General features: G+C 44.5%; 7 protein-coding genes and 2 long non-coding RNA genes across 20 annotated transcripts; 4 read left to right on the top strand and 5 right to left on the bottom strand.

Moving 5' to 3' along the window:
* Positions 1–19,121: 19,121 nt before the first annotated feature.
* Positions 19,122–23,162, bottom strand: LOC119176174 (uncharacterized). Its single transcript, XM_037427332.2, has one exon. The coding sequence runs from the start codon at positions 22,904–22,906 to the stop codon at positions 21,932–21,934; it is 975 nt and encodes a 324-aa protein (XP_037283229.1). The 5' UTR covers positions 22,907–23,162; the 3' UTR covers positions 19,122–21,931.
* A 3,239-nt stretch (positions 23,163–26,401) lies between these two features.
* LOC119176173 (uncharacterized) lies at positions 26,402–27,340 on the bottom strand. Its single transcript, XM_037427331.2, has one exon. It carries the CDS (start codon positions 27,281–27,283, stop codon positions 26,621–26,623), a length of 663 nt encoding a protein of 220 aa, XP_037283228.1. The 5' UTR covers positions 27,284–27,340; the 3' UTR covers positions 26,402–26,620.
* A 131,252-nt stretch (positions 27,341–158,592) lies between these two features.
* Galphas (G protein alpha s subunit) lies at positions 158,593–348,203 on the bottom strand. 6 transcript variants are annotated; one of them, XM_037427328.2, is made up of 12 exons: positions 347,388–347,804; positions 345,289–345,361; positions 335,978–336,032; positions 335,764–335,883; positions 331,670–331,767; positions 300,880–300,934; positions 300,745–300,818; positions 289,518–289,697; positions 249,969–250,099; positions 229,406–229,444; positions 196,329–196,396; positions 158,593–161,870 (listed from the first exon to the last, which is right to left on the bottom strand). In XM_037427328.2, the coding sequence occupies exons 1-12, from the start codon at positions 347,524–347,526 to the stop codon at positions 161,724–161,726; spliced, it is 1,179 nt and encodes a 392-aa protein (XP_037283225.1). In that variant the 5' UTR covers positions 347,527–347,804; the 3' UTR covers positions 158,593–161,723. The 6 variants fall into 6 exon arrangements, with proteins under 6 accessions (XP_037283225.1, XP_037283226.1, XP_075733349.1 ...); XM_075877234.1 differs by lacking the exon at positions 158,593–161,870 and adding an exon at positions 191,295–191,961 and having other exon boundaries at positions 347,388–348,203; XM_037427329.2 differs by lacking the exon at positions 229,406–229,444 and having other exon boundaries at positions 347,388–347,800.
* A 173-nt stretch (positions 348,204–348,376) lies between these two features.
* LOC119176729 (CCAAT/enhancer-binding protein gamma) lies at positions 348,377–355,412 on the bottom strand. Of its 2 annotated transcripts, none has more exons than XM_075877238.1 (3): positions 355,259–355,412; positions 354,673–354,779; positions 348,377–353,673 (listed from the first exon to the last, which is right to left on the bottom strand). In XM_075877238.1, the coding sequence occupies exon 3, from the start codon at positions 353,615–353,617 to the stop codon at positions 353,171–353,173; it is 447 nt and encodes a 148-aa protein (XP_075733353.1). In that variant the 5' UTR covers positions 353,618–353,673; positions 354,673–354,779; positions 355,259–355,412; the 3' UTR covers positions 348,377–353,170. The 2 variants fall into 2 exon arrangements, with proteins under 2 accessions (XP_075733353.1, XP_075733354.1); XM_075877239.1 differs by having other exon boundaries at positions 355,202–355,342.
* Positions 355,413–365,663: 10,251 nt separating this feature from the next.
* On the top strand, positions 365,664–453,057 carry Caper (RNA-binding protein 39-like protein Caper). 4 transcript variants are annotated; one of them, XM_037427326.2, is made up of 10 exons: positions 365,664–365,861; positions 369,159–369,214; positions 375,382–375,467; positions 385,111–385,299; positions 395,270–395,320; positions 396,044–396,158; positions 412,281–412,373; positions 425,387–425,870; positions 444,799–445,140; positions 451,951–453,057. In XM_037427326.2, exons 2-10 carry the CDS (start codon positions 369,164–369,166, stop codon positions 452,034–452,036), a joined length of 1,497 nt encoding a protein of 498 aa, XP_037283223.1. In that variant the 5' UTR covers positions 365,664–365,861; positions 369,159–369,163; the 3' UTR covers positions 452,037–453,057. The 4 variants fall into 4 exon arrangements, 3 of the variants coding, with proteins under 3 accessions (XP_037283223.1, XP_075733347.1, XP_075733348.1); XM_075877233.1 differs by lacking the exons at positions 444,799–445,140; positions 451,951–453,057 and adding exons at positions 438,469–438,653; positions 443,705–443,725 and having other exon boundaries at positions 365,693–365,861; XR_012886877.1 differs by lacking the exon at positions 451,951–453,057 and adding an exon at positions 443,705–443,881 and having other exon boundaries at positions 365,695–365,861; positions 444,799–445,091.
* A 7,454-nt stretch (positions 453,058–460,511) lies between these two features.
* LOC142775638 (uncharacterized) lies at positions 460,512–472,898 on the top strand. Of its 2 annotated transcripts, none has more exons than XR_012886875.1 (3): positions 460,512–460,657; positions 470,700–470,798; positions 472,474–472,898. It is a non-coding gene; the product is annotated as an uncharacterized LOC142775638 (long non-coding RNA). The 2 variants fall into 2 exon arrangements; XR_012886874.1 differs by lacking the exon at positions 460,512–460,657 and adding an exon at positions 460,670–461,883.
* On the bottom strand, positions 469,582–557,035 carry dpa (disc proliferation abnormal). Of its 2 annotated transcripts, none has more exons than XM_037427325.2 (22): positions 556,890–557,035; positions 556,556–556,637; positions 555,036–555,059; positions 549,460–549,477; positions 548,598–548,621; positions 539,034–539,159; positions 534,282–534,360; positions 529,766–529,847; positions 525,317–525,526; positions 521,790–522,024; positions 519,317–519,559; positions 516,133–516,217; positions 512,256–512,402; positions 511,895–511,986; positions 511,728–511,830; positions 502,647–502,823; positions 498,823–498,916; positions 495,776–495,930; positions 483,824–483,941; positions 480,871–481,112; positions 476,224–476,434; positions 469,582–469,848 (listed from the first exon to the last, which is right to left on the bottom strand). In XM_037427325.2, the coding sequence occupies exons 2-22, from the start codon at positions 556,617–556,619 to the stop codon at positions 469,753–469,755; spliced, it is 2,625 nt and encodes an 874-aa protein (XP_037283222.2). In that variant the 5' UTR covers positions 556,620–556,637; positions 556,890–557,035; the 3' UTR covers positions 469,582–469,752. The 2 variants fall into 2 exon arrangements, with proteins under 2 accessions (XP_037283222.2, XP_075733346.1); XM_075877231.1 differs by lacking the exon at positions 556,890–557,035 and adding an exon at positions 556,791–556,808.
* On the top strand, positions 525,479–534,274 carry LOC142775639 (uncharacterized). Its single transcript, XR_012886876.1, has 3 exons — positions 525,479–525,618; positions 530,832–531,001; positions 533,020–534,274. It is a non-coding gene; the product is annotated as an uncharacterized LOC142775639 (long non-coding RNA).
* Positions 557,036–563,931: 6,896 nt separating the features above from the next.
* Positions 563,932–565,892, top strand: LOC119176167 (uncharacterized). The gene has a single exon (XM_075877228.1). It carries the CDS (start codon positions 564,083–564,085, stop codon positions 565,442–565,444), a length of 1,362 nt encoding a protein of 453 aa, XP_075733343.1. The 5' UTR covers positions 563,932–564,082; the 3' UTR covers positions 565,445–565,892.
* The last annotated feature ends 10,824 nt before the right edge of the window (positions 565,893–576,716 follow it).

Below are 576,716 nucleotides of genomic sequence, written 5' to 3'. Positions count from 1 at the left end.
GCAGGCGATAAAGCCGCACCATATTACATAATATATTGAAAATTTATTACATAATAAATGGGAACTCACACAAAACATAAATGTAGCAAAGGCTAAGGGCAATTTACTGCAGTGAATTATTATTCGTAAATGTACTTCTTAGTTATATTGATAAACAATTACATGAGCCAATGTTGTTTTGTATTGTATGTTGCCGTTCAGTGTCGCGGGCTACAGGAAAATTACCTATGATTACGATGCGCACCCCGATGCAAAATGTTAGCGCAGCTGTACGCATGTTTTATTCTGGCGATATATTGAGGTAGAGAACTTGAGTGAGAGATATATGTACTCTATACAGTAACAGGCTAGTCTTCATTTTGATGTTTTCATTCTTGAAAATATTCTTTTCATTTTCAATTTTTCTAAAAAATTGTATACTGAATTATCTATTTTATTGTTGTTTTTTATTCATTTTCGGTTCGGTGACGAAGGTTCCAGGGTACCAATCCAGCCAGTCTCAACAACAACAACAAAAAAAACAACGTCACGTGGATCAAGGCATGCCAGCCAGGAGATCGTTCGCTGTGTTCGTCCGCTCTTTCACGGAGAAGAGCAAGGGACCACGCTAAACCCAAGGACGGACGCGTGAGAGTCGCTCTCGCATACTATAACTTATATTTACTGTGAATAAATATTTTACGGCATCTTAAAACATCTCTCTGTCCCTGCGGTGTGTTCTGATAGATTGGATAACCTTGTTTTTACGTGATGAATATGCACTACTGCTAGTTTGCATAAATTAATGTTGTCTGTACTGAACGAACCGAAGTGGCGTGTCTGAAGAGGGACCGCTGCGTCCGGAACGAAAAGGGCTTTGGCTATTATGAGAATTATTTTGTTTTGTAAAACTTCCAGACTGTTTCGATTTTCACTCCTGTTAGTTTCGTAGGGGAAAAATCTGTAGTTAAATTGGGACATGACGATGTTGTTTAGTAATACAACCTTCTCGTCGACCAATGGAAACATAGACGGCGCATTATGCTCACGCATTCGGCGAACCACACAATGAAACAAAATGGAACAGCGTCCGCATCCTTTCTACTAGACAGCTGTTAGGTCATCTCTATATAACGGGTCATGCCTCGAAATGAAGACGTTCGTGGTGGCCACACCAAACCCGAACGCAACGCAAACCCTTCAACCACCAAAATGCAGCATACGTAATCTACGAGTCTGCCTCTCCAGCATGACCTCAACTATAGGGAAGGCCACGCTCTTTGTCGTACTCCGACAAGGAGCGCCGCTGAGGAGCTGGCGCCCGGTCGACGTCGCGGCGAGCCTCGCAGCCCGCGGTCAGTCGCCGTGTGTTTCCCGGCCGCGCTTGGCGAGGGTCCCATGCTGGCTCTCACCGCGGGCCTGCTTCCTCGAAGGGACGACGCCATCTTGAGAGCCCCGACTCGGGTCGAGCCCTTTGCTGCCAGAGCGGCCTCTGCCACGCCTGACTCACGGGCCGAGGGGTCCTTGCCTGCACCTCGACCATGGCATGGCGTTTAGCGGTGGTAAATTTTAGCCCTGCGACACTCCCCTCCACAGTACGATATAAACACAGTAAGATATGAAACATTGTATGTGTTTGTCATTTTCTTTGTCTCAGTCTTCCATGATATGACGTTGCGATACATGCATGGTGGGAGGGGTGATTCTACTGTGAACAATCACTTCATGCACATCCCTATGAAATCAGTATTTTTTCTATTTTTGCTGGTGCAAAAGAAGACAGGAAAAGAAAACTTGTTATCTTTGTCAATCTTATGCGTTCACTGTAAGCAAAAACTATCCGAGTTTGGGATTTTTGCGGCTCATGATCTCTGAAAGCTCTCTCACATTTAAAATTAGTACGTACTGTTAGAGTTAAAGGCGGTACATGACATAGCTTTCCCACCATCTCTAAGGCACGTAGTAAAGGATGTCAAATTCCAATTTTACTTCGAGGGGAGTTTTCTCTCACACGATTTTTAACCTGCGTTTCAGAGTTTACCACCCCATGCATGACTGCAAGCTGCAGCTTGTTCGGTGGCTTTTGCCGCCCCCCTCCCCCCCACCAATGCCCCGAGTGACGCTCTCAGTGAGTTGTGATAGTATGCGAGCACCATAGATTTTCTTTTTTGAAAGATTGGTGTGACATTGTCGCACCTGAGAGCTGACCTCGAGTTATCGCACTTTAACTGGAGCTATGGGCTGCATAAGCCCAACGAGCAAGCAAAAAATTCCGTGAACGAAAAAAAAAGGAGGCCTGCTCTGCTCCGAAAAAAAAAAACCTGCTAGAAAGTTGTCTTACACATTTTCGAAAGTCTTCGGTTATTGCTTTCAAGTGGTCCTAGAGACAGACGGTGTAAGAAGCTTGAGCTATATCTGTCTGGTTGGGCTGATCGATCTCACGTGTTTCTTCTATCATCAGCGGCCATGTGAATCCGAGCGCGAGCCTCCGAACCTGGACGTACGTCGCAGATACCTCGCTTCCGTGTCAAATCGCGAAGAGATGCCAGTGGTAACAAAATCAAGCTGATGTCGTTGTCTATGGTTGCTTCCTGGGGAGCGACCGGTTACAAATTCGAAGCGATAAGCAAAAGGCTTCGCTACATCGTCGGTACCGAGCCGGCTGGCGGCCAATGTGAGTGCGTCGCCGGGGCTGGAGAAAGAAGCGTGCCATAAATTTTGCTTCACAGAAGACGATGTCTTCTGGAGTAAAGTGCAGTCCGAATTGTCCGCTCCATGTGCCAACCATTCTGAAACATCTATGGCGAAGACGAGCACAGATGCGAGGCAGACGGAATCAAAGAACGGCTACCGGTGAGTATTGTTACGAAGCGCGCCCCCGACGACGTTACGAAGGGCGCCACGAATCTCACCGCTGCTCTCACTGTTACGAAAGACGGCGACGCCAACACGGTCCTGAAGGCGCCACTGCTCCGATCTCCGCTGACACGGTCACCAGCCGTTTGGTAGCGTAGGTTTCTCAGCTCGCGACTGCTTCTGCGCAGAGCTGATAGACGAGCGGACGAGACGACGGTGAGTTAAACATGGTTTATGTACAGCATATATACAGAGGCGTTTCAAATTCGGCCCTGGGGCCGACAGAGACTCGAAGAGCCGAGCTCTCTTCTCTAACACATAGGTCTACTACTCGCAACGCGCCGCAGGGCTTGTTTTATATGCACCGGGTGGATTCTTTGAGCAACCAAATGTCCAACCAGAAGCGCCGCTGGTCGTGAGGTCAGAATCCTCCAATGGGGTCGCCGCTGGGCGGCGTCATTCTCATCGAATCTGGAGCCGCTGCGCTGCACGTGGCTGCACCCAAGCACGAGTGACGTCGCCACGCATTGCGTCAGACTCGCCAGACAGGAAGGCGCCGATTGCTTGCTCGACGGGCTCGCTGGCTGAAGTGACTCACTGTGCGTGCGCGGCAGAGAGGCACCACCACGTGATGACGCCGTTGAGTTGTTCGCGTCAGGCGGGCTCGCGGGCTGGCCTTGACACAGATTGCCTTTTTCAGAGGCATGGACGTTCGATGTGAACTCGCAGGCATAACAATATACGGTGGTAACCAGGACGGTGATCCATCTGTCTCGTTCGAAGTACTACATCCCTGCCATAAGACACCGCAGGTAGCGAACACATTTTTCATTTGTGTCCAAAATGATGACGAAAATTGCACAGGAGATGCATTCTGTAACCGTCAGCTGTCTTTTCTCGCGTAGCTGGGCTTTTCAAAAAGGCCTATAGTGACACTGTCTGTATAAGGATCATGTGCAAGCGTGGCACCGCTCTTCGCCCGCGTTTCCGAGTACATGCTGCCACTGTGTTTGTGCACCGCCGCTCAGTGAAAATGACTGAGCTGCCGTGGTTTGCCTGTGCAGAGGTATATTTTTTGGGCTTGTGCATAGGCAGTGCTAGCACGGATGGGGCCAATAGGCCCGAGTGCCAGCTATAGTTATTGAATAATTAAAAAGGTGAGATCGGGCGGGTTTAGACTAAAAGGTCGGTGTTATTAAAAGTGCCTTGTAGGCCACATCAATTTTGCGCGTGTGTTTATAACGTTTGCTGTTCATCAACGTAAAAAACATAGCTCTCCTACCGGCACTACATGGAAGGTCGAAATGTTATGCCTATATATACCGGATTGTCGAAGTGCTGTTGGGTTACGCAAGCAGTCTATTCAGTACACGAATAATAAATTCGTGTACTCACTCTGCGATTGTGCCTGTCAGCTTTATTATTATTTTTTCACCACCTGAAATAACCCTCAAAAATCACCCCTAATCCAAATAAATGTGGTAAAAAAATAATTTCAGCGGGTGAATAATTCCTTTGCTGCGTTCAAAAACTCAAATAACATGAGAGTAAACTTTTACCTCGACTTGTAGGCAGTGAAAAGAAAAAAAAAACCAGGAGAGGGAATGTGCTATGCAGAGGACAAGCAGTTCATCCTCGTTTTCAGGCTATTTCAGATTATTTTGGTTTAGTGCGTTCTATGAGCACTTCGCGTTCGTCGTGGGATGCATTTTAGCGAATTTAATTGAAATAAAAGTGTTTCCTTTTCCATTCTCAGTTCTCACAGCATTTACGCTGCACGTCTGTCAACTATTTCTATGTGGAGGCGCATATCCCATAAAGTAGCTCTAACGAAGAAGGTAGGAGTAGGGTGTGGACAAAATGCCAGCTGAGGGGGTTTACTGAAGAGCATTTGACGCCAGAATTCCAACAAATCGATACCGATCGCGAAAATGACTAAAATCTTGACGCCGATTCTGAAATGTAGGGTTTCGTTTCACAGCTATTTCTAAAGACATATGGCTAAAGACATATAGACATAGACACAGTTAAATCTAAAGACATCTATATTGTTATTTTTTAAGACGACATGCTAAATGCTAATATGCTTGGATGCATATTCATATGGATGCATGCGGAGTGGACTGGCTGATGGAAAGAGCCGATGCTAGACAAAATATCGAAGTTCATTAGACAATTCATCTATAGAAAGATTACTCGCATCACGGGCATCCGTCTATATCAGAAGACTTGGAGGCTTTTATCGCAAAAAGAAAAGAAAAACACTGAAAAAGTTGCACAAGTTCACTTGTGTCTCACGAAAAACCAAGCAATGTTTCACCACATGGCACGAGCAATGAAGCAGCACCTCAGTTCTGATTTTTTTTTCTCTATTTGACTAGAAACAATTTGTATGACATTTTTTTATTTTTTGTACTGTTCCTGGGTCATTCAAATTCAAAATATATATTCTTATTTTTCTTTGTTTTGATATTCTTTGCATGTATAGCGTTTTCATTGCACCGTTTACCAGCTGGCAACCAAACATCACACACTTTTCACATTTTTTTTGTCATTTCAAAATATTTTTGTTGCTCCAGAGCATATATTTATTAGAAAAAAGTATTTCGTTGCGAAATGTGGTATGCCGCAATGCGTGCTTTAGTTCTTTTCAAACTGGCAAAAAACAATATTCTTGAGACGTATGAAAAATAACCATTTTCTCGCGGTAACAAAATAGTCTATTCCCCGTTTTTGAAATTCTGGCCTTCGGAATGCATCTTGCTGTATTCTGTGCGAAAGCTGCGTGTTGATTATGCGTCATTTGACTTTCATCTGGTGTAGCAAGCTTAGAGCCCTTAACATTATGCAATTGAGATCATAAAATTCCGCAAATGCAAAGAGAAGAAAGAGACGTCGCCTACATCTAACACATTGTTTACTTAATACTTTTAACGTCCGAACATCTGGCATTCATTCAAAACATAAGGAAGACGTTATAGTTAAGCACTAGTTGAAGTTTTGTACTTTCCTCTTCAAGACAATAAAGTTTGTGGGACACAATTTTACCATAGTGACTGAACTATCTTTACGCGTTAACAGAGTTGGCCCACATTTACAGGCACTTGAGAACTATGTAAGAAAGCGTTAAAGCCAGATATTTCATACCAGCCCAGATGGCCAAAACACTAGACTCTACACCTGGCTTTTCTTGCTTAGAAAGAAATAGGGCTAAGTCACTGTGACCAGAAGCGCAAGCTCAGAAGAAGAGATTGTTGTGAAAAAATAAAAACAAAAACGTTTAGTGTCCCGCCACTGTCACATATAGGCATAACAATGGCGGCTCATTGCGAGCTTATTCCAAAGTTTAAAAAGTCGCTGCGAAGTTTGCTCCAAATGTTTAGTTCACCACCCCTTCGAAGAAAAACTGGCACTGCAGGCTATACCACCACCTCATTTGTTGGAATTTGTTGGACTGGCTCCCTCGAGACCGCAGGCGCAGAGGCCAATTAAAGGGCTGCGATGCCTTTGGCCCGGCGGCGCTTCTGCGAAGTGGCTCATGACGCGCGAATTTAGGGTGGGGGGGGGGGGGTTTCAGGTGGGGAGGGTTGGTGTCGTGGGCTTGTGCTGGCTCGGAACCAAGGGCTGCCGCCCCCAAGGGCGGACGGGCCGTTCAACCTGATGCCTTTATAAAACGGCCTTGCCCGTGACCTACCCCCCCCCCCCCGTCCCTGGCAAAGCGCAGGTCCCCGAATATCGTGTGAGGGACCTCTCCTGTTTTCGTTTTGTTTCGTTTTAATGAAGCGCACGATCACCTAGATTGTGGGCCCAATCTGCACCATGGGGTACACTTGCCGCGCATGCGAGCCCGGGCTAAAGCACCGTCTTAGCAATTGAGGTGCCGCGCTGCTAAGCTAGAGGTTTCGACTCTCAGCCACAACGGTCGCATTTCTACGGGAGCAAAACGCAGAGAACACCCACGTGCTCAGATCCGGTTGAACGTTGAAGGATCCCAGGTGGTCGAAATGGATCCGAGTTACCGGTGTGCCTCATAATCATATGGTGATATTGGAAGTGAAAACCCAGCGCTTATTTTACTAGCTTGGGCTAAAATACATGGTATTCTCGTACAAGATATTGTGACTCTTTGGTATTGTTCTCACATTTGTTTTGTCAGGTGTCTACAGTGCTCACGCTGAAAAAACAACGCTTCTGTACGTCTATCCCTCGTGTGTTGTTGTTGTGCATAATTGTACAAAAGGTGGTGAAACTTTAGCGCACTCGGTCGAGCACTTAATTTAGAATCGAATATTTCACGTGAACAGTCAGAGTGTCTGACCACTCTGGCGTACTCGAGAGCCGTTACGTAACAAGCAGATGGATGTGCGAGTGTCTGCATTCCTCCGAAATATATTGTTCCGTGCTTTGTTGCGCGTAAAATCAAAATATTTTATAGCTTTTTTTCAGCTTAGCACTGAAATTGAACAATCTGCGGTGGCTGAAACTTTGGTAGACGACGACTGTTTCGCTCCTTGTTGCATAAGATGCCACGCGCCATAATGAAATGGCGGTTGCCGGTGGTGGGTGCTTAGAATCGGTGACTTCCAGGGTCTGTTCATTACGGAAATATTCTCTTTCGGACCACTTCACATATCTGTATAGGCTATATAGACTATATACACTTCTAGTTTCCAGCGAGAACCGCCAATTGTTAAGTGACCAGGTCATGGCCCCTTTGAACACGGCACTGCATTCACGAAAGCAATCGAGTGCAGCAAAATGTTTCAACCATAACCGATATAAAGGAACTTTTGGCAACAATAACACCTAATTTATCCTTAACTCACTGTTCGTAGTCTTTTATTTGAAAACAGTGCACAAAAATGGCAAAACAATGTCGAGTGTCCAAACGATCGACGCCTTGTCGCATATGGACAATACGTAAGATTAGCGATCGGCGCAATAAGGACATGATCACGCGGACGATTGGCAATAAGGTGTGAGACACAATTATTCTGTCTACCTGGGGACCTCGGACAGAGGAGAGGCCCCGTGGTGACCCTATGTAATGTCAGCGTCACGATAACTACTGTTGAATTCCAATGGCAGATCCAGATCAACTTTTTCTGCTCTGGCAGATTGGTAACTTGAATGGTGTGTTCCAACAGCAGGTTGAGAGCAACCGCAGATCACGGATTGCTCCGTGGAGCAAATTCTTGCTCCGCCGAAATCGGCGGATTTGACCGGAAGTTCAAGTCACATATTCTGAGCGCCGGCCTATCATCCAATCACCGATGGGTGTCCGGAAAACGCTTTGCACTCTCTCGCACCTTCTCGTGCTCCCTCGCTATATTTCCGCTCACCAAGAGCTCCCGTCGAGACGCGCGCCTTCCGATCGCAGATTTGGCGAGAGCAATCCCGCTCGGATCTGCCATTCGCAATCCGGCCCAGCGCTCGTGATCTGCCATTGGAATTACACATAGGCTTGTCCGAAAGTGCCTTGCTCGGTTATGGTCAGAGTAGTGGATGGGACCCAAGCTCAAGTTTGGGCGCGACGCTCGCGAAGTCGAGCTGTTACTGGCGATCGACGCTGCAGGAGAAGGCGGTTTGTCGCCGAGTTTGACAGCGACGGCGGCAAAGACACGTGCACGCATGCGCAGCTCACTAGACTAGTCGGCAATAAATGCGTTGTGGTGCACCCACAGATGCAATTAGAGAGCTCTGTGCTAGCGTGGAAGCGGGGTCGGCAGTGTTGTAGCGAAATGAGCGCCATGGATATTCCCACTTACGACAAGAGCAGTGGCGCCACTCTGCGTTCCTTCGGAAGCATATAGGTGCTATGCAGTTTAAGTAACCCTGAACCAACACGTGGCGCGATGTATGGTGCTCGAAATGAAGTGTCAATGCCGCCTGTCAACGCTTGGGAAAATACACACTCTAATGCATGCAGATCAACACGTTCTGTTGAAGGCGTCAACCAGACGTGTCACTAACACTCGGCGCACGCGTTGCCTCTAATTGGGCCCGCCAGATTGTTTCATCCGGAGCGGTTTATTTCTGCCTGTTATTTCCACATTTGCATGTCTGGAATTTCATTAGGTTGTGCGATATTCGAACGACGGCTGCGTTAAGTAAGCGCGTGCAGGCGATTTCTTAACTTCCAGCACACATATGACGTCCGGTGTTAACAGCGCCCACATCCCCTGTTACATAGTAGAAAGGCGTTGCCCTCATGCACGCGACTAACGCGGTAACAGGACATCGAGCCCCGGCTGGGGCAAAAGGATATTACGTGTACTTGTTTTCCAGTTTTAAGACAGTGCGTATGCAACGTTGCAATAGTCTATAATTATGTTGCCCGGTTTCGTGAGTACATACCACGCACTTTACTGAAAATAATAATAATAATAATAATAATAATAATAATAATAATAATAATAATAATAATAACGCGTCCTTGCTTATTAATCGTGTGCTCTTCCTCAGAGGGGTTTTCTTCTTTCTCCATTTTTTTTTCTTTTTTGAGCACGGGATCGAGCGACAATCACTTGGATTTTCCAGGACCTGCTTATTGACATGACATTGATTTGAGAAGGAGCATATTGAGATTGATGTAGCTGACCTACACTTTCTTCTTTCCCGCCGCGTTTGTCTAGTGGCTAAGAGACTCGGCTGCTGACCCGCAGGTCGCGGGATCGAATCCCAGCTGCGGCGGCTGCATTTCCTATGGAGGCGGAAATGTTGTAGACCCGTGTGCTCAGATTTGGGTGCACGTTAAAGAACCCCAGGTGGTCTAAATTTCCGGAGCCCTCCACTACGGCGTCTCTCACAATCATTTGGTGGTTTTGAGACGTTAAACCCCACATATCAATGTAGTCCCGTGTGCTAAGATTTGATTGCACGTTAAAGAACCCCGGGTGGTCGAAGTTCCTGGAGCTCTCCACTACCATGTCTCTTATAATAATATAAGGTGGCTTTGGGATGTTAAACCTCACACATCAATCAACCAGTAAGTGAATCAGTCTAAAGCCGCAAAAGTCAGGCACGCATGACACTCACGTACCCCTCTGTTTTTATCAGCAATGCCGCCACGTTGCAGACACAGTAAAACGTGGACTGCTAAAAAGAGTGGCAACAACGATAAGCAGTTGAAAGCAGTCGTGTAGCAGGAACGCGTGATGCGCCTCAGTGACGTAATGCAATGTGACACTATTGGAGCACCAACGACGGGAAGGTGCCCATATGGCCACGCAGTGTGTCTTTTCAATGTTGCCAACACCTTTAGTTTTTAGGAAATTCTTCACTTCATATGGCCGTGAGAAGAAACAAAAATACATTTGAAAGAAAGTATACAAGAAGCAAACGGAAGCAGCAGGTGGCTTCGTTCATTAAGCACGATGTTCCGCTAAACTTCCGCCAACACTCCATGCTTAGCATTCAGTCGCCATTTGTTTGCTAGGCGGTAATAAAGAAAAAAAAACCTGCTTGCCATGCATATTTTTTAAAGACAATCGAAGCTATGGCACGTTACCCTCTCAGTACCCGTGTTACCTTCGCATATAGCTGCTCCTGAAGCAACACCCCTGATCAGACATTTCACTTTACCTTAGCCCTATAGTCGTTGTGCTTTAGCACTGTGCACTGGCCATAGGGCGCTTCCTAGCTCTCATGTATCGGCCTAGTTCTACCGACACCCACCAACGAAGTAGACAAGAAGTGAGACAAAACATAACCAGGCACGCAAACGCCCAACAAACGCCGTGCATCCCATGCAACGCATACGCACTTTGATACCCATACCTTCGTGACACGGATACTCTTACCGTTTACCCATGCATTGTCACGCCACTGTCGGTAAGCTCCAGAGCACACTAACTATATGCTTGCAGCTGCTTCGTTATCAGTGCATACGCCCACCATACAGTCGTGCTGACCGCGCAGATATAGCACGAGTGATATGGTCACCGCCTCACCGACTTTCCGGCGTCAGAGACGTCCAATTTTTCCAATCCGTTCTACGGTTGCCATGTAGATTGACCAAACGAACCTCAATCTCGTCATTAGTTACAGGGTCATAACAAGCTTTTCGATTTATAGAATACCATGCTGTTCATATTATTATTATTATTATTATTATTATTATTATTATTATTATTATTATTATTATTATTATTATTATTATTTACAAACACTGCAGCCCATATCCGGTCCCAAGCAGGAGTGGGTACATAACTGTCAGTGGGAATAATAAAAAAATCAATAACAGGCACACAAGTTACGAAAATTTGCAGCATGAATGAGGAATGTATTAAATATATAGCAATACAAAAATACTACAATTCGCAGCACCGTTGAGGAACATAAATAAGATATAACAGCTTTTTGAAATCAAGAGAGAGATTATTGACGAGATAGGCGAACGATTGTGTTGTGTCAGCACCAACTACTTTTCTCTGTAACTTGTTCTGTAATGAAAGAGAATGAGGCAATAATGAATATTGATGTACGCTGACGTGACTGAATGGTTCCCTCGCTGTCTTGTTATGATGAATACGATCAAACCGCATGGGCGGGCAGGTTATGTAACATTCAGGTGGTATTTCGGAGTGACCATGGTATTGCTGATGAATGAATTTTAGACGAAAAACTATTCTACGATGACCAAGTGTCTTAAACTTTGCCCTCTCGCGAAGGGCAGATATGCTCGCGAAACGAGAATAGCTTGAGTAGATGAACCTCAGAACCAGGTTTTGCACCCTCTCTATTTCTTTAATTAAATATTTTTGATACGGAGCCCAAACTAGGTTTGCATACTCTAACTTAGGCCTGATAAGCGCTTTGTAAGCTGTTAGTTTTACAGAGAGTGGAGCATGAAGTAGTTTGCGTTTTAAAAATGCTAACTTCTTTAGCGCCTTGCTGCAGAGGCTGTCTATATGAGGTTCCTAATTGAATTCGTCTGAGCGTGACACATCAGATATTTGACTTGCGTATATTCTTTTTAACACACGCGTTATGAATGGTATAATGGAATGGTAATTGATTTTGTTCGTTCGTAATTGTAATGGAGGCTTTTTTGGTGCGTTAAGTTTCAAGCCCAATTTTTCAAACCAGGTTTAGATTAAGTGCTATGCATCTTTAAGTCTGGCTTTATCAGAAGGGTGATTAATGCTGGCATAAACAACACAATCGTCCGCAAAAATTTGGATTTCCCAGGTAATTGAACTGAAAATTGAAGACCATTTATGTACACCAAAAATAACAATTGTGCAAGCGCTGACCCTTGAGGCACCCCTGAGTACACATATAATGTGTCAAAAACGCAGTCATAAACCATAACATATTGGTTCCTTGTAGACAAATAATGTAATCCAGCAGACACTGTTGCGGTCAATACCAATAGCGTACAGTTTCGTAACTAAATCATCATGTGGCACTCCATTGAACCCTTTAGAAAAATCTAGAGACACTGAATCAATCTGGCCCTTAGAATTTAGTAAACGCTACTAACAAACGTGGGGCTTAATGTCCCAAAACCACCATATGATTATGAGAGATGCCGTAGTGGAGGGCTCTGAAAACTTTGACCACTTGGGTTTTTTTAACGTGCACCCAAATCTTACCACACGAGCCTACAGCATTTTCACCTCCATAGAAAATGCAGCCGCCGCAGATGGGATTCGAGCCCGCGACCTGCGGGTCAGCAGCCGAGCACCTTAGCCACTAGACAACCACGGCAGGGCTTATACTTTACCATGTAGCATAGTATTTTCAGAACAGGCGCGCGCGTGTTTGTGTGCGTGTGCGTGCGTGTGTGTGTGTGCGTGTGTGTGCGTGCGTGTGTGTGTGTGTGTGTGTGTGTGTGTGTGTGTGTGTGTGTGTGTGTGTGTGTGTGTGTGTGTGTGTGTGTGTGTGTGTGTGTGTGTGTGTGTGTGTGTGTGTGTGTGTGTGTGTGTGTGTGTGTGTGTGTGTGTGTGCATGCACCGCCACCGTTATTTGTGGCGTCTTGCGTTCATGTTTGCACACACTGTATTTTAGAATGTGTCTCAGTGGTCCCAGAGAAGCCCCAATATTTTAACTTTTTGGGGCTCCACGGGCTGGTACCACAAATAATAAATTCACCATGCCACACACAGGTTGCAACGAGGATTTAATTTCTCGCCCCCTTTGGCGTCCTGTGCTACGCAAAAATATATAGGTTTCCCTTTTGTTTGTTTTTTTAGGGTGGGCGGGGGGGGGGGGCATTGCTTTTTACTGGAGGTCTTGAAAACTCCACAATATTAGACATTGTTGAAATTCTTTAGGTGTTTAGGTGTGCGCTTTTAAACGTTGCACGGCTTTACGAAAAGAAAAAAAAAAGGGAGGGAGGAGGCAGTACTTATAGCCCACAGGCTCACACGGTGAGCGAGAGCTTATGAAGAGCGCTCTAGTCAGCACTATACTGCGTTGGAGGCGTAGTCACATGCCTTTATGGAGCGCTGGAACGATTCACTCAAGCACCCACATCGACATAGCAGCCGTGGCTCGGTAGCCTATAGCCATGGGAAGCGAGCGAACGCAGTCTGCGATAACTGATGCACTGGCGCTTACACACACAAAAAACCTTGATTATTTAGTTAACAAGCCTGTGTTCGCGCTCCCCCCGTGGCTGACCGGGTATTATACCGGTGCGCAACGCTGGCAGCACGCAGCGTGTATTCTCGGAACTTGTGGCGTGACATCGCGTCTGCATGCATTGCTGGCTGTTTGGCGCAACGCAAGCTCGACCTCGGTGCAACGGCACCCAATAGCGCATGCAGTAGACGCACGCAAGGCGAGCCGGTGGGGCTACGAGAAGCAGACCGGCAAAAATGCCCGAGAATAAATTAGATGAACACCGAAAGCGGCAGGGTATGCATGCACATGTGGTGTCAAAAACTGACATCAAGAACTTTCAGTTCCACCTTGCATGAGGTCGGAGAGTCCATGGATGGATGAATATTAGCCAAATCCCACCTGACGTTTGCAGTTGTCCCCGTCCTGTGGGCTTAACTTTCTTCGTCCATGGCTGTTCTTTTTTTCTTTCTCTTTTTTTTTTTTTGCGCAGCCTTGTCCCTCCAAAACGTTTGGCGGGTCAACAAGAAAGATAAGGGGAAACCAATGTCTCCTGATTTCGCAATTAATCATAAGAACCGAAAAGATAACGGAGCCAATGAAGTCGTAGATAAAATCATTTGTTACTAATAACGGTCATATGGACACAGTAACGTAAGAGAAAGTTAATGTGATTCAAGCAACAGGTTGCCAATGGGACCCGTACCCCGCATCTTCCGCAAACAACAGGTCGTTAATAATTGCCGAGCCTTCGTCTTATGCATTACGTGTCAACTGCTCAATCACTGAGCTACCATGATTATCATGTACACATTCTCGGGAGTATAGGACTTGACAACGTGAGCCTTTACCTAAAGTCACTCATGGCCAAGGCGGTGGATGTGCCAGACACCTTTTGACTGTATAGTTGCACGGGCTGGTGCGGAGACCTCAATCGCGTCCCGGGGAGATGAACTTTTCGCCGTTTTAGACTCTGCTACGATGTCTGCTGCGCGACAGTTGCGAAGCGCCCCTTACACCAAAATTCATAACCTTGCTAATTATACGGACGCTATAAGTGCACGTAAGACATTGCGTGCACTTGCTCATATGCACAGTTTGTTGATATTGCTGCTCCCGATTAATTATGCATGAGTGCATTGTAAGGTGTGGGGCTTTAAGCAACCCACTAGTTTTGCTATTCAGATGGTGTGACGCTTGGTGTGAGGTTGCGGATTTTCCAAGTAATTTAAAATTTGTTCACACGACTCCTCGCACTACACATGCATGAAAGGTGGTTGTGTTGGGGGCGGAGCAAGGGTGTAGACTTGTCCGTTGTTCGTTGTCGGTGCTCACGGTGATGATAATGATGTCACTGATGACGATGCAAAGTGCTATTGAGTTTCTTACAATAATACCTAGAGGGGAATCTGGCACTAGTGTCTACGCGGGCTCCTTCAGCGGCACTTGTACCCCCGTGGGAATTATGGGAAGTATACAGGCTTCGGATTCGCTTTGAATGAATAACGTTCTTGAGATTCGCGACGCTTGTTCGCCTGGCGTGAAACAAAACGATATGAAGTTATATTTAAATTAAACTTGTTTCATTCTTTTGTAGGTAAAGTTTATTGCAAAAGGACTTTGTGGTTATGCGGTAGAAGTGATATCTTGACAAAAATAGAACCACCAGGGTTTACAGTTCTCGTCACTGCGTTCCAGATTTGGCATCAAGATATAATGAACTATTTTTTTACATTAGAAAACAAACATTCATGTTTTGCTCTCGAAAGTACACATTATCTACTTTTAGAGTTAACAGGACAGTATTAAATGAAAAACACTTAACGTTTCGTCTGCTGCGATGCCAGGTGCGTCTGCACAAGTGGTCTGCCACCAACGAATCTCTCGTTTTGTTGTGAAGTCGAGTCAAAGGAGCGTGACGGTGCGTCTACTGAGCTTCGCTGTCGTGGTGCAGTCGTTTAAACGACTTTTGGCAAAACGCACCAACAATAAACATCCATTCGGTGTAATATCCTGCACTTACATCGGACGCTACATCAATGCGCAGCGGTGAGCGGACGACGCTTCGCTTAAACTGTCAAATACGACTCGTAAAGCTCCGAAGTCGCAACAAATATCAGACTTAGTGGTCTTCAGGAGGAGGAGGAAGGAAGGAGGAAAGGACGGGGAGGTTATAGAGTGGTCTTCAGCCTCTGTGAACAATAAAGGCGCTGCTTTGCACCACATCTCACTACCAACGCTGCGGAAGAGCGAAACTGAAACTGTAGAAAAGTATCCGTAGATAGTTCGCTAGCTAGCGCAATCCAATCCGCAGCCTGTACTTCCCATAAACCCCATGGGGGTATATGATTGCAGCGCCGTGCAGATTCTGCTCCAAGTATTATTGTATAGAGCTCTATGCAAGGACTGTACGCGATGACGATGACGAGCGCGTTCTAGACCACACTTCTCTTTCCGCCATGGATGACAACGAATATGAAAGCGATCTTGCCCACGAAAGGCAACGCCGACGCAGACAACAAGCTAAAGCTAAAGGGACTCGGTGACTTTTTCTTCCGGTATTTTTTTCAGCAACAGCACGTTGCCACCTAAGCACAACCAGGCGTTCATATCAAAGAATTTCCCGCAAGAATGTTGCACTCACATTGTTGTGCGCATTGATAATATCTAAGAAGGTCAAAAATTAATGCAGTGTTTAACGCGCGTGAATTACACACGCGACACGTGCCGCGCAAATGAGCGCTCTTTACTTAAAGTAGTCCTTCGGTATGAATATCGTGAAAAGGTTGTCAGGTGCCAAACGCCAAAGATTAAAGAAAAAACTGACGAGAAGAAACTATACGGCCATATTGGAGAATGTCGCCATTTCTATTTTTCTCTGGACCTACATACTTTGGCAGCGATAGCTAGCCGTCAGTCCCATCATCGCAAGCAGCCCCATACAGCCAAACGCTGATATGCTTGAATGAATTGCCGCATGGAATTGTTACAGCAATGCCGCCTGTGTTTCAGAATTTACAGTCACGACATCTGTCAGCCAATAGGGCAAAACCTTGATCGCTTTAGGCAGCAGTCTGCGATTGATGCTCACGGTGTGACTTCTAATGCATTATATGCACAGATCCATTTGCTTTGCATAATCAACCATATATTTTGTGCATGTGTATAATGCTGATCCCCCCACCCCAAATGAAGCTTTTGTATTCACCACTAGACGCTGCAGGAAACAAACCCATCCGGTATTTTTTAAGAGTGCGATTAAGTGTAACGATTCCATTCACGAGTTACATCGCCCTAAATAACTGTACGTATTTCAATTTACAACAATCATGTACAGAAAGTGAAACCAGGCGTCAGCTCGTTGTTGTGCAGCAGAATTGTCCAAGCTGTTATCTCCGAGCAGGAATGCTTCACGATTGGTTGGCGCATTGAGTATTGCCGTTGGTCCCCATGAATACAACGCCCGTATGCCGGACCCATCGCAAAGGTCGCTTTCGTGTGAACACATATTAACATTCGTGCCCGAGTGGTTACGTCGGTACCTGGAAATCAGGAACGCCTTTAGAAACAGTTCATTCATTTCTATGGTAAACGAAAGGTATCCAGGGGTGCTGTTTCATTCTGTTAATAAATGGTTCGTGACGCCACCCACCCACCAAAGGTTACTCGCTTAACATGATGCCGAAGATGACATGACCTTTTAAACGACAACAACCCCTCATCGATAACTTTCACCAGATGCTTCCAGCCTTTGGTATGCACATGCTCCGCATCAGCGTGCCGGTTCCTGGACATGTGAGAACACCTGTGACTCGAGATGAACGCTACTGCCGTTGAGAAACAGGAGCATTAGCTATACCAAATATTTACAAGCGTTTCGGCACCGCCGTCAGCAGGCGCCTTTTCCGCCCCCGGGATGCCCAAAGCGTGGCGATGAGCGCAGCATCCCTGCACACCATGGCGCGCGCTTCTTCGCAGGACCAGCTGCTCTCAGCCCGGCGCCGGGCTTGTCTCTATATTTTGTGACCATCTTGCTGCGAGCACTTGCCGAAACATGATACGGACGAGCGCTGCGACGATCGCGGGCGCAGGGAAGGGAACGGGTTTAGCTTACAACTGAGTCCTTGGACGACTTTCGGGCCATCACGACTTTGCTCCGCCTTTTTCTTTGTGTTCTTCTTTTGGGGCGCGCGTGGGAGTTTTCCTCGGCGGTCACACGACCAGCCCTCGTAAAGCAAGCTACGCCACTTGGCCGCGGAGAGAACAACTGTATTCGAGACGCGCCGTTCAACTTACGTCTTGCAGGCGATTCTTTCGTGCATCCCCGGATCTAGCATGATAGCAAGTCGCCGAAAGGAGCCGCGTCCACGGCTGGGCAGAAGTATATAAAGAAACATAGCTATGGTGTTTCACGCATTCTCGTCTTTCGACAATGAACCGCCTCCTGCCGATGTGTCAGTGGGCCTCATTGAAATACATTACAGATAGACCCAGCTAGAGGGCACGAAAACCAGAAAAATGTGACTTCACAGTTTTCATTGCGTGCCGCAAATCTACGCGCGATTCTTTCGATCAACTTGCGCCAAAGACGGGAAAATTAGGGGCTGGCACTAGGAACTATAGATGTCTCTCTCTCTCTCTCTCGATATATATATATATATCTAGAAAGAGAGATTGGGTAATGATTTTCAAAGAGAGTTCATGTGTCACTTTAAATATTTAAAGAGAGTGATATAGGTGACAAATAAAGACCTTTAAAAAATTGTCAAAGAAGTTTTTGTTTCTTAGAGTGTGTTCATATTTAGAAAAGTCTTGCCTCCCCCCTCACCTTCCCACTAAAGAAATTGCTGACTTGCTTGTTACGATAAACGCACCACGCCATCGGGCATCATGACGCTTTGGAATGCATGCAGTTCGACAGTAAAAGATCAGTTCAACAGACCATTTTCTAAAAAGGGATCCGGCGAACTCTCAACTGAGAGTGTTGCCTGCATACCGATCTCCGCATTCGCCGGTATGGTTTCGAGCTCCGCGTTGTTCAACTTACGCTTTTGAGAAATGTATACATCGCCACAACCCGGCAGCAGACGATCTAAAGGGAGCAGGTGAATGTGTCCAGAAGGCCGTATAAGTATATATGCTCTCATGGTCAAGGATACTTCAGTGACATTGAATCTGGCGGGATCACACCGCAAGCGCAGAAACGCCGACACGCAATCTCTATGAGGGCGCAGATAAATTCCTACGCTGTATTGCGCAACTAAATAAAAGCCATTGAACATCATTACCGAAAAAAAAATGGATAACGTCAGCGTACAATACTTTTCAGGGATCAAAGTCGGACGTTACTTTCATCACTTTAAGACGAAGCGAGAGGTATTTCAGCCACTATTCAATTACTTATAGGAAATTGGGCTAGTCGGAAAGTCTTAATGATTGACTGTTTCATATAGGAACGCCTTCATTCATCTGACATCCTATTTATAAATATGTCTATCAAGTTCACTTGCACAATCCATATATGTTTAGATTCTTTATTGTTATTATTATTATTAGCTTTCTTGTGGATTATTTTAATATGATTATCGACCCCTGTACAGAGTAGCTTGCCGGTGGTATTTAGATGCCAGCCAAAATATCTATTTTCCATGAACTGGTCTCTTTATTCATATACATAAATCAGCGGGCGATAAATGTATACGTATAAGAAGCATAAATGGAGAGATATTGAAAGAAGCGTTTATTTAAGAACGAAGAGATCGACTCCTCCCCGGGAGCGTGGAAACAATTACTTGTAACAAAAGAAACGAAGCATACATACAGAATCGACAACGAGAAATCAGCAAACTGCACACATCACACCACAAAATATATGTACAATATGTACAATATGAATAATTCAGGCTCTATGCACACTATTTACAGTTCGTGCACGTCGAAGATTCCTCTAACTGCGACGTTGTGACTGGAATATCACCGAAATGTCGTTCGCAAAGCGTCATTTGACGACGCACGCAAAGTAGGCTTGAGACTAGAACTGGAGCGCTAGTAAACCAAAGCGTCACTGTTTTTTTTTTTTTGTTTTGTCAGGACAAGGTTCTTAATGCAGAGCGAAGTGTTACTTAGATCGTGAACGTCAGGGCATACGCACCAGCCGGATTGAAAATAGGTAAACTTGAAGCACTTCCTGCAGCACAAGGCGTTCGCTTGCTGAGCGACGAGATTACAAGAAAGTAGTAGACTACATACTCCGCCTAATGTCAACATTCGCAAGCTGGGGAATCTGTGATGTGTGCAGGATATTCTACCACATGTTTAGTATTACGACGTGTGGGAAATAACCGGTATCGAGTGTTGTTCAGTGAAAGGCATAAAATAACGGAGCGACAGAGTAGTTGCATTGGATGAATGCACGGACGTTGACTACGAGAAAGTAGAACGTTTTTGTCAATTTCATGTTATGAACCTGTTTATATATATATATATATATATATATATATATATATATATATATATATATATATATATATATATATATATATATATTGCGTTGCTTGGTTAAAGTTCGTTAAAGCTCACGCCACCACGTAATTTCACCTCATTACCTAGCAAATATGAGAAAGCTTCTCACATGCTATACGCAATGACTGCCTGATAGCAGATCACGGATGCGTCGTAGAAAGAAACTACCTTTGATTGTCTGGCAGCATTAGATTTTGAGTAGGAAGCGCTGCTCTTGAGGTGAATATGAACAACTCCTGCAATAGAAATACAACAAAACGATGTCACGACATAGAGGCACCAGAGCAAAGCCACCAAAGCACCACCATCTTTTAGGCTGCTTTTCGAAGCGTCGAATGCTCAATAAATTTGTATCTGCGTTTACACAGGAATTGTAATATGAAATACCGATTCTCATTAGATTCGATTGATTTCCTATTATTCGTCGATTTCAGTGGCAGTACTGCGCACAGCAAAGACGCCGCTTCGTGAGAAAAAATAATCACCCCCCCCCCCCTCTTTCTACACCGATAAAAAAGAAAACGAAAATTAAAAAGTAACTGTGCATACGACTGGCCATGGTTGCCCATGTTACTGACAAATTTGTTTTTTTTTTTTATCATATGAAATGCGCTGTCCTACTGCACTAGTATAGCAAGATATCTACAATGTAACGGAAGCCATCCGGTAACGCAGGGTCAAAGGTACTGCACCACGAACTTCCAGGCTGCCTTTCGCAGCACTAGGTGCTCAATAAATATAGATCTGTGTTTACAGTGGGGCTGCAATGTGCAAACATTTGATGTAACAAAGCTCGAAGTGATATTTTTCACCATTAACAGTGCTAATCGCTGACGAGTTGTGTCAAACTCAACACAGCAAAAACCATAGAAAATAAAATACTAAATATCCAACAAAACACGCACAAGAATACTAAACCTGAAGCAATCGCAAGTGCTGGACACTGCATGTCCACCTGTCTATCCCCGATCTATGCGTAGTTTTTCTTTGTATTAATGCGTGGAACGCGAGCAGACAGAGTAATCGTTTGAAAAGAGCTACGTTCAGCCAGTGAAGAAGAGTGGGCAAGCAGCGGGACGCGCCCGTGACGCCGGCCCACGGCCAGTCGCGAAACCGCACGAGCGTATATCGATCTGGAAAGGGTGCGGAATGGCGAAGAACGCAGCGCGCCAAAGTTGCGGCCGCAACATTGACAAGTGCTGAAACAGTGTATCCTCCGTATTGCGTAAGGCCTGACCAAAAGACACAGCTGCATTGTTGCCCCTGGCAGCGCACGGGACGCTGTCGCCTAGGCAACGCGCGCGCCGTACGGAAATTCCGTCAGTAGTGAGCGCCTTGCGTCACGCTGACCCAGCGAGGCGCATGATAAGCGCCGGCCTTCACATTGGACAGCTACCGCCTGCGCAGCAGCGGCGCACTTACCTGCAGCAGCTCTTTCGCACTCTGCCAACGGGTTGTGACAAAGTTAGGCACCTGCGCTCTGTCATGGAAAGCTGTGTCACATTCAACAGGAAGCAGCAAACCATTTCTACGATAGGCCAAATGAGCAAATTACGGTCCTAGCAAGTATCACAGCAAAAGGTACAGTGTATACAGACGCCTTGCTGGTGTCGAGCCAATGGAGCGATCATCGAGGCGCGGTGGCAGGCGCGAGCAGAGCCTGCCACCGCGACAAGCAGCTGGCGCGCGCCAGCAGGCGTCGTGTCTAGGGCACAGCGCCGCCGCTCGTCTGCCCTGAGGCCGGGGCTCCGAGCGGCGGGCGAGAGACACACACACCAGGGCCAGCGCTTCGATGAACGGAAAATGGACTTTAATATTGATATTGTTTTTCTTAAAAAAATAAACGGTGCAACAGTACTCAACGCAAGACGGAGGGGGCGGCAGTCTGAATGAAGGGGAGGGGTGGGTACGCACTGGGGGTCCGCCGCGAGCCGGCGCCGGCGAGTCCAGGCCCGGGGGCCCCTTTGTACAGCTGACTAGACACGGGGCGGCCCGCGGGCGCCGCCTAGTAGCCCTGAAGCGAGCGCGCGATCTCGGAGTCGACGTTCTCCGGTGGCACGCCCACGTTGGTGAGCAGCGACTTGAGCACGGCCAACTCCTTGGTGAGCAGCTCGACCTTCTTGCGCAGCGAGTCGTTCTCGCGGTTCAGCTCGGACACTTTGCGCTCGGTGTCCCGGGAGCGCTGCTTGGCCTTCTCGCGGGACTTGCGCACGGCGATGTTGTTGCGCTCGCGGCGGCGGCGGTACTCGTCGGAGCCCTTGTCGAGCAGCTTCTTGCCGGCAGAACTGCGGTGCGGCTGCGGCTTGGCAGGGGGTGCGCCCAAGGGCCGCAGGCCAGCAGCGGCGGCCACGCCGTTGTGGTGTGTCGGAGGACCTCCGCCGAGCCTGTGCAGCTGAGCTCCTTGAGGTGGCGGAGGCGGTGGTGGCAAGCCCAGGGGTCCCTGGGGCGGGGCCAGGCCATGCGGCTGTCCCGAAGAGAAGACAGCCACCGGCCTGAGCGTAGGCGCGGCCGCGGGGGCCCCGCCATGCAGGCCCGGAAAAGCGAGCAGGCCGCGGCCGTAGGGCTGCTCGCGGCAGCTCGAGTACTCGGCCTGATCCAGCGGTTCTTGCTTGATGCCGAGCCCCGCCTCAGCGCCGTACCGGTGCTCGTTCAGGGACCCACCCTGGTGGGGCATGGAAAAAGCCTGGCCACCGTAACGCTTCTGCTGCTCTGTCAGCAGATCCGTGAACAGAGTCTCTTCGAGGCTGCTGGACGAGTGCGCCGAAGAGGAAGAGTCCGCAATAAAGCCTTGCAGATCGAACGACAATTCGGGTGTGTTCAGCTCGGCCAGGTCCGGCACGCAGCCGTCCGAGCCCAAGTCAAAGGCGCCCAGTTGTGACCGCGCGCCCAGCGCAGCGTTCAGCACCAGCGACGGCTGCTGTCGAGACGGATGCTTCAGATCCTCGCTGCTCGCCGACTCATACAGATGGGGCGAGTCCATGCCGGACGACGCGTAACATGGCGAAAGTTGCACGCAGTGCTCAAAGTCAAAGCTTTTCCGCAGCGGAGAAGCCGTCGTGACCCGGGGGGCGCTGGCCAGTGACCACTCCACACACTGCCCTCGCCGGGCGCGCACCCCGACGATGCGCTCGGTCCTCGAATTTGCCGCGCGCACAAGTCCGCACTCTCCGCACAGATTACTCAAGGCTGGCTTGCTTGCGCGACCCAGCCGTATGCAACGGTTCCCTGGGCGCCGGCCACGCGCCACATTTATAGGGCGCCGCACTCTTTCGCAGCGCGCACGGCCGCCGGCGTGCGCCGCCGCGGTGTCGTCACTTTACGCTGCTCTCATTGGCCGCCGCCGGGCGCTGCTCTGACGCGTGAGTGACGCTCCTCGGGGCGGAGCCGACTCTCCCGCCGGCGAGGAGGTCTCCGCTCGTGGCTCGCCTTTTTCCAACTTTCCCTAACATTCCGGAGCACGTGCTGGCGCCGAAGGCCAGGCTTGCCCCGCTCAAAAGTCAATTAGCCCGCGGAAGGGAAGCCCCCGCATCGATCGGACGCCACGTGAGGCCGCTTGGAGACAGCGCCGCTGGGCCCTGGCCAAGACCGGGCGGCTAAAAGCGCCCAAGGTCTCGGCCCGGTGGCAGGCGTTCTCCACCCTTCCGCTTCCACCCGCGCTGAATGAACACTCCGGGGGTTCTTGGGACTGGGATCTCCCGTTTGGGACACATCTGGGCCCGGACGGAATTAGCCACGACACGAGCGCAGCCAGTTTCTATGATCATCGCTGGCGTCCGAGCGAAGCACGCCTCATAATGTGGTACGACACCAAGATTGTCCGTCGTGACAAGTGCCGGCGCAGGTGCAACTGGCGTAATACATGCGGCCGAGAAGCCACATGATGGGGCACTAGCTTCACTGGGGCTAATGATAAATGCTGAGTCGCCAATGCGGCCCAACAGAACAGTGACTTTTATTTTCAGATTTATTTATTTAGTTATTTATTTCTTTGTTTATTGCTTTTGACAAACTGGGTGCACTGCCTCGCAGCACTCATAGTATTTTTTTTCCGAGAACTTTCTCATATGTTTATTCACTCGCTCTCTCAGCCGCAAATCGGCGTGGTCGTGCATGCAACATAGCCACACCTACGTACCTATTTCCCAATAAAATGGCATAAACTACTCAATGGGCATTTTATCGCCATTAGGAAACCATTGCACAAGGCTATCTATACAGCCGCATATTTTTTTTTTCCTCTCCCTGTATTCGGAGATCGCTTCTCTCGAGATCACGCAAAATAGTGCATTTGTCATTGCAAAATGAACCATGAGGAAATGATGGCCAAGATTAAAATTAGAATAACTATTCCTCATTCACAATATGCTTTATATCAGTCTATGACAGGTCCTGGGTACTGAATTCCTTCATTTCTCTTAGGAAAGTTGTAGTATTCCTTTCCCTTCCTCCTCACGATTAAACACCGTTAATTACTGTGCCACTAGTTTAGCGAGGGAGGTTTACACCCCCTCCCCCCATTTTTTTTCAATTTCGCATGTGATTATACAGGCGTACGAACACACATAAGAGGTAGTTGAACCCCCTTCGCCGAAAAAAATTGCACACTACGCCACCGTGCTATGCTGCTGAAGGCATTAAGCGCTTATAGGACTTTATATATATATATATATATATATATATATATATATATATATATATATATATATATATATATATATATATATATATATATATATATATATATATATATATATATATATATATATATATATATATATATACAGCGTAGAGATGCCCTGTTTGTTTTCTCACAGAATTTGCTACCTTCACTTCGCGCTCATAGCTAAGAGAATGAATATATTCATATTTCAGCTCTCCAAGGCATAAACCTGATTCACTTCAAACTTCAGGATTGTTGCGTTCGCCTCTCGATGCTGAAGATGTCGAATAGCGATGTTTCCAGGAGAGTATACCGTGTTCACGGCGAAAAAAAAAAGAATAATAAATAAGCAACAGAAACTTCGGTCTGGGATTCTGCGGTCCACAAAGGTCGGGGAAAGGCGCGCCCTAAAGACGCAGCGCTTCTTGGACGGATGCGCACGAAAGCACGAGCCGGTACACTTTCACCCGCGTCCCACTGGCGCGTTGTTACATTACGCCAGCCGGGCGACTCCGCTTAATACGAACGCTGTATGACAGGATCCCGCGCCAAGCGTGCGCGCTTGGCTCGCTCGTTCTTAGCGGGCATTGAGCCGGTGGCGCCCTCTCGAGCCGTCTGCGAACAACTTCAGTGTCGTCTGCTACTGCTGTTGGAAAACGAAAGGGCACGAAATAACGTACACTATATGGGTTGCCGTGGGATTTTGTTTCTATGTTCCTGCACATGCTTTGTCAATGTCAAAGCAAGGCTGCACAAAAATGAGTTGGTGCATCCACTTGAAAAACGCCTCGAGACTCTAGCGACACTTAGCAAGCCCTTCCTGAACGCGGGACAGCCACAGAGAACTACGACAGGACCCCAGCTTCTTTCTTTTAATTTTATTGATGCGTAATGTCGATGAATTGCTGACAACAACAAGAAAGTGTGTTTTGCGTGTATGACAATTCGGATAGCGTGTCAACTGTGAGGGGTCTGTTGTTTATTACCGCCATATATTGCACTCAATTTGAAAAGCGTGCCACGAAAGTCATTCGAAGGCTAATGAATTCCCTCGTCTCAAAAAATGAAGACCGACAATGCGGAAAACAATGATTAAGTCACAAACACGCAAGTATATGGCACTTGAAATCTTGCGGGCTTCGATGCGGCCGCGCAAAAAGTATGGAACCGATACATACACACATTCATGCACATTCCTCCCACACGTGTATACAATCAGGACCGTCATTGTACCACTCGTTTCAGAGATGGTCTTGAGCTGTTCATACGCACTTTCATATATAACTTTACACTTAGGATCTGTCGCTAGCGTATCTTACTTTGCCTGATATGGGCATACACACACACACACACACACACACACACACACACACACACACACACACACACACACACACATATATATATATATTCAGCAAGCTTGCTTCACATTTCATTCTGATGAATTTGGGACCTCGAGCAACACGTCATTAAAACTACTTCGCACGCCGAAGCCCCTTGCTCCTTCTGTTATATATATATATATATATATATATATTATATATATATATATATATATATATATATATATATATATATATATATATATATATATATGTGTGTGTGTGTGTGTGTGTGTGTGTGTGTGTGTGTGTGTGTGTGTGTGTGTGTGTGTGTGTGTGTGTGTGTGTGCGCGCATTGACTGTATTAATTCTTATGTATGACAACGCCCTCATGTTTAGTCATGTGTAACATAACAAAAGCACGTGCAAGTAAAGGCGCAGTACTTGCGCACCGTACTGCCATGCCCACAAGTGAAGACAGAAGACGCAGTGATGACTTGAAGTAATTTCTATGTGACCTTCCAACAAGAGGTGTACAACATGCCGCAACCATCACAGCACGAACGAGTCTAAGCAGCAAAGAGCAAATGAGGTTTTAAAAAATGAGCAGAAATGTGTTCGCACTTTACAGCTAACTTGAAAAAACACTGACAGTGACGCACTAGAACAGCGCTGCTGCTTTATGAAGTATCGCGTCCCCTTCTACAAAAGTTCAGAGATGCGAAGACCCAGCAAGCAGTTTCTTGATGTCATCTTCGATAGCACTGGGCGCTGTCGTTGGGGAGTATCTGCCTACAGGCTGTCCTGCTCTGTTGACAAGAAATTTGGTAAAGTTCCACTTAATAGCGTCGCCCAAGGTACCCCCTTTCCGATACTTCAGAAATTTCCATAGCGGGTGAGCGCCGTCGCCGTTCACGTCCACTTTGGCGAACATGTCAAACTTTACGTTGTACGTGGACTTGCAGAAATGTTCTATTTCCGAGTTGCTCCCTGGTTCCTGACTTCCGAATTGGTTGCAGGGAAATGCCAGAATGCTCAGAGGTGGATCGTTGGAACCGTACTTGTCGTGCAGTGCCTGCAGCTCCTTGTAGTTGGAGTCGGTGAAACCGCATCGAGAGGCAACGTTCACTATCAGTACAACGTGGCCCGCGTATTTTCTGAGCGAGACATTCCTCCCTCGAATATCTTCCGCGATGAACTCGTAGATGGAGCAGGCATCTTTCCAATTTTCCCCCGATGCCATGTCACGGCCAGGTGACAGTGGTTCAGCTGCCGGGTTAGCTGGACAACTCAGCCTATTGCTATCTTCTGCCGCTGACACACCCGAAGCAGCGACACACAATACGCAGGTAAGAACTGTAAACACAACTTGCATTTTTTCGGTAAAGCAGCAACACGCAGCGGCACTCACGATCGAATGCACACGTATGGGGTGGTAGCGGCATCTACCGTCATCAAGAAAAAACATATTTTAGGTACATTTTTATTCAGCTTTAGTATACTAAATTTAGTAGCACTGCAAATACAGTCTTTTATTTATAAATAAAAATTATTGAAACCTAGTTTTGTAGGTTTCTATAGAAGTATTTTGGTTGTTTTTCTTGTTTTAAACGATTTCGTATAGACGTAGTGGCGCTCTCTGAAGGCGAGTAAAAGCACTACACAGGCGGCATATTCAAAGTTCACTTATCGAAGGTACGCGCTGACAACGCTTTCGCTGTTCGCGGGTGTCGACTACATGGTCACGCAATTCTCGAGGAACACGTGGATAACGGAAATGCAATAGTTAAGCCAGCTGCCATGTGGTTTTTTTGCGAAGATAAAACTTTCGTTATCCACGCAGCTGGCTAAACGAAGAGAACGGCTGAGTACAGCAGCCATTTGGACTAGTTGGTAACAAGTCATTTTGAATGCAAAAAGTGGCGTAGAGTCCCTGTGTTGTCATTCTCTTCTTTTTTCCCTGTTCCGTACTGCACCCCACTTTTTGCATTTAGAAAGAAGGTTGAGTTCAAGCTGTCAGGATGATCTCTCTTTTTTTTCCGTCGGTCGTAAGTTCCCTACAGGTGCTCACTGAAGAGAGGACTTCTAAAACACTACCCATGCCTTGATTTTACTTCTGCTGAAAAGCCACAAATACACCTCCTGCCAGCGCGCGAAGCTTTATCTGTCCAACTTTTGGTCCAACAACTCCTGCATTCGGTTCACGCGAGGTCCGTTTTTAGCAGGGGCGGTGCCAGGGGTGGTTACGGGGGTGGCGGCTGGAAGCCCCCCAAAATTTTCGACAGCCCCCCCCCCCCCCCCACTGAAGAAATTCACTTATTGTGTGCGCCCCCCTCCGCCCGGTAATATAATCCTGGCGCCACCCGTGCACTAAACGGACCTCGGATTTCAGGTTCAGTGCACGAATAGTCCGGCTGATACAAAATGTAGCCACCCCCCTCACATCACTTTACACTGGGGAAACGAGAAAGCCACGTGACGTTAAAAAGCCCGCGTCGCCAGAACTCCGGTGTCGACATCGAATACCGTATCACTCGGGAGAACTGGTATTGTGCACCGTACCAGTGCTCTCGAGTAATTCAGTAACCTATGCCTGTGCTCAGTTGGCATTCATTTCGGTAGCGCAAATAATTTTACACACGCAGACACAATTAGAGAGGAAACATGAACAGTACGGTCCTGCATATGTGTCCTCTCTTTTGTCGGCGTCTATTATTTTTTTAACTAATGAAATTAATACCAGTGATCACAACCAACTAGCCCACGTAACCGCCCTCACTACCCTGCTCTGTGCCTCGGCATACACTACCATACTGTGCTTCAGCGACACGGGATAAAGTTGTTCGTAGCATGGGCCACGAACGCGCGCGGGTGTTCAAAGTCTCGATGACCATTCTGATTCTTGTTGCGGCGTGCCTATCGAAGTGTCTCGATCCAGCAGACGCAAAGCCTCGTTTTTGGAGTCAGAGGTGGCAGGCACGATGCAGTGTGCCGCGGCTCGGCGAGTGAGACCTCGAGCCGCGGCCTGGGCTGCCTCGTTTCCCACGGGCGGAACGTCGGTGTGTGCCGGGGTCTATAGGAGGAAAACCGACGAAATTTGCGATTGTGAGGACGACGCCGAGTTTCCATTGCCACACATTTGAAGGATGCGCGCCGCTTCCCGCGAGACACGGCCATGCGCGAAACTTCAGACTGCCGCCTGCGAGTCTATCACAATCGTGAGTGCTAAGGCTATCGCGGCTTCTTCGGCCACCTCCGTGTGTCCATTGGTCACCGTGACGTCACCATGGCAAGGTATTTGCCCAGAATTTCAACGACCACAGTAGCGTGTGCTCTTCTTCCTTCTCCATATCTCGCGGCATCTACGTATGCCACGTTTGTGCTTTACCAAACATCTACGTCGTCCGACGTGGTGCGTCGGGTGCATATTCTTAGCAAGCGGCAGAACGATCAAGCGGTCGCGAACTGAGGCAGCAACCTCCGCCTTTTCTTCTTGCTGAGTGTGATATCTGATGCCCAAGTGAATCAAGAATGTGTGGACTCATCTTTGATTTTGCTAAGCGTTCGTATTGCGCAATGCCATGGGCCTCAATAACTCGTCGAGTGAGTTGTGAAGTCATAGAAATATTTCGATGCTCGCGTTGATCGGTCGATCGCTCTCTTGAAAGCATATAGTTGATTTTGCTTTTTTCTGAGCCCATGCACTTGAGGTAGGGGGCAACGTATGATGTGATCTGGCCACTATAGCTTTTTATGTCTGCATTGTAATCTTTCAATTTTGTTTCATTTTTAATGCACATTGAGAAACACTTTAATTTTGGTTGTCCTTAGCCGCACGTCTTCTGTGCTACCCTGTAGGGGGTCAGGGCTACTCAAGCTGTTCTCACAGCTTTTACCTGCCTTCCTCGTAACATGTTTTTGTTGCGGAATAAAATGCCAATTTCATTTTCAATTTGAATTCGGCTTATCGCGTATGTCTGCACGAGAGGTATCGCGCAGTGTTCGCGCCTACCATTACGTCTATTCGTGATACGACGCAAGAGTCTGATCGCGTCGTCGAACGACGGAGTCGGCACACCGTCCCACCATTATGCATGACTGTTTGCCTGTATGTATAACCCCAGAATTCTAATTCTGTTCACCTGTGGCATGGGAGTGCCGTCTGCCAACAGAACGCATACTTTGAAAGATGGCCTTTCCTCATCGCATGGGTTTTTGCGGTCTCTACTAGTGGGATTATTAAAAGTTCGGACTTGGTTGCTGAGCACTCGAGGCCCGTTCCTCGCAAGTACTTCTGAACTTCGTCTACACCCGCCAGTAGCGTTCTCTGACGTGACCATCACAACCTCTTCGGGGTCGCCCGCGTATATACTGTGATATCATCTGCCGACGTAGTACGTCCAATAATTTCTCGGGTATCCTAAATAGCACTAAATGAAAAAGTAATGGTGAAATTACGGAGTCTTGTGGCGTGCCCTTCGAGCCCATCTCAAAATATTGTGATTCTTGCATGCATGGTTGGCGATAACGACGCATGCGCGCCTGCTTGCAAGAAAATCACGCATGTAATTGTACATTTTTCGACCTATATAGGCCCAATGTCTCAACTTGTTTTTTATAATCGCTTCGTGTTTCATGGTATCAACGGCCTCTTCAATATACAGGCCGAGAATAGGCTTGGTGGAGCTGATAGTGTCGTCAACAATGTGGTGCTTTAGCTGAAGCAATGCATCCTGTGCGCAGAGATCACGGTGTAATCCTTGCATGGTGTGCGGAAATACGTCGTGGTCTTCGAGAAAGCTTGTCACTCTAATGAGAACTGCGTGCTCCATGACTTTACTACACAGGATGTAAGCGAAATTGACCATTATCGAGCGCAATTTTCTCGCTCCAGTTTAAGTCTCATAATAACTCGAGCTCTTTTGCGTGCTTCGGGAAAGGAGCCGTCTGTCCAGCACTCGTTGACCTAAGTCACCAATCGGGAGATTGTCTCGTCGTCTAAGCTTCGGAGAGCCTTGTTGGTAACCTTGGGTGGTCCTGGCGCCAATCGGGAGTTTAGTTCGAAAAGGACTCTCCAAATTTCTGCCTCGCTAAGTCTGCCTATAGTTGAATATTAACGACCCCATCGTAATCGGGGTGTTGGACGCTGTCTCCCGTCTTAAAGTAACGGTCTCTTATTGCGGCGACAATGTTCGCACCTTCATAATCTCTCACAAGTCTCTGAGTTTTAAGGCCTTCGGTGGCCGGAGTCTTGCCCGGAGCCAACAGATGCTGAAAGAGACACAAAGCATCCACCCCACACACCTGCCTGTCTAACCCTCGTATTCAGTAACGGTGCTTCACTTGAACTTCACTTCTCACCAACTTCGATGCAGCACAAAAGTGTTTCGAACGCGCCGTTTTTAGGTGGTACCAAGGCAGCACAAACGCACACACACGTTTCAAACGCGCTGCTTTTAAGGCGGTTTCAAGCGAAGTTCAAGTCAAGGAGTGTTTATGAATACGGGGTGAGTCATTGTCTTCCAACTGTGCCAAAAATACTTTGAACGCATGTTTCTCGATGTGTCTGTCCAACTGTGCCATTCGTTTCGCATTGCCAGGCTGTGTCTGAAGAAGCCGGCTCTCGATTACTTCAAGCTTTGCCTCGGGCAGGATGGCACACGTTGCCACATCTACGTTCCTATTGAGCGTCGCAGTCCTTTCGTCAGTATTTGAGATCGGCTCGTCACCGCACCCTTCTTCTGCTTTCTTCCGTAACGCGTCCTACTTTACTAGTTCGAGTTTACGGCTTTTGCCTTTTGAGCATGCCCCACGAACGCTCGGGCCCGTGTCAATCACAATCGCTATCAACGAGTGGTCACTGATGGTATATGTCTAACAACCATGTACGGCAGCGAAAAATGTTTATTTATTATTATGCCGTACTGGGTACCAAGCAAGTGTGCTTGCAGCAGTTGCCCAATGAGTGTTAAGAAAAGTCTCTGAAAGGCCGCTCTTCTAGCTTTCGCTGTGACTGTGCTGCGCCTTCAACGCAGGCCTGGCGTTTTTTATGCGTGCCACGTGCGTGGGGAACATTTTAGTGATTTGCTCAGAGAGCTTAGTTAACGCACTGTTCAACATGCTATTCATCTGCGCCACATGGTTTGCAAAATGCTCATCAAGGCTGTTATCGATATTATCTATTTGTTTCTGTAGTGTCTCATAACGGCCATATCGCCGTGGGGGTTCGGGTCTTACAGGGTCTAGTGCGATCCTTTTTGGGGTATACGCGGGTGGTCGTCGCGGCCGTCTGCCCCTCCCCTCGAATGGCTCTCGTCGTCCGTGTCCACCCCCGCCGCCTCGGGTCGCGTGGAAGTCGAGCACAGAGGCGACAAAGGAGGCAGCGGCGTGTTGCGGCGAGTGTTGCGATCATAGAGCCACGCTTATCAATTTGGAATTTTCCTATCTGAGAACTGCGTTTTCGCGCCTAAGTTCGTAAAGGATCATATGTAGTGGTCCTAAGCGTTGTTCTAGCGCTCGCTCTATTGCTTGCTCGAGCTCGCTTCCCCCACCACCACCGACGGCGGGACCAAAAGAACGATCTGCGGAAGCGACGCCGGCGGTGGGAAAAGTGGCTACACGTCCATCTCACCTGCTGGTGCCCTTGTTGTGGCTGCCGCACTGTCTGTTGCTGCTGACTTCGTTGAGTGCCTTGGTTGAAGTCTGCGGTGCCTGTATCAGCGCCATCACAAGTCTTCGAGATGCTTCTCGGCGTTGGTGTCCGGCTGCAAGAGCGGGACCGGCGTTTCCACCTGCCACCTCTCGCGTCTCGGCTTGCCGAGCGTCTTGTTGGGTCGTTGTTGCATGAATTATTGTGCAACAATGACTAATGATCATAGTGACTTGCGTTGCCTCCTGTGCCGATGCTGCTCTTGTGCACTCTAAAAAAATGTCGCAGTTCACAGAAGGCCTTGCTGGTAAATCGGTGCCGGATGATTTCTGTAATTCAAAAAAAAAACGGCAGGCTCTGTTGCTCAGAGGCTCTGTAAATTCGTTTTCTGTATCGCCACACACAGCACGTTTCTGTTGTTACGCGTACGTCGTCTGTCTATTCCTAAAAACGGCAACTCTGTTATTGTTAACACAAAATGACTCTGTAACTCGGAATAGAGCATTTTAGTTATTTGAAAAACCAAAAACAGGGGTTGTTTTAGAACGGGCTGCCCGTACATTATTCCAATATTGAATGAAATCACAGGCTTTCAAAGATTTTGTCACCTTAGAGGAAACATCTAGACACATTCGAGGCACAGGAAAGAGAGCAACATGACGCTCTTTGTCAGTGTTTGTTGGTGCTTAAGCGTTTAAAATTTTCTTCTCAGTGTTGTGCCAACTATCCCAGACACAAGTTCTTCAAGGTACTCTAGTCAGTTATTCTATTTCTCTTTTCACGTTTTTGTCGTGACACGGAAGGGAAAACAGGTGGTTTCGTTTATTGGGCTTATCTGTACATGACCGGGCTGTATTGTTTTTTCGTTATTCTAAATGAAAGGTTACTGTTCCACAGACCACAAGGGACACTTAGTTTTGGAGGTAACTTAATTTGTAAAAATTAACGAAAGCTTTTGCCAAATTGTGGGCAGGTGTGGAATACCAGTACTGTGAAAAATCTGATGTTTCATAGGACAGTTGATGCTTTTTGTGTTTTGAAAGCAGTGCGTTTCATCATTGTCAATGTACACACCAAAAATTGATGATGTTCTGTATCGCATGGGTGTTTATAAGTTGGACATTGCTGTTTCGACTTACACTGTAATACTGCCGGCATGTACTGTGCATACCCCACTCCTGCTACTGCAGGCCAAATACACAATGGTGACCCATTCAACAAAACATGGCTTCATTTATTTGAACAAAATAAACAGACGTCGTTAACCGGCCTGTGACATTTTGAAGGTCCTCAAACTGCCACTTCAGCACTTTATTTACTCCTGAAAGGAATGTAGAAAATAAAAAGTGAACGGAACATTTCCGTTGAGCAGCAACGTACACACTCGTGATTCTCGCCATATGTATAAGGCCCTTGCTGCGCACGTTACCATAATTCGAGAAACCATGGGGCCGTGTGCTAAACTCATCCCCAAGAATTCTGGACATAACATGTCGCGCCATCTATCGGCGGCGGCCGGGTCACCTCACCGTAACTGAATGGGAAGCGCACGAAAAAATTCATATCTTACGAACCAGACATGATATCAAAAACGACTCCCGGTTTATAATACTACGCAACCACCAGAACATTTGAGGTCTGATTTCAATAACGTGGCGCTAAGAGCCTTCCTTCCAAGACAATCTGAATATTTTTCCACACAGCCTATGGGAGCGGTCCAATTTTGACACACTTTGGCCTCTTTAAACATCGATTGCTAAGCTTAGAAAATAGATTTCAAAAACGACTCCCAGTTTTAAATTGGCCGATAAACGATCTCTCGATTGATATAAGGCGTTACTTCGTACCTAAAACCATCTAGCTTCCTGAGTCGTTCTTTTTTTTTACCTTTGTTGTGCCACAGACATGTTCCTCGTTCGGGAGCACGTCTCACGAGATCTAGCGCTGTTCCGACGAGCTGTCTCCCCCCCTCCCAGCGCCGCCTTCCGTGCAGTTCCGGGGATAACGTCCCTTCCTCCACCGAACCACCTTGCAGTTCCGGGTATGGCTACGTCTCCCCTCCGAGCCACTGGGCCGTTCCGGGGAACTGGTCTCGCAGAAGAGTCCCAAAACGCTATTTAAGGCCGTGCCGGCTCCATGTTAGAGGGATTTTGCCCCAGCCGACGTTGTCGTGCTGGCCGGCTCTGTACAAACGACAACCTGCCACAGTAAACGCTACTTTGGTTGCTGTTTTCAAAACGGATTGCCTCCCTGCTTCGCCTTCGGGCTAAGGCTTCAGCGAAGTCCGCTCGACGGCTTGCCGCTCTTCGCCACTGCTACCATCGCGACAGAGCAAATTCCTAACAGTGGTTGGCAGCTACGGGATACGATATCCTACGTTTGGCAAGTCTGATCGGATCTCTGAGCACGAGGACGACCGCCGTGATAGCGTTCGACTACGCTATGATACGCTACCCTACGTTTGGCACGCCGGATCAGACCCCTGGAAGCTCGAGCACGACCGACCTGATATTAACGTTTGGCTACGCTGCGATACGCTACCCTGTTTTCATCGTTTGGCAAGCTGGGACAAGCAACCCCGGATCTCAACATTGGCAAGTTGGACTGGATCCCTGAAGGCCCTGACACTGTTCGACGGCAGCCACGAGTTGGACCATCGTCGGCTACTTTGGTTGGGTGAGTGCCCAACGTTTACTGTTCATTTCGCCAGACCTCTCTAGCACAGGCAGATGTTGGGAGAGCGTTTTGTGTTTTGTTGGTTGTAATTTATTATTCACGTGCTCTAGACCATGAGATTAGCTTTAGAGTACGGTGAATATCAATAGTAGAGCATCACGAGGGACGAGATCGCGATGGAGCAGTACCTGGTGCAGGACCTCCTTGAAATTTGTGGAGCCATGGGGATTTCCGCCGGGTCCGCTGAAACAAAGGAAGCGATTCTTGAGGTGATGCGGGCAGAGAATGTGACGGCCGAGGAGGCTGACGAGTTTTGGGAGCTCGTTTGTGAGCAAAAGCAAAAGGCCGAGAAAAGCCGCGAAGAGCGAGAGGCTCAAAGGCACGAACAATGGAAGGCCGAGGAGTGCCGAAAAAGGAGAGAGCATGCTCTCAGAATGAAAGAGCTGGATCTTCAAATTCAAGCACTTAAATGGGAGCGAGCTAAACAGCAGCTCCACAACTTTCAGACAGGCGAGAACATCGCGCATTTTCTTGAGGATTTTGAAGTTGTTTGCAGTAATGTGGGTGTTAGCCGCGACCTTTTGGTGGAGAAGCTCGCCACGTTGTTGCCACCCAAGATCGCGCATGTTGGAATTGCTTACCCTACGAGGAAGCAAGAAACTTCAGTCATGCTAGATATGCCTTGATAAGATATTTTTTTTCTTTCGAGTCCTGCTGACTGGGAAAGTCGGAGCGATAGAGACAGCGCTGAAGCGCGTCGAAGGGCGCTAAAGGTAGACGCCTGCCGAAAAGAGCGTGAGGATGAGGCGCGACGTGAAGCGATGGAGGCTGAGGCCCGCCACATGGCGCTTGATGATGTCGCTCACTGGAAAGTGTTAGATGATAAGGACAGAAGTGAAGCACAAACCGCCGAAGTGCGCCTGACAGAGCCAGACGTTGAGGCGCAGCGCGAGGAGTTAGGGGCCGAGGCCCATCGCATAGCTAAGGACGCCGAGGTACATCGGAAAGCACTGGAGATGGAGCCGCTTCGCAGCGCACGCGATCAGGATGAATCGCGTCGAAGAGAGCATGAGGCCAATTTCGAAGGCCAGAGAATTAGGGCTATCCACGACAGCGATAGACCCTCACACATCAAAAGCTCTCTAGGCGTGTTGGTTGGCTTTGATGGCATCGGGAATCCCGTTCTGTCGCAAGCAGAGACAGCTTGCAACGGGCCCGAAGAAAGGCTAGCTAACCAGTCTAGAGTCTTGGCACTGCCTGTCAAAGGCAGCGCACTTGAAATTAGGTGTGTCGAAGCAGCCCGCATTCCTAGCCTTTCCGTCAAAAGGAGGCATCGGCGAAAGCATAACACCAAAAAGACGACAGGCGCCAAGTGCGCTAAAGCCGCTGTTAAGGTCCGTGACGTCATTAGTCGAGACGCCAGTTTGAGGGCTAGGCGTAGGATCACGAAAGGGCCCTCTAAGAAACGTTTGAAGCTCAGACTGTCACTGAGTTCAAGATTATGCGGGAAGCGCGCTGAGAAAAACCGACTTTCGGGAAAATTCGGACAACGAGATCCTCGCCTGGCCTCATCAATTCTGATGCCGCGTAGATGCAAGCAAGTGGGGAAACGTTGGGAGCGCTTGAGCTGTAACACAAGCGGTTGTTCCCCACCGTGGCGAAAGGGTCACTGGTCGAACGGGCGGCGTAAACGATGCAGTGCAGATGCCCCTTTTTTCGAGTTCAGCGGCTGCGGGTCAAAAGTCGCTGCTACTGAGTTTGGCGAACAGGTTGATTCGTCGTCCTTTTGTCCAGACCGCAACCCTCAGAAGCTGTGGAGTGCGCGACTCCCCAGAGTTCGTCTGAGAGGGGCCCCGTCTTGCCATTACTATGAATGGACAATGTAATCAGCTTTGAAAATTGTTTTCTAGTTTGTCGTAAGCCATTCAGTAACAAATGTGTTTGAATTTTTGTGTTTTACTTTCCTTCTCATTGGAGAAGCAGGCATTGGTATGTTTGTTTCATTATTTTGTTTTCATATTTTTCGAAAGGTAACAGTTAGTGTGTTTTATTTTGCGTAGAACGTTGCGTAAAAGCCCATGATTAACATACCATCTGCGTTTGGCATTACGTGTTAGTGCGCACGTCAGTGTAGGTTAACTTTGTTTTGTATAACGCACGCAAGTTTCATTCTTTCGTTCTTATTTCATTCTTATTTCATAATTTTTACTCTTATTGTCTTACTTTTCAAGCGTGTTTTATCTTGTTTTGATCATATTGGCTGCGCGCATTGAAAAGAGAGCTTGTAGGAGGACGAACTTTTGTTAAGTTGACAATATGACGCTTGCAGGCGACGCCAATGTGCGTGGTTCAGGATTGCTCGGTGTACTAAATTGTAGTTTCGGTGCTAAATTGAACAATCTTCAGAAGCTTCGATCATCCAGATTCTGCCTAAATTACAATTGAGAATCGCTTGAAAAAAAAATTCTGTTTGGTTTAGCGGTGTCATGCACTGACACTTAGCTAAAGGTGTGTCCGCATTGTGTATTCTTCCCGAGATTCGTTGCTCGTGATGCTATATATTTGTTAGCCTAGCGTAATCTCGAGGAAACATTTGGTTTCTGCTGGTCTGGCGATTTGATCAGCATTTGGAAGGTGCTTGCTTTGGCCAGAGTGGTTCGGCTTTGTGCTCGACTCCGTCGTTCCAGTGAACCTGTGCAGGCCTATGGAAGTCTCAACGGGCGGAGAGAGCGGAACGGCTACCGACGGTCAACCAGCATCCTTCCTTCCGAGCCGCGCTGACGGCTCAAAACTCCGGATGCATTGTCTGGTGGCGGGGGTGCTGTTGTGCCACAGACATTTTCCTCGTTCGGGAGCATGTCTCACTAGATCGAGCGCTGTTCCGACGAGCTGTCTCCCCCCTCCCAGCGCCGCCTTCCGTGCAGTTCCGGGGATAACGTCCCTTCCTCCGCCGAACCACCTTGCATTTCCGGGTATGGCTACGTCTCCCCTCCGAGCCACTGGGCCGTTCCGGGGAAATGGTCTCGCAGAAGAGTCCCAAAACGCTATTTAAGGCCGTGCCGGCCCCATGTTAGAGGGATTTTGCCCCAGCCGACGTTGTCGTGCTGGCCGGCTCTGTACAAACGACAACCTGCTACAGTAAACGCTACTTTTGTTGCTGTTTTCAAAACAGATTGCCTTCCTGCTTCGCCTTCGGGCTAAGGCTTCAGCGAAGTCCGCTCGACGGCTTGCCGCTCTTCGCCACCGCTACCATCGAGACAGAGCAAATTCCTAACACGTTATAAACCCTTTACGTAATTTTAAAGCGGGCTTTTTTGCAATGTATCCTGCCTAGCGGAGAAGCCAGCTAACAACTAGTAAGTAGCGTGGTGCGCTGTTTGGTTACAGTTTGACGAGGAAAACGCGTCCATGTGCAACTAGGGCCTCATTTCCACTTGATGAACGGCAGGTAGCGCTGTTAGTTGGGCGAATATGCAGGGCAGGGAAGCGAACTTGCGGAGTACAAAATGGCTTATTTGTTGTTTTCAAGGCCCGCATTTGCATCGGTGTTTTTCAGAACTGCTCGTGGCGCTCACGATATTTTTCAATGCATGTACTTTGTCTTGCGTTTACTTTCTCACGTATCACTCGTATAAAAAAACAACCACGAGGTGCGAACTGCGATTCGTGCACCAGATAGAGGACTAAGGATTGTTTCAGCGAAAATAGAATGCGTTGTGAGTAATATCATTCGGAATAACCATGTCGCGCAAGAGTACCTTAAATATGAAACATTCATTAATGAACTTAGGTAACTTTGGGCGTATTTGTCTTTCTATCTAGCCGCTTATGACTTTGTGCTCTTTGGACCATATCGTTCATGAGGTTTATGTCAAAACTGGCGGGGCATATCACGACTGTATAATGATCATAAATGACAGGTCACACTGAAATCATGTCTTGTTTCTCATGAACAACATTGTTATGGTCATAATGCAATAGTGGCCGTTTCGTTAACTTGGTATATACCAAAATCGATACGATGAGACAATTGTGTATGACTAACATAAATGACAGATAGTAATGCGAAAAGCGTGACATGCACGTCATGTAGCATGACAATATACCATACGCATGGTACGTGTGTGGCGGCTTGGCTAGCTTTACATGTTCCCAGTTTGTCATTTGGTCACGTGACGGTACAACGATTAATGTAGGAGCTAAGATGACAATCATAAAATCTATGGCATGTACAACATGATTTACGTGACCTTTTCACGGTGCGCTAACGACCATGTCGCTAGCTTGTGCAAAGAAACTGATATTGCGTAATATGACGCTAAGACAAACTAAATTACATGTCTACACATGTAAATTATGACATGCATGTTATGTAAACATAGCTTAATCTTCCAGTCTGCTTCACATTACACCAGCTGAGTATGCGTTAGGAAAAAAAAGCAAAATACGTTATACTCGTTACTCCAACAGGAATGGAAAGCGTTACCACCCTGCGTTACTTGCAAAGAAAGGTAGCGCGTTACCGTTACAGTTACAAAAAAAAAGTAATGGACTGTTACCTCGGCCGTTATTCCGTGGTCATAAGTTTTAAAATGCGTCTTTGCTGCAGGATCTCAAATAAGAAATTTTGAAATCTCAAATATATGTTTCACATAAAACTTCTAAACTAAACGCGGATTATACCCAAAATTCTCATTTAACGAAAATTACTTGCACAAATGTACCGAAACTTAGCATTCTTCATCAGCTATCCGAAAGAAAGCATCATGAAACTCAAGAAATTTAGTGTAACTGTTTTTTTTTTTCCTGATCATAACAGCGCATCTACTGGACATCGCTCTGATATTGTGCACCAGGTGCCAGTACAGGCAATCACGAAGGCCTGAATTGGCGCCTTTCTTTATTTACGTTTTTTTAAGGCGGGGTGCTTGTACTCTCAAAATATATGCACAAATTTTGTGGGAGTAAAGAAATGCTTTAATGACATACGCACGAAAAAATATCTGCGTATTTTTTTTTTTTGTTTCAACCTGTCTAGTCGCCACGAAATGTTGCGAGCGTTCGTGTGAAGGTGTTCAAGTTTCAGCCTGTGCTCAGGGGTCTTATAACCAACAACGTAGTTGCCGTCGGAAATACAAAGAGGCAAAACTTGTCCTGGAAACAAAGTTGATAAGTCTTATCAAATTTGTATAAACTACAACATATTAACTATCATAAAATATTGCATATTTAGACATTTCTCAAAAATAATTTTGTATGCTTTACAAGTTTTAAACGATGTTATTTGTTCTTTGTTGTGCCTACACTTCATACGCAAAATGTCTTATTTGTAAGCGTAATATTTGAGTTTCACATCGTTTTTATGCATACTGTAATAAACATCAGTGGTTATTATATTCTAGAACATATCTTAAATCAATTGCTGTACGCTGAACGAACCACATCAATTTTACGTTTGTGGTGTCTACCACATTCTTTGTATAAGTGGCTGTTAATATTGCCACGTTCCATTTCTCAAGTTCTGTTATCGCCCCAAAACACTACACGATTCTAAGCGCAAAACGCGCGTGCAGTTTTCGAGAAGCTTCCGGACTTTAGTAGATCATTTCGATAAGATCACGCCCACTCTGCGAACTGTACAGATTATTCTGGAACCTACGCCACCGCCAGCGATAACTCTAGAACATTCGATCGCAAGAGTATGAATGCCGACGCACTTCGCCGCTTGTCAGTAGTTGATTGACGGCCGACGGTCCGTTCACTGCTATCTGTGCAAGACTGCTACTGTAATCGGACTTTCCGCTTGCCGGGCACAGGTTCGCCCAAATAAACTGCTAAATCCCAACACAAAATATCCTGTCTTCAGCCACGTCCCGAACCCGTGACATCTGGTGGAGGTGTTGCTTCGTTCATGTATCGGATGCCCCCGTCAAGCCGTGAACCCAGCCCACGTCACTGAGAAGACACCGACGCCAACCAAGAGCAGCGAACAAGCCGCCGACAGCAGGGTCTCCCAACGGAGTACGGGCTTCTACAATACAAGGCGTGGAAGACCAAGGCCATGACCTCGACTGCAGCGACAATGACAACCGCAGCGTCCCAGCCCGCGATCATCATTCATCAACCCAGGGAACCACCAACTTTCCGTGGGTCATCGTTCAGAGACCCGAAGACCTGGCTAGAAACATACGACCGTGTGGACGCCCTCAACCACTGGGACAACGAAGAAAAGCTCCGTCATGTGTACTTCTACCTGGAAGACACTGCAAGGACCTGGCTCGAGAATCGAGAGTCCATGCTCCGAACGTGGGGTGTCTTCTGCGGCGCATTCCTGCAAACGTTCGCGAGCGTCGCTCGCAAAGAGAGGGCCGCTGCTCTACTAGAGACCCGGGTTCAGCTACCAAGTGAAAAGGTTGCAACTTTCACAGAGGAGATGACCCGCCTATTCCGTCATACTGACCCAGACATGCCTGAGGAGGAGAAAGTTCGTTTCCTCGTGCGAGAGGTCAAACAGGAGCTCTTCGCGGGACTAATGAGGAATCCACTGAACACCGTCCAAGAATTTGTATCCAAGGCAACCACTATCGAAAAAACCCTGGACATTCGCATCAGACAGTATAATCGTCGCCTGACTCCAGATGCGCTGCTGCTCAAGCCAGTGACTCCGAAGACCTGCGTGCAACAATCCGAGCGATCGTGCGGAAAGAGCTGCGCAAGCTGTTGCCTTCGGCGCAGCCTCAAGTTGCTTCGATCGCCGACATTGTGTGAGAAGAAGTTCGGCAATCGCTTCGAATTCCCCAAACACCACTGCCCGATCCAGAAACTATGAGCTACGCCGCTGCAGTGCGCCACAACGCTCCTCCTCGTCCACGCCAAAACACCACACCGTCGCACTTCCGTCGCCAGACGCCACCGCCGCCACCACCCCCACCGACGTCCTACCGTTCGCCAGCGAGCCAGCGCAGTGCACCGAGGAAAACAGACGTTTGGCGTGCACCTGACAACCGCCCGCTCTGCTACCACTGCGGCGAGGCCGGGCACACATACCGCCGTTGCCAGTACCGACAGATGGGACTGCGTGGCTTCACCGTCAATGCACCGCGTCCGCAGCCAGGAGACCGGCCACGTGACATCGCCGACTACCTGACAGGAACTCAATGGACACCACGAAGTCCTTCCCGTTCGCCGTCGCCCAGCCGCCGCATGTCACCGCACCCCCGGCAGTACTCTGGCCCAACGCGGGGGCCGGTCTCCTAGCCCGTATCCGGGAAACTAAGGGCAGCAACCGATGAAGGTGCGGTTGCTGTGCGACGAACTACCGAAGATCCTCCGACGACGACGACGCCGCGACGGAACTTTCCGAACACAACGCCAACCAGGCAAAGCCCTGATGGCGAAAGCTCCCTTACGGAAAGTGGCCTAACGACGCAACATGGAAGCAGCGGAACAAGCCGACGCAGCCGTGACCCGACACCACGCCCTAACTGTAATGCGAGACGGCCAACTAGCGACATCGACGTTCTTATCGACGGCTACAGTGTGACCGCTCTCGTCGATACAGGAACCGACTATTCTGTCATCAGTGGGTCGTTCGCCGCGAAGTTAAAGAAAGTTAGTACAGCTTGGGAAGGCCCTGAAATCCGCACAGCCGGAGGTCATATCGTAACGCCTGCAGAAATCTGCACAGCGAGAGTCACCATTAACGGCCGTATTTATCCTACAGACTTCGTAGTCCTACAGCGCTGCTGGAGAGATGTCATCCTTGGTATGGACTTCTTATGCCTCCATGGTGCTGTCATCAACCTAAGAACAAAGTCGATAACGTTATCCACAGAAGAAGCACTACTGCCGCGCACGCCGTCACGAAACCATGCCTTGAATGTGCTGGAAGAACAAGTCGCCATTCCGCATCACTCCAGCGTCATTATTTTAGTCGGCACTCCTAAATCACCTGACTTGGAAGGCGTCGTTGAAGGCAGTCAGCATCTGTTGGTCACCCGAAATATTTGCGTCGCAAGAGGAATCGCAGAGCTGTGGGGAGCCAAAGCAACGGTTATGCTCACGAATTTCAGCAATGAGTACAAACATGTGAACAAAGGAACAACGGTCGCACACATCGAAGAAATTGTGGACGCCACCAGTGCTTTCGCCCTCGCCGATTCTGCAGAACCTGCTCAGAGGAACCAAGCCCCTCCCACAGCTTTCGACGTCAATCCCAGACTTCCAAACCATAAGCAAGAACAGCTCAAGGACCTGCTCATGCAATACAAAGATTGCTTTTCATCGTCATCAAAAATTCGGTAGACCCCAATCCCGAAACATCGCATCATAACCGAAGAAAAAGCCAGACCACTCCGTCAGAGTCCGTACAGTGTTTCGACGCGAGAACATGAGGCCATGAAGAGACAAGTTGATGAAATGCTGAGGGATGACATCATCCAGCCGTCCAAGAGTCCATGGGCGTCCCCCGTGGTTTTAGTGAAGAAAAAGGATGGTACCCTACGTTTCTGCGTCGATTATCGCCGCCTGAACAAAATCAAAAGAAAGGACGTGTATCCTCTCCCACGAATAGAGGACGCACTTGATCGGCTCCATAACGCCAAGTACTTTTCGTCAATGGACCTCAAGACTCGCTATGGCTCTGATCTCGTCCACAGCCAGTAGCATCATTTCCAGAAATTTTTGTTGGTATCATAAAGAGAATATAGCACATTAAAAACGTGACACTGCACACGCCAAAGCCTATCAGTGTGTGTGTGTGTGTGTGTGTGTGTGTGTGTGTGTGTGTGTGTGTGTGTGTGAGTGTGAGTGTGTGTGTGTGTGTGTGTGTGTGTGTGTGTGTGTGTGTGTGTGTGTGTGTGTGTGTGTGTGTGTGTGTGTGTGTGTGTGTGTGTGTGTGTGTGTGTGTGTGTGTGTGTGTGTGTGTGTGTGTGTGTGTGTGTGTGTGTGTGTGTGTGTGTGCAGCTCTCTGTGCCCGAGAGCTGCAGCAGCAGCAGCAGCTGCCGCCACCTTTTCGGGCACAGGCAAGGACAAGGTGAATGTTGAAGATTGGGTCGCATTGTACGAGCGCGTGAGCGAATACTATAGGTGGGACCCTACGTTGATGCTGGCCAACGTTGCTGCTGCTGCTGCTCTGCTGCTGCTGCTGCTGCTGCTACTCTGCTGCTGCTGCTGCTGCTCTGCTGCTCTGCTGCTGCTGCTGCTGCTGCTGCCACTGCTGCTGCTGCTGCTGCTGCTCTGCCACTGCTGCTGCTGCTCTGCTGCTCTGCTGCTGCTGCTCTGCTGCTGCTCTGCTGCTGCTGCTGCTGCTGCTGCTGCTGCTGCTGCTCTGCTGTTTCTGCTGCTGCTGCTGCTCTGCTGCTGCTGCTGTTGCTGCTCCTGCTGCTGCTGCTGCTGCTGCTCCGCACGATAACAGTGGAGCTACCGGTGTCTCTTAACACCGTAATCTTCTTGCCCGCAACTTTTCCAGGCAGCGTTGGCATTCCCTTCGTAACACCGGTTGGCTGTTTTGTCATTATAACACCCACAATAGGAAGTTTCTCCCCATTTTTCAACTCTATGAATCCGTTGGTGACGACATCACCATCGGATTTCGGTGCTGCTAGCACACAGGATACCTGGTGAGTTTGACTCACTCCGTTACGACAAGCGTCTGCTTTGTGCCCAGTCTGACCATACTTGAAACATTTTACTACCGTAGGGCTCGTAAAGTTAGTACGACAGTTGTTCGCGCGATTACCCACTCGGTTACACAAAAAACATCGCGGAACACTTTACGGTGCACGCTTCTTTTCTTCGGGTGCCAATTTCTTCGAATCTTCGGGACACTCCTTCTTGACTCTGGCCAAATTTGTGCCACCTCGCGCTTCCAAGAATTGATCAGCCAATTCAAGCATGCCTTCAAATGACTCAGCCTTCCTCTCTTTCAAGTACAGCGACAGGCTTGGGTGGCAACTGGTGAGAAATCGCTCTCTAATTAGGAGCTCTCTAAGCTCATCGTACTCCTGCGCTGTCCCTGAAAGTTCAATCCATCTGTCGAAATAATGGCAAAGTCGGGCGGCATACTGCGTGGCCGTCTCACCATCAGCTGGCTTTCCTGTCCGAAATCTGTCCCGGAATCCTTCCACAGTAAATCTAAATCGCTTCAGCAAAGCAGTTTTCACCTTTGCATAGTAGGCTGCATCGGTCGGCGTCAGCCTACCATACACACTGAGCGCTTCACCACTCAAGCAAGTACTCAAAGCAGTTGCCCATTGATGTTCCGGCCAATTCTGGCTCCTCGCAATCGTCTCAAATCGGTGAAGGTACGCGTCAAGGTCATCCTTCCTTTCATCAAACGCTACGAGCAGCTTGCTTGGGTTTAAGCGGAGGCCGTGGTCCTCCCGTTTGCTGGTTTCAACTCTAGCTTGGACCGGAGTTTCACTTCGCTGTTGCAAACGGAGCCGCTCGAGTTCTATCTCGCGCTGTCGCTGCCGTTCTCTTTCCTCTCTTTCTTCTTTCGCCCTCTCAGCTGCCAGTCTTTCTCTCTCCAGCTCCAACTTCAATTGCTGCTCTCTTTCTTCTCTCGCCCTTTCGGCTGCCAACGTTTCTCTCTCCAACTCAGCTGCTTTTTCTTCCTTGGCTCTGTCAGCTGCCAACCCCTCTCTCTCCACCGCCTCTTTCTCCTTCTGGCTTACCCATTTCCGTAGTTCGGCGCCTGACAGACCCATCTTCTCACCAAGAGCAACTAACTTTTCGAGATCCATGGTGTCTCGCAAATAAAGTCTTGCCGCGTGTAAAAAGTATCTGCCTAAATCAGTCTATCGGAACACTCCCCTGCACTCGTTAACGAGAACACTGAACAACACACAAAATCGTCCCGATAGCACTATCAACAACTCGAGGCTCTTTCTCACTACTTTGGACACACTGTGCACTAACAGGTCCCAGTCGCGGACGCCAGATTAATTGTCACAGGTCCCGTTAATTAGAGAGGCAATCGCCGGGCTAATACCAAGGGCCGAAGTATCGGCCCCCCGAACCGCACCACGAAAGCGTGGACAATTTAGAAGTGGTCCATTTTGGCGCGCCAGTGGACGCCGGCTGTGGCCCAAAGAACAAGTCAGAATAGAGAGTGGATAAGCAAAACAAAATTATATTCTCAATAATGGCAGATCAAAAACAATATACAAGTATGCACACCCCACAATAGTTGAATACAATATGTCACCAATCAAACAATGTACTACACAGTACAATCAGCCACGCTCGAAACAACGGACACAGACAACAATACGCACTACAATGCAGTCGCATGCATTGAACAACCAAGACACTTAAAAACTAAAGAGTTAGAAAACTTCTTCATTCCGAAGTTCTTGGAACAAAAGTCTGAATGATACTCTTCCGAGAATCACTCACTCAAAGTCCAGCGTTGTTGTCGTTTTGCTGCCCCCGAAGTTTCTCTTCCAGGAAACCTCACGTCTTCAATTGGCCACTCTCCAAGCTTCAAACTTTTTCGCCGGAAACACGTCGGCTTCACACACGCAGCTGTTGCCACGCGTCTTCGCTCGATAGCGGTAGACACACACTCTTGCCTGTAGCTCGAGCCTTCAACCCTCAGGTGGAAATCCTCTTCTTCTCCTCCTTTGTCACGGAAGACAAAAGGCTTCGCCCACAAGGCGGAACACTCTACGCACTCTGGCGCATACTTTCTTCTTCTCCTGCTTTATCACTAACGACAAAGCCTTCACCGACAGACGCAGCGGGATACCCTACGCACTCTGGCGTTAACTGCCTTCTTCTCCTGATCTCCCATCTCGGCTGCTCGATTAAATACCTTCCGCGCGAGATTCCAGAAAGTTCTCATCATTTCGTCGGCGCGATGTGCAGTGAAGGCTGGGGGAAAGGGCGAGACGATACGGGGGCCGTCCGCGACGGATTACTCAACCCGGCATCACCACGCCCCTTTCCATCGAGAAACTTCGAGGGCTTGCTCAGCCGCCGATGTGGGGTGAGGAGGTTCGTCGGCGAACCTACGCTTCCGAGGGGAGAGGGACGCGTGCCCGGGGAGTCTTTGGATGCTTGTTTTCTTTTTTTATCGTTGACCTCGCGGCGGCACTCTGGCATTTCATCGCGAGAATTTGGCGGCGCGCCCTTTTTTGAGCGCTCGTGTTGTGACACCGGCGCAGTGGCACTTGGAAGGGCGGCGGTCTCAGCGTAGCGTGTTATATGGTCCACAGCAACTATGATCCACCGATTTTCATCTGATGTTCTCGGTAGAGGGCCATAGAGATCAATTCCGAATCGATCGAAAGGTTTGGCAGGACATGGAAGCAGTTGAAGCGCACGGGACGAGTGGAAAGGCGGTGATTTGCGGCGTTGACAGTCAGGGCAGCCCATAACGAATTTTTGAACAAAATTATACATTCCGCTCCAGTAGAAGCGATGGCGAATGCGTTCGTAAGTTTTGAAAACTCCGGCATGGCCACATTGGGGATCGTCGTGAAAGGAGGAGCATATTTGTGATCGCAAGCTGCGGGGGTGTCACAAAACGAGCGCTCAAAAAGGGCGCGCCGCCAAATTCTCGTGACGAAGCACCGGAGAGACGCCTCGAGGTCAACGATAAAGAAGAAAAACAAGCATCTAAAGACTCCCCGGGCGCTCGTCTCTCTCCCCTTGGAAGCGTAGGTTCGCCGACGAACCTCCTCACATCGGCGGCCGAGCTAGCTCTGGAAAGTTCTCGATGGAAAGGGGCGTGGTGATGCAGGGTTGCGTCACCTGTCGCGGACGGCCCTCGAACCGTCTCGCGCTTTCCCCAGCCTTCACTGCGTATCGCGCCGACGAAACGATGAGAATTTTCTGGAATCTAGCGTGGAAGGTATTTAAGCGAGCAGTGGAGAAGGGAGATCAGGAGAAGAAGAAAGTATGCGCCAGAGTGCGTAGGGTGTTCCGCCGTGTCGTTGACGAAAGTTTTGTCCTCAGTGACAAAGCAGGAGAAAAAGTAATTTCACGCCATTGTGCGTAGGGTGTTTCCGTCGTGTCGTCGGCGAAGTCTTGGGTCCTTAGTGACAAAGGAGGAGGAGAAGGAATGTTGCGCTAGTGTGCGTAGGGTCTTTCCGCCATGTAGGCGAAGCCTTTTGTCCTCAGAGACAAAGGAGGAGAAGAAGAGGATTTCCACCTGAGGGGTGAAGACTCGTGCTACAGGCAGGAGTGTGTGTCTACCGCCAGCGAGCGAAGACGCGTGGCAACAGCTGCGCGTGGGAAGCCGTCGTGTTACCGGCGAAGAAGTTTGGTGCTTGGAGAGCGGCCAATTGATGACGCGAGGTTTCCTGGAAGAGAAACTTCGGGGGCAGCGGAATGACAACAGCGCTGGACTTTGAGTGAGTGATTCTCAGAAGAGTATCATTCAGACTTTTGTTCCAAGGACTTTGGACTGAATAAGTTTTCGAACTCTTTAGTCTTTAAGTGTCTTGGTTGTTCGATGCATGCGACTGCATTGTAGTGCATACTGTTGTTTGTGTCCGTTGTTTCGAGTGTGGCTGATTGTACTGTGTAGTACTTTGTTTGATTGGTGATATATCGTATTCATCTATGGTCGAGTGGGCATATATTTGTATTGATTTGATCTGCCATAATTGAGAATATAATTTTGTTCTGTTTATCAACTCTCGGCTCTGACTTGTTCTTTGGGCCACAGCCGGCGCCCGCTGGTGCGCCAATAAGGACCACTTCTAAATTGTCCACGCTTTCGTGGTACAGTTCGGGGGGCCGATATTTTGGTCCTAGGAATTAGCCCGGCGATCACCTTCCTAATTAACGGGACCTGTGACAGGGAGACAACCAAGAGCCACTGACGACCTTCAGGCGCGTAGTTGCGTCGATGTATCAGCCGATCACGAATGGCGAAATGAGCAGCTTGCCGTCGGAGAGATTGTGATACCACAGTGGTTGACGATCCAGAGAGACAGTCAAAAATGGAAGCGATCCACGGGTCCTTTTGTTGTTCACGGGCAAATGAGTCGAGGGCGAGAGATGTGACGGAGTTGGTACCAGTGGTTCCGCAGGCTGAGTCGGGACGTAAAGGCGAACGGGACAGGGTGTCGGCGTCAGAATGCTTGCGTCCGCTGCGATAGATGACGCGAATGTCGTACTCCTGGATTTGCAGTGCCCACCGAGCTAGGCGGCCAGAAGGATCTTTAAATGTGGCGAGCCAACAAAGCTCATGGTGGTCCGTTACCAGGTCAAATGGGCGACCCTACAAATAAGGGCGGAACTTGCGAAGCGCCCACACTAGCGCTAAGCACTCCTTTTCAGTGACGCTGTAATTGGCCTCAGTTTTAGTGAGTGTGCGACTCGCATAAGCGACGACGTATTCGGAGTAGCTCGGCTTGCGTTGGGCGAGGACAGCGCCAAGACCAACCCCGCTAGCGTCTGTATGAAATTCCGTTGCAGCTGTTGGGTAGAAATTCCGAAGAATGGGAGGAGATATTAGCAGACTATGGAGCGTGGCAAACGCGACGTCGCAGTCAGGAGACCAGGATGAAATGTCTGCGTCACCGCGTAGGAGGTTGGTCAGTGGTGACATGATAGACGCAAAATTTCGAACGAAGCGCCGGAAGTACGAGCATAGTCCGACGAAACTTCGTAATTATTTCAGTGTAGTAGGTTTCGGGAACTCGGCGACAGCTTGCTGTTTTGAAGGGTTGGGTAAAACACCATGCTTGAACACGATGTGCCCTAAGATGGACAGCTCTCGCGTGGCGAAGCGGCACTTTTTAAGGTTCAGTTGGAGCCCAGCGTTGGCTAAACACGTCACAACCAGATGGAACTGAATCAGATGTGTAGGAAAATCGGGAGAGAAAACGACGATGTCGTCGAGGTAGCATAGATACACAGACCACTTCAGTCCACGCAGCGTGTTGTGCATGAGTCGTTCGAACGTGGCAGGAGCATTACAAAGCCCAAATGGCATTACGCTGAATTCATACAGGCCATATGGTGTAATGAACGCAGTTTTCTGGCAATTAGCTTCTGCCATAGGAACCTGCCAGTATTCAGATCGTAAGTCTAAGGAGGAGAAGAATTCGGCTCCTTGAAGGCTGTCAAGGGCGTTGTCAACGTGCGTTAATAGATAGACGTCTTTCCGCGTCACTTTGTTTAATCGCCGGTAGTCGACGCAAAATCGAATCGATCCATCCTTCTTTCGAACTAGAACGACAGGAGATGCCCAAGTACTGTGCGGTGGTTGAATAACGCCACGGCATAGCATCTCTTCGACCTGGTCATTGATGGCGTGACGATCTGCAGCAGAGACACGGTACGGTCTTTTACGCAATGGCTGGTGCGAACCGGTGTCAATGTAGTGGTGCACTGCGGAAGTACGACCCAATTCCGGCTGAGAAACGTCGAATGAATTCGCGAAGTGCTGGAGGAGATTAAGAAGCTCGGCGCGTTATTGAGCACTTAAGGTGTCGGCGATGAAACTCGAGAAGATATCACTCGACGAGCATTCAAGTGTGGAAAAGGCATGAAGTTCGGCCGAGGCGCTACTGCACAATTCGTCTGGCATGTCAAGGAATAAAGAAAAATCAAGGTACTCCACTCGACCAAGACGTTCGCCGGCAAGTAGCGTAAGCGGTGCAGAAAGGGGGTTGTGGACGAAAATATTGTTTCGACCAGCAGTGACGTCAAGTGTAGCGAAAGGCAAAGAAACGGCTCTGCGGCTCACGAAAATGTCGGAAGGTGTAAACGTTTCCGTAGCATCATTATGGTCATCGCAGCAAACAGGGACAACGGCAAGAGAGGCTGGCGGAATTTCAGTGTCTTCACGCACGACGAGTTTTGGGGACCGCTCAAAGGTTTCGTGCAAAGGTTCGTCACACAGGTGCGAAAATTGAACTTCAGCGCGTGCTCAGTCGATGACGGCATGATGATTTGACAGAAAGTCCCACCCGTGGATAACGTCATGCGAGCACACCGAAATGATGATGAACTCGACAACGTACATAGAGCCTTAGATGAATATGTGGGCCGTACAGGTGCCGAGAGGTGGAACTGGTTGTGCGCTAGCCGTACGAAGCGATAGTCCAAGGAGTGGCGTGGTCTCTTTCCGTAGGGAGCGGCAGAGCTGGGCGGCTATAACAGAAACGGCAACACCTGTGTCGACGAGGGCACAGGTAGAAACACCATCGACAGATATGGCAACGACATTTGCAGGTGAAGTGCGAGGACTTGAGCATTCGACGACGGCGCAGTTCTTGCCTCTGGAACTGCGGCGTTCAGTTTTCCCGGTTGGAGGAAGCGGGGCGGCGACGCATTGGGGACAGTGATCGCCTGCGAGGAGATGGGGAGCGGGGAGAGTGAGTGTGAGATGGGGGCTGGGGTGACCGAGACTCGGGAAGGTTAGTGTATCCATACTGCGATGAGGGATGGGGAGCAGGTAGGTCCATGGGCTGTGAGTCATACGGTAACGGCCGAGTAGCGTCGTGGAGTGGTTGGAAGCGACGGCGACAATATCGTGCCACGTGTCCTGGAGTACCGCAGGCGTAGCAGATCGGTCGATTGCGAGGAGTGCGCCAGAAATTGCTGACTGGTGGTGCGGCCCAAGGTGTCGAAAAAGCGGCGGAGTGGGGAGCAACTGAAAACATGGGTGGCAAATGCTGCTGGCGGGGTCTGCTGCGTACCACCTGGGCATACTAAGAGGCGTAGCCACGGGCTGCATAGCCGGCGCATGGGCAACAGGCATGGCCACAGGCTGCTGGTGGGCAGCGACGGGAACAGCCTGAGCTACCTCTTCGGCAATAACGTCGCGGAGTAGTGAGGGCAGACGAGAGGACGGCGGCTGCTGCGTGAAGGGAATCAACGACAGTTGCCGAGCTACTTCTTCACGCACAAAGTCTTTAATCTCTTGCAGGGTTGGTGAGTGATCGGAAATGGAAGTGAGACTGGAGAGCGAGTCGGCGTGTGAGGAAAAAGGCCGAGTCAGGGCGCGCTGCTTCCTTAACTCATCGAAACGTTGACACAAAGTGGCAAGTTCCGCAACGGTGGCAGGATTACGGGCCAGGAGCATCTGAAATGCGCCGTCATTCATCCCTTTAAGGATGTGCTGAACCTTCTCCGACTCAGGCATGGTGGTGTTTACACGGTTACAAAGACCAATAATGTCTTCGATGTAGCTGGTGAATGATTCCGTTGGCTTCTGAGCACGAGACCGCAAGCGTTGTTCGGCTCTAGACTTGCGAACCGCGGGTCGGCGAAAAACGTCAGCAAACGACGTTTTGAAGACGGACCACGTCGTAATGTCCTTTTTATGGTTGTTACACCACATTTCGGCCACGTCAGCGAGATAAAAGATGACGTTAGTCAACTTGTCCGCGTCATCCCACTTGTTGTTTGCACTCACCAGTTCGTAGTTAGTGAACCAGTCTTCCACGTCGGTCTCATCAGCTCCGCTAAAGACCTTCGCCTCTCGCAAGCGAAAAATGCCGGGGTTGCTGGAGGATGGAGTGGAAAAGCCAGGTTGCGCGTTCTTGGTGGCCATGATGGGAGGTAGCGTTTGGTTGCGCAGCTCCAGGTTTAGGCGACGGCGAATGGCAGCACCCAGGCTCAAGCGACGGGGAATGTGAGCACCCTCCACCAATTGAAAAGGAGTTTATTGGCGTGTGTTGCGACGGGGGCCCTACAATGAAAACACGATCGGGACAGAGCAATGGTCAAGCAGATGCCGGCGACGATCAGCACGAGGCGAGCGAGAGGAGCCCAGGACCCAGTACCCAAGTGGTGGCGATGTTGCTTGCCAACGATGCGTTTTCTTCTTCACATTGTAATCATCGGCTGGTAGTTCTGGCCTTAACCTCGACTTAGTGAGGTGCTTCAAGTGACTGGCACACTTCTTTTTTGTAGTGCGCAGCCGTGGCTGGGATATCCCCGTAGTCGACGCGGTAGGCACCTCTTGCTGCGTCTTCACCTGCTGCTTTCGCGCTGAATCGGACGCGCGTGGCCTGTTTTGTTCTCGTGACGCTGAACCATCCTGCTCGCTCACCGAAATCTTTTGGCCGAGTCTGATCTCCATCTACCACTACGACATCTGTTTAGCTCTTGGAAAGGTCTGATGCGTTTCTGTCGGAGATACGGCGGCACGTCCGGCTGGCGGGCTCGACCACCGCAGCGGCTCGCCTATGGTGCCGGAAGTAGAGACGACGGACTGGCGTTCATGCCTGCGTAGCGCGGAGGAAAAGGCTCCGAAAAGCGGCCAAAAAGTGGGCCTACCTGGCAAACCTTTGCGACCAGTCTTCGAAACGTCCACTGATCGATGGTAAGAAACGTTTTCAGGATGACTTCGACAAACCACCAAAACAACATATATAAGATAGTTGCGGAGCTGACGCGAAGCACATCCGCACTCCATCCGTGGAGGAAAAGGGAAACAAAAGACGGAAAAGGAAACCACCACTCGATAACTTTCTTTTGTTAATTTAGTGGCCGTACTAGTGCGGTCAGTGTTCGTTGCTATCGAGATGCTTTAACCATGGGCTTCGAGACTGCACACCGCTGCGCAATCTAAGACGCCATAATTTAACTGCGTCGTCGGTTAATTGTTCTATACCGGTGATAGTAAGTGCCACGCCACATTACTTCTCTTCATCACTCACAGACGGCGGCACAGAAGGTGGCCCCGCCAAAAGAGAGCACCAAGCGAGAGAGAATGCGTGACAAGTTTGTAGCGAACCGTTCATCTTTCACGATAGTTTACTTGGTAGAGCGTCGGCGCATACCACTGCGGGCCGAACGTTGAAGGTCTAGCGGGGAACTTTTTCTCGATTTTTTTTCTTTTTCACTTGGTGGCGTTCATTTTATCAACGTAATATCCGTGACGGAAATACATCACTAAAGCCTAGGTGGACCGCGGCATAAAACACTCATTTTATAAATTGAAGCGCCATATGCAGCCCAATAAGTCGCGCTAACACTTTGATATCGCATGGCAAAAGTAAAAGCGTAGAATCGCAGTAGGTGACATACCATGTGAATTGTGCAACGAGTCGGTGGCTTAAAGGCCCACCCGTTACATATTGCTCAGACATTACATTATCAGCAGCAGTAACAGCAGCAGGAAAGTGTGCTGCTGCTTGTAGGAGTGCGATTTCCTGTGGCGTAAGGGGCATTTCGGAGCTGTGCTTGCACTATAGGCATGCGTTTTAGGAGGGTTCAAAACGACTGATATAATTACGCACACAGGCGCTCTTTTCCTTGCGGCACGGTTGAGGTGTCCATAAAGAAACAAAGCCTCACTGTAGTGATCGAGAAGGCGATGCGAACAAGGCGAATCTCTATCTTCCTCCAACGTTTTATTTCCTGATTCATCTGTTTTCGTTCCCTCTCTCTTTTTACAGCAAATCTGCGATGCAGCGTGTCGTGACCTGCAAACTATCTTCATGTTCAACATGCTCGTCCCCTTTGTTGTCGTCCTCTTTTTTTTTCCTCCCTTGATTTTCCTCCCTTTTTTCCTCCCTTGGTAACTTTATCTCTTCTCTCACAGCCTCATTTTTTAAACAAAGCTGTAGCGTGCTAGCGTCAAAGAGTACATGTCCAAGACTTGATAGGGTGGCTCTGACAGAACCACCAAGTTGCTTCAGAGCACGCAGACGCGAGCTATGGCAGACGCCTTGAATAAGGTCTCAGAGCTCGTTCCATTTTTTTTTTTTTTGCAGTTTCACGTTTGTGTTCATCATCATGCTTGCACCTCACCTCCATAAAAGGCAGCGTCATTGTCGACGACTTCGGTCCAATATGGCGCTCACCTGCACAAATAGATTCCCCACCTTGCTTCCGGAGAAGGCGGCGCTTACTACGAGGTACCCTCATTCATACTAGAGTTGCTGTATATGATATCTTTAGATCGTATACAAAATCTCTTCATTCAGACTAAAATTTAGTTCACACAGACATGTCATGCAATCTCATAGTGTCGTATTCAGGTGGGTTGGTGGCGTTTTCAAACTTCGGATTGTGAAAAGCACGCATCGCACCGCGCTTTTAAAGGGGGCTTGGGCTTTGCTTTCTTCACTAGACTATCTAGCTCACATTAACATCCGCGTGAGTGCGTCTGTGCTATAGTGGAGGCTCTGTGATTGGTGCAGCCGTCTTTAGGAAGAAGTCACAATCTTTCAGATGCGAAGCAGCTTTTGCTCGGGGCTGTATCTGTCCTTCCTTCACACGTCCGTTCCCCCACTGCGCATGCGCGTTTCTTCCTCTCTTTCTCCACTCTTACGCTCTCCCTTTCTATCCTGAGTCGGCAGCGAAGGCAACGAGACGCTTTTTCCTATCGATCGCTTTGTAGCCGCTGATCGTTGGTCTTGCGGTGTTTCACATTTCTGTTAGACACAGCACGTTTGCTTTGGTTATAACGGGATCACATTCAATGACTCTGGCGTGTGCGTTGAGGGACCGACTGTTTAGCAGTACTATAGTCGTGGTCACCGGCAGCGTTAGTCAGGTATAGGTTCTGATTGTTGGTTCACCTGCTTAAGGTGACGTAAACGAGCTTCTGTGGTGCTGTTCACAATCTTCCCGCAGCTTCGCATCCACACATAGTTGCATTTAGTGGGTGAAGGCGTAATTTTTTCCTCCATACGTTGCTAGAACCAACTACGCTAGCCCCTTTTATCGTAGTAAGAGCTTGTGCTAGCAACGTATTTAGCTGCTCTTTACACTATACCAATTCCCCGTGGTATAGACATGGGGCCGCGCAAGCGGCGAAATTAAAATTATGCGAGACGCTGGCCACACACACACTGCGTCGTGGCCCACGCTGCATCTGAGTCGTCTCGCTGGTGACCATAGAAATTCATACAATAATACCTAGAGGGAAATCTGGCGCTAGTGTCTACGCGGGCTCCTTCAGCGGCGCTTGTACCCCCATGGGAATTATGGGAAGTACAGGCTTCGAATCCACTTCGAATGGATCACGTTCTTGAGATTCGCAACGCTCCTTTTTTGAGTGTGAAGCGAAGTGATATGAAGGTATATTCAATTGAAACATCCTTCAATTATTTGAGCGCAAACTTTATTGCAAAAACTTTTGTGATCAGGGGGCAAAAGTGAAACCTGGGTAAATTCAACCATCAGGGTATGCAATGCTCTGCCATTGCGATCGCAATTTGGCATAAAAATTCAATGATTTATTTTTTACAACACTCGAAAGCAAACATTCTTGCTTTTCTCTCGGAAGTATGTATTATCTATTTATGAAAAAAAAACAGTACAGTATTCCCTGAGAAACAATTATCGTCTCGTCTTCTGCCACGCTATAGGTGCGTATGTCCCAGTGGTCTGCCCCCAACGCACCTCTGGTTTTGTTGTGAAGTCGAGTCAGCGGAGCGTGATGGTGCGTCTACTTAGCTTCGTCATCACTTTGCAGGTGATTTGAAACGAGTTTAGGCAAGACGCGCTCGTGAAAAATATGAACTCGAGGCAATATCCTGTACTGGAATGAAACGCTACTTCTATGCGCAGTGGTGAGTGGACGACGCTTCGTTTAGAGGAAAAAGATCATTATGCAGTAAACGGTCACACAATTCCACAAGAAAGAACGTATAATGGCGCGGTACTTAACTACGCATGAAGACCGCCAGCACCACTCACTTTTCGAGTACTCGCAAGGGTTTAAACTGTCAAGGGTTTAAACTTCGCGACTCGTAATGCTCCAACGTCGCAGAACATTAGGAGACCTTGAGGTCGTCAGCCTCTTCGAACAACAAACACGCTGTTCCAGCCCTTTTCACCACACCCCACTACCCGGGCTGCGCGAAGAACTAAACTGAAACTATAGAAAAAAGTCCGTAGAAAGTTCACTATAGCTAACCCTATTCAATTCGAAGCCCGTACTTCTCATAATTCCCATAGGGGTACACGATCGCAGTGCCAGATTCCTCTCTGGGTATTATTGTACGAAACTCTATGCTGGCGACCCAAGACACCTTGGAGGAGGAGGAGGAAAAAACCTTTATTGATGCTGGCTGTGCCAGATAGTCCTTATCCCCACCGGGCTGGTTGACATCTCTAGTCCGGGACGTCATTAGTCGAGGCCGCCACCCGAGCACGCTGCACTAGAGTTCGCTGTTCCTCTAGTGTGGAGCTATTGAGTAGGGTCGTCTCCCAGTCCTCTTTGGTGGGGTTGGGAAAGGGGGTTAATTTTGGGTTCATTTGGCAGGCCCAGACCATATGGTAAGTGTTGGCCACTGCCCCACAGTACTGGCACTGCCCACTTATTTTAGGGTGATAATATTGTTACGAGGTTGGTTGCTTCTGAGCGAGATGTATTTGCAGAGTAAAAACTACAGGCAAGAGACACAATGGCTGATTGGCCCAGTCGCGCGCCTGTCAGTCGCACCTCTTCCTTTTCTTCCTCTCCGTAGCAGGACCCCCGGGCGTTGGAGCGCCGTCTCGGCGAGAGTCCGGAGAAGTGCGACAGAAGTAGGGTTTCAAGCGCGAAACATGGACAATGTCAACTAGTGACGAACTTGGTGACGTATTGGAGTGCAATGGCGCTATCTCGTAGGTTACGTCGCTAACTTGACGTAAGACTAGGTAGGGTCCGGCGTATCGGGACAAAAGTTTTTCGGAGAGACCTACACGGCGACACGGTGACCAGAGGAGCACGTGGTCACCTGGGGCAAACGTTATATTTCGATGCCGGTGGTCGTAGCGGGCTTTTTGCATATCCTGTGACCTGGTGAGGCGAGACTGGGCAACTTGACGAGCCATGTGAGCCCGATCAATGGCTTCGCGCGCGTACTCGGAAGGAGATGGCACGAGAGGCAAGGTGGTTTCAAATGGCAATATGGGGTCGCGACCATATAAAAGATAAAAAGGCGAGAATCCCGCAGTGTCATGTCGAGAGGAGTTATATGCGAAGGTCACATAGGCCAACGTTGTATCCCAGTCTCGATGATCATCGGAGACGTACATCGAAAGCATCTCTGTGAGCGTGCGGTTGAGACGTTCAGTTAGGCCATTAGTTTGTGGGTGGTAGGCGGTAGATAGCTTATGGGCTGTAGCACACGATCGAAGGAGGTCATCGACAACTTTGGACAGGAAAGAGCGGCCGCGGTCCGTAAGCAGCTGTCGGGGTGCACCATGGTGTAAGATGACGTCATGAAGAAGAAAATCCGCGACGTCAGTGGCGCAACTGGTTGGCATGGCCTTTGTTATCGCGTAACGGGTCGCATAATCTGTGGCGACGGCAATCCATTTATTTCCTAGTGTCGTCGTCGGAAAAGGGCCAAGAAGGTCGAGTCCCACGCGATGAAATGGTTCAGAGGGGACTTCAATTGGGTGAAGATATCCAGCTGGCAGCAAAGAAGGTCTTTTCCGGCGCTGGCAGAGGTCGCAAGTGGCGACATATCGACGTACGCTGCGGTACAATCCAGGCCAGAAAAATCGACGTCGCACGCGGTCGTATGTGCGGGAAACGCCGAGGTGTCCCGCTGTTGGTGCGTCGTGAAGTTGTTGAAGTATGGCAGGCCGTAGATGACGAGGGATGACAAGCAGAAGCTCAGGGCCTTCAGTGGTGACGTTGCGGCGGTAGAGGATGCCGTCATGCAGCACGAACATACGGGATTCAGCGTCATGGCTGTCAGACTGGATGGCGTCGATGATAGTGCGCAATGACTCATCCCGTCGTTGTTCGATGCGCATATCGCTGACGTCTGTAAACGCCATTACTCTGCTCTCCAGGTCAGGCGCAACGGGATCAGGAGGATCTACCGGATATCGAGAAAGACAGTCTGCGTCCTTGTGCAAACGGCCAGACTTGTAGCTGACGCTAAACGAAAATTCCTGAAGCCTCAGAGCCCAGCGAGCCAGACGTCCAGTCGGGTCCTTCAGAGAAGTCAGCCAACAGAGGGCGTGGTGGTCCGTAACGACAGTGAAAATGCGACCATATAAATATGGCCGAAACTTGGCGACGGCCCAAACTAAAGCTAGACACTCTCTCTCGGTGATGGAATAATTCATCTCCTGGGGAGAAAGCAGGCGACTGGCGTAAGCTATCACGCACTGTCTACCGTGGTGCCGCTGAGCGAGAACTGCGCCGATACCGTGGCCACTGGCGTCGGCGCGAACCTCTGTGGCAGCAGAAGGATTAAAGTGGGCAAGTATGGGGGGCGTAGTTAGGTAGCCGATGAGAGCGGCGAACGCTTGAGCCTGCTCAGGGCCCCATGAGAATGTGGTATCCTTCTTCAGCAAATCTGTCAGTGGCCGGGCAACGTCAGCGAAGTTTTTCACAAAACGGCGAAAGTAGGAACATAAGCCGACGAAGCTACGGACGTCGGATGTAGAACGGGGCACTGGAAAGCTACGGACGACGCGGATCTTTTCGGGATCTGGTTGGACACCATCGGCGTTTACAATGTGGCCCAGAATGGCAATCTGACGGTGACCAAATTGACACTTCTTGGAATTGAGTTGTAGCCCAGCTGTTCTGAAGACTGCGAGAATTGCAGCGAGACGGGTCAGGTGGCTATCGAAAGTAGATGAAAAGACTATCACATCGTCTAGGTAACAAAGACAAGTAGACCACTTGTAACCACGCAGGAGAGAGTCCATCATTCGTTCGAATGTGGCAGGGGCGTTACATAGTCCAAAAGGCATGACCTTAAACTGGTATAAACCATCTGGTGTAATGAAGGCCGTCTTCTCGCGGTCCATTTCATCGACAGAAATCTGCCAGTAGCCGGACCGGAGATCTATAGACGAGAAGTATGTAGCCCCGTGTAGGCAGTCCAACGCGTCATCGATGCGTGGTAGCGGGTACACGTCTTTTCGTGTGATCTTGTTTAGGTGGCGATAGTCAACGCAGAAGCGCCAGGTACCATCTTTTTTCTTCACAAGGACGACAGGGGAGGCCCAAGGACTACTTGATGGTTCTATGACTCCTTTGTTGAGCATTTTGTCCACTTCTGCTTGGATAACTCTACGCTCAGTGGGGGAGACACGATAGGGGCGTCGGCGAATAGGACTGGCGTCACCAGTATTTATACGGTGCTGAACAGTGGATGTTTGCCCTAGAGGTCTGTCGTCGAAAGAAAAAATGTCGGTATATGACGCGAGAAGGCGATGGATGTCATTGGCTTGCGCAGGGTTGAGGTCGGGTGCAATCATCTTCGAGAAACGATCTGGCCGAGAACAGGTGCTGTTCGCTACTGGAGACTGAAGTAAATCAATCTCGGTGGTGAGCGCTGCTATTTCGAATTCGTCAGCATTAGATACGCTGGCCAAGAACATGCCACGAGGAAGCACTTGAGGGCACAAGCTGAAATTGAGAAGTGGAAGCGAGGTACAATTGTCAGTAACAGTCACAAGCGTATGGGGAATGGCAATGTTGCGGCTCAAGAGGACGTCGGCGAGAGGAAGGAGGACATATTGACCATCGGGAACTTGGGGCTGTGCGGTCAAAACGACGAAGGTGGCTGCCTGAGCTGACAGCCGCACATCCTGAAGAGAGCACAGGCGCGGCGGGGCAGTGGGGGGGTCAGCGACTATCTGAGGCAACTCTAGCTGAAGAACGCCTGTAGCACAATCGATCAGAGCAGAATGATTCGACAAGAAGTCCAGGCCTAGGATAATGTCATAAGGGCAGTGGTCAATCACGGCTAAAATGACAGAAGTAGTGTGGTCCTTTATACGTAAGCGGGCAGTGCACAGACCGAGAACCATCGGCGTGCCGCCATCGGCCACACGGAGCATTTGTGCAGCCGCTGGTGTCAGAACTTTCTTTAAACGTGTGCGTAGGCTTGAACTCATGACCGAAATGCTTGCGCCGGTGTCGACAAGTGCTTGTACAGGTTCGCCGTCTACTTTAACGTCTATTACACTTCGTCTGGTGGGAACGGAAAGAGGATTTGCTGCGGAAGTCGTCAATGCAGCACCACCTCCGGGGGCTGCATTTCTCAGTTTTCCGAGACAACGCGGCCGGAAGCCACGGGGGACGAGAAGCGCCGTGGCTGCGGCGAACGGGACGATGGGCGACGTGTTTGCGGCGATCGAGACTGGTGCCCACGTGGTGAAGGCGAGCGGCTGTACCAAGTGTTCCGAGAATGGTCAATGGCATTGGGCTCTTCGGCAGGTGGAAAGGTGCGGGCGGTATCGTCGAAACGGGTCATATTGGTCGTTGCGCGATGTGCCGAGGACCATGTGTTGCGGCAGTAACGGGCAATATGTCCAACGCGGTGGCAGTTGAAACATATAGGGCGGTCATCTGCAGTTCGCCACTCAGCCGGGTTGCGAGTACGTGGAGAAGACCGTCGGTCGGAGAAGGGCATCACGAAAGGGCGTTCGCTGACTCTAGGCGCGGTGACATGGCACACGGAATGCACTCCGATGTTTTCAAGCTCCCGGCGCACGATGGCTTGAACAAGAGGAACAGTAACAGGAGTGGCATCGGTACTGCGCGAATAGAACGCCGAGGGCGCCATAGCTTCCAGTTCACGACGAACAATGCGTGTAAGGTCTCCCGGCGGCGATGCACGTTGTGGTGTTGACTGGTCCTCGCAAGTAGATGTTGCAGCGGTGTTTGGGAGTCGAGCGAATGTTTGTAGAATGCGGCGACTTTTCACTTGCTCGAACTGACGACACTCTTTGATGATCGCGTCTACGGTGGAACAGCCCTTGCACATCAGGAGATTGAACGCGTCGTCGGCAATCCCTTTCAGAACATGTCCCACCTTGTCACCTTCTGTCATGTCGCTTTCGGCCTTTCGGCAGAGGGCCAGCACGTCTTGAATGTAAGCGAGGTATGACTCCGTAGGGGATTGGGCACGGCAGGCCAATTCCTTTTTGGCGGCGATCTTCCGACTGGCGGTTTTGCCAAACACCTCCCGCATCTTTGCTTTGCATTGGTCCCAGCTTGTGAGTTCTTCTTCATTGTTCTCATACCACACCTTGGCCGTGCCTCTCAAATAGAACAGCACATTAGCCAACTGAAGTGTGGGATCCCATCTGTTCGGCACACTCACTCGTTCAAACATGGCCAGCCAATCGTCAACGTCGACGCCATCGGTTCCGCAGAATGTACCGGGATCCTTGAGAGGCGTGAAAACGTACGGTTGCGACGCCATGTTCGTCGGAGACGCTGACGTTGACGCGGAGGGCTGAGCATTGGCCATGGCTGGAAGGGCGATGCGACGTCCGCTGCGGAGCTCCGTTGCCTGATGGTTACCCAGCACCTCTCACCAATATGTTACGAGGTTGGTTGCTTCTGAGCGAGATGTATTTGCAGAGTAAAAACTACAGGCAAGAGACACAATGGCTGATTGGCCCAGTCGCGCGCCTGTCAGTCGCACCTCTTCCTTTTCTTCCTCTCCGTAGCAATATTTTAGTATGGCAGGACAGAGCAGCGTATTTGTCTGTAGGCGCCGCAGGATGCGCTCCTCCGTTTTCGAGAGCCCCTTGGCTGGTGCGGGATACAAGCGGCGTTGCTCAATGTAGTATTCTTTGATTTCTCGAAACCGTGTTAAAGGTGTGGGACGTTCAGGTCTATCAGGGGAACGGGGAGTTTCTCGGGAAGTAAGCACGCGGGCCACTGCATGTGCAGCCTCGTTACCCTGTAGACCCTGATGTCCCGGAGTCCATATAAGACGTTTTGGGGTAGGATCGCGGTTCCTGATGCTGAATTTTAAAAGTCTATTAGCCAATGGAGAGATTTCTCCTGCAAGATAGCTCTCGCAGGCTCTTCGAGAGTCTTTAACTATTTGTTTTGAGTTTGTATGGGATACTGCCAGTGCAATGGCCACCTCCTCCGCCTTACTTGAGCTTGTGGCTTTGAAAGTGAGGCCGTCCACCTGCGTTCTTTGATGTATTACCGCCGCCGTGTAGTATCCCCTAGGTGACGGCCCGGCCACATCGACGTAATAGACCCCATTACGGGAGCCAAGCCGTTGTTCAAGTGCCTCAGCGCGCGCTTGCCTTCTACCCTGGTGCGCCTCCCTGGTCATATTGCGGGGAAGCGGGGACACCCAGAGTTTTGTTCACCAAAGTTCAGTAATACGCTCCGCGTTTTCGATTTCGCATTCGTGCCGGATCAAGAGGTGGTCCAGTAGACGCCGCCCGGGGGGCGTCTGCGTAAGACGCGTATATTGATTTGTGAGGTGGGCTTCTTGGAGCTCTTGTATAGAGTTAAAGACTCCCAATGCAGAGAGTTTCTGATTTGAAGTGCTGATGGGTAAATCAAGTGCGCGCTTAATTACTTTCCTAAGAATAGCATCGACTCTGTTCTCTTAGTGTTTAGTCATTCGTAAGTACGGTATTGAATATAGAATCCTGCTAGTTACAAAAGCATTGGCGAGCCGAATCGCGTCCCTTCCTCGTAGCCCCCCGCGCTTGTTTGACACTCGGCGGATCATGTGCCCTACCTGTTCTCCAATTTTCCGTAGCTTGTCTAGCGTGGTGCTGTTTTTTGTTCTGTTGGGAATCAGAAGGCCAAGAATTCGTAGTTCTGAAACCTCTCGTATTGTTGATCCTGATACCATCAAGTTCAGGGTCGTCCTATCTTTAATGTTTTCTCTGATATGCAGGAATTCAGATTTGGTTGGAGCGTACTGCAACCCACACTGGGCCGCATAGTCCTCCACAATGGAGGCGGCCTGCTGCAGGCGGTCTTCAATTTCTCCTAAACTGCCCCGATTCGTCCAGATTGTTATATCATCGGCATATATTGCATGATATATTCTTTCCACTACTGCCAATGCTTGCGGGAGCTTCATCATGGCAATGTTGAATAGCAGCGGAGACAGGACAGCTCCTTGCGGGGTTCCCCGCGTCCCCATTTTGAATGGTCCATGTTCCTCGTTATCTATGCGAATGAACGCCAGTCTTTCAGAGAGGAAGTCTCTGATGTAGGCAAATACTTTCTTACCGCAATGGACACTACTCAAGTTCTTCAGAATGCTTTCATGTTTAACGTTGTCGAATGCGCCTTTAAGGTCGAATGCAAGGATTGCTCTGTCGTTGTGCGTCGAGGGAATGGGTTGGATAATGTCTCGTTTTAGTCGCAAGAGGATATCTTGCGCAGACAGGTGGGGCCTAAAGCCAAACATGGAATCTGCGAAATGCCCCTTGCTCTCGAGGTACGTGGCGAGACGGTCTCTAACCATTGTTTCCATCAATTTGCCGGCACATGAAGTTAATGATATAGGTCTGAGGTTGTCCGTGATGATTTGCTTGCCTGGTTTGGGGATGAATGTGACAACTGCTGTCTTCCATTCAGTTGGCAGTGGTTAGCCATCCCAGATCGCGTTAATGTATTGTAATAGATGCCGATAAGAATCGTCTGACAGATTTGCTAACAGTTTTACCGTGATCAGGTCTCGGCCCGGGGCAGTGCCCCTGCGCATTTTTTTCAGTGCTGCTTTCAGATCGCACATTTCAAAAGGGGCATCGAGCTGACTGTTTTCTCTACCTGCGTATTCATATGCGTTCCTGTTGGGATCCGTGGTGCGACATAGGTATCTAGCACACAAATCATCAGCCAGCTGGGAGTTGGTTCCCTGAAAACTGTGCAGGGCTCGACGGAGCTGCTTTTGCGCTTCTCCTCGGGTTTGGGCGGAGTCCACGAGAGTTTGAAAAAGGCGCCATGCTTTCTTTGTATTCATTTATTTAGCTACAACATTGCACCGTTCTATCCAGTTCGATTCGTTCAGTTGTGCAGCATATTCATCCGCTTGCTTACTCAACTTGGCTATTCTAAGTTTAAGCTTGCGATTGAATTTGTTTTTCTGCCAACGTTTAGTTAAGCTTCTGCGGGCGTCCCAAAGGTGGAGCAGGTACTTATCGACGGCGGGGGTGTCTTCCGTTGTCTTTATAGTTTTAAGACACTTGGAATTGGCTGCAAGGAGCTGTTTTGCCCATCCCGTATATCCTCCCGCCCCTGGCACAGAGGGGATCACCTGTGAGCGGAAGGCTGTCCAATCTGTCAGCTTAGCTTGGCTCCATTTTCTACGGCCTATGTTGCCGGAGAGTGTGATTCTGAGGAGACAGTGATCACTGCCGAGCGTTTCTTCTAAGTTTTCCCATGTTGCGTAGGAAATGTTCTTAGTCAGTGATAGATCCGGGCAAGTATCTCGATTTACAGAATTCCCGATTCTAGGGGGTTTCATTGGATCTGTGAGAAGCGATAGACGAAGAGTGGATATGAGTTCTGCCAATTTCCGTCCCTTGAGGACTTCGCGGGTGTAACCTCAATGATAGCTGGGGGCGTTAAAGTCGCCCCAAATCACTAGTGGGTTCTTATCTGCTTCCTTAATTGCTTTATAAAACATTTCGTTGAAGACACATTGCCTAGATTTTGGAGAACTGTATACATTTAGAATGTACAAGCTAGGATCTCGTCTTTTATTGGGAAGGATTTTGACCATTGTGTATTCATGCACCTCTGACAGATCAAGGTCTATCTGACAAGCGGTATACTCCTTGTGTACGAGAACACAAGTGGACGCACTTCCTTGAAATGAGTTGTAACCAGGCAATTTCGCCTGTAAGCCGGTTTCTTGTAGCGCCAAAACTGCAAGGGTAAAATGTTGATTCTGCAGGGAAAAGTTAAAAGTGGCCCTCTTTTTCCTATCTTTAAACCCCCTGCAGTTCCACTGGAAAATATCGAGTTGCTGTTGTTTGGAGCTTTTATTATGATGTTTAGAATTGCCTGCCATCATGAATTTATTATTGAGGAGGTGTCATTTTCGCCACTGCATCCAGCGTGGAAGCCTGGAGAGGCGTGGGGCACTCAGTTTGGTTGGTTAACGACTGGGCCATGTTGTTCTCGGATTCAGAATTTGCCAGGTTACGATGAACAATTTTGCGTCGGGGTTGTTCTGTTGTCTTAATGCTAGTTTTGAGTTGGTCCAATCGGGGTGTGAGCCAATTTTGAACGGTTTGTAGTACACTGGCTGTAAGAATTGGCAAAATGCTTTGTTTGAGGTCTTGCATAGCGGCTTGAACTGATAGGTTCAGCTGCTGCGGAATAATGTCTTGTACTGTAAGCTTGGTTTGTTCTAGGATCATTTTGCTCTGCTCCTCAAGCTTAGCCTCTAGTCTGCTTAGTCGACCTTCTATGTCGTTCGAAGCACCTACTACAGTTTTAGACACACTAGTGTTACCCGATACGTCTGACTGAGTGTCCTGCTCATCGTCCGAGCAGTCGGAGGTGTGCATAGCCACCGGTTCCGACGGTGGTGGAGGAGTAGCAGCCTGCGACGCCTTCAGCGCCCGATTTTCGCGTTCCAAAGTTTCAATGCGTTTTTCATGGCTTCCAATCGTTTTAAAATTTCAGAATTGGAGGGGGAGGCAGTGGTGATGGTGAGAGACTGAGAGGAGACCCCTACCCGATTGCTCACCTGTTTGGGCGGGTTTGCCAGTGACGGGAAATCCTCGGCGCCGAAGGTAGGCGGCCTCGACTTCTGTCCGGCTGGGGCTTTGATCGGCTTGGGCTTGTTATGCATGGGCTTCGCTTTTTCGTCAGTCCTGAGAGGGGCTGAGGGCTCTTTTTGCTTGTTTTTTAGTCCATGTTGCCGCTGTGTTAGAGCGGGCTTCCATGCCTTCCGGAACTTTCCGACGCACTGCGCTGAGCCGGTAAATTGGTTTTCACCGCATATAAGGCACTCGGGTTGACAGTCGTGCTTCGCTGGGCCCTCCAGAGTGAGTTCCACCTTCGCACTACAGTGAATGCACCGCTGATTGTCCGGATTGGGGCACGCATCCTGTCTGTGGCCCACCGTTCCACACCGGTAACATGCCGGAACCGTTTTCTTGTAGTAGCGCACTGGCACGTTTTCAGAGCAGTAGTGAATGAATCTTGGAACGTGGCGTCCTTTGAAGGTCACCACTGCAACGTTGGATGTTCCGAGTTTTCGCACATACAAAATTTCGCCGTCGATCCACTCGAGCTTGCGTCGAAGGGATTCCGAAGTTTCATTGTCTGCGACGGTGACGACACCCTTGCAGGTTTCTCCGGCTGATTTAAAATGTCCTTGAAATGGTACCTGACGGTCCCCGATCGTCAGCGTGATGTCCCCGATGAGCTTTGAGACCAGGCTTTCCGTTTTCACACCTACAACAACGATGTTTTGGTCCCACACCGGCCACACGGAGATACCAGCGTTCGTGGTGCTGCCGGTGAAGCGTTGCACTGCTGTGCCAATCCCGCCTGGGCCGAACGTAGCGTGCAGATCCATGGTTATTTTTTGTTTAAGCACAATAACCAACTCGTCCGACCGGATTCGAGGCGTGTGTGTTGGCTTCCACGTCGCCAGCTGCCGCGGGGACTCAACGCAAGCTGCGGGTGTTGATCCTGTTTTGCGAGCCTGTGGCTGGGCGGCGGCCGTCGAGCCTCGCGGCTTCATTTTAGCGAGCTTCTCTTGCATTTGGCGAACCATGATCTGAAGATATTCGTCTTCACCTGGTATGGGGTCTTCCCGTGTTTCTGCCACCTCGATGTCAACCCACTGCATCGTGCTGAGGTCGTAGCCTGTCTTTGTGGACGCTGCCATGGCTGGGGAGCCCGGGCGTAAGCCTCGTCGGCGTTAGGCTTAGCCGGGCTCGGGCGTCGCGTGGTGTTGAACCAGTCGTAGATTGGCGGAAAATGGGCCTACCTAGATAAAATAGGTATCCAGAGGTTCCTGATGGCTTCGCCGAAACGCTGAACCCGGTTTCTGGTGGATATTTGCCAAAAGTCCACAACATTCGTCGATTTCTGACAGAGCCGACGTGACATGCGTCTCACGCGCCCGCTGAAACGCCGCGTCTCCCAAGACACCTTGGAGACCCACGCTATTGTCGGCGACAACTTTTCTTGGCACTGAAGGGAAAGCTACGGCGGCGGAGCTTCTGCACATGTATGGAAGTGACTTTGGAAAGGGGAAAAGGAAGAAATAAGCGCACTTCCGTTACTGCCTCTCTCAATGAAGGGCACCTCGACAGTTCTGCGCAGGGAACGGGGAAATGGGAATTAAAGAGACAGAAGAAAGGGGTAAGAGAAGGGTGGCGAAAAGCATTCAATCGCTCGCATCACGCACGCACGTAAGAAACCTAACGTGGCACACGCAATCCACCAAAAGACTGCCGAGAAGCCGGAGGTGAAGCGATGCGCCCGGGAAGGGAAAGAAAAAAAAGAAGAAAAAAACACTACGAGAAGTCGTCCGATGTGGCGCGCGTCTCGTCATGCTACGGATAGTGACGGGGGAGCCCCAACAGCGTCTCATGTAGACGCAAATGGCGCTCAGCGTTTGTGTACACGTAAAAAGGCGGGACTTTCTCGCGCTCTTTAAAGCGTGAAGTCACAACGAGTATATTAAAAGAAATGCGAATATCTTACTGGTGTGAGCTGCGTCCTGTCTCAAATAGCTCCACAAAGAAAATAACGGAGGAAATTTTATATTTCACGTTAAAAAATCACAGCATATCCACGGAGTGAATGATGATGAGTGGGGTGAAGCGTCTGTCAGCCCATCCGTGCTTACGTCCGTCCGCGCGACCATCCATGCGCCCATTCATGCGTCCATCCGTCTGTCCATGCGTCCATCCGTGAGTCCGTCCATCCATCTGTCCGTCCGTTCGTGCGTCCCTTCGTCCGTACGTTCATGCGTCCGTCCATCTGTGCGTCCATCTTCTATCCTATCTGTTCGTCCGTCCGTGTGTCCATCTAGTGAACACTCCAGGTACCGCCATCTCGCATCTCGCGTCCGCTGTGGCACATACCCACTCCGCGCGTCCATCCATCGGTCCGTCCATCGGCTAGTCTGCCTGTCCGTCCATTTATGCGTCCCTCCGTGCCTCCATCTAGTGAACACTCTAAGTACTGCCATCTCCCATATCGCATGCTTTGTGGCGCATACCCGCTCTAGAGCGGTGGCTACGTAGAACAACATCGGAGGATGTACAGACCCACGCCTTAGCTATCGCCCCTAAAATACGGGTGCTATTGTGAAACAACTTTCACTGGTGGTAGGATGCACGCGATTTGGCTCTGTAGCCTTCACTCCAATGCCGAGAAAAGTCACCGATTACAGTTTTCGATTTCGGGACAACGCGAGCGCAAGAACCCAGGAGTGGCTAAGGTTGTGCGCACGTTTCCTGACGGCTCGCAAGTTTCTTGGGTTTCCAAACTTTGATATCTGTCATACGACGACCATCGGTACGTGAATACAAGCGCAAGCATGGCCCCTCGCCATCGGGACACTTTCGCAGCCCCGCTGGTTTTCTTCTTCACAAACCGTTGGAAGTGTTCTAAATTTGTTTTTCTCTATCTCATTCATCGTTGATAACTCGATAGAACTATATCAACACGATGTCCAAGTATTAAAGAATGCCCACCACGTAGTTATTATATCCTTGATTTTATTCATTACCAGAAATGGAAGCATTACTCCTAAAAATAAATAAATTACATCACAAGGTACAGATAGATGACCGGAAGCAATGTTGTTAGATTAATATTAAGTTTTAAAATAATAAGTTACCTTAAAAAGCTCATCTTCATGCACTTACTTATATGAACTTTACTTACAGCACACACACAGTGAAATCTTACAGATCTTATTTGCATCCCAGAAGCAGCTGGAGGGACAAGAAAGAGATGAAAAAGGCACCGAGAAAGAAAGAGAGCTCTCATGGAAGCATACTTATTTTCTTCTGATGACGGATTGGTGAAGTGTGAGGCGGTCAAAATTGTGCCTCGTGCGCAATAACCTAATGCATCGAAAGTTATTGCCCATCTTGTGCCATTCTTTTTAAAGAGACACTGAAAAAGAACAATGACTTTGTGTAGATTGACAAACTGCACTCTGAAAACTTTAATGCCACATGTTTCACTAACCCTACATAAACAGACTGGAAGAAATCTACAGTGGATCCACAGCCACCAAGTTCTCCACAAAGAACGCGACAGAACCCCCGTAACGAAGGTTGTAAGGGAGACACAATCTCTGTAATGCTATTCACCGCCTGTTTATAGGAGGTTTTCAGGGCCCTATATTGGGAAGAGTAGGGGAAAAGAGTCAATGGAGAGTATCGTAGTAACCTGCAATTTGCTGATGACATTGCCTTGAATAGTAACTCAGGGGACGAATTACAGCTCATTATTACTGACTGGACACGGAAAACAGAAGAGTAGGTCTGAAAATTATTATGCACAAAACTAAAGTAATGTGCAACAGTCTCGGCAGAAAACAGCACTTTGCAAAAAGTGGAGAGACGCTGGAAGCTCTAAAGAAATGTGTCTGCTTAGGACACGTAGTAACCACGAAGCCGAACCTTGAGAGTGAAATAATTAGAAGAATAGGGATGGGGTTGATCACATTCAGCAAGTATTCTGAAAAAATGAATGGTAATCTGCCACTATCCCTCAAGAGGAAGGTATATATAGCAGCTGCAACTTGCCAATACTATATATACGGAGAAAGACCTGGAGGCTTATAAAGAGGGTTCAGCAGGACTGCACAGCGAGCGATGGAAAGGAAAATGATAGGTGTAAAATAAAGGAATGATGACAGCACCAGGGAACAACAAGCATCATCGCAGAGAAAGGCACCACGATATCGGCGCTCAAGCACCACCATCTTCCTCGTCCTATGGCTATCTCGAATATTCCGCCTGCCCATTAGGTTCACCATATAAACCTCTGTACATTTGATAGATCGTGCTAGGTAACCACATCACCTACACCCTGGGACTCCGATCTCGCACCCTGCCGTCGACCACTCAAGTTGACGCTGCCCACAAACAGTACCTCTCGCGGCCGCTACTTGCCCCGGCCCGGTTCACCAGCGAGACCCCTCGATCTTTGTGGGCACCAAAGACCAGGATGTCGAGGACTGGCTGTCGTCATACGAAAAAGTCAGTGAACCCAACAGGTGGGATGACGCTGCTATGTTGGGCACTATATGTTTTTATTTCACTAACGTGGCCAAGCTGTGGTGCATGAACCATAAAACCGAGTTCGCGAACAAGTCCGTCTTCAAGGAGGCGATATTCGCCATTTTTGTCGCCCTGCCTTACGAATGCTACGCGCCGAACAACGTCTGCGCATACGGGCACAGGAGCCAGGTGAAATTTTCACCTCATATATAGAAAATGTAATCGATCTCTGCCGGCGTGTCGATGATTCGATGAGCGAGAGTGCAAAGATACAGCACGTTATGAAGGGCGTCGACGATGACGTTTTCCAGATGCTTCTCGCGTAGTCTCTTAGCGCTGTGGCCGAAGTGGTGACTTTGTGTCAGAGCTATGATGAATTGCAGAGACAACGAGCTCAGACGTGACGCTCACTCTAAATAATCCAGCCAGTGACCACACTGGACGTCATGACTGACCAGACAAACCTTCTCGCACAAATGAAAGACTTTGTGCGAGGGTAAGTGGCTCGGTAGCTTTCTCTACTGCCTTTTGCTCAACGCCAGGAGCTCTCGCAGCAACAGCCACTGCGTAACCTACCACCATAGGCTCAGACATGTGGTCCAGGAGCAGATTTCCGAAGCTATGCCAGTGCCCTTGCAGCAGCCCCCTGTCACCGAACCTCTTACTTACGCTGAGGCACTAAACCAGCAACAGCTACACCAGCCCCCACCGTTCCAGGGACTGCCACATACCTCAGCCTTGACTCAACTATCCACCGCCTGGACTCCTCCCATTGCTTCCACAGCCTCAACTCACCCGTCCGCCGCCTGGGCTGCTCCCCTCGTCACCAATACTTGGAGAACGCGCGATAACCTGCCCATCTGTTTTGCGTGTGGTGGTCCTGGCCATATCGCCCGATACTGCCATCGTTGCGGGCCGGTATACACAGACGTCCGGACACAGAACAGCTTCATGGACCTTCCTTCATCTCGTCTGGAAAATTCGGATCCTCAGTCAAGCTCGTCTTCACGGGAATATCCGCGTGCTATGTCTGGTCGCTCACCTTCCCCCGTCGTCGCTCCCTGCCACCCATGCGTCGTCGGTCAACTCCTGAACACGAGGGAAACTAACCGCCGCAGTTCATGAGGCAAGATCTGTGCTGTCGAACTGCTCAAGTTCTCGGACATTGCCGTTGAATATTGTCGAAGTTTTTGTAGAAAGCACTCGAGCATATGCTCTAGTAGATACTGGTGCTGCCGTTTCCTTGATAGACGATAAACTTTGTCGCAAGCTACGAAAAGTGACTACGCCTCTTGATATGATGTCCTTGCAAACAGCGAATAGGAACCTGGTTCAGCCTGTAGCCGCCTGCACTGTCCGATTGATCATCACGAAGGACCACTACACTGTTGAGTTTATTGTCCTTTCGTCATGCTCACATGACATCATACTTGGATGGGATTTCATATCACGTAACCACGTCGTTATTGATTTTGCAAGATCGGAACTAGAACTCTTCCCATTTTACGACCAACCAACCGACCGCATTCAGCCCACCGTACACAAACTCGTCGTCAAAGAAACACTGAAATTCCTCCTACAGCAGCTGTGTTGCTCCCCGGGTTCTGTGACGGCATTAGGGACAAAGCTGCATTCTTTGAACTATCAAGCATCTTCCTTTAGTCGAAGATCACTTCTGCCTTATTCAACCCTCTCCATTTCTGAAGGAAACAGTGCTCTTTGCCTCATCAATCCCCTTCCGTATCCCGTCGAACTGTTTCAAGGTGAATCTCTTGGACACGTGCATGCCATTGATAAAGAACAAATTTTTACCATGCCACCAGATTGTTCCGATGACTACGACGCCATCAGTGCCCTCAACCCTTTCAATGTATCACCTTCCGGGGTTTTCAATTCACCTTTTGCCGACAGAATATCGCCATCTGAACACTCTGAGCCCCTCCAATTCCTCGACCGTTCTGTGAATCCTTTGACGTTGCTCAACCAACCCTTGACCAAACTCCCAGTTTTTTTTTTTCACTGCATCGACACAGGTTCTAACGCACCAGTGCAACAGCGAACATACCGTGTTTCCGCCGCGGAACGTCAGGTTATCACCAAACAGGTTGACGATATGCTCAAGCGCGAAATTATCCGACCTTCCCGAAGTTCATGGGCATCTTCTTGGAGCGGCAATACCTAAAAAGAAAGCAGCAAATTGGAGGTTCGTGTGGACGAATGATGGGCGTATTCTCGCGCGAAAGGATGAAGGCTCACATGTATTGCACATTCGCGACGCAAGCGACATTGAAAAGATTGCCTAAAAACGCTATCCGGAATTGCGGTGCAGCTTCTGTTTCGCCATGGCGGTATCACCTTGTGACGTCAATAATCTTGTAGGAAATAGGTGTAGCGATAGTCTGTGCTGCCTTCATCTAAACATTCGTTCCGCACGAAACAAGGAAGATGATCTATCTATTTTTCTAGATACGTTTTCTTTTTCTTTCGACGTAATAATGATTACGGAAACTTGGTATACTTCAGACGACGAGATTTACAAGCGAGATGGTTATAATACTTTCTTTCTTAACCGAACAAAGAAAAAAGGCGGTGGCCTCATGATTCTAGTGAAAAACTGTATAGACGCTCAAATAATACCACAATTTTCTTATGTCAGCGCTGACATTGAGTGCTTAACTTTGATTACACGTAATTACGTATATGCTGCCATGTACAGACCACCCGATTCATCTGTAAATACATTTATTAGTAGCCTTGAAGAATTATTAAATTATGTAAATGACAAGAATTTAAAACATATTCTTGGCAGTGACCTTAATATCAACATACTGGAGTCGTCTGCTGTCGCAATTACATTTGTGTCTACAGTCGAGTCGAGTGGCTACGATATAGTAACGGAAACTCCCACACGTATCACACCTACCTCATAAACGTTAATCGATCTATTTATTACTAACGTAAACAAAGATAACGCAGAGAATGGTGTAATATGTTGTGACATCAGCGACCACTTTGCACTCTACTTTGTTACGGAGAGTGCAATCAAGAAGTCCCAAACACTGCCCGCTAGAACAGTTCAAAATATCACACCTCACACTTTAACAGCATTCAGCACAAGCCTTTCCCAAACAGACTGGAGTGCGGTATACCACCAAGAAACTGCAGATTTAGCCTATGAAACATTCTTGATTATATTTAAAAAAGTCTATTTTAGACACTTTAAAGAAAAAGTTGTACAGAAATGCCGTAGAAGTCGCAAACCATGGATCAATCGCGAGTGTTTAAGAGTGATCGAAAAGAAATCAAAGTTATTCAGAAGGTTTTTAAAAACTAAGGATGCGTCAGACTTAACCACATTTAAAGAATACCGCAATAAGGTGAACGCTTTTATCAAGAAAGAAAAAGAAATTACTTAAATCAACAATTCTATGCAGACAACTGCAAAGGGAGTGCAGAACTGTGGAGGAAACTTAACGCTTTGCTTCACAGGACACTGATCTCTCCTGGGGTTACTGAAATAAATATAGATGGTCGAGCGGTTACAGATTTAGAACTCGCAGAAAGATTTAATCATTTTCTCACAAACGTTGCACAGCCGACGCAAATAGCGCAGACAGCTATAACTGACGCAATGACAATACAGACAAAGAACATCTTTTTTCGACCAACTGATGATCAAGAAATAGTTTCAATTTTTTTCACGCTCAAACAGAGCAGCGCTCATGACATAGATGGTATTAAGATTTCCCCGATCAAACATGCAATCGATATCATAGCTCCCGTGCTCTCTCACATTTATAATTTGTCCCTATCAACAGGCTGTTTCCCAAAACAAATGCAAACGTCTCTTGTCAGTGTGTTATATAAGAAAGGAGACAAGAATGATCTTACGAACTATCGGCCAATTTCTATATTACCCATATTTTCAAAAGGCTTGGAGAAAATTATTTTTAGAAGACTTATGAATTTTTGTAAGAAGTTTAACATAATATCCCAATCTCAACATGGTTTTATGAAGGGCAGGTCGACGGAGACTGCTTTACTAGCTCAGAAAGAAATAATCCTTAAATCGCTTGATAGTAAATAACTTTGCATTGGTGTTTTCATAGATTTTTCTAAGGCTTTCAACCGTCTCTGTCATCATACTTTATTTGAAAAATTAGAAATATATGGTGTTCGCGGCATTCCACTTTCCCTCTTGAAATCTTACTTCAAGTTCCGCTCGCAATGTGTAAAAATAAAGATTCATTTTCTTCTCTCCAGGCAATAACCACAGGCGTTCCGCAAGGTAGCATTCTAGGACCGCTGCTTTTTAACCTACACATAAATGACATTGTCAAGGTCAGTGACAAAGCTAAATACATAATATATGCGGATAACACCAGCATTTTCTTTACTGCTAACGACATGACTGCCATGACCACACTTATAAACACTACGTTAGAAAGCTTAAACACATGGAGTGAACGAAATTCATTACTCATTAATGCAACAAAAACAAAAGCTGTAGTTTTTCATTTGCGGAGACAGATTTTCTTAGACAATAGATTACGTATAGGTAGCGCGGCTGTTGAAATTGTAGAAACCGTTAAAACATTAGGAGTACTTTTTAATTCCACAATGTCGTGGGATCCTCAGATTAATAATCTACTTACCAACCTATCAAAATGTGTGGGCATACTTGCACGAATGCGTTATTTTCTTCCAGTTTCTGTTAAACTAACACTTTATAACAGCTTGTTTTTGTCACATGTAAATTATTGTCTTTTGGTATGGGCAAGTGCGACAGCAACCAACATAAGTAAAATATACAGACTACAAAAAAAGCGATCAGGTTTATAGCAAATGTCGACTACTATGTACACACTGATGAACTGTTTCAGCGCTATAATATTGTCCCAATTCACAAACTTTACGAGTATTCCCTAGCAATAAGATATAAGCAATCTCTTTTTCATAACAATCGTGCCTTCTTAGATATTTTTGTATTGGAAACGCATGCTAATCCGTACCCTACTCGTCACCAACAACATTGGAACCTTCCATTCTGTAGAAGAAATTTTGGGCGACAAATGTTATGTTTTAGTGTTCCTTTGTTAATAAATAAATTACTGCAGGCAAAAATATTCCTTGAGAAATGCAGTGCACGTGACATTAGAGAAGTGCTTTTATCATGAAAATCGAGAAAATGGTGGTCCAGGCATTCATGGAACTGTCTATATATATATATATATATATATATATATATATATATATATATATATATATATATATATATATATGTATGTGTGTGTGTGTGTGTGTGTGTGTGTGTGTGTGTGTGTGTGTGTGTGTGTGTGTGTGTGTGTGTGTGTGTGTGTGTGTACGTGTCTGTATATGCATCTGCATATATGTGTGTGTATTGATGTGTATGCGTGTACACGCAATTTCTATGCATAGCATTGTTGTCATATATATAGTATTTTGTATTCTGTGATATTTTGCATTGTACTTCGGAATTTGTGCCAAAAGAACTACTTACGCATATTAGTCTCTGTGCATAGCATTACTGTACGTGCATCTTCCAACTTGTACTGCGCCAAACATCTCATGGCCTATTTTCATGGCCTATGTTTCTTCGCCCATGTCCACGTTGCTTGCCATGTATTAGGGAGGCTCGGGTTCTCCTCAAGTGACAAAACGTCACTTTTCTCCCGAGCCTGCCCTCATCCTTGGGATGAAATAAAAGTGAATTGAAATGAATTGAATTGAATTGAATCACCTGTCGTTCTTGTTAAGAAGAAGGATGGTTCAATTCGCTTCTGCGTGGGTTACAGGCGCTTAAATAAGATCACTCGCAAAGACGTATACCCTTTGCCCAGGATTGACGACGCCCTTGATTGCTTACAAGGTGCTGAGTTTTTTTTTTTGTCTTTAGATTTGCGTTCGGAGTATTGGCAGGTGCCCTTAGCAGATGCCGATCGTCGAAAAACAGCCTTCGTGACACCGGACGGGCTATATGAGTTCAATGTCATGCCCTTCGGCCTCTGCAATGCGCCGGCCACATTCGAACGCATGATGGACTCGGTTCTGCGAGGTTTCAAATAGAACATATGCCTCTGCTACCTCGACGATGTCGTCGTTTTTTGCACCCGATTTCGCAACACATCTTGTTACGCCTGAAACATGTCCTCACATGTCTGAACAATGCGCAGCGTCAACTGAATCTCGAGAAATTCCACTTCGCTGCTTGGAAGCTCACCATTCTCGGTCACGTCGTATCAAAGGATGGCGTTCTTCCCGACCCGGCTAAACTACTCGCTGTCGCTGAATTCCCCAAACCGACCACTGTAAAACAGTTACCCAGCTGGTAGGATTATGCTCCTACTTTCGGTGGTTTGTGTGCAACTTTTCCTCCATAATTGCCCCTTTGACCCAACTTTTAAGCAGTGCCAACGACATCTCGTCATGGTCTTCCGAGTGTGATCACGCACTTACCACTCTTCGCCGTTTCCTGACATCACCGCCTATATTGCGCCACTATGATCCCACGGCTGCAACCGAGATCCATACAGACGCCAGCGGTGTCGGCCTAGGTGCAGTTCTCGCTCAACGCAAGCCTGGATCCTCTGAGTATGTCGTCGCCTACGCCAGCAGAACGCTCAACAAGGCTGAGGTAAACTACAGTGTTACCGAAAAAGAGTGCTTAGCAATACTTTGGGCGATTGTCAAGTTTCGCCCATACTTATATGGCTGCACGTTTGCTGTAGGTACAGACCATCATGCCTTATGTTGGTTGTATATGGCATCATGTATATGGTTGTATATGGTTGTAGTATGGCACCCGCGTCATGTACCGTTCCGGCCGCCAACATGCCGATGCTGATGCGCTCTCTCGATTACCACTGTCCACTGAGGCTGCCTCTATATCTTCTATAGAACACGTGCTGTCAGCTCTTGACACCGACACAATGTCCTCTGCACAGCGCGACGATCCACAGATAACTTCGCTTCTGGGCGTTTTATCTGAGGTACTGACACTTCCTACCAATCGATTAATGCGATGCCAAGCTTCACACTTCACCATTCGAGGTGGCCTCTTGTATACCGGCGCAATTACTCACCAGACGACAGGAAGTGGCTGCTCCTTATTCCCCGAAAGCTGCGCTCTACAATCTGTGCATGATTTCACTCCGACCCACAATGCGCTAACGCAGTGTCTTCGAGACCTACGAACGTTTAAGGAAGCGGTACTACTGGCGTGTAATGTTTAATTTTGTTCGACAGTTTATTCGCGGCTGTTACGAGTGTCAGTGACGGAAACAGCCACCGAATCCAAGAGCAGCTCCACTACAGCCTCTTGCGTGCTCCGACCGCCCATTCGATCGCGTCTGAATTTACCTTTATGGACCACTGCCGTTGACCACAGCAGGTAACCGGCGGGCTATCGTTGCTTTAGATCACCTGACACGGTACGCTGAAAGCGCTGCTCTTCCCTACGGCGACCGCTCAGGACGTCGCAGCTTTCATCCTCCATTGTTTTGTGTTGCGTCATGGCCCTTCTCGCAAGCTCCTCAGTGACCGGGGCCGTGCATTTCTATCCGACGCAATTCAAGCCCTTCTCCGCCAGTGCCATACTGTACACTGGATGAGGAGTGCTTACCACCCTCCGAAGAGTGACCTGACTGAGCGGTTTAATCGGACCCTGGGCGACATGCTCGCGACGCATGCGGCATATAACCAAACAAACTGGGACCTGCACTCTAAGGCAAAAGAGTGTTAAAGGGTGTTTGGTTTGTCCTTTTGGGGACCAATGGGGCTGCCACAACCATTAATCTCTTTTAGGACTAACGGCACCGGGTCTAACAGTTAGTCCCCACAGACGAGCTCAAGGCACTAACATTTAGTCCTTACATTTACACCTTAGTGAGTAACCGTTAGTCCCACAATTCACCTCAAAGGACTATCATTTAGTCCTCAGGTTTGCACCTTATAGAGCAACTGTTAATCCCCACATTTGCACCTTACCAGGCAACCGTTAGTCCTCGCAGTTGCACCTTGCCGGACGAACGGTTTATCCACTCAAATACTCCAATCGGATGAACTTTTTGACCCCAGTTCAAACATTGTTTTTTGTTTATTTTCCACCAAGCCCAATACTTTTCTCGCCTGTTCATCTGCGCAGTGAGCAACAAACTGCGCAGAAAAGAACACATGAAAAAGTAGTTAGCCACCTATGTGTAACTGCTTTTGTAGTCACGGCAACAACGAAAGAGAAAAGTGAGACATCGAAATCTTTTATTTTTCTACATGCACATGAAGTTTCTCCGTTCTGCTAAGTGAATTCATGGTGAAGTGTACAAGTCCAGTCTCTTTGTAACATCTTGTTCACTTGTTGTAGAGCTCCTCCAACGGAAGCGATAGATGACAGGCATTGCAGACGCCAGCGCACGCAGTCTTCTGCCTGTTTTGTTCCCACGGCTGCACGTACATTATTATAGTTTTTTAAAAATAGTTAGACAGACGTGACAGAAGATGAAGATGCACGCATATGACAATTACGTGCACGTTAATATAAAAAGAAGCGTTAAAATATGACACACAACTTTACCTTCACATCTCGCACAGTCCTTCTGAAGCTGCTCTGACGAAAGAGATAGATGACAGGCATCGCAGACGCCAGCGCACACCATCTTAAGCACGGTGTGTGCCCACGGCTGCACAATAAGTATGTAAAATAGTGAGTCACACGTGACAGAGGATGAATACAAATGCATATGAGAAATACGTGCAAGGTGAAATGAAAACATACGTGAGATATCACATGCTGATAATTTCACCGTGATGTCACACATCGTCAAAGACTCATTTTGATCCCCGTAGCACAACAGCTTAGGAGTGGCGGCCGCAGCCACAACTCCACGAACCACCGTGCCGCTAACAAGTCGGCCAGTCCTAAGCGAGCGATGTCGTTCAGCTCGAGCAACCGAACGCGAGATCAAACATGGCGCTGCACGCGGAGTGTCTGCCGCCAGCGAACTACGAACTGGAGAGCGAGCGTACGCTTGGCCGCCACCACGAACAGCGTCGAGCTGGTTTGGAGCTAGCGCCGAAGAAATCTACGGTAATGCGGCCCTTTTTCACAAACTCGAGCGAGTGCAGCGCGCAAACTTGAGTCCACCGCCGCGACCAACGGACGGCGTCAAGCTGTTGCGACCGACTGACGAGAAAGCCAACTGTTATGGCGCCCCATTTTCAGTGAGTTCCGACGCTAGCGAAAGCCCCACCAGCCCGTGCTGGTGTACTTACAGCGTGCTACAAACTACAACTAAGCTCTTTACGAGAACCCGCAACGTCTTTTTGACGAATCCCAACACAGCGACGAGGTCTCAGCCCAATATCGTCAGCCCGGAGCTCATCGCGGCGGCGAAGACAGGCGAGCACTCGATGAGCGAGCGTACGGGAGGCTGACGACAATGGCGGCCAATTTCCAGGTGGTCGCAAAGCACAGGCGTACTGAGGACGCCGAAGCTGACCTTCGCGATGCATTTCAAGCTTGCGATATATACAACACGACCGAGCCCGTTGCCGGCAAGCGCGATCCGTATCGCACACGCGACAAGTAAGTAGAATAAAGAATGATAACCTACTTGCCTTAGACTCCAGCGCTGTTTTCTGCCCTGAGTCCGACTGAAGTATATATCCAATAGACCTGTTGTCTTCTCATCCGCCATATTTGCCTTCCCAACTGTTGCTGTCGCGTGTTGGTCGTGACTATCTTGAAGCCAGAGATATACAGCGTAGCGTGGTGACGTGTCGAGACTTGCTCCAGACTTCATGGGCGCAGCGAAATGCAAAAGCAGCTGCCCACACTCATCCAAACGTACACACAAGCACCACGTCGTAGTTTTTGGATCGTCGAATTCAGGCAGTCGTGGTCGAGCACCCTCAGCGCAATACAACGCGAACCGTCACCGGCAAAATACGAGGAAGACTGATCTAATGCTTTATCACAGGCAGAACGTGATTACCTGGCTGGGCTTTGAGGCAATAGAGGACCCATCACACATACTTTGATACTGGTGCATTGATTAGGCTTTTATTTTATCTTCATGTTCTGTAATCATCTTTTTTTTGGCATATATATTCTTGCCACTCTGTGAAATAAATTTAGTTGGAAGTCAGCGCTCTTTTTCTGTCTACCCTGTCCCTTTTTTCCTACGTTTGCGCACTGAAAAAATCTTGCAAATATGGCCATGCACCAACTAGCCCAAGCTTCCGCTCTTGCAAGCAGATCACTTGGTGTACTTCCACAGTGTACACAACTCATAGCACAAAATTTGCTGCGTTATTTCTTTCTCTCCTAGGTTCTTATAGATCTGTAGCAAAATCAAGCTAACACTCTGATATGTGGGGTTTAACGTCCCAAAGCCACCATATGATTGTGAGAGACGGCGTAGTGGAGGGCGCCGGAAATTTCGACCACCTGGGGTTCTTTAACGTGCACCCAAATCTGAGCACACGGGCCTACATAGATAGACTTTGACATTCATTGATAGACTTTGACATTCACTTTGACGACTTTATGCTGCTCCAGCGCGTGTACGCGCGTTGCGGCAGCTGTATTCGAAGGTGTTCTCCAGCGCTGCCTTTATTATCTGCGGATGCTAAAATGAATAACTGTTTCAAAAGGACTTGTTTTTTGGGCTAGTTGGTGCATACTTGGTGCAGAAGACTGAGGCGCAATAAACATATCGTGAAGCAGGAAGAGCAGGAGAGAAGAAAGAACGGCGTTGTTCTTTCTTCTCTTCCTGCTTCACGATATGTTTTTGCGGCTCAGTCTTCTGCACCGAATAACTGTTTAAATTCAGTGCAGTTCGGCGTACACACACACACACACACACACACACACGCACGCACGCACGCACGCACACACACACACACACACACACCCCACACACACACACACACTCGCACGCACGCACGCACGCACGCACACACACACACACACACACACACACACTCACACACACACACGAATCTGGCCTCTGAATATCAAAGTGGGCGCATATATATTTTTCTGCGGGGTACTTCAGGCAGGTGTGAATAAAGACACTCATTTTAGGGGGGGGGGGGGGGGGTCGCCTCAAGCAGCATCGGAAAGGGGGCGTGGTCATGACGTTTTTGTTTTCACTAGCAGAAAACCCCTTCATAGAATAAATACTGTTAATGTGTGCTCACAGTGGCTTCACTCATTTGTCCTGATTGGTAATAGGAGGAGGACCACACTGAATTGAGGGGGCGGGGTGCTGATAGGGCCTTGGGAGAGGGTACGGGGGGGAGTAACCGTTACGCTACAAGACCAATTACTTTCTCTGCTCCTTTACGAACTCAAGACTAGTACGATTGCTCCCACGGTTTTGGACATGGCCACCGTTCCTCTTGGCCTTTTTGGGGAGTAACAGTAGGTCTCAAAGACTAAATGCACCCGTTGCTCTCATTTTGGTAATTTTCAGCTTAAAGTGCCCAATCACTTGCATCCATACAACACTTCTGCAATAGAATTCCATCCTTCCATCAATTATTAAATCAAGTCCTTCACTACATTATTTCCAGCGTCAACTAAAACATTTTATTAACCACACGCATCACCTGATCACATTTGTGCATTTATATGTGTATTGGTTTAAATATATTTGTATTTATCTATGTGTGTATACTCACATATATATGTATATCCATAGATAAGCATTTACATATGTGCTTGTTTGTTACATTGAAATAGTTTCTTACGATTTCTTAGTTGTCTATCTTGGTTTACGTTATTTGTACTTGGTTCTAACAAGAGGACCCTTAACAGTTTGCACTTTGGCACCTTCTTCTGTTTTATATGCATTTTACTGTATTCAACATATTGAATAAAGTAATAATAATAATAATAATAATAATAATAATAATAATAATAATTTATTCAGCGTTTTCTTAGCATGCACCTGTGTTCGATCGACCCAAACTTGCAACTTCGTTAGCCATCCGCGCTCTAACGACGCGATGAAAGTTTGCTGTGTCGCATGTGGTTGGGTGTGACATTTACGAATGCGTATTCGTCCTTCATTGGAATGGCCAGCAGTGCGGCATGCAACATTTGCGCCTGCGAGGAGACGCTTGAGCAAATTGTATGACACTATGACTCCACATCATACCAATTTGAACAACGTGCTATGGAAGCCGAACTCCGTCACTTGAATTCACGACCACTTACAGAAAAGAAGGTCCTGGGACCTTGGCTAACGGCCAACACGCTCGCTGGATTCCGTGCCGAACGGTTGTGCCCCCGCGATCTCCGACGACAGCGCAGCTCTGGCCGACCGGCTCTCCGTATACGCCATCTCCTGACACCGACGAGAGCTCTCGCTGAGTGCTGCCCCGTCCTCGGACTCCTTTGACTGTGTCGCCATTTTTCTCTATCTTACCTTTACTTCTGTATGTGGGCGTCCTCGTCTCTATCCCGATCCCTTTTAATCTCTCCTTATTCCCCTCCCTCGTGAGCCACTGTTGAGGTGTCGCACTCTGATTCAGACAGTTACGGGGCTCACTTTTATCTTCTTTTATCTCATTTAAAAATCACCCCCCCCCCCTCGCATATGTGCAAAGCCACGAAAGCTCTCTTAAGGACTGCTGGGCTTCACGAGCGCTTGTGAAGGAACAGTGCGTGAGACTATGCTGTGTAGTCTCAAGCTGACTATTTATTCATCTCTTTCTTACTCTTATTTTTTCTCAATCTCTTTCCTTTCTATAATTGCCCCTTTACCCCACCATAAGTGCAGGATAGCCAACTAAGCCAAGTCTTTCTTCTCCATATCTTTCTGTTTTGTTCTCCGCTCCTAATAAATTGGCCAGCGAATTTCTCCTGTTAAGCCACAAAGCTGACAAAAGAAGTATGCGAAACCTTTCAGGCGTTGTGCCACGAGATTCCCCTGAGCTGTGGCACGTCCTATATATATATATATATATATATATATATATATATATATATATATATATATATATATATATATATATATATATATATATATATATATATATTGTATATATATATATGTATATATACATATATATATACATATACACATATATATGTATATATATATATATATATATATATATATATATATATATATATATATATATATATATATATATATTGTAGCGAAGCCTCCGCACTATGAAATGGGTCGAACTCTTGAGTACCTTCTAGTGGGGCTACCCAACAAGGACGCCGCTCGCGCTGAGAGCCCGTGCTTGGCTGTGACTGTCGCCATTGTATATTCTCGCTCGTTGCCGGCTAATAAACGCCGTAACAATTTGGTGGAGAGTGCTGCGATCCCTGTCTATGCTTTTGGAGCTACGATCACGTACCCTGCCATCTACTATGTACCACGACGCTTCTCAGCAAACGCCTCCTCCAATGCCACCCCCTTGTCCCGGTGTCCCCAGAATCCACGATCCACCCATTTTCACTGGCGCTGATGGCACTGACGTGGAGGACTGGCTCGCCATTTACGAGCGCGTGAGCGTCCCCAACAAATGGGACGAGGACGGCAAGCTGACCAACTTAGTGTTTTACCTTGCCGGTGTCGCCAGTTTGTGGTACAACCACGCGTCCGATTTTGCCACCTGGTCCGATTTCAAGACCGCAATCGTCAACGTCTTCGGCCGCCCTGCTGTCCGCAAGCTGCAAGCCGAGCAGCGCTTGCGTGAACGTGCTCAGGAGGCTGGTGAGTCATTCACCAGCTATATTGAAGATGTCCTGGACCTATGTAACAAATCCAATCACACCATGTCCGAGTCTGACAAGATCCGAAACATCATGAAAGGCATCGACGATGATGCCTTCACGATGCTGCTCGCCAAAAACCCTGGCACGGTGGCTGAGGTCATCACACTGTGCCAGAGCTACGAGGAGCTCCGCCGGCAGCGTTCGATGACCCGACGCTCCCCACCACGAGCTGCAACGCTTGCTGGCTTGGAGGCCAGTTGTGACCAAGTGGCGTTGATGGCAGAACTGAAGTCCTTTATCCGTGAGGAAATCGCGCGTCAGTTCTCCCTCCTGCCCTTTTCCCACCAACCTGCTGTTCAACAATCGGCTACTACCCTTCTCCCTCCCATCCGCCGAGCGATTGAACAGGAAATAGCGGAGGTAATGCCTGCTTACCACCCCCAACAGCCTCCGGCTCCTGCGTCCCTGAGTTACGCGCAAGTGGTCGCCAGGCCGCCCCAAGTCGTTCAAGCACCCGCCCCTCTGACCTACGCTGAAGCTGCTGCACGACCTCCGTCCTGTGCAGCGGGTATGCCCGCTGCGTATGTTGACGTAACCCCTCAGCCTCAGATTCAGTCCACCATGCAGCCACCGTTTCGTCCATCAGCCCTTGCGACATGGGTGAGACCTACCCCGGTGAACAGATGGCGCACACCCGACAACCGGCCCATCTGCTTTGCCTGCGGTTACGCCGGTCACGTGGCCCGTTATTGCCATTGCGTACAGCCGGCTCCAATTTCTTCACCTGTTGCTGGCCAACTCAGCCGTCCTTATCGCGAAGAACCGCCGTCTATGACACCTCGATCTCGTTCAGGTCCATCTCGAAGATCACCGTCTCCACGACGCCGTTCCCTGTCTCCCATGCGGCCAAGTGCGGCAGCTCATGAGCGGGAAAACTAGTCGTCGCAGTCCCTGAGGCAAGGACTGCGACGCTATCGCAATGTGAAAGCCCTCAGAGCAGCCCCTCGAATGTCATTGACGTGCTTGTGGACGGTGTTTGTGCATCGGCTCTTATCGACACTGGAGCTGTCGTATCAGTTATGGACGAAAAACTCTGCCGCTTACTTCGAAAAGTGACGACGCCACTTTCTGGGTTATCCCTCCGTACTGCAAGTTTGCACCGGATTCATATAGCAGCAGGGTGCACAGCTCGCGTTGTCATCCAGGACGTTCTGTATGTCGCCCAGTTCATCATCATTCAGGCATGCTCTCATGACGTCATCCTGGGATGGGACTTTCTCTCCCGCCATGACGCCGTCATCTATTGTGCCGCCGCCGAAATTGAGCTCTCACCCTTCTCGCATTTGACGCCAGAAGACAGTCCCCCGACACTGAGCAAGATTCTAACGAAATACGATACAACAGTGCCTCCAAACTCGACGACGGCTGTGTCTGTCTACTGCGCTGGTCTCTCCGACACCATTGGACTTGTTTCGCCATCTGACCGCGCTTGCAGCAGGAAAGGGTTGCTAGTACCTTTCGCGACCGTGCAGGTCAACCAGGGCTACACTGCTATTTTTGTAACCAACCCGTCCCCGTACGCTGTTACCTTGCTTCGAGGGGAATGTCTCGGCAGAGTGGAACCAGTCGACGACGCACAAGTCCTGGACGTACCCAATGACACGCGCGCTCCCAGGTCGTGTACCATCAATGCTGTTTCCACTTCTGATTCGTCGTCTGCTGATGTATTTGGCCCCTCCATCGCTGACAACCTTACGGCCGTACAGCGTTCCCAACTTCTGGACCTGTTACAAGAATATCGTTCTTCTTTCGATGTCGGGCGAAGTTCTCTCGGTCGCACGTCCGTTGTTACGCATCGCATCGACACTGGTGCCCATCCACCTTTACGGCAACGTCCATATCGCGTGTCGCCGGCTGAACATCGAGTAATTAATGATCAGGTTGACGATATCCTCCGACGCGACGTTATTCGGCCCTCCGACAGTCCATGGGTGTCTCCTGTTGTTCTTGTTGCGAAGAAAGACGGTTCTGTGCGGTTCTGTGTGGACTACAGACGGCTCAATAAGATCACTCGCAAGGATGTTTATCCACTGCCACGCATCGATGACGCGATTGACAGCCATCATGGAGCCGATTTTTTTTCTTCTCTCGATCTGCGCTCGGGGTACTGGCAAGTACCCATGGCTGACGACGCTCGACCAAAGACCGCCTTCGTCACGCCAGACGGCTTGTACGAGTTCAACGTCATGCCGTTTGGTTTATGTAATGCACCTGCGACCTTTGAGCGCATGATGGACACCGTTCTGCGCAACTTGAAATGGTACACGTGCTTGTGTTACCTCGACGATGTCATTGTCTTTGCTCCGGATTTCTCCACGCATCTCCAACGTCTGAAAGAAGTTTTCGCACATGTGAGCAATGCCGGCTTACAACTAAATCTGAAAAAGTGCCGCTTTGCAGCACGGCAACTCACCATACTGGGGTACGTCGTGTCCAAAGACGGCATTCTTCCGGATCCTGCCAAGCTTCAGGCCGTGGCCGAATTACCCAAACCTGCATCTGTCAAAGAACTGCGTAGTTTCGTGGGCCCGTGCTCATACTTCCGACGCTTCATACGAAATTTCGCCACGATCATATCACCGCTGACGAAGCTCCTTGGAAGCAACGGGCCCTTCAATTCGTGGTCATCCGAGTGCGACGACGCGTTCGCGAAGCTCCGCCATTTGTTGACGTCGCCTCCCATTCTACGCCACTACGACCCTACAGCCCCAACGGAGGTGCACACGGACGCCAGCGGAGTAGGCCTGGGCGCTGTCCTGGCGCAGCGAAAACCCGGATTCCCTGAATATGTCGTAGCATATGCAAGCCGTACGCTCACGAGAGCCGAGAAAAACTACACCGTCACGGAGAAAGAGTGCCTGGCGATCGTCTGGGCTCTTACAAAGTTTCGACCTTATTTGTATGGTCACTTATTCGATGTCGTCACCGACCATCATGCACTATGCTGGCTTTCATCATTGAAGGATCCCTCAGGCCGTCTCGCCCGTTGGGCTCTTCGCTTACAAGACTACGATATCCGCGTGCTGTACCGCAACGGACGCCAGCATGCTGACGCCGACGCCCTCTCGCGCTCCCCTCTGCCTGAAGGTGATGTGCTCTGCTCAGTATCCTCGGCTGCTGTTTCTGCCATTGATGTTGACATCATCGCTACCGAACAGCGAAAGGATAATTGGATCGGCCCGCTCATCGACATGCTCTCTGATCCATCCGCAACGCCATCCACGCGTGCATTGCGTCGTCAAGCTCGCCATTTCGCCATTGGTGACGGCCTCCTACACCGACGCAATTACGACGCCGACGGCCGGCAGTGGTTACTCGTGATACCCCGCAGTCTGCGGTCAGAGATATGTGAATTCTTCCATTCTGATCCGCAATGCGCGCACTCTGGGGTATTCAAAACCTACCATCGCATTCGACAACGCTACTTCTGGCGCGGGATGTACCGCTATGTGCAGCAGTTCGTTCGCTCTTGCCTCACTTGCCAACGCCGTAAACCGTCAGCCCACATGTCGCACGCCAGTCTACAACCGTTACCTTGCCCTGACCGTCCCTTTGGGCGCGTAGGTATCGATTTGTATGGACCACTTCCTCTGACGTCGGCTGGTAACCGCTGGGCCATCGTTGCCGTTGACCATTTAACGCGATACGCCGAAACCGCCGCTCTCCCTGCGGCTGCTGCGCGCGATGTTGCGTCCTTCCTGCTGCATCGATTTATACTGCGCCACGGACCACCCCAAGAGCTTCTCAGCGATCGAGGCCGTGTCTTCTTGTCGGAAGTCGTCGAAGCCATTCTGACGGAGTGCCATTCTGTCCACCGCAAAACTACTGCTTACCACCCACAGACGAATGGCCTCACCGAACGCTTTAACCGCACCCTCGGCGACATGCTTTCTATGTACGTCGCTGCCAACCACACTAATTGGGATAATATACTGCCCTTCGTCACCTACGCCTACAACACCGCCCCTCAGAGCACGACTGGTTTTTCACCTTTCTACTTGCTGTACGGAAGGCACCCGTCGCACACCATGGACACGATACTCCCGTACACGCCGGATCCATCTGAGTGTACACCTATTTCCGAGACAGCCAGGCTTGCTGAAGAGTGTCGCGAGCTTGCCAAGACTTTTACGACGCAAGAGCAAGAGCGGCAGAAGAGTATCCGTGATGGCTCCACCACTTCTGAGCCCACGTTCCTTCCTGGTGCGCTTGTATGGCTCTCTATCCCGACCTCTGCCGCTGGCCTCTCTTCCAAACTACGTCCCAAATACGAAGGCCCCTACCGTGTCATCGAGCGCACCTCACCCGTCAACTATCTGATCGAACCCGTTGAACAATCTTCGGACATGCGCCGCCGTGGGCGAGATATCGTCAACATGGAGCGCCTGAAGGCTTATTATGACCCGCTCATAATAACAAGCTGTTAGGTCGCCAGGCGGCTCCCTCTTCGACCCCGGGGTAATTGTAGCGAAGCCTCCGCATTATGAAATGGGTCGAACTCTTGAGTACCTTCTAGTGGGGCTACCCAACAAGGACGCCGCTCGCGCCGAGAGCCCGTGCTTGGCTGTGACTGTCGCCATTGTATATTCTCGCTCGTTGCCGGCTAATAAACGCCGTAAATATATATATATATATATATATATATATATATATATATATATATATATATATATATATATATATATATATATATATATATATATATATATATATATATATATATATATATATATATATATATATATATATATATATATATATGTATATATGTATATATGTATGTATGTATGTATGTATATTGCCACGCGCTGTGTTGGTAGCAGAAGACGAGAGCGAAAAAGTGAATGGCAGCTGTGGCTGAGTAAACAGTCCTCTACTTCGAGTTCCTGCCTATCGTTTCCTCTCGCGACAGACTGGTGGACGTGCTGGGTACTGTACTGCAACGTCTTATGCCTGCTGGTCCTGAACCAGAAGCAACCACCGCCAGTGCACCAGGGTCTGCTGATATCTACCGAAGCAGCCGCCGCCTTCAAGGACTACCACCATAGTACGGCCCCTTGGCAAGTTCCGTGAGGACAATGTTTGCCACATCCGCAACCCAAACCGAGCATGACCCACTCGCTAGCGTACCCTGTGTCATCAACACGCCTCGCACACCCAAGCCATTCCATGGTGATGCCGGTGAGAATGTCGAAGACTGGCTTGACCATTTCGACCGGGTCGCTGCCATCAACGACTGGGACAATCGCCGTAAGTTGAAGAACGTGTATATCTCCCTCTTAGACGCGGCAAGAGTGTGGTATGAGAACCACGAAACTTCATTCACAAGTTGGCAGGAATTCCATCAGCAGCTTCGTGAGGCGTTCAGTAACCCCGAACGGAAAGAGAGAGCGGAGCAGGCACTTTCTTCGCGGTTTCAAATGCCGAATGAGAGCGTCGCCATGTTCGTCGAAGAAATGTCGCGATTGTTTCGACGGGGTGACCCCCACATGCCAGAAGACAAGAAAGTGCGCCTGCTAATGCGAGGCGTAAAGGAGCAACTTTTCGCGGGCCTTGTGCGCAACCCTCCTACGACAGTGTCCGAGTTCATACGTGAGGCCACAATTATGGAGCGCATGCTTCGGCAGCGGGTGTCGCAGTATGAGCGTCAGACGGCCATGTCCGCTGCGTGCTCGCTTGTGCCAGGAGGTGATAACAGGGAGGTGCTCACAGAACTCATACGGCAAGTTGTACGCGAAGAACTTCGGAAATTTCATGCAGCGTCTCCTCCCAGTAGTGCTGCTCTTACGGACGTCGTTCGTAACGAAATCAGGCAGTTCGTTCACTCCTCATCACCATCGCAAGTCGAAGCTCCCATGCTTTCCTACGCGGATGCCCTACGCGTCTCTACGCCGTCGACGGCACATTTTGCTCATCCACCAGCTGGGACTCCCAGACGCTTTCCAAGTCCAGCCCATCGCTTGCCTTCTCAGGCCGATTTTCGTCCTGGCCCACGGAAGTCCACCATCTGGCGTGCACCCGACAACCGTCCTTTGTGCTACCATTGTGGTGAAGTTGGACACATGTACCGCGACTGTTACTACCGACGAATAGGCCTACACGGATTCCACCCAGATGCACGTTGCCCACGCTATGGTGAACGCCCACAAAAAATTGCGGATTACTTGGAAGGTAGTCATCACGCTCCTGTCCCGCCGCGACGACAGTCACGGTCACCATCACCCCGTCCGTCCACATCAACGCACCGCACCCGACCCACCTTTGGGTCCCCTGGTGTCAGTGGCGCAAGCCCACGCCGGGGAAACTGAAAACGGCGACCTCCGGAAGTGAGGCCGCTGTCACGCGAACCGACAAATACCCTCCGCCGCGGCCTTACGACGTGCCGTTAAAGCCTGTTTGTGAAACCGCCAACAGAACGTCCGCTGCCATTACCGTTTCCGTCGACTGTTATCCGGTGACTGCGCTTGTTGACACGGGAGCTGATTACTCGGTGATGAGTGCTTCATTGGCCACCCGTCTACACAAGGTGCTGACAACGTGGGACGGCCCTCAACTAATCACCGCTGGAGGACACCTCGTATCTCCTATAGGAAGGTGCACCGCTAGGCTTGAGATTTGTGCGTCGGCTTTTGTAGCATCATTCCTTGTACTGCCCAATTGTTCTCGGCCGGTCATTTTGGGCATGGATTTTCTGCAAGAGTATGGAGCGATAATTAATCTGCGCGATTTGTTCGTCAGTTTTGTTAACGGTGTTTCTCCAGATTCCGACATCGAGAACAAACATCGTGGCGTGGCCTTACGCGTAGTCGATGATTGCGTCACGTTGCCACCTCGCAGTAGTATCATCGTGCTTGTTGAGTGTCCACAAAAGCAGTCGATTACGGGCATCGCCGAAAGTAACCTGACGTTATTGCTTGATCGGGAAGTGGCCATTGCTCGAAGTCTCGTTCAACTCCAAAATGGCCAGACTACGGTTTTAGTTACGAACTTCGGTGGCGAACACAGGCATTTTGCGAAACGCACAACCATAGCTTACTTAGAGGCATTAGATGATTTGGACGCTTTCCCTTTGATTACGGCGATCTCGACTGAGAACAGCTGCGATACTGACGTGACTAGTCGCCTCAACGTCAATCGCCAGTTAGAAGAACCTAAGAGGGCAAAGCTCCTCAGTCTCCTCTCATCCTTTAGTGACTGTTTTGCCACTACTTCGAAAGTCCGACAGACTTCTCTAATGAAGCACAAAATTATCACTGAGACCAACGTGCAACCCGTGCGCCAACATGCTTACCGCGTGTCGCAGAAGGAGCAAGATGCTATCCGTCATCAAGTGAAACAAATGCTCGACGACGACGTAATTCAACCATCGACTAGTCCTTGGGCGTCACCAGTTGTTCTGGTTAAAAAGAAAGATGGTTCATTACGATTCTGCGTCGACTACCGCAAACTGAACAAGATAACGAAAAAAGACGTATTTCCTCTTCCTCGTATCGATGACTCCTTGGATCGCCTGCGACACGCCCGTTACTTCTCTTCCATGGATCTCCGTAGCGGATATTGGCAGATTGAAGTAGATGAACGGGACCGAGAAAAAACAGCGTTTATTACACCGGACGGTCTCTATGAATTTCAAGTTCTCCCTTTTGGCCTGTGCTGCGCTCCAGCCACGTTCCAACGAATGATGGACACAGTTTTACGTGGCTTGAAGTGGTACTCTTGTTTAGTGTATTTAGACGACGTAGTCGTTTTTTCTACGACTTTTGAACAGCACATTGAGCGGCTTGAGGCGGTTCTTCTGGCTATTCGCACTGCCAGCCCCTCTCTGATACCAGAAAAGTGTTATTTTGAATATGAGGAACTGAAATTTCTTGGCCACATTTTCAGTAGCAGTGGTGTTCGCCCCGATCCTGACAAGGCTATGGCAGTTGCTTTGTTCCCGATACCGAAAACAAAACATGATGTACGCCGCTTTCTGGGACTTTGTGCTTATTACCGCCGCTTCGTGCCAAACTTTTCAAAAATCGCCGACCCTCTACAACAACTCGTCAAGGATGACGTCGCCTTCGTCTGGGGTCCCAAACAATCCAGCGCTTTCCGCGACCTTCAACAACGCCTACAAACGCCACCGATCCTAGGTCACTTCGACACCGAAGCAGACACAGAAGTCCGCACTGACGCGAGCAACCTTGGCCTCGGAGCTATTTTCGTGCAATATCAAGATGGCGTGGAACGCGTCATCGCCTACGCTAGCCGCACGTTGTCATCTGCGGAGAAGAACTACTCGACAACTGAAAAAGAATGTCTGGCGGTTGTATGGGCCATAACGAAATTCAGGCCATACTGGTACGGACGTCCCTTCCGAATCGTAAGTGACCACCACTCTTTCTGCTGGCTAGCGAATCTGAAAGATCCTTCCGGCCGTCTCGCAAGATGGAGCCTTCGGTTACAAGAGTTTGATATAACGATGGTTTACAAGTCTGGCCAGAAACACACCGACGCTGACTGTCTTTCTCGCGCACCCGTCGAGGTCGCTGAAGAAGACAATGATGAAGAATTCAGCTGCCTTGCTATTCTCGCATCATCAAACGTGGCTGAGCCGCAACGCGAAGACTTGGAATTGCAACCACTGATCGAATACCTTGAGGGACGTCGCCCACAACCCCCACATCAGTTCGCGCGTGATTTGTCATCTTTCTGTTTACGCCAAGGCATCCTCTACAAGCGCAACTTTCATTCAACGAAAACTGTTTACCTCCTCGTCGTTCCTGCTGCTCTCCGCGATGATGTTTTGCGTGCTAGTCACGACGAGCCATCATCAGGGCATCTTGGCTTCGCGCGTACTCTGGCGCGGATCAAGGACAAATACTACTGGCGGAAACTTACGAAAACCGTCCGGCAGTACGTCAAGACATGCACAGCCTGTCAGCGCCGCAAAACTCCAACGACGAAACCAGCCGGTCTGCTTCAGCCTTTTCGACCCCCTCACGAACCTTTTGAAAAGGTCGGGATGGATTTACTCGGCCCATTTCCGAAGTCTACGGCTGGTAACCGCTGTATTGTGGTTGCCACCGATTACTTGACCAGATACTGCGAAACACAAGCCGCCCAGCGAGCAACTGCTTCCGAGGTGGCTGACTTTTTCATCAAGAACATCGTTCTCCGCCACGGTGCTCCCGCTGTTGTCATCACAGATCGTGGTACTGCTTTTACGGCACAGTTGCTCCGACAGATCCTGTTGCTGAGCGGCACGACGCATCGAACAGCAACTGCGTACCACCCACGGACTAACGGGTTAACCGAACGTCTTAACAAAACGATTGCAGATATGCTTTCGATGTATGTCGCCAAGGATCAGAAGAATTGGGATGAAATCCTCCCGTATATAACATTTGCCTACAATACGGCTTTGCAGGAAACCACCGGCTTTGCTCCTTTTCGTCTGGTTTACGGCCGCGACGTTACCACAATGCTTGACACCATTCTGCAACCAGCTCTGCCGGACACGATTACCCCGGACGCAGATTTATTTGTTCAGCGTGCCGAAGAGGCCCGGCAGCTGGCGCGCTTTCGCATTTTATCGCGGCAAAATCAAGATGGATGCTCGCCGGTACAACACCCACCACAGAGCAGTAATATACGAACCCGGTGACCTAGCCTGGGTTTGGACTCCTATACGTCAACGTGGACGCTCAGAAAAATTGTTATGTCGGTACTTCGGACCCTACCGAGTTCTTCATCGCCTCGGCGAAGTGAACTACGAAGTTGTCCCAGCAGACACGTCACACCGTTCTCGCAGACCCCGCTCCTCGGATGTGGTTCACGTCTCCAGGATGAAGCCGTACTATTCTCGTTGACTGCAAGACAAGAACTTTGTGATGTGGCAATATCCTTCAAGACAATTGCACATTACTTTCTTGCCTCTTTATTTTTCATCTCGTCCTTTTTCTTTTCAATGAACACAGACATTTCTTATTACTTTTCGTTGTTTTTCGGAGCCATGGCATTCATTCGATGCTTCTTCTTTTTTTTTTCATTGGGGAGAGGGTAATGCCACGCGCTGTGTTGGTAGCATAAGACGAGAGCGAAGAAGTGAATGGCAGCTGTGGCTGAGTAAACAGTCCTCTACTTCGAGTTCCTGCCTATCGTTTCCTCTCGCGACAATATATATATAGTCCAGTAGATCCTCCGTGAGCGGTCACAACGTGGTTTATTTCGAAGTTTCGGCCTAGAGTTTGGCCTTCATCAGGAAGGCCAGACTCTAGGCCGAAACGTCGAAATAAACCACGTTGTGACCGCTCACGGAGGATCTACTGGACTATATGCAACGCTACGGCCACTCAACCACCATGCCTGCCTATATGTAAATATATATGTCAATATATATATATATATATATATATATATATATATATATATATATATATATATATAGCATCGAACGCGTTATTCGAAGGTTCGATTCCTGCTCACGGCTGGTTATTTTTTCATCCACTTTTCTTTCTTCTTATTTACATTCCGTTGGTTTTAATAACTTCCCCTGTACACTCCTTGGCATTACTGTCTGTTAGATCTCATTAATATTGTGTTAAAAGACGGAAAAATGAGCCCTTAGGTATACACTTCTTTCGCCGCCGCCGCCGCTGCCACGAGCGCTGCTGAGCAGATTGGTGGTAGCAAAGGAAGCACCGCGGTCGACGCGTCTAAAACGCCTCATTTTTCTAACAAGATGGAAGTCACTGTGGATGGTGAAGGGGTCTCTAGTGATTATCTCGAAGAAAGCGCAACGTGGCGGAAAGTTGGCTCACGGAAGTCAAATCGTGGAGAAGCGTTGGCTCCCCACGTGGAGACTACAGATTTCAACTACAACAAGAAACAAGGCTAGGAGCGTATACGACAACTCATCAAAGCAAGTCCCATGCCACATTTACCTCGAGGCGACTACAAGATTATTTGTCAAAGAGGGCGCCTCCACGTCTCTGATCACAGAGCTGTCCGCATAGCGAGCAGCGTCTACCAAGCGGCAGCAATCCCGAAAGAAGCTCAAGATGAGGACATGGTCTGCCCTAATCTACAACAAATTTCATCATTGTGAGTACACCCATCGAAGCACATGCTGATAAATGTCAACGTATAACACACATCACGGTCGGAAAGAACACGTATGAGAGCAGTACCTACGAGGTGGCGCCGGACTATACTTCCAAAGACGTAATACGCGGTATCCCCCTAGAATATATCACCCACGACATCACCGCCAGCGTTGTCTCACCAAGTAACCCCATGGCATTGGCGGCTAAAAGGCTGAGTAACACAACGGCAGGGATCGTGCTGTTCGAGAGATTCAGGGTACCGACCTACGTTCGCTACGGTGGAGCTCTACTGCGATGCACCCTATGTCGGAAACAAGTCGATACATGTTATCACTGCAGCAGACTGGGACACCGCGCGGATGTGTGTCCGAATCCCCAAAATCGTATATGTCGAGGATGCAGGGCGCCGAGCCCCCCGGAAGACCACCATTTTACACCTGCATGCCAATTCTGCCGAAGCAACCACCAGACGGCCTACAGGACCTGCAGGGCACGCTACATGACCCCTTAAATCATGACACGTCAGCACTGGGAGCACCAACAACAAGTTTTGCTCAAGCCTACAGCCAGCAGTAACTATGCAAATCAGCACGACATTCTTCCTCCTCGACCACAAGGAGGCCGGGGCCGGCCCAAACCCCACACCAATTCAACGTCCGTATCCAGGTAACACAGCCGAACCCCAGGACCACAGGAATCTCCGGTGGGCAGATATGATCATGGAAATGCATCATAGGTCGGAGGAGGCCGCATCACAGAACTCAATGAAAAAGTTCATTGAAAAAGTCAGAGATAGTTCAACTCAAACAAGTGCTTTGTATATGCAATCAGAAAATGGATGCTTTAAGCGAAGAAAACCGCATGCTTAAAGAAGAGCTTCGTAAATTTAAGAACTCAGAACAACACCCAGTAAATACCCCCCTACAAACCATGCCTGTAACACCTCTGGAACAAATGGAGGAGCGGGCAACATTTCTCCCCCTAAACGTAAAGCGGAAACTTCAGATAGTGAGGACAAACGCACTACTACTAGTAATCCCACTCTTGTTGATCTGATGAAATCAGTTAAAGAATTCAGTGCGTTAAAGAATGAGTTCGCCGCGAAAATCACCATATACCCACAAGTATTTGGTACCACAAGATCCAGCTCGTCACCAGGAGCGCTAGGACCTCGGCACAGTTAAAGAATTCAGTGCGTGGATGACCACAACGTCTAGCCTTATACCTACACTCACCGATCGTGTAGATACGCTTACTCAATTAATACAACAGCAAATTGAACACTTTAACCAAAAAATGATAGCAGTGGAGTCGTGGACCTTCTTGCGGCCATTGAACGGAATGGCGCCCAGAACTCAACCATCGCAACCCATTTCGCCACCCACAAGTTTGATTTAGCCGGCAACATTTACACACACCCCCTCCTCACCATGGCTGAGCAACCTACGTACAACATTTTACAGTGGAATAGTCGAAGCTACACGCATAAGGAAGCTGTTTTAACGCAATACATCCGTGATAAACACAAGCCAGATATTATTATTCTACAGGAGTCGCATGGTTTCGCCAAATTAGCAGGGTACCATGCAATTGTCTGTGCCACTGAAGATACTATACCACTCGTACAACCCTAGTCCGCAGAGGCCACACTGTTATACAACACGAATCTAAAATTAGGCACATCGATAACATTCTAATAGAACTCATACAACACCGCTAAATACACGCTAGCCTCTTCGTATTTAACATGTATACAGTAACCTCAAACACAAAAAACACAGGTTTTACACCCTCTTTAAGAGCGCTCTCAACATCGCTGGTTCCAATTTCATTATATTATATAGGAGGCGATTTTAATGCTCCATACACAGCTTGGAGATATTCTCATGCTCACCCAAAAGGTCGCGATCTCTCGCTCGACACCCAAAACGAAGGCTTAACTCTCGTCACGGATCCAGGTGTGCCTACCAGCACCAGTTCTTGCAAGGACACTACACCTGATCTCACATTCGTCAAACATGCACCCACAACAACATGGCGTTACACACTAGATGCTTTAGGTAGCGACCACTACAACATCGATATCCACATCAAAGGGGGCCCTCCCAAACCAGCAGGAAAACAACATAAGCTAGTCCACTGGGCCAAGTTTCGCAAGTCACGAGAACATAATGTCTCACTCATCGATGATATTGCTACGTGCCAGTGCATGGAGACGAAGAAGAGAAAGCAGATAGACTGGCACGAGCTAATCTGTGTGGCTGGCGCTGCTCGCCTAACCAGCTGTAAATACATCGGTGATCGGTGACTACCCCTCTGAGTCAGTCTCCTTCCCGTAACATATTTGGTGGAGTTGTGCGATCCCCGTCCTCGCCACGGAACTCCGAAGCGGATGCTCCCTCGCGGCTAACAACATGACCACTCAAGACTCGGCTACATCCTCTCCGGTCGCTCCCCCTTCTGCCCGACCTGTCAACCCAGCGCCCGCAACAACTTTCGTGACGCTTCCCGCGCTCAAAGATCCCAGCGTGTTCTCGGGCAGCGAGGGTTCCGACGTCGACCAGTGGCTACGCCTCTACGAACGCGTCAGCGCCACTTACAGGTGGGATCCCACTCTTATGCTCGCAAACGTCTTTTAGCTCGACGGAAGCTCTCGTGTTTGGTTTGATAACCACGAGCACGACATTATCAGCTGGGACAGCTTCAAGGCAAAGATCCGTGAGCTTTTTGGCAACATCTCTGGCCGTCGTGAAGCTGCGAAAAATGAGTTGTCGACTCGCGCACAATCTTCCACTGAGCCCTACATCGGTTATATTCAGGCTGTCCTTTCACTATGCCGCCAAGGTGACGAAAATATGTCTGAACCTGAAAAAGTTGCACATATCCTAAAGGGTATCGCCGACGATGCGTTCAACTTGTTGGTATTCAACAATGTGTCATCTGTTGATGCGATCATTCAAGAATGCCGCCGGTTCCAACAAGCTAAAAGCAGACGCATCTCCCATCAGTTCCAGCGCCTCCCGAACACCACTGTGACGTCCTCGTGTCTCGACACATATCATCCACCAGACACCTGTGACAACTTGACGCGAATCGTCAGGCGGGAGCTTGAAGCGGCTGCTCCAGCTAAGGTGGGAACAACGTCCCCTGACCCCTCTCCGCCAATTACGTTGCTTCTCATTCAAGCAGTCGTCCGGCAGGAAATCGCCAGCTTGGGAATTCACTCTATCTCACCGCCTCCCCGCACCCACTACCAGCCCCGATACACGCCTGCACGTCCCTTCCCGACCGGCTCTCCCTCAACGTTCCGTAATCCGTCCGCATGGCGAACACACGATGACAAGCCGATATGCTTCTCGTGACACAGAATCGGGCACATTTCTCGCCATTGCAGAAGTCGCTGGGGTCCTCCTGCACAACCGTCCTCTCGTCCCTTCTATGCACGTCCTGCCTATCGCCATGAGACTAGCCGTGACCATTTTGCCCAGGAACGTGCTTCTGAACACCGCTACTCCCGCTCTCCATCCCCCCAACGTCGCCAGTCTCGTTCTCCAAAGCCCCGCCGACCATCTTCCCCCGCCTTCCCACAAGGTTCTCCGACGAAAAACTAAGCGTTGTAGCCCCCGGAGGTGGCGCTGCATCGCTCGGACTGACATCAACAGTAGTAGTACATCAACAGGCCCAGATGGCATTCCAATTAGGCTGATAAAGACATTAGGTCCGAAGTCTAAGCAGGCTTTGAGAGAGGCAGTGAGCAAAATAATAATCGATGGTGAAGTTCCCGATGGATGGAAACTTAGCAGGATGAGCATGATCTATAAAAGAAAGGGGGACAAAGCTGACATAAACAACTACCATCCTATAACAGGGACATCAGTGGTCTACAGGCTGGCGATGCAGATTATAAATGAAAGACTGCAGACATGGATAGAAGATGAGGGGGTGCTGGGGGAACTGCAGAATGGGTTTCGGAAACTCAGGAAGTTGGAAGACAATTTGTTCTCACTGACGCAGTGCATCGACATAGCAGAAAAGGAACACAGGCCCCTGTGGCTAGCATTCTTGGATATCAAGGGAGCGTACGATAGCGTGGTTCAAGAGGAATTGTGGGGAATACTGGACACACTAGGCGTGGAACATGTAGTCACTAATCTTTTAAAGGGTATCTATAAAGGTAACAAGGTAGTTATAAAGTGGGAAAAACAGGTGTCCAAGCCTGCAGAGGTAAAACGGGGGCTTAGGCAGGGGTGCCCCCTGTCACCCTTATTATTCATGATGTACCTACAAGGATTAGAGGCAAAATTAGAAGGAAGTGGGCTGAGTTCAACCTCTCTTTAGTCAAACAAGAAAAACTTATTGATCAGGCACTACCAGCATTAATGTACGCAGATGATATAGTGCTAATGGCCAACAACAAGGAAGATTTGCAGAGATTGATGGACATCTGCGGTAATGAGGGAGATAGGTTAGATTTTAGATTCAGTAAGGAAAAATCAGCAGTCATGATTTTCAATGACAATGAAGGTAGTGAGCTTAGGATACAGGAGGTCACGCTTGAGATAACAGATAAATACAAATATCTGGGCGTATGGATAAGCAATGGGACCGAGTACCTGAGGGAACACGAAATATACGTGACGACTAAAGGTAACAGGAATGCAGCAGTAATGAAAAATAGGGCACTGTGGAATTACAATAGGTATGATGTTGTGATAGGAATATGGAAAGGGGTCATGGTTCCTGGGCTGACGTTCGGCAATGCGGTCTTGTGCATGAGATAAGAAGTTCAAGCAAGATTAGAAATTAAGCAACGTGGAATAGGTAGACTTGCTTTAGGAGCTCACGGGAATACACCAAATCAGGGAGTACAAGGTGATATCGGATGGACATCATTTGAGGGCAGGGAAGCTAGCAGCAATATAAAATTTGAGAAGCGATTGAGAGAAATTAAGGAGGAGCGTTGGGCTAAGAAGGTTTTCAGCTACTTGTACATGAAGAATGTCGATACAAAATGGAGGAAGCGAACCAGGAAGTTGACTGGTAAATACTTAGAAAACAGCAGGTGGTCAAACCAAAAAGAACTATCGGTTAAGAAGAAAGTGAAGGAAACGGAGACTGACATGTGGAAAATGGGCATGATTAAGAAGTCCGCACTAGAGATCTATCGAACTTTTAAGCAGGAAATTGCCAAAGAAAGGATCTATGATAATACTCGGGGTAGTTCTCTACTGTTTGAAGCAAGGACGGGAGTACTGCGAACCAAGACATATCGGGCCAAATACGAAGGGGTAGACACAGTATGCAGTGCGTGTGGAGAGGAAGAAGAAACTGCCGAACACTTGATAATGTTCTGTAAAGGGCTTTACCCTATAGTTCAGGATGATGGCGCAGAGTTTTTCAAAGCACTGGGGTTTAGGGACCGGGAGGGCAAAATAGACTTTAAGCAAGTAGATTTAACTAGAAGGAGGTTATCTAATTGGTGGCTAAAGTCAAGGCACGAGTAAAAATTAAACTCTTAACTGCAAAGTACGAATCCTCAAACTCACTTTTAAGGGAAAAAAATAAATATAGTTTTGGGTTCATTAAGTATTACGGCTCGGTGGCGCTAGCCACCGCCCGATCTAAAGGGTACAGCCATATCCATCCATCCATCCATGCATCGACCGAAAATCCACTTTTGACGATACCGACAAAACGGAACCTCATAGACGTACAAGTAGACGGCGTACATGTCACTGCTCTTGTCGACACCGGCGCCCAACTTTCCGTGATGACGAGTGATTTTCGCCGCAAGCTCAAGAAGGTTCTCACACCTGCGACCACTCAGTTCGTCCGTGTTGCGGATGGTGGAATAGCATCTATCGTTGGAATGTGCTCCGCTCGTGTGAGCATTGCGGATCGACACACAGTTGTTCTCTTCACCGTCCTTGATAAATGCCCCCACGACGTAATATTAGGCCTCGACTTCCTATCCGCGCATTCTGCCCTCATAGACTGTTCGACCAGTACGCTCCGTCTACACTTGCCCGCAACAGAACCTCTTACACAACGGCCGAGTCGCCTCTGCACAACGGGACACGCGCGCCTCCCTCCACAGACACTGACCTACATAGAGCTCGTCTCAATACCCCCAGTTCCTGACGGTGACCATGTTCTGACCCCTATCACCGATGTTCTCATAAGCCGTGGCATTACATTACCGCACACCAATCTGTCCATCGCAGGAAATTCTACGTGCCTCCCAGTTGTCAACTTCATCTTGACACCTCAAGTTTTGCCACAAGGGATCTCTTTGGCGTTGCTCTGCACCTTAGAAGACAATGCGGTAGATGTTTTCGCGATGGCCGCCCCTTCTGACCCTCACGCTCAACATCAGTCTGCCACTTGCTCCGACAGCGCTATTACTTCAATGATCGCTTCCAACTTAACGCCGCAGCAGACTGATGAGCTCCACCGGGTTCTGCTGTCCTACATCGACGTTTTTGACATCAGCGGCCGTCCGTTGGGGAAAGCTACCGGTATGAGCCACCGCATAAACACTGGTAATGAGCATCCTATTCATAGGCGTCCATATCGGGTGTCGGCGGCCGAGCGTCACATCATCCAAAGTGAGGTCGACAAAATGCTCGCCAAGGACATCATTGAGCCATCTTGCAGTCCTTGGGCTTCTCCTGTAGTGCTAGTCCGCAAGAAAGACGGTGCATGGCGTTTCTGTGTGGATTATTGACACCTAAACAAAATTACCAAAAAAGACGTCTACCCTCTGCCACGAATAGATGATGCGCTTGATTGCCTCTATGGGTCCCACTATTTTTCCTCCATAGACCTTCGTTCCGGCTACTGGCAGATAGAGGTAGATGAAATGGATCGTGAAAAGACGGCATTCATCACCCCCGATGGCCTATATCAGTTCAAGGTCATGCCCTTCGGCCTTTGTAACGCTCCAGCCACCTTCGAACGAATGATGGACTCCCTGCTCAGAGGATTCAAACGGTCCACCTGTTTGTGCTACTTGGACGACGTCATCGTCTTTTCACCAACATTTGAAACTCACATAGAGCGCCTCTCAGCCATCCTGGGAATCTTCCGTCACGCTGGCCTGCAGCTCAACTCGTCCAAATGTCACTTTGGACACCATCAAATCACAGTGCTTGGCCATTTAGTAGACGCCAACGGTGTACAACCAGACCCGGCAAAAATCAGCGCCGTCAAAAACTTTCCTGTACCACGATCTGCGAAGGATGTACGCAGCTTTATCGCACTATGCTCCTACTTCCGACGCTTCGTGAAAAATTTTGCGCACATAGCGAGGCCGCTTACGAAGCTCCTCAAGAAAGAAGTCCCGTTTTCATGGGGCTCCGAAGAGGCTTCTGCGTTCTCGACTCTCGTCGCTCTTCTCACTACCCCTCCGATTCTGGCACACTTCAACCCTGCTGCCCCTACGGAAATCCGTACAGATGCAAGTGGGCATGGCATTGGTGCAGTGCTGGCTCAAAAACAACAGGGCCATGATTGCGTTATTGCATATGCCAGCCGCCTCCTATCCGCCCCTGAACGTAACTATTCGATAACAGAGCCTGAGTGCTTGGCTCTTGTATGGGCGGTGGCGAAATTTCGACCTTATCTATACGGACGTCCATTTTCGGTAGTTACCGACCACCACGCACTCTGCTGGCTGAACTCTCTGAAAGATCCATCAGGCCGCCTTGGTCGCTGGGCTTTGCGCCTGCAAGAGTTTTCCTATTCGGTGGTCTACAAATCTGGCCACCTACACCGTGATGCTGATTGCCTCTCCCGGTACCCTGTCGACGATCCTGAGGACACTGACGAGCCCACGGAGAACTCTATCTTGTCAGTTTCCGACTTCCTTAATATTAGGGAAGAACAGAAGCGTGATCCAGAGCTGCTTGACATCATCAGCCGTATGGAATCCTCCACAAATGATGCTTCCGTCCGCTACTTTGTCATTCAAAAGGGTGTGCTATACCGTCGCAATTTCCGACTAGACGGGCCCGACCTTCTCATTTTTGTGCCTAAGCATTTGCGCCGCTGTGTTCTCACTGAACTTCACGACGCTCCCACAGCTGGACACCTTGGCGTATCCCGCACGTACGAGCGCGTCCGGCGCCGTTTTTTCTGGCCAGGCCTTGCTCGTTCGGTACGCCGATACGTCGCCACATGTGACCTATGCCAACGTCGTAAGACACCGTCGCTGCTACCCGCTGGCCATCTTCAACCAATTGACATACCCGCGGAACCATTTTACCGTGTTGGGTTAGACCTGCTTGGTCCTTTTCCCACATCAACATTGGGAAACAAATGGATAGCCGTTATCACAGACTACGCTACACGCTACGCTATTACGCGAGCTCTACCGACCAGCTGTGCAACCGACGTCGCTGACTTCTTGTTACGGGACGTTATATTGATTCACGGTGCACCGAGACAGCTTCTCACAGACCGTGGCCGTACATTTCTATCCCAAGTCATCGCCGACATTCTGCGTTCTTGTTCCACGCAACACACACTGACCACCACTTACCACCCTCAAACAAACGGCCTTACGGAACGATTTAACCGCACTTTAACAAATATGCTCGCTATGTACGTGTCGCCCGACCACCGAGACTGGGACCTTGCCTTACCCTACGCAACTTTCGCGTATAATTCATCCCGTCACGACACAGCGGGATTTTCGCCGTTCTACTTATTGTACGGAAGAGACCCGACTTTACCACTGGACACAGTCATCTCAGCTCACACCTCGTCCACCAGCGAGTATGCCCGCGACGCGATTGCGCGAGCCGATCATGCCCGTCAGCTCGCTCGCGCTCGGCTGACAGCGTCGCAAACCAACCAATGCCGTCGGTACGATGCGGAACATAGAGACGTACATTTCGCTCCCGGTACCCTCGTTTTACTCTGGTCCCCTCATCGTCGGCTGGGCCTATCCAAAAAACGTCTGTCTCATTACACGGGACCTACCGTATATTGCGTCAAGTAACACCTGTCACCTACGAGATCAGCCCCATCTGTCCATCATCATCTACTATGTGGCCCAGTAATATCGTACACGTCTCGCGGATCAAGCCCTACAATAATGCATCAGATAACGACCTTTAAAGCACCAGCACGGTGCCTCCACCGCCGGGGGACATGCTACGTGCCAGTGCATGGAGACGAAGAAGAGAAAGCAGATAGACTGGAACGAGCTAATCTGTGTGGCTGGCGCTGCTCGCCTAACCGGCTGTAATTACATCGGTGATCGGTGACTACCCCTCTGAGTCAGTCTCCTTCCCGTAACAATATTGAACATTGGACCAACACTTTAAGACAGGACATTGATCACGCTACACAAATTGTGCCCTCAGAGGCACATCATGAGGAGATTTATAGCCGACTTCTACATATGTGGGAAGCAAGACAATCACTCCAAAAGAGGTGCGAAACACAGAAATTAAACAGGAACCTTTGGAAACGTATAGCGCTCCTCAACAGAGAGGTGGAAACATATGATAATAATAAGCCAGCAACAGTGGCATGTCATTTGCAACTTCATAAACAAGCAAACAGATTTCGGAAAAACATGGCACCTTCTCCGTCTTCTATTAGACCCTGAGAACAAAAAACAGTCCACCGTCCAAATATAGATAAGCTCATCAATGATTACACAAGTACCAAGGAGAAGCTCTTGCGAAAGATAGCAAACACACATATCTCCCAAGCGCCTCCTCAACTACACCCAGATTATACGGTAGGACAAATGCAACTCTTGACGAGGAATTTTCGGAAGCAGAGATTTGCGCCGTACTACACCGCCTTAATATCAAATCCGCTCCTGGTTTTGGCTCAATTACGAACAAGACACTACGTAACCTAGACGATGAATCTATTAGTCACCTTACGGACTACATTAACGCATGCTGGGCCACAGGACGTTTACCCCCACAATGGAAGGTTGTCTAGATTATTCTCATCCCCAAACCAGGAAAGCCACTGAACATTCACAACCTTAGACCCATCTCTCTAACTTCCAGCGTAGAAAAACTCATGGAGCACACCTTCTTGGCTCGACTAACAGATTACCTAGAAGACAATGACGTTCTCCCGTGCACTATGTTAGTTTTCCGAAGGCACCTATCAGGCCAGGACACTGTGTTTGAATTGAAGCACCAAATCAGACACCACGATCCACTCAACCTAAGCTCTGCTATAGGTTTAGATTTTAAGAAAGCATTCGATAACGTCAGACACAGTACAATACTCATACAGGTTAACGCCTTAAATCTTGGAACTCGAACGTATAACTACACTCTTAGTCAAATCCTGGCTAGACTACACACCCGCAGGCAGGAAATCAAGTCAAATTATCGCCGATACTACGCGGCTCCGTAGCCGTGTCCCAGAGAAACCGGCTAGATTTGAAGTGGTCTTTAAAATAGCCGGGGAGCAACAGTGGCATGTCACTTGCAACTTCATGTGTCACAGAACGAGCGCTCAAAAAGGGCGCGCCGCCAAATTCTCGCGACGAAACGCCGGATTGACGCCGTGAGGTCAACGATAAAAAAAGAAAACAAACATCCAAAGGCTCCCCGGGCGCACTACTCTCCCTCGGAAGCGTGGGTTCGCCGACGAACCTCCTCTCATCGGCGCCCGAGCAAGCACTGGAACTTTCTAGATGGAAAGGGGCGTGGTGATGCCGGGTTGCGTCATCCGTCGCGGACGACCTTCGAACCGTCTCACCCTCTCCCCAGCCTTCGCTGCGCATCGCGCCGACGAAAGGATGAGAACTTTCTGGAATCTCGCGCGGAAGGTATTTAATCGAGCAGCCGAGATGAGAGATCAGGAGAAGACGGAAGTTAGCGTCAGAGCGCGTAGGGATTCCACCGCGTTGTCGGCGAAGGTTTTGTCCGTAGGAACAAAGCAGAAGAAGAGGATTTCCACCTGAGGGGTGAAGGCTCGAGCTACAGGCAAGAGCGTGTGTCTACCGCTATCGAGCGAAGACGCGTGGCAACAGCTGCGTGTGTGAAGCCGACGTGTTTCCGGCGAAGAAGGTTGAAGCTTGGAGAGTGGCCAAGTGAAGACGCAAGGTTTCCTAGAAGAAAAACTTCGGGGGCAGTCGAGGTTTCCTGGAAGAGAAACTTCGGGGGGAGCGGAACGACAGAGGTTTCCTGGAAGAGAAACTTCGGGGGCAGCGGAACGACAACAACACTGGACTTTGAGTGAGGGATTCTCGGAAGAGTATCATCCAGACTTTCGTTCAAAACTTTGCACTGAATAGGTTTTCTATCTCTTTAGTCTTTAAGTGTCTTGGTTGTTCAATGCATGCGACTGCATTGTAGTGCGTATTGTTGTCTGTGTCCGTTGTTCCGAGTGTGGCTGATTCTACTGTGTAGTACGTTGTTTGATTGGTGACATATTGTATTCAACTATTGTGGAGAGTGCATACTTGTGTATTGTTTTTAATCTGCCATTATTGAGAATATAATTTTGTTTTGTTTATCAACTTTCGGCTCTGACTTGTTCTTTGGGCCACAGCCGGCGTCCGCTGGCACACCAAAAAGGACCACTTCTAAATTGTCCACGCTTTCGTGGTGCGGTTCGGGGGGCCGATACTTCGGCCCTTGGAATTAGTCCGGCGATCGCCTCCCTAATTAACGGAACCTGTGACATCATGAACAAGCAAATAGGTTTCGGAAAAACATGGCACTTTCTCCGTCTTCTATTAGACCCTGAGAACAACAAACAGTCTACCGTCAAAATATCGATAAGCTCATCTATGATTACACAAGTACTAAGGAGAAACTCTTGCGAAAGATATCAAACACACATATCTTCCAAGCGCCTCCTCAACTACAACCAGATTATACGGTCAGACAAATGCAACTCTTGACGAGGAATTCTCGGAAGCAGAGATTTGCCCTGTACTACACCGTCTTAATACCGAATCCGCTCCTGGTTTCGACTCAATTACGAACAAGACACTACGTAACCTAGATGATGAATTTATTAGTCACCTTACGGACTACATTAACGCATGCTGGTCCACAGGACGTTTACCCCCACAATGGAAGGTTGTCAAGATTATTCTCCTCCCCAAACCAGGGAAGCCACTGAACATTCACAACCTTAGACCCATCTCTCTAACTTCCTGCGTAGAGAAACTAATGGAGCACACCTTCTTAGCTCGACTACCAGATTACCTTGAAGACAATGACGTTCTCCCGTGCACTATGTTAGTTTTCCAAAGGCACCTTTCAGGCCAGGACACTATGTTTGAATTCAAGCACCAAATCAGACACCACGATCCACTCAACCTAACCTATACTATAGGTTCAGATTTTAAGAAAATATTCGATAACGTTAGACACAGTACAATACTCATACAGGTTAACGCCTTAAATCTTGGAACTCGAACGTATAACTTACACTCTTAGTCGAATCCTGGCTAGACTACACACCCGCAGGCAGGAAATCAAGTCAAATTATTGCCGCTACTACGCGGCTCCTTAGCCGTGTCCCAGAGAAACCGGCCTGATTTGAAGTGGCCTTCAAAATAGCCGGGGCAAAGATCAGCCGCGATTTTAGGTCAAATTTTTCTTCGCAAGATACAGCCTGTGGTTGGGCGTGACATTCCGTAGGCGGCCCGGCCTTGATGCGGTGGTGGAAAAAAAAGTATTATTTTACGCTTTTCAAAGTGGTTCCTCGCCGAGAATGCGGCCGATATTACGACTACAGGTAATTAGAAAACCATTAACTTCACGATTACATGTATTTGCGAGATGACATGAAAAGCACAGCCCTGGAATCGAACTCGGGACTGCATGCACGTGAAGCAGATGGTTTACCTATTGCACCACAGCGCCACCGCTTGACAGCGAGTCTTTTTGCGAATATATATCTACCAAGTGGATTTTTGCAAACCGTCTTCGGAACCTTGAACAGTTTTTTTTTGTCATGTGCATGCATTTGATCAGCGAATAGTTTGTAGGGCTTCGTGAACTCTAGACAACCACGGAGAGTGCTTTCGGCTCCAACTTCGGTTCATGGTGCGCCGTTTCGCAAGAACGAATAACGTGTGTTTGCGTGTCGTTTTAGTTGATTGATTTGTGGGGTTTGACGTCCCAAAACCACCATATGATTATGAGAGACGCCGTAGTGGAGGGCTCCGGAAATTTAGACCACCTGGGGTTCTTTAATGTGCACCCAAATCTGAGCACACGGGCCTACGACATTTTCGCCTCCATCGGAAATGCAGCCGCCGCAGCCGGGATTTGAACCCGCGACCTGCGGGTCAGCAAGTGTGTCGTTTTAGTGCTTCCCCGTGAAATGCGGGTGTTAAGCTCACCGAAATTCGCGGACGAGGCTATGTACGGCTGTCGAAACCTGCATATGTTTCTCGCACGTGCGTTTGCTGTGAGAAATTTCGCTGATTTGTGTCGGGAGGTATACACGCATGTCAGTGACAGCAGCCTATTCTCAGCTGATTGAATACAATGCGCTTTGGCACGTAAACGTTGCATGGGTATTTTAGCGTGCCTACTCTAACATTTGCATTTCGTATGCACGAACTGCCGCGAGCTGCACCCTGGGGTAGGAGCACTCTTTTATCATTTTAAGGATTACCTATTTCTGCAATTAGAATTTATGCACATTATTTCGCTATATATAGTGGTTTTTCTCATTTTAAGTCTTTAACTGACCTTATTTATGGGAAGTGGCTACTCTTACCTTTATTCAGCATCCCACCGCTGTTCAAGTGAATGCTAAAACGCGCGCCAAGGTCAAGTATGACGTACACAAATTAGCAGCGGACAGGTCGGTCTTCCTCCAAATTAATATTGCCCCTGCACATCCCTTGCGCGAACGTCGGCGTGCACTTGGGGTCAAGAGATGGTGCAGAACAAACTTCAAAATATTTATCATTACTGCTAGCAGTTGCTCTTTTGAAAATGGGGATTTTTATAGCTGGTTCATTATCTACACAGCAGTACACTGGTTGTCTTGGTCGTGGTTCACTGTTAGAAATTCATACTGGAATATGAGAACTGTACTTAATGTTCAAAAGAGTGAGCAAATGTCTTCGAATGATTGATATATATGAGGGGTTTCACGTCCCAAAACCACCATATGAATATGTGAGATGCCGTAGTGGAGGGCTCCGGAAATTTCGACCACCTTGGGTTCTTTAACGTGCAGCCAATCTGAGCACACGGGTCTACAACATTTCCGCCTCCATCGAAAATGCAGCCGTCGAAGCCGAGATTCGAACTAGTGACCTGCGGGTCAGCAGCCGAGTACCCTAGCCACTAGACAATCGCGGCGGGGCCCTCCTGCTGACTTCTGTGCCTGACTTCTGACTTCTGTACTTGGTGTTCATAATCATATTACGTAACCACTAATCAAACATCGACCAATTGATTTTCAATTTTGATTTTTTTCTGTCTCGCGGCCTTTGGTTTGTTTCTTTTTCGCCACGCTTTCCTGAAATCATCAGTTCAACTTGTTTTGCATCGACATACATAGGCCAGTGTTTCAGTAAGCTGTCGCCCGTGCACTAGTACTGTTTTATTTAGTGCATGACACAGTGTCATACCTCGACAACTGATGAGCGGAAAGTTGTTTGTACTCTTTCATTGAAGTCAAAAGAGTAATAATGGGACTGCACATCCCAGTGTATGCCCAAATGCAGAGAGATGTATGATATCTTGAATAAGGCATGCCATATAGCACTGAAAAATGTTTCCGTCCCAGACCATCTAGTAGAAAAATGACCATAACAATACAGCGGGACGAAACGACGACGCACAAGTGAGACGGCATGCAGGGGACGGTGAACTTGACACCGGCGCCGGGCGCCCAGCTGGCGTGGTGGCGGCCGGAGAGGGAGGGCGTTTCTTTTTTTTGCGCGCTCGCGCTTGTGGCTGAACGGTTCTGCGTAAGTTGATGCCAGCTCCTGGCACAAGGCTTGCGCGACGGAGAGGGCAGCTCTCCCCTTCTTTTTCTTTTTTTCCCTTCTTGCGCCTGCTCTTTCCGGCTCTATGCGTGACTTCCGCACCGCACGGATGTCATGGGTATTTTTTATTGCTGGGCTTCCTATAGGCAGGATTTTAGTCAGTACGCAGGAGCGCGCCGCCTGTGTGCCGTTCGTTATCCGACACCTGACTGAGAGTGTATAGTCACGATTTCCTTACAAACCGACAAGCTGTAGTCAAAGCGGGCGCACTCACATCATCTGAGATACCCAAAGGAAGCGCAAGAACTTCACAGGGCTCCGTGATATCTCCTATGCTATTCAACTTAGCTCTCCTCGGTTTGCCTTCAAAACTGTCCATGACTGCCGGGCTTCATCACAGCATAAATGCTGACGATATTACCCTCTGGATATGTAATGGTAGCGATGGCTCTGTAGAAGAACAGCTACAAGAAGCAGTGAACGTAGGGGAATAATACGCGGAACAGGAATTTTGTGTTCGGTGGAGAAGTCTGAACTCATCTTATATCGCCCCAAACTAAGAGGCAGACAACCCAAACAGTATATTCCAACAAGCTCATACACATACATTACCCTGAAGACAGCCGATGATAGCGTCATACCGACAGCCGATAAAATACGGGTTTTAGGACTTTTGGTTGAAAGCAAAGGCGCAAATGGTGAAACAATCCGCAAATTAGAAGCCAAAATTGCGCAAACGATGTGACTCATTAAAAGAATAAGTACTAAACATCAAGGCATGATGGAATGTAGAATTCTCCGGCTTATTCACTCCTTCTTGCTCAGCCACATTACTTATGTCGCTGCCTACCACAGATGCCTACCATTGAGTTTAGCTCTTTCACGGCGGAAAGAGCTAAACTCAATGGCCTCATCAGAAAAGTTTACAAACAGGCACTAGGGCCTCGGCACAGTACCAGCATGGAACTCCTTCTCAAACTATGCCTCCACAACACGCTTGAAAAAATAATTGAAGTGCAACAGATCTCACAGTACGAGGGCTTGAGCAATGCGAAAGCAGGTCGCCAAATTCTCGAAGTCTCGGCGTTTCTTACCACGCACAGCTTGGTATCAAATGCGACATACCACGCAAAATCCGCACTCAACTTATGATACCACCTCTGACAAAGAACATGCACCCTGAGCACAACAAAGGTAGAAGAATCAGTAGAACCAAAATTATGCTCCGAACTCATGGAAGCAATAAGGAGGCGGTCTTCGTTGATGCAGCGCGCTATCAAGACTATCGCCGTTTTGTTTCTGTGGTTGTAGATCATACGCACAAATGCATAACCAGCGCTTCAATTAATACAAATCACGTGGATGCAGCAGAGGAGGTCGCTATCGCGCTCGACATAGCTCACACCGATGCCCAGTATATTATCAGTGAATCACAAACAGCAGTCCAAAATTTCTCAAATGGTAGGATTTCTCCGGTGGCGCTGAAGGTCCTTACTAAAGGGGAAACCCGCTCTGATGACCAAAATGCATTCATTCTCTGGTTTCCCGCCCACACACCCGTCGACCACACGGAGGTAAATCTTAACGAGGTGGTGCACGACGTGGCTCGAGGTCCCACGTTCCGGGCCACGTCTGTGGTTAACACTACCCGTAAGGACTCTCTTGTGGAGGAGTGGGAGTGGGGGGATAGACTTACCAAACTCAACGACATTACCCAAAAATATAGATTGCAACGAAAGGAATACTCCTCGCCTCACCCCAAGCTCAACCGGGCCAGGTCCTATCAATGGTGGCAATTGAAAACAGGCACCTACACTAATCCCGTAATTATGGAGCACATTTACCCTGACTTGTATATCACCAATTCGTGCAAGTATTGTACTAATAGGGACACACTAGCGCATATTCTCTGGGAGTGTCAAGCACTATTTGGCAATAAGAGAGACGCCGCCTCCAATGAGGACCTTTGGGAGTGTTGGCGGACCGCCCTGCTCAGCTCGGGAATAAATAATTAGCTCTGGGCGATCCAGCAGGCCAAAGAAGCTGCTGAGAGACTTGGTCTCTCAACCAACTTCTAGGCGCTGTTATGCCTGCGAGTCCACAGCGAACGTCCATGCCTCTGAAAAAGGCAATCTGTGTCAAGGCCAGCCCGCGAGCCCGCCTTACGCGAACAACTCAACGGCGTCCTCACGCGACGGTGCCTTTCTGCCGCGCACGCACAGTGAGTCACCTCAGCCAGCGAGCCCGTCGAGCAAGCAATCGGCGCCTTCCTGTCTGGCGAGTCTGACGCAATGCGTGGCGACGTCACTCGTCCGTGGGTGCAGCCACGTGCAGCGCAGCGGCTCCAGATTTGATGAGAATGACGCGGCCCAGTGGCGACCCCATTGGAGGATTCTGACCTCACGACCAGCGGCGCTTCTAGTTGGACATTTGGTTACTCCAAGAATCCACCCGGTGTATATAAAAAAGCCCTGCGGCGCGTCACGAGCAGTAGACCTATGTGTTAGAGAGGAGAGCTCGGCTCTTCGTGTCTCTAAGCTGTCGGCCCCAGTGCCGAATTTGTAACGCCTCTGTATATATGCTGTACATGAACCTTGTTTAACTCACCGTCGTCTCGTCCGCTCGTCTATCAGCTCTGCGCAGAAGCAGTCGCGAGCTGAGAAACCTACGCTGCCAAACGGCTGGTGACCGTGTCGGCGGAGATCGGAGCAGTGGTGCCTTCGGTACCGTGTTGGCGTCGTCGTCTTTCGTAACTGTGGAGGTCAGCGGTGGGATTCGTGGCGCCCTTCGTAACGTCGTCGGAGGCGCGCTTCGTAACAGCGCGAACCCAGCCCAGTAACCTGAAGGAAGTGAATGAAATTCTTCACTCACTCACTCACTCACTCACTCATGGGCACGCTGGAATCCCGTGCGCTCTGCTGTCTGCCGCAGTATCCGCCAAAAAATACTTCAGTTCAGCCAGAAGATTCTGGCAGGTATTCTTGCTTGTACGCGAGAGGAAAAAACATGCGCAGACTGGAATCACTCTGCTGTCCGCCGTGGTATCCGCTGAAAAGTACTTTCCTGCGGTTCTGCCAGAAGATTCTGGCGTTGATTCTTGCTTACGCGAAAAAAAAGAAGATGCGTACGTTGGAATCCCATGCGATCTGCTGTCTGCCGTGGTGTCCACCAAAAAATACTTTCCTTCAGTTCAGCCAGAAGTTCTGCCGGTGATTCTTGCTCGTACGCGAAAATAAAAAAAAAGCATGCGCACGCTGGAATCCCATGTGCTCTGGTGTCTGCTGCGGTGCCCGCCAAAAAAAAACAATTTCTTTCGGTTCAACCACAAGTTCTGGCGATGATTCTTGCTCGTACACAAAAAAAAAGAAAATTCGCACGCTGGAATCCCATGCGCTCTGCTCTCTGCCGTGGTGTCCGCCGAAAAATACTTTCCTTCGGTTCAGCCAGAAGATTATGGCAGTGAGTCTTGCTCGTGCGCAAAAAAATAACATGCACACGTTGGAATCCCATGCGATCTGCTTTCTGCAGCGGTGTCCGTCGAAAAATACTTTCCTGCGGTTCTGCCAGGAGATTCTGGCGGTGATTCTAGCTCGTACGCGAAAAAAAAGAACATGCGCACGCTGGAATTCTATGCGCTCTGCTGTCTGCCGCGGGTACTAGTACACTGTAGTGCCGCCTTCCGAGCGGCGGCCGCCATTTGCCCCCCCCCCCCCGTCTCGTCACGGCTGGTTGAGTGAGACACCTTCGCGGCGTTTTCTCGGGGAAAATACCCGGGTGTTGCGTGCAGCCGTGCCCAGACCACTCGCGAAATGGCTACACGATGTGCAGATTCCCGAAAGATCCTAAAAGGCGACCCTTGGGTCTTCTAAAGGTCGAGCGCGAGAACTGGCAACCCACGGTTTTTGTGCAGTGTTTTTTATGCCATTTCAACATTTCGAGAGTTTTAACTTAAAGCGCTGTCGCACGGGCAATTTCAATCGCGATAGAGCTTGGTGTGATTGACTCTCTTACAACAGCTGCAAACTGGTGCCAATCACTGTTGAGAAATTTGATTCCGATTGGGCTTAATTGCGATCACCAGTGAACCGGGTGCAATACACGTTCATAGCATGCTGTGTACATGCGTATTTAAAGGGCCACTCACCAGGTTTAACAATTTTGAGCTGACAAGTGCAATGCGTAGACGAGGCGTTCATGATCACGTCTGCCAAAATTTGCAACGCTACGCACCATGGAAATGGTCAAATTTCAAGATGAACGCTGCTCCCCCTCCCTTTTGCGGGCGCGCGTCCAGAGAATGAGGGCATGACGTGCGCGTATGAATGGCCCTACGTGCACGGCAATGCAGTGTCGTCGGTCCTCTACGTAGAAGGCTGTGCTCTGACGTTGCAAAAAGTGGCACGTGACATAGGGAAAAGTATTTAACACGGCATGCATAGTTTATGTAATTGGTTGTTTGAAGAGATCAATAAAACTCTAGAAAAATAATGAGACACCATAAGGGAATGTGCGCGTCTTTTTTTCCATTTTGCTCCCGCGTGTTGCAACGAGATGCGGGGCTGCTGTGTCGACGTTTCACATGCGTTCGTGTCCCCTTCGGTCAGCGCATGCAGCAGACGACCACCGCGGAACGCTACTACGCGTTCACGCACTCATTGTGCTCATCTATTCTACCGCGTCTAAGCCAGCGTTTCCAAACCATCCCTCAGAAACGGGCAGAAGACCACAAAATGACGCTGGTCAACAAAGCAACGCCGCTCGCGTGCTCGGGGGTTGGACTTTTTTGGGCACGTCATGCACACGTCACCTCTTGGTCGAATGCCAGAGAGGGTGGGGAAGAGATTTGGCTTGCGAAGGCTACGCGGAGGAGCAGCAAGGGTTTCGAGCTCGCCTCTTCTCATCCTCGTTTCGCGCCGCTTCAAAAAAACCTGGTTTCTCTGCTCGTCATGAACAGATTCAAAAAAAATTTTTGTGGCAAAATGTTTCTTATCGGACACCCAACCACTTCCACTGTCTAACTAAAAGTTGGTATGGAGCCTGGTGAGTGGCCCTTTAACTCGTTCATTTTGGATCGCACAAAATACGTTGTTCTCAATCGCTTCCTGTGCACAAGCTGCAATTGAGCGAATATGTGCGCCTACGTTGTGCGCTTGTTGCTGCCGGCGCCTTCAACTGTTTCTTTTAGGGGCAAAACCTTTTACGCCGTAGGTCGTATGTCGCGTATCGCCGTAGTCATAATAGCCAGTTGCATTGCATTGCATGTCAATAAAAACAGTGTCACAGCATATCCACAGAGTGAATTATGATGAGTGGGGCAAAATGTCCGTCAGTCCGTCCATGCTTACGTGCGTCCGTCCGTGCGTTCGTCCGTCCCTGGGTTAGTTCATGCGTCCGTTCATCTGTCTCTCCGTCCGTCCGTGCACTCGTTCCTAACGCCTACGACATGAAATGCACTTTAAAGCTTGTATGCGTCAGCCAGTTTTTGCTCACGCCGGCGAACTATAGGTATGAAAATGAGGAGTTGCAGTACTAGGCTGACATGATTTCCCAAGGCAAATAGAGTGTCGTGGAGATGCTGAAGAGGAAATTGATGATGGGGAAAATATTTTCATTGAAGCGTTGACTTAACAGAATGCAGCTTTTTGCACCATATAGGTGAATTTCTTGTGTAAGGAATGTTGAAGAAAACGGATTGTGGGCAGTGCAGGGCTGCAATGAAGAGATTGGTGAGCCATGAACACGCATATTTAACAGCTCTGAAGGAGTATGTTCAGGATGGCGAGAACTTATGTTATCCGAGCGGTGAGGTTATGAGCACACTCATATCTTGTGAAGAGGACTTAAAAAGAATCACATCCTGAGCAGACAACCTGTTCACCCTCATGTTCCCTCTCAAAGCTGTAACTGAATATTCAATCAAAAGGGCGAAGTACAGCGTGCAGGTATGCCAGCAATAGAAAGGTTCTCTGGAAAAAATGTTGATATCAAGTTATGCACCAGTAAAGCTGCACATTCACCTGCGTAAGCTCGAAAAAACGAGAATCAGTGGAAGTGGAAGCAAGACATGCGCTGCGGTTAACTTGCAGTGAGCTATAACGCTTGTTTTTGAAGTATAATAAAGTTGTCGTCCAAATAAAGCTGTAACATCCGAAATTGCTGTATAATAAATGCAATTTGCTTGCTCATTGTTGTAAAGCCATGTGGTTGCTTCATTTTAGCGATATAAATGAACGCTTTAAAATTGCTAATTTACAATATATTCTTATAGAAAATACGCTAAACCTGGTTTGACGGTCAATGTCTGCGTGCGAGCAATCATTTATTGCCATAAAAGCCACATGTAGATCACCAAATAGTATGGTATATTTCCAACAATTTTTGCCAATCTGCTCTTTGCACTAAGATAAAAGAAATGAAAACAACGAACAATATACTATGCGTTGCAGGGTGCGGTCTGTAAATGAGGTAGCTATTGAATAATTCAAAAACAATTAATGAAAATATGGTACGCAATCACAGTTTTAAGGGTCAAGCTTCTAAAGCTGTAGGTTTCTCCATGGATGTCTGTGACCGGTTCATAACCACCTAGTTGTATGACTGCCTCCGGATGTGGCGCTAGTGTGAGGAGGACAGACAGATGCATGGACGGACGGAAGCAAGAATGGACAGACAGACGTATGCTTTGCCCCACTCATCATGAATGATGATTAGTGGAACGAAGCGTTCGTCCGTCCATGCTATGCTGTGTTCCGTGGATATGCTAGACGAACGAACGTATGGACGTACGGATGGACGGGCGCATGAATGAACGCCCGTACAGAAGCACGGACGGAAGCACGGATAAACGCTTCGCCCCACACATCATCATTCACTCCGTTGATATGCGGTGATGTTTCTGTTTTTTCGCTACAGCACTTAGCCCCGCCACGGTGGTCTAGTGGCTAAGGTACTCGCCTGCTGACCCGCAGGTCACGGGTACGAATACCGGCATCGGCGGCTGCATTTCCGATAGAGGCGGAAATGTTGTAGGCCCGTGTGCTCAGATTTGGGTGCACGTTAAAGAACCCCAGGTGATCGAAATTTCCGGAGCCCTCCACTACGGCGTCTCTCATAATCATATGGTGGTTTTGGGACGTTAAATCCCACATATCAATCAAATCAATCTCGACAGCACTTAATCTTTATTCTTTTTTTTTTCAGCCAGCTGGCAAATGGCAAACTTTTTTTACACTTTTGTGGAATGCACACAACACACAGGCACATTGAAACGTCACGTGTCTCGGGTGCGGATGTTTCACGTCTTTAACCTATATAAATAGTTAGCGACTAGTCCAAAAATACGCCAACTGAAGGTGTTAACGTGGATTGCGTCGATGATATTTTTCTCCTGCGAGCCACTCCACTGCTAACGTCACTTTAAAAAAAGACTATACTATATATCTAAGACCTTCACACTCCCGATGAAAAAACTGTATTTCTCTCATGTTGTTTGAGTACCACACGTTTTGACGCCACGAACTCTGTATGCAGCCGCGCAACACTCGTTGGCTGGCCGTCTGGAAAGGGCATCGTAATGGCGGACTTCGTAGCAGACAACGCGGTTGTCGCCACCCTCCAATGCGGTGAACGGGAGTAAAGTGTACTAGAAGTGTTGAGTAGGGGTGTGCGCTGAAGCGGTTTCGACCGGCGGCGGCGGCGTGGGGCTCGTTTTGAGTCGTCGGTGGTGGCGTCGTCGGCGCACGCCGGATAAAATCATCAGCGGCTGCGCACGGCCCCTTTTCGTCGGGGCACCGGCGGCGTGGAAACCGAAACAAGTTCAAAAAGTTCTTTACTGTGTCTTTTTTTTTTGCGTGATGAGCCAGCTGGCAAATGTTGTAGGCCCGTGTGCTCAGATTTGGGTGCACGTTAAAGAACCCCAGGTGATCGAAATTTCCGGAGCCCTCCACTACGGCGTCTCTCATAATCATATGGTGGTTTTGGGACGTTAAATCCCACATATCAATCAAATCAATCTCGACATCACTTGTCAGTATTCAGAGCTTTTAGCAATAACTGCAGAAAATGACATATGGTATTACTAGAAGATATTGGCAATCGTTTCGTAAATGCTTTGTTTTTGAGCATGCATACTGAAAACGTGACGAAAAATGGGGCGAGGGGGGGGGGGGTATTTATCTCAAGTCGTGTACAGTACATAATTAATTTTCGGTGAAGTTTTTACCCCCCGTTTAGCATTCATCAAATAGCGATTACCGTGGCCGGGATTGCACACACATCAGAGCACCATGCCACTGCGCTACGTATGTTGAATGTAGGTTTATTGCTTTTACAAATGTGCAGCATTCTTTTTTTTGGTACTGTGTTTGAATATGTTTCACAAGATTCATGGCGGCAACCTGCTGGCATATCAATGAAAGAACGACGAACCAAGCCTTGAAGGAGTCACGCACGCAACAAAATTTAACACGCAAGCTTGGACGTCAGTATTTTCAATGAAGCAACACGGTTCAAAAGGAAAACCAAACCACACATGCGCTACACGTGATGCAGCTAGTAAAGATGAAAACACTAGACACCAAACAATCACATAAATAATAACTAACACGTGCCCATGTGCTGTAAAAACTATTAAGATTTAATGCAGAGCATGATACATTCTATATTACCTTTCTATAAAAAGATTATCAGCGTCTTTTTTGTGATAACGCTCTAAGGTACATGATGAGGACATTGTTTTTTTTTTCTTAGTATTCTATATACTTGAGTCAGTTCCCTATCGCATATCATGGCATTTGATATATGCCCCCATCAGTTCTCTTTTGCATTTATTTCATTGCTTGGTACCGTTAAAAACTGAGCAACCGCACACTCTGCAGTCGAGCAGGCGAGTCTCCTCCACTGACGTGACGAACATTTCAGGTTCTTTGAGCGTCCCGCCTGGCCTATGCACACTCTACCGCAATACAAGGAATGGCTAACATCCCCGTCTTTCCCTTCTTCTTCTTCTTCCTCCTGCAACAAGGAAACGGTATGCGATACGTATGACATCTAACAAAATAATGAGCCTTAAATGTACATTTCTTTCCTCACATTTGCCAGTAACTGGGTTAATCTATTACATTGTCAGTAGTGCCTGCTCCTTGATTTACAATTTTTGATGATCTCAAAAAATCGCCAAAGCAACATGGTGCCGATAATACGGCGACTTTTTTCACGCTCTGAGAAATTGTGTTCTACCGCTCACCTGCTGTACCCACTTTCACGCGTACTTGAACTTCCATCTGTTTCTTCTTTAACTTCCTTTTCGTTTCAACTCAAACCTGCGGCCTTACAATGGATGACTCAAACGCTGCAGCTTTTCAACGAAGGCTCTTCAAGTGCCGCCTCATTCCCTCCGTGATTGTAGGTATGGCTGGCCCCTTAAAAATGCACATTCTTTCTACTAAAAGTCCTTCGGAGCAAAAAAAAGTGTGGGGGGGGGGGGGGGGGCGGGATTACAAAACAGTACTTTATATTGCCAGTGTCAGATGAGATTTTCCAGCTTTTCTTCTTGTTTTTTTTTAGTGGAGTAGCTGTGGAATCGCACACATGTACTTGTCGATGGAACGCGTAGTTGGGACCGGCCCCGAGCAACAACTTTTTTAGGAGGTGTTGCCCCGAGTCGCGGAGAAAGCGGTGAGCCCTTTCCTCTTCCTCCTAATACAAACAGGTCGTCGGAAGGCTGTGGGCCTGCTGATGGCCGTCCAAATATGTGCTCCTGACCCAGAAAGTAGGGCGCTATGCAGCCCGACAAGGCACGGTGTTCGACGAAAACCACTGCAATGGTTCCTGCCACAACGGCTTGAGGAGAGCGGTGTCACGGTGGATGATAACCAGCCCCGATAATTGAGCAGGGAGTTTTAGTGCTGGGTATCTAAGCGGCTTGCGTACCCAGGACGTTCGAGTGGCGGTATTGCGCATGCGCGAAACCCCGAACAGATGCGTCGCAAGATCACTGTGGTGCTGCGTTCGCGCGGCCTTAAACATTGCTGCCACCACTGGTTTCCTAGTGGAGGTAAGCTGCCCTGGTGCATCACGTTACCCGTCACGTCACCCACCTTCACAGCAAGCAAAGCCGAGGCTGGCCAGAGCCACTACTTTGACTTTTAAGTTTTAAGCACAAATATTATGCTGACTAGCTGCTATACAAATATCATGGCACAAAGGCGCCAAATCTCAGACAGCATGGATCGGCCGCCTTGTAAGGTCCACCTTTGCAGGAACTCACGGTATCCGCACTGCGGATACTCTAGCCATCGAGTTAAAATAAGCCAAAGTGCGAGCACAAATAGTGGTTACATTGTTTCAGCCAGATTACCAAAGCTAGAATGGCCTGGAACATAGAAACTAAAAATATACCAACTCCCAACCCGCTGAATAAGTGGCGCCATCTAGCGCGGCTAGAGTTAACCAGACATTCACATCATTGTTATTACAGAAACAATGTGCATTGTACGCCTGGTGCAAAAACCGCGCAGCGGCTTTATTACAACTGAGTTACCTTTTTAATCATTTTCACCTCAAAAACATTACGCGTTTTTGTTAATGGCATGTTCATGACTGTGGTTGCACGAAGATGTCGGCACTATCGTTACAGTAACCTTGTAGTTTTCTCTTTTTTGCGTATACCAGGACACTGTACAAGATAAAAAAAAGTCTCGTGATTTTGCCGCAACGGTTATTCAATCCTATGTAAGTTAAAAAATTCAGTTTAAATGCACTTAGCATCACCATTTATGGTTTGCGAAAGCGTAAAGGCACACATATTTACGTACGTAATACGTTTACGTATGAGGAGCTCAAAACATTGGAAGACGCGCGTTTCGGTAAGACGGTAAATGCAAACCGGTATCCGGTAACACGATAACGTGAAGAAGTATACGTACAAGCTAAAAGGTACACAGAGTTGCACGTTACATCGCTGCTGTGTTGTGCTTGTCCGACTATGACCGGCCGTCTGGATTGCTTGGCATCGACGGTGCCGGCTGCAGTCGCAAGTACACCGTGGTCGCAAGTGTGGCGCATACGAAAAAGCTTTTTGTTTGTTTCATGTTGAAAACTCTCATATTATTTAAAAATAAATTATTGAAAGTAGTTTACTTCATGTCGCTATGTATGTTTAATTCAACATTTTAAATCGTAAAAATAATCAAACAATACTTACGTGACAAGACGCTATGGCGCTGCGAGCGCGTGTGACCTGCGCGTGGCTCGCATTTGCATGCGCACTGCTATAAGGCATTTCAGTTGGGTATGGGTTGGGTACGCAACGCCGCGCGCCCCCAAGCCCGCAACGCCCCAAGAGCTTGCGTACCCAGCACTAAAACTCTCTAGCGTGGCGAGCGGCGGTCCTTTTCTCGCTCCATTGCACGAGCGCGAGACCTATGCCCCAGCCCTTCTCACATCGAGAAAGGGACACGTTAAACTGTGGTGACAATGCCTAGTAAAAAACGTCGACCTGCAAGCGGGCGTGGGCTCAGTAGAGACATCTTCGTCCGGTTTCACGGTATGCCCATCACGCGGCAAAATGCTTGTCCTGTATTTATTTTAAATAAACGTCAAGTTTCCTTCTACCGAAGGAAATTTAGTATCTTCAAGCTGCCTCAACCCCGTCTTTGCGGATCTCCTGTGCTAGAACTACCAGACACAAAACTTCAACAACCTAGAACCGCTGATAATTCTCTTGAGAGTTTAATGCCGTTTCCTAATCTGTCATATAAAGGGTTGTTTTTTTTATTTGGCAGTTTTATGAATTCTTCGATTACTCGCATAACGATCATCTAGGGTTAAACACTATGCACAATTCAGATTACCTTTCTGAATATTTCATATAACATGCTGACAGAAGGTCGATCAGTCTGTATAGTTTGTGGATGAACGGTGAACAGATCCCGTCGTGTGTTGATGAAGTCAATTCGTATATGGGCATGATCGGAAGTTATCGGGAGAATAAGAAGTGTGTGAGGACAGTTGTTACGTCACTCGCATGACGATAAAAGTGATATTCTTTAGCGGACTATACTTTATAAGAAACCATCAAAAAGCACGAAAACAGCGAAGGAACCTTACAGGACAAGTGCTGGACTAACAACTAAATATTTATTAAAGAAAGACCCCACACGCATGAACCATCAGCGCATGCGTAAATAGGCTATCTGAGCTTAGTATGTTGCACATTTAACAATACAAAGCCAAGAATTAGGCATGTAAAGGTGTCGCAAACCGCGCATTTCCACAAAGCCAAAATATCAACGCCAAGTGCGCCCGTTGACTAAAAACAAGGGGTTAGCATCACATATGTCACGTTGCCTTTTTTTTATTTTATTGATAGGCTTCGTAACTTTGATATTAAATGTTAATTCTCAATTACTTTTTTTACGGCACCCTGGTTTGAAATCAGGGGCGCGCAGCTACAGCCTTTGCAGCGCACACGTACGTGAGTTTCGAATTCCTTGTGATGTGGCCGTGTCTACAAAGGTCAGAAGAACCGATCAGCTTGAATGACTTACGCTCCTGAGACCTTCAGCACCATGTGACTACAGCACCGCCGCTACTGTCACCCTCGGGAGAATCAGTCGAGATGCGATGCGGCCAGAGAACCATTGTTAATATGCAGAGAACACCTACCACTTTCATCTGCCATTGCCCATCCTTACACAAGGGCATTTTTTGACGAGCCGTAAATGGAAGCAAAATCATATAATGCAACAAGTTTTTATTGATTGTGAATACTTATGTGCAGTAAATTAAGGGGGGAAAGTTTAAAAAAATATCCACATTGATTGTTTAATCGTCGTCAGAAGTTTTCCTTGCATGCTCTTTTCTTTGAGTTAGCGCGATTATACCTTTTTAGTGAAAAGTGATATTAATATAACGTTTGGCAGTTGTATAAGTAAGCATGCTGACAAAGTGATGATGAATTTTCACTTCTCTGCTATGCGCCCTTTGTGAAATAAAGGCCTGCAAACTAGGCAGAAAAAATTTTTATGTTAAATTTGAGAATTTTCACAACAAAACCTACATTACGCAGACACTCGAAATGTAATTGAGCGTAAGGACCGGTACACCTATGTGTAGCCAAAAAAATTTGAGGTACCTATTATTATTACATTTTGTGTAATTATTTCATCGGCAAATTCGAAAAACACAGCAGAGCAGATAATTAAACGTGGCACTCCACATCTCCGTCATTATTGATTTACTGTGCTTCGAAGAAAATTTTTATGGCGAAACAAATTGCGAATCTCTTCTTTACACAGATTAGGCAGCGGTATATAAAATTTTGAATGAAATTTAAGAGGTCGACCAGCCATGCTGTGTTCGATCTTACGTGCATGGAATCACCCAGCTTACGCCAGCTGCGTCGAGCGGACGATTGTAGGCTAAAAATGTCAGGGCCTGCCGGAATCCAAGTAACCCCATCGTTCTGCGTTGCAACCAAGTATTCTGCCACAAAGCCACCGTCCGCGCCGGCCGAAGCGCTATACATATCAACTTCCTGCTTCTGGTGTTGATGATATCCATGTCGCTGTTGGCTTCATTACGCAGCAGTAAACATTTGACTGTTTAACATGTCTGCATACATTTTTACATATCTATATGAGACAAAAAATACAACACCTACCCTTCATTAACACCGATACTCAAGACATGTGTGACCATTCGAAGTTTCGCAATCAGGGCTTCACGACACGAGATCTGTACCACGCATGATCGCAACACATATCGCCCTCCTGTGCACAACTACGTTGCTCTGTGAGCGAATATATCACGTACAATACCCACAACAGCCACGGATCGCATTACCTTGAGGATTACATAACACCGTTCCAATTCTCTCATTAATGCTTCATCCCTTCCGCCAGAGACATCACGCCAAAGAGATTAAAACTCTAATGCAGAATGCGGCGCGCGCACGAGGCGGGCCTACAGAACAGATACACAGATATGTGTTTAGAAAACAACAGGTGAACGATTTAGAGTACTTGGTACTCTACTATGGGAGAGCACCAGGCCGTCCCGTGGGCCTCTTAGTGACCGTTCGCATTGTGTTTAGAAAAAGTGGTCAACGGTTTAGAGTACTCGGTACTCTACTATGGGAGAGCTGAAAGCTGTCCCTTCGTACCCCGGAGGGTAGAGAAGTTCCACACAGACAGAACTCTTGTGTTTAGAAAAATTGGTTAACAATTTAGAGCACTTGGCACTCTACTATGGTAGAGCTTAAGGTCGTCCCGTGAGCCTCAACACAACAAACATATTTCTTAAACTCGGCCAGATCGGCCGAGAAGCGATCAGAACACACCGTTAGCTAAACGCCGCTGAATCATCGACAAATGCAGCTCGAATTGAAATGGTCACCATTCAAGTCCACAAATGTGGTGCTGCTTAATTTTGTAAAGCGTACAAATGAAGACACATTTTGTCTGCTACTGTGACATCCATTCTCAGTGTGCAATAATACCTTAGTTATAAAACGGAAACCTTTATTTACAAATATGCCTAATATTTATTATCAACGTGAAACAAGTTATGTATTTGCCTGCGCTTTGAACCCCTGATGAGCACAGCCCCTTCTTTTCTCACAGAATCTATCCGGGTAATTTGGATCTGGGGAAGGTTCGGGGGTAGTGCGGTAGAAAAAAAAAAGTGGCTCCTGCGCCGCACGGAAGTGACGTCACTTTAAAAATTATTATCTACGTCTACTTAAATGTATAAATTATCAAAGTATAATGCGTTAAACCTACAAAAATTTCACTAAAAAATGTTTGGTAAGTCAGTCAATTTATATTTGATAATTAAACACATGTTACAAGTATTTTAAATACAGGGGGCGCCATGGGCGCTGCGGCTGCTAAAGGTAAACAGTGCGAGATGGCAGCTGCCTGCGATGTGTGTTGGTGATGAAAACTCCGCCAAAATCGTGGCCATGGCATAGGTCACCCCAAGGAGGACCGGAGACCCTGTGTCGTCACTGATTCATGTGATTTCTGGATTCCTAGTTGAACCTGAAGGTTGGAGCTAGCGTGGCCGTCCACCGCGTCGCAGCTTCATCTGAGTGTGTGTGCCATGATGTTTCTCAGTATGAAGTGTGGATTATTGTTGGACGTACTGCATTTTCTAGATTGCGATGCCAAGCGTGGTGTTGTCAAAGGTGAAATTGTCCTTGCTGCCGAGTTTTGCTGGTCGCGAAGGGCAAGGTTGAGGATGAAACAAATGCTTTTGCACAGTTCATGTGTGACTGACCGGGCGCACATGCATGAAACCCCAGTGCGTCTGCGAAGTGTTCTTACGAAGGATGGAAACAACTTCAATGTAGTGTTCTTACGAAACCAGTGATCTCCGAAGGCCAAAGCTACTGCATTGCCGGCTTTTTGTTACGTGCGAACACGTACGGCCGTTCTCGTCCGTTGCTACGTAAATTATCCCGTGCTGTCACAGGCCGTGCGTGTTATTCAGCAAGGCAGACAAGCTGTTTTGTAGTTACATGGGCTAACGCCGTCGGCACTTCCTCTTGGACATCGTTTTTCAAGTGCTGATTGCCTAGACCATTGCGGTGGCACGTCAGTATTTTGAAGCAGCCTGCCAGTTACCTCGACAGGTCATGGTACACCAAGCGACATAAAAAAAATTTCCTGAGACTATGTTGCAGTGCGCCTTTCTGTCATCAAAACTTTGATAAACCGTGGAAATCAAATTCCTGACACGTGTGCCTGATAAATCGTGGAAATCAACATTCCTGACACGTGTACCGGAGAAACCAATGCAGCCAGCTGCGTTTGAGTTTTCCGTGTCCTTTTGCTTGCTTGATTGATTGATTGATATGTGGGGTTTAACGTCCCAAAACCACCATATGATTATGAGAGACGCCGTAGTGGAGGGCCCCGGAAATTTCGACCACCTGAGGTCTTTAACGTGCACCCAAATCTGAGAACACGGGCCTACAACAATTCCGCCTCCATCGGAAATGCAGCCGCCGCAGCCGGGATTCGAACCCGCGACCTGCGGGTCAGTAGCTGAGTACCTTAGCCACTAGACCACCGCAGCGGGCGTGTCCTTTTGCGTCTCGCCGATTAAGAGCAATAATTTTTCAAAACACTTAATCATAATAAATCTACCCAATTCATCGAGAGTCATCAAACGTCCAATATTAAAGGGCATGTGTATAGGACCACCACCACCAGCAGCAAGTAAGGCTAACGGGAGGCCGATGAGGATGCGCAAATGTTAAAACAATACATGCGTGAACAAAAAAGAAGTTACAAAGACTGCAATAAGGCTCGAACCACCGACCTAACCAGTTCTAATTGTGGCGTTTCAACCTACTACGCCGCAGCTGCCAATCAGTTCGGAACGATTAACAAGATGGTTTTATATTCTTGTCATGCTGGACCTAACTTTGTTTTTACTTTTACATTTCGACGTAACTTCTACTGCTTCTATCATTACGTCTAGACGTACCGCTAAACACTCCGACTATTCAAATAAAGCGCCTAAACGAGATGTGCATGACGTCACTTCCATGCGGCGCAGCAGCTACAGTGGCTAGAATATTCTAGCCACTGTACAGCAGCTGTTTCTGTGTGGGGGTACAGTGGCTAGAATAGAAAAGTCTGATGAACGCGCCGGCTAGTGCGTAACGCCTTGGGAGGAAACCACCAGATGACGCTGGCCCACGTTTGCACGTTTGCACTGCCGAACACTTGATAATCGTGTTCTGTAAAGGACTTCACCCTGTAGTTCAGGTTGATGGGGCAGAGTTTTTCAAAGCACTGGGGTTTGGGGACAGTGAGGGCAAAATAGACTTTAAGCGGGTAGAATTAACTAGAAGGAGGTTATCTGATTGGTGGCTGAAGTCAAGGCACGAGTGAAAATTGAACCCTTCGCTGCAAAGTACGAATCCAAAACCTCACTATTTAAGGGGAAATAAATAAATCTAGTTTTCGTTTCATTAAGTATTACGGCGCTAGCCACCACCCGATCTAAAGGGTACAGCCATATCCATCCATCCATCCACGTCACCCAAGGCGGCGATGCGCTGCGCAGAGACGGCAATAAACTGCGCGCGCGGCCAATGTGAAGCATTTAATATATATATTTTTGTTCGTGCATGGCCTCAAATGGTGACCAAGAAAATATGTTAATTACCTTCTGAAAAACAGGATGCCTACGCAGGTACTCGACTGAACCATAAAATCGTCAGGTCGACAAGATGCCGAAAGTGAGCGTGTGACGGCGCTGAAACATTTTGTCGATGTGAAGTGGTAGAAGAGTGGAACGATGAACTCAGTTGTGAGCCATTGCTTGCAATACTTTCCACGGCGAACCAACAATTCCTCAAGCACTAATCTGTAAATAAAGCCCATAATTCAAAACGTCATACTCAGATACGAGATTCACGAGCGGTATCTGGATGGAATTCTTTTATTTTCTGCACACACGTCATACAACACATTTCCAAGTAGTGACTCACTATCTGTTTACAACAATGCATTCTCAATAATTTGTCACACGTCCTTTTTCATACCCAATAAAAATGATTTATAGTTCACAAGCGCCTCACAGAACATTGGGCTGCAAGCCTAAGTGATGCGCCTGAGCGTCAGGTACTTCCTCTTTTTACGGGAAGATGCTCGCTCCTTGTGGAGTGCCTTTGTGTAAAAACGCAATGGGTGAGCAGAAAAAACTTTACTTGATTGGCGAGGCTCGGACCATGTTGTGCGCAGTCCAGTGTGACAATTTTTTTTTTCATGCAGGAAACAAGCTTTTGCAAGCTGTCAATGTGAAGCTCGTTGTAGCTAAAGCACTTTGAAAAAGTGATTTCAAAGGCGTCTACAAATGCGAACAGCTTCTCCGAAAGGCCTACCCATAGGCGCCCGCACGAGACGGACAAAAGCGGCCGGCCACCTGGAAGGAGGGCGCTAAATCCGGTATATACATTGACTGGGCAGTGGGTCACTCTTTTAGTTTTCTAAAAGGGGGGCGTAAAATCTGCCTCATACACTGATTTAATAGGAAGGCACCCTGCAATGAACCTTCACCCCCCCCCCCCCCCTCTGAACGGCAAGCGCGCCCATGGGTCTACCAGTCCCTTTCAATGCGGACTATTTCTCCAATCACAGTGTGCTCGAAGTGCCGGGAGATATACCTCTCGTCTAAATGCAGCTCGCCCACAGCCGAGTTTTCTTGAAGCACCTTGACTTGTCAGCGCGCGGGATCGCTCTCCGCCACTTCGCTAACAAAGCTTCGTCCTTCGGAACGCCGAATAACGCATTGCTTCTTTTTAACTGACTTGTAGCCTGTAGTGAACCCCGGCACAAAGCAATGGCCTTGTTTTCGCGCCATGAGAGCGCATACAAAAGCATTGGTGTCAGAGTGCCACCGCAATTTAAAGAACAAGGACGAACGCGCCCGACGAAACAGTCGGAAACGTGCAAACAGCGTATAAACGATTGCGCGCGCCCCCACGCGGCTCCTCCTCGGAGGCTTCAGTGCGCTTCGTAGGCGCTGCTTGCCGCTCATCACACTTTCCTATTCTAGTGTAGCACAGCTAGAGTTTACTAGAAGTGTTGACTGGCGTGACCGCGCCTCGCCGCCTGATACCTTCTGCCTAGCCCGTAACGGCGGCGCTGCAGACGAATAGTACTGAAAGAGCCGCGCGCCGCGTGCAGGAACTGCTATGGGCTTCGGCTTCTCCGGTGAGCTTTTTGATGCAGATATCTTCGTACCTGCCCATGATTCATGTCTAGCACATGATGTCATAACCCTTGAAGTATGACACGCCAGTCTGCTGAGTTAGAGCCGCATAAAAGTCCTTCTGAGAGGTCAAAAATTATTTAGAAAGAGTGTGTATTATTATGATTTCTTCTGTCTTAACTTTTTCTTTGTTGGGCAGGTGTCTACAATATTAAGAATAACTGAGCTGATTTATTGGATGTTAGCTGTGCTCGGAAAGCTGTGAGATAAAAAGATACACCATGTCAAGCGCACGGAGAACCAGCAGGCCGTAAAATAGAAGTAAGAGGAAGAGAATCTGAACCCCCTATAGACAACGAAATTTTTTCGTAATTTAATTTTACAGGATATACTAAATTATTTACACGTATTCACAGCGAGTGCCAATTGCCAAAGTTGGTCGTTCTGCTGCACCCCTCCCCCCTACAAAAAATCCTGGGTAGCCCTGCGCCGAACGTATACAGTTGGTGAAGCTGAATATAGCGTGCCTCTGTACAAATGTGCACTGTAAATTTCACCTTTTCGACAGTATGAGGGCTCAAAACTAGTTCCAGTCTAACGTATACTAGGACGAGAAATGCACCGCATAAAAATAACGGGTGCACTCAGGACCACTGCATGAATATATATATATATATATATATATATATATATATATATATATATATATATTGTTACGAAGTGCGCCTCCGACGGCGTTACGAAGGGCGCTACGAATCTCACCGATGCAACCACTGTTTCGAAAGACGGCGATGCCAACACGGTCCCGAAGGCGCCACTGCTTCGAACTCCGCCGGGAAGGTCACCAGCCGTTTGGTAGCGTAGGTTTCTCAGCTCGTGACTGCTTCTGCGCAGAGCTGATAGACGAGCGAACGAGACGACGGTGAGTTAAACAAGGTTTATGTGCAGCATATATACAGAGGCTTTACAAATACGGCACTGGGGCGGACAGCTTAGAGGCCCGAAGAGCCGAGCTCTCCTCTCTAACAAATAGGTCTGCTCTCAAATGGGTCTGCTGTCAAAGGGGTCTGCTAACACATAGCTCAACTCTTTATCACATAGCTCTCTTCTCTGACACACATGTCTGCTAACGCATAGCTCAACTGCGACACACATGTCTGCTCTCACATAGGACTGCTGCCCGCGACGCGCCACAGGGCTTCTTTTATATGCACCGGGTGGATTCTTTGAATAACAAAATGTCCAACCAGAAGCGCCGCTGGTCATGAGGTAAGACTCCTCCAATGGTGTCGCCGCTGGGCCGCGTCATTCTTTCTCATCGAATCTGGAGGGGCTGCGCTGCAGGTGGCTGCACCCAAGGACGAGTGACGTCGCCAGGCATTGCGTCAGACCCGCCAGACAGGAAGACGCCGGTTGCTTGCTCGACGGGCTCGCTGGCTGAGATGACTCACTGCACGTGCGCGCCAGAAAGGCGCAGTCGCGTGATGACGCCGTTAAGTTGTTGATCGCGTCAGGCGGGCTCACGTGCTGGTCTTGACACAGATTTCCTTTTTACGAGGCATGGACGTTCGCTGTGGACTCGCAGGCATAACAATATATATATATATATATATATATATATATATATATATATATATATATATATATATATATATATATATATATATATATATATATATGTGTGTGTGTGTGTGTGTGTGTGTGTGTGTGTGTGTGTGTGTGTGTGTGTGTGTGTGTGTGTGTGTGTGTGTGTGTGTGTGTGTGTGTGTGTGTTTACTGTGTACATATACAAGCTAAATTTCTCAAAACAAAATGCACCACTACCTGCCTACACTTTTGAAACTTAATAAGAACTACACCTATAATACTAAACATCATCATAAATTTGGTGGCTTGCAATGGAGTTACGCCAATAATATAATATTTGGAAAGCAGCACAATTTAAGCTGTCGATACAAAATGAGAACTGGTTTCATTGAATTCACGCGAATTAAGAAACGGGCAATATATATACAACTGGCACTTTTCAATATATTTAGGATTACCCCTTTCACATAGAGTTCTTGATTAGAAAGTACAGGCGTTCCTTTAGCTCAGCTCCCTGGCTCGGTCTCCTGAAGCTTGCACAAAAAAAGCAAAGTGAGCACGAAATCATGCAGTTAGAACAAGAAAGCCTTTCAGAAAGCATTAATTATTATCTTCCGCAAAACTGGCATGATGTAACCGATGATTGATTTGTGGGGTTTAACGTCCCAAAACCACCATATGATTATGAGAGACGCCGTAGTGGAGGACTCCGGAAATTTCGACCACCTGGGGATCTTTAACGTGCACCCAAATCTGAGCACACGGGCCTACGACATTTCCGCCTCCATCGGAAATGCAGCCGCTGCAGCCGGGATTTGAACCCGCGACCTGCGGGTCAGCAGCCGAGTACCTTAGCCACTAGACCACCGTGGCGGGGCGGGATGATGTAATCGAGTCGTCACCGATAGAAATGTTGTGACAACGTTACTTACACTCGGGTTTCTCATGAAACAATCGAGAGCATGTGGACTTATATGAGGAACAGTACTCTTGATATTGAAACTGCCGAGAAAATTAGCGCATGATTTAATCGAGGTTTTGATACTTATATCTTTGTAGTTCGCCAGTACCCACTAATGATGTAGCGAAGTCAACGCACTGCTTGAGTGAGAACCTAGGCGGATCCGTGCGAATTCCGATTGTACATTTTTTTTTCTCGGTAGGCTTTTCAAACAGTGAATGTCTCGACGCAATTTCGGCGTGCCTGCATATTCACTCGTGCACCATGGCGCTTAGCAGGTGTGCGTCCACTGATAAAGACTCGGAAACGCATTAAACGCGCTAAAAACGAGCAAATACACGGTTTCGCAGGCTACGGCGTGCGCGCTCCCAATGCAGACGCTCCAGAGATCTTCAGTACCATGAGACTACAGCGTCGCCGCTACTGTCACCCGCCGGAGAATCAGCCGAGAGACCGCGCGGCCGCCTCGTTCACTCCACTGCTGTGGCGTGACCATGCCTCGCCGCCTGATCCTTTCCGCCTTGAGGCAGGAAAGGTAGGAGAGGCCCTGCCCCCTGACGTCACTCGTTGTGAAGCCGCGATGAAGCCGAAGGTCGGCCGTATTAACTGGGCAAATTCTCCTCTCTTGTTTACACATGAATGCGAAGCAGAAGGCGCGACTCCCTCTCTGTCTCAAAAAGCACGTGGCCTGCGCGCCGCGTGTGCCGGTGCGCAGGCCACACGCGGCACTGCGCCGTGCTCCTGACCGGGTTGCAGAAATTAGGAGCCTTTTCTCATCTTCTAACCACTACCACCACCTATCCGAAACCAACGGAATGGACTTCAACACGCTGTCTTGCCGCGATACGGTTGACGCAATCTCTGCGTATGAGTGTTGTACTCTTGCACTGCCGGCGTTTACGATAAACGCGGCAAGTTGCACGTTAAGCTTTTTTTTATTTGATGCGTTCTTTGTGAAAATAAAGATGATATTTCGGACATTGCCACGCGACGAACCAGGCACCGAAATTTGTACAGCTTCTTTCAGATCACTTTTTCCCCTTTTTGCGCTTCTTTTTAGGCTTTATAAAATTTTCGGTAGGCTGTGGGCTAGACACAACGATAAAAAGCGAGCATCTTAAGCGAAGCAGAACAGAAACTTTAATGCGCAGGAGCATGAGGTAACTGTACAGGAACATGAAAAGCAAGATTAGATTACAGTCTTAATAAGGGCCCGTGGACCGCAATTGCATCGTCTTTGTCATAGGAAGCAACACCGCATAACAGTCACTAACCTGCAAGGCATTCATTGAACGAATTCTTGAGCACAGTCGTTATCTTCTATGATGGCTTTTAAGCATAATTTTGACGGACGCTGCAAATTCGGAGTACGTATACACGCGCTCGTTTCGTGGTTTCTAGTTCAGACACCTGGTTACAACCACCACCGGAGGAAAATCGCGTAGCTAACAATGCGGCACAAAGAATGGATGCTGTCGAACACCTTCAGTAAACCACGGTTAGGTGCGAGGCCCATGAAAACGCGCACACCACCGCTGGACCACCTGAACGGTGCCGCACCACACAACATCAACAATAATAAAACGCCGCCATTGTGCCCAGTGAATATGGCCGCTGTGACGTAATTTTCGCCACATTTTTTTACGCCCTGCGCCGGCTGGGCATGCCCTCTCTTACCTTTTCTTCCTCCGTGACTTCCGCTATAGTGTACTAGAATAGTACACTATACTTTCGCGTTGCCTGCAGCGGCAACGCTGCAGTCGCATAGTACTGGGAGAGCCACGCGCCGCGTACAGGAACTGCTATGCGCTTCGGCTCCTCCGTCACGCTTTCTTGATGCAGATTTCTTCGTACCTGCCTATCATTCATGTCTAGCACATGATGCCATAGGCCTTGAAGTATGACACACCAATCTACTGAGTTTGAGCTCCATAAAAGCTCTTGTGTGAGATCGAAAAAAAAAAACTCCGAAAGGGTGTGTCTTATACTGATTTCTTCACTCTAAACTTTTTCTTCGTTGGTTAGGCGTCTACAATATTCAGAATAACTGAGCCGATTTATTGGAAGTTAGCTGTGCTTAGAACGCTGTGAGATTAAAAACAAATACTGTGTCACACGCACGCCAGTATCTACGCACGCCAGTTTTAGTACCATGGGATTACAGCGCCGTCACTACTATCAACCGCCAGAGAATCAGCCGAGATGCGGCGCGGCGTTCTGTGGCGCGGCCGCCTCATTCACTACAATTCCCCCTTCTAGTACACTGTAACGGGGGCGCGCACATCGAGGAACCCTACGTAACGCCCCCAGCTATAAAACTACCGTATATCGACATCATTTGCAGCGAAGCTAGAAAATACGCTGCCCCTGTTTCCCTCCAGATATGAAGTATAAACGCGCGCACCGAGTTCAGAATGCCTCCTACTCCCTGGGCCGCCGTGACGTGAACACTGTCGTCCGCTGCTCATGTCACCCACGAAAACAACCTGTTATACTCGCAGCTCACTCGGCCAGTGCAACCAGGAGGAGAGACTAGCTTACGAACTGTAGAGTTACTACGGGAGCAGAGTTGCGCATAGTAGCGCCATTATGTTCAAGGGCTGTGCAGTGAAGCCACTCGTCGCGCGCGCAAGAGAAAAAAACGGCGCGATGTGCCGGCGCGCGCAGCATGCCGCAGACTTTTTCGCGCTGCTGTGCAGGATTGCACTGTTGCTGTGAGGAGGTATATTAATATAGGAAGCGAATATGCTTGAGGCCCGTGTGCTTAGATTTAGGTGCACGTTAAAGAATCCCGGGTGGTCGAAATTTTCGGAGCCCTCCACTACGGCGTCTCATAATAATGTGGTGGTTTTGGAATTAAACTCAACAGTTACTTATACGAGGTGAAAATGATTTAAAAAAAAATTACGGCATATTCACGGGGTGAATGATGATGAATGGGCGAAGCTCCGGAGGAATTCATCGGTAAACTGTGAATCTTCCGTGTAATTCGCCCAGTCGATCATCATGTAAAGACGTGAGAAACGCTGTGTGTGTATATACACAAATCAACTTTTATTTGTTCTTAGACGATGGATGGCTTGCGATGTCCCTTGCCTCGCGCGCTCGCACATCGGGATTCTGTCTGCGAGCGCGCGCTGCTGCCGCCTTGCGCTCTCTCCGCTGTGCAGCCTTATCCATCCGGCGACTCCGGGCGCGCGCCAACAGCGAACGGATTTTATTACAACGCTCCCCCTAGCGTACGTCGCCGCACTAAATCGAACGATTGCCTTCAACCAATGACACGCGCCATATGTGACATCATTCCTATTTTATAAGATCTCGCGTCTTTCATCAACTACAAGTACCGCTTTCTAGTTTATAACATCTTGCATCTTTTCATCATCAGCTACAAGTACCACCATCTAGTAAACACTACAAGAACTAAACGAGAGGTGGCTACATACAGGAGACGGTACCGCCATCTAGTGAACACTGCAAGAACTAAACTAGAGGTGGCTACATACAGGGGACGGTACCGCCATCTAGTGAACACTGCAAGAACTAAACTAGAGGTGGCTACATACAGGCTACAGGGGACGCACAGCCCACGCCCTAAGGAGCTTCGCCCCTAAAATTCATTCGTAATAATGACGCAGCGTGGATTTCACCCCAGACGTACGATGCACAATGTTTCTGCAATAATAATTTTGTGATTACTTTCCTTTGGCCCTGCTAGATGGTGCCACCTATCCAGTCTGTCAGGGGCTCACACGTTTGCGGCTTCAATATTCTAGCCATTCAAACTTTGGTAATTCAACTGAAACAATGTAATCGCTATTGGCGCACGCACTTCGGCTTATCTTGACACTATCTGGAGTCTCCGCAATGCGGATATTGCGAGCTTCTACGAACGAAGGTGAATTTGCGAAATAGCGCCGCAAAAAGCCTACCCGGTGGGTAGTTTACGATACGTAAAGGTTTACGTTTTGTAAACACCCACGCATGCGCAGATTCTATCAGGTACAATGGTAGCGCATATCATATAGGTACAAGATAAAAGCCCCTAATGGCGGTCACGATGAGATTGAAGTCGGTGCGGGCAGAAAACGCGCGGGTGCTGCGCCATCGTGCACACAAAGTTGGCTTCGCCACGTGAAATAAAATATTTGACGTCACTTTACACCACGTGACAGAGCTCACCGAATCGGGGCGCGAGCGGTGGAAGAAAAAGGTATGCGCAACTCTGCTACCTAAAAGTAGCATATTCGTTGGTCCATTCGTTTCACCTGCACAGTATCTCTAACCATGGCCTCCGGGCGCGCGGCAGGTTTCTCTTTGGCCGTCTCAATCGCACGGAGAGCGCGTTTCCAGAGGTGGACGTGGCCCGCTCTTTTCTCCTCACCACTGCGCTCTTTCTTTCGGTGGAAAAGGCTGCCGCGTGGTTGGCGAATCTTCCATGTGGCTAGAAAAAAAAATGGTTTCGCGCTTTTATATAACTTTGTGTTCGTTTGGAAATGCCGGGTCAAGGAGTACGAAGGGCAAAATCTATGCCGAAGCGTTTTATTTTCAAATGGGGTTTTTATTTGGCTGTAGATTGGCGCCTCCCATATAAGAGCAGTTAAAATTGCGATGCTTCTGCAAGAGATCCCCATGTGCTTTAAACTATACTTCGAAGTTCGCGGGCTGTATAGTAGGAGGAGGGGGAACACCAGCAAAAAAGAAAGAAAAATAGCAGCTCGATCCGCAAGCGAGGTCAGAACAGTGCCAGGTTCTCTGTCCATGGATTAGTTTTTACACTCGATTGAATGGATTCTGCTTGCTCTCATTGAACTATGTCGCTGCTTTTCATTGAGACGCTGCTTTGAGAATTTTCGCAGACGCTCCAATGTAATCACAGCTGCACCACGACGTTGTTTTATTGCTTCTTAGAAGCGTTCTTCGCTTCTTAGGCTGACACGTCTGCCGTCCAGCCACGCTCGCCCCATTTGTTCGTTCAGTGGCATGTCCAGTGGGACGTCTCAACGATGAGCAAAACGCTGTTAGGCGCGCGACGGATAAATAAACAAAATCACAGCATATACACGGAGTGATTGATTAGTGGGGCATAGCGTCCATCCATTCTTCCGTCCGTTTATGCATTAGTTGGTCCATGCGTCCATCGACTTCTATCAGACTACAGCACGCACCAGACGGACGGACGCTTCGCCCCACTCATCATATCTTTCACTCCGTGGATATGCTGGCTACGCCGGATAGAAGGACGATCTACCAAGTGATGCTATAAGGAACTTCGTCCCTAAAAGCAAAAAACCACGTCGCAGCTGTGATTACGTCAGCGCACTTGTAATAATTCTCTAAACAGGGTACAAATGTAAATCGGGGGTAGTTCCACAAAAGGAACAAGAAAGTGACCCATTTATTTGAGTGTAACCCATGAATTGAAATCTTGTACAATGTTGCATCGAAGCCTTCTGCAATATTCCGGCTAAAAAAATTCCCACGTACCATTTTCAATGACACGTTCAGGGCATTCGGTTACCTAGAGCGTAACTGCGCTTCGGTTGGCCCTCTTATTAATATGCGTACGCGATATAACATTTTGCCCTGCCTGTCTCTAAACCCCAGTGCTTTGAAAAACTCTGCGCCATCATTCTGAACTATAGGGTAAAGCCCTTTACAGAACATTATCAAGTATTCGGCAATTTCCTCCTCCTCTCCGCATGCACTGCATACCGTGTCTACCCGTTCATATTTGGCTCGATATGTCTTGGTTCTGGCGTCAAACAGTAGAGAACTACCCCGAGTATTATCATAGATCCTTTCCTTGGCAATTTCCTTCTTAAAAGTTCGATAAATCTCTAGTGCGGACTTTTTAATCATGCCAATTTTTCACGTCAGTCTCCGTTTCCTGCACCTTCTTGTTAACCGATAGTTCTTTTTGGTTTGGCCCCCTGCTGTTTTCTAAGTATTTACCCGTCAATTTTCTCGTTCGCTTCATCCATTTTGTATCGACATTCTTCATGTGCAAGTAGCTGAAAACCTTTTTAGCCCAACGCGTCTACCCCATTTCTCTCAATCACTTCTCGAATTTAATCTTGCTGCTAGCTTCCCTGCCCTCAAAGGATGTCCATCCCATATCACCTTGTACTCTCTGATTTGTTGTATTCCCATGAGCTCCTAAAGCAAGCCTACCTATTCCACGTTGCTTAGTTTCTAATCTTGCTTGAACTTCTGATCTCATGCACAAGACCGCATTGCCGAACGTCAGACCCGGAACCATGACCACTTTCCATATTCCTCTCACAACATCATATCGATTGTAATTCCACAAGGTCATATTTTTCATCACTGCTGCATTCCTGTTACCTTTAGTCGTTACGTATATTTCGTGTTCCCTTAGGTACTCGGTCCCATTACTTATCCATACACCCAGATATTTGTATTTATCTGTTATCTCTAGCGTGACCTCCTGTATCCTTAGTTCACTACCTTCATTGTCATTAAAATCATGACTGCTGATTTTTCCTTACTGAATCTGAAATCTAACCTATCTCCCTCATTACCGCAGATGTACATCAATCTTTGCAAATATTCCTTGTTGTCGGCCATTAGCACTATATCATCTGCGTTCATCAATGCTGGTAGTGCCTGTTTAATGAGTTTTTCTTGTTTGACGAGAGGTTGAAGCCAAGTCCACTTCCCTCCTATTTGGCCTCTAATTCTTGTAGGCACATCGTGAATAACAAGGTTGACAGAGGACACCCCTCCCTAAGCCCCCGTTTAACCTCTGTGGGCTTAGATACCTGTTTTTTCCACTTTATAGCAATCTTGTTACTTTTATAGATATCCTTTAAAAGATTGGTGACTCCATCTTTCACGCCTAGTGTGTCCAGTATTCCCCACAAGTCCTCTTGAACCACGTTATCGTACGCTCCTTTGATATCCAAAAATGCTAGCCACAGGGGCCTGTGTCCTTTTCTGCTATTTCAATGCACTGCATCAGTGAGAACAGATTGTCTTCCAACTTCCTGTGTTTTCGAAATCCATTCTGCAGTTCCCCCAGCACCCCCTCATCTATCCATGCGTGCAGTCTTTCCTTTATAATCTGCATTGCCAGCCTGTAGACCACTGATGTCACTGTTATAGGAAGGTAGTTGTTTATGTCAGCTTTATCCCTCTTTCCTTTATATATCACGCTCATCCGGCTAAGTTTCCATCCATCGAGGACTTCACTATCGATTATTGTTTCGCTCACTGCCTGTCTCAAAGTCTGTTTAGACTTCGAACCCAATGTCTTTATCAGCATAATTGGAATGCCATCTGGGCCTGTGGATGTACTACTGGAACCCTCTTCTCAGCTCTTTCCCACTCTCGTTGTGAAAATGGAGCCATTGCGCCACTTGATCTATCCTTGTCTATTGTGGTGCATAAGGCACCACTTTGTTGAAATTTTTCTGTCGCCCTTGTTCTTATATATTCAACAGCTTCGCCCCCTTCTAGCCTAGCACCTTGAGCTGTAGTTATAAACCTCTGTTCTACGCTTGTCTCATTTCTTAGGGAGTTTAGATGGTTCCGAAATTTCGCAGCTGCTTTTCTATCCTTTTCATGTACCTCTGCAAGCCACTGAGCCCCCTTTCCTCTAATCTTTTCATTGATCAGAAGGGATGCTTCCCTTCTACAGCTTAGATGTCCAATTTTCTTTCAACATCATCTGTCGGTTCACCCCGCTCCTGAGCATGTCTGTGCTCCCTAGAGGCTTCCTGACGTTTTGCTACGGCTCTCTTAACTTCCTCATATTACCAACTCTTGGGTTTGTGTCTTCTTTTCCGGGGTGACTTGTCACATGCTTTAGCAAGCTTTAGTTCAAACAGTCCAATTAAATTCGTGTATGTCCACAGTGTTTTATTATCCTCAGCGATTACTTTCTAAATTTGCTTAGTAGCTATTTCTGTTTGCTTTTCTGAATAAATTTTTTCCTGTAGTTGCTCATCTTGTCTCCTTCCCACTTTCACTGCTCTTCCAAAACTTAGCTTGATACGTTTGTGATCACTACCCAGACTTCTGGAGCCACATTCATCTATGTGCATTCTCCTGAGCCTATCCTACATCCTATGTGACATCAGTGCATAATCTATTATCGACTGCAGCCTTCGTACCTCCCATGTTATTTGCCCTTCACACTTCTCAGTACTGTTGCAAATGATCCAATCATGCCTTTCACACATAACCATGATCAATTTGCCTGTTGGGTCAGTATACCCATCTATATCTTCTATGTGCGCATTCATATCTCCTAGTATAATTATCTCACGCTCTCCTTCTAACTCCTCAATGTCCTTTGATATACTCTCTACCACTGCCTGGTTTTCCTCTCTGGCCTTTGCTCCCGTCCACAAGTACACCAAACCAAGGAGTGCCATCTGCCCAGCTACTTTCCTTCTTAACCATAAATGTTCCATGCATTCCTGCTTGACTCTTTGCCAACCCATACTTTCAGGCCCGTAACTAGGGGGGGGGGGTTGAGGGGGTTCCGACCCCCCCCCCCGAAATTTTTTTGATGCTTTAACTTTTCGGGTGATACTGAAATATTTACACGCCTTCACAGCGACCACCAGCTGCCAAAGTTACACTGCAACTTTCCTGGCATTGCTTCCCTCTTGTTCCTTTCTTCAAACCTACCCTTTTACCAGAACACCTCAGCGCTCCCTCCCCCGCACGCGCACCTGCCCTATTTGTACAGCTTTGCACTTCGCCCTCGCGTTCATTCGAGTCTTTTTTTTTTTTCGTATTTCACACCGTAGCAGCTCCTTTATTGATTCCAGATGCTTTCCTTGTGCATTGCCGCTGGAGAAGTCATCCGTCTGTGCGGACCGCACGTGTCGGCATTGGGTTCCTACGAAAAGTGCGTCTACTTCTGTGAAGGTAAACAGTTCGACAGCAACCGCAACACCAACACGACGTGCGCAAATTGGCCAGGGAACGAAACCCCTAAGCGGAAAAACTCAGCGGCGCATTCCGAGGACGCTGGCTGCAGGGCAAACTTTTCTCAAACTGTAGTCCTCGCCATCGAAACGAATCATCGAAGATGACATCTACTGAAAGACTGGCATATCCGAGCAACTTCGAACAACCTTAACCACACGCAAGGATATCTACCTCTTCTGTACACAGAAGGTATATGCGCCTCCCTACAAAGCGCACAAAGCGAGGATACAGCCGGCACACAATCCGGCACCAGCGGTCAACTTTCACAGGAGAAAAAAAACGCCGCCAAGCTGGGCTGCGCGCAGGAGTACAGAGGCTGACGTCACAGCCTACAAAGTGCATTTTTGGGGGGTCACGGCTATTTAATTAGCGCAGCCCAGAGAGAATTATGCAGGCGCCCAGGGAGCCGCCTGTGAAAAGGTGACTTTTTCACAGGGACGGAGCAACACCTCCTTTCTGGACTGTACCACGGGAGTGCAAATGTCTCGGCAGTGCATTCTTGGGGGTTCACGTATATTAAGGGGAGTATGCAGTGCCCATGGAGTCTTCTGTGAAAAGGTCTTTAAGTGGCGTTAATCCAGTTTGCTGCAGCTGGAGTACAATAATGGGCCTGCATGCACACCAGCTGTAGCGGCGTTCAGAAAACACATGCGCCACGCGGGAGCCGGCGCGTTCATCACACTTCTACATTCTAGCCACTGTAAAGTGGATAAGAGAGGAAGAAAACATCGCCCGCCGTTCACGCCAGGCAGTCGAAGCAGTCGCAAGCGTCTTTTTGGAGCCACTGGCCACTTCTGGGTGCGTGCACAGGATTGCGGCAGCAAAATGAAAAGACACTCTGCAACAACGAAGCAAAGGAGTCTTGCGTCTTACTTCAAGAAAGTTCGAACCGATGAAGCGGACGGAGAATAACCGCCTCCTTCGAAGGATAAAACTTCGCCCTCCTCAGCACTGGTGGAAAGCCAAGCGCGTCCGAACTTCTGTAGCGACTCAGGAGAATGCACCGGTTTATATGAATCACCTGAGAACGAACACAAGCAGGACACCCATGCGCCGCCGGGAAATGATGGTGGCCGCAGTGCAACTCCAAGTGATCTTTGTTCTACAGTCAACGCTGGGCAAAGTGACGCCTTTACCACTGGGCAATGCCCAAGGAAGGTGAGTGGCATGGCACCTACACATTCTGGTTCGCCTCCCCTCTGTGCGACGAGTGCGAATATTTTCGACTTGGGACTGTTTGTCTCGAAAAGCAATAATGTAAATGATCCAGAGACGATGGAGAAGCTGCTGCTCAATCCGTGGACCCCTCCGGCTAACTATGATTATCCAGCCACAGGGAAAAGGAATCTGAAGTTCCAACCTCACCCATGGCTTGTTTATTCAGAGAAGCTTCAAGGAGCATTATGCAAATATTGCGTAGTCTTCGCAAGCGAGTGTGCAGGAAAAGGGGAGCACGAGCGCTTGGGCTGTTTTGTAACTAAGGAGTTCACCAATTACAAGAAAGCCATCGACGCCTTTAAGAGCCACACATCCAGCAGTTACCGTATATACTCGTGTAAGGGCCGCCCTCGTGTAAGGGCCGCACCCCAACTTTGAAAGCGGATATTTCGAAAAAAAAAAAACAAAAGTTCAAAATGTCCCGCCAGAAAAGTGTAGTTAGTTCATTTACAGCCAGATGGCGCTGCACGCTTTTCCGCTTTTATTCTACTTCCGCCGACGCGCCGACCACGCTGTTGACAGCGCGCCGCCATATTTGCCTTGTGCGGCCTCTTTGTTGGCATCGTTCCTAGCATCGTGTCGATACGTTGGCAGCGCGACTTCAGATCGGTGTCGTCGGTGTCACTTTGTTGGTTGTAGTGAACCCTGCAGAAGCCAGCGCACGTGACGGACGATGGGCCGGCATCTGAGATCATTCACTGCAGCATTTAAGCTGCAAGTGATTGACTATGCCGAGGAGCACGGGAAGCGGGAAGCTGGACGAAAGTACGACGTCGATGAGAAGCGCGTGCGTTACTGGATGAATCAGAAAGATGCCCTCGCCGCTACTAACAGGAGCCGAAAGGCGTTTCGCGGGAAAAAGTGCAAGTACCCGCAACTCGAAAGCGAGCTCGTCAACTACGTCGTCGACACACGAAGGGACGGCTACGCCGTATCGACTGACATGATACGCGTCAAAGCCCTCAGCATCGCTCGCCACATGGAAATACCCCCGGCACAATTCAAGGCAAGTCGGGGCTGGGCTACGCGGTTTATGAACCGTAACCAGCTTTCTATTCGGCGCCGAACGACGATTTGCCAAAAACTGCCGCGCGAGTACGAAGACCACGTCATTAAGTTTCATCGCTTCGTGAATGCTCTCAGGAGGGAGCATGAATACGACCTGTCCCAAATTGGGAATGCGGACCAGACACCTGTGTGGTTCGATGCACCGGAAAGCACCACAGTGGATTTAAAAGGTGCGAAAAGTGTGTCTGTGCGCACGACTGGTGCAGAACGCCAAAGGTGCACTGTGATGTTGTGCATCACGGCAGACGGCAGGAGGCTTCCGCCGTACGTCGTATTTAAAAGGAAGACTCTCCCAAAAGAGAAGTTCCCTCAGGGAATCGTCGTACGTGCGCAAGAGAAGGGCTGGATGTCCGAGGAACTGGTCGTTGACTGGATTAAGACCGTCTGGGCAAACAGACCTGGAGGGCTGTTACAACGGAAAGCCCTCCTTGTTTTGGACAGCTTTAGGGGCCACTTGACCGACCGCGTCAAGAACCGAGTTGCCGCAACTCGTACGGACTTGGCCGTCATTCCCGGTGGCCTGACGAGTGTGCTGCAGCCGCTCGACGTATGCGTCAACAGACCATTCAAAGTGGAATTTCGCCGATGTTACTCTGAATGGATGGCTGGAGGCGTCCACGAGAAGACCCCTACAGGACGGCTGAAGCGGGCGTCGCTTCAACAGGTGTGTGAATGGATTTTGAATGCGTGGCGTGCCATGTCAGTAGAAGTAGTTGCTAAAAGCTTCAAGGTAACGGGAATTTCGAACTCCATGAACGGCACCGAAGATGACCGTCTCTGGGAAGACGCGGACGCCGAGGCGAGCTCCTCCGAGAACGAGGACAGCGAAATGGAATCCGAATAAAAACATTTCTGGCATGTCATTTGTGACTCTTGCACTCTGCTACTGTTGCATAAACAGTACAGACCTTTGGCCTGTACTGCCTGTACTAAATCGGCCTGATTCGTGTAAGGGCCGCACCTAGCAAAATTTTCGAAAAAAAAGTGCGGCCCTTACACGAGTATATACGGTATCACGCCATGTCAACAACGCTATCGGAGAACTATTTAGCAGTCCGGTCCCGCTCACAGCATGACATCTTAACACAACTTGACCACGGCCTTGAAAAGCAGGCGGAAGAAAACCGCAAGAACTTGCTGCCAATAATAGAAACAATCCTTTTCTGTGGCAGGCAAGAAGTACCACTTCGCGGCACAGACGACTCTGGTCCGATAAATATGTCTGAAGTGCTGCAATTCAAAAATGGTGGATATTTCCACGCACTGCTTAGGATGAGAGCAAAATGTGGAGATGCCGCCTTGAGAGCTCACATGGAAACATCTCCGGCAAATGCGCTGTACACGAGCCCAAAAATTCAAAATGAGTTGATCACCTTCTGTGGTAATATCATACAAAGAAAGATAGTGGAAAACGTCAACTCAGGTTCGTGTTTTTCAGTTATAGCTGACGAGTCCACCATCACAGAAAATTATTTTTGAGAAATGTCTAAATATGCAATAATTCATGATAGTTAATACGTTGAAGTTTATACAAATTTGATAAGACTTATCAGCTTTGTTTCCAGAACAAGTTTCCTTTTTGTCTTTTCGATGGCATTTATACGTTGTTGGTTATAAGACCCCTGAGCACAGGCTGAAGCTTGAACACCTTCACATGAACGCTCGTACCCTTTCGTGGTGACTAGAAAGGTTGAAATAAAAAAAATTACGCAGATATTTTTTTGTGCGTATGTCATTAAAGCGTTTCTTTACTTCCACAAAATTTGTGCATATATTTTTGTAGTACAAGCACCCCGCCAGTAAATAAAGGAAGGCGCCAATTCAGGCCTTCGTACTGTACAGGTGCCTGTACTGGCACCTGGTGCACAATATCAGAGCGATGTCCAGTAGATGTGCTGTTATGAACAGGAAAAAAACAGTTACACTAAATTTCTTGAGTTTTATGATGCTTTCTTTCGGATAACTGATGAAGAATGCTAAGTTTCGGTACATTTGTACAAGTAATTTTCATTAAATGAGCATTTCGCGTATATTCCGCGTTTAGTTTAGAAGTTTTTTGTGAGACATATATTTGAGATTTTAAAATTTGTTATTTGAGATCCTGCAGCAAAGACACATTTTAAAACTTACAACCGCGGAACAACGGCCGAGGTAACAGTCCATTACTTTTTTTTTTTTTTGGTAACTGTAACGGTAATGCGCTACCTTTTTTTTTTTTTTTTTGCAAGTAACGCAGGGTGGTAACGCTTTTCATTTCTGTTTGAGTAACGAGTATAACGTATTTTGCTTTTTTTTTTCCCCTAACGCATACTCATCTGGTCTAATGTGAAGCAGCCTGGAAGCAGTAAGCTATGTATACGTAACATGCATGTCATAATTAACTGTGTAGACATGTAATTTCGTTTGTCTTAGCGTCATATTACGCAATAACAATTTCGTTGTACAAGCTAGCGACATGGTCGTTTGCGCACCGTGAGAAGGGCACGTAAATCATGTTGTAAATGTTATGGATTTTATGATTGTCATCTTAGCTCCTAAATTATTCATTGCACAATCACGTGACAGAATTACAAACTGAGAACATGTAAAGCTAGCCAAACGGCCACACACGCACCATGCGTATGGTATAATGTCATGCTACATGACATGCATGTCACGATTTTCGCATTACTATCTGTCATTTATGCTAGTCATACACAATTGTCTCATCATATCAATTTTGGTATATATCAAGTTAATGAAACAGCCACTATTGCACTATGACGATGGCATATAAACAATTTTGTTCATGAGAAACAAGACATGATTTTAATATGACCTGCCATTTATGATCGTCCTACAGTCGTGTTATGCGCCACCAGTTTTGATATAAACCTCATGAACAATATGGTCCGGAGAGTCCGGCATATAAACAATGTTGTTCATGAGAAACAAGACATGATTTTATTATGATCTGTCATTTATGATCGTCATACAGTCGTGTTATGCCCCATCAGTTTTGATATAAACCTCATGAACGATATGGTCCGGAGAGCGCGGCATATAAACAATGTTGTTCATGAGAAACAAGACATGATTCTATAATGACCTGTCATTTATGATTGTCATACAGTCGTGTTATGACCCACCAGTTTTGATATAAACCCCATGAACGATATGGTCCGGAGAGCACGAAGTCGTAAGCGGCTAGATAGAAAGACAGATACGCCCAAAGTTACCTAAGTTCATTAATGAATGTTTCACATTTAAGGTACTCTTGCGCGATATGGTTATTCCGAATGATATTACTCACAATGCGTTCTATTTTCGCTGCAGCAATCCATAGTCCTCTATCTGGTGCACGAATCGCAGTTCTAACCTCGTGATTTTTTATACGAGTGATGCGTGAAAAAGTAAATGCAAGACGAAGTACATGCTTTGAAAAATATTGTGAGCGCCCCGAGCAGTTCTGAAACACACCGATGCAAATGCGGGCCTGGAAAAAAACAAATAAGCACATTTTATACTCCGCAAGTTCACTTCCCTGCACTGCATATTCGTCCAACTAACGGATGTACCTGCCATTCATCAAGTGGAAAAAAGGCCCTAGTTGCACATGGACGCGTTTTCCTCGTCAAACTGTAACCAAACAGCGCAACACGCTATTTACTAATTGTTAACTGGCTTCTCCGTTATACCAAGGTTTATTGCAAGAAAGCCAGCTTCAAATTTATGAAAAGGGTTTATAAGGTTTATAAAAAACGATCCAGGAAGCTACATGGCTTAAGCTACGAAATAACGCATCATATTAATCGAAAGATCGTTTATCGGCCAATCTAAAACCGGGAGTCGTTTTCGAAATCTATTTTCTAAGCTTTGCAATCGATGTTTAAACAGGCCAAAGTGTGTCAAAATTGGGTCCGCTCCCATAGGCTGTGTGGAAAAATATTCAGATTGTCTGGGAAGGAAGGCTCTTAGTCGCACGGCATTGAAATTAGGCGTCAAATGTTATGCTGGTTGCGTAGTATTAAAAACCGGGAGTCGTTTTTGATATCAAGTCTGGTTCATGAGATATGAATTTTTTTCGTGCGCTTCCCATTCAGTTACGCTGAGGTGATCCGGCTGCCGCCGGAAGATGGCGCCACATGTTATGTCTAGAATTCCTGGGGATGATGATATCTCGCACCGCCCACATTTCCCTATGTGTAAGGTACGTTGGACACGACACGTCGGGAGTGCCCATTCTTAAGAAGATTTTGTAGATTTCATTTCCGTGTACGATCTCACTGGCAAGGCGCTGGCGAGCACAATCCTGAACAGCCTTAGAGGTCATGGCTTTGACCTGAACCTACTTTGCGGGCAAGGATCAGGGGCGGCGCCAGGATGTTTTTACTGGGGGCGAGGGGGGGGGGGGGCAACCACGAAAAGTGAGTTCCTCCGGGGGGGCAAGCTAGCTCTGCTCCTACTAAGTTTTCAATATATGCTTCCGGGCACTTGGGTGGGCATAGGGGGGGCAGGCGAGAATTTTGGGGGGGCTCCAGCCCACCCTTGCCCCCCCCCCCTGGCGCCACCCCTGGCAAAGATACGACGGCGCGGCATCAATGAGCGGCCACCTTAATGGTGTTCAAGCCTTCATTCGTCAAACAGCGCCCAAAGCGTTGTACGTGCATTGTAGCGCCCACTCGTTGAACCTTGCTCTGCTTCACGCATGCAAACTCCCCAGCATCCGCAACTGTTTGGGAACTGTATCCTCAACCTGTACGTTTGTGAGAGCTTCGCCACAGAGGACGAACCAACTGCGAGACAAAGTAGAAGATTTAACACAAGAAAAAAGAAAATCAGTTCTCTCCTTTTGCCAAACAAGGTGGGTAGAGAGTCACGATGCACTTCAGCGTTTCTTTGAACTGTACGTGCCTATTGTACAATTCCTTGAATATTTGGAAGAAGAGGCCGCGTCATCTGATACTTCATCAAAAGCTTCTCAACTGCTCAATGCCATTACGAAGCCCGAGTTTGTCGTTTCGCTTCAGATCTGTAGCGACCTCTTCTCTTTGACACTGCCACTTTGCAAGTTTCTTCAAAAAATTGACTGTGACTTGGCTCCAGCGTGCGATTACGTAAAGAATGTTATAGACGTCCTTTCCACAAAAAGGGCTAGTGCGGAAACGGAATTTAATAAGATTTTTCTGAAGTCGCTCTCTTTGCTGAAGATCACAAATGTTGAGATGGCCCTACCACGCATCACTGGAAGGCAGATGCAAAGAAGCAACGTACCTTCTGCTACTCCCGAAGAGTACTACTGGAGGAATGTGTATTTGCCTTCGCTGGCTGACTTCGAAAATCAATTAAGAGACCGGTTCGATGCCCATAAGAAGGTCGTGGTTGGCCTTAACATGCTGCTGCTGAAATTCTGCGCATCGGCTAGCCTTTCTGATATTGATGATGCAGTGCAGCTTTACCTTGGCGACATTCCTTTGGCTAATGTCATCGAAGCAGAGTTCACACTGTGGGTGAACAAATGCTGCCAGATCGAAGAAAAGAATCGTCCAGCTTGTGCTTTACACGCCCTAGAGATGTGCAACCGCGACTTTTTTCCGAACATCCACAGCCTGGTGACTATATATGGTTTCTATCCTGGTGACTTTACCCGTGTCGACGTCGACCCCGGAACGGACTTTTTCCACACTGTGAAGGCTGAAGAGCTACCTTCGAAATCATATGAACGACAGATTGACCGGACTAGCACTGCTCAGCATCCATCGAGAACTTCAAGTGACCCCAGAACAAGTCCTCACAGAATTTTGCAAGTTGCCGGGAAGGAAAAACTTCCTCGTTTAAACTTCCCTCTATGTTTCAAGAGTCGATTACAAGCTAAACCCAGCTAGCCCAAGCTTCAAACCTTCTATCCTTTCGCAATTACGAGGAAACTATCCAGCAAGCAGAATGTGCGAACGGTAACAAGAAGATCTGAATGTCGGGCGACTTGTTTGTTTGCTTGCATACATGCTGTCACGGACTGCCATTTTTGCGACCCGGCGTAACGGCAAATTAACGGGCGCCGCACTCCCCCGCTGACCGGTGGAACCGTTCGCTCATGAAAAAGACTGGCCTTTAGTGCAGGGAAGTACTGAATGGGGTGTTCTTCTTCAAACATTAGTCGCCGATGTTTGATCCTTTGTACCTACAGCGGCGTCGGCAGGGTCGTCAAAGGCCGTGATGCACCCCGAACTAGCTGTAGACTGCAAGACGCACCGGCTGAAACCAAGGAAACTGACCATTCCCACGGGCAAAACTGCTTGTGGACAAGCCGTATGAGAGAACCCTAAAAGGTTGTCACTCTCGCTCAGTTGAGGACCCTCTCCTAATTAAAAAGGGACGTGGTCAATATATTTTTAGGGTGGAGTTTCTAACAATGAAACGTGCATGATTGGACCCATGTAGAGGTCTCTTTTTCCGCAGGACGAGAATAAGGGGACACGGAGGTCGATTTAAGAGCAGGATTTCGCCTTGCTAAGCAGTCTAGTTGCTGACCAACATAGTGTAGAAGGAGATCAAGAAGTATCCCTTAAGTGGTTGTGGCTCCGTGTCGGCTGGCCACCTAAACTTAGCCATTCGTCTAGTTGTGACGCGAAATTAACGTCTGTAACGTAGGCATCGGTACTTGAATCTCGAGTAAGCTTAACCTGCCCGAGATCGGCTTCAAGCACTAGCCTCCCGGAAACACCAGCGCTGCAACACCGCCGACATCGCAGTTGTGCCAGAACTCTCTCCGACTTCTCGCATCCGATCGTCGTGGACTCAACGCTGCCGGTCATCACAGGTATCCCTTCACCTGTTTATACCTTCAGACTTTCTCATCTGTAGTTTTATTGTTGGTTAGTTTTGTGTAGTTTGTAATACTTCTCTCTTGTAAGCTGATTTATTGATTTTATATGTATTTTGTTAGTTGGTATTAAGTGTTGTACTAGATTCCTCTGCAATATTCCTAGATTCCTCTGCAGTGCTGCAATATCACTAGAGTTTTGTCCCCCCCCCCCCCATACGTCTCTGATCTCTTCACTGTCTCTGCTTACATACGGAACGACCTAACCTGCTGCCATTCCCGTCGCCGACTTCGCGCTGGCGACGCTAGAGTGGCAGCTTGTAACACATACATACCGTTTTTGTACAGCGGTTACATTGTTACTTCATCAGGAGCCGTTGGTCGCGGTGTTCCCGGCTTTGGTGGTGCTATTGTCCAAACTTATTTCTTGCTTTAACTAGAATTTGAGGTTGACATACCAATTTCTTTATTTGGGTACAAATAATTGAAAAGTACCATCGAATCATTACAAGTGAGCGATGTACTTGTTTTATTCACGAAAGTAAGCCAGTATAAATCTTAAAAAATGGCAGCCGTTCTACACGCACCCCCCCCCCCCCCCGAAAAAAATTCCTGGGTACGGCCCTGCATACTTTTATGTATGAATGCACCAATTCTACCCCCCTTTTTGCTGCCTTCTGTTCTATTGCAATATTCCCGTACGTACTCTGGATTGCAAGGTGGTTGCTCCATGTCCCGAAGATGTGTCTCCACAACCCCATATACCATCAGCTCCTCCTGCCTCAACTGCTCTTCTATCTCTTCCCACTTTAACCTATTCCTGCCACCCTGCATGTTAATATAGCCTACGTCTGATTTAGCTCGGCCCTTGTGCTTACGTGGATTGCTTCTCCCACGGACTCCGTGTGGCTCGAATATTGGTGCTCTTTTGGAACCGTCTTTGGCTACACTTTTGGCCTCGGGGCTCTGGGTCCCCCTAAAAAAAAGCTATGGCTTGGCGACCCATTCTGTTACCGACCTTCCTGCTCGTCGCACCACTGTAGTGAATACCATCTTGTGCAAAGGGGCGAGCGCCGGGCTCGTACACGTCTTGGTTCACCTCCATCACGCTGTATCCGAGTTGCCAGCTCATACCCTTGATCACACAGTTGGCCTCTACTACCCTCTTTTCAATCCCACGAGACTGCATCCAGACCTCTGGGACTGTGCATATGGTCACATGCACACTCCCAGAGGCTTCTCGGAGCTTGCGCATCCCATCCTCTGTCTCTGAAGGATCTGATCCTTGCCCTTCAACACATCATTCAGCCCAGCATGAATGATGACGAGATTTTCGCCCTCCATGCTGTCCTCTACAACCTCCTGAGCTACCGCCACCACCGCCAGAATCTGCGCCCTCTCGAGGAGTCCGCTGGGTGGCGTAGGGCGGTGAGGACGTGCTCACATCGCTCTTCGCTTTATGAAACGCTTTCAGGCGGAAATTTCATTCAAGTCTACTTGAGTGCGTCATCTTTTTCGTGAAGTTGCTAAGATTCGAAGGACACTAAAATCTGTGACCTGGACCAGCTTCACGAGGAACTATCAACATTTGACGATACGACGTGCACGAACGGAGCTCACTGTATCACCGGCTTCGGTCGGCGGCGCCGGGACGCTAAACCGGGCGGGGTGCGGCGACGGATGTGTGTGTGTGTCGACTGGCTCACAACTATTCGACCGACTTTCTCCGACATTTTCTGACCGAGTTAGAAGTCAATGGTGAGTGCGTGCCATTACCTCCCTTTCGGACTATGCGCCTTGCGCAGAGGAAAACGGAGGTCCGCCCATTCCCCGGTTTCTACTGAGCATGCATGCATAAGGACGCCTAGAAATTCTTCGTCTACATGGACGTTGACGAAGACCCTCCCGGCGCATCTCTGGGGTCGGAGAATCAACCGAACGACGCAAGTAGCGTCTCGTCAAATGAGGAACAAAGTAACGACACGCGAGCGCCCAGCACCGCGTCTCTCGATAACAAGATCGATGACGACGCGGGTCTGGCTCTTACTTGGACGGGGGACGGCTGGCATACCGTCCTTTCACGCAGAAGAAAAAAGAACCATAAACAAAGCCAGAAAGAACCCGAGAAGGGACTAGAGAAGAAAAGCGAAAAGTCAGCAGGCCATCCGCTTGTCGACGCAGCACGGGACAGCTAAGTCAAGCGGAATTTTCAGCGCAGAAAACGCCGAGGACTAACGCCCCTTCCAAAAGAAGACATAAAAGTTATCCTGAGATCGCACAAAGGCCTCACAGTAAAAAGTCTATTTGGATCGGAGCTCTCTATGGCAGTGATAGAGGCCTGCCGGAACAGATTTGAAGGAGAAAGTTTTTTGCTGAGAGTCCACTCCGGATCGAACATAAGATTGTCCACGCCACACGAACAAGTGGCGGGCAGACTGAGAGAGATCAACCAATTGAAAATCAGAGGACGGATTCACCCCTTCAATGTGTACGTGGCCGACCCAGAAGACGTGCTGCGAGGATGCCAGGATGCTGGGCTCTTCGAACTCAGCAATAAAAACTTTTACGGGTGACGTGCACCCCAGGTGTGTCTCTTTTATGGGTGCAGAGGGTGCAGAGGTCATCTGTTATCCATACAAGCCTACCGTACAGGTTTGCAAGATTTGTCGATCAACTGGACACCGAACCGACGTGTGCCCGACTCCCAACACCAACGTATGCTCCAAGTGTGGGACGTGTGATCCTACTCAAGGACACGAATGTGCCCTGAACTGCACCATATGCGGTGAAAAGCACGCTACAGGAGACAAATCATGCAAAAATAAACCGAAAAATGTGGCTCCCCGAGTATCACGAGTGGAGACGCCTCGAAGACAAACAGAGTGTACTTACGCCGAGAAGGATTTCCCGCAACTTGAGCAACACCAGCAGAAAACTCCTCGTTGGTTCAGCTCAGACCGAGAGGAAGCGACGCTCCAGACGCGGCAGACATCTAGATCCAGCTCCAGATCACGATCGAGATCAATATAAAAGACCCCGCAACAGCGAAACATTAGCAAGCCTGCGGAGGCCCCTGGCAAGCCAAACTTTAAGAAAACATTGAGCCGCAGCTGGGAAAAAAGCTCCACCCATGCCAGGAAAGAAGAAGCAGTAGCAGCGACCACTGGCCTTAGTACGCGCAGGACGTACAAAACAACCAACCAAACAAGGTGAGCTGGGCGAGTCCAGTGCCTCCCAATGTTCCAGCAACTAATAGCCCACAGTATAGAAAATCTATAGAGGAGAACAAAAGATTAACACAAGAAATTAAACAGCTTAGAAATCAAATGGCTGCGGAGCAGAAAAAGTATAAAATGGCCATCTCGTCAATGAAAATAAAATTAGAAAATGCAATTAAGAAAATACAAAACCCAGGGTCGATAGGCGACCCCATCGAGGGCAATAAAGAGGCGCGAGAGCTTCTAGCCAACATGAAGAATAGTGCACAAACGAGTGCAGAAACGATAGACGAAGACTCGTTCGCTACTCAATCAGAAAGCAGTGAACTAGTAAAGCAAGTGCAGACGCGTGTTCAAGCAAACAGGGAAAGCATAGCTACTTTACATAAACTTCTAGGTGATTTCATGGCGGAAATGAAAATGTTTGCCGTAGAAGAACAGAAAATTCAGAGGCAGTATGTTAACGATGCTGTGGGAGGCTTGCAGAGGGCACTAAACAAACGCTCCATGTCCGCCCCAGTTATTGACAAACCATCCAAAGCCGGCCGTGACAGCATGGATACGACCATGCAGCATGGCCAAAAATAATATATAAAGTGTAGAACATTTAGAGATTTGGCAGTGGAACTGTCGCACTTTTTACAAGCGCGCCACAGCACTCCAAAATCACATGAACTCGGTACTAATTAAGCCAGACGTAATACCCCTGAAGGAGGTTGGGGTCAAGATGGTCAAACTGCAGGGATATTATTGTTTACAAGATCCAAATTATCCCCACGTAGCCTCGCTGGTTAGCAAAAGTATTGCAGCAAAGGTTGAGCACATAGAAAGTTTGTGGATAAATCATCAGATAATCACCCTCCTTCCTCTGAAGAGAGGCAAAGTGAAAACCGTAATATTAAATATATACAGCCCTCCCGAAGAGAAACACGAGGACTTTGGTGCACTGCTTAAAAATGTCGTCGGTATTGCAGGGGCGAAAGATCGACTTGTGGTACTGGGCGACTTTAACGCACCCAGCACCACATGGGGCTATTCGAGAGATTTCCCTAAGGGAACGCGTCTCGAACACGCCGTATCCTAACTAGGATTGAGCTTAATTACTCTACCCACCGGGTTAACTGGCGGAACATGGGAGAGGCCTTTGTCCTGCAGTGGACGTAGTCAGGCTGATGATGATGATGACTCTACCCACAACACCTACGAGGCTGGGTAACAGCGTAAGTCGAGACACGTTCCCAGATCTGACCTTCACACGTAATATTAACGATGCTAACTGGACAAACCTGGAAGAGAATCTCGACAGCGATCACTACATAATCAGTATTTCCCTCTCAACTCCGAAACTACGCAGAGTCATAGGAGACGTGGTGATCACTGACTGGGAAAGGTACAGACGACGTGATCCCCCACCCGACTCTGTACCGGAGTTGATTGGGGAATGGTCAGAGCACATAATCTCAGTTCACAAACATCTAAACGTATCGCAAGAACAGCGCAGACTCCTGCAGTTGACAGGCACCTGCTCCACCTGTGGAAGAGCAGGCGCCGTATGCTGAAAAGGTGGAAAAACCAGCGACTCAACCGAAACCTTCTCCGCAGAATCGCTGCTTTAGGAGAGGAGGCAAATCAATACGCTAACAAAATTGCAACTGAGGGATGGATCCAGTTCTGCAGTTCACTACAGGACACTCTGAGCACTGCAAAAACTTGGGCCATCCTAAGGAACATGCTTGACCCAGAAAAATGAAAATCGGCCGCAAACAGAACACTACAACGAATAATGCATGATTTTCCGGGCACAGGAGTTAGTACAAGCACTTAAGAACAGATACATAGGAGAGAATACCGATAGTTGCAGTATTGAAATGCAGTACACTGGTGCGAAAAACGAGAGACTCGACGCCCCAACCACCAAAGAAGAGGTCTTTGCGGCTGCCCAAGCAGCCAAGAGAAATTCTGCCCCTGGTTCAGATCAAATCACAAATGCAATGATAAGGAACCTCAGCGATAAGGTTATAGAGGCACTGACAAACCATTTTAATGACAACTATTAGCCCAAAGGGAAGATACCCGAGGAATGGAAAGTAGCCAAAATTATTACGATACCTGCAGGCATTCAGGCCTATATCTTTGACGTCATGTATGGGAAAGCTTTTCGAAAGGGTTATTCATAATCGGCTCCAAAACTTTATAGAGGACAACGCCCTTTTTCCAGCCAATATGCTGGGTTTTCGCAGTGGCCTCTCCACTGAAGACGCATTTCTCCTATTACAAGAGGAAGTTTTGAGCTATATACCTACAGGAGGAGAACATCTAATACTAGCCCTTGACTTAAAAGAAGCATTCGACAATATCTCGCATAAGGCCATCCTAACAGAATTAAACATCGGATGTGGGACAAACACCTACAATTACATCAAGGCATTCCTCACAGAAAGGCGGGCTTCAATAAGCATAGCACAAGTCACGTCATACGCTTTTGAGATGCCAAACAAAGGTACCCCTCAAGGAGCCATCCTCTCTCCCTTGCTCTTTAATATCACCATGTTAGGACTCACGCGAGCTCTGGATGAAGTTCCGCAGTTAGGATACACTCTCTATGCGGATGATATCACCCTATGGGCAATGCGTGGATCTCTGGCTAACAAAGAGCAGACACTTCAAGAGGCTGCAACAGCAGTTGAAAACTTTGCGAAGGCAAGCGGGCTCAGCTGTGCCTAAGAAATATCTGAAATTATCAGGGTACATGTAAAAAGATACAAAAGTAACGGAAGCATCGACATACACATCGAAGGTGTCAAAGTACGTGAGGTAACCGTCGCATGTATTCTGGGTTACTAGGTTCAAAGTAATGGACGAGCGAACCGTACAATAAACATATTAAAATCGGCCACGAAACAAGTTGCACGAATGATACATAGAATAACATACCACAAACAGGGAATGAAGGAAGGAGACACAATTAGATTAGTACAGGCACTTGTATTGTGTAGGGTTACGTATAGTCTACCTTTCCACATGTTAAACAAATCAGAAGAAGAAACCATCGAGTCTATAATTAGGGGCGCCTACAAAGTGGCCATAGGGCTACCGGTAAGCACACCAACACAAAAGCTTTTGGACCTCAGTATATATAATACATACCGCGAGCTAAAGACAGCGGTACTGACTGCGCAGAGAAATCGTCTAAGTCAAACGAAAGCGGGGAGAGAGATACTTGCTAAGGTGGGCTTTCCGCCATACCCCCAGAACCTCGACGAGGTTCTTGTAGAAATCCCGGATCCCGTCTGCAGCAAGATCTCGATCTCACCGCTGACCAAGAACATGGACGTAAAAACAAACAGAAAGCGCAGAGAGGAGAGAGTGCGATGGCTCCGAAAAACATTAAAAAACAAATCAAATGTCTTGTATGTGGACGCTTCGAGGTACAATTTTAAACTGTCAGTTGCATCAGTACTTAGCAACGACAACTGCATGGCGACATGTGCATCGCTGTACGCGTCCTCGATCACCAAGGCGGAATGCTTTGCCATTGCCCTTGCAATCAAAGCACAGGAACAAAGAGATGAACCGCAGACAACTATCATTTCTGACTCGCAGGAAGCGTGCCGTTTCTTTTAAAGAGGCCGCCTTCCCATAAAAATAAGCAATTTCTTAGGCGGGAGATTGACGAACAAATACAGGCTGATCTGGTGTCTAGGACACGCAGGCCTGGAGGGGAACGAAAATGCTGACGCTTGTGCTCAAGGGCTCACGAACCGAGCAGAGCTTCGACAGCACATTCAATCCTTTGAAACACTCCAGGAGGAAGCTATCGACGAGGGTAACAACCCATCCAGAATGGCCCCTCGCGAAATTCTTGCTAACCAACGAGGCATGCGACAAAAATACAGCGCCCCCCACAAATCATTAGAAGGGGAGGACGCGATTGACCTCCGCCAAATTCAAACGGGAGTCTTTCCCAATCTTCAAAGATTACACAAAATTTTTCCAACGCTGTACGGGCATGCGTGTCCGTGGTATGGCGGCTCACCATCGCTCTACCACATTTCGTGGGGATGCCTAAAACGACCACCAAATCTAGATACCGTTTCAGGTCAGTACAAGCTCTGTAATACTTTCGAGCAATGGGAGGCACAGCTCGCCAGCTCTGACCCAGAGGTGCAGCTTGCACTTCTGCGTCACGTCAGACAGGCGGCGGCAGCCAGTGGAGCCCTATACTTGGGGCCCCACCCATCAAGCTCATGACCCCTGTCCCAAACCCTTGACAATAAAGTTTTTCCTTCCTTTCTTCCTGCGCCCTCTCGCGGTAGCCGAGCGCGCGAGGCAATACTCATTTATTTTGCTAAGGAGCGCGGCGATTGGGACGGCCTGTGAGAAACCAACAACACCTAGACTGTGGTGTTGAAGAAACACGCCGCACACCCGCCATCTCGGAGGCCACGTTCTAACGAGCTGAGCTTAGTGAAGGAAAGAGCGAAGCGATCGAGGGCCTCCTTCGTATCATCAAACGCTTGTAGCTCCGCTATTATGACCCCATTTCGAAATATTCTCACGGCTAGTTTGTTGTTGACTCGCACATGAATATAACACAACTAAATTTCGACCTCCAGGTGGTTTAGGACCTTTAACACACATCACAAAAACAAGCAAGGCCATGCGCCAATGGTCACAGAGACATATGTACACACAAGGCTTGCAAGTTATATGCAAAAAGTGGCCGGTGCAATACAGCCCAGCCATCAAGTCCAATGATGATTATAAATAAGCCCCACTTCTGAACCATATATGGTAAAAATATACGACGCAAATGCCCCAACATTACCTTAAGATGTGATTAACTTTGAATACATGTTCAATTTCCAAGACAGCTTACTGGGCACCTACAGCCAATTCATTACACTGTTTCATTTCACTGTCACATGGACTGTGTGATTCATGGAATGACAGATGCAAAATAGACAAGGGTAGAGCCAGGGCCAAACGTCAGTCCAGCACACCAGGCATCGTACCAAAGGCATTTGAAGCATTGCTGCAACAGCAGCCAGTCAGGCAGACCTTTTGTGTTCAGGTTTATCGTCAAGTAAAAACAGACAAGTGCGCAAAAGTTACACAACAAACACAATGTCTTTCTTTCTTAGAATACAAAAAAAAATCCAACAGTTGAGCCTACTTGGGTACGGAAACACCACCTGTTTTTGTCTTTTTTGCGTTTTTCCTCTGCATTTTTTTTCTTCTAAAAGTCACCTGAATCTGTACAAGATACGGGTGGAGAAAAATGCAGTACAGAAAAGAAACGCAGATGAAGGAAGATACGGGTTGAGACACACTGCAAATTAACCACACAGCGCCATCCTATTCAGCGCCTCCCCCGCCCTCCCTTGCACACACACATTCACATGCGCACATTTGTCCTAGTTAAAAAAATTTCAACATTTCAGAAATTGCACACTATGCCCAGCGAGTCCAGGGACGGACAATGATTTTGCCTATGACTGGATGCGTGTACTGAGGCAAGGGCACCCTGGAGACGCTGAAGAAAAAAAGGGGGGGAGAATTCAGGGAAAGGGAAATGCTCACCCCACACAGGAAGACATGCAACCTTGTGTAGCGCACTAGATAATGAAACCCCAATGGTAGCAGCCACTTTAGTGGCAATTTGTTGTGTCACCCGATCTCACCTCGCAACATCATTATTAATGAGAAGATAATTGCAAGAAACACCACAAATAAGGTAAAAAATGGGGGTTCTAAGCTGGAATTATGCCACTAATGACCACAATCAAGTCGACCCCTTGATTTATTTTTTTCTTGTTTTTACTGAGGTGCGATTACGAAAAAAAAAAGGAGGCCTGAATGGGTTCCACTTATCAGCTGTGTCCTTAGAAACCCCCATCTTCCTGAAGCCCATTGCAGGATGCTCTATGGTGCCCTCCACTCACTAAAACTGCGAGCCACCACGCCATTGTTATATATATATACACAGTCGCAGAAATGCACACTGATCACTGGTGTGGAGGGTGAGGAAGAAGCGCAAACAATTAAAAATAATAATAAAACCTTAAAGCAATTGATTCTGTGGCCAGAGAAGCAAATGGAAGCACTACCATGAGCAAAATGGAAGCAGTTTTTAAACGGGTGTAGCACAGTGGCCAGCAGTGTAGAATGGCATCTAAAAATGGCCCATTGGAGTGTTTCACGTCCGTGCGGTTGGTTCAACAACTGCAATGCGGCTTTTGTCCATTGATGAAATGAAGTGAGAAGAGGGGGTGCCACAAGTCTGGCCACATTGCTCCAACTAAATTCAGATGTCTAAAATGATGTCCCACAGCATTGCATGTGTAGAGGAAAACAATACTCCAATAAAGTGCTAACAAACCTTCAAATATTTGCTAAGCTCTTCAAGACTAAACCTATACACACTAATCTAACATGTTTTTTTCTCTCCAACAAAACTCGGCATAGCACTCTGGTCTCAGTGCACCAAAAACACTGAAGACAGATTGCTCCAAGCAATTCAGATTGCAGCATAGAACAAAATGAAATGAACTAGAAGAGAGAGATAGAGGCCATTGGGAGGGGCTCAATGCCATCTGATAAAACTGTAGTAGGCTTTTGCCATACTGAATTAAGCAAGTGTGAAATTCCAGTAGCATAGCGCAGGGAATATGTCCCTTGAGAGAGGCGCTCTTGGGACCAGGTGCAGACAAGACGCACAATGCCAACAATGCTAACCCACAGCAGCAGGCACAGTATTGCGTCCAGGCAGGTGTGTGCACAGGGCCGCCCAGAGTTCCACGCTCGGCAGCTCCACTCTTTTGCAGCTCCTTGTAGCAGTACGGTGAGGCCACTCTGCCAATAACTTGACAATTGCTTACACATAATGGCCAAGGACATAATACTTGACAGCTGTCATAAATTGCCATATTTCAGTCAAACAGAGACAGCCTACACACCTGACATTCATGGCTTAGGCAAGGCTTCCTTCCATTTGAAAGGAAAAGGTGGCAAGAACAAATGTGTACACACACCACCAAGAACAGAAAAAAAAGTGTGGACTAAAACAATTGTCAATAACAAAATGAGGCCTGTTAAACAATTAAAAGCAAGGCACTGTAATGCTTGTGAGCAAAAGCTGCCAAATGCCCAAACTGAAATGTGGTGAGAAGTCAGAGAAACATCTGTCCAGAGAGAACACATAAACCACTAGCAATGGTGCAATTGCAAACGACAATGTACAGTAATGCCCACATGGGGAGGATTCACTCCTGGGAGCTCTTCAGTTTGTGTTTGGCCACTCTAAATATGTGCTCCTTACTTTGCCCTCCATCAGGCCAACTGCACAGTTCGTGCTTCTAACCACCACTTACAAGTCTAAAAACAACTCAATAATTTAAAAATAGCACTAAAAATCACGAAAACACACAACCATTATGCTGAATATGCCTACTTACAACAAGAAAACACACAAAAACAAAATAGACAGAACATTTGCCCCTTCTATTCTATCCTCAAACATTACAATGCCCAACCAGATTTCTTCAAAAACTTAAAGCAAGTCTTAGAAAAAAAAAGCAGCTAAAAACAGTTTGGCAGCAAATAGTATTTCACCACAGAGTGCAACCAAGAGCAAGTCCCAGCACAAGAGGGAACACCACCAGACTGTTAGTGGGTAAGCAATTTGGCCAAGAAAATACATCCCTCAAGGAGTCTTCATGCACAGTGTGTGTCCCCCCCCCCCCCCCTCGCTCCCAGCAGGGCTGGCGATATGCCAAACAAAGGCAGTGATTAAGACACTCCACAGAACCCGGGGGGAGAGAGAGTAAACGCTTTTCTAGCTGGCGCCAAGACTAACGCAGTGTGTGTGTGTGTGTGTGTGTGGCAGTGCACGCCAGACACGCTCAAGTGCCAAACTAGAAAGAGGGAAGTGTGGGGGGCAGGGTGTTGAGGAGCGCAGCAGCGTCCGGCTGAGGTTGTGAGGCCGTAACAAAACACAACAGCGCACAAAAACAAAGAAGGTAACGGCTGCACCAGAACTTTCTTTAAGCACTTTCACTCACTCACACAGTCACTTGCATACACGCAACACAGTAAAATGGAGGGCCGGGCTTTGACTGTTCTGTACGAGGAGAGAAAGAAAAGACTAGAGGAGAAAAACAGAAGGGGAGGGGAGGGCCAAGCGCACATCACAAGAGCTCGTACTGGCGAAGGTGCATCCTTTGGATGATGTCTCGGCAGTCGTTGAAAACGCGACGGATATTCTCCGTGTCCACGGCACAGGTGAAGTGTGGGTAGCAGTAGTGCTTGCCATCTCCACTGGCTGTGCTGATGCGCTGCAAAGACAATCGCATTAATTGGTACCAGTGCACGAGTGTCCAAATATAAATCCAAGCAGCAACAGAATTCAAAACTGGCATGAACCCTGCAAGTTCACCCAAAATGAACTAGACAGCTTTATTTTTCCACAAACTTTTACTGTTGTTGATTATACTGTGCAAAGCAGGAACCAAAGAAGGCTAGGGAAACAGACGTAGGAAATACCAAAGTACCAAATTTAAACCTGAGAAACCTTGCTCATGTTTTTCAGCTGTATCATTTTGGGGCACAAAAAAAAGTGCCATGCTTATGTTGCACGCACATTAGGTGTGTGAAAAGAGCATGGTGTTTAGATGGAGTGAAAGCACCCTGGACACTTTTCATTGTCTTTCTCCATTTGGTGTAACAGTGCCTTCTGCAAAGAGGAAGGAGAGCGAGGAGAATTATGGATGGCTGGTAAAACCAACACGTGACAACTTCTAGATGCAAGACGAGCGACAAAAGTACTGAAAGCGAAGTGTTGGTAATATAGATAATGCATTCATTCCAGCTCATTCTGTATTTGTGCAAGAAGCAATGGATGAACAATAGATTACACTGTAATTTTTATCTTGCAGTACTAATTAGTCCCTTTTAAGCAAAAGCTAATGCATGAATAAAACATTACATAATATTTATTGTTTTGTAGTTTTAATAAGTCACTATAACTACATTATATATACTGAAGCAACTGAAATAGGTTATCTTTCTGGTGTGGTTTATAAAGGTCTTTTACAGTGCCTAAAGGTGTCCCAATAGATACTAGTAGGAACCTGTACCAGAGAGCTTCACATTAATTCCTTGTGCCCTTATGCCAAGCAAAGCATGGCATACGTTTATTTTACCAAATGCTTGATTCAAGAGCACACCCTGTATTTACAGTCTTTCTTGCATGCTCAGCAGCAGAACATTAAAACTGTTAAGCAGCATAGTTTTGATGATGTTTGTAATTCGTACACCTGGAAGAGAAGTGCAAAAGCACACCACTTTTTGTATTTTAGTTTGTCAAAATAAACATCAGAAGATCCCACGAAGCTTGCGAATCGATGTTATGCGAAACATGCGGATGGAACCTGACTGTGTTGTAATTTGTTTATTCTGCGACATGTTAATAAATGGTGCTATGATATATATAAATGCACGTGCAAACATACGTTGAACAGCCACATACATTTTATATAACCCGTTATTTAGGGTTGCATAACGATGTCAGTAGCAACATGGATATGAGGAACACCAGGAGCGATAAGCTGATATGAAGCACCGGAGCTCGTGAGGATGGTAGCAATGGACACTTCTACACAAAACAACTTCCAGTGGATGGTGTCTATTTTCAATTGACACTAACCCGACGTGATGGCTTTCTCATAATAATGTAATGTAATGTTCATAAACATAAACAGCCACAGATGCCGTTTCACAAGCATTAGGGTCCACCTGAAAAGCAGTTCAGAGACACAGAATGCTGGGGTTCGCTTACTATGGGGGCCCTGACATTCTTTGCACTCATGGAGACAACGCTGAGAATGTCAGCTTTTTCTTACAGCTCACGTGTTAAAATTACCCATGTCTGTGGCACATACCCGCACGTGGGTATGTGCCACATATCTGGCAGAAAAAGTTTGATGACATATGTGGCGGGATCCTGATAATATTCATGTCATGACCAGCGAGTCGTATTCATCACACCATCTTACCCTTCCATACTAAGTTTCGTTTACCCAAAGTTAAGCGGGAGATCACGAGAGCACCCAGACGTAAGCCGATGGATGGATCATTAGATAGATATAGATAGATATAGATATACAGGCAGACAGACACACAGACTCAATGTGCCTGCAATATGCAAAGAAATGTTTTGCATTTAATATGACCGACAAAGGCACTGCATGATAAACCAATCGTTCAGTGATGCTACCGCGAACTTCTGATAAATCACAAATTTCACAGCAGCAGAATTTTTATTTTAGAGCACTTTGGAGAAGGTAATATTGCATTACGAAGCACTTTGGAGCTGCTAACGTCCGAGAAGCAAGCAGCAGTTTCGCACTAAAAGACCTGAGTAAGAGTATAGAGCTCTTGAGAAAAGCGAAGAAGAGCAAAACAAATATTTAGATGCACTGCAGGTTTCACAGCAAATGTTCTTCGGAGCACTAGAAAATCTTTAACTCGCTAGTACATAAAAAAAAGGGGGGGGGGGGGCATCATAGAATAGGGTATTGTGCAAAATCCCCTTTCATCAATTTTTGGACAGAAGCAAATAACCAATGCTGTATAAATAAAATTATAGTTTATAGAATAACATTCTAAATACAATTTTATGGTTATCAATATGCAGGGCTCCTGCACAAAACTTTGGTGTTGATGTTAATAAAATATAGCATGAATGCCACAACATAAAATGATGTCTTGATGCCAAGCCACATGTCCAAATTTCGAAACAAAGAGAATCGCTATTCTGATGGCTTGGTGAGCAGGAAGTAGAAATATGCGTATAGAGTTGTGCGGAGAAACATAAAACAATTCAGGCATCGGTACAAGTAGACACACTCACTCGTGAGTCAACTCACTTGAAGGACTCAGATAGGGCCGCGAGTCCGAGCGAGTCGGGGCGAGGGAAATATTAGTGAGTGCGAGTCCGAGTGAGTTTCGTTGAGCCATATACTGGCAAGTCCATGTCTAAGTGGGTCCTAAGCGCAAAATATATTTATTAGGCGAGTTTCAGTGAGCTCCACCTTTTACTGCTGACCTTTTGTCCTGTGTAGTCACCTTCAGCATTACTATCAACCTTATCTCCTTACGTTTATACTCAAGCCTATTCACACACATCTCGACCCACCATAGCTCATATGCCACCTCAATATTTATCGATCAGTAGTGTGAGTTAGGGGTGGTGGTGCCATTACCACCCCTCCTGACTATTTAAGGGGGCGGACGGGTCTTTGGGACCGAAAAATCGCGAAAAAAACGTTTTTTTTTCAATGTCATTTTTGAATTCTGCAAGCATTTTTACACCTGCCTGCCAATTTTCAGACTCCAGAAAGCGATAATTTACTTGTTATATCATTACAAAGAGGACACGCGAGCTCGATTTGCGCAGAATCTGACGAAAAAACACCACCTCTTTCGCGATGCAGAGCTGCCGTTTGCCGAACGCCATTGCCGCGATCTCGGTCTTGTTTGAAAGAGCGTTTCTTCACCTTCCGATTCCCGCCCATAGAGCCTCGCTCCGCTCATTGGTTACCGAAAAAAAAGCAACCAAAGAAGAAGCAAAGTACGCGACGCTATTGGTTGTTACGCGCACGTGACCACGAGGTGGCCACTTCATTGGCTGATTGCGCTCGCATCGTCTGCTTGGCGCGTCAACAACGCGCGAACACCTGTTGTCGCGCCGACATATTTCCTGTGCCTGTGCTTCGACTAGCGTGCTCGCGATCGAAGTTGTTGCAATGCCTGGATCGGCACGAAAGTTTCATACACGGCATAAGTTCGGCAAAAAAAGAAAAAAGTCTCAGGCGAACAACTTCAAGGCGCGTCTCTTGGCGAGGAGCGTCAACGAACAACGAGATGGGTCGCCCGCCGATTCCGCCGACGCAAGCCTGACGGCCTCGCCAGCCTGCGATGCTCCCAAACGTGACGCATCGCCGGCACATCCATCACCCGAACGCGCAGACGAACTTTGCGAACATCGAGACTGCGCGACCTCCATCTCCGCCGACAGCGAAGGAATCGCCGAGGCGCCCGAGAGAGTCGACGGGGAGTTAGGCCTAGCGGGCCCGCCGGTCACCGACGCTTCGCTAAGCAGCGGCCGCGTCCGCCGTGATACAACCTTACTAACGCAATCGGAGCTGCAGGTAAGGCGCACAAAGGCCGATGCAAGGCTGCAGAAACTGGCATCAACCGCCGCGTCGAAGAGAAAACTTGAGTTTTTGAGGAACGACGCACCGGCCGGCGCCGCTCCCGCGGAGCCAAACGAAGAGGCAAGTTTTTTGATCGCCGATCTTGGCTGCTTCGGTAAACTGTTAGATGCCATGAAATGTAAAATCTGCAACGGAAGCGTCAGCATCTACAGACAGGACAGACAATACGGCCTTGCCGTGAAAATGTGTGCGCGTTGCGTGAACTGCGGCGACATCGCGCAAGCATGGAGCTCTCCGCGAGTGGATGAAGCACAGAAAGTAAACTCGTTCGCCGTCAACATTCTCGCCGCTCGAGCCATGCAGGCCACTGGGAACCGTCAAGCAGCTATGAATGATATATTTTCGACAATGAACATATCCCATCGCGGACTTCACAATAAAACGTGGCAAGGATATGTGAAGCGGAAATTGACTCCTGCAGCTAATCGCGCGGCCGAAAAAGTCATGGGCAAGTGCGCGAGTGCAGTTCGTAAGCTTTACAAGGAGCTGCATATTGACAATGCCGACAGTATTGCAGTCTCGTACGACGGCTCCTGGATGACGCGCGGGCACTTGTCCCACATAGGCGTGGGGGCAGTGATCGAGCTCTTCACTGGTCTAGTGCTCGACTATGTCGTTCTGAGCAACTTCTGTGCCGGATGCAAGCGCGGACCGAAGGCAGACGACCCGGCATATCAGGCTTGGCAGGACAGCCACGTGTGCCAAAAAAATACTACAAAAAAAGCTGGCGAAATGGAAGTTGAGGCAGCTGTGCACCTCTTTGAGAGGTCCATAAAAAAAAATGGCCTCAAGTACACTACAATCCTGTCAGATGGTGACAGCCGCACCTTCCTCGCTTTGCAAGAAGCAGATGTCTATGGCTTCATCAAAGTCCAAAAAGAGGACTGTGTAAATCACGTCCAAAAGCGTATGGGCACTGCCCTACGCAATTTAGTAGCAAGGCACAAAGGAGGTGCCTCTGAAACCCTTGGAGGAAGGGGAAGGCTCACCGGGGACCTCATCACGAAGTTGAGCTCCTATTACGGCTGGGCGCTCAAATCTCACAAAGGAGATGTTGAGGACATGCACAGAGCTGTGATGGCGACTTACTATCACATCACTTCTAATGATAGTGAGTCAAACCACAGCCTGTGTCCCACAGGCCCAGACTCTTGGTGCCGGCAAAATGCAGCTGCTGCCAAAGGGGAGCCCACTCCGAGGCACCATTACAATTTGCCGCAACATGTGTGCAAGGCTCTTCTTCCAGTTTATGAGCGCCTATCAGAAAAAGGGCTTCTAGAAAGGTGTCAAAGGGGTAAAACCCAGAATAGTAATGAAAGCCTTCATTCCGTGATCTGGGCTTTGGCACCTAAGCAGCGCCATGCTTCACTGTTTGCGGTTGAAGCTGCAGTTGCCGAGGCAGTGATGAAATTCAACTGCGGCAACTTGAGAACATCAACAGGAATCCTCGATGAGCTCAATCTCAACGCCACCCTCCCAAGCATCAGACGGATGACTGAGAAGGACAGGCGTCGAGTGGCCGACTCAAACCGCAAGCGTGCCTCTAGTGAGAAGGTCCAGCAAGCACTAAAGAAGCGCCACCGCAGTGCTAAGCACCAGTCTGACTATGTTCCTGGTGGCTATTAAGATCTGCATTGTGAAATATGCACCTTCTTATTGTTGTTTTTGAATAAAGTGTGTGTTATTTGTTTTTGCCATTTTTCTCAAAATGTGAATTTATGACTCCGTTCAATCTTAAGGCCTCGATATCTCGGCAGCTAGGGCTGGTAGAGCAATAATTCTTCTTGCAATGGAAACCTGTATGTGTATAGAATCCAAGTATGGGAATGGAATTTAGAGTACAAGCCTTTTTAATTAATTACTCATCAAAATTGTAATATTATGCCAACTGCTTTTTCAGAGTGGAAAGTGCAATTTGCCATAACATAACTAAAAAGGCCAAATAAAAGAAACTACTTGCATAATTTCAATCTTGGATCATTAGTCTATCTTGCCATATCTTGAATTTTGCTTTTAATTAGGCACTTTTTTTTCTATTGAGGCCTTAAACAATGGGGGTTGAACTTGCATTATCTTGGGAATGAGATGAGTTACAGGAAAAGTAATTGCATATTTGAAATCAGCAGAAAAAACTGCACAAGGCTGTGCATTTTCATCAAGATCACTGAAGAAATAAACAAAAAATGTCTAAGACCAGTTTGCCCCCTTAACAGGAAGTTCCTGACAAAAACTGTTGTGCTCCTCATGTATTCTATTAAAATGCCCTTACTGTATTAAAGCTATTGATAACTAGTATTTGAAGGTACAAGATAAAAAGACACATCGTAAAGCACCAATTATGTGAGATATCGGCATTAAAGAGCATTGACACCGTGATAAAAAAAGCTGATTGTGCAATAACAGACTCATGTACAGAGCCGTCCACTTCTGCCTTGAAACACCGCACTGTGCGGCCGGTGCTCTGCGAAGTGCTTCGCCAGGATACTTCGGAAACTAGCATACAAGCGCAATGAAAGCTGTGGGCAGGTTCTTCGCTGCGTTGTCTGCTATAGAGCGCGGCGGCTCGACCAAATTGCGCCTGCTTTGCGGTGAAGCAAGACAATTGCTGCCTGTTGCATGTCTCTTATAGAAGGGTTCAACTGCAGGGGAAAAAAATGCCTGACATATGAACTTTTCACGCCTCTAATATAAAGTCTTGGACGTGGTATGAAACACCACTGACTATGGTCAGTTCAATGCACCAAGGTAATTTGGTTCAGTGACGATACAATATGTTCTTTGCCTTTTGTGTCGTGTAAGCTTGTGATGCCTCATGGCCAAAGTAATGCAGTTTCCATATGCATCAACGGTATCTCTCCAATGCCTGCAACGTCGAGTGTGATAGCACTGACTAATAACACAGTTGCAATAAGCGGCACGGTAAGGCAAATACATCAATGAGAGAATGTGGTACAGTGAATGCTTTGGTGCAACAAGAGACATGTCAACACAAAACAAAATGCCTTTTCGTGCTCCCGTCTAAAGCTGCCAACTGTGCCTCTCACCTTCCTGAAGTGCCTTGTGGTATGGGCTATTCTCTGCAAGACATCTGGGAGCTGCCATCTTGGGCTCTTAAGGCGATGTTTTCTTGTTTTTTTAAGTCGCAATGTGGCTAATAAGGCCATGAAACATTGTATGAACCATCCCAGCTATTTTCATGCATATGCGTTCATCGTAACACTGTTTGCTTAGTTCTTAAAGATATTAAACGCAAAGGTTAACTGCACAACATGGCGGCACGTAAACCCGTCTGTAAAATATATGCATGAGCACAGTTAACCTATCAATAGATGCGCAACCCTTAGCATTTCTTCGACAAATGATGATGCTTTGGATGAGCACATACCAAGTACCAATGTTTGCTATGTGCTTGTTAATATCAATCACATCTTCGTGCAGAATTCACCATTTGCTTTGTCAAGGCATATGTTTACTTCAGCTACAACAATGGTGTTGAATCACAATCATGGAAATTAGTTGTCAGGATGCAGTTGTGCCACTAAGCATCAACCGAGGTGCATTCACATCATGCATTGCTATAGCTGTCAAACACAGATAGTCACTGTTCGAGCTCCCTATACATGAACATACAACCCCCTGTCAGAGATTTTTTCTATATATATGCACATGTTACTCACGTACACACAAACATAAAAAGAGGGTCAGGCGAACCTCTCCCCCTCCTTAATGAAACAAAACAGTGGATATCATCCTGCACTCCCATTTGATCATCACCAATTGGCCTTGAAATCACGTGCATCTGCGGAGAGTGTGTCTTGCTGTCACACCGATTAGCAAGACAGAAGCTGCGCTGGCACCATGTATGGCATCGTGGCTTGATCAGGACACATGCGCAAGCGCTGTTTCATCTCCTAAATAATTCTTGGTCCAATTTGTGGCTCTATGGTGGCCACATATCAGACTGCACATTTTTTGCCACCAGTGTTGCAAGTTATAAATGGCATCAAATCCGCGGCTTCATCTGGGGCAATATTAATAACCATGGCACAGTAAATGCCATTTTGTGCATTTAGCGAAGTAAGCCAGTAGTGTAAACACTAAATAAATGAACAAGATATGACCCATTTACCCTCCATGCAAAGTCTAAAAAATCCTAGAAGTACTGCTGGAACTGGCGAGGAACATTGCAATGAGAAATCACCTGGTTCTAATGACAAGCACCAAATGGGCCCTGCAGCCCTTTTCTGTTTCAATGGAATATCCTCACTACTAGAGCATGACGCTTCATGAACCACATGCTGAAAAAAAAAATTTAGAATCCATCAAGCAAAAGTGGAGTTGCAAGTATTGGTCACATGCTTCAAGTGGTTTCTCTCTCTTTTCGTGACAGTGAGCCTGCTGATAGCTATGCAGGGAGAGGAATGACCTTGAGCACTTTTCTTCAAATCATCAACATGCAGCTTGCTTTCAATGTGGTTGTAAGAGCACATGGGTATATGGCAGCATCTTGCTGTGGCCACAGTAACAATGCAGCAAATCAGCCACCTGCCGATATGGGTATATGGCACAAAATTTTGAACAAATGGCATTTGTAGAGAAATAACGAAATGATTTCTAGCAAATCTTGAAAACAGATTGGAAATTCCAGAACGTGTGCCACATGATAATGTTTGGTTCCCGTGTTCTCAGGAGCTTTGACTACCAATCAGTAGCATTTCCTGAGCAATGTCAAAAAGTGTTGCAGGGCCTAAATTATAGGAGAGGAGGAACAGAAGTTCATACTAATATGCCCATTATGTGCATCAAGACCTCCTGAATAAAGGTAAACGATGCTCTTTAATCTTGCAAGCTCTTCTGACGCAAGCACACACAACAAACACCCTCACACGCACACACACACACCACTACATTATGCCAAGTGCCAAGTGGTGTAATTCCAAGATCAAATACACCTCTTACTAACTACATCTGAAGTCTATGAACAGAGTTAAGTAAAACATTACATTTTTTTTATTCAAGGTACTGCCCTTGTCTATTACAAAACTCAAGTTATTTTGTACTAAGGTTATCAAACCTTAAGGAACGGCTAAGCGGTTTTTGAAGTTTTAAGCAAGTTGGTGCTCAGAGTCCTGAGGAAAGAAGCCCCTTCCTCCATACACACCAATCAGCACATTTGAAAGTTCACGGTGCACTACCTACCTATGCTTTAGCACCCATATAATCCTGCCAGAGCCTTGAGCAAAGGAGTACAAAAGATTTAAGAAGAATGTTCTGTGTCTCCGTGCAGCTAATGACTCCAGTGGCTACAACACATTAACAAAATGTGTTATTGGTAGGCCCATTTCTACTTTACAATAGTACAGAAGCAAGAAAGTGGTCACTGCCATATTTACACAGAGCTGGCCACAATCTTAACACTGTAAAAACATAGGAGCGGATGCTGCTTTCTTTTGATTGTTTGCCTACATCACGTTTTTTCTCTTGCAATCAACCCCGCCAACGCAAACACCAGCCTTAAAATTACCGAAACACATGCCCTCAACAGTGCTTAACAGTATCGCATTACACCTTTGATAATTTAATGTTGAAGGAGTACCAAAAAGTACTTCTTTATATAACTATTACATACCCTTTTGGGGTGCCCTGTTAGGGAGTGCAGGATAAGAACACTCATGTATCAATTTTTTTCAGTTAAACAGATAGCTTGGCTTACCAGTGTTTCACGAGCATGTTGACACAGCCCTAATATCCTCCAATTTCATAAAATGCTTGTTTCCAGATGTGAACACACACTTCTCAGCTACAAAAAAAAAATCCAAATTTTCCCTTGCTGTCGGCCAATGAGAATCAGATCAGCATAGGTATTACAGCGCTCAAAAGTCTTGCTCGCATAGCACTAATAAGCCTTGCAGTAGCTGCGAGAATAAACACTAGAGTTGGCGTCATAAATGTCTCAGCAGTTCATGTGCAGTGTTTTATTAGGCAACAGTTCAACTTGGCAGAATGTACCATAAACCACCACTTGCACTGTTGCTCTCATTTTGTTTTACATGACAGTCAACAAAAATGCAGCATGCTGTGTCCACAGCCCGAGAAAATGGGGCTGTCGAATATAGACGCTAACTAAGCCTTAAAAACCTGGCAGGACTGTCACAAGAGAAAATTGATAAAATGTGAACTCAGAATAATAATAATAATAATAATAATAATAATAATAATAATAATAATAATAATAATAATAGTAATAATACCTGGGTGTTAACACCCCTAAACCACGATATGATTATGAGAGACACCGTATTCGGGGGCTCCGGAAATTTCAACCATCTAGGGTTTTTTAACGTCCACCTAAGTCTAAGTACAAGGGCCTCAAAAAATTTCGCTTCCATCAAAAATACAGCCGCCGCAGCCGGGATTTGGTCCCGTGACCTTCAAGTTAGCAATCAAGCGCCGTAACCACTAAATGAACTCAGCACGATAAAAACTTAACTACAATAACTGATTTTTCAACTCCTTGGCCAGAACTCATCTTTCAAAATAATATGCAATCTCTGAAATGGGGAAATAAAGAAACAAATAAATGTTGAAGGTCAAGTACTTATCTGTGTGAATAAAACCGTTCATAAGTGACAGTAATACGCTTTCACACAAAACAGTCATTAATGCCACCATAAAAATTTGACAACAAAAATAAGTTACTCATAGTTTTTACACGTGCAAAATTAGGAGCCTGGGAAGTACTGGACACCGCTTAATTACTTTCTTCAAGCCATCATTCTCATCTTACTTCACTCAAGGCATATTTTCGTAGCTGGTGCCAGAAACATCCGTCGCACCATAAACAATGCGGTTTGCTGGCTTCTAACATGATAGTGTTAAAGAGCTTGTTTCACGGAAACTCTGATATCTATGCCATTGGTTGCAAGCAAAAAATCATCATCTTGTTCATGACCGAAAAATCAAGAAGTGTGCAATAAGAAGTTTTGGTTCAAGTGAGACTCAAACCCAGGCTGTCGCATGGTAATCAGGTGTTAGAGCCACGCTATTGCTTGAAACTGCTTCGGAAAAAAACGCATACGAATGTCATGTAGTAGAAGGACTCTTCTTACCGCATGTACTATTGCATGATATAAGCGTAGAAACCCACCAGAAATCAAAACGTGTTAACTGCGCAACAAGTGGACGTTTTAAAGGTGCACCCATTACCAAGCCCTCAGCTAGATTTGGTCATCATCATCAGCTACGAAATCAACAAAGTAAGCAGCTGTTTGGTTTGCATGTTGCCTTACAAGCGCATAGTGGGCTCTTGGCTGATTCATAAGAGGAAGAGTTATGGTGTACTCGGCACTTAACTGTACCTGCAGTATGCATTCTAGGATAGCCTTAAACAGCCAAATGTTGCGTACAGTCATTCGTTTCCTCACAGCATGCTTAAGGCATGCACAGAGAGCCAAACCTAGGCTATCGATTGAAGTGTTGAAGTGCAAGGACGAAAGTGGTGGAAGAAAAGCATACGGAAGACGAGGAACGAAAAGCAAAAAGGGACACTACGAGCTAGCAATTGAAAAGGTGATAGGCATGGAGTTTGATAACTGTATCGTGTTCTATTCTTGACGACGAAACTTGAGCGTCCTCCAAGTTTTTTACAGCGAAAGCTGTTATGAGAACAGAACACAGGTCACGTGCGGAGCCGCAGTTGTCCGCCGCCGGTGTCCGTCACATATTGCAAGAAATAAAAAAACTCAGTAAATAAAAAACACCAAGGACACAATGGCACTCGAACCCGGGTCCGCTGCGTGCTGGCCCAGTATTCTACCACAGAGCCATGCTGGCACTTGGAACTCATTTCAAAACTGGCTTTAGGCAGGCTTAATGTCTGGAAAGGAATCGCGCTAATATGAATAATAAAGCGTTTTATAACATCAAAGGAACAACCAGACATCACACAAAGCGAATTGCATAAAGAGTGGGTTGCCCAATGATCCAAACCATTACAAAAGCTTGTTGTTCCAAAATTGGAACATACGAAACCTAATTTTTTTATTTCCTCTCCAATATATCGCATATTAAAATTTTGTGTTTACGCATACTCAATGATGCTTGTGAAAAACGTAGCAATTTTAATTTCTATTATGAACCTACAGAGAATCATTAGATAAATTTTTAAAAACAGGCATAATTTGCGCTCCTTGACCACCAGAAATTTGTAGCATTATTCCGCAGGAAAACATAGTGTTGCAGGGAGCAAAGCAGAACTAAAATATCAGCAAATAGTTCGGGATTACGTGACAAAACAATAAAAAAATAACAAAGACATTCTAGTTTTCATCTTGAGAGTTTTGTGCGGATGTTCCTTTTTTGGAACATTGGCGTTTCACAGTGTCAAACGCAGCATAGACACGCGCGAGCGTTTCGCCTCGTTCTTTTTATTTTTTTGGCTTGTCGATGGCGCCCTCTGGGCGGCGCTTGACAGAAACTTGAACATAAGCGTTTCTGGGCGTCATTTTGAGTTTGCCAGACACGTGGAAAGAGCAGCATTGAACTACAGTGCCTAGCCACATCAATCCCTGTGAGTGTAAGTAGAAAACTGCCTTGCAGCTGGTTTTATTTTTGTAGTACTGTGCTTTACACCGCAATAACTTTCGTTGTAGGTCATGGCACAACGCTTCCTCACTTTGGAGGCAGCAATTGACCTTTTGTTCAGCCTTCCCGATGACGAACGCGAAGGTGAGTCAGTATGCCAATTGCCGCCTGTTGAAGATGGCAATATTACTGACGAGGAGCACGTGAACGAAAACGACTTTTCTGAAGTTGTTCCCGATAATGTTTGTGAGCACGTTGAATTATGCAGTGCAGCGATGAAGACGTTGATTCGCCTTCTGCATGTTTGAGTCCTGAGCCACGACGAAAGAAACCAGCGGGGCGGCAATTCACTGCTGGAAAAGGACGCAAAGCTTCAACGAACGCTCGGAAAACAGATACTCCAAAGCGCTCCCATACACCAGTATGGGGTGACCATGCCACGTTTGACAAAACACTTCCCAGCAAGAGTCCTCCATTGTTGCTAGAGGCATTTCCCGAGCTTGCAAACATGAGCCCATTTATGCTGTTCAGCAAATTTATTTCTCCGGAGTGTCTTGGTTCACTGGCTGAACTAACTGCAAGATACGCACTCCAAAAGGAGGAGGAGGTGGATGTCACAGGAGTGGACATAGGTCAGTTTTTCGGCCTCTTACTTTTCAGCGGGTACCACTCCGTTCCGTCTGAGGACTCGTATTGGAGCACTGCAGAAGATCTTTGTGTGCCTATAGTCGCGACAGTGATGGCCCGCAATTGGTTCCGGCAGCTGAAAAGGTTCTTTCATGTTGTTGACAATACTCAGTTGAAAGCAGGCGACAAAATGGGCAAAATTCAGCCATTTTACGATGAAATCTCCAAATGTTTCCGCCAGTTCGGAGTGTTCAGTGAAAGCCTCAGCATTGATGAGTCCATGGTGCCCTATTATGGCCACCACTCGTGCAAAATGTTCATTCGTGGTAAACCCATTCGATTTGGGTACAAAATATGGATGATGTGCTCTTCGAATGGGTATCCCTATGCGATGGAAATATATTGTGGGAGGAAAGAGAAGGACGACAAGACACCTCTCGGGATCAGGGTTGTTAGCAATATGATATCGGTCCTGGAAGCACCTGAACAGCACGAAGTCTACTTTGACAACTTCTTCACTTCGCACGGCCTCTTGACCAAACTGGCTGACCAGGGGATTCGAGCCACAGGGACTGTGCGAGATACAAGAACCGGTGGTTGTCCACTGAAGAGCTTGAAAAACATCGAAAAGGAAGAAAGAGGATCTTTCCACTACAAGTGTGACGGGGCAGTCTACGCATGCAGGTGGAATGACAATGCAGTCGTCACAGTTTCTTCTAACCACCTCAGCCATGAGCCTGTTGGAAGTGCGAAACGCTTCTCATGACGCTCAAATAAAAAGATGGACATCCCTTAACCATATTTGATCAAAAAATACAATGAGGGCATGGGCGGAGTAGATGTGATGGACCGCCTCCTCGGTAGCTATCGACCGAGACTGAGGAGCAAGAAATGGTGGTGGAATCTTTTCAGCAATGGTTTGAACATGGCTGTCGTCGCAGGATTGCTCCTCCACTGCGAGCTTCACAAGGGTAGTGATGCCGCCATGACGCACATCGCCTTTCGGCGGGACGTCACCATGTCCTTGCTGCAGCTCAAGCAGAAACTCACTGTAAGACCTGGACCCCGGGTTCATCCGAGACATGAGGACAGAAAAACTGATGGCCACTACATCATCTCAACGACTCAGGGAAGGTGCGCGGAATGCAAGAAGAATACAACGAATCAGTGCCAGCAGTGCAAGAAGCGGCTGCACAAGAAATGCTTTGCCGTTTACCACGGTTTGTGATTTGCTCACTGTAGTACAGCCAGTAGTATGAAAGAAGAAATTTTCGTAAAATGTTGTTATAAATATTTACACTTTTCAGAGACATCGTATGATGCTAAATATTATTTTTCAGTTATCTTGAATAAGGAAACCCGACTGAAAAGTGAATAAAAGTTGTTCCAGAGAAAATGTGTGTTTTGCATATGGTAAAAGCCAATGTTCCAAAAATGGAACATGCAAAAACATATGCTTAGTCATTGTGAATATGGCTGTATTTTTTATCATAGTTAATTTAGAAGGCCAATGCAAATTATCAACATAAATTTTAGTCTTTTTCCTACTGCTTCATAGTGCGGCGTTTATAAGGTTAACTGTGGGGCATACCCACTTCAGGCATAATTCTTCATCGTCGTCAGCCAGTGCATAAAAATACTATTGCACAATATTCTTAGCAAGTGTCTAACGAATACCACACTTCTTTGAAGGATGACAAAGGATAGCATAGTGAATGCCAGCCTACTACACAAAAATTATAATTATTTGTGGTGTAGTGGGTACCCAGCAAGTGTGCTTGTACAGCGCCTCCTCTATTTTTTCAGCGCCCGGGGAAGGAGTGATTTTCGATGGGAATGGGCCGAAGGTGCTAGCGCAACGTTTCGCCACCAAGCACCATACTTGGAGTGGAGATGCCGCCGCATCGTCTCTCGTGCAAACGAATGCCGCGGCTGCATTCAAATCTGCTATACGGCTCAGTTTTCGGCTGTAATCACATAGTGTGAGATTTAATGGAAACTTGGAAACGAGAATCGTGAAGAGCTTGTTGTTCTGGGCACTCAGCTCATTTTAAAGGCTTGAGTCATTAGCGACTACTTGATCGAGGCGCTCGCGCGTCGTCTGCAAGCTAGGCCGATACCAGATAGCTCAAGCAAGTAATCCGCGGAATATCCTTTTGTCACTGTGGCATTCGCTTTACTGAGAGTTGCTTTTTTGACTAAATGAAAGTCAATTTTTGAGAAAAGCCTTTGCCATGAGCTAATTTGACTAACTGAAAGTCAATTTTTGAGAAAAGCCTTTGCCAGGAGCTAATATTAAAAGCTTGGATGCCTAATGTTCCCCCCGATGCTTGCTACTCTCTAGTGGCGTAGCACATTATGCACAAGCCTAAAGTTCATGAACTAAGTGTCACTAGAGTGCTTCCAGAGATATAGTTCATCATCCGTTCTCTTCGCAAAGCTTGACATGTGTTGCCAGCGAGAAAAAGCAAGTGTGAGAAATTGAGGAACTAAGGCAGGTGATTTCAGCATTTGAGAGCTTAAACAATGAAATCCTCGTGAAATAAACAAGAACAGCTCCATATGCGGTGCGATTTTTTCGATTATTGCCTATGTTTTTACAGGCGCTGTTCAAGCCTGAAGTCTTATTACTGTTCAAGCCTGAAGTCTTATTACGTTAAGTTTTATTGGCGCAAGGGCATCTAAGGCCAAAGAGCGCCAGTACAAGTGTTGTTTCATTTCGGTTATTAGTTTAAAAATTAAAACAAATTATGTGTAGCAAATATCTAGGAATCATTTAAAACACGGTGCATTTAAAAAGAATGTCACTTTGTTTAAAAACCTTCATTTCGTTGGCTGAAGTCTGTGATGATAAATTAGTCTGCAAGGCCCAAAACCCTCGCAGCTGAAGTCCTTGCCAGAGCAAGAACTGCGAAGGCTCAGACATACTTTTTATGCACCAGGCGCTACCTCACACTTGAGGCGCAGCCTGGTGGCTAGGATGGAATGATATCATTGTTAAAAATTTGACTTTCCCAAGGTAATGAAGAAGTCTCTTAAGGTCAACCACTGCTTCAAGTGATAAAAACAGCGCTGGATGAAGTGGGATATGATATCGATAGAGCTCCCTGAAATGGGTCAGTCGTGCTTGGTGAAGCACAGGACATTGTATGAGGACATGCAAAATGGTTAGACTCTCTCCACAGTGTATACATGTTTGCAGCTTAAGGCGCGAAAACGACACGGACGAAGAGAGACAGTACACACACACGGAGCGCCACTTCCAACAAAGATTTATTTCGAAAGAGCACAGAACATATATAGACACCGCGCGCGCCGTCACCGTGCCTTAATGCGCAGCCGCATTTAAGTAGCGTAACTCCTTTGGCGATAAAGAAATGGAGGCTACGCTGACGCACAGATCACCTAATTCGATTATTCTCTTGGCCTCAATGATTAGTCTTACTGATTTATCAGGGCTTCGGGCGACTACCGCGCAGGCGCTAAAGTTAGGAACGCAATGACAATCCCGGCAGTGAATTGCGAGGTGGCCCTCTCTGCCATTTCTGACGTTGTTATTATGCTGTCTTAGCCTATCATTCAGGCATTGCTCGGTATGGCCTACGTACCATCTACCACACGAACAGGGGAACTCGTAGACCACACCCTTCTGACAAATTACATACTTGTTCTGGTGGTTCACATTGCAGGCCGGAGCTTTCCTGAGAAAGGGGTTAGTCAACTTGCAGAGCCTGGAAAGTTTTAACGGCGCAGAGAAGACCACCTTTACATCAACCTGTTCGGCAATCTTTTTCAGATTATGGGATACGCGGTGTATATAAGGAATCACAGCAAGCTTAACATTATCCTGGGGTGACCCTTCGCTTGTGTGGCAGTTCCGCGACTTCTTCAAAATCTTCTCCGCCACTGACACCAAAGTGTGCTGTGGATAGCCCGCCTGCTCAAGACGGTCAACCTGCTTGAGGAAACTGTCTGCTGCTCTGTGTGGGCAGGATTTCTTGAAAGCATTCAGCAGGCACATGTTGGCGATGCTATGTTTGACAAGCTTAGAATGGGACGAGCTAAAAGGTAGTAATGGTTTGTTAGCACGAGGCTCATACTGCCAACATGTATGATCAGTTGTTACAAACAATCTAAGATCTAAAAACCTTATAGTCGAATCGACCGAAAGTTCGTGTGTCACTATTAAGGGCGATAGAACAAGCCTAAAAATTGTTAAGGTGTTAGTAACGACTTGGTCGGTGTCCATGAACTTTTTGTCTATGAGAACTAAAAAATCATCTACAAATCTAAAAACCCTGATGACACCGCTACCTTCGAGAAGGCTAGAAATGGTCCTGCCTGCGCGAGCTAAAAACAGGTCACTTAAAAATGGCGCTAAACAGGAACCTATACAAACGCCACTCTTTTGCAGGTATAGGTTACCGTCCCACTCTACAAAAGTCGACCTCAAATACAATTCTAGCATTGCCATGAATTTTCCCTCTGGTATACCTGCGTCATTTTGAAATGACAGGGGGCCGTATTGGTCAATGCTGTCCTGAACACACTGAAGCAACGCATTTTTCGGTATAGAATAATACAAGTCTTTCAGATCAATGGAAAAGGCGTCGAGGGCTACCCCTACTTGCCCGGCAAGAAAGTTTACTACTTCGCTGGAATCTTTCACCCGATAGGGACTTGTATTATTCTATACCGAAAAATGCGTTGCTTCAGTGTGTTCAGGACAGCATTGACCAATACGGCCCCCTGTCATTTCAAAATGACGCAGGTATACCAGAGGGAAAATTCATGGCAATGCTAGAATTGTATTTGAGGTCGACTTTTGTAGAGTGGGACGGTAACCTATACCTGCAAAAGAGTGGCGTTTGTATAGGTTCCTGTTTAGCGCCGTTTTTAAGTGACCTGTTTTTAGCTCGCGCAGGCAGGACCATTTCTAGCCTTCTCGAAGGTAGCGGTGTCATCAGGGTTTTTAGATTTGTAGATGATTTTTTAGTTCTCATAGACAAAAAGTTCATGGACACCGACCAAGTCGTTACTAACACCTTAACAATTTTTAGGCTTGTTCTATCGCCCTTAATAGTGACACACGAACTTTCGGTCGATTCGACTATAAGGTTTTTAGATCTTAGATTGTTTGTAACAACTGATCATACATGTTGGCAGTATGAGCCTCGTGCTAACAAACCATTACTACCTTTTAGCTCGTCCCATTCTAAGCTTGTCAAACGTAGCATCGCCAACATGTGCCTGCTGAATGCTTTCAAGAAATCCTGCCCACACAGAGCAGCAGACAGTTTCCTCAAGCAGGTTGACCGTCTTGAGCAGGCGGGCTATCCACAGCACACTTTGGTGTCAGTGGCGGAGAAGATTTTGAAGAAGTCGCGGAACTGCCACACAAGCGAAGGGTCACCCCAGGATAATGTTAAGCTTGCTGTGATTCCTTATATACACCGCGTATCCCATAATCTGAAAAAGATTGCCGAACAGGTTGATGTAAAGGTGGTCTTCTCTGCGCCGTTAAAACTTTCCAGGCTCTGCAAGTTGACTAACCCCTTTCTCAGGAAAGCTCCGGCCTGCAATGTGAACCACCAGAACAAGTATGTAATTTGTCAGAAGGGTGTGGTCTACGAGTTCCCCTGTTCGTGTGGTAGATGGTACGTAGGCCATACCGAGCAATGCCTGAATGATAGGCTAAGACAGCATAATAACAACGTCAGAAATGGCAGAGAGGGCCACCTCGCAATTCACTGCCGGGATTGTCATTGCGTTCCTAACTTTAGCGCCTGCGCGGTAGTCGCCCGAAGCCCTGATAAATCAGTAAGACTAATCATTGAGGCCAAGAGAATAATCGAATTAGGTGATCTGTGCGTCAGCGTAGCCTCCATTTCTTTATCGCCAAAGGAGTTACGCTACTTAAATGCGGCTGCGCATTAAGGCACGGTGACGGCGCGCGCGGTGTCTATATATGTTCTGTGCTCTTTCGAAATAAATCTTTGTTGGAAGTGGCGCTCCGTGTGTGTGTACTGTCTCTCTTCGTCCGTGTCGTTTTCGCGCCTTAAGCTGCAAATATGTTAAACCAACAAGCCCAGTCTGCTATTCTTACATTGTATACATGTAGGTGGACCAGTGCCTGTCAAAAGGTGTTTATGTGTGGCATAAGTGTGGCCTATTCTGAGCCGTGTTTTTGTGGGATAACTTTTCTCAGTTGGGGTTTTACAAGGTGGAGTTTGTTGTCGACTTCTCTGTCCCATTAAGCTTGCCAGTGGTTGCGTAGACCTCTACGTACAACAGGTTTTAGATCTACACACGAAACAGAGGTTATATCTATGGTTTGCCGACCAGCGGCTTCTCGTGCATTCTTGTCCACTATTTCATTGCCCGCAATTCCAGAATGACCTGGAACCCAGCAAATAACAATTGAGAGTTTTAGGTTGTAGGCTGCATAGATTTCGTTAAGGAGCTTGTTGAAAGTAGCGTTCTTGCTGTACTTGCCACAAGACAGGGCTCTGACAACCCTTAAAGAATCTGTGTACACTATAGACTTTTGTATCTTGTGTTGTTTAATGTGTTGTATAATAAGCAGGATACCATAGGCTTCCGCTGTGAAAATGCTGGTATGTGTATGCATGGTTCTGGTGTCCGAGAACATTTAGACTGCACAAGATACAGATGTTTGAGACTTTGAGCCATCAGAGAAGAACGCGGTTGAACAATATTTGTGTTCCAGGGGCAAGAAATGTTGCTCAATGAGTGCACTTGGACGATTTTCCTTTATGATGTCTTTGAAAGACCAGTCACAAGTGACTGGACATTGCTGCTAGGGGGGGATGTGTTCGACATGGTTACTTTCCTCCAAGTCATTGAAAAAAATTGCAAGTTTTTCTACTGCAGGTCTTATTGCCAAAGGAAACGGTGGGGCGATAGAAGGACGGTTCAGGTATAACTGGGTAGTAAACACATCGTTCATAAGTGTTTTGCATGAGTGCTGTTTCAGAGACATGATTTTAACTGCATAGTTGACTCCTAGATACGTGCTCCGATAGTCTAGTGGCCACTGATCTGACTCTGCATAAAGGCTGTGAATAGGGCTGGTACGGAAGGCACCAAGTGCCAGCCGGATACCTAGGTGGTATATAGGGTCCAACATTTTCAGCGCTGTCCTTGAAGCTGACTGATATACTATGCATCCATAGTCTATGCGTGACAGAACCAGGCTCCGAAACAGAGATATGAGACAGTGCCTGTCTGTCCCCCACGACTGATGCGATAAAATCTTTAAAAGGTTCATGGTCTTGAGACATTTTAACTTCAGCTGTTTTATGTACTGGATGAAGGTGAGTTTGTAATCAAAAATTACACCGAGGAATTTTTGTTGTTTCGCGATGACTATGTTTTGTCCATTCATTAGTATGCAGGGGTCAGGATGTACACCTCGTCGTCTCGAGAAAAGCACACTAGTAGTCTTGTCAGTGTTAAACTTAAAACCATTCTCGTCAGCCCATTTTGCAAGTCGGTTAACACCTAACTGTATCTGGCGTTCGCATACAGTCAAGTTACACGATTTGAAACTAATTTGAATGTCATCCACGTATGCAGAGATTTGAAACTAATTTGAATGTCATCCACGTATACAGAGTACGATATCGCAGGTGGAATAACAGAGCGAAGAGAGTTGATTTTAACTATAAATAGTGTGCAGCTTAATATTCCTCCCTGTGGCACTACATTTTCTTGAAGAAATGTGCGCGATAACACAGTACCTATTCTTACACGGAACTTCCTTTCAGACAGGTAATCTTTTAAAATGGTAATCAACCTGCCACATATTCCGAAAGACAGTAGATCTTGCAGGATTCCGTATCACCAGGCAGCATCATATGCCTTCTCAAAATCAAAGAAAACAGACAGACAGTATTGATTGTGTACAAACGCGTCACGTATATACGACTCGAGGAGGACAAGATTGTCAGTTGTGGATCTAGCTGTACGGAAACCAGACTGGCACGGGTCCAATATACCGTTGTATTCCAAGTAATAGACCAAGCGGCAGTTAATCATTTTTTCAAACACTTTGAGTAGGCAGCTTGTGAGGGCGACAGGCCTGTAACTATTCACCGAAGAGGGATCTTTGCCCTGTTTAAGGATTGGTAGTACTATTGCCTCTTTCCAAGCAGAGGGTATTTTGCCGGTATTGAAAATCTTGTTGTAAAGTGCTAAAAGGCAGTTCAGGGTTTCATCAGGGAGATTTCTGATCATTTCATAGGTAATTGTATCAAAACCAGGAGCAGAACTTCCACAGGAACCAAGGGCAAGCTTCAGTTCATATAGTGTTAGTGGTTTATTGTATTCGTCTGATACAGGCTTGTTCTGGCACAGTGGTACACTTTCAGCTATGCTTTTGTGGCGTAAGAACTTAGTGGTATAGTTTTCTGAGCTTTACATTTTCTCGAAGTGTTCGCCAAGAGCGTTTGCCTGTTCTTCTATTGTATCACCGCAGTCATTCACCAAAGGGAAGGGATTTGGGCCTTGTCCTTTAAGTTTATGCACCCTATTATAAACCTTGCTGACGTCTGTGTAGGAGTTTATTGAGGATATATAGCGTGTCCAGCTTTCCCGTTTGGCTATACGGCGAACACGCCTGCCATTCGCTTTGCAACTTTTAACGGTTATCAAGTTTTCTGCTGTTGGGTAGCGAGAAAAAGTCCTCCATGCTTTGTTTTGCCGTTTTTTAGCAATTTCACACTCCCGATTCCACCATGGCTTTGTGTTAACTTTATCATTCCTGGACTGCGATATGCACTTTTTTGCACAAGTAACAACATATTCAGAAATATAGTTGGCCATCTCTTCTACTTCCAGATGGTCTACCTCTTCGAGGTGTAGTGTACATAGCTCTCTGAATTTCCCCCAGTTTGCAACATGAAAGTCCCACTTTTTAGGATAAGACGGCCGGTCATCCCGTTGTTTTGTTACTAAAAGAGTTGGAAAATGGTCACTTCCATATGGATTATTAATAACTTTCCAATCTAAGTAAGGTAGGAGTGACGGTGACCCAATGGATAAATCTATGCATGAATATGTATTGTGTGCGGTACTGAAGTATGTTGGCTCTGCCTTATTGAGCAGACAGGCTCCAGATGCGAGAAGAAAGTTTTCTATTGCACAACCTCTCGCATCACATTTGGTATCACCCTATAGCAAACTGTGAGCATTAAAATCTCCAATTAACACATATGGTTCTGGAAGCTGATCAATAAGCTTTTCGAACTCTGTTTTATTGAATGGTTCATCAGGGGCTATGTAGATCGAGCAGATAGATACAAGATGGTTGAATAGAATAGAATGAACAGCCACAACCTCAAGAGAGCTTTGTACAGTAAAAGCTCGTTAATTCGAATTCCACGGGAACGCTCAGCAATTTGGAATTAAACAAAATTCGAAATAATGAAAGTGAGCAAAAATGGGTGGATTGCGGGGGTGGGGGCACGAAAAATATTTATTGGCAAAAAAGTCGGTGATGACCATCTGCTTCTTTTCTCTGAATGCCACAGCTGCGGCTCCCTATTCCAGCGCGCGGACGCGGCGCAGGGAATCCTCTTCACCCTCTTCAAAGCTGAAGAGGAGACGCGCCACATTAAGTGCCTCCATCACCGCAGAAGCTGACGGGCACACAGGCGCTTCGTCATTTTCGTCTTCCTCACCTTCTGGCTCTTCAGCATCAGGCTGCACACCGGCTACTTGAGCGATAATGTCCTCATCAGTCAGGGCACCACACACCGATGCGCCGGTGTCAACTTCAACATACATCGGCAGAACTTACGCCCCGAAGAGTGTCGCGCAATGCCACTGGCATGAGCTCCTCAGCCCCATCCACGTCGACGTCACAACTATCCTGCGCACTTCCAGCTGCAAATCCACTGTGGCCGAAACAGTTTGCGATTGTGGTCCCGGTCACCTGTTCCCATGCGCGCACCAACATGTGCATGGCAGTGAGCAGCGTAATGCCGAAGTCCTTCCTGTCGCCCGCGCACAAAATCATTTTCTCCAGCACGTGACGCCTATAAAAGCACTTAATGTTCCTTATCACACCCTGGTCCATTGGCTGTAGGGCCGCAGTCGTATTTGCCGGAAGGAACACCAACTGAGTTGCTCTCAGCTCAACGTCGTCTTTGTGCGCCGAACAGTTGTAGATGACAAGAACGCGTCTGCCGCCCAGTTTCATTCGCCTGTCGAATTTCAGTAGCCACTTCCTGAATAGGTCACCTGTCATCCAGGCTTTCTTGTTTGCGGCGTACTCCGTCGGCAGTGAGCGAATGTTTTTGAAGCACATTGGCTTGAGTGCTTTGCCAATCACAAAAAGACCTTTTCCGTACCGGTCATATTTGCGGCGACCAGAACAGTGACACGCTCTTTGCTGCGCTTGCCGCCAGCACAGCTGTCTCCCTTGTAGGTGATCGTCTCGTCTGGCTGCAACTTGAAAAATAACGCTGTCTCGTCAGCGTTAAACACATCCTGTGGTGAGTAGCTCTCCAAGTACTGCTGCAGGGTGTCGCTTCTCCAAGTAGCACATGTCTCGGCGTCCACTTCCTTTGCCTCGCCGGATAACGTGCGGAATACGAAATTGTGCCGCTCCCTGAAACGATGAAATCATCCCTCGGAGCCGACAAAGTCTTCAGTGTCCAAGTGCAGGGCGAAATCGGCTGCCTTGGCCACGATGATAGGGCCGCTCAATGTGATACTCTGGGCTCTCATTTCTTTAACCCAGATAATCAAAGCTGACTCCAGTTCCGGGAACTTCGCTGTCCTTAGCCTTTTTCGACTGGCGCCAAAATCCTCGGCCTCATAAGCATTTCAATGGCCGTCCTGTTGCGTATGTAGGTTGACAACGTGCTCGGAGGTATGCCGTGCTTCCTCGCAATTTCGTATTTGCTCGAGTTCCCTTGGTCAACCTTTCGCAAAATCTCCACCTTATCCTTGACAGTCTTCGCGCAGTAGTTTCCCCGCGGCATCTTGCAACTTCGATGCGGAATAAGACGGCTTGACGGCGTGAACGAACAACGTGCTCGAGGAACAAAGTGACGCTGCCGGGAGCGGCCTAGGACTGCTAGGACTACTCCGCCGACTCCTCAGCGTCCCGTGGGTCCCGCGTACAAGTGGCGCCAGGCGCTGAGATAGCGGGAGGGCTACGAAAAAAAAAAAGGCTCCCTGGATTTTGGGAACATACTTTGCTCGCCCTTTGCTCGGAGGCCACTTGAAGCTCGAAAAAACTGGTCGTGCCACCTATCGTTCGACCGCAAAAGCTTCCACTAGTGTTTGACGATGATGAAGCTCGGCGGCGCGCGCTTCGAATTATCCGTAAGGCAGCGATTTCTGTTCGAATTAACGAATCGTTTTACACATGGTCTCCTATGCACTGCGGACCGGACTGCGGCGACCATTTCGAATTATCCAAAATTTCGAATTAATGAGGTGTGAATTAACGAGCTTTCACTGTAGCACAATGCACAAAGAAGCGTAGCATGCCAGCACAATGATGGCCACACGTCCAGAAGAGAAATTGCCACCATTTCGATCTTTACGAAAAACCACATATTGATTTAAGAAATTCACATGAGTTGACTTTAAGTGAGTTTCTTGAACACAGAACACTTTTGGCTGATAGTCATTAAGCAAGTCTTTGATATCATCTAGGTTATTAAATAGGCCTCTGGCATTCCATTGTAGTATTTGTGTGTCCATTTTAGATGTGTTTTGTGCTGTGTGCTCAAGAATGGAAAGTTAGCTCACGAACCCTTTCCAGGGGCCGTGACACGAGATTTTTCTTTTTTGGATTAGGCGCTGGCTGCGCCCTAACGCTCGGTGTTGTGTCCATTGCCTCTTGCGAGGCGCTGGACACGCGCTCTTGTGAGTGCTGCGTTTGTTTTGAGGGCCTCGCCTCAAAAGACGAGACCTTCGCGGCCCCCAGCCCGGAGGTTGGTGGATCTTTCTTGGATGGCGGAGCAGCACTTGCTGCAACCGCCAAGGGGGCGGATGGCATCACCGCTGGCTCACTACGCGTGTGCCAGACAGGCGCCGGGGGCCGTCGTGGCGCTGCCCCTTGACGCGCCACTTCGGCAAAGCTGCTTTCTGGTAGGTAGGACACCTGCCTTCGTGCCTCCCTAAATGAAATGTTTTGTTTTACTTTAATTGTGACAATTTCCTTTTCTTTTTTTTCCAGCATGGACATGACCGTGAGTATGCGGCATGCTCCCCGTTACAGTTCACACAGTGAAGAGAGTTTTCACAGGTATCAGATGTGTGTTCTTCAGCACTGCATTTCGCACAAGTTCGGCGGCCTCAGCAGTTCTGAGAACTGTGGCCGAACCGCTGGCATTTGAAACATTGGAGAGGGTTCGGTATATATAGCCTCACTCGAAGCTTGATGTACCCAGCCTCAACGGAGTCGGGCAGTACACTTAAATTGAAGTAAGTATCAGGTCCTTAGTATGGATTTCTTTGCCACCACGCCTCATCCTAATTCGTTTCACGTTGATGACATTCTGTTCGCTAAAACCCTTCAGGAGTTCAGCCTCCGTCAGCCCTAACAGGTCATCATCTGAAACAACGCCACGGGTGGTGTTCATGGTTCGGTGTAGGGTTACTATTCATTTGGTATCTCCGAATTTCACTAGATTAAGCAGTCTCTCATATTGTTTCTGGTCGTGGAGCTCCAACAGGAGGTCACCACTTGCCATTCTCGATGCTTTATATCCTGGGCCAAAGATTTCCATCAAAGACTTTGAAACTAGAAAAGGTGAGAGCGTTCGCACTGATTTGCCGGGTGTGCCAGCGTGGATAATGTGGAATCAGGGAAAAAATACTTTCTGGTGACCAAAAAAACTGGAAGACTACATCGGTGCACCCTCTTTTCTGAGGGCGATCAGGGAGTGGGGGGAAGGAACTAGCCATATGTAAATGTTTATTTTCGGCAGCGGCGCCAGCTACCCACCATGGAGTCCTACAAGGGGACGTTGCAGGGTCTGTAAGTACAGGCCCTGCAGACGCCAACTGTACGCCACCACTATAACCGAATATGGTGTATCCAAGGTAGGATAGCCACACAGGGTTAACCCTTGCCGCCAGGAAACACGGAAGTCAATGGAAGTGAGTAGAGGACAGGAAAGAGCTCGGGTCCGTGGTGTCACAACACACCAAACGCCTACTTGCGGAGGTGCCCCTGCAAGGGAAACCTGAAGTCTAATGCCGGGCCTCAACTTCAGCTAAGGTGACAGGCAGGAAAAATGCGGACTGTGGTCAGTTGCTTGAGCTTGTCTGTGTATTCGTGAACGGATTGTTGTAGCGGCTTAATTAACGGCTGCTCAGCTCTGTTTCTTCCTGCTTCCCTCTGGCATCTCAATTCGGTAGCGAGCATAGTAGAGGCCAGATAGCTGTGTGGTGCCTATGAGCCACCATTAAGCTTCGGGGCGTAATGTTAGCGTTGCGTACAACAGCGATCGCGAGGCAGTGACTCTACTGATAGACTCATTTCTTGACTTTTCTGATGCAGTGCGCTCCCGTTTGAGTGATTCCAATAGCCATGTTGCCAAACGTGACGGTTACTCTTCAGCCGCCACTACTCATAATCCATAAAATACTCTGGTTATAAATGATGGCTACATAATAGAGTATAGTACGAAGATTTATTAGGAGACCAATTGTTCTGCCTGATTACTGCAAGCACGCTCTCTCGAACACCAGTGGAAGCTGCAATTTCACTGAGCTATAGCCGTACAGTGCATTAAAGCGATAACTTTAAATGCCTCATAAAAAGCGAAAATTGATCGCTGGTGGCATCCGGCGTCTTCTCGCGTCCGCGGCGTGAATACGAGTGATGCAAGAAATCATGATTACGTGAAAACATCATCATACAACATCACATATCGTAAATGTTTGTGACGTATCAGATGGTCACATAACTTGACGGCATCATACAACGTCTTCGCTTGTTTGAAATGGGCCCATCATGAGGGCAGTGCATAACCAGCTGAGGGACAGAAAGTTAGCTTTGTCTCCAATCCTTGAGGCAGTAAGAAAACCATGTTGAGCGTAGAAATATACCGGAGGGTCGTAGGAAACATTTAGTGCATTAAATCTGAAGAAAATAAGAATAGCTTTTGCCTTTCAGTTGTCTCAAATTTCCATGGAAATCTTAGTGGAGTCCATCGAAAAAACTTGAAGTTATTATCTCCAGATTCCGCTGCCGTGTTCCCTTATGAAATTTTTATTTACACAGAGCTGGTCTGACACTCTCCCCTCCTTTGTCCATTCTGCGAAGAATCGGAAACTATTGAACATTATTTTGTCTCATGTCGTAATTATGCAGTAATTATAAAAAGACTTCTAGCTATTTCGTTTGCGAAGCTACACTTAAGTTTAACCACGGAAACTGTTCTAAATTTTGGTGCCTCCATTTTGAGAAATCACCACAGAGATACTAAAAAAAAGAAAAAGAAGAAGAGTCGGGAAGTAATTTTCAAAATGTCCATAAATATGAGACATACATACCAAATTAAAAGGGTTTGGCACATTCAGCTGTATGGTCGGCTCCCAAAATCAAGGTATAGTTATTATATTACTGATTATTTCATTGTTTTTTTCCCCACTCTCTGAATTTTTTTTAATAATGGTTTCTATCTCTATTTTTTTTCTTTTCTTTTTTTGTAATAAATAGTGCAGTTACCATCAATAGGATACTATATGTTTTCTTTTCCAATTCCCTGAGTGCGTATGAACCATGGATTCCAGGCTACAAACAAACAAACAAGTCATCTTAGGTGAATCTATAAGACGACTGTCAAGTTTTTTGTTTTTTTTTTTTGTTACTAATGAGAAATGAAAAAAAAGGCAATTTTTTTTTTTTTCGTCAGATATGAAGAGTATTACACAACAGTATTATGTACTGAGGCATTCAAATAATGCGGTTTCAATAGCTTGAAAAAGAAAATAATATGTGAATGCTATCAAAATCGAATGCATATACTGAACCGGTAGCCCGGCCTGACAAAGTGCGGTGAAAACAGCGCGCCGCTATGTTCGTGTTACTTTTCATCCTCCCTGCATCCGTGAAGCTATCAAGAAGCACAACTGCAAATTAACTCGCATAAAAACATGAATTTACGAGCTTCCTAATACGTGCGGCCGTTCAGTGCCAGCATCCCGCAGTCTACTCGTGCAGCGCCACCATGCGGCAGCGGCGAGCATCGGAGGAGCGTGCGCTCAACGGCCTGATGAGAGCATTCGCCCGGGCACTTGAAAAAAATAGAGGAGGCGCTGGCTTGTAGCAGTTACTCAAAAAGTGTTAAGAAAAATCTCTGAAAGGCCGCTCTTTGAACTTTTGCTGTGACAGTGCTACGCGTTCCGTGTAGACCTGGCATTTTTTAGAAGCTTGAAGTGCTTGCAGGTAATAAATGCATTCTCAAACAGGATAGCAAGATTAATATTGCGCTGAACTCAAGGCATTACTGAATAATAACAATAAAAAGTGAAATAGGCCAGATTTAAAAAAAAAAATTTTGTGTCTATTGTAGGGCAAGGAACAATAGTCATGAATGGACCACAGTCCCAAGAGTCGCAAGAAAAGTGGTCACCATAGCTAGAATATTTTACCATTCGTTTGACCTTCATGAAGGCAGCTTGAAAGGGCTGAAGTTTGTGCAGTGCATTCATTCTTCTCAAAATGGTCATCCTACCAAAACAGGTTAAACAAGGGTGAGCAGACTGGCGACAGCAGTATCGAAAACCATGCCATACACTTACTTGCTGATGTCACTTTTAATGCCATCGGAAAGTGCGATACAATAATCTCCCAGATATACAAATAGCTAATTATAGTCTGCCATCATCAGCACTAGGATCTTGTTGGTGCGATGTTGGCTTACAAAGGCATACTTAATCAGTCATGCATTGCCAGTACTGGAACTCACCTAATCAACTATTTTGACTTCAAGAAAGCTTTGTCAGCAATACAAAGAGTAGTTCATAAAGGCTTTTCAATACATTTTCTCTTTATCAATGAAAGAAACTCCTCCATAGTTCACGCATGTCTGAAGTTCACATGGTTATGGATAATTGAGCAAGTGTTGGCACAGCATTGACATGAAGCTATGGGCCAATTCATAAAGTGGTGTCTAGTTGCAAATATTCTCTCAGGCATAAATCTACGATGCGTCGTTTTTCGTCTTCCGGTACTTTGCTTATGGTCCTTCAGCCGGGAGGCAATACTGAAATGAAGTACTAGTACAACCAGCTGCAGCATGTGTGCAAATCCAATGTTCCTTTGAAACTCCTTATGGCCTTCAAGATCAAGCACGTAGAAACTCAGTTTGGATATGATTAATTTGCAGTCACACTGCAGAAGAGGCAGATTCAACCTCTTCGAAAGTCTTCTTAGAGCACAAGATATATCTCGTATAGCAGTGGTGGAATTGCACTTTAGTGTTTGGCGGAGCTCAAGGAGCAGGAAAAATGCTGTTTTGGAGCAGCTTTGATGCAACAGAAGGGGAGTTTTCAAGCAGCTTTGGTGCAGCAAAAAGTGTGTTTTGAAGCAAAGCGAGTTGGTTTTGAAGCAGCTTTTAAGGGTCAAACATCATGGTATCAAAATTCAGTACTAAAGAGCATACCAGACTTGCCACTCATAATGTGTGTGAGTGTGTTCCCAACACTAAACATCACAGCTGACAGAAAAATAACTCTGAGAACAAAAGGGATAAGCAACACTTATCTCTTTGTTTGCATGACCGCTATTCTCTGTTTCACACATTAGATGCATTGCTAAGGATGCTATGAAAAAAAACTGGTCAAGAACCTTTATCACTCCACGCGTATCGTAGCCAGTTTTTGTTGTTGTAAACACTCGCGTGAGCCGAGCAGGTGCCTCTGCATAACGTGTCGCCATGGGCTGTAAAACAAAGCACCAAAGAAGGAAAACAACAAAACACTAAGCGATCCATGCCGTGTTATTACAACCGTGCAACGGGGTTTGTTTATCTAAGATATAAACATGCTCATTTAATACATAGCCTTAAACATAAAAAAAAACATACATTCTCGGTGATAAAAACATGAAACTATACCTTTATGCAAATGCATCTACTGAAAGAAGTCTCGCTAGCCTCCGCAGCGCTGCGCCTTATGCGTGAAACAGAGTACTATTCGCAATGCCAATATACAGCGTCGCACCGCCAAGCGGAATTTAGGAGCATCCTCTCTCTCAAGGATGGTCAGTAGGCAGCAGTGTTGCGAAATGGGCACCTCCATTCTATTCAAATTCCATTTCGGGGAATTGGCACTTGCAATAATTTCACTCTTTTCAATTCCTCAGATTGATAAAACTAAGCCCATTTCCACTATGAGAATGGCCAGGCATGTCACTGCCATTCCTACAATTTCTCAACGTAGAAAAGGCATATCTTGATAGCTTTATCGAGCTAAGAATAACTGTAACAATATAAAGATGATGTCATCATATACATAAGAACTGAAAAACTATGCTAAACACGTTATCATGGTCGAGGAATAGTGGCTTGGTGACTTATTTCGTGCAGTACAACCAGACTGCTAGTTCTCATAGGGCAGTTCTCCCGCTGTCTATAGTATTCACAAGGTCAGCACAATCTTAGGAAAAGAAGTTAGTAAATAGTTGGCAACGAATGCACTTGTTTCAAGAGTATTTTATACCCCTGTTACACGGCAAATATAATGTCCTTTACAGCAAATGTCATTTTTTTGTATTGTCATTCATTTGCTGTCACAAAGGAAAACTAATGCCATTCGACGAAAATGACATTTTCTGCTGAATGAGTTCCCAAAACACATTCATTTGCTGTCACAAGGGAAAACTAATGCCATTCGACGAAAATGACATTTTCTGCTGAATGAGTTCCCAAAACACATTCGCATTCGATTTCGGACCGAATGAGTAGTGTCTAAGCCAGGGACTAAGGAGATGACTGCTAACTTTTGAATATGTAACATTTAACATTTGTAAATATCTTGTTCTTAACTCAATCAACTTATTACTAGTTTGATGACATAATAGCATGCACGAAAGTTTAAAAAAAAGCTTCTCTCAACTACAGCAGCTGGATGCTGATCATGTTCGATTTTTGCTCTGTTGTCCTTGCCTGTATCGCAGATGTTGAGTGTTCGACTGTACATGTTGTGGTGACCTAAGTGGTAACTACACAAAATCGCTACCACCGTCTCATTTCTACAGTTGGGAAGTCAGTCGTGCGCCTCGTTTTAGCTGATTGTACTAGCACCCAGTCCCGCATATCGTCGGCCATGTTGATTTTTTAAGTGTGTCGTGCAGCTGTGGCAAGTTGTGTAAAAAGGCCACATTTATATTCTAGAAGCACCTTTTTACCCATTCAAATTATTTTTTTGGATACATGTATGTTGCATAATTTTTAGTGTATTTTTATTTCTCCCAAAATCTAAGGCTCAGGAGGACTAAGGTCATGGGCATCATTTCAAAATGACATTTATTTTCATCCTGTGACAGCCCGCAGGTAAAATGACATGAGATCCGCTTAATGTCTTCAGTTGTAATTGGCATTAGATTTGTCGTGTGACAGGGTATTACTCCTTCGCAGCTAGTAAAGCTTGAAACCGTTACTAACCAGGAAGGTTTTCTTGGTCTTTTTCACTAGATAACTACTAAGCCACATACCAGATCTCTCTTAAACACTACCGTAGATCTTGCAGTAATCAAGAAACTCTTAAGAAAAATTTAAACCAATCCTAATTCTGTTGATTACTTTAGAATAAAAATTTCGTGCCAAGTGATGACACACATATACTGAAGGGCAGATACTGTGTACAAAACGTACATTATCTTTATAAATTCTGTGGCTGCTAACCAGTACACAGTGTGCTCAATTATTTTTATAAATTCTATGGCTGCTAACCAGTACTCCGTGTGCAATTCCAAAATAGGAGCATAGATAGCCTTCAAAGGGCTACCAGCTAAGTCTTGATATTCTATGCACGCGTTTGAGTGTGTGTGCTTGTCTGTGATTCGTTCATGCCTCTATGTATGTTGCTGCGATACGTTCATATTTAGTTAGTGAATAAGCTGGCCTGTTTTCTAAGAGTGCATGTTTAAACAAATTATGTTCTAATAATATTGTTTAAGCTTAAAAGCGTTAATGCTAAAATGACGACTTAGCAAATCGTCGTGTGAAGATTCGGGAAGGCACCGCCTTCATTGCGTGGGATCGCCTGGTTTGGCTGGCTACCCGTACCAATGCTTTCAAAAGATTACTCTATCTCTCTCTGTACAATTCATCTTGTACAACAGTTCATCACACACAGTTCATCGTGTATGAATGTGTGCTGCGCTAACCTACAGACCTTTGCGGTTGAGTTTCAGGCAAAGGCACCCATGCGTATAGGCAGGGGGGACAGTATTGAAAATAAAAAGGGGGGGGGGGGGGATAATATGCAGCGAGACTGCGTGCAAGCTCATAAACGGCTTGCAGTAAACACAAGCATTGCACCAGCGTCAATACACACCACAACTTAAACAAGCACTTTTTCGAACATGCGTCAGAGTCACCGATGGTAGACAGCAAGATAGCAGGTGGCTGAGGCACCGCCGAGGAGCGAAAAATCACAAGGTGTAAAGTGGGTACTCTGCCATTGTATAGTTCCGCAACACGGATACCATGGCATAGAGCCGTGGTTAAGCAAAGAATACAGAAAAACTTTGGAGCAAAACAGCCTACACAAGGAGAGAATCATAGTTATTGCATTGTTTATAAATGTATCATGCTAGTAGTCAGCCAAGCCTTCTTAAATTACTGCCACTTGCCGTAATTTCATTATTTTTTTCCTCGAAATGAATGTTTTAATATTCAATGAAAGCTTAAAAACAGGACATCAATGAAAATATGCTCGATTTTTGGAAAAAGATGAAATTTTATTCCCATTCCATTCCATGGAAAATGTGCTTATTTCCATTCCCATTCCATCCCTCCGAGCTTTGTCGCCACTCCATTCCTAATCCATTCCGAGGTCGCAAAAAAGTGAAATAATTCTGTATTGATTCCAATTCCAGAGTGGCAACTTAACACTGGTAGGCAGCCGTTTCCTCGTTCAGCTATGCCAGCCTCAGTATTAACGCGTTAGCAAGAAACGAACACTAACAACTCTGCATGTACAACTCTGCATGTTTCCTGCAGCAGTGAACAAACTAGACCGTTCGTGAGAATGAAGAATTAATTCTAATGAGACGTAAAGTTTTCGTGAAAATAGGCGGCAACTCGCATCTTCAATGATAGCCCACAGATTACATATATCAGCCACGCAGGTTAGTTAAATTCTATCGTCTGACCTTTGAAGTTGAAACTCGCCTTGTTTTACGTGCGTATAACATTCATCAGTGCTTTTGTAGTGCATGAATTCCATAACATTGTATGCGTTAAAGGGACACTAAAGTCAACTATCAAGTCGAAGTGGATTGTTGAAATGGCTGTCCAGAAACCTCGTTGTGTTACTTTTGTGCCAAGGAAGAACCTATTTTGAAATAAAATCATGTTTTAGTGCTCCGCATCGAGTTCGTACACTTCAAATTACCCGCCTCAAAAAGCAGACCGATCGGACCGACTCACATCAATGTTGCCATACACAACGTTGCCCAGCTTAACTATGCTAGTAGCAGCAGACCGAAAGCAGCGAAGCCACAGCAGGAACAATGACCATTTATCAATTTCTCACTATTGGCTCAGATTGCAGACGTCTTAATTCAACTGTGCCCCACTAGATGGCACCACCTGTTCAGTGTATCTACGCGAAAATTGAATTTTTGAACCACTCGCGCCATTCCCCATAGTAATGTCCGGCGGTTCTTTTTGCCATGAATCAAGCATAAACGAACAAGCAGCATTTTATTGCATCTCTTGATGCACTGAAGGTTTTTTATTTAGTGCATTTAGATCAATTACTAGTGATTAATTGTAGGCGGTCTCTTTTATATCATCGGGATCATTTTGAATATGTCCTACTGCGGCGCTTGTGTTCTTGTGCATTTACCTTAATTTCTCGGTAAGCAGGGCGCTGTTGTTGATAATATTGTAATTTTAGATGTTGCCATACATTGAGCAAAAACCAGCTTCTCGCGTGCTCTATACAGACGTGGCACGGCAGTACATTCTTTAATAACTCCAACAAACGGCTTTCATAAAAAAATATGTAACTGGCAGTATTTACATGCAGTGAAATGTGCACAAGCACTGAAATTAAAAATATAAGTGAGAGACTTACCAAAAATTCATCTCTGATGAAGTACTTTGCTCGAATGACTTCTGGGTCTTCTCCTGTCTCAATAACAGCTGGAACAAGAGAAAAGAGGTTAATTTAGGCCACCATAAAGATCTTTATGATTTGAAGTTTTACAATAATAAATCAGGTCTAGGCTTCAAGCCCTACACACAAAGCCAGTATCAACCAATATACATTCTGTATATTTGTCAGTCTCAGTATCCATGAATCACAATTAAGATACAAAATGCAATAAAGGGGCCACAATAGTAAGACCAATGAATTTCTTCAAATGCTCAGTACAAAGGCACTTAATTTTCACAAGCCTGCTACCCATAGACTTCGAAAATGCTTGCAGCTTCAGTGAGAATGAAGCACTTTAGAAATAAGTCATCTGTCAGCTGCTTGGGAATGATAGGCAGCAACTAAAATCTGAATGAGACACCCTTTCCTGCCAGCTTTAAATGCCCAAAAGTCCACTGATTGATTGATATGCGGGGTTTAATGCCTCAAAGCCACCATGAGTATGAGAGACGCCGTAGTGGAGGGCTCTGGAAATTTCGACCCCCTGGGGTTCTTTAATGTGCACCCAAATCTCAGTACACCCCAAAAGTCCACTGGAGCAGAAACTTAAACACGAATACACAGTCATTTCCATGGGTTACTTTTTTCTATTTGAGACAATGTTAGTAAGCAGGCTAGTGCCGATTTCCCAATTCCTTCATATTGGGTAAGAATTTTACATCCTTTAAAGGGACACTAAAAGCAGAACTATTTTTCACGTATTCACCAAGTACAATTTCACAATCTCGAAAACACCCATCTTACCACCACACAGCGCTTCGCAAGAGAGAAAACGCACGAAAAAAATATGCTGGTGGGAACGCCACCTTGAGATTCCCGCACTAAACACCATGACGTCATAAATTTCGAAGGTGTCTACTGGATGCTATGTAGCTTCTAATCAATGAAATTGAAGTACACTGTTATCTGTGAGTGCCACAAACCTAGCATACGAAGTTAAGAAAATTTCATCAGGCTAATGTCATGAAAGTATGAAAAATAGATTTCAAAATTTTTTTACATCCCACACGCAATTAAAACAAAAACTTCAACCTTGATTTTCTCCCCTAATGATGAACTTATGATAGTGAAACATATGGCATTACAGTTTTCAGTGCAATCTGGCAATCTAAACCAAGTCATTTTTTTTTAGTGTTCTTAATATACAGCAGCTGGGCAAAGATGGAAATGACTATTTTTGTTATGCCACAGCAAGAACTAAGCTTACTAGTATAAAAGTACAGGTACTATAAAAGTAAAACAGCATGTGAGATGCGGCCAAGCTACACGCAAATGCTTGTCAGCACCCTCATCAAAGAATTGGTTTGTTATTTATTATGTACGAAAATGATGACACTATCTTCTTAAAAGTGAAATTTAGTGTTTTGGAGCAGCTCAGGGAGCAAGAATAATGCTGTTTTGGAGCATGTTCCGAGCACCATAAGGTGTGTTTTGAAGCAACACGAGTTAGTATTACAGCGGCCTTCTATGATCAAACATCATTGTCAAAGTTATTTTTGGTTAAAAAATGTTTAGTGGTTTTCACTAAGCATTTAGTACTGATGAGCTTACCATACTTACTACCCACAAATGTGTGTGCGTGTGTGTTTCCATCATTAGACATCACAGCTGACAGTGAAATAACTCGGAGAAAACAAGAGATAATAAATACTCGTCTCTTGTTTTCATAATCACTACATAATCACGGCACACTTCTCTTGGTGGAAGTCTGTTATCCTCACGCTAATTAAACACACTACTCTGCTCATGTGTGTTCGGTCTGGAGAAGATTGTGGACAAGCAATTTATACGGCAAATTAGCGCGCACCATACAGCGTTCCGCTAGGCAATGGTGGCACAACGGCCATTGGCGCCGCGTCGCATGGAACTAACCAGGAGATGATCAAGTCCACATGACCGCTCCGTATTCGTATCAAACTGTTCGTTGTCGCTTAGTATCAGATTGCGATAGAGAAGTGCATACATGTATCGAGGAAAGCCGATAGTGTCCGTGCTGTCACTATCACAGTCGCTGCGTATCCCAGACTCTAATAGTTTTGAAATGCTCATTGGTGTCGTCACTGCGCACTGTGAAAAAGTCGCGAGTGTGTGCCAGCCAAGCATCTTTCCTATACTTTGCCAAAATGGAAGAAGTAACTTTCTGGTGGGCACTTCGGGTAACACCCGTTATGGTACTGTATTCGATTATTGGTGGCTATGGCGCATGTCAGGAGAAAAGAGTTTGTACTTGCAAACGCACACTGCCCTTTCGTGCATGATCATGCCGCGTTTGCAGCTGGTACAAATTGTCGAGGTTTCCCCATATTACTATACAACTGACAGTTACTTGTGTTGGTACCAACACTTTTTCAAGGAAACCACGGTGTTAACAGCAACGAGATGTGCGCTAGCAAGCCCCTTGAATGAACAGAAACAAAAGATGATGAAACCATTAAACTAGACTGAATATGGATGCGACCGCGTCCTTCGTGTAGCCAACGCTCAATGTTGCTCGTTCAACAATAATCGACTAGCTTTGGCAATTTACACTTGCGATCAACAAGTATCGCGAAAATTGCCGTTTATGCGGAGTCTGGCACAGCAGGTCAGATTGGCGCAGGATGGCACAATTGGCACCGCACTTCCACCCCTGCGTATTTAAACAAAAAACCACTTCTCTGATAAGATGTGCTGGCATGCAGTTTTGCACAGCTTGGCCACAGCTCGCATGCTCAGTTTTACTTTTGGGGCACCTGTCCCTGAAATTTGCAGACTGTTGCAAACCATAAAGGTACCCAATAGTTTGCGGACTGTGCGATTGCTTTTATAGCCCAAGAAATTATATGCAAAGTTGACATCCATGCGTGAATGCATGCAAAACAATCGGGTCGTTACTGAAAAGAGTACAACCAAAAAAATTTGAATGTAATCCTTACTTCCACGACTATTCCAAAACTGCTGACCCAGTACATTAACTAAGGAGTCTCAATACATTAAAGGTGAGACATACATCTTTTAGCAGGATGAAGTCAAAATGTGCAACAAGCACAGAATGGATGCAGATGCAATAACTGTTTTAAGTCACTGATCGCCTGATGTGACAGCCCCTTAGTTTAAGACTAATGATGCATACAACGCTATACTATATGCAGTGAAATGCAATGCCTACTCAGCCCATAGTAAGGCAAGTGGTGAAGAGAGCTGGCTGTTCTACATTCCCATGATAAGCACACACTAAGATACGCAATTCCAACTAGAGCACTCATCTATCCTATCGCTATGAATAACTTTTTTTTGTCATGTCTAAAGCTGTATTGCATCTGGCACACATTTGATTCATACGGAAATTAAATTATGGAGTTTCCAGCTATTTCACAGGCTAAGAAAAAAAAAAGAGAGTTGAAAATTTTCATTTTGCAATCCCCTGTATATGCTCATTTATAAAGTACACACAATTGCCAAATCATTAATAAGTGCACTAGGGGACACCGAAACAGTTTTGACGATTGTATTGTGAATGATTGAATTGTGAATGATAGCAAAAAGGGTGTGCTTTGTCTTGGCAATTTGCAAAATAAGCTGAAGAGCAAAAGCATGGCTTGGGAGGAAAGTAACCTTCAGCTGCCCACAACTCATTTGATACAAAGTGTTCTGCTAAAAAGAGAATTGAAACAAGACATTAAAAACAAGATTGTTTGCAACATTGATTTGTGTGCATACACATACACACGTCACATCCAAATAACAATTATTAATTATTGGGGTTCAATATCTCAAAACCACCATATCACTATGAGAGACGCCATAGTGGAGCACTCCGGAAATTTCAACCACCAAGGGTTCTTCAACGTGCACCTAAATCTAAGCACACGAGCCTCAAGCATTTTTGCCTACATCCAAGTGGCCAGTGCAGCTGGTATTTGACGCTACGACCTGCAAGCCAGCAGTTGAGTGTCTTAGCCACTAGACCACAATGGCTGGTTCACATCACATTTAAGATGTAAATAATAGAGCCTAGCAAACCTTTTCAGCTAATTTTGAAGTGTTTGCTACAAAAATGAGAATGAAGCACAACACCTTGCCACATGCACACAAAATTGAAGAACAAATGAAATGAGCAAGCACCGACCAAAATGAGAAGACTTAAAATGGCATTTTGGTTCCCGTACAACTAAAGTGAAAAAGTTTATAGTACTACAAAATCACTTTTTGGCAACATACAGCAGCCAAAACATGAATTTTTAATGTTCTAATCGTTTTCATATTGGTTGGTGTCCATTCTTTTCGTTTGTCCTTCATGCTTCTTCCCAACTAGATGATGCTTCGTCAAGCCATCGACTATACAATAATTTGGCTTTAATGTAAACAACAAATAACCACCTATGTCACGAATTTATTTATTTATTTATTCACGTTGCCTTACAGGTTCCCATAGGGACATTGAGTAAGGAGGGTGAGAAAAGAAAACACAAATTATAAAAGAAGCAACAGCATACAAAACATTACAATGTGATAATATAACATAACTTATTGAGGAAGTGCATGCAAAAACAATGTAGTTACATTGGTGGTGTCTAATACAAAGTTGAATAAATAGCAGGTACTCAAAATAAATGGTGCCAAAACATGAGCACGAGGAACAAAGTTGGAACACATTTGCAGATATGTACAGGTATACAGAGCTACATTTTTATGGAAAGTCATGCCGGTATACTTGGTTGCGGAATAGTGTATGGTCAGTGATTGAAACTATTGTGTTAGGAAGATCATTCCATAGTGTTACGGCTGTGGGCAGAGCTGATAAGTTAAATGCTTGGGTGCGGCCATAAATGCGTTTGAAACTTCACTGGTTGTTTAGTCGATTTGACATGCGCACGGGAGTTTCTAGGGGAAGGGGGAATAGATAAGGGCAGTTTACATATTTGTGAAGTAAGCAAACGATTGCAACAGCGCCATGTTTTGTTGCCGATTGTTTGCTGCCATGTTTCTTGCAGACTGCAAGAAACATGGCAGCCAACTTCCGGCAGCAGTCTTGTCTCTATTAATGCTCTATAAAATCAAAACTGCAGCCGGGCACTCTAAAAAAGGTTTCAAATAAGTAACCATAGCACGCAAGTAAATGAAGTTTCAGGCCACATCAGCTGATCATTACCTACAGACGGCTAAAAAAAACAAAAAGAATGCAAGATTCCCATTTTTTGTGACAGTTCTCCATTAGGTAACATTGAGAATGATTTCCTTAAGCTGCAGAGTGACCACTTACATAATCTTAAAAGGCTACTCAGGGCCTATTTATTAGACAGAGACCCATGAGGCCCAATTTTCATTATAACAATGAAAGTTATAAGATAATGCAACTAAGAAAAGCACAGCAACAATTATTAATAAAAGAATGAATTATTTGAGCTATGTTGTATTGGTCTCAAATCTCTTGACTTTGCAGGACGTGACTAATAGCTTCACTAAAATTTTTTACAGTTGAGTGCAATAAAATAAATGCATGTGTGAAGGCAAGAAGGCAAGGGGGAGGGGGGTTACAAGCTTTATAGGACATTGTACAACACTGTCCTTACAAGTCAGCTTCAAGATAAAATCAATTGGTCCAATGTGCTTTTTTGAAAATTTACTTATGGAGTATCAGATCGCTTAGGAGTAGCTCGTGGGACACATGGCCAAAATTGGGGGAAAACCCATCACATTCCTTAATACTAACTCTCATGCTTACATTATCAAGACCTGATGGCAGAAAAGTGGTACATATTTCCAGCACATAGAAAGAAATGTAGTGTTTTTTGGCTTCAGCAAACAAGCCTAATGCTGTTGGGGTACGAGCTTCTGCTGTTAAAGGCACACTAAAGAGAAACGATGAGTTGTTTAGCACTCCGAGAACTGCAATATCACAAGTTTTATTGTCATAAGTTTATTGTTAGCAAAGACAATCAAGGTTGAAGTATCATTTTTGAATTTTGCACTGTAATCTCCGCATATGACCTAAGAAATTTCACAATGTATTTTCATATTTTCATGACATTGGCTCAATGAAATTTTCTGAAACTTCATAGGCTAAGTTTATGGCCCCCACAGATTGCAATGTAGTTTAATCAACTAGAAGCTTTGTAGGACCTAGTACATGCCTTCAAAATTTATGACATCACAGTGTTTGGTGCAGAAATCTCAAGGTGTCGTCTCCACCCACAGTTCCTTTTTGCGCGTTTTCTCGCTTACTAAGCGTTGTGCTGCAATAAGAGTGGTGCTTTCAAGATTGTGAGATTGTACTTAATTAATACGCAAAAAAGCGTTCTGTTCTTTACAGTCCCTTTAATACTGACATGAATTTTTTTTTTTTCCGTCAAATGATAGGCCAGATAGGCCAAGCCCCTCAGAGCGTAGGTACTGTACCAGTAAGCGTGAGTGCACCCTGAAAAATTACAGCATGCTTTCAAGAGTGAGCTTCAGTTCCTACTGCACCCTGACATCGCGACATGTAGAGTTACTGTATATGCTACCTTTAGGTAGCAGAGTTGCGCCTCTGACAGAACTCGCCGCTCCCGCCACCATTCGCCGAGCGCGCTTACGTACACAAAAAACGTCTGTTTAAGGGAAAGCCAACTTCGCAGCTGCACGGGTTCTGGCGACCGCAGCGCCACCACTGCTACCACTGCACTGTCAAGCCGTCCGTCCGGCGAAGCGCAAAGCGGTTAGGCTCACGCAGTGCGGATTGTTTGTCGGTGTTGCGGTGGTGTTTCCTGCTGTTCATTTTAGTTTCTTTTTTTTTTTCTTGTAAGCGAGAGTCGTCGTGCCAGCACCAGCACATATCCAGTAATTTTTTTTTTTCCGCGGGGTTATGGGGCCGACTTGCTGAAGACCATGAAAACACTCATTTGTACGAGTCATTTTTAGTAAAATACACTTACCCAAAGCTTCAGGAAAGGGCCCCCCCCCTTTCCCTTAAGCTATGGGCCAGGGTCAGCGACACGTTATGAACACGGAGTCGCTGAGCCGCGTAGGCTTCTGCATTCCAGAGGGGTAGCCTTCCTGCTTACCATGGACGCGCCAGCGGGCAAGATGGTGGACCTATACGCAACTCTGCTACCTACGGTAGCATATACAGTAACTCTAGCGGCATGGTATGAGCAGTGCCACCAGGCGGTGGTATGCAGTAAGTTTTTGTGACGTATCCTCGACCACGCCTTGTACTTTTTCAATCGCCTACTTTGTCTGTTGTGCACCACATGTGTGGCAACTATCGCAGCAGGGGGCACAATGTTGGGATGGCATCACTTTTAAAGGTTTTTACAGCGGAAGCTGTTATGAGATCACAACTCGGGTCACGCGCAGTTGTCTGCCGCCGCCAGTGTCCGTAGCACATCGCACGAAATCAGAAAAAAAAATGGTCCCGTATCTGCATGTAATCTGCTAATGTCGTCGAAAGACGATAGTCTTGCGTGTGGAGAGAGTGAACAAAACATTTATTTGATCTTATGCGCAAGAAAATCGGTGAATGGTATTCCGAAGGCGCTTGTTAGAGTGCCTCGAGCGTGCAGCGGAGGCGAACGAGCGCATCAAGTCACGTCACACGCGAGACATGAGTGCCATCTGGCAGTTTTATTTGGAAAACAAAATGCATGGCCCTCAGACGGGCGTGTGCGCCCATCTCAGCTGTGATAAGGTGTAGATAGCAAGGTGACAGGTAGGTGCCACCATCGTGTCGTTCTTAGCAAAGCGTTGGAAACGCTTCTTCGTGCAAGCGTTGCATGGTCAGCGCAGCGTGATAAGCGCTAGGGTCCTTAGAATTACTTATGTATGCTTTTTCTAGTAAAAGAGGAGCGCGCAGAATATATGTGTGTCGTTATGATGCCTCAGATATGCACAATAATTACTTTTTAATTGACAATTATACACGTATGAACGCAGATTCTTGAGCAATATTGGTGGGCGCTGCGGATGGGGTCGGCCGTTCAGAGTATCGGTTGGTGCTGTTTAAAGTACCCGGTTCACGGTAATGGTGCACAAACAGACAAGTGTACAGACAGACGGATCAAGGTTTTTGCGTCGAAGGTCGCCAAGAAAGACTATCGTCTTTAAAAAACTAGCACCAAAGACACAGTTGGGCTCGGAACCCGGGTCGCTAGGTGCCAGCCCAGTATTCTACTACTGAGCTATACCGGTGTTTGGACTTGTTGGCAAACCTAGCATCAAAAACACAATGGGGCTCGAACTTGGGTCCGCTAGGTGCCAGCCCAGTATTCTAACACTGAGCTACACTGGTGCTTGTGACTTGTTGGCAAATCTGCCTTATCCAGGCTTGATGTTGGGAAAGCAATGGTGTTAATACGCCTTATAAAGTGTTACAAACATCGAAAGAACCACCAGTCGTCGCACAATACGAATAGCATAACGAGTCGGCCGTCCAATGCTCTAACCTATTACAAAAGCTTGTTCTTGTTCCCCTATTAACTGTGGTGCATACCCACTTCAGCCATAATTCCTCATCGTCGTCAGCCACTGCATAAACAATTTGCACGAAATTCCTTACAAGTGTTTAGCGGATACCATGCTTTTCAGAAGAATGACGAAAAACAGCATAGCGAATGCCGGCCTACTAGCCAGAAGTTTATTATTAATGCCTTAGTGGGTATCAAGCAAGTGTGGCTTGCAGTAGTTACCCAATAAGTGTTTTGAAAAGGCTCTAAAAGGCCGCTCTTCTAGCTTTCACTGTGACTGTGCTGCGCCTTCCGCGCAGGCCTGGCGCTTTTTTGTTAACAATCGAATGTCGGTCAGTAACTGCATGTTGCGTGTGTGCGTGTCTAGAGTGAAGTGCAGTGAACAGTGTAACTCCATTTGGTTGGCGTCCAGCTTCCACCTCAGCTACGGTGCACGAAGTTGGCCCACGCTTGTCTCAGCGCCGGATCGGATAGGAATCGGTTGAACTAGCTCCTATTGTCCTCAATTTCACTGGCACAAGACTTCACAAGGCAAAATGTCAGTGCCATATGATGACAAATTCTAAATCAAATCATTCCTTTGCCCTCTGATAAGTGTATATCTTGTATTAACATGCGCTCACTATTCCAGACTCCACTAGCTTGCTTCGAACGCATGTTGGATAACAGTCACCGCACGACCACACGTTGCGAGCAGACGATAGAGAAGCCGATGCGCAAGCTACCATTTTTTTTTGTTTTGGTGCTTGACCTCATCACAACTAGCAAGACCACTTCGCGAAGTCAACAGGATTAGTACTGTAGCCCGATGTAAAGTTGGTGTCGATGTTGGTAGGTGCACCGCGAGAAATTTTACTTTAATATATATAATAAATTGTTATCAGCATTTGCCGAGTATCACGCTTGCCCAGAGCCGTCTCTGTATGCAGGAGGTTTTTATGGCAGAGTAAGCTCGCCCCCGAAAAAAGGTGTCAGTACCCCTTTAAGACCGACAGGTTATGGTGTCCTGATTATTAAGGAATTAGAGCAAAAATTTTCTTTACATCAGCAACCTATAGTATGTGCACAACTAAACATAAGTAACAGTGAAGACGTTCAGAGGTTTCTCCCAGCATGCAGTCTCACCACCATTAGAGTAAAAGTACACTGCTTAGCGTGAGAGCTGTTAAAACTATGCCTACACGATCTGCCCTCGCACTTGACCGGCCGTGGCTAACCTCACTGTCTCTAATCCTGTCTTTTTTTTTTTCTCTTCTAGCTCTTTTTTCTCTTCGAGCAACACATGTAGTGGAACAAACAAGAGCCATGCTGATGAAGTGAAAATGATCATTATCTTTAACTATGTTTTATTAGACTACACATTCTCGCATGCTGTCCATCCCTAACGTGCGATATAGAACTGCACCACAAGTGCATAAACAAGACTGTTCAGTGGCACTACACTCCATGGTTAAATGTAAAAAAAAATGAATCTTAAATAATTTATTGCTGGGCTAGTAAGTTCATAATGGTAAACAAGTAGAGTGCAATTTAAAAGGACACATAAGAGAAGTAATGAATTTGTTTATACCATAAGTTTATTGATAGAGAAGACCAATCAGAGTTGAAGTTTTAAGAAACTTCCTAGTTTCAGTCTGTGGCCCCCCCCAAAAGGCTAATGTACTTCATTTTTACTTATTAGAAACTACATCTGCCTTAGTAGGCACTGTCATAATATGAGACGTCAGGGTGAGTGGTGCAAAAACCTCTTGTTGGCCTCGCCACACACGTTCTTTTTGGATATTTTCTTGCTTACTGCACATTTTCTCGCTTAAGCGTGGTGTTTTTGGTATTGTGAAATAGTACTTTACTAATATGAGAAAAATCGTTTCGCTCTTTAGTGTACTTTTAGGGACAAAAGTACACACACAGCAATTGACACCGAGAAGCAATGCTGGAAGGCCATACTGAATATATGAGACACTGTTTGGGTATCCATATCCAGACAAAAATTCAACCCCCCCCCCCCCCCCCCCTCAGAGTGTGTCTTGATTGATTGATATATGGGGTTTAATGTACCAAAACCACCATATGATTATGAGAGGCGCCGTAGTGGAGGGCTCTGAAAGGGAGGGGGGAGCGTCTCAAATTGAAATTCTTATTGATCTCTGTCTTGATGTATGAGATCAAAAGATATAAAAGTATGAGGCCACGTAGAAAAAGTAAATTTTTCTAAAAATGTCAAGTTTTGGTTATGTTGAATGCCCAATTTATTGCTCTCATTTTGCTGCATAAAGCTTCTGTCTATGCCGTTCATTTCTAAAGCTATATGCAAGAACATTAGACCACCACTACCTACAAAACTGAAACTGAAAGTGCCAGTTTTGTGTGCATCATAAAATTAGCTTGATATGTAGTATTTTGTAGGTTATTTAGCAATTATATCAGGTCAGAACACGTCATAATGTTCTAAATGTATGGTCAACACATCCTTTTCAATCATGAACTTCTCACTAGGTGAATGCGTAAAGTGGTACATGTGTTTGCTCACCCTAAAAGACATGCATGTCAGCCTGTAAACCATCAAATTTGCTTTGACAATGTGTGTTATTTCAATAATGGAAACAGAAGCACATTTCATATAATTAAGCAAATTTGGATTGAGTCTGATCCCTACACTAAAAAAGCGTGCTCCACAAATGATCAGCTGCCTGTTATACGAAGGTGCCCCTGGTGTTATTGCATACTTCTTTGGTTATTTAATTACTACATTTCCAATATTCATCAAATCATATTTGTTTTGATTTACAGGATAGGCAAAAGCTTCTTTTACCTCTCTGCAAAAAATCTTTTTTTATTAGCAGAACTTGAGTTAAGAGCGTTCGTCGTGCAAGAAATTTTTATTGACATTTTCAATTATAAAAAATAAAAAATATGACGAACTTTATAATGCTCACATTTGCCTAAAAAGATGTGCTTTAGAGTGCAGACTAATATTCTCCAGCGATTGTTACTTGAAAAAAAATTTCCCGTCACTTGGCCTCGTACCTTAAAATAAATTTATTATCAGCAAACAATAAGTGATGGGGATCCAGGAAGCCCCTTCTTTGTTGGCCTCCATACAACCGATTTCCTAAGGCACACAGATGCTGCAGTAATGAGCAGAATACAAGTTAGGCAGGATACGAAGGCAAAAATAATGTTAGAAAAACCAAGTGTTGGGCGAGTTGGTATTCCATTTTCGGTGAATTTTCGCACAAAAAAAGACAAAAAGAAAGAAAGCACAGACAGGCGTCTGTGCTCTCTTTCTTTTCGTCCGTTTACCCCCCCCCCCCCCCCCCCCCCGCGAAATGCCATTCACAAAAATAATCTATCGTCTGCTCACGTAGGTTGGCCATGTATGCTTCTACAGCTATAGGAACATACTACCCTCGGCGACAAATTCTCTCAACATCACTGTGGAAGGTGCAGAACCGAAGTGCATGGCTGCTACCGCACCAAAAAATAGTACTTAGGTTTACTAATAATTTTCTCATTTGCCTTGCAGGAACAAATTCTGGTTTATTTATTAGGCGACTCCTACAGTTGCAAAAAGTCATATGTTATTGCTCACTTTGCAAATGACTTCCTTTTCTTTCCAAGTCTTAGACCGCACTGCCATTTCAGCTCGCCCATTTTAAAAAACATGGCGTCTGTGACTTAGTAGGTCAGTGCACGGCCGCTAATGCGCTGATTAGGTCAAGAAAAGTATACTTGTAACGAGACAGTAAAACTACACTTAACCATCAAAATACTTCTTCCATTCACAATTTTTATTTATATAATTTATATAATTTTCTAAATGCGTTAAAAGCGCGAGCGAGCAACACCAAAATCTACCGCAAGCCGCTGTACATGAACATGGAGTAACATGAATGTGCGAAAGCCCTGCCTTCGTAGCCTTCGCTTCAATGTCAACATAAGTTGTCACCGAGTATGGTGCATAGCACAGTTACAGTAACACCAGAAGAACTACCTAATTTCAAACTGAGCATATATTGGTGCTTCATACAAAAATGTTAAAGGGACACCAAAAGAACACATCAAATTAGTTTAGACTGATAAAATATACTCCAGAAACTCTAGTATAATTTTACCACTATAGTTTTATAAATACATGAGAAACTCAATGTCACAAGCTTCATTTTTTAATTTCCTGCCTAAATCTTCAATTGTCATGTCACGGATTTGTCTTTTCGTATTTCAGCCTCATTGGCTCTACAAATTTTTCTGAAACTTGGTAGGTTTCTGGCCCCCTCAGAAGAAAATGTACTGTCAATGTACATAATTTTTAGCGATTAGGAACTACCGTATTTACTCGCGTACTGAACCCGCTCGCACAATTACCGCACCCCAAGACTTCAGTCATCCAAATTAGGATTTTTTTTCTCCCGCGTAATAAGCATACCCCCAACATTCACTTGCCGTAATCCCGCTAATTGACACCTGGTGCCTCCTTGCCCGTTGGATCTTTCATTTTTTTATTATTATGCCGGCCCCTCTCGGCCACCTCGGCTCGTTCCTTCTCCCCTTCGCCCGTATTGTTTTTCTTTCCATCTGTATGCGACACGTCTCATCTTTTTTAATTATTTGTGCGCCACAGCGGGGTTCATGATTGGTATGAGGGTAGAGACATCGCAGCTGACAAGCACACAGTGAGCGAAGGTCACGAAACTGCTCGCACCAACCAACAGTCGCTTCCTGCAAATATAAAACTTTAAGGCCCAACCACTTGCATGCAATTTTCGAGCAACAGCAACAGCATTTGCTGTCGCCATGGCTGTCGCAAAGAGCCATTCGTCACCATCGCGTCGCAGGTTTCTGAAAAACCAGAAAAAAAATCGCTTGTTGCCCAGAAAACATTGTGACGATTTCCACAACATGGTAGCACCTCCGATTCTTGCTTCGGTTACAATTTGCTCTTCATGCTCGTTATCTGTGCGTACTTACAATAACTTCTCATGTGGACAGCAAGGCGGAGGCCGCATTTTGTCAATTTTGTTACAGACAGTTTGTGTGGATCACGGAGGAATGGTTTTGATGCTTCGGCGGTAGCTTGCCACATTGTCAAATGTGTCACAGAGCATGCTTCTGGGCGCCCCTTGAGATCACAGCTGATGCCACTGTTGTGGCTAAACGACAGTGAGAAAAAAAGCCGCAAAACGCTTTTATGCAGCGCGTGGGTGGCGCAGCCACAGCCTGCAGAAGATAGCGCCTTCAACTACAGATGATGAGTGAAGTGCAACAAAAGAGCTGTTTTCTAAAAGTGTATACGTGTGTCAATTCTGAAAGGCTAAGCGATCTACCCTTTTTTTTTTTCATTACCACATATTTTGTATGTTCATTACGCGAGTAAATACGGTATGTGGTCAATAGTAGACCTGTCAAAATCTACAATGTCAAAGTGAATGGTGCAGGAACTTGTGCAGGCATTGCCACCTACATTTTATTTTTGTATTTTCTAACTTACCAAATCTTCTTACAGGATGCAAGCATGGTGTTCGTGAAAGAGTAATGTACTGATACAAAAAAAATCGGTTCTCTCTTTAGAGTCCCTTTAAGGAGGGGGGGGACATGTGGCTATCCCCAGCATGAGGATATGTGTGCACCGAGTAAGATGCTCAATGAAAAGGGAGAAAATAAGCACACCTACAGCCTAGAACAACATGTACCTTTAAGGTGGAGTGGGACTTCCTTTGGTCAGAAGATGGGATTTCGGGATTCTACAATGACTTGATAGAATATTTCTCAAGCTTTCAAAAAAATATATATCTGACTTGGGTAGTCGCGGTTTCTAAATTACTTTTGCTATTTTTTGTTTTGCACACCGACAGAAAATGCGCGTGTAGTGCAACCTGATTTCAGTGCTTTTCTCATAACAATTAGTGCACATTTTTTTTAATTATCATTAGCAAACAAAGATTCTCAGATGTGTTAATTAGTGGTATTTATAAAACTGGAATTAGAATCAGAAACGTAAGTGCATTTGTGTTTTCAAATATAAAAAAGACATAAGTAGTAATTTTCATACACTGACAAACTTAAAAAGCATAACAAATTAGTTTTTGTTGTACACTTATTCTTAAATCCACTTCTGCAGTAGCTACCTTTATGTAAAATTGCAATGCTCTGCAGAAAGCAGACCTTAAAGAGGTCATAAAGCAACCCTCGGCCTTGTTGAAAAAACATCCGGCGGAAAGCAGACACAGCTATAAACTGTGCAGCCAAATATTGCAGCCATGTGTACAGCACAAAGGCTAGAAGTGGAGTGCAAAGTTGCTGTTGTTTCATGTGTCCTCTTTTCAAATGGTGGCCCAGGGATGCCATAGGGTAGATATAAAAAGGAGCCAGAACTTAAGGCAAAAGTAGCCAAAGTAAGCATGCCATATAACTATCCCAAAGTTTGTACCCAAATAAAAAAACATCGGTATTGTAACTCGAGTCTATTATTATATAACAAAAGTGAGTTTGAATATGCAAAGTCACAAAAATAAGACCATGATTTTTCCTTTTCAAAGCACAAATGAGCTGTGAAAAAATTTTTATCCAGCACAACGTCAAGAGTATTAGAGAAAAAAGTGGATAAACCACTAAGAAAAATGTAAGAGAATACAATGAGTAAAAAACAATAATGAAGGGGTTTCTAACAGACTACATGTGCATGGGTGATTACTGCCACATGGCAATGATCATTACCCCCACTTCGGTAGCAAGGAAGGTAATTTCGCTCATTGGCTGCGTGTGCTAGAAAAGCTACGGGCTTCAAAAAATGGAATACCTACCACATGGCAATAACCAAAGATATGGGAGTAGTGCGCTGATAAAATATGTGATGAAGGATGCTATCACTGTATGCGTCATGAAATACGTTCAATCAGCAAAACTTCTAGGTGCTTTTAGAGACAGAGAACAAAGAGTGGATTTTCTGGCTGTTACCCTCACACTGAGAATTGAGTTACAAAGAATATTACATAATTCCTGGTTACATCACTTATTTGAACACACATATTCATACCAAGCTATGGGTTTTTAAGAAACGCTGTTTAAGAGACAAGTAGGCAGACTATCAGTGTTTCGGTTGATACAAATAACCTAGTAGTGTCTGGCATTTAATTATACAAAAGATAATTTTGCGCCACGTGGCTCAACAACTACATCGAATTTGTTAGAATAAGTAACTATATATAGGAGAGACGAAGTAATATTGGAACACACTATTCAACAAGCCATGGGGAACATTAAATGTTGAAGCAGGTTTCTCTTGAAGCTGCAGACTGAAATCGACTACATAATTGATTTGCCATGACAGACCAGCGTGATTGTGATGACAAAATCGAGGATTTCGTCAAGTTCCTTCACAAGAAAGCATGTGCTGAGCTATTAGCATTAGGAATCGACGTCAGAATAGATAGCAGGCAGTGTGAGAAGCGCGCTAGCCATGCGTTTCCCCAAATCGGGGCATCTCGATGCATGCACACCAGCGATCTGCTGATGTGAGGACACGTGCATGCATAGTCTGATGCAACTGAAAATATTAACACAGTGGGTAGTGTTTAGGCTTGCTTGCTATGTTATCAGCAAATAAGAAAAAAGTTGACAACTAAATGCGCCAAACGAAAAGCTCAATGTAGCCAAAATGTAGCCATGACGGCAGCCTGAAACTTTCGGAGCCTGAAACTTTCAACAGGAGCCAATTAAGCGCAATGTAGCCATTAACAGCAACCCTGCAGAGGCTGGTTCCCACTCTTGTCAGAGGGCGGGTGTCTGTCATTGTACATCCAATTTCTGTCATCCAACATCACGATTATTGGTCAATTGCATATACAAAACAAGAGTGCTGTTTGAATCAGATTCATTACTTTCTAGTTGACACTGTGTATAATAGTTGTTGTAGGTAAATAAACAGACTGAAGTAGGCAAAAGCTTCAATGAGTTTTCAAAAAGATGAATTAGTTACGGTAGAGGCCAACCGTCGTCTGCTAAACTCAGTGCACCAGTGTACGTTCGAGTGTGCATGCCCGGAAGTTTGCTTGGAAGTTGAACGCAGCTCACATCTGCCGTTACAGTAACATATTTTTCGACAAAACATGCCAGGCGGACGTTCTGATAATGGGCAACACATAAACGAATTAACTATCTTCTGTTAGGTTGTCGCGAGCACCAAGACAAATTTGCATTTCTAAACAAGGTGATGAAAAGAAGGGCCACCGAAATAAAGTATAAATTAAAAGCACTTCACTCCACTTTTGAAGTATAGTGTAGCGGTTGCGTGTCAGCTTCACTTCGTAGTGTGCATCAACCGGGTGGGTTCAAGCCCCACTACCTCTTTGCATTTTTTTTTTGTCCCAGTGCTTATTCTGTTAGTAGCATAAAGATCTCGCCGCAACCGAAATTTTCAAAAGCAATTTAAATGCTCGATTTCGGCCCAAAATGGCTGTGCTACGTGCCAGCGTTGAGCATAAATCATGCAGTGTGCCAGTCTCCCAGTACCCTGCACCACATTGATCAAAAAATTATGAATGAGACTGGGACAGTACCACTGGCTTTTCCAATAGCACAGCCCGTAATTAGCGCATGTATTGTGGCACCTACACTCATGAGGACACATGACCATATCCACTGATTTAGGCGAAGTCGATGCTGTTGATATACCAGTGGAACATCGCACAGGGGATCCACCACCGCAGATTCAGACACACAACACCTCCAAAGCCAGCTATATTGCCAAGAAATGATGACAGTGAAGGATTACACTCAGCCTGCCCTTCGAGTTCCTTTCGTAGGGGAGCTTACAAAAATTCAGGCAATTGCCAATCATGCCTCGCTGCTTATTTCCTAGTAAAACGAGCAGAACTTGATTAGATTTTAGAGTACCTTCTAATAAAAAGTCTTTAAACGTTCCTAGTCGCTTGAGCAGATTACAGTGCAACAGGCACGTATTGTTTCAAACTGAAAAACGGTGGCCCACCAACAGCAAATGAGTATCGTGCACTCACTTCCGGGACAAACAACAGCTTGCAGTGCCTTCACCTGTGCGCACTCAAAGCACCATCTCACCATCTAGTTCCTGCCAGAGTAGGTAGAATACACTGTGGCAGACCGCACAGCTACAGCAGCTACAGCGAAGCGAGAAGCAGTCGATCAGAACTATGAGCTGACAGCAGCAGCCGTCAGCACTGCCATGTTGCGCAGAAAGGAAACCACACAACATTGAAGTGTGGTGACATAATGCACTGGGCAGGATGCCGTGCCGCGAACGGCACTGCCCTGTCCTGCAGAAAGAAGAAAGTTGAGGGAGAATGCGTGAAGAAAATATAGCTATCAGTGTATTTCCGGTCATACTTTAGCATTTCGAAAAATTCCTTTAACTAGGTATTCCAGAGAGGTGCCCGGCTCATTCCGAAATGTTTTACACTTCAGGCGTGAGGGGTGGTTCATGGCCCCTTTAACAGAAGTACATATCAGAAAGAAAAAAGACTGGTAAATACAATTTGAAACTAAATTTCAATTTTTAGGGGCCTATTCAGCATTTTAGGGGCAATTTTAACACCTATTTTAATGTGATAGCGTTAAAGAGCTCGTGTCGCAGAAAACCCGCCGCCTGCGTCGGCCCCGTTGGTTGTGAGCGAAAAATCATCTGTGCGTCTGTGACCGAAAAATCAAGTTACCGAGATAGCCACAGGAGGCTGCTACTTGTCCACGTGTGCGCGAGCGATCACACTGAAAAAGCCGTACATTCGAGGAAAAAAAAAGTGCTCAAGGTCATGAGGCGCGGTAGTTTCTTTGCCCTTCCACCCCTCCCTTCTTAGCTTCTAGCGCTTTCGTTGGGACGAGAGAAGAGCTAATGCAATTGCAGCATGCGACAAACCTTTGTAATGCATTGGACGGATTCTTAAAATTTTTGCGGCGTTGAATTCATGAAGCAATAAGCTCTTCTAGTGAATTCATTCCATGGTTACTTAGAAGTGTTTCAGGGCCCCTACAATACATTTTGTTCGACAGGTGTCACGACGAAAACAAGCCCATTCGGCGATAATAGCGCGCATGCTGGTCCAATGTGCGTGTTTGTGTGTGTGCATGTGTATGTAACAAAACATACGAATAAGTACTTAGCAGTTGAAGGGTGCACTAGGGGCCGGATTTCACTATCGCGTTCAACTCTTAAAGGCGAAGCTTAAGGGTTCCCCACTTTTTTTGTGTGCGTGGTTTGCGGAGACCGATAGCTGGGGACAAACCTAGCATAGGTCTAAGCACCGATATCAAATGATTTAGTATTTTAATCGCACAATAAAGTCCCTACATCGCAGCAAACTGCAACAACACGTAGTGGTTCTCGCCAGAACTTTTTAGGCGGAAATGACGCAGGAAGGTTGCAGCCATATGATTGGATAAATGTAACATTAGAAGCGATCGTGGTGTAGAATCAAAACTGAGGTTACTGATCTGTCATTTTCTTCTCTCTGCTTTTTCATCGAACCCTGAACAGATGTGGCCACAACAAAAAAAAAGTCACTGCGAAAAACCTCTCCCCCTTTTTCTTCTCTCTTCTTGCTTTTAGGAGTTTGCGAGCTGTCTCTTTCTGCACATGCACTGTTGAAGGGGTGCAGTGCGCCATTGTTGTTCGTTGGGCGGCTCACCAAACAGTACACGAAGAGTCAACAGTAGTTCACTGTCCTGGTCGTTCTAAAAGTTATTTCTAAGTATAAGGGGAGGGAGTGATTCAGAATGTTGTAAAAATCAGCAGAGAACACCTCCTTTCGACACAGTAGATCCCAGTCACGTTCTTGCGAAGCCAGGCATCAGGAACAAGGTCAACATCATTACTTTGAAAAAAAAAAAAAAAACGAAGTGCGAGTTTGCCCTATGTAGGTGCTTCCAGTTTATTTCATTGGGGCAGCCTTATGACGTCATGGGCAAGTGAAATATGGTCAAGTGACCTTGAGAAAATGGAGATGACGGTCAGCGTTTTTTTTTTTTTTTCTCTTGTGTTTCGAATTTTCCAAGTCGAATAACTTCAGACTGCATGCCATTATCACTGCCATTATTTCTGCATTAGTCTGTCTGTACTTAAGTCTACACAATCCCCGAATAAAACATGGGGTGTTGAATAGTGTTGGAGGGCCCCTTTAATGCACCCAGCATCTACCTTTAAAGTACCTTGGAATTTTATAGGCATAGCTTTTATTACCACTGTTGTATCGCTGCATTTTGAAAATCGCTTTCATAGTCTCACCCTACTTAATCTTCATCCTCAGCCTGACTCCATCATCATAGCAAAAGCTTCTCCCATGTTTCTCAAGCCTTATGCTTTCTGCAGTCACATTATCCCTGCAAACTATTTCATCTGCTCACTTATATTCTTGCTCCCAAGCTGTGCTAGCCTTCACTTGGAATCCAATTTATCACTTTTAATGACTAGTGATTGTGTTGGTTTCTTACTACACGCCTGGTCCATGCCTATTCCTTCTTAACTAAGATGACTAACTTGTGTTGGTTCCCTTACCCCCTTTGATCTCCCCTAGCCCCTTAAAGGGATACTTAACAATATTTTTGCAACCAAGATTTTTAAACAGATTGAAAGATTGGGTCCTGAAATCGATAGAGACAGCCTTCATTTCAGGCAGAAAATACAGGAAAATAATTAATTCAATGCGTTTTTCGCGAACTGCCGCACCCAGCGGTCACACAATGAACTACGGAGGCAAAGTTTGGCAACGTCACACCCACCCGGAACGGAGAAGCCAAGTCTCTCCGACTCTGTCATCTCCCCATACGATTCCTATAACAAGTATGAACACAGGGTTCATGCTCATTCACATAAAAAAAAAATTCAGGGGTTATCAAGGACTTTCAAGGCTATAAGCGCGTACTTTCAAGGACGACATTGTTTGTTAGAAACCCAATTAACACATATTCAGAGGAGGATAAAAGCTTGAAATAACTAGAACTTATCAAAAAAAAAAGGTACCATCACTAGAGCAGACGTCAAAAATAAAGCTCTAATGACATCTTATTTCTAGACAACTTGCCATCGTACTTTCTTGCTGCTTGGTCTTGGCAGTCTTCCTAAAGTTGTTTGAATTAATGATGCAAGTCAAGTCTCGAATTGTATCTGCCTTTTTTGCATATGAGTTTGCTGTAGCCGTTAATTCCTTAATAGAGGCTTCTAGTTTCTTTTCCTTTTTTTGTACGCATTTAGACCTGCTCCTCGATGCAACATTTCTTTTACAACTTTTCATCCTCCTGCCTTTTTTGAGTTTACAGAAATGCACAGTATTGGTTCCATGCAGAAGATACTGATGTTTGCAATTCTATTGTGATGGGCACATTACATATGCCACCTGCTACATTTACGGCATCACAAATAATGCGCTGTAAAATGTGCGACAATGTTCATTTAAAAAAGAAAGAAGTTGAAATATTTTCAAGGATTTGCAAAAATTCTACCACTTTCAAGGCTTTGAAAACAAACTTTACAAATTCAGGGGTTTGCAAGGATTTTAAAGACCCGTATGACCCCTGGAACAGCACCGGCTAGCGAAGAAAACTCTCAGCCGAGCCAAGCATCACTGTTTTTGTAGAAGGGAGAGAGTAGAAAAAAGGAGAGGTGGAGAAAAGGAAGGGGAAAACAGGAATTCGTACACCCTGCATTCGCCTCCGCAATTGTGACGTCACAGCTCCCACTTGAGTGCAGCCGCCGTGCACTGAAAATCCATCAAAAATACAACCAATTGTTCAAAAATGAGAGAAATAAATTCTGTTTATCAGACAATTGCATCTTCCGAGTAGAATTAAGAAGTTTCGTCAGTTTTCCCGATTTTTGTTCAGTCTGATCTCTTAAACGTTGCATTGATATTTTGGCCCGTGACTCGCTGTATTGTCCTCAATTGATGTTAAACTCTTCTCTTAGACCTTCAGGTTTCTTCCCAGAGAGTAAGTACTGGTAAGATGCAGCTGTTACATACTTTCCTTTTGAAAAATGCTGGTAAATACCTGCCGGGTACATATTGGGTGGAGCAAATATATCAAAGAGACATCGAACAAATTTTGCCGCCAAAATTTTCAGGCAGACCAAAAGATTGGGTGCTAAAATCAGTAAACAGTAGAGGTGTGTGGGGCTTCGGGTAGCTCGAGAGCCCGGGGGCTGGGCAGGCCGACGTCTTGTCATCTCTGGCCCCGGCAAGGCTCCGACTACTTTTTGTTTTTTATTTTACCAGCATGCGGATACGTGAATGCTCTATTTATAGAAAATACACGATAAAAACGCTTTAAAATGTGACATTTAATGAGAATCTTTTTTTTTTCTTTTTCTTGGATCAAAACAAACCATTTTAGTGTTTTAAAAGACAATTAACCAAGTTCAAGGAATGTGAATCCAGGAAATTTCTGCAAACGAGGGGGGGGGGGGCAGTCACGCTCAATTATTAGTTTCAAGAGAAAAAAAAATGCATCCCGAAAAACAAGAGGGAGGGGGGGTCCCAACTGCAAACATCAACGCTGCGGTCTTATAATGGTTCGGCGTGGTCAAACACACAAGCGCAAGGTTTCCCACTAAGGCGAGAGTCCCAAAGTGGGAGCGCAAATACTCCCGAAATTTCACATTTTGAAAATAACTAGCGAAATCTACTTCCGTCAAAACATATCGCATACGTCTTCCTGGGACACACGTGAACGGACGGGATGGTGCAGCTAGCTACCACAAAAGCGCGGGTCAAAGCTTTACTCGATACTAGATTTTTTTGACAGGAAAGCCAAAATGTCTCTAGCCTTTTTCATGCCTTTACTACCTGTAATATATCGCTGTGTTAGCCTCGTGCCCTCGAAGCTCACAGATTGCTATTTGGTTTGTGACCGCGGTTATGTGCGCCGCAGTTCCGGCAAACAGGGTAGTTCAGTTTTCAATCCACATGCGCTGGCTGCGCACCTGCCTTCAAAATCAAGTCGCTTTATGCTATCTATGATTGCATCTGCCGCGGTTCTGTCCACAGAGTTTGCAGAAAGCAGCGTGGCTTTGACTGGTCGAGCATTAGACATCAGCACACTTTCGAAGTTCTGTCAGTTACGTCATCGCTGTACATGATCGTGTGAAGAATGACCGCTGTTTCCTCCACAGTGGTTGTGGCAACGACAACTACACACACTTGTAGAAGACAGTGCATGCACAGGTGACACGCGTACTTCTAAAGCCTCGAGCCCGCTTCTTTCGGCCTTCGTTCGACAGTTTCGGCACTAAAAAAATACCCAAACAAAATAAAAAAGTCCACATCACCCGCTGCTACAAGAAAAAGTGTTCCGAACATTCAAACTTTGGCCCAATGGACACTGTGCCACTTGGCTGGGGAATTTCACGAATTCGTATCTGCCACGGTTTGGCATCACTGAAATTTTACTATACGTTTAGATTATTGCCTCCTAAATTCATTTATAATGAAATGCGGCGTGTTGACAAAAAACCTGGAGCGGATTTACCCGCGTTTTTGTCAATGCAGCCAGATTATCTACAGACATTTCATTCAATTTCCAGGCGGCCAGATCATCTACAGACATTTCAATTTCGGGGATATTTTCATGACAACCGTACACACAAAAGAAACGGTCGGAGTCAAGGAGTCTCATGGAAAATCCGGGAAACTGACTGGACCAAAAGCAACACACTTTCAATGAAGATAGCATAACTTCTATACCCATAAGTGCAACAAATGAATCCCAGTGTCCAGTATATAGTGAAATAGAAGAGATGCATTGGCATGACAGGCAGGGTGCGCCCAGTTTCCCGGCATCCTTTTACGCTCTGAACGACCACTAGAGTAGGTGGGGGCGCTGCTGCTCATTTCATACAGGGAGTCTTCATGTGTGGGCCGCCTCAACGAAGACTGCGCACACATACAAGCGCTAACAACTGAATTTTATTTCGAAGGAACATCCAGGTATAAATATGCAGAATTGCCCATGCGCACCAGATATCATGCATCACATATGTGCATCAGATATTGCACGGCTTAAAGAAAATTGGCGACAAATCAGTGGCGACGTTTTTTTTTCCACTCCCAATGAACTGTCGACGTTATGCAAGCAAACTCCTCCTGTGAATAAGGATGAAGGCTACAACATTAAGATCCCAATCACAAAGTGTGCTTAACACGTGTTTTATGACATACCCCTTTCCTGTGGAGGGGCATACGTGGTTCAAATGAGAAGATGCTTCAACGTGCATCTGCAAGATAATTTCCAAAAAACGGAGAAAGGTAGAGATGGTATTTTGGCGAACATTGTTCAGAGTGTGGCTGCACTCATATCTTTGATGTCCCTACTGTAATCGCTAAAACGTCGTGCGAGACAAAAAGGTTGATTATTGAAGCTGTGGCAAGAAAAAAAGGTGATTATAAAACCTGCTGTAACATTAACGACAAAAGAGTTGCCATTCTTGTGGCAAGCAAACTCCCTTAACGTGATCATGGTCAAAGGACACTTTTGACGGCATGCACTCAAGCATAGGAAGTTCTGCATATTAAAGGGGCCCTGAAACACTTTTTTGAGTAACCATGGAATTAATTCACTGGAAAAGCGGGTTACAATTAAACACCACAAAAATTTGTCACACGCTGCAATCACATTCTCTCTTCTCTCGTCCTGACAAAAACGCTGAAAGCTGGGCAGGAAGGAATGGGAGAGGCAAACAAAAACATCACTCGCGCCTTCTGACCTTGATCGTTTTTTTTTTTTAATATGCAGCTTTTCAATGCGATCGCGCACGCACGCGTAGCCAAGTAACGGCCTCTCGCGGTGACCTCTGTAACAACTAATCGTGCCATGTTCAAATCAGCCAATGGCCGATAGATGGGCTTACTAGGCTTATTTTCCGTTATTTGTCGAAAGAAGAGAAAGCTACTTTTAGCTGACTTTGATCATTTATTGTGAATTCTAGGCCGCATGCTGCACTATAATATTTGGCTCGCGTGTTGTCGGGAGCCTCTACTACCGATCAGGAGCGTTTTCTGACCATGCTCAAAAAGTGTGGCAGGGCCCCTTTAATACATATTCTTTGGAAATAAAATTCAGTTGTTGCTTCTATTCGTGTGTCCCTTCTTCACCCGTGTATCGCACGGTGTGAGCTATTATGGATTATCACGTGCACGTGAAGACTCCAAATTTTCATAGTGCGTGTGGCGGCGGTATGGTGCGCATGGCTGCACTCAATGTGTTCTCTGGCCCAACATGCTATAGTAACATTGGCTGGGTTTGCGTGTCGTTAGTGTTTGGAGCACCTGTTACGCTTTAAGTGCCTTCTAGCGTGAATCGTGAGCACCGCGTGTGCCACCCGTGGCATGGCGAAAAGGCAGCACCCGTTGCGCTTTAGTGCTTTCTAGCGTAGATCGGGATCACCGCGTGCCACCTGTGGCATGGCAAAGAGGCAAACAGACTAGCACCAGTGCTTCACTCCGGGTTGCCGCACGGGCTACCCAAATGGGCCAAAAGTGTCGCTGATCGCCACACCGAAAGATGACCTCCGAAAGAAGTGGAAGCGGAACCTTCACAGAGAAGATAAAAGTTTTAGCATTTCTTCGGCAGTATGCGAGCACCACTTTGAACTGCACTTCGTTCTGTGTAAGTGAATGCCGGTCATAAAGGCAACAAAGTGAGGAGCTTGATGAATCCGCACTTTGTTGCCGTTTATGACATAAGCGATCGTGCGGATTCCATTGAGAAATTCGTGCATCCACATCACAAAAAGGACGCAGGTACAAGTTTTGCCAAAATCCTGTCCCTCAAAAAGTCATTTTACATAACATAAATTTTGGGTGCTACTGATTTACCAGCACATTCACTACCAGAAATGTGAAAATAATGAGGAATTGCATGTGTAAGATTGGTGTGTGTAGATAGCAGCAGCAATAATATCCAAATCTGCATTATTGCGTGAAAAAAATCCGCGGCAAACATAGGCATGCGCGCCATAGTAGTATGAATTGCAGTGGCACCATTTCGTGGCATCCATGTGAAAAAAGGCCGCCTGTGCGAAGCTGTTCGTGCCACTACATCACTTCTAGTTCACTTTAGTCCAGTACACTGGACCTGGTTCGCCCATAAACACTATTGTACTTGCAACCTCCGAAAGTTTTTTCATGCTTTTCAAAAGATTCTTAGCTATAAAAAAATGAATTTTTTTCGCCCCTACAAAAAATTCAGGACGGAAAGAGATGTAACAGTCAAAATTATGTCGCAGATTTGAAAGGATTTCTTCTGCATGTTGGATGCTGAGGTTTAGTAAAATCCGAGCCCTTCAATGCTTTTCTGGTCTTCCCCAATAGAATGAGAAGAGCTTTGCTATGTCGCCATAGCGGCTGCGCTGCAGCACTAGGAGCACGCAGGGGGCATTGAGGAGAGCTTCGCTGCGTAGGGAAGCTGGGGGCCCGAGAAAGCCGGCAGAATTATCATTCAGTTTTCCTTGTTTTTCTGAATTTATGCGACTAACTGCAATGAGAAATGTATGCAAGGTTGCGGTTGGTGTAAAATGATGATGCCTAAGACATGCCATGCACTAGGTGCCTAAAGTGCGACACACTTTTGCTCGAGCAATATTGTCCACATAACATGCTGTTCTCAAAGTTACATGTCAGAAATGAACAGAATGTGGTTGCAAGCTCCGACTTAAGGCTTAACTATGGATCCAAGAGACCAGCATGTATTGACGCTGCACATGGACGTTACCTTGCGAAAGCTTTGTCATTCCCGCTTTCAAGTGTTGCCAAACTTATGTGTGTTAAGCGACAGTGGAGTGAAGTTAGCTTTAATGAACTGTAAACAAAGAAATGTAGAGATTTTCTTTTTTGTAATGTGGCCAAGTACCGTGGCATAGGTGGCCTAATTGTAAATAGCGCAATCGGCACTGCCTCAACTGTTGCTGGGAGACTTATTTTGTGAGTTGGTAGGTTTATAAGACTTGTGCAGTTTTGGAAGTCTGCATAAATATTGTGTGCCTGAATAAATACTCTTGTGCTCCACTGCCTGAGGTAAGGAACCGTGCTAGAAGAACATATGCAGCAAATATTACCGAGTCCAGTATGACTGGATCCATCACAGCCTTGATATCTTAAAAAAAATATATGCGAAAGTAAGGTTTTCACACATGCACGTGACAGTCACATTGTATGCCAGGTGAAGTATGAGTGGCATTTGAATTATTGTGGTTTGGTGCTATAGATACACCATTGCCTCGAACCGGCGCAGAATTCAGCCAAGTGAAGCGCATGTTGACCATGGCGACCTCAGCGGCGCCTTCTGTCTCTGTATGAAACTAAGGGCGGAGTTTTGTGACCAGAAAAGCATTAAAGGACTCTGGTAGAAGTCTTAAGTTCCTTGTATGGTAATTTTAAAACATGATGTGGTCTTGGATAAAAACAGAGCTCAACTACTTTTACTGTCGAATGTCCTTTATTTGAGCGTAACAATAAGATCAATATAAATTTATAGCTGTCCTCCCCAGTTGTACATAACAAAACTGTTTTGACATTGGAATTCGTTCTTTACCAATACATCCCAATACTGATACATCCACAGAAACCCCCCCCTTCCCCCTTGAAGAGCAGTTGTACTATGCCTCCAATACTGAAGCTGCAGCATGGTACTCAGATCATTCATTATTTCATGAATGAGTTTAGAAGACTGATGCAACTTCTCAGCAATGGGACGTAAACCAAGTTTGGCTTCACAAAGGCTGCAGTGACTGTGAACTGGACTGCTTCCGCAGACTAGCCCTCAGAAACAATCAAGCTAAGTTGCACAAGACAAGTGGACAAAAGCAGTGCACCTACTGTTACTCAGACATTGGAATTATGCTATTAAAGAGGGAGGGTACAAGAATGCCAGCGTTTTCTTCCTTCTATGCGAGAAGTGATAAGGCTAGCGCAACACATGTGACGATTGCAATACGTCATTGACTACCTGATTGAATACCTGGTTGTAAAACACATGCAGGCCAAAGAGCTACACGCTCTGTCTCAAAAGTCCCCCCCCCCCCTTTCTTTTTCTTTCGAAGTGGGGCAGTGCTTCGAACACAGAAGTTAGAAAGGGATATAAGCTTCAAAACAAGTCCACTTTCAGTTGCCCAAGAATAGACATTGAGGCAAGTCAAGCCATTATGCACAGGTATGTACTATACCTTCGTCTACAAAAAATAATAATAATAATAATAATAATAATAATAGATAAATAAAAATATGGGCAAGCATTTGGAGCAGTGTCATCAAGTTTTGTGTGAAACTGGAATAAAAACAGGGTGGAGACACTCAAGATGCTTCAGAAAGCCTATGGTGATGACGCGATATAACAATTCCATACTTTAATGTGGCACAAGAGGTTCCGAAGAAGTCTGAAGTCTGTCAGCTATGACAACCACTCTGAACGTCCCTCAAGAGCATAAGCGGACGATTTGGTGCATAAAGTGCATCAGGTATTAGATAAAGACCGATGATTAAGTGTGTTCAGATGATCACGGAGGAGTGTGGAATACCCAGACAATCGCTCGTGTTTCGAACTGTGAAAACACGGCCAAAAGTCCTGACGAGTGACACGATGAAGGAGCCACACAGCGCTGAATGTCTCCAAGTTGCAGGCCAAAATGGGTGTGGCAGTGCTGCTCCACTTCGATTTAACACCAACAGACTTTTTTTTCTTTTTTGTCCCCAATGATCAAAGGCACCCCGAATGGAACTCTGCATGCACGGGACATTGGAAACCGTAAAAGCATCTTCAACGACCTCACTCAAGGAAGTTCTCGTTGGCGGCTTCCAGGTTGTCTTCAATGTTTGGGCAAGGCGTTAAATGAGGGGAGAGTACTTTGAAAAGTTCTGAAAAGATTGTAAATTTCCATTGAATAAATTATTTATAAAATAAATATTCACGGAACTTTTGGGACAGACCCTATATGTACAATTCACACACTAGTTCCATGTCCTTGGCTCCATATTTTCTCATAGCAAATAAATAAGCAGTGGCAAAAACAGCCACCACTACATAGCTCTAAGTCCACTTCAAACACAGGCAACCCAACATATTTTAGACAACTAAACCTATTTACTCTGGTTAATGTTTTTGCCAGGAAGTAAAACAACAGACCCCATAAGATGGCAACAGTGTCCACAGTGTCCAACACGAAAACCCCATGGAAATAGGTCTTCATATTTCGAAACAACCATGTTTGATTAGGATAATAAACTGTGAAAAACTTATACATCATTACTAGTAATATACGGAAACTTAATATTATGTCTTGCATCGTTACCTATTCACTATATTCAGTGCATTTCATCAAATAACCGTACACATTGTTTCAAGCATTTCTATTTTTGTAGTTACATGTTTTAAACAAACCACAAAGGACATTCCTAAGGCATGAAAATGCCTTGCAAGGTGGCCAAAGAATGAAGTTCACCTAAGTTGAGTGATTATTCCATGATTTAAGTATTTTACTGAACATGAGGGTCCACTTCAACAAAAATAAATGGGAACATACTTTACATATTTTATAGAAATCTATGACTAATGTTAAATTATTGTGCATTAGTTCATTTTGCTTGAGCAGCCAATACAAGTTCACCTAAGTTGAGTGATTATTCCATGATTTAAGTATTTGACTGAACATGAGGGTCCACTTCAACAAAAATAAATGGGAACATACTTTACATATTTTATAGAAATCTATGGCTAATGTTAAATTATTGTGCATTAGTTCATTTTGCTTGAGCAGCCAATACAGATCAACACTATTCTAAAGACTACCCTTGATATTAACAAACTTAAACAGCAAAATAACGCTTCTACATCTGAAACACTGCACCTTTAAGGGGAGATGCGGGTCGAAAAACGCGAATTTTTTTCAAAATGACCAATTTTTTTATTTCCACCTGTTTTGATAAGATTAGTACCTCTACTTCTCGAAAAAAAAAATGCATGTCGAGACTTAACTGGAAATGCTTTAAAATTACATCTAAAAATCACAAGGTGCCTTTTAAAAGGCCCAAAGTGTGCAGTCTTCAAGCACCTTGCCACCGATAATGTGCCGCGGCTCACTATTGTCGAACGCATGAGGCGAAGAGTCGAGCATGACTGTTCAAATAACGACCGTTTCCCTTGCTGATGTCACTGATGCGGCACAATAAATAATAAAAAGAAGCATGCTTTTACGCGTATTTCGAGAGCCGCGACTGGCTTATCATGTGGTACGAATTGCGGACCGCCATTGGCCGCTGCGCGCCTGTAACTGCTGTGAAGCCTACTTTTGCAGGGTCCATGTCCTGACAAGCAGCGCAGCTGAACAATGCTTTTCTCCTGTATTTCATCTCTGTCATGAATGAAAAAAGCCATTCGTCACACGTAAAAGCTGTTGTAGCAATGCGCTTTGTAGGAATAGGCTGCGAGCAGCTGGTTCGATTTGCAGCAGTTGGCTTGCAAAAGCCAATACATCAAAAGTCATTCACAGTCATCAGCCGGAAAGTTCGTGATGCGGCAATGGATGATGCCAGTGCCAATCTTGCAAGTTCGAAGAAACTTAGAGGGGACAACATTGTTATGTACGATGGTATGTGGCACAAACATGGCCGCAAAATGGCATCGGTACTGTTGTCTCTCTCGACGCTGGACTTTGTTTAGATTTCGCAGTCCTGTCGAACTTCTTTCTAGCTTGTAGTCGGCTCAAGGCTCTGCCAGATGGAGCGGAAGAAGTTTGGTAAGCGTTTCATGGCCCAGTCTGTGAGTGAAGTGTCTGTGAGGAGTCGGCTTGAAAAAGCCGAGAGGGATGAACTCATGGTGTTGGCGTATATTAGTGACAGTGACCACTACAAGAAGAATTGTTCTTTTTGGTGTGCAAATTTCATTGTATTTATTGACATCTTTCATAAATAAAAACTGAATTTTAACTTTAAAACTCGTTTTTCTCAAAACACAAATTTCGCCATTTTTTTTTTCAATGTGCCCCTCCTTTTTCGGGCACTTCTAGTGCTCGGATCTGCATAAAATTTTGCCCAAATTTTTTCCAAAGTATAACAAATACAATTATCTAGTTTAAATTTTAATATTTTATTATAAAGTAAAAATTGTATGTAACCTTTACTGGGGTAAAATATGGACTTTTTTGTCTATTTTATTTTTCACACCTATTACATATTTTGTATGCACTTCCTAATTAGTTATTTGCATTCCACATTTTATTTGAAACATGAACTATGAATGGTAAAAAATTACGGAAGTTTAGAGATGAAAAGAGGGGGGGGGGGACAAAAGGGCTAAGATTTTCACTTTGTCATGTCACAGAGCTGAAAGTATGCAACGTGAAAGAAAACTAATTATATATTTGAAATCAACATACTAAGTTCCATAAACAGCTTAAGTTTCATTGCTCTAGAGTTAATATTAAAAAAAAAGTGTCTTCGAGTAGCATCTCCTCTTAATATTGACAGTCTAATATGAATAACCTTTTGTATATCACATCATGAGTTGAACGAAGTCTTCTTTCACAATACCATTCTTTAAACAGCCATTAGTTTGCAATGTAAGCAAAGATATTTTGCAACAGCTTTTACTAGACAGCTCAGACACAAAATAAATAAAGTATCATATGCCTACTCATTTTGTTCCAATATATATACGCATCAGAATTAGCTTCATAACAGTTTACAGTATCTACAAGTTTCTGAGATGAAACATACAACTACTTATAGATATTATTTAGTGACTACTTTCCGTATTTGTCATCAAATATCAACATGCAAAAATAAGCCCATGCTAAAAAAAACTATTTGCTTTATGCCTGCAGTTTGCAAAGCAAGTATGCATAGTACACTAAGCCAGAAAGATAGCTAAAAATCTATTGAATGAATTCTTGAAAATTCTTCTATTTCATCAAAATACACTAACAATGTGCTCAATAGGTTTGAAGTTATGGTGTTTCTAAGATGAACACCGACTTTCACATAACAATCAAGAAATTACAAACATTATGCCATTTAGTAAGGCTGATGCAAAAAAGAACATTATATTATTACACTAAAAGAAAAATAATAATGAGAGCTTGATGGGTGTAGTCAGAGTCCTTTGTTATCAAAAAGCACTTGCTCATTTTAAGTGGCATCAAAATTTCATTTTTGTGAAAAAAAAAATGTCAGAAAATGGCACATGTCAAGCCCACTGCAATTACTGTTCACCAGGCAACAGCCCCAAATAATACACAGCAGAGCTACACTGCGTATGTTTTCACACCTGTTGCCAATTGCCTAGCGATGCTACTGCAGCAGTGATACTGCCACATGTAGGGTTCACCTTGCGGATAGCCAGTACCATGGCTCTCTGAGATATGGAGTGTATTCAGGAGTTTACACTGACTGGTTTTGTGTACAGTCTGTCAAAAAAAGGGGGGGGGGGTGAGGGGAAGCTCCTGCTATGTCTATTTAGTGAGACAACTTTCTAATCGGAGCTTTACAATGATAATAGCTGAAATAGGCTTTGTTTTATACATTGAAAAAACCTAATGTAATCCACCGAATTATTTAGATGGGTGTTCATCTTTTTCCATGCTTTCAAAACAAATGCCCCATATATAACCTGGGTTTTCTATATTTTGGATTCATGATGAAAGTTGTGTATGCTCTGCTAGTTTGATGTTCTCGGACATGGTGGCAAAATAGAGCAATACCTCCCTCCCACATGTATACCATGGTGCCTCCTACTAAAAAAATTTTAAATAACCTACAAGCTCAGCATGCAGAAGCATTACAAAGACATTTCATGGCATGGGCAGGAAAGAAAACACTGAAACTTAGCCAAGCACGAAATAATTGGGCCCTTTTTTTAGCAACAAAAATGCCGTGTTAGAAATAGCTTCTCGTGTCTGTGATGTTTGTTTCCAAGACTTAAAGTAAAAGAACAAATGAACACCATGTGGCAACCAATATAACCAAGAATGAGGCACCAGAGGCAATGCATCATTGCTCCTGAGGGCAATTCAAGCACCAGCAGATGTTATGAGTCACCAATGAAACTGTCAATACAAAATATCCTGAAAGTCTTGTTTACGCTTGGGTTGAGCAAATGGAAAGGTGGCAGAGCTGCAAAACTATTCTTTTAGAAATTATTAGGAACAATAAAAGATAGCATGCATTGACGAAAGAAAATTCATGATGTTCATGCACCTCATATACCAAACAGCTCACAAAAGTTATATCAATAGCTGAGAAACTCTGGTGACTTTCTGCTATAAAAACAAGCTTGATGTTTTTGCATATATTACTGAATTCTTCCCTTTGTTTTTATAAACATTATGTAGAGATATTGTGTTCAATTAAACCAAAACACACTGCAAGCACAATCACATAACTGCTACTAATCGTTTGGTAAATATAAATATTTAGAGTTAAAATATCACTATAAAAGTGGATATCTGCAAACTGCTCCCCCCCCCCCCCTCACTAGCTTTTTAGAAGTCGGTATTAATGCACAACCTTACAGCTGATACAGGAAATCATGAAGAGCATTGCAAATATGAAAAGGCTTCATTATGCTCACTGTGTGGTGTTCCAGGTTGAAATGGATTTAACCGTGGTTCTTGGTGATGCAAGCCAAAGAGAAAAAGCAGGGAAGAATGGGAAGAAAGAGAGAAAGAGAAAAGCAAGGTCTAAGACAAGCAGACAACTAAAACAAAAGCTTTAGCTTGAGTGTTTCAGCTCACTGCAACTAGGTAACCACTCACCAAGGTTACAACCAGAACACACAACCCTAAGCAGCAGGCTAAAGGCATGAAAACTAGTTATCTTTTTATTTATTTCTGGTTTAAGCACAAGAGGTGTACCAAGTGGAACTAAGTGTTTTAGATCCAATTGCATAGGGACATCCGATTTCAATTAAACACTTACCGTAAACTTTAGAATGCCATCCTTGATTACAGATAAAGTTACTGTTCTTATTCTATGATTCCCATGCAATAAATAACCTATAAATTCCACTTCTCTTCAGTAAATGTTGCACCTCCTGCCATACTATCTGCTCCTTTTTTCTTTTTCCTCCCTTTCTTTTTATGTATGTGTAAGTAAGGAGACAAAATCTCTTGTACCAGAACTGATAAGAAAAGGAGAAAACTACACTTTACAAAAAGTGCCTAAAGGGGCATTAAACCTTTTCAAGTAATATGACTAATTAAACTAAATTAGTCACAAATTTCCTGCTAAAATATTCTTTTAACCCTTTAGTACAAGGAAAGTTGCAGGTGGCTGGAACAAGCTGCAAGCAGTTTTCTTGTTCCTTTGTTCGCACGAGTGCTCTGGATGCTCTGCAGGGTAGGGTACGTAACAAGGAGGCAGGTTCCGACCCTAAAGTCATGTCACCACACAACAAAATAGGGAATTTTCACTCTTTTCTTGGGGTAAAGATAGAGATTGAATGTTTTTGTCATGCATTGGCAGCTATTTCAGGAATGCCTGGCACTTGCGACAAATACTCGGGTAGCTCCGAGTTAATCGGGCTACCCTGTGCTGTTACACACTTGGAAATATGTCACCTAGGTGATTATTACCCAAAATATTCTCGTCATTATTTAATAAGACAGTACCTTTTAGACCACCTTCACTTTCACTGGCTGTATAAATGGTGATATCACCGCAAAAGAGTGGGAAAGCTATTCCCTTGTTTTGACACAAAATTCTAAATTTCCCGATACCTGCAGTGCAGTAATATTTACCATACATGTTCATAAAAGTGTTATCTACAGATCAGAAAATGTATTAATATGATGACCAAGCGTTCCATGAGCTCTTCAAGTCATTTTTTTAGTGAAGAACTCGCGAGCGGCAATGCAGCTACGACACCGACGGCTACCATGTGATAACATATTTAATGGATCCCATGCGTTTAACAGCAGCTGCTATAAAGCTCTAACCATATATGCTTTCGAAGCAAAAAAAAAAAAAAGCCAGACACCAGACCTGCACGGCAAGTGCAGCACAGTCACAGCGAAAGCTGGAAGAGTGGCATTTCTAAAAGCCTTTGCAAACTCTGAAGGGGCTATCAATGCAAATAAGCATGCAAGGTACCCAGTACGCCACAAATTGATGCAATGGCTGATGACGAAGAACTATGATCGAGCTTTTTGTAATGGGCTGGAAGCATTGAATGATCCACACGTTAAGGAGTTCGTGTTGTGTGACGCCTGCTGCTTATAAAATACACATCGTGCGACACCTCGTCATTATTTTACTCTTCTACCACGCTACATTACGTATGTTAATGCAGTTTTTTCCAGACATGGTGGTTTAATCCGTCCCGTGATTTTTTTTCTTCGTTTTTTTCTTCTTTCCCCTCCCCCTTCTCCAATTTGGTGGGATAGTGGTAATGAACACCGGCCACGGCGAAGAACTACGGCACCCTTATCGTCATTTCATAACAGTTCTCACTGTAAAGAAAACATTTGGGAACTAAAGCAAAACTAAACATCATGTACTGGCAGGATGCAGCTGTCATATACCTTCCTCTTGAGGGATAGTGGCAATCTACCTGTCATGATATGAGAGTGCTTGTCAAATGTGCTCCACCCCATTCTTATGCTTCTATTTACTTCAATTTCGTGGTTCGGCTTCGTGGTTATTACCTGTCCTAAGTAGACATAGTCTTTTACAACTTCAAGTGCACTATTACCTATTTCGAAGCGCTGCTCTCTTCCAAGGTTGTTGTACATTACTTTTGTTTTCTGCATATTAATTTGAAGACCTGCCTTCCTGCTCTCCTTATCTAACTTCGTAATCACGAGTTGCAATTCCTCCCCTGAGTTACTCAGCAATGAAATGTCATTGGCAAAGCGCAGGTTACTATGGTACTCCCCATCAACTCTTTTAACTCTTATCCCTAACTGTCCCCATTCTAGGCCTATACATATACAGGCATAAAAGACTCGAGAGAAGGCATCCGTAGACATAGTCAATGCTGAATAACTTCTCAATCCTTCCTCTTGATATTTGTTCAAGAACATGGGGACAAGGAGGAGTGACACAAGATGAATATATTTCGAATACGGGAATTCGCATTATTGCTTAGCTTCTCAAACCATAATTCATGATGACACAATAGCATGTGGGCACAGTAGCATCAAGGAAACAAAGAATTTTCTGAAATTTTATCTCCTAGTTGTGACAAAATAATCCAACTAAGTTGTGACAAAATAATCCAACTAATTCCCATTCAATTCGACCTAAAGAAACTAAATTACACTAACACCTCTTAAATTATAACAAAACCAGATATAAAAAAATATTGGTTACAATGAAGTAAATAAAAAATAGTCTTGCAATATATAGTGTTAGAGATAAACCTTTATAACAAATTTTTGGATATACCGAACTTATTTTCGTGTAAGATTCAACTGTTAGATTTGAGTGTGCCTAGTTTAAAGTTTTAAGTTTATTTCACATTTCCTTTTTACAGGAAAAAAGAAAACGCAACGGCAAGGAACAAAAAACTGAATAAACAGCAGCTTCATGGGGTTTCTGTTCACGTGGTTTGGCAACAAAACATACACCATTTGTACAAACAGAAGGCAAAAATACATATTCACACGCTTGTATACCCACATATCCATGTATATACAACATCTGAACACTTACCCATTTATACATTAACACATAATATCTACATCTATTCCCATAACAGCTTTCATACACACATGCCATTCAGCATAGAAAAGAAAAAGGAAAATAAAATTATACAGTAATGTGCACACATGTAAACTTATTCAATGCAGGAATGATTAATGTGCACATATATAAAAGTACTAAATAAGGGTTTAATATCCAAATTGACACTGTTGGGCTCAACAATACAGACAAAAATATACATACATAAATACGCAGATAAAATAAAGAGTACGAAATGAAGAAAACTAAAAAAAAGATAAGACATGAGTGTGAAATTGACAAATATTGATATAGTAATTGTACCTTTATTCAATAAGTTTGATTTAAACACCTTTTTTGTTTTTTGTAAGAGTGCTCAACTCGGTTTTTGAGGAATCCAACACATTTAATACCCAAGGCACTTGGCACTGCAATCGACACGAGCCTACATTCCGACAAGACAGCAGTCAAGCCTCACAATGATGATAGCTTCAAAAAACATGCAAAACTATGTAAAACATAGTAGGTGAAAGTGCAAACAAGAGCATGCAGCACAAAACGAGGCAAAGCAGTCATACAGCTTAGCTAGCACAGTGGCAGTAAAAAATTAGTCCTGCCCTAAACCATCAGGTTAATCTTTTCAAAGTGGGATGACACAGTTCCTCGAAACAAATTCTAGACATTGTTACAAAACAGCACATTTTTTACAAATGTTCAATACCTATATTGTCTTTTGGAACCATTATTACTCAGAACCACTTTCCGTTATATTAAATACACAGCAATGTAGAATTTCAAGGCACAAGCATGCAGCTACATATAAATAAAACTTTGCTCCCATCAACATGGTGCAGCTATAACTAGGGATTAGATCTGGTATGCCCAGCCCTAGATTGGGCAACACCAAATAGAAGCAAGGTATGTATCAACTATGTAACAACTGCAACCCATCCTATGAGCACTACAACATATGCTAGTCACACATATAATTGCAGGCTAGGATGACAACCACTTTTTCAAATCTACTCTATACAAAATTTTAATTTCAATGAATCCCAATTATGATATAAGAGTCGCACAGTCAATCCTTGATATAAAGACATACTTGAAGCTGAAAAGCTTTGTTATATAGATATGTAATTTCATTAGTCAACCTTCCTATGCTTCAACAGTAATACCATGACATGTTCCTGAAACAGTTCTGCATCTCATTAGTATTAACAGTTTGTCCCAAAAACCCCCCAAACAGAACTCAAAGCATAAAAAGTTGTGCCATGACATGTTCATTGATGGGCAGAGCATGAACCTCGCACTTTACAAAATTGTTTACCTTAGTTAAGTCTAGGCATCTGTACACAGCTCAATAAGGCTTACAAATAGGTGATGTGATTCATGTACAGCGTGGTGCCAAAGGCCTAGTCAGACTACTTTTATTGTCACCTTTAGTCTCTCGACGCTTACCCACTTGCTACTGCGGCTGGAGGATCGAACTTCCTAGAAACAATACTAAGGCATGGTCTAAAAGGTGCCCAGTTCTGAGTGTCCAGCCAGCTACATATGTGAGAGCAAGTGTTTCCCAAAAAGAATATGCCAACATAAGAACAATGTCAGGAAGATGGAAGTACAACGCAGAGCTGTTGCAGAGCACTGTGAGAAGCTTGGCCATAATACGAACTTTTGACGAAGCTTCTGTTCTAGAAACAAGACGGAATCTGGGGACGAGGTTCTCGCTCGAGTCCTGGCACATTCAGAACACATCTGCAAACGTGAACAGGTCCTAGAAACAATCCCCTCACTATACGTTCAAGGCCTTCAAAACACAAGGGAAAGGAAAAGCCGGAGCCATAGTGAAACAAGACGGGCAGATGCTTCCATGATTGACACAGTCGCCGCCTGAGACAAGGACCGAATCGATCCCGAAATGTCAGGCTCTCTCTCTCTCTCTACAGACTTGGCTGGAGCCATTTCAACCTCCTAAAACAACAATCATGTATTGTCGAACAAACAAATAAAAAACTGATCATTCCATAACGGCACTCTGTTAGCTCCTCAACTGGTTCGGTGATGACAAGCTCAACCATCTCACAAAGTTTTGCCTTTGGCTTGACCTTTGACATTCAGTACAGTGAATTTTCATGAAGTGGTCGACACTAACGGTACAGCATCTTCTTTGTGCGTGACTTTGTATGTGAACTAAATTTCACTAGGACTGAAAAAAAAAAAAAGGAAAGCTCAGCCACTGTGCCGACAGCTTCACTTTTCTAAATACTTACCTGATAAAGGCACTTTGCAACACCCAGTTTTTCTTTACATTTTACAAAAGAGGTAACCTGAATGCCGTCCACAATGGAGCAAGCAGCGCAAAATTCTTTCGAGGACGCATTGCGGTATGATGTATCTACCATTAAGTCTGAAATGGGAAGTCCCTGCCGATTGGGTCTTTCTAAGACGTTCTCTGACAGCTAGATATGCATATTTTTTAAGGTCTACTGACAGTAATTTTTGAAGTTGAATTTACCCCACCTCACAAGTCTCCTGTATATGAAGAGAGCTCTGAGCTAGTGTGAAGCTCGGGAAATACAGATATTTGGACATGAAAGTCAATTATCACTTGGTGTAATTAGCCACACATAATCACAAGACCTCCTGTAGTCATATTAAAGGTACATAGTGGCAGTGATGAGGTCGACCGAAGCCACTTTGATGCTGCTTCGGAAGCAGGTAAAATAACGGACATTTTATATACCAATAATGAAACACTACACTTTCCTGGCATTAAGCAGGAGCCCTACCGGTTTCAAAGGACAAAATTTTAGGATATTCAAGTCCCTGGCAAAGGTTTATCAAGAACTAATGAACCGTCCAAAGGAAAATTCTTCAAATTACACTGGTAACTCATTAAAACAAAGTTGCATCTTTCAAAAAACAAGTTCAATATATCCAGAAATTCGTTATAAAGGTTATTCCTAACACTTTCTATTGCAAGACGATTTTTCATTTACTTCGTTATAACCAATATTACGTTATATCCTTGTTCGTTATATTGTGGTTTGAGTGTATAACAATGCTTAAAATTCTGACTAGTATTCAAGCGATAGCGTTAGAGAACTCGTGTCGCAGAAATTCCGCCGTCTGCGTCGGCATCGTTTGTTGAGAGCGAAAAATCATCCGTGAGCGAAAAAGCTTATTACAGAGATCGCCATGGGAGGCCGCTACTTGTCAACGCATGCACGCGCGATCACGCTGAAAAGGCCGTGCATTCGAAGAAAAAAAAGCGTTCAAGGTCACGAGGCGCGGTAGTTTCTTTGCCCTGCTACCCCTCCCTGCTTAGCTTCCAGCGCTTTCGGCGGGACAAGACGAGATAATGTAATTGCAGCATGCGACAAACCTTTGTAAACTCCACTCGCACTGGACGAAGTCTTAAAAATTTTTTGCGGTGCTGAATTCATGAGGCAATAAGCTCTTCTAGAGAATTCATTCCATAGTTACTTGAAAAAGTGTTTCAGGGCCCCTTTAACGCATTTCGTTCAACGAGTGTCGCGACGAAAACGAGCCCATTTGGCGATTTATAGGCGCATTTGGGAGGCCTCAAACTACGTCGAAAAAGGCCGGGATAGTGCAGCCATCAGCGCTAAAAACACACAGGAACTTTCAAATAGCTCTAAAAATAAACTATGTCCATCTAGTGGAAAACATATCATGCCTTTCCAGAGGCACTGATCAAGCAAACAGCAATCGCTAAATATTGTGCTGCCATCTGTGAGGCATTGTGAGACTATTGCCTCCCAGATGGCGAGCGTGCGGCATGCATCTTGGAGGCCATGAGAATCTTGTTTTAGATCAAAAACCTACATGTACCATTCGCACATGCGCGCTGGTACAATCTACTTTGTGTGTGTGTGTGTGTGTATGTAACACAACATACTAATAAGTATGCAGTTGGCGGTTGAAGGGTGCACTAGGGGCCGGATTTCGCTATCGCGTTCAACTCCTAAAGGTGAAGATTAAGGGTCCCCCAATTACGCTTATGATATACATATATCCTTATTGTATTGCAGAAATGTCTAACCTTTATCCCCTCTAAAGTAACTCACAATACACAACAAATATTTTAATTTAGAACAGCTGCCAAAACTTGTCTAGTATCAGGTAGGCTTCACTTCGTTAGTGTAACTTCGTGCACAGCTCACTCGATGATGGAAAAAAAAAAAGCTGTATAAATGCAGAAAAAAGAAATGTCGCAAGGAGATAAGTGGAGAGAGAGAAAGCGAGACAAACCAGACCAACAAGTAGGAGTGAAAGTAATAATAGGACAAGGTGACCAGAGAGCAGTGCAAAACCGGGAGAGCCAGCTTTTAAGCTCAAATATGTGTCTTTTGCTTCATTAGCGGTGTCTCTTTTTCCCATGCGAATCCTACAAAACAGAATGCATGTACGCTCACACCAACTTATTGCTTCTGAAATGGAAAGTTTGCCAAATCAACACTTATCTACCAAACAAAGCAAGTCGCATTGTGGACTTTAGACCTCACTGCTACTGAAATTCAAGGGTTTCCCAAAACAGAAAAAATTCCAGAAATTTCAAGGGTCCTGAAAATGTGTTTTTTCAAGTCAAGGGTTTTTAAGGAGCAGCACCCAACTTTTTAGGACTGAACCTGCCACAAGCTCTCGACAACACAGGCCCTTTGCCGATGATGAGAAGAATTTTAAAGAATTGTTTGCTTTTTTTGCGTGTGAGCTAGTCATGAGCACAAGCACACAGTGAACATGAGTACGCATTCACATTGTTTTTGAGTGCACTGCTCAATAGCCATGGGGTTTCCATTGACTGCAGTGTTCCATTGACTGCATAAGCAGAGGATTTCGAAAGTACCCATGCAGTAGCTCGTACTTGGCGTACGAGTTAACAAACTATGTTTTGAAAGGCCTTCTAAAAGCTCATGCGACACAGACATAAGTCACATGGGCACAATGACTATAGTGACATACTATCAGAAGCTCTGTTCTATGCCATCAGTTGCGCACTGTGCATGTAAACAAGGAGTCGATGGCTGTGCAGCGACTGCGACAGCGATTCCGGCCACACGCAAGACTAGAAGTTCCTGAATCTTGTGATCTTTGTTGACACTTCCTGATGACGTCCATTACGATGGGACTGGTTTGCATTTGCTGGGCGACAATAACTTAAAAATAGTATCTGAGTGTTTTCTGCACTTGATGTGTGGAGGGTATTCACACTCCATGCCAAAAAATGAAAAATCCGCCTTAGCAACACGTTCAAATCACGTCTATACACCTTCAAGGAATCTAAGTGACAAAGTTTTTCTATTAATTAACAGTGGGGGATGGTCACATGCTTTAGAGAAGTCGAGTGACCTTGAACATTTTTCTCAATGTTATGCAATATTTCATTAGCTAATTCTACTGTGTCTCGTATCATAAATCTGTGGTGATATGCGTGAAAGAAGTTATTAGATTATGACTACTTACATTCGAAACTATGTTTGAGCAACTTACATAGAATGCTTATAAGTAATAAGGATGATAATTACCAACCTTGATCTTATCTCCTGATTTACTAACTAGAATTTGCCAATTTTCAAATCATGTGGAATTTCAACTACGGATAAACAATGCTGTGGAAATGGCATAAACAACAAGACTACACGGAGACAGAAGAGACAAAGAAAAATGTAACAAGAAAATGAACGAAGCAAACAGAAGACAGATGGCGCAATCTATACCACATGGTCTATACTGTACTTGAGGCTACAAATATTCGTTCAGTCATGATATAGCTTTTTTAGCACGCACAAAGAACAGGACAAGAAGGAGACAAGTGTCAGTGTCTTTCTTGTCCTGTTTTCTTTTTTTTTGTGCGCTAAAAAAAGTTATATCACGGATACATACTAGCAAGCCCAGCTATCTGCTTTACTGCAATTCAGGTCACATCCATGATAATGAAAATAATATGCTTTTGATTTTGGCTTTACATTGACCAAAACAGCTATAATCAATATTAGACTACTGATGTCCATTGCATTATGAAGATCTTTCTCCACGCTTTCCATTTATCCCTGTGTACGTGAGTACGTTCTATCTTTTGCTAGCATACTTCCCAATATTTCATCACATCACCCAATCTTTCACAATCCAAAAGCACACTATCCTTCCCACTATACCAATCGACCTCTAACAAACCATCGTCACTTCTATGCATTATATGGTCTGCTCAACTCCATTTTTACATTTCAATGTTCACTACATCAGTTACCCCTGTTTGCTGTTTAATTTAGAATGTCATGTTCTAGTTCTGTAATGCCACACACAATTTTTGTTGCACGACTCACTGAGCCGTCCTAAACAAGCTTCTTTGTTAACCTGCGAATTTCGGGCCTGCATGGTAGAATTGGTAACATGGTATTAGTTTACACTTTGCTAAGACAGCCCTAAGATGCTTTATGTACTCCATTCTCTTCTTATTTTTCTGCAAGTTTGCTTCTTGTAATGAAGATCCCTGTTAATATATGGTTTAAAAAAATTGCACAAATTCTTAAAGCCTTAAGTGTCAATTAAAATCTCTTTCTGTTTAACATTGAAACTTACCTTTTGTCTACCAAATATTAATCTTAAACATTGAGCGTAACCTCTTCACAGTTCAGGTGCAAAATCATTAGTTGCAAACAGAGGCAGTGCCAGAATTTTTTACTGGGAAGCACCCAAGACAAGGAACATTTTCGAAGGAGCGGGGGAGCAGGACACTCAAAGGTTATGACTACACTTGCTCTCAGATGAAAAAGGGAGGGGGAGAGGAGGGGGGAGGGGGGTGAAAGACTCTATACCCAACGTTGACACTGCACCCCTGGTTACAATGCCTATTAAATCTTACATGAACTTTTGAATGTTTTTACTGTACATGTACAATGGTGGTATTCTGTTCTTGTCTTTGCCTCTTGTGTACGTTTTCACCCCTCAGTCTAAAATTTCCCACTGTAATGATGACGGAGGCTCCCTCAACTTCCGAGGGACACGTATCGCATCATCGTAAGACCGAGGGACGGTCTGAATGTGACCAAGGTCAGTCAAATACGTTTCGAGCAAGCCCTGGCCATGGCGGCGGCCCTGGCTCCAGCCGAAATTGAAGAGGACACCATTTGTCCCAATGGCACTCAAAACATTTATGTGGTGTGTACTCCTCATGAAAAGAATGCGTGCGCGTACGTAAAGGCGCAGAAAGTCCGATTGGGCGATTGCATGTACCGGGTCTCTGTGTACCCGGCTCCCCCCGATGACACGTGCAAAGGTGTCATAAGGGGTGTCGACGTGGATATCAGCGAGGCTCAGCTTCGAGCACGAATTGTGAACCACCGCAACCCAAGAGCCATTGAGGTCAAAAGAATTAAGAGCACCACAGCTCTGGTAGTATTGTTCAAGGGTATGAAGGTGCCCAACTATGTGTCCTGTGGTGCAAGCATGTTTCGCTGCACACTATACAGGAGACACACGGAGGTCTGCTACAAAAGAATTAAGAGCACCACAGCTCTGGTAGTATTGTTCAAGGGTATGAAGGTGCCCAATTATGTGTCCTGTGGTGCGAGCATGTTTCGCTGCACACTATACAGGAGACACACGGAGGTCTGCTACGGCTGCGGAGGTTTGGCACACCGTGCTGACGTTTGCCCTAATCCAAACAGCAAGTGGTGCCGCACGTGCGGACAGAAATCACCAACGGAGGATCATCATTGCACTCCAAATTGTTCACTATGCGGAGGTCCACATCCCACTGCAGACAGAGCATGCAAAAACAGATTTCAAGTCCCCTACATCGTCAGAAGGAGACGACGCCAACGCCACCGGCACTCTGAGAAGACGCAGATGGCCCTAGGAATGCAGTCCCGTGACTCCAGCGTCTCACTTAGCGTCTCCGGCACACCCAGGAGAGGACGCCCCGTCACGCCAGCTGCGCAGCGGCGCAAGAGCCGCTCGCGTTCCAGAGGGCATTTGGCGTCTAGAAGGAGAATCTAGGCAGGAGGAACTCACATGGGCGGATCGGGTCAAGGAGAAGACGCCCAAGCCCAAAAAGGTAACGCGGTCGGCATCGCCGGAGCATGATGAAAAGAGTGAGATTGAACAGTTACATCAGGAGATTGCTAGTCTCAAAGCAGAGCTACGCAAGCAGACAGTTGCGCAGGCCATTTCCAGCAGAGTCGAGGGCGCGAACGTGGCAGATAACGCCGTGCATAAAAGCACGCAGGAACCCAAAGTCGAGGTCAACAAGGTCAAGCGTAAGGCTCCACCTCCAAAGGATGAGAGCGACTCGAAGATGCAAGTGGAAAGCTCGCAGAACAAGATGCTAGAAGAGTTACTTAGGATTTCCAAAGAAAACCAGTTAAGCATTAATCAACTCGCACTGCGCATGGGAGCACACTTGAGAGTAAAGTAGGAGCCATAGAAAATAAGGTAGTCGCACTTGAGAATAAAATGGCTATTAAGACCAGGCCAAAGGTTCGTACACAAGCTGCAGTTAATGATGATGCGGGGGCGACCCCGCAGGGTCAATAAAATTAAAACTAGCAAAATGGCGGGCACTCAAAATAATCTAGTAATTTGGCATTGGAATTGCGCTAGCTTTCAAAGGCGCAAGACCTCACTGCAACAGTACGTTACGGCTCAGGCAGAAAGGCCCCAGGTAATTTTGCTACAGGAAACACTGTGCGACACACCCACCTTCGCTGGTTACAAATTGGTGGCGGCAAGGGGGGAGTCCAAGAGAGGTATAGCTACGCTGGTGAACAAAAAGCTCGCATACGTTGTACATGACATTCAGCCAGGTCGTGCAAGAATGGAGGCGCTTTTCATTAAGGTTATTCCTAACAGGTGGCTTAAACAAAGCGTGTTCATTCTAAATGTTTACAGCCCACCATCCGATCAGAGGCAGCCTTTCCACTCCCTGTTTACGAAGGCCGCTACACTCGCTAGACAGTCACCAGTAGTAATCGCGTGAGACTTCAACGCCCTACATAACGCATGGGGGTACATCAGGCAAACGGCTAAGGGCATAAAGCTAGCGCGGGCAGTCGATGACCTAAAAACCTAACGCCCTACATAACGTATGGGGGTACATCACGCCCTACGTAACGCATGGGGGTACATCAGGCAAACGGCTAAGGGCATAAAGCTAGCGCGGGCAGTCGATGACCTAACGCTAACAGTCATCACCGATCCCCGGTTTCCCACGAGACTGGGCACGTCGGTGGCTAGAGACACAACCCCCGATCTCGCGTTTATAAAAAATTTACAGCAAACAACCTGGGATAACAAGCAAGAAAACCTGGGCAGCGATCACTTCATCATTAGTGTTACCATTCAGGTCAGAGCCCCCCAGGCCAGGGAATTTAAAGTGACGGACTGGGATGCTTTCCGAAAGCTCAGAAACGAGGACACGGGCGAATACGACAGCTTCAGCGAACTCATTCAGACACTCGGAGCAGACGCTGAAAAGGCCACAAAAACTATTCAAACCGAGCTCGATATTCCCAGGATGGATCCGCACCTCGCACATCTCTTGGAAGCCAAAGCCTCTATTTTGAGGCGATGGAAAACACAGAGGCTTAACCGACGGTTACGAAAGAGGGTTCCGGAACTTAATAGGGAGATCGAACAGTACTGCACCGAGTTAGCTCGGCTACAGTGGGATGAGATCTGTTCAGCAGTCCATGGACACATGCATAATACAGGGGGGAAATGCAATCTTCTTAAACACATGCTAGATGACACGCAGACCAAAGGCAATCAAAGACAGGCACTGTGCCGCCTGATTCACAAGCACAGACAAGAGGGTGGAACGGAAGAAACGCTCTTAGACGAGGTAGCAAATAGATATCTCCCGCTAGGCGCAGGACGCTCAGAAGAGTATCCTGAAACAGAATGTGACACGGTAAAAGAGCTCGATGACCCCTTCACGGAGTCTGAAATTAGGGCCGTCCTTCACAACTTGAATAGCAGGTCAGCCTCAGGACCAGATGGCATCTCAAACAGACTGTTAAGGAACCTGAATGATAGATCAATTGAGATGCTAACGAAAGAGGTCAACAAGACTTGGGAGAGTGGAAGCGTGCCGGCAGAGTGGAAAGCGGCCTCGATTGTGCTTATTCCGAAACCGGGTAAGTCCTTAAATCTTGACAACCTAAGGCCGATATCGCTAACCTCCTGTGTAGGCAAGGTAGCGGAACATGCGATCCTCAATAGGATCTCGAACTACATAGAACGCAAGGAACTATTCCCACACAACATGATCGGCTTCAGGCCTGGCCTTTCCACACAAGATGTAATGCTACTTCTTAAGAAGCACATTTTCGATAACGGCACTAGGGATGTTAGGGGGATCTTAGTCCTTGACCTGACCAAGGCCTTTGACACCGTATCTCATCGCTTTGTCTTGCAGGCCACGGCCAGCCTAGGTCTGGGAGCAAAGTTTCAGGCCTTCTTTGTTAGGTCATTCCTGATGAATAGAACGGCTACCATAAGGATCACTCAACACAAGTCAGAAGAGTTCGCCTTAGGAGCCAGAGGCACTCCCCAAGGGGCGGTCATCTCCCCCTTGTTGTTCAATATAGTCATGAAGGGCTTATCGGAGAGGCTCAGATCCCTGCCCAATATAGGCCACCCACTTTACGCAAACGATATCACGATCTGGTGCCCGGGAAAATCACTCGCAGAAGTAGAAAACACGCTGCAAACAGCCCTAGACGAAACGGAGTCCTACCTAGAAGGCACAGGCCTCCAACTCTCTCCAAACAAATCAGAACTGTTACTGTACAGGCCGGCCAGGCAAGGCGTTAGGAAACTTCCACACCTCGACCAAATTCCCATCTCCCTTTTTGCAAGAAATGGACAGCGCATTCCACGAGTAGATTCGATCATAATCCTAGGACTACTGATTGACGCGAGAGGGTGTAACACCAAAACCCTGACGCACATCACGGCCAAAACCGAAAGCATGCTGAGACTTGTTGCTAGAGTATCAGGACGCAGAAAGGGACTAAGTGAAGCCAACCTACTTCGGATCCATCATGCCTTCCTAATGAGCCACATTAATTATGTAGCATCGGCGCTTGCCTGGACTAGAACAGAAAAAAATAAGCTAGACACTCTCATCCGTAAGAGCATCAAAAGGGTACTAGGGTTACCAGTAACCACATGCTCTGACAAATTAAGACAACTCGGTATGCACAACGAGATTGATGAAGTGATCGAAGCGCAGGTCACCGCCCAGGTGGTCAGGCTCTCGTCAACCTGGGCAGGAAGACGCATCCTGGACGAGGCTGGCATGGCTCCCAGAATGCTTGCTGAACGGGAAATTACCTTATTCCAGGAGGTCCGGGAAACCTTTGTGGTCAGCCCATTCCCTCGGAATATGCACCCGCAATACAATGTAAGGAGGCGAAAAGCCCGAGCACGGGCAATATTACAAAACGCCACCGAGAATCGAGAATCGACTGTCTTTGTCGACGCGGCTCAGTACGGCAAGTCTAGCACATTCGCGCTGGCAGTCATTGACGGCAACGGGGAATTACGCTCCTCAGCCTCGGTCAGGTTAGCTACGAGCGCAGTTGCAGAACAGGTCACCATAGCCCTGGCCATGACAGACCGCTCACACACCATCGCGTTAACAGACTGACGAGCGGCCATCAAAGCTTTTGAGTCGGGTAACGTAGCGCGGGAGGCTGCCTCCATTCTAGAAAAAAGAACAGACCCTGGCACTCACTTAATTTCTTGGTTTCCCGCCCATATGGGTGCGAACGTTCATCAGCACGTACCTAACCTCAACGAGCTTGCCCATGACCGTGCGCGAGATCTAACGCGCCGCGGCGGCATGGAGGCCTTATGGGGTCAGGATGAAATCCACCATAACGATCCACTTCTTACATTCAATGAAATCACATCTCACTATCGGCTAAGTAGAAGAGCCTATCCTCTTCCTCACCTGAAGTTAGATAGGTCTCAGTCCATTACACTTAGAATGCTCCAGACGGGCTCGTTGCCCTCGCGGGGCCTTCTTAGTCGTATCTCCACAGACATTGACTCAAGTTGTCCGGAATGTAATGAAATTTATTGTTCCTTAGCGCACATGCTTTGGCAATGCCCCGCGTTACCCAATGGCCCTCTATCCAGCGAAGCCGACTGGGAAGAAGCACTCTGGAGCCCATCGCTTCAAGCACAAATCCAGGCAATCCAGAGGGCCCAAGAAAGGGCAGAACATCACGGTGTCCCAGCCCCGACTTGGACGCGGCCAGCGGCTTCCGCGGGTCCCCGATAGGGGTCCCCGCGAAAGCTCCTCAGGATCAAATAAAGTTCATTGTCTGTCTGTCTGTGTAATGATGACGCTTGCTCGTTGGGAGGTGCTGCCACCTCTTAGGACTATAAGAAACATTGGAAATTACTGCGTTACCTTCTTGTACAGATAAATAGAACTGATTTCTAGCATTAGCATGTCAGACGGACTGCGGCAACGCTGATGAGCAACGCCCTTTCGTGGTTTCGGTTTCACCGCATCACCACAATGAAGGCGCGCAAAACAATTTTTTGTCTCCACGGCACTCCCTTGCAGGGGCAGTGGAAGTTGATTTCAATTTTTATTGGCAATGCTTCTTAGCTTCTTTATCGCTGATACTCACAAGACGCCATGTGTATGCCAGCACAACTTGACACTCCAAAAAGTGGGCTTGTATTATGTGTGCAGATAGCAATAAGGTGCTGTGCATAGACCAGTGTTTCAAGGAATACTACACACTACAATACCATTAAACGTTCTGCAGTTCTGAGTGATGCTGACACCAAAAACTGCTCCTCTTTTTTTCAATTTTTTCCAGACTTTATAGATTTCATAAATTCAAAAACCACATAAAATCATTTGACCATATGCGACAGCTTTTCTCAGAAAAGTTTGACACTCAAAGGGTTAAGACAATGTAACCTGCAAACCATACATTGCTGAAAAATTGATCATTATTCATTGCACCTAATCATCTGCAATATATGAGCTTGAATGTTTTTTCCAAGATGCAGAGAATGGCATTGCAGAGTTGATTCCTTGAATGCACCTTCCTTGACCGGCATTTTCTATATTTACAGCGGAGAATTAAACTGTGGAGTCCCTACAGATATTTGATACAGTATTCATGACTTTCTGACACTGGATTGATTGATGATTGATATGTGGGATTTAACATCCCAAAATGATTATGGTCTGTAGTCGAAGCAGGCAAGCGTCACTCGAACAACAACTATGAACTTTGCTTCTAAAGGTGTGGTCATGACGCTGGTGCGCACACTAGCTCGGCAGCCATCAGCGAGCGGCTCTGATACACTTCCACATTCCGCGCCCTCATCACGAAGGGACTGCGAAAAATGTTTCCCTCCTTTTAAGTGGCCGTATTCTCGTACACCAGCGTTTTGTACCTTTACATGAGATCGAGCCTAAAAGAGCTGCCAGCCTCACTTCGTATAACATTACGCTTGCCTGCCATCACATTCATTGTTTTGCCTTTGCAGTGCACCCGAGACTTCTTTAGTTATGTACAGCCACCCATTTCTTTAACCTGAAAACACCTCTGTCAACAACCAAGTCAATAAGCGCAAAGCACAGCGGCCAAATAAACGAAAATAAGCGCATGCACTCAATGAATGCTCATGTGCACCCGTCTTTATTAGGCTGTTTTGGGAACCAGACACCACATCTGCTTCTTGTAAGCGCCGTTACTTTCAACCTTTTTTTTTTTTTCCTTTTCTGAACACTGTCATCAACAGTTAAAAACAAAAAAATGATTTCACTAGAAGGGCGAAGCACTGGACATGATAGCAACAAATTTTAAGGCTAACTGCCAAATCGTGTAACTCTACAGAATGCTGGTGTAAAATAATACAGCCGCGCCAGGAGGTGATGCTCATCTCGCAGTCTCTTTGGGTTGAAAGCGCAGCACATAGAAGGGTTCGCAAGCCATTCACGCCTACCGCTATAGCGTGCACATAGCGACCACAACCGCACCCTTTCAATCAAAGTTCACGACTGCTGCTGGAGCGATCACATTCTTTACCGAATGCAAACTATAACCGTTTCAATTAAACAAAAAAGACTATATCATTCACATTTCGGGCACGACGCTTGATGGCTTTCGCACTTTAATTGTGGCTAAATTTTAGTGCTATGGCACAATATGATGCTGATAAACAAGTTTGGTGCAGGAGGTGTAGTTCGGCGCAAGATGGCGCAGGTAAACAAGTTTGGCGCACAATGGCACAAATGGTGCAGCTGTTTCACCCCTGCTTTTACTATATCAACAGAATTCCTAAAGAATTTTCCTGCCAATGTTTCACTGCATACATACATACTGCCTGCCCTTTCCTAGGCCAACTTTTTATAGCACAAATTTAATGTTTTTTTGCATCCCCCCCTCTTCTCCCATCTTTCAGATATCAGTTAAATTATTGCATTAGCTACCACACGTCTGCGACTGTTATCCCGTTTCTTTAGCAGGACACTTCCCTGCTCAATCATTTCTTAGATGCTTTGTTATTAACGAGAGCTCACCTACTTACTCGGGTAACGAGGCTGAGTATATGCCACACCCACTTTAGTATGATAGATGTTTTGTGCCTTATGGCAAAAATTACAAGGCTAGATGAAATGAATGCTACCACAAAACCCAGTCAAGACAAAGCAAAAAACAACACTAAATACCAGCTAAACAAGCTCCCACCTGGAACAATATTTAGCCAAAGATGACACAAGGGCAAAAAACAAATGCCAATTTTAAACGATTTTTGTTGAAGTCAGCACAGGTGTTGTGTCCTCGCATTTTGCTGTTGTGCTCCTTTGCGCTCAAATTGTTTCATGTCTTACCAAAAAGGCCTTTTCCCCTTGGCCTCACATGAGCATGGCATTTTTCTGCTGCTTACAGAAATTTGCTTAGACTGGTGCAGTGGTTCAACAGGTTACTTCTTAACCAATTAATGTCTGAACTATGAAACCACCAAAAGAAAAAAAATTGATTTCATTTTCCACCGCTTTAAGTTGCAGCCTTTAATTTATTCCACAGTTAAATTATCTAAAATGCAACTTTAATACATACTTTTAGGTATTTTGTGAATTCGCAACATACCACAAAAGCGAGCATCTTGCAAAAAAAAGTATTATAACTACATAGCATGTCGTCAGCTACCTCTTGGGTGCATACACAAAACAAAACAAATGTTACAGAAGACTGAACTTATTAAAATTTTTTTCACTCGAGAAAGAACGAACAAATTAAAATTGTTGAAAATACTTCATGCTCTTGGCCATCAGCTACACAACACTTGGGTCTACCATCACAGGTGAAGGCGCTAGATTTTTCATGCCGAAAGCTATGTTCCCCGTGAGTACTTGATAGCCGGCATTAAAGGCCGCATGCATTTCATGACTTTCTTGTTCAGATTGATTGATTCATTTGACTGGTATGAGGGGTTTAACGTCCCAAAACCACCGCACGATTATGAGAGATGCCGTAGTGGAGGGATCCAGAAATTTCAACTACCTGGAGTTCTTTAACTTTAACGTGCACCCAAATCAGAGCACACAAGCTACAGCACTTTCGCCTCCATCGAAAATGCAGCCGTCGCAGCCAAGATTCGATCCCACGAACTGCGGGTCAGCAGCCGAGTGCTTTAACCAATAGACCACCGCGGCGAGGCAATCAGGCTTGTATTGAAAAGAGGGAATTTCTTATGTACAAGTGGCCAAACACTAGGGTTGACCGTGGAGAAGTTTTCACATAAATTTGCATACTATATTGCAGATTTTTCTTTCCTTCAGTGGCCAACATTTTCTCTCAAAAGCAAGGTCCCAGGATAAGTACTTCCAATATTTCAAACATAACCATGAACAAGAGCATGCTATTCCTTTTTCGTTTTGTTGCAGACTAACTTACCGAAATTTCAACTTAATACACAGTAGACAAAACAGCATACACAAATTATATGCCTCTTACAGGAAGTTATGCAACTATACTAAAAACAAGCGAGTGCACGAAAGTGAACCCAATGAAAAACCAGATGCCTTATGATTACCTTTCCTGTACAATTGAAGAAGACAAAATATTTTAGTTCACTGCCCCAAGCATACATCTTTATTGCAATAAAAAATATAAAGGAAGAAGCAATATTCTCCTAAACGCCATTAAGAAGCATATTACAAAGTTAACTTCAGTCAACTTCACTAGATCCTAAACTTCAAACTCAACAAATGGCTCAAAATCTTCATTGCAGAAAGTAGATAACATGGCTAACTGACCTTTTTATTACAGATACCACTTTTGTCTATTTTCTCTTTTAGTCTGTTTTCTCTCTCTCACGCACATGCACGCACGTGCACGCACACACACACATACACACGCACACACACACTCACATTGCATGTACACACACAACCAGAAATAAAATTGACTGGCAGTCTTTAAAGCAGAACTGCTTCAAATCAATAATGAAGCAGTCAGAAAAGCCTCATAATATGAAAGACATCAAATTATCGATACTGTATAAAAAAATATGTCATATTTTATTAGCAATGAAACAGTCATTGATGAATGATGGATATGTGGGGTTTAACGTCCAAAAACCACCATATGATTATGAGAGACGCGGTAGTGGAGGGTTCCCAAAATTTCGACCACCTGGGGTTCTTTAACGTGCACCCAAATTTGAGCACATGGGCATACAGCATTTTTGCCTCCATCGAAAATGCAGCCACCGCAGCTGGGATTCGATCCCACAACCTGTGGCTCAGCAGCCGAGTACCTTAGCCAATAGACCACCACTTTGGGGCAGTAACTAAACAGTCAAAGTCAATAACATGAGCAGTTCATAATTTGCCCTAATATATCATAGAGTACAAATACAAATACCTGCCCCCATCACTCTCCTTTTACACTTAATAATGATAAGATCACTGTACCAATTATGAATTTTTGAAAATGCAATTTCTAGGAGCAACATTTCAACAGCAATACATATATTCAAAGGCTCAATGTATATAGGAATAGAACTCTCTCTCTCTCTCTCTCTCTCTCTCTCTCTCTCTCTCTCTCTCTCTCTCTCTCTCTCTCTCTCTCTCTCTCTCTCTCTGTGTGTGTGTGTGTGTGTGTGTGTGTGTGTGTGTGTGTGTGTGTGTGTGTGTGTGTGTGTGTGTGTGTGTGTGTGTGTGTGTGTGTGTGTGTGTGTGTGTGTGTGTGTGTGTGTGTGTGTGTGCGTGTGCGTGTGCGTGTGTGTGTGTGCAAGCGCGAAAAACAATATGTAACAGAAATTACTGGTATCAAATGTCTGTGACCTGTGACAGCAATGAATAGGTTTTTTTTTTCTTTTTCAAATAAATCAATACCAGAGAATGTTAATGGGAAAGTAAAGAAAGAAAGTGAGAGGGGAAGAAAACCACTCACCATCCGAGGGAGTTTGGTAGTGCGCAAATTCTTGAAAATACTCTTCTAACCTAGACTTGCCAGCCTTGATTTTTTCCGCTAGCAAGTCCTGCTTGTTAAGGAAGAGGATCACAGATATCGTTCGTAACCACCTGGCAAAGAGCAGAGGAAGAAAGTTGTGAGAAAGAACAGCTTCCCGAGAAAATCTCGTCTCACAGGCCACAAGCTACCAACATAGAGCAACCACACAAGCACACATCAAAAAGAAAAACATTCCACCCAAGTCCATGCAAGCAACCAGGCACATCATTCTCTACTAAATGTCCTCATACTGCTAAATGTTATTTCAGACTGCCTACGCGAGTCTTTTCTGCACCAGATACCATACTCTCAAGAGCGAGTTTCTTAAAGAAGCTCGAAAAAAAAGTTAGGAGCACCTGGACATTCACAGTAGAAGGCGAGACCTGCATGCAGTACAAAATTTTGATCGATTGCATACTCTCTGTTAGATGAAAGAGAACAATAGCTGGCTCATGGTAGAATAGTTGAATATATACAAGGCATTCAAGAATATACAAGCACAAGCACACACACACATACAAAAATAAGAAAAAAAGAGGGGGGGAGAATCAAGGGCTACAATACAAGATGTCACTAAATTGCCATGAAAATGTACAAAGCAAGGGATTTGCAATTTATAACACAATACGCAGTTATTATTACCACAACCTGTTGTGAAGATCTAAGTGCCATACATATATTACGAAAAAAAAAAAAAAGAGAGAACAAGCGACAACCAATATGTAACATGGGCAGCATCAGCTGCCTTAAAAGGGCCCCGAAACGCTTTTTCAAGTAACCATGGAATTAATTCACTGGAAGCTCTAAGTTTATTGTCTCACAAATTCAATGCCGCAAAACTTTGAAGAATCGGTCCAGTGCGAGAGGACTTACAAAGCTTAGTCGCTTGCTGCAACTGCATTCTCTCTTCTCTCGTCCCGATGAAAGCGCTGGAAGCTAAGCAGGGAGAGATGGCAGGTGCGCAAAGAAAATGCGTAAGGCGTGCGCGCCTCGTGACCTTGAGCACTTTTTTTTTCTTATATGCGCGGCTTTTTCACTGTGATAGCGCACGCACTCGTGGACAAGACGCGGCTTTTTGGGGCGATCTCTGTAATGCATGTTCAAATCAGCCAATGGCTGATAGATCGGCTTTCTAGGAGTGATTTCTGAGCGTCTTACGTCCCTTGTCGAGAGAAGAGAAAGCAATTTTTTAGGTGACTTTGATAACTTATTGTGAATTCAAAGCTGCATGCTGCACTATAATATTTGGCTCGGGTGTTGTCAGGAGCCTTTACTGCTGATCAGCAGCGTTTTCTGACCATGCTCAAAAAGTGTTGCAGGGCCCCTTTAAAGGGCCATTGAAGTGAAACAATGACTCTTTATATTGATAAAATCTGCTCTGAGAACTCTAACATCACAAGTTTCTCTATCATAAGTTAATTATCAGAAAAGGAAGTGAAAGACGAAGTTTCATTTTAAAATTTCACCCTGTAATCTCTGCATGTGATGTGGCGAGTTTCCAAATATATTTCTTGTATTTTTGCGACATGGGCTCGATGAAATTTTTTGAAACTTCCTATGTTAGGACCTACAGTGATAAGAGTGACCTTTTGCTTTTCGGGGCTGATACTGAAGCAGAAAAAAATGGTGCTTTGGAGCAGCATTAAAGGGCCACTCACGAGGTTTGACAATTTTGAGCTGACAAGCGCAATGCATAGACGAGGCGTTCATGATCACGTCTGCCAAAATTTGCAACGCTACGCGCCGCGGAAATGGGTTAAATTTCAAAATGACATTTGCCCTCCCTCCCCTCTGCCGGCGCACGTGTACAGAATGAGGGCATGACGTGGGCGTAGGAATGGCTCTACGTACACGGCAATGAAGTGACGTTGGTCCTCTACATAGACGACTCTCCTCTGACGTTGTCAACAGTATACCACGTGACACGGCAAAAATTATTTAACACAACAGGCATAGTTTATGTATTTGTTGTTTTAAGAGATGAATGAAACTTGAAATAAATAATGAGACGCAAAAAAATTGTGCGCGTTTTTCTTGCATTTTTTCTCGTGAAATGCTACGAGATGCGGGGCTAATGTTCCAGCGTTTCGTACGCGGTCGGGTCCCCGCGATCAGCGCATTAAGCAGACGACCGCCGTGGAACGCTTTTACGCGTTCGCGCACTCATTCTGCGCATCTACTCTACCGCGTCTAAGCCACCGTTTCCAAACAATCCTGCAGAAACAGGCCGAAGACCACAAAATAACGCTGGTCAACAAAGCAACGCCGCTCGCGTGCATGGGGGCTGGGCTTGTTCGGGCCCATCATGCGCACGTCACCTCTTGGTCGGATGCCGGAGAGGGTGGGGAAGAGATTTGGCTTGCGAAGGCTACCCGGAGAAGCGGCAAGGGTTTCGAGCTCGCCTCCTCTGACCCTCGTTTCACGCTGCTTCAAAAAACCTGTTTTCTCCGCTCGTAATGAATCGATTCGAAAAACTTTTGTGGCAAAACGTTCCTCATCGGACACCCAACAACTTCCACTGTCCAACTAAAATTCGGTATGGGGCCTGGTGAGTGGCCTTTTAAGTGTTTTCGGAGAAGAAAAAAATACTAGTTTAGAGCACCTATTAGCTTTTTTGTGACATAAAATATTCTAAGCCGTGAAACACACGCAAACACGAGAATGATACCCTCCCTCGTGTTTGCATTTTTTTTTTTCTTTTCGCGCCTTAAAATCAGTTATGAACGTACACCAGCCCGACTAAACAAAAAGTTCTCTTAAAGGGACCGACAACTGCCCAGAACATGAAATAACATGACTCCACTAAAGAAAGAATTGCCAGTCACATTGACTCAAATCCACCCTTTTTGTTCCGTGAGAGGTGAATTTCGATTTTTATTTTTTCACTGAAAGTTGTGAAAAATGACCTCTGGCATTGAAAACATGAACGATCAGATTTAGCTGGCCATTTGATCACCGATTGCTGTACACAATCAACAATTTTTCCTTAGTATTGAAACATTGCTGGTTTCTTTATAGTAAAAATAAAAATGTACCTATAGCCTCTGTTAGACAAATTCATTAAAATGACGCTGCCTTCGCATGACCTAGTCGTCCCAATCTCATCAGCACGTCTTGAGCAACTGTTCAGAGTGCTCATGCAACTATGCGCACAGTTTCCAGATCGCTAAGATTTTGGAGCAACATAGCTTTGCTGCCAACACTTTTTGTCTTGGAAATGACGTGCACTGCTACTCGGCACGACTGTGCATATGCATGGTGACTGTTTCAGTGACTGGGGTTGGCTCATGTATCCAGAGAGAAACGACGCCGGGACAAGCTGCCCATTACACAGGCAGTGTAATGGGCAGCTTAATATAATGGGCAGCTAAATACCAGTATGAGATCAAAGCAATACGTTAATTTCATATTTTGCCAAAAAATCTCCCATCGAAAATTTCAAAAAGCTAAATGAGCTATGAGCTCAAAATGCCAGTTCTTTTGGCATAAATGAGGTCAAAGCTGATAAAGTGGTAAATGTAATCACACATCAAGGTGTCACAGCAAAGTTTGTAATAATAATTATTGGGACGTTAAGTCCCAAAACCCCAATATTATTGAGAGATACTGTAGTGGAGGGCTCCAGAAATTTTGACCATCTGGGGTTCCCAACGTGCAACTGAATCTAGGCACACAAGCCTCAAGCGTTTTTCACCTCCATCAAAAATGTGGCCACCGTGGCCGACATTCAATCCTGCAACCTGCGTGTCAGCAACAGAGTGCCTTAGCCACTAGACCACCATGACAAGTAGCAGAAGTTGGTAATCAGTATGGTATGACACTAATCTCACAGGCATTTCACCAAAATACACTGCTTGTCACGTACAAATATACAGCTAAATCAGGCATATGTAGTGCCCGTCTTTGTGGCATTGTCAATGTGCTAGTATGCAGCTTGCTTACTAGCTGCATACTAGGATAGTATCTTCAGCTGGTTTTTTTTGTTTAGGCTCGCTGTTTAGTCCCACAGTTCAAGCTCGTTGTTTCAAGTTTCCTCAGCAACCTTTAGGAACAGGTTTGGAGCAATTCCTAACAAAAATCACAGTCTAAAGCAGCATGGAACACCATTTGTCTATTGGAGCAGCTTGTAGCAATTGGAGCAGCACTGCTATTACTGGGTCTACGGCACCCACAGATGACAATGTACTCATTTTAACCAATTAATAACTGTAGAACTAGGTCCCAGTAGATGCTGTAAAAATCTATGACATCACGGTGTTTCGTGCGCAAATCCCAAGGTTGTGTCTACACTTGCACTTTCCTTTCGTGCATTCTCTCGCTTACCAAGTGCTATCTTGCGGTAAGAGTGGTGTTTTTGCGACTGTGAAATTGCACTTTACTAATACGAGAAAAATTGTTTTTCTCTTTAGTGCCCTTTTACAAATTTGTGCTTTACACTTTGTGGAAGTGTGGAAAAACTAAGCAAAGATAAGTAGAGAATGTTTGTCACTGAAGTGATTGCTTCACAATTTATTCATCGTACAATTTTTGTAGAACTATGGTACCGAAATGATATCTCGGATTGACACCAAGACGCAGTTAGCTTTAGCAGAATTGTTTCTAACTAACTTTCTTCAGCATACATGCCTGCAACACACAATTTCTTGGCTAGTCTCATTTGTACATGTGTTTGTTCCCATTGTGCTTAATTTTTGATGAGGCGATGACAATGAACAGTACAGTAAGGGTCACGGGCTCCATTATACTTGCTCCTACATGGATCATTAGATCGTTACTAACAAGCCCACTGAAACATAATTTCGAATCTTATAAAAAATACAGTTGCTGATGATGTAGCTAGTACTACTCTAAATGCACTACACAATAAACAAGGCTCCTTAAGAACCTTGCAAAAACACACAGCCCCTGTGTGATGCTCTCTTTTCCTCAAGTGCTAATATGAAGAATATGTCTATACTCTCCTAAGTTGCCTTCAGCACTGTGGAGGCTACAAGGCCCATTAGCCAATAGGAAAGGTGAAAAGTTCCTCCATTTGTGTTTATGCGGGTTGTGTCATCTGCTAAGCATCCCCCTGACGTTTGCGTGCACACATTCAGAAAGCAGACAGCAGAGCCAAAAAAAAAAAAAATAGAACATGTAGGCACCCATCGACGCTGGTGCTCTCCCACTTCAAGTTTATTATGTAGTCATTGAGCGCTCTGTGGCCCATAAGTTCCAAACAGACACCTGTATTTGCTTTAGCTTTGTGTCATGGCACTTTGATAGCAATGCGTTTGTGACTATATTGTGCTATTTCCATGAACCGCGAGAAACTTCTCAATGCGTTCGGCGGTGGGCATGGTTAAATAAACAGGTTATCTCGCCAATAGCAACAGAGCCTACCTGATGCTTTGTCCAGACCGCGAAATGACACAAAGCGATCAGGTCGCATCTGCATAGGTGCTGCCATGTTAATTTTTAACCACAGCTACCGGCAGTTAATGATACAACAATTAAAGAAATATGACGTAAATGCAATCAAGAATAAGCATATTACTTACCGATGTGCAGCTGCAGATGATAAAAAAGAAAAAAACTCTCAACCTTGCCAATCGCAAAAAACTATATCTGGAACTATGTTTTCTTGCTGAAACATGTGACTTGTTTACACCCCTTAGCTTTGGCAAAGCTGAATTGTGGTGGTGAGAGAGTATAAGGATGTTTGGACACGCAGTGCATCTCTCTCCTACCAGTGCCCTAGTGGCTGGAAAGAAGGCACGTCTTGTGCCCTGTAGTATTATAACAGAGCTGTATTAAGAGTTACATGCACCAATAATTCAGACACCACATTCACCAATGTTTCGGGAATGTATCTCCTAAAGAAGCTAGCAGTCAACTTGATTGTGTTCAACAAATGAAATATAATAACCACGTGCCCCTTAGTAAGTACAGCAATGTGCATGCAAGTTGCGTAAACTTGCTCAGTTGAAGTTAACCACACCACGAAAGCATGAATTGCTTTAAAAGGCACAACATGCATATAAAATTCAAGTAACTAAATTAATGTGTGTAATTTGTCTAGCAGTATAATTAAAGGCCAGATTTATAGGCACTAAAAAACCAGGTTTTAGGCACCAAAAATAGGCAGGTAAAACACTGTTTTAGGCTCCAAAAATTGTAAATATAGGCACAATCAACTTTGATAAAACTCAAATTTTCGAAGAAATACGTGCGGTATGTGTGTCTACGACAGGAAAGCAAACAAAAATGCTTTAGTTTATAAAGGTACAAAATGGTAATGGTTTAGCATAGACATGCATTTTTTTTCCCCGCAGGGTTTGCAGAATACAGTCTCTCCATTTCTAGTCCAGCATGGTCAGTTACATACCATTGAATAAGAATGCTTCTTGGTTTCTTTTCAGCATAGACCAGAAGGATTTTTTGCCTCGTATTAACTTGGTCTAACCGCACAGGCTCAATTTTTCTTCTGCCTGTACCTTAAGGGCCCTTACGCAGGTTTGAGAATTTCGAGAAGCAAAGAGGAATGCAAGCACTGGGCGCTCACGATTTCATCTGCCGAGATTTGCAGTGCTACTCGCGCCGTAAAGAGGAGAAAAGTCAGACTGAACACTGCTTGACCTTAATCTCACGGGCATGCGCCCCAACATGGTGGAGGTAATGAAATGTTTCTGCGCACGTCAAAGTAGTATGTGACACTGCGAGAACTAATCGAGACGACGTGTGTAATTTGTGTAATCTGTTGCCTGAATAGAAGTATGAAGATTGACAGAAATATTAAAACACACGGACGGAATCTATGCACATTATTTTTTTTTTTTAATTCGCATCAAGCGAGATGCAAGACTAAGCTGCCTCCATTTCATTCGTGTTGATGTTCTGGTCATTCTAGCATCGTGCCAGTGCCAGCATTCAAAACGCTAGGCATGTTTTTGGTGCATCGTCTCTTAGAGGAGTTCCAGCGATGCGATGCTGTGCATCGTGGTAGGAATACGTGACGCATGCCAGCCTATTCAAACGTGTGCCCATAGAGGGATGTATCCCACAGAAACAGGCGGTACAAAATGGACAACGTCGAAACGACAGAACACCGCATGCGTGCACGGCCTGGCATGGCGCCATACCATGCGAATGTAATCTTACGCGCGCATGACGTACTGATGCGTTCGCGTCGTGTGATTCTCCAGCTCCGATTTGCTCCGATACCAAATGGGGCAGGCAAGGAACTGGGTTTGTGAAGTCTACATCGAGTGAGTAGCGAAGGTTTCAAGCACATCCCCGCACATCATACTTTCACAGCTTGTGTAATGAACGTATTAAAAATTTTAGTCATACAAAGCTTTTCATTGGCTACGCAACAACTTCCACTATGTAAAATTTCTCACGTGACGTATTGAAGCGCCATTTAGGAAGCATGGCAAATAAAACAAAAACGACATGAATGTCATTTTTTTTATCTACACTTTAGTTTCCCTTGACTTTACACTCCACGGTGTCGCATTCATTCTTAATCGTCTTGCCACTGCACAGAAGTACCTCCTGCTTCCTACGCAAGCGAGCAGACGCCGGAGAGATGTGAGAAGGCGAGGCGACGCAGATGAAAACGTGTGAAAGCTAATCGACATTCCTATTGGGTAAAAGACCTCGTAGGCTGACAGTGCTGAAAGTAACTTATGAGATGGATTATAGGTTGCACCCCTCAGTGTTCTGAAAGCTCAATTTTGCCGAGCAACATAAATACAGGACTCCAGCGGTACTTGAAAGCAAAATTTGAGATTAAATAGTGTTTATATGGGCACCGATTTTGAAAAGCGGCATTTATAGGCACTTATAAAAATTTAGATACCAACATCGAAAATAGGCATTTATAGGCACTATAAAAGCACTATAAAAGCTCTCCTTACGCCCTAATTCGTGTTCATATGTCAAAATGGCACGATAGGAACGCAAGAAACAAAATAGGCATTTGCTTATAATCCGGTCTCTAATCATAATACATGGCTGGTAATGAGGTTTCACATACCAAAACAACAAGAATAATCTATTGTCAAAACAATGCTAAAACAGACAAAACACACTAGTAGGCAAGTACAGGATCAACCACAGACTCAAGTTTTTGTGCTAACAGAGGAGCCAAAAATTGGCACATGAGTGTGTACAACCACCTAGAAACTGTATCTAGTATATGTACCCTTTGGCAACTCTGCACGGTAAATAACATTGTTTATAGGAATACGGTATATAAATATCATGGCTGTGCAGTGGTGTCGCATGCAATGGTCTGCATATCTGCTGTACATGCACTGTATCAACCCTTATTTTATATACCGCATTTTCCTGCATTTAACCTGCATTACAAACAAAAAAAGTGTGTTTAGAAAAGTGGAAATGTAGGTTATAAGAATTGTTTTTGTTTTCCTTTTTGAACGTTCAAGTCAGGAATGAGGCTTATATAGGAGAAAGTACAGTACATTTGCATTTTTTTTCCTCAAGTAGAAACTTTTTTGAAAGTATGTACTTGATCGTATCCTTACAATACTGTGTGCTTCATCCTTGTTCTTGTGCCACTCATAAAGTGAATTCATGCCACTCGCCCAGCTTAAAATCTTTCCACAATATTATGAGGCACATAGTAATGGGGTACTCCGAATAAATTTAGCCCACTTGGGACTCTTCAATGGGCATCTTAATCTTTGTGCACGGATATTCTTGAATTTTGCTTTTCATTGAAATGTGGCCACTTAAGCCAGAAATCGATCCTGCTCCTCAAGCTTAGAAGCACGACACGTTACTAGCGAAGCTAGAGTGGCCGAAGATAAAGAGTTGACCCCATTATTATTATCTCAGGAGAAATGTCGAAACAAAAATTACAAACAAACCAAATGTCCAAAAAGTTAGACCAGTGAGTTTCATTTTAATTTATGATTGCTTGTAGTTATTCTACACAACTACAGTTTATCTAGGTAAATATCAAAAACCACTTGCTGCTTTATGCAGGTTCAAAAAGAAAACGTGCAATAGAAGAAGCCTACTAGCTAGAAAAATTGCCATTCATAAATGCATATACAATCACTTCAAGTATGATTAAAATTTTCAACCTCTTCAAACGAAATTTCACAAGCTTTTCCACAACAGGGTGAAAAAGGTATTCGAAAAAATAGCACATTTCCTCACATATAATCTGCCACTGTATATAACCCCTAACATACTATAAACCCCTAACATACTATAAAAAAGGTAACAAAACCCCCAGAAAATTGAAGCATAGAGCTCTCCCAGCTATCCCTTCCCACCCCCCCTGTTAAAGGCCAACTTTGGCAATTTTTTTACCATGTCAGGGTAATAGTGCTGTTATGTTCCTGAGACACTCTTGTAACGCACCAGATAGCTGAAATTCTCAACAAATTCGAAAATAATTTTTAATTAGCAAAAAACCACCATACTAAAACACGAATGAGTGCGCTTCTGTAAGACATGCCGGTCCTGCCATCGCAGAGTACGAAAGCTGCAAAGAGAAGACACTCAGCGGATAGGTCACTACGCTAATACTAATAATAATAATAATAGGTACCACGTCTGCAACTGATCACGCCTCATGCACAGCTCCTCAGAGCTCTCACACAATAACAGCTACGATTTGGAAGCATTTGGAGTTCAACAAGCATCGACGTTCCTATTCGATGACGCAGAACAGAATTTCGTATTTGTCTGCCTGGTTGTGCAACTGCCACCAGATGGCACTACTTGTCCAGGCAGTCCAAGTTTGTGCCTGTGGTGATCAGCTAAAATGCTTAAGCTGTATGGTGAACATTGTCACGCACTAAGAGCTCGAACGAACGTACAAAGAGACGCGACTGTCCAAAATCTCAGAGACAAAGAAGGACGTCTCCGCTGGCACGGGTTGCTCGTCTTCGTCTTCCTCGTTCACCGGCACAGAACACCAGGTGGCATTACTCCTCCTCCCAAGAGAGCATCGACCCGATGCTCAAACAAAAGTGTGCACAGCAGTGGGTCGAAGTAGGTAACATAAAGAAACATTAAACAAATTAGTGCACGAGAGAAAATGCGCCCTGGGCTTGGCAATCGGAAATAAACGGCATTCGCTGTTCACATGAAGAGTTCACTGGCACAAGAAGAAAATTCGCATCACCGCGTAAAGTATGGTTTTAGGCTGACTACGTGTACAGTCTCTGGGCGTGGTAACCTGCGCTGGGATGATGGGGAGCCTCCGTCTGGAACCACTTCGTAGTTCACGTCGCTCACACGTCTGAGTACTTTGTAAGGTCCAAAGTACTTCCTCAAGAGTTTCTCACTGAGACCTTGCCGCCTAATGGGTGTCCGAACCCAAACTTGGTCACCAGGTTCATAATTAACTTCTTGATGGTGGGTGTTGTACCGCCGTGCATCTGCGCACTATTGAGTTCGTATGTGCACACGGGCCAGTTGACGTGCCTCCTCAGCGCGCTGAATGTACTCATTAATGTCGGGGGCTAATTGGTCGAGCTTGTCGATGTCCTCATATGGAATCATGGCGTCCAGCATAGTTCTAACATCTCGACCATAAACGAGCCGGAATGGTGTGAAGCGTGTAGTTTCCTGTGTTGCAGTGTTATACGCAAATGTTACGTACGGCAGGATGTCGTCCCACGTTTTGTGCTGCACATCCACATACATAGAGATCATGTCAGCTAGCGTTTTGTTTAGCCTTTCTGTTAAACCATTACTCTGAGGGTGATACGCAGTGGTCTTTCGATGGGTTGTGTAACTCAACCTGAAGATATCATCCAAGAGTTTCGCTGTGAATGATATCCCTCGATCAGTGATGACATGTGACGGGGCGCCATGCCGTAGCACAATTTGATGCATAAAAAAACTGGCAACTTCAGATGCGGTCCCTCGTGGCAACGCCTTCGTCTCAGCGTAACGCGTCAAATAATCGGTTGCGACAATAATCCATTTGTTGCCAGAAGAAGACAAAGGAAACTGGCCTAGGAGGTCCATCCCCACTTGTTCAAACGGTGTACGTGGTGGATCGATCGGTTGTAGATGGCCTGCAGGCTTTAAATGTGGTGTCTTGCGACGCTGGCATTCACGGCATCCCTTCACGTAGCGTTTGACACAGGCAGACATTTTAGGCCAGTAGTAGAGTTGTCGCACCCGATCCATAGTTCTCGAGTAGCCCAGATGGCCAGATGCGGGCTCGTCGTGGCACGCTAATAAGACGTCATCGCGGAGGGCTTCAAGCACGACGAGAAGATGAGATATGTCACCAGCACCGGCGTTCCTTTTGTATAAGACGCCATTTCGTAGGCAAAATGATGTCAACGTTCGCAACATCGGACGAGGAATGGGCGCAGTGCCACCTTTCAAATGATCTATAATCATTCTTAGATTGGCGTCATTTCGTTGATGCGACATCAGATCCGGTCCGCTGACAGTTGCCACGAAGGCGCTGTCCTCTTCTGCGCTAGTACTGGCGGATTGAAGAGGTGCTCGTGATAGCGTGTCGGCGCCTTTGTGCTTTTTGCCCGACTTGTACACGATGGTGACATCAAATTCCTGAAGGCGCAGACTCCATCGTGCTAATCTTCCTGAAGGGTCTCGTAAATTGGTCAACCAGCACAAAGCATGATGGTCAGTCACCACTTTAAATGGTCTTCCATAGAGATATGGCCTACAAAGCATGATGGTCAGTCACCACTTTAAATGGTCTTCCATAGAGATATGGCCTAAACTTTGTAATTGCCCAAATGACCGCGAGACATTCTTTCTCTGATGTGGAATAGTTAGATTCTGTGCGAGACAGTGTGCGACTTGCGTAGGCTATCACCCGTTCAATGCCATCTTGTCTTTGTACCAAAATAGCTCCAAGACCAATATTGCTGGCATCAGTGCGTACTTCAGTGTCAGCATCTTCATCGAAGTGGCCGAGCACGGGAGGGGAAGAAAGCCGGTGCTGTAGTTCCGTAAAGTCAGTCTGCTGTTCGTCAGCCCAGACAAATGGTGTGTCATCACGCGTGAGGCGTAATAGTGGCTCCGCAATGTTAGAGAAATTTTCAATAAAGCGCCGGTAATAAGCGCACAGACCCAGAAATCGTCGAAGACTTTTCTTGTCAGTTGGAGGTGGAAAAGCGGTGACGGCAGCAGTTTTGTCAGGATCAGGCCGAACACCAACGGCGCTCACGACCTGACCAAGAAACTTTAATTCTTCGTAGCCGAAATGACATTTCTCAGGCTTGAGTGTGAGATCGGCCGATCTAATGGCTTCGAGCACATTCCGAAGGCGACGAAGATGCTCGTCAAACGTTTCCGAAAACACAACGACATCATCGAGATAGACGAGACAGCTTTTCCACTTGAGGTCTGCCAGGACGGTGTCCATCATTCGCTGGAATGTGGCTGGAGCGAAACAAAGGCCGAAAGGGAGCACTTTGAATTCATAAAGGCCATCCGGCGTTACAAAAGCGGTCTTTTCCCGGTCACGTTCATCGACCTCTATTTGCCAATAACCGCTCTTCAAGTCGACGGACGAAAAATACTTCGCGAGTCGCAGCTTGTCCAGAGAATCATCGACTCTGGGCAACGGGTACACGTCTTTCTTTGTGACATTGTTCAACTTTCTGTAGTCGACACAAAAGCGAAGCGTGCCATCTTTCTTTTTCACAAGAACGACTGGTGATGACCAAGGGCTGCTTGAAGGCTGTATCACGCCATCCTGAAGCATTTCCTTAACTTGCGTTTGAATCCCGTGCCGTTCGGTTGGCGAAACACGGTAAGGCTGCTGCCGTATGGGATGCGCGTCGTCGTAGGTCGTCGTAGGTGATAATACGGTGTTTCCTTATGGGTGTTTGACGTATCTTTGAAGAACGTGCAAAGCATGTGTGGAACTCCATCAACAGCTCGCTCAAACGCTGCTTGTTCGCTTCAGAAAGCGTTGGATTGATGTCGACGCTGTGGAAAGGCGCTTCAGCAGTGCCGATGGCCTCGGAAGCAAAACACTCTGTGACATTGGCGACTGGGTCGGCGTAGGCGATTACAGTTCCAGGAAAAAGGTGCCGGTGCTCGTAGCTGAAGTTTGTGACAAAAACGTTGCAGTGATCATCACGAAGGTCGACAAGGCTTCTCGCTACGCAGACCTCCTGAGCCAGCAAAAGCGAGTGATTGCTTTCTACGACTGCTTCACCGTGCATCACTCCGTCCCACGCCACCTGAACCACAACAGTTGCACGGGGTGGTAACGTGACAGCGTCGTCGACGGCGTGAAGAGACACACGGGAGTGGCTGGGGTCGGCGTAAACTGTTGTGGCGTTTGTGGTCGCAAAAGTGACTAGACGTCGTCGAATGTCAATTCTAGCACCATGCTCCCTGAGGAAATCTATGCCAATGATCAGGTCTCGAGAACACTGCCAGAGAACGCTCAAACTGACAACAAATGTACAACCGCGGACTTGCAGTCTTGCCGTGCACATACCGAGTGGCGTGACGATATGCCCGCCAGCTGTACGAATCGGCGTTCGGTTCCAAGGCGTCGTTACTTTCTTGAGAAGGGCGGCCATCTTTTCACTAATTATGGAATAGTCCGCACCAGTGTCCACTAAGGCGCTGACTTCGCGACCATCTAGCAGAACAGGAATATCTAAGGAAACTCTTCCGCAATCAGCCGGTGGTGTCGTTGTCAATGTATCGCCGGTATCTTCAGTCCGCGTCGATAGGGGGTCTTGAGCACGACCAGTCTGAGCGGCCTTGCCCCTGAAGGTCGCTGAGGCTAGTTTTCCCAACGCGGGCTAGGTGACCGGCCCTGCGCCATGCCCGCATAGGTGCGATGATTCGCCGCCGCGGTGATGGAGAGCGTGAGTGGTGCCGAGATGTCGATCTGCGCTGCTGAGCAACGTATTCAGCGATTTCCGGAGGCCGCTGGCCGAACCTAGGAGGTGGGGAGTTGGCCGAAAAACCACGAAGTCCCAGCTCTCGATAAGTGCACTGTCGGTAGATGTGCCCAGGTTCACCACAGTGATAGCAAAGGGGACATCGATCGGGGGCCCGCCACACGTCCGATTTTCGCAGAATCGGTCGGCGGTCACTGAGGTACGGGCCCACTTGGACTGCCTGAAGCATGGCTGGGGCTGTGGTATAAGGTGCCTGAAGCATGGCTGGGGCTGTGGTATAAGGCGGACTGAAATGTAGTGCAGGTGGGCGCAGAGTTTGATCTGCCGGAAGCACGGCAGGGGCCGCGGTGGGAAGCGGAGGCAAAGGTGGTGCTGGCTGGAGCAGAGTTTGCGCATACGACATGCGAGGGAAGTCATTTAAGGGCCGCGGCTCTGTCTGACAGAACGGTTCTCGTAGTGCCTGCTGAAGTGCCGGACAAAGAACTGACAGTGGCCGCCGAGGGTACAGATAACTTCTGCAGTTCTTCGCGAATTACAGAGCGTATGAGCTCTCGGAAGAAGTCGACGTGGGCCCCAAAACCACCCATGTAGTCCATAGCACAAGCAAAGTTCACTTGTCGCTCGTACATCTGGGTCCGTTGCCGAAGCGTGCTTTCAATCAGGACAGCTTCAGCAAGAAACTCTGACGTAGTCTTGGGGGGGCTGCGTACAAGACCACCGAACAACTGCTCCTTCACTCCACGCATCAGGTATCGCACCTTCTTCTCTTCCGGCATGTGAGGGTCGGCTCGTCGAAAAAGACGCGTCATGTCCTCAACATACATTGCTACGCCTTCATTTGGCATTTGCATACGGCACTGGAGTTCACGTTCAGCTCGCTCTCGGCGATCGGGACTTGCATACGTTTCGAGAAGCCGGCGTTTGAAGTCCACCCATGACGTGAACACACCTGCCCGGTTTTCGTACCAAACACGTGCCCCGTCATTCAAACTGAAGTAGACATGTCGGAGCTTGTCTGTGTCATCCCACATGTTATGAGCGGCAACGAAGTCATAGTGGACTAGCTAATCTTCAACATCCTCATGGACAGCACCATGAAAAGGATTCGGCGTTCGCGGTTTGAACAGTGTATATTGCAATGGCGTTGCGCCTTCCATACCGGCTGTGTTGGAGCCGCTTGGGACGGCGCTGCCGGGAATAGTTGGGGCCGTCAACTCTTCTGAGAGAAGTCCGAACTTGGGGTCCAGTCCACAGATCCTGCGGCTAGCACGGTGAACAGGCGTAACCACCAGTATGGGGCTGGAGCTTCTTGTACTGGGAGGGGTTCGGTGCATAGGGTACACAGCACCTCCACCAGAGCTCGAACGAACGTACAAAGGGACGCGACTGTCCAAAATCTCAGAGACAAAGAAGGACGTCTCCGCTGGCACGGGTTGCTCGTCTTCGTCTTCCTCGTTCACCGGCACAGAACTGACCCACTGTTCACTAGCACAGAACACCAGGTGGCAATATATAGCGAATCGTGTGCGGGTCACAACGTAACACGACTTTCCATCCATGGCGCACCAAAGAACATGGAAAAGGAAATCACACGCAAAACCAAGGAAGCACCAGACAAACCAGCACAATCCATAGCACACAAGCAGACGCTGCAGTGGCATATCAGTTCCGCTCGTTGCACCAGGCAGAAATCAGTCACACACACAATGTTGCTGTTAATTCTAGCAAGCGAGGTGAGCGTTTGGAGGCAAGCTATAAGATTCATTTTAAACAATATACTGAACTCTCAAGCCTGCAATTTTGCATGACTGATGCACACTTGCAAATGAACATGCCCAGTGAATTTCATTGATATCTATTAACCACAAAAAAATCGCCAAGGTTGGCTTTTCCACACATTCTTTCGTTTTTTAGTGTGGCTTATACGCACAATTTTTCATTTTTTGGTGTGGGTTATATAAGAAAAGAAAAAACATGGCTAATCCCTCTGTCATAGGAGTCAGTATAATACAAAAGTGAAAAATCCCAACAAAGAACTGGCTCTGTCTCGTGATGAGCTAAATCAATTTCTGAGCACCGTCACATTCATATAACTTTGCCAACTAAGAAGTCAGCTATAGTAATTCCTGAGTAGAGTATGTCTTGCTGAGAATTGTTCATTGTAGGAGTCAGTTACTGGGAAATGTTTGCCAGAGATGCCAAGCTGCATCACCTTGAACAGATCGGCTTTATTAATGCTTCAAAGCCATAGTTGCTATGCCTTCACTCCATCCCTGTGTTGTGCCACATATTGGCTCAAGTGCCGGTTGTCGCAAATTTACAAAAAGATATGCAACTTTGGACAACATAACTGCAGAATTAAGGAAAGGTTGCTATTTAAAGCTGAAAAATTAAACCCACATTTTTTTTCTTGGGCGCTTTCATAACTGACACATCAAAAGGTTAAAACACACGTGAAGAACAGTTATCTGCTAACTAAGTTGCCGAGATATTCTTCCATTATATTTATTTTCAATTTTTCACAATCTAGTTGCAATACTTCTCTTTCAAGTGAATTGGAGGCATTTATTTCCTTGCTTGCCACACTTCTCAATCGCGACATTTTTGCTTTACTGTTAGAGATGCACAGTAGCTGTGGAAACTTTAGAGGTGTCATTTAAGGCATCAACCCGGTTTTATGCTTTCCGTTGCTACATTACACCTGTGAACTTTTTAATCTCATCGGCCCACCTAACTTTCTGTCTCCCTTTCATGCGTTTGCTTTCTGTAGGTATCAATTCAGTTACCCTTAATGACCAGTGATTATCCTGCCTACGTGCTACGTACCCAGCCCATGTCCATTTCTTCTTGATTTCAACAATGATTTCCTTAACCCCAGTTTGTTCCCTGACCCACTCTACTCTCTTCTTGTCTCTTGAGGTTACATTTATCGTTTTCCTTTCCATCGCTCGCTGCGTCGTCCTCCATTTAAGCTGAACCCTCTTTGTAAGCCTCCAGGTTTCTGCTCCATAGGTAAGTACTGGTAAGATATAGCTGTCATATACATTCCTCTTGAGGGTTAGTGGCAGATTACCATTCATGATTCGAGAATGCTTGTTGAATGTGATCCACCACATCCTTATTCTTCTAGTTATTTCACTGTCATAGTTCTGCTCCGCTGTTACTACCTGTGCTAAGAAGACATATTCTTTTACAACTTTGAGCGTCTCTCCTCGTATCGCAAAGTGCTTTCTGCCAAGACTGTTGCTCATTAGTAATTACTTTAGTTCTGTGCATAATAATTTTCTGACCTAATTTTCTACTTTCAGTGTCCAGTTCAGTAATCCTGTAATTTATCCCACGAGTTACTCATCAAGGCGATGTCATCAGCAAATTGCAGGTTACTAAAATACTCTCTATTAACTCGTATCCCTAACTCTTGCCAATCTAGGGTCCTGAAAACCTGTAAATACACGGTGAATAGCACTGGAGAGACCGTGTCTCCCTCCCTTAGACCCTTCTTTATTGGGATTCTGTCGCTTCTTTAATTGAGAACTATGATGGCTGTGGATACACTGTAGATTTGTTTCATTTCTTCCAGTGTGTTTATTTAGGGTTCTTCGATGCCCTGATTCCGTAGTGCCTGCATTACTGCCTATGTCTCGACCGAGTTAAATGCCTTCTCGTAATTTATGAATGCTGTGTATAGGGGTTGGTCGGTCGGTTGTATTCAGCACATTCGGTTGTATTCAGCGCATTTTTCTATTACCTGATGGGTAGTGTAAATATGGTTATTGTGGAGTAGCCTGTATGAAATCCTGCTTGGTCCTTGGTTTATTGAACTCTAATGTCGCCTTAATTCTATTAGCTATTATATTTCTGTAAATAGTTTGTAGAGTACGGACAGTAAGCTGATCGGCCTGTAATTTTTCAAGTCCTTTATGTCTCCTTTCTTATGGAGTAAAATAATATTGGTGTTCTTCAAACAATACAAGCTATGAACACGACAAGTTACATTTCCATGTTCTCCCCATAGATGGAAAAACACACCCGTATTTTTTTTTTATTTGTCTCACAAGTGGCAGGAAGCCATTTGAAGAGACAAAACTAGTATACTTGGGATTAGCAGGGCTTGTGCATGTGTCACCGCACGAGTGATCTCTGGATTGGCAGAGAAAGGTTAATTAACATTTTTTCTGTCTATACAGTGCTCCGATTTTTTTAGCTGCTTAAACCAGATTTGTAAATCACAAAGCAACTCTTATTTTTTCAACAACCACTTGGGAATAATTTGCCTTAATTTTCTTCAAGAAGCAAGAATTCACATGTGATCATGCTGTTTTGCCCAACAAAATAAACACTAAATTCAAAAATATGAGCATATTTCATAAGCAGACATGAATTATTTTGTTCATAACAAGTTATGGCTTAATACTTAAAAAGCAACCTGATTTCAGAAATTTAGTGCTCAAGCATTGCTATAGTGCTTTGCAGAATTTCTTTGTGTATGATCGAATTCGCATGTACTTCAACTGGAAGACTGCTGTTGCTTGAACGAAATTTCCTCAATAGCACAATGACACTAATGAGTTTCAGAATGTGGTGTGTTACAACTCAAGCATGTGAATAATAAATTCTTCAGTGGGCACCCCTTAGAAGGTACTATTTGCACTCACCATGAGGTGAAGCCATGTCTGGGGTCACCACTTAAGAATTTCTGAATGGATCCAGGATAGCCGCTAATTTCCACGCCTTAAGTTTACCTCTCTTTGAAGTAAACATCCCATGCCACTGTATCATTCAATGTAGAGCATATATTTCAGCAAATCTATTCAAAACAACAAGGTCATCATTTGGGCAAGTTGCTCAAACATCCTATTTAAATGGAGGGCAAAAATGGTCTATTACAAAGGTGGAGTGACATGCACCTTTGCCTTATAATTGTGTGTGTCACCTCCTTTACGTTTGCACTTGTTTGAGTTCCCTTTGTCGAAGATAAACAAAATAAACCCTCGCTACTGTTATGTCATGCAATAGTAGCAGTAAAAAAAAAAAGCCTTATCAGCCCACCTACAGCTGTCTTCTGCCATTTATTGGTACACATGAATATCAACAAGGCATCAAAGGCATCGGACCCTAATTTTGTTATTTGAAGACTCTGCAGGCTGCAGACCTCAAAGTAGAGCCCCTTGTATCACTTATTCGCGAATATCAGAAAGCATTAGATATAATGCATCATGCCTGCAAGCTTTTGCTATAAGTCAGATTTACACAGATTATGAATGCACCCCACAATTGATAACCAAAAAATACACCAATCTTGTTTTCCCAGCATTATCATCGTACAGGCAACCAGATATTGTAGGCAATGCTCAAGTTCACCATTTGAATTAATAATAATGATGCCTAACCACAGATACAAGATATTCTGTCATAGTACATAGTGCCATCACCGGAAAGCCTGTGTGTCATGTTACTCCAGGATATTTTATTTGTCAATCTGACCAGGCCATAGACTGTGTCAATGCATGTATGAAGTGATTAGACTTAGGGTGCAATGCAAAGGTGGCAAAGACTATTACAATGGGGCACTATGCAAGCTCCACTGGCAGCTCAAACTCTAGGAAGATAAGTATGCTTTCAAGAATGGCCACCATACATTTGAAAAGCCCTCCAGTGAATATAGCAAGAAGAATGCAGTAGTGAAGATAACAGGAAGAAAAGCTGAAAACTACCAGCAAAACATACCCTAATTTCTAGTCACTACTTGGAGGTCATAGAAGCAGTGCTTAACTTTTTGTGGTCTGAAGCCTTTTATGACCTTTTATCTATTTTGATCCAAAAATGAATTACTCAAAACTCAAGTCAAAAAGGCTTACTTGCTTTTTTAAAGATGAGGCATAAGTTAGTGACAAAACAAGCGTGTTAATCAACCATGACAGAACTTGTCCAGCAGTACCCAACCACTGCGAGCTGCAGCCAAGTTGCACTGTCATGCAGGGCCAGACAATAAACTTCAAAGGTTTAATCAAGGTTCAAACAGGTTTCCAAGAAAAAAATTCTAGGATATTTAGAGACTTGCCAGGACCTGTTTCACGTTTTCTAAGGACTCAAAGTGGCATGCAAAATTGCAATTTTCTCTCTCTAAAATATTCAAAGATGACTCATTTTTTTGCACTTATAATAAATGAATGAACAACACAATAATAACAAAAACATCTAGTTTTAATAACTTTTCAAGATCACAACACACTATTAAAGCTTACAATAAGGTTGAGATTTTTCTAGCATTGTTTTGAAGTTTTTCCAATATAATCAAACATCCAGAGGCAATCTCTCAAAATTCGAAGTCTGGCAAAAAGTGCTTGCGGGCCAAATGCGGGCCGCCATCACCGCACGCAATTTCGGACTTTTTGTGTGCGGTCCGCGAACGCGAACGCCGACTCGCGTTACGACGCATGCGCAGTAGCAGCGACCGCACCGCAAGGGCTCGCGGTGCGCTATTCTAAAGCTCCCTAATTTTTCAAAAAGTATAGTGTGCGTGACACAAATTAATGTTTGCATAGGACTGTAATACTAACGGCATAGTTTTATGCAAAATTAGGATGAATGTTTACAATAAGTTTGTTTTTCAGGTATAGAATTCCAAAGTTGCCAAATATGAAAGTTGCAGAAGTGCCCTTTTTTACCAGTAGTGAAACACTGATTTTTTGCTAAAAATCTGTGGCAATTTTCACATAACAAAGGTCAATTTCTTTCTAAAGAGACATTTTCTCAGCTCACAGAAAAATTTTGTGCAAAACAAAAAACAGTCAGGACCACCCTTTGTCTGTCCTTATCTGAACATACTCTGCTGCTTAAATTGAGTTTCAGCAGTTACCTTCGGTCTGTAGGTGCAGTGAAACACACCTACAAGGTAACCATAGCTGCCTAACTGAGGACATGTCACTGCTGTGTGCACAGCATGTTAAATCCACATTATGAGTTTATGTGGTTTACTGTATTTGCTCGCTAATAGGCACACTCGCATTATAGGCATACCCTCAGTTTAGTCACGAGAAATCAGATTTTTTTTTTAATTCCGCACATAATAGGCACCGTGATCAGTAGTTATGTACCGTATTTTCACGGTTGCAATTCGATGCCCTCTTACGTTAACTGAAGCGCGAAAAACGAAAAAAAAAAAAAACGCGCCAGCGCTGCGCCAGTTCTGCGGACTCTCCGAGTGAGGAAGGGCGGTTGCCTGGGTGTCGGAGTAATGCAGTGGCGCGGCTCCGACCACTAGACGAACATGCGCGCTCCGTATGGAACGTGCGATTGCGTCCTCATCAAGTGCGCATTGAGTTTCTTATCGAAGAATGCGTCATTATTGCGTTTGCTACCTCGTCCGCAAATTTATAAACTTTCTGCTTTCCCACGCGAGCTTTTGCCTTTGCTGCCACTACACGGACTTGCATAAGCTCGGCGGACTTTTGTCGCTATTTATTTCATGGCCGCTAAACTAAACATTGTATCAACCATGCTGGTCTTGGATCAGTGCCTGAGTGCGATCTTTTCGACGCCCAATTTTCAAGTTGTCTTGTACAAACTTCCTGCGACGACATGCACCATAGACTAGGCCTAATCAGCGTTTGTTACTTTTCAGTGGCGGCCGCGGGCGATTGAAGTTACTTTTTTTGTACAGAATCAACGTAACTCTTTGCGATGGCTCCACTCGAAGGAACATAGGGCATGGGTGGCGCTTGTAAAACTCGAATGATGGTTCTCGATCCTATTGCAATGCCTTGGTTACGAGGTGATAGCCCGTGAAATCAAAAGATCGATACCGCTAAGCGCAAAAAATTTCAGTCGTGATAATGCGCATAATCTAGATGGCCTCAAACGTAATTGATAAATTTCGCGATGGCGCTTTTCCTTTTTTTTTTTGTCGATTTTGTAGGCAACACAGGTCTTTTTATCCCAATTTTTGGACATTTGGGTTCGATTTCCGATTTACTGATATGAGGGGTTTAACGTCCTAAAACCACTATATGATTATGAGAGAGGCCGTAGTGGAGGGCTTCGGAAATTTTGACTACCTGGGGTTCTTTAACGTGTACGCAAATCTGAGCACACAGGCCTACAGCATTTTCGCTTCCATCGAAAACGCAGCCGCCGCAGCCGGGACTTGATCCCGCAACCTGCGGGTCAGCAGCCGAGTACCTTAGCCACTAAACCACTGCGGCAGAGCGGCAGTCTATGGATTGATATGTGGGGTTTAACGTCCCAAAACCACTATATGATTATGAGAGACGCCGTAGTGGAGGGCTCCGGAAATTTAGACCACCTGGGGTTCTTTAACGTGCACCCAAATCTCAGTACACGGGCCTACAACATTTCCGCCTCCATCGGAAATCCAGCCGCCGCAGCCGGGATTCGAACCCGCGCCCTGCGGGTCAGCAGCCGAGTACCTTAGCCACTAGACCACCGCGGCGGGTCAGGCAGTCTATGGAGAATGCCTTGATCCACAAAGTGGCAACACCATCGCCACACCATTTTGATGGTGCATTCGTATGCGGAGTCCTGCAGTCCATGCCTCGGCGTGTAGAAAGTGTTCCGGAGGTCTCTACATTGAAGTTGCCGTAAGGATCTAGGATATAATGTGTGAGGCGAGCACGCGGACTTTCAAAATGGCGACACGAACGCTAGCGATCCTCACGAATGACATCAAGTGCATACCGCCTATATTGCGTATATGCATTCTTTTGCTTACTAATTTATGATCTTATAAAAAGGTAATCCAACAAGCACTGCACAAGCTCACAAGTTTTCCTTAATTTACGCATCCTCATAGCCACGTGTGGCGTGTGCCAGGGCGTTTGGACCTCAAAAAATTGTAGTTCCATTTTCAAAATATGAAAACACCACGTTTGGCAAAGAATAGTGGAAATGTAGCAAGATTTGACTTTTGGCCAGTTAGGCGCAATTGGCGCAGCTATAACATCACTGTAGGCAACAAAAGTAGCAGAAAAAAATTGTAGAGCATAAGCATTTTTCACATGCAGGCAGACAGAAGCTGTTTCACCGCTATCCTGGTTAGGATGCCGATGATGACCATTCTGTATAGAATCCACGTGCTCATCCAAGAATGAGGTTTGATCTTTAAACCTAACATCAAATGCACTGAAAGTGTCTGGGTACAGGGGCCAGGTGCACTTAATCCACGTGCACCTAATCCACAAACACTTGTTCTGGTCAGCTTTCATGAGCATCACAAATGCTGTCCAGAGCAACTTGAAAGAATTATGCATGAACATTGCAGTTATTTCACACAGCATTGCGTTTAATATGCTGAAACCTCCTAAGAACTTTTCAGTAGATTGAGGTGTTACAAGCAAGCATGGCGTGCAGTCACTCAGCGACAATTGTGAGCAAAGTATGTAATGGCTGTGAGCACCACGAGAGAGAAAATATTTCTTACAGAACGCCACATGAACTTCTGCCTGATGAGAGCACTGCTTTGTGTGATTTAAAGTCACACAGCCTTTAAAACAACTGGCATACATTATATCGATGCCACCGTGAGCCACCTGTTGAGATGGCACTTACATTTTTTGTGCCACAGAAAAGCTGGGCTATTCCGCGTGTTTCCAGTAAAACAACTAATGAAGACCCTTTTTTCTTTTTTTTTTTTTTTGTCTTGTGTAAGAAAAATACTCTAGGTGTTATTACTTCACCCAACGGCACGACCACATTCTGTTCGGGGCTTTCGACCGTTTCTAAAACGATGCTACGTAATACCACGAGGAGTCCCCCCTGTCCCACTAAGTCCCGGCAGAGCATTCATTACCGTGGCACGTATTAGCATATATTTTTAAAGTATGATCTGCAGTTGAGATTGTGCCATTCTAATTTTCCTAACATTATATTCATCCTTCACTTTGAAAGACCAGCAAAAACGCTGCTTCCTCTTCCGTTAAAGCTCATTATCACAGAGCAGTTAACCATTTTTCCACACATTGCTATGAGACGCTGTTCAGAGCACAGTAAATTACTCTGCTATTTAATTACATGGATTAAGTAATATGTAACACAAACAGTGTTCCACAGGGGGTGAAGCAGCAAGGACACATTTTAGGACATTTCATCATGAATAAGAATCATAGAAATTGAAACAAAGATTACAGAATTGTAGTCATGGAAGAAAGTGTATTCTAATAACGAAATAATATGTTGAACTAATGGCTGGTTGATTGATTTGTGGGGTTTAACGTCCCAAAACCACCATATGATTATGAGAGACGCCGTAGTGGAGGGCTCCGGAAATTTCAACCAATTTCAATTTCAATTTTCAATTTCAATTTAGACCACCTGGGGTTCTTTAACGTGCACCCAAATCTGAGCACACGGGCCTACAACATTTCCGCCTTCATCGGAAATGCAGCCGCCGCAGCCGGGATTTGAACCCGCGACCTGTGGGTCAGCAGCCGAGTACCTTAGCCACTAGACCACTGCGGCGGGGCATTTTGCACTAATGGCTCAAAGCAGTAACAATGCTTACATTATTTTGCACGACCCATTTCACTTAAGCGCACTAAGCCTGAAGCATCCTTATGGCATCACAAAATTTTTTCCCCAAAAAATGCCGCCTCAATATGTTACTTGTCACAGTCAAACATAGAGGAAGGAAAGCTAAGGAGAGGCCCTCACTATCCGAGCTGCAGAAGAAAAGTGTGGCGGAAGTCATGTGCTTTTGCAGGGTTTGTGGGATTCCTTAGTCATGCCGTTGTCTCGTGTAGCCTACATCCCCACCCATATGACCGCATTGTTAAGAAAGTCAGGCGGAGTTCCGAATGCGCATTTTGACACAGCTGTAGCGCTTTAATGATGATGCAATGCGTTGAAAACATAGTGAGCGTTGGAAACATACAGTGAGCGTTAGTCTTCACAGTTATGATTTAAAAATTCAAAAAAAAATTCAAATTAAAGTTCAAATTAAGAAGTCAAAAATTACATACATGCCTGACCCATTACTATTTGACACAGTGGGACAATTTATTGTTTGAATTATCGCATTCTATTTATGTTTCACGCATAGTAACCTCGGCAAAGGCCAATTTTCTTTTTATATGTTCGCAGTCGGTTGACCCGTACTGCTGCGAATGATACTCCTGTGAACGTATCGTGACACACATGGGCAAAGAATGATTTGGAGGCACTTCATCTTGCTATATAGTAAGGCCAAAGACGATTTCACTGTTACATTATGTTCCTTACCCCGAATCTACCGTATATGCAGAAAAAGAAATGGCCTATTCGTGGCAATTATCCGGCCTAATCGCACCGTTACTTTCTTGCATTCAGCAGATTAAACACAAAGTAAAAAGCTGCAAGTTCATTGTAGGCATATATGGGCTATAATGAGGCTGCGAGTGGCACCCAGGAACTCTACAAGCGAGTATAGTAGCATGTCTCCTTCTAATCAACACAGAAGTTTAGCTTTTCCAGCTAGTCTATCAGCTGGTCACAGCACTGCCCCCTGGTGCGTCTGACATCGTCTCATGCTGCTTGCGTATGCGCAAGCGCTGTAGCATGACCAACCTTGCGAGGAGCAGCTCTCTACTCTGCCCCACTTCCACCTTCACAAAATGTGGCATAAAAACCTCTCCTAAATGTTCCTTCCTCCCAGTCACATATACCAGCACAATTTTTTTCAGTATGATTGGAGGTGGTTGAAAAACCACCCGACAAACAAACAAATGGGCAGAAGCAGGCACCCACACATGTGCACATGTATGCACGCACAAGAGCGCCCTCTCACTAAATGAAAGTCTCTTAAACGAAACTGTTAGGTGAATAAAGTTCAACTCCAAAACTTTTTTGACCATGTCAAAGTAATGGTGCTTTTATGTTCCTGAAACATTGCCGTCACCAGGGGTGGAGGTGCAGTATTTTGGAGCAGCTGAGGGAGCAGGAATAATGCTGCTTTGAAGCAGCTTCGGCACAGCAAAAAGGGAGTTTTGGAGCAGGTTCGGAGCCCCAAATAATGTGCCTTGGAGCAATGCCAGTTAGTATTGGAGCACCTTTCCAGAGTCAAACATCATCGTCAATTAAAATTATTTTTGGTAAAAAAAAATTTCAGTGGTTTTCACTAAACACCCAGTACTAATGGGCTTACCAGACTTACCACCTGCGCGCGCATGTGTGCATGCATGTGTGTAATAGAAAACATGCCGATTTTATTCTCAGCCTGAAACGAAAAGAAAAATATATTCTGGGTGGTAAAAACACGGAACTATTTTTTTACGCGAGCGTATCTACTACAAGGAATCTAGCTAGCATACACAGCAATGCCCCTGAAGTGTGATAATCGCGGCGCACTTCGCTTGGCGGAAGTTTCGTTATCCCACCACTTATTAAATTCACTACTCTGTTCATTTGTGCTTGGTCTGGAACGAAACAGGGACGAGCAATTCACACAGCAAATTCGCGCGCACGGTACACTGAGCCACCCGGCAGCGACGTAGGCAGCATAGGTGCTGCACTGCACGCAACTAACCAGGAGATGATACGAGTCCGTGCGACCGCTCTGTTTCAATGAAACTGTCAGCTTTCGCTTAGTATCATATGCCAATAGAGAAGTCTACATATGTATTACGGAGTCCATTCTGTCGCTATTTCAGTTGCTGCGTATCCCAGACCCTGTAATAGTTTCAAAATACTACATGGCGTTATCCCTGAGTGCGATAAAACAATGGTGCGAGAGTGTCAGACCCATATTATGTTTTCCGTAGGACTTTTTCGTAGGTACTTTGGGCAATATCTGCTGTGGTACTGTATTTGTTTATTGGTGGCGATAGGGCATGTAAGGAGATGCACATTTGCACTTGTAAACGTGGACTGCCGTTTAGTGCATGATCATGCCATGTTCCCGGCTGGTACAAATAATCAAGGTTTCACTGTATTATTTCATAATTAACAGTTAGTTATGTTGGTGCCACCACTTTGGGGGGAAACCACGGCGATAACAGCAATGAGAGCCCCAGAAATTAACCGAATTACAATGTGATCGAATTCGACTGGATATGAATGCGGCCGCGTCCTTGGTGTAGCCAACGCTCAGTCTTGCTCGGTCGACAATAATAATCAGTTACATTTGGCGGCTTACACTTCCAATTGGCAATTATGACAGAAATTGCCCTTCATGCGCAGAATAGCGCTATTGGTGTAGCACTTCCACCCCTGCGTCACAGGCCTAAGAGTAGGAACTCCCAGCAAATTGAACAATAATTTTGAGTGCGCAAAAAACGCAACACCAACATTGATACCTAATCGAGCAGTACTTACTTAGCTTGACAGAAAAGCTGGCAAAAGCCAAAAATCATTATGACGATTCTGCCAGGGTAAAGTATAAAAGCTGCGAAGAGCAGACCCTCGGCAAAAAAAGTGACGACACCCCAGCAGCCGTACCATGTCTCACTGACCATGCCACATGCACAAGCACCTCGAAGCTGTTAATACGGCTGCGATACGGACACCAGCTGCAATATGGATGCGTTTAGAGGCCTACTAGAATTACTATTCCTCTTCAATGAAGTAGAACACACCTGCTTAGTTATGTGCTCTCCTGGCTGCGCATTTCATCGCTAGATGGCAATGCCGGTCCAGGCAGCTCAAGTTTGTGGCTGCTGCGATCAGATAAAATGCTAACTCTAAGATATTAACTTAAAATATCTTAAGTATACACAACCAACTTGTCCAGTCAGATACTTTTCTAAGAAGTTTGTGGAGAAACTAAAGCTGTTTAATATTGCTAAGGGAAAAAAAGCAAAAGTTTGTGGATAGCGTCGCTTGACATAGTGGCAGTAGGGTGAATAAAATCTGATATAAGCCAAGTAGGAGCAACCTTTCGCACGACGCGCAGCTTATTTTATAGAAATAGACCTGGTCACGGCGAATGGAAGGAGTTTCTGTACGGTAATGTTCACGCATCCCCACTGTTCAGCCATCACGGTATTGCCATATTTCACGAACGGTAAACCAGCATTGCTTGGTAAACACTCTACTATGAAGATGAAAAGTAATCGTTAGCTGCAAGTGTTTCGTGACTGTTGAGGAAAATTGTGTGCAGCCCAGAGCACAACACCACTTGTCACCCATCACACACACGGCCACAAAGAACTCAAATTCGCATGCCCAACTAGTGAAGCGTTGGCCACACACATGATCATTGCCTTGTGGACAGCAGATGATTTAAGAGCACCTCGTTTTCATCACTTCACCGGGGCAACCGATAAAATTCATTTGTAAAGTGTCTGCACATTTCTTCAGCAAGTGATGCGGCATAAATGACGGAAACATGCAAAGGAATGCACCCTGCGAATTATACTATAATCCACTGACTTGAAAAAATCACCAGGATTGGCCTTGAACAAAACAACTACCCTTGATACGATTGGCTTTATATGTGAGTTTTGCCCCTCTACATCTTTCAGTAAACGAAACTCCCGTTGAACGAAACATTTAGATGCAATAATGTGCATCTATGAAAAACTGGAATGACAGGTGGTTACATGAATGTTAATGACATGTCATTGCCTGTCAATCTTACTAGAAGAGGAGTGTCTGACTCGGTCACTGTAAACACCACATACGTCCATACATGCAACATTTCTCCCGCCTGCTTTTTTGCCCAATACGGCGATGAATGTAGTAGTGTCAGTCAGGAAGCGCCGAAAATTTCGCATAAACTCTTTCTTGAGTAGAACAGTCTGTGGCTATTAAAGAGTTAATATGTAGCCTCAACTGCAGAAGTTTGCGGCATCTGTAGAGTGTAGTTAGGTGTCGAAAAACTTCATTGTAATGTCACCAACTGCCACACGCTTTGGTGTCGAAAATAGTGGTTGCAGCCTTCCACAATTATATCTGGTGACAGCGCGATGTGCAAACACACCATTGCAAATCACAGAGGCCATGCCCAATAGCCTCAACACCCACTGGTAGGTGGCACAGCTATAGTTTTTCATCGCTCCACCGCACACGGCAGATCCTGTTAACTTTTGCAGCCAACAATACAAAGGTATCACTGTGACCATTTCCAAACTAATGTTTTCTTAAAATTAGTCAACACAGCCCACTGGTGGACTAGTTGGTCCGAATCCATTGTGCTTCTTTAGCGTGAAACTGCACAAGAGAAGACAAAGGAGGAAAACAGGACAAGGTGCTTGTCCTATCTTCTTTATTGTGGTGTAGCTTCATGCTAAAAAAGCACTTTAATATTTGTCATTCAGAGGATAATAAATTACAAAAAATAATACTAAATAATAAAGAAAATGATGTCTTGGAATGGCTCACTTCAATTATGAAGTGCATAGCAGCACTTACAAATGGATATATACACAAAGACAAGGAAAAAATATGGTGGTGTAGAGAGGGACATTTCAAAACACTCTATTCTTATGCGCTGGGAGCTCACAAGCTATAAAAAAAAGAGCATTTTCCGATACAGCCCAGACACTCAAGAGCTGTGGTCACCAATTTACCAGGGAGTGCCCCGACCATAAACCAAGAGTATGATGCAGTCAGCTCACAGTAGCAAAAACTTAAACATGACAGTAACATAAAACTAGCAGTAGAAAAAAAAAACACAGCAGAGATTTCTCTACACTGCAATGACAAAAACAAACAGTTCATAGTTCTGACATTAAATGCCAATGAATGCCCACACCTACTTTTGATGTATTGCACAAACTTGACACATCATCATGATCCAGCCTAACTATGCCCACTGCAAGGCACAGGCCAGTCCCATGTTCTGCCTATCAACCCCGTCCTATGCTTTCTCCTGCCACATTATACCTGCCAACTTTTTAATCTCATCAACCCACCTAACTTTCTGTCTCCCCTTCGTGCATTTGCCTTCTCTGGAAATCCAATCAGTTACCCTTAATGACCAGTGGTTATCCTGCCTAGGTGCTATGTGCCCGACCCATGCCTATTTCTTCTTGATTTCAACGATGATATCCTTAACCCCGATTTGTTCCCTGACCCACTCTGCTCTCTTCTCGTCTCTTAAGGTCACACCTATAAATTTCCTTTCCATTGCTCGCAGTTCGGTCCTCAATTTAAGCTGAACACTCTTTGTAAGTCTCCAGGTTTCTACTCTGTAGGGAAGTACTGGCAAGATGCAGCAGTTATAAACCTTCCCCCTGAGGGTTAGTGGCAGATTACCATTCAGTATTTGAGAATGCTTGCAGAGAGTGATCCGCCCAATCCTTATTCTTCTAGTTATTTCGCTCTCATGATTCGGCTCTGCGGTTACTACCTGTCCTAAGTAGACATATTCCTTTAGAACCTCCAGTGCCTCTCCACCTATCGCAAAGTGCTGTTTCTGCCGAGACTGTTGCACATTACTTTAGTTTTGTGCATATTAATTTTCAGACCTACTCTTCTACTTTCCGTGTCAAGTTCAGCAATCATGAGCTGTAATTCATCCCTTAAACTACTCAACAATGCAATCATCAGCAAATCACATGTTACTAATATAGTCTCCCTCAACTCTTATGCCCCATTCTTCCGAATTTAGGACCCCAAAAACCTCCTGTAAACACACAGTGAATAGCATAGGAGAGACCCTTCTTAATTGGGATTCTGTGGCTTTTTTTAATGAGGACTGTGGTGGCTGTGGATCTGCTGTTGACTTCTTCCAGTATGTTTATATAAGCTTCATCGATGCCCTGATTCTGCAGTGCCTGCATAAATGCTGATATGTCCACTCAATCAAATGCCTCCTCGTAATCTATAAAGGCTATGTAATAGGTATTGTATTCCGTGCATTTCCCTTTATGAATATGGTCTATTGTTGGGTAGCCTATACGGAATCCTGCTTGGTCCTTCAGTTGCTTGAACATTATTATTACTGCCTTAATTCTATTAGGGACTATTTTTGTGAATAGCTTGTAGTCAAATGGACAGTAAGCTGGTCCGCCTGTAACTTTTCCAGTCCTCAATTTTTCAAGCTAGGCACATTTCACTTCAATTTTTTTAAGCTTGGCAACCATTGTGTTTACCTAAAGCATCTACAGAAGAATGTTTCAATAAAAAGGGAACTGTGGTTTGCTTGTAAGACCTTAAATGTGAACACTACTGCACATTTACACAAAAATTAAAAAATAATGAATGATTTTGTATGCTGGACAACGCCTAGTATCAAAAAGAAGAGTGCAGGTTGTGCGACCCCAACAGCAGCGAGTCTGCAGGAAAGTGAGCTTAAATTGCTGTACTGTTATCTGCACTTTTTTTAACTCTCTCTTGTGTCAGTTGATGTGTGCACTGTTGCACTTATGTAAAGGGCTTCATATTAGCCACATTTTTTTGAAGTTAAACAGTTGGTAAACAGCGCTCGTCTTTTCTTTTTCTCTTTCTTTGTCCTATCGTTTTTGTGCCTTGCTTTTATTTTATGCCATTTTTTAGCTGCTAGGAGGAGACATAGCAATAAATTTTTTATTTATAGGAGTAAAACGATGACATACAGCATTATTTGATGTTACGCTTATATTACAAATGAGATCAGTTTTGAGCCCTAGTTTTTTTTTTTAACTATAACACTTGGTAGACTCACTGTCACTACAAAATTAATTAACCAGACAAGTCTGTCAGAGCGTATTCACAAGGGCTAATTCTATGCCATAAAGCTAACGATTTATTTTTTATTATTAATTAGGCAAGCACATAAAATATTTTTTAAATGTTTTGTGTGATGTCCTAGTAACAAACTTTTACAAAAAAAGAACAAAAATCTGTACAATGCACAGACAAATAATGACAGCTGAGAAAATGGTGGTAAGAAAATGGCACTCGGGGCTAAGAAAACAGAACTGGAAATAGAGCTGGCTTAATTTTTTTTTTTTTTTTGTTCGGTCAAATGCAACACTGTGTCTTGAGCTTGAATCTCAGCTCTTCACAATGGTGCCAAATCGGCAGCCCTGAGACAAGGGCAAGCAGCAACATTTACACATTCAGATGCTTAACTTTCTGATAGTGTGACGACAGCACACAAGAAAAGCGCTTTTTCTTTAACTTTACTATGTATACTATATTAATATATCCCCACGACGTAGAAGATGATCTCAGGATTGCAATAGAAAAAAATCAAGAAATAGAATACTTTAAAGAAATTCAACGTTCCCAGCACCATGTCCCCCATGTTTTCATTTCGACGTTCCCATTGCCATTTGATTATGTGATGCTTTATATCAGGTGCGTAATAATTTTGTTGTTGCCGATTTATAAAAAAAGTTGTTCTTCGAGCCACATTTACTGTAATATGATGTTAAACCTGGAAAGATGTATTCAGGAGAACAAGATATGCGCTTTAGCTTGACAAACAAGAAAAACAGACTACCCCTGTATACTATGCCTGTCCTGATGAGGACACATTTTCATGCTATCTGATCAACCATGTACATTCCAGATTGAGACAGATTGGTCACCAGTAAAAACGAACTCTAGGAAGTGCTGTGTCATTATGATTCAGCAAAGTCTCAAAAGGCTCGTAAATGATTGAGCCCTGTTTATCGTTTATCTAGGAACAAAGCATATATATATATATACATACATATACGCAGAAAAAAAATGGGTATTTATACTGGTAAACAGACTTATTTCCGATGCAATAGCAAGTACTATAATTTCCGAAAAAGTGGCTACTGATGAAAAACTAATTTTTTAATGATTTAACCACATACACAAGTGATTTCTAATGAAAATTAAATACCTTGAGAATGAAAAAACTAAAGCAATGAGTTAAATAAATTAATTTTAACATGCACAAGCTGTAAGGAATATAAGGGGGGGGGGGGGACTTGTGCTAAGCTGTGCAAGGCTTGAAACAGCGAAAGTGGAGGATTCTGAAAACTAATTTGGTTGCTTCTAGGCTGTTCTAGGCTTTAGCTAGATGATGCAGGTTGTTTCTAGGCTGCTGCTAGGATCTTGCAAGGCTTTAGCTGGGTGCTGCTAGGTTTGTTCCTACATTGATTCTCGAACACAGAGTTGTTCAAGTTAAACCACGAACAGTTCTCGACATGACAGGGGTACATAGTCATTGGTGTAGGCCACCCATTGTTTCAGGGTCTGACAACTGCCGTAGCCATTCCCTTCCCCCAGTATCCTCTCGTCGTACATACTCGAGACTGAAGCAGCGATTTGTTGGGCTAAATGTTGCTTCCTTTTTTAGTGGAAATTGTGTGCAGTGGGATTTACCCATTACCTACGGCACATACTCGTTTATTATGATATATAGTTTCTAATAGGCCCCAGAAGTTTCCGTGGCACATACCCGTTTGTTGGGCTCACTGTTTCCTCTTTCACTTTTAGTGAAACAGTGACGAGTGGTGGGATTCATCCAATCTGCCTTTTTCATTTCCCTGTGCTGCCCTTTATTTCGGTAGTGTTTTGATAGGGGCCGGAAGACGTGGCATTGCTAGAACGAAGGCCTCCGAGAGCAGGAGGCGTTTCGTGATATTTCCGCAAGAGGAAGGGCGCTCACATCGTGGCACCGTGAAAAAGGCAAACTTCTGCTGCATATACCCATTTATGATTACAATATTTTTTGGTAAGGGGTGAACTAGGAACAATTTGCTAACCAGCTTCACTGTTCGAATGTGTTAACAGCATAAAAGAACTATGCTGGCCCCACACCGTATTCAGAATATTTTCATCTGACTGCATTCCTTGGTCTGCACCATTTTTAAAAAATTTCTTCACCAGTTTTGCCCAAACTTTAAGTTGCCAAAGGCCAGCAAAACCTATCCATGCCTTTGGAGGACCTCGGACTGAAATGTTATTTCTGGTGGGAAAATGTAAAGGAAAGTGTGAAGTAAAGTGTAATGTAACAATTCATATAAAATGCCATTCACTACATGTTGTTAGAAAGACTAGATAGTTTGTTAGTGTAGCCATAACCTCTTCTGGTAAGATCTTAAAGCGACACTAAAGGCAAATATTAAGTCGAAGTTGATTGGTAATGCAGGGTGTCCAAGGTAACTTTAGCGACCAAATGCATGTTGCTTACCGTTGCCTGGAGTTGGACTATATTTTGTATTCTCAAATATTGTTTAATTAGATGTGTTTAATTAATTACCTTTTCAAGAAGCAATGATGGATAAAAAATTTCAATAAGAAAGTTGTAGATCGGTTTGTAAAACGTCGAATTAGACAGCTTTGAACTTTATATCTATTAGATATTAGTGTTTTTCTGCTAATCAATATTAATGTTTTTCTGAAATACAAAAAAATACCACGTGACAAACCCGCTCGTGCGTCAGTTCGCACGATGATTCTAGTGCTCTATAACGTTCCGCGTACGAACGACCATAGCATTTGCCCCATTGTGCTGTTTTGGCAGGGCTTCTACGATGGTGGTGGCTTTACGATGAACAAGTTTTGCTATCGGCCACAAAATGGATAACCACTGTGACTGCTTATCGCTGTCATGAACCGGTGCGAGGGAAGCATGTCATTATAACCTTCAAAGGTTAGTTAATTGAACATCTCTAATTAAACAATATTTGAGAACACAAACATGCATTTGGTCCCGTCGAAATTACGTGTTCCAGCCTATTTTTAAACTCTGGCCAATGTTACATCTGACACCCTGTATAGCGGTCCAGAAACTTCATAGTGCTAGTTTTGGGCCAATGAACCGATAATTTTAAAATAAAAAACACGTTTTATGGTCTGCATTGCATTAGGGCACTATAAACCACTCGCACTTGAAAGTTGACTTTAAGATGTCACTGAATTTTCTAACCACTCGCGCCATTCCTCATAGTAAACCATGCAGTTCTTTTTTCTATAAATCAAAGAGAAACAGACAAGTAGAATTTTATTACGTCTCTTGATGCATGGAAAGCATTTTTTGCAGCTAATTTGATTACTAGTGATTAATTGTAGTCAGATGCTCCCACGTCATCAGGATCATTTCACAAATGACGCACATCATGTGTGACAATTAGAATATTGTGTAACAATTTTTAAGGAAGGCACTGCTATTAATAACATTGCCATTTGATACATTGTCATACAATAATCTTTCACTTTGAAATTAATTGCCCTTTGCCTTCAGTGAGTTCGAAAGAGCTGTGTTCGAACATTTGGTCAGCAGAACATGTTGAACCTTTGATCAGTAGGAGTGCATTTACAGTTCAGAAGGTACGAAACCCTGAGCCTCTTTAAGATATTGTCTCCTTGGCAATGCACAATATTCTCTTAGTGCTCCCGAAATTGTTAGAAACATTTCTGGGACACTTTTTGGAAGGGCTGTCCGCCAACTCATTACATTCCACATGACATCTTTTTCTAACTAACATCTGTCTTTTTCTTCCATATGTTGTCAACTTGGAAGACATAAGTCATGTCGGCAGAGCAGTGAGCCTGACAAATAATAGGAAAGTTGTGCTTGATAAAGAAAGCCTGAATAAGATGTGTAGAAGCATTATGATCGAACTACGAAGTTGTTGCTACCCACAGATACAGTTCTTTTTGCCATACACCATCACAAAAGATGAAATGTACTGATACAATGTTTACCTCCTATCTTGTTCACAAATCTTGAACAATAAGAAGATGGAACATTATGGGGAAAGTCCACACTTAATGGCATTTTCATTTCAACTTATTGAGAGCTGGCTTCAACACGTTTTATTGCCTAGTAATATTGTCACAGGTAATGGGTATGAGCCATCAACTTTAGGTAGAATCCTTTGGAAGTGAAGAAAGAAGAGGGCTTTTTGCGTCCTGGTCTGAGGGCAAGCAAGACGTCGATATGTCGCCGTCTGTTATTACGTTCGCGGCACTGGTGGAGGTGATGGTGATCGTGAAATGGGGCGTTGACCAAGGCGAGGAGCTTGCTGGCCCGTAACCATGTACATTCCGTGTCACTTTCGCGGGAACGCGGGAATGTCGCGGGAATGTCGCGGGAACGCTCACTCTAACGCGGGCACCGAGCATCGGGGTGAAAGCCACGGAGACCAAGTTGGCGGTACTGGCAATTACGGTAAACGTGACCCGCTTCGCCACAGTGGTAGCAGAGTGGACGGTTATCTGACGTACGCCACACGCTGGCCTTTGTGGCGTTCTGCCGCGATCCAGACGGACGATAAGTTGGTGCACTCGGCAACCTTGAGGCGGGTGGCGGAGTCGAAGAGGTGCCCTGAAATCGATGGCTAGCCTGATCCATTGTCTCCATGGTGGGATCAGGGCCATGTGGTGCAGGAGATCGCAGAGCCGCCGCATAAGTCAGCACAGGGGCCTCAGGCCTTGTTGGCGCGAGTGGGGTGACCACCTGTCGGATCTCATTTCGGATTAAGTCTGCGAGAGCACTTACGGGTGGTTGGGGTCCCGTTGCTTGGAGTTGGCGCAGCTCGTCCCATATGACGCTTCTTATGAACTCTGCGAGGGCATGCCTCTCGCTGTCAGCCCCGATAAAGCATGCAGCAGGAGTCACGTCGTGGCGTTCATACTGTGATGACCGACACTGGAGAGTACGCTCCATTGTGGTTGCCTCATTTATGAACTCTGCCACAGTCGTCGGGGGATTGCGCACGAGTCCGGCGAAGAGCTGCTCTTTTACCCCACGCATTAAATGCCGCACCTTCTTTATCTCGGACATTGCAGGGTCAGCACGCTTGAAGAGTCGAAGCATGTCCTCGACAAACATCGAAACTCTCTGGTTGGGTCGTTGGTTCCGAGACAAGATAGCCTGCTTCGCTCTCTCTTTCCTTTCAGTGCTGTGGTATGCATCACGAAACTGTCGGCTGAACTCATGCCACGTTGCAAAGGAACACTCGTGATTCTCGTACCACGTTTTGGCAGAGTCTTCTAACGCAAAGTAAACTCTCCGCAGCTTGCGAGCTTCATCCCATTCGTTGATGTTGGCAACTCGATCGAAGTGGTCAAGCCAGTTGTCAACATCTTCATAAACGAAGGCTGCCCTACGTGTATCCTCCGAATCTGTTACTCTGCCTCCCCGCAGCAGCCTTTTTATCAACGTTGAATGTGACCAAGACGTCCCCGATGCTGTAATTGCAAAAGGAAATTTGTCCCTACTTTTTGCACAACAAATCTGCGTTGCGCGAGGTATTGTTCAGTCCAGTAGAAAGCAGGCTTGCCTATTAGTCATGAATTTCAGCAAGGAGTATCGTCATTTTACCAAACACACTGCGATCGCATACCTTGAGGATATTGCCAAGTCTCTGGTCCCTCAACATTATCTGCTCTTTCGTAGTGCGACGATTCCGCCATGACATTTGCAAGCTCTCTCGACGTAAACCAGGGTCTACCGTCTGCACAACGGGAACGTCTTTTGAAGCTACTCGGCTCATTTCGGGACTGCTTCGCTACGACTTCGAAAGTTAACCAAACACCGCTTGCCAAGCATCGTATCATCACCGAGCCTACCGAGAGACCCATTCGACAGCATGCCTACAAAGTCTCGCAAAAAGAACAAGACGTTATACGCCAACAGGTCCAGCAGATGCTCAAGGACGATGTCATCCAGCCATTGACCAGTCCCTGGGCGTCCCCTGTTGTGTTAGTAAAGAAAAAAGATGGTACTCTGCGATTTTGCGTCGACTACCGAAAGTTGAATAAGATCACGAAGAAAGACGTGTATCCTTTACCACAAATAGACGACTCGCTGGACCGCATTCACAATGGTCGTTACTTTTCTTCCATGGATCTACGCAGCGGCTATTGGCAAATATCTGTTGATGAGCGCGACCGCGAAAAGACCGCCTTCATTACTCCTGACGGACTCTAAGAGTTCAAGGTCCTTCCCTTCGGCTTATGCTCGGTGCCAGCTACTTTTCAAAGAATGATGGACACGGTTCTTTCTGGGCTAAAATGGCAATCGTGTATTGTCTACCTTGATGACGTGATCGTCTTCTCGGACACGTTTGAGCAGCACGTCCAGCGCTTACAGGCAGTTCTTCAGGCGATTCGAACAGCTGGACTTTCTCTCAAACATGAGAAATGCCACTTTGCATTTGAGGAACTGAAATTTTTCGGTCACGTTGTCAACCACGCCGGTATACACCCACACCCTGAGATAACGAAAGCTGTTGCCGCATTTCCTGTCCCAACGAACAAGCGCGACCTCCGCCGATTTCTGTGGCTCTGCGCATAATACAGACGCTTCGTCAAAGGCTTTTCTAAAATCGCTGAACCGCCAAATCAACTTACGAAAGACGGCGTACCGTTTGTTTGGGGTCATGATCAGCATCACGCCTTTGACACGCTACGAAACCATCTCCAAGCCCCACCTGTACTCGGTCACTTTGACGATAACGCTGCCACAGAGCTACACACGGATGCCAGCAACGTCGGACTTGGAGCTGTACTGGTTCAATGGCAAAATGGTGTAGAACGCGTGATCGCCTATGCAAGTCGAACACTATCATCTGCAGAGAAAAACTACTCTGCAACAGAAAAGGAATGCTTAGCCGTTGTTTGGGCTATAACAAAGTTTCGCCCTTATTTATACGGTCGACCAATCAGGGTAGTTAGCGACCACCATTCTTTATGCTGGCTCGCCAACCTCAAAGACCCTTCCGGTCGTCTAGCACGCTTGAGCCTTCGGCTGCAAGAATTTGACGTTACAGTCATTCACAAGTCAGGACGCAAACACACTGATGCTGACTGTCTTTCACGTGCACCAATTGGAAGTACGAACGCGGACGTTGAAGAGGACGATACATTCCTTTCCTCTGTGTCAGCAACCGACTTGGCTCAACAACAACGCGACGACATGGAGCTAAGCCCGCTGATTGACTACCTCGAAGGCCGAAAACGCAGCCTTCCTCGAAACTTCGCACGTTCGCTGGCCTCGTTCTGCATCAGGGATGGAGTCCTCTATAAGAAAAATTTCGACCATACCCAGGCTACTTACCTACTGGTTGCGCCGACCTCGCTTCGAGACGATATTTTACATGCTTGTCACGACGAACCATCATCCGGACACCTTGGCTACACGCGCACATTGGAAAGAATTCGCCGCTCATACTACTGGCCCCACCTCGCGAAGACAGTCAAGCAGTACGTCCGCACATGCCGCGACTGCCAACGACGTAAGACTCCACTAGTGCCGCGAACGTAATAACAGACAGCGACGAATCGACGTCTTGCTTGCCCTCGGACCAGGACGCAAAAAGCCCTCTTCTTTCTTCACTTCCAAGGGATTCCATTTAATGTTGATGGCTCATACCCATTACCTGTGACAATATGTGGCAATCTTCAAAGCCATTGCTTTATATCTCAAAAATGGCCATGGCATCATCACTGAAAACCTGTTGAATTTTGCCATGGTTTCTATTGGAGTATCGCCAAGCTTTTGACGAACTGATGCAATATCACTGCTCATGTTCTGTCATTTTGCAGCTTACTAGGATCTGACAAACGCTCACTATACATTCGACTCATGGGCCAACTTCCAGCAACTGACGCTTTCCATATCGTCACTGAAGGACGTCGTGCCCACTTCATTAGTTTAGGTGAGAAGGAAGAAGGGTCGAAGGTTTTTGAAAACACCTCATATATGTTCTAGAAGTATAAGCCTTAATTGAACATGCACTCCATTTAAATAATATCTTACCTGTTGTTCCAGATGCTCTTGAACAGATCAAGAGACTCCCTCAACCTATTTTGATTGGGATCCTCTCGAAGCACCATATTATAGCTGCTGCAGGCAGTTACGAAGATGATGGCTGTCACGTCGTTAAAACATTGGATCCACTTGCGCCTTTCGTCTCTCTGCCCACCCACGTCAAACATGCTGGATGCAAAAAGCACAGCAGATTGCAGCTATTTGTACCCTCTCTATAAACAAATGATTCAAAACACTTAGGTGCAGTAACACTTCGTGGCACGGATGATTCAGTGCTTAGTTCACTGTTAAAAACCACATGTAAGGCACAAACCATTTACAGACCCAAAAAATAATAATCTAAAGTTCTAAAATTATGAAAAGACATCTGGTAGTATTAAATTATTAACACTAATGCACAGTATTACAGCATAAATGTGCTGTGTAAGTGTTGATGACAATGACTTACTTAGTAACAAATAACTGTATATAGTAGATAATCAACATTATATGATCACCATACATTTATTATAGACATTAACAGATACTTAAGCACCAAAGGTGCCACTACATATAGCACCAAATGAGTCACTGATGCCGACGAGCTGAAACCCATAAAAACAGTGTCTGAAGGTTTCTGTAAACAACCACAACTTTATATTTTGGGCACTTCTGCTAACCCAGACTTGTGAATACTTCTTTTCTAATTAGTAATATTAATGAATTGATAACAAAGCTCACCGGCAACAGGCACAAAAAAATAAGGTAGAAAATGAAAGGAAGTGATTACAAAGGAATCTGAACAAGGCAAGGATGCTGTTCGCTTCAATTCATGTGCTGAATTTTGATTATTGTTAGTATGTCGTGTTCATATTGGCGCAAGGGCCAATTGATGGCCAAAGAGCGCCAGTGCATGATTAAGAGGGTGAATAATTGTTATGTTAAATGGCTGTATAGAGGCCCAAAATTCCTCGCCCTAAAATCGGGTAAAAAATATAGGTGTTAAAATCACGAGAATGACATGTAATGTGTGCATTGAAAATGATCGGCAAACAGTTGCAAAAATACAATCAGGAAGGAATGGACCATAAGATGTGTGCCTGCTCAAAGCCTTTGTGGCCAAAGACAGGGAGGCCAGTGCTTCCTGTAATGTAGCCATCGTAACAGCGACCTCTATTCAGAAATCATGCTGCGAAATACCAAGGTAGATGACGTGAAACCAATGAACATCATTTAAAATTGACAAGAGTGAATTTAGTTTAAATAGCGGATTTTTACCAATAAACATCGCTGGATAAAGAGGCATTATTTAGCTCTCAGTGTAGTAATGGGAAATGCTTTTTTTCTGATATGGTCTAGTTCACTGCATTGTAATAAAATATGAAGCACAGTCAGTGGTTTCCCACATTACTCGCACATAAGTGGGTCACCACCGGACAGAAGGTACGAATGTATACTGTAAGTGTGTCCGATTATAAGCCTTGTAAGTTTAACTTCCATATGGCGTGACTGATACTGGCAGCCAGTTGCCTAGTCGTGGGTTTATAACGTATAGTTTATTTTGTGTGTGTATACAGTAAAAGCTCGTTAATTCGACACCCGTTAATTCGGAAATTCAGATAATTCGGACGGCTCTATTGGTCCCGGCCAAAGTGCATGTTAATCTATGGGACCAAACCTTCGTTATTTCGTCTAAATTCGGCTCCGCACCGCTTAATTCGGACAAATGCTGACGGCTGCTGCTACACAAAAGTGTGATAAAGCAGCGCTGGCACCACTGGAGTGAAACTGAAACCTGAGTGGCATCGCCATCATCATCAACTAGTGGGGGCGATCGCAGCGTCACCGAACGTCGGCGTCTTCTTTCTTCTCCACTCAGCGCCTCCAACGCCGTTTTCCCTTGTGTTGTCATGTCGGAACCATCTCTTCTTGCGGAGTTCTTTTTCTTTCATTGTGACCGTATTTGCACGCCACCACCATCGTGCGCTACAGTGATGGCAACGCCGAAAAAGCGGCAGAGTCCACCGACCGAGTCCACCGACGATGAGTGCCCGACTTTCGATGCTGTCCTTCCCACAGATGTGACCTTTCAGGACTACATCGCAATTGATCATGGTGTCGCCACGAGTGGTCTCCTGACCGAGCAAGAGATTATTAATGATGTCACGGGCGGCCATGAAGACCACAATTCCGACGAAGAATCATGCGAGGAGATAAAGCCGCGACCTTATCGCACCTCACGGGAAGTCTCGGAGGCGCTGTTAATATTAGAGGACGCTTGCCTGAACACTCCCGACAGCTTGCGTGCTGTTGGCCATTTGGAACAGTTAAGAAAAATTGTGATGTCAGCCGGAATCTGCGCGAAAACGCAGACGACAATTACAAAATACTTCAACAAATAAAGGTATGCTTCTGCAGCTTGATTTTAAATGTTTTCCCTGTTCATTCGTTAATTCGGCATTCGGTTAATTCGGACAGTTTTTCCGGTCCCGTGAAATCCGAATTAACGAGCTTTTACTGTATCTTATGTGATCTGCCAGTAAGCTCTGAGCTTTTGTCTAAGGGAAGGTTTTAGGTCAAGCACACGGATAGCTACGGATGTATTGATAGCGTTTTCGTAGGCGAATGCAGCTAGCTGGTCCGCCAACACGTTTCCTTATATATTGCGGTGCTCCGGAACCCAGCACACAACATGTTTTTTAACTGTGTAAACTGTGCACAGGAGTGAGTAGAGCGAAACTAGGACTTAGGACGGGGTTTTTATATGTTTTCAGGGCTTCGAGAGCTTTTACAACACTCAGGGAGTATGCGTATATTACTGCACTCGTATTTAGTTGTTTTATGTGTTTTACGGCCTTCTGCTGTGAAGATGCTGGTGTTGGGAGAGTGCCGGCACCTGTAAAAGATGGACCGACCACTGCGTAGAACACCGAAGTGCATGTCTTTGAGTCATATGTAAAGAATTCAGGGCATGAGTATTTATGCTGGAGTTCAAAAAATGTGTACGAATATGTGCAATAGGTGCGTGCTTGGTAACATCGTCAAATGATATATCACAGTCTATGAGCTGCCACTGCCATGGCGGGACATATGGAGCAGGAGCAGCCAAATAGTGTTTTAGTGGCACACCCATTTCTTTAGCTAAACTCCCCACACGAAGTGCGTAGGGCTGTTTCATGGCAGGGCGGTTGTCAAAAAGGACAAAACTTGGCATATCACGGATAGTGTAATGTAAGGGGTGTTTGTTGTTCGCTTGTACTTTGACGAAGTACACAAAAGATAGGTAGCACCTCTGAAGGTGTAACAACCGCTCGTTCGAGCCGACATACAGGCTTTCCACGGGGCTAGTATGAAAAGCGCCCGTAGAAAGGCGAATACACAGAGGTTCCAGCATCTTTGAAGCACTGGGCGTGGCAGATTGATAGACAACGGTCCCGTAGTCTAGGCATGTTCAAATGAAGCTTTTCTGAAGATTAAGGAGGCACTTTTCTTGTCACTACCTCATGTAGTGCGTCGCAACATTTTCAGAATATTCATGGTTTTTAAACATTTGTTCTTTATGGATTCAGGGGTGCAACAGCCAAAATAGAATTTCGAGCAATTTTTGGAGCAGCAAAATGTTATTTTTGGAGCACAAAAATCCAAATTTGGAGCAGATTATGGGGGAACAAAACATTCATTTTTTATCACGAAAGACCAAATTTGGAGCAGTATAAAAAATAAGTCTTACATTTAGAAAAAAACAAATATATGTACAAATCATTCAACATGTCCTAAATAGTGGAGTGTGAGTAACAGCACTGCTACCTCAATACAATTAATATTATGAACCACCTCCCTTAGCAAATAATAACGTCCACATTAGCATTTGCAGAGTCTGACTGTGTGGATCTGCCAAGCTGACGAGCTTAAAATTCAGGGATTCATAGGGGTAGCGAAAAAATAAAGACAGGCACACAGTTCTTTTTTAGGGCGCCAAAAATGTCATAGACCGCTCAAAATAATTGCCAGTAACTTGTTCAGACGTCATTGATCCTACTAGTACTCACAATTATGTGCCGTATACATGCATGAGTAGTTTAACAAAATGTGCCGTGTCCAATGATTAGTGTTTACAGCCCCTTCAAAATCAAAACGCACTATTCCGCTTTTGCAGGGCACCGGTGTACTGCAGTGAAAATTGATTAACACTTTCGTGACCAGGTTTATTTCGATCAATAGTATATGTTCATATTTACAACTTCAATATTTGTCCCGTCCCGAGCACTTGCGGACATCTTACACAATCCAAAAAAGAAGTATTTTACCACTTTTGCTTTTGTGTTTCTCATTTTCACCTCGTGGGGATTTTAAAGACAGTTTCGTTATGTGCAGGTGAGCATGCGTAGTTTCAATGATGGCATCAGCATCGTGTGTGGCTGCTTCACGAAAACGGCTAATTTCGGAAGATTTTCGTGCATCTGGGCTGAAATCTTCAAATGATGACAACAGTGCAGGCCCAGAAGATGACATTGACACTTCTTATTTCAGCACGGACGATGATACTTCGCCAAACCGCCCCGGAACATCCGCGGTCATCCGCCGGTGAGAGTAGTAGCTTTGTGCTCGGGCTACGTTATAGTCGGCACATGTCGATGAAGTTGATCTGATGTGTTCTGAAGGTTAGGGGCTCTTATCTCCAGGGTGTCCAGATTCTTAGGGCGGGACTACTTACCGGCGACAGCACAGAGAGTGCAGTTTCATGCGCGGAGGCAGCCAGTAATAAACCTTGGAACTGTGCTTTGGTGTGCCGTGCGATGCTTCGCGAGATATGTAGACTTTTTCTCATTGTTTTTTACTACTCAAGTTATCGGAGAGAACACAAAACAAATGTTTTTTGTGAAACATGCACACCAAACCTGTGTTTCAGTGGATTGTGAAACTGCTTAGCACGGTGGCATGAAAGATGCCATATGTAATGTTATTCTTTGTACACAAAAACTTTTGCATTTACAGCGCTTGTATTTACAGGACATTTGGGTGTGTCCTTTGTAAAACCTAAATGTAAATTTAGGTTTTTCTTTATGCTTATTCTGTTCAGAGCAGTGCTGATAGCTTTATAAAGTTTCTCCGTTCATGTTATGATTTTTGTTCGTTTGATAATTGTTTTTTTCCTACTGTTGATGAATTTGTGGTTTAAAACTGAATTTGTTTGAAAGATAACTCCTTGCTGTACAATTCGATACTAAAACATTAACATGATAAACTTTAGGTACCATGAATAATAATGATTCCTAGACTGCCTAAAAATGTCCAAATTTCTCACGGTCACGAAAGTGTTAAAGCAGTGTTGTTCTGCTTGAGTTATAACAAGTCATGAGACACCGCTCGCCCCCCCCCCCCCCCCACCTCTTTTTTTTTTTGGCAATTAGATCAGGCTTAGGACACAACTTCTTGTCTCACTTGGCAAGTTCGACAAGATGAAGTAACAACAGCGCGTGCTTGTTGGCCCTGTGACGCCAGATATCTATCTCCAGCACGATGCAGCTTCAAGATAGAAAATTGTTTTATGTGCCATTGTTATGGCAACTAACGCGGTTGGCCAGCAATGACGATTTTCGCAGCCCGTCGAGTGCTGCACCCGGGAAACGCGACATATGCTTCCAGCTTTATTTGCTAACATGCCATAGCCAAAGTTGCCGACTAGGAAGTTCATATTTCCCGCTAAGTGTTGGTGGCTACAGCAACACTTTTTTGTTTTCAAGTTGCCTCATCCAGCCGATGGGTATGCGCAGCGGTCTGCGGACCGATGACGCGCGGCTTCGTTACTTTATCTGGTCGATCGCTTATCGCGAGTCCCCTGACCTAATGGGGATATGTATCTTACACCATGGTTTAGGGTTAGGGCTGCACGCTTGGATCGATTCATGACACAAACTTCAAGCAAATAGCCAACGTGGCTGCCATTTTCACTTAAATTAGCAAAACTGAAAAAAATTCAAAACTGGTTGGGCATTTCGGCGTAGCGTGGCACAATTTCACCAAATTTCATGGTTCACCAAATTTCATGGTGCTCAAGAATGGGGAATTGTATCAAATTGGCGCAGCTGTTGCGCCCTGCAGATTGGATGCAAGGTACAAATGTTAGTTTAGTATCTAATATTAGGCCCAGAAACTTATGCTCACACTTTACAGACAGACATTGACGATGTAAGTAGCTGTCGGGGTCAGGGTGAATGCCTCTCTTTCTGTAGAACAAGAAGCACGTGCTTTTCTGCAGATTCAGTTGAAAGCCATTTTCCTCTGCCCATTTGGAAAGTTCGTTTAAGCCAAGTTGTGCCTGCCACTCGCACGCTGCGAGATTGCCGGACTTAAAACCGATCTGCACGTCGTCCAAATACGTGCAATAAAACATATTGCGTGGAATGTAAGAATACAAGGTGTTCATTTTTACAATAAAAAGTGTGCTACTCGGGACACAACCTTGTGGCACTTCATTCTCCTGGACAAACTCTGAGAGAATACATTCCCCACCCACACACGGAAAGTGCAATTGGACAAATAGCTTTCGATTATGGTTTGCATGCTACCTCGGATACCTAAGCGTAAGAGGTCTCGCAGTAGGCCAAACCGCCCCGTTGTGTCACATGCCTTTTCTATATCTAGGAAAGAAAAAAATTGTTTATGAACAAAAGCATTGCGGATTCGTACCTCGATGTGTAGCAGATGATTGGTGGTGGTATGGGGCCAGTAGATTGTTTCAAGTAAATGTAAAATCCAGTGGTTAATCATTTTCAAAAAGTTTACAAAGGCAGCTAGTGAGTGCGAATGGTCTGTAGCTTTTAACGGATGATGGATCCTTGCCTTTCTTTAAAATAGAAATAATAATGGTTTCTTTCCAGGTAGAATGAACCTTGCCGGAAGACCAAATTGCATTATACAAGAAGCGCTTTTTGTGATTCAGAGGGCAGGTGTTTTAGCATTTCATATAACACTCGGTCAGAGCCTGGGGCGGATTTATTGCAGCAGTTTAGCAATGCCTGGAACTCGGCAAAGACGGGTTTCTTGTATGGTTCATGTTTTGTGGAAGTGCGCTGTAGTTTTTGTTTTTGGATTATTGCTTTGTATCGCTGGAACGATGTGGTATAGTGCGACGAGCTGGAGACCTGTTCGAAGTGCGCCCCAAGAGAGTTCACCCAGTCCTCCAAACTGTGGCCTTGTGAGTTCACAAGAGGAAGTGAATGAGATGGCTGTCCGACTAACTTACCTACCATGTTCCAGACTCTCACCTCCTGTGTAATATGAATTGATGGCAGATAAAAACTTATGCCAGCTTTCCTTTCTTGCCTGTCTGCGCGTTCTTCTGCCTTGGGATTTTATGTTCTTAAAAATTTTCAAGGTTCTCAGTGGTCGGTGAGTTCCGAAGCAACCTCCAAGCTTTATTTTGCTTTTCTCTAGCATTAGGAGAATCATTGTTCCACCAAGAGACACATCATTTAATGGACAGCCCAGTTCGTGGGATACACTTTGTGGCAGAATCAATCAAAAATTTTGCGAAGTAGTCGACAACTGCATCTAAGCTTAGGGCACTCATATCACTCCAGCTTAAAAGTGCATATTTTTTTTTCTTACACTGTTCCCAATCTGCTTTCTCAACCTGCCACTTAGGAGCCTGTAGAAAACATTCATTTCCTTTTGGTACGCACAGAGCTGTTGGAAAGTGGTCACTTCCATAGGGATTCACAATAACTTTCAGATTAAGTAGGGGAATAAGAGTTGTAGATGTAATGCTGAGGTCTATAGCTGAGTACATTTGGTTTGCGAGATAATAGTACGTTGGTTCTTTCCTTTAAACAGACATGCACCGGAACAGAACAAAAAACCGTTCAATTAGACGACCTTGCACATCATAGTAAGGATGACCCTATACACTGCTATGTGCGTTCAGGTCCCCAAGGACCAGATAAGGTTCTGGCAGTTCCATATATTAGGGACTGGAATTAATCTTTTTCAAGGTGTACTGTGGAGGTATGTAAAAAGAGCAGATGGTGAAGAGTTTGTTCAAAATAACTCCTCGAACAGCCATTGTCTCAAGGAATGTTTGTAGTGGTCGGTGTGTACATGCTACGCCTTGATTAACTATAATGGCCACACCACCGGATGACACCACAGAATTGTCCTGTTCCTTTCTGAATATAACACAATGGCATAAAAAATTGGTGTTCTTGGATTTTAAGTGTGCTTCTTGTACGAACAGCACTTTTGGTGAGTATTTCTGTAAAAGTTCTTGGACATCGTCAAGGTTCCCGAGAAGGCCCCCTGACGTTCCACAGTATAATTTGTGTGTTCATGATGAAAGCAATGTAGCGCTGTGTGTACGAAAAGAGAGCGGCTGTTTAGGCGGAAAGTTAGAATTCAAGTAACAGGGCCATCACCCGGCACTATTATTTGCTTTTTTGTTTTCTTTGCATGCCCTAAAGAGCCCCGCCGTTCTTTTGGCACCAGGGGTACCGCTGTGTCCATTGCCTCCTCGGAGGCAATGGATGCCCCCACGTGTGAGCTGGTTGTTCGAAGTTTAGGCCTCGCTTGGCGAGGTGAGGCCTTGAGACCTGAAGACCCTGGAGTCTCCGATCTCTGTTTGTGAGTAGGCAGAGAAGACTGACCTACTTGTTGAGAAGACTGACCTACTATAGAATGGGGAAACCCTTCTTTCTTTTTTTAAAAGAGATATTCTCCTTCACCTTCAATGTGATGATCTCTTTTTTTTTCTTTTTTCCAAAACAAAAACAACCACGAATATGCGGCATGAATCACAGTTGACACAGTGCGCCGGTTATTTGCAGGTGTCCGCGAGGTGTGGCCTGAAACTCCACATTGTGCACAAGTTTGCCAGGCATGACAACTTTGCGAGCCGTGGCCATATCTCTGACATTAGAAGCACCGTCGAAGATTATGTATGTATGGTCGAACACGGAGCTTTGTGTAACCTGCTGCAAGTGTCTCAGGAAGGATGCTGCAGCCAAAGGTAATAATTACATGTTTTGTTGGAAGATCTTTGTCATCTCGCTTTATCTTAATTCTTTGAACATTGATTACATTCTCTTCTTTTCAGCCGTCAAGAAGTTCGGCATCTGTCAAGTCAACTCCTCTGACACAACTCCTCGGACAGTGTTCATCGAACGATGTGCTGATAAAGCGATGGGGACATCCCCAAAAGTCTTCAAGTTGAATAGCTTTCATATTGCTCCTTCTCTCGGACTTCAATGAGGAGGTCTCCACAGGCCATTTTCGTTGCTTTGTAACCTGTTACAAGTATGTCTATTAGGCACCTTGAAACTAGGAACAGGGAAAGTTTTCTGACAAGTTTTGCTGGTGTGTCACTATGGATAACGTGGTAGCGTGGAAAGTTGTCTTTGTTTAGTCAAAAAAGTTGAAAACTTGCTTGGATGCGTACCCTCTTCAGAGAGCGATCAATGGAGTTGGAAGTTTTGTGCCATAAAATATGAATTGTGTTCAGTAGCGGTGGCAGCCACCCACCAACGACCCCAACAAAGAAACGCTGTAAGACATGAAGAAATTGCTTGCATATGTCTGCTGTAAACCACCACTATAACCTGATGTGATGCATCCCAAGGTGGGGTAAACACACGAGGGTAACCCTTGCCGCCAGGAAGAACCAGAAGTAAACAGAAGAGAGGAGTAGGCAGGAGAGACGAAGAGTGAGAGATAAAGACGAAGAGGTAGGGAGAAAGAGATAGAAAAAGGCGACTGCCGATTTCAGGGGTGCAGTCGACGTGAAGCCGGAGCCAAAAGGGTGTGTTAGAGGGGGAGGCCTTAAAGCTCCAGTCACCCGAAGTCAGCTCAACCCCCAGGATCCCCTTTTCCCCGGACACTGCAAAGCCACGCACGGCTAGGCGTAAGAAAAAGTTAACCCCTCCCCCCCGTTGGCTCGGGTCTGTGGTGTTGCCACACACCAAACGTTTGCTTGTGCATACGCGCCTGCAGGGGCTGAATTTTGATTATAGCAAGCTTAAAACAAGAGACTTGTGCAAGTGTTCTGTGTTAAAATAATAGAAATGACAGTATTGAGTCACCATGCTGAGTACCATCATACTGCTTATACTTCTCAGCCAACAATATTTAGAATCTGCATTCTTTACAGAGAGGTTTACAAGCAAAATTTCTTTGCCCAATTTTTGTTTTACTATATTCAGCGTACTGCCATCAAAAGAAATCCTGATTAAATCAAATACTAAGATAACAGAAAACAGCCTTAAAGTCTCATTCAATACCAATTACTTTCTTTCTTACAAACGAAGTCGCATTTTTTTAAAACCAATAACTATAACTACCTATGGTCAATAACTTTTAAAATGGCAAATCATTAATATACTAAAAAGTCATCCCCAAGTACTAACTTTGATAATGCATGCTTCTTCCATATCTTTCAGAAAAAAGGCGAAGATGTGCTTCTTAGAGCACATATAGTTATTGAAGGCTTGAGGCGACTTAGTTATGTCATTTTCTGATATCTGTATGCATAAAGTGTTATTTATGTACCTACTCTTGTGACTATTCATGTACAAAAGCCAGTATTTGTGCTCCCAAATGAAACACTGGTGTCTGCGCCACTATCGCGCTCTTAATCTCTTTTGCTTATTTGCTTTGCAATAATACGTATACGTAATCTAATGCATTTTCGAAGCCTTGTAATTTTTCTTTTGTATAGGCTTTCTCCTAGTTCTTCGCAATGTGATAGTCTCCTTGTGTGTTTTTTTTTTTTGCTAATGCAGTTGCTCTGTGTGAAGAAATTATGGTGTGGTGCTAGAGGCCTCGTTAGCTGACTTGTCAAATAAATTAATAAATTTAAAAATTAAGTGAAAATAGGAGATTGAAACATTGCAAAAATTGGACAAAATGGGGTATCTATTCAATGATAACATGTTTTAACAAAACCCCAATATAACTCCTGCAAACTTGCTTCCGTCGTAGTTATACGCCTCTAACTTGGTTTGTACCACTCCAACCAACAGACTAGTCAACAAGTATTATTACAATTCTGTGTTCACATGCTTACATAAACATGGTCATTCACTCTCAATCTCTCTACAGTACGTCAAATAGACAAGTGTTCTCATGAAAGCTATAGTTAAAGTTGAAGCAAATGCAAACATTCCAAAACAACATATCACAACAAAACTACTGCACTACTGTACTAAACCCACCAACCCAAAATAAAAATCAACAGCAAACTTACTGAAAGTTGACCTTGTCTACTTGAAATTTCGTCTCAAATATTCCTGAGGTTAACACTCGGCACCGCAGAATGTCCTAGAAAATTTTGAAGAAGCAAATAATTATCAGACCCCCAATCATATACACACAAACTTACCTGTTCATTTGGAGTATAATCTGGTTGCTTAATTGTAGCCACTCTGTCCAGAAAACTGCAGGGAAATCAAACTTAATGAATGCCAGTGATAACATTTGACTCCCTATAGCTACGTCCCACCTAACATGACTATTGCCTTAACACTTGACATGCTATGTGCCCAATTATGTACACCCCTCATTTCTGTCATTTGTATGAACTAGGGGCTAAGAAAGAATGAGATACATAGAGCTTGCATGAATAGAACCTCCTTCAAAATAAATTTGTCTTTATTCAATGCACTTTTTAATGCACTGACATATATGACCACTTTTTTGAAAACGCTATAACGTTGGACTAGCCATTCGACGTGCCGCCTCCTGCGAGCCATGTGAAAACTGATTTTCTTTTTTATAAATGGACACAACAAAAAAATGAATTTACTCTTTATTTCAAGCCTGGGATATCATTCTACTTATTTCAGAGCATCAATGACTTTAAGATAAGTAGATATCTAATTACAACTTATTTAAGATTAGTTACTATAATGCTCATAAATTATATATGACATTTTCATTATAGTCACTTATTGAGTGCCTTGAAATAATGTATCAATTTGACACATTTACAGAAAGTTCTTCATGGGTGGTGTCTGAAAGATTTAATAGAAGAAAAAGCTACAGTCGGGCTGCCACATATCCCTCCACTTATGCACTCGCAATGCAATATATTAAGTAATAAAACCTCAAAATTCAGAAGCACAAATGTGGCATCAGTGCTCTGGAATTTGTTTCAACATCTGTGCTTTAAAAAGGCAAGAACTTAAAAGAGAATATAAGTATTTGCTATCAACATGAATAAAAATCATCTGTGCTGTTTTCGCTTCCGTCGCACAATATTCATCAAAATATCAGCGGACGTGGCGGTACTTCATTGACTTGATAGGTTATTGACTCGATGGCCTTCAACACCGTCCGTGTGGCAGCTCGCGCTTGACAGTTGAGTCAATAGACCATCGGTTAAATGGTTTTCCAAATGCTTGTTAGATACCGGTGTTTCCCGCGAGTAGACTCACTTGAATTCAAATTGGGCAATGAACGAGTCTGAGCGAGTCTGGGTGAGTAATATGGCCAGATTAAGACCAAGTAAGTTAGGCTGAGGAAAAATGTTAGTGAGTCTGCATGCGAGCAAGTCCAGTGAGCCCTAAGCACAAATTACATTTCTCGAGTAAGTCTGAGTAAGCTCCACATTTTTTGCTGGCCTATGGTCCTGATTACACATCTTCAACATAACTATCAGCCTAATATTGGCTTACATTTACACTCAAGCCTATTCACAAATATCCTAACGTACTATAGTTTATATGCCATCTTAATATTTATTGATCAGAGGCGTGAGGAGGGGGGAGGGGGTGCCACACCTGCCATGGTGGTCTAGTGGCTAAGGCACTCAGCTGCTTACCCACAGGTCGCGGGATCGAATCCCTGCTGCGGCGGCCGCATTTTTCATGGAGGCGATAATACTTAAGGCTCTTGTGCTTTGATTTAGGCGCAAGTTAAAGAACCCTAGGTGGTCGAAATTTACAGAGCCCTCCACTTTCATGAGAAGTTCTTGATAAAAGTATCTGGTGCAAGTCATGTATGTCACAAAAATGCCCTTACTGGATTTGAAACTACTAATAAATAACTTGTGCTTGAAGGTACAAGATAAGGTGCATTGTAGAGCACCAATTATGCAAGATACTGATATCAAAGAGCATGAAAACCATGATCAGAAAAGCAAATTTTAAGCTAACAAACTCAGGACTAGACTCACTCAGGCTCAGGCCAAGCCACGAGTCTGAGAGAGTCTGGCTGAGTAATATGTTGGAGAGTTTAAATCGAGTCCAATAGAGAAAAGGTTCAGCTAGTGTGTCCTAAGTGATTCCTGTTGAGGAAAAGTTTGCCGAGTGCGAGTACGAGCAAGCCCTCACAGCAAGATGCATTTTTTTAGTGAGCCTAATGAGCTTCAAATTTTTTGCCACACCATAGTTAGAGTGAACTACACATGAACCTTGTTGGTCACGCTTCATTTGCACGACATTTATTCTACTTTTATTCTGTTTTTAACAAAACCAAAAACGTAAGAGCCCCGGCAATATTGGCTTTAACCAAAAAATAGTTGGTTTTTGTGAGGCACAAAACTTGAAAGCATCATAAAAGGCGTTTGGTTTAAAATGTCGAAGAAGTTGTGGAAATTTAGGGTCGAGTGAAAAAAACAGAGAACGTGATTGCGTCACCTAATACATGTGAAAGAAGAGAGAGTTTTGGAAGCTATGCAATGTTAAAGGATGAAAAGCCAACTAAGAACAATCACATCCTTTTTCAACCAAATGCAAATAAGACCTGTTTTGTTGAAAGAAATTTACTCTGTTGTAACTTCATCTTCTCAGTTCCAGCCAATTTAGTTTGAAATAACACAAGGATATGGGCACCAATTACCTTGCTCATGGTGGGTTCGAAGCAAAAGCAGAGTAGCAATGCATGCATGAAGATTCTAACGGATTGTGTCATTAAACAGCCCCACTGCTTCAGACGTCCCTACAGACTAGGAAAAAAATAGACTACAAATATTTCTGTCACACAACTATCACTTCATCTTCTCAGTTCCAGCCAATTTAGTTTGAAATAACACAAGGATATGGGCACCAATTACCTTGCTCATGGTGGGTTCGAAGCAAAAGCAGAGTAGCAATGCATGCATGAAGATTCTAACGGATTGTGTCATTAAACAGCCCCACTGCTTCAGACGTCCCTACAGACTAGGAAAAAAATAGACTACAAATATTTCTGTCACACAACTATCCCCGTGATCAGACAAGCTGATGTTTCCTTTTTTGAAAACTCAGCTCCCCACTTTGCAATGAAGAATGGTATGCCACGCTGACAGCATGCACACCGTTCGCTACAGGGAAGTGCTGGCACCACTGTGATAACTCGAGAGAAGTACACAAGGCAGATGACGATTATGGCTGTGCGGCAGACATACTCCCCAAGTGCTAAATTATTGCTTAGGAGTGTACACTACATTTGTGTATTACATAAAACTTTTTTATAAAGTTTTTGCACTGTAATATGGTAGTAGAGCTGATCCGCTTAGTTGTTGAAACTGCCGCTATATATATATATACCTTCTCCTATTCACAGTGAACTTTTGTGTAATGGTGGTATGTAAACCGGTTATGTGCCACCTGTTCAAAAGTTACGTCATGGTCAGCTTCGGTGGCACAGTCAGAGATACAGTTCGATGGGCAGGCTGCTCGGCTGCCGATTCAAAAGTCGCGGTTTCAACCCCAGTCACAGCGGTTACACTTTAATAGAGGCAATATGCTAGAGGTCCTAGTACCGTGTGCGATGACAGTGCCCGTATAAGAGCTAGAGATGGTCAAAATTTCCAGAGCCCTCCACTACAGTGTCCCTCACAATGAGGAAGACATGGTCACCATCCATGGCCGAACGAGGTTTATTCAGCAGCAGATGCAGTGCTAAGCAGTTCCGTTTCTGCTCTGGATATGGGCTGCTTGCATGCCTTCAGAACTGCATGGATGCTACGATCATGTCTTCAGCAACCATGGTTTTGTTCTTAGCGGATACGGTGCTCAGTAGCTTCACTTTGACTGGCCAGCGCGCATAATGTCACGAAACTCAACCAGCTGTTGATGAGCTTCAGTCATGGTCTGCATGCCGACATAAAACATCTTGTTTTCTAGATTGTGATGGACAAACGATGGGTTTCCGGCTACTTTTCCGGGAAAAAAGATGTCGTCACATATGCGTGGTGTTGTTTATGGCGGCAGAACACAACGGATAGGTTCAGAACCAATTTCAGCTTACAAAAACACTGAATGCAAATAATGTTCCTCGGAATGAATGAACCAACAACAGTTCTCTACTAATCAAGAAATTAACATAAAGGTACAACAACATATGTGCCACGAGTGGGACATTATGGAATGATCCAAATGATATCAAAATGCCTCAAGTGTAATTAATCACTAATCAAACTAGTAGCAATTACAAAAAAGAACCTTCCCTGCATTACACCATGCAATAAAATGATGCTTGTCCATTTCTGTTTGATTCGTGAAAAAAAAAAAAACTGCTTGGCTTTACCATGAAAAATGACAAGATGTTTGAACGTTTAGTTTTCGCCAAACTGCCTTTCGCTCATGGGGTCATGTCTCAATGGTAGTTTCGGTATCTTGAACTGCCGAGAGTGCTTTGCATGCTCACAAAAGTTGCTGTGATGGAAAGTTCGACAAAATACTACCTCCATGTGATGTTGTCGGACGCCCAAATGGTGTTCGCTGCTCGAGCTGCAGAAAAAAACCTAAGTGACTTTTAAGAGTGCTGCTTCTTGGGCGAGTGACTTCCCACTTGGTGTCACAAAAACAAACCCTTATGCTGAAAGTGGCCGAGTTCCATGCCTATGTCCCAGTTTAAGCCAAAAAATCTGCGTGTGTGCTTGTTGCACTTTCGTGCACAGAATCACAAGATCACCTGTAATTTGGGGAAGGCTTGCAATATGCCCCTTCGAGCAGTGCTCTGCTGCTACTAGTGCTGGTGGCTGTGCAATAAAGGTGGGCAATGTTTGGCAAGGCAACTGCTACATCAAAAGGCCCACTCAGGCAAGTGATCAAAGTACACCAATATTGTGTAGACCACTAAAACATGATCTTATTTCAAAATAAGCATTTACTTTGCAAAAAGCTAGCCCCAAGAGGCTTCTGGACTGCTATTTTAACAATGAATGTTGACAATATTTGCCTTTAGTGTCCCTTTCAGATTGAAAATGGTTCTGAACCAAAATTTGTTGGACGAGTCTTGAGCCGTGGTCACATTGTGAACGAACTCACGAATAACGAAAATTGCAGCTTTTACTCTGCTACTCTGTGAAATAAGGGTTTATCTATTCATCAAGAAAATGAAAATGCATTGGTGTAATAGAAATTTGTTAATTGTTTTCTTAATACTTTTGATAATTCAGCATTCAATTATTATGGACATTCTTTCCAGTCCCTAGAAATCCTAACTAATGAGCTCTTACTGTATACACTGAAAGAACGCTCATGGCTGATGTAGTTAAAATGTAAACTGTGGTGCAGTACTACTGTATTTCAACATATTACCATTTCATTGTTCGTAATCTCTTTTTGACTGCCTAAGATTCTATTCACTTGGAGACAGCAAACAAATTAAGTGGTTGTTATTTGTACCGCTCATATTAAGTACAAGTACTTATAAATACCTCATTACTTTACTGTTTAGCAAAAAAAAAGTTTTTATTGTCTTCCTGCAAACTAGACTGCATTTTTTCTCCATAAAGCTTGTTAAATCCGAATTACTTCCATAGCCAAAAAAAAAAGCTCAAGTTCTTGACCTTAGATACAAATAGCAACTGGAGTTCCCTACAAGTTCAGCAATGTGCTTTTAGCTTGCTTTCTTGGCCACTGTGCAGCTTTCAAAAAAGCTGAAAGGGAGAAGAAACCGTGTTACATAAAGACTCCAAGCTTCGAAACTGTCTTTCAGCTGTTCAGTACAGTAGTGATGGGCGAAAATCAGATTAAAAGTTAGCACACTTAAAACATATTCACAATGAGGTATATTTTCTCTCATACACAAAAAGAAAATACAAAAAATCATAGATAACATTTTTAGAAAATGCAAATGAGAATGAACGAATGAGTGGTAGAGTGACAGTAATGTGGCACGTGTGAAGTATGAAAGAGTTTTAATTAGAGTGTGGATACCGTACGCTATTTTCTTTTTGATGTGAGAAATATCATCTATGTACTTCAAGTTAGAGTCAAGAGAAATTCCAAGAAAAGATGAGCAGGGACTGGGAGAAACAGAGTGAGAGCCAGAAGTCAAAGAAGGTAAGGATGCTGAATATTTTTGATGAAATGAAAATACTACAAACTTAGCCTTGGTTGCATTGCTAGTTAACAAGTTAGCACTGCACCAGCTTGAAACATTTTTCAAGTTAGTGCTTAACTTGTCAACGAGAAGTGAAATGCTTTCGTCAGAAGTAAACATGGTAGTGTCATCGGCATATAAAATGGAGTTAGTGGAGGACAGAGAGTTGGTGAGATAATTATTAGAGATCGAAAATAGGAGCGATCCCAAAATGGATTTGGCACCAATGTTAGTAGATAATTTTTGAGAATATACATTAGAAACTGTCAAATGCTTTTGTTAGATATATTAATACTCATCCTATAAATAAACCTTCATCAATGATTTTTTTTCAGTTGATCGGTTAGATGAATGAGTGCCAGATCATTAGAGAAATCCTAAGCCAAGTTTGCAACAGGTTTTCAAGCACTGGCATGGCTCTGTGGTAAAATACTATTCTACCATTCTGGCAGGCAGCAGACCTGGGTTCAAATCACGCTGTGTTCTTGGTGTTTTTATTAAGCATGTGCTTTTCTTATTTTGTGCGATAGTGGTTACGGACACCGGCAGCGCCAGCGCACAACTACGGCGCCGCACGCCCCCCTTGTTGTGATCTCATAGCAGCTTTCACTGTAAAAGTGAGGGTAATATAAAGACTTGTGTTTGGAAGGAGGCTTCAGAGCAATGCAAGGAAGGCGATTTCTTGAAAATGCCCGTGAACACCTATAATTTTTCCACAAATTGTTGGGGAGCACGCCATTCACAAGAAAGTACAGCAATCAGTGCTTGTCAGTGCTTTAAATAACAAAACCAGGTTACAAGACGTACCATAGTGGGAGACTCCGGGCAGATTTCAACCACTGTACCCAGGAATCAAACCCACACCAAAAGCATAAGTTAAAGCTGTACTATTAGCCTCATGCAACCTTGAAATTACAGAGAGCAAACATACGGTACTGAAAGCAAGCATATGCCACTGGAAGGCACCCTCTTTGGGCACGTGCAATTTACAAATTCCAAAGGTGTGCAATGACAATCCACAGTAGTAAATTAATGAGTTTGTATTTACCATAGCTAGAGACAACACTGTGTTTAGAAATTGTGTTTCAAACTTGAAGTGATGCACACAAAATCTGTAAAATTTTTAACTAATCTATGACATCAAACAATGCCGATATTCCCCACATGATGGTTTTCATATGCCATTTACGCATGCCTAAAGCCTTACCAACACAGAACAAATGAAACTTTATAGCAAAGTGCATTTTCTATAAGTTATAAATTCCAGTTAAGAAAGTAGCACTGGATGAAACTGAGCTCATAGTGTTTGAAAATAAGGTCAACATTTTACTATTCATATAGTGCATAACATAACACATCATGAAATTGGCATAACAAAGACACTCTAGCAATAGAGCACTCCCATTGTTTCTTGGAACAAGGGTTTTAAGGCGTACATTGCCTTTGTTTTATTTTTTGTGTGTGCATGTCTTCTGTTCACTTGAAACACACATAAGCACTTTCATGTTCCATAATAATTCCTGCCATGAAATAGTACTGAATAAATCGACAGAAACCAAGAGTGGTAAAGCCAATTAACCGAAAAAAAGAAGCAAAAAAAATAATGGCTGCCGTTTCTACTGTTCACGTGTTTATTTTAATATTCCAGTAAGCGTGCATTTATCAAGCATCTTTAAGTACGGAGATCAAGCTTGCGAAACGTTGCAGTGTCTGATCAAGAGCAAGGTGGTGTGTGATCGACGCAGGCCACATTGTTGAATACACAGTTGAGGCCGGCAACAGATCGCATCACCCTCGAGGCTCTAGCCCTGCAAACAAGTGGACTTGCGAAACTGCCACTCACCATCTCCGTGGCGATAGAGTTTCGGATGAATAATTATCATTCAGTTTCTTTGGACACCGTGTGTTACAATTAAATATATTTTTCCTCCACGGCGAGTGCTGCACAATAATGAAGCAGCACTGCTTTGTGCCTCAGTGTACTTCGTCTGCCCATAAAAATGGTGTCAGCTTTCACAACTATCCTAAGGAGAAGGGCATGCCTGCCCAGCTCCTTGGAATATTTTTACTGCAGTGCACTACAAGTGACAGTGAACATGAGGAAATGTGTGATAATTGCTGACTAATTCTGTCATTGTAGCATTTGCAAACAACAGACGAGATGATTACTGCAGGGCAGCTGTTTAAATTATTGCTCCAGCAGTAAATCGATCGTTCACAACATTTACTAGTAATGCAAAGCAGCATCAAATTACCGAATTGGATATATTCGTTCTCAAATTGCAGTAAAGGGCATCGGCAGGGTTTTGTCGTAATTGAGGACGCAAGTCCGTGTGGTATTGCAGTAAGCGGGAGCTTGAGGGGCAGGAGCTTCTGTGGCTGGGGAAGGGGGCAAGTGCCTTGTTGTTGCATTTAGTCCCAGTAATGTTGCTTCAGTGAGAACGATATCAAAAAGTAGTTCATATTGATACCACACACTGCCGTTGCTTGGGCATCAGAATGTAATAAATAGTTATCGCTGACACAGGGTCAGGTCACAGAGATTAACGTGGCAAACGCAAGCTGGGTCGAGTATTGTTCACGCACATCGCATAATGCAAAGCTTAAAGAGCTCAAATTTTTTTTTAAGTATCTGCTTGCCTCAGATAAAAACATTTAAGAGGTGTGTACTGAACAGCAGCAACAGGTTTCGCTCACGAATTTGTGATATAGCTGTCTGCCAGGCACGCACTTGCCTTCATAAGTAACTACGTGTGTACATACACCAACCAAATAAAGCCTTAGTCTCAGATATCCAGTGCCGCTCAGCTACGCTCACAAGGCGCGCTTACCGCCGAGGCAATTCGGAGACCACATTGTCAGTTTTCTGTTTAGGGGCATTCGCGGAAGGTTTTGAGACGGCACTGCATCTGGTGTAAGTCGCCTATGCTTATAGTCTGCGTGCAATAAATGGATGAAATACTGACAAGGCCCTGAAACACAGTTGCAAGCCTACCGAAGAGTGGAGTGTTTGGGGGGTAAAGCAGAAATCACTGTCAGAGAAGTGCTCACTGCACATGATCGATGAAGTCGTGGGGCGCTTTCCCATTCTGAGCTTGACTAATCACCTTATCAGCTTCAGGTCCTTAAGGTAATTGTGAAAGCTAACACCCTTTTTACGGGCAGATTAAGTACACTGGGGCACAGAGCAGAGCTTCACCATTATGCAGCACTTGCTACGGAGACAAGCAGCCGCACTTCTAAGAAAGAAAGCGCTGTACCTCTGAAATGAATGTTTAAATGCAGAGACCCACAGTTGTTCAAACAGCATCGGTAGCCACCATACACAAGATAACCAACTGAACTGCTTTCTTGTTGAGCTTTACCAAAAGAGTGGTTTCCACACGGTGTTGGGCCTATGTAGCAAACTTAAGCGTGTGAATCCCTGCTCTAACGTCATACAGACTTAGTCATCCTCGCATTCACAGACACTTCCACTCCAAGATGCACTACACAGAGTGTGTTGTGTGTCTTGAGTAGAAGCATGCGTGAATGTGAGTGTTTTGGGGGGGGGGGGGGGGTTACCAAGTTGCGCTAAGTACTTATATTATGATACTGAATTTGAATTTTGAAGTATAAGAGCAAAGTGTGGTTCCTTTTCTAGACTTCTAAACAGAACTGCAAAAGATGCAATGTTGGAAATATGTATGGCCAATATGACATTTTTGGGAGAATATAACCAGCGATCGAGGACAACGACAACTAACCAAATGTTGAACGAAAACATTTCAGCATCCAATCACAAGAGATCAAAAACTAAAGTGTATCCCATGTCTACTTGCTCACATCCAGGCAGACACTCCTCGACAGATTCCTCTGACAACGACAACAACGACATGCTCTCATTGCAGGCAGATGCAGCTGTGCGTTTTTTCCAGTAGAACTGGTGCCACAAAGAGGAGGCGAATGTGCAAAATGTAGCAGGTGACACATCTGTTTGCTAACATTACAGTTTTGGTACACCACGTGATGCTGTAACATGATACTCATGTCGTCACTCACGGAACTTTCCACCGCTTGGTAGGAATTTTTTTTAATGATAAAATAAACCATGTAAATTGTGTAATATTAGATTACTAAAGACGCTACGGTGTACTTGCCGGTCGTTGTCAGCGTTCCCGATTACTCCCTTCCACATAAAAAAAAAATGAACTTATCATAGAAGATCTTGGTGTTTACACTCACTTAAGAGGGTTAAGGAACTTTAATGCTGTGACCATATTTCACGCACACCTCACCAATAATGAGCTATACCCCTCATACTCAATTTTTTAAATTTAGCCTAGCTACTTGGAGAAAAGTATCCCCAAAATATTTCAGCAATATAAAATTTATGACTGCTAGAATGTAACAGAATGAAGGGGTCCCATTAGACACAGAGCTTCACTGCACCCCCAATCATTTCGCTATGCAGCCATTCATTGCAGGACATACTAATGAACTGTTGTTATTCAATGGTGTAAAAACAAAGTGCCAGTATTCTCACACAGAGCTAAGGTGAACATGGCAGCACAAGTTGCTGTTTATCCCATGTAAACAAGTATGGCAGATCAATGCTGAAAAGTAACAACCATAGTACGGCAGTGGCCATTCATATGCTAGCAGAGTACAAGAGATGCTCAATCTTAAAAAAAAAAAACTGTCCATTTAGTGTTTAGAAAGCAAAATACCCCGTGAAAGAGTGATTTCTCTTTCTGCCCACAAATGTGAAAGCTATCGATAACATGATCATGGAGGACTGTTCCATATCTGCCAATCTTACTGCTACATATTTGGAAATACTGCAGGAGATGGTTGGTGCTAGCATAACTTTATATGGTCCCTACGGGACCAGTGTAGTGCATAGGTAGTCATTGTAACATTCCGATGGCTGTGATGGTAGAACTGCAGACCTGGTGCGCACATAGCGCTGATCCGCAGTCACTCACACGTATCATGAATGCCACTCAGAAAAGGTGTGAAGAGGAGCCGGATTCGCTTTGAACTTGACTAGCGACGATTCGCGCCAATGCTGTGGCGGCGGCGTAACACACAAAATTGGCCTGAGCATCGGCTTCTCCGCAATGCATGGTTGCTGGCGGCGCCTTCTGCGTTGCAAAACAGTCGCGCTACTCTTGTCCCGTAAGGACCATATACAGTTACTCTAGTTGGTGCCATTACTCACGACATTAAAATTAAGAAAAATTAAAGTGAAGTGGATACCACTACTTTTACAAAGAGAATAAAATACAAAAGATGTGGAGACATTGGTTGCTGTTTTGAAATACATTATATAAAACTGATTTAGACTGATAACTCATGATAAGACATGACTTTGCCATGATAAGCTCACACGAAATGGTTGAGGCAATGGAGGCACGGTGGCACACAACCCCATGCCAAAAAAGTTCCGTCTGTAATCCATCTGTAAAGTTCAATGCAGAAGCAAATAATACTAATATTTTCTCAAGTTTCACACGCTGAACCCACAATGAGATTCTGATGCCCACCACAGTGAAGGGCACCTAAGATTTCAATCATGTGTGGTTCTTTAACACTTTCCCAACTGTAGATGAGCCGAGCTCATCCAACGCAACTAAAACAAATGTTCGAGGACGCCGCAGTTAAACTACCCTGATTTATTTTGCTGCCTTTTAATATGGTGCAATATATATATATATATATATATATATATATATATATATATATATATATATATATATATATATATATATATATAGTCCAGTAGGTCCTCCGTGAGCGGTCACAACGTGGTTTATTTTGACGTTTCGGCCTTGAGTCTGGCCTTCATCAGGATCCTGATGAAGGCCAGACTCTAGGCCGAAACGTCGAAATAAACCACGTTGTGACCGCTCACGGAGGATCTACTGAACTATATGCAACGCTACGGCCACTCAACCACCATGCCTGCAAGCATGCATTCTGGTCAAGAAAGGACTATTATGATAACCGAAATAACACAATGGCATCCTCCTCTGTGTGCTAGGGGGCTGCATTCAAAAAATAGTGAGAGAGAGAAAATAAGCTTGTTTGCTAAAGTTTTGTGGAACAAACAACAATCTCGGCTCTCCTGAGAGTGTGGCAATGACTACAGAGAGTACTAGTATAATTTCGCTAAATCGTCACTCAGCACGACGACTGCAACACAACATACTGCAGTGGACGCCCCTAATGTAAGCAAATGCCCTCTGGCACATTTCTTTTCACAGACTCGCTTGTCCTTGGGGTTTATTTTTTGAATTTAAAAGACATTTTCCGCACTGAAAACTAGGGAGATTAAGGCATTTTCTATAGTGCAGTGCAGCCAATCCCCGGCCCATTTTCAAAATAATAATTTGAGTGTATCTTGTGAATAAAGCATTTCTTTAGTTGGTTTCAAGACAGGTAAAATCAAATAGGCCAACTTTTAAAAGATCTGTAATTATGTATCGTTTCTGGCCAAGAAAACTCTATACAAAAGGGTAAACATGCACATAAATCTAAGTACTGCAAATACATCAAAATGCGATCAGTGCCACCAATCCAGAAGTAAATGGCAACAGTTCTTTTGATAGGATAATAATAATTGTTGGGGTTTAATGTCCCAAAGCCACCATATATCATATGAGGGACTTGGTGTCCCTCATATGAGAGACACCAAATATCTTATGTGGAAATTTTGGCCACCTTGGCTTCTTTAACGTGCACCTTTTTAACCACACCAGCCTCAACCATTTTCACCTCCATCGAAAATGCAGACATCGCAGCCGGGCATCAATCCCGCGAGTTCTTTTGAGATAATAAATTGTTATCGGTGGATGACTAAACAGGGTTCAGCTATCAATACAGAATATTATAGTGCTTTTACAATAAACCAAAAATTTTAATAGCAACTAAAATTCTCTCAATTTTAAGGTGCTATCAGAGCCCTGAAAAATATGTGGCTCCACTACACCACTGAATTCCACTGTACAGTGAAATCCTGAAAAGAGTTTCTCAGGACAACACTGAAATGTAGAATCTGGGTGCTATACTGAGTGGTTTCCCACGCTGTTCCAGGAGTTTCAACTTAAACTAACAGCTGGCACAGTGCATAAAACTCCAGTGAGGGTGCCTATAAACCATAACAGACATTGCAAAGGTTGGATTTAGCATACAGTGCACAGCAGTCTGCACATGCCGGTATGCTAAAATGCGTGTTGTTTTTTTCCACCTACACTTTTAAAAAATGTCGGACTTGGTGAGTTGTTACATTAACATTCTTTGCACCACGAAGCAAGAGCTTTTAAGAATGGCGAACTATGCAAGAGGGTCACCTACAGAGATGCTTGCAGATTTATCTCTTAATCTTGCTGCCATTTTGAAGCCTAGCCACAAACTTAGGTACAGGCACTACAGTATGTGCAAAATTACTGGAGATGGCAGCCTGCAATATCAGCATTAGGCAATGCCTTTTCAATCACACATTCCGCCTCATATGAAAGACCCCACTCTCATGAGTAAGGAGAAGACGAAGACGACGAAGTGGAAGGAGAAGCTCACGGAAAGAGAAGCTCACGGAACAGGCACGAGTGCCTGCAGGGCGTCGCACACAGCTCTAAGAGCGTGACACTAGCCTCAATGCAAGAGGAATGATGAGCTGGATTGCTTGCGTGGCTAGGGAAGAACACTGTCGACATTGCAGGCTGTGACACTGGCACTCTGTGGCATGGCTGTTGACCTCGGCGACGCTCGGGAGAGGCTTCTCGGAGGTGCTGCAGCATTTTTCGGCAGGTCCGGATGCACCTGCCGCAGTTCCCCTTCGAACATCCGCCCACAGTAATCCCCAGGACACCGCCTCGTCACTTCTAAAGGGCCGGTATTCTCCTAGGACTAAAGAACGACGACAAGGTGCCACATCACCTACTGCGACCTGGGGCAGGCTTACGGCGGCGCAGCGCGACCGTGACACAACGGAGCGACAATTTCAGCAGGATCGTCGGCAACAACGGCATCGGACAAAGCAGTTTAAATGTAAGGATTAGACGAAGAGGCTTAGGTGGCCAGACTGTAGTTAGGTGCAGCTGAAACTGATGAGTTCACTTTTAGAGATTTTTTTCAGTAGTGTTCAAGGTTTTCAGTGTTTGTTGAGTGTTTTTTTTTTTTCAGTGTTAAGTTTTCTCTTTTAGTTTTTTTCTCTTTGTTTATTAATAAACCATGTTTGCGACCAACGTCCTCACGATCTATCTCTACTAACACTCACCTCCGAGATCCGTGACAAAAATATGGCGAGCCTGCCAGCATTCTTTTGCTACCTAGTCACCGATACTCGGAGGGTGCAGAGATGGACCGGGAGCACTTTACGACGGTAGTTAGGGACCTAGGAATGACTAAGGAGAAGACCCTGAAGTTTTTTGAAAATGCCCAGAGAACAGGACAAGCAGATCGCTCTGAAAGAGAGAGAACTTGAGAATGAACGAGAGAAACAGGAGCACGAGCTCAAATACGTGGAAGAGCTCCTCGAATTAAAGTTGAGACTAGCACAACTAAATAGTGTGTTGCAAGACGAACAGAGTGTGATGTCAGCATCCTTGGGCTCGCAGTCACCCAAAACCACCCGAGTATGTCCGAGAAAGTTAATGGCCTCATTTGATGAAAAACATAATTTGGATGCATATTTGCACAGATGCGAGCGGACTTGCGAGCGGACTTGCGAGGGGCCAAGAATCGGTAAGAAGAGAGTGGGTTAACAGCACTGAGTTTGTGTCTGGTTGGGGAAGCTCTAAGTGTTTTCAGTAGGATGCCGGCCGATGAATCTATAGACTATAATAAGGTAAGAAAAGCACTGTTGCGAAGATTTAGGTTGGTGGCGGAAGGCTTCCGAGAGCGATTACATGGGTGAAAGTCTGAGAATGCCGAGACAGCAAAGCAGTTTGTGTGCCGCCTGTCAATTTATTTTGATCGGTGGATGGAAATGTGGAAGCAATATGTGAGGGTGTGCAGGATCGCATAGTTCCGGAGCAATTCTTGAATTGCTGTAGCAACAAGTTTAGGGTTTTCCTAAAAGAAAGGAAGGCCGTTTCACTGGATGATGCGGCAGAACATGCCGACCAGTATTTGGAGGCCCAGAGATTCAGAAAACTAGGGAAAGCCAATGAGGATCTTGCCAGAACTAAACTAGAGAAGACGAGAGGTAAGCATTACTCAACATGTCACAGCGACCACTAAGGTGTCTCCTGTGTAACCGAATTGGTCATTGAGCTATAACTGTCAAGCTCAAGATGGTCGATCACATGCACAAGTAGTGTGTCAGTTGTGCAATAGGAGGAGACACCATGCGAATGTGTAGGTAAGGGTCAGGGACTACTGACAGGGCAGTATGTATAGTGGACCATCAGGGCAGTAACACGAAAGACGGTGGTACTACAGATAAAGTAGCCTGTAGAGTGGACTCAGAATGATAGCATTGAAGAAGGGCAATAGGTGACGGAAGAAGACATAGGAAAGAGTGAAACGAAACTTTACTCACAAGGAGACAGTTTACTAGTGGTAGATAGAGAGGCGCATGTTCAGAGGGTAGAGGTTCTGAGAGATACAGGCACTAACATTGTTTTGGTGAAAAGAAGCTTAGTGGAAAAAGCTAATCTAGTACGCAACAGTCATTTTGGTGGATGGTTTCGTGAGAAGGCTTCAGAAGCTCAAAAAAAAGTTGCTAGTCCATACTACACTGGCTGGTTGACAGCAAAGTGCTTACCGTATTTACTCGATTCTACCGCGCCCTCGATTGTAACACGTACCCGATTTCCACGACGAAAAAAAAAAAGTAAGACATCGATCGCAACGCGCACACATTTTTCTAGCTGGCCCGCACGATCACACCACTCGAAAAAAACGACTCCTTTCAGGAGCGTCTTTCATTTAAATATGAGGTACGGGGGAAGCTTGTGCCCATCTGACATGTAACAGAGCAGTGCCGTCACTGTAGCTTTACCGTGGACCGATGTCAGCACGCGAACTTGCTTCGCCCCCTTCTTCTCGACGATTGTGGTGCCAGGCATGTCGAAGTAAAGAGGCGTCTGATCAGCATTCCCGATTTGCCCAAGCAGGTAGCCGTTGTTGTGCCGCAAGTTTAGGACGAACTTCTGAAAACTGTGAAGCTTTTCATCGTACTCCTCCGCAAAACTTTTCGCATATGCCCGTTCCACTTCGAAGGGAAAAGCCTAGTTAGCCAGCACCTGCTCGCTTTAAACTGGCTCCGCATCTGACCTTTTTCTAAGGCTAATTGCATAGCCCACACGTGGAGCAGTTCTGACGTCACGGGCCGCTGTGCCGCTCGCTGCTCTCTTCAATTTGCGGAAACCGACCCTGCTGTGGTCCACTAAAGCCTTTGCGTGAAGCTTTGCTGTCAACAATCTTTTGCTTTTGTTTCCGCCAGTTCCGCACGCACGTTTCGGGCCAACGACCGCAAAGCAGCCGTTTTCCGTCCGTTTCTGCACACGGGATGACTTTTCTTTTAAAACCGGCATCGTGGTACACTCAAGTTTTTGGAGTCGGCCCTTCCTTGCCGTCGATGCTAATGCACTACAAGACGACGAACTTCTCAGCACACGTACGAAGTGCCGCACATGGGAAACACATAGGCAGAAATGGCCGACGCGCCATGCCCATAGAGTTTCTTAATATACACTAGAGGGAACTCTGGCGCTAGTGTCTAAGGGAGCTGCAACACACGGCACTTCAGCGAGCGTGGAAATGATGGGTAGTACACACATTTGTCTAAATTTCGTACTTCTGGCCTGCTTCTGGCTCCGTGTGTGTTCATGTGGCTTGGAGCTGTTTTTTCACGAAAACATAAATTCGCAAAGGTTCATCATTTGCGCTTCACAACCTTATTTTTTTAGGCTTACCACTTCGAATCAAGTCACCAAGTTCAAAAGGGTTTGTTCTTTCTTTCAAAACAAAACCGTAACCAGCAATAAACGAAGCCGCAAGTACGATTCGCCGCCCGCAAGTATGAAGATTAGGCAAAGGTGTGTACTGCCCATCATTCCCATGGTCGCTGAACGATCGCAGCACCAGAGTGCCCTCTAGTTTGGGAAACTCTATGGCCATGCCGACGCACGTAGAGGGCGGCCATTTTGGAAATGACAATGGCAATAGATTGACCGTATTCATTTTTTTTTTTCGTACTCAATTCTAACACGCATGTGATTTATGAACTCGCTTAACCGGAAAAAAGGTGTGCGTTAGATTCGAGTAATTACGGTATATTAGATAATGTGCTAGGGATGAGGAAAGTAGATGAGCTTGATATGAACTGGGAGAACAACAAGAACACAGTGGAGGAGCATAATGAACCCAATGGTAAAGCAGCGGAACAAAGAGAGCGGTTGGAAATAACCAAAGTGTACGAGACGGGTGGCCGCAATCAACTGAAGTGGCATTGGCAGCAATTACGAGAGCAAGGGGAAAGAGAGAAGCAGAGGCCACGGGTTTGAAGGTGGCGGCCATGCAGAGTATAAATATAACCCCTATGGAGTTTCGAGAAGGCAGAGAAAGCATGAATCGTTCAAGGGTTTTTTTTTTTTTTTTTTTTTTTTCAGAAGATAGGAGGACCATTTAAGAAACAGCAAAGCAGGAATGTATTTGAGTCCCTAATACACAGCCGACTATTGTATAGGAGGTGCCAGTTTAGCTCAGGAAGGAAGGTACCACAGCTGCTGCTACCTGAACCTTTCAGAAAGATGATACTCGTCTTGGGACAGGACATTGTCACGAATCTCGGAGGCGAGTGTTAGTGGAGATATACTGTGAGGACGCTGGTCGGCACAGCAAACATGGTTTATTAACAAACAAGGAGAAAAACTAGCAGTGAAAACTTGACAGTGAATAAACACACAACAAACAGTGAAAACTTAGAACACTACTGAAAAAATCTCTAAAAGTAAACTCATCGGTTTCAGTTGCACCTAACTACAATCTAACTGCAATCCCTAACTTCAGTCTGGCCACCTAGGCCTCGTCGTCTGATCGCAGCCCTGATGGAAGCACCTTACTTGGCTCCGTCAATCGTTACATGCAAACTGCTTTGTTCAATGCCGTTGTTGCCGACAACCCTGCCAAAATTGTCGCTTCGCTGCATCACAGTCACGTTGCGCTGCCGTAAGCCTGTCCCAGGTCGCAGTCTGTGACGTGGCATTTTGTCGTCATTCGTTGGTTCAAGGACGAGAGCGGCCCTCTCGAAGTGACAACATGGTGTCCTAGGAGTTACTGTGGGCCGACGTTCAAAAGGGAACTGCGGCAAGTACGCTCTACCAAAAGATTTTGCAGCACCTCTGAGGAGCCTCGAGCGAGCGTCGCTGAGGTCACCGGCCACGCCTCGGAGTGCCAGCGTCGCGGCCTCCAAAGTCGAGCGCCCGCTTTGCCTGTCTGTAGAATGTAGCTACAGATACGACTGTCTTCTTTCCAAGCCACGTAAGCAATCAAACTCGTAGCGAATTCCTCTTGCGTTATGGCTCGTGTCATGTGCTTCGAGCCATGTGCTATGCCCTGCACCTGTTTGCGCCTGTTCTGCGAGTTTCTCCTCCCACTTTGTCATCATCTTCTCTGTACTCATGACCACCACGAATCTGGGAACTCAACATATGATATACGAGAAGTCTTTAGTGCTGGCATGTGGATACAAATCTCTAAAATGTGAGCAGGAGGTAACGGCTAGTAAAGCTATAATGTGCAGGACCCTCACAACAAGAGCCAGCTGTTTAGAGATACTGTCATGAGTGAGAAGGCACAAAAAGCAACAGGTGATGAAGGGAATACAAACAAAACAAAGCCACAGCACAGGGCTGCTGTACTCTTCTACCACAGCACTGCATGGTGGAAGAGTGCCATAAATTTCATGAATGTATTGAATCGTTCGCTCTGAACTTGTTAGTGGCCTATATTCATGTAAGTGAGCCTGAAATTATTTCACTTTTGATGGTCAACCATGTATGAGTACAGCATCATGAAAAGTCCCAAATAATCAATGCCATACATTTGCAATGCCAGCTGTAAGAGTTTTCCAATTATTAAGGTTCGATGTCCCAAAACCACGATACGACTACAAAAGACGCTGCAGTGGAGGGCTCCCGAAATTTCAATCCCCTTGGGTTTTAACAGGTACATAAATTAGGTACACAGGCATCTAGCATTTTGCCCATATCTAAATGTAGCTACCACAACTGCGATTCAACCCCCAAGTGTCAGGTCAGCAATGAAGCACCATAACCATCTAGTCCATAGTGGCGAGTCCATCTGCATATCTGTAATACACGCTTTTTTCCATTCTTTTATTGTCCACTAACTGCTATTGCTCTGATGGAGTGCAGTGAATTTTTATTGTTGCACCACAAACTTTTTATTTTCCAATGAAAGTTTTGTTTATGCCAATACTTCAGCTCTTGCATACACATCTGTACGTGTACACAGTTTCTTTTGTTCCAGTCTAACAGGATAACTGCCTGATACTAGCTTGTTTATGGCCCATAGGGTGCATCTTCAGCTGTACGTAGATATATGCAAATAATGCCACCGTGTATAAACAAGCTAGAAGGAGGCTGGTAACACTTGCTTTTAAAGAACTTCATACCAAGTATTGACAATGGTGGAGCCACTAACAATAAATCTGATAGAATATTATACAGCTGGTGCACACAACCAAAGGTTCACCAAAAGCTAGAGGCCCAAACATTTTACACACTTGAGCTTAGTGCTGAATCAATAGTTTGCAGCCAGAAACCAAAGACATTAGAGGGACACAACCAAATTCACTAAGTGATAAGCATCTTTTTAAGCAACAAAACTCTTACCTGCACTGCCCTTTCAATAGTTCATCAGCTCCAGACATGCAAAAAGAGCCAACTCCCAACATGAATCAAATTTCTATATAATGCTATGTATGAGTCAGGTAATATGACCTAAAACATTGACCTTCATTTTTCTACATGCCTCTGGGGCCTTGATTTGGAATGATTGTTATTACTCTTCACTCTATCTGCCCTTTTTAGCCAGCCTGTCTGACAATGTAGGCACTCTGTGAAAAGCAGTAATAAAAATAGAAAAAAAGGTATCCTTCCAAATGTGATCCTCGGTGATTTTTTTTTTTTTTCATTACCTAATGATTTGGTTAAGATGCAAGCAGCTGGAGCTAATAAATAAAGACAACAAAAGTACGCTAAAATTAGCCTAAACTTTGTAAAAGTCCTCTACCACATCGCAAAAATATGTCAAGCAGATTGCACTTGTGCAAAGGCTCAATTATTCCAAATTCAATTCATAATGTACTTATGAGTTTTCCTACAGTAGGCACAAAAACCTCAGGCCCCGTTACATTGAAATTTCGGCTCACTATAGAAGGCCTTATCTTGTTTTTCTTCTGCAAAAGTGAACATTCAGAGTCTGCTAAAAAATGAAAAAATCTTATAGATTGCCTGCACACTATAGACTGCCTGCAGCTAATTCAGCCTGCTAAAACTGCATGAAGTTCTATTTCTCTACTTTAATCAGCACAAAAAAATTGCCATCTTGTCCAGTTGCCAGTGTTGAAGGCATCTTAATCTTACTACCAATAGAAGAAAACACAATATAAATAAAAAAAATATTTAAAAAATTTCCACTCGCTTTCTAGAGAAACTGCTGCAGGGTTAGACACTTGAAACGGCATTATTTCTATTTCGACGCAGAAAAAAAAGTAACAGTAGATGTCTCTTCCAAGTGATTCCAGCACGTGTCTGCCACATTTCGGTGGGGATTCCATGCAAGAACAGGTGTACTTAGACCTAGGTGCATGGTAAAAACACAACTGGCAGTCAAAATTAACCTAGAGTCTTCCACTACAGAGCACCTCATAGTAATATTGCGGTTTTGTCATACGAAACCCCACCCAGAACCCAATTCAGCTCAAGTGGCATAAAAAAAATTTATGTAATCTATAAGAAGCATAGTGACTAATAATAAGAATATCAGAATTTATTGGCCAAAAAGCCTGATGATTCTGTTTTACCATTCCAACCCAGCATTCTGAACTGGCACTTCAAATATCACAATGAGCAAGGCTGAATAGAGGGGTGACTATACTTTTTAAAAAATATATTGCGGGCATGCACGAAAAATGGACCAGAATGGCAATAGTGATTAACCAACAAGCACGAAGCTGACAAAGTAGCGGCAACCGGAAGTAGATGGTGTTCTGAACAGTCGGTCAGCGACGACTCATGCCACGCGAGATTGAGAGGAGCACTCTGTGAGAAGGGTAGCGAAAGAAAGCCTAAAGAACTTCAATTTCAAATCGTGAGCAATGGGAGGCTACATTACTCATCTCCAACACAGACCTGCTGGGCCGGGTCGTCCAGCAAGCTGAGGAAGCCGCCAGAAACCAAGGACTCTTGTTCATTTAGCGGGCACCATCTTTGACTTGGCCTCAAAGCTTCTACCCGTTGACTACCTTGCTATGTTCATACTTATGAAAACTGCTCAGTAACCACTATATAGTACAAAAGTGCAGTCAATAACTATCAATAACTAGTATATGTAACTATAAGAAAGAGAGGCATCTGCTGCATTGAACAAATACAGAATGCAGCAAATGCAGCATATATAGCTGATAGAACATGACAGTAGTAAACATATTTTTAGTGTGGTCAGACTGTGCATACTAACTGTCATGTTCACACAGGTTCACAAATGAACACTACAGCAACCCTGTCTGGTTTAGTAATGGCTTTGATATTGTTGCTACACTAGGTAATAAATTCAAACCTCATTCTAGAATGCGTAATTCCACCTTTCTTTACAAGTGAAAGGCAGGCTCCAGTAATATCAGCAGCCGAAAGTCAATGCTTAATTTAAAAAGGGGCCCCTAAATCACCTCCGATTTTTTTTTTTAATATTTCAAGTACACACACACACCATGCCGTCCTGATCAACGATGCCACATATGGCAGCGCTACAATACCCGGGTGTGCCGCAAATTTTCAGGAACAATCCCTCGTTCTCTCTGGGACTTTCTGGCCTCCGTGTCAGGTCCCAAGTTGAATCTGTAATGCTAAGCGCAAGCCACACTGCGATTGGTCGAACAAAAACCTACGACTTCCCATCAGTCTGCAAGCAGCTGCTCGCACTCCTTGTTCGTTGTGTTGCGATGGCGACGTTTCATCAACTCGCGCGGAGGTGCTCTGGCACTGCATGAGACCATTCGAATCCATCATGCTAGTGATCCCTTGAAGGCATGCGCGCAACACAGGATCCATACCCACACGATTCATAGGAGCACCAAAGGGAATGACCACAGCTGTTAGCCGAATAGCACAAACTTGATGGAGTTGCGGCAACTGGTAGTAGACTGTTTTCAACAGCACTTCAGCAATGACGTATACCACGCGAGGGCAAAGCAGCTTTGGGAGAGGAGACCAGCGAAGGGTAGTAAAGGAAAGAGTGAAAGAAGTGATCTGCGCGTTTCAATAACCAAACGCATGTAGCACTGCTATTACAGCACAGTTTAAAAAAATTCTCACAAGTACATGGTTGTTGTCGACTCGTACACAACTCCCTCCCCCCTCCGCAAGAACATTTCACCCTCTGGGTGGTTTAAGCGCCCTTTGAGGCCATACCTATCTAAATAAATGCCACTTGAAATACTGAAATTCACTATTCACCAACTTTTAAAATATTCCTTATTTAAGCAGATGCACCAACACACCAAAATATATAATATTCTTCATTAGATGTATCTGTTTGAAGTGAATATTGGTGAGTGTTCAAATGAATTGAATGGAATGGCATGGCTTGAAGTGAGTATTTGAATGGATTATACCTAAGAACAGAGTGATAATGAACACCAAATATTTGTACAGTGACCGTCAAAACTTCCCAGGCCACTATCTCAAGTATACCTATAGCAGTGTGGCCTGGAAATTTTAGACAACCTCTGTACATACTCAATAATTCAGACATACCCCCTCAGCATGCCCCTCCCCCCATTAGTATATAATATCTCAAAATTTCAGAGGCCTCGTAGCATACCATTATTTTTTTTTTTTTTTTTCATGTACAGAAGGTATACTCACCCACTGAAAGTAGCCCACTGCACACTCACTACATTTTAACACCCTCCATGCGAAAGTTATCAAAGATGCTAAAAAATATTACTGATCTCAAGAAACTTCACTATCTTCAATTAAAAAATTGGCCCCGTATCTGCTCGTTACACTGCAAATGTTGTCGAAAGACTGTTGTAGTCTTGTGTCTGGAGAGAGTCAGGGAGTGAAGAAACTTTGAACAAAACATTTATTTGATATTCTGCGCAAGAAAATCGGTGAATGGTATTCTGAAGGCGCTGCGTTAGAGTGACTCGAGCGTGCAGCGGAGGCGAACGAGCGCATCAAGTCGCGTCACACGCGAGACATGAGTGCCATCTGGCAATTATCTTAAAAAACGAAGCGCGCGCACCCGTCTTTGAGGTGATAAGGTGTAGAACGCAAGGCGACGGGTAGGTGCCACCACCGTGTTGTCTTAGCAAAGCATTGGAAACACCTGCCATTTCGTGCAAATGTTGCAAGGCCAGCGCAGCGTTATAAAGGCGTTGTAAAGGCTTCGATCCTTAAAATTACTTATGTATGCCTTTTCTAGTAAAAAATGCACATACATAATATTGACATATTGTTATGGTGCCTCAGATATGCACAATAATTGCTTTTTGATTGATAATCGCACAAGTATAAACCCTGAACCTTGAGCAATATTGGTGGGCGCTGCGGATGGGGTCGGCCGTTTAAAGTATCGTTTGGTCGCTTTGATGCCGTTTAGGGTACCATTAAGGATGGACAAACAGACAACTACAGACAGACAGACAGACCAAAATTTTAGCATTGAAGGTCTCCAAGAAAGACTATAGTCTTTAAATCTGTGTTGCTTAGGATCGCCACGCAGCAATTCCATGGCTGCAGCTACATTTACAGTGCATGGCAACAAGAACCTTACTGAAGGACGTACCCATGACAATACTTGCCTCTCGAAAGTACAATGTATTCACACAGATTCTTCACAGCAGTGGTTCTGGGGTCCGTGAAATGGGGACCCCCATTTCACGGACCCCAGAGGGTTAGCCAAGCCATTTTTTGGGGTCCATGAAACCCATATTCGGAAAAGGAGAAGTTTAAAACACGCTTTTTGGGAGATACACTTAGGTCTAGTGACAAAAGCCCCTTCCGATGTTTTTTTTAACACGGAAGTGTCTTATGCCAGGGTCCACCACGCCTCTGCTGACATATTTCTGTCACATATATAACATTGTAAAACATACTAACAAACTGCAAAGAAAAAAACAAGAAGGCAAGAATCTGTAGCACTAAGTCAAACCGGCAACCCCTCTTTTCATAGCGCACGGCGCTAACCACTATGCCAAGTGCGCACGTTGTCCGGATGCTAAAGGCAAGCCATTTATATACACCATGAACCGTGCGGCGGTCCTCAGAGCTCCGAAACTTTACCGCGTTTTCGTTGTGAGTAGTGAGACTGCACAATGGGCTCTCGTTGCGTGCGCTCTAAAGGCCGTCGCCTCCTTGAAGCGTGGTCTCTCGCGAGCGCGTGCTTATCAGACTTTATTCGAGAGAGGACGAAGTTCACTTCACTCGGTTCTGCGGCTGCGTTTACAAAAGGAGCGTGCTGCTGAAACACGACGATGGAAGCATTAGGACAATTCATGCTTGTGTCTAACTTGTGCACTAGTTTCGGGCGTCCGTCTTTCTGTTTGAGCAGCGCGCTTTAAGTGTCGAGCTGTGACAGTTATTAGCCTGCGCTCATCCTGTGTATGCCAATTTCATGCGTGCTTTCTGCTTCAGGTGTACGCTGCAGGTTTCGAGCTGCTTGCCGTTCTTAGCGTGACTTTGCAATGTGTTGCTGTTGCTGAAACAATGCAGAATAAATGCTCAGCTACCTTTGTGAAGACACGTTTTTCTTTAATAGAGGACCAGCTGTTTTTTTTCTTCTGATGCTTCCCCACATAATACTTCCATATTGCAGTTGAGTTGACTTATTTTTGCCCTTCTTCATGAGACGGACTGTAAAGCTCTCGTTGCAGTTTTCTACAATTCATGCGCAGGATACTTTTTCTAGGTGTGCATATTTGAAGAACAAACATAACTAAAACAGGTCGAATTTGGCTGCACACTGCACAACTTAATTACAAGCTCTTGAGATCGAATCGGTGCGACGCTTCAGCTTTACCGTTCTTTGTCAGAGAGAAAAATAAGGCACCTATTTTACACTGCAGGTTGTGTTAGTTTATGCACCCCCTTTTCCTCTTACTGCATGGGGTCCCTTATAACTTCCACCAGTCCACAAAATATTCCCGAAACATCCATGTCAGAGAACTCCTGCATCAAAGGATGGCCCATGACGAGTACTAAACAGCTAAACATAAACCTTGTGGTGAGTGTGCAGTGGGCTGCTTTGAGTGGGTTGGTTTCAGCCCTTCTGCATACGAAGGGAGAAAAACAGCATGCTACATGGCTTCTGAAATTTGGGATGTTATATACTTATTATAATAATGCCATGTTGATGTACAAATATTTCGTGTACAATACCACTCTGTGCTCAGGGTGTCTACAAATTTGATTTTTCCGAATTCCCCGACTTTTCCATGATGATTAAAAGCAAATTCCATGACCGTCCCATCCGCTTGGAAAACTGTGCATTGGAAACAAACCCTCGAACCGCAAGATAATAATAATTATAATAATAAATATCAGGTGCTCATACAAAATAAAACATACAACGCATGCTCATAATGTTCCGAGCGTGTGCAGTAAATGTGAAAAAGTAAGTATATCTGGCCAAAATAAAACCCGAGTCAGGCAGTGAGCAAGTTAGCTGTTTAATGTTTGGAAGAACCAGGAAGCAAACAAACAAGTTGAAATTAACTGCATATGAAACTTTGAACGAGCCTGCGCTAGTTCCACAACAAAGGCAAAGCTGCCAGAAAACATACAAGTGAAGCGATCTCCATGTAAAAAGAGGAGGAGGGAGCCTGGCTGGTTCCGCCACTGGAGCATATATACTTTAGTTCACTATAATGACTGTAGCCCATGCTGCTTAAAATGTGGATTTGATAGCATTATACCAACCTGAACTACTGTATTTACCTATTTAACTATTTAGGATGGGGATTGGATTGGATTTGATTCAACCTGGATAGCTGTATTTACTATTAATTTGTGTCCCCACCTAATTTTCACACCTCTAAAATATACTTTTTAGCAAAAAAAAATTACTCGCATATTCTGTGCACCTTGCCTTGACGACTACTAGCAACGTTGCAAGAACAGAGCCGTACTGGAAAATTTTCTTTGTCTTTTTTCCAGATTAACATATGCTTGCTGGTGTTTTATTTCTTTGGTCTCCGATGCTTGGAGTACAACGAAAGTCCTCAGATGCCTGTAATGAAAGCTGGGGGTAGCGTTTAAGGGGAGATGCGAGTCAAAAAATTGCGTTTTTAGCGAAATTTCTCGCATTTCTTATTTTTATTGCATTGTAATCTTCAAACCTTCTTCTTTCATCTGTGAAAATTTTAAAACTGAATTCGAACCGCAAAATGCAAAAAAATGCGTATGAAGGCATCGCGGTGGCTCAAAATTTCGTGAATTTGCGCCGATATTGGCCATCTTTGACTGCGCTGCTCCCCGTCGCAGTGCCGCCCGCCATCGCGATCAGTTGGGAAAGTTGCGTCCGGCCTTCTTCTTACAGCTCCGACGACCGCCAGTTTCGTACGTGGGCAAAAAAAAAAATAAAAAACGAGGCCTTTTTATCACGTGGTTTGAGCGGTTTGAAACGCGCGGCACCCTAAGCCGCATCGCCATTGGCTACCGAGTCATTGTCAGCTGTGTTGGTGGCGGCCATCGGCATTTGGTCCGTCTGCTTTTCTGCGCGTCTAGGCATATTTCCGCGATGACAAGCCCGAAAAAGTGCAACGTGAGACCGCAGAAGTTTCGAACGAAGCACAAGTTCAAGGGAAGGCGGCGTAAAGCGCCCCGAACGACGGCGACGAACGAGAACGCGCCTACATGTGCTAGGCCTGACGGTGGCATCGACGATTGCGCGAGCGACAGTGGCTGCGATGAAGGAATTGACGCTGCGCTTTCCTTCGTCAGTGCTTCGGAAAAGAAGCTCGGCTTCTTCGAAAAAGACGAAAGACAGCGCGATGAGGTTTGTGCAACGACAGTTTTGTGAGACACCCTCTTGCTGACGGCACTTGTGGCAGGTGCGGCATGCCCTGCTTGCGGTATTCAAAAACTTGCCGTTCGGGAGCCGGCAGAAAAGCGCAAGGGACTTTCGTCGCTCTTCGAACTTCATTGCGAAAACAGCGAATGCTCAGCGACTGTTCTTTCGTGCTCCTATACGTCACTGCGTGTTACGGCGGACGGCAGCAGCCGAGTGAGCCAACGGTACGACAGTGAGAGCTCTCGAGATAGTTTCGCTGTAAATGTGAAAGCGGTGGTGGCTGCACGCGCTGTCGGCATTGGGCATGAGCAATTGTCGAGATTTTGCTCCATTATTGGACTCCCAAAGCCAATGCACCACCGAGGATTTTTTTCGATAGCAAAGAAGGTGCACACCGCTGCCATGGCAGCTGTGAGTGAAAACTTGCGCCGATCCAGAGTGTTGACGAAAAAAGTAGCAGGCGAAACTGATGTGGCTGTTATGTTCGACGGCACTTGGCAGAAGAGGGGCCACAAAAGCCACAACGGGATTGGCGCAGTTATCTCCTTAGATACTGGCCTCTGCTTAGACTTCGAGGTCATATCAAATTACTGCCTGACATGCAGTAGCCACAAGGATATGGGCCCAGACGAGGAAGTGTGGCAGGCATTCCATGGCCCAGTCTGTGAAAAAAATGCAGACTGTTCCTCCCATGCCATGGAAATGGAGGCTACAATGCGCATTTGGCAGAGAACATTGACTTATGACACCCCACTGCATTTCATGACATTCTTGAATGACGGTGACAGCAAAGCATATAGTGCACTTGCAGAGTCAAAAGTCTATGGTGCTGTCAATATAGAAAAAGAAGACTGCATTAATCATGTGGCCAAGAGACTTGGCACCGCACTACGGAAGCTGCATGTGCCATTACCACGAGGGCAGAAAATGAAAGAGCCAGCCATTCAGAAGCTCCAAACATACTATCAGATTGCCATAACAAGCAACAGGGGGAGTGTACGGGATATGTACACTGCAGTATGGGCTTCGTACTTCCACTCATGCTCTACTGACAATGCTGGCAGCCAAAGGTTTTGCCCTGCAGGAACAGAGTCGTGGTGCAAACATCAACGCGCTGAAGCACTTGGTGAACCTGCACCACGCCACACACCTCTCCTCACAAAAGCACAGGGATTGGCTGTTTTGCCCATTTATAAGCGGCTAACGGATGAGAAGCTCCTTGCTCCATGCATCAAAGGGAAAACCCAGAACGCATCGGAATCCCTGAACAGCAAAATTTGGCTACTTTGCCCCAAGACTAAGTTTGTCTCCCGAACGGTTGTCGAGACTGCCGCAGCTATGGCAATCCTGTGGTTCAACAAGGGTCATGCTACTTTCGAGCACATCCTGGAAGAGCTCAACATACTGCCATCTAGAGATCTAGTTACTTTCAGTGATTCCCGCGATGCGAGGCGCATCAAGAGAATGTCCGAGCGTCTGACAGCAGAAGCAAGGGCCCACCAGTCGTCGTGGAGTGAAAAGGGCACGGCTAGAAGAGAGTGCTCGCAAGGACCGTGAGGGCACAACCTATGCTGCAGGACAGTTCTAATAACTTGCAGTGCTTTTCAAAGTTCTGTTGAACATTATGGCCAAAGATTATGCATTTCTAACAACTCTGTGATAAAAAAAAAAGGTTTCAAACTTTCAAATGCGTTTTTCTCCTTTTGCAGTTTTGTGTGATCTGTGCTTCTTATACACACTAGTTCGTATACTAAGAATTGTCATACCTCTATGAAATTTTGCGCATAGCATGATGAAGGCCCATAGAGTGCAAGTATCTATTCAGATTGTCAGTGCTGCTTGATTATGTTTTTCAAAAATTACATAACATTGAAAGCCCTTGGCAACTAGAGCCATAGTAAATTTTTCTATTTTATTATTGTATTTCACCTTTTTACACACAAAATTTATATAGTTTTTTTGCACTCTACAGTTCCAAAGGATCATAGTCAGCTATATCTGCATGCTTTATCTCAAATTTTTATAGGTCAGAATTGTTGCATAACAATGGCCATAATTTTGCAGTATCTGACCTGCAGAAAGAAAACCAAGCAATCTACATGAAAATAAATGACATATTTGAAAAGAGGAGAAAAAACTCTATTAGCATGCCAATTTGTGTTAAATTCAGACTCTTATTAAAGAAAATCGTTTTTCGTGTAGCATCTCCCCTTAAAGTGCCGACATATGAATATGTGATGGCGAGAAGGAATCGGTCAAGTTGCAACAGCTTCCTCAGTTCCACAGATGAATCACGAATTTTGGCATGTTACCTTCGTTTACCTACTCTTCTATGGACATGATGCTAAAAAATAATCACAGGTTTAATAACACAATCTCAAGAAACTAAAATAAGTCATTTATATGAAGTTACTCAAATGCTACCCTTGAAATGCGAGCTGGCCGCAATAAGTGTGCAGCTGAGGACGTTTGCTGTTACATCACCTGTAATAATAGGTAATACTAATAATAAAAAGATAAGATAGCCCGGCAAGCCTCTGTTGATGGCAGTTCTAACCTAATCGGAAAGCCTTCAAGCCAACCAAAATAATGCACAAATTCACACACCTGAGTAATGTCTTGATCCGAAATTTGGATATGCTGTGTGATATGTAGAAGCAACAGACATCAATATAGTACATGTACCAGCATGAAAGCTAAGGAATGCTTTAGTCAATGTGAAAGACGCATCGCCAAGCGAAAATTTCCCCGGTCTTATTTATGCCATAGGCTGCCACGATTGTGATAACCAGTACATTTGTGAAACGGATGATTTCAATAAAAGAGAAACAATACGAATATGATGTCACGAAACAATGCGTAGCCACGAATGCCTTTACTGAATACTTGGAATCTACAGGCCATCAACAAAATTGTCTAGTCAAGCGCGGGTGTTCTGGACAAAGAAAAGAAGCTTGCATCATGCCTGCATCCTGAATCCAGATCCAGACTACTGAACATATGCTGGAGAGGAGTGATGCGATGCTTCTGACAACGTACTCTCGCTGCCTACCTCCCTTACTTAGACATACTATGCCTTCCTTATGGCTTTTAGTGTGAACAAGGCTCCCATATTGGGTGCCGAAACGTCAGTAAACTTGGTGCTCTATTGGTCAGTATCCGCGTTTCATACTAAGAAGCAACAGTTACGCACTGCCTTTTTTTTTCATGCCTCCTCTAGCAGTTAACTGCTGTTGCAGCCAAACGAGATACTTCTTAAGTTTTGATCAATGGTATGCATATTTTTGTGAGGGCCGTACAGATTGTTGTCAGTTTTTATGACCTGGCCACGTTTTTCAGAAATTCCCTTACTTTTCCCTCACCTTTCCAGAAGGGTCCCGATTCTCTGACTTTTCCTGGTTGGTAGACACCCTAGTATTTTGTGTTATGTGACATGTCACCATCAGCAATTTCTACTACCTAACAGAACCAGAAACAGCTTGTCAGAGTGTAATCCATCTACAATTCACCATAAATCAAGTGTAGTGTCTATTTCTTTTTGAGCCCACTCATTTTGCATACATGTGAGTGCAGGCATGAAAAATAGTAAATAAAATCACACATACTACTTTGCACAGTCAATCAGCTGGTACTCATTTGAGCGTTCAAAGGCAGCCTGGACACCTTTGTCTTTCCAGAGGATCTCCGTGTGCTCGTAGAACTCCTGTCGATTGCACAAAAGACATTAGTACGCACACAAGATTTCAGCTATCAAGATATCATTTGGAAAAAAAAGGAAAGACAAGTATTACTTACAAAATAAAAGCTGAAACGATTTGTTAAAGAGTAACAATACGTGCAATCAAATGTGTCTGCAGGCCGATACTGCAGTACAATCACATCACTGTCACTCTTTCGGACTTAGCTACTGTCACTCTTTAGGACTTGACAACTCTGCCTTTTTCTGGATTTGTTATATGAGATAACTGTAACGTAAATGTGGGGGGATGGCTGCCATAGCAGCTCAATTGGTAGAGCATCAGACGTGTTATTCGAAGGTCTCAAGTTCGCTCACTGCCTATGGCAAATTATCTTTCCATTGACTTTTCTTTCTTCACATTTACATTACAGTTACTTCATATAACATCCCCTATACTTTCCTTGGCATGGCTGTCTGTTAGATCTCATTAATATTGTGTCTGAGAAATGAAATGAGCCCTAAAGTGTGCATTTCTTTCCTTCATTGATAGCGAGGTTCTCATTGTGGCAGACTGTGTTTTCAGGTAGTACACGAGAGATTATTGGTCAGCTGCCAGCGCGTAATAAGATCACGTGCTACGTGATGCCAAAAACAGGCATAAAAAAGTGTTCCACACTTGCCGTCGTGGCTACAGGCAACGCTGACTGACACTTCCACGTTTAATTCACATACATTCCCAATAAAGTGGACGGAGAAATAAACAGCCACTATGGTAGATCAGTTGGTAGAGCATCGGATGCATCATTCAAAGGTCCCAGGTTCGATCAATGACCACGGAAAGTTATATTTTCATCCACTTTTCTTTCTTCACATTTACATTAAAATTACCTCATATAACATCCCCTATACTTTCCTTGGCATCGTTGTTTGTTAGATCTCTTTAATATTGCTTCATTCTGCATCTATTTTCATCTTAATGTTGCCTATAATGACTCAGATTTGCATAAGCTTCAGCCCTGTGTATATCTGTGAGACACATACATCCCAGTTTTTAGTCTGCAGAAAAGATTTTTTTACCACAAAACCAATCGCAATTTGTGCAACACGAAGTCACTTATATTATACTCAGGTCTTTGTATACCAGAGGAAAATTCTTTTACAGTGCTTTCAAAAAAGGAAGTAGTGTGACAATGGCATTGAATTTTAGCCTGTTTTTTATGAGAGCTTTTGAATTTTCGTTCTCTTTAGATAGAAAGAACCTACCAATCAAAATACGGATAATTTTTTTTCTGTTTTTTTGGAAAGTAGACTTTACCTTGCAGTCTTCATGCGCTTTTGTAAATTTGCACAATAACTTGACTGATAATGCATTCATTAAAACACCACCCCCTCCGAAATTGCCACATTCACTGCTCACCACAACTGCAGATGATGGTACCTAGAAATATTTGGATATCATACACCTCTTGAGAAGCAGGCACATATTTAGAGATTTCATAAGCCAAAGAAAGGATTGGCAACTCGACGAAACAATGGTTGGTACATGCAGTGAAGTGAAATCGACAAGAACAGACCATAGTGCTATGAAGGCTTACAAGAGACTCAGGTGCAAGTGTTTTTCTACTGATAGAAATAAGGTTTGCAGAACTTTCCTCTGCACGACTTGAGAACTGCTACTCTGCGCCACTTGCTTCAGGCATTTTAATTCCAAGTACTTATTGATGCGATCGCAAAATAGTGCCTTCACGAGTCAGGGGGACAATGTTTTCCCAGTTTTTGGAAAACACTCCCATAAGCCAGTGGATCCTTTTTTCAGTGAAGTACAGGCCTAATTTTCATTAAATTTGTTTCCTACTACACTCAAACCTCGTTATGACATCTTACACAAAAAGATGTAAGTTACATCTTACACAAAAATATGTTTATTATACCTTAAAATTTCTTATAAAGGTATAGTCAGACACTATATTGCAAGTCTATTCTTCATTTATTTTATTATAACCATTACTTCATTATACCCAGGTTTGTTATATCGAGGGTTGAGTCTATTTTGTATTACATATACCAAGCCAGTTTTATATAATCGTGTCAAGAATATAGGCCAACTTACAAAGACTCACCACCTTTCACTCTTACTTCTTTGATAGTGTTGTGAGAAATTGTGCATGAGTACAAAGTCAAACTGCCTTGAATTTGAAAGACAAAGGGGAAGCAAATACTGCAAAAGGTGCTGCCGCTCATTCTGTTTTACCAGCAGTCCTTACACAGGATGTCTTGTTTTTAGATGATGATGATGATATCTGGGGTTTAACATCCCAAAACCACCATATGATTATGAGAGACGCAGTAGTGGAGGGCTCCGGAAATTTTGACCACCTGGGGTTCTTTAACATGCACCCGAATATGAGCACACGAGCCTACGGCATTTTCACCTCTAACGAAAATGCAGCCGCCACAGTCGGTATTCGATCCCACGACATGCGAGTGAGCAGCCGAGTACCTTAGCCACTAGACCATCGTGATGGGGCTGTCTTCTTTTTAGACAACACAGATTCATTAGAAATAATTCTACAACAGCCAGGCTCTTGTTTTTGGACATGAACTATATATAGGGTGGAAATACTTTTCTGTAGCAAAGATGGCATCGACACAACAATTCAACAAAAACTCAACTAGCTTTTTAATTATTGACTTGAGTGCAATTGTTGAACACCATAGTTTATGGCATGACCACTTTTTAGAAATCACAAAAGTTGCACGTAATTCCAGACATTCATCATCGATTTCCAAAAAATTTGAAACTTGCTCTGATGTAGCATGAAAGCCCAGCACACAAAAAGCGCGGCTTCTATGTTACGTCAGACCAGGAGCCGTGACAGGTAAGTAAAATTTTGAATCAAGATATGCTGAAGCAGAATCTGGTCAGAAAAATCTACAAGCATTCTGAAATACAGAAGTAGACATCTTACAATTTGCATGCAATGTGTAATGCTTGTCTCTTTCTTAAACTATAAATGATGATTGATAGATATGTGTGGTTTAACGTCCCAAAACCACAATATGATTAAGGGAGACGCCGCAGTGGAGGGCTCCGGAAATTTTGACCACCTGGGTTTCTTTAACGTGCACCCAAATCTGAGCACACGGGCCTACAGCATTTTTGCCTCCATCAAAAATGCAGCTGCCCCAACCGGAATTGAATCCCGTGACCTGCGGGTCAGCAGCCAAGTATCTTAGCCACTATACCACCGCAGCGGAGCTCTTTAAACTATAAAGAAATGTGAAAAATATTTTAAATATCTGCAAGAAGCGCTGCAGTATTTGCCCCGGAGTTTAACGCTCCCCAGAAAAAAAAAATGGGGGGGAGGGGGCTGATCTAGTGCGCAGCTTGAAACAAAACAAAAAAAAAGAACAAGCAAGCAACCAACACTACTTATGAAAGGTATGCAATGTACTGGCACAAATAAAATGACGTGCAGTTTTTTAAGAAAAGATACAGCAGCAGCGCACCTTGATTCAAATTTTGTCACTTTGTTGTCACAAGTAGTTCCGGTCTGACATAACAGGACGGCCGCATTTTATGTATGCCGGGCGAGATCAATATCTAGCACTTAAAATTTTATTATAAATATCTCGAACTACTGTGAACTCTTTTTATTTCTAAAGAATTGATATGCCATAAACAGGCATGCACTACAACTCTAATATAAACGCATGCCATTAAGTCAATATTTAGGAAGTTGATTAACAGGTTTTCATTAATCAGGCACAACAGTGTCATTTCAGCTGCAATTAAGTATTTCCTCCTCAAGATAAAGCTTGCATGTGAAAACGAGAGGTGCGATACTGTCACAGGAGTTTCATGAAAATCTTTATAGTCCCCCCAAAAAAAAGCACCCTGTGTACAACACGTAAGAATGAGCCAGAGTGAGAGAGAACAAGTGAGTGTGTGTGCATGTGTGCTTTCTCCCTGCTATTTAAAAATGAGCACTAAAAAGCAGCAGCGTTGGCTAGACTTACTGCAGGATAGTCGAAGTCTGGAGAGCTGGCTACATCTTGAATGTAGTCCACCCGCCACTGATTCTCCGATTTTTCCAGCTGTACCGGTGGTACGAGCGTGCTCATGGCACCTGTGATAGTCTAATTAGAGTGGGATAATCTGTCAGTGCACTGTACAAAAGCCAGAAAAATTATTGTGACAGCACTATGAGGATATAAGAAATAGAGCCCATACCAGGATTGCATCTCGTATGTTCTTTTTTATATCTTCTATTTTTTGTTTCTTCTCTCTGAAATAGAGGTCAGATTATTTTAGATGAGTGTGGCAGCAAATTATAACGCAACACTACACAAAACCACAACGCTACGCTTTCATCTCACAAGCTGGTTGCAGCAGGCTGGAAGCTACAAAGTGCAAGCAAGCCCCAAGCTTGCACAGCAAAACATAGTTCTGTTTGCAAATGCATGTAGAGCCCGTGCCGGAGGAGCCGAGAGAAACGTCTTGTGAGGAACTCTATTGTTTTCCAAAAATGCGAGCATGAAAGCTCGGTGCACCAAAGAGATGTGCAGGGGAAAGAAGAGACATATAAGAGAAAGCTTTGTTCTAGTCGTTCTGTCTTACGCGCTCCACCCGTGCGGCGGCGGCCAGCACAAGAGTATATTTCATTAGATTACTAAGCAAAAGGTACCACCCTTGGGGCACGATCCGAGAGGATGTGCTACATGCATTTCAACGGGCAAGGTTAACAGAAATGCACTTGGCCCATGCTACATCGCAGTGATGATGCCATACGCTAATCCCAATTCACATGTATGTCATTACTTCTACAGTCATGTATGTCATTACTTCTACAGTCATGTATGTCATTGCTCCTATAAGTGCAAACAATAATTGAGGTGGTAAAGCCAGCCTCCCCCCACTTTGATATGAATTTGCACTTGCAACTTGCCCACAGTCCTGACAGCAATAAATAAGCAGTGGAATCAGGTATCACTTTGTCTCATCTTCAGCAGAAGAAAACATATCAAGTATGCTTCATTCTTATTGGTGAGATCAACTGTTCGTTCAGCCATGCCTACTAAGCCTTGTCCCCGAGAATTTTAGAATGAATCTTGGGAAATGGGGCGAAATAGCCGGGAATACATTGCTATTGAAGCATCAGGACACAACTATAGCACAAACACATGGGTTGGTTTATACCTTACTGGCCAGATAACGTACTTTGACGACCTTATAAATATGAGGCAGAAAGAACCAGCTGTGACGGGTACCACGATGGCTTTTTTTTTCCCTTAAGCTGCTGCTGCCGTGTGCTTATTTTGGACTACGCAGTACAAATGAATGCATCGTAATCTATTTTCACTTCCTATTAGCTAAGTAGCAAATAGCCTCCCCAGTAACAAGTTCAGAGACTTCGAAATAATCAAGAAAATTAAATGCAGTAGCTCATTTCCTAGCTTTAACTGAGAGCGCACTGATGGCACAAAAAAACGCACAGTGTCACTTCAGCTGTCAGCGCAGAAGTGCCCTATCGACAAGATTAAAACAAACATGCTTAAATTTACAAATATTACTGCTCAGTGCTTCCACAGTGACTGCGCACAAGTGGCCCCTTGCACAATCTTGCGAACTCTGACACACTGATGGTTGAAGCAAATGACCGACTGGTACGTTGAAAAAATATAAGAAATACAGGTACGAACTTTGAAACTTAGCCATGTAGTGGGCAGAAAGTGCAATGATACAATTTGGCACTTGTTCGCATGGTTTCTGAAATTTCGCACCTGACTGTGCATACAGATACAAACACATGCACAAACATACATGAGAGAGGGGGTCAAACACCCCTCCAAAGAAAAATTTCTGGCCAGCCCTTGGTGCCAACCAGTAAAGAGTTGACACGAAATACTTTTAAAGTGCTCTTTTGTACCCCGGCATAGGTGCAAAATAAGTCCTTGTGCGAAGTTTCACAATAATGCAATGCATTTTTAAAAAGGTGTCTTACCAGTTCCAAGGCTATGCTCTAAATTTTCTTGACACAGAGTCACGGGTTGCACCAAATTAATTTCACATGTGTAAAAACAGACACCAATGATAACTACAACTAGATTTTTCTGAACAGCAGTCATGAGACACAGAGTTACTTGTGCCCGAGGACTCCCAGCAGACATTTGAGACATCACACCCCCTCCCATATACAGGAAAACGCTCGCAAGAAACTGCAGAATCACACTACCCACAGTACCATTAAGCAAAACATAACGAGCGATCTGCAAGGTGGTGCTTTAGAGGCAGCAAGGTACAGCACTAAAATGGCAAGGACATGAAAAGACAAGAACCACACAGCACAATATTCAGTAACTATTGAACTGTTGATGCACTGAATTATACTACTGCATTGTTGATGAATGTGCCAATCTACACGCTTGATGTGTCTCATGTGACCTTTTCAAGGTGGGATTGAACAGGATCCATGATTGCAAAGACCAAAAATCTTGGGTTCAACTGAATAAAAACAAAAATGTTTTATTCAGAGATTATTTGTTTAGTCATTAGGCATTGACAGGAACTTTTGAGAGAAAAAATTGTAAAGAAAATGTTCCTTATAAGAGTCAAACCACTCTTTAACAAACTAAAAAGTTTCAGGTGGCCACATGTCAGGTGCATGATGCAACTTTGAACTTTTCCAAGAGTTTTCTGGCTAACCTCCCTGCCTTTCCTCCTCTTATTTCTTCCTATCTAAGAGTTTCTAACGTCTATCAAACAGTATAAAGTGCATCAAGCCCTAGCAATATCAAGACGTTTTATTGCATGACACCACCAACATTCGTGAACCTGCACTCACACAAGATTGCTGACCATAATGGTCCAATCATGTACCGACTTGTACACAACCTGCAGTTTTCGAACAATAAGAAAAAGGGAAAACTAAGTGAGCGGTTGCTGACTTGTGAAGCAGTTGCCAAATCGAGAACAGTCGAACAAGTTCCTAACTTTAAGAAGAATATCAGTGACATCATAGTTTAGCATAGACTACTTAAAGAAATATAGTCTCTTCAAATATTCAAACTTTTCAAATAAAGTAAGTAATTTTTCATCGCTTCTCCCTTAAATGCTAAAGGTTAACATATTTTTTATAAGTTGTAATATTTTTTTATAATCAAAGAAGCAAGCCTAGAGTTTTAAAAAAGGAAAAGCTAGCACCACTGTCTATGCAAGATTACCAATGGACGACACTCCATCATGGCAATGACAGGATACGTAGGAGAGGTCATTGTTGGCTGGCAATGAGGAAGGCTTGCCCCACGGAGAAAGAAGTATTTGAGGAAAAGAAACTCCCAGGCCACGCCAGCAGGCGAGGGCGACGCGGTAGAGTCACGGAGCGATATGGTTTATGCCAACGCTCGGCAGGTGACGCTTTCGGCATGTTGCCATCTTTTACATGCACTTTTATAGACGCAACGCATAAAAATCGTGATAGCGCCTCGTACACAGCAAAATGTTTCAGATCTTTTGTGTAACATGAATGACTAGATGTGACATATTTCAGCGGCAGTTACTAATTAATACTGCCAAAATTTTAGGCCCCAAAGCGCTTGAAACGAGCTGCTAGTAATAGCCCAGGAGCAGACGACGTCTGCCACATGCACGCGCCTCTCACTCCTCGCTCGCATGTTACGAGTGCGCAAGCCTGGGTGACCTTGGGAGGGAAGCTACCCACAAGCTGTCATGAATCCCTTCGTCATATGCAGGCTTTCTATCTCTTCAGTGCTCTCCATGGCGCTCTCAGTGGCTTCAGCGCATTGCGCCGGCGGCGCTGCCTGATAGCACGCACTTTTCACGCCGTGACAAAGGAGAATGCTTTGCGGAATTCGAGCACGATGCTTTTTTATGACGCGGCGAAAATGTGTTGTGCCAAAATGTAACAGTGGTTACGCATCCTGCAAGGAGAAGGTAGATACTTTCAAAGTTCTTAAAGACCAGGTGACATAGGAAATGTGGGCTCGCGCCATACCTAAGAAAGATCAGCTGATGCCTCGTAACTACATTTGTGAGAAGCACTTATCGGACAGCGGCTCTGCCACACCATGTTCTATGACATAGACATGTTACATGACACTGCATGACATTCACATAGGTTTTTTTTTTTTTTTTTTTTTTCGAAACAGCTTCCAGCAGTGTTGCAGCTCTGTAGTCGAACAGCTGCATGCAATGATGAATCCGTGGGTGCGATTCCTACCTAAAACATTCCTAGAACCGAAGACATTTGCATTTTTCTCAATTTCGCAGCCATGGACAACGCTGATTTTTCCTTCTCTGCCAACGACTGCAACGTCGGTCTTTTTGCGAAACGAGCTCTTTTACGCTGTCACGTTAAAATTTGGAGCCGACGAGAAACACCCAGTTGGACATGAAGCACGAACGACTGATCTGAGCGGAGTGGCCTTGAACAAGTGTGTGGTGAGAGCGGCCACGGGTTTTTCCTCCTTCGTTAGCGGAGTTTCACAACAGAGGGCGCGTAAGTGCTGTGCCCGATTTTGTGACTTTAAGGCTCCTGCGCGAGCACAGTTTCGCCTCTTCGAAAATTCTTGCTTTGTGGCTTGCCCTAAAACATGGGTTAGGTTACACAAACAAGGCATCCTCAAAAAAAAATTTTTTACTTTTCATTTAGCAATAAGTTAACCCAACAGCAGTGCATATAGTGTTAACAACATAGAGAATAAACTATCACAAGACTGACACAATTGCCCAGCAAATTTAGTGACCCATGAACACTTTCTTAAACTCTGTATACACCCTGCTGAGGTGGTCTAGTCGCTGAGGTGCTGATCCCACAGGTCGCGGGATCGAACTTCGGCTATGGCGGCTGCATTTTCGATGGAGGCGAAAATGCTGTAAACCAATGTGCTCATATTTGGGTGCACGTTAAATAACTTCAGGTGGTCGAAATTTCCAGAGTTCTCCACTACGTGGTCTCTCATAATCATTTTAGGACATTAAACCCCACATATCAAACTCCGCATAGTTCTCAAGTGTTCACTAACACAACATTTAGCCTAATGAAAAGTATGTAAATTGCTCAACAGTCATATCACTACGAATCTGGCTACTAGAAATAACCTTGGCTCTCATGTAAGCGTTACAAAATGAAATAACGCCAACATGATATGCCTAAAGACTATGGAAACAATATTACAGTTGACTCTCAGTCAACGGAAATCTGTTAAATGAAACTGCTGCTTAAATAGAACGGCTGCCTCTAGTGCAATAGGTTTCATGCTTGAATTCTCCACCCTTATTCATCTTTCGGTTAACGTTATATGTAGCACGTTTTCCCGGTCCTTTCAGGTTCCATTTATTGAGAGTAATGTATATCAATTACTCCAGCCCTAAATCATCCTGTTTCAATCTCCAAGCATTGAACAGAGAAATTTTCTGTTAAAGGAATTATCAGAGTGTGTGTCAGCTACTCGGCACTAAGAATAGCTGGCGTCTGTAATATATTTCGTACAGGCAAAGCGAACAATCTGTGCAGTGCTCTTTCATCACGTTTGCGGTTCACAAAGATTTGAAGTGTGGCAGCAGACAATAGCAGATGACAAAAAGGAACCATTCACAGCCAAACTAAGCCATTCATAGCCAAACAGTTACTGGCCAGCAAATTCACCACGTGACTGCCACTGCCACACACTCCTGTGTTCCCTGTAACAGTGGATTGCTGTGCACATCCAAGTAGAAGTCTTTTTTTTTATGCTTTCATGCAGCATATTGAAACAATGCTGCTTCAGTGAAAAATGAGCCACCGTGACAAATGAAACACTGTTAGCGTTCCAGCTTTTCGAAAGCACTCAAAGCCACTAAATCCCGGCATTCCAACACATACAACCTGATCACAGCACTAGTTTTCCCTCAAGGTAAAAGCGAGAAACCCTACTGTTGCAGCAAATGCAGAAGCATGTCTACTTTTACAAGCAGGTGGAAGATCAAGCACACAATTGTTAAATCACTCGTGGTGCAACGATGAGCACACCATCTCAGTAAAATAATTGCCGGGTCTTCATGTCCCAAAACCATGACATTACAGAGACACAGTAGTGGAGAGCTCCAGAAGTTTCTATCACATGGGATTTCCCCATGTCTAAGCACATCTAAGACCATGAGAATCTAACCATATGGGCTTCTAGCAATTGACCTCCATCTAAACGCGACAGCTATGGCCGGAATTCCAAACCGCAATATAATTGTGAGGAACACTACAGTGACGGGCTCCGGAAATTTCGAACATCTGGTGTTCTTTAACGTGCACTGACATTGCAGAGTACACGGGCCTCTAGGAGTTCACCTCCACTGATATGCGACTGCCGCAGCTGGGATCGAGCCCACAACCTAAGAGTTGGAGGCCTAGAACTGTAACCACTGATCAATCGTGGCGAACACGGCCAGATTTAGATCCATACCGCAACCACACAGTCAGTAGTCAACCACCTTGAATACTAAACCACTGTGGCAGCTACGTCCAAAATGAAATGAAGATTTCATACACTTGAACCACATTATAACTATGTAACATGGGGACTTTTAATTTGTCTGTTATACCAGATATTCATTGTAATAGACGATTTAAAAATAGGCTCTAACAAAACGGATATCTGGCTCACACAACAAAGAAACCTACATATCAAAACATCTAAGCTTCCAATGCACCATAAACAAAGTAATGCTTGCCTGCCTCTTTGTGGTAATTCAATGATAATTGTTGGAATTTTAAATCCCATAACCACAACGTAGTTAGGAGAGAGACTGTAGAGGAGGCATCTGAAATTTCGAATGCCTGGGGTTCTATAACATGCACCTAAATATAAGTAAATGAGTCTCTAACATTTCACCTCTATTGAAATTTGTGACACTTTGAATTAAACAGACCGAAACATGAGAATGCAAAATTACGGCAGAACCAAATTCCATTCACAAAACAGACATGCATTAACATTTATTTAAAAAACTAAATGTCCTTTGTCTGGAGGCTTCTCGCAACACTAGGCAGAATGAAATTTTCCATCATGTACATGCATGAAATTTTTGTTGTTACTTAAGCCATTTTAAATGTCAAAACTTGGGAGTTTCTGAATTTTTTCAATATTTATACTATTTTCTATTCTACCTTTCATGTTTTTAACCTTGTGGAAACCGTACATTGCTTTCTTACAACCAATATCTTATCTCTTGCATTTATGATTTTGTTATAAAAAAAGAATGAATGTCGCTGGAATAAAACCTGATCAACCGAAGTTCACATCTAGTTTGCTATAACTGATTTTCTATCAGTGTATTACAGCGAGGCTCAGCAGTATTACTTAAAGAAATAATACACTGGACAGATTTCAGGTATAATTGTCCAACATTATGCCTCACTTTTCATTATATGAACCACCAGGGTCATATAAGTACGTTTACAGACTAGTAAGTTTTCCTTTACAACTACAGTTTTTTTTTTTTTTTAATTCAGCAGTTTTTATGAAGTCTTGCAAGAAAGAAAACAATTTCAAGTTGGCTTTCCGTGGAGTCTTGTACATTCAGGTAACATCCAGAAGCATAAATCATTCTACAGGTGTGCTGCCAAGTGTGGATTTCAATGGACTATGGCACGTCGGTCCCAACATGCATCACTCCCAGACTTGAAGAGAAGGCGTTTCAAACTCTGCTGCTCCCTAGTGCCCCCACAGTCACCCCTGAAGAAAGGTCCGAGTTGGATCGAAAATGTCAGCCTTTTCTCATTTTGAAGTAAAAAAGCAGTTTTAACATTTAATGGTTCAGTGAGTTCGGGTCCTCCTTTTTCCAATTACAAATTCATCATCAGCTTTATACTTCCAAACATTCTTTTTGCATTCTGTGTCACAAAGGGGCAATCATCTTTACAAGGATTGATAGGAATTAGTGGTGGTAGCAAATCCCAAGAATTAGAAACAGTAAACCATACCAACTTATGTGTGTTTAACCACCAATAAAGCTTCATACGATGCTCCCTTCTGTCGTTTCGAGGAAACATTTTAAATTCGAGCCTCACAGATAGTGCATCATCAATGTTCCAGTAATTAGGCCTCACCGCTGTGGTGATTGAGATGTGCAAGAAAGGACTGAGTGGATCAAATGAGTTTGACAGACAGCTGTATAGCAAGTGGAGTAAGCTCGTATCAGTGCAGAAAAATGTATTGAAGAAAAAAAGAAAGGACACAGGAGAGACAAGGTCACACATGTCCCTGTGTGTCTCCCTGTTTCTCCCTCATCCATTTTCTATCAGCTACCTACCCTGAATCCAACAGCAAAATGTTGGTATAGTGGCCAGTGCCCAATGCATTGATCTGTTTACTTGTGCAAAGTAAACATGTTAAACTATCTTTTTTACACATCTATCCATCCCTGAAATAATACATGACAAAAGAAAAAACTCTATCTTTCGATTTCCAAGCTCAAAACTGCTGTTCAAAGTAAAATAATCCATGATGCCACAAATGCCTGGCCATGAAAAATGTTATCAGTACGAAACAAAGTTTTAACAACTAAATTACTAAAGCAATTTCCAAAGGTATGTTTTAAAGGCAAGGCAATCCAGAAGAACTTGCACACAATGGCAAGAATTGTTTATAAGAGTGCGTGAAGTATTAAAAAAAAAGTGCTACCAAAGGAAGTCATTCCACTTCAAGAAAGCAGAACTTTCTGGTGGAATGAATTCCTTTAATAAGGCTCTGAAAAACAAGGAAGTAGAGGTGAAAGGAATCATTCTGCTATTACGAACTGTCTGACCCAGCACATAAAATTATGCCGAAAAGATTAAATATAAATGGAAAACTAATAAACGGACTCGCATTTTCCTACACTGAGAAAACCCCTTTACACAGAACAATTACTTTGACAACCTATAAAAACACCAATACAATGGCTCTACCACCATTCATTCTCTTTACAAATATACATAAGAGCTGCAAAAGAAGGTGACCTTCAATACTACAAAAGCTAACAAATTTGATGATTGATATGTGGGAGTTTCATTAATTGATATTGGAGGTTTAGCGTCCCAAAACCACCATATAATTATGAGAGACGTCGTAGTGGAGGGCTCCCGAAATTTCGACAGCTTGGGGTTTTTTAATGTGCACCCAAATCAGAGCACACGGGCCTACAGCAAGAGCTACAAAATTTTGGGAGCTAGTACTAAAAAGCAGAGCCATTACAAAAAAAACAAAAACTGTGGCATGCGTGAAAAACACGACAAGTTTTAGATGATGCTCTTTCCTAATAGAGGTTACGGTGTAATGGGTTGAAACATCCCATCCTAATGAAAGGTTTGTTCCAAAAGCACTGAAATAAGCGATTATAGTACAGACTGAACACACAACGAAGCACCCTGCTTGTCAAACCCTCTTGGGGGTACGTGCTAGAATTTACCCAACAAACAGCACTGGTGCACCGAGTCCAGTTTCAAAATAAGCCACACAAGTGATTTCTTTCATGCAAATAACCAAAAGATTATAAAGAAAACAGCTCACTCCTCACTAAAACCATTCACATGGAGTATTCTCATCTGTTTCACTATTGTACTCTTTCCCGATTCACCAGCACCTGCAAGAAAATATAAGCAATACATTAATTAGTATACAGATAGCGGCACGATATAATGTGACAACAAGGCTCTATAGAAGCAACAATTTTAACTGTTGACAGGCCATGGTTTAACAAAAGAACAAGATTCCAGTTGTTTGTTATGAAACACTGAAACTGCTTAAGGAAAACACTGTGGTTCTATGAGAAAACACAGCATTTGAACACCCGTGTAGGGTAGCAAACTGGACTTAAGTCTAGTTAACCTCCCTACCTTTCCGATATTTTTTTTTTCTTCTCTCTCTCTCTCTCTATAACAAACATGACATTGCAAAGTAACAGTTGACCAACGAGCCCTCTCTTGCATCAGCGACTAGCACCTCGCCTGACAACTGTAGATGGGAGGAGGTAACAAAGCTCCTCAAGGGAGTCTCCTGTTTGTTCAGACACGCATGGTAGAGATAGAGAACACAAGAGAATTGTTGCGATGCCATCCGTCAAGGAATGATCAAGCCAGTCACGTACAAGATTCACACACACCTCCTCTTACACTCACTAGCCTAATGCAAGTATCCATACTCTTCAATTATTTATATACTTAACATAAATTCACTATGAGTACCTTAAGGGCTACTCCTGCACAACAGCCTTACTTTCTGCTACCAACACTTGTCAGGTTCGAAAGCATAGTCTCACTGAAAATTTTAAAAAGCCAGAGCATTTTCCTGCGTGTGCTAAAGCATACTGTTGGTGTTTTGAATGAGCCTGCATATCATGGGAACTTGTGTGCTACTTTCCTTCCTATGAGTCCTCATTAAATGCAAAATAAACTAAATAATCTTGCCTACAAAAATGAGTGAAGTAGTGCAGTAGAACATTTCGAAAGCTTATTTTATTCCGCATATGTCCAAATTGGAGCTCAACACTCCCCAGCGATTTCAAATAAAGCAATGAGGAAAACAAATAACAAAGACAAGTCACATAAAGAACAAATCCCATCAAGCATTAACGCAATGTGATATCTCAGCAACGTCGAACTGCAGTTGGTGTTGTATAACAGTAAAAAGAAGTGGCACTTGGCCAAATATAAACATTCATTTTAAATAGAATGGACCCAAAGACCCAGGAGGTAAACTATACGATCAATATTTTGCACGCAAACCTAAAGATACTTGCTGTTTGCAAGGCGCAGACGAAAGCACTAGGAAAATTGAAAGATGAAGTGAAATGTAACTGCTACACCAGTACTAAGAATCCAATACCGAGGGGCATTGTGGTAACTACACATGTGAAAGCTCAAGACCAATGGAAGCAACTATGCGTGTAAGTTTTGTTCGCGCATAACTTCAAAAACGATTCGGCTTGAACGTTGCAGCGTTCGCACATGTCACCCAATTGAAACTTCGGCGAGTGCACGATCAGCCCCGTAACGCTTCCATCTGGTGCTTCGCTTCGAGTCTCCCCGCTAGTTTCGGATAAACGTTGGCTACTTTGGTAAACGTATGAACAATTAGCGAACTATTATTTTATCACCACATTAAACCGCTAAACAAGCCGGCCGTGTCGATGGGGGAACACATCACACGGATATCTTGACGCGTATGGCCGGTATACGCGCGATAGTCGAGAGAAAAGGAAAGCAAGGCTCGGCCAATTATGCATCCTGCTTTCGTAACCAAAGTGAAATAATGTGGGCGCACGAAGACGTCGACGTTTATAAGCTAGGCCTAGTCAAATCGGAGAACTCGAGTCCGATATCACATTCGCCGCTACAAGGTACAGGTAGCCCGTTCAATTTCCCTTGCATGAGCAAAAATATGGGACTAAGCCACTACAGAACGTACAAAGAACAGCAGCATGCTGGCGGCACTGCAGAGAATCTTTTTTTTTAATTGATAGTATGGTTCTCAACACCTGAAACCCCGGTTAAGGCAGTCGCTGGAGAGCACCCGTGCCGGCGGTGATACCCGAAAACGCATTTTTTTTCTTGTCCCTGCAACCATCAACCGATTTTCACTAACGTAACGGTTCAAGAAAGCGTACCAACCTAGTAATAACAGCCGGTGTGTTGCTCTATAAATCTGTTTGTCCTTTTGAATCTGTTTCTCGATTTTCTTATTGGCTTCCTTCCGGCGTTTATCCTCTTCGGCGTCGCTTTTTGAGCTCGAGCCTCCAAAACAGCCCATGACATTAGGCCTAACAACGTCTCGCACTCCGCCGTTGGTTCCAAAGATTACCGCACACGAGGAAGCAAACCACTGCAACAGAGTTATTCCAGGTACATCTCCGAGCAACTATCCATTGGGCCGGGTCCGTTTAGTCACCACCGAAAAACCTGCTGTCCATCTTCCGAAACAGGCATGGGTGTTATCCACCGAGGAAGTGGCTTGCGGAGGATGGGTGGGGGACTACCGCACGCGAGGCATTCTGGGTAAAACTGGCAGCCCACCATGGGCGGGCGCAAATGGGCCGCTCCGGATCGTCAGAAACGAGAGCGCATGCCCCCCTACCTCACGCTAAGCGAAGCCCGTGCATGCAGCAAAAAATAACTCCGAAACGTGGCGTTTCTCCTGTATACATACATACACGCTGCGGCGCACGCTGTGTGGTCCCCGTTAACACGAGCAGCGACATCAAGCATTCCCTGGCAACCGCGAAAGAAACGAAATATTCTGTGTCCACCGGGTTTTCCGGTCTCATTTTCACCCTCCGCTGAGAAACTCGAAATTAAACGCCAGTAAACAAATCAAACAAAGATATTCAGAACTAAAACCGTGCTTGAAAACGATGGCTTCAAATACAATAAGAAGCCGTCAATTCAGCAGATTACTTGTAATGAGCCACAGACGTTTTCACACTGACGTTTTGGCGGAAAGAGTGGTCTACAAACGCAGTTTACAGTACGCTCTGCTGGCCAGAAGCTGTAAGTCAGTAGCAGACCCCCCCAAAAACCAAGATGAAGTAACAAATATATATGTGCAATATTGTCCTGATAAATGAGCCACAAGCTGCGAGGTGTGAAGACATAAACCAACATCCAAGTTTAAAGCATTTTAATTTCTTCTGAATATAAATTTCCCAGTATGACACATACTACCAAAAGGACCACACTGGTAAAACATTCAGGCAGGATGGTATACATTTCTTGGTACTTTAGCAGCTGATACAAGTAAAAACATGTTATACTTTGAGCAAAAGCTCCTAATGACAATGTCCAATTTGCAGGAAATAAATAGAGCAGAGCATTGAGTGAAAAAGATGTAAATTTGCTCAAATTCAGCCTGCCAGTGGCATTAACACAATGTCACAAGGACTCAATGCAAAATAAAATGAAGGTAAACTTGCTAATTTCCACATATGTAAATTCTACAATGTCCAAGTGTTTCAGCCTTGCATATATAGTTACAATGAACCACATCTTGCACAACAACCAGTAAAATTCATAGCAGCCCCATTTTGAAAACATTTCCCTCGGAATGTTTGCACATGTATGTAAAAGACGTCAAGAATGTCTTGCTGCATTATTCTATAATGCATGTACTAAAAGATAACAGCAAAATTGAAGGTATGCTGCAGTATGAAATATGTTACTTATGTTGATGTTACAAAGAAAATAAAACTTAACTAAGAGGAGGTAGACAAAGGCACAACTGCGTAATGAGCATAGCTACTTCAATCAATATATATAGCATGCTAACATACGTGTGCACTTGCATAACGCTTTGCATAGATGCAAGCGGATTATTTAGACTATGTGATAAAGAATATAGTCCTGATAACAGAAACGCCCAACTCCTGAATAGCATTCATGAAGGGTAACAAAATTTTATGAATCTTTAATATATCAACCCCATGCTCAAAATTAATCTGTGCCAAAACATTATTGTATAAGCAACTTCCCACAAGCAATGGTCCTTTACAAGATTCTTGCATAGCTTGTATGAAAATTGGCATAGACATTAATACTACACACCCAGCACACCTCGCTTCTTACAAAGTTAGAGCAATCCCAAGAATATGGTCCTTGCAGTTATGAAAACTAGGGGCATTAAAAGTGCAATTTCTATATGAATACAAACACACACGAAAAACGAGCTTCATATATCAATTGAATTAGATGCAGCTAATACTATCATTAACTGGATTTCATCTCAAAAGAGAAGCTTATAAATTGAAAACAAAGAGGAGGGGCTTGAACCTGGTGACAATTAAAGCACTGAATTAAAGAAAGAGCATGTTACCAGATGCACATAGCAGTATAGCACTTGCTTGTTGAAGGAGTCGATACAAGATTGGCCAAATATTTAATGACTTTGCCCAAATAGAAACAGCAAAGTTCAAGACACGAATACTTAACTGGAAACTGTTTTCCACAAGCACAAATGCAGTTACTAAGAAAATCGTGCATATGCACAAGAGCTGTATTTCTTCATAGGCCAATTCAACTAGAAAACTCGCCTATTGTATCACTGCTTATGCTTTTACATAACAGTTGACATTGTGAATTAATAATTCACACCCATCCCATTTACCTGCCTCTCCTTTCTGCGAATGTTGCTTCGCATTTGTTGTCAAGCTGCACAAGCACGGCTACAAGTCCAAATTAATGTAGAAATTCTGATATCAACCACTAACAAAAGAAAAAGGTCTATTCTATCTGTGTTAGAATTGAATCTATTTGCACACACCTCATGAAAATAAATGAACTTAATAGCAACAAGGAACTTTTAAACGAAGGTGGAAGTTGCAGAAATGCCAAAGAGAAAAAAGGACAAAAATATTTGGCTGACCGAGAAGGTCTTCGCAATCTACTGCATTTGCTCTGGACAGACCGATTAACAAAAATCACAAAATTAGACCAGAATGCAGTCCACAGCACTACAGCTCATGCCATCTATAAAACTGATAAATGTTCTAACTCTGTCTATGGATAACACTTTACTGAATGATTTAAATAATGAACACATAATATTCAGAAAAGTTCCAATGCAATGTTTCACATGAAAGTTGCTAAGAGATATTAAAATGGCTTTTTTTTTAGAAGTCTCAAATTATATATAACACAGAGCAAATACCTGCTATACTCGAGGACAACTTTCTGTGGCAATGGAGGGAAGGCTATGGAGGCAAAGTGGGCATGTGCCACCACTGTAAAATATAGTGCCGCAAATGCGTCCGTGTTTTCCACGTGATATTGATAAGAAAGAACATTATTTTCTACTGGATGCTATATATAAAGAGACACTGTACGCACCATGGTGATATTAATATTTGTTGTTGCTTTCTGAAGAATCGTTTATGTGTTTTCGCGCGTCTGAAAGCGTTGCACGTCTTACGTGCACCTAACAATCAAAAGGGTGTCTTCGTCTTTAGGTGAGCGGGCGTCGCCCTCCAGCTATTCCGTCGACTCGCCGAAGGAGCTTGCGCTTAATTTTACTTACAAATGGTACCGATTGTGTAAGCAGACATATCAAATTGTGTGCAGTAGAATTACTTGAACACGGCCGTCGTCTGAGACGCGAGCCAAACCAGACTACTTCGCGGAGGAGTACAGAAGCAGTAGTTCCGCCCAAAGTTGTCCCCGAGTATAGCAACACTGAAACAAAGAAATACTATTTGCTTGCAAAACTTATGCACAATACACATTATTGCACATGCACAGCAGAAGCTACATTCCTTTGAAAGCAGGTGAATATATACCTTTATACAAAACATAAAACATACACAGAAATACAAAGAAGTTTGTGCAAACAACAGAAAACCGCATAACTTTTCAAAACATTTTTACTCCTGCAACTTAAACAAGAACAGGCTAGAAACAAATATATAACAAACTTGCTCAGTACAAAAAATGTATTGCTCGATGCCAGTAAAAACTGCTTGATGCCAGTAAAAGCTGTTGGACGGCTGCCTTATTAACCCAGATATTATTTCAAAGACAAATTGCAAGAGGACATACATCAAGCACCTAAAAGATGACAAAAATATAATTGATCTATTTTTTGAAAATAATGACAAATTTTGAGAGAAAATGCCAGAATCCCAAAATGACCAATGTCCCAAAAATGACCAAAAATCCCAAAACTGACCAATGGGTTACGACAGACATCACAATGGAAGGCTCAGGATTCAATTCAGCCAGATCGTCCAGCTAATGCTCTTTAACGTGCATCAACACTACAAGACACAAGCTTTTTTGTTAATTCGATCCCAATGAGATTGCGGCTGTGGCAGCAAGGAATTGCAACTGTGACCTTACACCCAGCAACCCAATACTATAACTGCTGACTCGCCATGGTGGGTCATAAGGCAAAATAAATGGTCTGTAAGAGTGACATGTAATTCAATATGACATAGAGCCATTTATTGGATTTTATTTTTTCAAAGAAAATGAGGCAATCAGGGGTGGAAGTGTACTTCAGTGTTTTGGAGCAGCTAAGGGCAAGAATAATGCCGTTTTGGAGCAGCTTTGGTGCTGTAGAAAGGGGAGTTTTAAAAGCAGGTTCGCAGCACCAAAAGGAGTTTCTTGAAGAAATCCGAGTCAGTTTTGGAGCAGCGATTTAGGGCCAAATATTACCGTCAATCAATATCATTCTTTGTAATAAGAACTTCAATGGTTTTTACTAAACATTCAGTACTAATATAGCTTACTACCCACAAAAGTGTGTGTGTGTTCCCATCATTAAACACCACAGTTGACGCTGAAATAACTTGGAAAACAAGAGATAAGCGACGTTTATCTCTTGTTTTCATGTTCACTATACTCTTTTTCACACATCAAGTGCAATGCTGCAAATTTACCCCTTTGCTTGTATCATAGCCGGTTTTGGCCTTGTGAACGCTCACGCAAGTTGAGCAGTTGTCTCTGCATGTAGCTCCTTGTCCTCTATTCTTTCCAAAAAAAAATATGAAGAAAAGACTTTCTCGTGGGTACTTTGGGCAGCATCTGCTGTGTTACTATATTTGTTTATTGGTGGCGATGGCGCACATCGAGAGATGCACACTTTACTTGCATGCGCACTGCCGTTTAGTGCAGGATCATGCCGCATCAACAGCACGTAAAAATTGTCGAGGTTTCACTGTATTACTGGATAACTCACAGTTACTTGTGTTGGCGCCACCGCTTTTGTGGGAAAACCACGACGATAACAGCGATGAGATGAGCACAGCAAGCCGGATGAATGAGCCAAATTACATGATAGAACTACACTAGATTGATATGTGGGGTTTAATGCCCCAAATGACTACACTGGACATGCAGTTAAAAAAGTTCAATGAGTGTCACATGTGCTAAGCATAGTTCGCACGTGATCAGAATGAGTTCCTTCCATATAAATCGGCTCATTCTAAGACGATAAAGAGAGGCATCGCAAGACACTGTATATGGATGCAGTTGCGTCCTTTGTGAACTGTAAACTGCGCTCAGTGTTCCACGGTCGGCGACAAAATTGGCTAGAATTGTAGGTTTACACTTACAATCGATAATTATCGTGCAAATCGCCGTTTATTTACAGACTGGCGAAGAAGGTCAGATTGGCGCAGAATAGTGCGATTGGTGCAGCACTTCCACCCCTGGGCAATGGAAGAATGGTGAACACTTAAAACAGTAGGACACAAGCATGAAATATACTGACACCCCATTTCCCCAGTGCTCATTGCAGTAACTAATGTCCCGAAAGCAGATGGCATCACTGTGCAGAGGAGCACACGTTAACATCCAGCCTACAGCTTGGCCGAAACACTCGGATTGAAGTTGAAATAACCTTCCACCAAGCTACATAGAAAATCACTGCAACAAACAAGCAGTGGGATAACACGGGGCTGTTGGCACTAGGAGCCGACGTTCTTGGAGACAATTCCTTTGTTATCCATGTTGTCATCCTCATTAAGGAAGCTCAGGTCAACACCCTCAAGGACTGCACAGTTACCACCACGGCTACCACCTGTGGCTCCAGCATGAGCCAAAAAAAGGTCCTTAAGAAAGCTGAGCTCCTTGTTTAGGATCTTGATTTTGGCCACGAGTGCTTCATTTTCTGCTCTCAGTTGTGCAACCTTTTGCTGTGTCTCCTGGGCACGCTGCTTGGACTTGGTACGAGACTTTTTGACAGCCAAGTTATTGCGTGCCCGAAGGATGCGGTACTCTTCGCTGTCCTTGTTCAACAGTGCGGAACGCTTGCCTCGACTCATACTGCTGCTACTGTCGCTGCTGCTGCCACTCGTTTCCTTGCGTGGTGCCATCAGTGCTTCCCACCACTCGGGGTCTCTCTTACATTGCATGCGGCCCCTCGGCACTGCCTGCCAAGGCCAAGATGTGCTCTCCTGGTGGAAAAGCCCTGGGAGGGGAAACACACAAAACACACCATGAGCCAGAAGTACATATCAATACTTTACTACAATGAAAGATTCAGAAGCACCTGAATAATGCATAATTGAATGAACGACCTTGCAGTGGCATCACAGCTATGTGGCACAGAATTGAGCTGAAACCGAATATTTTGGCAGCCAGCTAATCAACAGTAGTGAGCATAACAAAAACAATGAACAATTTAAGTATTTCCCTTAAGAATTCGGGACCAAGCTGCATCCATAAAGAATTGCATGATAAAACATGTGCCGTACTACAGCTAACTAATTATTGAAGAAGGGCAGTGGCATTAGCTAATGATGTAATCTCACAAAGCTGTACATTAGGCCATGAGGGATCTAATAAGCAGAAAAAAAAAATGTTCACTGTCAGTTCTTGATTCTAATTTTTCCTCTACGTTCTTGCTGCCACATTAAAACTGGGTAGAAATGCTGCCACCCCAAAACTTCAATCCTTTATGTGGCACTTAGAGCTCATCCTTCACAACAAAACCAATCCATGTGCAACCAGCTGACAAATAGTGCACTTATATGCAAGTGTTCTTGTAAAATACCACTCTTCAAACCAAAAGAAGAATTTTCTCCTAGAGCAGAGCACCTGATTAAAATTTTTGAGCTGCCCTATAACACACAGGGCTTAAAATTGACATGTGGGTCACATTGCGTACACACAAAATCATCCCTTAAGTTACACTAAATTTACGTACATGTACTCAAATATGGCACACAACGTAGGACTTAGTTTGCTAGGGCTCTTTAAAATATTTTATTTTATTTAGAAAACCCTGCAGGTTCACTACCATTAGACTTGCTCTTAATGGATTATTTACTTTCACCTTCAGTGAATATGACATTACTATCTGCCCGTTTTCTCCCGCAATCGATTAGAACTATCGAAGACAATTATACATTTTAAAGCACTACTGCACTTGTGTTTTCCAAGCTAAGCTGACTAAAAGGTGACTTACTTCTTTTACGTCTCTCCAAACGCTGAAGTTGAACCAACTCGTATCTGCTAGTGATGCCTCGCAGACTGTAGTGAGACTATCGCCAATCGGTCGATATTCCCTACGATCTGAAATAACATCGTCAGTAAGAAGTGCTACAAACTGATTACCACGCGTCCATAATAGAATAGGTCTAGACGCGAAGGTTTGTCACCCAACACAGGAATGCTAAAGATCACTCTGTTTACGTCACAAGAATAGTAGGGTTCGTGCAGCCGTTTGTTTACTATTATCTCAACCACAGTAGAATAATAAGTCGTGCCTCAGCCATTCAAAGGTATCAGGCACACTTAAAAGAAACCGGAGGGTTAATTTCTACGTTGAAATTTATCCAGAGAGCACAAGAACACACCCTGAGACAATCAAATTTAGCAAGCTGCACTTGCGCAGAACTGACATTCCTCGCAGCATGAGTAAGTTCTGTTTACAAAAAGATACACGTGGAAAATCATGCCAGATATTTAAGTAATAATGGTCATAGTAGCAGTACCGGATCAAGAACTTTAACTGAGAGCCATCGCCACACGTAAAGCACAAAATTTCTTACAAAAACGCAAGAGATGGCGGCAGGATACGGCACCCAAACAACACCTCACGAAATTGCATCACAAAACGACACCGAAAAGCAAGTCACTTTGCCCGGGAAATAAGAGCCGTTGGTGGCCGTTCTTGTTCGAGTGGGTCCAAAAAGAAGCGGACGTTTCGTCAACGACTATTTCCGGCTACGTGTGTCGCCTTCGCCCAAGGAGGTGGAGTGGAGGTGCACCTTTCCTTCCTCCGTGTGCGCCCCGATAGCCACCCTAGCCCTCACCATGGTCCCTCAACACTAAGTATTGAGGGACCATGCCCCCACAGAGGAAGGAAAGGTACCTTTCCTTCCTTCCTTCCTCCGTGCTAGCCCCGATAAGTGACGCCCGTCGCCGCCATATTGGAAAAGGAAAGACTCGAAAGCAGACGACAAAGTGCGCTTCGTAGCTCCGCCCTCGCAGTGGCCTTTGGAGACTGTGACATGCTTTTGTAAAGCAGTTGGTGTTGTCTTACAAGGCAAGACTGATGGCGTGCATACATTTTTTTTTTTGGCGAGTGAATATTGTATCTCGCGCATGTTTATCGAGGAATTCGCAAACGTAGAGAATATTCCATGCCGTGATTTTCCGTGTTACAGGTTTCCGAAAGAGAGTCCGCAGCGTTCTGCCTGGGAACGTACTGTTCGAAGAAATAGTTGGAAGGCTACGGATGGTGACCACCTCTGTTTCATTCACTTCGAAGAATGCTGCTTCGACAGAACGGGGCAGACAACCAGACTGCGGCGTGGCAGTGCACCTTCGATTTTTCCTGCTTTCCGAGCGCATCTGCAAAAACCTGTTAGTTTCTACCTCCTTGACGTAGCTTCAATATAATTTAGTCACGAAAATAAGCAATTGCGTCTAAAACAAGATAAGACACCTTTGAAATCCGTTCTATCTTGCCGAAGAAACCGAAACCAAAACGTCGGTAGACAAAGTTGCCAAAATGAGTGAGTGGCGTTATATCAAACATCGAGCTACCTCGTTTCTAGGCTCTGAAGGCTGCGCTGGACATGACAACACACGTCGCCAACGGAAGTTGATGAATATTATGCATAACTAACGTCACTGCAATCGTTCTTATGGTTCATTTGGGGTACGTCTACTGGAGTTCCTCGGTTGCACGCGACATCGGTACTTCGGTTTTATTTCAGCCTGTAAATTGGTTAGAATTCGATAACTCTAGAAAAATTACTGGCGACTCCCAGTTTGCCTAATTACCTCTGTTTTCTAACTTTAGCTTTAATTACTTAAACTTCCTTATATATATTCTCTGTGGTAATCTCCCGACACACACACAAGCACATATATGAAATAGGCGAGCAAATGTCGCGTTCTCCTTGATCTTGAGTATCTGCAGGTACATTTCTTTAAACCCCTATATATACTACAACTATTTTATACCGCAATATTGCGCCAGCAAGCTCGATATATGCGAATCATTCCTCGACAACAGATTGATCTGAAAGCGTGCAGCTGACAATGGGTACATGAAATAATTTGTTTCATAAACAAGAAGAGGCATTTATTCGTTGGTGTAACCTAAAAGTGGTTTCCATTTCATTTTTTTTTTATCGTAGAACTGCAAATCGACGCGCGCAACGCACGTATTCTATAGCGGTCTATGGCGGTTCCGCCCTGTTTTTCCTCTAGCAATATGGCCGCCGGCGGCTTCACTTGCCCCGTTGGCGGCCGCCGGGACTGCCACTCCAGAGGTTCTATTATAGTGTACTAGAAATATTCTAGTACACTATAGTTCTATAAAACCTCCTTGGCCACGCCACACCGCCATGCTGGGCTCCGCGCGGGTGTACAAACGCTCATGTCATGACTTCAGCAATGCCTTTTTCTGGCAAGGTTCTGTACCTTGCAGAAAAGCCACTTGTCGTGCAGATTTTTGCAAATGGTCATTTGGTCTAGAAAGGTGCTAGCGAATCGAACGGACCCCATGCAAGCATGCATATTGATCCCATGTGTTTCGCGTTCTGCTGCTATTGAACGTTTCCTTGGTTTCCTGCTGCTTATGTGGTTCGTCTGGGGTTCATAGTGTCATGCCTGTTGATACTCAGTTGCTTTAAATGAAAAAAAAAAGTTGGGTGCAGTACAAAACAGGGACAATACACGCACACTTGTGCCTGTGTTGTCGTTCTCGGTCCTTGCTGTGCTGCACCCCATTTTTTGCATTTGAAAGGAATCGTTACCAACTAGCCCAAATGACTGCTTTGCTGCAATACATCTCAGTTGCTTAAAGCAGGAAGGCATTGCGCAACTGTCTCTGTGTCGTCGTTTTGTTCTCGCGCTATAAATATCGTCACGCCATACCAACTAGCCCAAGGTGCCACACTTCTATGTCCCGGTCAGGTTGGGTCTGTTCCACGGAAGAAGGAAAGGTCTCTTCGATTCACCTGCGCGACCTGAACCAGTTCACAGGGGGCTCCACCTTTCCATTCAAAATTAAATGTGCAGAAGAGCATAGATAAAACAGAATAACATAGGTGGTGCATGGGTGCAGGGTTGGCACATAATTTTTGTGCACCTCCTCTGACGGTGCTGGCACGGGACAGACATCGTGCAAACGAGCGGAGCGCAGCAGACGATACAATTCAGGCGGTGCATGTAGTACTGTACGCGCCTCAGTACACCATGTGGGCTGTGTTTACGCCTTTTCACAGGAGCGAAGAGACGCCACCACAGAACACCTAGCCGCCCCACGAGGACGTGGGCTCCGTCGAGGCGGGCGAGTACCCATCCACAGCTCTTGACCTGCAATTTGTGTGTTTAGAAAGGGTATGCAGCGATTGGGGGCACCAGGTACTAAACTATACAGCAGCTGTCCTAAGGAAGGCTCATGTATTTAGAAAGAGTGGGAAACGATTCAGAGTACTATAGGTACTCTACTATAGGAGAGCTTAAAACTGTGTTTAGAAAAAGGAGGTAATGATTTAGAGTACTCGGTACTGTTACGAAAGACGGTGACGCCAACACGGTCCCGAAAGCGCCACTGCTTCGAACTCCGCCGGGAAGGTCACCAGCCGTTTGGTAGCGTAGGTTTGTCAGCTCGCGACTGCTTCTGCGCAGAGCTGATAGACTAGCGGACGAGACGACGGTGAGTTAAACTAGGTTTATGTACAACATAGATACAGAGGCGTTACAAATTCGGCACTGGGGCTGACAGTTGAGAGACTCGAAGAGCCGAGCTCTCTTCTCTGACACATAGGTCTACTGCTCGCGACGCGCCGCAGGGCTTTTTTTTATATGCACCGGGTGGATTCTTTGAGTAACAAAGTGTCCAACCAGAAGCGCCGCTGGCCGTGAGGTCAGAATCCTCCAATGGTGTTGCGGTTGGGCCGCGTCATTCTCATCAAATCAAGAGCCGATGCACGTGGCTGGACCCAAGGACGAGTGACGCCGCCACGCATTGCGTAAGACTCGCCAGACTGGAAGTCGCCGATTGCTTCGACGGGCTCGTGGGCTGAGGGAGCTCGCTGTGCGTGCGCGACAGATCGGCGCCACCGCGTGATGACGCCGTTGAGTTGTTCGCGTCAGGCGGGTTCGCGTGCTGGCCTTGACACAGATTGCCTTTTTCAGAGGCATGGACGTTCGGTGTGGACTTGCAGGCATAAGAGTACTCTACTATGGGAGAGCTTAAAGCCGTCCTTTGCAAGGAGGCGGAGAAACAGTATAAGGGAAGTGAATCGTTTAAGAGAATTTTATTTCCGGATATATCTTACACAGCTTATGTGCACACAGAAAAACGGACAATGGTGATCAATGCGTATGTTCAATGCAAGCTGTTAATACAGCGAAAAGAACTTATTGCGTATGCAGCGACGTACAATGCAAAAATTGTACAACAAAGACAAGACATTCATCACATGGATAGGGGGGGGGGGTTAGAAAAAGGGGGTAACGATTTAGAGCACAGGGTACTCTACTATGGGAGAGCTTAAAGCCGTCAGGAGGGTCAACAATGGAACACGCTGTACGGTTGCTGCGGACGTGCAGCTTGATCTGAATAAGGCAGGACATTCATCGCATGGATTATGATCGCAACTGTGCGGAGTGACACATTTCTTTACTTATTTTTCCTAAGCATCCGTGGTTTATCTAAATCATGTTTAAGAGTTTGCATGTCCAGCCAAATTGAATAATTAGTAATTTGTGCCGTTGAAAAGTCTCGATAATTAAATTACGCTCCCATTCTAACCTTTATTTAAGTGGCGAGAAGTAATAATATTGTTCAGAATGGTACTCTTTTTTTACCTCTGTAACACAAGACGAGCGTTTATTTTCTTACAGAATCTATTCGGATAACGAAGCTTTCGTCTCGTTTGCTCCGTAAAGTTTTTCCTTTCTCCATGCGTAAAGGGGTCGTATATTCTATTTATTTTATTCAGGAGCATGCAACAAAAAAACTATCCCAAGTAAATTAAAAGAAATTTGATTTACAGCCCCATTCCATGTTTGTAAACACAGGTAGGCCGACGTCGACATTATGGTTAAAATTATGGTGACGGCCACGTACCTTCCGCCATACGCAGAACAAACTCCGCCGAGGTTCTATGTCTATTCTATGTCTTCTGTAGTGGAGGTCTATGTCTTCTGTAACACAGGCAGGCGCCGAGCGGATAGGCCGCTGTGCAGAGATCTAGCTTTTCATAACTTCTCGGTAGTACTGTGAATATATTGCTGGTGCCTGAAGACGAGCGCTTTTCTAAAGTGGCCGCTCTGGAACACTTACCATATATTCGACCCTACGGTATACTACGGGAGCATTTTGGCCGAAATGGGGAAGCACGCAGCAGAAGGCACTCTCTCGGGTGACTCCAGGCGCTGCTCAGCGCTGTGGGTGGCAGTAGTGTTCGTGAAGTGAGTTAGGCTGGAGCGTTCCGCGGGATAGCTGAACCGACACCGAAGACCACCACGGGTCCCGATTTGGCATTCCCGCTGCCCAGGTTTACAGCTCACTATATCACCAATTGATTCATTCGAGGCCCCGGAGAAAGCTTCTGTATTACGATCTTTCATATTTCTCATTCTCCCATCGAGCCAATTATATCGCAGTAAATGCAGATTTGTTCCCACAGGAAGCGCCCGAAGCACAAGTTGTTTCCTTCCGGCGCGACGTAATTAAGCTCACCCAACGAGAAGGAAGTGAACGAGCGACGAAAAAAAAATCTATTTTCACTGTTGGACAAAAAACATCCACTGGATGTCCCTGAAAAAAATCACAGCATATTCGCGGATTGAATGATGATGAGTGGGCGAAACATCCGTCCGTCTGTCTGTCTGTCAGGCGACGAGCACGAGGCGCTACGGCTCGTGAGATACTGCCGGTTACGCCTGACGCAGGACAAGGTTAGACTAAGAGGAGCTTCGCCCCTAAAATTCGAAAGTTGCGGAAACTAACAAACATTGATGCCAAGGAATGTATATGGGACGTTATTTGAAGTAATTGTAGTGCTAATATGAAGACAGAATGAAAGCGAGCGGAATCATTCAACGATAACTTGCCGTCGGCAGGGATCGCTCCAGCGACCTTCGATGAAGGCGTCCGATGGTCTACCACTCAGCTAACATCCACCCGTCCACTCCTAAGGTATACAGGGTGTTTCAAGAAATGTATCCAATATTCTTTAAAACACGGGAAAATGCCCTATTTGCTCGCAGTCTACACAGTTGCCTTTTTTTTTTTTGTAGTAACAGGCATATTAAATAAGTTGAACACATCGTTCGCAACAGTAGTTGGGGAAGTTAAATAAGTATTTTAATTAGTGAAATTAGGCAATTAAGTCAAATGGGAGAATTGAAGTGCTTCATTCCAAAAACTCATTGTCACTTTGAGATTTGGGAAAATCAGCCTCTAGTAATAACTGCAAATTAATGAAGTTCTCCAGAATTATGCGTCGAAACCGAAACCAAAGGACCGGTAAGCGCAACAAGCAGACGACGAAAATGACGTTACTATCGAAAACAGCAGTTACAGGGGTGCAGTTTTTCCCCGTTCAATAACGCACGTGAGTCATGCGTGCTGTAGTTGCGAGCGCATCCCACACAACGAAGCCAGTTGATGGTTGATATAACAAAGCTCCCTAATTTCGGACGTCTCAGAAGAGTAAGGCAGTTGCGCTCCTTCACGTTTCGGTTTCGCTAAGTGGCAATGGGTTCTTCGCATGAAGCACTTCAATTCTTTCATTTGACTTAACTGCTTAACTCCACTAATTAAAAAAAGTTAATTATTATAACTTTCCTAATTGCTGTTAAAAATGAGGTCGTCAACCCTTTTAAGATGTCTGCCACTACAGAAAAAGCAACTATGAAGACTGCGAGCAAATAACGCCTTTTGCTGATTTTTTTAAAAGAATATTGGACACATTTCTTGAAACATGCTTCGGTCCCTGCCAGCAGCAAGTTAAATCTTTTCGTCCACTTTTCTTCCCTCTATCCATTAATTAAGAAATCAAGCTGCCACCGCTTGCATCGTGTATTAAATATGCATATATGAGTAGAATTTCCTAAGCACACATGCACGTATACCCAATGCAATGGGCGTTGGCATTTCGGGAGGGGGGGGGGGGAATGAAAAGTCCCGCATCCCCAAATAATTATGACTGCTCGTAAACTTTCTTAAACTGTGAGGGAACCAAGACCAAGACACAGTTGTATGCAAACATTGAGAACACTGCGAGCACAGACTGCCAGCTGTTTACTTTCTGGAAAGCAAGGAGCAGATTTTTCAAGCAGGAACCATACGTGACCGATCCTTCAATCACGCATCTGCCGGAAAAAAAAAATATTAACATACTGCTGATTAAGAGTGTAGCCGAAGGCAGCGTTCAAACGCACATCTAGAAACGTGGCACCAATATCGCTTATGCTTTGCACATGTGAAGAAGCAAACATGGAGCAGCCACCTTATGCACAGAAATTACGAAATCAAGCCCCTTCCTCGAACAAAAATTTCTGCTTACGCCCTTGGTGATCACGACTGAAAGGAAGATTGTCGAATCGTATGGCATCATAAAACCTGGTGACAAATGTAATAGCACGCCGTCTATTTTATTATTGATAGAAGTAGTTACTTTCCTGGGAGTGCACGCCCTGTAAAAGCTGCCTTTTTGCATTGTTTGTTTGTTTGTTATTCATGCAAAATTAGGGTGAGCGTCAGAGGGGTCTTCATGCGGTTTATTATTCATTTGTTGAGCGTTCATTCTTTAATGTTTTCATCAAGCGATATTTGTTCGTTGGTAATTCATGCAAAATTGGGGTGAGCGCCAGGTAGGCAGAGGGGTCTTCATATGGTTTATTATCCATTTGTTGAGCGTTCAATTTGTAAGTTTTTAGCAAGCAATACTGCTTGATGAAAACATTACATATTGAACGCTCAACAAAGAGATAATAAACCACCTCTTCGCATCTATCGCTCAGCGATCTCTAGAAATGTCGAGAAGGAAGGGGTGATCGAGTCACTTCCTAGTTGCGTCACGGGTCGTGGAGATTACTAGAAAGGTCCCGCACCTTCCCCAGCTATGGCTGTGCGGCGCGCCGACGAAACTTCGAGAACCCAGAACGAGCGTATAAAGGCAGCCGGCGGGGAAAGGCGAAAAGGAAGAGATTAAGAGTGCTTTCCACCATCAAGCGAAGATTTGTCCTACAGTGGCAAAGCAAGAGGTGCTTTCAACCAACGGCTGAAGGCTTGTCTTACAAGAAGGGATTTAAATATAGTTTTCCCCCAGTGTGAGTGCTCGACGTGTTACCGGCGAAAAAGTTTGTGCGGTCAGTGGACGACACGAGAGTTTCAGAGAAACCTCGGACGCAGTGGGACGACTACCGGTGCTGAAGTTTGAGTGAGTGTTTCCTTGAAAAGAAGCATTCAAGCTCTGTTCCAAGAAATTTGGACTGGATACGTTTGTCGAACATTTTAGTCTATAAGTATTTATGTTGGTTAATACATGAGACTGCATTGTAGCGCGTGTTGCTGTTTGTGCCCGTTGTTTTAAGTGTATTCGAGTATCTTGTGACTGGTGTCGTATTGTATTGGATAACTACCGAGTGTGAATGTTCGTGTGTTTATTGTTCTGCCTTATCTGAGAATATATTTTTGCTTTCGTTATCAACTCTCGGCTCTGCCCCATTTTTTGGACCAGAGCCGGCGTTTGTTGCGCGCCAAAGAACCAACACTTAATTATCCGCGATTTCGTGGTGCAACTCAGGGGGCCGATCAGCCTTTGGAATTAGCCAGGCAATCGCTTCCTCAATTAACGGGACTCGTGACACCTTCGGAACGCGCTTTAGCCCGTTACGGACAGCTCTCACGTTAGAACAGAAAGATCAAGTCAGCTCTGCTTCGTCGCGGGCCCGTTGGACTGCCTTAACTCTTGTTTGAGTTCGGAGCTGGTAATAGCACCCTCCCATTTAGAAGGCGTGATGAGTTCACCACAGCTTAACGTGGGGCACCGTCAGAGCATGTGTTCAAATTATCTATATGCCATAGCAGAAGGATCATGTATTAGTTGGCTGCTTTTCGGAATAAGGCTTGTGCAATAGCACGAAGTTATGGTACGCCCCACTGAAGAAGCCTGAATGTCAGAGCTTGAGGTCTGCTTATTTTTCTGTGTGTAGTTGGTATTGTCTCCGCGCCAGGTAAAAATCTTTTGTCAGCTCGTTAGACAATATTGGAGGGTCCTGGTTTTCTAAAACACCAGCGGCGCGGCCCTTGATACTTGTCCTTGCGCAGCTATGTGGGCTGACTCGTTGACATTGGGCGGGGCTCTCTCAATGCATCACTTGTGAGCTGGGAACAAAACGACAGTTTGTGGCTGGATCTCCTTGTCCTGAAGGATCCGCTAAGCCTGTTCCGACATTGTGCCCTTGGCAAATGCTCTCCGCCGACCTCAAGTCGCTGTATATTGTAGACCTCCTGTTGTCCACGAAGACCAACGCGATCGCCACTTGCTCTGCTGTTTCAGTCATCGTCTTGCGGACCGTTGTGGATGCTCTCTGCCGCATACGCCTTCCCCTCGGGACAACATTCCGCATCGACGAAGCAACAGTCTCCGGCGTGTTCCTGAGCCCTTTGTGGTAGAGCCTTTGCCCTAGCCCGCCTTATATACCCTTGTTATGGCCAGGGAGGGGGGGGGGGCATTCCGCAGGATGGGGACGATGATTTGTTCTTGTTGTTGACGAAAAATTCTGCAGAAGCGAGACTTAATTTCTATCGGTGGAATTCCCTGCTCCCGCAGGACGTGTGGACAGCCTGGCGAATTGCGTCCTCTCCTGTGCCTCCGCGATTTCTTCGAGCGTGTTATGCATGCCAAGACGAAGCAATTTGTCCGAGCTTGTGTACATGGAAAGCCCAAGAGCTCTCTTGACAACCTTTCTGATTAACGTATTGAGCTTATCACGCTTCGTCCGACATCTGCCAGCTGTGCATGGCTGCCACGTAGGTGAAATGACACATCACAAAGGCGTGTACAAGCCGGACGAGTTCGTTTTCTCTAGATCCCTGTTGTCTATTGGAAACCCTTCTTATCAGTCTCATGGCATGCATTGTCAGTTTTTTTTTTCTTGCAAGTCTCGTTACTGTGAGGTTATTGGAGCCAAACAAACAAACAATGCAAAAAAAAAAGCTTTTACAGGGCGTGCGCTAAAAGGAAAGCAACTTCTTTTGTCAATAATGAAATGGAGGGTGTGCTATTACATTTGTCAACAGTTTTTATGATGCCATATATGACAATCTTCCTTTGAGAGTGTGTGTGTGTGTGTGTGTGTGTGTGTGTGTGTGTGTGTGTTTACATATACAAGGAAGGTAAATATCTTAAAACAAGATGCACCACTGCTTGCGAACACTTTTGATACTTAATAATAGAACTATTCTTATAATACAAAACATCGTCATAAATTTGCTTGCTTGTGATGGCGACGCCAATAGAATATTTGGAAAGCAGCAAATTTTAGGTGTTGATACAAAATGAGAACTGGTTACAATGAAATTACGCAGATTAACAGACGGGCTATATATACAATTGGCACTTTTAAGTATGTGTGTGTGTGTTGTTTCTATAGGTTTAATATGTATTAGGCCTTTTGGAAAGCAATAATTATATTTTCCGCCAAACTGGCATGATAAAACAGAGTCGTCACCGATTAATGTTACAACGTTACTTATACTCGGGTTTCTCGTGAAATAATCGAGCGATGTAGGCTCAGATGAGGGACAATGTGCTCTGGATATCGTAGAGACTGCCGACAAAACAAGCGTATAATTTAATCATGGTTTTGATACTTCTCCTAGTACACTGTAATGACTAACTGCGCTGACGGGTCCCGTCACTATAACGATAGTACTGCGTCGACGGGCCCCGTGACCATAGTCACTGCGTGGCTATAGTGCTAGTGCTTCCCCTGCCGCCGTTGGTGTCGTCGTTGTTGGGGCGCTGGTTGGTTCTCCCTTCCACCACATAATCGGCCCCGTCGATTTGGCTGGTGACCGCCATATTGTTTGCTTTGTGAACTCCTGTGAATGCCGTGAATTGCACCTAACTACTATTCTGCCTATATTCCTAGAGCAGTCTTTTGTTGGAGGTATGAAGGACGACACTCATTTATTACTCGTTTATATAAGTTCTTTGTAGGTTGTTCATTCTGAATTAAATCGGGAGGTCATCCGGGGTTTGTGAAGTGCCACGAAAAATTACTGTTGTTGGTAGTATCAAGCGCTCTGGTTAGATTTATTCATTTTAAAGGGCAAATCAAGGATATCAGCTTCAGAGTTATGGCTGAATGGAATTGTGAAAGGCAAAGAGCTTCACAAAAATGTTGCTTGGTCACTACTCAAGGGACTACGCAATGTGTGGACTTCTTTTATTGTCTCAGTGCTTATATGCGGCGTCTACCATTTTGTGATCAAAATACACTGTGTGTAGCCGGTTGACTAATTTTATTACTCTTATGAATTTCTGATTGACTATGAATATCTGATTGACGTGATGTCTTTGTGCATACGAAGGTGGGGCTGGACGTATGAGCAGTAGAGGTTGAAATAGCAAAGCATTGCAGTGAAACAATGTGTCAAATTTGCAGGTGTGATACGATATTGCTTCGGGCGACGTGTTGCTGTTCATGTCATAGAGCATACAAAGGTTTACAGTTAGGTTCAGTAGGGCCTAGGGCCTTGTCGTTCGGCAGCGCTGCAATAGCAGCACGGCCGAACGACAAGGCGTTCCAAAAGCACGTGTTCAAAGCATGCACTACTCGTGATGGCCAATGAGCAGCCCTGTACATGTACCCGGCACAGAAAACAGGAGAAATCTGTCCTTGTAAAAAAACACAAGAAAAGTATTTGATTATGCATTCCTAGAGTTGTTCGTGTCCTCAGAATCGTTAAAGACGTTACAGCAGGGTTCGGAAGCATTTTGTATCTCGCAGGAAGCCACGAAATGCTGATGAACTTAAGCTCGCACTCTTGAAAAAGTATTTGTTTTTAGGCAAGAGTGTATTGGTGGCGGCCAGACATTGAGGGATATGCTGTTGTGCCATTCCGCTTGCCCCGATAACAGGAGCTGTCATAAATGTGAAGTTTTGATGCGTCATCATGCATGTAATTTGTGCTGCTTTGATGTAGGTGTTTAATGACCATTTGCAGAAATCTGCAAGGTGGCTTTCCTGCAAGGTTTTTTTTTTTCAACCAAAAAGAAAAAAAAAACTCTGCCCAGACTGCTTTTCTTGCTCACTGCGCTTTTACCACTCCTATTCTAACGAAGACACGTGAGTGTGACAAAACGACTTTTTTCCAACAATTACTGTGTGGTTGTCCCACCTCAAATGAACCCTAAGGTGCATGGCGGGCGGGACACATGTCGTTTGTAAAGAAGGGAGTTGGGGAATGCAAAAACACAATGAGTGAGTAAAGCAGTCTGGGAACAAGACCTTTTGGTTGGAAACCAACTTTGCAAGAAAGCCAGCTTGGAGATTTGCGCAAATGGTCAATTGTAAAGAAGGTGCATGCACTAGTGTTATGACCGCATGGTGGGTGACTTGAAGCATTAGTAGTTTCTGCAGTACATTGTTAGGCTCAAATCTTCTGTCCATTTACGATTTCGCTGTATAGATTATTTTCCATAAGACACCTGGGTGTGCCATTTTGGCATGTCAAACCTATGTTTTCTTGTTTTTGCATATTGTGATGTGAATTATTAAATAGGGCATAAAACATCGTATAGTTCAACCCAATCGTATTCGTGCATATGTGTCTACTGTGACACTGTCCGTTTACTTGTTAAAGATACAAAACACAAAGGTTCAGAACCCAACATTGCATTTTTACCTATATGAATACACTAAGCAACCATTTACAAAATGTATGTTCACTGAGACAAGGCTCCAACACCGACAGCTTGCGCACAGGACATATGCAGTGTTTGCTGAGGTATTTTATTGGCCTGAATGTAAAATTGGATTGTGGTCACGCTGCAGCATAGCCACAAATAGATCCCTGTGTGACAAGGGTCTGTGTGGTTTCCTACACGCACACACATGCACGTGTGCACACACACACACACTGAACGAACTATTGACTGATAAACCTGTAGTTGTTTCAATGCTCATAGTGCTCCCTGACGTAACCCGGCGAGAACATAATTTCACCTGTGTTAGTACATGGTCCTACAATAGAAATACTGTTTCTCTAGCAAGAAGATGTTTGTAAGCCAGTAGAGGTGCAAGAAGTAGTGTAATAGCATTTTTACATTCCTGCACGGGCTTGTTCCGTTGATGTAGATTTTGACCGTCAACTTTTGCCTACTTGCCAAACTTATCAAAATGGACTATTTGTGTCCCAAAGGAGCATAAAACTGAACCTAAGTTTTGGAACTTTTATTGAGCTTAGAGTGTAAGTAAAGTAAAATATCCTGAAATCTGTAATGTCACTCTAATCTACTGGCATTGTGCTTCCAGTTTGAAATAAAAAAAAGGGACCTTGCACCTTTATCTGCTCTTTGTAATTAGTCCTATCATAAAGTTAGTAGCAGTTCAAAGAATCTTATTTTACTAAATTGGTTTAATATCGCTCTTTAGGGTCCCTTTAAGTTGTGCTTCCTTAATTGCCCTTGCTTCTCTCTTGGTGAAAACTAGCAGTCATCTCTGACTGTATCCAGTTCTTGTTCATCATCAAGACTTCAAGTTTTATGTTACACTTAAGTTTGTGGACTCTGAGTCAAGTTATTTGTAGAATTGAGAGGCTTTTAATTTAGAATTTATAGATGTTACAAAGTTTTATTACATAGAGATCTGTTATTATATAGGTCTTTGTGTATGAAATCAGGCAAAAACTTCTTTAGTGATAGCATTTGGTGCTTTCACGTGGCTGCCTAACAGAATGAAGTGTGATTATGGTTTTACCTCAAGTATAGCTGCACACGCTCTACATGACCAGGGGGCTGCCATTTAGCACCTCCATGCAGTAGTCTCTTGTCTCACATGCCCTTACCAACCTGTTGTTTGTTCTGTGTATGAGGGAAGGTTGATAAATTTGAACTGGATGCTGCAACATCTGCAAATTCACATAGTCATAAAAAAAAAACAGGTCTTAGTAAATAAGACAAAAGAAGGATCGAGTGACTACCTATGAAGGTCCTTGCCTTGTGCTGCTCATTGGAAATTGAAGTGGGATACCAGCATTTCCAAACTTTTGCAGTCTGAAGTCTTGCTTTGACTTCACTCAATCATACTGCTTCAGTTTTATTTGAGGTTTCATCTGAAAATATGTGCTTAGCTCTGTAGAAGAAAAGGTGTATGATATATTAAAAATGTAGTACCTCTGCATATACCCAGTACGACTTAATAATAATAACTGATCTTTCTCTCAAATATATTATTCTGTAGGTATCATGGCAGATGACCTTGACGTGGAGGCCTTGCTGGAGGCACCTTATCGAAAGGTGATTTTCTTTCCATTTCATTCTGTTTGGGAAAGCAGAGACAGCCATGCATTTGAACACTACTATTGTTGCTAAAGTATTTTTTATTCTAAGTATGTGTGCATAGCAGTTGCCAAGTTAACATTAACTGTCAGATATAATCATAGCAGTTACAGTAGTTTTTGAAAAGTTTAGTCTTTCTAAAGCATGAGCTAGCTTATGCCAACTTGTGTTGTCATAATTATCTAGTATTATGCGCATTCTCAGATAAGCATTGTTATCTATGTTTGCCTTGTGAAACTGGGGTGCCACCTCTACATAATGTGTCCGCTTTGTGTCTTATAGACCCCCCACACTAGACACCAGCACTTCTTCCCTAGCTACCATTGGGACACTGCAAGAAGGTAGTAACCTCTGAAGGGCATCATCACTTGACCTGTTCTTTTCTCTATTTTTTTTTGTATTATTCTTTTCATTTTATTTTTAAAACCTGGTTATATATAACAGAACATTTAAGCATAATTTTAGTAACAGTGCTTAGCATTTGTTTTGCTAATGCAAATGCTTATCTAAAATATAAAATATTTATAATGATAGTAATGTCAGCATTATGCATATAACGAAATGTGTAGTTCATATCTGGACAGGCCCAAGCCTTGTCTGTAGCAACTGTGAACTAACTACTTCTATACTACATTTTGTCGTGATTTGTCGCAAGGATAATATCCTTGTTGTAAGGCAGTGTGAGGCTTTTGGCGCGCCTATTGCACAGCCGACATCACCAGGGTCTCGCTTCTGAAATGGTGTACCATTCCTCTTGTCTCAGGGATGGCTGGGAAAAGAAGGCTGCCGCCCCTCCCCTACGTTTGAAACTCTTCAGCGAAGCCATTTTCCTTGGAGGCTGATTTCTCGCAAAACAAAACGAACGCATTTGTGAACAGAGACATTCGCGACTTTTCCTCCTTTGGAGACTTTTTTTTTCTTTTCTCTCTCTCTAGGTCATTCCAAGAACAGATGATTGTCTTCATTTCTGTATCTCTCTTTTTTGTTTAAATGTTCTTGTATGTGTGGGGTCCGATTGAGAGTGTGTATGTGTGTGTGTGCATTTGCATAATGTACAGGCTCGACTCCCTTGTGCTGCAAGTACTTGTCATCTTGTGGACTGATGTTTTACTTTAAAAAGTACAAGACTGCAGCAAGTCATGCCATAGTCACAGTGACAAGGCTGTGGACGAACTATGATTTTTAAAGGATAGTGCAGCCTAGACTATTGGATGCAAGCATTACTGAATAGACTCTGTTTTCTATTGTGGTGTTTAAAAAGCATTCTTCGCATTGATATGCATTCCCTTCACAGTTATAATGCATATTTATTTTTTGTACAGCATTAGATGTACGGTAGTTTTTAAAGGGAGACTAAAGGCGAATATCTGAGTTACACAGGCATGCCAACTTCAATCATGATGAACCTCAGTTAACCAGAATTAGTTACCGCCAACCGCATTTGTTAAGGGTTGGGGACAGGTCACATAATACGCTGTATTGTGAACCAATAAAATGTATTTCCTTTAGAGCAGGGGTTGGCTACCTTTTGCAGCGGAGAGCAGGGTTGTGCGGAACCAACATGGAGAGAGAAAGAAAAAAAATTTGCAAATTGACAACAATGTACAAAACCGGTGTAGAAATCGTGTTTTCTTTTTAATAGTAAATGAGCTTCTTTACAATCGACAAGGGAGAGAGAGTCGAGAGAGGAACCTTGCAGTAGAGATAGGCAGTGATAAGAGAAGGGATACTTTGTGCCGACGGCATTATATAACAATGCCCTGAGGGCCGCAAGATGCTGACTCCTGCTTTAATGTAACTCTTTTCTGTTTGCATTGGCAGTCTGCAAACTTTCAAGTATTTTGACAATATTTTTGACAAATATTTAAATGATTTGGCAATATTTGGCATAAATCAAGGCTTGCAACTACGGGTACAGTCACCTTGCTGTTGGGGCAAAAATGCTAAACAGTCCCTTGCTTGGTACGTTTGGTGTCATCATGCGTGCTATTTTGTACGTTGTCAAATTCCCCCATGTTGTCAAACTCCATCATTGGTCAACTCGTGATGGGTCTAGAGGGCTCTTGTGGCCTCTCTGTTGGCTTAAAGGGGCCCTGAAACACTTTTTTGAGTAACCATAAGAATCAATTCACTGGAAAAGCATATTGATTCACAAATTGAATGCCACAAAAATTTTAAGAATCTGTCTAGTACGAGTGGAGTTGCAAAGATTTGTCACATGCTGCAATCACATTCTCTCTTCTCTCGTCCTGACAAAAGCGCTGGAAGCTAAGCAGGGAGGGATGAGAGGGGCAAACAAAAAAAGGTCACGCGCACCTCGTCACTTTGAGCACTTTTTTTTTCTTCGAAGACGCGAGTTTTTTCGCGTGATCGTGCATGCAGGCGTGGACGACTTTTCACGGCGATCTCTGTAACAACCGAGCGGGCCGTGCTCAAATCAGCCCATGGCTGATAGATGGGCAATCTACGTGTGATTTTTGAGCGTCTTCTGTCATTTGTCGAGGGAAGAGAAAGCAATTTTTAGCTGACTTTGATAATTTATCATGAATTCAAGGCTGGGTGTTGTGCTATAACATTTGGCTCGCGTGTTCTCGGAAGCCTCTACTACTGATCGGCATCGTTTTCTGAACATGCCCAAAAAGTGTTGCAGGGCCCCTTTAAAATGTTGGAGTTAGGCATCATGTGGAAATTTTACAGCGTCCAGATAGCACCCAACATTTGGTATTGAGACACCCATTGTTTGTCTAGCGTAACAGTTTCGCATATCAGTTGTTCTGTTGTTGAGACATACCAGTTCACTCATTATTCGGAACACTTCTTGGCTTTCATTAGAGCAACATTGCCTGCGACTATCCACTTGGGTCACGCCACTCTGTTAGCTTCCTTATAGGCCAACTCCGACGATATATTGAGGTCAATGGATCTCAATGAAATTCACTAGGTGCATTCATTTGCATGTTTGTGCCATTCATGCCAAATTGCAGGCGTGAGAGTTTCGCAGGTTCTTATTAAATGAATTTCATAGCTTGCCAGAATTAATGGCAACATTGTGTGTTGTCAATTTTTGCCTGGTGCAAGTGACAGAACTGATGTGCCACTGCAGCGTCTGCTTGTCTGCCATGCATTGTGTGGGTTTGACCGGTGCTTTCTTGGTTGAGCGTGCAATTTCTTTTTCCGTGTTACTGGGTGTGTGGTTGGTGACAAGTGGTGTTGCTTTGTGGGCCGCACACGATTCACCATATATTCACCATAACAGCGTAAGCGTTTCAGCCTATCGCCGCAGGCACAAACTTGGACAGCGTGGACAGGTAGTTCCATCTAGCAGGCATTATACGCAAGCAGGCAGGTTCGGGCAAAGGATTACGTTGCACGTAGAAGAGCACTCGGTTGGGTTTTGGCTTCAAAAATTATTTTTGAATTTGTTGAGCATTTTAGCTATCGGGCGCGTGAGACGAGTGTCTCAGGAACATAAAAGCCCCGTTATGCTGACATAGTCTAAAAATCACTGGAGTTGGCCTTTGAAGGGCCTGCAACCTTTACCGACTTGGCCAGAAAATGCGGCCAATCGGTAGCCGAAGCTCCCGAGAACACGCGAGCCAAATAATATAGTGCAGCATGCAGCCTGGAAGTTACAATAAAGTATCAAGATGAACTAAAAATTGTTTTCTCTTCTTTTAACAAATTATGCTGTATACTCAAAAATAATTGCACCACAAGCCCAAGTATTACGCCATTGACTTATTTGGGCAGGGTGCGCTTGGGAGTCACTGCGTCCACTGCGGGAGGCCGGCACCTGTCTATGGGCAAGTGCGATTACGCTGAAAATCCGTGCTGGTCGCACTAGCATGTTCGGGAAAAAAAGAACTCAAGGTCATAAGGTGCACGTGACGTACCTTCTTCTCTTATGCTTAGCTTCGAGTGCTTTTGTAGTGAGGAGAGAGAGAAAGCAATTACAGCATGCGATGATTACTTGACTGCACTGATTATAAAAATTTTTGCTGCGGTCGATTATCATTTTCTATCGTGAAACCATTTCATATCTATTTGGAAAAGTGTTACAGGGCCCATTAAACTGAAATTTTCAGCTTCTGTTTGGAGCAAAAATGGTTAGTGTGTTCACTGCAGTTGTACGTTCATACTGGATTTAACTAGGTTTTGTGGTAACTGGGGTTCGTTTTAGCTCAGCGTGCCTGTGTAACCAGGGTGTAAGTTAGGTTCAGTGATAGATTAATGTTTCAGGACATCTAAAAAGTCATTACTATAATTAAATGTGCTTCAAATTGTTGAGAAATATAAGGCAAATTAGAATGTGGATTGTGGCTCAAGCGGAACAGGAACATTGTAGTGCTACTTTGATAACATGGCAACTACTCGATGTAACTTTTTCACTCACACCCAATTACTCATTTTACAAAGATCATTGCAGTGCCTTGTAACATTTAAAAAATGCTATTGTTTCTGCGTATCTATTTGATTCTAGGGAAAAAAAGTTTTTCATGTTACCCCTGGTGGGGTCAAATCTCACATTTAAGCAACAGCTTTGGCGAAGTAAAAGCTGCTAATCGCAATGGCTATCTATGGTTGTACTGAAAATGTCATATTCTGTGGCACAATCCCGAAACGCATCATGGCGTACATGTTTCTGACACCATCTCTTGATGATGAACTTGGTAGTTAAAAAACGAGAGTTTAGGATAGTTTGGTTTTGTGAAGGACCTGCTTGCTTGTAAGACACCCTAATTACAAATTAAAGAAAATACGGTCTTTGTGTGCTGTTCTTTACTCCCCCGTGATGTTTTACTTTAGGAACCATAGCACCGGCTTTCGAGCAGTGAAGGGGTGTGATGCCATATGCAATCAGCTCCTCTAGGGGAATAGATTTAAATGCAGTTTTTTCTTAAAGTTAGCATTTGCCTTGCACAAAAGAAGCAGTATCGAGGCTTTTGGAATTGTGTTTTCGCAGTCCGTATGACTTTAGTGTCCTTTTACACCATCGCCCCGCCACGGTGGTCTAGTGGCTAAGGTACTCGGCTGCTGACCCGCAGGTCGCGGGATCAAATCCCGGCTGTGGCGGCTGCATTTCCGATGGAGGCGGAAATGTTGAAGGCCCGTGTACTCAGATTTGCGTGCACGTTAAAGAACCCCAGGTGGTCAAAATTTCCGGAGCCCTCCACTACGGCGTCTCTCATAATCAAATAGTGGTTTTGGGACGTTAAACCCCACATATCAATCCTTTTACACCATAGTTGAAACACATTTGTAAAATATAAATATTAATATGCTGCACAAGTACGTATTTATTTAACAAAGTTTTTTAGCTTTAATTAATCTTCTAAGCACTGGTGTTGCTGACTTGGTTTAGTTTAGTCTGCTTGCATATTACAGGCACTTGATTTGAAGTAATATCTAAAGTAGGCTACTTGAATGTCATTTGAGTCTATGTAATGTTAACTCAAGATTTCTTGTGTTTCACGTTATGGTGTTTCGGAAACATTTGCATGTGACTGAAAATACCGATCTTGCGTTAGTGGGGTGGATGTGCATGAATGGGTGTAGATGGCGTCAGAGTGTTTGGTCCCATCTTTTGCAGGTTTACCAGGATGATTCATCAGGTAATATTGAAATTGTGGTGTTTTTGTTGTTTTGTTCATTTTTAAAGCTGTTACTGCATTATATATTGTGATTCTTGAATATCTGATGCAGGACTGAGCTGAATGGTGATGCTGCAAGTTGGTTACAGTCGGTGATTGTGCCTTGTGATACTTTTCGTTGATTTTATCCCTAAGCCTCCCTTCATACCTTAGTGTTTTAAAGTTAATACACGTGAAAGGGGCTTTCTTACTTGATGGCCTGTACAGAAAAGAAAGCAGAAAAGCTTCACCAGCTTCTAAGCATTATCCTCATGCTTTAAGCTGGTGGCAGGCAGCTCCTCTATTTTCCCCTTGGTGGATAGTGTTTGCTCATTTTGTGCTCTTCCCCCCTTTTTTGCCCTTATTCCTTCCCCTCCGCTGTTGAACAACGTACACATCAACGGTCCTGACCAATTGACTTCTGGCCTGGCGGATATGGCGGGTGTCTTCGTGCTGCTTTTTTGATCCTCTCCACGCTCACAAAATCTCCAACAGGAGGAGGTGAATGGTGCAGGGAGCCTTCATCAAGCAAGTTCATCTGGAGAAGGCACTAAAGGCTCGGCTGACAAGGAGAACAGGCAGTAAGTGCTTAATGTGACTTTTCACACTGGCATGACGCGCTTCTGTCAACCAGGCATGATTCTGTATCGTTGGGTTACTTTGGTGTCTGGTTCAGGCTGCTAATTGAGAGCTACCCTCCGTGGTAGTTTAGTGGGCTATGTTTCACACACAAAATTTAATAGCACCTAAGTATTTCGATTTAAGTGCATGCTAGGGAATTACAAGTGCGGAAAACTAATTCAGAGCCCTCCACAACACCATGACTCATAATTATGTCGCAATTTAGGCATGTAAAATACCAGAACTTCGTCCTTGAAATGCAATTATTTAAATCTCTTGACACATGCTCAACTTCAGCTAGAGATACCCAGCTTGTAGTAATTGAGGGGGGGGGCTATTTTGTGAGCATTTTATTACAGAACGAAAGCATTGATGGAACAAAACGTCGAGAGACAAGTGGAAGTTGGACGGGACTGGTCAAAGCTTGCCTGTCGATCAGATGTGAGAATAGTGATTGGAAATGGCAGTGCTATAATTCATTTCGGCACAGAACAGGCACAGAAAGGACGAAGATCCCATTTTGTCTGATAAAACGGATACAGAGACCAGATGACTTGGATTAGGTGGAAACATAAGCGCTGGGGCTGTAGAATAGAATTTGCCTGCTTTGCGTCTTGCTTACTCTAATCCCGCGCCCGTTGCTACACAACCTATGTCCATTCCAGAAATTGACACAAATGCAGTCGCCGACTGATTTTCCGGGCGTGGCGGGAACCGTGTAATAGACCGAAAAATCGAAGTCCTTTTCAGACCTTTTAATGTAAATAGAAGTTTGTGTGGATTAGAAAGGAATAAAAACAATCCCTATTGTGCAATGCTTCATGCTCTTCTTGGGTACGAGCAAACTTGGTTCTATTTGGGCTACAGTAACATCGTTGAAAAGCGGGCTGGAAATCGCTGCTGCTGACCGCTGAGGGCGGCAAAGTTGGTGGCTCCATGGAACCAAGCAAATAAAACTTTACGCCGGTCGCAAGAAAATAAATGCAATGTCTCGCCTGCTTGGTGGGATTTAACAACACGGTCTGGGCTGCTTTTACCTGCACCGACACCGCACAATACGTGAGCCTCCAGGATTTCGGCACCATCAAAACGCTACTGTTGCGGCTGTGATCGAACCCGCGTGTTCCAGGTCAGTAGCCGAGTGCTGTGACCACGAAGTGCTACTAAGCTATCGCGAACAGCAGCGAGCATGTGACGCTGCTGTTCACGACCACGTGCACATTGACGACCAAAAAAACTAACTCCCAGAAAACCTACCGGCCTCTGAAACTGGAACATTGTGCGCACTTCCAATATTGAAGGCTATACAACTAGCCACTGCAAGCCTAACTGGACCAAGCTAAAAGAAAATCTAACATGGCGGCTTTCAAAAACGAGAGGTATAGCTCGAAACCAATGATTTAGTCCGAAAATCAAGCTTTGGAACACGAATTCGTCTGAAAAATTGGTCGTGCAAATACATTAGTGCAGTGGGAACCTTGACGGTGCATTTGTGAAGTCCGAAATATCCAACAAGTCCAAATATTCGGAGTAAAAAAAATCCCTTAGTGGCTGTAAATTGTTAGTGTCATGATGCTCTTTCATTTCAAGCTTTAAAAAACTGTGCCTGCCACTGTCGATGTTCAGCTATAATTAATATTTCTTTGTAGTTTTATATTGTGCCCTAAAGCCAATGTCTGCGGCATTGTAAACAAATAAAAAATAAATTAAAATTTCATGCTAGACCGGCGCCGCTGGTCGGGTGATGTAGGGATAATGGGGGGGGGGGGAAACTCTCCTATCCCTTTTGCATCGCCCTTTGCGCATGCTCGTGCTTTTGGGAAACAATTAGCAGTTCCTAACCAGGTGTTGTCTCTGTTTTTACTCTAACTCTTCATGTCCTGAAAACATTTTGGAATTCCCTCAGATCCCCTATGGACTGTTTGCTTCCTGTCTTGACGTTTCGTTTCATCAACAAAATAGCCCACCCCCCTTCCCCGGTCCACAGGTAATTTGGCCACTGCCAAGCAATTTGGTCTGCTCTTAAAACTCGGTAATGCCTGTTTCAGGTGCTATAGTGGGGTTAACACTTTTTTTAAAAACGTAAACAGCTACAGCTTGTATGAGCAGTTGTCACTTGCCATGTCCTGCGAAAATAATTTCTGAACAGCTTGTGACATCTGACAGTCATAGATATCCTACTATTGCTTTCATTGAGCTCTTCCCGAAATAATTTTTTGTACAATATTCAACTTGGGTTTTTATCCTGTTTTGTTTTTAGTGTTGCTTGTACAGGTAACCCTTTCAAGGACGATTTTTTTATGAAATGCACTCTGAAAATATGTTTTTTTTGTTCATGAATTAAAATTTTCAGATGATTCTATTTATATAAAAAACTGTCTAAAATTTTGTGCATGGCTGTAAAGCAACAAAAAAGCATAATTTATTATACACCCATGGTTTATTCATAATGTTGATCTAAATCCTTAAAAAAAAAACACAAAGTATAAAACCTAGTTTATATACATACGTAGGGGGTGGAAGTGCTGTCCCAATTATGCCACGCTGCACCAAACTGCCTCTGTTGCTCCATCCTTCTCCAAAGTGCGTTATTGCCCTGACACTGCTCCCACAGTCTTTGGTGCCTTCATGTGCATTTGTGCACATGAAGTCATCTGCGATGTGGCCTTGCCAAAGCGAGCTCCTATCACAGCAGTTGATGTGCTGCACCAATTGCTCCATTCTGCTCCAATTTGACCTGCTGCGCCAGGCTGCGCATAAACAGCAATTTCTGCAGTGTGGGGGTCTCGCTGTGGAGAGTGCCATGCTCTTGGAGTGAACGGACACAGTAGACGCGGTGGAAACGAATCAAACAGACATACATTTATTTTAACCACTTTCAGAACGACGATATTGCCAGCTGAATTAATATTAGTATAGTACATAAATTGTGATCCACATGCTAGAACAACCTTACACAACATTCCACGACACTCGGCAACATAACAAACACATGGCAGTGTCGCCAACGCTCGACTCACAACGAGGGCCCACGGCAGACGTTCTGCGGTGCGGTCTTCTACAGACCCGCCGCAAGAGAAGATCGTTTGCCAACCGCCACGCGCAAAAGAGGACTGCTCATCTCTCATGCCCTGCCACCGTGCTCACCATGATGATGATGGTGGTGATAAACGCTCATGAACACGCCACCTACCCCTCGATAGTTGTAACCCCTGAATGGGACCTTCGTGCGAAACATTTGCACCACGAGGTGCAAATGACTTTACAGGAAGTGTTAACACCCTACATTCCCCCCAATCTTAATTCGAACCACATCCTGAAAAAAAAAGAGAACATGAAAGAAATCAGCTACACAAGTTCTAACAAACGATGACATTACATGTCCCTAAATAATGCCCGTGCATGACAACATCGCCGCCAATCGACACTCGACGACTTCACCTAAGTCCGGTTTCACAATGGCAACACCATCGGCGCGAAGAACCGTCACTTGTGCCGACACGTCTTCTGGTTGTCACCAGTACTCACGAGGGCACCGGACTGCAGGCAGTCGCGTAGGTCCCAGGCATGTTGTGGGGTCTAGAATTGGCGAGCGCCACGCTCTTGGAGTGAACGGACACAGTAGACACAGTCGGAACAAACCAAACACACGTTTATTTCTCTCCTTTAGAATGATGATATCGTCAGCCGAATTGTTATAACACCAATCCTGATCAACACGTTACGACATCCTTACACAATATTACTCAGCACGTAGCAACATAAGAAACACAAGAGCACACAAAAAGCGGCGTCGCCAACGCTTGACTCACCGCGCGAGTCCCTGGCAGACGGCCCGCGGTGCCGTGCACCTGGGACACGCCGCGAGAGCAACCATTCATGCCAAATGCCACCAGCCAAAGAGACTCGCTCAACTCTCTCACCAGCCACCAAGGCTTGCCTTCCGCCAGGGATCACCGCCGGCGCTACCACTCTGCCAACCATGATGATGATAGGGGTGATCACCGCTCGTGTACACTACGCCACCTATCGCTCAATAGCCGTGACCTCGAAATACGGCTTCTGCGCGAGGCATGTGCGCCACATGGTGCAAACAACTTTACAGGGCAGTGTCAGTACCCCCGCAATGTTCATCGCCTGATCTCACGACCGCATTCCTGGCTAACGGCAAAGACGATGTCTAGAAGACAGCCAGCTGCGGGTTACATTCAAAGTAGCTGCGCACACTCAAAACACTCGAAAGAACAATGCAGTAGGGCATAAAGAAGGGAGCTTCGGGCTCCTTGCTTACATGGTACAATGGTCAGTACTGCTAGCAAATACATTGACGGCAACCGAGACGCCCAGCTCAAATAAAATAGAAAGGTCACTTTTCTTAACTTGTGCATTGCAAGATTTAAAAAAAAAAGTGAAGGAAGAATAGTGCAATACCTCAACGTCACGATCCTCCTAATTGTGCCACGTGCGACAGGTGGCTTGCAGAGCCTTAGGCCTAATGAGTCGTTTGACAACAACCGGCATCCACCCAGCCTAGACGCAGAAAAGGCAGCCGCAAGGAGACATCCACTCTGTAAGGTAGCCCTACTCACTCGCCGTAGACAGTAGCTTACCGAGCGATTGGCACCCACCATAACGGACGACACCCTGGCATGGAGCCGCAAGACAAGACAGCGACGACGCCCAACTCCCCGAGTCCAAAAAGATAGAGAAAATTTACAGAAAATTGGACCACCTACACAAGGCGTCTGTACTCGCTCACTCTGGTCTTGGCCTACAGTCCACGTCCTCTAAGCTTAGCTCACCCCAGGATGCAGACCATATGGCTCTCATCCTAACTCAACAACCTTCTTGAAAACGATCATCAAAGAAAAACACTTGTTGCGGGTGGCTCTCATCCTAACTCAACAACCTTCTTGAAAACGATCATCAAAGAAAAACACTTGTTGCGGGTAGGAAAAAAAAAAAACTCAACGTGCCGACAAGTTCAAGCACGTTACGACTGATTTCCTCGCTATCAACCAAGCACACCACTAACTCTAGCCCCCTAGGCCTACTCCACCCCAGAAAAAAAAAAAAAAAAAAAAAGGTGGTTTCGAACTGCGAAAACTGTGGCCCGAAACTTCAAGAGCCCCACGTTGGGCAGCCAGTGCAGTTTCTCGCTTTGGAGAGCGCCGCACTCTTGGAGTGAACTGACACAGTAGACGTAGTCGAACTAAACGAAACAAACGCACATTTATTTAACTACTTTTAAAACAATATCTCGAGCCGAATTAATATACATGACATGTGAGCCACACGCTAAAACAGTCTTGCACAATATTCTACAACACTCGGCAACATAACAAACACAAGGCGGCGGCGCCAACGCTCTAGACTCGCCACGAGGGCCCATGGCATACGACCCGCGGTGCCGTCTAACGCGAACCCGCCGCAAGAAAAGAGACCGTTCGCACCATTCGTCACGCGCAAAAAAGGGCCGCTCATCATTCATGCGCCGCCATCCAGGCTTGCTGCCAGGCGTCTCTGCCAGCGCGACTGCGCTCACCATGATGATGGTGATGATAAACGGTCGCGAGCACCACGCCACCTCCCGCTCGGTAGTTGTGACCCCCGAATGTGGCCTATACGCGAAACACGTGCGCCACGAGGCACAAATGACTTTACAGGAGTGTGTTAGTGCCTCCACAGCGGTTATAGTCGATTGGAAGCGCAAACTGCCAAATCTAGCCAATTATTATCGTCGACCGAGCAACACTGAGTGTCGGCTGCACAAAGGACACGGCCGCAATCATATTCAGTGTAGTTCGACCGCATGTTCGATCATGATCACATTGTAATTCAGTTCATTCATGGGGCTTGCTGTTATTGCCTCGGTTTCTCCTTGAAAGTGGTGACACCAACGTGAATAACTCTGGATTATCTAGTAACGCAGTGAAACCTCGATAATTTGCAGGAGCTGGGAACGCGGCATGATCGTGTACTGAACAGCAGAACGCGTTTAAAAGTAAAAATGTGTCATCTCCTTGAAAACTCGACTTGCTGCGCAAGCTGAAGGAAAATGAGATGGGAGACGAGAAAGAGTGCAGTGCTGTGCCCCTTCCTGTCTCCCTTCTCGTTTTTCCTTTATATTGCGCATTAAGTCGAGTTTTCAAGTACAAACCAACTAGTCCACAAAGAAGTAGTGCATCTGCTGACATATGCCATTGCCACCAGTAAACAAATACTGTACCACAGCAGATGTTGCCCAAAGTGCCCAGCAGGAAGTCTTTCTCCTTTGCTGAAGTGCGGAAAAAATACTTGGCTGGCACTCTTGCACGAACCTTTGATAGCGCGCAGTGGCGACACCAAAGAGTATTTAAAAATTATCACAGGGTTTGGAATATGCAGCGACTGAAATAGTGACAGAAAGGACACTATCGGCTTTCCACGATACATATGTGCGCATCTACACGGCGATCTGATGCTAAGTGACAACTGACAGCTTCATTGAAACACAGAGCAATTATGTGGACTCCATCATCTCCTGGCTAGTTGCATGCAGTGCGGCGCCCATGTCGTTACTGCCGGGTGGCTAGTTGTACCATGCGCACGGATTTGTCGTGTGAATTGCTCATGCTCACTACGCTTCAGACTGAGCACAGATCAGCAAAGTAGCTTGTTTAATTAGCTTGGGCATAACAAACTTCCGCTAATCGAAAGGTGCCACGATTATCTAGCGGTCATGAAAACAAGATAAAGATTGCTTATCCCTGCTTTTCTCCGAGTTATTTCTTTGTCATCTGTGATCTTTAATGTAGGAATGTGGACGCACTCACACACACGCACTCATACGCATTTGTAGGTAGTAAGTCAGGTTGAATGTTTAGTGAAAACCATTAGAATTTTTATTGACCAGAAATAATTTTGATTGACAATGATGTTTGACGCTGGAAGGTAGCTCCAAAACACACCCTTCTGTGCTCCGAACCTGCTCCAATACTACCATTTTATTGTACCAAGGCTGCTCTAAAACAGCATTATTTCTGCTCCCTAAGCTGCTCCAAAACACTGAAGTCCACTTGCACCCCTGTATCATCATTGGACGTGCTTTGTGACAGACTGCACAAACCAATTAGTTTTGCCTCGAGGGCAAAGCAATGAATGCTATAGCAATAAATTGTAATGATATGTGAAGTAGGTCTATCAGCTAACTCTTTTTGATCCTATCTCGCGTAACTTCAAAATGCTGGAGGTGCAAGGGAATGTGGCCACGCCATGGAGCGAAGCAGTTTTCCTACTCTATAATCTCAGCTCAAAGTAAGCAGACAGTTAGCTGATGCTGTCGAGATAGCGCACGCGTCAGTGCCAGTTATCGTGCCCTTATGGTCAAAGTTCAAGCTGCTGCTCTAATGACGCTCTTGAGGGCAAAGTTCTAGTTTCCAAAACTTTCAAACTGTTTCCCACCAAATCATGCTTGTGAGTGTGCACATTGTGGCATCCCTATGTCTACTAATGGCACAGTTGGCAAATTCTTGAGTGCCATTAGTGCCGGAGAGTTTCCCCTTGTTCACAAACTACGGAAGTGGGGATGTGGCTTGTGGTAACTTCATCGTTAAATCCAAAGTTCAATGTGAATTCGTTTATTTAATAAGCTAAGTGATTTAGTGGGGCATCAACTGTGTAATTTAGTGAAAAGCAGTTACTCCTGCTACAGATCTGCTCCAAACAAGCTTTTTTTTCTGCTCCAAAAATCGCTCCAAATTAGAAACTGGCAGGACCACCATTGAGTAAGGTCAGAACCCCAACCTGAAGTTATTTCTACTAAGCGAACTTTTGTTCATTCATGAGAAGAAAGCGTTTGTCTTAAGCATGCGCTCATGCACTTAAGCGCGACTGTCCATGTTGATAGAAGTAAGTCACAAAAGAGGCTCCATGTTATAAGCTGCCTCTAAATGATGCCTCGCAATCTGTTTGGCTACAGTGTATCTGCTTTCCATTCTTGGGGATATGGAAAAACATCTTTGTTATTGGTATACATGCGGAATCATTGCAAGGAATGGACATGAGTCAGGCACGTTTTTATTTGAAGGCAAGTGCCCTGCTGACAGCTATTTCCCGAGTTGCGCATCTTTATGGTGTCACGGTATTGGTTGAAGCCCAATTCTTAGGCTGTACGCTCAGTTCAAGATAGAGAGGAAGAAATATTTAGATACAGAGGAAGAAATATTTATTTAAAACTCCTGTTAAAACAAGCGTTCGCGGGTGTGCCGATAAAGTCGCATGAAAACCAGCTATGTGCGACCTGGTTAGGCCCTTTTAGGGTGCCTCAAAATCGTCTCAGTAGACCTTTAAAGGCGGTGCACTGGCACAAAATTTCGCGGCCGAGATAGCTTGCAGGATCGATTCCTGAAAGCATGTGTATATCATCTGCTAAATATCAATAGCAAATATAGCTGGGGAGGTATTTAAAATAATTTTGAAGTTTGCATAAGCATATATGGGGACAGATTTTTTGTACAAAGTATGTCGCAAAGATGGCAAATAAACATATTATTATTACTGTAGACTCATTCGCACTATTGACACCCTCAGACGTGATCTTTCGAGACCACCTACTTCCCTCACGTGACCACGTTGCAGCACGTTATCATGACATCATAGTTGTTTTTCTTGTGCTGCGTTTGCACCAGCAGACTATTACTCAGCAACTGCTCGTGAGTTAGTGGCCGCGGCGCACACGTTGAAAGTTGTGTGTTTGGCAACACTGCTGTTTCCTGTTTGAAAGAAATTCTTGGATGCGGACCATTAGGAAGTGCGTCACAGTTCTGTGTGCTGATGTAATTGAAAGTGGCACTCAGTCGTTTTTGGAGTGCTCGAAAAACCAAAACTGAGACTGGTAGGTAATGAGGAGCCTGTGATTTTCTGTCGCACTCTGCAGCAAACGATGTGCCTTGTTATGACTAACAGGCCTCCAGCAACATATTGCAGCAAGAAAATGTGGAACCAAACTTTTTGTGCCGGTACCCTTTTAAGTCACATTGGTGTCACACAGAAAAGTGTGCTATGATTGGTTAGTAGCTGCTAGATGTCGCAGGACATGGCTCATTCTGTCAATTTTTTACATGTGCATGCATGTGCCATATAATGACAAATACAGTGGACTCTCAATAAATGGAAATCTGTTAAACAGAACTGCTGTTTAAATGGAACAACTGCCTCTGATATGATTGGTTTCATCCCTGCATACTGCACACTAGTTCACCTCCCAGTAAATGGAAGTCTTGTTAAATGGAACACATTTTCCCGGTCCCTTCAGGTTTCCACTGTACTATTATCGTCGATGTCTGAAAACGTCACTGGCAATCGTACAAGGCTGTCTATGGCATTGCTGTGGGCGTGAGAAAAAATAAATTGAAATGCTTGACAGATTTCTTTTGTAGCATAAAAGCATGCTGATTTGGCATATTAGTTCTTGATGTTTTTCGGTGACGTGAATCTAAACTAACATGGACATTTTTTGTGACCCTGTTAGATTTCTGTCACAATGATTCTACTGCTATTCGCTATTGCTTTGTGAATCTAGTTGCCAGAAACTTTTTAATTATATCGTCTTGACTGTTCCAGTGGTAGCAGCAGCAAAAAAAGGCGCAGTAGAAGCCGGAGCCGGAGCCGAGGTCATGGACGTCACAGAAGCCGAAGCCGTGGCAGGGATAAGCGTCGTTCCAGGTCCCGGTCTCGAGAGCGAAGGCGGCGGCGTTCGCGCAGCCCTGGACGTCGACGAGGGCCACCGCTGCCTCCCCGACCGCGAAGCCGGTAAGCAGTTGTTTAGTTTTTGTACGAACTTGCCACAGAAGCCTGTTCTTGCTATTGTCTGTTAGTTTATGTGCACTAGAATTCATACTCTGTCACTTTTAAAATGTATGCTACGCTACGATAATTTTTTAGTTAGATCACAACAGAAGGTTTTGACTGGTTTCTTTGCCTGGTACAAGACTGTTATTTCAATTTGGAAATTCGCCTTAGCTGTCTTGAATGCACCAAACCGTTTTGGTGAGCGCACAGGGGTGGCTCTAATGCAGTGAAACCTTGTTTGACACAGTTGAATGTGGGGTCAAATTTATTTTGTTATTTAAAAAACTTTACATCCTTCCTGCGCATATGCTGCTGGAAAAATTTACTATATTTACTCGATTTTCAGCACCCCCTTCTTTCCACTATATTCCACATGCTCCACAAAATATATAAAAATAATTATTTGAATATAGTTTGGCTGGTATCTTTGAAAAAGCCATGACATTTCAAATCACCACAAGCAAGGGTGTGGTGATTTGAAATTTTTTTTTTCAGAAATAGGGCATCTTTTTCAAGAGCCGGCTGCATCAGTTCAAATTTTTTCGAGTCGCTGGCGTAGAGTCGAGTTCAGCGCGAACCGCGTCTCAACATCTCGCATTTGCATCGATTTCTTTCTTAGTTAGCATACCTGCCAAGTCTCCCGGATTGGCCGGGAGACTCCCGGAAATCGAAATTTTTGTGCGTGATCCAGCCACCTTGACAAAAAAAGCAGCTCAATACACTCCAGGTTCTTCGAACCTACCCCATTTTATTATGAATGAGTTTAAGAGGCGTTCATCTAAGCGTACAGCAGAATCTCAGTGATGCAAAACTGCGACAGTTACGAATTCGTGAAATTTCCTAGTGAAATTCCACTATGTCTATTAGGCCCAAATTTGAATGTTCCGAACACATTTCCTAATCTCTGCGGGTGATACGAACTTTAGTACAGAAATTGTCGAACGAAGGCCGAGAGCAGCGTACTCGAAGCTTTGGAAATACGCGTGCGACCGGCGCACTCACTGTCTTCTACAGTGTGCGTGATTGTCGTTGTCACAACCGCTGTCGACGAAACCGTTGTCGCTTTTCACGCGATCATGTATGGCGACGACGTAACTGACAGAGTCCCGAAAGTGTGCGTGCGTTTAACACTCAACCAGTCAAAGCAATGCTTCTTTCCGTAAACCCAGCGGGCATAACCGCAGCAGATGCGATCGTAGATCGCATAAAACGACTTTGTTTTGAAGGCGTGTGCGCAGTCAAGCGCACGGGGATAGAAAAAGGAACTACCATTTGCCGCAACTGCTGCGCACAACATCGCGGTCGCGGCGGTGCGATAGCGATCTACGAGCTCCGAGGGCACGCAGCGGTAGAGAAAAGGCAGTAAATACGTAAAAAAAAGTCACTGTTTCATCGCAAGGGTGAAGCAATGAATGCGACAGCAACAACTTGGAATGTCACACTGAAAACTGCAAGCAGATCGAAACGTGCTGCGCGCTGCTCACGCACAGATGATGCACGAAAACAGTAGACACAAGATGAGAGCGAAGTAACAACGTTTACCGTTCGACACGTAACTTGCTGTTTACGGGGGGACGCGGCTTTGGGATTGCGAAAAATGGCAAAAAAAAAAAAAATAGATTTTTTGAAACTCAAGTTTTCAGTTTCTGGAACCCTTTTTCTATCTGGTTCCAAAATATCTACACTGAAAACCGCGCAGAAGTGCTTCGGAAAATTCATTTCACCCACCTAGGTAGCAAAACCTTTTCTGGAAATGGCGAGAAAACGGTGATTTTCAAAAAATTATAGCTTCGCGATGCTTGGGCCGGGAGCCGGCTTCTTGGGCTCATCGGAAAGAGCAGTTCTCAGTGTTTAACTTTCCCGCCTCAGCTGGCTCCTCCCTTTAATAACAAGCGAGCAAAAAGCAAATGTTTGAAGGTTGTTTTGAGGCCCTTGATTGGCCGTGGCGGCCATGTTGCCTCAGCTCGCCTCGCCATTGGCCCGATGCTCGCTCTGGGAGATCGTCGTCTGCTGCTTGTGCGTCGCGAGGACATGGCTCTCGAAAATCGCCACTTCTTCGTGACGTGTTCACGGCTTGATAATCACTTAAGATATAACTACGCTTTAGTTACGAGCAGTAAGCGGATGCGCGATGAGGTTACTACGAGCGCCGCGCGTCATCGGAGTCGTCTTTAGCCCTAACTCCGCTGACAGCGAGACTGCGGGCAGGAATGACGCGCTAGCGAATTTGTGGCGACGTGCTTCTTCGCAAGCAACGAAGCTGAAAGCGGCGGCACGATCTGATCACTACGAGTAGCCGCACCGGATGCACGATCAGATTACTACGAGCGGGCGCGCGGTGGTCTACGAGTGCTGCGCGTCATCGGAGTCGGCTTTAGGCCTAACTCCGCTGACAGCGATACTGCGAGCAGGAACGACGCGCAAGCGCAATCTTGGCGACGTGCTTCTTCGCAAGGAATGCATCACATCACTCGCTAGCTCCTCTGAATCACGTTCGGGCATTTTACGCATCGGCAGCGGACAACACAGTCAAACTCGTCACCCCCCCCCCCCCCCCTTCACTGCCAAGGATCGCTCGGAACAGCGGCTAGCAGTTTCGCGCGTCGTCATTCGAAAATGCGATGCCAAGTGCTGTGCGTGCCGATTTTTTGTCTTCGTAGTTACACATTTCGCGCATCGTCATCGAACGCCGCCGGCAAGTGCATTACGCGCCGACTGCACTGTCCACGCGGTCGCGCACCCCACGGTCATATGGAGTGCTGTCAGTAAGCTTTTGTGATGCGATTCAGACGTGCTTGGAGCCGTGCTTGATATCGCCACGAACGTCTATGAATGTTCCGAGGTTAATGAATTGCTGTAGATTAGAGTTTCCGCGACCGGCTATATGATGATGCGTTTCACAGCTAGAGCGGCGAAAGAGCATGTATGAATCAGGGTCACAAATTTTTATATGCCTGTTTCGTGTCATTAATTATACTGCTAGAAATTCCCGTGCCACCAGTCTTCTGCCCATAACTTTGTTATTTAGAAAGAAGGCATAGGCTGTCATGGTGTGATCCATTTTTCTGATGCAATAAACCTCTCTCCAAATAAAGAAAAGTTCAGTGAATATTTGTAATCAAGTACATAATTACGCTAATTACAGCTTCAGCACAAAAAAGTACGTGTAATAATTTCATTATATGGTTTTATTCAATTACAATCTTTTCTGTCATACCTATCACACCACTCCTTCATACAAAGAACTTGGTTAGAAATCCATACTTGTTCTTTGTAAATCATGAAAATGAGTAAATCATGAAAAGAAGTCAAATATCACAAGACAAACCTGAGATCACAATTTTTAGGTGTCTTAGAGACGTAAAGGAAAGTTGAAACTTTAAACGCAGTTTTTTTCAATACTGTTTTTTTTTTTTTGACATTATGCTTAGCCCCTCCACATGGTTCAATGAAGAAATAACTTGTTTCTCGTAAAGTATTTGTGGTATCACTCCAAAATTTTTATGGAAGCACTGTGAGGTCATTCTCAGTGTCTGTGCCAATTTTCATCAATATCCAACGAGAAACAAAAAGTTCATTGAAAGAAACTTGTCGCAAACTGCGACAGGCTTTTTCTCAGAAGTGTGTTTTGGACATTGTGCATTGCTCGTGGAAAGAGTAGCACGGGAATGACTGGACCGATTTTGATTGTTTTTTTTTTCCTGAATCCCTGAACACTGCTTGTGGGTACAGCAATCTTCAGTTTCTGTTTTATGGCCCTGTTATTTTTATAGACGATGATTTCTCCGTGCCACTGTTTCTGACAATGTGTGTCGGCAGCCATGATGATCTCTAAAAAAAAAAAAGAGAACTTGTTAAAAAATTCTGAGAGTGCCATACCCTGTAGCTTTCTTATGAGTAAAGTTCAACATCATTCGTAGCTTCCTGGCATGTTTTGTTGCAGCGCTAGGCTTTCCACGAGCAGACCATGTAATTGGATCATGTAGCATTATGTAACTTGAGAACTACTGAAGCTATCATGATGAAACTGCATATTTCCCTATTCGAGACACTTATGAGTATGCATGCCAAATTTTATTGCTGTAGGTGAGCAAATAAAAAAGTTTTTTTTTTTTAATGCCACCTCCCCCCTTAAAAAAAAAAAGCAATGCTCGATAGATAATCACAGGTACGGGTGAGTACAAACTAACAAGTGTCCCAGTTATACCTCGCTGTGTGTGAAAAGCTTGCTCTTTTCGCAAACGGGGCCTGTGCATAGACCGAAAATACCTTTGTGGGCCCGGCAATTAACGCAATCGTTCTAGTAAAAGCCGAAGGCACACGATTCTCCCCATTGAGAGATAAGTGTGCTCACAAGCATAAACCTCCTCCCCCCCCCCCCATCCACGGGGCAAAGTACTCATCGGAGATATGCGCGCGTTGGCGCATTGCGACGAGCTGGGCACCGAGAGTGGGTGGCTTTTTTTCCCTTTCTAGAGTGTTAATATATAAATAAATAAGGTGGCAACCCCAAAAAACCAACCTAGACTGTCGATAACAAAGGGGCCAGAGGCGTTTTGGCGTTCCTGTCAAAAGAATCTAGCAGGGAGCAAAAGCTTTGACCCGTGCTTTTGCGGCAGCCAGCTGCGCCGTCCCACGTGTCCTAGTAAGACATACACGAGCTGTTTTGAAGGAAATAAATTCTGCTAGTTATGTTGATCCTTTGAGACTTTCACCTTAATGAGAAACCCTACCTTCGTGAGTTCGGCCACTGCAAGCAGACCTCAACAGCTAGAGGGGGGCAGCAAAAGGGGGCAAAAAGAAAGGGGGGCAGCAAAAGGGGGGTCAAGCTAGCGCACGTACCGTATAATGCGGAATATAGGTTGACCCCTTACCTTGACCAGCAAAAAAAAAAGAAAAACACGGAATAGTTCACGGCTTCACTTTATTTAGTCCTCCGAGCTGTTGGAGCTCTCCTCCGACGACGGCTGCTTATCACTAGACACCTTTTATAGCATGTCGTCCTCAGTGCCGTCGAGAGCGTTGCTGATGCAGCACTTCTTGAATGCGCACACCACTACCCCTTCAGGCAGAGACCTCCATGCCTCGGAGACCCAACCAGAAACTGTCGCGAGAGGTGGCCTGCGCAGCCAGCCTGTCGGGGTCCGCAGGTTGTCGCCAGCCATCCATTGGGTGTACAGCACACGCACACAATCTTTGAAAGGTTTATTAAGGACGACGTTCAGCGGTTGGAGTGTTGACGTCATGCCTCCCGGAATGACGACAAGATCCGTCTTTTCGTCGCGAAGGCTCTTCTTCACTGATGCCGTCAAGTGCTCGCGAAACGCATCCAACACGAGCATGTTCCGGTGCTGCAGGAGTGCTCTGGGCCGCCGGTTCCACACTGTGCGGATCCACTCGCGCATTAGGGCCTCGTCCATATAGCCCTTCTCGTTGACGCGGACGACATCCCGCGGCAAGGCCTCCTTTGGCATCGTCTTCCGCTTGAAGATGATGAAGGGGGGCAACTTTCTGCCGTCGGCCGTGCAGGAAAGCATAACGGCGAAGCGCGAATGCTCGCTTCCGGTCCACGAAAGCTTCACTTCTTTTTCCCCGCATTCACAAACTGTCGTGGACGACGGCATGGCGAACCACACCGGCGTTTCGTCTGCTTTGCCGATCTGGTCGAACATGTAGCCATGCTGCCGTCGGAGACTGTTCACGTAGAGTTGAAACTATCAATTAGTCCTCGTACATCTCCGGCAGCTTCTGACATATCGACGTGCGCTATCGAAGGGCAAATCCCTTGCGTCGCATGAAGCGACGGACCAAATAAATGGATTCCTTGAAGTCTTTCTTTGACAGACCGGCTTCACGGGTGAGCTCGATGGGTTTTGATCGAATGAGCTCCGCATTCACTGGCAGGGATCTGGCACGGTACTCGCGGACGAAATCCGCCATTTTTTCCTCGAGTACCGGGTGCACAGCTCGGCGACCGCGAAACGACGTCTTCCTCACGTTACACACCGACAGTTTATATTTTCGGTTGCGCCAGTACATGACGCTTTTCTCGGCAACTCCAAACTGCCGCTGTGCCACCATGTTGCCATTCGCTTCCGCGAATTCAGTACCTTTTCTTTTAAATGCGGCGGTGAACTGTCACCGCGTCCCGGTATTCATGGCTAGTCGCAGAGTAACGACGACACTCGCTACGTACACTAAATGAACCAGAAAAAAGAAATGGCACCGGCAAAGAATGCGTCGCCCCAAAGAGGCGATGTCGATGCTAATGCCTAAAAAGCATGCGACACTCCCTGTTGCCAAACGATCGCTTGGTTTATGCCAAGGGCCGGTATATAGGTCGAGGGGTGACTTTTTATTGACATATTTTGGAAAAAATCTCGACCGCACTATACGGTACTCCTCAAACAGCGGGGCTGTCATCTAGGCTTTCTTTTTGTGCTTGTAAACAATGCTGGATGGCAGCCGAGTGCCTTTGAAGCACCGCGAGTTTTTATACTTGCCAATCACCATCAGTGGCAGCTTCTCACTACCGGTCACATTTACGCCAAAAGCGACCAATATGCAATTTTTGGCATGTTTCCCACCGGTGCACTTCTCGTTCTTAAATGCTAATGTCCTGCTTGGAAGCAGGCAATAGAAAAGTGCCGACTCATCAAAATTTAAAATGTAGGTGGCATTGTAGGCTGTCAAGGCTTCCTGCAAATCGGTGTCCTGTCATTCAACAGCACCTTCTTTGTCTGCTGCAGCAGCCTCACTGCAAACAGCCTTCCCCACTATGCCGTAGCGAGCTTTAAACCATGACAACCAGCCATTGCTGCAGGCAAAATCGGGGCAGTTCAGCTGATCTGCGAAAGTTCGTGCTCTTTCGGTCAAAAGGGGTCGGCTAACCGACAGGTTCATACTCCACGCCTTTTTCAACCAATGAAGCAGGGCCTTTTCCACTGTGGGATAAGCAGAGTCTCTGCTGATGGAGCACCTTTTAAATTACTGCCTGTGCCACCTGTCAACTTTTCGCGAGCGTTCTCGCACACAGTCGTAAACATTTCGCACACAGTCGTAAACAGCAAGTTCTTTTCGTGGGCTACCTCAGATTTTTTGGTCCCATTTTCAACGGTGCGAATGATCTCCAGTTTTTTTTTTTACACTCGGGACGTGATACTTCGGCATAATATGAAGTTTCAGTAAGAATACTAAAAAACACAGCAAGAATAATAAAACACAACACAGCAAGAATAATAAAAAAAATGACATGCCACACAAGAAGAAGAAGAAGGTAACGCAACAGCACTACACTGCCGTCACTATCAACACTGTGGAAAAGTGAGGACTAGAGACCGAATAAACAAACGTCAGAGAACACAACGTGCTCAGCCTGGCTCAGCGCTGTTAAGCCGTTTAGAATAAGTACTTGGCTTGGATTGGAAAGCGACATCTAATTTGCACCCCCTACCGGCACCAGCGACCGTGAGTTCCTGGGTTACTAGAAACCAATCTTGAAGGCCATGCCTTCGCACGATGCAACCAACAACAGCCGTACGTGCAGCAAATATGTCAACGTGGACATATTTTGATGTCACTATCGCTGGATGTTGTAGTCCGATCGTCACAGCTATTGTATCTATACCATCATCCAGGTCACTTCTACATAGTCCCAAAAATCAATAAACCCGGTAACACTGGTCGACCAAACATATCACGCATCGGTACAATAATTGAACCCATATCAGGGTACGTAGTCAAACTAATAAGCCACATTGCATACACCCTCGCGTTGGACATAAAAGACACCACACATTTTCTTCGAGACATTGCAGGACTGTGTGTGCCGAAAAACTCATACTTGGTTATTCTTGATGTCTCTTCATTGTATACAAATATTCCTCACGATGACGGCATTGCTGCATTATAAACGTCTGCACACACAAAATTTTACCGATTTTTCGGCCTGTGCATAGATAACGAGAACAAAAATAGTACGTACTAACAGTATGTAACGCTACAAGCAAATATGACTTAAGGGGAGATGCTACTCGAAAAACGATTTTCTTTAATAAGAGTCTGAATTTACCACAAATTGGCATGCTAATAGAGTTTTTTCTCCTCTTTTCAAATATGTCATTTATTTTCATGTAGATTGCTTGGTTTTCTTTCTGCAGGTCAGATACGGCAAAATTATGGCCATTGTTATGCAACAATTCTGACCTATAAAAATTTGAGATAAAGCATGCAGATATAGCTGACTATGATCCTTTGGAACTGTAGAGTGCAAAAAAACTATATAAATTTTGTGTGTAAAAAGGTGAAATACAATAATAAAATAGAAAAATTTACTATGGCTCTAGTTGCCAAGGGCTTTCAATGTTATGTAATTTTTGAAAAACATAATCAAGCAGCACTGACAATCTGAATAGATACTTGCACTCTATGGGCCTTCATCATGCTATGTGCAAAATTTCATAGAGGTATGACAATTCTAAGTATACGAACTAGCGTGTATAAGAAGCGCAGATCACACAAAACTGCAAAAGGAGAAAAATGCATTTGAAAGTTTGAAACCTTTTTTTTTTTATCACAGAGTTGTTAGAAATGCATAATCTTTGGCCATAATGTTCAACAGAACTTTGAAAAGCACTGCAAGTTATTAGAACTGTCCTGCAGCATAGGTTGTGCCCTCACGGTCCTTGCGAGCACTCTCTTCTAGCCGTGCCCTTTTCACTCCACGACGACTGGTGGGCCCTTGCTTCTGCTGTCAGACGCTCGGACATTCCCTTGATGCGCCTCGCATCGCGGGAATCACTGAAAGTAACTAGATCTCTAGATGGCAGTATGTTGAGCTCTTCCAGGATGTGCTCGAAAGTAGCATGACCCTTGTTGAACCACAGGATTGCCATAGCTGCGGCAGTCTCGACAACCGTTCGGGAGACAAACTTAGTCTTGCGGCAAAGTAGCCAAATTTTGCTGTTCAGGGATTCCGATGCGTTCTGGGTTTTCTCTTTGATGCATTGCAATAGCAAGGAGCTTCTCATCCGTTAGCCGCTTATAAATGGGCAAAACAGTTCGAATTTAGTTTTGAAATTTTCACAGATGAAAGAAGAAGGTTTGAAGATTACAATGCAATAAAAATCAGAAATCCGACAAATTTCGCTAAAAACGCGATTTTTCGACTCGCATCTCCCCTTAAGCGGTCAGCCATTACGTGGGGTTCAATAGAGACTGGGCGGGGGATTCCTCGCGAGTACGTATAAACCGCAGTTAACATTAAGGGGGGACGTTCCTTTCGAAACAAACTTTCTTGTTTCTTGTTGGATGTTCGTGAAAATTGGCACAGACACTAAAAATGGCCTCACAGTGCTTCCATAAAAATTTCGAGGCGGTAGCACAAAAACTAAAGGTAAGTCTTGATCAGTGTTTTTTAAAGCTTGTAGTTATTTGCTGGCGTGCAAACCCCGATATGCATTCGGTTTGTTTTTCGCTTTGTACATTTTTGCAGACAACTTTCCTCGCGTAATTCTCACATCTTCCTACTTCTTAAAGAAGTGCGAAAATTATGCGAGTAAATACGCTGTACCTATCCACTGAAATATGCATATCTAATGTATCAGTGTAGCTGGCGTTGCTTGAAGAAATGCGAGTGCAAGAGTGGAAAACCATTAGCTCAGTGCTTATGGTAAATTCGATCATGAATATATGTCGAGTTTGTTTGGTTCCAGATTTGTCATAACTTAATTATGGGTAATATTACTAGAAAAAAAAAAGGCCAAGGTTAGAATAAATACGGTAACTTCAGTGTAGTGCCACTGCATAGAACAGGCCCTTGTGTGAGCCTTCTTTCAAATTTTCTCCTGCTAGTGTGAAAGCATAGAATATGCTCAAATAGTCGCAAAATTTTGTTTGCGTTGGACCATAAACGAAGTCGCTTTTGTTTCAGAAGTCGCAGCCGAGACAGACGAAGACGACGTTCTATTTCACCGAGGCGGAGGTGGGTTCACTCTTGTACTTTAACCTTATCATAATCTTATCATACGTGTGAAGACTCCTGGGTTTCGGCCATTTCATATTTTTCTATGGTTGGCAGGAAAATATCTGCGAAATTGAAATTTCTATGTGTTATCTGGCCCATTAATTTACATATGCCCCAACTTTGAAAAATTAAGAAAACTAATTTATTTCCACAAAATGATTGCTTCTACGACCTCAGAAAACAGAATAAAGCTGTTATTTAAAAAAAAAACCTCTTTCGAACAATGGTTTTGGAGCTGTCCTATATGTAGGGCACCAATGTTTGGCACACCGCGAACAAAAAGACATTAGCGCCTATCACTGTCATACGAAAGTTATTGCACACCCGATAACTGAAGAACAATTGACCAAAATATCAGCAGCATCGAGAACAAGTTAACTGTACGACTCCCATTAAATGAAACCTTCTTAAACGAAATCGCTGCTTAATTAAGAAAGTGGGTGCCTGAAAGAATTGATGCATTGCAAACGAATGCTAACATTTTTGAATCCTGCTGTCAAATGACAAAACTGTTGTCGAGTCTAGATGTGTAAAGTTAATATGCTTTTGAAGATGTTTGAATTGTTGTCTTTTGTTATGTGCTAGCTTTTTACTGTTATATTTTTCTCCTGAATTCATATGTAGTCACTTATGAAACTGTATAGTAATTCAGATTAGTGTATTTTCTTTGAATGTGCGTAGAGGCTTGGATGACATTACACCTGAAGAGCGAGACATGCGGACGGTCTTCTGCATGCAGCTTTCTCAACGCATTCGTGCGCGGGACTTGGAAGAGTTTTTTTCATCTGTAGGCAAGGTGAGCCAGCACTGTACTTGTTTTTTTTTTTATTGAAGCATTTCTTAATTGTAGACATAAAATGTAATCAAGGTGTAGTGAATACAGGCTCTTGTAACTATTATGACTGCAGTAGATGCCATTTCTTCTGAGGCCCGTGTGCTCAGATTTGGGTGCACGTTAATGAACCCCAGGTGGTCAAAATTTCCGGAGCCCTCCACTACGGCGTCTCTCATAATCATATGGGGGTTTTGGGACGTTAAACCCCACAAATCAATCAATAGATACCATTTCTTGGTGGCAAGGTTTGAATAATCGGACCAATACTGGAACAATCGGAACAGCTGCATGCATGAAACTCATTACATCGGGTATTCCTCAATCCTGTACACCTTTTCTATGAAGGGTCCCTGGGTGCTGCCTTAATCCCCTTTTGGCTGTATTGAATGTGCGTGCCCCGTCAAATGTCAGCCTTTTTATCTCTATGCCTTATTGCAGGAAGTAGGTGCTTCCTCATCCCTTTCAAAAGGCCTATATTAGGCATTTCACAGGGACAAGAATTTGTCGCACTCTTCAGATTATCTTTATTTTACAATGCTGCTGAATGGTTTATGGGGACACTGTAATCCTCTACTGACTGAATAGGACAGAGTACTTGAACTGGTATAGTGCATTATGCTAAAGAAATAATGGCCGAGCAGACTGACAAAATAAGGACAGAGCTTGGTTGAACTGCTTTGCAGTGACCCTCATCCTCTTGCATGCATCATCATGCGAAAAACAAACTTTGGAGCTGAATATCTCTGAGCACAAGCGTGCTAAAAAAAAATCTTTCATCTGAAACGGTGTACAAGCACCACTGCCTACATTTTTTCAGTATAAACAGGCCAACTTACTGCTGACAGTGATAATTATCATCTAACTTTCTGCTTAACTTTTTTGCACAAAAAATTCTCACGGGCAGGGGTGGAAGTGCTGTGCCGATTGCGCCAATCTGACCTGCTGCACCAAGCCGCACCTAAACATCCATTTGCAAGTGCAACGCCAAATTTAGTGGAGAGTTTTATCATTGACAGAGCAACATGCGTGGGTCGAACAAAGGACGCAAGTGTGTCTATATCAAACGTCGTATTTCAAATCGTGCATGAATCTTGTGCCACGTGAACACAATGCATGATTCTTTTTAAGGGGGGGGGACACGGGTCTTAGAAGGCCAAAAATCGCAAAAAAATTCGACTTTTTGAAGCTGTCATTTTCAAAATTTGTGCCTATTTTTGCACTTATCTGAGAAGTTTCTAGCTTCTCGCGTTATTATTTCTGGTGCAAAATCAATTTATAACATCCCTGTGAGATTAATGTGAGCGCAAATTGACGCTAACATCGCGCTTTTTCCGCGCCAAACTGTTGCCGTTACACACGAGCTATCGTGTTCATCTTGGTCTCGTTTGGAAGGGTCGTTCTTCATCTTCAATTTCCCGCCACCGTTGGCTTCCCTTGCTCATTGGTTTTTTAGCAAAAACGCGTCATCCAGAAGCGCTAGCGGGCGATTCAATTAGCTGCTTGGGGCACGTGACCAAATTTAGGCATTTGTTTAGCCAAGGGGCGCTTTCGTCGTCTGCTTCACCATCGTGACGCGCACGGACATGTGCCATTTTGTCATGGTGCTACTGATTGCTTGCGGCAGTAAAGAAGTTCCGTGCTACAGTAATTTGTGAAGCGGGTGTGGCTGTGGTTCGTTCGCTGTGAACTTCAGAAAGATCCCCGCTATGGCTCAGGACAACGAGGATAACATACTCGACGCGGTCAACGGCGGTCGCCGAGTAACCGGTGTAGGCCTAACTCACGTACGAGCCCTTTGGTTACCGACAACGTTACTGAGAACGGCTGTGTTTTGCAGCCTCATCAGTTAGAAGACAGCAAGTAAAAACTTGTAGTATACACGGTACATGGCGGCAACCGTCGAGTGTCCATATAATTCCTATCCCCAAAAAAAAGAAAGTTCACTTAATTGCCTAACGATGACGCGGCGAGCACATCTAAACTTCCTCGTGGTTCTCATGTCGGCTGTGGCTCTTTGGACCGAAACATAAGTTTTCTTACATATAGAGCCCTATGGGTTTTGTATGAAAATAACTATTATATAGTGGCTGCGTATAGATGTAGCGTCTCATGTCAGTGCAGGATATTGCCTCGAGTTCATGTTTTTCACGAATGCGTCTTGCCTAAACTCGTTTTATATCTACTGCAAAGCGATGACGAAGCTAAGTAGACGCAGCGTCAAGCTCCGCTGCCTCGATTTAACAGAACCAGAGGTGCGTTGTTGGCAGACCACTTTGACAGACGCACCTAGCGTCGCAGAAGATGAAACGATAAGTGTTTCTCATATAATACTGTACTGTTATTTCGATAAATAGATAAAAACAAGGAGGTTTGTTTTTGAGTGTTGTAAAAAATAACTAATTAAATCTTGATTCCAAATCTGGAACGCAATGGCAGAGCGATGCATACCCTGATGGTTGAATTTGTCCATGTTTCACTGTTGCTACCTGGTGACAAAAACTTTTTGCAATAAAGTTTGCTACTAATAATTGAAGAAAGTTTCAGTTAGGTCAAAGTTGATATCACTTTGTTTTACACTCGGAAAAGGAGCGTTGCAAATCTCAAGAACGTAATCCATCCGAAACGGATCCGATGCTTGTGTTTCCTATAATTCCCATTGGGGTACAGGCGCCGCTGTAAGAGCCCGCGTAGACACAAGCGCCAGATTCCCCTTTCAGTATTATTGTATGAAACTCTATGGGTGAACATTCTAGCACAATTTTTTTTTTTCTCATTCATCCGACGTCTAGTAGCTGTTCAGAACGCCGCGCATGTTTTTTTTTTTTTAATCACTGCTCTTTCCTTTTTGATGTTGTAAGGTTTGGTTTCGGTTAAATTTGGTTGCTTGATCAGCATTGCATGCTTAGTAACAACAAGGCTTTTGCGAATGTGAGAACAAATAGTAGAGTTTTCGAATTCGCTTCGATTCGAAGTTAAATTATTGAAAATTTCGGAAGTATTACAAGAGTCCGCATATAACCACTTGTAAAGGTGGTTTCAGTGCAGTGCAGAAGTGATAGGTGGTGTAATCACCTATTCAGGGGAAATCTGCTCTTCCGCGAAGCCCTCTTTCATATTTAAAGGGGCCCTGTAACACTTATTGAGCATGGTCAGAAAACACTGCCAATCGGTAGTCGAGGCTGCCGAGAACACGCGAGGCAAATATTATAGTGCAGCACGCGGCCTGTGATTCACAATAAATTTTCAGTCAGCTAAAAATCGCTCTCTTTCCTCGGCAAATAACACTACAAGCTCAAAAATCACTTGTCACTGCTATTGGCGACACGGCACGCTTGGTTGTTACTGGGGTCGCCGCTTGTCCACGCGTATGTGCGTGATTGCACTGAAAGGCCGCGTGTTCGAAGCAAAAATAGAGAAAAAGTGCTCAAGGTCACCAGGCACGCGGGACGTTTTTCCTTTCCCTGTGCCCCTGCTCCCTGCTTAGCTTCCAGCTTTTTTGTCGGAACCAGAAGAGTGAATGCAATTGCAGTGTGTGACAAATCTTTGGGGCCCCGCTTATACTAGACTAATTCTAAAAAATTTGGTGGTGAATTCGTATAGCCAATAGGCTTCTTTAGTGGCTCCATTGCTACTTAAAAAAGTGTTGCAGGGCCCCTATAAATGAGCGTGTTTACCCTCAAATCAATTCATCATTTTATTAGGCTTAAAAGCTTGTTGTTGATGGTTTACAGATTATCACCAGCCTCCTACCGAAACTCAAATCCCATTACTACTCAAGGTTGTTTGGACTTCCTTTGAATGAAAAAATATGAAATTTGCATAGAACCCCTATTTAAATAAAAAAAAGTATTGTGCACGTTAGTTAGGTTCTATTCCCATTCCCATTTATTCTCATTTTTCTTGTATGTGATACATACCACACTCAAACCTCGTTATAACGTTACGGGTTATAATGAAGTAAATGGAATTCCCCTTGAAAGCTCTATTGATAACCATTCATTTTATTGACCAGTAAATTAAAATTTATTTTATTGACCATTAAACTAAAATTGACCAGTAAATGGATATAGCAAACTAAATTAGTCTATCAAATAGTCTATAAAAAAATTATAATCGTAGTGTGTTAAAGGGGTCGTGAAACGGTCGCTTAACAACGACAATGCGACACCATCGGCAGCCACATACGCTAACTATATCGTCAGCCTTAGTGCATTTGCATAGACGCTTTGCCTATCGAGGAACGCGGAACTACAGTCGAGTTTACATATAACGGCCCCACTTAAAACGAACTTTCGCTTAAGACGAACAATATCCGCGTGACCATCAAAATATACATTGCTTCAATGGCACAAAATCGCACTTACAACGAACGTCTCCGAGCGCCGCTGATCGGCTACAGCGAACGGAGTCAGCGGTCTGCCGATTTCCCTGGAAACCGATTGCTACCACCGATCAGGCATCGGCGAAGTGCCCATACATTCTTATTGTTAAACGCCGACCCTGCCTCCGCGACCCTCTAGTTGCCGCTCTCCCCAACCCATGGATGAAGGAAAGCTGTTTCCTTCCTCCATGTCCCGACTGCTTTTTGTTACGCACCCCTCCGTCCTTTGTCCCCCCGGCTACTTTGAGCACTCCGCATCGCCACCGCTATTTCGAAGACTGGTTGGCCATCTACCCTGTTTTTGATCGCTGGCACTGTCGTTGGCGTGGCCGGCATGGAGTGACCAGACCATTTACGAACATCGTCGGCTACCGACTGTATACAATATTCGGCGTCATGTGCACGCGCGTACGCTACCCCACCAACTCTAATAATTTGCGATTCTTTCGTGTTTAGGTCTTGTTCTCGCTCATTTCGCCCTCGACTCAGCATGCCTTCCACGCGTGTGTGGAAGCGCGAAATCGGCTGTTAATTTGCACGGAACGAATCACGAAATATAGAAGTTCGTGAGGCCACGCAAACCCGCAGGCGCAACAAAACTATTTTTGACCACGGCCTCCGATTATTCGAACACCGCCGCGCGCACCAATCCAGGCGGCCATGCTTTGACTTCTGCGTGTTCAGGCATTCTTTCCAAGTATTTCTACGTGCGAGTTTTGTGGACCTTTCAAGCAAGCCACCCAACGTGCTTCCTTCCCGTGTGTTTTGGTTTTCAAGGTCGCCCTCTTGCCGCATCCTCCCCCTCTTTATCGCAACTCCTTGCCCTTCTCTCGCAAGTCTGCTCTGCTCTCTTCCCCGCAGGGGCGCCTGCGCAAGTAGGCGTTTGTTGTGTAGCGACACCACGGACCCGAGCTAACGGGGGAGTTTCTACTCCCTCCCACGCCTAGCCGTGCGTGGCTTTGCCGTGTCCGGGGAAAAAGGGGATACTGGGGGTTGAGCCTTGAGCGACGCTGGGTGATTGGACTGTTAAGGCCCCCCGGCAGAGGCAACACACCCCTTTGGCCCCGGCTTCACGTAGACGGCACCCCTGGGCGGACCCACCCAGGGGAAATCAGCAGTCGCCTTTTCCTATCTCTCTCTCCCTACATCTTCGTCTTTATCTCTTACAATTTATCTGTCCTGTCTTCTATTCTCTTCTGTTTACTTCCAAACTTCCTGGCGGCTAGGGTTAACCCTGTGCAAATAGCCTACCTTGGTCTAGGCGCATTGGGTTATAGTGGCGTTGTACGGCTGGCGTCTGCAGATTTCAGCATCCCTCAAACTTGTAGTGTCCCCTCGTTGGGCTCCGTGTTGGGTGGCCGCCAACGCTGCTGAACAAAAATAAGACAGGCATGCATAGAGCATTCCCCCTACTGTCTGATCGTACCGGCTTAAAGCGGGTACGCACCGATGATATAAATTTTTTCAATCAGCCAAAAGAAACATATCCTCACTTTCACGTTATCCACTGTGAAAAAACTGAAAAGCTAGCCAGGACCGTCTCTCCTTTCGTTGTTGCTAGATGTCTTACCGAAACTCTTGGCACAGGATACAAGGTAACCAAAATGGCTAGCGGAGACCTTCTCCTCGAAATCCGTGACAAAGAACAATTTGAAAAGCTAGACCGTCTTTCCCCCGCAGGGGTGCCTGCGCACGTAGGCGTTTGGTCACGGACCCGAGCTAATGGGGGAGTTTCTACTCCCTCCCACGCCTAGCCGTGCGTGGCTTTGCCGTGTCCGGGGAAAAGGGGATCCTGGGGGTTGAGCCGACGCTGGGTGATTGGACCAGGCCCCCCGGCAGAGGCAACACACCCCTTTGGCCCCAGCTTCACATAGACGGCACCCCTGGGCTGACCCACCCAAGGGAAATCGGCAGTCGCCTTTTCCTATCTCTCTCTCCCTACATCTTCGTCTTTTGTTCTCACTTTACATCTTTCCTGTCTTCTCCTCACTTCATTTTACTTCCAATTTTTCCTGGCGGCAAAGGTTAACCTGGTGTAAATATCCAAACTTGGATAGATATATTAGGTTATGGCAGTGGCGTACTACTGGCGTTGTGCAGAAATGTTTACATGTTCTGCCACGTCCCCTTGTTGGGCTCTGTGGTGGGTGGTAGGCGCCATTACTGAAGGAACTGCACTTTTCTATGGGATCACGAAACCCCTTATCCATTGATCGCCCTTTCCAAAGGGGGTGCACCGAAGCAAATGTAATGCCGATTTCGGAAAAACAAGACCATTTCCCTAAGTACCACGTTATTCATTGCGAAAACTCTGACAAAAAAGCTCGCAACATCTCCCCATTCCTCGTGTCCAGGTGCCTAACCGAGACTATCGGAACTGGCTATAAGGCTACAAAGATGGCAAGCGGAGACTTGCTGGTAGAAGTTAAAGACAAGACACAGTTTCAGAAACTAGAAAAATTAGTAGCATTTGGGGACAAGCCCGTAACCGTCTCTGCGCACCGAACGATGAACACTGTCAAAGGCGTTGTGTCAGACGATGACCTAAAAGACCTAACAAATGATGAGCTTCTGGCTGGCTGGAAGGACGAAAATGTCATTCACGTACAGCATATCGGGCAGCTCACCTGTGCACGGTGTGGTATCACAGGCCACTCTGCAGATGATGACTGCAAGGCCGAACTCAACTGTGCGAACTGCGATGGAGAACACGCGGCGTATTCTAGATCCTGCACAGCATGGAAAAAAGAAAAAGAAATTATTACCATCAAAGTCACTCACAACATCAGTTTCCGCGAAGCAAGGCATCGGGTCTCCCCTTTCTATGCAACAAAATCATTTCCTGAGGTGATGCAACAGGGGGCAGCACCACGACAGCATCAGGTGGCCGCCCAAGCTACGCACAGCGTGCTGGAGCGACCGCCGCTTGCCCCTACTGCGGGAGCAGCCAAGGCTGCTCCGGCCTCAGTCAACAAGGCCCCACCATGGGCGTCGACATGCATTGGCGGCACGAGCCAGGGCAACGGGCAGACTGCGGAAACCCTGTCGACGTCCGGTGTAGAGGGTTTGAAGGCTTCGTATCTTGAGCCGAAGCCCACAACGCCCAGGGATCGCTCGGCAGAGCGACGGTCCAACTCTTCTCATGAAGCTATGGACACAACCGCCAGTCAAACGGCGCCTGCAGCGCCGAAGGAGCGGCGAGTTTCTCTCGACCGCTTCAAAAAAGACAAAAGACAAATTACAGGGCCTCCAAAAAGCCCTGTAAAATAAGTTTCGTTTTCCATAACCTGAAAGGTTATGGTACCATTCTGTTTTGTCCGTGAGCTTACTTTCCATCCTTGAGCACACAGCACAAAACACATCTAAAATGGACACACAAATACTACAGTGGAATGCCAAAGGCCTGTTTAAGAACCTAGATGATATCAAAGACTTGCTTAATGACTATCAGCCAAAAGTGTTCTGTGTTCAAGAAACTCATTTAATGTCGACTCGTGTGAATTTCTTAAATCAATATGTGGTTTTTCGTAAAGATCGAAATGGTGGCAATTTCTCTTCTGGAGGTGTGGCCATCATTGCACAAAGAAGCGTAGCATGCCAGCACATTGTGCTACAAAGCTCTCCTGAGGTTGTGGCTGTTCGCGCTATTCTATTCAACCGTCTTATATCTATTTGCTCGATCTACATAGCCCCTGACGAACCATTCAATAAAACAGAGTTCGAAAAGCTTATTGATCAGCTTCCAGAACCATATGTGTTAATTGGAGATTTTAATGCTCACAGTTTGCTATGGGGTGATACCAAATGTGATGCGAGAGGTCGTGCAATAGAAAACTTTCTTCTCGCATCTGGAGCCTGTCTGCTCAATAAGGCAGAGCCAACATACTTCAGTACCACACACAATACATATTCATGCATAGATTTATCCATTGGGTCACCGTCACTCCTACTTTACTTAGATTGGAAAGTTATTAATAATACATTCGGAAGTGACCATTTTCCAACTCTTTTAGTAACAAAACAACGGGATGACCGGCCGTCTTATCCTAAAAAGTGGGACTTTCATGTTGCAAACTGGGGGAAATTCAGAGAGCTATGTACACTACACCTCGAAGAGGTAGACTATTTGGAAGTAGAAGAGATGGCCAACTATATTTCTGAATATGTTCTTACTTGTGCAAAAAAGTGCATATCGCAGTCCAGGAATGATAAAGTTAACACAAAGCCATGGTGGAATCGGGAGTGTGAAATTGCTAAAAAACGGCAAAACAAAGCATGGAGGACTTTTTCTCGCTACCCAACAGCAGAAAACTTGATAACCGTTAAAAGTTGCAAAGCGAATGGCAGGCGTGTTCGTCGTATAGCCAAACGGGAAAGCTGGACACGCTGTATATCCTCAATAAACTCCTACACAGACGTCAGCAAGCTTTATAATAGGGTGCATAAACTTAAAGGACAAGGCCCAATTCCCTTCCCTTTGGTGAATGACTGCGGTGATACAATATAACAGGCAAACGCTCTTGGCGAACACTTCGAGAAAATGTCAAGCACGGAAAACTATACCCCTAAGTTCTTATGCCACAAAAGCATAGCTGAAAGTGTACCTCTGTGCCGGAACAAGCCTGTATCAGACGAATACAATAAACCACCAACAATATATGAACTGAAGCTTGCCCTTGATTCCTGTGGAAGTTCTGCTCCTGGTTCTGATACAATTACTTATGAAATGATCAGAAATCTCCCTGATGAAACCCTGAACTGCCTTTTAGCACTTTACAACAAGATTTTCAATACCGGCAAAATACCCTCTGCTTGGAAAGATGCAATACAGTCGACTCCCGGTAATTCGAAGTCGCTTAATTGGAAGTTTCGGTTAATTAGAAATGAGCAAGTGGTCCCATCAGTTTTACATGCAACCGTATAGAAAAAAATGCTCGATAATTCGAAGTTAAAAACCCATAATATTGGTTAATTAGAAGTTTTTTTAATCGACAGTCTCGTCGCGACCGTAATTTTTCCAGTAAAATGGGGAACTTTTCATATGCCAAAACATCTGCTGGACCGCGCTGGTGTCTTCGCCATCACTACTGTCCGCAGCGCCACAAATCTTGAAGCGGCAATCTTTTTAACGCTGGCGAATCGCATCGGCGGCATCGACTGACTCTTTAGTTGACTTCTGTCGAGACTCGAGTGTGTTTCCGCGCTTCTGATTTTGAGTGTTGTGGTGGTGACGTACGTTTGATAATGGCAACTCGTGGCCCTTACCGAACGCTAGACCTAGCGACGAAAGTCGGTCTTGAAGGAAGTTGACCAGGGAGGCACCGCCAAACAAGACATTGCAAGAAAGTACGGCATTAAGCCTAACACGCTGTCGACTTTCATAAAGAATAAGCGCTCAATATTAGATGCGTTTGAAAGTGAAAAATTCAAGACATCGCGAAAGCGGATGCGCACCGGCGCCTACCCCGAGTTGTAGGAAGCACTGCTGATTTGGATCAGAGAGGCACGAAACAACAAACTTCCTCTCAGTGGTGAAGTCGTCACGGCAAAAGCGTCATCGCTTGCTGAAATGTTGGGCATCAACGACTTCGCTGCTTCGGATGGGTGGCTTAAGCGTTTCAAACATCTCCACGACTTGATTTTTAAAAGCGTGTGTGGGGACAAGGCGTCAGTCGATGAGGAAACGTGCCTGACATGGAAAGCGGGCAAGCTTCGCGAGTACCTCGAAGAATACCAGCCGGCAGACATTTTTAATGCAGACGAGACTGCGCTTTTTTATCGGCTGCTACCGGACAAGACCCTGACATTTAAAGACGACGACTGTTCTGGAGGCAAAAGAAGCAAAGAGAGAGGGTCAGTGCTAGTCGCGGCGAACATGACTGGCACAAAACGGTGTCGCCTGCTTGTGATCGGGAAGGCTTGTGGACCAATGTAGTGCCCACATGAACGTACCTGCCTTGAGTGCCATCCGTCTTGTGTACCTGCCTGCAAACACGACGTCCGTGTTGCAGCCCATGCACCAGGGCATAATAAAAATTGTGAAGGTATTGTATAGGCAGCATCTCGTCGAGCGCATGCTTTTGTGCATGGACAACTCGTCGCAATACGAGGTGAGTTTGCTTAGTGCCATCAACATGCTAGCGCGAGCTTGGACTCGCGTGAAAGAAGAAACCATCGCCAATTGTTTCCGGGCCTGTGGTTTCATGAAAAACTCGGGGGATGCTTTTCCTTGTGCGCCAGTGGAAGTGCAAACAAATGAGCTCGACGACGGTAGCTTTCGCGCCGCTCTTGGTGACGTCCGTTTTGACTAGTATGTCGCTGTGGACAGCAACGTCGAAACATGCGGTCCACTAACGGACAGCGAAATCGTGCAGGTGGTTCGGCCCCATGACTGCATTCCTGAAAATGACGATGATGACGACGACATCGGAAATGAGCCACCACCGAGGGCTGCCGATGTAGCTGCGGGTCTTGCTCTTGCGCAGCGGTTTTTTGTTGGAGAATACAACGCCGAAGAAGCACTTCGACACGTGTATTCCTTACAAAACTTGCTAGCCGCAGCCAGATTCGGCAAGCAGAAGAAGATGACAGACTATTTTTCCTCAAAACTGTCACGCTTTTAAACTAATAAAAGTGCCGTTTTTAGTGCTTTTTGCTTAATTCGAAGTTCGTTTAATTCGAAGTTTTTTGCGGTTCCCGTGAACTTCGTATTAACGGGAGTCGACTGTAGTACTACCAATCTTTAAACAGGGCAAAGATCCCTCTTCGGTAAATAGTTACAGGCCTATCGCCCTCACAAGCTGCCTACTCAAAGTGTTTGAAAAAATTATTAACTGCCACTTCGTCTATTACTTGGAATACAACGGCATATTGGACCCGTGCCAGTCTGGTTTCCGTACAGCTAGATCCACAACCGACAATCTTGTCCTCCTGGAGTCGTATATACGTGACGCGTTTGTACACAATCAATACTGTCTGTCTGTTCTGTTTGATCTTCAGAAGGCATATGATACTGCCTGGCGATACGGAATCCTGCAAGATCTACTGTCTTTCGGAATATGTGGCAGGTTGATTACCATCTTAAAAGATAACCTGTCTGAAAGGAAGTTCCGTGTAAGTATAGGTACTGTGTTATCGCGCACATTTCTTTAAAAAAAATGGAGTGTCGCAGGGAGGAGTATTAAGCAGGGAGGAGTATTAAGTATTTTGGATAACTCGAAATTGTCGCCGCAGTTCGGTCTGCAGTGCATAGGAGGCCATGTGTAAAACGATTCGTTAATTCGAACAGAAATTGCTGCCTCTACGGATAATTCGAAGCGCGTGCCGCCGAGCGTCATCATCGTCAAACACTAGTGGAAGCTTTTACGGTCGAACGATAGGTGGCGCGACCAGTTTTTTCGAGCTTCAAGTGGCCTCCGAGCAAAGGGAGAGCAAAGTATGGCCTCCAAAATCCAGGGAGCAATTTTTTTTTTCGTAGCCCTCCCGCTATCTCAGCGCCTGGCGCCACTTGTACGTGGGACCCACGGGACGCTGAGGAGTCGGCGGAGTAGTCCTAGCAGTCCTAGGCCGCTCCCGGCAGCGTCACTTTGTTCCTCGAGCACGTTCGTTAACGAATGATTTTGTGCGCGGGCGACAAGAAGGACTTCGGCATTGCGCTGCTCACTGCCATGCACATGTTGGTGCGCGCATGGGAACAGGTGACCGCGACCACAATCGCAAACTGTTTCCGCCACAGTGGATTTACAGCTGGAAGTGCGCAGGATAGTTGTGACGTTGACGTGGATGGGGCTGAGGAGCTCATGCCAGTGGCATTGCGCGACAATCTTCGTGGCGTACGTTTTGCCGATTATGTTGAAGTTGACACCGGTGCATCGGTGTGTGGTGCACTGACTGATGAGGACATTATCGCTCAAGTAGCCGATGTGCAGCCTGATGCTGAAGAGCCAGAAGGTGAGGAAGACGAAAATGACGAAACGCCTGTGCGCCCGTCAGCTTCTGCGGTGATGGAGGCACTTAATGTGGCGCGTCTCTTCTTCAGCTTTGAAGAGGGTGAAGAGGATTCCCTGCGCCGCGTCCGCGCGCTGGAACAGGGAGCCGCAGCTGTGGCATTCAGAGAAAATAAGCAGATGGTCATCACCGACTTTTTTGGTCAATAAATATTTTTCGTGCCCCCACCCCCGAAATCCACCCATTTTTGCTCGCTTTCATTATTTCAAATTTTCTTTAATTCGAAATTGCTCAGCGTTCCCGTGGAATTCGAATTAACGAGCTTTTACTGTACTAACGAGACTCAGGATAGGACACACATACACGACACACACACATTTTTTTTCCGGTGGCGATCCACCATTGTGTGACAAGTGTGGTGAAGCATTAACAGTCCTTCACATGTTAATTCAGTGTAAACACTTAGAAACTCTAAGAAAACAGCATTTTCCATTACCCTACCGACAACATATACCTTTACACCCTGCAATGTTCGTTGGTAGGGAACCGCTCTTTAGTCATAAATCATTGTTAGCGTTTTTAAAAGAAATTCATAATTTTCATATCATATACCCGGGCATTCCGTGGCTACACAGGAAAGCACTTGCCTCATGGCCCTTGGATGCAAGGGTATGAACGAGTGAGGTAGTTGTGCTAATGCCATAAATGTCCACTATCGTTTTTCATTATCACCAACTTTTGTCACCTATTCACACCACACACACCTTTCACGGCATAGTCAATATTTTAATACTTGTATGTTTTTACCCGCCTTACTGCGAGGAATTTTATGGCCCTTATACAGCCGCTAATCACTATCATTGTCCACATTCCTTGTCCTATGAACTGGCGCTCTTTGGCCATCAAATGGCCCTTGCACCAAAAACACCATATATCATAATCTGCTCTCCTCGCTTGATCACAACACCTTCGACCGTCTCCACCTCTCCGCGACGCCCGCTACGCTGGCTCGAATTAGTTTCGCTTTCTGACTAAAAACGGGCCTAGAGCTGTTCCGCGCGTTCTGGCATGTGTGTCGCGTGTGCGTGTCTTGCTCGCTCTTGGTGTGCGTGAGTGGTCATGGTGGCCAACGGGAAGACCAGCACGCTTTTTCCTGCCGCTCAACAAAACCTCGAAAGTGTGACCGTTTGGCTTGAGCATAATCCGCGCGTTAGGTGCCGTGTTGCGGAGCTCTTGCTCCTAGCTATTGACCACCTGGTAGCCAACTTGCCGCTTCGGGCGTCCCGGTATTCAGCTGAGCCTGGAAATGGTGAATATTTCGCGGCGGCGGTGACGGCTACATGCGCGTGAAACGTCTGGCCCTATGTCGAGCCTGAAGTTTCCGAACTGCGGCAGCGATTTGTGGCAGCGCGTCGTCGACTCCGACCTGGGAGAGAGGGTGGGACATCTGTTGCGGTGTTTTAGTTACGGCGACGATAAGGCCGACACTGCGAAACCGTGCACGGATTGGGCCATTGTGAATGAAGTATGTGGCGAGAGCGATTTGGAGGAATTTGATTGCGAGAACGACGAAACTTTGGAGCCTGTGCCTCATGCAGCTTATGCCACGAGCCTCGGCGAACGAGCACCCTGCCAATTTAAATGAACTCGAGACCGCCCTTATTGCTTTTGCTCTTCGAAACACATGCATCACGGACTTTTTGGGGCAAAAAAAGTTTGCGTTTTCACTCGCAACTTTTTCAAAAGCTGTGTTTCATTTACTACGAACTTCGGGATACAGCGAACGTATGCCGCGTCACGCTCCGGTTCGTTAAAAGCGGGCTCATCTGTATATATGGCATATCAAGCGCGCGGATGAAGCGCTCATCGGTGTCTGCCATATGTGATCCGCGTCCCACAAGAACGCTGCTTAATATGACGTCAGAAGTCAAGGTAGTGCCGATTGCGTATGGCAAAGACGCAGATGGGTGTCCCGGTTGCACGCACCCGCAACTACCGAAGAGTTCTGCGTTCCTTGATAGGCAAAGCATTACTTATGATGACGTCACCTAGCTAGTGCGTGTGGACGCTGGTGGCTTCGCATTTTCGCTTTAGAGCGAGCGTTTCACGACCCTTTTAAGTATAGCATTTTCTGCGGATTTTGACGGCCGTTCGGTGCGGCTCTTTCGTGAATCGCGCGCCGACCTACAGCCATGCCCCGCGTGACCGAGAGAGCCGTCCTCCTCACACATCCAGCGGAGAGGATTGAAGAAGCGCTCAGCGGGTCACAACGACTAAGTCCCCGCTGCTACCATGGCTGCTTACTCTGCAGTTTTTTTTTTTTTCGTCTTCTGCCTGCGCGCGCGGCCTTGAAAAAAAGAGTCTTTACGTGCAGAGACGGAAAAGGGAGAAGCGTGGAGCAGGCGCATGGAAGATCGGCATTGGAGAGAGAGCAAACAATCCGCCACAGTCTTTTCTTCTTTTTCTACTTCGCGCGCAGCTTTGAGAGGTGCCGCCACGGGATTGGCCATGGTGCTGAGAGCATTTTCGGAGCACGGTATATTGAAATTGACCATCGCAAGTGTTTGCACGTTCGGATTACGAGGCGTTTTCGCCCATTGAAATACAAATAGCTTTGATGGAGCCTCAGCGTGAGTTCGAATTACCCGAAAGTTCGAATTAATGAGATTTGACTGAGTTTATTTTCTGTGGCACGCGTGATCGTGTAGCGGTACATCGGGCTGAAGGCGGTTTCATTCTTTGCATGCTTATAGGTGTGCGCGCATCTGAGCATACATTGCTACAAACTGTTATAATCGATATAACAAAGTAATGGATATAATGAAATAATTGTGGCTCCCCTTCAACTTCGTTATAACGAGGTTTGAGTGTATTCGATTTGAAATTATTCGACCAAAGTCACTATTCGATTTGAATTCCCTTCGAACCTAAAATTCACTATTCAAGCAAGCCTAGTACAAACCACTGAAACATTTGTGTTTACCAGAAAGCAAAAATTCTAATTAATAGTGATGCGTGGCCCGAGAAATCTGCTCCAAAACTAAATTTCGATGCTCTAAAACACACCTTTTGCTGCTCCAAAACTCCCTTTTTACTGCTCCAAAGCTACTCCAAAAACGCATTATTGCTGCTCCAAAAGCTGATCCAGAAAACTGAAGCCCGCTTCCATCTTGCACGTGCCCTCGAGTGCCTAATTAAAAAAAAAACCATAAAGCTTAACTCTGAGCACCCGGTATAGAGACTTATCTTCTTTATATTATGCTGTTTGTTTTTATTTATGAAGTGTACAACTGTGTGAAATGCACTGTACGGGCTGCTCTCTGTAGGCCCCCAAGTCCCACCAAGCTGTTTGCACAGCTTTTGGACTGGGGGACCCCCAACGAGTGTGTTGCAAACAAAGGGGATTCTGGTTTTGATCTACACAACGAATACAGTGTGCATATTCCTGTTATGCCACGTATTCACCTGAATGTCCCCTAAAAAAGCCCCAGCTTGATCTTGACAAGTGTGTCGTCTTCAGCAACATACATCCTGAATTGAAGTTAGCTGTGTGTGTGTCCTGATGCACCCGTACCTCCAAACTGCAGAAATTTCTTCTGAGTAGCCAGCATATTGACTGCGGCTGTTTTAAGAAATGCACTAAGTATACTCTTCCGACTAATTTTTGGCCGGTGTTTCCAGAAAATTCTGTTTTTTGTACAGTGTCATTACTATATTCTAAGTCATTGCATCCATTTCTTGTTATGTCAAAACAGGTCCGAGATGTACGTCTGATCATGGACAACAAGACTCGCAGGTCAAAAGGCATTGCATACGTTGAATTTCAAGATGTGGAGTCTGTACCATTGGTAGGTTGTTTTTTTTTTTTTTTAATTCTCACTTTAAGAATGCATGTACCCGTTGAAGATAGAATAGTCAACTGATCACCAATGAGAAGGTTCATCTAAAGTTTCTGAACCACCACGAAGACCACAGAAAAAATAAGTACACATGGACAGATCTGTCTATAAGCACTTTTATCTCTTTTGTGGCATTACCGAGCTTTTTAACTCTGAAGATGCATAAAGACCAGCTAGCTTGAATTTTAGCTCCGTTATTTATGAAGAGAAGGTGCACAGTTAAGGGGGGACATGGGTCTTAGGGCTCTCTCATTTATTTTTGAACCAAATGTGACAAAAGTTGGCAGGCTTACTTAGTTTGTTCTTCTGATTCTAAAAATGTAGGTATTTTTTCTGTAGCTTCATTAGTTAATTAAATAATCAAGATAACAATTTCTATTGTTCTTACCACAATAGAAAAATTACCACCTGTCAAAAATTTCTAAATGACATAGGGATTGACAGTAGAAAGCATAAGACATACAACATAGGAAGCACATTTTTGGTTGGGTCAATATTTCTTACTTTACAGTACACTAAACTTCACAGCTCTCAATGTGGCCATTGTGTGGTCACATAAAAGACTAGTTTAAAAAACTTGCAACAAGAAAAATCAAAATCTGCTTTCTATGTTGTGTCTTCCAAACATATAGCTTCATGCTGCAAAAAAAAATGTTCTGCTATCTGTAATAGTTTCCGATATATTGCAGTAATTTTCATGCAGAGTGTACAAAATTGCCATTTTGAGAAAATGAAAAAAAAACAAGGAATTCTAACATTTTTAACTGTAAAAATGTAAGGGCTTAGAATTGCATGGCCATTGACATATAAATGAATGCTAGAAAGCCTAAGGAGTGCAACGCTGCAAGCTGATCAAAAATTGAACGAGTACTTCTCAAATTACAGCACAGTAAATTTCATTGCATGTAACCAAATACAGAAATTTTTGTATTAAAATAAAAAAATTAAGCTGCCTATTAAAAATAGGCTCCCAGCATTGTTTTTGTGCACATTTAGTTATATTGTGCAAAAACAGTTACAGCTCTAGTTGTCTTAGGTACACTTTTACAGAACAAGCTAAAGAAAGTGGTCAATATCGAGAATAATGCTGTTAAAACTTTATTTCGCCATTCTGAGAGAAAGATATCATGGTACACATAATTTTAGTCAGTTAATGAGCACCAGGAATGTAATAGGACTTATTGTTTGCACGAGTGTGTCGTTTCTTCTAGTCCTGTAGCAAGTTGACGCCGTGTGCTCGTCTGCCGCGAGGCCGCTTATCAGTTCGGTGACTGTACTGACGGCGATGTGCGACAATTGTGCGTGTGTCATCCACGATCCGTCGAAAAAAGCGGCAATGTTTTCCTGCTTGTCCAGAATAAGTTACTCGTAAGTGTCGCGAACCAAAGTTGCTCCCTCACTCATCAATTTCGAGGCTACACGAGTGCCGAGGTGTTAGTTTCCTTTTCACGTAAGACTGCCGCATTTTCGAGCGGAGATCGCGACAACGTTGCGAACACGTCGTTAAAAGCAGTTTACCTGTTGCCAGTAGCCTCCATTGCGGGGGCGGCGAGCATGTTCACTGCAAACGGATTGACTTTCTGTTGTTGGTTGACGCGCAGCGTACTCCGCTCTGGCGACCCGTCGCACAGTTCAAGGTCCTTTCGTCAGGCGGGGGGCGCCACATCGGCTGGTTTAGCGATAAGACTGCACTTCCGTTCCGTCACTACAAAGATTGATATCTCTAGTAGCTTCACTTCTGCTTTTTACTTGCCGTCCTCTAACTGATGAGGCTGCAAAACACAGCCGTTCTCAGTAACGTTGTCGGCAACCAACGGGCTCGTACGTGAGTTAGGCTTACACCGGTGACTCGGCAACCGCCGTTGACCTTGTCGAGTTCGTTATCCTCGTTGTCCTGAGCCATAGCGGGGATCTTTCTGAAGTTCACAGCGAACGAACCACAGCCACACCCGCTTCACAAATTACTGTAGCACGGAACTTCTTTACTGCCGCAAGCAATCAGTAGCACCATGACAAAATGGCACATGTCCGTGCGCATCACGATGGTGAAGCAGACGCCGAAAGCGCCTGAGCAAGGTGGGCTAAAAACACCAATGAGCAAGGTGAGCCAGTGGTGGCGGGAAATTGAAGATGAAGAACGACCCTTCCAAACGAAACCGAGATGAACACGATAGCTCGTGTGTAGCGGCAACAGTTTGGCACGGAAAAAGCGCGATGTTAGCATCAATTAGTTTTTACTTGCTGTCTTCTAACTGATGAGGCTGCAAAACACAGCCTTTCTCAGTAACGTCGGTAACCAAAGGGCTCGTACGCGAGTTAGGCCTACACCGGTTACTTGGCGACCGCCGTTGACCGCGTCGAGTACGTTATCCTCGTTGTCCTGAGCCATAGCGGGGATCTTTCTGAAGTTCACAGCGAACGAACCACAGCCACACCCGCTTCACAAATTACTGTAGCACGGAACTTCTTTACTGCCGCAAGCAATCAGTAGCACCATGACAAAATGGCACATGTCCGTGCGCGTCACGATGGTGAAGCAGACGACGAAAGCGCCCCTTGGCTAAACAAATGCCTAAATTTGGTCACGTGCCCCAAGCAGCTAATTGAATCGCCCGCTAGCGCTTCTGGATGACGCGTTTTTGCTAAAAAACCAATGAGCAAGGGAAGCCAACGGTGGCGGGAAATTGAAGATGAAGAACGACCCTTCCAAACGAGACCAAGATGAACACGATAGCTCGTGTGTAACGGCAACAGTTTGGCGCGGAAAAAGCGCGATGTTAGCGTCAATTTGCGCTCACATTAATCTCACAGAGATGTTATAAATTGATTTTGCGCCAGAAATAATGACGCGAGAAGCTAGAAACTTCTCAGATAAGTGCAAAAATAGGCGCAGATTTCGAAAATGTCAGCTTCAAAAAGTCGATTTTTTTTTGCGATTTTTGGCCTTCTAAGACCCGTGTCCCCCCTTAAGGGCAGACACGGGACTTGAAGGCCGAAAAATTTCTGAAAAATGAATTTTTTGAAGTATTTTTTAAAATAATATATAGGGCCTGAAGAAGGTGTTCCTAGAATGCTATTGCCATGTAATGCGTATTTGTCGAGTAATTTAGTCTCAAAGTCAGTTTTGTGACCATTTTCTCTCGCAAAACCACCTCAAGAAATGTCATATTCAACGCCGCGGCACCTGAGAACCACGCCAAGTAGCGCAGCCATTTTGGTTTCATTTAAGGGGGGGGGGGGGGGGGGGGGGGGGGAGGCTACCCTGGAGACCAAACTTTTTTATTTTTTAAGATATCTGGATGAAACTTTCAGGGGTTGTTCACTACAATAAAACTAGCACAACTGCTAAGTTTCACGAAGCTGTGTTTCTTAGTTCCAGAGTTATTGAGGTTTAACTGGGTGCTTCACATGGGTGCCTGAGGAAGAGTCGTGAGAAATCCCAGGACATAGTAGAAAGCTGAAATTCATTGTGGTCATTCCTTGATAGCTATCCCAGGGCGCTACAAAGCCGTTTTTTTTTTATTCCCCCCCCCCCCCCCCCGCAAAAATTTTCACGCAACTTTGAATTTGATGTAACCAGTAATGACCAGATTCATCAAAAATTAATTGTTTATTATAATTTAACAGCACCAATTTTCAAAAAAAAAGGAGCTTGTTACGCCCTTGCAAGGTCATTCAGGAACAGAATAAAAAAAACGGCACACAAATCAGATGAACGGTTTTCGAGTTCTTGCTTTCCTCAGCACCACAACTAGCAAAAAAATCCGTTCTGAGAAAACAGGCCGAGAAAGTTCAAAACACGTGTTTTCTTCAAAAAGCTCCAGCACAGTAGCTAGAAGTGTCCTGGCGCACTCTTTTCTTCTTTTGCCTGGCCTCCATCCTCTCTTGGTGGCTTTTAGAATTCTTTTTTAGGCGTAAAGCGCCTTTTTCACGAGCTCGCTGGATGGCCAGATGACCTGGTTGAAGTCCAATGGAGTCCGATATCACTTGGGTTGCTTTGCAGCAGCCGGCATTGTAGCGCAGCACTGCTTCATGCAGTGCTGTTTCTACCGCGATCAAGGATGAGTGTTGTTCTTTCGGCATCAGAGACCACAGAATGGAGTGGAATGATTCTGATGCATTTTGCGTCTTCGCTCCCAGGCAGCGCTGAAGAAGCGACTTTTGTGACAGTCGTTCGTAGATGGGCAGCATAGCTGCAGCGACATAGTCCGGTAGGCTGTGTTTATGTTTTGGCTGTGGCTCACGCTTTGCCTCTGCAGCTCTATGGCGGCACCACGACTGAGCCCCCTCGGGGCAAAGTTCATGGTGAGGGTCCTGGTCAGTCGATGTGACGTGGTGATATGTTGCCATCACTGCACGCTGCATGGCTGTTAGGTCAGTTGAATTGTTTCTCAGGGCCCAACCATAATATCCTGTCAGCTTTTCAATGAGGGCTTTAGTCAGCTTCCCCTTCCCACTCAGTGGCTTATCACTTTTCTGCACAATGTTTCGAAGAGCACTTCCAATCCTTTTCTGAACATGGTTCAAACATTCTTCTTTTACAATTGGCACTAGCCCGTACACATTCTTTTTTGTGAGGGCAGCGAAGGTACGGCTGTCTCCGTCGGACACAAGAGTGGTGTACCGCAGGCCATGCTTGGATACAGACCGCCCAAAGAGAGTCGAGCCTGCCTCCACTTCCATGCTTCCCGATTTTGCGTCTGTGTTTTTCTGGCAAATGTGGTGCTTCTGCCAGCTTTCGTATGCTGCATCTCCAGGTTTGGGCCCTGTTTGGCATCCAAGGCAGTGGTTTGAAAGAACTACAGCATCCAAGATGAGACCTGTAAAGAGGTCAATTACCGATCTCACTCCGATGTGTGATGTGTGACCCCGCTTATGCCATGTGCCATCGTACACTACGCTGATGTCCTTGCAGAAGCTGGGGTCCATTTCTTTCTATGTTTTGATCACTGCTGTGGCAGAATCAGCATAAAACTTCTCCAAAGCGGTGGCCTCTGGCTTCCTGAACGTCTCTTTCAAGTGCTTTTGAAACGTCTTGTGGTGAAGACCTCTGTAAGAGACGTTCATGGCAGCCCAAAAGTCATTAAGAGCTGTTTGCCCCTTGCCTATTTGCTTTATAGCCATTATGGCGTGGACATTTACATCGAAGGCCTGCGTGTCCTTTTTGCGGGGTGATGTCCATAATTTATCGACGGTGCCTCAAGAGGCGCACACGACTTCAAGTTTTGTTGCAAGTCCAAGCTTGGTGCTCTCTCGGACAGTCATAGCACCTTTCAAACATTCTTTGCACACTGTGCGGCTGAGCACGATGTTAAAGATGTTCATTTGAACGAGCGAAAAATGTTCGCCCTCACTTGTCACTGCAGGTGCAAGAGCCGGCTGCATCAGTTGAAATTTCTTCTGCGTCGGCGGCGTAGACTCGAGTTCAGCGCGAACGGCGTCACGACGTTTCGCATTCGCATCGATTTCTTCCTTCGTTAGGAAACGCGTACGCAGATGAAGCGACGGTCCACTCACGCTCGATGGCGGCACTGATTCAGACGAAGTGCTGGGTCCGGCGATATCAGAAGCACTCGGTGTCACGCTCGATGGCACCAATTCAGACGAAGTGCTGGGTCCGGCGATATCAGAAGCACTCGGTGTCACACTGGATGGCATCGATTCGGAGCACGTGTCGAGCCCGGCGATCTCGGAAACACTCGGTGCATTTGCGGCTCCAGCCACACTCGACGTGTCGGATTCTCGACTGGCGGCAGCCGACAACACAGTTCCATCGCTGCAAGCGTCTACGCAGTCGGCACCCGCAGCAGAATAGCGGAATTTCGATGATCGTACAAGCCGCATAGCGCGCCTCCGCGCACCAGACTTCCGCACTGACTTCGGCTTCGTTGCCGGCATCGCCCACAACAACAAAGACGAAAGGCACAGAACTAGTGCAAAAAGAAAAAAAAAAAAAACGAGAGAAAATGATCGAAAAGATAGCACAAGGCGAATAGCGGCTCGTAAGCAGACGTTTGTCGAAGCGGACGGAGCAGAGAGCAACAACGAAGCGAGCGCGCTGGACGCGCCATCGAGAGGAGCGACCGCCCCCGCTGCTGCACAGCAGCCAATGGCGGGCACGCTTTCTCCCGCGAGATATGAATGCGCTGCTCTAGCCAATCAGCGCTCCGCATCGCATCGCGGGAAAACGCCAACAGCGTCTCAACTGTGCTGCCGACGCCATTTTGCAAGGCGGCGAACGAGAGAGAAAGAATTCACGGTCAAAACAACACCAAGATGGCGCGGGACGACCACATGGTCCGGGAATGGCGCGCGCGCGAAGTTTGGTTTGATTTCGGGATTTGCGCCTGTTTTGGACGCCGCGGCGGCCTCGAAAATATTTTTTTTGCACTTTGCGGTTGAATTAGGTGCTGATAATTACAGAATAGGTAGTTTATGAGACATACAACCCAAAAATGTGGTTTTTCAAAAACCGATTTTTTCGCGATTTTTCGGTTTTCAAGGGCCGCGTCCCCCCTTAAAAACCGTATTCTTGTTTTGTCTGTTCCTAGCAGAAGAACACTTTTCGTCTAGCAACAACGCAGCTATCGCAAATAAAGAAAAACCAAATACTTGCACATCATGGGTTCGTTTCTATCACGTGTGGCAGTTCCCGGTTTCCAATTGGATGTCAAGGGATTTGTCTGCTAGGCAGCAGTGTGCGATCCGCCATTTTGTGACGAGGCCTAAGCGACGGCTGTGCGATCAGTGCGATGCCAGGCGGTCATCGAAAGTTCCATACTGCTCATTTATCGAAAAGCAGCGAAAACCGCGTCTGAGAGCATGCAGCGTCTTATCAGTGAAACCCTGTGCAGGTATGCAAGAGCTGAAATGCACTAATAATAAGAACTTTTTTTAGCAACATAGAACTTTTTAGCAACTTAGCCAGCAACGAAATAAGTGAGACAACTGTCACTTTTCTGATTAACATAGCTACTGTGATCACCACCTTAAGGGGAGACGCGGGTCGAAAAGTCGCGTTTTTTTTCCAAATTTCACCTTTTCTGTTTTTTGTTGCTTTATCATCTTTATACATTATATTTTGACATCTGAAAATATCACAGCGAAATAAGCATCAGAAGTCAGTGAAAAACGCGTCTGAGTGAGCGGCAGTGACGCGCGGCATCACGAAATTTACACAAAACGGGCTGCTGTTCGCGTGCTCGCGGGGCCGCGAAGAGAGCTGTCCGCCATATTGCGGCCGCTGGCTCGTGTAGAGTTGTCCTTACTCTCCACGATCCCGGTTCTTGAAGTCTCGTACGTTCACGAAAAATCTAAAAAAAAAGCAACAAAAACAGTCTTTTCCCGCCGTTTCAAACCGCGCGCCACTAACGCAGGGCCGCCATTGGCTGACAGCACCCGTGTTTTCTTGCCGTAGTTCGCTTCACTGTTTTCCGGAGTTATTTTTCGCTGTTTTCGTGCGATGGCAAGCCCGAAAAAGGCCGTTGCCGACCATCGGAAATACAGAAGTAAGAACAAGTTCAGAGGGAAGCGGCGGAGGACGTACAAGAAAGCCACCGCCAACGAAAATGTCCGCGACGGGCCAGCGGCCGGTAGGCCTAACATCGACCACGGCAACGTCGACCATGGCAACTGCGACGACGAGATCAACGCTGCAGTGAATTTTGTGAGTGCATCGCAGAAAAAGATCGCGTTATTCGAAAACGACGTCAGGCCGAATGCCGATCGTGCCGAAAGCGTAGTGCTGTGCGAGTTGGGTGCATTGACGGCCGTCGTCGCAGGCGCGGCATGCCCCGTTTGTCACGAGAGTAAACTCGCAGTTCGGGCACCGAATAAAAAGCGGAAAGGCCTTTCGGCGTTTCTGGAGCTACACTGCGAGAATGCGGAGTGCTCGGAGAGCATCCTTTCGTCCGCGTACTCGTCGAAGCGGGTCGCGTCAGATGGCGGCCGCGGTGCAAGCAGAAGCTACGACAGCGGGAGTTCGCGTGACGCCTTTGCCGTGAACCTGAAAGTGGTGCTTGCAGCGCGTGCCGTCGGTATCGGGCATGAGCAACTTTCACGATTTTGTGCAGTAGTTGGATTGCCAAACCCTATGCACCATAAGACCTTCCATGCTATCGGCAAAAAGATTCACAGTGCGGCAGTGAAGGCTGTCTGTGAAAACATGCAAAGGGCACGCAGCGTCACCAAAGAGGTGGCTGGTAACAGTGACGTGCCAGTCATGTTTGACGGCACATGGCAAAAAAGAGGCCACAAAAGCCACAATGGTGTGGGAACTGTAGTGTCCTTGGACACTGGTTTGTGCCTGGACTATGAAGTGCTTTCCAACTTCTGCCTGGCGTGCAGTTTGCATAACGACATGGGAGGCGATGAAGAAACATGGCAGGCGTTTCATCATCCCGTTTGTGAGAAGAATTGCGACTGTTCTTCGCATGCCATGGAGGCCGAAGCTGCAGTGCGCATTTGGCAGAGGACTGTGGACTATGAGACACCCCTGCGGTTCACCATCTTCCTAAGCGATGGAGACAGCAAGGCCTACAACGGGGTCTGTGATGCCAACGTGTACCCTGACACTCCAATTGAAAAAGAGGAGTGCACCAACCACGTGGCGAAACGTCTGGGCACCGGCCTGCGGAAGCTGCCAACGCCACTTCCACGAGGGGAGAAGCTGAAGGAGACCACCATCCAGAAGCTTCAAACTTACTTTCAGGTGGCCATTGTGAACAATCGGGGAAATGTCCACAAGATGTACACTGCCATATGGGCCTCATGTTTGCACTCGTGCTCAACAGACGGTGCTGGAAGTCACAAGTTCTGTCCTGCAGGCCCAGACTCGTGGTGCAAGCACCGACGTGCTGAGGCGCAGGGCCAGCCTGCACCGTGCCACACCCCCCTCCTGACCAAGGCCCAGGGTTTGGCAGTCCTCCCAATCTACAAGCGTCTCACAGATGCGAAGCTGCTTGCCCGGTGCCTCCACGGCAAGACACAGAACGCGGCCGAGTCCCTGAACAGCAAAATATGGCTGCTGTGTCCAAAGACCCGGTTTGCTTCCCGGACTGCTGTGGAAACAGCCACAGCCATTGCAGTCCTGTGGTTCAACCGGGGCCACGCGAGCTTTGAAAAGGTGCTGGAAGAGCTTGGGGTGCTTCCTTCGGAGGCCCTGGTTACCCTCAGCGACCGCCGAGACAGCATGCGCATGCACAAGATGAATGTGCGTCAGACCGCTGAGGCGAGGGCACACCGTCGCAGTGCAGCCAAGAGGGCCCGGGTGGAAGAGTCCTGCCGCACCAGCCGGGAAGGGAAAACCTACGGTGCTGGAGAGTTTTAGACAACTGATATTCCCTCTGGACATGTGTGTATGTGTTCAGCACAAGTTTCGTGCTACTGCGTTTTTCATTTTTGTAAATACAGACTTTCAAACTTTCAAACGCGTTTTTCTCATTTCGCAATTTTGGCCAATTTGCATTTTTTGCGGGAAGTGTTTCGGGCACTTAGAATGGTCATACGACGACGAAATTTGGCACACACATTGAGGAGAGTGCGTAGGGTGCCGATATCTACTTGAATCAGCACAACCTATCAGCTGTAAATATCTATTAATAAATTTAATGGTGGTCGAGTGGAAAAAAAAGGGTAGTTTGCTACACAGATGTTTTTTTCATAGTTTCAAAGTTGGAGCACAATTTCTAGCTAGATATCGGCACTCTATGGCTAATAGGGAGCAAAAGGAGCCATTGAACAACTCTCTGCATGAACATTTAGTATGCGCGAAAGTTCCCGGAAAACTTATCAAGTTTCACCATTACTTGAAACACAACTCCCAAACTATTGCAATTATGTAAAAACTGATTACAGATTTGGAATCAGGAGGAAAAACTGCATCAGTGGTCCAATTTCTGAAGCTCTAAGTTGAATAACAAAAAAAAAGTGCTTTCGAGGAGCGTCTCCCCTTAAGACTGCAGTGTAGACCTAATGCTGTCAACATCTCCAGTTTCCAACATTTTTTCTATGATATCTCGTATGCCGAAAATGGAATCGCTGTTGGCTGGCGATGAAGCGTCAAGTTCCCACTCTTTAAGTGGTCTTGAGTGGGATTCGTATGGTCATTAGTACCACATTATTGCTGAATTATCCTGAAAACATTTTTCCAGTTTCTCCCGGCTCAGTCGGGCGGTTAATGTGTATCTGACCAGCATGGTGAGTTTGCTGACTGGCATGGCCAGCAAACTGACCAGGTGCTGGTTCGCGGAACACAGGCCAGAACACATGGATAGACAAACAACGACGGCAAAGGCGAAGCATCCGAACGAGGCAACAGCATAGCACAGAGTGTACGAACGAGCCGAAGTTTGCGTGGTGAGCACCTATTGCTACATCAAGGCCTCTTGCGGAAGCCAGAATTTTCACTGCGTTTTGCGCGCCTGTCTCCCACAGCGAGAATGCAGCGCGCGTCACACTACCCCTTCTAGCCACCATAGTCGCACATTACAGCCGCGTTGTGCGATGCAAACAGCCGGCCTCCATGGCACGGAAGTAATAACTCGAGCGGTTGTGTTTGTCGATGTCTCAGCAAAAGCAGGAAAACGAAAAAAGCGCTCGCATCCAACTGCGCGGCGGAATGCTCGGAACCAATGGCAGGGCTTCGATCATACTACGTGACTTCGAAGGCCCACTCGCCACGCTAAAATGCAGTGGGAAAACAATTTTTCTGTTGTATCTTTAGTGTGAATGCCGCTCTGCTGAAGTGGGCGCTAGAAGAGAATTAGGCCTACATGCCCGTGAAAGTTCAAGAGCCGGCGATGCCGTAGAGTGAAGTGCCTTGTGTGCGAAAACCGGGTAATTTCGCACTTTCACGAGCCACCGTGAGTGCTTCAATTGTATTTTTCGATAACTTCTAGTTGATCTGAGCTTTGATTTTTTAATATATTAAGGAAAAACTTGGGGGAATACAAAACACAAGAAAACACAAAATTGACTTTTCCGTGAAAATCGCAGTTTTTCGACCCGCATCTCCCGTAAGGTCGAGGCTTGTCCGCTGTCACGTCGTAGCCAGTCGCACATGCTCAAGCGTGAAAGTGTTCACCTACAATTAATCATTAGTAATCAAACTAGCTGCATTAAAAAAAACTTTCCACGCAACAAGAGATGTAATAAAGTGCTGCTTGTTTGTTTCTATTTGATTTATAGAAAAGATAACCGCCTGGCATTACTATGGCGAATGGTGCAAGTGGTTCAAAAGTTCAGTTTGTGGCTCTTTAGACTGGATAGGTGTTGTCATTTAGTGGGCCCAGTTGAACGAAGCAGGCAGAATCATGGACTCTGAGATTGCAGAAAATTGATCAATCGCCGTTGTTGCTACAGTGACCCTCGCAATTTTCGCTCTGCTGCTACTGGTGCAGACGACAGCGTAGTAAAGGCAACATTGGGCACAGTAACAGTGACGTCTTAGTCTGCTTTCAGGCGTGGATTTGAAATGCGCTAGCGATGTGGACCATTAAAACGTGATTTATTTCAAAATAAGCACTTCTCTGGCACAAAACAAGCACTATGTTTCTAGACTTTTGTGTAATGCGCATAATGGAGGTGGTCCGAGATGTAGGCAGCGACTTTGCGCGATGGTGCTTTCTTTTGGTAACCCCACCTTTTGCATTCATTTTCTTGGCAACACGAGTTGTCTTTGGATGTTAAACTTTTTTTAACGCATCGTGTGCTTCGATTCCTAAACATGTGAGGCTGCATGCTCAACATATTTTGCGCATCTGCTGCCCTTGAAAAAGGGCTTAGTTATAGTGTGGTATCACCTATAGTGCGGATATTCGCGATTCCTGTGACCCATGTTATAAGCGGTCTATACTTTACATCAATACAATTCGGACTCTGCATTGCCTCATTCTCGATAAGACAATTATGACGCACGACCCTGCATGTGCTTCTTCAATCTAGAGAAAAGGAACTCTTTCATGTTGCTATTTCATAAGGATGTGCTTATGAGTCCTCTACAACTTTTTTTTTTTTCTGCAGTTTTATTTAGAAGTATACGAAAAATATTCTAGACATATTTGAAAAAAAAAATAATTCTATTTGCATTGGCTCTTCAATATTTGAACTTACTTTGCATCCAAAATATTGCTATTCACACAGCTCTACAAAAAAAATGCTTCGCTAATTGCATAAAAGTAATATAGTCTGCCAATGAATGGTCCCTTTTTTTTTTCGTTGCTTAGATAAATTTAGTGTGGGATATCCATTGACAGGAAAACACTGCTTTGATAAATCTAGCTTTCAAGTACCTAGAGGATAGAAATTCTTAGTTATAATCAGTTAGACCATGTTTGAGTCCAGTAGGGTTGAATCTACAGCTACAAAAAACAAACAAATTTGCCAGAGTAAATTTATATGTTAGTTGGAACTGAAGCTTTGCTATTTAGTGTTGGATATCCATTGTCAGGACAACACTGTTTTGATAAATCTAGCTTTCAAGTACCTAGAGGATAAAAATTCTACTTGGTTATAGTCAGTTAGACCATGTTTGAGTCCAGTAGGATTGAATCTACAGCTACAAAAAAAAAACAAACAAATTTGCCAGAGTAAATTCATATGCCAGTTGGAACTGAAGCGTTGCTGTTGTGAGCAACAATAAACTTGCATCAATGACAGCTTAACCAAACACCAGCCCACAATAGCACATGTTACTAAGATGCCATTCAGATGTCATTTCTAGGTCTAGGTATTCCTGCAAATTTACAATTTATGGGTAGTGAAGGGCTTGTGTTAATTGTTTTGGTGCACATTGGTATAGAGATCTAACTATGTCAGTCTTAATTAGTGTTGTCCAATACTTTTTGTGCATTCATAGGATTGACCATAACATTTATGTTAGCTACATCTGTAAGTTGTGATTTATTACATCAATGCCAATTATAATTTCATAGTTCAAGAAATCTCTCCATATTTCAATGCAGGCCATGGGATTGAATGGGCAGAAGTTGTTTGGAATCCCCATTGTGGTGCAGCCAACACAAGCAGAAAGAAACCGGGCTGCTGCACAAAGTGCTAGTACAAGCAACAGCACTTTACAACGAGGAAACGTTGGGCCAATGCGCCTCTATGTTGGCTCGTTGCATTTCAACATTACTGAAGAAATGCTCAAGGGCATTTTCGAACCATTTGGCAAAATAGACAAGATAGAGCTCATCAAGGATATGGAGACCAACCGCTCCAAGGGCTATGGTTTCATCACATTCCATGACTCGGAAGATGCAAAGAAGGCTTTGGAGCAGTTGAATGGCTTTGAACTAGCGGGCAGACCCATGAAAGTAGGCCATGTAACGGAACGCACAGATGTGTCTCAGGCACCCAGCTTCTTGGACAGTGAGGAGCTTGACCGAAGTGGCATTGACTTGGGTGCTACTGGACGTCTCCAGCTGATGGCCAAACTTGCGGAAGGTGAGCTACATGATTTCAGTGCTGCATATCACAAACCTGCATATATCGAAATATCGAACCTACAGATTTGCATAGATCGAACCTATGTAACGAATTATGGCATATGTTGAACAGTTATAAAAGCTTCTTGAAATATTTTTGATATGTAAAGTATTTATATATACAACTAACATAAAACATTTTGGGATCTCCTTTAGATTAAATATATCTGGGTTTAACTGTATTGCAGTGTCCTCAATCTGAAATAACAAGCCTTGCATGCATTAGTGCTGACATCAATATTTGTTGCTCCTCTTCCCTCTTTAGCAACTGTCTGAAGCTTACTTGAGTAGCTACTGCAGAAAAGTACAGTAGAACAGGTGCCACTATTCTGCTACTATGCTGGCTTGGAGAGTATATGTTGTTACAAGGTGAACATAAAAAGAAAATCTGCTCAAGAGCTTGATTCGAGCGCATTGCAATGTAGTCTGATCAAAATTGTCCAATCTTTTTTTTTTTTTCATGCACACTCTTCATCTAAATGAGGGGTTACAAACCCACCTCAGTCAGTGGGCTGTAGAACCTGCATGGGGTTTCGCAAGGGTTGAGGCAGTGTGGGTGGGGGGTCCACGCTCGAACACTGACGGTCTGGAGGCATGCGATCCTCCTTCCTGCTACCTATCGCTGCAGCTTGACCGGGGGACTCCTAGCCAACTTGCTGCCAGCAGCTCCAGAGGCTAGCGTGCGCAGGGAAAGCTCGGCTGAGAACTTGCCGTGGCCTCATCTGAGGTCACTCTATGGTACCAATGCAATGGAAACACGGTGACAAGTATATAAAATAACTGGTGACTTCCACTTTTCAGAAAGGGAGGTGCAAGCCACTGATCTGCCCATTTTTTTTTGCTCAGGAAATCATCACTGTTGTTATATTAAAGCCTTTTTTTCTCTATAGCATCAAGAAATGAGTAGGAGACTGCATACAGTTTAACCCCTTGTAAGAGGCAGGCTCTGGGGGAAAATTCTTGTCTTTGATATGAAATGTTTCTTATAAGCAGGGTACTACGTTTGCATTTTCTCATCAAGCCCTATTTTACTATAGGCACACTGATGTCTCTTACACCAGTTTGTCTCTTAAATTGGTGTTTTTTGTAAAGGGATTTGACTGTATTGCATTTCACGTGCATGTGTCATTGTGTCTCTCTCAGAAAGCTTGGCGGCATGATCACCCATCGGCAGAAAGATATGTGTATCTTATTCTTTGGTAGAAAAATGGAAATGGTTTGGGAAACATTTGTCTCAAATACACATGCCAGCCGTCATGGCACCTAAACATAATAAAATTTGTGCTTTTTTTTGTTGAAGGCATTATGAATCATGCTTTGATGTTAACAAAGATACTTCAAAATGTAGAAAGTTGTTGGATTATGCTGACGGCCACTCTTTTTCACTCTTAGCTCCAAGTCAGAATCACTGTAGCAGGAGTAATATTAATAAACTGTTCCTGATGTCACGCAGTTTATTTACGTATAGACCTACTGGAAGGCCGAGGAATGCCAGAAGAGCGAGGAACGCCAACAGGCCGAAAATACAAAAACAAACGCAAGCTCGGGTCGCGCGTGTGCACCAACGCTGTGGCTTGCCGTTTCTTGCTGCTTCGTCGTCGTTCGCATAGTTCCCTACACTAATAAAAAAATGCAAGCAACCAATAACATGATACTGCAGGTACTGATGCAGTTTTAAGACAGGCGCTAAAGTGTAGAAAAAAGAAGAAAAAGAAGATGGGTGCGCAAGTAAACACATGAGAAAAATTTAAGATGACATAATCCAAGACTAAAATGAAGAGGAAAACTAAACCGCTGATGCACTTCCTCCTGTTGCTCGGGGGAAAATAGACGAGGTTATAACAAAGCCTTTCTATTTTTTTGTTTATTATAACTTCAAGGAATAGAATGAATATTTGAAACTACAGCTTCTATGAATGATACACTGCCGAAAATATTGTAAAATTCTTCCACTGTTCGACTGATCCCGTGCATTAACTATGAGTCACAAAAAGAAAAACTTGAGCAGCCACACAAGTGAGTGGCTCGCCGTAAGGGTGGGATTACAGGTCTCGCTGTAGAAACTTAGCAAAAGGACAAACTTGGTTATATCGATCAGTGTGCCATCCATACGATTGTCAACCAAATATTTAAACTTTACTGTGTAAGGCGCTGGCAATCTGTTAGAATGTGATAGTGGTGTCACTTAAAGATGTGAATTCCTCATGCATGTTTCTTTGTGTCACCATGCCATCTACATTCACTGTTTTGTTTGTGGCATAACAGGGTGACAATATTAATTACTGGGGTTTAACGTCTGAAACCGGCAATATGATTAGGATGGACACCTTAGTGGATGCTTCGGAAATTTCAATCATCCGGGGAGTCTGTAGCGTGCACCTAAACGATAAATCTAAGCACACTAGCCTCAAGCATTTTTGACTTAATCGAATATAAGGTGTGGAGCCTCAAAAAAAAAATATATATAAGAATTCTGGTAGCATAGCATAAGTGCTTTGACTGTCGAGTGCATGAGTGACAAGAAAGCTAGGGTGTTTCACACAGACCTTTACTACTCTCACTGCTTCCTACAAGCAGAAGAAGTAATTAGCACGAGAAAATGGTCGGAAACAGCTACTTTACAATACAAAGCGTATGCAGCGAAGCGCACCTTGAAGAGTTGGCGCGCGGCGCGCTCATGCGGAGCGCGCTGTCCTCCCTGTATAGAAATGGCTTTATTGTACTTTCGGTGACAGCTCGGGCCGTAAAAGAAGGGAGTGAGCACGCTCCTTCAGACTGGCCGTGGCCTGAATGAAATAACAGCTAATTTTGGCATTAAAGGAGAGCCTTTCCAATGTCTTATTAGATGCGAAGCAGCTCTGTAACGTTGTCCCTCCGTCCGCACCACGCTCCCATGGCCACAGGTGTTGCGACGGTGCCAAGTAGGTCACGCCTTCTCTTGCAGTGCACGTGCGTTGACGTCACTCTCTCCCTAGCCTGTCTCCGCTCGCCGACATATGACATACTTAGGAAAATAACAGAAAAAAAATGGGGTAAAAATAATTCAAGATATGCAGTTTGAGGCTTCTATGTTGTAAAAAGGGCGTACAAGTTTCAAAAATTATTGTAAAGAAACTTCTTTCCCATAAAAAAGGTAGTTAGTGAAGGTGCAGCAGCATATGGGTTATCTTGTGCAGCTTGCCATCGCGAACGGAGTTTGTGTTCGAGTCCATGACACTTTGAAAAGCGAAGAATAAGAACAAAAAAAACAGCTTCTGGGCCTAATTTTTGAAGGAATCGGGCCTAGAAATAACTGAGGTATTGCAGTAGAGAATTTGAAGGAATGAGGCCTAAAAATAACTGAGGTATTACAGCAGAGATGAAGGCAAGGCAATTCAACATTTTCCATGTAGATGCTGATTCCAATTCACTTCATCATCACTTGATTTGGACTGAAGTTCCTTCACAAATCGTCTCTTTTCGTGTATGTTTGCCTCTCCAAAATACCGTATAAACCGGACTACAGTAAAAGCTCATTAATTCGAATTCCACGGGAACGCTGAGCAATTTCGAATTAAACAAAATTCGAAATAATGAAAGCGAGCAAAAATGGGTAGATTTCGGGGGTGGGGGCACAAAAAATATTTATTGGCCAAAAAAGTCGGTGATGACCATCTGCTTCTTTTCTCTGAATGCCACAGCTGCGGCTCTCTGTTCCAGCGCGCGGACGCGGCGCAGGGAGTCCTCTTCACTCTCTTCAAAGCTGAAGAAGAGACGCGCCACACTAAGTGCCTCCATTACCGCAGAAGCTGACGGGCGCAGGTGCTTCGTCATTTTCGTCTTCCTCACCTTCTGGCTCTTCAGCATCAGGCTGCGCACCGGCTACTTGAGCGATACAGTCGAATCCCGGCACAACGAAGTCCGCTTCAACGAAATTTCCGCCACAACGAAGGTTTTTCCATTCCCCGTCGATGTTTCATAGGGTATATTGCTTCGAAATTCCCTCCAATACGAACTACTTCACGGCAGCATTTCCACTTCAACGAAGTTTTTTGCGGGACAGGCACGAGCAAAATTATTCAAATTACAGCTTATTGAAATTCTCAAAAGTGTTTTAATGCCTTGACAAACCATGGACCTTAATAACATTAAAAAAAAACACACACACACACAAGATGTTGCTCAGAGCGTGCATACTGGGCGCGACGGTGACTCGCTGCGCAATGTAAACTACACAAAGCCGCCATACATACCGCGATAGTGATGGCGATGCAATCAATGCAACGTGCTCTCATGTAGATTCAGAAGAAACGCCGGAAACGTTTTGAATCGTGTCTGTGTACAAACAACACGCATTAATTAGATTTTTATAGTATTTTTAATCATTTTTATAACGTTTGTGAGAATGGTTTCAATGTCAGGAATTTCCAATTTATGTGTACGTACGTACGTACAAAATTGGAGATGGGAGGCAAATCCCGGTAGAGTGCGACGATGCGTTCGGACGACGGCTTCCGCTTCCGGCGGCTTGACTAGGGCTAGCTTCTTCACAACGATCGATCGCACACTTTGGTCATTGTTTGATTGTTTCCCGAAGGTGCAGTAACGCGATCAACGATGGCGCAGCCGGCGAAAAAGCGCAAGTTTTTGTCGCTCGAAGACAAGGCTCGCATCATCGCACAGGCTGAAGCTGGAAAGAAGAAGGCACTCATCGCTGAAGAGTTCGGGATTGCAGCGAGCTCTCTGTCAACTATATTGAAGAGCAAGGACGCGATAGGCAAAGCTCTAGCTTCAGGGACGTCCGCTAAGCATAAGAAGGTGACCCAGCCAGTGCACGAAGCCTTAGACAAGGCTGTTTACACCTGGTTCGTGGAGACGCAGGCCAAGAAAATTGCCCTTAGCGGCGATATTGTACGGCAGAAGGCGCTGGATTTTGCCTGCATGCTCGGCATTGATGATTTCAAGGCCAGCGTAGGTTGGCTAAACAGATTTAAATCCCGCCACAGCATCATCGGCAAAGTGTTGTGTGGTGAAGCCGCTTCGGCGGATAAAGACGGCGCCGCCGCATGGATGTCGGCCAGCCTTGGAAGCATCCTTAAGGACTACGCATCATCGGACATATACAATGCCAATGAGACCGGTCTATTCTACGAAATGTTACCGAACAAGACCCTGGATTTTAAGGGGCTGCGCTGTCAAGGAGGTAAACACAGCAAGAAAAGGATCACCGTGCTACTGTGCGCCAATATGGACGGATGAGATAAGCGACCGCTTTTGGTCATTGGCAAAAGCGCAAAACCGCGCTGCTTCAAAGGAAATCGGCGCCTTCCAGTGAAGTACGTGGCCAACAGCCGGGCGTGGATGACCCGTGCAATTTTTGGAGAGTGGGTCGAGGAATTCGGCCGGGACATGGGCAGGCAAGGCCGCAAGGTTTGTCTGCTTTTAGACAATTGTTTCGCACATTCCATTGAGGACACGGAGCTCGAGAACGTGCAGCTCAAGTTTTTGCCACCGAACTGCACGTCCATCATTCAACCCCTCGACCAAGGGGTCATCCAAAGCGTCAAGTGCGCGTACCGCAAGCGCCTTATCCAAAGGCTGATTTTGATCACTCGGTTGGGTCGCGAAACGAAAATCGACTTGTTCAGCGCGCTCCAAATGATCGCTGCTTCGTGGTGCGAGACGGGGAGCGCCGTAGTCGCGAACTGCTTTCGCCATGCCGGATTCGCAGTACAGTGCGCCGAGACTTTCGATTCTGTGATTGAAGCTTACGATGGCGACGCAGACCGCGATGAGGACAGGTTGCTGGACCAGGACGAAGAAATCGCAGTCGCTTGGGCAGACCTGCAGGAAATTGATGTGCCCGCCGACGTACATATCAGCGAGTTCTTGCAAGCCGACTCTTGCTTGGTGGTGCGCGAGGAAATGACGGACGCAGACATAATAAAGAGCGTCCAGGAAGATGGTGTTTCGTCGGACGATGATGACACAATCGCGCAACGTGATCCCGCACTACCACCGACTTCACAGGTGCTGGACGCATTCGATATCATCAGGCGTTGCATCGGGTCGCAGGACGACGATGAAGCAATGGCTCTACTGGCAGCGTGCGAAAGTCGTGTTGTGCCATCGCTTGGCAAGAAGCGGAAACAGGCGAAGTTGAGCGATTTTCGGCATTAAAACTTGTTCTTTTGCTTCAGCAAGTCCCGTGTCACGTATGTATTTCATCATATCGCGACAACGAATTTCCGCGATAACGAAATTTTGCGCCCGCCCCGTCAATTTCGTTGTAGCGGGATTCAACTGTAATGTTCTCATCAGTCAGGGCACTACACACCGATGCACCGGTGTCAACTTCAACATAATCGGCGAAACGTACGCCCCGAAGAGTGTTGCGCAATGCCAGTGGTATGAGCTCCTCAGCCCCATCCACGTCGACATCACAATTATCCTGCGCACTTCCAGCTGCAAATCCACTGTGGCGGAAACAGTTTGTGATTGTGGTCGCGGTCACCTGTTCCCATGCGCGCACCAACATGTGCATGGCAGTGACCAGCGTAATGATGAAGTCCTTCCTGTCGCCCGCGCACAAAATCATTCTCTCCAGCACGTGACGCCTATAAAAGCACTTAATGTTCCTTATCACGCCCTGGTCCATTGGCTGTAGGGCCGCAGTCGTATTTGCCGGAAGGAACACCAACTTAGTTGCTCTCAGCTCAACGCCGACTTTGTGCGCCGAACAGTTGTCGACGACAAGAAGAACGCGTCTGCCGCCTAGTTCCATTCGCCTGTCGAATTTCAGTAACCACCTCCTGAATAGGTCACCTGTCATCCAGGCTTTCTTGTTTACGGCGTACTCCGTCGGCAGTGAGCAAATGTTTTTGAAGCACTGTGGCTTGAGTGCTTTGCCAATCAAAAAAAGGGGGACCTTTTCCGTACCGGTCATATTTGCGGCGACCAGAACAGTGACACGCTCTTAGCTGCGTTTGCCGCCAGCACAGCTGTCTCCCTTGTAGGTGATCGTCTTGTCTGGCTGCAACTTGAAAAATAACGCTGTCTCGTCAGCGTTAAACACATCCTGTGGTGAGTAGCTCTCCAAGTACTGCTGCAGGGTGTCGCTTCTCTAAGTAGCGCATGTTTCGGCGTCCACTTCTATTGCCTCTCCGGATAACGTGTGGAATACGGGATTGTGCCACTCCCTAAAACGATGAAACCATCCCTCGGAGGCGACAAAGTCTTCAATGTCCAAGCGCAGGGCGAACTCGGCTGCCTTGGCCACGATGATAGGGCCACTCAATGCGATACTCTGGGCTCTCATTTCTTTAACCCAGATAATCAAAGCTGACTGCAGTTCCGGGAACTTCGCTGTCCTTGGCCTTTTTCGACTGGCGCCGAAATCCTCGGCTTCATAGGCGTTTTCAATGGCCGTCTTGTTGCAAATGTAGGTTGACAACGTGCTCGGAGGTATGCCGTGCTTCCTCGCAATTTCGTATTTGCTCGAGTTCCCTTGGTCAACCTTTCGCAAAATGTCCACCTTTTCCTTGACAGTCTTTGCGCAGTAGTTTCCCCGCGGCATCTTGCAACTTCGATGTAGAATAAGACGGCTTGACGGCGTGAACGAACAACGTGCGCCTAGGACTGCTAGGACTACTCCGCCGACTCCTCAGCGTCCCGTCGGTACCGCGTACAAGTGGCGCCAGGCGCTGAGATAGCGGGAGGGCCACGAAGAAAAAAAAAATTGCTCCCTGGATTTTGGAGGCCATACTTTGCTCCCCCTTTGCTCGAAGGCCACTTGAAGCTCGAAAAAACTGGTCGTGCCACGTATCGTTTGACCGCAAAAGCTTCCACAAGTGTTTGATGATGATGACGCTCGGCGGCGCGCGCTTCGAATTATCCGTAGAGGCAGCAATTTCTGTTCGAATCAACGAATGGTTCTACACATGGTCTCCTATGCACTGCGGACCGGACTGCGGCGACCATTTCGAATTATCCGAAATTTCGAATTAATGAGGTGTGAATTAACGAGCTTTCACTGTATAAGTCAAGTGGGAATGTAGGTAGACCCCCCCCAAGTTAGGTTACCGAAAAAGAACAAAAAGGAAAACAAACCAAAACTGCCATACCACATTTATTTGCGAATTAGGCGCACCGCACCCCGATCGTCGGAGCTCCCCTCAACCACCATCGCAACTGCTCCTATTCGTTCGACGAAGCACCGCTGTCTTCTGAAGACGAGAGTTTGTCGCTGGCCGCCTCCCACAGTGCGTCGTCTTCAGTGCCATCCAGCGAGTTTGCTGATGCAACATTCCTTGAAAGCATTTTCCACCATGAAATCCGGCAAGGAACGCCAGGCGGAAAGCACCCAGCCACAAACGGTCGCAAGCGGAGGCCTCTGTAGGCGGCCCGTAGGTGTCTTGGGGCTGTCGCCCGACATCCACTTTTGGTATTCGAGCCGCACTTGGTCCTTGAACGGCTTGTTTAGCACAACGTCGAGCGGCTGGAGGGTGGACGTCATACCACCTGGTATCACGGCGAGGTCCGTTTTCCTGTTGCCGAGTGCGCATTTCACTGCGTCGGTTAAGTCGCCACGAAAAGCATCCAACACCAGCATGCTGCGAAGACGCAGCAGTGCACCTGGCCGACGGTTTCACACCACTCTTATCCATTCGAGCATCATGGCCTTGTCCATGTATCCCTTTTTGTTGATGCGAACGACAACACCGGGCAGGAACACTTGCTTCGGCATTGTCTTGCGTTTGAAAATGATGAAATGCAGAAGCTTTCTACCATCTGCCGTGCATGCCAGCATGACGGTGAAGCGCGAGTGCTCGTTACCAGTAGACAACAGCTTCACATCCTTGGCGCCGCGCTTTGTCATCGTGGTCGACGAAGGCATGCCAAACCACACAGGGGTCTCATCGGCGTTGCCAATCTGCCCCATCATGTAGTCGTTCTGCTCCCTAAGCCGGTTCACAAAACGCTGAAAGTTTATGAGCTTGTCCTTGAACTCCTCTGGCAACTTTTCACAGATGGATGTGCGCCGCCGGAGAGAAAATCCTTTGCGTCGCATAAATCGACGCACCCAGAGGTCGGTGCATGGAACTCTTCTCTCGGGAGCCCAGATTCTTGAGCGAGTTCCATGGCTTCCTTGCGAATGGTATCCACTGTCACTGGCAGCGAGCGCGCACGAACTTTCCGCACAAAGTCCGCTAGCTTATCCTCCAGCTGCGGATGAACGGCACTTTGTCCACAAAACGACATTTTTCGAGGATTGCACATCTGCAGCTTCCCTTTCTGCGTCCTCCAATTGCGCACGCTTTTTTCCGATACACCAAAGCAGCTCTGAGCAGCCATATTCTCGTTCGCTTCTGCGAACACATCTAGTTTAAACGCAGCGGAGTACTGCCTCCTCGCACCGCTACTCGTTTTCAGTGAACGAAAAAGAAAAAGACCACTAAAAATGCAGCGCAATGTGAAGCGGAGCAAAAACTCGGAACAGATCGGAAGCAAATCCCGAACACAAAGAAAACAGACCGAGAGAAAAAACAAAAAAACAGCCTGTGATTGGCTTTGGATGCGGATATGGCCGCGTCCGGCTTCTCAAGCACATGCAAGCCACATGTTGCCAGACAGCGGCGCACTTTCGGCTAGACACCACTATATAAGATGAGGGGCGACTTTAGCTTATTATTTTATTGAAAATTTCTCGACTTATATTCTCGTTTATCAGTATGCAACCACACATATTTGTTGGTGTAGTCCCAGATCATGCTGGTCAGATGCGTAGTAAAATACAGATGGAAGAAATTGACGGTCTTGACGAAGCAGTGTACCCTACTCCTGGAGCGCACCTGCAACTTCAACGCCCGGGTTTCGTCTCAAAAGAATCTGCACACACTTGATAGATGCCGGCAAGGAATCATGTCTGTAAGAATTTGAGACCCTCAAAATGAGTAAAATTGCTGTGAGTACACACTTTGCTGCCCGTAACTACTAATTAAACATAATGTACGCCATGCATACAGCCGCACTCACTCACTTGATGCTGCGGCTTGACTTGGCGACATCCTCATCATCGGTGCTGAAAATCGATGTGCCAACCTTATCTCCAGGCTCACTGCTGCTGATTTCACCCTCAAAATGTGCTGTTGATGCACTCGATTCATGAGAAACTCGTCTTAGGAACGTCCACACTGGAAACCAATGCCAAGATCGACATGCTTATGCTGTTAACAACCCGTAACTTTAAGCGGCGAGGGAACACTTCCCTAAAGCAAAAAACAACCACCACATAGTAGATATCGCTGTGCATTTTCCCATTTTCTTACCTAGATGGCGTTAGGCGCCTGCAAACTCCACGAGCGCGCGAAACTTTAAACTTCATATGCATCGTTCAAATCGAACAATATGAATAGGTGTGGTGGCGAGAGTTAATTGATGAAAATCAATCAAAAGAGTCATTTATTTATGCCAATTTAATGAGCTCAGTTAATTTTTCAGAGGTCACATAAATTATGGGTCAATTCATGATTGATTTAATTGAGCATCTTCCTTGAAGAAGAGTTCATTTGAAGCTACAAATCTAAGAAGCTTTTATGCTCCATTTTTTTTTTTTTTTTTACGAAAACAAGTACAGATCTACGTTTGGCCATATAAGCTCGTACTGTGTGCTGATTTTTTTTTTTTTTTTTTTAGGTAATCCTAATCGTATGGACAAATTCCTCATATCCAGCAGGGGATGTCTTCATTCCTTCATTATGAATTACCACACTGGGCATGCAAGAACTGAAATCGAACTTAGTTGTAGATCCATATCAGTGTCATTTAATAGTAAAGAACAATCCTTAATTCTTTAATGTTATACCCATTTTGTGATTTCATAAAGGATTCTCGCCTTAGTCATCAATTGGATGCAGTGGTTTGCAGAAGCAGCAGAAGTGCAAAAGCTGCACCAATTGTGGCAATTTGATACATATTTCTTATTTTTATACTGAGCTGAGCCAAAACCATGAAATGTGGTAAGGTTGTGCCACACTGAGCTAAAATATTCAATCAGCCTCACAATTTGCTTAGTTGAGCTGATTTGAGCAATAAATAGAGGTGGTTTGCAGTTAATGCATCATTATCCAATCCAGACATGCAGGCCTTTTCCTGAATCCTGTGGCGGAAGAAAAAAAAAAAGACAGTAGTTCTGTCTTGTCACCCAGCCAATTTCCTTCCTTAATTACTTACACATGTGTGCACTGTATAATTACTGCATGTATCTCAGAGCTGTGTATGACATTTTCGTGGCCCTGAGATATGACCAAACAGTATGCCAGTTCTCTTTTGCAGAGCCTGTCAAATGATTTTATAGACATTGCTAATGGTGATGCGGACTTCATCATTGCTTGCTTGCACTGTAAGGTGATTCAGCTATTGCTTTGTGCATGAGTTAGCTAATATTGAATGAGTTTTATTCTCTTTTCTAATATTGAATTCCAATGGCAGAGTCGAGGCCAGGAGTGGAAGTGCTGCGCTGATTACGCCATTTTCCGCCAATCTGACCTGCTGCGCCAAACTTTGCCTAAATGGCAATTTGCGCGTGTAATGCCACATTTAATCTAGTTTTATCATAGGCCAAGCAACACGCGTGGGCTACACAAATGACACAACCGCATCCATATAAAATTAGTTCAGTCATGTCGAATTTCGGTTAATGAATGAATCTAGCGCCATGTGAACAGAATGCATTAATTTTGTGAAGGTGGCGTATGTGTTCATACCTCATTATGTGGCTCTGTATATATAATCAATGTTTTGACAGCAAATTTTGTTCGTGAAACGATAGCAGTGGTGTTCGAAAAATTTTGCTGCACTATTGCTGAGCGACTGCCAAGCACCGCACGTGCTCCGCAATAGAGACTGTCATACCATATAAACAGAAAAAAAATAATAAAAATTCATTTCATCAGCGACATGATGACTGGAATAGCAAAAATTTGTAATATTGTGACAGCAACGCCACACACGCTCCTTTATATTTTTTTATGCATCATTATGTGTATAACACTGCCTTGCGCAAAACGTGCCCAAATGACTGGAAACCATCTGGATGATCTTAGAAACTTTCAAGTTTGTTCTGGAATTTATGCTGCCGCTAGCGATAATGCTGGAATCTTCTATGGCACATGTATAAATGCCATTGCTCTATGTTCGGTGCCATCAGTCTACAGGTTGTATTGCTTGCTGAGTGACGTTTCATTTTCTGGGCTCACGTTCATCGAAATAAAAAGGTCATTCAATAAAACAATTGCTGCTGCTTTAGTCAACGTCACGACCCTGTGAGAATATGAAGGCTGACAGCTAACTCTTTTGGATCCCACATTGCGACACTCTACAAACGCTGGTCTAAGAGAATAAGTATGCGGCCGCTCCAGGGAGAAATGCTCTTATCGCACAATTTCTTCCTATTGGGAGCTCACGACGTAGAGCGGTTCACCAGCCGTGCGCTGATGCTAGCTGATAGTGTGGGTGCCAGCTATCGCAACCCTATGCTGCTCGAGCGACCCCCCCTTCTTTCACGTCATTTCATGCAGGTTCAAGAAAGGCAGCATGTTTCCTCTCTGCAGCATTCGACGTCATGTCAAACACATGGCAGAATGCTACCCCGCACGCCCCCCTGAGCTACAGAGATCGGCCGTTTCGTTTAATATCTGCTCGAGCAGCGCTGATCATCCCAGCTTGCGCAATTTTACACGCTGGTCAAATGTACGATGCACAGGTAATGTTACCAACTTGTAGTTCACGTGGAACATGGCAACGACGGCCATATAATGGTCCATATAATTCCTATCGTAATAAAAAAAGTTCTCTTTATTGACTAGAAATCACATCTAAATTTTCTTGTGGTTCTCATGTCGGCGGTGGCTCTTCAATGACCAAAACGTTTTTACGTTTATTTTTTATAGAGCCCTATTTGTTTATTATAAGATAACTCTTCTTATATTAGCTCACCTCTAGTCTTGAGTTGCTGTTCATGTTGGATGCGCCATTACATTTTGAAACATTTAAAATTAAATTTTTTCATTCGTCTGAGGTCCACAGTAGTAGCTGTCCGGAGCACCGCTTGAGTTTTTTCTTTGAGTTGCTGTGCTTTCAACTTTGATGTTGTAAGGTTTAATATATATCAATTTAGGGAAGTCTGGTCGCCTGATCAGCATTGCATGCTTAATAAAACTTAATTTTCTTGTGTTTATCAGAAAGCAGAAATTCTAATTAACAGTGATCTGTGACCCAAAAAATCTGCTCCAAAATTAAATTTTAGTGCTTCAAAACACACCTTTTGGTGCTCCAGAGCTGCTCCAAAACTCCCTTTTTACAGCTCCAAAGCTTCTCCGAAACCACATTATTTATGCTCTCAAAGCTGCTACAAAAGACTGAAGACCGCTTCTATTCTTGTGGAGCAGCCGACGGAGTAGTGATTAGTGATCATCGTCATAAAAGGTGTACACATATCTGTTCACGAAAGTATCAAATTTTCGTGCCACGACCACAAACGTAGGATTGGCAAACAAATCCTTTTTGCTTCTCTTCGTTCTTCTAAATGTCAAAAATTTGAAGGACACATTGTAAATTACAAAGTGTGGTAAAGTTTCATCAGTGAAAGCCTGGGACCATTTGACTGACTATGCCATGTTTTTTTATGCACGTATAGTGTTTGGGGGATAGTGTATTTTGGGGGATAGTGTATAGTGTATTGGGGGATCCTCATTCTTGAGGCGCTTCTCTGAACTGCTTGCTGTGGAATCACTTGATGGTGCGCCTGCCCTTCTCCTTTGAAAGCCAGCCGTGCTAGCTGATTTTCACTCAAACTGCAAGGACTGTTTGTCTGCGAATATAAGCACTACGAATATTATTTTTTCACAAATGACCATTAGCAACAATGTCACAATATCGAATGAAATTTGTGAGGACATTGAAGTTTTTGTAATGAAACAAGCGACGCAATTGTGGGTCTTCATCATGACAAAGGCAGAGTTTTCTAGGTTCGAACAGGAATGCGCAGACATGAGCATAAGACATTAAAGGCTTTTGACTTAATACAGCTTACACTGGCATCTCATCCTTTTCTGCCTGCTGAATTTTTTTACCTTACCCATTTTTCAACCCATTGAATTTGCCACATTTTAGAACTTTTGGAATGAGGTCCGGTATTCATACTTCTGCTTTTTCTCAAAGGCCTTCTAAACCACCTCGATTCATATTTTTGTTTCAAAACATTGTTAGCTTTTGTTTACAATGGCTCCACGCTTTTGGTCTGCCTGATGTTGTTTTCGTACTTTTCCTGCGTGTGCTTAAAACGTACCATGGGGGCACACCAGTCTTATATGTTTTAGATTGATGAGAGCCACCAAATTCGTGGCACTCTTGCTGGTGCACCACTTGTGGCATGACCGATGGGCAGGACAAACACTGCACGTTGCTGTCACTGTCAACAGGAACATTTGGCCAGACAATCTTACCAACATAATGCTCACCAAGAGTGCCCTCGCCTGTGCGCAGGCACCGGAGCAGCCTCGGCACTGCAATGGTACAACTCGCGTTGGAACTGCTAATTGTCATTAAGTGTATCCGTGAAGGTTGAATAAATCTTCAGAGTGACGTTACTTGTAAGGTATTTCAGGGGAGCTCTAATACAGTGCTGTTTAGTGTCGAATGAGGTCTTGAAGCTAGAAATTCGATGGAAACAAATGCATGCTGCTTCAGCTGTGAGATATGTTTTCACGATAAAAGCATGCTTCTTTTTTCCTGAAGCATATAGTGAAAATTTGTTGGTGATACAGAGTCCTTCAAGGGCTCTGGGATGGATCTTAACATGTCGCAGGAAAGTTGTGGTTGCAAATATTGACAGCGTATACAAAATCTTTCAGGATATACATCTGGCATTTGTATACGAAGACATTTTATTATTGCCTCGTATTTGTGAAACCAAGAGTCAGTTTGAATGAATTATTGCCAAGAATTGGGTTAATTCTGAGGATCAAGAAATACTTCACTTGGCTTCCTCCTCGTTTTCGTGTTTTTGCGTTTATAATTCACTAAGGCGCCGAACCACATTTAACGTTTTGTCGCTTATGCAATGTAGTTTTCCAGTCTTTCTTTACTCTGCTGTGTTGTTTACTCATGCTGTGTTTTCTATGACCTTCTTGATTGTTTTCATTGTTAAGGCAAAAGCCCGAGATGCCTCATCAAACGGGAGCATTGGCTGACTGTTTCCTGCGCTGGTGACATCAACATGGGATGCAAAAGAAAAAAAAAAATTGTTCTCATGACACATTGATCAAAAAATAACATTTCATGCTTTGAAAGCTTGTGCAAGTTTTGTGCAGTTTTCTGGTTCAGTCTCTCTTGAGCTGTCACTCCAGCAAGCTTCAAATGAACCTTTTCCAACCACGCGAGCGTCGCCAACAGGCACGCTAATGCTCATGGGAGGTGTGCGCGCGCCACAGCAGATGCCGCGCCGAGTGCGCGGGCCTTTTGCTTCAACTACCTATTTGTGCCATGCCAGCGCCTTTTAGATCAAGTGAATTTTGCAAGGTATGACATATTACCGTATTTACTCGCATAATCCTGGCACTTTTTTTTGCCGGAAAACCGGTGAAAAGTTGGGGGGTGTGAGAATTACGCGGGGAAAACTTTCTACGAAAACGTACAGAGCGAAAAAGGAAACGAAGTGGCCGCAAATCGGGATTCTCACACCAACAACTAACAGCAAGCTTGAAGAAGTACTAATTAAAACTTACCTCAACAATAAAAGCAGAGGTTCAACACTAGACAAGATTTAATTGAGGCACAAAAAGTGGAAGCAAATAGTCGAGAATTACAATACCATACGCAAAGCTTGCAGACGTTGCGGGCATTGCGGTAGCGTTCGTCGCTCAACAGGAGCCCTCAAAAGGTAAGCGTGGGACGTCAGTATTGGGCTGATGGCTATTTAACAGAATTGTCAGCAGTTTCCTTCTTAAGAAATAAAGTTTACCATCAATCCCAAGGGCCTACCGGCGGCCCTGTTGCCGTTCTTTAGTGCATTATCTACCACTTGCAACTTGAAAGCAGCCATACAGCTTCAGTATCGCCTCATAACTTGACAAGGTTACCGACGCAACATACAAAACACACCGCAACGCGCACAGGCCACTTTGGCTTGGCTTGAGTTAGATTGAATCGCTGTGCAATAGTACGCTTGATGCTTAAGAGATGGCGTTAGATGACGTGCGCTATCATCATCAGTGGCTGGAAAGAGCAGACGACATTATTGCAGCAGTTTTCGGGGGTGCGATAATTACTCGAGGAAAAAAAAGAAATCGTATTTTTGTTGGGCGATGTAGGGGGTGCGAGAATTGTACGAGTGCGAGGATTACGCGAGTAAATACGGTATGTACAGTCAAACTTCTTTATAAGAGACATTCAAGTATGAGACACCAATACGCTGCGCATAGCTGCCAACCTGGCAACACAGAAATTCATGAAACCTCCGAGTGGAAAGGGGGGAGGGGGGTACAGACTTTTTTTTTAATTTGTAGCTGTGATGGATTTGTCTTTAGCGACAAGCATAATCATGTTTTGTCGCCATAAGTCAAATTGACGCGTTAAATTATTTTCTCCCAATTTCGGCACCAAAAGAACAGGGAAGAAAAATATCGCAAAAAAAGAGTGGGGTGGGAAGAGGGGCAAATGCAAGCACAAATTCTGGCGTTGCGGCAGGGTCGGGGGTTCAGCGACGACCATGGGCTGGTTATAGGTACGTTTTGGTCACTTATGGTCGCCCATTCGCACTGTGAATTTTACGGTGTTCAGTGGATACGTTGGGCAATGTAAGAACAAACATCAAAATGCTTTGCTTTTTCAACAAGTACGCAACATACGTTCAGAATTTGATATACCTGGTATGGTAAAACACTGTGGTAATACATAGCAGTAACAATATGCACTCTTTTTAATGACTCTTCGGTTGACCACCTCATAAATGTCCTTAGGCAATATAATAGTAAAAGTATGGGTCAGGATCGGAGAGCAATATGATTCAACGATGATAATTAGTCCAGTCTTCCCCATACAGGTCACCAGAGGAAAGGAGGAATACTTGAATGCGTCTATGTTTCTTTAAATCGAGGTATTCAGCACAGAGACAAAACGGGCCGTAAAGAAAAAAAATAATACTGCCACAGATGAATTGATGCCTCCTTACAATTACCTATCAGGGAAATGCAGCAGTTGCCTTGCTTGTATTTGCAAATATGACCAAAATAAATGCAGTAAGAGAAATAAATACTCTCTTTCAGTTCAGCCAGAAGATCCTGGCAGTGATTCTTGCTTGTAGGCGAAAAAAAAAAAAAAAACATACGCACGCTGGAATCTCGTCTGCTCTGCTGTATGCCATGGTCTCAGCCGCCGCCTAATCCTCACTCAATGTGCCCTTTCACGGTAGCCGGGCACGCGCGGCAATACTCCTTGGTTTTGCTGGGGAGCGTAGCAATTGCAACGGCTGAAGAGAAACGCGATGCGTGCCCGACATCTCGGAGGCCATAACCAGACATACGGCGAAACCTGTGTGGTGACATGCCACGATATTTCGCAGCGACACCGACAGCCGCATACGCAATAATCTGCCCTACGCGGGGACGCCACCCCACCCCGCGGATGTGCACAAAGCTCTCCCATAGAGTTACGGCAGAGCTGCATGACCAAAATTTGTCGCGACAAGTTCCAGTCTGACGCATTTTCTGCGTGCTCAATGAGCTTAGTTTTGGTATTGCCTGTGCCCTGATGCAGCCCTGATGCGAGTTCTTATGGGTTGCGAGTTCCCCCTGTTCCCAAAGCTCAAGAGAACCCTGGAAGGTCACCATTTCAACGGTGTTCACATCATCCAATAGGCTGTCACAGAGCCTCTGAAAGAGTTCACGGTGGCCAACTTTGAGGAAACCTTTGCAGCTTGAGAATGATGGCATTGTAAGGCATGTTTCTATGCCCAGTGAGATTAAAGGGTCTTAGTAATATGAACCAATCAGATCAATATATATATTATACATGTGTCATTCCAACAATGTCTTGTTATGGTAATTCTTAATACATTCTTATTACATGCCACAAAACCTGTATCTTTGAGGAAATGCACTTTCATGGCAAGTGCGTTTAAACTATGCCAGTACAGTGTTAGCAAGTATGTGAAAAAGGTAACTTATTTTACAATAAATTCTTCCAAAAGCACAGTTTTTCATTTCTAAACCTTTAAGTCATAGTAACAGAGTCATGGCTGCATGTCCTCTTACTCTGTTTTGTAATCCATGAAAATGGGGCAGAGGTTTTCATACAGCTGGGCTTTAGTTGTATATTGTAAATTGCATAGTTCTTTATTTTTTTATATACACGAGTTTGATACATCAAAATGCTGCTTAAGTGCAGAAAATGATGAGAACCTATGCAGTCTACGCTTATTATTATAGACTTATAAGATAATCCAGTGAAAAAGTCTTTTTGATGTGAAGTTCACAGTACCTGAAACCATGGTCGCAGGTTATGGTGAAAAGGGGCAGAATTTCTAGCAGCAGAGTTTAATTTTTACAAACTGGAGGTCGCTGCCGAATTCGCAAAAGATGTTCAAATCGGTGCAATGCATTCCAACTACCGCCGAAATGCTGCTAAAAGTGTTTGCGGAAAACATGCATCTACGTCATTGACCCTGAAAGGGCTTTGCATTGAATTATCAAATTTCCAACAGCAATATTAGCGTGTACGTAATTCATTGCAATTTTCTAAGTTGGTTGGCCTTGGTTGTGAATCCGAGTACGAAGTATCAGTTTGGCTGGGAGTCATCGCAGGCCATACAGCGCAGCAAGGTCATTGATATGTGTTATTTTCACTTGCAGGCACAGGGTTCCAGATACCCCAAGCAGCAGTGAACGCGCTTCAAATGAACCCCGCAATCCTGCCAGGACAGCCTCAAGCAGCTGCTGTGGCAGCCGCAGCTGCACCAACAATAGCCACGCAGTGTTTCCTCCTGTCCAACATGTTCGATCCTTTGACTGAAACAAATCCTTCTTGGGACGAGGAGATTAGACGAGATGTAATAGAGGAGTGCCGCAAGCATGGTGGAGCTCTACATGTCTACGTAGATCGGGCATCACCTGAGGGACACGTGTACGTCAAGTGCCCAACCATTGCCTCAGCAGTAGCCTCTGTCAATGCGCTGCATGGGCGTTGGTTTGCTGGTGAGTTCGTTTTCCCATTCTTGCTCAGTTGTTTATGTGTATTTGAGAGAATAACTTCATAGCACATTACAAGTAAAATGTGGCATTTGGCATTGTAGAGGCATAAACCTTCCTTCAGTGTGGCAGGAACTGTTCTTTAAGGGGACCATGACATCCAATTTTTTATATGTGGGTTAATCCTTGTGTATTAAAAAATAAGCTGGTAATATTTTAGTAATTTTTATTTTGGTCAAGCACTAATTTACAACAGCATTTTTATAAACGTGAGCTCTGATAGTCGGGCAACATTGACGCACTTGAGAGTCATGACATAACAGGCAGCTAGCAACCGAGTGGCTGCATTCCTGCGAAAGATGTTTTATGGTGAGCTGCTGGATGCTCATGTGTGTCCATCTGGTATTCCATCTGGGTGGTTATATGAAAAGTGTATGGAAAAACTAAAAGCATCTGTTTCAAAAATGTGCTATAATTTTATTATTGCTTTTTTCTTTAATGCAATGCAAACCAGTCAGCAATGTGACAAATAAATGCAAAAATTTATTTAAGTGTGTGGTTTTATGTATCTGGCATATTCACAGCTTTTTATATGTGCGTGAGTGATGTATTACTGTTCGAAACCATAAGAAAGGCAAGGAGAAAAAGATGGAAGCTTGCTATGAAAAATGTGAAAGCCGGGGTGGGTGCTGGAGCTAACGTTTCGACAAGTGGCCTTGTATTTTTCAAGGAGGAGAGGGTACTAAGCATGCACACGCAAGCTCCAAGGAAATAAGTTGCACTTTTGAGAAAAAATGAAGTTCGCTTATCAAAACATCGGCTCTAGCGCCCACCATGTATTTTTAATTTACTGTTCGAAACCATGGATTTCTTGCTTCGAATTAAAAATTTTCCCATTTCAGAATAGCAAAAGCCATTGTCATGATTGCGGTCGTCAAATTAATAAGTTTTAGATACTATAAAAGTAAAGTTCTCTCGAACGCGTTAGAACAATCTGTTCATGAGGTATTTATTGTAAATTTCTGTTTTAAGTGAACAGTAACGTGGTCCACGATCTTGTTTTACAAATGCAGTGAAGCGTTAACAATACACAAAATTGATGTTTTGACTTCTGTGCTAGAAATGCTCTGAATCCACATTCTGCCTGCATGAAAGGTCAAACTGCAGGTGTATCACTCACCATATTTTAAGGAACTAAGCGTAAACTTAAGGGCTTGTTTTTTTTTTTTTTTTTGTTAGAGACAATATTAATGAGAACTAACTAACAGTGATACCAAGGAAACTCACTTGTGGCAGGGACCGAACCATATATACATACCTCCCAAGTCTGCCGGATTATCTGCGAGAGTCCTTGATTTCGACCGTTTGTTCTGTTCATACAGTTGTCGTGAAAATCTCCCAGAAATCGAAATTTCTGTGCATGGTCTGGCCACATTGACTAAAATGCAGGTCAATTCGCTCCAGGCTTTTTGCGAACCCACCGCATTTTATTATAAACTAATTTAAGAGGTGTTCATCTAAACGTACAGTAGAATCTCAATGATGCGAAACCGCAGCAGATACAAATTCGTGGAATTTCTTAGCTAATTTCCACTGGGTTCATTGAGCCAAAATTCGAATGTTCCGAACACTTTTCTCAAGGGGGGATGTGGCAATGGGTATAGTAAATTTAGTCAAAATGTTCGGTTTTCAATTAGTTTTTTTCTGTAATCCTGAGACCATGTTTTACATAATAGTGTGATTTTAGACCAAAATAAGTAGTAGAAGTTGAGAAACAAGCATTTTACTGGTGGGCTGTCATCAAAAGCTATGTGAAAATTGGGCATAGAAAAATGTTGTAGCTTTACCTTGGCGCAGTACCACCATATTGGCATTCATCGTAAAGAGGACCGAGTGGAGCTCAAGATAGAATCAATACGGTATTTCTCCAATGAAAAATAAAGCCAGCTTCCTTCCGACTTCCGTTATATCAGCTTCTAGCTCCAATTTCTTTGAGCTCCATTTTCTCAGCTTTCATTTTTTGAGCACTTGTTGTCAGTCATCCCTGTGCCATTTCACAGCAAATTAAGCTACAACCATTCCGTTTTCTGCACTTAGATTGTTAGACATTGGTGAGTGCCGTAAAGCTGTCCATATTTGTGTCCATACAGGCTTTTGTAATTGGCTTTTTGTAAAAGTTTTTGGTAAGACAATATGTCCAGGACACAAAAAATAGACACACAAAAATTTTTTGTGTGTTTATTTAAATATTAAAAATAAACCAATTGCATTACGGCACAAAGTGGACCTTTGTAAATATCCTTATGTAAAAATTTTGACGAACTTGTGTCTAATTAGCTAATTAATTTTGGGATGACAAATAGAGCCTATCAGGTGTTGTAACTTTAAAGTTATATTAGATAGCTCAAAACTGATTTCAGTTATGGTATCAGCACAACAAATCACATCTGCATGCCGAATTTCAATCTTTTGGCTTCATAAATAACACAGATTATTTTCATTGCCACGTCCCCCCTTAATCACAACGGCACTGTCTTTTTTTTTTTTTTTTATTGATATGATATATAAGGACGGCACTGTCTTCTACATTGCGTGTAATTGTAGTTGCTAAACCTCTATGGACGAAATCGCAGTCGTTCTTGACACGATCATGTATCGCGACAAAGTTACTGATAGAAATCCGAAAGTGTGTGCGTGTCCAACGCTCAACCAGTCAAAGAAACGCTACTTTCCGTAAACTCTGTGGACAAAACTGTGGCAGGTCCGATCATAGATGTCATAAAACGATTTATTTTATAGGAACGTTCGCAGCGAGCACACGCATGTTAAAAACGGAACTACCGTGGACTCCCAGGCGAAAGGTAGTCTCACAACCATGGCATCACTTTGAAACAAGCCAATCCAGCAGCCGTTTTCACTTGTGGCTGTGGGAGTAGAGTCGGCGAGTCAGTTGTGTGTTAGGTCTATTTGTGCGGCTAGGTGCGGTGGATCACGGCGTTATTTCAGCCAGGTGGAAAGGAAGCGGCCGCAACATACACTCTCACTTGAAAAAAAAGCTGCAAATTCTTCAGGAGCTCGATCAAAGTGGCCTGCCTAAGACGGAAATGGCGAGAAAATATGACATCCCGAAATCGACGCTGTCACGGATCTGCGAAAACGGAGAAAAGATTGAAGGAGGTGTAAAGAACGGGACCTTTACATCTAAACGGATGCGGATGACACCTTATGAACAACTTGAAAAAGATCTTTTTCTGTAGTTCAAGTGTGCACGGAGTTCCAGTTTGCCCATAAACGAACCAACGCTCGAGCAGAAAGCTCGAGAGATCGCCATGCAAATGGGTGTTGAGAACTTCGTCCTAAGCGACAGATGGCCCAGCCGCTTCAAAACACCCCATGGCTTAGTCTTCAAAGCAATCTCGGGTGAGAGCGCTGCAGTCAACAGGGACATTTGGATCGACTGGCAACAGGGGCCGCGCAAGGAAATTTTGATGAGCTTTGAGCCACGAGATGTCTTCAACGTCGACGAAATGGGTCTTTTTTATAAGGCGCTTCTATCAAAGACTCTCACCTTCAAAGGCGAAGCCTGTAGTGGAGGAAAACACAGTAAAGCTTGCATCACTGTGCTGGTGGGTGCAAACATGGCAGGAGATGAGAAATTGAAGCTATTGGTAATAGGAAAATCAAGGCAACCACGTTGTTTCAAAGGCGTTTGACACTTCCCATTGCGTACCATGCGAACGGAAGAGGGTGGGTGACCATGACCATTATCGAAAACTGGCTACGGGAGGAAGACGCAAGATTTACGAGGCATGGCAGGAAGGTTATTTTCATCGTGGATAATTGCCCAGCCCACGGTCAGGTTGATAAACTCCAAGCCATCACTATAGAGTTCTTGCCAGCCAATGCAACGGCAGTGACCCAGCTGATGGATCAAAGGGTTATTCAGAACATTAAAATTCATTACCGCTGACAATTGTTTCATGGAATGCTGCTTTGTGCAGACAGTGGGAAATGCTACAGCATAGATTTATTGGCAGCCATCCACATTTTGGCTCGTGCCTGGGAGAAAGTGAAGGCAACAACAATACACAGATGCTTTCATCATGCTGGCTTTCAAGTGCAAGAAGCGGTTACCTGATGAAGAAAGCCCTGCTGATGCCGACATTGAGGCAGTATTCAGTGAGGTCGGGCCCTCTTCCCCTTTCACGCTGCAGGACTACGAATCAATTGATGAAAATGTTCGTACCTGTTGTAAGGAGACTGTCAAGGAAATGATTGCCGAAGTGCAAGATGAGGATCAACCTTCCAGCGATGAATGTGATGACAATATTGCCAGTGGAGTGGTGCCACCAGACCGATCAGCTAAAAAGGCTGTTGAACTTTTGCACCACTATTTTGAGCATGAGGCTTGTCCAGAATTTCTGGCTAGTTTGTCAGGCATAGGTGCATACCTTGTGAAAAAAGAACTCAAGATTGCCAAACAAACCACCCTTCACTCCTTTTTTTCTCCTACTCGTCCTCATGAGTAAGGGGAGGTTCGTGCAATTTGAATGAAGGTTTTTATTCACTAAATAAGTGTTCTTTGCTTAAATGAAACTTCTGATAAATGGAACAGTTTTATGGATCCCCTTCGACTTTCGTTTAAGAGGAGTGGACTGTATCGTTCGCCTCAACCGTCGCGTATAAAATCGCGGCGATGCGATATAGGGATCTACGAGCTACGAGCGCACGCGGATAACGCAGCGGCAGTAAAGACGTGAAAAGGCTAGAAGAGTTTTAGCATTCCTGTCCAAGGAATCTACAGGTTTTCCTGCTCAGTTTAATCGAAGTGCCAGTAATAATAATCCTGGCGCCAGTCAATTTAATCTGAATGCCTTTAATCCGAAGGCCAATGATCCCAGTGCCATTGGAATTAATATTACCATGTGCCATTTGATTTAATCCTTGCACCAGCCATTTTAATCCAAATGTCACTCATTTTAATCCCTGGCCCTCGGATTAAAAGCATTGGCATTCAGACTGAATTGGCTGGTACTTGGATTAAACTGAGCGGCAAAACCTGTAGTAACGAGCAAAGCTTTGACTCACGCTTTCGTAGCAGCCAGCTGCGGCGTCTTGTCCTTCACGTGTGTCCCAGGAAGACATACGCGAGTTGTTGGGATGGAAATAATTTTTTTAGTTGTTTTCATGATGCAAAATTTCGGGAGTACAGTCCACTTCCGTTAATATGAAGTTCACGGGTACCGCAAAGAAACTTCAAATTAAACGAACTTCCAATTCAGCAAAATGCATGAAAAACCGCACTTTTACTGCTTCAAACCTGACAGTTCTTAAAGAAAATGTTTATCATCTTCTCCTGCCGAACCTGGCTGCTGCTAGGAAGTTTTTCAAGCACTACACATGTTGAAGTGCTTCTTTAGCATTGTTTTCTTCAACAAAACATAAAAACCGTAGCGCAAGAACAAGACCCACAGCAGAATCATTGGTAGTCCTTAGTGGCGATTCATTTCTACGTCGTCATTCACTAGCCTAACCATCTGCACAATTTTTCTGTTTGTCAGGGGACCGCATGTGTCGACGTCGCTGTTTATGTTAATGAATTTTTTAAAACGGACATCACTAAGAAGGGCCCCAAACCTACCCTCGTCGAGTTCACCTGTTTGCACTTGGTGAAATTCAAGAGCGAGTTAGGCTTACGTGCATGGTGGTGCCTCCCTGGTCAACTTCTTTCAAGGTGAAACTTAGGTCACCAGGTTAAGTGTTCCGTAGGGGCCGCAAGTTGCCATTATCCTACGTCGCCACCAGAACACTCAAAATCAGCTGTGGAAGCACGTGCGGAATCAACTAACAGTCTGTTGGCGGGCTAGTTGGTTTATCACGCTGTGTTTAAACAGTGTAACTGGATGCAAACAGAGCGGAACACACTAGCACATGCACAGTGCTGTGTGTACGTTCTTTTCCGCCAGCGTTCAGTCGCGCTGTTCTAACGTCAACGAGACTTCAAATCAGCGTGCAGCTGAAGCACTCAACAAATCACTAGTTAGCTGATGCAATCAATGCGATGTGCCCCAGCGTTGACTAAACAAGATGGCCGCTTCATAAACCAAAGTGCTACGGGGGGCAGTGGGGATGACAAACACTGCACGTTCCGACAGCTCTTGGCACTCTTGGTACATGAAAAATTCTCAATTTTATTGAAAAATTTCGGTTGCTTCGGGGCTCTCAAGTGAAGAACTTCTAATTAACGAACATTACGGGCTTTTAGATTTGAATTATTGAGCATTTTTTTCTATAGGCGTGCATGTGAAATTAATGGGACCACTTGTTGACTTCTAAATAACCGAAAATTCTTATTAAGCGGGTTCGAATTATCGGGAGTCACCTGTATTTGTGCTCCCCCTTTAAGACTCTCGCCTTAGTGGGAAACCCTACCCTCTTGTGTGCGGCCACTCCAAGCCATTGCGACGCCGATCTTTGCACTTGTGGTTGGGAACCCCACTATCGCGTTTCCTGGATTCAGAATTCTTGAATTGAATCTGGGAGCAGGTATGCCTATAGAGCTGTAGGTAGAGCATTGAGCGGGTTATTCGGAAGTCACAAGTTCTGTCCCTACCGGTGGCAAGTCATCCTTTCATCCACTTTTTTTTTCTTCACATTTACAGTACAATTACTTCTTGTACATCTCCTATACTTTTCGTGGTATCATTGTCTCTTAGCTCTCATTGACAGTAGACTAGAAGTTTGTAAAATTTGTTTCAACTTGTTTGCTTATTTAACACAAACATAATTGTTATTCGTCCTCTTCCTTCGTTTCAGGCCGAATCATTACAGCAGCATATGTCCCAGTCGTGAGCTACCACACTCTTTTCCCGGACTCTGCAACGACAACTGCCCTGTTGTGAATGAAAGAGATTGACTGTTGTGTATGGACATCATTGCCTGCATCATCCCACCTAATTTCTTTATTCATAAGTTAGAAATTATCATATAGCATAAGCTGCAATTTTTCGTTCATCCTCTTAGCTTATGTTGCCCATCCTAAATGTACATAGTAAAGCACACAATGCTTTCAAGTCCCCACAAAAATAAATCATGGGCGCGCGTGTGTATGTATATATATATATATATATATATATATATATATATATATATATATATATATATATATATATATATATATATATATATACACGCACACACACACATATATTAAGGATTAATTATTGCTAAAGCTTACAGGGTAAGATTTTGCAATACGTTCTTACAGTGGCTACCTTTTGATAATGACAATGCTGAAATATTGGTGTGTGTTAAGTGAACCATGTGTAAAAATTATGGCCACCTGATGGAATAGTTAGGTCATAGTAAGTATACACTCAGTCATTGCATACTGTCATGAATACATCACTCGCCTGTTGTTTTCCTGCTTGGAGCATAAAACCTACATTTGAAAATAAAAAGTGGATTTCACATGCAAGAAATTATACCATTGCTACCATACATTCGTTAATTAAAATTTAAGCTGCCCTTTCCTGCTGCTTTTTGAGGCCCCTGCATTCTGTTAGATATGTGCAATGTAAGCAAGTACTCAATGGCTGACTATCACTTCACGTGGGCAGAAAGCTGACAAACTCTACTTTCAAACTGTTTGTTGGCTTCAACCAAAAAGGTAAATTTGTGTACTTGCTTGCTTTTAAGAGGGAATGCCTTATGGTGAACGCATAGATGATGATAGTACTGTGAGAGCTACAGCTGGTTCGTTACTGGTGGACACTTGATATGTATGAGTCAGTTCCTTCCATTTAATTATTGAAGAAGTATGTGATGTCACTGATTTAACTACTTGTGTGGTACTATTGACTTTTCATCAAATACAAAGTGCAAAAGCGAATAATAAATATTAAAGAAATATTCTGCCGCGAAGCATCTTGCATAGTCGTGTTTGCCGCTCACGTGAGCATTTCTGGTGGATATCAAAGCATGGAAGAATGAGGGATGTTCATTGGCACTGCGAGGCCATGTGGTCACTGGTGTAGCCAGGGTGCACCCCCCCCCCCCCCCAGAAAAAAAATAAGAGAACGAAATTCTGGCTACACCTTTGTCTGTAGTGTCCCTTTCAATGGGAGGACCAGTCTAGCATAGCGTTAATTTTATCCTTTTTAAAAGTAGGGCCTTTAGTCTCATACTGCCTCTTTAAGGGTTGGGGCAGCATGGCAAAGGAAAGGGAGGAGAGTGCGGAAGTGCAGTTAAGGTTTCACAGCTTGGAAGGGATTGAACGACTGAAGGCTTTCCTGCAGTCAAAGGTATAATTGTTTTAAAACTTGGAGTAAACTTGTAGGATAGAAAGATGCCTTGCCATAATTGAAACTGCTCTGAACATCAACCGCAAGGTGTATCTCATGTCTTATTGTACATGATACTCAGTATGTTATATAAAAAATACCTCTATAAGATGCCCAAAGCATCTGCTCTTGTATGGAAGTTCACCGAAAAGTATGGCAGATATATATAAAAAGCAGAGCACAGTATAGTGTCCGGTTCGTTCTTTGGTTTTCTTGGTTTTATCGCTGATAATGGCATTCTATTAGTGTTTCCGTGTCAACGGCGATTATGAACAAATACTAGCACAACAAAAACAAGGATGAGAATACTATCGGATGCAGAAGTATCGTACCTCACGGATAAGTTACGTTACGTCCATGTCTCATCAGTCACATAAGCTGTTGTTTCTTTTGTCACATTGTGCACGTGCGATGGTTGTTTTTTATTTGTTTTTTAGTTTTTCCAGGTGCTATTTATTCCTAAAATTTTAGTTCGAGTGTCGGTGCTGTAGTCTGTCTTTCCTCTTCTCGTCCTCGTTTTTGTCTGCTAGTGTTTGTTCAAGATAGAAGCACACCAACTCACCCACTTGAACGTGCTCATGTCAACGGCGAGTTTTCATGTCACATCTATCAATTAATGAATCAATCAATCAACCAGGATTTATTTTCAGCTTCAAAGACACTCAATGGAGCTTGGTGGGTGCAGAGAAAAAAAAAAGCCATAGGTCAGGCCTGACTTGGTGGGTGCAGACAAAAAAAAAAAGCCATAGATCAGGCCTGACAGGGAACATAACGCTGGGGTTGGCAGGTGTGGCATGCAGAGTAAACAAAAAGATGTAGTGGGCACATGGCAGTTCTGTTTATTGAAACAACATAAATAAGCTAGTCAAACTGAATAATGTACACAATAAAAAGAAAAAGGCACTGGTACAGCAGATTAAGAGGCACTCAGTCAAAAAGAAAACAAAGGTGTGGGGGGGGATTCACAGATATCTTTATCATCGTACAGATGCTAATTATGTACATAAAAGTGTTGTGTTTATTGAGTGTAAAGCTCTGTACATTTTGGCCAAAAGAAAGTGCAGCCATGTATCAACTGAAGAATTCTTGGATGCGTTTGAGTAGCAATGCGTGTATAATATTTTATACTATACTGTAGACTCTCAGTAAATGGAAATCTGTTAAAACGGAACTTTTGACAAGGTTAGTTTCATTCTTGTATTGTGGATCTCTGGTCATCTCTCGCTAAATGGAACTCCTTTTAATGGTCCCTTCTAGTGAGAGTCTACAGTATGGCACATTTGTCATGGTTTTTCTTTTTATTTTAAAGGGGGAAGGAGGTTCCTAAAAAAAACTTTTATTTATTATCCTATTGTCATCAAAATTACCATGCATGTATACCATTCAATGGACCGCAGGTCGCGGGTTCAAATCCCGGCTGCGGCGGCTGCATTTCCGATGGAGGCGGAAATGTCGTAGGCCCGTGTGCTCAGATTTGGGTGCACGTTAAAGAACCCCAGGTGGTCAAAATTTCCGGAGCCCTCCACTACGGCGTCTCTCGTAATCATATGGTGGTTTTGGGACGTTAAACCCCACAAATCAATCAATCAAATCAACCATTCAATGGATATTTAAAATCTGCAAACAGATTTAGCTCATAAAAAAGTAATGACAAATTTTCACAGTATAATTAGGTAATTTCTTATGGGTCGTTACAGTAAGTTGCAATTTAAAAAGTTTGTTTTCAAAACTGCATGTTTACTCTAAAAGGTTCATCCCACAGGCTGAAGCAAACTAGATGTTAGAACAGCTATTTCTTTGATTAGAAATAATTTTTAAACTTCGAAGGTAAAAATGAGTTTCCAGTAATTAGCTGGTATTTGTCATGTATAATTACGATTGTATTAAGGTTGAAAGAAAAGGAAAAGCTTTAGCTTGTAGTTCAAGTGCTGCTAAAAAGAATAGTACCAAGTTTGTTTAGATATCTTCACGGAAACTTGCTCAATAGTTCTGTAAGGCACATTCACTTCACAAAAATAACAATGCCAAGAAAATTACGTTTTCAGTTTTAAAAACATTTGTGATTTCATATATTAAGCTTTTAACAATAAAAGTGGTATTTTGCCATATAAAATTTTTCCAAAACATACTTTTGATTATTAATACCTCAAATTGCAAATTTTGAAAATCTGCACTATTTACAATTTTGTGCTATTTTAAAGCTCTCGTCCCCCTTCAACAAAGCATATTTCAGCAGAAACGCTTGATTTTGAGGAAGTCATTCCTTCATACGGTGCTTAAAAATCCACTGGTATATACAGCCGGAACCACCTTGCGAGCTGCCTCACAAGAGTGAGGAGATCAAGGAACAATAGGCTCAGTTGGGCCCCAGTCATGGTGATGTGTGCTTCCCGCGAGCTTGTCGGTGATGCCGACAATAGACACTTTTTGAAAAAGGGCGTCCCTAGCACCGCGCACACAAACTAGTCTACCGCCATTGTGACGGCACCGCAGCAGACGCAGACTCTGTGTCGCAGCGACGCTGATGCGCGTTCCTTGCAGGCAACACAGACACCCCTTGCGTTCCTGCAGGACGGAGACCGCGTCGGGAGGACACGTCGATGAGAGTCTTTTGCAGGCCGTATCCATGCATTGCCAGTCATAACAAGCCAGACTGCTCGTCCAACCCGTTGAAGGGTACAAAATATTGCTCATTGTGCAGCAGAAGCAGCTCAGAAGACTTATCGGAGACTACTAAAAGCTGGTTCAGGGTAGAAAGCGGTGCGATTGCAGCGGATGATACGGAGAACTAGCCGCCAACACAAACATCACAGCACTCACGCATGTGGCAGCTCGCTTTCCATGCCCTTATGATGGCGCTATCCCACGCTCCTTAGTGAAGCGAAACTGACGAAAAGTTTACCTTCAGGTGGCGTATTTATGAAAAACGTCTATAGGGGTAGGGCAGTTAGCAATGGGTTGTGAGGCCATAAGGTGCTGGCAAGTTGAATCAGCAGAGAGCTGCGCTAGTTGGTAAGTATTCGTTCTGAAAGACCGGGCATGCGAACGCTGACGCAAGAAAGCAATCGCGACACCACAGACACCCACTTGACTCATGTCTGTGTTAGCATGCTCAGTCTTTTAGAATGAGCAGTAATGCTTACTTTAACACCAAATTAAAATATCTTGAGGAAATATTTGGCTCTAATAATTTGGCTCAGAAGTGCCCATGTATGCAGGATAATTGAACAACACAAGCTTACAGAGTTCTTGACAAATGGTCAATTAATTTTCTAACACAGTCTCCACCATTTTCAGAGACTTTACTGTTCATTAGCGCACAACAAAAGTAAAATACAAGGTGAAAAAGATGTCAAAACATGCGCGAAAAAAAAAAAAAGTGATGACCGGCATTACCGCGGCACGCACCCCGCGAAGTCTCTATCTGCCTTGCATAATATTTTTCTCGACTGTTTCTACAAATTTTAATCAAAGAGGCTCAACATCAGCATTGTTTAAAACACTGGAGGGGGGGGGGGGGGGGGGGGTGCTACTTCGGTGGCGTGGGCCGCAGCAATATATTAATATATCTCTTGCAAACTTGCCTAGCTCTGCACGACTCGTTTTCGATGGGAGCTGCTGCGCTTCGCTCATCTACTCTTTGAATTGCGACTCGAGAGAGAGAGAGACTTTGGGCTTTCACTTGTTCATGGGCCAGGCAATTTGTTGTGAAAGCGAGATAATGGGCCCTTGTAGGTCGTGGTGGGCAGCCGGTGTACACAGTGACGGGTTTACATCGCACATCTTGATTTGCTGGTCTTGTATCGAGTGAACAAGTGACCTCGTCAAAGTACAACAAAAGACCACAATGCTTCCTTTTCAACATCGTACACAGCAACAGATGACAAGCCCCCAACAAACCGCCCTGCAGCACGCGAACTGCCTGGCGCGAGAGGGCCACAGAGAGGGCGACAACGGCGGAAGTGACATCACATGAACACTATGTAATACCATGTTTGATTAATGGATTAAAAAACTTGCTATGAAACTGCTGAAGAAAATAAAAATTGTTTTCATTTTCCAGCTTTAAATAGGAATCTCAATGATTCTACAATAAATTATGTAAAATGCGTCTTTACTGTGTATGTTTATGTCTGTCGCGAATTCTCCACATGCCACACAAGCGAGTACCTTACAATAAAAAAAAAACGCTACATGTCGTGTGCCATGTCTTGGGCACGTACACAGCAAATAAACAAAAATATTGACAGAACTTGCATCAGCCAGGCGAGAAAGAACGGAAGAGCAAGCGCTCTTGCCCGTGTTTCGCACTCTTCGCCATCAGCTTGGTTCTAGCTTAAGATACATTACACAAGATATAGTCATCTAGTGTTATATGTTTTTATGTTGAAAGATACGTCGGCTACGTTCCACGCGAATACTTGACAGCTGGCAATAAAGGTGGTGAAAGTCAATTTTTGAGAAAAGATTTTGCAGGAGCTAATATTAAAAGATTGGGTGCCTAATGTTCCCCGATGCTTGCTACTAGTGGCGTAGCACATTATGCGCAAGCCTGGAGTTCATGAACTAAATAGCACAAAATGCCACTAGAATGCTTCCAGGGATACAGATCATCATCTGTTCTTTTCGTGAAGCATTACATGTGTTGCCACTGAGAAAAAGCAAGTGTCAGAAAATGAGGAACTATGGCAGGTGATTTGACCATTTGAGAGCTTAAACAATGAGGTCAATGTTAAATAAACAAGAACAGCACCATATGCGGCGCGATTTCTGTGATCGTCTACGGAACAGGCGCTGTTGAAGTCTGTGAAGTCTAATGCAGTGTCTCTACTTGAGCCAAGGTGACAGGCATGAACATGCGGCCTGTGGTACGTCAATTGCTTGCTCGTCTGCGTATTCGTGGACGGAATGATAGCCTAAATATCCGGCAGATCAGCTTTGTTTGTTTCTTCTTCCTCGGGCGTCTTAATTCGGTAACGAGCAGAGTAGAGGCCGAATGGCTGTGTGGTGTCTATGGGCTCCCATTCAGCTTTAGGGCGTATGATGTTAGCGTTGCACACAGCAGTGATCGCGAGGCAGCGTTGTTACGGATAGACTCATTTGTTGACTGTTCGGATGCAGCGCACTCCCGTTTAGTGATACCAATTGTCATGTTGCCAATTGTGACTGGTAGTCTTCAGCCGTCACTACTCATAATATATAAAATACCCGGGTTGTAAATGACGCCTACATATTAGAGTGTAGTATGAAGATTTATTAGGAAAACAATCATTCTGCCTGATTACTGCAAGCATGCTCCCCCAAACGCCAGCGGAAGCTGCAATTTCACGGAGCTACGTACAGTGAATTAATTCGATTATGAAAAAAAGCGAAAATAGATCGCCGGTGGCGTCCGGCGCCTTCTTGCGTCGGTGGCGTGAACACGAGTGATGCAAGAAATCATCATTACGAGAAAACATCATACGGCGTCACATATCGTGAATGTTTGTGGCGTATCGGAAGGTCACGTAACTTGACGGCATTATGTAACATCTTCGCTTGGTTGAAATGGGCCCATCATGAGGGCAGTGCATAACCAGCTGAGGGACAGAAATATTTGTCTCCAATACTTGAGGCAGTAAGAAAACCATGTTGAGCACAGAAATATCTCGGAGGGTCGTAGGAAGCATTTGATGCATTAAATCGGAAGAAAACGTGGATACTTTTTGCCTTTCGTTGTCTCAAATTTCCACGGAAATCTCAGTGGAGTCCATCGAAAAAACTTAGTTATTATCTCTAGATTCCGCTGCTGTCTTCCTTTATTCAATTTTTCTTTACACAGAGCTCATCTGACACTCTCCCCTCTTTGTCCGTTCTGCGAAGAATCGAAAACTATTGAACATTATTTTGTCTCATGTCGTAACTACGTAGTAATTAGGAAAATACTTCTAGCTATTTCGTTTGCGAAGCTGGGCTTAAGTTTAACCACGGAAACTGTTCTAACTTCGCCACAGAGATACTAAAAGGAAGAAGAGTTGGGAAGTAATTTTCGAAATGCCAATAAATATGAGATATACATCCCAAATTAATCGGGTTTGGCACACTCAGCTGTATGTTCGGCTCCCAAAATCAAGGTATAGTTATTATATTAGTGATTACTTTATTGTTTTTTCCCACTGAATGTTTTTGAAGATGTCTTCCTTCTACATCTTTCTCTTTTCTTTTGCAAGCAATAGCGCAATTACCGTCTAAAGGATTCTTTGCCAATTCCCTGAGTGGGTATGAGCCATGGATTCCAGGCTACAAAGAAACAAACAAGTCATCTTAGGTGAATCCATAAGAGAACTGGCAATTTTTTTTTAACTAATAAGAAATGAAAAAAAAAGACAATCTGTTTTTTTTTCGTCAGATATGCAGAGTATTACACAGCAGTATTATATACTGAGGCATGCAAATAATGCGGTTTCAATAGCTTGAAAAATAAAATAAAATGCAAATGCTATCAAAATCGAATGCATATATTGAACCGGTAGCACAGCCCGACAGAGCCCGGTGAAAACAGCGCACCGCTATGTTCGTGTTACTTTTAATCCTCCCTGCATCCGTGAAAGCTGTCAAGAAGCACGACTGCAAATTAACTCGCATAAAGACACGAATTCGCAAGCTTTCTAATACGTGCGGCCATTCAGCGCCAGCATCCCGAAGTGTACTCGCGCTGCGCCACCATGTGGCAGTGGCAAGCGGAGCGCGCACTCGATGGCCTGAAGATAGTGTTTGCCCGGGCACTGAAAAAAATAAAGGAAGCACTAGTTAAACACCTGTAATTCGCCCCAAAGACATTTATTTCACGTTTTTAGATAGATCCGAGCTTTTTCTTTTTTAAACAGTGGTCGCGATTACACGTGACATCCCACAGATTATATTCATTCAGGCGCTGCTAGAAGCATTGAAAGTTAAATGTAAAACTCGACGGCCTGAAGATAGCGTTCGCCCGGGCACTGAAAAAAATAAAGGAAGCGCTAGTTAAACACCTGTAATTCGCCCCAAAGACATTTATTTCACGTTTTTAGATAGATCCGAGCTTTTTCTTTTTTAAACAGTGGTCGCGATTACACGTGACATCCCACAGATTATATTCATTCAGGCGCTGCTAGAAGCATTGAAAGTTAAATGTTAACATATTGACTCAACGGGAACACTTGGTAATATTTTTCCTCTGCGATATTTCATTGTGATATTTAAATGATCAGTTGCAAGATTACATTGTTCACTTGATAATTAACAGTATGATTGCGATTAATTCATTTGCATCAAACGAAAAAGCTTGTGGAGGCATCTGAATGTGACTGGTCTTATCCTGTTCGACTCAGATTACACACCTATATTAATTGCAGAATGATTTGCAATTTTTCTGGCTCCACAAAAACTTCCTTCAAGCAAATCAGAAGCAATTATAAGTACAGATGCTCTTTCAGTATGTTCTGCGCTCTACTCAGCAAGAAATTTAATTAATGCCTAGTATGTCCTGAGATCTCTTCGGCAAGAAATTCACCGCTCATTAGTATGTTTTGTCATTTAATACTGGCAAGCTTGCGAAAAATTCACTTGCTATGGGTACCAGGGCATCGCGGAATATATCGGAATGAGATGGTAGACTTAGCCACATTGTCTCTAAGTGGACCCATTGCACCATTTATACCCGAATAATGCTTATGCGACAGCAATATGACTTCAAAATACATGTTTGCATCATGAAATAGGCATGCTTTCATTGGCTCAATTCAGTAACTTCGCACATCTAAGATTTTGCTGGAATAAGCAGTGATGCGTATCACAGCAATCAGAAGTTACTTGCACCAGACTACGCTGCAGAATTCTGAAGTTAAATTATTACTTAGCTGGACTTAGCATGCCATCGATAAGTCAGTTTTGCTTTGAAATTGAGACAACAGTGCATTTCTTTTTGTTCTGTAACCAGTATTTAAATAATAAAAAAAAAGATACCTCACTAGTTGTTCCCCTTAGGATTGAAAATAATGTTGTGCTAATGTTATCATTTGGCCATGAAATTACATGAGGTTATAGCCACAGGGATGTCTACTGTGCGGTGTTATTACATAAATGAAACAAAAAGATTACTATTCTAGTGTATATTTGCTCATTTACATTATTAATTACAAGCCATAGTTAAATCCATCCAACATCTCATCCCTTAGTCTGACTGTGGCTCTGACTGTTCACTCTATAAAAGTTTCACTTATTAGCTATATTTTCTGTTGGACTAAAGTTACAGCGTATGTTTTTAGCTTCATACGTACTAAATCTAACATCCTGCCGCCCGGTTCCTGGCCCATCCCCCTTTGTGGATGAGCATGATCAGCAAGAGAACATCGTTGTCATCATCAACTGTGCTGCGTATTCCGTGCAGGTCTGGTATATTATGGAATGTCTCAAGGGGAGTCCGTGCTTTACCAGTGGTGATGTCACGAGGTGCTGTAATGTCGGATGAGCACTCATGCTTACTTCAAAAGTGAATGAAAATATCTTAAAGGCAACAGTTGTTACTAATAATCCATCAAAAATGCACATGCATGCAGGATTATCAAACAAAACATGCATTAAAGTTTCCAAATTAGTCGGGGGTCTTGTAATTATATTTCCGAAAATCGGCGGCTGACAAGCTGTGCAAAGCAGGGGTAGTAGCAGGGGTTCTCCAGTGGGTTCTGCGGTTCTGGAGGCCCCTCTTCGGGAAGTTCCGCGAGCCACTAATACATTTCCCCAGGTTCCGCACTCGCCCACTCGATCAACTCACTTAGATGGCGATCCCGAGGTGTGAACGATCTAGGGAAACTCCATTATTCATGCGTCAATAAGCACCTCTCAGAGCATAACAGAAACGCGCCAGCTGCACAATAAATCCCACCAGCAGTTTGTAGCCAGCCAGACTTCGAGAATAGGACACGCAGTGGCTTGAATCTCGGGTGCTTTATATAACCACCATGCGCATTTTGGCTATTTGAAGACAGGCGCCGCTCTGCCAAGGATCCGCGCCACTGCTACGCGCGTTTGTCCGCCACCACCACCGCTGGGCCCGCACGCGCGACTGTGCGTCGTTCAACATGAGCAAGAAGGCCAAACATAGAGCTTACTCTGAAAGTTTTTTTGCAGTATGGATTTTGAATTTGAAGTTATTGAAAATAAATATGAAAAAAGCTCGACGTGGGGGGGGGGGGGATTCTTTGGCACTCAATGTAGCATAGCAGGACCAACTTCACCAGGGAAACCAAAGCAATGTTATCAGCCTTTGATCTACTCCACTTCATGAGAAGCTATGAAATTAATGTATGGTGTACGCAGGTAGACTAATCCTGAACAAACTGCAATCAGCATGCTGAAGGCCATGTCTTTAGAGTTATGTCTCTCACTGTAGTTGCCAACTCCTAAGAAACTGAGAATGATGCCATGGTAACTGGTGCAGTTATGTCGCATTCTCTGCATGCCAATTGGCACATTTACACACACCTCTAGAAATGGCCCGAAAACTGAAAATTTGCTAGCCTTGGCCACAAGGGCAACATATCCAGAATTTCAATATCGTAGAGATATTACAACTCGTCCTGCACGACAGATGTGGAGGTTTACCTGTGCAGTAATGAGAATGGCGAAGATTGTTTAGCAGTATAAAATATGCCAATTTATAGCTGCTGCTCATAGTTTACGAGCATGTTGCCAAGAAATGCAGGATAAATGCCGTTTATTGCTCTTAATTACAGTAAGGCTATGTCTGCAGCTAGTTAAGTCATGTCAAAGTTTTTGACATGCGCTGTTCTAATAGAGTAACGACGAGGGATACGCAGATACTAGCACAAGTACACAAGACAATGTTCAACTTTCATTTGTCTTATTTTGTGTGTCCGCATATATATTGGGTACGAGGCACCTGGCAGAGCGCTCAAGACATAGCACCCTCACCTGCACATCTACTCTTCGTGTTTTCATCAAGAAATTTTCTGCACCAGATAAATGCATGGATGGCATGCTGATGCAATTTTCTTCACCCAGAGAAGCCATGATAGCGGCTTCACAAACCGAAATCTCTCTGTTGTTGTTTAAATGTTCTGAAACTTTCGCTTTAGCAAGTTCAGGTGTGCATGAGCATCGATTACAATTATGAAAACACTATAGAAATAAAGCAACTTAAAATAAGTGCCTAATTTACAGAACTTGAAAATGTGGTCTTCAGTTTGTAGCGGAGAAGTTATGTTTGCACAAAAGGCTGCTGGTATAGTTGAATGCCGTTGCAAAGCACGAATTACTTGACTGCAAAAAAGGACATGGATACATATATTTTCTAATTTTATGATTGTACAACACCTCAACCATAGTTGAGTTGTTTATTCATGATTTCAGTAAATTGCAGGTATTTAAAGTTCCTTGCTAAACCAAATAAATTCAAGGTACACCGTACATGCAGATTTGGTAACTCACCTTTCAAATCACTCGCTACATGGCAGGGGGTGACTACCGGTTATGCTGGCAGACAATTGTGTTTGTGTGAAATGATGTTGCCTTGGCCACAAAGCTAGTACCTAGGATCATTGTGAGAAAGTGGTCGTTTCTACTTAATGCATTTGCAAGATGACTTTTTTGCTTAATGTAGCCCTAAAACTTGCACGTGCGTTGCAATCAGGTTCAAAAGCGAAATCTGCATCGCCCCCTGCTCCCTCTGCAATTTTACCACTGTAAAATTGCCTACATGTTACAATTTTGGGTGTGCATGAGAATTGTGCAGATGTGGTATTTTAGGAAATCACAAGGAAGAAAGAACCTGTTTAGAACTTGCCAAAAAAATGACTGCTTATATGTATACCAAAAGTAAGTTTTTGCGAAGTGCATTGTTTTCTTCTGCAAAGGATTTTGTATCTTAGTAGCTGATGAATTTTTTTGAGTTCCATACACTTTCATGACGCAAACAAGTCATGATGATACACTTTCATGATGTGAGTGATGCAAACAAGTCATTACTTTCGTACGAAGTTTCTTGCCTTTGGCCACTTTCTAGAACTAGAAATAATTCGCTCCTTACCTTTTCATCTACTATTTAACGTTATTAGGCTAACCGTAGATGTAATTACTAATAAGTATATCTGACTCCCGACTGAGGGCCACTGTCTACTTCTATATCTATTTACCAGAGTTTTAATTCCTACCCCAAAACGCTAACGAAATAGGATACAGCTTTACAGGCACTGCCTGTCTATTCTTCAGCAGTAAGAAACTTTTCGCGTTTAACTTTCATGCACTCCAACTGCTCGCGACTCAACGTAACAATGATACAGAAGTAGCCAATTAGTTCGCAAAACAGGTGTGCGCAACATGTCAGTTGACAGGAAACGCCAGAGGATCAGTGCTACCCCTCAAAATCAGGAAAACTCCGACATTGTGGACACTTTGAAACCTACAATGTCAAATTTAAGCAAAACAGGGAAAAGTTAGGAGAGAATAAACGCATGAAAAAAAAGGTGATCCAGGGCACTAATCTGGCCTAAGATCGCAAGGTCAGAAGTTCGAAACTGTGCGGAATGGTGTTTTTTTTATTATTACTTTCAAACAGTTAAGAAAAAAAGGCCACACGAGCTAAGAGACAGAAGTTGAGAGCTGATAGGCAGTCAGGTGGTGTTCTACAATGCTAAGAAAGTACAACAAAACACCTGCTTAGAGATAGCGCAGCAGCCAAGCATGGAATGACATAATTCAGTCCGAATGCAGATGCTGGACCATTCCTAATCATATATTTATTTATAACATATGACAAGAGAATTGTTTAACTGAAAAAGAGGAGCTCTGAAGCGCGGACTCACTGCGACCACCAGTCAGTAATACACTACCTCACCAGAGCAGGATTAGACACCCTGGTGCAGTACTTGGCCACTACCTCCCATGACTACAGCAATTAACTCTTGGCCCTCAGTCTCCAGCGGCTGCGAAGCAACTGTATAAGGGGGGGGTCAGACCTGCGGCACAGCGGAGGGTGCTAAGAATATTTGGATCCGGACAGGCCGTCATTGGAATCTGAACTTGGCTACCTTCAACGCTAGAACGCTATCTAGTGAGGCTAGTCTAGCTGTCCTATTCGAGGAATTAGAGGGTGTTCATGGGATATAATAGGGCTCAGCGAAGTTAAGAGGACACGTCAGGCTTATAAACTGCTGAAGAAGGGACATGTCCTATGCTACCGGGGATTAATTGGCAGAAAACAACTAGGCGTGGGATTTCTTATACACAAGATTATTGCTGGCAACATAGAGGAATATTATAGCATTAGTGAGAGGGTGGAAAGTATCATAATTGAGTTTAATAAAAGGTACAAGATGAAGGTGGTATAGGCCTACGGGCCTACATAAAGCCCATGATGATCATTTGGTTGAATGCTTCTATGAAGGTGTAAAGTCGGCCATTAATAAAGTAAAGCCACAGTATACTATTCTGATGGGCGACTTTAATGCCAAAGTTGGCAAGAAACAGGCCGGAGACCATGCAGTGGGGGAATATGGGATCGGCTGCAGAAATGCCTTGGGTTGTTATTAGTAGAGTTCGCAGAATGTAATAACTTGCGGATCTTGAACACCTTCTTCAGAAAACGAGCGAAGCGTAAGAGGACGTAGAGAAGTCCTAATAGCGAAACTAAAAATGAAATAGACTTCCTTCCGTGTGCACACCCAGGCATTGTACAGGATGTAGAAGTAGTTGGCAAGATCCTATGCACTGCTCATAGAATGGTAAGAGCTCGTATTCACCTAGATTTTAAAAAAAAGCAGACAAAAACTGATACGCAAGAAACCAATTAATTAACTAGCAGTGAGAGAGAAAGTACACGAATTCAGAGTTTCGCTTTAGAATAGATTCGAGGCACTAAACGACGTAACTGACGTTATTGTTGACACAATGAATGATAATCGTACTAGTACCATCAAAGAGTGTGCAATGGAAGTCGGAGGTACAGCCACTAGACAACACATTGGCAAACTATCTCGGGAGACGAAAGATCTTAAGAGACGACAAACTATGAAAGCTTCAAATGCAACCGACAAAATAGAGCTAGTGGAGCTTTCGAAGTTAATAGGCGTAAGGTAGCCGACGTCAGAAGGTATAACATGGAGAAAATTGAGCAGGCTGTAAAAAGCGGCAGAAGCCTAACAGCTGCGAAGGCAAACTTGTGCATAGGCAAAAATCGGATTTATGCATTAAGGACTAAGAAAGGTAGTGTCTTAATTAATATGGATAGAATAGTCGAGGGGGCGGAGGAGTTCTACAGAAAGCTATACAGAAGCCAAAACAGCCAGGATAATATCGCGAGAAACAATAATAGTCCAGAGGAATTCAACATCCTACCAGTAATGGCAGGGCAAGTAAGGAGAGCCCTAGAAGGAATGCAAAGAGATAGAGCCGCTGGTGAGGAGAACAACAGACCTCCTAAATGATAGTGGAGAAATTGTGTTAGAAAAACCGGCCACCTTATTCATAATGAAATAATTGGAAGCGCAAGACAACGGGACACAAGAGAAGAGAAAAACAAGCACAGTCTTCTCTTGTGTCCCGTTGGTTTGCGCTTCCAATTATTTCATTATGAATTCGTACCAACTAGCTCACCTGTTAACCCTTCTGGCCACCTTATATATGAAATGTCTCTTGATGGGAAGGGCACCAGAATCTTGAAATAATGCCAATGTCATCTTAATCCATAAGAAAGGAGACATCAAGGACTTGAAAAATTACAGGCCAATCAGCTTGCTGTCCGTTCTCTATAAACTATTTACAAAAAAAAAAGCCAATAGAATTAAGGCGACATTAGAGTTAAATCAACCAATGGACCAAGCAGGATTTATTACAGGCTTTATTACTCCACAATAGACCATATTCATACTATCAATCAGGTAATAGAGAAATGCACGGAATACAACCAACCCCTATACGACATAGCCTTTATAAGTTACGAGAACACGTTTGACTCAATCAAGACATCAGGAGTAATGCAAGCACTAAGGAATCAGGGCATCGAAGAACCCTACATTAACATACTGGAAGAAATCTACAGTGTATCCACAGCCACCATAGTTCTCCATAAAAGAAGTGACGGAATCCCAATAAAGAAGGGTCTAAGGCAGAGAGACGCGATCTCCCCAATGCTATTCACCACGTGTTTACAGGTTTTCAGGACCCTAGATTGGGAAGAGTTAGGGATACGAGTTAATAGCGAGTATTTTAGTAACCTACGATTCGCTGATGACATTGCCTTGATGAGCAACTCAGAAGACGAATTACAGCTCACGGTTACCGAACTGGACACGGAAAACAGAAAATTAGGTCTGAAAATTATTATGCACAAAACTAAAGTAATTACTAATGAGCAACAGCCTCGGCAGAAAGCTGTTTGCAATAGGAGGAGAGACGCTGGAAGTTGTAAAGGAATATGTCTACTTAAAACAGGTAGTAACCGCAGAGCCGAACCATGAGAGTGAAATAACTAGAAGAATAAGGATGGGGTGGATCACGTTCAGCAAGCATTCTGAAATCATGAATGATAATCTGCCCTCAAGAGGAAAGTATATAACAGCTGCATCTTGGCAATACTTACCCTACGGAGCAGAAACCTGGAGACCTACAAAGGTTCAGCTTAAATTGAGGAAGACGCACTGAGTGATGGAAAGGAAAATGATAGATGTAACCTAACAAGAAAAGGGCAGAGTGGGTCAGGAAACAAACCGGGGTTAAGGATATTACAGTTGAAATAGAGAAGAAATAGACATGGGCCAGGCACGTAGTGCATAGGCAGGATGACTGCTGGTCCTTACGGGTAACTGACTGGATTTCTAGAGAAGGCAAACGCACGAAGGGGAGACAGAAGTTAGGTGGGTCGATGAGATTAAGAAGTTCGCAGGATCTCCGGCAGCTTTACGATTTAGTTTCTCTACTTTCATTAAAAGGAAAAACTAAAGATCGTAACTAAACTCAAAGTAGGCTAAAGTCGCTCTTACGAGCACAAGGTGGCTATTAACTATGAAGAGCTCACAGTCTAGAGCCCTCTGAAAATTGTCACCAAAACGCCAATGGCATTTCGCATGAGGGGTTCACTAGAGCCACATGCTCAAAATAACGATGACTGCCAAGCTCTCGAATCATCTTAAAAAACTTGTCTTTTCTGCATAGATGAGCTTTCACTTATACCTTTAAAATGTTTTTTTTTTTCAAGATCCACTCTTGGGCAACTTCTTTAGTTTGAACATCATATTTTTAATACTTCTGATAACCCGATTAAGATGAAATTTCACCCACATATTCCTTAACATGTAAAGTGTGCAAGTATTGTGTTTAAAACTTGATATTGCCAGTGTAACTATTACAAACTTAAAAGCCATTAGTATAGTCTGAGGATTGAAAGAAAAAGTCATGCATTTTCTTTATGCGAATTTGCACTTTTCAGTTACTGTGGAGCAATATGAGCCATTAATGGCTCAAAACCATAAAAACCAAAACCATAAAAAGTTTGTCAAAAACAAACTGTACTTTACACATTGTCATGACAAAAAATGAAAACTGTTAATCTTACTATGAAACTAATTGCATATTTGAAATCAGCACAAGAGCCGATATATGTAGCAAAAATTTCATTGCCCAAGGCTACCGAATACCGAAACTTACTTTTTCAAATCGCATCTCAGACACTTAAAAACTGGAGATGTGGGTGGCAGCACTCATCACATACTGTGGCGACTACTTCTAGGTGGTGTTAACCACGAGTTTTTTTGTTCAGTGCCTTCAAAATTGCACAAGACTATTATTGCTGTTCCACACATATTTGAAGGAGTGTTAGAGCAGTAGCAGAGATTTAGTAGTGCTGAATGTAGTGCTAAATAGAGCAATTGCAGCAGAGTTTTCACCACTGCTCATGTAGGTGCAGGTCTGGCACGAGAGCATAAAAATCAGTAGTTTAGAGCATTATTTGTCAGTATTCATTTTTGAGTTCAATTTGATGCTGTTGCCACAGTACTTACATTATTGCAGCTGAGCTACAAGCTTGTTATACCGCAATTGTGTTGGAAGTACTGGAATAAATCTCCACACCGCCTTTAACTGTAAAATGTTTATTATGAAACAAATATACAAGGCCATGATACATTTGAAAGAGGTATATAGTAGTTAAATAATTGAAAGTACTGACCTCTCTCAGTACAGTTTAAAACAATGGTAAATAGGGAAGCACACAAGGATAACTGTCTTTCATCTAAATGGTCTCTGGTTAGCAAAGTTTAATAGATGTCTTCCCAACAACAACAAGGAAACCATCATCCTGCAAGTCCTTCAAGGTGTCTTCAAACATCTCTCGTGTGATCATCTGCAAACAAAATTGCCATATTACATGAGTAAAAGACCATGGACGAGCACCACAATGTATCCTAGCATGATAAAGCTAGCCTTCTACACATCGTTAAGCCCAAGTGTACCAACATTGACCCTTTGTTTCCTACAGCCAGTCCAGCTGTATGTACCGCTGTTTGTTCAAAGTAGTGGACACATAAATGTTTTTATTATGAAATGCTGATGAAATAATAAACATTTGAAATCAATCTTTAAGGCAATGCATTGGCTAGTCTGATACCATCACATTGATATGTTTCGTCCACTTATGTGGATAGTGGTATATAAAAGGTTAATTGATTTTGAACAACGTCAATGTGCGTGAACAGCCTGAAAATGGAAGACGCGAAAGTTTTATTACTGTATATCGCAAGTGTCTAACTAAACCCCAAGTGTCTTATTATTTATTCTTTCTATAAAGTTGACCACATCATTTATGACTAAAAAGCAATAGCACAAGATGCCTACAATACAGAAAAGTGGCCTTCAGGTACCGTTTTGCAGTGTTTCTGGGTACATATATACATGTACCGTTTTTCAGGGTTTCTGAGGGAAAAAAAAAGAAAAGAAAAATTCAAATAATCTGGTAGATCCTTTGAAAATGCTGGCATCACTTTTCAGTGTAACCAAAAATTAAATTAAGCCAAATACCAATTATTGAAGTTCCACTGCAGTTTGATTTTAACTTGGAGCATGCATGCTGTGTATACGTTTCCAACATGGACACTATTTACGATATCATCACTACTAACTACGGTTTCAGCTGCAGTAGATGTGGCGATCAGTAGTTTTAGATTCACTCTGTGCAATGCGCATGCAATGTCACAGACATGGCAGAAGCTGTCGAGGATGACGAGCAAGCCTACAGCAGACTGCATGCAGGCACCCATCTCTTGGGCTACATCATGATACAAGGATGATCTGTAGGTGAGTAGATCATTGGCCAGACAAATGATCATGTGCGTACAAAGGGTGGTGATATCGGCGGCGAAGACATACCGCGGCACCATATGCCGGAATATTTTTGTGATGTATAAAACGACATCACGTGGTACCGACTGCACAAAGTGTTTGAGGACTCCAATGATTCAGACTGTTCAGCCGCGACTTTTCTAGCTTTGCAAGCGTTGAATTTGTTTGTATCACATGCAAAATAACGTAGAGTGTCTGCCAATAAAGGTTTTAAATAAGCCAAAGTGTGGTCATCGGCGCGTCGTGCACTTTTGATGGAGCGCATGTGGCAAAAGGCGAGTTGTTAGGAAATTCATCGAGGAATTCGAAGCATTCTCACATATCGCATGCATTTATGCTTACTGAGGCAAGCATGACGGCATGCACATTTCTCTTGCTTGCGCGGCCGAGAGGTAACATTTCTATTTGTGTGGACTGCTGCACAAGATTGACAGCAACACCTCACTGAGTTTTATGAGTGGTATCAAGTGGCTGAGGGTGATTGATGCTTGGACATTGGTTATTTTAAGTTCGCGTGACCTTTCATACACGAGATCCTTTTGTGCAGTAACTTTACTGTTAGCAACCGCAGCTTGTGTGGCCAGCAACGTTCACCATAATTATTTAAACCTATAAAAATATATTTCAATAAGTAGGACTTGAGGTGCATATATTTTTGTCTCCTTAATCCTCGCTTTCACTATATATGCTTCTCTGTGCAGGACTTTTTGACAGATGAGATTACACGATGCAATATTAATTACTGTATCTCATTTTAATTTACTCTTCCAGTCTTTGAAATCAACCAATTCACAACCAGCAGCTCAGCACATTACGGCTGATAACAGAAGGAGAGACAGCAGAATATGCACCCCAATTGAAAGAACAGCATCAGCACAAAAACATTCTCGCTGCCCTTGTGCTGCATATAACTAGAAAAAGTTAACCCGCCTGGTGTGAATAAATGATGCAAATTCTTACGTGTACTTTCCCAGAAAGTCCCTTGTCATAGTCACTGAACATTTTAGCCAAAACGTAGAATACAAAATCTGTTTCCTGAAAGTGTTTGTTGCACATGCGATAATGAACGCTGGGAATCACTTCCCAATTCTCGGTTTATTGAATATCTATCCCGCTGCTTCTTGGTTTTGGGGTATGCATGCAAAATCACACCAGGGCGAATACAGATAGCATGATGCGAATCACCACTGATTCTTTAACTATCCAAGGGCCGAACAAAATGGCTGCTGCAATCTCATTGCTTTGGGAACAATACATCCTTCTTTCCAACATGGTGCAAATAAAGACAATAAATACTATATAGATAAGTACAGATCTGCAACGCACAATGTCGTACTTGCTGAACATTTCAACTCCAATTCCAGATGCAAAATCTTTGTGAATGCAAAGAAGGGAGGAAGGAGGGTGAATTAATAAGTAGCACACTCGTGTATGAACGAATGTTATTAGTTAAGTATATCGCTACCACAGATTCATTCACATTTGAGGCTCGCTAGAATGCATCCGGCACTGTGGTACCAGGCGGTAAACAAACCGGTAAACTAGAAAACTAATCGCTTCGCGGATGAAACAGAGAGCAGTGCTCTGATGACGGCATAGGCAAATCACGATGTAGTTCACTATGTTACAGCGACAGCCCCTCCAGTGCTCGCCCTCAAGGAAAATCCTGTCAAATGAAGACCTGGGCCTTGCTATACAGCTGCACTGTGAGTATGCCAGATGATGAGAACTTCAGCTGTTGTACCAAAGCAGAGCCACAACTGGCTTAAAGAGACCGACAACCCACCAGAACGTGTAATTACTCTAGATCCTAGTAAAAATGAAGATACCTTGAAATACAGTGATATATTCCAGCATTCTTTTCCTGTTGTGACTAGGATTTATATTTTTAAATCATGCTTAAAAGTAACAAAAACCACTATGTTGCACAGCCTAGCCGATGAGCCTTGAAGTTGGATCATGGAATATGGAGTCAACACTTTGCTGCATATAGTGATGCAGTCTGATGCTGTCATCAACGTTACTGGATGGAGCCAGTTGGAAAACTGCACGGGCAAAGTGGAGGCGTTGCGATTTAGTTTTGCGACCTGGTCACGTGAAGTGTTTCTCACGTCGTTTGCTCGCGGTCTGTTCTACGCACCACCTCCAGAAGACAGTGCTGCCTACTTGGAGCGCTTCACATCTCAAGGAATCTGGTTAGCGGATGCATACTGAGAGCTTCCCTGCTGCAAATGCTGCAGAGATGAAGGTGGACACAGCTTGGAGCTTGGCATGAAGTCTGAATGGTTCTTTTTGCCATGTGCTAATGGTTCTGACTACAATCAGCAGGTGTTTCGGTGTGATAAGTTTTTGCTTGCCCAAAGAATTGATGGCTCCCATTGTAGGTACTGAAATTTACTAGTAAACATTTCGAATGCTTGCATCTGCTGTAAAAACACGTTTTTTTATATAAACATGCTGATATTTGGAAGCAACGGAAAGCGCATGTTGTAGCATCTGAGCTGCGGCACATTAGCTGTTCAGTTTGTCAGAAGGAATAAGGTGGTCATGTGTATTTTACGAGCGCACTTACTATTTTCATGTTCCCAACGCACAGCAATGTGTGGCAGAAAAAAAAGGGGGTACAAACTAATTATAAGGCAATTTTTTCGTGACAGTTGGTAGATTTTACTGCTCATTGCACGACTACATAAAAAGTTTACAGCAGGTGTGCAGTTTCTAAATAGTGTAAATTAATTATTTCTAATTTAGCAAGTGCAAAGCTTAGCTAACAAGCATAAAGAATGCGGCTGGAAACGCAGAATAACAATAGATCAAGAGGCTCGGAGCAAATAATGAACTTATAGTAGTCACATTCGAATACCTAAATTTACAAAGAAAACACGTGGCTGCTTTATACTGGAAACTCCTGCTAGGGTATCAATACTGTGCAAATGTTCATATGCGTCCAGATTACAGCACCTAATTTGCCGAGATCTGTACATGTTGCTGTGCAGTAGCATCTAAAAAGAAATGTTTTCTCAAGATCCCGAGTCTTTCCTTCTTCTTTTCTTTTTTTTTTTCAGTTGATAACATTTTGTTATATTACTGCATAAATCCTTGGCGTAGTTCAGTGAAGTTTGGATTTCTCCCAGACCACTGCACAATGCTTGCTTCTCCACATCCTCCTAGACTTGACAACTGTCTTTGAAGTAGGAATTGGTGGACAGACACAATCTTCAAAATCAGTACGGATTCTTCAAGCCTCAGTGTGGTGAAAAAAGGGTGCTGCGTCGTTAAAGATTGTAAAGCTGAGCTGCAGGTTATTGTCACTTCCATGAATGCTGTAATAGCATTACGGCACATTTTCTTTGAGCGCTGGCAACCACATTTGAGTTTTTGTTTATTGTGAAAGCTCTTTCGGTGGAGACTACACCACCAATTCCTTCAAGCTTGACAAAAAAAAAAAAAAGAATAAATAAAAAACATGTTCCTCTGCGTTTCACACACCATTTGGCATACACCGGTTAAAGTCTTTGATACCATCAAACTTGTGTTCCCCTGTGGAGCTTTCAGTGAGCGCGACTTCCATGCTTTCAACATTTCAGGTCTGTCTTCGCATTCGAACTTTTCCATGCACGTCTTTCATCTCTCTGAAAAATTTAGCTAATGGCATCTCTCATTACAACTAAGCTACAAATGTCAACGTTTCCTACACCAAGTGTCAAGTCGTGTTCTGCGATATTCGGAAAGTGCCGTCCCCTTCTTTTTCAGGCCCTACTACGCTTGCACAATTGAGACTGTTTAGCCATTTGCAACGTGCTGAAAGAAGATGCAGATGTTTGCTGCATCAAAGTCAGGATTACAGACGTATGCTCTTTGCATAGCTGTGAACTTTGCGCGTCCTCTTGCATTGTTCTACTCAATTGGCACATTTCGGTGGCTTGAAAAAGTGTCACTGCATGAAGGGCATTTCATTTAATGCTGCCGATATGTACGACTTCGTTAGTCTAGCACACGTCCACGTACCGGTCGTCCCCCAAAGGAAAAAAAAAAAAAAATCACGCGCACATTTGTTTGTTCAGAGTCGCGATCTGCTTTCTCTCTGGAAAGCAGAACCACGTAAATACTGTTGTCTCCTTTGGCACAGTTGAAGTTTAATGCATAAGGTCTGTTATGATAAGGGCCACGCCTTTTTAAATATCTGAACTAATTAACGATGAGCATTCATTTATATTAGCCATAGAAAAAAATACATCGCTTGCAAGTACACGCCGTGATAGCCACGTCGCTGCTTCGTCTGTTGCGTGCATAGCCGGCTGTACGGCGGAGGTCACCTGATATAGCAAAGTGACGCCAGCAACACCTAGAATGAACGACGATTTGGGCCACCTCCTTGCGAGATTTTTGCAACTGCCCCCATCCAGTAACGCTGGCTGTGATATGTGCCACTTCTCAAAGTTAGATTATGTTATTATCTAGCCCCGCTCAATTATGTGCTGCTTAGAACATAAATTGCACGACGAGAAGCGGCGCTGCTATCGCAGCCACCAGTGGACCAAGCCATGCTGCGGTGCATGCACATGGAGTGGACACAGGCGCAGTGAATCAGTGCGTTTGAACACGACCGGCGCTCGCTGTTTGGAGCGTGTGATTATACGACTTCATATTTGCTGCAGATTGAGAAAAAAAAAAAAATCTGATTGCACATGTTTCACGGCGTTCCCACTTTACCAATCTGTGATTAGACTCACTGACCGGTAAGCTTTCCGTTGTGCCAAAAAAATAGGCACCATAAAAATTGGTTGTTTTGTTCAACTACAATACACTTGTCTATTTCTATGATCAGCAATTACAGCGGAAACAAAAATACAAATCTCTAGTGCCTGCCGGCTTCTTTGGCTCCACCAGACCGCAAAAATGACGTCTTGGCGCACACTTGGTGCAAGTTAGAGATCTTCGTCAAAACGTAGCAAGTTTCACTTTTTGGTACAGTTATCAGATCACTGAGCTAGCACACTGCTTTTATGTAAAATGAGAATATGATCTTTGGATTAATTCAGTAAATAAATGTGTGTTGATGTAGTAGACATTCGTTGATTCTTTCCTTCATACCTTCATAGTTCAACATTGAATTTATCTAGCATCATTCCATTCTCATGAACTGAATGAATGCGAATTCACATTTTTTTTCAAAGTATTGCTCACAATGGTACGTAGAACATGGTAAACATTTTTGGGCCGGAAGACTTTCACTAGCCCTTTCGCAGCCTGCTCTAGCAGTTACACAGTGCTGTGAGGTGTCGAACCCAGTGTGGCATTTTCCTCATGCTGTGGCTTAGCAAAGCACATTAGCTTGAGCTCCTTAAAAGTGAAAATGAAGATTCTCAACACAACTTACCACATCTGATTGGCTCTTAAAATCAGCAAAGACCTTGTTGTATGGAAGGCTCTGAGCCTTGGTTCTTGTCTCGAGCATTTTGCGCAATGCAGATGTCATCTGCGCACGTCTCTGACGAGATGAAGCACTCATTCCAGTGGTAAGAATAGAGATATCAATCTTTCCAGAGGCAGGATCAGTGGCTGATTGCTTGAGAGCTTCTCGGTGTAGCCTGTCCGTCAAATCAAAGAAGGACGAGCATTAAAGCACCATAAAATGCTCAATACATGAAGAAAATGAACATATTTATGATATTTTTAATTATTTCATTAAGGTCCGAGAACACTGGTTCTCAAAAGGGGGTCTGCAAAACGTATTCTTGGAAAAAAACAAAACAAAGCAAGAACGTTTTTCTTTCTTTTTTTTTTTTTTCAAACCACTAATCCCGTAGCACTGGCCCCTTCAGGTTTTTGGTATGCTTCATGCATAACCCCTTTGCAATGTGGCGGAGCTGACATGTTTCCGCTTTTCCACAAAATGGCTGTTAAGCTTGTGTTGCACATTTCTACAACATATGCATACGAGCATGCTTTCTCCAGGCTAGCATACCTGAGGAGCTAGCACAGCTAGAATCAGGAGGTTGACAGACAGCATAACTTAACGACAAGTTGTTGAAATCGAATAGGCACTGGAAATTAGTTGAACATTTTTTCCCAGGTAGCAATCAAAGGCACCTTTTCATGCAGCAAGCCGTGTCAATTTAGACTCCCCCACATCCTCACTTAGGGGCGTCCCTCATCACTTCCATCAGTCGAAAAAAAAAAAAGTCCCCAAACCATCCATGGCAGAAAACATTGTCCTAGACATATAAAGCTTATAAAATAAAAGCTTATAAAAAATAGCAGCAAGACCTGCATGCTATCCTTCATCAGCAAAAGGCCAGTAAACAGGCTCAGACTTTTTCTTTACACCTCCTAAAGAATCTCACCACACCGTACATTAGACCACGGCAATCATAGTTTCTGATTATTACAACGCTGCACACTACACAGATTCTATATTTCGAAAACTATTCCTATGCCTGACCAATCCAATCCCCCCCCCCCCCCCCCCCCCCCGTATGCGGAGTGACGCAAATTAGTACATGGGCAACTTGACATACCACTGAGATCAATGATTGGCCCTTTGCCCTATGAAATGGCGCCTTGGCCCTGTGGTAATGCAGTTTTGACCACGCAGCCCGCATTTTCCTGTGCTGCCTCCCATTGTTTTGTAGAGCCCAAGACTACGGAAAGAAGCGGTATTGCTAGAACGAAAAAGCCTCCGCGATAAAAAGGTGCCCCGCTACCTTAGCACTAGGGGAAGGGTACTCCTCGCACCGCACTGCTATGATACGTGTTCATGTGGGGGAAGCCCTGCTCGGTCATTGGCTCCGCTCTGATGACGTTGACATCGTCACATTGCTAAAGCAGACGGAGTCACGACGACGGGCTACACCCTATGACGGAGAAGAGTGGTGCGGTTGCATGAAAATTTGAAACCAGCTAAAATAGATGTAGTAACCCCCACAACTTCCCTATCACCCTATTATAACACGAATTCGCAAAATTCCTGCGGCAGTGTCTTTACATAGCAAAATGCGCATATTTATTCGGATTACAATTCTTGAACTTCATTGTTTACTGACATGTTAAGAAGGGGAAGTGGTTTTCTGATAAAAAAGTTAATTATTCAAACTAGGACGATAGAAACACTACTAACTATATATTTTCACGTTCTGATATCAAATAATTAACCCTGTTTTTATGTATACTGTGCCATTAGTTTAAAACCTAATTATTAATGAAAATGTAATTTTGTATAATTTATTATGATACTGGATTGTAGATTTTGGTGTATTAAAGGTTAAAAAGAGCAAAAAAAGTAGTTTTATGGTACTAGCTTTCTTAACCCCTTAACTGCTTTAGACGAGTAGAACTCGTCCTAGTGGAATAGGTAACTTTTTGGCCGGAAATTTTCGGGAAAAAAAAAAGAGAACAGCTAAGAGGTTAAACAGAAGTTACAAAACTTCAGAGCCCTCACTTGAATGACTAAAAAATTTACTTTTTTATTTCACCCTTTCTAAACACTGGCTTCAGAAAATAACGGCTGGCACCCTTTTGTGCTCCATAGACCTGCAGCCTTTTAGCACAACAACATTGAACAATACTGAGTGCTCCAAGGCTGAGAAAAGCTTGACAATAAATTATAAGGTTACGAAAAAAAGAGAGAAAAAAACTGTCTATTACTGATGTGATGTAGAAGGCTTTCATAGCAAAAAAAATAATCTAGGATGCATGAAAGTGGGTGAGGTCATGCATCAATAATGGCCAAATCAAGAGAGAGTGAGAAAATTGATTTAATTTTTTTCTTAATTTCTGGTCTCAAAAAACACGTTCCCTTTTTAAATGACGTGCTCTTATAGACTGGGCCTCATCATGAGCATCTGTACAGGATGTTACAGAGCGAACAGAGATGAATGTGAAAACATTGCAACATTCTGATTCCATGAGATCCACTTCTTAATGAAGCAGAGTGGAACGGGGTGCCTAAATGAGACAGAAAGTTAAAGAAGCACACATATACAGAGCTGTCTCGTGATAATAAACTCCGTAGTTAGTCAGCGCTGTGTGTGATGCGCTTCTTTAAGCCTTCTGTCCAGTGTAGCCACGTTTTTCAAGGTTCGATATGTACCAATTGGCCCACCAACAAGTGTTGCAGCTGAATCCTCAACCAACATAGACGCCTCATGAAAAATGAAGCTCCTTGTAAAAGATGCCATGCCTGTTCGGAAGGCGCAGCACTGTCACAGAGAAAGCTAGAAGAGTGGCCTTTCAGAGCCCTTTCTAAACACTCATTGGTTAACTGCTGCAAGCACACTTGCTGGGTACCCACTACGACATTCGCTATGCTATCCGTAATTCTTCTGAGAAGCGTGATATCCGCTAAACACTTGCAAGGAATTTTGTGCTAATTGTTCATGCAGTGGCTGACGACGATGAGGAATTGTGCTTGAAGTGGGTATGCACCACAGTTAACAGCTGCACAAAAACAAACTTTTGTAAAGGCTTGGCGCATTGGATGACCCACTCGTTACGCTATTTGCAATGTGCGACAACTCCTTGTTCTTTTGCTGTTTTAAAACGCCTTATAAGTCGTATTAACGCGATTCCTTTCCCGACAAGTCCCAAGCACGGGCGTGGCTTAGTGGTAGAATACTGGGTTGGCACGCAGCGGACCCGGGTTCGAGCCCCACTGTGTTCTTGGTACCAGGTTTTTTTTATTATTTCTTGCAACAATGCTTACAGACACTGGCGGTGGCGGACAACTACAGCGCCGCGCGTGACCCAAGTTTTGATCCTATAGCAGTTTTCACTGCAAAAAAAAACTCTTGGTCCATTCATTTGCCTAGCACTTTGTTAACCAGTTCACGATGGCGCTGTACTCCGGCGGTTGTTTCATGAGTTCAACATAGCAGTGTCCACACTGTGGCATTCGTTTCTAAAAAGTGCTGCCGTTGTGCTTGTAATATAGAGCCAAGTCTGCAGCACAAGCTAGCTGCAACCGCAGCAGATGACAAAGTTGACTGATATCGTGTCTATTTTGACAGCGTCCAAAAACATTCAATGACGTGAATGTTTTCGGGTAATTGCAAATGCCAGACAACGTAAGCAGCGCCGTCCACAACCCGCAAGGAAGGTAACCACATAACAGGGCTGTGCGGATAGCGCATGTACATCTTCGAGCTACAGAACATTTCACGGGCCAAAACAAAGACAGTTTCCCTTAATAGAAAGGGAAGTTCTCGAATAGAGGCTCCGTAGTCCTGCCACTGAATTGAAGGCCAGCAGCGGTTGGACAGCGAGTTGTTTGATACCGTCATGCAAAATGTTTGCTGTTATAACTGCCTCGACTTTTTTTTTCTCCCGCAACATGAACCATCCACCTGACGTCAACATTTTTGAAAAAAAAAAAAAGTGGTTTCATTACGCAAGCAACTACAGTATTTCTATGTAGTTTACATGTATATCCCACAGCCAGTTTTTATAACGTCACGTCAAAAATATAGGCAAATCTACAAAGGGTTAATTCACACTTTTTGGTTATCCATGCCTAGAAATATATATAAAAGCTTCAAGCTGAACATTCCCATTTTTATGCCACTAACAGTCTTGAATAAAGCTTACTGCCTGCCTACGAAACGGCTGAACTAGCCAAACCACATGCACCAAACAATGCTGATCAAAGTAAAAAAGAAAGTCTGGCCTTGCTCTATTGTGTGCTGAAAGCTTTTAAAGTGGCGTTCGCCACGGTAACCTGGTGTCATGCGGAAAATCACCCTCAGAATACGAAGGGGCTACCAACACTACTGGGAGGTAACTCACATTGCATATAGATGCACGTCTTGTATAATAATGAGTGACAGTATTATCACTGATGTCTAGAAACTTTGTTGGCAATGATGCAGAGCTGTCTATGATGTTGTGGCAGCATTGAGAAACAAGCATCACAATGCTACTTGGTAAGTCTCATAGTTATATTTCTCAACTCCTGATAATTCAAACAAAGCCTTGGGGTATCCGCACGTTTGACAGGACACAAATCCCTCTAATGAATGAGGACACTTGCCTTTTGGCTTCTTCAACATCCACCAATTCAACAACATCAGAGAAACGGACTTTAGCATGTGCTTCAGAAAGGCGTATCAGGGACTCCAGTTGGCGAGGGTAGGCAGACACTTGGCCACGACCACTACCAGCTCGTCGCATGTCCACATAGGCTTCTATGAGGGCTTGGCCAGCCTCCTCACTCATTTGTGGTTGCACATAGGTCCGTGCATACGCAATGTAGTCCTTCATCAGCCCCAACTCCTGAAAGTGAAAAAACAATCTTTGGTGATAGAACATCACTTGAGTGAACCTCTTAGTCCTCAAGCCTTCAACCCTAACAGGACATACGAGATCCTAGTGAACTCATCTATTTTACAAGACCATTTTTTAATAGAAAAGCAAGCAATTTTCAACTCTGATATAGGCAATAATTCCATAAAACTGTGTTCAGTATATAAAGATTTCACTTTATCTGAATCATTAGGTACTTGTGTGTTGAAGGGGATGAAAAGCTAGGGCATGTTGAAACCCTGTACAGGATGCTGATGGCAAAGCTTTCATGTACAGCACACTCTCAGTCCTTTCAGGTTCCGTTTAACCCTTTGTAGGTTCACGTTTATTTTTGAACCGATGATATAAAAACCGTTGTGAAGAGGAAAGCTGTGCGGACATTTTTCTAATCCGCAAGTGCGCTTCTCTACTATGCAGTTTGTCCTACTAATGGCAGCTAACCTCTTACTAAACACGTTGTATTCGAGCACAGCTTGCTTGGGCTACGATGTAGAAAATGTTGACTTGCTTGTCATGCGTATAATAGATGACACACAGCACCTGCAACTATACTCTGTTCCAGAAGTTCCGTGCAGCACTGTGGAAGCTACAGGCCTTCTCAACCAATCAGCAGGGCGAGCACATCTAAGTGTATCCTTCCGCGCCCTGTCGTCTGCTAGCCCTTTCTTTTTTTTCCTTCGCGCGCAGCGTTGAGAGGTGCCGCCGCAGGGTTGGGCATGGTGCTGAGAGCATTTTCGGAGCGAGGTATGTTCGAATTAACCGTCCCAAGTGCTAGCGTGTTTGAATTACAGGGCGTTTTCACCCCTTGGAACATACATAGCTTTGACGGGACCACAGCGTGAGTTTGAATTAACCGGAAGTTCGAATTAATGATATTCGACTGTTTATTTTCCGTCGCACGGGTAGTCGCGTAGCAATACATCGAGCCGCGAGGAGGTGTTCTTTGCATGCTTATAGGTGTGTGCCCATCTGAACATACATCGCCACAAGCTGTTGTTATAATCGATATAACAAAATAATTGTGGCTCCCCTTCAACTTCGTTATAATGAGGTTTGAGTGTAGCTGCATAGCTATTACGACGGGCTCCCTCACTTTAATGATAGCACTGTGCTGACGGGCCCCGTCAATGTGGTCACAATTACACTACTCTAACGATAGTACGGCATTGACGGGCCACGTCACTATAGCCACTGTGATCTCGCAAATCCACCTTCGTTCGTAGGGACTGGCGGTATCCGCACTGCGGGGACTCGAGCTGTCGAGTTGAAATAAACCGAAGTGCGAGCGCCAATAGCGATTAGTATTGTTTCAGCCGGATTACCACAGCTAGAATGGCTTAGGACATAGACACCGTAAACGTGCGAGCCCCCAATAAGCTGGATAGGTGGTGCCATCTAGCGGGGCCATATTGAACCAGCGATAATCCCAACTTTGTTATTGCAGAAACATCGCGCATTGTACGTCTGGCACAAAAACCAGCCAGCGGCATTATTACAAATGAGTTACCTTTTCAATCATTTTCAGCTCAAAAACATTACGTGTAAGCCAACATGTTCATGACTGGTTACACGAAGTGTCACAAGGTGTCAACACCACCAATTCAGTAACCTTGTATTTTTCCCCCTCTTGTGCATACGAGGAAAAAACGTCTCGTGTTTTTGCCACAACGGTGATTCAACCCTATGTAAGATAAATGCAGTTAGCATCACCATTTATGGTTTGCGAAAACGTAAAAGTATACGCATTTACGTACATACGTAAATGCTGACGTAAGAGGAGCTAAAACGTTCAAAGACATGCGCTCCGGACGGTAAATGCAAAACGGTATCCAGTAACACATTAACGTAAAGAAGTATTCGTACAAGCTAAAAGTCCCTACTGTTGTTGGCCACAGCTTTCACCTCACGTTAGCCACAAGCTTCCGTTCATGCATGAATTATAGCACAAGAGCCTAGCACGAGGTAAGACAGTATGACCATATTAGGCATCATTACAGTGTCGATCTTTGGATACTTCTACAGAAAATGGCAGCTGCAGCGGTCGGCTGGGTGCTCAAGACAAGTGTGGATCTGTACAATGCGTAAGTAGTAATCTATACATTAGGTGACCTACAAGAATTGCAAAATAAAAACTCCCAAGCATTTCCCTGAGGGTGAACATGGTTAAGTGCGAATACACGGGGTGATGCTATGAGGGGTATTTATTAATTCGCACTATTATATTTATTAATCACACTATGGTGCCTTTATGGTGTAATGGTTTCTGGGAATTGCAATTTGATCACACTGGGGAGTTTACGTTAACTCACTGGCTAATGCAAATGGATTTTATTTAAATTTACTCCCCCTCACGACCCGCTCTCGACGGGAGACTGAGAGAGAAGGCGGGCGCACGAGAGAGAGGTGCGCGCGCAGCTGCAGCGAGCGAGAAGAGCGGAGGAGCGAGCGAAGGGGGAGGGAGTATAAGGCGCGTTACTGACACCGATATCAGCATCGCGTCCGTGGCTTATTCGGTAGAGCGTCGCGCTGCGGCTCGCCAAGTCCTCTTTCTTTTAAATATAGAGAGAAGACAGCGGACGCTGCCGACGGCGGTGGATGGTCTGGGGTCGCTTATAAAGTGTATTCACACTTAAAAAAAAACAGCATTTATGGCTATACATTACAGCATTCAAACCTCTCACCATTTGCTCTTCTTCTGCTTCCTCTGGCTTCTTGTAGTACAAAGAAACAAGATGTTGGGCCAGCCTCCTGTCGTAGCGTTGGTCTTGTGGATCCAGCATCAGAAAAATAAGGTCAAACCTGTGAGAAGGAAGAGGAGAAAAAAATATGTGAATTTTATTACTTGTTCTCCCCCTGTATCAGATAAAAGAAAAGGTATGCTTTATGGTGACTCCAACTGCAAAGTCAAGAAAAGCTGAAGTATGAGCACCATAAATGCCAACTGTAACCCCAGCTGAGTTACCAAAGCCATAAATGTGAGAGGCCGAATAGGTGGTGCTATCTGATGGAGTCGAAATGAAGCAGAAAAACAAAATGGTTACGGCAATAACATGGTGCCTTCTAGTTCTCTGCTGATACAAATTCCTTGCACCAGCATAATTCCCAATGAGTTGCCTTTTTTTTTCCTCCACAAAATCACTAGCTCACCACTAATTTGTCTATAATCGTGGTTGCATGCCAAAACATCACAATATGTCAATACCATCCTCCAGTAACCCGATACTGCATACACCCCTTTGCCGAGTATATCAACTACAGTAAAAGCTGAGTATGTCAACTCAGGTAAATCTAATTCTTTTTTATATTTGAAGTATTCTTGAACACGATAATGCTTTAAGATCAATGCATAGAAAAATCTAAGAATGCATCATATAAACATGAGTGGAACAGTTTGCTCCGCATTTGACAATAGTTCACAGTTCGCTACGCATCTGGCAGCAAAGCAAAAATTAATTCAAAAAGCCTCCTAGTGTGAACTTCAAGAGTGGCGACACAATATGCAGTGCTAAATGCAAATTAAACCTCCACGTCAACGAAATGACGACTGACTGCAAAGACCGTCTCGTTCATGATCATTTCAGTATCACCCTGCTCTATACTGTTGTCCAGGTGGAATCACACTTGTCTACTGTTTTTTGCAAAAATATGCAAAGACTGACACTGTAATGATAGCTAATACAGTTGAACCCACTTATAATGATCTATCGGTTACAACGATCATATTTCATTGCACTTATGATTTCACTGTGCTACCCATTGAAACTGCATCTACATATAACAAACATTTTTCAAAGCCTCCTACTTTTAAAATGACCACTTCTGCCACAGTTGTGGTAAAAATATGGCACATACAAAGCAGGGATAAAATTAAAACATACATTCTGAATCACATGAAAGGCATGTGTTCGCACATGCCCCACTGTAGCTTACTCACGACAAAGATATTGTTGACAGCAACGAGCACTGCCTGCAGATTGTGGACAGCTCGAGCAAGGTTTGCTCACTTTCCAGGAATTTTTTCATTGGCCTAACTACAATAAGAAATAAAAAGATAAAGAAAGAAAGAAATAGGAGACCGCATGAAGACTTGCGGTAAGCTTCCGCATTGTAAATTTTTCCCAACGCCGCTTTCTGCATCTGTGACTGCTGACAATTAACCTAAGAATGTCTTTGAATGCAATAAGCCATAAATGCAAGAAGCAATAACTTTTTGTTTCATAGAAGTTTGTTGCGACGCTCAACGTGGGGACGCTACTATGTGCCGCAAAAGGTCTTCCGCCATTCTGTAATGACACAGAATGGTCGATCGGTCACTTCTGTGCGGTCGTGGCGGTGTCTTAATAGACAAACACCAGAATAGAGCGAAGATGAGGTGGCGATGAATGTGCCGTTTTCACGGACAACATAATCGCAGACATCTGCAGATATCTGCTCCGCTGCGCATCTTTAAACCAAGTGGAGTGATGGCATTACAAGCAGTACAATAGTGCGTCCTGCTGTCGTTCGCAAGCTCGCCACCACCGTCTCATGTGAGGCTGCTAGCGCGTTGATTGCAAAATGTCTTTGTTGTGTTGAACTAATTGGCTATTCGCCATACCCGAGCACGATCCTCAGCGGAGCTTGCACAAATGCACAAACATGTGCGTACATTAAAGCGCACACTTGTGGCTTGTGACGTCGATAACCGAGTAAGCATACATGCTGCACATAACTAGCCAGAAATGACTCGTTCCACATAGCGGTACCGCCCATGAGTGGAACAGTGCGAGTTCATCATGAATGTGGTTTAATTTCCTCAAGAGCACACAGCAGACATCGTAAAAAATGCATCAAAAGGCCTAATGCGTCACCGGGGGGTTGTTAGCCCTGTTTTTATAAAGATACACAGGAAAAAAAAAAAAACATTTCGATCTCTAAGTACACATCTTTAAAGGCGAGTCAATATACAACACACTACTGATATAGTATTGACCACATATCAAGGCACTTCCGAGTTTTTTATAAATGGTTTCGACTGTATAGTGAAACTGCATGCTAGGTCCTCTTCATATAATTCAAGCACATAAGGAAGCTAACCAGCTAACATGAGGTAGCAGCTGGAGACAAGTCTTCACAGCCACACGCTCCACTGCTCTAGACAAGTGTGATTTCGTCTGTACGATAGCGAAGAGCGAAATTGTGCCGTATTAGTCAAGTGCGATTTCACAATTCTGAAAACACCACTCTTACTGAGCGAGAAAACATGCAAAAAAAAAAAACATGGAGGAGATTCCCTCGCAAAACACTATGACGTCATAAATTTTGAAGTCGTTTACTGGGTCCTACATAGCTTTTAATCAAGGAAATTGAAGCACAATGTCATCAGCGGGTGCCAAAGACCTATCATACGAAGTTTCAGAAAATTTCATCAAGCCAATGTCATGAAAACGCCAGAAGTACATTATAAAATCGCTGACATCACGCACAAAGATTTCGGTGCGAAATTTAAAAATTGAACTTCAACCTTGACTTCCTCCGCTAATAATGAATTTATGATGTAGAAACATGTAATGTTAGAGTTCTCAGAGTGCACTTTGTCAATCTACACTAAGTCACTGTTTCTCTTTAGTGCCCATTTAAAGGGCCAGTATCAGTGATGCTACTGGCTTAGGTTGTTTCGGAGCAGGTTATGGAGCAGACAAAAATGAATTTTGGAGCAGCGAAACTGGCTTTGGAGCATGTGTCACTACAAGCGATTTCAAGCCATGTACTGCGTTTGTGACAGACGACCGACAAAAGCACAATTTTCCGCACACTATTCAAGCGTAATAAAAATATCAAAAGCACAGAATTATAAATATCACCCATGTCTAACCTGAACTAGTATAGAAAGTCAAGCGTGAAACATAGAACCATAGCACCTTGTTATAAAATAACTAAAGGCGACATGATTATCACAGCTCGCACATTTGAAAAAAAAAAAAAGCAATAGAAACGTCTGTGATGACACCTTTGTATTTTATCAATCGCAATAGAAGAAAACACATGGCTCGTTAATTAAGTTCATGGACCACACACTTCTTTGACTACAGCCTAAGACCATCAGAAACTGTGTAGGGTGTTTTTGAATCGTTTGAATGACCGTTTGAGAGTAAACATATTGAGAAACAAGGCAGTAATTGTATCAGTCCAAGCGTGATTGATTGATATGTAGGGTTTAACATCCCAAAACCACCATATGTTTATGAGAGACGCCTCAGTGGAAGGCTACGGAGATTTCGACCACCTGGGGTTCTGTAATGTGCACACAAATATGAGCACACGGGCCTACAGCATTTTCGCCTCCTTCAAAAATGCAGCCGCCAGAGATCAGACCAAGAGTAAGTAATGCCCTTAAGCATCATCAAAAAGAGTCTCTGTATTTGACACATGACCCCCAAGCAGAAAGTTTACTGAACTAGCGAATCGCAAAGTTGGCTGGGTTGACTTTAGATGGTGCAGCATGCGTGAGGAGCCTTAGTGATACCTAGTAGTCGTCTTGGTGTGCACCCAGCAACACGCATGCCGGCCACATAAATATTTGCGAATACAAACAAGTGCCCATTTTCAAGAAGCCAAAGTTGTCAGCCACGCTTAAAAATTCAGATGTTTTCGTGGCACAGTCGAAAACCTACGTATACACAACAATGTACAAGAACATCTGCAATTTCGGACGCCAAGAGTCTTCGCTGCCGTTTTTCCGGACTGTACACTCACCTATCAGGTCCGAAATAGCATTGCTTAAAGTCCCACCTCCGCTACATCTACCATTTCACAAACTTGAATGAGCACTTTCTTGCCATCAGAGCTATGTCCGAAATTCAGCTTTGCCACAGTGACTAAGTGGTGTAAGGAGAAGGAGACCGAAAGTCAAAAGGCACCACTATCACAGCGCAGTGCGGCGATGTCTTTACTACTAAGCACTGGAGTCGCACAGAGGCGGGATGGCAGCAATGCAGAAAACACGCCAGTGCGACCTCATTGTTTTGCATGTTTTTCTAGCTGGTTGCGTACACTGAAGGCTTAGGAGATAAGTGTCGCAAGAGTGGCAGCGATAGGGAACCGCAGCCCAAAGTTATTTAGCGTTAAAAAAATCAAAATACAATAAAATGAATGCCTACCCTAAAATCAATTCTCGCGAATTCACCTGACCATGTTTCCCTCGCCCTGGGACGTCGAATGGCTGCCCAATGAAATGAACCGAAAGCCCTACCATACAGGAAGCTTGCATGACATATTACCCATTATTTCTGACATATTGAGTACACCATTGTGATGGTAAAAAATAATGTGGTACTGGAAGAGTGAACAGCACGTGCGAAAGGAGCCAGCTCGCGTACGCTTCTATAACGTTTTTTACCTTTACTGCTCTTTTTTTTTTTTTGCGACGGCATCTATATATCCACACTGTTACATTATTGTTTTCTTTCAGTTAGTTCTAACAACAGCACCTTTCCTTCATCACTGTGGCGTTCGGCGCATTTTTCGAGCGGCTTTGCAGTTTGCAAGCTGAAAAAGTCAGAGAGCTTTATTCTCTTCTATGTTCAGTAAAAAACCAAGCTAAAGAAAAAAGAAACCCAACAGTAATCTCTATTTTGATGCTATGCGGCGATTACACCTAACATTACATTTCTCCAATCACAGGCCTGAGCCCTCCGTCATCATAATTGCTTGCAATAGTTCTGGCGAGTGCCACTACAAGTTGATGCAGTCAGCAGCACTGTTTTAAAGTGTCAGAAAGTCCCTTTAAAAGCTAACATCCCTTTATGATAAGCATCTTCAGTTGATTGATTGGTAGTGCATGTGGTCTGGCCCAGCTGTAAGCATAATGCATGCTTTTAAGTACCGTAATTACTCGAATCTAATGCGCACCTTTTTTCCGGTTAAGCGAGTTCATAAATCGCATGCGCGTTAGAATCGAGTACGGAAAAAAAAATGAATACGGGCATTCTATTGCCATCGGCATTCCAAAATGGCCGCCCCCTACGTGCGTCGGCATGGCGCGTCGGCCATTTCTGCCTATGGGTTTCGCATGTGTAGCACTTCATACGTGTGCTGAGGAGTTCATCATCTTGGTGTGCATTAGCATTGACGGCATGGAAGGGCCGACTCCAAAAACTCGACGAGTGCACCATGATGCCGCTTTTAAAAGAAAAGTCATCGCGTGTGCCGAAACGGACGCAAATCGGGCTGCATCGCGGTCGTTCAGAGTTCCCGAAACGTGCGTGCGGGACTGGCGGAAACAAAAGCAGAATATTGTCGACAGCAAAGATTCACACAAAGGCTTCAGCAAACCACAGCAGGGTCGGTTCCCGCAAATTGAAGAGCTGCTCGGCGAGTATTCAGCGGACCACAGCGGCCCGTGACGACAGAACTGCTCCAAGTGCAGGCTATGCAGTTAGCCTTAGAAAAAGGGCTAATGCGGAGCCAGTTTAAAGCGAGCAGGTGCTGGCTAACTAACTTTATGAAGAGGAAAGGCTTTTCCCTCTGAAGGCGAACGGGCATATGCCAAAAGTTGCCGGAGGAGTACGAAGAAAAGTTTCAGTTTTCAGAGGTTCGTCCTAAACTTGCGGCACAACAACGGCTGCCTGCTTGGGCAAATCGGGAATGCCGATCAGACGCCTCTTTACTTTGACGTGCCTGGCACCACAACCGTCGAGAAGAAGGGCACGAAGCAAGTTCGCGTGCTGACATCGGGCCACAGTAAAGCTAGAGTGACGGCAATGCTCCATTGCACGTCAGATAGGCACAAGCTTCCCCCGTACCTCATATTTAAACGGAAGACGCTCCCGAAAGGAGTCTTTTTCCCGAGTGGTGTGATCGTGTGGGCCAACGAGAAAAATGGGTGCGCGTTGCAATCGATGTCTTAATTTTTTTTTTTTCGTCGTGGAAACCCGGTGCGCGTTACAATCGAGGGCGCGGTAGAATCGAGTAAATACGGTACATGAAAGAGTACCCGCAAAACATGTGTAGCTTTTTGCTATTGTGCATGGCATAATTCAATAACTATAGCAGCTACACAAAAAAGGATTGTACATTAGAAATCTCCATGAAAAACTATATTAATAACAAAATTTTCAAGTGTCTATGACTAGAAATAAAAAAAAAAACTTGTTTCGAGGAGCGCCTCTCCTTAACAAGCGAGAACACAAAAGCGCCATACTGCAGTTCACGCTACCTCTTTGTGCAACACTGCTTCACTAACAAAAGCAGGTCATCATCACCGTGTCCATGTGCTGTCAGGAATAGAGTGGGCATCAAGAACACTTTTATGACAAAAGCAAGCATACGGCACAGCAAGCGCCCCGGTAGTAACAGTGCCAACCGAGCTTGCGATGCACTGCACACAACTAGAAATGATCGGCTTCACACGGCAGCAAGTGCTGCTTGTTGGCGGAGATTTTGCATTCTTAAGTGGCACACACGCATCAAGGAAGCCCTAAAAATTTCGAGTCGTCCACTTTTCTGTCTTTGTTTGCCGAGTCATCGTTTCCAAACGTTCCATGCGTGACAGCCATAAATTCATCCGCGCATTGCTGGTATCGGCAGTGCTCATCGCAAGATGAAAATTTGCAACAGGTTGTTGGCAAATGGTTACAGGGTTCGTGGCAATCCCGAATGCATTTATGAGAGCCTGGCCGTGCACCAAAATGCCTGATAAGTCTACTGGCAGGCACTGAAACTATTTCGGCCATGGCTTTGGTGACCTGACCATGTTAGCGGGTAAAAAAAAACACCAATTCATCTTTTTGGATGACTTCGTGGTTTTTAGGTAGTCTGTGAAATCGGACATTGACCGTATTAAAACAGCGACCTTTTGCTAAGTTCTACTTGGATTGCGTCGTACACAGGGTCCACTGCAACGTCACTTTCAACAGAACCGCAAGTACTGTTAAACCTGGATATAACTAAATTAACAAATTCCTGGAAAAATAAGTTATAAAGAGGATTTTGTTAAATGCAGGTTCGGTACTAAAATTTGAAAAATAAACACAAATTAAAAAAAGGGGGAACTGAGGGCAGAGTTCACCCAAAACACTTACTTAGCAATAAAAAACTGCGTTATTATTGCATTAGCAATTATAAAATTACTCTCAACAGGTGTTTCCCATTGCTGCCAAGTTCCGCAACAACCCCAATTGATAACATGCCCCAGCGCATGGTAACATTTATGAGCAGGTAAAAGCGCATGAGCTCTGCTGAAGAAAAGATCAAATGAGCCGGCCCATCTCCATTGCCTGGAGGGCGTGCATACGATGCAAAACACAATTTTTTTTTTAATTTTAATTACAAATTTCATTGCTTTTAGTTACATGCAGACAATGACCGTCATTGTGTTTTAATTCGGGAAGTAGTTGTTCAATTTTCGATTAGCTTACAGCGTTGCTTTACTTAGAATTTCTAATATCCATATATGCATTAATGACTGTGCAATTTTATGTGCATAAATTTTTATAGTTGAAGCAAACAATACAATGTCATTACTAATTATCTCAAAAAATAATTGACCTGCAAAAAAAATTGGATAGTTAAAATAAGCTAAAAAAACTGAACAAAGCTGTGCAGTTTCACTTATTTTATTCAAGAAATAACCCACATTATCTTCAAAGTGGTCATGATGCCCAATTTTCAATTATAATCTGTGTGGTGCGGGTCGATTCTTGTACATTCAAGACAAGCTGGCAAAATATGAGCAAATTTAGTTGAGCCGTTATTTTTAATAAAATATCTTTATAATCGAGCGAGCAGCCTGAGAGTCGGGCAACACTGGCGCAATCGCTAGCCATGATGTCACGAACCGCTTGATGGGACAGCTGCTGCACGGTCTGCATTCCGGAGGACGATCGTGTTCGTGGTCATCTGTGCTTGCAATTAATCTTTTTCTGCAGTGTTCAATTAGCCACTGGAACTAAATGACTTCCAGGGGTTGAAACGATGCCACCACGCCACCCATGTAGTGCTGGTGCTTACAGCAAGCAATTTTCAAGGTTAAAAAGTGTCCTGCGAATGCGCAACGCGACGTATATGCTGTTTGCCACTACAAATAAATATTTATTGAAACTCCTCATAGGCAGTGCCATAATTGAGCGTCACACTTGTTATATTTTTTTTACCGTAACTGAATGAAATAGACAGAGTTCAAGTGAAGATTCGACCAAAATGTATATTGTAACACTAGCGCTGCACTGACATGCCGTTCATTTCGGCTTATGTTTACATGAGTCGCACGCAACAACCGATATAAAAACAACGGTTCAAACGCGCAGCATTGCTACAACCACTTATTTATTATGCTCAGCACTGAAAGTCGTGCATGCACGTATGCTAGCCAACAAAAATCTGCATGCTTTTCCATTTCCACGGCGTTAAGTAGCACTTGCTTGTGAATGCAGCGTCGAGAGGCCCCCGTATCTTAAGCTTGCTTTTCAACCTGACACGTTTGAAATAAAGCTACTTATCATTGCGGAAAGCCGTCTGCAATGCCTGCCACAACGAGGTCGTTGGCATCTTGGTTCACACCATCTTCGACGCTTTTTTCGTCGCTTGGCTGTGAAATAAAGCTACTTATCATTGCGGAAAGCCGTCAACAATGCCTGCCACAACGAGGTCGTTGGCATCTTGGTTCACACCATCTTCGACGCTTTTTTCGTCGCTTGGCTGGTGGCTATGAAGACGAATCCAAAATGCGCAACGTACACGACATGGTCGCTACATATGGTGATGGTATACCGGTAACACACCCCAACACTCGCAACCCACTGACACGTGCAGACCTCGCGGCAAGCAACACTCGCAACACTGACCGTGTGCGGAAGGTGCTGTTTGATAGCAGACGACGACACTGCTTCTTTGGCTTGTGACGCCACGCATGTCATGACAAAATGGCGGTCGCCGGCGGTGGGCAAAGTTTACAGCAGATGATTTTTACGGCTTATTTTGGACTGAAATAATCTCTTACAGTCCTGTTTTCACATGTGTTCAAGCATACCTGACCCTCTACCTTCGTTTTTTGCCGAAAGCCGTCAATCGTTGGGTTACCATATCATGACACCTTCAAAACCCATGTCCCCCCCTTAAGATGGTAGGCCACTCAAAAACAAAAAATTCTTTTAAGGGCAGGCAGCATTGAAATAACTTTTTCCTAAAAACCAGCATGTCTTATTTAATTTACCCAGCTTTTTACATTGCAAAATATTGAATATTTATTTATTGGGAGGTAATCTTCGTCAAAAATTGCATTAAAAGTGCTAGCCACGCCAGCTGTGATAAGTGACTAATGGGTGGCTTTATTCAGTAGAGCTTTGACATTTGTGTAACTAATGGCTGGAACTATGCAGTGAACTAGAATAAATATTATGCAGTGAATATCATGGAAGTAATGCTAAAAAAACAAAAAAAAAACGGGGCAAAAGAGCCAATTTAGACTGAACCTGTTGAAGAATTCAACTGTGAACTGAAAAATATTCAACGTATTTCTTTTATTCTAGTTTACTGCACAGATATATATGTTGTAAATCATTGTGCAACATTTCAGTTCAAAGTACACGCTGAGAAATACGTCATGAAAGTTTGCGTCGCAACATTTGGAGCAAATTGTTATTTTCGAAAAAAACGTAAACAAAGATTTCTGAGCTTGTAAAAAGGGTCACAATCTTCGCATGCAGGCCTAAAATGCACCAGATTCATAGCTGGGCCCTTCTGTGGAAGCATTATTGTCTCCTTTTGTACGGGTGGCTGCTCGTCTTTTTTTACTGGCCTGTTTTGTCCCATTCGCTGACTTGTGTTTAGCATTCTGCATGCGCAGGTGATCCCTGGCGATGCAAGCTTTCGTCGTGTGGTACAGTGGTTTTATGCCATTATGCCAGCTTTCCTCAGGATATCTAGGGTGCTTACACTGCCATTATTAAAGTGTGCCACAGCATCATGCAAGGCAAACATTACTGTAGGCAAGCTTACTAGACCTCTTTGGGTGCCCGCTGCCATATTAGACCATTGAAACACTCATTAGCATTTTGAGTCTTTCCATGAAGGCACTTCATTAGAAGTTCATCAGAGCACAGATCACTGTAGACAGTTTTAACTTTGTTGAGCACATCATTTGAAAGTCCTCCTTTGCGTACATATTTCCCTTGGCCGAGTGCTTCGACCCTTTGGTATCCGCACCAGCTTTTCGGTCCAAGTGGACACAGGCCATGTCTCGGCTGCTTGTCGGTAAAGCTGCAATGAAAAAGACTGGCAAGGATAGCCTTTTTCATTGCAGAAAGGTTCCCCACATTAGCCATTATGGGGATGCCATAGTAGTTTTGCAGGCGGTCAATGAGGGCATCAGTGAGCTTTCCCTCATCACCAAGTCCACGCACTGTCTTCTTCAGTGCGTGGACTTTTAAACACAAAGTTGTATTTAATGACATCATCTTATATAACAGTCACAATAAAATGCATTAAGTATTTTGAATAGCATTAATATAGACGAAACAACACTTGCTTTTGAAAACGATTTTTCGAAACCGAGACCACAGTTGGAAGTGTGGTTTCGGTTTTGCTGTAGGAGCATAGGGTATAGAAAACTTGCTGTAACTCGAAAACTAATGACGCTAGGAGGATAATTTTTGTTGCAACATATATGTGAATGTTTGGGCGTGCAAGAAAAACAAAACCCTAAAAATTTATTTTGCAAAAAAAAAAAAAAAAAAAGACTTTTGAAGGTGGCCTACCACCTTAAAGGGCCCAGGTGCCATGTACTGCCCTACACTTGCTCGATCAAAGCAATTTTGCCGAAAACGGATGACCACCACATAGCTTGAGAGCGATTTTTGCGGAGAGCAGCGCGTGCTGACTCATTTGTTGCCTGCACCTCAAATACGGCATCGGTGCGCTTTGGGGACCAGTTTCGGCAGCCGCTTTTCACACCTCCTCATTTTAGCCACCCTATCCATGGTGCGAGTCAAGGCTTCCTCACTTGAGGCCAACTGAAAAGTGCTGAAGACGGCTGCACCGTAGTCATATGCGAAGACAGACATGAACACAGAAACGCTTCGTGCCTCTTGGTTTTTTGTTAGCCTTTATTGCATTTACAGTGGTGATCCTCCCCATTTACGATTTGTAGCAATTTTTGGAGCAGGATAGAGTTTGTTTTGGAGCAGATTTGGAGCAGACAAAATGGAATTTAGGCTCACTTGGTGCAAGACATGTCTCAATTTTCGGTGAATATTCTTACTAGTGTTCAAACTAGAAATGCTCCAGCAATGTAAACAAGGAGACAAGGCAGACATCCAGACAGCAGCCAATAGTTAGGTTCTTAGCACCCACATTCTGGATGTGCAAAAGTGAAGCGTTAGTGACAAGAACGGTTAGATGTGTTCATGACAAAGTAAGCATGGTGCATACTGTTTATGCGATATAACAGGTGTCATAAGGTCATTCTGAAAAATAAAACCTAATCAGAAATCAAAATCAGTTTAATTTTGACGTTTTTGTGATTTATTCATGTTTTTAAGTTGAGTATCTAATTAAGGTACATAGAAATATTTAAACATAAGTAGGAACCTTCACTCAAGTTAGAATTAGCATAAATATGAAGTCTGTAAACAAAATACTGTCTATGTAAGCCTCACCTGGACAGCAGAGTGTGTGGCAGCTGAATGTTTTCAATTATAGTCTTGTTAGAGTTCCACTGAGATTCCACTGGATTCGCAGCGGCCAGAATTGACGTCCGTGCATTCAGCTGACATATTATTCCAGCCTTAGCAATTGACAAAGTTTGTTGTTCCTGTCAAAAAGGTTAGTAAAAAATGAGCACAGCTTGCATTAAATTGCGCAAGGCCGTGTCACACCAGAGCTGGTGGGCACGTTTCAGCTTCTCTAGTTCACCATCTATATATACAGAATGCTTGGGCCGTCATTGTACACATGCCACTTCAAAATGATAACTTTCTGTCTACAACACTAGGCTAGACTCGACTGTCCCCGAATTCATGTCTAATTATAAAATTCATGAAGATAAAATTAACAAATAGCTCTTGGTTTGCTTGTGTCCAACTCTCAGTTTTAACTGTCTCGTTACCATCAGCCACTTCACATTTACGCACAATATATTTCATATTTGTGATTAAATGAAGCTTTTTCCAATGCATGCATGAGAGAGCAAGCTGCGTAAATATTCCGCAGTTTTTTTTTTTTTTTCACAACAGACAAGAAAATTTTTTTAAATGTTGTTCGGGCTTTCAGTACAACCTAGGACAATAAAGTAAATGATGTGCATCATGGAGATGCATGGGCTACTGTTTTATGGGCAGTTAACAAAATAGGGTATTTAATTATTAACTGGCCCTTTACCCCTGAAATACTCTCTGTGTAACAATGCTGCCGTAACTGAAGGTTTTACATCACATTTGAAAAAATCTTTGATATGTAACGTTTGCTTTAGTCTAGAAGCAGGTCGGAGGCCCTAGAATATATATGCTGCGACTCTGAATTCTCAGGAAAATTTCGCAGGCCTTTGTCACGTGCTGAATTGTTGACTAATCGTGACCACAATACTAGTATATTTAAAAAAAAGTGCTGTGCATGACTTCTAGAAGTTAAGGCAAACAGTGTCACCTATTTTTGTGAAAAAAAAAAATAAAGAGCAAAATAGTGGTCAGTTCAACTACATACTGTATTTACTCACATAATTTGCGCACTTTTTGTCGAGATTTGGGGGCCCCGAGAAGGGGGTTTGCTAGCTACGCGGGATTTCACTAGTGCATAGGAAATATTGTGTCACAGTCCTAACACGCAAAGTATGTAAATTTAAAAAAATAAATAAATTGGAGCACCAACGAAGTGTAGTTGTTAATTTCGGAAGAATCAGCACATACTTTAACCAGTCAGATCTAGTCACGCGCAGTCTAGCGGGAATCACTGATCGCAAAGCCGATTGGTAATCATCGTCGTGGCCGCTGCCACCACCCTCCCGAAATGCATCGTCCTCGGTTACGTCAAGGGCATTCGAACACCCCATTTTCTTGAATCTCTTTTGACAATGCTGGATGAAACTAGATCCCACGACAAGGCGACGGAAGAACAAAGCATCCGCACACAATTGAAAAGGCGTCCTTTAGTGGCAGAAAACTTGCATTAGCAACAACCACTCTTCAGTTTTCTCACGTACCTATCGCGCTGGTCATCACGTAAGTACGTCCCCTTGAAGTGCTTTGCGGCGGCACGCTTCCCGTTTTCTTCAGCGAAATTTACAACAGTGAACTTCAATTTCGCTGTATATATAATTATTATAGCACATCGCAAAGGAACCATCAAAACACATCGGCCGGATGGTGAAACCTAAACTTCCGAAATTGACCAAGCATGCATTCCAGCGTGGACGCAGAGAACGAGAACACTTAGCACGACAGGCTCTCGCACACCTCCGATGCAGAAAGTTGTCCATGCCTTGACGCGAGCGTGCATTATCACCATTATTGCGGTTGTAGAGATTGGGAGAGGCAAACACTCGAGCAGTTCAGGCGACCCGTCAACAGGTTTGTGTTTGGGTGCGGTATTCTAGGGACCCCAGTTCGGGGGAAGTCCTCGAAAGAAGGGACTTCGCATTCGCAGCATCTGCTCCGGGAACGCTAAATATGCGAGTAAATATTTTTTTTTTTTTAAACGTGGCAAAATATTAAGGGTGCGCAAATTATGCGAAGACACAAATTATGCATGTAAATACGCATCCTGCTCACAGTAAATAACGCAATAAAGTACAATGTTGAGTCCTAAAGAAAAACCTGTAAGTGTAGCAAACATGCAGTTTCTCTAACATCAAAACAGTTGGAAACCAGTACATTTACCCAATTAAATAATGCTATGAGCCACAGAATGAAATAACAGCAGTCTTAGAAAGCTTGATCTATGCTGTATGGGGTTGTTCCATTGCTTGACAACACTGCATACCGTGCTAGCCCATTCAGCAGGGAAAATTAACCTCTAAAATTAGCACTGAATTGGTTCTATAGTCGTGTACAGCTTTATAAGGCAACAGGAGCCACATCAACGATGGATGCGCACAATACTACCCCAATGTGTGGCTCTACATAGGTGTCATGAGCTGGACGAATGGTATCCCATTGCCAGACAGCTGCAAAGCGTGACTATATCTTTAATTGCGGAGGCAATCGAATGCTATGCTTCATTCACCTGGGCTGTGCCTCTGTTGTCTTCTTAAGTTACACCCCACTAGTACGACATATGAGTAGACTGCTGGAAGAAATCTTGTGCATGTAAAATTAATATTTTTTTTTCTCAAAGACCACAAAAATGTCTTGGTGCATGCCAAGCACAAGTTATGAGATTTTAGCTGCAATGTAGCAGGTTTCACTCATTGGCAAAGTTCGGCGCAATTGGAGCGGCTATCAAATCATTGTAACAGCCCTGGTGTAAAATTCGTATAGTACATACGTGCCACAGAAATTGGGCTAATCCTACTACAGTTTAGTTTCTTTCGTTAACCATCTGCACAGAACACTTGGCCTGCCACTGAGTGCACTGGTTCATGAAGATGATATTTTTCTATCTACCACGCATGGCAAACATAGACTATAACAGCTCAACTTTAAAAACTAATGTTCTCCCCCATTTCTTGACAATGTGATCATTTAAAAAAATAGGAAATCGTGAAACTCACCATTACTTCATGAAGAATTGACCTTGTTGAGTCACTCATCTTGTCAAACTCGTCAATGCAACAGATTCCATTGTCGCTCAACACCAAGGCACCCCTATGGCAAGCAACATACAACATTACAGCACACACTAATTTTTTTTAGTCTTACTAAGAGCAATTTTATTACAAAAGATAAATGTTCCACAATCATTAAAACAGGCTCATATTCCAAGAAGGATAAATTACATTTGAAGATTATACCATTCAAAATTAGAAATGTGGCATGTTCTAAATTGAGACTGCAAAAACTACAAAAAAAAGTAATCAGATTCGTTAATACAGACACTGGTTGCTGACAAACAGCCCAACAGAAAGACCGTCTTGGTGGGGGAAAAAAACCAAAAAGAACAAAACCAAGAACAAGGGCGGGAGGGGGGGGGGGTGCTCAAGCATTGGAGAGCTCTTGCTGTGCAGACCTTGAATTGCCGCAACCGTGGACATGAATGTCACTTAGTTTATTTTTTAATACAAAACAATAATTGTCATTATAAAATGTCCATTTTCGTAAAGAGTGAGGACCACTGCCAAAACTGCAGCATGAGAGAGAGCTACGACTAAAGCTAAGTTACACTCTGAGCCTATGCCTGGCCATAGCTTCGCTGCATTAACAACTACTACACAGTGTCACGCATTTTTGCAGGTCAAGGCCAGATGTGACGGCTGTGCCTGTGCTTGTTTTCCACAATTCCTTAACTTACTGGCTCAACATGACATGTTCAGGTAGCCTGCTAATTTCAGCTTGTCAACCTGTGATGAAAATCTTCGTTCAACAGAGTGCTCTCATAAGCACATAAGAATGGCATACAAACATGCCATTGAGATGCCTCATTTGAAGAGTTTGCAGTGTGCAGAAGGAAATAGAAGAAGCCCTGTCTTTGAATAATGTACATAGCTCCAGCATGCGTGGTGAGTCTTCAAAACAATTTCAATAGCTAAAAATTTTTCAACATTCATCGACTGTCCCTTACATTACTCATTAAAAACAATCCTTCAATAGCTCCCTGAAAGCATGTACAAATGGCTTAGTGGCTAAATTGATGCAAAAAGGATCAAAGGTATGAAGGTTATACTTTTGACCCTTGTGCAATGATGATAGTGTATTGCACAAACATAGTTTCTTACCTAACTCATCCCTACAGGCAGTACACAAACCAGCTTTACACACACACACACACACACACACACACACACACACACACACACACACACACACACACACCTATATATATATATGCGGTAGAAAAAAAAAACGACGAACGTACAAAATGCAGTTTTCGCAGAAATAAACTTCGCGAGGAGACTGTGCGAAAAGTGTTCCTCCAGCTGGAGTGTCCATATTATCTTACACCAGCATTTTGCAGATCTACGCGAGATCGAATCTTAACAAATTAACTGCCAGCATCATTAAGTATAACATTTCAATTTGTTTCATTTGCATTCATTCTCCCCCCTAGCAGTGAAAGTGTGGCTTTTGTAGCTATGTACAGCCGCCCATTTCCTTTTAACCTGAACGTGCGAGTGTCAACCGGTGAGTTGATAAGTGCCGTATTACCGAGCAAAGCGGCAACATAAACAAGAATATATGCGCAAACGAACCGCCGAACGTGCGAAGGCTGGTTTCATTGCAAAAAAAAAAAAAAGAAAGAAAGAAAGAACAACGAAGTAACACTGTGGAACGGCCGCCGACCGAAACACCGAACCAACGCCTCCTCTATTTAGATGCCTGCCGCATGAGAACGAAAACAGCTGCCACACCCTTTCTCTCCATTTTATATTATTGTTGGTCACTGGCGCCATTTGTGACACACACAGCAAACACTCGACATTTTGCATAGTCTCTGAAATGGTCGTGTATAGTTGCAGATCTTGAATAACTCTCAACTGACGTGCCCCTATGGGTCACAAGTAAAAAACGCCATGACGATAGTGTCGGTCGCGAGTGCCACCGCGTGGCACTTGCTCAAAACTGAAAACAAGGCGACTCTGCTGGCAACACGAGCCATTCGTCAGGCATCTTAATAAAGCAAGCGTTAACCGAACGAACATGGAGCTAAGCCTAAATGCTCGTGTAGCCCAGAGCCGGCACGCAGCGATGCCTCTTAAAGCGCTCGTTGCGAGTTTCGATTACAAAATGAAACAGTGACAAATCACCACTCATGAAAACTGTGCCACGTGATCGCCGACGAATCATAAGTCGCGAATAAGGCGCCGAGATGCCCGTTTATATAATTTAAAATGGTTTGAATGCACGTTCGGTCACCACGGCTTCGCAAATAACCACGTCTTTCTCTCTAACTGCAAACACCGACGTGCGGATTTCGCGTACGATGGCTTTTTTAAATGCAATGAGAACTCGCTTGACTAAATAAACTAGTCGCTAATGGGCGTAAGCCGAGAATGGGTTGCACGCATTCTGTCGCTCACGGAAACCATTTTGATAACTGATGTGCACGCGCCAGAGCGTCCAGAAGACGCATTGCATGCAGGGAAATGACTCCATGTTTGATGCTACTCACTCACGGCAAACGCGCACGCGTAGGGGGCCGCATGCAGCAGCGTCGACATGAAAACCGCAGCGACCAGAGGAACGCGCTACGCACAACAAAGAATCTGAGAGTCAACTCCGCTACGATCACAACAGCACATTTTTGCGGGGTCACACATATTTACAACAGTTTAGAGGAGCTTATGGCAGCACCTTGCATGGGAGCCTTTGACACCAGAAAGGTGCCAAGTAAAAAAAAAAAAACACAATTGGGCGCGTCTTACTAGTCAACTCCGCCTTTTTTCCCCACTGAAGCTGAGCTACGCATCAAAATTCTAGCTTTCGAGGCTGTTTTGGAGCAGTTCGGTGCAATTTTCGTAATTTTTATGCTTTTAGAGCAGCTTGGCACAAGAAAACGGAAATGTATGAAAAATGCGCAATATGCACAGCTCTCTCACCCATTTCATGCGCATTGCATTTTTGTTGGCAACTGAAGTGCAACCAGTGATGTGCAGCTGTTATTATGAACGCTCACATAAAAGAAAAATTCTCTTGCACACTGAGGATGGCCGCATCGTGTCTTTTTTGTGTGCTGGAAGAGATGTTAAGCTGCATGTCGACCAGGGAATACCTCCATGGGCCAAAAAGTATTAACATTCAGATACGATGAGCTTGCCAACTAGCTGAAGCTGTTTCATGTAGATAAGAGCTTGTCTTGGTAACGGCCCTGGATATACACACAGTGAAGTCTCGATCACAGAAATATATGAACAGTTAGAAACTAAATTTTTCATTAAAAAAAGGTATGCTGTACCAGTCTCACTCTAAATAATGTGACCTAGGGGCATGTCCGTTTTTATTTTTTGCACCCGTATTTAATCAGTGTAATATGAATTCAAGAAAAAAAAAAGAAAAAAAGCTTGTTTTTGTCAGACATTATTGAGCGTCACAATACGTGAAATTGACATAACATTGCACACAACATTGTGTTATATGTATAACTGAAGCTGTTTTTTTTCAATACATTAGTTCAATGAAGGTTTTGTTGGAACCAAACTGATTTGTCATAAATACGGGTCATTGCAAAACGAGAGGCCGTATACTCTAGGTTCTACTGTAGGCCCTACATATACTCTTTTTTCTTTCATTAAAAATTTACCATGCTTTATGATCGCACCCCTAAGCTTGCGCGCATTTTTCTGAAAAAAAAAAAAAGTGCAATCATTATGTGAAAAAATCGCATTTTTATGAGACTGCAAACATAAAAAAATGTTTCATAAGCAAAGCAAGAAACACATACGTTTGTAAGACCAGCTGCTTAGTCTCTGGGTCTTTGGTGACGTAAGCAGTCAGACCTACAGCACTGGAGCCCTTTCCTGATGTGTACTGGCCACGGGGCACCAAGTTGTACACATACTGCAACAGCTGTGATTTGCTTGTTCCTGGGTCACCACAAAGGAGGATGTTTATTTCAGACCTGTAGGAAAGAAAAGCATAAAACCGAACTCTGATTATGAATATAATTAATCATGATATAATGAACAGTATGAATTTTCAGGAGACTAGAGAAAACAAAAAAAAGGGCATGCATACCTATATTGAAGAGCACATACAGCTAGGTAGTCAAAATCAATCAGACAATGCAAAACTTGCAGTGATAGAGCCATGCCTGCTGCACCAGACAGCTTTGAAGGATGCCCACCTTCACAGAGCGGAATGGCTCTGGACTTTCATAGTTGGAATATCAATTACCCCTGTTAGCTATACGACCCATTCTACTGTCTTCCAATCTCTAGACACTTTCCCATCATTTTGATCTCAATTGGACGCTGCATGGTATTACACATATTTCAAGAATTTTTGTTTTCCTCGAAGTTTCAGCGTGACTTGACAGTATAGTATTAAAACGTAGTAAATTGCTAGCCATGGTTTGCATTTGTCTCCTTAATCTTTGGCAAATTTCCTTTTCATAAGTAGGCTGGCCTGTAAGTAATTCACCTAGATATACAGTCAAGCCTCTTTCTAGTATAACGAACTCTCACTAATCCAGATGTGTGGCCAAGCAGATAACTGAACATGCTTACTGTGATACGGTTGTCAGCAATAAGTCATACAAGCATGTTCCTAGGTGATGCTTATCTCCAAAGGATACCACGATTGAAGCAGAATCGTTGAGTGACCGGTCTCTGCACTTGCCAGAATGACAGACCTTTTGCAGCACATCGCGTCATCGGCTAGTTGAGGAGTGCCTTCAACCTTTCTGTGCCAAGAAGTTATCGCAGTTACTGCTTCTTGGGTTGCAAGGCATTGGCTGGTTTGTTGTTGGCAGTGATGCTACTGGCTTAGGCTGCTTTAGAGCAGCTTTTGAAGCAGACAAAAATGCATTTAGGAGCAGATATTGCTAGAGTCAATATTAAGACACCTATTGTGTTCACGAAGAAATCCATAAACAGGGGTTGTGTCGAGCTGACGCTCCGACAAGCGGTCATGTCTTCCTCAGAACAAAACTGTTCTGTTCTAGCCTCGAGAAAAACAAATCCGCTTGTCGAAACGTCGGCCCGACACAACCCCTGTTCACGATAGTTTTTATCCACCTCTTCCCGACGTTTTTTAAATACTGTGTTAACGAAACACGAATGATAAAATGACAATGTACTGCACGCTATTCAAGCATAATATAGTAAAATGGATGGATGGATGAAAAACTTTTATTGGGGTCCTGAAGGATTCCACCCCCGTTTTATAGGGGTAGGATCGCGGGCCGCTCCCACGTTGGGACGGGGACGCGCAGCCTCACCGCCGCATCGTGGGCCTTCTGGACAGCCTTTAGTTGTTGTACGAGAACCGGACTCGTGAGCATTAAATGAAAGGAGTTCTGAGAAAATTCTTCATTTTTTCTTTGTAAAGAGGGGCACCTCCAGAGCGTGTTGAAGAAAAAAATTATATCACCGACACATAACCTGACAACATTTAATAGACAAAGCCAATGACGAACTTTAAAACCATAGCACTTCATTATAGCGTGACCAAAGATCAGTTGACTCCAGATTTTTCAGAAGCCAAATTTTTCAGACATTCTTGAAAATTCACATGATTTCACGACAGCATCACAAACCCTATCGACGTCTATGGATAAGAACATCTGAAAATTTGCTAGACTGAAACTCTTCGGCGTCAGATTTTTTGGGCTTTCAGCCGACATTCCAAGTATGAAAAGCATTACTTAAAGTCCCCACCTTTGCTATGTCTTTGACCTCGTAGGCTTAAACGAACACTTTCAAGAGTCGTTCGGTGTCACAGTAATGTCCAAAAGTCGGCTTTGCCGCAATTCAAATGTGCTATGGGGTGAAAAAGAAAGTTCAAGGGCTCGTTCTCACAGTTGTCAAACGCCCCATCCCATCACCATGACATCACCGGTTTTTGTCAGGGTAGTTGGTTTTTTTTTTTTTTTTTTTTTTTTTTTTGCTGGGACGGAGCCTTACTCCTTATTGTACCAAGGCTGGTTCCCCCTCAGAACAGAAGAAAACGGGGAGAGCACAAAAGAACGTGGGGGTAGAAGGCTTGGGTATTTGCATGGTCATGGAGAAAGGGATTATCGTGTATAAAAATGAGTTGCTGTCCATATACAGCTACGTCGCGTATTTTCTATGTTTTTTTTTTTTTTTTGACGTCGCAACGCGACGGGTTGTTTGACTGCTATGAGAATGAGCTCTAACGGATAAGCACCAAAAATGGTCAGAGGCGTTATGGAGGCAATCTGTCAAGCACGGCAGTATGACCTAATCGCTGTACAATAAGAATATTTAGCTAACAGCTTGTTACTGCATTAGGCTCAGTTTTGGTGTGCTACACGCTTTTAATCACTCACGCATACTGCCCTTCTGTGCGAATCTGCTAAGTGCGCCGCACAGACGCAGTGCCATCACGTAGAAAAGCAGCTCGCCATTGCCGTGCCCATGTGCGATCAGGAGCAGAGTGGGCATCAAGAAAACTTTATGACAAATACGCACGTACGAAAGCGCCCCGGCAGGAACAGCGTCAGCTGTGTAGGCTTTGTGCTGCACACTACTAGGAGCGATCGATCTCAAGTGGCATCAAGTGCTATGTGTTGCACAACGGAGAATTTTGTACAGTGGCACATCTTCTGAGTACACACAAACATCGCAAAAGTACGAACAAGTATTCGTCTATTCTGCCACATCCTTTATGTTTTGTGTCATCGTTTCCACGCTCTATGCGATAAATCCGCAACTTATTTCGCGCTTTGCTAGTATCAGTGGCACTCATCACGCGATGCACCTTTTCAAATAGACGTTGACAGACCCTGAATGTATTTATGACAGCCTGAGCGTGCACCAAAATGACTGATAAGTGTACTCTAGGAGGAATCGAAACTAGTTCAGATGGGGCTGTGGCGATTTAACTACTTGAGCGGAATAAAAAGTCATAAATCTATTTTTCGGACGATTTCCTGGTCCCTAGAAAGTCCAAAAAGTCGGGCATTTACTGGGTCCAACCATCCATAGTCCCAACAGTGACATCTGGCCCAGTTTGGCTTAGCTTGGCTCAGGTTGCCTCTTACACAGGTGCACCGCGATTTCATTTACAACGGGAGAACCTCAAGTACTTTCGTTTCAGAAATCCAGAGCATGCCCTTGGGCGCAGACTCGCCAAATTTTGAGGAAATGTAGCAGTGCGTAAGAGCCAGGGCAATTTGGCGGAATTGGCGCAGCCACTCGTAGCTGTAGAGTACAGCATTAGAAAATGTTGCCATGCAAAAGCTGACACCAAGCTTTAGGCCCCCCCCAGCTTCATCACGGTTATGCTGACCCTGTAGAGATAGCTGGAAAACGAGTGGCCACACTCAAGATAACCATAATCTGCATGCAATGCTTGCAAATATAGGATATTTTTGTCACTTGATTGATTGATTGATTGATATGTGAGGTTTAACGTCCCAAAACCACCATATGATTATGAGAGACGTCGTAGTGGAGGGCTCCAAAAACTTCGCCCATCTGGGGTTCTTTGAAGTGCACCCAAATCTGAGCACACAGGCCTACAACATTTCCGCCTTCATCGGAAATGCAGCCGCCGCAGCCGGGATTCGATCCCGCGACCTGTGGGTCAGCAGCCGAGTACCTTAGCCACTAGACCACCGTGGCGGGGCGATATTTTTGTCACGATTACACTGAAAGAATGCACGCACAAGTGCGCGGCCTTCTCATGGTTTAGAAGACCAGTTTCATTTTCTCGTTAACTTTGTGTACAAGCCATATTTTTACCACTGCATTGTCTGAAAGGTTAAACATAAAAGACGAACATTTAGAAAAATTATATCTGGGCGCACTTTTAGTGGGTAGCACAAGAAAATCTTTAGTGCATCGAAATATGGTAATTACAAATATTATATCCTTATATTTGGAATACTTATAAGTGGGTTCGACTGTACATACTCCTGCATAGACTTTATAGGCTGGTCGAATCAGTGGAAGAGTTATTATGATTGTGAACCCTTGCTCTTTTGAAAGACGTTTGACTTGGCCATCCGCCCATTCATTTTCAGCCCTACTTTAACATTCTCTTAGTGTAGATTCTTTTTTTGCGATTCCTTGTCATTACTGCTGAAGAGCACTTTATATGTTAAAGCACAGGTTGATTTACTCCAATAATCTCTCTTCCCATTTCTTTCTGATCTGGCCGTTTTTGATGCCTTTTATAACCATGCAGTTAGCAACGCTACAATGATCATATCTCCCTTGCACCATCACACTTGACCTGATGGTGGCATTCAGATGCAAGAAAGACATGATTTACAAGTCGCGCCGTTTAACTAAAACTTCACAAAGTAGTGACATATGTGGTTATTCGTGCGCCTCCTCTCTTTTCCCCCTCCTCCAACTTCTCCAAGGCCGGCACTGCGTCGGTATTGACCAGATGCCGTCACGTGAGACTGCTCCCAGTTTTCGTTTGTTTACAGTCGCTGGCAACAACCATCTTTGCTCTCGAGGCACGGACTGCTTGGGGCACAGCGCATCTGCTTTAACAGATACGAACTTGTCTTTCCGCGCACACTGTGCTGTGAAATACTTTTCACCCAAGAATGAAGTCACTGTTCGTTGCCGTGAGTGGTTGTTGTGCTTTCCGATTCCATAACAAATTTAGTGACGGCCGAAAGCTCATTATGGTACCACCCGTTAAGCAGAACGAGTTGCGACAAAAGACATGGTTGCATAGAATCCGAAGTCAGAACTTCAGGCCGACATTTTTTAATCTACTTTGCGAAGTTCCGCGTCTCTCACTATGAGCATGGTTTGATGTTTGCTCAATTCAATGCCTACTCTTATGCCTTAGGCAAGTCGCAGTTAATTGTGTAGGACGTCGTGATCTGTCACTCAGGTTTCAGTAACGCTTCTGCGCTGCTGTTTCTCTTTTTTTTTTTGTCAACAATACATGTTTACGTCTTCTGCTTGTCGTTACGTGACAACTGGTTTGAGTTCGCAGTATTGGTTTGTTCACTTAATTAGCATGCACGCAGGAAGACATTGGAAACTGTGATTGCAAAACTTCAGAGATTCCTTGCAGCTGTTTTGAATAAACAAGACTGGAGTGCAGCAACTCATTAAGATTAGTACTCTCCGTTGGTTTTGTTGCGTGCTTGTGTATTTCAGAGCCAATTGCTCTCTCTGGCTCTTTTACGTTGACCCATCAGCCGGGGGACTCGCGATGCGAGGGCAGCTATACAAAGCGTGCATTCCTTCGAGTGATTGGGTGTGTGCATTGCTTAGAAACCTCACACATACGAGCCATTTTGCTTGAGATTATTTGCTATTTCGTATGAAGGTTTATATCCGCGAGCGGAGTTCGCGCAAAGTAATCACGTATGGTGGCAAGCTAGTTCATTCATACCCTAGCTCATTCTTTCAGCAATAAAGTTTGTGAGATACGTCCACAAGGTGCAGTTCCGAAATGTGATTGGTGCGTGTAATCACTTCACAAAACAAACACAGCTGTTCGAATGTACTTCATCTCACACATAATTGAAACCTTAGATACCTCACCAAACACTAAAATTAGCCTTGGGTGGCATCGCCGTCCCGTGTCGATAGCGTCGACGCGAGTTGTTGCTTCCACTGCATGACAATGACTGTGAATGCTCTTTGCACATAATGTGTACGGCAAAGCTTGCACCACCCATGCACTGAGTAAGGAAAGACAGGGCGTTATCGCGTCGGCTAATAAAAAGGTAAGTCACAGCTGCCGCACAAGAACGTCTGAGCGATGTTATTTACAGTGCAAAACACACTCAGAGACGCGCTAAACCATGTGCAAATAAAAAATGGGGTTTCTCACTAACGATCGCTTGTTATGTTTAAAAATATACACACTAAGGGCTGATGCACACAAAGTAAACATCTGGTCACTGCGACGCCGAGTGACTCAATCAAGGCATAATCCCACGTACTCATTTCATTGAACAACGTTACACGCGTAAAGATAATTTTAGGATGAATTTTAGGGGTCACACGGCTGGCACGAACGCTGCCTGCCAAGCAAGCACTCTCGTCGCGAAAGGGCGTCTGCTATGCAGGAGCAATACAGGTGGCGCCACGTTCGAAAAGAAAGTGCGAGGGTGAGGCGACCGAGGAGAAACGAGAGTGGAGGAGGAGTGTCGCTACTTTATGAAGTTCTAGGGGTTTTAACGGCATTTCGGCAGAGCACCATCTGTTCAGCACAGAAGAAACCTCTTTACTTATAGTGACACACAAGCACAGCGGCTTGAAAACAAAGCAAAAAACAAAGCGCAACCCGATGCAATGACGCGGTTCACCCGCAAGGCCGCAGCGTGCGTGCGCCGACATCCGAAACTGTGTTTTTGATGTTGGGTTTGTCATAGTAAACTTCGTTAGACATTTGCTCTGCAGGGCACGATTGGCCAGTTTCAAACCTATGGCGTATTCCGCTGGTAGATCCGGAGCGACGGCTGAAATCCTGGAGCAAGCACTCGGATTGCGCCAAACTAGATCTGAGAGTGGAACACGTGAATGCCCCGTGTGAAGTCGCTCAGGGAAGTTGTTTACGCAGACGTCGCTAAACCGGTACTGGAAACGATTTCCATTTTCAACTTCTATGTTTCAATGGCAACTGTGTCGCCACTGCAAAACACGCGTTTCGACTACGCAATCGCGGAAAGCAGGGGTACCGTTTTTCGATTTTAGGAATGTAAACAAGTGCCCAGGGTTATCGCCTCAAAAAATGCTGAAGACAACCTAGCAGCCCGACTGTACCGAAAATGAAAGCGACACATCCTCGGAGTTCCGACGAAATCTGTCTCTGCAAGACGGAGCACGCGGAACACTATCGCGGAGTGGGTTGCTCCGAATCTACCAGTGAAAAACATGAACTTGCTTTGAATCTACCAGCGTAGCGCACATTCTCAGCTGAGGAGCAAGCAAACTTGCTCCCGCTCGACTAGTGGAATTCACCATTAATGTTGGTCGAGTATGCGCCAGAGCATGGGAATTGAGCGGCTCGACGACACTTTGGAATTGATCCGTGCATGTTGGTTACATGGAGAAAACAGCTTCGGACTACAAAAAAGGTTCGTCAGGCATTTTGCGGGTGAAAACAAGCACAGTCTCTTCTTGTGGACAGCGAAATTTTCAAATAAGGCCTCCAGATTCCTGCCACTGAATTGGAGGCCAGCATCGATTAGACAGCGAGTTTCTTAATATAGTCGTACGAATTTTTTTTTTTCCGATTATAACTCCTGTGACTTTTTTTTTCTCCCATGTAATGAACCCTCCCCCCAAATTGATGTCAGCTTTTCTGGAAAAAAAAAAAACTGAGTTCATTACGCAAGTAAATATGATATGTCGCCCTTAGTGCTTCTAGCGGCCAATATGATTGCGAACAGTGATTTTTCGTACTACGCCGAAGAATCCCCATTCAAAGACTTGAAAATTTCCTATTTTCCCCCGCATATTTCTCTGCACAACTATGCTAATTTCCATCCCAATTCATGCACACACATGCTATAATTACAAGTGTCTTACGTACTGGCGACTTGTGAAATCATGACTAGCCCCTCCAATGCCGCACAACAAAAGCGTGACTTTATTAATTCATATACTGTTAGTACCCTGCACATTATGAGCTCTAACACCAACAGTAAACCAAAAACTGCTTCGCGTAAATATCAGACACAAATCTCGAAGGTTATGATTGCATTGTGCATGCACTAGAACCAATTACAGCACACTCTGACCGCTAATTATCGGTCGTCATAGAAAAATTTACCCATTTCTGAAATTCCCTGCAATATCACAAAGATTCACTTTTCCCTTTGGCTCAAAATAACAGGCAGGAATTCCCCGAAAAAGAAAAAATTCCCTGCACGGGATATCACTGATTGCGAAGTCACGAATGGGACTAAGCTAAGCCACGTTAAATGTCTACATGGTCACCTGGGCCATCTCCTAAGGCCAGTTCGCTACGAGCAATGCAGGAGTGGTACTACAGTTGCTACAAAAGACTGGGGTTCCAAATGCACTGGACCTTATGAAAATTGTACCAGGGCCAGCCGCAAAAGACACAATAGCCAGAAAAACAGTGCACCCGAAAAAAGAAACAGCAGGGTTTTACTGTATTTGTATTCCTACACATATACACTGTGCTGCAGAGCGATTTATGGAAGGTGAAGTGAACATGTGCTTTTAACACAAAAGCTGAGCTTTAGATTCATTCTTTGGGTTATACACTCAAACCTCATTATACCAAACTTGCATCTTACATGACAATAAGCTCGTTATACCTGAAAATTTGTTATAAAGGTTTATTCTTAACACTAAATCTATTGCAAGACTATTCTTCATTCACTTCGCTATAACCAATATTTCGTTATATCTGGTTTAGTTATATCGAGGTTTGAGTGTAGTCACGACATCCATTGCGAGAATTCAGCACTGCAAGTAAAATTTTACGGCGCGTAATGATTAAATAATCATGATTGGATAATTTCTTGTATAGAAAGAAAGAACAAAGTAGGGTCATTATGAGAGTAACAGCAAGAAGTGACTGCTAAAGAAATGAACACGTAAATGCAAGCAGCACATGTCAGACCCTGCCAAGAGGGTCTATATAATTGCTATAACGCAGTTTTTTTACAGCAAATAGTGTGTTGAGTTAGCTTTGCCTTCAGTTCCCCTTTTGTCCAATTTGCACTTTTTTTTTAATTTTCATACAAACCTGCTTTTAACAGTCCTCTTAATAACAAATTTTTCTGGGGATTTGTCAATTTCATAATATCCAGGTTTAACTGTACATGCTTTCCTTCCAGTAGCCACCAAGCTAGTGTATAGTACATGCAAACAAAGCTTACCTGAACTTTCCTCGACCAGTATTGGCGAAGTCCTTACGAGTTCCCCCGAACAGCTGCAGCAAGATTCCTTTCTTAATGTCTTCATTCTCATAAATGCTTGGTGCTGCACGAGACACGTGAAGGTAAGTGTTAGATGCGTTATTGGAGATCCACAAAAACGCTCTTACCTAATGCCCTAGCGAGGCGCTCGTAAATATCAGGAAGCCGGGACAAATGCTTCAGCTGCTCAATTCTTTCAGGAGTAAAGTGGCAGTCTTTGCTGTAAAATATAGACACCAGAAATGTTCATGTATTTATTTATAGATACACCATAGGCGTGCATGACTAACCACTAAAACTTAGAAAAAAAAAGTATCGCTATTACACAGGTTCTTGTGGAACGAAAACTGCTATAAGGAAGGTTTACAGCAATTTAGAGCAACAAGACGCAGCTTCTGTACTCCCTACCAATGAACAGCTACAATACATCACAGCCACAGTGCTGGAACATTTAAATGAGTCACAAAGACACCATATAAGCATACATACGCATCTTCAGAGTCTTCATAAAGGCGCTTGTTATCAAGCTTGCGGAAATGCACAGCATCAATGTGGGTCTTGTACACAGCCTTCACACTCCGCTGTCGAGGATTTACCCTAACAGCAGATGCCCTATAAATCCCAGTCACAGTAATCCTGAAATGAGGAGAAAGAGCTTTATGTAAAAAGGTGGTACATATAAATACTTACACTGATTATGTTATGCTGTATAAAAAAATCACTATTTATTACTGAAGAATATTTGCTGCCACATACCAAGAATTCTTTTGAGTTTAAAGAACACGAGATTTCTCGAAGAAGCTTAAAAGGGCCTTTACAAGTCATATTATCAATTTTTATTAACAATTCTTTGTGGCAACAACAATGGATTATTGCAAAAAGGGGGTTCACTGCAATTGACCAAGCAAGAAAAGCACAAAGCAAAGCAGACAAAAAAATTTGAGAAAATAACAACTGCTAGTGGTGCCTTTTCCATGTGAAAATTTAAAACAGTGTATGCCTTGGCACTATAGCAAAACCCAGTCTTTTCAGCGTCGGCTGGAGGCGAAACTGTCTCCAGCAATGGCTGCTCTCTGGGTTGGGCATATTGATGAGAAAAAAATGTGCTAAGGAGAAGGGTAGCAGCCAGTTGCCTATTGCTGCCTTGAAACAAAGTGCATTGTTTAATTTCCGGTTAAAGTTATTTTTTAATGCTACAGCATGAACACTAACATAATCGAGAAAAAAAAGTTTCAGGGATGCACAAAACACGCTGATTGAACACAAACTTGGTGCAAAAGTACAACTTAGCAAGGATGGCTTGCTGGCCTTGTTGGTGTAGCATGTTCATAAAGGTAAGCGTGGTACTGAATTGACAAGGGCAGGACAGAGAGAACACACGCAATAGCTAAATGGCTCTTCAACAATTAACTTCATCTCCTCAGGCAAGTACAGCCATGGAACACACGAGCTTTCGTATAGTGAGGCAGGCTACTCCATTTGTTACCCTCCCCCCCTCGCATAATGCCCCACAAGGAGCTTTATATGGTAAATAAATAAATGATTCTCTGAGGTGTTCTGTACACGTGGAGAATTTGGTCACTTATTCCTGATGTGCAATTCATATACCATATTTACTCACGTAATGAACACACTTTTTTTCTCGAAAAATCGGAGCAAAGTTGGGAGTGCGTTTATTATGCGGGGTAAATTGTATGAAAACCTTTTTGGGAGAAGGAAAAAATACAGTAATGCAAAAAAAAGTTAGGTTGCTTAGCCTTTCACAATTTACAAACGCGTAGAGTTTGGAAACAGCTTCTTTGTTGCACTTAACTCATCTTCGGTGGTTGATGGCGCTATCTTCTGCAAGCTGTCCCCGGGACCAGACGCCAGGACCAGACGCCAGCGCACGCCATAAAAACGTTTTGCCACCATCTTTTTTTGCAATTGTTTAACAGCAACAGTCGTGTCTGCTTGTGATGTCAAGGGGCGCCCAAAAGCGCGCACTCACGGGGGAAGGAGGAATGAAGGGACAGTTAGAGTGAAGAAAAAAAAAGAAAGTGATTGATTGATTTGTGGGGTTTAACGTCCCAACACCACCATATGAAAGGGGGGGGTCGCAGGAAGCAACCAAGGTCGGTTGGCGCAAGCAGTTCCCTGTGTGCTTATCAGCTGTGATCTCTCTACACTCGCACCCCTAGTGAACCCCTGCTGTGGCGCACAGATAAGACGGGGGGGGGGGGGGGGGGGGACATGCTGCACACAGATAGAAAGAAAAGCAACAAACACACGGCAATGGGCGAAGGAGGGGGGGAGTGAGCCGAGGTGGTTTAGGGGGGTCGGAAAAGTAATAAGAAAGGGAAGAGGGCCAACCAGTGAGGAGACGCCAGGTGTCGCTTAGCGGGACTGCAGCGGATGAATGTAGGGGATGTGTTTATTACAGATAGAAAGAAAAGTAAAAGCAACAGGGCACGCGACAACAAGCGAAGGGGCGGGGGGAAGCAAGCCGAGGTGGTTGAGGGCGGTTGGAAAAGTAATAAAAAACGGAAGAGATCCAACGAGTGAGGAGGCGCCAGGTGTCAATTAGCGGAACTGCAGCGGGTGAATGTATGGGGTGCGTTTATTACGCGGAGAAAAACGAAAATCCAAATTTTGATGACTGAAGTTGGGGGTGCATTTATTATACGTGTGTTCATTATGCGAGTAAATATGGTATCTAATTACAATTATTTAAATCACTAAATGTAAAAATCACTTTACACAAGTTTTAAAAACAGCTGTTCATTTACAAACAGTATTTGTCAGTTGGTTGAATTGAACTGGCTTCCAGCACTGCTTCGACTTGCTCTCAAATTCACATATGGCAAACTGCTATTTGAAACTAACTTAAGCATAAATGCACAGACGTGCACGCACACACATTGAACAGAAACAGTATCATCTAACCGATGCTATTGAAGCACAAAGTACAATAGACAAAAATCTGTTAATCTGTTAAATGGAACGGAACTACGTCTTCCTAATTCTGCATCCCTGGTAATCTCTCGGTAAACGGAACTCCTGTTGAACGGAACATACTTATTTGGTGGCTTCAGGTTCTCTTTAATGAGAGTCTAGAGTATTTATAGAGCTACATTCCCCTTACATACACAACAGTGAGAGTGAGCAGTCTGTGCACAGTAGGGACCGCCTGTGAACATATTCTGAATTGGGAACAAGCACCAATAAGAGAAGATGCGAGTTTGAAAATGGGAATTTTTTTCTAAAATTACATTATTTTCATTTTTATTTGTTTTTACAAATTCAGCATCTCTACTTTCACGACCAAAAAAAAAAATCAATATTTTGATTAAACTCAACGTAGGTTAAAAGTGCTTTTAAAAAGCACAAGGTGGCTAACAAAAACTAAAAAAAGCGCATTATATAGAGTCCCCTTGAAAGTGTCACCTGGCTGCGTGCCAATGCATTTCCCATGAGGAGTTCATTGAAGCCACATGCGTAAATAACCGTGATTTCCAAGCTCTCATGGTGGAAAAAATCGCCTTAAAAACATCTTTTCGGCATAGATGAGCTTTCACTTAAACATTTAAATGGGTTTTTCTCAAGATCCATTTTGGGCAACTTCTCAAGTTTGGACACCATGTTTTTGGAACTTCTGATGGCGAGATCAGGATGAAATTTTGCCCACACATTCCTCAATATGTGAAGGGTGCAAGTATCTCCTTTAAAACTGGATACCATCTGTAAATTCTTACAAACCTAAAGTAAGCAATTAGTATGGGCTGAGGATTGCAAGAATTTTCCTTTTCCCATAAAATATCTTATACACACTTTCTTTATAGTTATTTGCATTCTGCAGCTAATGTGAGCAATATGAGCAATTAATGTCTCAGAACCATAAAAGTTATTAAGTGGCTGAAAAAGTATGCCCAAAGAAAGCTATACTTTACACATTGTCATGACATAAAACAATAACTCTGCATATTACTATGAAACTAACTACATATTCCAAATCAAGCATAAAAGCCTATATTAGATCAAGAATTTCATTGCCATAGACTACAGATTAACACAACTTTTTTTCGAATCGCACCTCCCCTTAAGCCACCGCTAGTCACTTTAGATGAGTTCAGGTTACAGGCCTTTAGAGATATACATAAGCATTTAAATAAATTAAAAAGAGACAGAAAAAGAGCGAGAAAGAAATGGTACCTGTACGAGTTATGCCTGCAGGCACCATGGTCATGATAAACAAATGATGAAATGTTAATTAGAAGTTGCTAAATGGTGGGCAGTGCGGCGAGGCAAAATATGCTAAACATAGACCCATGGTTATCGCGCTGTAAAAGATCTCTTGCAAAAAAAAACAAAAAATTTATTTACACACCTATCTCCTGGTTGCACGGCATCAACCAAATCGTTGTGAGCATAAATGACTGCGGTGTGCGGTGTCTGTCCAGCAGGCATATCCTCTATAAGATAAAGCAAAATATAGGTCACACACAGAATCCTTTCAAAAGTCACAGTTATGCAACCAGGGCGAAGCTGTGAATGCGATAGCAAGAAATTAGAATATCACATGAAGAACGACAAGCAGCTCGATACTTTCAACACGCCACTGCAGCACAAACAAGAATGCCCGAAAAGAATGCCTAACTATACACAGGACAATGGCGAACTAACAATTCTCATGTTGGTAAGTGTTTGTATTTGAGAAATGCACTGAAAATGTCCACAATGCAGAAGCCGGTGTTGTTTATTTTTCTTTTTTTTTAACTGCGGCTTGGAGCCCCGCTCTTTACGACCAAACCTAAGCGACCCAGCACGCCCGTGAGGCAGCATCGAGGCAAGCCCTTGACGCCCCCTCATGGGAGGCTTAGGCCCGGCCACCTAAACCTGCTGGTTTCTTTTACTAAAGTTTATTCCTCCTCCTCCTCCTTAACTACGGCACATGCACTGACCCCTCTACTTCTCCTGTCACACAGTGGTGTGCGACGCCACATGTTTTTTTTTCTTTTGTTTTTCTTTCTCTTCTACATCATGAGTGGTACAAATGGAGGCCACATTTTCTTGCGCTTCTCAAGTGCAGTTTTCAACTTGAAAGAAAATTTACGCAAAAGCGTTTGTTGTAGAAAATACGCTCAAGCTGTTCCGAGATTCGCATACCGCAAGCGATAAATGGTGCACATGAATAGCTTGCTGTTATACTACCGCCACAAGCATGGCGCATCGCTGCGTTGCCTAGTGCAGCGTTCTGCGGAACGAGCGGTCACCGGTTCGAACCCCGGCATGTTGGTATCGAACATTGTCTTTTGTGTTTTTTTTACATATATAGGCACATATACATATCCGCAGGGGTGCAATAGCCAAAATTAAATTTGGAGCAGCAAAATGTTACTTTTGAAGCACTGAAATCCAAATTTGGAGCAGGTTGCGGAAAGAGAAAAACAAATTTTGGTTGCGGAAAGAGAAAAACAAGCACTGCCATATTGATAAATGTATTCTGAATCAACCCACTGAGCAAACAATGATGGAGCCCACATTCGCATTTGCAACGCCTGTTGAACCTTTTGACAGACTCTGCAAACTCAAATGGGGCTCGGCAAAGCTGGCAACTTGGGAATTCGGGAGTTTCACAAAACCAAGGAGCAGCGGTAGCAGAAATAAAAACTGACGCACATCCTTTTTTTTTTTCAAGGCAGCAGAATGTCATGCGCTGCTCCAAATGATTGCCAGTAACTTTTTTGATGTCAGTGATTATAGCAACACGAATGAGTGATTGAACTAAATGTGCTGTGTTCCGTGACTAGCACCAACAGCCCCTTCCAAATCGTATTACTCTTTTTCGCGGGACGCCAGTGTATTGCGCGGATGGTGGTTTAAGTTATGCGCAGGTCTGAACAGGGCCAAACAATTCTCGAACCACTACCCCCCTTCCCCCCCCCCACACCTACCCCCACTTTTTCTTTGCCCGATAGAGATTAGGTTTAGGGCACAACTTCTCCGCTCGCTTGTAAGACGCGTTCGACCAGATAAAGTAGCAACGGCACGGGTCCGTTACAGGATATCTATCTCTGGAACAAGACAACTTCAAGCCAAAAAAAAAAATGTTTTTTATGCCGTTGCTATGGCAACCAATGTGGTGGCTGGCGACGCTGGCGTTCACTGAACGTCGACCTTGTTCTTGCGTCGGCATACTTTCATAACATGGGATACCGCGTTTTCTGACTAGGAAATTCATATTTTGCGCGAAGAATTCATGACTACCGCAACTTTTTTTTTTTTTTTTTTGCTCCATCGTCCGTCATCCCACCAGTAGGTATCCCCTGTGTTTAGCGGACAGATGGGCATATGGCATTGTTACTTCACTTTTGTTTATCTGGTTGATCATGTCTCGCGAGTATCCTCACCTAATGAGTATATAACTCACACCGTGGTTTTGGGTTAGGGTCCGCGCGCTTGGTTTGATTTCCCACTCAAAGTAGCGCACCTGAAAAAATTTTTAGGCAGGCTTAGCATCTTGGTGCAGCATGGCACAATTTCAGCCAATTTCATGGTTTTGGCGTAGCCCGGCGCAGCTATGGAGAAGTGTATCAAATTGGCGCAATTGGTGCAGCTGTTGCACCCCTGTATTCGGGACATGACGGCGACGGCAATGGCGAAAATCAGCCGGGAGTGCCATAATATCCAACAAAATAGTTCGATTATGGGAAATATCGCTTAGTGTTGAAACGGAAAGAAAAACAACATCTTGGTGTTTGGGTACATACCAGATATCATATTAGCTACATAAACGTTAAAGATCCCATTCATAAAGCTGACACCTATGAATATTCAAATTAATAAACATGCTACACACAACAATGGATGGATGCCCCCCCGTGTCTACAGGAAGACCAGATTAAAGAGTTTCTTTCTCTATTGTCTAAGTACCGAATTTTCTTGGGATATGAATAATTTATGCTTAGATACAGCAGATGATAGAGTACGCTTTTAACAACATACTAATATGAAACATGCCTAGAATCATGCGACTGACAAAGTACAACTCCCGTTACATTTGAGGAGGAAGAAGCTCTTTTTTTTTATGACACTTGTCCTGCTGGCATTTTGATTAAACGAACGACCCCTCTCGCCTCCCCAACATAATTTTCCTAAAATTACCTAAGACCCTGGGGGGGGGGGGGGGGGGCTGTAGAATTAGTGATTTTATAGCACTGTATGAATTCTATACTTGACACATGTACAAAAGTGCAAACAAAACCTTTGCGGAAAAAAAAAGCAGATACCATGTGTACAATATGCACACAAAATATTGATTGGTTGATTTGTGGGGTTTAACGTCCCAAAACCACCATATGATTATGAGAGACGCCGTAGTGAAGGGCTCCGGAAATTTCGACCACCTGTGCACACAAAATATTGATAAACTACAAAGTTTAAAAGCACATCTTTTGCAAATTTGTGCAAAATTGCTTATGTAAGGTTACACAAACTTTCCTCATAATTCCAAGTGTTTTTCATGCTGTAAAAACTGCGACAGTAATAGGCTGGTAGAATAAAGCACTGACCTGGTGCTTCTTGTAACTTGACCATCTGCTTGTCTGAGAACTGAGAACGGTTGTGAATCAGAGTGCAGCTGTACTTGGCTGAACAGTGGCGACAGGTCACAGGCTCAGCAATGCGGCCACGGTCAATTTCCACTGCCTCAACATGTGCACAAGCTGTGCAACGAAAGAAAGCTTCACGCATCTCAGGGATCAAATTTGAAGTGCGAATGATCATGCCGCTGATAGTAACCAGTTGGTCAATATCTGAAAGAAAATCTCAAATGTTAAAATCTGCAGCAAGCAGTAGTAGCAATACTAATATTAAAACGACAGAGAAAGGGACAATGATAGGATGTATTCATCACTATAAATGGTAATAGTGTAATACGTATACTGTGCAAACATCAAGCAGAATAGTCAAGGAAGTTTCAACTTTAGGGCCATGTGACCACTAACATCTTTCCTAGAACGACTCCTCTCCCACATCTTTATTGATGCAAGGTACAAAAAGAAAGCAGTAGACAAGAAAAAAAAAGAAAGGAGCAGGGGGATGAGTGCCGCCTCTGGATCCGTAAATTTGCACTGCAGCCATGTCTGCATGTGGCCTGTAGTTTGAAGTCTGGCAGGTTATCAATTGCACTTGGGGCGGAACTCTCAATAACAACAACATTAACTAGAACAGACAAGAAATACGAGAAAATTAGTTGGCTTTGTCTGAAAAATACTTAGCTTGGCTTCTTGGTCTGTTGTAATTAGTTTTGTGCTTAACAAATAAAAACGAGCCTAACAAAATGGCCCCCCTTCTATCAATAAGATGCAGGCAAACAATTTTTTAAAATATCATAATGCAGTGAACCCTTACCATATGATGGCGACTGTTTTAGGCACCGCATGCCATCCATGATGTTTTTACAGGAGTGAAGTATCAGACGAATGAAACTGCATCTTATTTTATCTATGTTTTTATAACCCTGTCATGCCTTTTTCGTGTGCCCTACGCCGGTAGCCATGTGTGGAGCAAAAGGAGAAATTTAACTGGACACCAATAAGGAAAAGTTACGCGCTGAAAATGGAAAAATAAACGACCTCGAAGGCAGGTGTGTAAAATTTCTTGACTAACTATAGATACCGGCTTTGTCAAAGTAAAGACACACAATCGAGGTGAAACAATCTTTTAATCGTGATCATGGTGATCCAGATCAACTTTATGGTTGCCGCTACCCGGCCCAAGCTAATTCTGTTCGAGCTTGGGACAGATGAAATGCACGAGGTGGCGCTTGCATGCCGTAAAACATGTCACTGACAAAACTCAGCGTTTGATCTTTCTATAGAGCCTTTCATCAGCAATGTTATTCATGCACGGACCGTTAGAATGTCAAAAATTTTGCGTGTCACTACAAAAGTAATTTCATAAAGCAGAGTTTTCCTTTAACTTACCTGTATTGCTGTGTGAGATTCTTAATCTTCACTTTTATTTCTGATGGCACCCGCTTGTAGCCATCCAATCACAGCGAAGCGGTAAGCTTGCTGTGCACGCCAGAGTTTCATTTCTGACGCCTCAAGTCTCCCAATCGCTCCTGATAATTACTGTAAAAGTCTCTCCATTCGACCACGAAGAGCGTGTACGCTGGAACGTAGTCGAAAAGCTGGCGACATTCATTTTCAATTCGCTTCGAGGTGCTCTAACTGCTCTGACGGTGCGAGAGTTGAACTAGGTGCGGAAGACAACGGTCGTCTGCTTATAGTCTGCTTCTCCCATAACTGCATGCGATCAATACGAATCTTAAAACATGTGATATTTCAGATATTGTTCCCATTTAAACAGTTTCTTTTTTAAAATAAGAATGTAGCTTTTTTAATATGTTTTATTGAACTATGCTCTATTTTCTTGTTTACTGTGCTTTCAACAAGCTCGGCCAGAAGGCGCAGACAACAGCGAAATAGCAATCTCTCGGCCAGATCACGATGCGCAAATCGCGACAGCCTTGATCCTGATGGGGCCTGATCGCTATTAAAAGTAACGTGGAGCAGCAACTTATCAGGATGGTTGTTAATATGGATCGGCACAGATTGCTATTAAAAATGCCCGTGTGACACCAAAATTAGAGCCACACTATCAGAGAAGAAAACAAACTACCAGGAAAGTAAATTTCTGCTTCTTACCAACCAATTTAATTATCATACTAACCCGCAACAAGCTTGCATTCCAAAGTTATTCATATTAAAAGCTTTTGCCTCATAGAATGATCAGACTCCCAACCCTGAGCCACCTTTTAATGAAAAAGGGTATGATCATAAAACAAGCCAATATGGTATATGGTGCTCTATAGTTCATACAAAAGCATGGTTCTTTAAAACCTCACAATTTTATCATTTTTCCCCAAGAAACGTGTGGTGGCCACTCATGCGACACAGAACCTTAACTATCAAGTCTCGCATGCAAGGCACACATGGTTAATGCAAGCAGAAGAAGATACAGGAATGTCAAACTTACCTTCTGGGTTAAGTTCCCTCATGCTCTGAGTCTTCTCGGAGTTGAAAGGGCGAACTTGAATCTGATGACGTAGTTGGGCATCAGGGTACTTTTCAAAAAAGACCTCATTGGTAGCCATATCAAATGTAGGAATCACTTCCTGGGGATAGCACTTGAGCTGTCTGTACAAATCAGCATCAAAACTGGCCACATGCTGACAGTTGACATTGAGAAATGGCTCTTCAAGCATGTACAACTGTTGAAAAGGACAAGAGAGAAGTAAATGGCATACAGTAAATGAACGCACATTTGGAAAAAAAATTGATGTGGAAAAAAAAGTTACTTCAGTGCCCTTTTTTTATAGACCTCATGCAAGAAAACTCACGCACTGTGTGCACATTCTGCACAATATGATAAGGCCATGATAAGGCCACTTTAAGAGATAGCAATGACAAGATGGCAATGACACCCTTGAAATCTTCAGATTCTTTTTAAACGATGCGGACAAAACATTTTTTTAACAAGAAAAGTTTTTCAGATCCACCCTCTCCTCCCTAATGGTAGTTTTGACATCATGCAGACAAACCTGAACCTTCTGAACAGCTATGTAGTAGGTTTGATGGATATGTGGGGTTTAATGCCCCAAAACCACAATATGATTATGAAAGACTCCATAGTGGAGGGATCCAGAAATTTTGACCACCTGGGGTTCTTTAACGTGCCCCCATATCTGAGCACACGGACCTACAGCATTTCCGCTTCCATCGGAAATGCAGCCGCCGCAGCTGGGATTCGATCTCGCGACCTGCGAGTCAGCAGCCGAGTACCTTAGCCACTAGACCACCGCGGCGGGGTATGTAGTAAGTAGCATAGCCCATAGATGTAAGAAACAAAGCAACACTGCTCACGGGTATCCACTGAACTGTGTGCATTACACTGTAGTCCACTCATAATCATATCCAAGTGCCAATGAAATCCCATCATTATAATTGATAATTGTCATAAGTGGTTTGAGAAAATAAAGACAAAAAGAGAAAGGTCAATACATTTTAGAATGTACTTGCATGCAAGTAAAGCAGTGGAAAGTATACACTTGTTTGTAAAAAAAGCCATAATCTTTCAGCTTTGATTCTTTATTCGAAGCTTGCATACCCGTTTCTAAAAAGCAACAAGGTGCTCCACATAGCTGAGCAGGAGATCCTTCATGAAAACAAAGTCCCAAAGAGACTGTATTATCTGTTGGGCCTCCGGCAATGAGAATATCTGGGCAGGCTGCTCACCCATGTCATCAGAGACACCGCTCTTACCACTGTCCGCAACACGTATACATGCAAGGATCACCTCATCACTGAGGCACCAAGATCTATATGTCTATATAAAGCAAGTAGTCCAGACATGACGCGTCTGTTAGGCACAGACCACAACTCCAGCAGCTTTTCGTCGATGAGCTCTTTGCAGGCCTCCCTTAGCATTGCTTCAGAAGTTCAAAAGAAAAGCTCCACCTCTTGCGAGTTCCTTGTAAGCCACATATCGTTTTCGTTTTCTGTGGGTGTGGACGCGGTGCAGGCCGCTTAGCGGCGTACGCCGTCGGCACAGAGAGCCATTTTGGGTGTGTGCTGTAGCCGGATTTAATAGCTACATCCGATATCACAGAATTGAACCATCGTAATAAGCAGTTTATTTTACCATAGAAAGCATGCAAAAGTGAAAGATGTCATCGTTGTTTATCGTTCTATCTGATACAGTCGAATCTCGATAATTCGAACTCGAAGGAACCCGAAAAAAGTTCGAATTAATGAAAGCTAAATAAACGAAGGGCTCTCCATGCAGCGGCGCATGTGCATTGAGCTAACACACGAGGGGGAAGCTTCAGAAGACTTACATTTATTCACAAATCACAGGACATCTATTATTAATTGAAGTAATCGGTGATGCGCGTCTGCACACGTTTGCCTTGCAGCAAGTCAATCAATTCCGCATGCAGCTTGCAAAGCATTTCTACTTCGGCTTCAGTATTCTCCTGGCAAGAGAAGTTGGGCATGGAAATGTCCAGCGCCGGCACTTTCTGAAGACGCCGACAACAACTGCGTAGCGGAGCTTCCCGCTCTCCGCTAAGCAGCCGGAGCCTCCCGCTCTCCGCTAAGCAGCCGGAGCCTCCCGCTCTCCGCTACGCAGCCGGAGCATGGCCAGAAAGTGATGATAAAGGAGGAGCGTCTCCACGCAGAGTGAAGCAGATCGGTATTTGAGAGAAAACCAACACTCCACAGCAGCTTTTTTTTTTTTTTCTTGCTCTCTTTGCACGCGTCGTTCAAAGGAGAAGGGTTACATGATAAGGACGGGAAAGGGGGAAGCGTGGCACCGGCGTATGAGAGGACCCCCCCCCCCCCCCCTCAAAGCGCAGAGCCGTGCTCCCGCAAGGGGCAAGGGCTGCAGAAGATAGTGCCTTTTTCCTTTCCTTCAACCCCACATTCCTTATAGCGCCTTTTTCCTTTCCTTCAACCACACATTCCTTCAACCCAGCGACAGCTTTATTTTTTTTTCTCTCTCTCTCTTCACGTGCGGTGTTGGAAGGAGAAGGGTCTTTACATGGCAGGGACAGAAAAGGGAGAAGCGTGACACTGGCGCGTCGTAGATCGCCGTTTGAGAAAAAGCTAACATTCCACCACAGCCTTTTCATTTCTTTTCATTTACTTCCCGTGCAGCGTTGAGGTGTTCAGGTGCCACCGCGGGATTGGGCGGGGTTCTGAGAGCATTTCGGGAGTGCGGTGTGTTCGAAGTAACCGTCGCAAGTGCTTGTGCGTTCGAATTACCGGGCGTTTTTGCCCATTGGAATACACATAGCTTTGACGAGACCTCATTGTGAGTTCGAATTAACCGTAAGTTCGAATTAAGCATGTTCGAATCAATGAGATTCGACTGTATATTGTTACAAACAATATTGTTATGAGTGGACTCTACTGTAGCATGTATATTTGCCATAATCCACAGATCAAATCAGTGCCATGTAGAATGAACATTCATCTGCCATTATGTCAATGCAGCTGGTTTCTTAGCATTTGTATTGCCTTGTAGAACGAAGAAAAGAAACAAAAAAATGCAATCACCAGTACATTTGCCAGCAAGAACGCAAGTCCAAGATACTTATAATAGCAGAAAACTTTGCCCTTTGAAATTTATGCTTCGAATTCTAACGTAAAAATGATTTTCAGGTAACAAAATGCTTGATGCACAAACACACAGACACAGCTGGCACAGCAGCCCATGCAGCTTCAGGTTTTACATATTTTATTATTTTTATTTCCTTCGTTTCACAAGAAAATGGAAAAATTCTATTTTACCATGTCAAGCCTTCATATAAGACCTAAAATTCAGCATTCTACTTCATTAGTCAAAACTTCAATGATTGAAATTGGTCCTATTACGTAAACTACTATAGCTAAGCAATGCTTTTTTTTTACATATTAGGAGGCACAAAAAAGTGATTAATAGCACAACCAATTGGAAATGACAAAAATAAATAAAAATTAAAAGAACATAGAGAGACTCACTTCTTCAAACTTTTGTAGATAAAGAGGCTGCACCGGGTCAACACCTTCCATAAGCTCATCAGTTTCCAGATTGGTTTCAGCAAATGTGCGCAAAAATTGCTTGAACTTTTCCTTGCAGTGGCTCACAACCACGTCAGTGCCCCATATGACCAGCTGAGGGCCAATTCCAGAATCACTGGTGGCTACTGCACCTCCTTGCTCTACTGCATCCTGAAAATGTGTGCACATTAGTGAAAAGTCTCAGAGGAAACTTATACAGCCTAAAAGCCCATTGTGCAGACATGGAACAAGATGAGACATTGGTAATGCTTTTCTATTTGCAAGCTTTTTTTCTCTGCCACAGGGCCACATAAATGTAAAACAAGTAACATAAATGAGGAAAAATATTAATAATAAACCCCTAAAAAACTCATAGTAAAACACTACACAAATGAAATATTCACACTAAGGCACTATTGCATTATACAGTAAAGCGAGCCTACAACAAAATGCTTTCAAAGCAAAATGCCCCCTACGAGCCTTTCAGCAACAGCTCCCAGAGCACTTACTTTATGCCATGCAACTGTTATGGACCTGCATGGAGACCTGCTCAAGAGAACATGGGAAAGTGCTAAGAGGTGAATTTAATACTCGACCAAAACAATTAAGAGAAGAGAGCCGTTATTTCAACCGAAAGAAAAGAGCTAATGCAAGAGATATTGTTCTATGAAGCTGTACTTGTCAAAGAGGAGAGATTGAAAAAGTGTGTGATCGCTGAACATTGCATGATCATAATACAAAAATATTTTTCCCGCACTGTATACTTCATAAAAAAAGCAAATAAGTTCTCCTATAACTAGAAGCTTGTTCCTGAGATCTGCTAAAAGCTTGATTCATAGAGTTGTGCAGAGCCACAATATTTGAAAACACGAATTTCCTATCACGCACGCTGTTCTTGGTTCACTGCTAGCGCGATCTTTTTGATGGCCAATCTTCTTGTACAGTGAAACCTCGTTAAACCGTACCCACGTAAACAGTAGTTTCGTTTTAAAAGTAGTGAAGTCAAATCTCCGACTCGGCGGCCATTGAACATAATGCATTTTGTATACGCATAAGCCGTACCAGCTTATCGCGTATGTATTGATTAATAAGTAGTTTTTCCAATTTTCGTTGCGCACTCGCCGCGGCATGTCGTCCCCCACTGGGCGTCCCGACAGAACAGCAAGCCCCAGAGATCGAAACACGCCTCGCTTGTTTGTGTTGATGATGATGGCGGCTGTGTTGGTGAGCACCATCTCTTGGATTTTTCTGCAACAAGAAGCACTCGGCCGGGTAGGCTTCTGGTGTTTTCCACGCGATGGCGGTTTGCACAAACACGCTAACACGGTGTGCGCCTGCTTTACTTTCTTTGTTCCTTTGGCGTCGTGCATAGGTGTTCTCTGGTTGATCCGTGCCGTACAGCTCTCGCGTCGTTTTTCACGCTTCGTGTATGTGTGCTTGTGCTGCTTCGTACTTGCGTAATGCCGAAGCTGGGGCAAAAGCACCGAGTGCTGAAAATAGAGGAGAAATTGGACATAATTCGTGCTATTGAAAGTGGCATGAAAAAATCGGCGCTGGCACGCGAAAAGGACCTGCCGTTAACCACGGTGTGTGGAATTTGGAATTCCAGAGAGAAGTTGCTCGGCAGTGCTGCTGCAACTGCGAAAAGGTGCCAGCTACGCGGTTCGGCATTTTCGGATGTAGAGAAGGCGCTGGTGAAGTGGCTAAAAGCTGCATGGTAAAAAAATCTGCCTATCAGCAAACCCCTGCTCGTGGAGAAGGCCCTGGTTTTTGCCTCGCAGCTCAACCATGACAACTCAACCATGACAGTAGCCGAAGCTGCGCATTGCGTCAGCGTCATGCGGGTATTTGCCGAGAAGAGTCATCGCACTCCCTGAAGGTTTCTTTTTTTTTTTACAGGTAAGTGAGCGACCTGACGTTATTTCGGTTAAGCTGTACTACCGTTTAGTACGTACTTTTTCCGAGCTCTGGCCAACTACGGTTTAACGCGGTTTCACTGTATTGGACAAACTTTTCGCGACAACATACCAAATCGCAAGCCAGGCCTAATCGGCGTTGGTTGCGCTTCAATCGGTAGTGGTCGCGTGATTCTAAGTTGCGGTTTGGTACCGAATCAACGAAACTTTTTGCGGTGGCCGCAGTTGACGTGAAGGGATACATATCGTTAATGAAAAAGAAAGCGGCATGTATAGCGCTCAAACAGTGGTTCGCGATTCGATTGCGATGTCTTAAATCGGGTGCACACTCGTGAAATCAAATGGTTGGCGTCTTTCAACGCGTCGAATTCTGGACGTGATTCAACATAGTTTCTGAGTAATGTGCATAATCGAGGCTAAATGGTGCTTTCATTTGTTAGACCCGCCCGCCCCCTTTCACGTTCACTTGATTGGTAACATGCGTCTTTGGACATTACATTCTTTTAACATTCAGAAATTTAATTGTTAACAAGCACCTATCGCATGTTTCGATTCTCAAACACGCGAAGCCGCATGCTCAACATGTTTTGCGCAAGTGCGGCCCTTGAAAAAGGTTGGTTTGGTTACAGTGCGATACCGCTTATAGTGCGGATATTCGCAACTTACGTTACAAGCGGTCTAAAGGCACCGTTCAGTGGAGTTTTCCAGTCTGACTAGAGCGCCAGAGTACGTAGCCTAGCGGATAAAAAAAAGAAACCTTGAAAATGGAACGCGATGCGCACATCTCGCGCTTTGCATCTGTTGGCGGATTTTGCCTGGGATACATGGGGGACGCGAGCACGCGTCTCTTTTCTGCGTACCCCTAACGACGAATGTCAGAAACTTTGAGACGGGGCAGTGCGACCACGCATTTCCCTCTGGTCAGTGTGCCGTGCCTATACTGTAGCTAGTGCTTGTTAGGCCTAGCACGAGGGTTGCCATGTCGTGGGAAGCTTGCCAAAAAACACGTGGAGAGTGGGCATGGAAGAAACCACACTCACGAGCTAAAACAGGGGCAGCACGCACAAGAAGTTTCGGTTCGTGGTTAGGAAAACAGCACTCCCACGAAAAGAAGTGTCGGTTGATGGTCAGAACAGCTGCGGAACCTGTCCTGAAAAAGTCTGCTGCATTCGTAAGCTTGCCTTTTAGTGGCAAAGAATCAATGTGTCTTAAAGCACTGTCATATGTGAGGGAATCGAGATTGCACTCGTGATATTTGCACTCAACTATTTTTGCAAAAGAAACGCATGGACAAACAGCGGTGACGCGCACTTGATGAGGCTGCACGTTTAAAAGCGGAGCACACTCATGAAAAGCGGCCAGAGCAGAGTGGAGAAAGGCTTCCCGCTCCCCGCTCCTCACTACGCGTGGGTGCCTATGTTGCACTGCCCCTCTCCCATATTCACCGCTCTTTATTGTTCACTACATGTCCCCTCCTCCTTCAATATGCTGCCGTTGCTCTTTTCACAGCTGGTGCAGCTCAACTTAGAAGTGCGCTCGCTTCCTCAATTCTCTGAGAATTTTCGCATAGTTACGTTACAACCATTCTTTCATCTCAGGAGACTTCACAATAAGCGGTATGCATAGATTGAGTTTTTTGGGAGGGTAAAAGATTAAGAAAAAAAAACATGCTATAGCCAGTCCTGCACTACAGACGGTTATGTTGTAAATGATATGCGCTGTATTGAGATTTGGCTGCAACAGTGTTATATCTTAGATATTTGCAGATTGCCTGTGTGCTGTATGCACTAAAATGATAGAAATAGGTAGCAACAGATGCAGTAGATTGTGATGCATCATACATTTTACCTACTTTCAACCGCTAAGTGCATGTTCACAGAGCTCGTCTAGTCAGCACAAAAATGTTCAATGCCTATTGAATGAGATTCCTGAAATAGGTAGCACTAACACTATGCAAAGCCCCTACTGCATTTATATGCCCTTTACTAACTCAAGTGGAAGTTAGCATGATGTCCCTGGGTCAAACTACTGCAAGAACCCAATAGGCCATAAGCCTCATGCAGTGATAGCTATGATTAATAGACCTGAACAAACTGCATGTAACCCCAATAAAGGTGATTTCTCTGCAGTGGAGGAGTGGTATACCATGAATACAACTGTCCAGGTGAAATCCGCACTGCTTCGAAGCCACCATTCAAGGTTAAATGAACGTATTAGCCTCACATTGATTAGTCATTTTTTTGGCTTTAAAGCTTGTTATACTGGCTCATATTGTCCAGCAACATCAAACTGGGCAAACTTGTTTATTTGTCACAGGCCATACAATATGTAACCACGAATATCTTCAAGAAATTGCAAAGTATAATCAGGAAATTGAAAATTTTCATCCACTTTGCAGTAACATGTTTATTACAATGGTGGTAAAGAACTCCCCTCCCCCTATCCCCCTTGATTACTTTCAATGTGTACTAATTTAAATTAAGAAGTTGCTTACTCCATCACTAGCACCAATGGCAACCTGGCGCATGCGGCGGTCATTTCGAATATCAGTCCTGTGCCTGATCGGCGTTCCTCTCCTGAAAGTACACAAGTGAGAAGCAGCAGTATATGTAATACACTACATTGATGAATAAATTACACTCAAATGCATCAAGTGTATGCCTCCACAAGAGCCTACACCTGAATTCTATGTACTCAGACACGAAACTAGTATAAAAGCCATCTGTACCTAAGAGCAGCTTGCATATGTGGTGCAATACATTAACTCAAGCGTTCAATGGAAAACACTTTTTGGCAACTAAAGGCACTATGAAAACAATCAAATGAATAAATTTGTTGATAAATTTGTTAATCGAGCGAGTGAAAGTGTGCTGACTTTTATTTAGCGGTGATTTCCTGAATCGATGATAACGCAAGTTTTAACTCTGTCTGTACAATTACATTTTGTATTTGTTTTTTGCTAGCCCCAGCAATTCATCTGACGTTTATATTCATAAAGACTCTTTGCCTATCACTACGGCGAATTTTGCACTAATGTTTGAGATATTTGCTTGAAATTTCTAGGGCTTGCAACATGCATTTTTAGTCTGTGTATTGCTTGTTTTTACAATGAACAATATGACACCACTCCTGTAATAATCCCATCACGGGATTGACAGTATTCTGAATAAATAAATAAATAAATGACTGATCCATCTATTCTCCTTTTTCAGGCATATACGAGAGCACCCTCCCGCTTCTGGGTGCCCTTTCAGTCATTTCCTTAACTTGGTATACAGTTGAACACTCAATAGCATGAGCTCTCAAGAATGAAATTCCCGTAACAACAAAGATATCTGGCTTCCCGATCAGAGCTGCGTGCCAAGGTTCGTTTAGCTCTTACCGCTCTGCATTGCAGTCTAAGTCCCAGGAGTGATCATGCCACCGTACACAATAATTGCACTACACTGCCATATCGAGCTGTTGAAGTGTCAATGTGCATCAATGTGCAGCTGGAAACTATTGCTCAGGTAATGTGTGCAAGTTTTTTTTTTGTTTGTTTTTTTTTTTCTTCAATGCAGAGAGTAAGCATGACATCATGATTCCTCATTGAACAATACTTGAATGCACAGTCACGGAACTCAACACCGGTTTCACTGAATGCGGAACATACTGCTAGCAAGCATGCTTCGCAGTACCACTTAAGCATCTATGAAGAAACTGAAAATTATCAGAGCAAGGTACCTCGCAAGTGAGTTCTAATTCCACCCCTTCACCTTCTAACTTGTTTAAAATACACTCACTCTTTTTTTTTTTGCTTACACAGCATGAATCATGAATAAAAATAAAATAAAATAATTTTGTAACATTTCTTTCTAGTTTGGCATTAATGGCCCAATCAAACTGTGATGGTATTAAATGCCATAGGGCCTTGTGAGCAGTTAATCGTTAAATAAACATAAATTCAGTATTCCACTTTACTTTCCTCACAACAGCATGTTTCGACTACATATACCTACGCAACTCACATGCCAATCAACTGCTACATTCGATGTTCATCTGCATGGTGATATAAACAATGACTGCGTTATTCCTTTCACATTTCATGAGTAGAAACACATGCAGGTGCGTTTGGAAATAACTAGTGTTCAGGATTTAAAGGGACACAAAAGTCAAATAACAATTTACGTCAGAGTGAAAGCTCCATGTATGACATCATTTACTATTACCAACAGCAAAGACCTACTTACCAAGAAATTAAGGTAAATGCACAAGAACACATGCGCCACAGTAGGGCATTCTTAAAATTATCGCTATGACATCAAATGGACCGCCAACAATTAATCCGTAGTAATCGATCTAGCTGCACTAAATAAAGAACCTTACATGCATCAAGCGACGCAATAAAATGCTGCTTGTCCATTTCTGTTTGATTCATGGAAAAAAGAACCACCAGACGTTACTATGGGGAATGGCACAAGTGGTCCAACAATTCAATTTTCGCGTAGATTTTAGATAGTGTTTGGCCATAACTGTAGTGGCTGAGAATGTGGAGAACTGAGAGATAGAGTACACCTTTAGTATGCATTGCAAATAGTGTTTGGCAATAACTGTAGTGGCTGGGAATGTGGAGAACTGAGAGATAGAGTACACCATTAGTGTGCATTACAGATCGTGTTCGGCCATAACTGTAGTGGCTGAGAATGTAAAGAACTGAGAGATAGAGTACACCATTAGTATGCATTGCAGATATTGTTTGGCAATAACTGTAGTGGCTGAGAATGTGGAGAACTCAGAGATAGAGTACACCATTAGTATGCATTACAGATCGTGTTTGGCCATAACTGTAGTGGCTGGGAATGTGGAGAACTGAGAGATAGAGTACACCATTAGTGTGCATTACAGATCGTGTTCGGCCATAACTGTAGTGGCTGAGAATGTAAAGAACTGAGAGATAGAGTACACCATTAGTATGCATTGCAGATAGTGTTGGATAGAGACTGTAGTGGCTGGGTAGTGGACTCGTAGTTACACTGAACAGGTGGTGCCATCTAGCGGGGCACAGTTGAATAAAAAAAACGTCTGCAATCTCAGAGCCAATGGTGGGAAATTGATCAATGGTCCTAACTGCTGTGGCTTCGCTGTTTTCGGAGTAACGTTGTGCGCGGCAACAGTGACGCGAGTCAGTCCGGTCGATTCGCTTCTTGAGGCGGGTGATTTGAAGTGCGCTTACCCGATGCGGACCACTAATATGTAATTTTATTTCAAAATAGGCCCTTCCTTGGCACAAATGTAACACTACAAGGTTTCTGGACCGCTATTTCAACAATCAACGTCGACTTAATAGTTGCCTTTAATGTCCCTTTAATAATCAACAAGCAATGACGCGTTCTTTTCGCTCGGTGTACACACCTTTCCCATACTGCTCCACACGCTCGTGGAGCGTTCTGGGATTGCTCGAAAAAGATCTATTCAGTCTCGTTGCCGATAGACGAAGGATTATTATAGGTTCTCCACTTTTTTCAATCCAATTTTTTTTTTCTTTGGTGTGCTCACTTACACAATATGCAATGAAGTACGCTATGCGCTCACTCGCGCAGTACACTATGGAGGTGTGTGCCACTTGCTCAGCTGCAAGTGAGAAGAGTCGTGTAATTTGGCCCGTTTATGTTTGCGCATGTATGAATTGTTTTTACAATGCATCCTTTTTTAATGGCTGTATAAAGAATACAGATGCAAAAAGTTTGTTGTGGCATATTTTTGCTGCAGTACGACGCTGGAGGTGCAATAGTCATAACATGGCACATCGCTTGCGGCAGCATTCCAAAGATAAGTAATTACGGTATGTTTATTACCGACCATTCTCAGTGTTTATTTTAGAAAGTTAGAAGATGGCAAGCCACTGTGGGCGACTAATGCCAACAAGTGTGTGAAACAGCAGACAGAGCTCGGATGCACTGCTGTGATGTCCGCGTGGTCTTCCACGTGAGGTATGTGCCGCGCAATGTTGGTACTGTTTTTGCCATCATCATCGGCTCATTGATTGATTGATATGTGGGGTTTAACGTCCCAAAACCACCATTTAATTATGAGAGACGCCGTAGTGAAGTGCTCCGGAAATTCAGACCACCTGGGGTTCTTTAACGTGCGCCCAAATCCGAGCACACGGGCCTAAAACATTTCCGCCTCCATCGGAAATGCAGCCGCCGCAGCCAAGATTCAATGCCGCAACCTGCAGGTCAGCAGCCGAGTACCTTAGCCACTAGACCACCACGGCGGGGCTTCATCAGCTCATGGCAAGGATTTTCTTGGAGCCTCCACATGTTCACCGTGGGCACAAACTCCTGGGTAAGCAGCTGAATAGCAGCCTACTGGTACAAGCGCAGCATATGTGCAATGGTGACTATGACATTATGATTTAGCTAGGCACCTCAGAACTTGGCTGCAGTGGTAACTTTGCAGAAATTTTAGGGTCCCACTCAGGTCACTTTGGAGGATGCCAAAGTCATAACGTGCAGCAAATAGTGCTGGATCAGACACGCAACTTCAAAATTTATGTAAATTACCTTCCAAGCTGTATTGGCTGTTCAGATTTGGTAGACGATATACATATGTTCATGAGAATCGATCTCGCAAGCTACCCCAGCCTTGAAATTATATGTCAGTACGCCTTATGTTTTTTATAGAATGTCTCTTGTTATAATACATGAATAAACCACTTCTTTCCTTCATTCAAAGTCAAACAACGCAGCATAGGCAGCTCCTCGTGGATTGTTTCAAATGACATTGATTCTCACAACACGAAGGATCTGCCAGAATTTTTATCAGAAAGTAGCACTTGCAAACTGCATGGTTTCAAGAGACAATAGCGAACTAGTTGAAACGACTAAAACAAAGGCACATCTGCGTTATATATATAAAATGGCACGGACAACTACAAGGTGAGCATAAGCACCAGTGTGTTTATCTAGGCGGGCACACTGAGCCCAGGCACACTAAAATCCTGCACAGTACTATTATATAACACTTACACATTAGATCTAGGAGTCCCAGTCGCAGAGCTTGGTGTCCCATAGTGCAAGGGAGAGCTCAAGTCCAACTCTGTAAAAGCTGGTGAAAAAAACACATCATGAAATAAGCTACTCCTTCTAGCAAACACACTCCAATGTTTCTAATGTAGATATGCCACATGAACAGAGCACTAATAATATAAGAGACTATTTCATAGAGCAATGAAATACAATAAACTATGTAATTAATTTAGTGCACACATACATCATAAGTATAATGCCAAAATAATAAAGGCACATCACACAAGAAAATACCTTTTGTAACATTTTACACAAGTCACCATTACATAATTGTTACACAGAGATATCAGTAACAATCACGGATTTACTTTGTTACATCCAATGATTTGTTAGATCCCTCTTTAATCAAAGGTTCAGCAACTATATTTTTCAGATCAAGAAACATCAAAAAATATCTGAAAGATTCACCGACAAATGTGGATTTTTGCAATGAAAGAATATTTACAAATAACTATTTTCAAAGTATGAATGGAACTAATGCTCAAAAATTCAAATACCAAAACAAGTATTGTCCTATTCCAGGGGCTACAAAACAAGGTTCTGCAACCGCCATTTCATATTTTCACAAATGACAAAAGTGTTGACTTTAAAAATAAAAAATCTTGCCTCTTGTTTCAGAATACCAGAGGGCTCGTTCTTTGCCCAATTCAGTAGTTAAAGCAGGTATTCCAGGCTCAATGAAGAATAAAATTAACTAAGCATAGTTTCTGTGACACAACGAACAGCAAGTGACTCAGTTCACTGAAGACAAAAAAGTTGTGCTGAAGGAGCATGCAGGTAAACGTGTTTCAGCTCCATTACCGTAATTACTCGAATCTAACGCGCACCTTTTTTCCGGTTAAGCGAGTTCATAAATTGCATGCGCGTTAGAATCGAGTACGGAAAAAAAAAAAAAACTGAATACGGTCATTCTATTGCCATCGGCATATCCAAAATTGCCGCCCCCTACGTGCGTCGGCATGGCGCGTCGGCCATTTCTGCCTATATGTTTCCCATGTGCGGCACTACGTACATGTGCTGAGGAGTTCGTCATCTTGTAGTGCATTAGCATCGACGGCATGGAAGGACGAACTCCAAAAACTCGAGTGCACCACGATGCCGCTTTTAAAAGAAAAGTCGTCGCGTGTGTAGAAACGGACGAAAATGGGCCGCATCGCGGTCGTTCGAAGTTCCCGAAACGTGCGTGCGGGAATGGCGGAAACAAAAGCAGAAGATTGTCGACAGCAAAGCTTCACGCAAAAGGCTTTAGTGGACCACAGCAGGGTCGGTTTCCACAAATTGAAGAGCTGCTCGGCGAGTATGTGCTTGAGCAGCGAGCGGCACAGCGGCCCGTGACGACAGAACTGCTCCAAGTGCGGGCTATGCAGTTAGCCTTAGAATAGAAAAAGCGCTAATGCGGAGCCAGTTTAAAGCGAGCAGGTGCTGGCTAACTAACTTTATGAAGAGAAAAAGCTTTTCCCTCCGAAGGCAAACGGGCAAATGCGAAAAGTTTCCAGAGGAGTACGATGAAAAGCTTCACAGTTTTCAGAGGTTCGTCCTAAACTTGCGGCACAACAACAGCTATCTGCTTGGGCAAATCGGGAATGCCGATCAGACGCCTCTTCACTTGGGCATGCCTAGCACCACAACCGTCGAAAAGAAGGGGGCGAAGCAAGTTCGCGTGCTGACATCGGTCCACGGTAAAACTACAGTGACGGCAATGCTCTGTTACACGTCAGATGGGCACAAGCTTCCCCCGTACCTCATATTTAAATGGAAGACGCTCCCAAAAGGAGTCGTTTTTTCGAGTGGTGTGATCGTGCGCGCCAACGAGAAAAATGGGTGCGCGTTGCAATCGATGTCTTACTTTTTTTTCGTCGTCGAAACCGGTTGCGCGTTACAATCGAGGGCGCGGTAGAATCGAGTAAATACGGTAACACAAAAGAGGAGGAGGGGCAAAGCATGCAGTGTGCGCCGATGTTTCCTACGGCAACATCTTTACTGCATTACTCACCATTCATCTACTGACACACTATCACTTTGCAGATATGTTTCACAAAGCGGTGTTTCAAATGACTGACATTACCGTACAGATGCACTACGCGTGGCACGACATCTGCTACACACAAGCGGAGGGCGAAAGAAAATCGGCAACAGCCTTCTGCTTACATGCCTTCAGCTTACATGTGGCAGGTGTTCCTCCACGTGTGGTGCGGTTGTGTGGGTAGCACATGCAAAGTTTGGCATTGTTTAAAACTTTACACACTTTGCCACTTATAACTTGGGCCATACTGCAATTCAGATGCAGCCACAATTCAAATTTATTTCCACTTCACTTCAAACCAAAAAATGACACTTGCACATGCCTAGTAGTTCTAATTCTTAAAAATATTATGTATAGTAGTTGTGTCATTATAAAAATGCTTATTTTTTTATATGTGATATATGCTATTTGAATTATTCGATAAAAATGTTTAGCCAAAATCACTATTACTTTTGAACCTCAAATTTACTATTCACCCATCCCTAGTAGAATGAAAGTATAACACAGTTTTAATATAGCGAAGTGAATCGTGGGAGTGCAACAGCCAAAATAGAAATTGAAGCAATTTCTGTAGCAGTAAAATGTTACTTTTGGGGCACTAAAACCTAAATTTGAAGCAGGTTACAAAGAAAAAAAATTTTTGTCATAAAAAACCAAATTTAGAGCAGTACAAAAAACAAAGCTCGCATTTAAAAAAATATATAAGTACATAGTAAAAAACATTCAACCCACATAAATTGTGCGTATAGAACATGAGCACTGAAATTTCAATAAAAGTAGTATGTATTCTGAATTACACCACTGAGCCAACAACGATGCCCACACTAGCATTTGCCGTGCCTGTCGAATCCTTTGACATACTCTGCGCATTTAAATCTGGATCTGCCAAGCTAGTGACCTTGAAATTGAATTGAATGAGGTGACGAAAAAAAACTTGCACACAAGTATTTTCTTAAGGGCAGCAGAAATGTCATTCACTGCTCTAAACGATTGCCAGTAACTTTCTTAGACACAAACGATCACACTAGTGCTCACAGTTACGCGGCGCATACACACGAGTAATTTAACAAAATGTGCTGTGTCCCGTGACTAGCATTAACAGCCCCTTCCAAATCATAATACACTTTTCCTTGGAACGCCAGTGTACTGCGCTGAAGGTGCCTTAAGCAGTGTTCTGCGTGGGTTAGCACAAGGTCAAGTAATTTTCCAACTGCTACCCCCCCCACACACACACACACTTTTTGTTTTTTATTTGACAGTAGGGTTAGGTTTAGGACGCAACTTCTCGGCTCACTTATAAGGCCGCATTTGACCAGACAAAGTAACAACAGCGCGAGCCCGTTGTTACTTTCAGCAGTGTTCGGCGCAGGTGAGAACAAGGCCAAGCAATTTTTGAACCGCTACACCCTTATCAGATATCTATCGCCAGGACAAAACAACTTCAAGCCAGAAAAATGATTTATGTGTCATTACTATGGCAACCGTGTTGACTGGCAACAACGGCACGACATTCGCAGCACATCAACCTTGTTCATGCATGAATAATGCGGCATACGTTCCTGACATGCCATGGCTGTGTTTGCCGACCAAGAAATTCATATTTCCTGCGAAGCGTTGGTGGCTACAGCAATGCATTTTTTTTGTTTGTTTGATGTTCCATCGTCCTGCCGATAGGTATCCGCTGTGGTCCGCGAACCAATGGGCATACGGTGTTGTTACTTCTTCTAGTATTTGTTACTTCTTATATCTGGTCAATCGTACTTCGAAACACACCGTGTTTTAAATTAGGGTCAGCCGCTTGGTTTGATTGATGATGCAAAGTGCAGGTGGACAATGTGGCCTCCACTTCTCGCTAAAATTAGCGCATCTGAGATAATTTTGAGGCTGGTCAGGCATTTTAGTGCAGCTCAGAGCAATTTGAACATTCACGGCTTTGGCGCACCTCAGCGCAACAAAGAGAAATTGTATCAAATTAGCGCAATAGGTGCAGCTGTTACACCCCTGGAATCACCAATTTTACTGCTTCTTTATATACAGAGCAGGCTGAAAATAGTTGATTTGGACAGATGATATGTGAGCCACTCGCTGTTCACTAAGCACCGCATAGCTTGACGCTGCTATTAGAAATGTTACTGTGGTCACCGTTAGGGTTACAAAAGTGCAACATGAGCTAGGTTAAAACTGCCCTGTGAAGGCAAATTTCAGTATCAAAACAGTGAACTTGTCACCATAAAAATGTTTGGTGCACTAGCCAGGTCCTTCAGTGAAGATTCAATTAGCCAAAACAACAAATTAACTGGAGCCAAATTACAAAAGTCTACTGTATTTGATGACACTGTTTATTGTGTACAAATGAAAAGAGCGAAAGGAGTCTTTCTGTACCCAATATTGTCTCTTATGTATGAAACGAAGTGTCACCTGTGCTATATGAGGTACTATCTACAGAGGTAGCATGAGAGGTAGAGTGATGTTATGTAACCCAATCTTTGACATATCAACTTCAGCTACATGGTTCCGATTCTGGCCCTCATACCCGATATACCTTAGTTCAACTGCTATTGCAACAAATCTTTTTCTTGTGCGATTTAATGAGCACTCAAGGACTATGTGGAAGCCACTAGTGTGCTGTACTTTTGGCTCAAACATCCTGCAAAGGATGAAAAACCTACCAGAAATATTTCTTTGATATGGGCTTGATGGTGGTACCTCATTAACTCCATCAACGGATGACGGAACCACAGACACACCAGCAGTTGCACCATCACTGGCAACCCCATCCCTTTGCCTGCGGGATGCTGAAAAAGGCCATAAAACATATGCATGAAGACCATCACCGATAAACATTCAGATCCTGTGGATTTACTATCAGAACAAAACGTAAACTTTTATGAAATACTTCAATAACACAGCCTCTCTACTACAAAAATTGCAAAACAAAAAACGAAGAAAATAAAACCTTAGAACTAGCTTCATTCAATAACTTCTGCACATTTTAGCATATTTTGCAATTCCAAATACTCAAAGCAAAGCACAATTTAGTGTAGTCAAAGGTAGTTTCTTGACACTTCCATGATAGAGATCAATAAAATTTTGCTCTTAGGGCTTCAAGAACATGATGGTATTAAATACTAATTAAATACCCAATTTAAACATGATATTTTACCTTCCTGACAGTGCTCAATTAATACCAACTAAATATTGGTGGTTTACATATGAAAACAACAATCTCATCATAGGCCACACCACAGTCAGAAGGAACTAGCAATATAATACCTATGGTAGTATTCTGACACTGTCACAGTGTCACTTGCAGGATTCTTCATAAGACTCACACCAGACACATTTCACCGCGGTACAGTTCTGCACCTACATCTTGAAATCTAGCCAGAGTGACAGGTAACTGAAACTGATAGTCTCAGAATACTCCCATCAGTGTTGTGCAGTGGGCACCTCCATTACACTCCAATTCAATTCTGGGTAATGGCAACTCGCCGTAATTCCACTCTTTTCAATTCCTCTGAATGACAAATATTAGCCCATTCCCACTCTGGGAATGGCAGGCAGGTCAATTGCATTCCTACAATTCCTCAACATAGGAAATTCATATCTTGACAGCTTTATCGAGCTACGAATGATTGTAACAACATAAAGCTGATTTCATCAAATGCATAAGCACTGCAAAACTACGCTAAACACGTTACCACAGTAGAGAGATAGTAGCTTGGTGACTTATCTCGTGCAGTACAACCACACTACTAGTTCACATAGCGGCAGTTTTTCAGCTACCTATGGTATTTGCATGGTCAGCACAATCTTGAAAAAAAAATGTTAGTGAGAATAGAGAAAAACTTTGAAGCAACAGTCTATATAACGACACAATTATAGTAGGTGCGTTGCTTATAAATGTACCATGCTTGTAATCAGCCAAACCTTTTGAAATTACTGCTTTATTGTTAAATTCGAGGATCTGTCTTACTAATGCTTGAAGTTTCAAAAACAGCACATTGAAGAAAATGTGCTCTATTTTCATAAAAAGACAATTCCATTCCCATTCCATTCCTCCAAGCTCCGTCGCCATTCCATTCCAATTCTACTCCGGGGGTCGCAAAATTCCAGATTTTCTAATTTTGGAGTGCCAACTCCGCAACACCGATGTCGTACACTGACAAACTTTGGCATTTTGTCCCAATCGAAATTTGGCGACGGAGGGTATGATTTAGTCCTGTAAACTCTGGCTTAATAGAGCAATGCCCCAGCTGCTGAGCAACCAAAATAAGTCTTAGCTATTTATGAACCTTACAATACATTCCCTTATACATCAGATATCAGCAAGTGTCCATTTTATGAAAATGCACCTAGATTTTCCCCCAAAGGACCAGTATAAACTCTATTCTTCTTTTGCTCATGCAAAATTCACCAATTTGACACACATTACTGTTTCTCTTATAATACTGCCCAACCAATTTATGTAAGATGCTTACTGAAACCTGCCATATGAAATCATGACAAGAGGCTATGTTTCTTACAACCCTGTCTTTTTCACACTGCAGTCACAGGCAAGCAAGAAACATGAACCAAGAAATGCATTTTCATAAGCTTCACTTGTCTGTATAACTGAACGCTATCAGCTGGGCTCACTGTTCTGATGGAAGATGTAGCTAATCATAAAACAACCAGCAAGTAATAAGCTTGAATTCAAACTGAAACCGGTGGTCTTGGCTTTTTTGTTACCAGGCTTATTCAAGTCAATCACCGGTGATCGACGCTTTGGATGGTCGATTTTGGCATGTTCAGTACGTTTCTCATGCACCCAGCACTTTCTAGTAGTTAGTCCAGCCACCCAACTTTCATAATGATTTTGAATTTGCCTGTTTCGGCCACAAAGTGATTTTTGAAAGACCTTTGCATGAACCAATGTGCCTGTGTTGTGGGGAAAGTGGACTAGGCTCGCGCACTTGACAGAAATCTGTGCCCGTCGTGGTTATGCTACAGTAAAATCCAAGTTCTGTAATCCAAAGAATCATTGCAAGTCAAATATCAAATTCAGGGGTCCGCTTCGCAATCTTAGTATTGAGTAGTTATAATTGCCAGAAATTAATGCATGCTATTCAACAAAGGCTGTTGCTAAGATTTTGGGAAAATTTATTCCGCGAAAGATATTTCCAAAGGTCCACCGCATGTCTAAAGTCAGTTTCTAGCACGTTTGTAGCACGTTTAGTGCTAGAAAGTTTCTAGCACGTTTAGTTTCGCTTGTATTGTTATAGACACGGAGCCGCAACAGCTGTCACTAGTCGCTCCTACGGCATCATCACGCATGCGCCCCTGCGCTGCACAAAACATCCACCACTCAAAATTGTCTAGAAACGGCACCTGAATTGAGTGAGTACAAGCTTAGAGTCAAAGGATGACCGCACGTCCGCTCAAGCTTGATGGCGACGATGTTTTTTGCGTCAGCCTGAAATGTCCGCAGCCGTTCGTGGGTTTGTTTTGTTTGCGACCTCTCCACCGCAAGTGCGTAGCTGCTGACGTTTGTACACAATCTTATAGCTACTCTGCTTAAGTGCGAAGTCCACACATAGCTGGGGCGCGATGTGCTGACATCGGCTGCAGAACTTTTCCTCATGACGAAAAGGCCACCTGCGAACATTTTGGCCCTGACTACGAAGCAGCGCAAAACGTTTTAGAACTGCATGCCATATTGTTTCTTTTTAATACGATGTGCAAAAATGCAAAGAAATATGCTTGGATGCATATACTGATCGCCAACCAATGCGGAGTGAGGTGGCTCATGGAGAGAGGAGACGCTACACGAAATACACAAGTTCATTGGACATCTGCCTTATAGAGGTATTATTCACATTACCACCATCCATCTTATATTGGAACACCTTTAGTCTCTTTTCGATTTTTTTTTCAATAATTTACAAAGAGAAGTGCCTGATTTCCCTTGTGTCACACGAAAAACCATGCAATGCTTTACCACATGGCATGAGCAATGAAGCAACACCTTGGTACCGATTTTCTTTTCTCAGACATTTATTATTTTTTACTGTCCCAGGGTGATTTATCTTCAAAATGTATATATTGAATTTTCTTTGTTTTAATAATTTTTGCATATACAGTGCTTTTTACTGCACCGTTTACCTGTCTACCAAAAATTATGCACTTTTCACATTTTTATTCATTTCAAAATCATTTGGTTGCTCTGCATGTATTTTGTGAAAAGTGCATTTAATCGTGCAAAATTTGGCATGCTGCACTGCATGCTGGAGTAGTTTACAAACTGGCAAAAAGTATAATTCAGAGACATATGAAAAAATAGCCATTTTCGTGCGGTAACAAAAGAATTAACCAGCCTAGACTGTATGTGCACTGTCATGTTGATAGGCAGCCATGGCTGCGATGGTAAGCTCTAAAATATTTTTTTGTAGACAATTTGAATGCACAAAGTACATAATGTTACGAGTAACTTGTTTAATGATCTATTTACAGCGCACAGAACTCGACGAGCAAGATGGCGCCAGACCAGCATCAAACGAAAAAAAACCCACTTCGTCGTCCTCTTTCATGCAACCGTGTTTAGCGGCTGTTATGTATCATAACACCCGGCGGTAGAAGCACCGTCCCGGTGCTAAATTTACGCAGATGATGTCGAAGGGGGGTAATAGGGCTTTAGCCGAGCCACGTGAACAGTGTCGCTCGGAGCTGACGACTTTGTTGGATCGGTTGGAACAATCTCGTACGTGACGTCTGTCACTTTGCGAACGTTACGGAATGGTCCAGTGTATGGCGACAACAGTTTTTCAGACAGTCCCACGCACCGAGTAGGTGACCAGAGGAGCACGAGAGAACCCGGAGAAAAGTGCACGTCCCTATGGTGAGAATTGTAGAGCTGTTGTTGCCGCGCCTGTGAAGCCTGCAGACGGTTACGGGCGACTTGGCGCGCGTGGTCGGCGCGAGCAATGGCTTCCCCAGCATATTCAGTGGCCGCAGGTAGTAAAGTGTCTAAGGGTAGAGTTGGGTCCCGGCCATATAGTAGATAGAAGGGCGAATAGCCGGCAGTGTTGTGACGAGATGAATTGTAGGCGAACGTCACATACGGCAAATGAATGTCCCAATCATGGTGGTCTGGCGCAACGTATTTGGCAAGCATATCGGTTAGGGTCCTGTTAAGGCGCTCCGTGAGGCCATTTGACTGGGGATGGTACGAAGTAGTAAATTTGTGCTTGGTATGGCAAGACCTCAGGATTTCATGAACGACAGCTGATAAGAACGTGCGGCCACGGTCGGTGAGAAGTTGACGGGGAGCACCGTGCACTAATATGTCGTACAGCAGAAAGTCCGCAACGTCGGTAGCGCAGCTGGTCGGGAGTGCTCGTGTGATTGCGTACCGCGTCGCGTAGTCCGTGGCAACAGTAATCCATTTATTTCCGGCTACGGAGAGTGGAAAAGGGCCCAACAGGTCGAGACCAACTCGAAAGAAAAACTCGTTGGGAACGTCGATCGGCTGAAGGTAGTCGGCTGGGAGGACAGACGGTGTTTTGCGACGCTGACAGGGCTCACAAGCGGCGACGTAGCGTCGAACAGAGCGGGCAAGTCCAAGCCAAAAAAAACAGACGTCATACCCGATCGTATGTGCGAGAAACGCCCAAATGGCCCGTCATGGGAGCGTCATGAAGTTCATGCAGGACAGTGGAACGCAGGTGCGCTGGAATGACAGGAATTAAGTCTGATCCGAAGGAATCAAGGTTACGGCGACATAGGATCCCGTCTTTCACCAAAAACATTCGTAGGGACTGGTCGCTAGGCGTTGACTCCAGTTTGTCAATGATGGCTCGTAAAGAAGCATCGCGACGTTGCTCTTCGCCAATGCTTAACAGCTGCGACACGGAAAAAACGTCCGTGATAGCGTCAGTATCGGTTGCTTCGTCAACAGGGTAGCGGGATAAACAATCCGCATCCTGATGTAATCGCCCTGTTTTGTACATTACAGAGAACGTGTACTCTTGAAGGCGTAGAGCCCAACGAGCGAGACGTCCCGTGGGTTCCTTCAGGGAGGCTAGCCAGCCGAGCGCGTGATGATCCGTGACAACACGGAATGAGCACCCGTACAGGTATGGACGAAACTTGGCGACTGCCCATACAAGGGCGAGGCACTCGTGCTCCGTGATGGAATGGTTGCGCTCGGCTGGAGATAGCAGTCGACTTGCGTAGGCTATAACACGGTCGTGTCCCCGTTGTTGCTGCAATAGCACAGCTCCTATGCCGTGTCCACTGGCGTCCGTGTGAACCTCGGTTGGGGCTAATGGATCAAAGTGAGCCAAGATTGGTGGCGTTGTAAGCAGTGTCGTAAGTAGCGAAAACGATGACGCTTGGTCATGGCCCCAGATAAACGATTACCGCTCTCCAAGATGACCATGTCGAGCCCTTCAGAGTTGACGATTGCTGCAGCTCAGTCAGTGGTTCCACTCCATTACGTTCTTGGGGCGCCGACATCGAGCGAATGGTGTCATCGGACCTCGCGTCTGAGCAAGCTGCAGCGCTTTGCCACGTTCTTGAGGGCTATCGTAGCATTTTCGACTTTGCCAGCAACTCTTTAGGCCAAACGACCATTGTCACCCATCGCATAAATACTGGCCATGCAACTCCCATTCACCGACGCCCCTACCGTGTGTCTGCGTCGGAGCGTGCAATATTACAACATGAAGTCGACAAAATGCTTGCGAAAAACATTATTGAGCCTTCATGAAGCCCCTGGGCTTCTCCAGCCGTCCTTGTTAAAAAGAAAGATGGAACATGGCGCTTTTGTGTCGATTACCGTCACCTTAACAAAATTACCAAAGAAGACGTTTATCATTTACCCCGCACCTCCACCAATAATGTTACGAGTAACTTGTTTAATGATCTATTTACAGCGCACAGAACTCGACGAGCAAGATGGCGCCAGACCAGCATCAAACGGAAACCAACTTCGTCCTCCTCTTTCATGCAGCCGTGTTTAGCGGCTGTTATTTATCAATATTTTACTTAACAAGCACTGGTGGGCTTACTGGTAAGCCATGATAGTGATGAAGCAGAGCCCAAAAGACACAGACACACATAAAAACATCAAGCACAAAAATTTGTACATAAAAAACTTGTATTTGCATATTCTTTGTGCGTGTGTGACTATGCTTTTTGTGCACTACTTCACCAGTAACATAACTTGGATCGGTGCGACGAACCATGCCTTAAGAAAAAAAGACTCCCCAATCCTCTCACTAGTCATCATCATCATCAGCCCGACTACGTCCACTGCAGGACGAAGGCCTCTCCCATGTTCCGCCAGTTAACCCGATCCTGTGCTTGCTGCTGCCAATTTATACCCGCAAACTTCTTAATCTCATCTGCCCACCTAACCTTCTGTCTCCCCCTAACCCGCTTTCCTTCTCTGGGAATCCAGTTATACCCCTGTCACACGAGCACCCGCGAAGACCGTTTAACTCCCTCGTCCTTACGACAACGAAGATGCGGTCCGTGTCACACGGCCACCCTTACGCAAACGAAGGTAAACGGAGCATTTCGCAAAGGACGTTCAACGATCTCCCTCCGCAGCGAAATGAGGTACTCTCGTCCCCAGCAGTCTAGAGGTCAGAGAAAAATTTCAAGCACTAAGTGGCCGCAGTGAAAGAATAATACATTATGGCAATATTAAACGCTCTTTCGTTGTAGTACTCATTCACAACGCGTGTTTGTTTACATATATTTACGCCCGCCAGAATTCACTTACTCTCAACACCGATGCCCTACACACCGTGCCTCACGAGTCGGGCCGACCGGCGCCAGCCGATAAACGTCATTACCCGCGCAATGTGGTACCAATTCCTCACGTCGTCCGCTGTGTCACTCATGGCTGAAGAACACAAAATGTGCGCTCACGAGGCAAGGAAGCATAAGAATTTTCGTACCGAGCATGTATACCGGCAAGAAAGCAACTAAAAGCACAATGTGGCCAGCATCACTAGCAGCATTGCTACATTTAGCAAATGCGTTTTTATTTGAAATTATTTTTAATGGTTTGTCAGTCGCATACTTACTTAATAGTGTTTTGTAAAAACCGCATAACAAGGATTCACAAAAAAATCAATAGAGATGAAATTAGAATGCTTTTCCGAAAATCAAACAGCGCCAGCTGAGCCACCTCGCGGCAACTGTTGCAACCTTGTCGTTGCCGTGTGACACTGCCACAACTCCTTCTCCGTCGAACCCCCTAGGGGAAATTCACGTTGACGGTGTTCAACGGAGTTTGGTGGTGGCCGTGTGACAGGGGTATTAGTTACCCTTAACGACCAGCGGTTATCCTGTCTACGCGCTACATGCCCGGCCCATGTCCATTTCCTCTTCTTTATTTCAACTATGATATCCTTAACCCCCATTTGTCCCCTAATCCACTCTTCTCTCTTCTTGTCTCTTAAGGTTACGCTTACCATTTTTCTTTCCATTTCTCGCTGCGTCGTCCTCAATTTAAGCTGAACCCTCTTTGTAAGTCTCCAGGTTTCTGCTCCGTAGCTAAGTACCGGCAAGATACAGCTGTTATATACCTTTCTCTTGAGGGATAGTGGCAATCTACCTGTCATAATTTGAGAGTGCTTGCCGAATGTGCTCCACCCCATTCTTATTCTTCTAGTTACTTCAATCTCGTGGTTCGGCTCTGCGGTTATTACCTGCCCTAAGTAGACATAGTCTTTTACAACTTCAAGTGCACTATTACCTATCTCGAAGCACTGCTCCTTTCCGAGGTTGTTGTACATTACTTTCGTTTTCTGCAGATTAATTTGAAGACCCACCTTTCTGCTCTCCTTATCTAACTCCGTAATCATGAGTTGCAATTCGCCCCCTGAGTTACTTAGCAATGCAATGTCATCGGCAAAGAGCAGGTTACTAGGGTATTCTCCATTAACTCTTATCCCTAACTGCTCCCATTCTAGGCTCTGAAAACCTCCTGTAAGCATGCGGTAAATAGCATTGGGGAGATTGTGTCCCCCTGCCTTACACCCTTCTTGATTGGTATTCTGTTGCTTTCTTTATGAAGCACTATGGTGCTTCATAAAGAAAGCACTAGTAAGTTGACCTCTCACTAGTAAGTTGACCTGAACCCATATTCTGCTTGGCAAAAATCTTCTCCGGCTAAGCCCCCCCCCCCCCTCTCCCACCTACCTTCAGTACTGTTTCAGGTTATTTGTGAGACAGTATCAAGATATGTAACAGCCCTTACCAATGGGCTGTTACATGGACAGAGAGGAGCAAGCAAAATGCTTCTCAGCACAGCCCAAAAAGCACCCCATAATGCTGACGCATGCCTATTTATGGTGCTACGAGCAATCCATTACTTCAAGTGAATGAAATGTATCATCCATACCAGCGTGATAAAGGATTTCCAACAGAAGTATACCACGCTGCACCCAAAGGCACGACAAAAACAGCTGTCCTTACAATAAAGCTACCCACGCATCAGTTCAGTTGACACACAAGTGGAACTGAAATGCCAAAGATTTGCGCCAGCATTTCTACTCCGCTATATGGTGTTGAGTTGCAATTATATCTACGAAACATTAGCATTCTGAAAAAAATTCAAACCCATAATGCCTTAGTTATTTGTAGCATGATCATAGATGCAACGCACAGATTCATAAAAACGAAAAACAGGGCTACAGGATTTATTAGCTTATTGTATATTTCTTTTTTTTTTTTTTCACTCAAGAATGTGGCAGTAGAAACCAACATTAGGATGAGCTCTTCGCTATGAGCATGTTGCAGCCAGTAACAAATATTTTATAAATTTATTCTATTCCCAAAAACGACTTCTACTTCATGATGAAGCCAATGATGTACACCATTACAACACAACGAAATTGCAGAGGTAAATAAGGAAAGGTTTGGTTTTATTTAAAGATTGGTCTAATGTATGGCTCCTTAGTTCCCTTGCTTCTAGCTTCACAACTGTCTGATGTCCCTTAGACTGACTGTCATTCTGACAGCATAAAGAGCATTCAATCTCAAGGGGAGTTGCTGTCATAAGTCAAAACAAATGAGGGAGGGGGGGAGAGGTTCTTAGGCAAAAAGAGCTCAAGAAACCAATTTTTTCCAAAAATCCCTCTTCAGTTTCTACTACACTATATCTAAAAGTGAGACACTTTTTTTTCGTAAGCTTTGTAGACATGCTCTCACCACAAAGCAACTTAAAGACTACTTACGTGTTCCTCGCGTACTTCGAGATGCTGGACAAGGAAAAAAAGGTATGTCGTAAGAGAAACCATGAAGAGATGCTGTTTAGTAGATAAGATCTCTTTGAAGATAAATAGAAATTAAAGCAAGTACGAGCTCCATAATGCATTATAGTAGTCCTGCAACACTGTTTCATTTTTAGGCCAAGGCCACTATATTTGCCATTACATTTATTCTCTGTATGTCACAAAAATAAATATCACAATAAACTACGATTAACACAAGAACTCATCAGTCAGAAAATTTTAATAGAAGCATATTAGTTTTTCTTATTTTGCAGCTTTATAGGCTAACGTTTAATAACACTATCATCACATTGTAGCATGGCGCCAATAGCAGCAGGAAAGTAGTGAAAGTCGCCATGCCATACCCTGCTAAACCTATCCATATCATTCTAACTGCCTCTTCAATCAGGAAGCCATTTGTTGGATTTGGAGGGCTTAAAATTTTTATGACTGAAAGCATCAGAAGGTGGCCATAGGCTCAACAAATACTCAACATCTTAATGTGTTGTTTCCATGGTTGCAATACCACATCCACAGCGATGTAACACTTCAGATAACTTTAAAACATAATTTCTTTCTCTCCATATTATTTATTATTTCCCGTGAGTATAAATTACATCTTCAATCAAATATCAAACTGTGCCACTTAGTGGTGTGCATTGCACAAGGTTGCACACCATTCTTACTTTGCTTTTGAATTCCAACAAAAAGCTTATCAAGTTTCAATATGATAAAACATAAAAGGTAACTTGTGGTACACATAAAACTGTACAACTACTAATGATACAAAGAAAAACAAACCAAGTATACAAAAGCAGAAACTTACGTGTGTTCTTTCTAGATGCTGAAAAAAAAAAGATAAACAATTAAAGTGAGAAGCGGTGTTATACAGCATTTCCAATTAAGGGGCACCTTAAGGGGCACTTTTAAGGGGCACCTTAAGGGGCACCTTAAGAAGTGTAGGGTAAATGAAGGTTCTTTCCTCAAAACTTCAGTACGGTATGGCAGCTTGGGCTAGTTGGTATCGCATGACGATAGTTATAGCGCGAGAACAAAACGACACAGAGACAAGAAGGACACAAAGGACACGAGCGCTACGTCGTCGTTTTGTTCTCCCGCTATAACTATCGTTCAGTACGGTGCCACAGATGGAATCCAACTCGTGACCTCGAGCACAATGGCGCAATGCCACAGCCACTGTGCTATGATGGCTAGATGAGTCGTTGCTTTTGACAGTATACTGTATCTGCCCAACTCTAGTGCATAGTTTTTTTTTTTTTTTTGCTAAATGTAGACATCAGATATAAGTGTGCATAACAGCGAGCTTAAAAGCAAAGTTATCATCAAGTTATTGTTTGCAAAATTACCTATGTGTTATGATCGGGGTGCACTAGAATCGCACAAATACAGTACTAATTTATGACATTTTAAGGAATGTGCCCAATAGCTACATGGTATTTGATGTTGACTTGGGACAAAAAGCAAAACTGTGATAACCAAAAAGCCGCAAGCAAAACAAGGAACATTTTACAAGCATTGCATGTATGCTTTACATTAAAACTGAAATGTTGTAGCAGCTCCTGTATTACAATGAAATTTTGCATGATTATTTTTTTTTTTGCAACAAGAGATGAGGATGCTATTTTGGGCATGAACAACCAGGTACATCAGGCTAGAATACAAAAACTGAAACACTAATAAAGAGCTAACGTTGAGAAGCTCTTTATTCAAGATGAGGATGACAGGACAAAAGCTAGAAGCAACACCGCCATATTTTGTTGAAAAAATGGGATGAGTAACCAGAATTCTTTGAATAGGGCCACCTGTTCTTAACAAGGGGAATGTTAAACAAGATTAATCAACTGATTCTTTAATTTTAGGAAAGTTGTGTCCATTTCATGTAGCGCAGAAAAAAATGTTCCACGCAACAGATTTTTGGCCACATCAAGGATTGTGGCCAAGAAAAACAGAGAAGCAAGACCTTCAAGGAAATTTCCGTGGTTATTTTACTTCAACTGACTGCTCCCTTCAACCAGTTACCACCTGTTGACCACAAATTATCGGTTAGCAAGTGTTCTGTTTTCATGTGATCATTTTACTGGGCAGCACCCTCAGGCACATTTGACATCCTGTTTTTTTTTGTTTTTTTTTAATCTGAAAATAACTTGTTGAGCTTGCAACCAGTTATACAAACTGTAACGAGCGTGTTCTTCGGAGGAGTTTTAGCGAAAAACTCGCCAGGGCAAGCAAGACAGCTGCAGCCCAAAAAACAGGAGGCCGAGAGCGCGGCAGAATGTTGTCTTTTCTTTCACTGGCACAGAGCTAGCACCGATGTGCATAGGTAGAAAACAATTAGGTAATGAAAGAAGACACCACTAAAGTTTGTAACATAACCCAGTGGATATCTGGGGAAATGCCTATTATAACACAATACAAATTTTCAAAGAAATCATCACAGCACTTTTTTGGGCTACTATCCAAACACTTCCAAAGCACGGAAATCTTTTTATCAACTAAAAGGTGTTCCTTCCAAGAAATCCACATGGATTTTCTTTGCAGTTTTAAGCTGGGAACAAGAGGAATGAATTGTTTTTTTTTGTTTACTATCTAAAAATGTGGTCACCTCCAGTTCACAAGCCACGCAACCCAGGGGCCAGCAGACTAACAAGGTGGTAACCGCCTACAATACCGGTAGTAGTGCCTTGTATGCTAAAGCATTTCAGTGCCATACTCTACTGCTTAAGAAACTTTACAATAGACCTGTTCCGAGGTACATCAAAGTGTGACGTCACCGGCGCACGTGCAAGACGGTGGCTGGCAAAACACCCCTGCTGATGGCGCAGGGTGGTACAGTCGCGCGGTGCTTGGGGCAAGATTTTTATTTCCTTTTTTTTTTTAAAGCTTAAACTTCATCTTACTGTGGTAAGATTAGCCGCAGTTATGTGTCAGAAAACATCTACATGTGTGCTAAACTGTGAGACAAAAAACTTGCCATGCTGGCTGGCTGTTTATTTTAGAGGTGAACACATGTGGCGGCTCGTGCGAGAAACAGTGGCATTGTCTTAAAAAATTGTAGTGTTTATTGGGGCATGTCGTGTGCGTTGAAAGGCACCGTCAATACTGGTCCACCTTTACAGACAGTGAAAGTGATAACATTGTGTGTGGTGTGTACTGTGTGAATAAAAATGCATCTTGTTTGCAAAAACCAGGCATTTGTTGTGGATCAGTATAACCAATCTCTTGACAGAATATTACAATTTGAGATTTTAGTCAAGATAAAAATTCATTTGCCACCATCATCTGCAAGTGCATACATCTCAGCAGAATGCAAAAAAAAAAAAAGATGCACCATTTGCAGACTGGAAGATATGGCTTCGCATGATCTATGAGCATGTTTCAGCATTGCCAAACCTGCATATATGCTTCACTACGGCAAACACACTAACCCGATAAAGGTATAACTCCTTTTATTGGAGACCTCATACGTCTTAATCGAAACAGTGGAGATTCTTGTTCCTCGTATACTTGGAATTTTGATGGCTCAATTTTCGAAAAATAACAATATGCATTACAAGTTTGTGTATCCACTGTTCATGCTCGTTTGCATGACAAAAATTCACGGGTTTTCAAGGACTTTCGAGGCTATGTCTGCAAATTTTCAAGGACCCGATTATCTGTTGGAAACCCAATTACCACAAGTTCATGAAAGGATAGAGGCTTGAAATACCTAGAATGTACCTATACCTAAAAATACCTAGAACTGGAGCAGACGTCAGAAACATGGATTCAATGACATTTTCTTTCTTGCCAACATTCAATCATACACTCAAACCTCATTATAACAAAGTTGCATCTTACATGAAAATAAGTTCGTTATATCCAAAAATTCGTTGCAAAGGTTCAGTTTTAACACTACAGTTACTGCAAGACTATTATTTATGTCGTTATAACCAATATTTCCTTACATCATGGTTTGTTATATAGATGTTTGAGTGTAGTTTCTTAGAGTTGCATAGGTAATGACGTTCAGTATGTATGACACAAGTTTCAAATTATTATTTAGACAGGCAAGACTAAGGAACAATCTTTACATAATGCCTTGTTGCTTTTTCATAATTTTCATATCAATATCCACTATCTCCTGCCGATTGTTCTAGGCAGTTTTGCTAAGGCTGTTTCACTTGATTATGCACGTCAAGTCTCTAATTGTCTCGGCCTTTTGTGCATACGAGTCTGCTGTAGCTGTTAATTCCTTAATAGAGGCTTCTACGAGGCTTCTTCGTCAAGCTCCCTTTACCAACACGCCCAAAAAATGGCACTGCTAAGAGGCTTCTACTTTCTTTTCCTTTTTGTATGAATTTAGATTTCCTTCTCAGTGCAACATTTCTTTTTCTGTTTCTCATCTTCCTGCCTTTTCTGAGTTTACAGAAATACAGTGTTGGTTCCATGCAGAAGATACTGAGGTTCTCAACTTTTTAGATATGGGAATATATTACAAGACACCTGCTACATTTGTTTATTTATTTGTTTGATTTGCATACACAGATACACAAGGACACAGAGGAAAGAGGGAGAAAGCAAGCTGGCAACTGCCACCTGGAGGGGCACAACGCCTGCTCACTCTTTCGGGAGGAGGGAAGAAACAGAGGAAACAAAGATTAGCGGAAAGAAAGAGGAAAGCAGATGAGGAATGAAAAAAAAATAACGAGGACTTCGACAAGTATGAGTAAAAAACAAATAAAAAATAATAAAAACTGTTTATAAACGGGTGGCCAGGTTCGTTCAGTTCATAAATGTAAATTTATGGCATCACAAATAATGCACTGTGACAATGTTTATTAAAAAAAAGAAATTCAAGGATTTTTAAGGATTTGCAAATATACTAGCACCTTCAAGGCCTGGAAAACAAACTTTTCAAATTCAAGAGTTTTCAAGGACCCGCATGAACCCTGTTGTATCAAATCTAAAGGAGCAAATTACGCAAGCAAGCACATTGTAAACATCAGATGCATAGAGGCATCTGTGCAAGATATTATGTACGTAATTAAGTTATCAAGTTCAAAATCGCAAACTTTCAATGGGTTATCAGTAACAGCATAGCCGAGTATTTCATTAGAAAACGCAAAGCTTAAAGTAACTCATGAGACAAGCCCGAGGATGTTCATGTGTCTTTGTGTACCTTAAGCACTTGTGTTTTCTAATAGATCCGTATAAACGAGCTCACCTCAAGAGAAGTATTTGATTTTCATTTTCAAGGGAATTTGTTAACTTTAACATAACACATGAAAAACTGTTTCGATGTTTGCTTGTTTTTTTGTTTTTTTTCATCCGATCATAATTTTGCGCAGTAAAAATTTTATCCGTGACCTCGCGCACAACACCTAAAAACCATGCTGCTGTCGACGCTGTACCTCGTTTAAACTGCAGTGCATATGTTGCGACAGAAATTGAATACGTTCATGTCCATGCCATGCAAATGTTTCTCACCTAGTAAAGAATCGGAGCGAATGCGACGGAGCACAAGAATAGAAGGACATAGTATTCTGGTGCTCTGTCCCATTCGCACAGATTTTTTACAGGACACATCAAATCCAACTCTCTCACCTCCCTACCTTACTGAAATATTTCTCAAAGCACCAGTGACCGTGAACATGCAGAACCTTCACTTTCACAGAGGATAAGATTTTTTTCATGTCTGAAATCACCAATTGTTAACCCAGCAGAATTGTGCATTATAGGCAGTAACTCATCCTTTTAAACGCTGTAATTTTAGAAAACAGAAATTCGCAGAAATTTGTCAAATAAATCCAGGCACATCCAGTACTGCTACGCAGAAATATACTGCCAGCAAAACTTTCTTGCCAACCAGCATCTGCTCAGAGGGTGGACAGAGTTACTCAGTGACGTTACTCTGTTTACAAACAGGCAGAGGTCCCCTCCATTAAAACGTGACTGAAAGAAAAACTGAATCGCAGCAGGATACTGTGCAATTTCAAAGTGGTTCTATTTGGCAAATGGAACCAATCCTTTTATCACAACTAGGTTCAATATTTTGTAGTGGGGCATAAAGCATTGCCATAAAATACTAGTCAAGGTTCCAATTTGTTCCAAATGAAATATAGAAATCACCCAAATTATGATGCTTAAAACCAATTGCTACAGTTGTAGTTTCATAAACCATCTAGACTGGAACTAATAAGGTATAAACTAATCTTCTTTTTCAGCTTTTAAATGAGCAGGATTTAGTAAAAACAGACAAAGATATGACAATCTCAAAAAATTTTCCAACATGCGTATTTTTGCTTGAAAGAACAGATTACTTAAGAATAAAGGTTTGCTAATGTCATTTTATAACAAATTATCTATCTCAGAAAAGCATTTATTAAAATATTTTTAACTTACGTGTGTTCCTGTGGCTTCTGGATGCTGAAAGAGAAAGCAAGTTGCATGCCATTAGGAAAATACAAGACTTATCACTGAAGCCTGCTTTCCAATACACTAACTACTTGCCTTATCTAATGTCACACTCCAAACAAACATTTCACACTGTTTAGTCACCATGCACAGTTAAGGTATAAGCATTACTAACAGATCATAATGTGTGTCCAAGCAACCTCTGACATTTTCAACATTTTAGGTAAAGACAAGCATTGGATACCGGATGTCATGAGAAAAAAATTTGGGAAACATGGTGGTGCTTTGCACCACACAGAAGTGCCAAACTTAAATAAAAAACAAGTCCGCTGAAGTCTACTCAAAAGAAAGAGTGTACATACAAGGTAACTGTATTTCTATGCACCAGAATAAGAGCACTAAAGACAATAGAATTGTGCACAACAATACTGAATTATTTTTTTCCATTACACAATCAGAGGCGCAATCTCGTACGCATTTTATAAAAGAATATTTACCCTAACCTCACACGATTGGTCGAGGCTGGTGCAAGCATACCGAACGGGCGATGTATGCATCCCCTTGAACAATCAAGCACAACGAGGATGAACTTTCTATTACAGTGTGTGTAGAGTTTCACGGGCCAGAGGTTACATGCTTGCCTGAAACTTTTCTTCAGTTTGTGTTCAGTTTTTAATGCAATATTTTTAATCCCAATATTCACAGTGTATTTTTTTTCTACATTGACATTGGCTGATAAACACTTTTTTTTAACTCTTCAAGGCTCTGGAGGCATAAAAGAGCTACTTCTTGACCAACTTGCAGGGTCAGCTAATATTAGAGACAGTGGAGTCAGTATAGTTAACTAAATATGATTACTTTAAGACTCTCTCCAAAATCCGGGGCAGATTTTTTTTTTACTGAAGAGGGCAGGTGAATACACGGATTCCAAATGTGAAGTAACCAATGAGCATCTTGTTTTTCAAACACTTCAATGCCTCTTTGTTTTTTACCCGTCTCTTCCTCACAACAAGCAGGGCCATGCACGTGACCAATTTTTTTAAAACCAACTTACCGGTTATAACTAGTGTTTTTTTTTTTTCACAACGCTAGAGTGCAATAAGATTTTTCTGAAATTCTATCCAAAGGCAGTATAATACAGAATAAGGTGCCAATTTAAATGGCCTTACTGTTCATCGTTGTGGTAAGTTACAATTCCAAGAATGGCGAAAACACACAGATAAAGGAACTGCGCAGGTGCCGCGAGAAAAAATGCCTCAGGAAATAAACTACCAAAGTCGTCATGCAACATTTCGCATAAACAAACGCAGTGGTTTCAATCCACGATATGACCTATTTATCTCGGAACGGTACCTTCGCAATTTCAAGTACGTGGTAACTGCAAACAGCACCCTTCATCAGCAACTTCATACGGGACGCATATTTTGCACTGCAAGAAGCGGCCGCACAAAAACAACAAATTTAAATTGTGCACTTCAATGTACAGTAGCAGACATCAACCAACATACGTGTGCGCGGCTCTCGACTCGCACTTCTCGTGTTCCTCTTGGGTGTGCTTCCAGGCGACGACATCTTTTCCCTTTAGAATCGCTGAAAATTGAAAAAAGATATGCATATATATAAATATACGGATACTATGTGAGCGCAAAGCGGCTCTCCCAAGAAGAAAGAAGACGCGTGCTTCGAGTCTTTGTTCACTACGATCGGGCCTGTATTGTAAGTATTGTAAAGTACATGCACAACCTCCAAACGCAATACTAAGGAATCTGAAAACAATCCCGTGAATTGCCGTAAGCTCTCCATACAGGCTAAGGAAGCACAACTATCTGATTGTGAACTTACCACAACTTATCGCAACCACGTACACCAGACCACCGGCACGCACTCAACAGCACCGCGGAATTTTGGCGCGAAATTGACGAGAATGAAGCAAAAAAAGAAACAAGAAAGAAGTCACGTGATGTCAAACGACCTGCCTAAAACGCATCAAGTTAATATAATGTCTTTTTTCATATTTTTTTTAGTTTTTTTATGTCTCCAACGTTCAAACATTAAAAACACTGCAACAACACAAAAGAATTGTTAAACTTAAGCTGTTAGGTGACGCCACGACCTCCTCAATAGATTAGCGACCTGCCCGTGCTCCGACGCTCCTGCGCGCCAAGTTTGTTTTTGCTTGTTTATTATTTTTTAGTTTTCCGACCAGCCACGGCAAAGCGTGGCGCTACAACTTACCCCCATCTCTCGCAGACGGGTGAAAGCTGCGCAGGCATCGCACGTGTTGTTTTCTTTGTGGTCGTGGTGTGTCGCAACTGGCGTTCTTTGACTTTTGTTTTGCTTACCATTGCCTGAAGTGTGACAGCACTGGTCGCAGCAGTAAACTATTTAGCTATGGTTTACTGTTGCGTTCCGTTTTGTAAATCGAGCGGACGAACATATCAGAGCGAACGAGCGACACCTTTGCTGATCAAACGACCACAGCCACTGCAGAAGTTCACGTGTGCCGTGCTTCCATCTGTTATTAAGAACCCCCTGTTAAAATGTGAAAGGAATGACAGTGTAGCCCATACAACTGCACTTGTTAAGCTCATTCTCGTGAAGTTTCTGCAACCCTTTCTGGCAATTTTTTCCAGCAACGTATAACCGAGACTCGTGCGAAAAGGAAGTTGCTGCACGCCAAGCCACAACAGTCACGAAAGGATCGAGCTCAAGGTTTGAGCTTGGCAAACAAATAAAATGTACTGGAATTTCACAATCCATGAAGTGTGTTCCTTCTGCATTAGAATTTTATTTAGTATAACATAGACAAGTTTCTGAAATAATTGGCTTAAGCATTTAATTATTGGGTTAATAAGGGGCACAGCAGTTAAGAGGCTCTACTAAGGGAAGTACAGCAAAATATATTTTCAGAAAGATTCGAGTCAATTGCAGTTACAGAGAATGCATTTGAATTTTGCCTATGTAAGGGACATAAGTGTGCTGGTTTCAATGGGACAAATGATTTAAGTGCCGCTGCTTGTAGCAGGCTAAATGTATGGTAAGTTCAGCAACTTGGTCCACGTAATGCATAAAAACGGTGTGTTAAGTATGGTCACGGTTATACGTAGCTTATACTGCTTTATAAAAAACCTGGAGCTAATCGTACTTCATGTAATTCGTGATCTCGTAGTAATACGTGTGCTAAAAAGCTTCCAACTCTGAAACTGAGACTCGGATGATTCAATGTGCTACAAGAAACGAGAATGCGAGCATTGCGGTTTGGGCACTTCTCTTCATTCAAATGGGCGGAATAAATTGCACAGCTACAATAGCCCTTAGAGGTTTCTACTTCAGAGAAGAATGACAGACTCCTCGACCATGAAGATGTTGAAATGTCATGTCTGAAAAACCAAGTGCCATCAATGTTTTTATTTAAACGGCGGCACCCTGTTAGTACCGCCAGTCGCGCACGGCAGGGCTCTCATTGACATTCCCATTACATTGCCGACTTTATTAACGATGGTATCGCGATGAAGAACGCGTGAATGTTCTCCACACAGCGACACAGAAAGTTTTTCACAGAGCAGCCGCGTTGAGTAATTGTTGGGACCGCTGCACTGAGCCGAGGCATGCCGTCAATGCGCCTATTTCACGACGATAGTTATAGCGCGAGAACAAAACGACGACACAGAGACAAGAAGGACACGAAAGACTCTGTGTCGAAGAAGGACATGAAAGACTCTGTGACAGAAAGTCTCTGTGTCGTCGTTTTGTTCTCGCGCTATAACTATCGCCATGCCATACCAACTAGCCCAAGCTGCCACACTTCTAAGCCTATTTCACGTTCTCGGCCTCGTCTCTGCGCACTAGTCAAATAGAAAATTCCAAGATCATCACGCAAGTTACTAAAGGAAAAAAATATATATATATCTGCCGCGGCACATTAGAAACCGTTCCGCCGGTAAAAGAAAAAAAAAATACCTTCCACGGAGCACTCGAAACGCGGGAACCGTTTCGACGGTGCTACGCCACAGAACACCTACTGGCTACGCACTTTTCAAGTTGTCGCGCCGGCTGCTATGGGGTTAAGTCGGTGTTCTGTGGTTAAGTCACAGAACACCTGTTAAGTTGAGGCGGCCTCTCGTGACACTTTTGTAACTAGACAAACACGTGACCCTCCACAGTTGGAGTCACGGAGGAAGGAAAGGTCTTTCCTTCCTCCGTGGTTGGAGTCAAGCGCAGCCGTAGAGAGAACAGGTATGAGCAGGTCGCCAATCTATAGAGGAGGTCGTGGGTGATGATAGTGACACTTATCACTGACTGTTCTCATTGGCGCAGTGCATCTAATGGTAGTGTATATGTTCTGTGGTGCATCAAAATAGCAGAAAAAGAACACAGACCCCTGTGGCTAGCATTTTTGGATATCAAGGGAGCGTACGATAGCGTGGTTCAAGAGGAATTGTGGGGAATAGTGGACACACTAGGCGTGGAAGATGTAGTCACTAATCTTTTAAAGGATATCTATAAAGGTACCAAGGTAATTATAAAGTGGCAAAAACAGGTATCCAAGCCCACAGTTGTAAAACGGGGGCTTAGAGGCAGGGTTGTCCTCTGTCACCCTCGTTATTCATGATGTACCTACAAGGTTTAGGGGCCGAAGTAGAGGGAAGTGGACTTGGCTTCAACCTCTCTTTCGTAAAACAAGGAAAACTCGTTGAACAGGCACGCATTGATGTACATAGACGGTATAGTGCTAATGGCCGACAACGAAGAGTTGCAAAGATTGATGGACATCTGCAGTAATGAGGGAGATAGGTTAGATTTCAGATTCAGTAAGGAAAAATCGGCAGTCATGATTTTTAATGATAATGAAGGTAGTGAGCTTAGAATACAGGAGGTCACGCTAGAGATAACTGATAAATACAAATATATGGGCGTATGGATAAGTAATGAGGCCGAGTACCTAAGGCAACACGAAATATACGTGACGAATAACGGTAACAGGAATGCAGCGGTGATGAGAAACAGGGCACTGTGGAATTACAATAGGTATGAGGTTGTGAGAGGAATATGGAAAGGGGTCATGGTTCCTGGGCTGACGTTCGGCAATGCGGTCTTGTGCATGAGGTCAGAAGTTCAAGCAAGATTAGAAATTAAGCAACGTGAAATAGGTAGGCTTGCTTTAAGAGCTCGCGGGAATACACCAAATCAGGGAGTATAAGGTGACATGGGATGGACATCATTTGAGGGCAGGGAACCTAGCAGCAAGATAAAACTTGAGAAGCGATTGAGAGAAATGGGGGAGGAGCGTTGGGCTAGGAAGGTTTTCAGCTACTTGTACATGAAGAATGTCGATACAAAATGGAGGAAGCGAACCAGAAAATTGACGGGTAAATACTTAGAAAACAGCAGGGGGCCAAACCAAAAAGAACTATCAGGTAATAAGAAGAAGGTGAAGGAAACAGAGACTGACATATGGAGAATTGGCATGATTAAGAAGTCCGTACTTTATAAAGATCTATCGAACTTTTAAGCAGGAAATTGCCAAGAAAAGGATCTATGATAATACTCGGGGTAGATCTCTACTGTTTGAGGCCAGGGCAGGAGTATTGCGAACCAAGCCATATCGGGCCAAATACGAAGGGGTAGACACGGTATGCAGTGCATGCGGAGAGGAGGAGGAAACTGCCGAACACTTGATAATGTTCTGTAAAGGGCTTCACCTCCAGGATGATGGCGCAGAGTTTTTCAAAGCACTGGGGTTTAGAGACAGGGAGGGCAAAATAGACTTTAAGCGGGTAGAATTAACTAGAAGGAGGTTATCTGATTGGTGGCTAAAGTCAAGGCACGAGTGAAAATTAAACCATTCGCTATTAAAAAATAAAAAAAAAGATAAATCTAGTTGGTGGTTCACTAAGTATTACGGCTAGGTTGCGTTAGCCGCCGCCCGATCTAGAGGGTAAACCCACATCTATCCATATATCCATCCAACCACGGAGGAAAAAAAAAAGGAAACCTTTTCTTCTTCCGTGCATCCTACCCCCTCCGTGATCCTACCCCGTCACGAAGGAAGTGTACCCCGTGCAAGGAGGTTATACTAAAACTTCTGGAGTGGCGGAAGGGCTCCGTGGCTGAAGCTTACCGCCGCCACATTGCTCAGGGCAGAAAGCGGATGGGCGCATTGTAGCGTACGTGGCTTTCGCGTTGTTTTAGTGCCAGTAATGTTCCGTGTGATGCCTCTAATTGAATAAGGTGGTTTTCAACACGTCTGTTATGACTTTAAAAAACGACGATGGTGGGCTCTTGAGTAGCATTCGGCAGCGCGAATCATGTGAAGCGGACACAGGGCACAACTTTTGATGTGCACGTAGGCACACTTCGCTCACTCGCTTTTCCTCGCATATTTTCATGACTACGACTGCATTCCCGACTACATGTACTTCCTTTTGGCGTGCGGATGCACAGAGATATTTTGAATAATTTTTGTACGTTTCAGGGCTCCGAAGACGTCGTAATGCGCGGCAAATGAGAGTACGCTATGAGGGAAGAAGGTTAAGCGTTAAAAAGAATAATAATGACGACTTTTGTTTAGTACACATGTTAAAGCATGCTGCTTCGATGGGACAAGGTAAATAACGAGACGACGGGCTTATAAAATTACTACCGTGTTTGCATCGTTTTAAGGCGCACTTACAAAAGCCAGTACGCGAGTGTGCCTAACAGAAGTGTGCGCTTCGCTTTCGAAAGGTAGCTAATGTAGCAGCGGCTCTGCATTTCTGGGATTCGGAGCTTCTTATATTTGCATAAGCACTACGCTCCCAGTCTCAAAATTTCTGATATGTTGCGATATGCTTCTCTTTATGCAGGAGAAAAAGGAAACGAGCTCCTTTGAAAATTCAGGGAAGTACACTTTCGCCTAAAGCTCCTCTAATTGATGGAGCTGTCAAAATCCCGCCACCCCAGAACTTCACCCACAAAAGAATGGTACAGGCAAAAAACGAAAAATAAAACAAAAACTAAAAAAAAATCACAAACAAGGTGCAAATAACAGCCGAAAAAGAAGGGTACGACATCGTACGCAGCAGCATCAATGGGACCTTTTAAAATGTTTTGATGCTTCTGAGAATTTTATTGACCAGATAATGGAGCAGAACGTATCATCAGAGGAACGATTGCAAGTTTTCCAAGCATCGTTTTCCCTGTATATCCAGGAGCTTCACAAACGAGTACGTGAAAAGGTAAAAGACACCTCCCCCCCCCCCCCCCTATTAAAAAGAGTTTGCACTCACGCTGCACTGTTGTTCGCCAAGGGCTTATGGTTGCGTGCGAGTGAAACTTATACTTTCTTTGCATCTGCTAACTGGTCACTTCTGCTGTGAGGCAACTGTGTAAACATATATTGTGCATTGATATCCTTAAGTACTAATTTTTTTTTTACAGCAACAGTTGTTATGAAGTCAGAACACAGGTCCCTTGCGACGCCGTAGAAAAGCACCAAGCATAACTTCATAACAACTGTCGCTGTAAAAAAAATAGTACTTAAGGATATCAATGCGCAATATATGTTTACACAGTTGCCTCACAGCAGAAGTGACCAGTTAGCAGATGCAAGGAAAGTATAAGTTTCACTCGCACGCAACCATAAGCCCTTGGCGAACAACAGTGCAGCGTGAGTGCAAACTCTTTTTAATAGGGGGGAGGGGTGTCTTTCACCTTTCCATGTACTCGTTTGTGAAGTTCCTGGATATACAGGGAAAACGATGCTTGGAAAACTTGCAATCGTTTGCCGCCGCCCCTAACCAGTATGGAGGGAAAAAAAACTCGGTAAATAAAAAACACCAATAACGCAATGGGATTCCAACCCAGGTCCGCTGCGTGCCTGTCCAGTATTCTACCACTGAGCCACGACAGTGCTTGCAGCTTGTTTCTAAACTGGCCATAGGCAGACTTGATGTCTGGAAAAGAATAAGAAAGCGTTTTATAACGTCCAAGAAACAGCCAGGTGTCACACAATACGAATTGCTCAACGACTGGGTCGTCTAATGCTCCAACCCATTGGAAAACTTGTTCTTTACCACCCTTAAACTGTGTCGCATACCCACTTCACGCATATTTCTTCATCGTCATCAGCCACTGCATAAAAAAAAAAAACTGCACAAACTTTCCAACAAGTGTGTAGTGGATACCACCTACCACGTACGCTTCTCCAAAGAATTACGAAAGATAGCATAGTGAATGCTGGCCTACTACACAAAATGTATTATTATTTATGGCACTGTGGGTACACAGCAGTGTGCTTCTAGCATCCCAAAGAGTATTTAGAAAATGCTCTGAAAGACCGCTCTTCTAGCTTCAGGTGCGACTGTGCTGCGCTTTCCGTGTATGCCTGGCTTTTTTTTTTTAACACGCCTAAAACGCTAAGTGTCAAAGAAAAATTAAAGCATATGTGCATTAGAATCACTCCCACGTTCCCTCACTGCCTAAGAATAACAAACTGGTGCTTTAGTAGCTATAACGAAACGCACGGCTGCCAGTGACCACAGCATTACGGCGCTACAAACAGGCGCCACCGCCTTCTGCCCTGAGCAATATGGCCGTTGCGGCTTCACTTCGATACATTGGTAGGTATGTGGTACCGCCACTCCAGAAGTTTTAGTATAACCTCCTTTACCCCGTGAACCATCCTGTCTCTAATAGAGTGCTCGATGCGCTCGTTTGTCTCGACAGGGGCGCGCATCGAAGCACTCTATCACGGAAGAAGTTTTTTTTCTTCCTCCATGCACTCTAGCCTGTAAATCCTGTAAGCAAGTGAAAACTGCAAATATGGCTGCGAAGTAAGCGGCCCTAGCGCCACGGAAAGGTTCTCACTCTGAAGTGCCATGAAACTCGAACTCGTGGAAGAATCCAGCGTAATGATAGTGATTTGTGGTTGTATCGGTTGTTTCACGTTGTGGCCGTAGGTGTCTCGTGAGGTAAGCCGAGATGGGTAGTAGAAAGTTGCTGCTGTATTCAAATATTAGCAAAGTTTTAGGATAGTGGAATTAAACAAATAAAAAATGCTGCTCCGCCGTAAAATTCCATCGGAGAGCGATGCAAGCGCGCAGGCTAGTGCTAATGGTGACGCAGCCCAAGAGAAGTCTGAGAGCGAACTAGAAGATTGTCAACGTCTCTGTGCTTCAGGTTCAGGGGTGTCATCAAAGCCCAAAATGAAGACAAACTTTTTTAAATCGCTGCGCGAACACTGGCGGAAGCGAAAAACGAAACTTGCCGTGCAGAATGGTGTCGATGTATCTTCGGGGCCTCCAGAGCCAGGCAGTCGAAAACGAGATGTGACCGTCTACTGCCCGGGGTCGTCGTCGTTAGCTGCGTCCAACTCGCACGAAGATTCGCCTAATGACGCCAACGACAATTACGTGCGTGCCGGTGTTGGTTCAAATGGCGAACGTGTGTGCAGTGATGCTGTCGGCGAAACATCGCATCATGATCTGCCCTCATCTTCATCGTTCACGGTCCCTTCTGTGCATGTCTATCAACCCGAGTCTCCTGTCACAGGTGTCACTGGGCATTTCACACACAGCCAGGCAAATTCAGAGCAGCGCCGCACGTCGTGTAGCGTTGATGAAGTGTCGGGGAGACAGCTTCCACCAACAAGTAGTTGGTGCTTGTCTCAACCGGTCGCTATTCAACACAGCTGCACAGGTTCGGCGTGCAAAGAGCAGTGGAAGACGACTGACCCGCAAGGCGGCACCACGCAGTCGGCGGGCTTTGTTGGAGACGGATCGCGCAGCGAAACCTCGGCAGTTTCGTCAATCGTGGAAGGACCCCAGGTTCCTTCTAGGCAGCCCCTGCTCGACGCCACCCCGTCAGGGTTTGTCTCGGTGTTTCCGGGACCCGATGGCCGAGAAGACTTAAGGATCAGTAGTCTCAGTGAAGAATTGTTCAAGTTATCTAAGCACGGTTGGTACTGGGGGCCCATCACGCGAGGCGAAGCCGAAGAGAAGCTCGCTGACCAGCCTGATGGTGCTTTCCTTGTACGAGACAGCTCTGACGACAGATACCTGCTGAGTCTTACGTTCAAATCATACGGCAAGACGTTGCATACGAGGATTGAGCACTGTAATGGTCTGTTCAGCTTTTATGCTCAATCTGGACCTGAGGGACGTGCCTGCATTGTTGATCTTATTCAAGAGTCCATGAACTATTCTCAGTCAGGCGTGTTCTGCTACTCACGGGGTCGGAGCCCTGGTGTTCCCTCTTTCCCAGTGCGTCTCATTAAGCCTGTTTCTCGACTTACTCATGTGCGGTCCTTGCAATACCTTTGTCGCTTTGTGATCCGGCAGTATACACGCTTTGACCACATTCAAAGACTTCCACTACCGTCCCGTATTAAGGGATACCTTGAAGAGGGTCACTATTGAAAGCTACAAGTTTAATCTACATCTCCAGAAGCCCCAGCATCACGGCATGTCTACCACCAACACTGTTATTCTGTAAAAGAGGCTTGTACATTGCTCGAACCTGTTTTGGTGTACACCCTGTCATGGCATGGTGATTTAGCCACATTGTAAAGGCGTGCAGATTGTGCTCATAAACAGTTATTACGTATCAACATGCGTCCACTTGCATCACACTGCCTAAAGTGGTGTCTGTTACTCTAGAGATTTTGTTTACGAAATATGAGGGAAGTGCCCAAATAGTAAAGCTTTATATTGTGCTCAATGTAGTTTCTTGAGCCACAAGGTTGAGTAGAGCTAGAATTGACATATCAGCAAGATTCATTAGAGGCTGCATATGCCCGTTTCGTGTGTTGCCTTGTATATACATATTTTTGTTAGTTCAAATAGCACTGATACTGTGCTCAAAGGATGTGTTACTTGAATGGTCATGCTTCTGAGTGCATAAATTTATATACATAGCATGTTACTGCAGAAGTTATTGCCCAGATATTGCAGGCTCTCGGTTATGCAAGCATAACATTGTTATGTTAGCATTATTGATACAATTGAAGTTTCTGTAAAAACTTATGTTCTCACTCGGCTTTTTTTTAATTTCCTACACATTTTCATTGCTACTAAAGAATGTGACTTCTTAGGACAGCTCTGCATAGAGATAAAGGGTTGTTCTTCCTAGTGTTTGAGCAGATGCTACTTGGAGGAGTTGAGAAGTCTCAGAAATACTGATAACTTGCTTTGCCACAAAGTCTAACACTATAAACAAGATCATAGTCTTAGTTTGTGCAAAATAATTACATGCTTCTAGAGCATTATACACCACATTTATATTATAATTATTACTAATAATGTCTGCTATACTTTACCTGACATTATTGTGTATTAGTTCTCATTAATATTGTGTCCAGCAAAGAAAACGAGCCCTTAAATTTACACTTTCCTTCATCAGTAGTGTGTGGGGAAGTATTTTTTCTTTAATATTACTTTTGTTTATTGCATTAGCATTGTCAACAGCGTAATATACTTGTTAATGTTGTTGAAACATTGCTTTTTCTTTTAAGTGGTGTTATGTCATTGCTGAACAAGTCTTGTAGAACTGATTATTATTTTTTTCTACATTGAGCACACACCTGTTGACATTGTCACTGTGCCATAAAAATATTTTTCAGGGGTGTATCCTATCAATGTGGTTTCGGGTTTAGGTAGAAATCAGTAATGTGGTCACTGTTATTCAAGTGTTCCAACAAAAATATATGCATTATTATGTGTTTATGTACAGTCTTGATGGCCTTTAAAGGCAAGTGATTTAAGTGAAACCATGTTTCCTAATTGAATTTGCTAAAATAGTGTGTTGCTATGGAGAGAAACAGTGCCTTGTGTATATGGTCGTTTATGTTTCTAACTCAAAAGAGAAAGAAAGTGTAACCTTCTTGTTACTTTAATTAAACATTAATCAAACCAGTAGCATAATTGGTGTGAAAGAACTCATGGTTAGCTGATAGGATTTCATTTTTAAGAATATGGCCATTGCACTTTTCTGTTTCTATACATTTTTTAAAATGATTGCTTCTCCTTCAGCAGTATATAGTTTTTCAATTTATTCACTGTAACTTAACGTGGTGTACTAATTCCTTTTTTTTAGATTCATAACACATTAAGTTGTGCTGAACTTGGCTACGTAATGGCACTGTACATGGCCTCTACGATGTCTGCACTTGTCTTCTCTTTTCTTTGTTGATTTGGCTACTTTATTTTGTTAGCTAATGTGTATATAAATGCAGTTTCAAGTATTGTTAGTGGCACATTCATTTCTGACATTTGGGTGCATGCAGGTGTGCTGCATCAGTAGCACCCATGCACCCAACCTAAAGACATCTCTAGGTGAGCAAAAACAGCTAAACTTAATGCTATGCTAGGAGTTATGACAATTTCTGTCAAGTGTTTGCCAATTACATTAGCAGTCGAAAAGAAAAGTCGTGAGAAATTTTAAAAAAAGACAATGAGTCATTGAGAAGCAGCATAATGTAATATTTTAGTTATGGTTAAAAGCAAAGAACGGAAGTTTGATTGGTCGTGTGATGATGTAAGAAGTAATTAGTAGCCTCTTAGAGCAACTGAATTAGTGCTAAGGTAGGGCTACGGGAAAATAATTGCGTTAAGAGGATAGAGCTATAATATCCTTTTAATGGTGAAGCTAACAAGTTTCAATGTAGAGTGGGTTTTGTTGACACTTGTCTGCTGTAATTAGAAGCTGCTGGGATGAGCAGAGTCTACTCAAGTCTAGTGCAGGGCATAAGAGGACTTGTCAGAGGGCTTCATGTTTCTGAAGTTTATTAGCAATCCCAATAAATTAGTCCTTCTCTGAAGGTGCCAAGTGCATATTTTCATAGCTTGTTATACCCAAGAAAACGGAGAATTTAATAGAGTACGTTGTTGGGCGAGTTGGTGCATTGTCTGAAAATAAAAGCAGAATGCAAAAAGATGGAACACAAAAGACAAGAAGAGCACGCATTCCTTCTTGTGTGCCATATTTTGCACTCTGATTTTATTTTCAAAGCTGGGAATGACCCGCGAATTGTTCCACATTGGGGGCCAGTGAGTTCATAGTGGCAACTGTCAGGGAATTCTATGCTTCGTGCATTCTGAGCTAGTGTTCATCCACGGTTCATAAGTGTGGTTGAAGCATATACCATCAATGCAAATATGGCTTAATAATCATACGAACTTGTTTTCCTAGTTAACTTTGTGTAGACCAAATGCTCTTTTGTAATCCAAATGGCAATTCTTCATCCACTTGCTAACAAACATGTTTTTCTGTGTACATTCACATTTCCCTCTGCTGATTTATTTTTCGTAAGTGTGATATCCAGAGTACCTTATGGTTTTCTTACCCAGAGGTAGGATTTCATGCCATACAATTAATCACCCAGTATTTTGCCATTGTATTCACCTTAGTAGCATTCTTATTGTTTTTGGCCTTGGTTGATGGGAGAAGGTATTTTTAGAAATGATACAAGTTTTATTGGGCATACGCACAATCTGCTCCTTTGTTTTATATGGTGAAGAACTCTTCCACCAAAAAAGACACTTATAATGTCTATTTGTCTAATTATGTTGGAATAGCTCTTAAGTCTTTGAATGGGCCAAGTGTTCGTGCTACATGTTTCATTTGTTAAGATTCGATAACTTAGCTTCAGACATAAACACTTTTCTTGCTCATCTTTCTTTTTTCTTCAATTTTTGGCAGCTGCTGAATTGTCAATTATTGTAAGGCCTAATTCTTTAAAGTGCAACAAACCATTAACAATTAAAAATATATGTTTTAATGTGATACTTTTGACCACAAGTAGTGTGTAGAGTATGAAGAAGGCCTCCATTAACCGGTGATAGAAATTTATTATTGGTTCTGTGGTATGATAAAGACTGCTGATTTATATTTCAGTTAGCTGAGTGCAGTGATTGCGTGCCACGCTGCGACTCTGCTAAAAGGTGAATGTACACCTCCACATTGGGAATTGTTTCTTTTTTCTTTACTATAAGCTTTCTGGTTGTATGTTTTTTTTTTTTTTGAAACACGTAACATGTTTATTGCTTTCTCACCCATTTAGTGCCTAAGAGTGGTACCCTCGTGGTGTGGCCAAATGACCTGCAAACACAACACAATTTACTGACTTCACGTCATTAGTTTGTGATACCATATGACCACCTTTACCAGCTGCCATGTTGCAATAAGAAGCCTGCTCTGCTTTACAGGTTTATTTTGGATTAGTTACTTTAAAGAATGATACAACATAAGCTATCGAAGGCAAGCTCTGAAGGAAGCAGAAAAAGCTATAAAATTTGTGCCAACACTGCTTCATTTGGGACTATATTGATCAATATATGCCAAATGCCTGCAAGGTCTCACCAGATGCACTGTGCTGCTCACCATTATTTAGCCTGGCCAAGCAAAGAGTATAGAGCATATTTAATCTTACCATTAGGTATTGTACCATCATGCAAATTGGTACATTGAAAAAATTTTACCACCTGAGGTTTCAAAACCTCAAAAAATTTGCAAGGTAGATGAAACATGCATTTGTTTAAAAATTTGCAATTCATACTGCTTTTAGTATCTTCCCAGCTATTCTGCATTTACTTTGGATGAAAAGCAATCAGTGCCACCAGTCCTGTGTTTCGGAGTAGCAAGACATGTCTAAGAGCACAATATTGTTGATTGATTGGTTGGACATGTTCTCTTATTTAGGGCCTGGTTGTGCTGCAAATCGGCTAATATTAAATAGTTGCTGCAGAAATGGTGCAGAATTTTTGGCTTGTGGATATTGTTTGCTAGAACTGTGTTTTATTATAAACATCACAGCATTTGGTCTTGTGAACATTTCATGGTCCTGCATGTTGAATTAAGTGATTTTTCAGTTGCCAACATCATGCACCCAAAAATTTCAGTCCCATGTTTGGCAAAAGCAACCGTATTGCCATGTTGCAAGTGAACCCGGGTGTGGAAACGGTGCTCGTGTGTTGATGGTTCTGAACTATTTAGTGTGCAATCTTGTCTGCTGCATTGTGATAACAACAATAGTCAGTGTTTAAACTGTATATGATGTGTATTTTTAAATGTTGGACGTGATGAATACCATCTTTTAAATGCATATCTAGATTCTTGTTGCTGTTACGCATTACTTGACCCAAACTTCTTGTGTGTCGAGAAGAAAAGCAATCTTCATTTTCTTTTGTAGAATGCATGAACCTGATCACTAGATGTGGATGTTTCATGCATGCGTGCATACTATGGCATGTGTACATGAAACAGTTTCTCATTAGCAATGGGCTCATTTTGACTTTGCCATATTGCTTAATAATACATTGTTATGGTATGTATAAGACTGCTAAAACATCAGCCTAATGATGTTTTTTATTACTTTTGTAACTGCCAGTGCAGTGAATTGCACATTTATTTCCTTAGGTAATCATGGCAATTGTCTCATTGACATTATACCTGTGGACAACTGGTCTTTCGGTAATGTTTTTGTTGCAATACTAAGAACGTCAAGGTTACTGCAATAAAGGTTTGGGACTCGAGGTAACTTTTTCTTGCCATACATTTTTACAAGTGTGATGTGTAATGGCCTATATGATCTATAGTCACTATGTGTTGGTATGATGACCAATGCATAGTAAAACCACAATAGGCCATGGAACAATGTTCAATATATCTGCACAATGGTCTACGTCATGTTCAACATATATTCGTACACATTGGAGAAAACACAACACAACTATTTAAATAAAAAAGATAGTGTATTTTGTATGTATGCATGTTAACATTTTTCAATGATTGCTACTACATATTATAGGCATATATACATTGCACCACAAGTGACATTGTTATCATTATTGGCAAATGCAGGGGATCTAGCAAGTCACTTGTGAAACTAGAATTTTATTTAATCCTTCAGGAACACAGCCATGTTGCATCTTCAAGAATGAAAACCTCACTACTGTCCTGTTTGAACCTTGCAGCAGCTTTTAACAGCATGCAGATAGTACTTGTGTGGTTGTCTTCTAAAATTACTGCACATTGTAGTAGCTTAGCAGGTTCAGTTGTGCATCTAAACTTGAGCACATGGATTGGATTCCTGGCTATGGTGGCTGAATTTTGATGAGGCAAAATTCAAGAGCACCTGTTTACTTAGATTTAGATGCACATTGGAGAACCCCAGTAGGTCAGAATTAATCTGGAGCCCCCTCTGTGGTGTGTGTGGCTCATAATCATATTGTGGTCTTATTTCCCTGGTTGGCTGTCCAATAGGCTACTCTTGGCTCCGGCTTCTCATAGAGTGGTGTTCAAAAATCACAATGTCGCTGTCAGCTGCCATCTCATAATAAGATCACATACTATGTGACGCCACAACAGGCAAAAAGTGTTCCATACTCGCCCCAATGGCAACGTGTGGGGCTGACTGAAACTCCCACATCTAAATGCACCTATAAAGAACATGTAGGAATGACTGCCGCTGCAGCTCAGTGGTAGAGCATTGGACATGTTATTCGAAGGTCACAGGTTTGGATCCTGCCGGTGCCAAGTCATCTTTGCATCCAGTTTTCTTTCTTCACATTCACATTACAATTACTTCTAATGACAGCCACTATACTTTCCCTGGCATTATTGTCTGTTAGTTCTCATTATTACTATGTCTAACAAAGAGAACAAGCCCTTAAAATTTACACTTTCCTTAATGTCGCTGTGTGTATTACACCACTGCCACAATGCACTGCTGTGTACAACACCTATTCACCAAGTGAAGTAGATTAAAGTAGTGGTTTTAATTTGGGTATGGAGTGGCATAACGAATTAGGCTGTGAAATTTGGATGGAGGGACAAGCGATTGAATGTTGCAAGAAAAAAACTACTTCTACAGCTCCTCTAGGGAGCATAGCTTGGGTGTGCGAAGAAAAAAGTCGCATGTCTTCTCCTCCATTGACCACGTGATGAATACTTTGCCAACTTGTGACAGCTGCTCAGAGCTTCATTCATAAAGCTGTGCTGGGCATCGAAAAAGGGAGCGGCGGCATGGCAAATATAGATTTGACAGAAAAGTGCACGACATTTTTCTTTGAGTTAAAGAATGGCACTATGCAACGCCTACTCACGCCTCTAAAGCCATCACGGCATTTGCCAATACCTCCTTTTTTAGCCACATGTGCTCACATCCTAGCAGGTCTTTTTTCATGTTTATTGTTTTCATTTATTGCATATTGCAAGTACTGCATATTTCAATTGCAGTACCTGGAGTACTACTGCATATTGCATTTTTTTAAAGTTACTTTTGGCATTAATTTGACAAAAACGATTTGCTGCATTCTGTTGTTTTTTTTAATATGACCTGGCTCACTCTTTTTTTGCTCAACAATACAAAATAAGCATCTAGATTAGGCCTGTGTGGATTGCAAATTTTCCGTTTGAAGCGAATAGTGATTTGGTTCGCATAATCTCATATCAAATCGGAATAGTATATATCACATATTCTCACGTGCTTGCGGCAAGAAATATCATGGTAGTTGTGCATGTGCCATGAAGGACTATAAAATGGACGAAAAGAAGAACTCCCTTGCGCATTCTATTAAAGAGACCGACCTGCTTCTGGTATCTCCATCTCTGCTGCAAGACCTCTGTTTTGATGCCGTGGCAATATTATAAAGGAAAATTTGCATATTTGTCATGACCCAAAGACCTGTGCAATTTTTTAAAAATTAAAACAAAGCATGTGTGAATGTAATTTTTTTTTTGTTTCAAAGAAGGTGGAAGCAACTTTAAATAGTACATAGCAGGATTTCATGTTTGGTAGAATGCAAGAGATAAGTTGTAAAGTGTGTTACATTTTAAAATTTACTATACCGTAACTAGTGCATATAAACTGGCATAACAAGCTTTTCAATGTTAAAAAAAGGGAGAATCAATGTGAGGCTAGTATGTTCGTGGCAGTATGTTTGTGGCAGTGCGGATTTTGCCGTTTGCTGCTGTGAAACCACCTTTATGGACATACTATGCATCTATTGGTGCATTTGGATAACTTCAAGATTGCCAATAACTTAATATTCAAATCGAATTTGAATACATTAATATTTGTTCAAGTATTCAAAGTGTTCCAGACAAACCTCTGAACCAATCTAGATATAAGATTTCAATATGATGCAAAGCTGAATTGTCAGTTAAGAGGTGTGGCTGGTACTTTTAGACACCTTGGAAAAAAAGAAAGAGATAATTAGTTACCTACGAAACAAAGTCTGCTCTGAAGTTGGTCATCATGATAAAATTTTTGTGCACCAATTTCTGAAACAAAATGAAAGGGAAGATGGAGGGTCGTTCAGTCAGCCACTTCTCCTTGCCAAATGCCGGTGACCCTAGTGTTGCCGCTAGATTTAGGCTTTCATTAATTAATGAATAATACCTAGAAATAGAATCATAATATCTCCTTCCAATGCGAATTACGACGGACTGTCTATAAATGTGCTGAATTTGCAGGACTTCTTCCAAGGCAATAAACATTCTTTTACAAGAAAACCAGGTTTTAGGGCATCGATTTGCACATTTTCAGTGACTATTTGTGGTTGATGCATCACATGTATTCTTGTATAAAAAGAACCAGCTCTCAGGCTCCAAGTATAGGCATAATTTTTTTATTAGTTGTATCGATATAGCACCAAGAAAAATTGTGTTTTTGGTGTCACTGCCAAAATATGGCATGTTGAACAGTTCATTCAAACATGGTAGTGTCTTGAGCAATGTGAAAGTTTGCAGCCATATACAGCACATTGAAGTTAAATGATTCTATGTTAATGATATGCAAGAGGTTCTGTTATTCAGAAATCAGTGTTTACATTTCTTGCTTTTTTCCTGGCTACCAGCTGACAAAACTGACAAAAACAAGTTGAATTCACAAAAATGTATTCAGCAGCCTTCAATGATTCATTAGAAATTCATACACCACAGAGTTTTACATAAACAGCAAAATGCCATTAATATGATTTTTATGGAAACCAGAAAATAAAACTTATTATGCAAAATTGTATCAACAAAAGCGGTTAAAAGAAGAAGAAAGATGTGCATACCACATCAGCAACTTGTTTTTATTGAGCGTCATTGAGGTAGCTGGTAAATTTGCACTGCACTTACTTCTTTTTAACGTCTAGGAGTAAATTCTTCAGCAATTTCAGCAGCATTGGTTTTCGTCGGAAAACGGATGCTGCTTCAGCCTCAGTGGCCCTGCAATAAGCACATTGTGGCTTGCTAGAACGTGGTTTGAACTAGTATACCAAAGAATAAACATAAGATTTCTGGATATATCAGTCATGATCCTCCTTTGCAGTCGTGTTATCCAATTTTCAGCAAAAAACACCAGACTCGCGCGGAAAGGGCAGCACAGTCACAGTAGAAGCTAGAAGAGTGGCGTTTGTAGAACCTGTTGTAAGCTTTCTTGAGGCTATTAATACAAATTAATTGATTAACTCTTATGAAACTGACACAACCCACCATGGGGGATTGGCCATGAAACAGGTGGTGCCTTGTTATATAAATGAATATGTCCTCAATATGTAGCAATAGATAGTTTTTGAAATAAGTGATTAGCTTTAATAAGGAGAAAGAGGAGAAAATAAAAGAGGAGGCCAATTTTGTTGAAGAATAAGCTGAATTTAGATAACCTTAACATTAAATTCCTATTTTCTCACGTAGGAAATCGCATACAGCTTTGCAAATGTTCCTGCGGCTAAAACCCAGTACGGAAGTTCCAAAGTAAACAATCACCGGAAGTGATAAATTTAAGCCCAACCTTCGGAATGGTTCATCAAAAGTCTTTTTCTTTGACTGGTAAATAATCTGCATGATAAGAACAAATCATGCAAGGATTCACTCTCACTTTAATGGAGATATTAAGCTGAACACACCGGACCAGCCCAGTGTAGGTAAAAGTTCACTGAGAAGACTCGGCATCGTATTCTGGCGAATGACATTTCTGCCCTTCTAGAGCAGCACCATCGTCATTTCCAATTAATTGAGATTAGGAAACAGCGCTCTTTCTGTCCTTGTCTCTTCTTCTGTAGTTACGTCGTAACTACTCGTAGTCTTGCGCTGTGCAAATATATAAGAGGAAACTCAGATGCTGACTGAGTGAAGTTATCCGATGTGGCAGATTTTTCAAATCATGCCGCAGATACAGACGTCTGCAATAAAGATATTTTGGGACTATAGCGAGATGCTACTGCGAGGGCATCCGCATATTAATTGAGAGTTTTACCTTTGTGCCCTAGTACCCACATCAAGTAAATAATATGTATATGCCTTGGAATGAGATAGTAAAGTGCTTCTAAAGTATTTGAAAAATTTGGTGCAGCCAACGAAGAACAGACAGGGTGTTGGAATGATGGTTTCTGATATTGGTAGACGTAATTTGCATATAGCTAAAACAATGGCTAGTAACTCCTAGTGACAAATATGTGTAAAGTCAGGTAAACAAATTGAAAACTGCCTACCTGTAAAGATGCGATTCCCACCCCTGCCTTTGCTTCACAAATTGAAGCATCAGTTGCAATCACTGCAGCCGTTTCTAAGTTTGACTAACGGTCTTCCAAAAATGTCATTTAAGAATCTATTGGGCAAATGTTTAAAATTCTTAGGAAATATACAGTGAAGTTCTATTATATTTGTTTGTACATATCTGTTTAGGATTTTTACTTCACGGAGCTGCACTTAGTATAATGCTTCCAATATTTCTGCAGGACAATTACTTGTGGACATTGTAACCTTGACCACTGATAGTTAAAAAATAATGTTGCTTGATTGATAAAAATATACCGTGACCTCCTCAGTCATGAAGCATGTACCTTTAGGAATGTCCATACGCTTGTAAGGTACCAAGTATGCCATAAATTACAATTTTTGTCAAGTTGGGAAGCACCCACTACTTCACTATTCATCACTCTTTGAAGATGCGAGGTACCGGCTGCGATTTTTGCAAGGCAATATGTGCACTTTGTTGATGCAGTGGCCAATGACGATTAAAAATTATGGCCGAGCCCTGCTTAATGAGTTGGAAGCATTCAAAAACTAACTCGCTATGCAAATTGTATTGTGTGATGCCTGATCGTTATTTTACTCTTCTACCATACTTTATCATATCTGCTAACAATGTCGTTCCTTGCCCGACAAGACGGCTGTATAGCGTGTTTTTGTGAAGGATTTCAGTAGGCTTGTGCGAATATTCGAATACTCTAACGAATAGTAGCATATTAAAAGTTGCTTTGATTAAAATTTAAATTATTGAAAATTTTGAAGTATTCGCTATGAACAAATAGATGTATATCAACCTTCGTGTAGCCGCTTGTAAAGATAGTTTCACTGCATTGTAGGCATGCTAAGCCGTGAAAACACGTAATTAAGAAAATCCGCTTTGCCGCGAAGCCCCGCTTCAAATTTAAAGGGGCCCTGCAACATTCACTGAGCATGGTCAGAAAACGCTGCCGATCGGTAGTCGAGGCTACCGAGAACACACGAGCGAAATATTACAGCACAGCACACGGCTTGCAATTGACAATAAATTCTCGAAGACCGCTGAAAATTCCACTCTTTTCTTAGCAAATCACAATACAAGCTCAAAAATCACTTGTCACAGGCATTGCCTGATTTGAGAATGGCGCGCTCGGTCGTTACTGGGGCTGCCGTGGAAAGCTGCCACTTCTTTAC

Source organism: Rhipicephalus microplus, chromosome X (genome assembly GCF_043290135.1).
Source record: "Rhipicephalus microplus isolate Deutch F79 chromosome X, USDA_Rmic, whole genome shotgun sequence".
Classification (NCBI taxonomy): Eukaryota; Metazoa; Arthropoda; class Arachnida; order Ixodida; family Ixodidae; genus Rhipicephalus; species Rhipicephalus microplus.
This window is presented reverse-complemented; position numbering and strand designations above follow the sequence as displayed.

Bases quoted from the DNA above. Each gene is read 5' to 3' on its own strand.
- LOC119176174 (XM_037427332.2), bottom strand. From the start codon at position 22,906: ATGGACTCGCCCCATCTGTATGAGTCGGCGAGCAGCGAGGATCTGAAG.
- LOC119176173 (XM_037427331.2), bottom strand. From the start codon at position 27,283: ATGCAAGTTGTGTTTACAGTTCTTACCTGCGTATTGTGTGTCGCTGCT.
- Galphas (XM_075877234.1), bottom strand. From the start codon at position 347,526: ATGGGCTGTTTTGGAGGCTCGAGCTCAAAAAGCGACGCCGAAGAGGAT. The intron at 300,819-300,879 runs GTAAGTTTGTGT...AAAATTTTCTAG, and splicing joins ATTATACTCCAAATGAACAG to GACATTCTGCGGTGCCGAGT. The intron at 250,100-289,517 runs GTAAGATATTAT...GCTCTTTGCCAG, and splicing joins AAGAGCATCTGGAACAACAG to GTGGTTACGAACGATATCTG.
- LOC119176729 (XM_075877238.1), bottom strand. From the start codon at position 353,617: ATGCAATGTAAGAGAGACCCCGAGTGGTGGGAAGCACTGATGGCACCA.
- Caper (XM_037427326.2), top strand. From the start codon at position 369,164: ATGGCAGATGACCTTGACGTGGAGGCCTTGCTGGAGGCACCTTATCGA. The intron at 375,468-385,110 runs GTAAGTGCTTAA...TGACTGTTCCAG, and splicing joins GCTGACAAGGAGAACAGGCA to TGGTAGCAGCAGCAAAAAAA. The intron at 445,141-451,950 runs GTGAGTTCGTTT...CCTTCGTTTCAG, and splicing joins GCATGGGCGTTGGTTTGCTG to GCCGAATCATTACAGCAGCA.
- dpa (XM_037427325.2), bottom strand. From the start codon at position 556,619: ATGTCGTCGCCTGGAAGCACACCCAAGAGGAACACGAGAAGTGCGAGT. The intron at 539,160-548,597 runs GTAAGTAGTCTT...GGCCTTTTTCAG, and splicing joins TCGAAGTACGCGAGGAACAC to CATCCCGCAGGCAAAGGGAT. The intron at 502,824-511,727 runs GTAAGCTTTGTT...TCTTTCCTACAG, and splicing joins ACTGGTCGAGGAAAGTTCAG to GTCTGAAATAAACATCCTCC.
- LOC119176167 (XM_075877228.1), top strand. From the start codon at position 564,083: ATGCTGCTCCGCCGTAAAATTCCATCGGAGAGCGATGCAAGCGCGCAG.